Below are 562,835 nucleotides of genomic sequence, written 5' to 3'. Positions count from 1 at the left end.
ACAAGAGCTGTTTCAAATCCCCCAGTAGAAATAACAACACCAAGATCTGCTGAGGTGGGTTTTCTCTAGAATCCTTGTATCTGATATATTTCAATAAAATGTCATCCACTAACTCCATCAACAATAAAGCAGGAGCATAGAAAGGGTAATGTTTTATTTCAAACAATTTCTTGGGAAAGTAATGGCAGAGGTGAAGAAATCAGTACTCTTACCCAATCATCTTTAAGGCATCTAGGACAATACCAAACCTTACACACATTCCTCTGATACTTAGTAGGCTTCATCCACTCAGAAGACTACTATGCCTGCAAATTTCATCCAGTTTTGACACATTAAACCCATTTGTTGATCTCTCCATTATAGTTGATGGGGAGGCAGCTGAAGCTTTGGAAAACTAACCAAAGCAAGGCTCCTCTTCAGATCTTAAATTAAGTTTGAGGACATTACTAGGCTTCAGCTGAGACTCCAAAGTGGGTTCTGAATCGAGTAATTTGTTTTTACAACCCTAATCTGTATGCAATGGGAAATTTGTTGTTGTGACAGACACTACAGTTGTCACCTCTGTGTTCTTTTTCCTGGAACTGCCATCATTTGTTTACTCACTTTCTATGGGGATTCATCCAAAGCGGTTGCCAGATCGTTGCGTTCTTATATTTTTTGCGGGGGTCTCCTATTATTTTTCAGACCTGGGTTTTTTGGTGACAATTTGTGTTATAAAATACAATCACAGTAAGCAGCCTGTCTAATCTGAACAGAGAAAACACTCTCAAGGCTTTTAAACATTAGTGTGCCTTTAAACAAAAGCTTTCTGTCTGAAATCCAGGACACACGTTGATGGCACTGGTCCCAGCAGGTGATTGGGCTGCCATGGCCTTGCTGCTGCCCCATTCAACAGCTGCATGGCTGTTGCCAGTGCAAATGGCAGTCCTTGTGGCTGCTTGGTTTCCTCGAACTCGTCAACGTGTCATAGCTTCGGAGAACAGAACAGAGGCTTGCATATCCGCTCCAACAGACTCCATTACCACCTGTTATCAATGTTCTTAATGAAATAAAATACACCTATGGAAAGACCCCCTAATACAGATTTTGTTTGGGATTTGTTTCTATCATTAAGGGATTTCCTTAGCTATTGACATTTCTTCTCTTGATATTGGCATGCGGTTTCTTTTCTGAAGGAGCACTTAATTTGGCCACAGGCATGCTTTACTTTTATTCCTGGTTTTGGCACGCTTTGAAATTCAGTTGTTAATTGTCCCAAACTACCGCACCACTACAGTAGTTAGTTAGTTATTTACTATTATATTCCACCCTTCCTGCAAAGGAGCCCTAGGTGCTTGGAGTGTGTTTTAAGTTAAAGTGTTTTCCAACCATTGCAAATGCTTTTATTTCTAAGTATTTCAAAGAAAAGTTTGCATTGGGAGATACAAAGGTGAACAACATCCCACATGCAAATAGGTGTAATTGTGTTCTTATGGCCTGTAACTAACACACACACACACACACACACAGAGAGAGAGAGAGAGAGAGAGAGAGAGAGAGAGAGAGAGAGCTGTTCTCTCCAGCATTTCCACCAACATGAAATTTCTTTCCATCTCCACCTTGTTGGCTACCTGCCTGCTACAGTAAAAGATGTGTAGAGTGTTGTTGGACTCACCCATCAGAAGGATCACCTAGTTGGGGGGGGGCGAGAATGTTTGCATCTGTCCTATTGGTAGATGACTGATGGAGAAGCTTTGTCTCTTAATTCCCCTCCTCCTTCAAATGCTACTCCATCATTGAAGTGCCCAGTCTGAAGCCCTTAATATCTCTCTCTCTCTCTCTCTCTCTCTCTCTCTCTCTCTCTCTCTCTCTCTCTCTCTCACACACACACACACACACACACACACACAATGAACAAAATGGAGGCAGCTAGTACCAGTTTAATTTTCTGTGGAGGACATAAAGCATAAATGAGTGAAAGCACACATGCCTCCGTCCAAATCAATTCCCAAAGAAGAAAAGTCCATGTATACAAACTAATCCTTTAATTTAGGTAATCACTTAATGACCTGAATAATTTAGAAGCAGCAGTTGTGCTATCAGTTCTTGCCAAAGTCAAGACATTTTTGACGGTTTACAATGCCTAGGATTATGCTGATCATTTTCGATTTACCTTGCTATGGAATAATCTGCCTTTGCCTCTTCCCCTGCCCAGTCCCCTGTGTGAAAATCTTACAGCCACTGATCTTTGCAAACCTCATGATCCTGTTCACCAGTTCTTAACACAAATGCTTCCTTGCTATTTATACCCATTAGTTATCTTGGCAGGGGTGCCAACTTGAATAAAATATTGGAGGGTCCAGATAAGCCCTTCCTCTGCCCCTATCCACCTTAGGCTTCAAGCTTGGGCTTTTTTCACTCACCCTTGGTCACCTCCAACACAGGAGAAGGTTACTAGTAGGCTCTAGCTTGTCTGCCCCCTGTTCATTTCTGTTCCCCATCATCGTCATCATCATCATCATCAACACTGCCACATCATAACCATGAAAACCTTATGGCTATTGATCTTTGCGAAATCTACCATCCTATTCTGCATTCAGGTAGGTAGCCATGTTGATCTGACGCAGTTGAAATAAAAAATAAAAAATTGTCCAGTAGCACCTTAGAGACCAACTAAGTTTGTTCTTGGTATAAGCTTTCGTGTGCATGCACCAGAACAAACTTAGTTGATCTATAAGGTGCTACAGGACAATTTAAAAAATATATATATTTATACATCCTATTCTGCAGTTCTTAATGAGCACTAACTCTCCCTGATCTCACTACCTTTCCAGCAACACTAACTTAAGTTCATTCATTCCTAATTTTCTTTGGCCTCATATTTTGTTTGTATGCCACCAAATACATATTCAGATAGTTATTTTCTTTATACAGAGTTTTGGAGGAAATCAGAGACATGGCGTGCAAGCCTGAGCGCATGTGAAACTGATACAGCGCTTGCAAACCATGTACATGAAAAATGAAAACATGTCAGGTAGATATATTGTCGCTTTTTTGACAGTTATAGCTTGGTTTATACATTAAGAAACTCGCAGGAGTTTCTAAGTGTTCCATCCTCACCATAACCCTATGAAGTAGATTATGCAAAGTTGTTTTCTCTGAGTGGCAAAGTGGTACAGTTAAGTAATGTTAGGCTTTGGACTTAGTGGTCCGACAGCACCCCCTTTCGATGAGCACATGAACTACTTCAGTTGTGAAGCACACAGTTAACATTTATTTCCTCCATCTCCTCCTCCTCCTCCTCCTCCTCCTCCTCCTCCTCCTCCTCCTTCTCCTCCACGACCACCACCAATTCCACACTTTAAAACTGTTTCTACATTCATGATAAATTTAAGCAAGTGAAAAAACAAACAAAAACTGTTTGTCAACCCTGATTTAAAAGAAAAAACAACTATGAGCACCTGAAATTTCACACTTTAAAATCATTTAAAATCATAGCACTACCATGCCTACAAGAATGAAATGGAGTCTGTTGCCCTGCTGCTAAATACACATAAATGGGAATAAACACTATTTTGTTCTAAAAAAAAAGAATAAGACATGGTTAGGGGGGGAGTGTTAAAAATGAACATCTGTAGCCATGCACATGCCTGGTTGGCTGGCTGCCCCCTAACTATAGAATGTTTTTCAAAATAAGAAGGAAAAGATGTTAGCCTTGGTGGGCTCCAACATGCCCATGCTGACCCAAGTGCTGATGCAGGGCCTGTTTGCCTCTCCTTGCATCATCTGAACTGTCGCTGTGGTCTAAACCACAGTGCCAGTCGGAAGGTCGACAGTTCGAATCCCCGTGACGGGGTGAGCTCCTGTAGCTCGGTCCCAGCTCCTGCCAACCTAGCAGTTCGAAAGCACGTCGAAGTGCAAGTACATAAATAGGTACCACTCCAGCAGGAAGGTAAACAGCATTTCCGTGTGCTGCTCTGGTTTTGCCAGAAGCAGTTTCGTCATGCTGGCCACATGACCCGGAAAAACTGCCTGCGGACAAAAGTGGGCTCCCTTGGCCAGTAAACTGAGCGTTGCAACCCCAGAGTCATTCATGACTGGACTTAACTGTCAGGGGTCCTTTACCTTTACCTAGGGATGCAGGAACCTGGACTTTGGCCCTGACATCCAGCCCTTATTAAATCGCTGCTTAGAGGAAATGCATTACCAAAAATGAGGACAAAAGAGAACATTGATTTGCATAAAACTGACACATCTCAGCTTCTCAATAACCTTGTGAAATAAGCTATGCAAATAGAGAGTGATTTTTTGGCCCCAAACCTGCTGGTGAAGTCCATATGTGAATGGGATTTTCCATATCTAAACTCAGCATGTTGCCCACAAATTTTGCAATGTTTACAACAGCCCTCTGTCTCTGCTAGGTTTGCTTTTCCAAACCAATGGAAGGTTTACTTGTTGTTGTTGTTGTTGTTGTTGTTGTTGTTGTTGTTGTTATTAAAATAATTTTTACCTGCAGATTTCACAAAAAGGGTTCCATCCTCACCATAACCAGTGTAGGAACAGTGTAGGAAAAAATCAAAATAAGATGTGCTGATGGTTATTGTATCCATACTGTGAACTGATGATTTTTTTTGTTAGTGCTGTTTATATATTCTTTTTCTTTCCTTCCTTTTATTGCCTTTTTTCTTCGTCTTTTCCTTCCACCAATTGAAGGATTCCCCTCCCATCCATCTTCCCCCCACCTCAATAAATAAGGAAGATAACAGATGTGAATAAGTTTATAGTGCCCTCCGTTTTCATGTGATGGGTAGAACATCTGTTGCTATTTCCTGTTTCTGAACTATGCAATTAAATAAATTACATGCCCAGTTTTGCACCTTCTAAAGTGTCTCCCCCCTGCCCAGAAACTGACATTGTCCTTCTGTTCATCACCCTAGCATGCTGCTACTTCTTTGGTAAGAATCACTTATGGCTCTTTGCAGCAAGTCACTCAAAAAGCAAAAATAAAACAATTCAGTGCATGCTTTCAGAGACAGCATTTGTAAATGAAATACAGTGGTACCTCGGGTTAAGTACTTAATTCGTTCCGGAGGTCCGTTCTTAACCTGAAACTGTTCTTAACCTGAACCACCACTTTAGCTAATGGGGCCTCCTGCTGCTGCCATGCCGCCAGAGCACAATTTCTGTTCTCATCCTGATCAAAGTTCTTAACCTGAAGCACTATTTCTGGGTTAGTGGAGTCTGTAACCTGAAGCGTATGTAACCTGAAGCATATGTAACCCGAGGTACCAATGTACAGTAAAACAGGTTCCAAAATGAGGACATTTCAGACATCTGGCTCTCCATGTGCATAGTATCACCTCACTGAGACATGCACCTGTGTGGCTGAATGCAACATCTTCTCTTTAAGCTGCAAAATGTCACATGAAGGAAAACTTCCTTCATTTCTAGCATTAATATTTTGGCGTTGTGATGACCAGCCACCTTTCTTCAAGAGAATTTGATGGTTCTCCCATTGCCCAGAACAAGGTGTTATATGAATTCTAAGATCTCATATATAAAAATAATACATTCATACATGTACAAGGTAAAAACATACCTAAGTATATGAGCCACGTGCCTGAAATAGTGCTCTTGGATACCCCATAAGGCAGTGGTGTCCAAACTTTTTTCCAAAGAGGGCCATGAGGGGCCAACCAAAGTTGTTAACCTTTTTTTTAGGATTGAAGTTGTTGAGCTTTTTTTTACCCTGGGAAATAAACTGCCACAGCATTAAACTGACTGGCGGGCCAGCCAGATTAGGCCCCCGAAATGGACTTTGTACATGCCTGCCATAAGAGTATGTGTGTGCGGCTGCACTCAAGCGCAGCACAATCTGATGGAGATTTGCTCAGCTGTGGGTTCTGTTGTGTTCCTTGGGGCTTATTCCCTAATTCCCTTATTTTCTTTTGTGCATCTCACTGGCAAGCCACGAGATGGAGCTCTAAGAATCATTGAAGATGGTCAATGTTACTTGAGGAGTTATTATTTGCTCCATAATTACCATCTGGATCCTGTGGCAACTTATTGCACTTAGAGTAGATATCACCCAAACCTTGTGGAGACCATTGTAAGAAGAACCTTTGTTTGACCAGTGCTACACAGAGGAAGCACAATACTTCAAAGTTCCTACTTTCCTGCCCAGCTCCAAGCAGGAATAGCACCCTCCCACCAGGGCTGCATCACATGTCCTTGTCATGCAAATGCATAAAGCACCGGAGTGGGTTTACCTGGCTTGAGCTGTGCTGCTTCCAGAGGCTGGGAGAGCTACGTGGCTGCCCAGCACATAACAGCAACACTGTCACTGTGCATGTGTCTGCTTGCATGCAAGGGGGAGGCAGAGGCTGTTGGCTGCACCCACAACAGCACCAAATGCTAGTGGGAACTGAGGAAGCAATTGCTGCTGTGGGATCTATCAAGGGCAGCCTGTTCTGGGCACCCAATACTCTGGAGCTGGGCTTGTGTCCTTTAGTATATCAATGTGAACCCATCGTTACTTACTATTAAGGGACGGAGGGAATGTTGCCCTTCTAGATTTGTTCTCCAGATCCCCAAAAGTAGCCTCTGTGACAAAATGCATTCATCATACAAACTTAGAAATGAATCCTGAGCACAGGATTACAAGGCAGTGATTCGAGCATGAAAGATTCAAGAACATGGCATAAAAATTCTCAGGTTCTCTGTAGCATAATAAGGGTTTGATGTAAGGTTTGATGAGGCCCTAAGCTACTGAAGGTAATGGGGCCCTTTATATGTCCAGCTGTCCTTTGTCAACAACAAATTGTCGCTGTTTTTGTGTGTGTTGAATATATGCTATATGGTAATTTATGGACCTCATAGGTACCTAAAGCCATTTGCACATAACAAAATATGTATTTTATCAAAGTAATTATTGAACTGAAATACAATTAAGAAGAAGTATATTAATAGTGAAATACAATTAAGAAGAAGTATATAGTTTTTGGGGCCCCTAGAGAGTGGGGCCCTAAGCTATAGCTTGTTTAGCTTATACGTAAATCTGGCCCTGGCTGTGACAAAATGCATTCATCATACAAATTTAGAAATGACTCCTGAGCACAGGAATGCAAGGCAGTGATTTGAGCATGAAAGATTCAAGAACATGGCATAAAAATTCTCAAGGTTTTCAGTAGCATAATGATTATTGCTTCACAGGGGAAATGGAACTTCTTCATCAATGACAATACAAGAGAGGAGGAAGAAAAGAATAGATTGATGAGGAGTATTTCTCCGCAACTGATGCTGGCAGTCAGGATGTAGAATTATCTGGGCTTCATCCAAAGATCATAATTCCTAGAAGGCTTAGCATTTTTCCAGCACTTTTTCCTGAAATGAAATGTAGGTCAGTACAGGGTGCTGAAGCGTAAAAGAAGCAGGAGACAAAAGCACAGAGTACTTTTTGATGAACAAAAGTATTAATAAGCTTCCCCAAAAGTATGAGATTGCATCATGGCAGATAACTGGAAATGATTAATATCTTTGCCTTCTCTTTGTGACTTGGGACACCTCCCTGAACTACTGGAACAGTTGGCCAGCTTTAGTGTGGGCAGACCTGGGTTTTCCTCATAATTTTATAGGCATACTGTGTAAATTGAGAGATTATGCATAAGAATTTATATATAGAGAGGGCTGTTTGACTTTTGATCTCTACCATAATGTTTTTTACAAACAGACTGTACATAAAGTTTGAAAATTTTGAACCTGTTTGTAATCTTCAACTGGGGGAAAAATAAGCAAGAAAAAAATGACAGAATTACCACCAGTGTCTTGTAGCCATTTTTTTCCTCCTGTGACAATTTGTCGACGCTCTGTTTCAACGTGGTAACAGCAGTTATTGCAAGCTTTGAAGCAGAGTATTTTTCAAGAGCACTCTTCACATCGGACTCTGATCCATGAAGCATTAGAGACATAATATCTTGAACAACTGCACACTGATAAAAAGAAGCTAGGAAGAAAAATAAAAATAAAAACCAAACAGATTTTTTTTAAAATGCATGCTTTATTTAAACCCTTTGTGGTGTCTCACCTGAGAATGCACTACCTCTGATATGATGTGGATACCAATTATAACTCTGTAGAGTTGTGGTGGGAGAAACACTCCTTCTGCTGACACTACATGAGGGAAGAGTGTAATGCTTACTCGCTCATTGCTATGTTTGCATGCCAGGGACATGAAGCCATGATGAAAGGGTGGCACACTCACTGGAAGTGGTGTATTCAGGAAGGACCAGTCAAACATTAAGCTTCCTCTACGTAGCACTGCCTCCCCCCAGAAAACACAAAAAAACACTTTGGCCCAGCTTTCCTGTGAGCTGAGTAACTTCTAAACTGGATCCCATTGAGTACGACACTGGAGCTCACCACAGAATGCAGATGTCACTACTAGAGCCAACATAAACTGGCGGTGCCTCATGTAACTCACTGACTGTCACATTCACAGATCTTTCTGAGCTCCGTCCTGTGAGCTGCCAGGCAGTAGCACAAAAGCAACTAAACACAATTAGTAAACACAATTAGTAGGGAGTAAGCCTCATGAAGCACAATGGGATCTGCTCCTGAGAGAACTTGGGTTGGGTTGTGCTTGAGTGCAGGGCCCTCTCAAGAGTTAGTCCAGGTGAACTCCTTGTCTCCTTGTTCTGGGCACTGAGAGGACCACCCCATTTTCCTGAAGTAAGTAGGTGGGTCATAGTGCTAGAATACAAAGGCCAGCCTTTTTGAAAACTATTCTTTCTTCTCCCTGAACCCACACACTTCTTTTCTTCACACTCCTTCCACTGTCACAGCTCCTCTGAACCCAGCTGTTCTCCCAGATGCACAAGCAAACCTTGCTAATTCGCATCAACACAGTCAGAGCCAGTAATTTCAGAGAATCAGAGAATTGGAAGGGACCCTGAGGATCATCTAGTCCAGCCCCCTGCAATGCAGGAATATGCGGCTGTCCCACGCTCTAACCATCCAGGCTCATAAACTTGCTCCTAGCGGTATCCATAATTGACCCCTTTCCACATATCAGGTGGTTTTCAGCGCTAGCTCTACTCAAAGTAGAACCATTGAAGTTAATGGATAGGATGAATTTAGGTTCCTGAATTTCAATGGGTCTGTGTAGAACTCAGCTGAATACAACTCTTTGCATTTGGCCACCTGTGTACTTACCTTTGGGCAGGTGGTACTGTTTGCCTGGAGAGCCCGATGCCTGAAGGGTCCTGGTTTTGGAGTTCATTTCACTGAGGCTCTCTGGCACTTTGTTTACAAATGTTGCTTCTGAAGACACTACACTGAATTGTTCTATTTTTGCTCCTTCAGTTTGTTGAGGAAATGAAGGCCATTAGTAATGCTTACCAGAGGAACAGCAAAATGCCATGGTGATGAGCAGAAGGACAAGCGCTGGCTTCATGGTGGCAAAGAACGCTCTGAATAGGGTTACAATAAGCAGCAAGTTGTTTGGGATCCTGGACTGCACAGCTCGGGTATGTATGTATATACACACACATACACACATACACCTGGTAGCAAGACCGGCTCCGCCCACAAAATGACAAATGAGGAAACATGACCTTATTCACCTTGTTCTTCTCCTTATTTCCTGAGGGAGAGAAAAGATGGGCGGTCTGATGTCTTTTGAGGGAGGGGGGGAATGAAATCTGAAGGAGACGGGGCTGCTTCAAACATTGTAAAATTAATAGACAATGTGTAGGTCACCGTGGCATGCCCTGTAAGGCATTTCCTTGCAAAATAAGGAAAGATTTCCCTCCCCCCGCCCAGCCCAAGGCAAATGCATCTCCCTGTGGACTCAGGTGCAGAATATAAATAGGGTTTTAAAATGCAAGAGGGCAAAAATGGTGTTATGAAGTGTTTAATCTGAATGTGGAAAATCCCTGCTCACATATGGAGCTCTCTGGTAGCACTGCCATGTTTCTATTTGAAAGACTTGCAGAGGACAGTCTGCTGTTTGAAGGGTTTCCCAGTTTAAAGATAAAACCCACAGAAGCCATAGAAGAGAAAGCAGGAGTTTTGAAGCAACTGTCAACAGTTATTTATCTATTTATTTTATGTTGTTGTTGTTGCTGCTGCTGTTACAGTAGATTTATGAATCACCTTCTAGACCACCATCTCAAGGCAATTTACACATTAAAAAACCCAGTTAAAAGCACAAAAGCAAATATGGTACATTTAAACAAAACTAAAACCTTAACATAGTGGACACTCGTGGTAAGGAGCCATTTATCCAGCTGGGAAAACTCCCTTTTCCTCCAAGGAACTCAAGACAGCACACATGTTTCTCCCCATCTGCATTTATTCTCACAACAACCCTGTGAGGTAGGTTAAGCTGAGAAACAGTGACTGGACCAAGATCACACAGTGATCTTTATAGCTCAGTGGGGTTTATTGACCCAGCTCCCCCAGGTCGTAGTCCAACACTTTAGCACACTGCGAGCACACTGCGAGCACACAGCACTTGTAGAGCAAGCACACCAAACACCTGGTTAGTGTCTAACCCCTAGGGTGGAGTGCATTATATTTCCCATTAAATAATTGCATTTATTTCTAAATGTATATCTATACATATAAATGACCATGTGCAAATTTTGTGTGTCTTATTTTGACCTTCTGATGCCTTTTCTCTTCTTTGGCTATGCCTACGTGGCCATTTATTCACTGGATAGTCCTGAGAAAACAACTCTCTCTCTGCATAGCCTGCCTGCCTGGTTTAGGAGGCTGGAATTTTACTGTGTATTTCTTGGTGGAAGGAGAAAATGTGCACGTAAAGAATGAAATATGTCACTTTCGCAAGTTAAATTTAATGTGCATTCTGTGCAGCTGAGGAACCTGATTCAGATGTTCTTAGATTTGCACTTTGGTGTTTTTGATTACCCCTCCATAATTCTCTTTAAGTGTAGTAACATTCTAAATGTGTACTTCATTATGTGCATATACAAATGAAATCTCAATATGTGCAATTTTGAAGTTGAATGAGTGATGTTGACAATATTGCTGGATCAGGCAGCGTTTGTGTTAGGAGCTGCACAACAGGACTGCAAACTTTGCAGATCAGTGGCTGTAACTTTTTCAATGTTACAAAGAGCACATGCAGGTAGGGGAATGGGATGGAAAGAGGCAGGTTATTCCACAAAACAGTTAATTTGCCCTGTATCCAAATAATCAGTATAGCTGAGGGTTTTATAGAGTTTCTGAATACAGTGGTACCTCGGGTTAAGTACTTAATTCGTTCCGGAGGTCCGTTCTTAACCTGAAACTGTTCTTAACCTGAAGCACCACTTTAGCTAATGGGGCCTCCTGCTGCTGCCGTGCCGCCAGAGCCCGATTTCTGTTCTCATCCTGAAGCAAAGTTCTTAACCTGAAGCAGTATTTCTGGGTTAGCAGAGTCTGTAACCTGAAGCGTATGCAACCTGAAGCGTATGTAACCTGAGGTACCACTGTACAGGGCTAGAATTGCTAACACAAATGCTGCTTCTAAATCATGTAGGTTATTAAAAGATTTGTATGTATATTTTTTCCTATTGATTTGTAGTCAATATTGTTTCTAGAATTCCATCTCCTGGGAAGTTTATCTGGGGCCTTCTGCATTGTTATTTTGTAGGTACCACGTTAATATACATTTTATTTTCTCAGGCATTTTTTTATTATTTTCTTTTACATATGATAGAAATGGAAAAACTGTTTTAAACACGGAAACTAAATTATCCATTCTGCTGAATCTGGGAAATTCTTTTATTTTAACAGCTTTGTACTACATTCAGTAAATATGAAGGGCTGGATAAAAGCAAGTTGAGAAACCTGTCATCAGTCACCCAGAGCAAAAGCATGCTGTTCCATATTAACTGTATGTCTAGCTTATGTCTAGACCATCCCAATTTGGGGACTGTGTGTGTGTTTCTTCAAAGCCTCCCTTCAGCCATTTCTCTAATCCCACCGTCCTCTCCAGAAATAGCTGTTCTTTTGTGGCTGGGAAGAGTTAAAGGCCACATGGACCCTCTACGGCCACATGGTATGACCCCTCTACGAGATCACCACGAGGCACTTAACCAATAGGAATGCATCTTCATGGTCTCCGTTCTGAGTCAGGCTAAGCTCCATTTTGTCATGGGTGTAAGCCTTGTGTGGAGTTTCTGGGACCTTGTGCAATCTGTCAGTCTCCCTCCACCTGCTGCTGAGAGCTTTGGAATATAGGGACGTGCCCTGAATCAGGCCATAAAGGAACCTCTCTACCTTAAAGAAATGGTGGGAGAAGCATGGGGTGTTGATCGTATGGGATGTTGAGTACAATGTTAAAGTCCTGTTTCGCTTTAAAAACCATGTGCACCTTTCTTCATCTTGGGGGGTACATAGCTGTGTTTTCACTCTCCCCAGCACCATCTAAGCAGAACCAGAAAAACACTTTGCTCTTCTCTTTCTCCAATGTTGCAATATGAGTGTGGGGGGACAAGACCCTTAAAAACAAAAAATGTCATCTGCTAGCCTGCTTGTCTCGTTTTGCAATGCAGTATCTATACATTTAAAGGTTTTCTGGTATTTTCATAGATGCATAGTTCAGTTTATCTATTCTGAACATCTTTAAATGAATTTTTCTCAGGCAATTAAGTGGTTGCCAAAGTACAGGCATGCCTCGTTGTATTGCACGTCACAGATATTGCTCCTTATGAGGATGGGGGTGCAACTGCAGGCAGCCCAGCCACGTCCAAGGTAAGGAAATCCCCCCCCCTGCACCACCACTGCCCCTTTTCTGGACACAGTAGAGGAGTGGGTTGGTGCTGGAGCTGTTTTTCCCCCTCCCACCTCTGCAGCCAGGAGGGCCTGGATTAATAGTACAGTGGTACCTCGGGTTACATACGCTTCAGGTTACAGACTCTGCTAACCCAGAAATAGTACCTAGGGTTACGAACTTTACTTCAGGATGAGAACAGAAATCGTGCAGCGGCAGCAAGAGGCCCCATTAGCTAAAGTGGTACCTCAGGTTAAGAACAGTTTCAGGTTAAGAACAGACCTCCGGAATGAATTAAATTCTTAATCAGAGGTACCACTGTATAGTGTAAACATGACTTTTGGATGCACTGGGAAACAAAAAAAAAAGTGTGACTATCTTTATTACAACATTCACTTTGTTGTGGTGGTCTGGAACTGAACCCACAATATCTCTGAGGCAGAGGCACCAACATGGGCCCCAGTTTGTGGGTGCCCCGTGGTGTGCTCAACATGATGGCATGCGTTGCTCGGCCTCCGCTTGCAGAGAACACAACAAAAGTGGGGGGTTTTTTTATTAATTCCTTCCATGCAGCTCAAAGTCCCATATTTGGTTCTCCTCCCCGTTGACCCTCACAATGGCCCTGGAAGGTAGGTTTGTCTGAGCTGCAGCAACTGATTAAAGGATAGCCAGTCAGCCTTTTGGATTGAGCAGGGACTTGAACACCAGCCAAATGAGGGGTCCCCAACCTGCAGCCCATGGGCCGGAAGCAGCCCACGGAGGCTGTTTAACCAGCCCCCGAGCCACCGCCGAACCGAGCCGTCCACTTGGCAAGTCCCCACACGCTGCACTAAACTGGCGCAGCACGGTGCAGGGACTCTCTTCTGCGGCGCCAGAAATCGCTTCTGCACATGCCCAGACGCTGGAAATCGCTTCTGTGAAGGCACGATTTTAGGCATCTGGGCATGCGCAGAAGCTATTTCTGGCGCCATGGACGTGCGCAGACGCAATTTCCGGCGTCATGCTGCGCCGGTCCAGCCCACGGAGGATCTCCACAGGAGTGATCCGGCCCATGCCCAGTAAGCCTTGCCGACCCCTGAGCTAAGTATATAAGAACCATTGCGGGATCATATCATACAACAGAGGGTCATCCTGCCCAGCTGCTGAATGCATTGTCTTAAATTGTTGTTGTTGTTGTTGTTGTTGTTGTTGTTGTTATTTAAAATGCATCTATTTTTATTTTTATCCTGAGGTACTGCAATGGAATAATTCAGAGGCTTCATACCTGAGCAGTACAAAATTGATAATATCGGCTGCTTCAACACGAGAGCCTTTTACTAGTGCTGAGGCACTATTTTTCCACAATTAGCTGCATGTGAAATATAAAGTATAGCTAGAAGGGAAAGTATAGTGTTGCATTAATCAGCCGATGGCCAAGATCCTGTTTCATAGCGTCAGCAGAAAGTCTCTGATCTGACTCTTGTGTAGAAATAAATCCTCTTCACCACAGTAAATAAGTTTTTTTAAAAAAGCTTTACTTGCAGAACCTGGTTTCTAAACATTTAGCTATAGACAATAATTGTTACAAAGCAACAAAATGATACGTTGCATGTTAGCAATGGGTTTCAGTCTTTTAAAGTCCAGTAAATCTCTCCCTCTGACTGCATGCTGTTTAGAAACAAAAACAGCCAAAGAAGTCTTGTAAACTGCCATGCCATATTGAGGGAGGAGTCAGTGTTGCTGGCTGGCTCCTATATATTTCCCTCGGCTGCATGTCTGAGGTTCCGAAGAAAGTCACAGAGCATTTTGACTATTCCCAGGGAGCACTCCTTTGTCCTTGTAGCTATGAAGGCAGCCATTGTCTTTCTGCTCCTCTCCCTGCCATGTGGCTGCAACTCTGGTAAGTATCGCCAATACTGTTTATGTCTCTTTAAGATGGAGGTAAAAGTGTGATCAAAACCAGAGATTGGCAGTGAAAATGAACAGAACCTTAAGAAAAGCCTGTCCCTTCCTTAAAACTTGAGGAAAAACCACCATTTTATCCTCTCGACAACCCTATGAGATAGATTAGAGTGTGTGAGAAAGCGACTGGCTCAACATTCACACCATACAAGCATTATGATACCACTTTAAACGGTCACAGCTTTCCCTAAAGAATTCTGGGAGCTGTAGTTTATTAAAGGTGCTGAGAGTCGTTAGGAGACCCCACTATCCCGCACAGAGCTACAATTTGCAGAGGTCCCTTGGGAAGAAGGATTAATTGTTAAGCCACTGCATCGCTGTTATTAATTTTACACTCCTAAGGCATGAAATAAAATATGTGTAAAAAATGTAATTTTCAAATCACTTGCTCTTCAGCTCTTCTTTTTCTTTTAACCTAGGTTTGATTTCTTGTATTGCTGTCAATAACATTGTGCAGAAAGGGCTTTTTAAATCGGATTCGGTGTTTCAGGAAGAACTTTCAAAGTACACAAGTGACGTCCATGCGATAAATGGTGCACTTAAAATGAGAGCAAGTGTATTCGAGTTGTCTTTGCTCCACAGACTGGCTTTGGTGGATCTGGCGGTAATCTTCTTTTTCTATTTTAAAAAAATGTCCTTGCTTTTCTTGCAGTTAACTCTGACGGGTCGTCGTAACATTTTCACAAATGCTATTCAATTAAGAAAAATCATGCTAATGTCCACATACTGAACATGAAAGAACGTAGAATCACACAGGTTTCCAGGGACTTGAGTAATGTTTAAAAATTAGAACAAGTTTTCTATCTACTAGAGAATGGCGAAATCCTGGACCACTGGACTGGGTGCAACCTAGCCCCATGTGGTCTGCAGTGCCATCCTAGGTGGTGGCAGGAGCTGGTGCCAGGCTCAAAACAGGAAAACTGGTAGGAAAACTGGAAGTTGTGTTTGCCACAACTTCAACCTCTCTCAGTCCTCTCTTACGTTTTGGTTTGTGGTTGCACCTGCAAGTTGCACAGTGCAAGTTTAGTGCTCATTTCTGCAGTATTTGCAAATAGATTTTATCTGGACGTAAATACACAGGATTGCTCCGTCGCTAGAGCATGAGACGCTTAATTTCAGGGCTGTGGGTTCAAGCCCCACATCAAGTAAAGATACCTGCATTGCAGGTGGTTGGGCTAGAAACACCCTCAGGATCCTTTCCAACTCTGCAATTCTATACTTCTATGAACACAGAAATGAGCACTCAACTTGTGTTATATTCTGCTACGTTCCCAGAAGTGGCTTTTACGTTCTGTGAAAGCTCATTTATAACGCAGAAATCGACAGTCAAGGAAATGTGAAAAGGAAATAAATTGCTGTGTGGAGGCAGTCTCGGTAGACAAAGTGGTGCTTATGAGGTGGCACCACTCACCAAGGTAGCTTAGGCTCACAGATGCTCACTGATATTATATCTAACATGGGCAGCCAGAGGTCCAAGAGGGTATTTACTCCAGCAGGTGTGGCTTGTCAAGCAAGCTGAAATCCCCTCATCTACACAACTATTAAAGAGCCAGGAGGCCTGTCCTCTTTTGTATCTGGCCAGCCTAGGTATCACACTTGTGTTAGATATAATATCAGCAAGTTTTTGTAAAGGAACATGTGAACAGGTGTGTGCCCATTCCAGCATCCGTCATGTAGACATAAGCACTGGCGGAGGAAGAGGAGTGGAGGGAAGAGCGCACCGCCCCGGCCATCGCAGCTGCCCCCCCCCCGCCAGCGCTGGGCACCACACCCTCGCAGGTGGCCAGCCCCACCCCCGCCTGCTCTCTGCCCCCCAGTGGCGGAGCATGAAGCTCCGCCACTGGACACAAGGCATGGTGCTTGAATAGCACTAGGTCAAAACTACAACAACAGTGGTGTACAATTATTTTCCGTATACTCAGTCAATGTTCTCCACTCTTCTTTAAACATATGTTCTTCTTGCTCTCTTGTTCTATGTGTTAAACCTGCAAGTTCTGCATATTCTAACATCTTAAGTTGCCAATCCTCTTTATCTGGGACCTCGCTCATTTTCCATTTTTTGGCTAACATGGGCTGCTCTTGTTGCATACATAAACAAGATTTTCTGACACCTAGGAATTTCTGTCTGGGTTATTCCTAATAAAAAGGACTCTGGTCTTTTGGGGAAGGTAATTTTAAACATTTTTTTCAACTTGTTATAAATCATTTCCCAATATTCTTTTACCTTTTTACATGTCCAGCATGTGTGAAAAATGGTCCCCTCCTTTTCTTTACATTTCCAACACATATCTGATCGTACTTTATACATCTTAGCCAACCTACTCGGAGTTGGGTAGCACCTATGAATCATTTTCAGATAGTTCTCTTTCAATGTGTAACATGCAGTAAATTTCAATTCTCTTTTCCAGAGTTTCTCCCAGAGGTTTAAATCCATATTGTGTCCTATATCCATTGCCCTGTGGGTCATTGAAGCTTTCACTAGTCCGTCTTTTGTTTCCCATTGCAATAGAAAGTTATACATTCTCGACAAGAGTTTATCCTTGTTTTGTAATAGTTCTTTTTTAAATTGTGAGCTTTGGTCCAAAAACCCAAAAACGCTGGCAGCGTTAAGATAAATTCAACAGTGTAATTAATGTTTGAATGGTGTAAAAATGGAAAATTGATTTGAATGGTTATAGTAAAATATGCAGGAATGGAAGATATGTAAAACGAACCATGGAAAGAGAAGAGGGGAAGTCATTGGATATCAATAAGTTTGTAAAATGTCTATTTTGAATTGTAAAAATTGAAAAATATATATATAAAAAAGACTAACACAACAATGGTGAGGGTAATCTGCGAAGATGTGAACTTATCCCATATTGCTATGTTGAGAGGACTTTATGCTGAATTTTTTTCTGCCCTTTTAATTTCAGGCTGATATACTGAAGCTGTGCTGACAATTCGAAGGAAATCTTCAATAACATTGCAGGCCATCTGCCAGCAGCAGTTGCCCAGTACTGCTCACTGAATGATGCACCCTTTTCTCTTTCTGCTTTCACTGATCAAGCCCTATCCTTCCTTTAGAGTATATTCATCATGCTGTACAAAACCAATGAGAAACCTCTTTATAATATTCCTGAATAATTCAAGCTTCATGTTTCATTAAAATTCCTTATCTTGTTGCATTCAGGTAAATTACAAACGATCTCTGTGTGTTTTCCAGCAGTTACAGCAGCAATTTGGGTCTCTGTAACATGTAGTGCTGTGTGGCTGATAATACTTTTAAGGAGTTTCACTTTCAATCTTGCAAGTAACTGAGGCAATAGAACGGCTTATCCACTACAAGTAATTCAATATGGAAAAAGACGGTAATTGGTGTGAGTCTGGGTAACTCTGCCAGTTGCAGGAGCATGGGGAGGTAACAAAGGTGAATTCTGACCACTGTTCCTTCACCATCTTGTCTCTGTCTTAAGTCTGCAATACGTGAAAGTAAACTTTAGTTCAAACCTTGTAAAATACAGAAATTGTCTGCATGAACACACAGAATCAACACATTCAATTTAATTTGAGAAATGATTTGGAACATGCATGGAAATTGCATTTGTGGTGACAACTGCAGGTGCAGGTTTTTTCATGTTTGTTTATTTTTATTTGACCAATTGTGGCTTCCCAGATGTACCCATAATGAAGAACCTGCATGTCTTGACCGCCACCCATGAATGCTGGTTTGCAAACAGCAGAAGCAGCCAAAAAAACCAAGGCATGAAAATCAACTGCAAAAGAACTACAGTGAAAATTCTACATGTTTAAATAATGTAGTTATTTTACAGGTTTAATTAACATAGTTATGATAAAAATAATCTCATTGAAAGAAAAATAATCTCATGGAAAAATACTGCAAAAATCAGTGCCTCATATAAATATTAGCAGCAACTTTTTTTCGACTCTCGTCTGATGGACCAGAAGGTAACTCAATATCAGACCCTGAAGGTGTTTCTAAAGCACAGGAGCAGCAAAGGTCTTTTTTTCCAGCCAGTTGGCATCCCCAGCTGGGGGGAAAGGGATGCAGGGGTGAAAGCCTTCTGTTTGTGCCTCAGCATGGGGGAAAGTGGCAAAGTGGGGTGGGGTTAGATAGAAAGCTGTTGGGCAGAATGATCCCTACTGTCTCAATTTCCCTATTGTGCCAAAAGGTGGAAGGCGATTGAAAGTCAATCAGTTTATTTCTGCATATCAATGATAGCACTTGTGATAGAATCCATTCCACAATCATCATCATCATCATCATTTATTATTTATACCCCGCCCATGTGGCTGGGTTTCCCCAGTGACTCTGGGCAGCTTCCAACAGAATATTAAAATACAATAGTCGATTAAACATTAAAAGCTTCTCTAAACAGGCTGTCTTCTAAAAGTCTGGTAGTTGTTTTTCTCTTTGACATCTGGTGGGAGGGCGTTCTATAGGGCGGGTGCCACTACCAAAAAGGCCCTCTGCCTGGTTCCCTGCAACTTGGCTTCTCGCAGCGAGGGAACTACCAGAAGGCCCTCGGTGCTGGACCTCAGTGTCCGGGCTGAATGATGGGGGTGGAAACGCTCCTTCAGGTATACTGGACCGAGGCTGTTTAGGGCTTTAAAGGCCAGCACCAACACACTGAATTGTGCTCAGAAACGTACTGGGAGCCAGTGTAGGTCTTTCAAGGCCGGTGTTATGTGGTCTTGGCGGCCGCTCCCAGTCACCAGTCTAGCTGCCGCATTCTGGATTAGTTGTAGTTTCCGGGTCACCTTCAAAGGTAGCCCCACATAGAGCACATTGCAGTAGTCCAAGCGAGAGATAACTAGAGCATGCATCACTCTTGGTGAGACAGTCCGTGGGCAGGTAGTGTCTCAGCCTGCGTACCAGATAGAGCTGATAAAGAGCTGCCCTGGACACATATCCAATGTTCCAATGTATCCAGAGCAGCTGTAGGGCAATCTAATGACAGAGACAGTGATTTTGGCTTGATGACTACATGTGAACCTGAAACGAAACAAAAGCCATCAGTATTATGAAGGGGAACCAATATCCTAACATGGCTGGTTTCAGGTCAACAGGCAGTTGCTGGAACCAAAGGCAAGCTTGTCAACAATGCCATCATGTTCACTTTGCGTGGGGCATAATTGCTCGTGAGTTCTGGGGCCCCACTGAAAGTGGGAAACAAAAACAAAATATGTGTGGCTTGCTTTATTGTGATATTCGCTTTATTGCTGTGGTCTAGAACTGAACCCACAAGATCTCTGAGGTATTGTCGCAGACTGGCTGGACACGGGAATGGTGGGAGGCACCAGTTGGGGAATCCCCAAGGGAAGAAGGCTCAGAGCCAGGGGATTGGTGGTGGGATGATGATGAGTGTCAGAGGGAGAAGAGGGAGCAGACTGGGAGGAGGAGGTGTTGGCAGAGGCGGAGCTAGCTGCTCTGGCACCCAGAGCGGCGCACGTGCTGTGCACCTAGGGGCGGGGCTACCCATCTTTGGGGGCGGGGCAAGCATCCCAGGGGGTGCTGCCCACAGTGAGTGTCCCGGGGGCGGAGGGACGATGTCACCACCCCCTTCCTCTGCCAGTGGGTGTCGGAAGCTGAAGAGGTAACATGGTTTATTGTTCAGGAAGAGGCTGTGGTAGAGGGAAGTCCAAAATCAGAATCTGAAGCAGGAGAGGAGGGAGGCCAAGAGGCAGAGATGAGTCAGGCTGGTGAAGAAACACAGGTGTCTCCCTCTCCTGCTGCAACAAGCTCTCCTCCCCACAGTCTCCCAGGACCAGAAGAGGTCTGAAGACAGAGGAGCATAGACAGGCATGCCAGCATAGTTTCAGATTGCTTGGGAAGGACCCGGGGGGAGGATGAGATTCAGACAGCTGTGGGAAGGCAGGGACCTTCAGCCTCCACAACTGCCTCATAGGGGCAAGACCTACTGAGAAGAGTTGCTGTGCTCATTAGGCCTGGCTCTCTTGAGCAGGCCTTGCTTCTTCAAATAAAGAGTAAACGCTACATACTCTGTGTGATTCATTGCTGATTTATGGCTCCCTGACAGGTATGCCTGTATTAGGATGGTGTATTTTCAATGTGCACTATTTTCAGATATTCTATTCATTCTCAGAGATTTTCATACCCGAAATTTTAACTTACAAGGCTGGCTGCATCATTAGAGACAACTTGCTTAGAGTAGCTGGCATGGGAGAGGAGCAAATTAATTCCCTTCCTTCTCCTATGCAGTGTGCCAGTCAAAATCCCCGGTTCTTTTAGCAAAAGAAAAATATATTTGGAGATCCAGCCAAGGATCTTCCACAGACTATGGGATTTGACTCTAATTCTCCTCATGACACACACACACAGCCCAGGCTTTCTTAAGAGTCATACCTGGTGTTCTAGAACACACAGAAGTACTATGAAGGGCAATTGTCTGTTTCTATGGCAATTTCATGAAGGTTCTTCACATGAAGGGGAGGATAAATCCCTGCAAACGGAGATGGGTTCTGCCTGTTCAGAATTCCATCTTCTCCTTAAACTGTCCACAGCCCTGTTGACAGACAGCAAGGAAATATCCTGCAGAAAACACTGTTGCCCACATCAGTTAAATCTCCAAGGGCAAAAGAAGGTGAATTAGCACTCAGTGGCCATTTAAGAATTGTTTTAGTTTATATTCATTTTTTCCTCTGTTTCATGTGCTGGGTAGTTAGTTACCTGACTCGTTTGGAAGTCGGTGGCTGATTCTGGGCAGGGGTTTAATACTGTAAACGGATCACTTAGATAGTGCAAACTGGTAATCAGCAACACAAGGTTTTCTATTTATTTATTTACTGGGTTTCTCCCAGGAAAGGTAAATCCAGATTAAACAGAGGGAGAAACACAGCCTGGTATTTTGATGACGACAACTATGCCATGTGGAAGCTACAAAAGATCTTGGATGCATGAAGTGCCCCTTCCCACAATAAATGGTGGCCACTGTGAGAACAGGGTGCTGGACCAGATCAGCAGCTGGCATGATCCAGTAGGCACTTCTTATGCAGGAGAGGCCTAATTCTTCCATTCTTCGTACTTCTATCTCCAATACAACCCAGATAATACAATGAGACTCTACTGAATTGGTAACAGTCGTGTTAATAGCTAGCTATAGATCCTGCCAGCTCAGTGCAGGGTACAATAGAGTTACCCCAAGTTTCCCCCCAGGAGGATGTATCCAACCTAACCTTTACACAAATTCGCTCTGTGTTCTTCATTTCTTAGGCTTTCGAATAGATTGCCATCATGAGTAATGGAGGTTGGGTGGGCACATGGAGGCCCCATCGTCCACGAGGACCAGTCATGGCCCAGTATTCCAGCCCTGGGCCCAAGTACAACATACCGGGAGCAACAGGTAAGCAAACAGAAGTATAGTGGGGTTTAAAAAGTTGATAAAAAAGGGGGGGCTGGACAGCAGGAGCAGTCTGCCAGGCTGGCCCACCTCACAGAAATTGATCAGGGGTGGGGGAGCTCCATATTCCGGTACATATTTTCCCTTTGGGGGCATGTAGAAACTTGAAAACTCTTAGAGCTTGGGTCCCCTGCTGGCTCTTGGCCGGAGACACCAGTCCCCTCTGTACCCTGTCCCTCTCAGCTGCCCTGGTGCCCCACAACTAGAAATGACTGAGATCAGCTGCATCATCATAGGAGAGCATATCTTCCCAGGTTCGATCCCTCGCGTCTCGGACTAAATGATCTAAGGAAGCAGGGCCAGGAATGTCCTTTGTCTTTGAGATACTGGAGAACTGCAACCAGTCGGAGGCAACGCCTTACTCCTGAGCTCTGTGTCTGTCCTTTTTCAGGTTATATCTCGCACATCCCTACCAAAAGGAAAGCCCCTGCCTACAGTATGTATGGCGCAAAGCCCCCATCCAGCAAAGACAGAGTTCCGGGTCCTTATGATGTGCAGGGCTATATGACAAACAGAGGAAGGCAATCAGCTCCGTCTTATACAATGGGTGGTCGATTCAGAGTGAAAAAGGAGGTTACCCCAGGTCCTGGTGAGTAATAGTCACCCATCCAAGGTATATGTTGACGGCATCTGCTAACCCAAGACTAAGGTAGAGTTTGGGTGCATCGTTCCAAAACTGGCCTTTGGAATGATTTCTTATGGCTACGTTGAAAAACATGCGGTGTCATCCTCAGATTAAATAATCCATATGAGTTGCTTGCTCAGACAGAGACTGGACTGATTCTGTTTGTTCAGTTTCTTTTTTCTTTTTCGTAAATTTATTTATTTGGTTTTTCAATTTAAAGTTTTACAATCAGATATCCAACATACATCATAAGGTTCCATAGAATCTCCTGGACCTCCCTCCTCCCCTTTGTGGGTCCTATCGTTAATCATTTCCTCCTGCATCTTTTATAGTAATCCAACTGTTTGTTACGTTTCAATGTGCCTGATTATTTTTAGAGAATAAAAAAGCTCTGTCAAAGGCTGCATCTGGATGTTTGTCAAAAGTGTCCCTGAATCTTGCCACAACATCAGGCATATCTCGTATGCTACTGTTGGCTTTAGGTTGAATTTTGTCTTATTTCTCAGTTTAGGCTGCATTTTGTCTTGTTTCTTGGTTGTATTTTTTATATTGTGCCATGTCAATTTTGGGTAAGCTGCTTTGGGCAGAATCCAAAGAAGTTCTTCCACTAGTGCAGGAGTGGGGACCATATATTGACCCTCCATATATTGCATTGTCTCTAGTCACTTGGCCCTGCTTGCTGGGGCTGGTGGTCATTGTGGCTCAACTAGTTCAACTAGCCTAAGGATTTCCACTTGCGCAACAGAACTTCTCCCTCTCCTCTCCCTGCATGCCTCTGCACCCTCCCAGGGCCGGCTCACAACATTTTGGCATCTGAGCCAGGCCCCAAAATGGTGCCCCTGCCCTGCCTGGGAAGAAGGGGTGAGAGAAAATCTATATCCAAAATGGGGGGGGGGGGGGATATCAGCATTAGGTTCTGCTGCCCTGGCAAATTCAGCCACCTGAGGCAGTCACTTCACCTCATTGGCCACAGAAGGGACACCCAGTTTCCTGCCACCTCGTAGGGACATAGATACTTTTTCGTCCACCGGTGCATACACCCTTTGTACCAGGGACAGTTCTGTGGCACAAATTTGCACAAAACACACACTTTTTTGGCATCCTTCTGTCTAGAGAGACAATGGAATGCTCCTCAGGGGGTGAAGTCAAACTGCCAGAGAATCACAGCGCCTGCTGTGGCTGCAGAGACCGGTAACTCGTAACTACTGCCTCCTGTGCTGTTTTTGCTGCATTAGCAGCACCACAGTGACCTCCCTGGGGTACAAGCCTGGGCAGTGTGTGTGGAGGTCCTGAGCTGCCCAGAAAACAAGACCCACCCCCTCTCAGCCTCAGTGATGTGGTCCAAAGGAAAGCAGAGCAATGCGTTTGGCACCAGCTTGGCTGCAGGAATTGCCAGAAGGAGGCATACAAGACGCCGTCCAACCATCTTAGGGACTCCACTCAGGATTTGTGTGGTGTTTCCTCCTTAGCCTTTTCTTCTCCCGAAAACAAGGCAGTGGGTATGTATATGCATAAGGTAATTTATATGGAGAAACTAAGATGGTGAGTGGCTGGGGTCTTACAAGCACCACACGGTGAAGAAGGCCCGAGTGCCATAGAATTAAAGTTAAGAACAGGAGATCTAGAAAACACCTGTTGTCTCTGCAACTCCCAATAGCATCCCTGCTTCCCACACTACATTCTATTCCTTCTGTATCTGCTGTTTTATATTCATCCAACCGCGGTCTCATTTGCAATCAGAATAAATCATGCAAAATGTACATTCATCCTGCATTTTAATTCACATGCCTTAGTCAAAATGTGATGAGGGATTTACCCTCCCTGCACGCAGAATGTTAACTTTTTAATTAACAAAACTGTAGACAGCCCTTCAGAGGCTTTAGGACATAGCAGTCATTTGGGCATGGTGAAAGATGAGCTTTAATCTAATTGCATCCATTGCCTTCCCATCTACCTAGCCTCTTACTCACCAGAGAAGTCACGGAAAATAATTTATCAAAATGCTCCTGCACATTCTATGTCATTCAGGACTCGTGGTTACAAAGTAGACGCCACACCAGGTAAGGCTTATCCCTTATGGTTTTGTTTTTTGCTTTGCTGCTGTTGTTGGAAGGCATCAAACATAGGTTGTCTTAAGAAATCTATCAATGATGAAACACAGCGCATTAGCTCAGGTCTATACATGTTTACTTGAGAGCAAGTTCAGCAGGACTTACATGTGCATGTTTAAGCCTAGGGGTGTACTATTATGCTTCTGCCATTCAGAAAGGTCTTCTCTCATGGTGGTAAGGCTGTGGGTGGCTGGCATCATGCTAACCCGGTATTATTAGCTTGCTAAGATATCACCATTCACAAATCATGAAAAGAAGAGTGCCTAGCCTTTGCAGTTAGAGGATAGACTTGGTGGAAGTGGGAAATAGCTTTTTATGTTTTGACCTGTGAACTTGAGCGCTGGAGAGAATGTGCACATGGCCTCTGGAGGAAAATAAAATTAAGAAAACTCTTTTGAAATGGAGGAGGTGCTGAAAAGCAATTTCTGAGATACTGTATTGCGATGGTTCGATGTTCTAAGACAGGTGTGGGGAACCTTTGGCCCTCCAGAGGTAGCTGAACTACAGCTCCCATCAACCCCAGCATGGCCAAAGGCCAGCGATGATGGGAGCTGTAGTTCAGCAACATCTGGCAGACCAATGGTTCCTCTTCGAAGGAAAATGGTCAAAAGTTTCCTAGGTGGTATTCCTGAGCACTTAGGCCAACCTGAAGTAGCTCTTTGGATCCCAGCCATTAACTCCCTCTTCCTCTGGCTCTGCTGGAAGTCTCTGGTGCTCCTCCCAATGGTCCCCATGTTCCTCTTTCAGGTCCCAGCGCTTACACGATGCCTGAGGTCCTTGGACCGCACACAGTGGCCACCTCCGCCGGCCCTTCTTACTCCATGACAGGGAGGAGTAAGCTTGGGCGTTTTGATGAAGACTTGCATAAGGTAGACTGCTGGTTCATTTCATGCCTTGTTTCTCTGTTGGTTACCAATAGTCAAAGTTGTGCCTGCTCTGGTCCATTTTTCTGAGATTTGTTTTAATCTTGATTTAATGCATACTGCTGGTTGCTAGTGCCAAAGAGCCAATTTATGCTCTTTCATGGGGGTCTGAATGCTAAAATTATTCATTCAGGAGCAGATAGAAATCTGGCTGTGATGCACTGTTCGCTCTTGCCATGGTCATTTTACCAAACTTTTTGCAACGCCTTTAATCTTGTTTTACCCCTACTTTTTAGCTCCAGTTGTGCAACATCTTTTACTCTAATTTTCACGTATCCTTAAAAATAAAAATAAAAAAGCAACTCAATGACAGGTCCTATTTTCATATTTGCTTTTTTATTTTACAACTGCACTGATAAATCATTGGGGAGCGGAAGATAATTAGTGAGAGAAGTAAAGTGTTGCCACGGTAGAAACTATATTCAATGTATTTTGGTGTAACACAGGGAGCTGCTCAATTTTCCTGGGAAATTAGGAGATATGGATTGTATTATTACTTTATCTATGGGAATCCCGTTCCTTCTCTTACAGACCCCTGGTCCTGCTGCATATCATAAGCCCGATACAGATATCTACAAAAAGAGAGCGCCCAAGTATTCTATGGGCGGTCGAAGCAAGGGTCTAAGAGCTGGGAAAACACCTGGGCCTGCAGACTATAATGTAGGAAAGGTGAGAAGCAGCTTCCTTTCATTCTTAATTGTTTTCAGCAATTATTACTCCCATGTACGGATATTCTCCTTTCCTGGCAACAGAGCCTGAAATTGTGGGATGTGAGGAGAGGGAAATGTTTGTCCTAATATTACAGAAACAGAAGTTAGAAGCTGGTCATAGGTAGCTTAGCAACCCTGTTCATTTTTGTTAGACGTAATTACCAAACCATCAACTTGTTCTGGCCCATGCAAATAATTACTAGTGATATTCTTTATCTAGATTGGTCCATTTGTCGCATGGGTCTGATTGGGACATCACATTTCTGCTTCAAGAAACCATGGTTTGTTGGCTCAGGAGCAAGCAATGAGTTGGAGCAGTCCCTCCTCTCCTTATGCAGCTGGCTGTCAGAGAAACTTTCTGTATTGTTGAATGACAGTTTGCCATGATGTCTAAAGTATAGCTTTAAAGCTCTCTACAAGCCAGGATTGTAAACCGAGAACAACCAGTGGTTTGCAATCCTGGTTTACATGGTGTGTTTAGACCAATTTCCTGGCTTGGATGTAATGCAAACTATAGTTTAACAAACCAGTCTCTTCTGCTGCCAAACACATGGTTTGACAGGTTGGGAACATAGTGAGACTACTCAGTGGCGGAGGAAGCTTCTCTGGCACCCGGGGCGGGACACCGAGGGGCAGGGCGAATTGCCCAGTGACGGATGCGCAACATCTGTACGGACTGCGCATGTGCGGCGACCATACAGGATGCCGCACATGCGCAGTCCGTACGGGCTGCTGCTCTCACGCAGCGGCATCCCTACAGAATGCGCATGCATGGCAGCCCATACGGTCGCCGTGTAAGAGGCAGCCCATACGGACACCTGTCTGGATGACACGAGAGCGTGGCAGCCCATACGGACGCTGCGCGAGCAGCACCCTTACTGTGTGCGCCCTCGGCTGCTCTACAGCTGGGGGGAGGCAGGGGCCATCTTGTCAAACCCGCCCCCCCCCCGGGTGGAACCCGGGATGATCTGCCCCCTCCGCCCCCCACTTTGTACGCCCCTGAGACTACTACAGGTGTGCGCAAAGGAGTTTGGGGGTTTTGTGAACTGGTGAACATGAAAATCGCATGAAATTTTGTTAGCAAGTGTGTGCTGCTGGATCTTGAAACTGTACACACTCCATTTCCAGAATCAACCATGGTGCTACTTAATTGCATATGAAGTTACTCAGACCAGAAGAAACAAGATGTTGAAATTACTGTTTATCTCCAAGGGTCCTCAATGCCCAGGATATTCATCTAGCTCCTCCAGCAGTATTTCATGAAACACTGCCCCAGTTGTGCTCTGCAATTATTAATTATCTGTACTTAATAGTTCCACTTAACATTCCATTTAAAATGCTTCTTACTCAGTAAACCAGCAGGAAGCAGCCTGTTCTGTTAAGCAGAACACAGAGATCAAAGAACAAAATGAAGAATCTGTTAGCAGAAGCCTAGCCTGTTTCACCTAATATATTTTACACTCCTTCTGCTTCTAGGTATCAATTCTCAAATCTTGTGCTCCAGTTGTCACTTTTGGAATCAGACACTCCGACTACACAACACCTCTGATTGTGGACGTCTGCTGAATTCATCCCTTGTACAGAAAATGATTTTTCTACTGATATTTCTATATCATGTTCCTCCACGTTTTAACAGTTAACCACCAGCTGTTTAACTGCATTTTTTTTACAAATACCAGAGCTAAAGGACCATTTAAAATATTCAGAAACTGATTACCATTCAAGACTGAAGTTCTGTCCTCTGATGAAGGCATATGCCATAAGCCCCTCTTGTGAGGAAGACAAAGCGCAGCTCACACTTGCCCTACTCTTTGAGCCCAAGGAATACATATCTAAATGCACGTCGGCATTCTGACAACTAGTATACAATTAACGGTGTCATTCTTCATAAAGTAGGATCCAATATATATTAAATATATATATGTATTTGTGTAAAAAAGCTACTTGTGTTCCTGATCCAGAATTATTTCATGGAACATGTTTGTTGCAATAACTCACATAAAAAGTATTTTGTATATTCCATATCTTCAGCTGAGAAACGTGTTTTGAAATAAATAAATAAATCAGGAATAAAATGTTTATTTCATGTCCTAGCTATAAAACAAAACAAAACATCAGTTCTTTTGTAGAGGGTTCACTACTCGAAAACTGTAGGAATATTCTGAACTTGAAAAGTAGAATGTTAAGCTTTTTCATAGAGAACTAGCAGTAATAGTGATAACAATACTGCCTTACAGCTCAGTCAGGATTCTCACCCATTAATACTGGTACAGCAGCTGAAATAATTGACGCTGTGAATGGTTGCATCCCCTCCTGCACAAAGGTGTAGAGGGGGAACCAGGATCTCGCCAGTTCCCCCTCCTTATCATCCTTTGTGCATTATATTTATTGTGTTCATCCTCAGAGCAACTCTGTGAGGAAAGCCATTTCACAGATGAGTATATGAGGCTGCACCTGTTCCCCCCCCCCCCAGGCTACACAATAAGCTCATAGCACAGATGAAACTTGTTCCAAGCCCTACTCTGTCCACTTGACCACAATTTAGACAGTAACTTTATTACGGCATAAGCTTTCATGGTCTACAGTCCATAAAATCTGTTAGTCTTTAAAGGTGCTACAAGATTGTTTTTGCTGCAAAAAGCAAATAAACTCACTTTCTTTCTCACCGTGCTGTAGCAACGGAATGTCAGTTGAGATATCTTTCAAAATAAAAGCATAAACTTATTTATTTAGATTTATCTTTCAAAAGCCTCCTAGCACATGATGTGGAATATCTGCGATCAGATCTCCCAATATCTTTTTAGAGCTTTAAAAGGAGAGGGGTATTTAACCCTTTCCCTTGACACTGAAACAGTTAGCCCTGCTTTGAGACAGCAAGGCTATCGGCTGTGGGAGGAAGCTTTTGAGCAGTATTTTTGCCCTGATCTAGTTGCACTGGCTCCTGCCAAAAACTTTTAAGTCTAGAACAGGAATGGCATGCTATGAAGTTTGTCTGGCTTGGAAGCCAACTGAGAAGTGTGCTTTTAATTTTCTGGCATTAAAAAATGATAAATAAATCATAGTGACTTTAAAGAATTCGGCATCTTTTGACAGCATCCCTGAGTTGAAGGTTGCTTAGCTTTTCAGTGACCTCAGGTTCCTTTTGCCCATTGCATTTTTAGGTGTGCTGTACACCTAGAGATATGAGGAGAATATGACAAACATTATTGCAACCACATGTATCAGGACGGATACACTAGTCTAAGAGCTACGATTCACTGCGTGTCTCTCTGGAGTATGCATTTAGGGGTTCACAAACTGGGGCTTGCCGCCTTGTCCCTCATTCAGAGGTTTTAGAAGACAGGCTCCTGGAAGATTTTTTGACTTGCCCTCAAAAACATGATACCGATCTAGTTAGTTCACTTGTTCTAAAGAAGCAACTATCTAAAGAAGCAACTATAACATTGGGCAGCAGCCTTTATTGTCTTACATGCAGGAGCAAATATTTGCTTTTCCTAAGAACAGCCAAAGGTTACTAAGAAAGACTTTAGAAACTTTTTTGGCGGGGGGGGGGTGTAACATCCTGTGGCACAGCTGTGCTTTAACAGGTGAGGGCTGAAGGCTCAGGAACAGCTTGTGGGATTGTTGCTGCTACTGTATCTCCCTAGCACTGGCTGAGCTAACTGCCTCACTTTGCCTAATACTAGGTCAGGACCTGTATATACCAGAATTTATACTAGGGACAGGGATACAGGGGAAAAAAATACTGGCAAGTGTTTAAAACCTGTTTTAATTTTATTTTTAAGTTAAAAACCAGTGTGAAGGTACTATTGCTATGATGAGATGTAATAGAATAAATGAGAAACAAAAAAAGCAAGATTCATCCAAATCAAGTCAGGCTTTGAATGACAAAGATCAGCAATGTATCAACTAGACCGTGATACACAGCAGAACTGTACCAGAATCTTTCTTCTTTATATTATTTCAATTGTGACATAGTAAATTATGGAAAGTTATATCTGGGAAATTGGAACATCAGACCACCAGCTGAGAGATGAAAAACCTAGGCTGCAATCCTATGTGCCTTTACCCAAGTTTTGAGTATACATGCATAGGACACACACACACACACACACACACACTCTTTCATATATATGTATCACACACAAACTTAACTCCAGTTTTGCTGTTAATACCTTTCCGGCACTCCAGGTGCCAGAACCTAGTAACAAACATTAAAACTGAGGAGTGTTGCAAAATGCTACTTGATTCCAGAGAGAAGTGGATAATTATTCAGCAGCCAGCTAAAGAAGACTTAACCAAGAATCAATGTATCAATAAAATTCTTTAACAGAAAGGATGATTTGGACAAACTTTTTAAAGCGAATATACTTTAACTTGCTATAAGGTAAGGTTTGTATAACAAGAAACAAATATAAATAATTTGGTCAGGGGACAGACTAGAACAAGAAGGAAAAAAATGAGATAAAATCATTTGTGCAAGTTCTCACTCTTCCTTCGTTTAGGAATATTCTCTGTTTTACTAAGCAAGTCCTTGAGAGTAATAGGCAAAAAGGATTGTTTGACTACTTATAAATGCTGGTGTTAACAGAAGTGGAAATAAATTCAAAGTTATTTTTCTAGGAAGAAGTTGTCCATAACACAATTAGTTCTCAAGAGATGCATCACAGTCCTCCAGGTAGTATTTTTTCATTTAAATTGGGCACTTGAACATCTCTGACATGGGTGTCAGGATTTTCCTGCTAACCACAAAATTATAAGAGGTGGCATCACCAGCATGCTTTCCCACCCAGACAGCAGAGAGAATAAGGTATTATATAGAGACTTGGTTTCAACAAGGATGTGAATTGTGCTGCATTTAAATTTTCAAAGGAACAGTGACAGAATAAATTATATTCTTTTTAAGAGAGAGCGTCAAAACAATCCAGAGACGATACTGAAATCCACAGAGGTGCCTCTGGATGACTGTCAACATTTGAATAATATTTTCAGGATCTGAAGATCTTCCAAAACCATTTTCTTCATCAGTTTTTCCCCCTCTTCAACAACTATCCAATACAAAATCTTGACAATTACTCAAGTCCGTGCTCTTGTAACCAAATAATAGAGGATGAAGAAGACTACAATCAGTCCAGCAGAGACGTAGCAAAGAAGTTTACGATTGTCTCTTCCCGACCGGGTCATAGTGGAGAAACGCTTCACACTCCCCGTCAGAAGGCCTGTCACACTCATGAAATCGGAATCCTAATGCCAAGAGTAGAAATAATAAGGTATTTAGAAGACATTGCTTACTGAAAGAAGCAACATGATTATATACACATATGGCATATTTCAGTGAGAGAAATATATTTAACTCAGTTAATTGAATTCCAATTTAATACTGTTAATATTTAAAAAGAAAACCCAAACAAATGCAGACACATGTGCTCAGATCCCACACCAGCAAAATACACTAGTGAAATTCAAGATTTGACCTTGTCAATAACAATTTTAAATGACTTTACTGCGTGCATATTTTGATCTCATTTATCCTTGCGATAACCCAGTGAGAAAATAAGACTTCTATGTGATCATTATAACATGTGGTAGTCTTTGCAAGGTCCACACAAGGTTTGCACACTTGTTCATTCAGGTACTTCTTGCATAAGAAATTCAGAATATTTGACACGAACCTCAATTTTACTGCATAAAATAGTTTCACAGCATATTTGCCATTAGATACCAGATCACTGAACACCAGTTTCTCTGGGAATCACTACCAACAGAAGACCAACAAGTTTGGTCCCTCTTGGAAAGGAAAAAAAGATACGTGTGCATGAGCATGTCCCAGAAGTATAAAGGCAGGCTAAAACACATTAACTCTCTGGAACAGAGCGACTTACACCAATAGACTTGTGGGTGATTTCTTCTCTGTACAGAAATATGTTTCAATGCAAACTAATTGTCCTGTTTGCTCATGCTGAGCTTCATCAGTAATTCTTAAAGTGTGCAAACAGTTGCTTACCATGCCATCCAAGTAGTGATTTTGATCCTCAGCATCTTTGTCAATGTCCAGTGCAAGCTATTGAAAACACAGAATGAAGCAGTTATTGATACCTAGACAACTTTCGGAAAGAACTAATAAAACTGCAAACAAGAATATCATTTGCTCCTGAGAAATTCTCTGTATATTACTAAATACAAGGGGGGGTGGGGACAAAAACAAAAACCCTCAAAGACCAAAGTCTTCTGGAGAGCAAGACAGCAATCAAAGAGCAAGGGCTCATCCAGACTTCCTTTTTGCCCAAATGCCACAAATTTCCATTTGTTCTGATTCAGCGTGAAAGAGCAAGTTTTCGATGGGAAAGCACCAGGGCAAGAGAAAGAAAACATGTTCAGTGATGACATTTCAAAGCACAGCCCTGTGCCTAGAAAACACAGGGCAAAAGGTAAGTGTGGATGAGCCCCAAGTAAAGTAAGTAATCTACAAACCGATTTTAGCCGGGTGACTTTGGAGGCTAGGTTTTCGGTCATACGCTTATTTTCCACATCTAACATATCATCCACAGCATTGGCATTCTGACCTGAAATGAAGATAAAATAATTATGCCACTTAGTGCAGCTAAAACATAACAGCTGTTAAAACAAAAGGTAATACTGCGGGAGGCAGTGGAAGACAGGAGTGCTGGCGTGCTCTGGTTCATGGGGTCACGAAGAGTCGGACACGACTAAACAACAACAACAAAATATGGTAAAATGTGTGGTTATTTTGAAGACCTTCCCCCAGCTCACTCCAAAGCCTATTTTCACTATCACAGGGCACAGTAGGCTCCCCACTTGCTAGTGTGGGGTGTTACCCCACACTGCAGACACACACACAAATGCCCTGCGAGCGGGGAAGAGTCCATTCCTCCACCACAACAGAAAGCCACACTGGCAAAGCATGGGCAAAACAGCTGCCACGTCCTTGCCTGTCAGTCAACTACAGAAGACACAGCAGCCCGGAGCAGGGGGGAAGGTGGCAACTGTGACCTGGGGAGGATCAGAATGCCTCCTTTGTTCCCCGTCCCCCACCCCCAGCACAGGCCACGGAGGTCCTGAGGCAGCGCGACGAGCCGGAGCAACGGCGCCCCGAGCCCCGTTCTCCTGAGGGAAGGCAGCGCCGCCGCCGCCACCCGCTCCCGCTCCCGCTCAGGCGCCCCCTCGCCATCCTCTTCCGCGCTCTCACCTCGCCCCCAGTCCGCCATGGCCGCTTCCTGCCTTCGTGTCCCGCTCCGCCCACAGAGAGCAGGAGGAGGAGCAGCGGCGGCGGCGGCGGGGAAGGCTCGGCTAGCCGAGGAAACTCCCCCCTCGGCCGCAGCGTCCCCTCCTGTCAGCCCTCCCCTCGGCTGGAGAGGGAGGCGGCCTCAGGCTGTTCTTGCGGAGGCCTCGTCGCCCTTGTTATTCGGGAACGACTTGGATGGTCCACGGCCTCGGGCAGGATTGCCATGTAAGGGGCCCGCTCTGGCTTCTAGTGGGTTGCGACAAAGGCTCGTTGGCTGAATTCGTGTCGCACAGGTGTTAAAAGGGCAAGAAGTCGTTTAGAGGAAAAGGTGGCACTCCTTCCTCGCCCTTTTTTCTTGAACAGTGCAAGTCTATAAGATTATTTATTCTTCCAAGTGAGCCTTGGAGCGTTTGGCAAACCAAATGCTAAAGTGTGACATTTTTATGCCACCACACTCATACCTTCCAGGTTTTGTGCACTTCAAAAGCACGTCAAAGTGCAAGTAGATAAATAGGTACCGCTCCAGCGGGAAGGTAAACGGCATTTCTGTGTGCTGCTTTGGTTCGCCAGAAGCGGCTTAGTCATGCTGGCCACATGACCCGGAAGGTGCACGCTGGCTCCCTTGGCCAATAAAGCAAGATGAGCGCTGCAACCCCAGAGTCATTCACGACTGGACCTAATGGTCAGGGGTCCCTTTACCTAATAGCTTACAGAAACTTGTTTGCGTATGTAAACAATTTATGAGTATGTTAGTTCTTCCAGTTCATCTAATTTCTTCATGTGTTTTTCTTCAGGTTAAATATACCGGACACTAATTTTCTTGTACTGGATACAATACATTGCCAAGAACTGGTATATAACTCCAAAAGAATAATTGGTAATTAAGGCTGGCATCCTGCATGCAAGTTGCTTAAGTTCCTTTGAAGGGAATGGGATTCTGGCTGAAAGCCCAAATACATTTATAAGGGGCAAGTCCAGTCTTGTCCAAAAGCACTTACCAACACACCAGGAGCAAGGATGATCCTCATGTTGAGGGGCCAGATAACTTTGTGTTGTGATGGCTTACAGTGTAATCACATGCAGAGTTGGTGCACCTATGGTAATTATTCATAACACAGCAACAAGATGTTTACTTGCTCTGCTTGCATGTGCTCAAAGACATTTATTTGATAAAATTAGCAGTTTCTTTACTAGAAAGGCAGCCTGCAACTATTTTAAATAAATAAATGTTTAGGTAAAGATAACGTGAAGGACCCCTGGATGGTTAAGTCCAGTTGAATTCGACTATGGGGTGTGATGCTCATCTTTGCTTTCAGGCTGAAGGATCCGGCGTTTGTCTGCAGACAGCTTTCCCAGGTCATGTGGCGAGCATGACTAAACGCTTCTGGCGCACAGAACACCATGATGAGTGCCAGAGCGTATCTACTCATGCTGGTGTGCTTTCAAACTGCTAGGTTGGCAGGAGCTGGGACAAAGGGGAGTTACTCAGAGGTAAATCCCTTGTGGAACTGAAGTTAGTGAACTCATTCAAGAAAGTAGTCTAAAATGACATTTTAACTAACCGAAACACATACCGTAGATAGGAACAGATAATATGGATTACTTTTCCCTTAGTGTAATAATCATAGAGAGAGGCATAGGCGCAAACTCCTAGAGGGCAAGGGGTATTCGGCCACCCCAATAAAATATTTGAGGGGGCCAGCCCTCAAATGGTGTGCATGCACTGCATCATGTGATTGATTACCTTCCCCCCCCCAATATTTTATACAAGTTGCCCCCCTGGAGCGAGGGTAGTTAAATATTGGTACAATTGACTTTTTATGCTTATACATAGAAGAGTGATACATTTAAGTGTTTGTCTAGAATCTAGATCAATATTTATGTAGAACAATGATGTAGCAGTTATTCCTACCTCATTAATCCATGTCATTATTTATTAAATTTCTACCCCAGCCTTCATCTCAAAGGACTCCAGGGTGACAAACGCCAAAATCTTAAAACAATAATAGTAAGAGGATACAAGCTTCTGTAAGTACCATTACAGAAGATTAAAGTATTATCTATCTAGAATCAAAATAGGACTCTGAAATAAAAAGCTGGGTTAAGGGTTTCTATAAGTCTGTTATCTCCAAGAGTAAAACAAAATCCAGGTGATTTCTTTTTTACCCTTTGGATATCCAATCTGTGGATGCTGGTTTGCCATTTCTGACTGCTGCCTGGGGAGCAAAGCCAAGAGTTGACTGTAGCCAATCATTTGCTCTGTTCCATGATTTCTCACTTCCCGTATGGTTTTGCATTCACCATTTCCCATCAGCCTGAAGACAGTTACTGAAAGGGGTGGAATTCCCAAGAGACCTCCTGTTCTTTCTCTTCTACAGTCTCTGGATGAGCAGCCCAGCATTGTGGTTCCCCACTGCGCCCTCTGTTTTCTGCTAGCAGGATTTCTAGCAGAATGACAACAAAGCCGCTGCCTGCTCTTGAAAACTGCATTTGGTAGGGTTGGGGGAAGGAGGGAGAGTTGCTGTTTTCAGGAAATGAAGCAGGAAGTCTGATCGAAAACTGCACACACAAAAGGCAGCTTAACTAAAAAGAAGGTAATATTTTCCCCTCACCCTCTGATTAGTTTGGTTTTTAAATTTCTGAATTCAGGTTAGTAGGACTAGCTAGGCATGAATTTATAGTGAAAATGATTTTTTTGCTCTTTTTTAAAAAAGAAAAAAATGGATATATAAACAATATTATTTTAAACCATTTTGGAGTCTGTCCTGTAGCTTGCATGTTGGATGACAGGCTGGGATATAGGTTAATGGGATATTTTACATTTCCCCCAGCTTGTGAATGTTTTCCAGAGGGATGTGGATGGCAGTAGGCTTTGATGGAGTTTAAAAGATTAACATAACCTATGTATATATGGCTTGCCTAAACAGAAACAGGTCTGACTTCAGCTTTACATTTTCATTCATATACAAAGGTTTGCATATTCTGTTTGATGCTGATCTTTTTTCCAGTGTGTGCACTGGAAATGGGTGAAAAATAAACTGATATGGCTGTTTCTAAATTACAAAATCCTTGCATGTGTGTGGACCTGTAGTGGAAGTGCTAACTACAATCATTGTAGCAAGTACTGCCAGATGTTTCCTATTTCAAGGTATATACCTTATTAAAAATGTTTTGCTTTTGTTTCAGATTATCACAAGTCTATATAAGATAAAGGAAGTGATCTGTTTCGCAAGCTGTTACAAGCTAACTCATACAATCAGTTGAGCTATTGGCCTCATTCTTTGATAAACTTTCACTTGTTGACAATGCTTGATGTCAAAAAACTGTTTTGCAATTAAGAGCTAATTTATGCCATGATTCTATATTTTCCTTTTTAGTTCCCTTAGAAAATGGGTTACACCTTATGGCAAAAGATGGTCTGAATTATTTGTTGTAAACACAAAATTCATGTTTCCACTCCATTGCAAACCTTCCTAATAGGAGTTGAATAACAGTATGCCAAATCGCAATTTGTACTTGAGACAAATGGACCCAGTTTGGGACAAATGGCCCCAGACAAATCTACCAGGGTGCTTGGAGAAATCAGGGGACAATTTTATTGTTAAAGAACTGGCATAAAACTTTTTGTACATTGTTTAAAAGAGAATACAGGAAAACATACAAGCCCACATTCCCCACAAGATTTCAGGGATTTAGCGATAGAGACCTTGATCCAGCTCCAGTTGCGAGGAACTAGTTGCGTGATTGGCCCTTGGTAGGGACGTGCATTAACTATGTGTACAGAAGGCTGCTTATTTTCATGCAGTTTGTTTCTAATACTCTGGTTATGTTTACATCTCAGTCTCCACACATACATACCCCACTGTTCCAATGCCTGTAGCTCTGAGAGCTGATTAAATTTTGTATAAAAGACAGCTGAATTCTTATAAGATGAAGCATTTATGGATCCAAGAATGGTGGTGCTGTGCCAGAATTGACAATGCCTGTCTGTATCTGGTCATAAATATATAGCATCGTATCTCTTAGTTCTTTATTTGGATGTTGTTCTGTGCCATACTCTTTGCTGGTTTGCAAAGAACTCATAGCAAGTATTTAATTATGTCAATGTAAGCTGTAGCTCACAGCAATTTCACACTTTGTGGCAGCTGGGTAGTGTTTTCCTCAGTACACATGTAAAGTGTGAAGGTCAGGCACCTCTAAAAATGAGACGTGACTCTTAGATAGTACAACTCGTGGCATTCTGGGAATGTTATCAGTCTTCTGTAATTCTGGCTTGCACATAATTTGCAACTTGCAGGAAGAGACATATATCATCATGATTAGCATTTTAGTTATGAAGGCCAGGATGGATTCTATACTGTAAATGGAATGCACTTGATTATAAGGCTGAGCACTCTCAAGATGGGACAGGCATGGACTTCTTGTTGCCTCACCCAGCTTGTGTGCATGGTCTGCTGATCTCCCTCACCCTGTCACTGTGTGCTGACATCATGTGCTGTGATTAGAAAGACCACTGGAGGGAAACAAACATGGCCACACATCCTTTAAACAGTTGCCATGTTTGTTACTCTGTGGTAATTGAATACAGATGATACATTTAACCAGGTTCATGTATTTGGATCTAACGGGAGTCAATTTAAAAGATACTCAGATCTGTGGAAACCTGACAAATGATTTTGCCACCTTAACCTAGATGGGGGAGTGTGTATGTCTGCCTATATTGTGCTATGTACATTTTTAAAATATATCACTGGGATGGTTCTAGGTTTTTCTGTGCTGTAACAGAAACCAGGACAGTTGGAGGAGGGAGGCTATTTCAGGGAGTTGCAGCATCCCTTCTGAGGTAATCCTCAGACTGGGGGAGGGGGAGGCTTTTGTAGGTGCTTTGCTGGGAGGGCATTTTTTAAAAGCTGCAAAGCTCAGTGAGGGAAGAGGATTAGTGTGAGAGAGCGAGTGAGCTGCTGGCTGGTTTTACTAGGATCATCCATCTGCTCTGTGCTTTGGGCATATTGAAGTGGGCAGTCTCATTTGCTTTCCTCATCTCCTCCTCAGCTGTGTGATTAGGGCCCTGCGCATCTGTAATTATCCAGCCAGACTGCAAAGCCGCTTGCCACACTTTACAGCACTCCAGGCCACCTCCACACCGTGGAGCAATGGCGCTCCGGACTGTGCTAGAGACTGTCGAAAGTGGGGAGCAAGATACTATTCTCAAGGTGCTGCAGATCTACAACCAGGAGGTGAGTATTCATTGGAACTTGTTTGGCTGATATCAGTCGGAAGGATCAGCTGGAGAATCTGTGCTGGTGCTTTGATGCCGTTCCCCATAAGCTGCCTTCAGTTACATCTGCCTGCATTGCTTCAACAAAATGTTGTTAACCTCTGCGGGCAAGTATCTTTTTGCCTTTGCAAAGAGTAGGTCTTTTGCATATTGATTGTTTGTGACTGCACTCTCCCTTTTTTCCTGTATGTAATGGGGAGCTTGTGTTGCTTTGGCCAGAGTCAGACGTGTTGGAAAAATCGATGTTAGCAGTGAAGGACGGATTTTGGAGAGCAGAAGGGAAAGAAGGAGCTTTATGTGGCAAGCAGATGTGTGGTATTAACAAACAGGCAGCCCCAGGAGGAGCTGTATGTGGAATAGAACTACTATGCGGTGTGCAATTTTAGATAATTAAAAAATCTCTTAATGAAGGGATTGCCATAGATATGCCATTTGAAAACTGATGGGGAAGAGAGGAAAAACAATGAACATGGTGAGAACAAGCAGTCTAAGGCACTAACCATTAGATTTGTTTCAAAATGACACAAGAACAAGATACTTCAATGATAATCATATCTGAGAACTTGGAATCAAGCTCCTGTGAATGTGTCATTAATTTACAGGCAGTTGCATCAGGAATACTTTTGGTTTACATATCTATGTGACTCCCCTTGTGGTAGACCTTCAAGCTAGGTGGGAAATAAGCAAGGCAGCACATTTTATATGTAGCACAAAAGGTATTTCCTCAGAGGAAAAATAAATGAGTTGGCAAACTGCATGTATTTATTTGCATAGGAAATCGTCTTACACTGTGTCAGATCATTGGTCTTTAATCCAGCATTTGTTTACTTCAGCTCACAACGAAGCCTCGGCCAGAGGTCTTCCCAAGGCCTGACCTGAGATGCTTTTTAATTAGAGATGCTGGGAAATGAACCTGGGAACTTTTGCATTAAGAGCTTGTGCTCCACTGCTGAGCCTTCCCCTTGTTTTGCTGTGGCAAAGATTCCAGCTGTAGCAATGACAACATGAATAAAGCAGAGACTGGTAGATAAAATATCAGCTTCATTAGCAGAGAAAAAGGTTTAAACCTTTAGAACTCCATTCAGGATATATGTGTATGTACTGTATGTATGCATTTGTAGGCGATTTTGGATAGAGAAAATCAATATTCTACCTGGAAGTTTAGAGAACAAGAGCTTTGTAAACAGAAAGGCAACCTTTTGGTGTTTCTCAATCAGTGTTTGGAAGAGCGACTGCCATTCTCTGAGCACCCAGAAATGCTTCACTGTGGTCTCTCAGTATGGAAATAGTTTAATGCTGAGATATTTTAAGAATTCATGAGAGGGAACTCCATAAGAGGAATCACAGCAGATAAAGCAAAAGTCATGCTTACCAAAAACTTCTTAGTTTTTACCCAAAAAAATTATTAGGCTATATAAAATATAATATAAAAGCTATATACCTAACAGTGACATTTGTGCTCCACTTCTCAGCTGTTACTGCCAAGCAGCTACCAGTGAGTCGAGTGCAACTAGTAGGCTTATTCAACAACTGAGGGAACAATTATGTGAATTTCATTTTTCTTTTTCTTAATGATGTTTGCATATAAATCAGACGGTATATGAAGCAGCAGCAAAGGCTGTAGAACTTTGTTTCTTCGACACATGAGTGATCTCTGTTTGATGTTGAGAAGGAATATTTGCCACTCGGGAGAATATGAAACCAAAACCAAGATATTGCTAGGAGTTTTTGAACGGTAGTGTGGGAAACCCATGAGATCCTTGGAAACTTATTAGGAATCCTGCAATCAGAAGATCAAGAATGGTGGGCAAGATTTCCTGAAGAATGGCTTGCCCACCATTGCTGATCTTCCATTGCAATGTAAAGCTGAAGGGATGCATTAGTGTGTTCTAGAGTGTGTTTTTAATTCCCAGAGGGCAATGATGAGATCCGGTAGGCTGCCTTAGAGCGCTGCATGAATGGACTGCCCATCTTAGGACATGCATCATAATATTCTACATTGTAGGGGTTTCCCTTCAGCAAAGTTAGCGTGGGTTTCCCTGAAAGTAGAAAATCTGAAAACTACAGTCATAATCAACTCAGGTAGTAATAGGCCGTTCTTCCTGTATCTCTCCCTCCTCCTTACCCCAGCAAAACAAGATGGTACAAAATATGGTTTAGTTGTTTGTCTGCAATAGCAAACAGTGTATGATTCAGTGGGCAGGGCTGTCTTTCAGAGAAGCTTGCCCATCATTACCAATACAGTGGTACCTAAGGTTACAAACACCTTGGGTTACAAACACTTCGGGTTACAGACTCTACTAACCCGGAAGTAGGACAGTAATACCTCGGGTTAAGAACTTTGCCCCAGGATGAGAACAGAAATCACGTGCCGGTGGTGCAGTGGCAGCGGGTCTGTGGGAGGCCCCATTAGCTTAAGTGGTACCTCAGGTTAAGAACAGTTTCAGGTTAAGAACAGACCTCCGGAACAAATTAAGTTCATAACCAGAGGTACCACTGTATTCTCATTGATAATGTTGTTCTTCATCCTCCCCCCTCCCCGTATCTTCCCAAGTGGAATGTGAGCCACTCTGAGGACTCCAAGCCAAAAGTGAAATACATATCTAATAAATTAAAACTATTGTGGATCCCTTGATAGGTTTTCAAGGAAGCACAGAGTACCATAGAACAGAGTTTCAGAAACCATTGCTGCTGCTAATAAAACATATTGCAAGATCTGAAGCATAAGGCCTCCTGACCATTAAAGAAATCCTCTTCATACAGCCAAAATGCATTGTTAAATCATTCCTAAATTTGGAATCTTAGTATTCCATTTCCTTTCTATATGATAGCAATGAGAGAGAGGTGAACATGATTTTGAAATGTGCATAGATGAGTGTCAACAAGACCTGTCAATAGTGATTTACCTGTGTCTGTTTGAGAATCATCTTCATACATAGCAAAAATGAATCTGCTAAAAAAATAAAATACATTGTGATTATGAAATGTTTACAAAGTAGTATAAAATTAAAAAAGAATCTAGAAGACTTTAAAAAGCAAATGGACTCGAATTTTAGGTCCTTATTTACAGTTTCCCATGTATTCTTCCTTCAGGAAAGCTGGCTGGGCTGTGTGAACTATCTTGTACTGAGGATTGCCCTTGAATGTAGCAATCTTTTGAGTGGTAGTTGACAATTCAGGTTAGAGCCCTGTGTGCTCCCCTACCACTTCATTGTGGAAAAAATGTCACTATCTACCCTCACTTAAAATGATTGTAAGGTTATCTCAGGACAGTTAATTTCAGTAGAACAAGATGTGGAGAGTGTAGGACTGAATTAAAGATTTTAGATTCATACAGTGTAAATGGAAGGAAAAAACACAGTGGTATGAGATGAATGGGCAGCTGTCTACTTGCCTTAGCATAACAATTAATCTTTTGCTGATGTTTGGATGTCTCGGTATCCTGGTACCTCAAGACTGAATAGGTATGCTTTGAAATGACCCTATGAATTTAATTCAAAGTTTCCAACTTTTTAAGTATGCATAGCATACTTTAAAAATGGACTCTAGATATTTTCAGTGCTCAGTGTCTCTAATTCTGTGTAGGATTAAAGTGACCCTTACTGGGCACTCCTAACATGCTAGGTTCTGTACATTCTAGTTTATTAAGCTCCTTGTGATGAAACAAATCATGTAACATGCTTTTGAACAATATGATCAGTAGTGGCTAGCTAGGGATTTGCATAAGTGACATATATACACATTCCAAAAACAAAAACTTGGATCATAACTAGGCTTGTTTGTGGGAGCATCCCTTGAGCAGAATTCCTCTTTTGCTGGCAGGAGCATCTCATGAATGGGCAATGGAACTTTCCTCACTTTCCCCCTGCAGTCCCTTATGCCTTACAAAATCTGCTCTAGAAGGTTGGAAGACTCTCCAGAGAAGCATGAGAGAGAGTGCAGGGGGTTGCAGCAGGAAGGGAGAATTATAGAAAATTGCCTCTTCCGTCTTCCATGTTGCAGACTCATAAGAATTTTTACTCAAATAGAAATTGGCTACAATAATGTATTGAAACTTCTTGTTCCAAAGTCAAGAGAAACTAATTAGATTGTTATTTTCTCGTGAAGACATCAGAATGGAGAACCGGTTTTTTTTTGTGTTGTTCAAATGATTCTGTTGAGCACATCCTCAATGGCTTCAAAAGGCTTTCCAGATGCAAGTACTTTAAGGACTGCACCCCAAATTTGCTTTGTTCTGCATCTTATATTACTTCAGAATTGCATCCTATGTATCTTTTGATGTTTTCTTCAGCATAGCCTTATATGAAACAGTAGAATTGTTCAGAGCTGCACAGTTTCCTTATACAGTGGTACCTTGGGTTAAGAACTTAATTCATTCTGGAGGTCCGTTCTTAAGCTGAATCTGTTCTTAACGTGAAGCACCACTTTAGCTAATGGGGCCTCTCGCTTCCGCCACACCACTGGAGCATGATTTCTATTCTCTTCCTGAAGCAAAGTTCTTAACCCGAGGTACTATTTCTGGGTTAGCGGAGTCTGTAACCTGAAGCGTCTGTAACCTGAGGTACCACTGTATCATAGCTTTCATATGCTCCTCAGTATGAATTTATCAGTTTAAGCATGTTTCTTGCTTAACTTCTCACTGCTTTATAGTGTTCACTGGAGTTGCATGCTGTAGGTGTTCAGAAGAAATCAGTTGATTATCACTTTAAAATTCCTTTTGCACTTTTAGAGTAAGTTTATTTTCCTAGTACATAACTGTTGTCTCTGTTTCATTCTCAGAAATCACAGTGTTTCACTTTTGAAGATGAGGAACAGGAAGAAAGGAGGGTAAGTACTTATTTTCTTATTTTGCTTACTCCATCAGGATCACTGAGGCTGTGAGATGGTGACTTGCCCTAGACATTGAAAGCACTGAATTCCTCCTACATGCATGGAAGCTTTTCCTTCTGAACAAAAGTGTCTAGTTCAAAAGCATGCTTCATGTATATTATGGTCCTCAAGAAGTATGAAATCATGCTGGTAGCAGCTAGAGGGTGGCTGATGGTGCTGCCTCATAAAACCACATGCTGGGTAAGAAGCAGAGTACAGTTTGATAGCAAGGCACCTGTTGCATTCAGGTCCCATTTCTTTTGTTAACCCCACCCCCCACCCCAGTCTTGGAGCCGTGAGATGAGTAGCAAATAATCTACTTGACTAGTAGTTGTGTGAGGTGCTTATACAGAAAGGCCTTTCTATGAGGAGGCACAGTCACAATAAATAATGGGAGCTCAGTTCCCTCATGAAGTTTCCTTGATGAGGCAGCAGTGCTAAGCCAATTACATCAAACCATAAGTCCTGTAAAGCTGTAGTGTTTGAGATCCTTCTATATCAACATTTCTGTTGATATAGGTCTAAAAGGTCTATTTAAAATAATATAGTTAACTTTTATTTAACTGTTAAAATAATATGAACAATTACTAATGATAAGTATAACCAATCTTATTAATACTATTATGATAGATGGGTAAATATTTGATTATTAAATATTTATTTAACTATTTTAGATAATAAAAAGTACCGTTGCTGTTTTTAACTGGCAGTTTTATTGACATGTTTTTTACCTGCTTGCTTTATAGGTATTTTATGTGCATGGGATTATTTTATGTTGTATTTTTATTTTACTTGATATTGGGCAACTTGGGCGTCATTATGTGGAAAGGCATGATATAAATTTAATAAATAGGGTCATACATTGGCAGGCACATTTTCAGTAGGTGCACCAGCTAGTATAATTTTATCTGTTCAAGGAAGCTTCCTTGAGTTTTACTGCATAGCCAAATTGCAGAAAGAAAAGGGGGATCATCCAAGATGTAACTGCATACAGTGACTATGCAGATATCTTTATTGCATTCACTTTCAGGGCAGAAAGCTACTGTGACTTGTTCTCTTCTCCCACCCCACAGCTGTTTTCAGTTTCTCTTCTCTGGATTTGAACTCTGACAGAAATAAGCCACCAGTCTTTGAGGAGAACAATAGTTCTTTCCATAAGCAGTCCTGTTCACTAGCATCAGTTAAAAAGGCATTTAAACAAGTGCTGATAATGCTCCAAAAATAGATACACCTCTGTACCTTTACTGAATTTGGATTAAATTGACCCATAGCCTGCTTCGGAAAGGGACGCAGGTGGCGCTGTGGGTTAAACTACAGAGCCTAGGGCTTGCCGATCAGAAGGTCGGTTGTTAGAATCCCTCGTGACGGGTTGAGCTCCTGTTGCTCGGTCCCTGCTCCTGCCAACCTAGCAGTTCGAAAGCATGAAAGTGCAAGTAGATAAATAGGTACCACTCTGGCAGGAAGGTGAACGGCATTTCCGTGTGCTGCTTTGGTTCGCAAGAAGCGGCTTAGTCATGCTGGCCACATGACCCGGAAGCTGTACGCCAGCTCCCTGAGCCAGTAAAGCAAGATGAGCGCTGCAACCCCAGAGTCGTCCACGAATGGACCTAATGGTCAGGGGTCCCTTTACCTTACCTGTTGCAGAATAAAAGGATACAAAGAGAAGACGAGAGAGAGAAAGAGAGGAAACCTATGAAACTACAAATGTGCCTATTTTTAAATACTGTATCTGTTTTCACTGAAGGTCCACCATGGCACTACTCCACTCACTTTTGCATCATTTTGCTGCTTTATTGTGGCCTGCAGAAAGCAAAGAACTACATATCACTAAAACCAATGAGGGTGTGTGTATAGAAAGTGGAATCCTCTTAAGGATCATTTTTAAACCTGCTTTTTTAAACTTGCTCATTAATAACCTAGAGTTAGAATGTTGCCACCAACGCCAGAGGTTTTGAGAGGAGTCCCAAAGGCATATCTGCAAATTGCAGGGAACTTGTCATTAAAATTGCAAATGCAGTTGCTGCTGCTGCTGTTTTTATTATTAAATTTTTAACCTGCCCAATATAAGCAAGTGTAGAGCAGTGCACATTTAGGCAAAAAAAGCCTCATTTATTTTAACTATATTTAAAAATTATAAACTGTTCTACAGTCAAATAATAAGTGGTACAGTATATTAACATGTGTCACAGATGTACTAATGGGGTCCAAACTGGCAGTGACTGACCAAGATGGATATGGCCCGAGGCACTGGATGGGTTGTGCAGGTTTGAGGTACAACGTAGCTCGTTGAACCTGTGCAATCCACTAGCGCAGACATAATTTTCTTTCTTCACATAGACGTTTATTGCTTCACTATTCGTTTTCTTCTCCCACCCGCCACCTCTGTAATTCTTCAGAAACTGGCTGCGCTTCTGATCAAGTTTCTGGAGAGGGTGCTGCAGCCATCCTGCCAGGTCACCTGTTTGGAAAGCATACGGATCCTGTCCCGAGACAAAAGCTGCCTTGGCCCTTTCACAACCATGGAAGGCCTGAAGACGCTGGCCAGGCACGCGGGGATTGATTACGCAGAAGAGCAGATTCTGGAGGTTCCAGACCTTGAAGTGATCCTGGAGGCACTGAAGTGTCTCTGCAACATTGTCTTCAGCAGTCCCCGGGCTCAGGAGCTGACCTCCGAAGCCCGGTTCGTGGTGGGCCTCACAGACCGCATCAAACTCTACAACGAGAGAAACCTCCCGCACGATATAAAGTTCTTTGACTTGCGCCTTCTCTTCTTGCTGACGGCATTGAGGGTGGACATCCGGCAGCAGCTTGCGCAGGAACTCCGGGGTATCGGTCTGATGACAGATACCTTGGAACTGACCCTGGGAGTCAAGTGGCTAGACCCTCACGAGGTAGCTGCTGAAGGGAACCCTTCTGCTCCTTTACCTCGGCAGGAGGTGGAGCGTGCCATGGAGATCCTGAAAGTGCTCTTCAATATCACATTTGACACCAGCAAGAGGGAGGTAGATGAGGTAAGACACTCAGAGCTTTTGGTAGCTCAATTTTGTGATGTATTTCTGTTTTTATGTATCTGTTTCTTTCATCCATGATTCCTGTGCTTATAGACACCATTTAAGAAAGGAAGGGGGCAGGTTGCCTGACTTAGTTCACCCCACCCCCCTGCATTTCTGACTTGTTTTGTGGGAGCGCCTACTACATATTTGGTCAATTCTGCTCATGCCCACTGGCTGACTCTTGTTATAAACAGGCCTATTTATCAACATAGAAAAGCACAAATTCCTGCACACTCGAAGCCAATAAAAAAGAAAGGCTAAATGAATGAAAACATTCATTTCTAAAATTATGTTATGTTTGCTTCCACAGACCTGTTCTAAAACATGGTAAAATCAGATATATTACAATCTGGTGGAATCTATTTTTCAGCAATGCATGACAACTCAAGAAAGAAAGCCTAGCATTGTGGGTGTTGAGGTGTAAGCAGCAGTGTTGGCAAGGTACTGCCAGTGTCTGTTTACTAACTAAATCGGGATGAAAACCTACCAGATCAAGCTATTTAAAATATCCAGAGTCTCTCTCACTTTCTGGATTAGTAATGAACTGTGAGCTCAGGGAGACCTGTGAAGGATATAATTTCTGGGTGTCTAGTTTATACTATTTATTTATTTCATCCAAATTATACTGCTCAATTGTAGAAATCCTCAACAAAATTACTTTGGGTTTTATGTATTCTGCTCTGATATTTTATGATGTGAGTTTATAAACCTTTAAAAATATAAATAAATGAAACATGAAGCAGCAGAAGAGAGGGTAAAGTGTGGCAGAAGAAATATAGATACCTCTGTAGGGAAACAATATTTGCATCTGGAGTTCTGCATTAAGAAAATATTCCAGATTCAGCAACCAGACAATCCAAATTCCATGACTGGATATTTTTTTTAAAAAAAAATTGGAATTTGCCGTGTTTGTGTATGTATGAATTAATTTAATTTAACCGTTATATTCTTGCTGCCTAATTTAATTGTTGTTTTGCATAATTTTACATTGTGGGGAAAGAGAAGGAAGAATGCAGCTTAGACAAAATTGTGGGAGCATAATCAAGACACCCAGAGAGAAGGCTAAGGGGTCAAGAGAAGAAAGAAATGCTGAATGAAGGAGTCTCGTACTACTTCATTCAGCCCTACTTTGGTTACTATGCCCACATTTCTCCACAAAATGGTGCCAGGAACTCTGTTAAGGGCTGTATTCTGAGCAGGGTAATTCAGCTACACACATTTTTAGTTTCCTTGGGCACAGTTTTTCTTTGGACTAGAATTACATTCCATTTTGAGAACGTACTGTAAAGCGTAGCTTTTTGCTGCCAACAGACTGTGCACAAGAGAGATGTGTTCCTTTCTCATAATCAGGCTTTTCATTGTGTTTTGGGGCCAGGAAGATGCTGCTCTGTACCGACGCTTGGGTGCCCTCCTCCGTCACTGCCTGATGATTTCAGCAGATGGTGAAGATCGGACAGAAGAATTTCACAGGTGATTATCCTGGTGAAAAACTTGGATTGGCTGGGGGAACAAAAAACATTATCATGACCGCCATACAGCTTGAGTAGTCAAGAATCTGGGGGTCAGGTCTATTTGACACAGTTAGTACCTAAGAACTTTAGTTGCTGATACCGATTGATATAGTGCTACCTGCACTTCCATACGGGGGGGGCAGCGTGCCGCACCAGGTACTGTTTGGGGAATGGGTGCCATCGTGACTGCCTCCCAGGACACGCAACCCTGGGATGTGCACCATGCCCCCGCAGGCGACGCGCCACGCCCCTGGGACGTGCACCAGCCACGCCCACGCCTGTTCTCCGCTCCGGGGGCTGCCACATGTTGCTTCGCCACTGGCTACTGGTTGTTGTTGTTGATGATGATATAGTACATGGCACTTTATAAAGAATTAGTTTGATATAATCTAAAAATGGACATCAGAAAACATCAAAGGAAGGGAAGAGAAAATTGAGGCAGTACATGGGAGAAGTAAATGCTATTGTTAAATGTTCTCAGGAGTGTTTATAGTCTTGCCACGATGCCAAGGAAAGGATAGTTTTGGGTCTTGTTCCCGTGGTGCTTGAAAATGGAAATTAACTAGATCTTTGTCAGGTTTTAAACAACAAAACAAAATGGCTCCTTGTTGATGTGGAGGCTACTTCCTTTGCATATTTTGTCTTGCACTGCATGTTCAGCCACACAGTCAACCTTCTGGGCAATCTGCCTCTCAAGTGTCTGGATGTCCTGCTGGCCCCCAAGGTGCATCCGGGCTCGCTTGAATATATGGGAGTCAACATGGATGCTGTGAATGTTCTGCTGGATTTCCTTGACCGACGTCTTGACAGGGTGGGTGAAAAGTTCCTCATTGCCTCACACCCACATTTACTTCAGATTCTTTTCATGCAGCCAATGAAATACACTGTAATATTTCTTAGAGAGGAAGGGGGGAACTACAGAGTGTTACAGGTTTTGGTGGGTACCCTGAATTTCTTATACCATAAAGTTTCATCTGAGAAAAGGGATGAGTTATAAGGTATATCTACTCCATGGGTGGAGCCAGGATTTTTTTTTGGGGGGGGGGGAGACTTTATGTTGGGGGGGGGAAGAACAGATATATCTTCGATGCAATTGGTCAGTTAAGTATTTCTATTTATTTATTTATTTATTTACTTGATTGGGGAGGGCAGCTGCCCCCCCACCTCTCTGGCTATGCCTATGATCTACTCCAGGCATCCCCAACCTGCGGCCCTCCAGATGTTTTGGCCTACAGCTCCCATGATCCCTAGCTAACAGGACTAGTGGTCAGGAATGATGGGAATTGTAGTCCAAAACATCTGGATGGGCCAAAGGTTGGGGGTGCCTGATCTACTCTGATGATTTATTATTATGTTGCCTGCAGCTGAGCTGCCATTTACCTGCTCTGTTTCAGAGAAAGGAAACTAATGTTTTTAGATCCTTCCATAAAAAAAATGTACTCTGATGTATTTTTTCCCTACATGGGAAACAACATGGCTGTGATTATTATTATTACCTTCTTTTTGTGGGCTCTTCTATAGGGTCACAAGCTTAAGGAGAGCCTGACCCCTGTGCTGAACTTGCTGACTGAGAGTGCTCGAGCCCATCGGCAGACCAGGAAATTCCTTAAAGCTAAGGTACCGTATTTAAATTACGTAGGATCCTAAGCAATAATGCTTCCATTGATCCAGCAAAAATGTAAGGCAAGCCCCACCCGTGCCATCATTCTGGAAATATATACTGCAGAAAGACTGAAATTGTTTCCCAAGATTGTGTGTGATCCTATTGTTTTGAAAAATGCCTTGAAGTTGTGTGCTCCCTTGCTATATGAGTGTGAGTGGTCATGTGTCTGCCTAATGTAAAAGTTGCAAAAGTCACCATGATGGTTTCTGCAAAGATGTAGTGGCACTTTTGGAGCAATATTTACCAACGTAATAGGAAGGCCTTTTAAAATAACTCTTCCCTTTCCAACGGATTGCAGGTACTCCCTCCACTGCGGGATGTGAAAAATAGACCGGAGGTGGGGAACTTGTTGAGAAATAAGCTTGTGCGCCTCATGACTCACATTGACACTGATGTCAAGCACTGTGCTGCGGAATTCCTCTTTGTTCTCTGCAAGGAGAGTGGTGTGTGCCTTTCCATGTTCTATTTCACCTAGTGAAGGTTGTCTTGTAACATTGTATGTCTGACATTGTATGTTACAATGTCTTGTAACATTGACTGTCTGAAAAAGCAATTGAGTGAATAGACTGATCCATCCAACTTCATATCTGCTGAAAGATTCAAAGCACTGGGGTAGACAGGCAGAATATGTTTTAATGGTGTCTTGGCTGCTAAGAGCTGAGGCAATTCACTTAAGAGTCATAAGGCAAAATTGCATATTGCCTGGGTAAGGATGGAATGAAACAGAACCAAATAATTCACCCTAAACATTCACTGACTAGAGATACACTTAGGAAAGAAAAATATTCATTGTAAAAAGGGAGGAATTCCAAACTTAAGCTTTGATAGCCACATACTTACATATTCTCTCTCAAGTTCAATCAAAGGGCCTCGCTTCACAATTAAATACAGTGGTGCCTCGCAAGACGAAATTAATTCGTTCCGCAAGTTTTTTTCTTCTTGCGAGTTTTTCGTCTTGCGAAGCACGGTTTCCCATAGGAATGCATTGAAAATCAATTAATGCGTTCCTATGGAAACCGCTTGCCAGGCTGGCGGTGCGGAGAAGGGCTTTTCTCCCCACCGCAAGCCTTCAGGACAGGTACGGGAACAGAGGGGAAGGGGCGCAGCGCTTCTCCTCTGTTCCCGGGGCTTGCGGTGGGAGGAGGGTTTTTCCTCCCCACCGCCAACATTCAGAACAGCATTCTGAATGTTGGCGGTGGGAAGGAAAACCCTCCTCCCACCGCAAGTCTTCAGGACAGCCATCCGAAGGCTGGCGTGGGGAGAAGGGCTTTCCGCCCCACCGCCAGCCTTCGGAGGAGCCTTCCGAAGGCTGGCGCGGGGAGAAGGGCTTTCCGCCCCACCGCCAGCCTTCGGAGGAGCCTTCCGAAGGCTGGCGTGGGGAGAAGGGCTTTTCTCCCCACCGCCAGCCTTCGGAGGAGCCTTCCAAAGACTGGCGTGGGGAGAAGGGCTTTCCGCCCCACCGCCAGCCTTCGGAGGAGCCTTCCGAAGGCTGGCGCGGGGAGAAGGGCTTTCCGCCCCACCGCCAGCCTTCGGAGGAGCCTTCCGAAGGCTGGCGCGGGGAGAAGGGCTTTCCGCCCCACCGCCAGCCTTCGGAGGAGGTCCGAGGACAGTGGGGAAGAAGCGCTGCGCTTCCCCGCTGTCCCGGAGATTTCCCTATGGGCTTTCGTCTTGCGAAGGAAGCCCATAGGGAAATTCGTTTTGCGAAGCGCCTCCAAAACGGAAAACCCTTTCGTCTAGCGGGTTTTCCGTCTTGCGAGGCGTTCGTCTTGCGGGGCACCACTGTAACTCTTTTTGCTGAATGTTAGGACAACGGCAACAGTTTTCCATATTTTTCCTTTGCAAAGTGACTGTTTCCCTCCAAATACATGCGCCAGCCCATAGATGCCTACAACCAGTCCCATATGACATTTCACACATTTCTTCTAGTGTGGATATTATATTTGCTTGAGGTAAAAGTAATACAAATATATTTAACGGTCAAAGAAGCTGGGTTCCCTGCTGCTACAGGGGTAAGGGGATTCCCTGGGCCTGTACGGCAGGCGGAGAGTGAGAGGCAAAAGAGGTGAAGTGAAGCAGCTCTGAATGTGACTTACAGACTTGAGAGGCTTGCAAGAAATCATTTCCTTGAAAGGTGGTCCGATAAGCAAGGGTCGGTTTTATGATCATTTGAATTCAGCAGTCTTTTCCAGATTGTTTTTGTAGCAGCAGAAGAATATGACCCTTTTGCCTTTATTTTCTTCAACAGTGTCACGGTTTGTGAAGTACACGGGTTATGGGAATGCTGCGGGGCTCCTGGCAGCCCGAGGCCTCATGACAGGAGGTCGGACAGAAGGAGAATACTCTGAGGATGAAGACACTGATACAGAGGAATACAAGGAGGCAAAACCCAAGTATGGACCCCCTTGTATGCATTGCTTCCTTAAGTATTGCCCTTTCTTCTACTTTTGGCACAAGTCCTTTTCTTGTTAACTTTTCCTCACTCAACCCATTACTCATTTTTTTCTTTCCAACGTTCTTATTGGCATGATGTTCATTTCCCTGTGTTTAATGCTGTAGTTATCTGCTTCCATGCCTAATGACCTTATTCACTGTCTGCCACATCTTCACAGTTGTATGTCTAGACCAACAGCTTTCCCCTATAATCTGCTGCAGAGCATCACAAACCTTTTGTTTTGAACTCCATTTATAGGTGGCTGTATGTACGAAAGCTTTTATGTCATGAAAGAGGTTCTGACTCCTCCCCACTCCCATTTATCTTGGTAGCTTTCTCTCTTCCTATCCCTTGTCCCATCTCTCCCATCCCCTTCATTAGCAGATGATTCTCCCTTCTATTCCAAATATATACAGAATATCCATCATTCATGATTAAATCCATCTTGCGGATTTCTTTGGTTAACTGTTTTATTAGCACAAACTTCACAATCCCATGTCCATTTTCTTTCCTTCTGCTACCCCTTCCCATTTTCCCCTGCTCATCATTTATACTGTGATACATGTGAATGCATTTGCACATATAGAAAATTTATTAAAGTAGGGACTATTGAAATTAAGAGGAGGGAGAAGTGAACACTACTGGGAAAGGGGTGAAGATTAGAACCTGGACAATGAGAGGGATAAGATTGAATTGAACTGAGTAAAGAGTGCTATTCTGGACACTTTGGGGATAGAGACACAAAAGCACCTTGTATTCTCATGTTAAAGGTATATGTCTGTAATAGGCATGTGAATTATAGCACTAGATTGCTGGGCTGCTAACCTCCTCTTCCCTTGCTTCCACAATAACCAGTCCAAATGGGGATCAAAACTGGCATGCATGTCAGTAGGTGGATTGCCACTTGCCCTAGCAAGAATCCTGTGCCATTTTCAATTTTTTAGTAGTATTTGGTCTTAGGTAGCATGTAGTGTTGAAGAATGTTTGCTACATCTCTGGTACAGTCAACAGTCATTATGCCAGTGGTCAATATATCTGCCTTTTAAATGAACATGCTCTGCCTTCTTTCTGTGTGTTGTTGTTTTGACTGACTCGTACAGCATTAACCCTATAACGGGACGTGTGGAGGAAAAGCTTCCCAACCCAATGGAGGGAATGACAGATGAGCAGAAAGAGGTTGAAGCAATGAAACTGGTGAACATGTTTGACAAACTTTCAAGGTACCATGAGAAGATTTATCGGGAAGTGGGTCAGCAGTTTGAAGAGCAGGCTAAAAGAGGTCAACCAGTTAAAATCGAAGGTTCTGAAATTCCAAGCTCATGGTGACTTCAAACGAATAATTTCTGAATTGTTGACCTACATTTGACCTCTTTTATCCTCCAAATCATTGGACTGTCTTAGATTGTGAGCTCCTAGGAAAGAGGACTATTAACATCAAGAAAGGCCATTGAAAACAGCCATGAGCCTGTTTGGTAGCACAGGATATCAATATGATTTTGTCCATTAAGCCATTATGTGTTAACAGTCACTGAATGGGAATGAAGTGGAACCAATTGAAAGAATCAAAGGAGTGAAGTACTGCCCTGCCATCAGTGGTGGCTGATGGGGTAGCATTGCTCTCTTGGCTTCTCAATGTTGTGCATCACTGTGAGTTACTAAGAGGTGGAGGGAGGGCATGGCAGCAGGGAGCTCAGCACAGTGTGGGTGCCAATCCATGCACTGTGTCAAGCTCCCTGTTGCCTTTCCCTCCTCTCTCATGGTAACCAACAGCTACACTGGATCTCCATCATTTGGTGACAGTAGGGCTTTACTCATTGGCTTCAAATGTGGTTGCTGGAATGAAATAGTGTGCATCTCATTTAAAAAAAAACATTTAGACTGTTTTGTAACTGCTAGTGGACTAGGAGAATTATATTGAACTTTTGGCAAGCAACAGGAAGGCAATGACAGGTGACCATACCAAAAGGGTGCTGGTATTCTGGCCTTTTGACTACTGGAACTAGAGTAGCAGGGCTTGGAAAATGTTGACCATGTATCATTAAGTTTCTTCCTCAACAGTGAGGATTGGAAATATTTGTTATAATATTAAAGCAGAAATTTTCTAGAATCCTGAGGGGGAAGTGGAACCCAAAAACAGTGCTCTAGGTTCATCTGTGCTGGAAAATGAACACCTTGGATAAACTGGGTGTAATGACTGGGAATAATGGAAATCTGCACCCTGGGGGATTGCACACCACTTACCTACAGTATACATTTGAATGTCATCTCCACAAAGTTCATTCTGCAGGCTATGTAGTGATAACTCTAGCTAGCTGCTAGTAGGAAGTACTATTGCAAAGGCAGATGGCAGCTAATGCCACCCATTCTCCTTCCCAGCAGGCATTCACTCTACAGTAGTTGTTCATACATCATTTAAGAGTACTGCGGGCAGGAGTCCAGGATCTACCTAAGGAGTTCAAATGACATCTTGCTGAGCAGCCGCCAGTCTTTTTATGCAGATGCCCCATGTTTCCAGTGTGCATTAGACAGACAGAAATGCTAGTCTGAGCATTTCATTAATGGTATTTCCACTACAATGTCACTTTCTTTTGCTGCTGACATGGCCTAATCAGAAGGACCCCTGAGGCATTTTCCAGCTAGATTAGCGGAGAAAGATTTTGGAGCAATCACTTCCTGGGTTTCCAGTGTAATTTTAGCATTGTTACAAACTTGCATTTGGACCTTAACTTCTCTGAAAATCACACCCTTATACTTTTCCAGGATGTATGTCATGAAGGTTCAGAAAGGCTGATAATTAGCATTTGGTGCATGGCTAATGTGCCCTTTAACTAGCGATGAAGCCAAAAATAGAGCTCCAGTGCACCGTAAAATGAAGGAAAAGCCTTCATTAGCAAGCTAGTCTCCACATTTCCCACTGAGTTTCAAACAAAAAAATATTTTTCCTTTCAGTGGAAATGGTTCATCATATAAAATGATTTCAGTCAGAATGTAGGCAGTTCTGTTCAGGTTTCTGAGCATGAAAAACTGCTTTCTGGCCAAATATGGAGATTACATCCTCTCTACCCAAGAAATCTAAACAACACTCTTAGATTTGACACACTGATTATACAGTATTTCATTTACATTTGATTAAATGGGATTAAGAAATCTACATTCTGATTGGATTCATTTGTTGTTGCTTAGTAGTTTCTCCTGAAGAATATTTATGACTGAAAAATGTTTTTCATATTTGGAATCCACTGACCAAGTTCCCTTGATGGACTAAAAGGGCCTAGGAGATAGAAAAGCAGTGGAAAAGTCATTCCACTTGATCCTTAAAGGTAGCTCAGTGACTGAGCACATGCTTTGCCAATGGCACCAGATTCAGTTCCTACAATCTCCAATCTTAGGTGCCTGAAAAGAAATCTGCCTCACAACCTGATGATCTGTAGATTGTTGGGTTACTGTAGATTGTCATATAAAACCATTAGTAATTGAATCTCATCCGAAAGCTTCAAATTCTCTTCTAGAAATGTTAATAGAGCAACATATGTAGTTGAGCAAATAGCATTTGTCCATGGTGTGAATATTTATATTCTGGATGTGAGCAAAGCAGTGCCAGCACATGTACCAGATGCCAAACTGAGGGAGGGTTGGGGCTGTTTTTACTGGTGGTGGTATGTATGGCTATTTTATACTATTTCTGCTAGGATCAACAAATGAATTACATTTCTCAAAGTGGGCATACTACTGGTCTGTCCTTAATGTAGGCTTCCCCTTGATGGTTTCTCTAAGAATGTTATCATGAGGAGCCCCTCTCTTGACTGTGCTATTTCTCCTTTCCATTGCAGACAACGAGTCATCCAACCAATGGGGGTCAATCCAGATGGCAATTTAACCTCTCTCAATGTAACCTCCTTGGAGGATGCTGTCCATCAGATATCTGAGGAGAGGTTATCATCTGACTCTGACTTGGAATTGGACTGAAAAAACATTTCCTGTTCCTCAAAAACCTATGGACCCTCTATTCTCTCTCTGTAACAGGTGCTGTATCAGGAGACCAGTCCTAAGAAAGGACTTCCCGTGGGATGGATCTCCACCGCCCAGAGTGGTATAACATCTGTTTCTTCTCTAGCTCTATAACACTCCTACCTTAGAGAGCTCTTTACAGCTTAGCTCTTTTGATCTGTTTTCCCTCTGTGTCCACAAGATTATCACACTCCGATTCCAAGGATTTTTGAGCAGAAATTTCATGGAGGGAAGGGCAATCTCTTATTATATCAAGGTTTAGTAGCACTTAAGGGTGCTGTGAGTGCACTGCAGAGTTACTTATATGGGACTAAAATGTGATACACACAGGTGATATATATGTGTGTGTGTGTGTGCGTGCATTGATACTTGTGCAATGCACATAATGCAGCAACCATACAGCGTGGTGGTGGTTAGAACACACGATATTCTTGGCAAATGTAAATGTCTATTTGCATACACGACTGGGGCATATTATAGAAATGTGTGAACAATGAGAAGCCTGCATTTTTTTTTTACATGTGAAATGCAAGAAAGCATACTCCTGGAGGCATATAAGTGCAATGTGTGTGGCAATCAGTCACATTTTTAGGCAGTTCCTTTAAGACACATTACATGTGTATGGAAACATGCAGGTAAGGAAACGTGCATTGTTGAAATAGTATGTATATGTGCAGTATGTGTCCATTATCTGAGATAATGTGCAAACCTCTTGAGATATCCTTTGCTCACAGCAACGTTAATGTTTGCGTTTGCTGATAATTTGGGGCCAGGAGGCCTCTAATCCCCACTATAACCTTGACACCATGTTCCTCTTTCTGCCTTGTTTAGTTTCTGGACTACTCTCACTCTCTGTGCTCTTCAGACAAAAGGCGGTGACCAATTGCTTAACCGCACTCTAAATCTGCTTCAGTTCCCCTCTATCCACAGCACTCTGCATTCACCCTGTTATGTACCTTCATCCTGATCATAAGCTTTTCTGTTTTAAAAAAGCAGCCCCCATCTCCTACTTTGTTTCCAACTTTGCCAACAGTTTCTGAACTTAGCACAAATATAAAGATTTTCACTAGAATAAATGAAGCCTTCAGATAACAATATGCGTGCATCTGTTGATTATTTGGGTGATTGTATCTGAGCAATTAGAAATTACATTTCTTGGCAATGTAACTGCAGCCAAACTGGGAGGAGTACAGTTATAGCAGTGTTGTACTCAAGAACAATGCCATGTGGGTGAGCGGTGGAACTTTCTGTGCTTTCAACAAACTAAACCTCACTGAGGCCATTGGTGTCTATCAGTCAGTCTGTAGTGAACACATATGTGGAGTACCCCGCCCATTGCATCGGACTGGATGATCTTCCAGCTGCCTCTGATTCTAGCTGTACTGTTTGAAAATGTTGGAAACTTTGGGTTATCTCCACAAACTAACACTGAGTATAATTATGACTCTTCTGCATACCCCATCCTCCTAATATATAGTTAAAAGGTTATTAATCACTTGTGTTTCAACACAATGAAACTAATTGAAGGTCTGCACATCAGACCAAAGGTCTGTCTAGTATCCTGTTTCCCAGAGTGATCATCAGGCACTTGCAGGAAGCCCACAACCAAGCCTTCCCCTGTTGTTCATGTAGCCATCATGCCTTATGGCCATTGATATTCCTTTTGTCTTCCTTGTCATTAAAATAAAATTGTTTGGGGTCATTAAAACAAAGCTTATGAAGAACTCCAAAACGACTCTCCAAATTGAATGAAAGGGCAAAAGCAATTCAGTGGAAGCAAGTGTAAAATGATGTATATCAGGACCAAAAAGTCAAATTAACTTCATGTGTATGCTCATGGGTTCTAAACTGACAGTGACCAGGAACGCCTTGGTGTTGTAGTGTATGGCTCCATGGAAGATGCTGCTCCACTGTGCTACAGCTGTGAAAAAGGCAAATTCCATGTTAAGGAGCATTAGGAAAGGAGCTGAAAATAAAACTGCTGTTATACAAATCTTGGGTGCAACAACATTTGAAATACTGTGTACTGTACTGTTCTGGTTGCCTCACCTCAAAAACAATATTGTAGAGTTGGAAAAGGTTTAGAAAAAGGCAACCAATATGATGGAGGTACTCGCATGTAAGGAAATGTTGCAGCATTTTTAGTTTGGCGAAAAGGGAAGTAAGAGGTGACAGTATATAGCAAACAAACACACACACACACACACTTCAGAAGGGTTGGTGATTCAAATGTCTCATTTGAATGGCTTATCCTAAATTCAAGAGCTTTCCAATCCAATATTTGAATCACACATTCATATAAACAAATCTGTTAGCACATTCAAATTATCAGAAGCTCTTTGCAAAAACGGCCTTGCCGAAAATAGAGCTTGGGGGCGGGGGATCCAGCCTCTGAGGTTGATTGTAATTGGAGAGAAATAAGTAGAGTTCTTCAAACTGGGGGAGCAAACTAGTCACAATTCCTAAAAGCAAAGGGTAATCCTTGGCTTACATGGTTATTGGATGGCACAACCACAAAGTTAATATTAAGCTACACACACTTGACATGTACAAAGTGGTGTTTGCATCTTCATGGTGATTTAAAGTTCATAAAGTAGCAGTACTAGATTTAATAGGTTCCACAATTTCAATGTTAATTCAGGGTAATACTACAAATAACACTGTTCTAACCACCCCGAGCTTCCTTTCATCTCTTTGTCAACAATTACATATTGAAAGAAGAAACCCAGAAGCCCAGCATCTCTTTTAAACAGATAAAAGCCTGTCATTCAAAGATGCTGAATAACACCCAGAAAAATGTCAGACAATTATGTGAATGATGCCCACAATACTTTTTTCCCCATTAAATGAATTAAAGGACAGAAAATACAAGTTTAGAATTTAAATACTGAGAAATCTGCAGACAGAATATTGAGAGACTGCTGAAACATGCTTTTATTTTGACTAATTATTGCCACTCAATAAGTGTTCATTCAAGTTCAAACAGCAGCTTCACTACACTTTTCATTGTTGTCATTTCTTGCTAGAATTGTAGTTACACACCCCTTATCTTTTCATGTTACATAAATGATACACTGCATATTAATACATCAAATTATTTTAGAATAGCAGCTTTCAGATTGATCTTCACAGAAGCTACAGCAGAAGACACACTGACTGAACAGTCAAACTTCTAAGCTTAGTTATGAAAGCTGGCCTAATCCAAATTCTTTCACAAGTTGGTACAATGTCAGATTCAGCATAACTGTGATGAATGCTATTGCAGCTAAGGCTAGTAGTGCAACACCACAAGATCTGTGATGGTTTAGAAAACATTTGAAGAGTTTGTTTGGAGAAACAGCTTAAGAGGTGAAGTTTAATGGGAAGTAGCAGCTATAATGTACATCTTCATCTTCCACTCTGGTATCTAGAGCCTCTTATGCAAAAGCAAATTCACAACCTGCCATTTGATCATCATCTCCCAAGATCCTTCAGAGGACATCCATGTGCAACTAGACTCTCTGAATGATTTTTAGTTTTTCTAACCTACTGGGTGCTAGCACAATGGAGAGCATATTTTCCTCCAGTTCTCTGCTCTTATTGCTGTAACCTTTGGCTGCAGCGAACAGTCCTTTAGGAGGTAAACATCATTTCCAACAGCAGGGGTCAGATTTCCTATTTGTCTTTTGCATCCAGCTAAAAATAGAAAGAACATTATTTGTCTATGAAGCTTGCTTGTTCCAAAGTCCATCCGTTCAACAGCTGATACTGACTAAAGTGCAAAAGCAACAACACAGAGAAGGAAATGATTCGTTTACAGTTAAATGAAAGCATATCACTGTTGAGTTGTAAGAATACAACAAATACATAGGAAAATGTCATTAATTCTATCGTCGCAGAATCACAGAACTATAGAGTTGGAAGGGACTCATCTAGTCCATTGTTTTTTGGGGGGCATTCATTTGATTTGTTCATATTTTGTATTTTTATGCTGTTTACCTCCCCGAGATCTTCGAATGAAGGGTGGTATACAAATTTAATCATAATCAAATAGTACAATCCCTTGAAATTCATGACAGATGGCCATCCAACCTCTGCTTAAAAGCCTCCAATGAAGGAGAGTCCACCGCCTTCCGAGGGAGCCCCTTCCACTGTCAAACAGCTCTTGCAGTTAAAAAGGTCTTCCTGATGTTTACTAAGAATCTCCTTTCATGTAACTTGAAACCTTTTGTTTGGGTCCTACCCTCCAGAGCAGGAGAAAAAATCTCCCTCAACCATTCCTCATGAGGTTTGGTCTCCAGACCCTTGATCATCTTGGTCACCCTTCTCTGCACATGTTCCAGCTTGTCAATATCCTTTTTAAATTGTGGCACCCAGAACTGGACACAGTGCCCAAGTGTGGTCTGACCAAGACAGAATAGAGTGATATCATTGCTTCCCTTGATCTGTACATCATTCTTCTGTTAATGCAGCCTAGAATAGCATTAGTTTTTTGCTGCTGTATCACACTGTTGATTCATGTTAAACTTGTGGTCTAGAACCTTTTCACATGTACTACTGGTATGCCAGATACCCCCCATCTTGTACAGGTCATATTATGTCAAGACAGGTGATTAACTGCTGTTTTCAGAACTCCTGCAATGTTTGTACTCATGAGAGATTCTGCAAATGAAATGGGGTTAGAGAATAAAAGCCTTTCAACTCGAACTTTCATACCTTTTCTTTTTCCTTCTTCATTAATTCTTGCAACTCCTCCTTCCAGCCCAACAGTTCCACTACTTTTTCTACTCCAATGATGACGTCTCCCAGTTCAGCCACGTCACTGTGCTGTGGCTGATGAGCGAATGGTCCCACCAATTCCCGATTGATCAGTACACGTGGAACAGAGCTACGAATTGCATAAACTAGACTGGCAAATGGCTCCACCTAAAATCCAAACACCAAAAGGAAAAGGCTGCATATTCTGCTCCAAAGTGAAAGTCACAGCTCAAAAGAAATTCATAACACCTTGAGATCTATTGATCTATCGAACAACTGTAATAAAGCACCCAAATACTGGTTAATGAAGAGGGCTATATGGTAGTGTAAATGAGAACCTGCTAACAAAAAGGAAATATATTACCTATTGGACAGTGGTTCTGCTAAATGCCCACTCAAAGCAATTCAAACTTAAGATTATTTCAGGTTATCCTTTCAACAAGTCAGGTAGGTAGGTTAGCAATATTATTCCTAAGTGAAAGAGTATAGCTGAGGCTTATAAGAAAATGACTTGCTCACGGCCATCCAGTGAGTTTGTATCTAATCTAATATTTGAACCAAAGCCTTCCTATTTCAGGGTGCATACCCTTGGCCATGGGTAGGCAAACTAAGACCCGGGGGCCGGATTCGGCACAATTGCCTTCTAAATCCGGCCCGCAGGCGGTCAGGGAATCAGCATGTTTTTACATGAGTAGAATGTGCGCTTTTATTTAAAATGCATCTCTGGGTTATTTGTGGGCCCTGCCTGGTGTTTTTACATGAGTAGAATGTGTCCTTTTATTTAAAATGCATCTCTGGGTTATTTGTGAGGCATAGGAATTTGTTCATTCCCCCCCCCCAAAAAAAACCACACAGTCCAGCCCCCTACAAGGTCTGGGGGACAGTGGACCGGCCCCCTGCTGAAAAAGTTTGCTGACCCCTGCCCTTGGCCATACACTGTACCAGCTATTCACCCTCAATTAATGCAGAACATTTGAACAGCAGCTAAGGAAATCTACATGCTTCTTATTTAGGAAATGGGGTGTACTGATTCATCATTGATCCCTACAGTACAGGTGATTTGAGTCCATATTGCTCTCCCTTTCCCCTGCTAACACAGTTGCTGATGGAGGCAATGTGCATGTTAAGATTTCTATTGTGTGTGCTGGGATAATGTCAAAGAGGAAAAACTGCTTGCATTTCCAATATTCCTGACTTTATACACAACAATATTTAGTGAAGACTGTCTTGTCATATGTCTATGCTTAAGGCACATTTACTTCTGCTCTGCCACTGAGAGACAACAACTCTGATTCTGCCTCTCCCTACATCACTAGTTACACAAAATCATTTCTTCGATTTTGGCAATCTATGCTTCCCGAGCTATTTATAAATCCTTCTTACACATTTCCCAAGATGCACTCGACTTTGTTGATCCCTGAATTGCTACCCTCGCTTTCCCTTTGGATCCGCATTGCTTTCCAGAGTCCCCGAACCACTCTGTCTCAATACCCCAGCTTTCATTCTCTTCCCATGTTCATGATAGCGCAGACCTCAAGGGAGGTTCCGATGACAAAGAGCAGGTCTGCCATAGGAAAATCTGTCACGTGCAAGAAGAACCGATGAGGGAGCTCCTCTCCAAAAAAAACAATGTCAGGTTTGATCATTCCAGTACACACAGGGCACTTGGGGATCTTGTCAGCCATCACATCCTCCTATAATGATAACACAGAAAGCAGGATATAAGTCCACAATCAGGCAGTATAAGCCACACATTACATCACTTGAAATTACAAGGGACACTTTCCATTGGTACTATTAACTGAACACCCCAAGCATTAATGAAAGTAAAAGCAAACCTGTGAACCCCGCAAAACAAGATTCTTGGTCCCTAAGCCAAACATAACCAGCACCCTTTGGAGTATGCTTGATATTCCTGGAGTGGTGTATCTGCTGTGCTGTCACTTACCCTGAAGTCTTCACCAGGGTATGACCTTCGACAGACAGTGCATGTAGCAGAAGCAAATGTACCATGAGCCTCAACTAGTTTATCTGGAGGAATCCCAGCAACTAGAACACAAAACTCAGAGTTAAGGTCAATTCGGCCCAAACGTTCCATCAACGCAAAGGAAGTGGAGAATACTCTCCCTGCCATCCAAAGGTTTGCTGCAGTATCTCTAACATTAGCCTAGATTTTTATTTCTTAGGTCCAAATTGAGGGGATGGGGAGACGTACCTCTCTCCAGCCCATCAATGTTCTGTGTGTACAGACGCAGAAGGAGCCCTTTGTCAAGTAGAAGTCGGAGAAAGTAATGAGCATAGTTGGGCCTGTAATTGCCAGGGTATAACTCCTTGGCCAATGTAAAGAAAGGCTTAGGATTGTGGAAAAAGTAATTAAGCTCAAATATGGCTTCTGGATAAGGAATATTATACTGCTGGAGATTACTGTAGAGGCCACTCCCAGGGGACCTGTGGAGACAAGAGGGGAAGAAAACTACAGAACATGCCAGGAAACCAAGCCATTGCAAAGGTTTTTCATGTGCTGGTATACTCCTAATCGAAGTAAATTCACATATGAGGAAACACAGTTTAGGAATATTTTATCACAAGTTTGTCAAGAAGACATACCACCAAAGTGGCCTATCAGTTGATATGTGAACAGCTTATGGTGAACAGGAAGGAGAATTCAGCAGTGGAGGCCTCTCTCAAGAAGCAATGGCGCTTTTAAGATGGGAGGAGACCCTGTGACAATGATACCAGAAAATGAGAAGGAGGGTAGCTGATAGCATGCCTGGTAAGAGAACTTCAAACAGGGTAAGGGTGTTTTGATTTGATATAGTAGCATATTGTTTCACTCTTTATCAGCATAGCAGGATCAAACAAGCAAATGAGAACTACAGCAAAATGTGACACTTCCCTGAGACCAAAGATCTTTACATAAATACTCAGATTAAACATGCCTTCCTTCTCTGAAAAAAGAAATGTGCTGAAAGTTCAAAGCAGAAGATGATTGCGCAGGACACTGGCTGGCACTGCATAAAGCCACCCAAAACATACCTCTCTAATCCCCAATAGTGGTTTTTCACTTTACCGCCTTATTTTTTGAAAAGAAAACTGTTAAAAGTTTCTTTTTTAAAAAATAAGGCAATGGCTGAATGGTTATAGGCATAAGTGTTCACAAAATGCTTTCAAAAATTAAATAAAGGCAGCTGACAAGCCATATGAAGGAGGGGGAGGTGCGTGACTGGTGAAATAGCATTCTGTTCACAAATGCGGGTCTGTCACTTCATGCACAACACCTGGTGTATTTGCTCTGGATTCTGTTGCTATCTGTTTTTGAACATAGGTTGAAATCCACAAAAGGGGAAATTTTGGATGCACGAAAATCAAATTAAATAGTTAAAGGACCTATTGTGGCATCCTCCATGTAGCATAAAACCAGATGGCACTTATGTAGCATTAAGGGACTATACCATTAATGAACCTTGTTTGGCGCAATGTTGGGATAGGAAAAAAAGTTACACCTACAGTACCAGCCTCTTCATTCAATTCCAAAAAAAGAGCCTGGTTCACTCTTACTGCCTGTGCCCTGCTTCTTGAAGCTGCTCCATCTATGACTGGACAGTGTGGTGGCTGCTGAAGAGTTTCCGCAAGGTGGAGACTTTACAGAGTAGGGGAAATGTCTGTACAGTCCAGAGAGCAAGGCCTTGACAGCAGTTTGAGTGTTACCTGAAATCGGGGATACCACTAGGAGTGCTGAGCCCTGCTCCAGTCATCACCACGACTCTCTTGCATTCTTTCTTCTGAATTAGTTCTGCCACATCCTTCAGGGTGAGCTGCTCCTTTTGACCATCATTTCTTCCTCTGCCACCTCCAAAGAATACCATTAGAGCAGTGGATAATGAAAAGGGCCTGCCAGCAACATATGCAACGGGTTACAAAGAAACACATTCGAATGCCATTCACCAGAACGAGATTACTGGGAGAAAACTCCCTCAGTTCATATTAGCAGTGAATTGGCATTGTTTTTAACAATGTGGCTTTACTCGTCCTGTGTCTGGTGTCATGTGACTTAAAGTGCGCTCTCAACACTTCCTTTGCTTGAATTCTAAAATAACTGAAGCCACAGCTGCAAAGGAAGAACCAGGAGCGCACTTTAAGTCAAGGAGATTCTTATATTCTTATGGGATAAGGTAGAGAAACACAAATAAATACAAGTGTCTCAAGCACGTTTTGTGAAGGAAGGTGGAAGAATTCAAAGTCAAAATGAGCAGGAGAAAGGATATCATACCTCACGCCATAGGTACTTGCAATCTTTTCTATTCTGCTTTCTGGAGTTCTTTGAAAGAAAAGATTTCCATTTGGAAAGACGAAGGTGGGTTTCAGTGAAGTTAGGAGCAGTTTTCTGCAGGCCATAGAACCAGAAAAATTCCCATAATAATGTTGCTGGGAACATATCCAGCAATTCCTCCATCCTATAAAACATAACAACCATTTTCAAATGCAGGGCTTGTAATAGTTGGTTATATAAAATTTCACTGAGGAATAGTAAACCCATTTAACAGTGCAATCCCAACGATGTCTACTAAGAAGTCCTATTAAATTTAATGAGGCTTGCTCACAAGTAAAGTGGGAGCAATAGGATTAACCCTAATTTAGTTAATTAAACATTTATTTTGAGGTAGGGAATCTTCACTTCATAATCTAGGTGTGGCCCACAGGATCGCCCCTTTAGCTTGCCAGTCTTTTCCCAGATCCAGATCCATCTACAGTGGTGCCCCGCAAGACGAATGCCTCGCAAGACGGAAAACTTGCTAGACGAAAGAATTTTCCGTTTTGGAGGTGCTTCGCAAAACGAATTTCCTATGGGCTTCCTTCGCAAGACGACAATGTCTTGCGAGTTCCTGCTGGTTTTTTTCCCTCCCCCCCTTTTTCTAAGCCGCTAAGCTGCTTATCAGCTGATCTGATCAGCAGATAAGCCGCTAAAAGCCACTAATAGTGCTAATCTGCTAATCCGTCAATGGCTTGCTTCGCAAGACGAAAAAACCGCTAGACGAAGAGAATCACAGAACGGATTCTTTTCGTCTTGCGAGGCACCACTGTACTTAGCCCCCTTCCCCCCCACCCTCGCCCCCACTGCTGAGCTGTAATATTCAACCCGTGAAGTAGCCCGGGGAGAACAGATCATAGTGAGGGGAGGAAAACCTCCCACTGCCCTGTGCTGCTCAGCTTACTGAAAATTACTGCTCAGTAGTGGGGAAGAGGGAACGTGGCTGAGTCCTGCTGCTGAGCTGCCCATGAGCTGAGCTGAGCAGTTCTTCCTTCATGGGCAGTGTGGTGCATTTTTATCCTGGACAGTGAGAAAAGGAGTCCCTTTCACACTGTGCAGCTCAAAAGTTAACTGAGCTGCTTCTGAAGGAAGAGATTACTTTCTTCCCCCATTGGCAGTTCCTGGGCTAAGCATGGAGAAAGGGAGTCCCTTTCTCAGCATGTAGCACAGAAGCCATGCAAGCCAGTGTGGTGTAGTGGTTAAGAGTGGTAGTCTCGTAATCTGGTGAACCGGGTTCGCGTCTCCGCTCCTCCACATGCAGCTGCTGGGTGACCTTGGGCCAGTCACACTTCTGTGAAGTCTCTCAGCCCCACTCACCTCACAGAGTGTTTGTTGTGGGAGAGAAAGGGAAAGGAGAATGTTAGCCGCTTTGAGACTCCTTAAAGGGAGTGAAAGGCGGGATATCAAATCCAAACTCTTCTTCTTCTTCTTCTTCTTCTTCAAGCAGAATGTGGCACTCTTCAGAGGTTGTTGAACTATGACTCTGATGCTTCCTGATCACTTACCAACCTGTCTGCTGAAGAGAGGGCACTACACAGGCGGCTTGATACAGCATGTATATGTGCACGTGTTATGTACAGTGGTACCTCGGTTTAAGAACAGTCCTGTTTATGAACGATTCGGCTTATGAACTCCACAAAACTGGAAGTAGTGTCGCGGTTTGTGAACATTACCTCGGTCTAAGAACGGAATCCGAATGGTGGAAAGGCACTGACAGTGGGAGGCCTCAATAGGGAAAGCACGCCTCGGTTTCAGAATGGACTTCCGGAACGGATTAAGTTCGTAAACCAAGGTACCACTGTATGTAGGTTTGTGAATGGGATGTGAGTGTCTATGTATGCTTTGACCCTGCCTTCTTTTGGCCTTGGACCCAAACACTACAGGTGTATAGCCTTGACTACTCCTCCCTCCGCAAATGGAGCCCTGGAGAATGGGAAAGGTTCCCCAGCCTTGTATTATATATGAGAGTTTAGAGTTAGAGTTTTGGATTTTATATCCCGCTTTATCACTACCCGAAGGAGTCTCAAAGCGGCTAACATTCTCCTTTCCCTTCCTCCCCCACAACAAACACCCTGTCAGGTGAGTGGGGCTGAGAGACTTCAGAGAAGTGGGACTAGCCCAAGGTCACCCAGCAGCTGCATGCGGAGGAGCGGGGAATCGAACCCAGTTCACCAGATTACGAGACTACCGCTCTTAACCACTACACCACACTGACTATATGACTAGTATTTGCCAAAGAACATAAATTATTATTAAGTATCTCCTCATGCAGTTGTATAGACAAAGCAACAGGGTTTTGCTCCAAAGGAGACTCACACTTTATGCAACAAAAGGGGATAAAGGGGGATACACTGCAAAAGTCTGAGGTTACATTTTACTGCACTTCCTTCACATGGCTCCTCGGAGGATGTGAGAGTTATAAACCATTTTGCAGGCTAAAAGTGTTCTACAGACAGATAGATGTAAAAAATTACCTACTCTAAATTGGTTCATAGAGGAAACACCTTAGCTCAGTGGTAGACTGTATGTTTTCCATGCACAATGTCCCCGGCATCTCTAGTTATCTCAGGTAGCAGGGCCAAGGCCTCTGTCCACTTGAGAACTTGGAGAGCAGTTGTCTGTCAGAGTACTCAGCCAACAGTCTGATGCACTGTAAGAATCCTTCCAATATTCAACTTTCCTATTTATACTAAACATTCCAACAATCTCCCTGAGTACCTGTAAGCTTTTCCATTCCAGGTCTTAGCTCTCCTAACTCTTCCAAAATCTGATATGCCCCTTCCAGTTCATTCATATTCTTCTGTATTAGACTGTTACTTACCTATTGGTTTCTGAAAACTTTCAGCACAAAGCACATGCCTTCCTGCAGAGACTCTGTAATATAATTTCCAGTTCATTTCCCTCCAGCCGCCTAGTCCTGCACCAGAGAAAGAAAAATCAAGAGAAGGTTTTTATGTCTTCTGTGTTCTTCCCTTTATTAATGGCTCTACACATGCAGGGGGGCAGGAGGCTGGTATCACTCTGTATCTCGCCAGTTTCCTGTTTGGGTTGTATTTGTGGTCTGAAGGTTACAGAAGATCTGGAGTGGAGCAGTAGGGCAAAGCACCACTCTTGTTTGCTTTCAGTGATCTTGAGGCTGAAAGAACAGCTGAAAAGCTCTTTACCTTAATGTTCCTAAAAGAAGAGCCTAGATCCGCTCATGCTAAAAAGCTTACGGTCCCCACCACCCTTGCAGTAGCTATTTGGAGATGAATTGCACCACCATTTAAGGCATTATGCTACAAAACTGCTTGTTACACAGTACTGCTCTGAACTGGCAATAGCTTTTTTCTTTGCAGTAGGTTCTGTTGGGTGTAATCTCGTTCACAGTGGCTTTTTTATGGGGCGTCACTAGTCTCCGACTGCCGTAATTGCCCAAGAAGCACAGCTCTGTGTTTCATTCATTTTAAGGCAAGGCCCACTTCAGACACACATCCCCATCCAGGATATTATTCTTTTTAGCATTTTCGAAACCAATATACAGCAATGAGTGCAACAATTCTGTTCTTTGCGTCGCAAGATGCCACTTACAGCAAAGGAACCCGCACCTCCCTCAGTTCTAAGATTGGGCAGAAAGGGACGGAGGGGCCAGAAACGGGAGAGCGACGCTTCCCTGCCCAAACCTCCGTCCGACGGTGGCGATGCACCTGAGCAAAGGGAGCAAAAGGAACCCGAGGGACCGTGTCCAGGTCACTTATGGCCGGCGCAGAGGGGCCCTAGCGGCTCTCCCCCAGCCCGACCGGGGGGGGGGGACAGCAGAGACCTCCAGCCTGGGACACATGTTCTCTACCGCCGACAGGCATAGCGAGGCGGTGGCGGCAATGTTTTATTTCACGAAGCTGCGACACTAGACGTCCTCCTCGTGGCGCGAGGCGGTGGCGAGTGACGTCAGCATCCCCACCCCCACGTCACGCGCGGAGGCGGGCCGCCATGGCAACCGGCACCCAACGACTGCAGGGGGCGCCCGAGAGAAGTTCGCCGGCTCGCTCGCTCGCGAAGCGGAGGCCGTTGCCATGGCGACCAGCGGGCCTGCCCGCCCTCCCCCGGAACTCTCGCCCCTCCCCCCCCCAGCGCGTGGGGCGAGATCGAGAAGCAATGCTGCGCAAAGCGAGGCCAATACGGTACCCGGCGTGCTCCGCGCCGAAGGTGCCGGAAGTGAGTGTGCATTTCCGGCGGCAGGGTGGCCCGGCCTCCTGCTCCTGCTCCTGAGGGTGAAGTGCTCTCTCTGTCTCCCGCTGCTTCCCCGGTCCCGGCCTCGCCATGAAGGACGTGCCGGGTTTCCTGCAGCAGAGCCAAAGCTCGGGGCCCGGCCAGGCCGCCGTGTGGCACCGTCTGGAGGAGCTCTACAACAAGAAGTGAGGCGGGGCGGGGGCGGCGGGAGGTGGGGAAGGGGCGCTCTGCCGTTGACTCGGGGGGGGGGGTCTCCTGCTCTTGAAGGCCAACCCCCCCCCCCCCCCGTTCAGGAAGCTGGTGCATCGGGCCTCACTCCCGAGATGTGTGGGCAGGCTGCTTGCCTTAGGAAAATGGTGGATAGGCCCGCGTCGCTTGCCTTGGGCCAAGGTGGCATAAGCACAACAGGGTCGGAAGTGTGAAGCACTCGGCCGTCTCCATTGAGGCTCTGCGCTGGCCTGGTTGCCAAAACGTGTGTGTGTGTGTCGTGCAAGGGCTTCTATTCATATAACTTGTGTTTGATTTGGGTAAATACACCGTTGAGGGTTTGCTGTGGTCTCCTGGCTGCTGTACTCTTCCCTTGCTCTCCCTCATTTTGTAAAATTGACAGCCTGTCCTTTGCCATTTCCATTGTCATGTGTGTGTGTTTTACAGACTCTGGCACCAGCTGACTCTTCAGGTTCTGGACTTTGTGCAAGACCCCTGCTTTGCCCAAGGAGATGGACTCATCAAGGTAATATCCCAAGCCTTAACCTTAGTCATTGAGATGGTGATGGGTTGCATTATTTGTATTCTAATTCACAAGATTCTTGGAATTACCATAAATAAGAAAAATTAAAACTAAGACTAGTGTAAATGTTTACCCCTGGCTTCTTGTGAATACAAACGTTGCCAATAATGAGGCATTTAGGGGAACTCCACTGAACACATCAGTTCCAGGGCTTTGTAGCTTATGTCCTAATTTTTTTGCTTTGTAAATTCTGTTGACTTCTGTATCACTTTTTTGGCATTTGGGATCACATTTTATTCTTTCCAGGAGCCAAAGGGTGCATTTTGCAAATACTGTATAATGCTGGTACTCTAAATAGATGATGCAAAATGGTATGAGATGACATTGCAATGATAAACTGCCAGATTAAATCATTGGTGGGGAACCTCTGCTCCCAGGCCTAGTTATGCCTACCAGTCCTCTGAATTTTGACCACCAGGCCATTTTTGGCACAAACAACACCCACCTGTCAGTCATCTGACACCATATGACATCAGACGTGGATAATCTGTTATCTCCAGTTTAAGTGCTGTTTGTCAAGACTGGAAATAAGGGATCTCCTTTCTTAGTGCTAAGCACTATAGTGCTAAAATCAGAAATAAGCCCAAGCGTATAAAAAAACAGGTACCTGTGGCAAATATAAGTCTGTGCCTACTCCGATGGTTTGAAGTTTGAATCACCTAGTGTCATATTACATTGGGTGATTGACAGGTGGGTAGCCCCACCCTCCTATCAAAATGGCAGGAGAAGGATGTACCAGTTCTGGATCCAGCCAACCCTGTATTATAGAAAATACTAAATGAATGAAGGGTTGCTTTAAAGGAGGACAACATGACAGACAGTTGTATGAAAAACAAGAAAGATTGAAGGAACTGGATATGTTTGGTCTGGAAAAGAAGATTGAGAGGGGATATAGTAGTTGGAAGGGACCCAAAAGTCATGTAGCCCAACCCCTTGCAATGCAAAAATCTCAGCTAACGCATCCGTGACAGATGGTCATCCAACCTCTGCTTACAAACCTCCAAGGAGGCAGAGTCCACCACATGATAGCACTGTTGAAATAGTGCATGGGTGTCAAACCCAAGGCCCGCGGGCCGAATCCAGCCTGCCAGACCTCGTCATGTGGCCTGTGTAGCCGCCGCTGGCCGCCAGCCTTCACCTTTTCTCGCTTCCCCCCCCCCTTTTTTTTTGACACAAGAAAGTTTACATGGTGCGGCTCCCTACTCGCCTCCCCCTGTCGCTCTTAAGGATGTGGCTGCTTCTTCAAATGTCCCCGCGTCTCTCAACTTGCGCCTTTGTCGTCGGGGGCCGAAGCGAGGCGGGCAGCTGGCTTCTCTCTCCCGCTCACTGCTCAAAAAGAGCAAGCGGAAGGTCAGGTCTCTCCGTGCCTCGGAGGGGGAGTCTTTCTCCTCAGAGAAACTTTTTTATTCCAGCCTTGGATCTTCTCCGGGGATGCTGGATCCCGGCGTGCAAACTCGCCCTGCGGGAGGCGTCCTCTTCTCCTCCGCGCTGGATTTCACCAGCCTGGGGCTTCCCTTCCTCTTCATTTCGCCTCCCTCTCCATCTTTGCACAGCCAGCCTTTCCAGGACTGACGATGCCCGTGATCAAGTTGTTCTTTGGGAATATGGGGTGGCTGGTGGGGGGGGTGAGTGGGAGAGAGAGAGAGGCGCGCGCACACACTCCAAACACCCTTAAAATAAATGTAAAGTGGGGGCGGCGATGATGATGGCCGTGATGGGAGGGGGCTGTGTTCCCTGGCACCCCCTCCACTCCCTGCCCCCCACCGCCGCCTTCCTCCTCCTCTTGCAATTTCACGGCAAGCCAAGCGAGGAAGGCGATCTGGCGCCCGGCTCTCTATCTCAGCTCCACAAGTTGGACTCCGCGTCCGCACAGCGGCGCTGGGCAGTTCTCCCCGCCTTCCGGCACATGTCAGTCCTGCTGGCACATTCCTGGGAGGAGATCGGACGCGGCTCCTTGCAGCCCTTCTATCACTCGGTCACACAATTGGACGGCTCGCTCTCCACCCTGCCAGCAGCTCCGCCTTGATCTCTCCCTCCCACCTCGGGGAAGGAAAGGAAGAAGCTGGAGATCCAGTTGCAGGCAGCGCGCTCGCGCTCTTTCACCTTTTGCACTATGCAATGGCACCCCGAGATGGGGGGGAAGCAGGGGAATTAGCCAAGGAAAATGAGAGTGCACAAGGCATGTTGATGCTTTCCTGTCAGAGCGCGCTCTCTCTCTCTCACACATACGCACACACACATTTTATTTACAGCCCCATGCCGTGTATGTTTACTCAGAAGCCAGCCTCACTTTCTTCGACAGGAGTTTCAAGTAAATGCACATAGGATTGCAGCAATCGTCTCATTAGGGCTCATTCTTTGTAACAACTTTGTTTCCTAGTTCTCCTGGATCTCTCAGCGGCCTTTGATACAATCGACCATAACATCCTTCTGGACTGTCTACATTATTACAAAAAACAGTAATAATTGAATGCAGTGACAATAATTTATGATAATAAAGAGTGGACACATAGTCCTACAGATACAACCGGCCCTTTGAGGGTGACCAAACTGCTGATGCGGCCCCCGATGAATTTGAGTTTGACACCCCTGAAATAGAGGCTCTTACATAGAAATGATCACATACTTGTTATACCTAGAGGGCAGGACTGACTGGTTTCAGTTACAGAAGGATAGATTTCAGTTCAATATTAGGATAAAATGTTTTACTGGTAAGAGCAGGGTTGGTGTTGCCAGCCTTCATGTCACATAATTTGTGGACATCTTTGTAGCACAGAGTTGTTCTGCTAATTGACCTGGTGCCAGAAGCCAGCTCGCTGTAGATCAGGTCCTTAGGGATCCTGCCATCTTCCATTCTGTGGACATGAGCAAGCCAGCGTACCTAAGCTAAACCATAGCTTAGTGTAAATGCATGAGCTCTTGGAGAGAGATCACATCTGCCTTGCTCTTTCTCTGGCCTACTGGCATGTTGTCCAAACCTGGGTTTTTATGTTTCTCACTCCAGACGAGGCATGAGCTGTAACAAAGGTGTTATGGCCTACTGCTGACCAGGTGCTTAAATTGATTGTAAGGAATTCCACGCACGCTAATCAAACTGTATGATAGTGTCCTAGATATACTAATGATCAATTTGACTTGTTAACCAAAACACACTTGTACTGCTAAACTTACTACCTCTTTCTTTGATTTACAGCTTTATGAGAACTTTATCAGTGAGTTTGAACACAGGTAAAGATTTTAAAATACTTAAAATTTAGGAAATACCTTACATTTTAAGATCAATATTTTAATTCTAAAGTTCATTATTAAACTTAATTGCTATTAAAACTTCAGTTGTTCATGTTACCATCTCTTTATTTCAGGGTGAACCCTTTGTCCCTTGTAGAAATAATTCTTCATGTAGTGCGGCAGATGACAGGTAAAACACCTTCATTTTATCATAGCTATCTTTCCTTATGAACTGGTTCGGGGGGGGGGGAATCTGAGGCCAACAATAAGACCTTTAGGAAAGTAACAAGGGATTGAACTAAGTCTTGGAGAAAGGGAATTATTTACATTTCAGTCTTTGTGGACACTAGCCATTAATACTCCTTAACTTTGCTATAAGGTCAGCAGAGATGTATTAATGCAGAATTTGAGGATCTAATCCTAGGAGTTTGACAGTCTGAAGGCCTCTTTTGGTTTGGTGCTGGTTTCTCCTTGGGACTGATCCAAGGAAGTATCTGGGAGCTGGCTTTTGGCTTGCACAATCACTCCCCCTCAGTGTAGAGAGAAATGGAATGATCAAACAGGAGATCTCATGTTACTTTGAACATGAGCTCTCCTCTGACTTTGGGACATTAAATCAGGAGATCCTTGAAACCAGAAGTCTGAGCAAAAATTTTGTCATTCATTGTTTCTCGGAACGAAGGGAGGAAGCATGCCTTGAAGCCCTCTACTCCTCTCCCCAAGGACAATATCATTCAGGCAGGTCCTCAATTCTAAAACTTTTGTGATAGGATCCAATAAGAGGTTATGTGAATCTTAATGTAATTGCTTGCTTGTACCTCCTTAGATCCTAATGTAGCTCTTACTTTTCTGGAAAAGACCCGAGAAAAAGTAAGTATGATATATGACAGATACTTTATATAGAACTTTGATCCACTTGCATGGAATTGTTTTCAATGCAGTTACTAGTTTTTATTCATTGCTGTAGCCTACTGATGTTTTTATCACTCGTTTTAAAGGGGTGTAGACTTAAAACTGTTGATTTAAAATAAGCAATTATAGGTTTTATGTTACAATTTCTGTATGCTATCTTTTGTCCTAAAAGGCACAATATAAATTAATAACACATCTACTGAACTGGCCAACAAGCTATGCTTCATTGCCAGTAAGAAAATGATCAAGGATAGTTATACAGTCAGATTTGGAAAAACTGCTAACTACTTACACTCCCTTTGGCAGACACTAGTTTCATTGCTATTTGAAACAATAGCTGTTTTATTACGTTCATTTTGTATTGTGGCTGCAGGTGAAAAGCAGTGATGAAGCCGTGATTCTATGTAAAACTGCCATTGGAGCTCTGAAATTAAACATTGGTGATCTACAAGTCACAAAGGTGAGACAAAATGCATATTTTCTTGTTCATAATAACAAAACCTTTTTTGAATTTGCTTTATTGGACGGCTCTTGCATTTTTGTGCAGCCCTTAGCTTTTGGTAGCTATCTTCTAACATAGGAGAGGGCAGACTTCAGGCCCTTATAGGTACTCTGAAAAGCCATTAGCTGTAGTCAGGTGCAAAAAGAATTGAAGGACATTTTGTGTTTGAGCAGGTGCTGATCAGCATGATTTGTTTTGGGTACCAGAACTGAGCTGAGTTTGTTCTCTTTTCATGCAAAAATCCATTCCTGATTACCCCCAAGCATTCTTCATTGTTGCAGGGGGAGAGGCATTTTGTTGCCATTGTTAAACAATTGAGAGTCAGAAATCTTTGCCATTGTACTGGACATCAGGCAATATTGTGGACCTACTTCTCCCCAGTACTGGATGTGTGGAGAAGACTAAAGTCTATCTGCTTCTTGTGTTCCACTTTGTGTTACCGGAAATGCAATACAGTGGTACCTCTAGTTACAAACTTAATTCATTCTTAACCTGAAACTCTTCTTAACTAGAGGCGTGCTTTAGCTAATGGGGTCGCTGCGCCACCGGCACACGATTTCCATTCTCATCCTGGGGCAAAGTTCTCAACTCAAGGTAACTCTTCCAAGTTAGCGGAGTTTGTAACCTGAACCATTTGTAACCCGAGACGTTTGTAAATGAGGTGCCACTGTACAGTGCAATTTAAATAATCAAAAGTGTTGTTGGTATTTCTGATAAAATACTGTATTGAGTTTTTTTCAAATAAGATGCTGAGTATGCAGTAACAGTATTTGTGCCTTTGACAAGTGGTATTATTATTTCCATTCTGATGGCCAGAGATCACTTTTGATTTGATTTCTTTTACTGGTATAATCCAGTAACATAATCCATGGCCCATTACAAACTGTTCACAAAAGTCTCAAATAAACATCTTGCAATGTATTCATACTTTGTACAAATGAAAGCTATTTATCAGTTTGCCACAAGCAAAGGATGGGGGTTTTCGAACCTGTAAACATCTGTTTAGAAACTTGTTTTGGCAATTAACAAGGTTATAAAATTTATATAATGGAGGTTGTTTCATTTTTTTATAAACCACAATTAGGAGCTGTAGTGTTCAAGCAGACAAGGATATACAGTTGTGGATTTGTTTCTTCAGCAGAGTTGAGACTTCAGCAGGTCAAGTCCTACTACCAGCAGAAATAAAATAACATATATGTTCTGATCCTTAAGTTAATGTGATCACGCCATTCTTTGGAGTTGTGTGTTTTTCTCTCTTCAAATATTGCTTATAGTTGTGAGGCAAAGTATTGTAACATGCTTTTGTGTTTATGTAAATAAAATACATGTGGATTTTAAGGATTGGTATCACCTTTTTTCCCTTTAGGAGACCATTGAGGATGTTGAAGAGATGCTGAATAATCTTCCTGGTGTGACATCTGTTCACAGCCGTTTCTATGATCTCTCCAGCAAGTATTACCAGACAATTGGGAATCATGCCTCTTATTATAAGGATGCATTAAGGTTCCTGGGCTGTATAGATGTCAAAGATCTCCCAGGTAATGCTCTTTTCTTCCCATATTGAACAAAATGCATTTGTTTGTGCTGTGGAGACCTGTATCAAATGGATTTAATTTACTGTGCAGAGAGGGAAATAAAAATTATCCTCAAGATTATTGTTGTTGGAACCTGGAGTTTCAGGAAAATAGGCCTAAGACAAATAATTTATTGTACCTTTGTGTATATAATGCTCACATTTTTATTGAACGTAGGAGAATATATGTACTCTGTGTGTGTGTGTGTGTGTGTGTGTGTGTGTACTAAAATGGGGTGTGGTCTCTCAGACTGTTGCTTGACCCAGATCATTCTTCTTTTCAGTGGCAGACCAGCAGGAGAGAGCCTTTACTTTAGGGTTAGCAGGACTCCTTGGGGAAGGAGTCTATAACTTTGGGGAACTGGTAAGTAGAACTTAATTGGTGAAAATGTTCAGGAACCAGAAGTTAGTTACTATATCTCAATGTCCTACTTTATTTCCATCCTCAGCTTATGCACCCAGTGCTGGAGTCTTTGAGGAACACTGACAGGCAATGGTTGATTGACACGCTTTATGCCTTCAATAGTGGCAATGTGGAAAAATTCCAGGCTTTGAAGTCAGCATGGGGGCAGCAGGTAGGTGGCTGGTTTGACTGATTAAATAAGTACTTCCTCTTTGAAAAAAAAACCTTGGGGCAACAGGACAGAGTTCCCCCATTAACTGTTTTAGAGTACTTAAGCCTTGGGACACGGGCCAATTCAGGAAGGATCTGCTTCAGAGAAGGTCTAAATAACTCCAAAGCATCCCACTTCAATTTAAAATCAATGCTCTGAAACAGATGCATTGTTGAACAATTTACAATGATAGGTCTAAGGCTGTGGTTTCATGACACAAGACACATGAAATGATGAGCGCTTTCTGTGTGTTGCATGCATCTTGTTAAATAAAAGAAAACACAGTAAGATTTTTGGAGTAACTAAGGTTCTCATCTGTCATGTCTTACAGCCAGACTTGGCTGCAAATGAAGCTCTTCTTCTACAGAAGATCCAGCTGCTGTGCCTCATGGAGGTAAGTCTAGCAATTCTAAATTATATAATCTGGTCCTTCCCTGTAGTGGTTTCCACTTGGGGCAGAAGTTTTTATTTGTATTGAAATGTAAGATACAGTATATTGCTATTGAAGATCTAGTCCACCTTTCAAATAATGTCTTGCACAGAGGCAAACAAAGCTGGGGAAATCAGGCTTTCTGATCACTATGTTGGGAACTTCTTTTTTCACGTAAGCCCAGGTTAGTTTTAACTTTAGTTTTACTTGACTGCAGATGACCTTCACCCGACCAGCTAACCACAGGCAACTCACTTTTGAAGAGATTGCTAAAAGTGCCAAAGTCACTGTAAATGAGGTGAGTTGCATTTGCAGTTCTTTATGAGGGAACCAAATGTTCTGGGACCCTGTGTCATTCCATTTTCAAAGACATTTTCATTTCAGATAATCCCTGTTAAAATCGATGCAATTAAATTTCCAGACAGGCATTTACAGCAGCCATGATCTTGGACATTTTCCCTTTCTCTGTTTGTTAAATCCCTCTTTTTGAGTTGTAGCAAGTACTCAGACTGGTAAGTTGCAGTGATTTTTGTGGAAACAAGTGGATATGTTTCTCAAAAGCCAGTAAGGGACTCTTGGTTTTCTTTTCCTGCAGGTGGAGCTGCTAGTGATGAAAGCCCTGTCAGTGGGTTTGGTGAAAGGCAGTATTGATGAAGTGGATAAGAGAGTTCACATGACATGGGTCCAACCACGGGTGCTGGATTTACAACAGGTAATCACTGTTGCTGAAATCTCAGTGCAACACTCTCCTTTTAAAGCATGGCATGGCATCTTAGTAAAAAACAGCTTTCTGAGGAGAAAGGGTGTGGTTTCTTTGATTAATCACACTGCACTTATATGTTTTCCTTTACTTCAGTGCAGAAACAGCTTTATACGGTCACATGTTGAATTTATGACACATTGAATAATTGACTTAATTCAGTTTTCTTCACAATGCTTACTTTGTTTCTGGCACCTTTGAATCTCCCTATCAAAACGTCTTGTCATTAAGACAGACCAATAAGACACACCACTCGGAGATTGCAGTTTATCTTTTCTCTAAAACAGGATTTTAATGTAGTCTGTTGCAGGAGACATTCTAATGCAGAGTGGTTAAAATTTTTATCTTTCATAAAAATTCATAAAAATTTCATAAAGTTCCTAAAGTGCTTGTGGGTTTATTTCCTAGATAAAGGGCATGAAAGACCGCCTGGAGTTCTGGTGCACAGATGTGAAGAGCATGGAGATGTTGGTGGAGCACCAAGCCCACGATATCCTGACATAGAGGACTTTGCACTGGCTGAGGGAATGTCTTGTACTGTTGCTGAAACTGGCAGTGCCCTGACCACTGACTCTGTACTGAATTCTATTAACAGGGGGGCTAGGGGAGGAGGGAAAGAACTACTTTTCTGATGCTTGTACAGAGGACTAAGTGGCCTTTGCTGTGTAACCCTTTGGTGCTTGGAGTCGGGAATTCCCTCCTACGTGCTAAGCCATTTGATTAGCATTCTCCTTGGGAGCTCCCATCCTGCTGCCACCAAAGGCAATAAGGACTCCTTCATGGTGGATTAATCGGTCTTGGTGTGAGGCTGCCGCAATGGAGGATGTTTGGGGCTTATGGGCTAAAGGGTGGAGGTCACTAGCTCCGCAGTAGGATGGCAGCAGGACTTCCATTGTGCATTTAGGGTGTAAGAAGGAAGGGCCATCTTCAGTCATTGGGCATTTCAGACGGACGTGGGGGGAGAGCATGACCTTTCTCCCTGCCAGTCCAAAGGCAGCATAAATGAGAACAAATGCCTCTTTCCCCTAGTCTCCCTCTGTTTTGCAGTAGAGGAAACTGCTCAAACCCCATCAATGAGTTTTCCAAGAATAAAATCATAAATTTAATGGATTTGTTTTTATACTCTCCTTGGGTTTGCTCTTGTCTTTTATGAACGTTTTATCCTGAAGTGTGATGCAGTCAAATAACTGCTGGAATAAACTTCTCTGCCTTCCCTCTTGCGCAGTTCCTGTTGGTATGCTTTACACTGAGTTTTGAATTGAGCAACAGTCCTATTATAAGAAGCCAAAACCAGAGTTAGCAGCTTACTTGTGCCCTTCAGAAATCAGTGGGTTTTAAATAATAATACTACTAATCACATGTCTATGGAAGGCATGATTTCGATGTTAGTATTGCTCTCAGTCTTAGAGCAGTAATGGGTGACTTTGGACTTGATCTTGAAAGGGGCTCTGTTCTCCAATTTTTGAGTACATACGAAATCTATTTTAAAAAGCTTTTAGGTTTCCGTGACAATTTTTCAGCTTCATGTTTGAAGGTGAAATGGGCATCTAATGACAAAGGCTTCTCTGGTAGGGCTTTTATGGTGCCCAGTTGGCATTCATCCACAATAGGGTGCTCACCAATGTTAAAGGTTATCTTGAAAAGCATCCTTTTCACTGTGACTTTCACTTTGGACATGTTGTTAGTAAACTAAATCTGCCCTTGTTTTAGTTCTGGTCAGATTCCCTTGGGGGTGGGGGGAGGAAAATGTCCAGATTTTCTTTAAAAATTGAATATAGAGAAATGGTGGGGGAAGTAGGCCAACAGCTCAGTCTACAGTAGAGCATGAGACTCTTAATCTCAAGGTCATGGGTTTGAGCTCCACATTGGCCAAAGATTCCTGAATTGCAGGAGGCTGGACTAGATGACCCTGGGGGGGGGGTCCATTCCAACTCTATAATTCTATGATTCTGGGAGATCATGGGACCAGATATTTTTCTCTAAATTAATGAGAACTGTGGTGATGGTGAATTGATAATTATGATTAGATTATCTACTGTTCACAACTTCCCAGGGCTGGTCAGAGCAGTGTAAAATGTCTTGTAAAAAACTATTAATCACTCACAAAGGGGCTGACTGGCCTATCTCATGTCAAAAAATCAGCAGCTAACATTTCTAATAGTTCTTTGGTCATCTGCTAAAGAAACTAAAAGTATGAGAACTAGCTGCTGCCAGTTGTGTATAAACAGCTTTCTGATCGCATCACAGCCTTGCTCAGTTACACTGGTTTATAACTGATAACATAGCAAAAAGTACAACATGAAGCCACATCACTCAACCTTTTATAGGTGTGGGGTTGGCTAACTGATTATTTTGATACAGATAGTGGCGTGCTTTTGTACAACTGCATTTACAACATATAATTTCCACTAATTCAGCTGAGTTTCAAAGTGGTCCATTTTAACTGTGTACTATGTATTCCAGTCTTTAGTCCTTGTGAGGGGGATAATGCATCTGTCTGCAACAAAAGTATGTAGAGGCCATTGTTAATGACAGCATACCTTGTTCTTAAGAGATGGTAAATCGGTTTCTCAGTTATATTGATCCAACCTGCAGTAGCAGCTTCGAATTTGACAGAGTTCTAGTCAAGCCATCACCCTGACATGCTAGTTATCTATATGCAGCATTTGTTTGCTTTTCTGGAGGGGCATTTCATTAAGTTAGTCCCCTCCTGCAGTCTGGAATGGCACATCCTAGAAAAAGGCCAACAGTCAGTGTCGCTTGTTTCTTGCTTTCACATTAATGTGGGTTGGAAAGTATCTGTGGAACACATTTACTTGGAAGCGAGTCCCACTATGTACTGTGTGTATAGGATTGGGGCCTGAGAGACATGAGAAGGCACCGCTTAATTGAGAAGGCTGTTAACCACATTCTCTTTCTGTTGTACCATCTCCAAGTTTGTGGCGGAAACAAGATTTTAACTGGGGAAGTTCAGATTTACAGCTTGATCTTCCAAGCCACTGCGCTATGCTAACTGAATACTTATTCTCTTCTTTCCCTGGCATGTTTTATTATTTCATGTTGCTATAGGGAAGAGGAATAAGGGGCATTTTTTCCTGAACAAACAAGTTTCACTGTGGTTTTTTAAAAGCAATTTTTTAATTATAAAAACAGCAAGAGACAGCTTTGCATATGGGAGGATGCAAGTTCCTTTGGCATCTGCTTTGTGACCACGTTCATAGTGGAGAACTTCTGCCTGTGCTTCATTCACGGTGCGCGCTCTTGTAATCCTCCATATGGCTCAATATCCAACCGGATGGGACCAAGAAGGTTACAAACATCACAGTCAGTCCAATAGCTTGTTCCTGTACAAAGAAACAGAGGTGAATGTCGTCTGCAGGATTATGAATGTTGCAGAACATTCTGGGTTCTCCTCGGCTAATCACCATTTATAGTTCATGCAGGGAAGAAAGCAAGTGGGCTAAAGTTAATGTATGTGCTGTGAGATGAGTTTATTTTTGTACAGTGCAGTGAAGTCCTTATAGGATGGATGTTCGTTGTGGTTTTGAAAGACTCCTCAGTTGCCTGACTAGTCTGACTGCCAGGGCCCAAAATAATCTGCAGATAATTGAAAGGCCTCCTTCTGTTGGCTGGTATCTTTTTTAACAGTCAGGCATGCTGAGCCCACTTCAGCTCCTATAGCCCCTTCTGTGAAAGAGCCTGAAAACTGAATTGCATTAATAACCGCCAGGGCCTAAAAGAGATTGCTATACACCTAATTGTGTAGTTTTGAAAATGTCTTTGGAGTCTTAGCAGGGTATAAATACTGCATACATGTGTGCTCCAGAGATGAGGAACTCTTTGGACTGGGCTTTTTTCTAGGTTTCATACCAAAAAAGGAAAACTTGGGAAAACTAAGTCAGAGGGCTTGGGTTTTTATTTTAGTTATTACCCATTCCTCACCCCAAGGTCCCAGGGCAGGTTACAATTTAAAATGGAACTGCAAAAAATGCAACCACAAAAGATAACATCTAATAAAAAGTAACACAATTCATATGATTGCTTATATTTAGATTTCCAGTGTTGGCCTCCCTTTACTAGCTCCCAGAAGCACTACTTTTAATTCAGAAGCAGGAGCTTTTGAAGAACTACATCTCATAGTTCTCTCTAGTCTGTTCACAAGCACAATGGGGCAGGAAAACAAAATCCTCTGCTCTCCACTCACACACCTTTGATGCTGTCCCCACTTTAATAAGGGGAGGGGAGGAGGGACGGGCTAATAGGTGATAGAGATGGATGGGGTTGAGAACAAGAATTCTTCTTAAGACTAAGTCTTATAAAGTTTGCCTCAGTTTTGATGAACACCTGCAGTATGGGTATGTTTAGGGTGTGTGTGTATGAAGTCACACCACTGGAGAATCACAGCGCCTGCTGTAGCTGTGCTACTCATAACTGCTACCTCCTGTGTTCCTTTTGCTGTGTTAGCAACACCGAAGTGACCTCCCCAAGGCACAAGCCTGGGCAGTGTGTATGGAGGTCCTGAGTTGCGCAGACCACAAGACCTCCCTCTTGGCCTTACTGATGTGGTCCAAAGGAAAGCAGAGCTATACGTTTGGCACCAGCTTGGCTGCAGGAGTTTCTGGAAGGAGGCATCAAGGCACCATCCAACCATCTTAAGGATTCCGCTCTGGATTGATGTAGGGTTTACTCCTTAGCCTTTTCTTCTCCCAAAGAAGTCCCACAAGGGAGTGGGTTTATGTTTATGTATGTATGTGTACACACACACACACACACACATATACACACACCATGGTTTGGTTGAGATTGAACCCTGTACTGTACAACCTACTCTTGCCAAATGTCTTGCTGTGCCTGTTAATTTGTGTCGTTTAATTTTTCCTATGATGCAATGTACATAATTTTCCTCATTCAATATAAAGTGTTAATTGGGCCCTCACTATTGCTAGCTATAAGCAAAGGCTGTAGTCAGCCCAGATAAGTATTGCTGAATGGTGCAGCCTTTAGATTACTTCTGAGCAAGGAGATAATCTTTTTGCAATGGCATACTGGCAGTAGCCTGACTTTCAAGTGACTTTGTCCTGAGAGCAGTAGCACAGGCCTGCCTGAGCCCAGTTAGAAATCATCTGAACTAGTTATATTCTGTTGTGCCTGTGGGACTGGCTGTGCATACTAACTCTTGTGTGTACTAAAAAATATGTAAAGCATATTTGGTTCCTATAGAGGGTGCACATGATTTTCAATAACTGTGTTTACTCGCAGTTTAATTCAGTTGATATTCATCTGATGAAAGAATGAAGAAAAAATTGCCCTTCCTTCAGAAACCACTCTTTTAATCATAAATTGTTACTGACATGACCGGGGCTGTTAATTTGGTGCCAAAAACTTAGTTTTTCAGCAAGAAAGTCAATGTGCATGCCACAAAAATGAAAAACTCTGAATAATTAAAGCAACATGAAGAAAGGGGAACATGACTTGAGGCCATAAAAACTGGTAGAATTTATTTGTGGTTGCAAAAATTCTACACTGATCAATAAAGGCTGCAGATACTGCCTATGTATAATCAAATAAATCTTTGGTTTTCTAATAGGTGAAAGGCCTCTAAAAGCTGCTTCTCACTTTCTTGTGCCATAAAAGGTATAGAGCTGTGAAATTTCTATTTCCTGGTACGTGTATCAGATCTGGAGAACAATGGCTCTGTGCAGGCATATTGCCAAAGTTCTTAACGCTCTTTAAGCTGGGAAGAATGAGGAAATGAATTGTATGATTTTTAAAAATGAGGCTGGATGTGCAAGAGTTGAGGGTGGGAGGAGATGGTCTCTATAAATAACACTCTGCTCCATTATTATTAATTTTTTTGGGGGGGGGTTCCTACATGTGTCTCAAAGCACTGGGATCTTTTTGGCTATTAGGGGTTTATGCACTGATTAAATGTATTAAACAAAAGCTTAGCTTCTTTCCCCTAAAAGTGATCTGGAATACCTTCAAATCCACAAAGTAAACAACATGTGGAGGGTAATATAAAGTACACACACATTTCGGTGCACGTGTACTCACGTCTCAAAAGTTTTCAGATGTATGTAGAGACAGTTCAAGGCTATATGTATGTAATCTGTACTTTGCTGCAAGAAACATTAGTATTCTATGTCATTCTGCCTCCTGCAAGTAGTGCTGCCCTTCCCAGTGGGCAGATGCTGGTGGTCGAAGGGGTGTGATGCCAAGGGGTTAAGAGGACAAGAGCTGTGTGTGCCACATGGCTCCTAATCTAGCCTACCGCCATGAGTTGTGGAGGGCAATATCCCAGTGCCAGTGTTGGAGAAAGATCCTAACTGCCATCCTGATGGCTTCTAGACATCTGATTTGTCCTTCGCCTTAGGCTGCAAACTCTAGAGTCAGCCCTGGCTGCATGGAACGTGGACCCACCACACCTGCAGTAGGAGAGCCAACCCTTATGAAGACTTGAAATGAAGGTTGGCTTGTGGGAAAGCCCTACTTTGTTGCATGTCCATACTATAGTTAAAAGAGTAACATTCAAATGTGGGCAGTGGGACCAAGAGCCATTTTGAGCTGTTGCTGCACGTTATACGAAGCAAATGTGCCACAAACACGTTGCAAGGAATAGGCGCAACCCGATTGCACCAATAAACTCATACTGTTGTGCTGCAACTTTGGGAAACAGAATTTGAGACATTATATAGCGGGGAAGGTGTAATGGCCTATGCATTTCAGAAGGGTGGGGAGGAGCTGCTTTAGAGTCCCAGCAGCACTCAAGGCAGTCGAGAAACTATTAGGCCAGCTGCTTGAGGGCCAAATGACGCAGTCTGTTCAAAGCGTTACTTAAACACTTGGTTAGAACCCGCTGCCACTTTTAACGAAGAAGCAGGCAAATGTGCATGTGTGGCATTCTGCTCAGAAGCCTTAAATCCTGTGCCATTTTCGTGCCTGATATCACAGTGCAAATCGTGGGGAATTTATTCACTGGGGGGGAAAAGACAAGGGAGGAGGAAAAAGGGGAATTCCCTAGGCTGCCCCCCCCTTACAGACATTCCTTTCAGAAACCAAAATCAAGGCTTCAGGTTTGTGGCTGGATAAAGTGTGTAGTTGCCAATTCAGGGGACACCTTAACCATTCTCACCTTCTGAAATCTGAACGTGACATCTAAGCACACGACAATACAATGTATCTGCTGCCCTACCCTAATTTCCTGGTGGTCCAGAGACACCAAAAAAGGGATACTTACCATTGGCGTTATGATCTCCTTAGGTGGCTTCTCCGTGATATTTGCTCGAGGAACAATCTGATTCCTCATTGTTGCATTCAGGAATCTGAACGTCTTATGGAAACGCAGCATTTTCCTTTCGCTTTTGAGCTCCCCAAAGCTGTTGCTGAAATGGCGCTTTCTGCCCTTTGGTAAGGAGTGTCTACGGGCTCGGGCTCTCAAGCTGGGAAGTTGCAGCTGTCGGTGTCACAACAAGTGCACGCTCGCTCGTCCAAAGGCAGCTGAAGGTTTCCAAGAGGTCGGAGAGGAAAACAAGTGGCTCCGTTCCTGCCAGACTAATTTAGCACCGCGTTCTTGGCTCCGATTGGCTGCTGGGATAGCAGCAACTGCACAATATATCACAAGATATCCCTGGGATAGCAAGCAACTGCACAAAGGTGCCTCGATAGCAGGAAATAGCAGGGCTTCTAACTGAATCTCTCTAAACAGTTTCTACTAAACTGTGTGAAATGTTTTTGAAGAACCCAGTGCAAAAATTAAAATAGATTTATCTTTAAAAGTGTGACTTGCTTGACCGAATTCTAGAAGGAAGTTTAAAGAAAATGTACCACCAATTATGGGAGTAATGTGGCAAACAGGCTTGGAGCAGAGCCGATTTTTGGCTGGAAAAGCTTCTTGCACTGCGGTCCTGATTCAAACTTTTCCTTTGTTAAAAGACGTGTCAGGTCCTAACAGTGTACTTAATGTGATGCGGCCTTTGGCCTCAGACAGCTCAGCCTGCACATCCCCACAAGACCAGCTCGCTTTCACCCCCAGAAGCAGGTCATTGTTTGGGTGATGCACGTGTTACAATAACGTGATCCTGGTATGCTGCCAGCCCCCCCCCCATTGCACAAAGTGAGGGTCTTACTCTAGTAAATGCCCCAAAGATGCCTTACCCTCCATGTTTTGAATTTGGAAACTGCTTGAGGTATAATCTAAAGGTAAATATGCACCCTTTTGCTTTGCTGCAGTGCTTCTCCCTGTTTCATATCACAATGCTTTCCCAGTTGTTCTCTGTCTCTTTGAACCAGCGTGTCCAGGAGCAGGAGTTGTATAAACATAAAGAAAGTGTGCGAAGCCAAAGTCCAAAGAGGCTCAAATAGGGGATACTGTTTAACTCTCTACACCTCTCTCTCTTTCCCTCTCTCCATGTATGGGTGACAACTGCCAAGAAGAGCATAAAATATATTGCAAGTCTCTCACCCACTATTTTGGACTAAAACTCCCATCAGCCCTGCTAGCATGATAAAGTGGATTACTCAGGCAATGGCAATCGCAAATGAATGGATTCCGCAGTATCTCCTGTCAGCATAGCTGTTTGTTTATAGGAACAGCCAGTGCTTTTCTTCTTAAAAAATGTTTAGGGGTACTCTCATTTTCCTACTCATATTGAAATACTGCCCCTCAATGAGGCCAAACTTAGATTCACAAAATGTTTAGGGGTATGTGTCCCCCCAGAAAAAGAAGCACAAGGAACAGTTATCTGAATGCAATAGCTCCTTTATGTCATTTTCTACCTTGATGTCCATCTGATGCGTGTGGCCCGTAAAAGAATGAAATATGTTGTGTATGTATTTTCCCAATAGCAAAATATTCTAACTGGAATCCTGAGAAATACTACAATAAAAATTAAGCCTCAAGAAAAGATGGGAGGTTGGTAGGTATTTAGCAACACAAATGTGCTTTTAAAAATGTATAAATGAATATTCTAGAAAGGCCCTTGTGATTATAATCTCCAGTGCAATGTCAGAGTGATTGTAGAGCTACAGGCGGAAAGAAACCTGGCTGCAAATTGTAAGTAAAAGGCACAAGGCAGTATGAACTGATCAATTAGGAACTCTGCATTGTTCTAGTTTTTATTTGCAAATGTGCTGTTTGCTACAACTTTTGGTTCCTTCGTATCTCCCCAACCCCACTCCATTTATCAATGTGCACCGACAAAACTCTGTATAAAACCATTATTGATATGACTGTACATATGAAAATGCATCATTTTGTGATGTGTTGCTTTACCAATGTGCATTGATAAAGCACCCAAGCGACAATAACGAAACAAAACATGGGAACTCTGTTCATCCTCATGCCACAGACTAGGAATTTATAAAAATAATGAGAACATTTCACATCATTTTTAAAAAGCATTTGAACCAGCATGTAAACTTCTTGTGTGGTGTTCAACACCCACCAGTGCTGGCAGTTCAACATAAGGCTGTTGCTTTATGTGGGGACGTTGTGGGTGTTTCAAAGCAAGCAGCCAGCCGCAATTTGTCCATTCGAAATGTTCACTGTGGGATCCTTTCTACCATTCATACAAGGGGAATGAAAGGCGGCCTTATGCAAGTGACAACCAGGTGCTTCATCAGACTGGCCTCTTCCTGTTCAGTGCCCTGTGCTCCAAGGAGGGCCTCTGTGTGTGTTGTATTTTAAAAGCAGATGATTCCACATTCAGAGATTGCCCTGCCAGGCATGGAATGCAGAAGCAAGTTCCTGAACAGGTGGACACTTCACCTATTGAGGTCTAAATTTCATGTCTGCATATTTGTAAGAATAATGATGCCCCCGCCCAGAATACCAGTTGATGCCGTTAGCATAAGAAGAATGTTCGCCTTTGAGGTACAGGCCATTCAGGTTGGAAGAGTGGCAGACACTGTACCACCAGCCCCCCTTGTAAACCACAGCGCAGCTGCCTTTTTCGTTGGTATCGTTGTCCTTGTCTGGGGTGGAGAATGCCATGCCCCCGTGTCCTGAGAAAGAATCTCCTGAAAGAGAAGAGCAGGGGAAACATCAAATTCACCTCTTTCACATTAACTGTGTGTGCTAAGGCAGGGGAAAAAGGCAGATGCACTGCTAGGCCACATATATAAGTGCCAGAGGAGACGCTCTGCAGGCGGAAGGTCCTCCTAGATTCAATTCCTGGACCTTCAAAAATGCAGTAGGTTACTTTGAAGCAGATGCCTCAAAGGGAATTCTTTGTATAACTCACCCATGTTGCCATCTAAATAGGAGCCCACTTCCAGAGTGTAGTTGTCCCTCTCACTCAAGACTTTGAAGCTGGTATATGTAGCATAAGTTCTAGTGTCATTGAAGTCCTTCACGTCAATTCGCAATTGTTGTACTCCTAACCCCCAAGAGAATGGAAGAGATCTGAGAGTAAGCACTGGTTTGTTTTGTTTGTTTGTTTTTTATAGTGTTTTATAAACAAGAATAACGTTATACAAATAAGTATACCAAGTTTTCTCATGTCATTTGTATATCACAAAAATAGCATAAGAAATGTGGGAAAATATCTACGACATATGTTTCATTATTAGTGGTCAATGTATAAGTTCTTGGTTTATGAATTGGTTTAAATAATTAGGGAGGAGGAGGAGGAGGAGGAGGAGGAGGAGGAGGAGGAGGAGGAGAAGAAGAAGAAGAAGAAGAAGAAGAAGAAGAAGAAGAAGAAGAAGAAGAAGAAGAAGAAGAAAGGGGGAAGAGGAGTGGTGAGTGGGATGGGGTCGGGTGGTTATGCTTCTATTATTCTACTTAGTGTGTGAGAGGGGTTGTGTCATTGTTGACAAGAGAAAGCCTTTAACATGTTTACAGCTACAATGAAGACCAGCTTTTGCTCTAGGCTGTGGCAGCTGGCGGGATGGAAGGCAGAGCCATAGTTCTGGTTTTGTAAGGACACTTAAGCAAAGCAGTACAATTACTTAGCTACTCAACAGATGTGGCTGTCCCAAGAATGGAAATTTCACAAGCACGGGGAGCCAGCTTCAGGCATAGAAGTGATCATGCACTACTGCAATGAAACAATTCCCAACACCCTTTCATGGAAGCAAACTGTTGACGAGGTTCAGAAAAAAGTAACAAGTAGGGCTTTGTGAATCAACACAAGAAACTTCAACCTGCCCTGTAGGAAACTGGCAACCAATGTGTTTCTCTTAGGAAAGGAGTAACATGCTGCCAGTAACCTGCTCTTGTGAAAAGTCTGGCCACTGCATTCTACACTAGATACAAGGGGAGCCCCACATAAAACATAATGCAGTAGTCAAGTCTTGAGGTTACCAATGCATGGGCTACCATAGTCAGGCTATCCCAGTCTAGGAATGGTCACAGCTGGTAGAAGGCCACACGAATCACTTCACCATCTAGATCAAAGATGGATGGAGGTGTACCCCTCCAGCTGAAAATCTGCTCCTTCAGAACAGGCAGTTGACCTGTTGAGCTGTTGAGCTGTTCGACAGTGGAATTTGCTGCCAAGGAGTGTGGTGGAGTCTCCTTCTTTGGAGGTCTTTAAGCAGAGGCTTGACAACCATATGTCAGGAGTGCTCTGATGGTGTTTCCTGCTTGGCAGGGGGTTGGACTCGATGGCCCTTGGGGTCTCTTCCAACTCTATGATTCTATTCTATGACCTACCACCTGGACACAGGAACCACTCACCTGCAAGACCTCAGACTTTGCAGGATTCAAGCTCAATTTACTGACCCTCATCCAGTCAAGCATTGTATCCAGTCACATGTCCAGGGATTGCACAGTCTGTCCTGACTCGGATGTAATGAAGCTGGGTATCATCAGTGTATGACACCTTGCTCCAAAACTTGTTGAATAGCATTGGGAATAAAATAGTGCCCTGTGGCAGTGCCCTGCCACAGCGTACACACCAAGAGCACTCTTCCAATGATATGCTCCAGACAGGACCCTGCAGCTATTTATCCCAACGTAAAAACTTCACAGATCCGACTCTGGAGGAGCTTTCAATAACTGATTCCACACCTTTCTCCATTATTCATTAAAAATCCCCAAGCTTTCCAGTGACGCTCCAGCATCAGACAGAAGAGGAAACGTTGGTTTACCAGAGCTTGTAAGAAGATGGATTTTATCATTGCCCAACCAGAACTCTGACGCGTGGCTCCCAAACCCTTTCTTGTAGGACTCCCAGTTACGGTAGAAATCCTCCGACCCATCCTGTCGCCTCTGGAAGACCTGGGGGCAAAGGGAGGTGATATGTCAGTGTCCCAGCTGAAAGACAAGTCCGTTTCCTATTCCCTACAAGTGCTAGGTGCAGAGGCTAAGATGGAGGGGGGCCACCATTTGCTGTGTGTGCATGAAGTCACACACGTGACACGCAATGTGCGCAACGTCACATATCGCCGGGAGGAAGCTGAGCAGAGCCCGGCATGGGGCAGCCAGCTACAATGGCCAGCCACTCCTCCTCACATGTGCTCAGGAGGAGGCCGACACTTAAGCCGCGCCATGCTAGGCTCTGCGCTCTGCCTCCTTTAACATGGAGGGGCCCACCCCCATCCTAGCAAATATTAAGGGGGCCGAAGACACCTCAGCCCCATAGAGTTGGTGCACCTGGCTGGGTGGGCTCTTTTAGGCACACTGATTGGTTTCGGAACAGGCCCCACAATATAAAGAGGTATCCCTACTGACCCTTCCTCAGTCTAACATATCTCAACAGGGTGATAAATTAGGGAATGAGGACAATAACCTCATAAAAAAATGAAAATAAATTCTCACAAGGGCATCAGCAGGGTTTCCACACCATACCTCCTCTACAAAGCACAACAGTGGTACCTCGGGTTAAGTACTTAATTCGTTCCGGAGGTCCGTTCTTAACCTGAAACAGTTCTTAACCTGAAGCACCACTTTAGCTAGTGGGGCCTCTCACTGCTGCCTCACTGCCGGAGCACAATTTCTGTTCTCATCCTGAAGCAAAGTTTTAACCCGAGGTATTATTTCTGGGTTAGCGGAGTCTGTAACCTGAAGCGTTTGTAACCCGAGGTACCACTGTATAACGTAAACAAAAAACATGGTAAGAGATAGACTTGTACATGTTCCCTCCTCTGTTGATTCAGATTAATAGTTTTGCATTCAGCTTACACCACATGTCCTTTCAGAAAGCACAAGACAACCGGAAAACCTTTCGGACCCATGTTTTTTAAGCAAAGGATTGTGGAAGTGTGGACAAGCCAATAGCAAACCCTCCTCCATTCCCCTACATAAGCTGTTCCCCTACAGAACACCCTTGGACAACACCTCCTCTGAGCTCTGCAGAAGCCAGCAAAGAAGGGAAAGCAGCTCCTCCTGCTGCTTCCTCTCTCTAGTCTACTGTTTATGAGCAGAAAGCATGTGGGGCTGCTGCCTTTGCTTTGCTTAGCACCCTGGGCCAAGTCTCTTTTGCTCAGTGAAGGAGATGTCTCTGGAGGAAGGAGTTGCCCAAGTGCCTTCCTGGCAGGGGATTCCACTTCTTGAAAAGTGTGCATCGTATTGCCTGACACCCTTTTAATAAGTCATAAACAGATGGCTCTTCCTTCTCCATGGGATAAAGCTCACCAGCCAGCCTCCTCCGTCCGTCTCCATGTCACAGAAGACCACCATTGCTTTCCCTGTGGCAGGATAGATGGTGTACCAGCCACTCAGGGTCTCTCCACGTTCCAGAAGTTCTTTGCAGTCTTTGGCTCCAGCCTCTAGGAGAAATATCAGGGAGGAAAATGCAAAACAGTTCACCTATTTTCCGTTCTGGAAGTATGTGTGTGATGAGAGCAACATGGCCCTCTACTGTCTTTATCATGTTTGGTTTTGCACAGAAATCAACAAGATTCTGGGAATACAGAGAAGTTTAATTTGAACTTCCACCATGGGATTATTATTTTTTATTAACCAGAGAATTTTAATTTCTCATGGGTTAAGTTCACCCTTCCCTGTATTATTCTCATAATCTGTGTTCACAGCCATCTTGCATTAGATTGGAAAGGACCGTGAGTTGAACCAAACAAACACAGCTGTACTAGCAAGAGGATGATTAAGATGATGATGATGATAAGACATACCTTGCAGCTTACAACCAGCAGAAGTGTCCAAACTGCAGTCTTCTCCTGCAGGAAAAGAAAAACAACGTCTGGTGAGGTGAACAAGCTAATAAGAAAGGTGAGAGTGAGAGCAGTTCCAGATCCCATGCTTTTATGCGAGTTTATTTTCCTTTTCCTCCAGTGAAGCAGCAGAGGCAAAGGGGGTCACCTTGTTAGCACTGGGGTCTGTTTCTGCTCAGGCACAATGCACAGTGCAGTGTTCACCTGGATCAGCTTTCACCTGTGAATAATCCAAGCTCTTGCATTGCCACACCCCTCCCCTCACAGTGGAGTTATAGATGCAATATTACCTTTGTCTCCTTTGTCTCCCTTGGGTCCAGCTTTCCCCGGCATCCCAGCAACACCTTTCTCACCTGAGAAGGAACAGGTGAGAGATGAAGCCTTTGGAAACAATCAAAACATCTCTAGAAACAATCTTTCCAGCCCCTCTCCTAGACATGGTGTTTGCAATTGCAGAGCATAGCAGTGAGCCTCTTCTCCACAGTGATGAGGCCGAATTAGAGCAAATGATCTCCAGATCTGTCTGGCACAAACTCTGAAGGAGAGATTGGGATCTTCTTACCTGGAGGACCCTGAGGGCCTGGGTCACCCTTAGGCCCAAGTGATCCGCTTGTTCCGGGCACACCTGGTATTCCTGGTATTCCTGGCTGGCCCTGGAAAAAGATCCCACCTGGTCCACAATGTGATAGGCCCTTCAGCTCTGAAACAGGAAACGTGAGACAGTGTATAAACCTGTGTGAGACAAGACACGTTCCCTGGCATGGGCATATTAAACAAAGAAAGAACTGGAGTGCCAAGCGTCTTATGTGGTGCAGCAGATAGGACTGCATTTACATGAGGGGAAGGCACGTTCATATCCTGAGGCGCCATCTTCTCATTTTTACCAACCATACAGAACAGCTGTTGTGAGGATTTTTGAGAAAGGAAGATTACTTTCCTGAGCTGTTGGAAGCGGTTAGGGTTGTTAAAGCAACCATGGAAACCTTTTCTCCTTTATATATATATATCTCCATATATCTTAATTTAAATGTGGGCCAATTTAAGAATCCCTGTTGAGTATTTCAGAAAGGACATTGATAATCCCTGGCTTTCTAATGGATATATGGATGTCTTTGCAGATTCAAGCACAGCCCCACTTGTTTACCTTTTCAAAGGTATACTTAAAATATCTAGGGTAAATATCTTAAAGCTATCATGTATGAAATCAACCATTTAACTACAGTTTAAAAGGAAAGAAAAAGAAACCTGGGCTATCTTATCTTGAAGAGTTTTCTGAAAGACCTGAAGCTAGGTTTTTATGGAATTCAAGACCAATTAGGCACCTGCCCCTTCCACTCTGGCCTCATTCATGAAATTACCGTATTTTTTGCTCTATAAGTCTCACTTTTTCCCTCCTAAAAAGTAAGGGGAAATGTGTGCGCATCTTATGGAGCGAATGCAGGCTGCGCAGCTATCCCAGAAGCCAGAACAACAAGAGGGATCGCTGCTTTCGCTGCGCAGCGATCCCTCTTGCTGTTCTGGCTTCTGAGATTCAGAATTTTTTTTTTCTTGTTTTCCTCCTCCAAAAACTAGGTGCATCTTATGGTCTGATGCGTCTTATAGAGCAAAAAATACGGTAGTTGTGGCCTGATTGGGAATATCTTGACAAATCTGAACATTTAAAGGGAACAGTGACAGGAAGTTGAAGAAAATGCTATTTGCAGCCAGAAGACATAGAGTGACTAGATGCTGCTTCTTTTTGAGGAACGCCCTTTGTTTCAAAGATCACAACTCAATTTACCAAATCACTTCTCTCTCCAGCCTTCAAAGTCCTCCTCAAGAGCCTCACTCTCCCAGCCCCTCCACTGCTTGTAGATTAAACATTATCACATCCCTGTGACTAAAATGTAAGCCCCTGAGTTATACTTTCACATACCCAAACAATTAACTGAGGAAACAGTGCTGGCCTTGACATGTGCCACACAGTGGTCTGATGAGATGCAAAAAAATGGCTCCTTTGCCCTTAATAATTGCACAGAAGAACAAACTTAGGCCCAGCTTTACTCATTATAACCCTTCTGCACAACTATTTGAATTTCTATAGGTGTACAATTAACATTTCCTGGACAGCTTACAATAAAAAAATTAAAAATGCAATATAAAATAGTAATTAAACAAGCAAAAAAAAATGTCCTTACATCATGGTAACAAAAACAATCTGCAGTCCAGATTAAAATATTTAATAGACTGGATGAATAGGATGAATTTAATAGACTGCCTTTTATACTTGTCCAGAAACAAAGATCACCTCCCACCTCATCCCATTTTGCACTCACGTTCACAGCAGCTGGTTTCTGCCTCCTGTCCAAAGCTTCCCCTCTCCTCCACAGACACAACCACCAAGAGAGTCAGAGCCAGGCGGAAACCAGTCAAGGCTGTCATCTTTCCTTGCAGAACTTTCTTGGCTACTCCTCTGGGTGAAACAGAGGCAAGTGGCGGTGGAGGGGCTTATATGTATGGCAATCCCAAACAGTTGTGTAAACAGGAATGAGGAAATTCTTGCCTTGGGAAAGGGCTTTGCCGAACCCCATTATTGTGCAATACTTGCTTTCACAAGAGTCAGCATAGTTCGTGATATTTAAGATTATACATTTCTAGACAAATGGCTGGAAACCCCTCGATTGCACAATACCCACCCCCTACTCTGCCCTGATCAGGAAATGTTTATTTGTACTGAATAATATTGTCAGGGGTTCAGGAGCAGAGGCAAGGGCAAGGGAGGAAACAGAGAGCGAGGGGGAGGAGGCAGAAGAAAAGATGAGTGATGACGACGACCCGAGATCTCCGAGTCTTTCCAGTGAATCAGAAGATTCACAGAAAGGAGCACCAGTGGTCAGGGCAAGGGGGGAGCCTAGGGGGACACCCCAGGAAGATAGAGCCAGAGGGGACTCAGAGGAGAGCAGTTGGAAATCGGGACCAGCGTCACAGCCAGAGAGCAGGGAAGAGGAAGAGCGCCAGAGATCAAGCGCTGGCAGCTCGCAACAGGGGGGAGGGCACGAGTCAGGAGTGGCCACACCTCCATCGGGGAGCGAAGAAACGGTCAGACGGAAAGTGGAAGGTTGGGCGCGCGCGCCAAGTTCAAATGCACAGGAAAGTGACGCAGTAGGCAGCCAGGAAAGGGAGCCAGGTCCTAAAGCCCGGCGCAAGGAGACAGGGAGTTCCGGGGGGTCGGCGTCAGAAGAATCCCGGAAGGAAGAGACCCCGGGGGGCAGAGGGACCCAGAGGAGAGCAGTCAGGCGGAAAAGGTGGAGCAGGGCTAGAATATTAAGTTGGTGCACAAGGGGCGGAGACTCAGACGGAGCTTCGCCGATCTAGCCATTAGACGTAGAGTTGCACGCAGCAGCTTGGGAATGGAATCTGTAACTCAATAAAGACTTTTACTTAATGACCGCTGGCTAGCGTGATCCTCTGTGAGCTAGGATCTTGAAGCAGCTCTGACAAATATGTTCTTTGGAACCATAATCCCGTCACTATCTTGTTTAGCGTGAGGCTTGGGTCTTGATTTCCTTACTACAGTACATTCATAGAAGTGTCTCCTCCTTCTGTCCATCTATTTACCGTATTTTTCGCTCTATAAGGCACACTTTTTCCCTCCTAAAAAGTAAGGGGAAATGTGTGTGCATCTTATGGAGCGAATGCAGGCTGCGCAGCTATCCCAGAAGCCAGAACAGCGAGAGGGATCACTGCACAGTGCTCCCTCTTGCTGTTCTAGCTTTTGGGATAGCCCCCCTGTCCCTTCCCTCACCTCCCGGAAAAGACCCCAAGAGCCCCGTTCCCTTTAAAGAGCCACGCGGAGCGTGTGTGCGGCTCTTGGGGGCTTTTCCCTGATGAGGGAGAAGGGCAACCCATCAGTGACAGGATGCCCTTTTTCCTCCTCGGGGAAAAGCCTGCAAGCTTGTGAAAGGGAGCACTGAGCAGAACCTGGGATGCATACAGGCTCTGCTCAGCGCTCCCTTTAAAGAATATTTTTTATCTTGCATTCCCCCTCTAAAAACTAGGTGCGTCTTATGGTCAGGTGCGTCTTATGGAGCAAAAAATACGGCAATTCCTTTTTTGAATGGCTGTGTAGTGTTGAATGGCCATTCTGGCTGATACTCTGTGCTTCTTCCATACCTATGAATGATACCGTGGTGGCTGGGTTCGGAATGTATAAACGCAAGCTTACCAAACCAGTTTCTTTGTCTAGGCAATGGCTTTGGCTGGCTAGTTAAGCACCACATAACCAAAGAAGTTGCTTTGTGCAAAAGGACAAATGGGAGGACCTCCCCCTTCTCACCTAGATGCCAGGTAGGAGAACAATAGCCAGAGTTGTGTGTGAGGAAGGTGGGAGCAGACTGGAAGATGGACACACAGGCATGCTTGATCTGTGCTGGACTCAAAGCTATGATTAATGAAGCAGGATCTTTCCTCTATTCTTCCCTAAGGAGGGCAGATCCTCTCAGGTGGCCAGTACAAACCTGCATTTTCATCTTCAGTGGGTTTTTAGGTCCAAAAATGCCTTTTATATGCAATCTAGGTGGGGTGAATCCTAGTCCATGGGACTGGAGCAAGTACTGCTTTATGATAAAGTCAACAGCTTGACTGGAGGGGAGACTAATTCTTGCCAGAAATAAAAGCTGGTGAACAGGATTTCTGTCTGTATATTTTTACAGCATGAAGTGAAATGGGGAAGCTGGTCTCCCTTCATAAGAATATAATGTAAGCAAGATGTAGCTAATGTATGATGCATCCCAATTCCAGTGTGTTTGGTGTGTGGATAAGACAGAGCATGTATCCTGGTGCACTAAGGCAACCAAGACGTGATAAAATAGAGCAAAGGGTGAAGCTTCAGCCTTAAGGGGAAGAAAAACCCAGGAGAAACCAAGGCATACAAATGAAACGTGAAACACAATTAAAAAAACCAGTTCTGTTGAGAAGAGCAGAATTCATGGAACACTCACATTCACATCAACCAACAAGCAACAGAATAAACAGGGCAGAAATTTATTATTTGTTCAGCAAACAGTCCTACACTCAGTCCTACACCAGTAAGTAAAACTGGCTGCGGAAACTGGGCAGGGCAGTATTGCGGATGTGGCTGCTGCTTCAATTCCCGATTCTCAGTATGGCCTGAAGGTTGGTTTTGTTGCTTCCCAGTGATTGAAGCAGGAGATGATGTGGTTCGGCGGAATCCCAGTTCCCAACAGAGCTATCCAGGTACTCCATCCATGACCATTCCTGTCCTCTGTCATCATAGCGGCTCCTATGTGCCTATAACCAGGTCAGGCTTAATCCTTTTCACGCTACTAAGCTCTCTCACTGTGTCTTCAGATAACTCGTCAATATCGAGTCTGTGAATGGAAGAGAAAGAAACATTCTGTTGCCTCCTATACATGGCAACAAAGACCATGCACAACTTATACACACTACAAAACTTAAGTGATTTTTTTTTAAAGGCAGTTTCGAGGTCCCTGCTTCCCACTTTAATATGCAAGTTTGCATGGTGGTGCTGAACATTTCCTGGGGGAGGAACTCCTCTCGTCCCCCGGAATTAGTTTCTAGGGAAGGTTCTGCAGGACAGAAATTGTGACATTTAAACCTGCTGAGGTTGCTAAGAATGGTTTCTTAAGACATACTATTCTATTCTAGCACACCACTTTCACAGGTATTTGCTAAAATGGCAAATCTTTTTAGCCCCCTGATATACTGTGTACACTCCCCACCCCCCAACCCAATTACATGGAGAGAAAGTCAAAAGTACAGAGATGACTAATGGGCCTTATCAGGCTCCTTACAGCCATTTAAGCTTCCACTGGGCTTTATTCTTCATTCATTTCCTTCCTTATTTAAACAGCTAAATTGCCTATGCAAGCAATCACACTTATGCTCACTGGAATTCTATAGGACTCCTTGGTGCTTATCAGAACAAGTCAGGGTTGAAAAAACTCGGTGAAGGAGGTATCTCTAAGGAAGGAGCAGAGACCCAGGGTTCAGTGGTAGTGCTTAGATGCAAAAGCCCGAGGCGTGTTTTTAGTGCTTAAGTAACAGATGCATTTGATTATATCAAGTAAACGGGTCTAGTTCAAAGCCTGCGATTCTCATGAAAATGACCTTCTACAGCATGGAGCAGGAACCTGTGGCTGGACTCCAAATCCCATCAGCCAACAGAGCCAATGGGAGTCCAAACATACCTGGAGGGCCACAGGCTCCCCATTCATAATCCATCGGCTTTAATCATTATACTCAGCAGAACAATACTATACATTCCATTCTCTATGTACTAATATGTTCCTGGGAACAATCCGCCAACAGTGACTCAGACCTCCACAGGTAAGCATGCTCCTGTTCTCGACTTCTTTCACAAATGCCACTCTTGATTAGGCAATTTCCCCTTGTCCCTTGATGTCCCCCTGCCCGGTTCGACTCACGGTTTGATTGTCACACTGGCTCCCTCGGTTCTTCTCCTGCCTTGTTTTCTTAACTTTCCCCTTTAAAAGTCAGGGGCATCTCTGTCCCTGGAGAGCCTATCTTAGGCAACCACACAGCTCCTCAAATGAACGTTGCACAGAAGGGAAGCTGCCTGCAACTTACTCAATTTCCTCCAGTCCACAGCTTGGGTCTTTCAGTCCTTCACAGAGCATCTTCACTCCGGAATCTCCCAGTTTGTTACCCCCCAGCTCCAGCTTCTTCAGACTCTGGTTGGTGCTGAGAGCAGAGCAGAGATCCCTACAGGAAGCTGAGGTGAATTCACAATTCCATAACCTGAAAAAAACCCCAAACAGCTAGGATGGGAGGGGCTGCTGACTTATTCCTTACTTGTAACTACAACTCCACAAAGTATGAGGGTGGCAACAGTTTGGAAGAACTCTTGATATATTACAGGCAACCCCCAATTTGTGCCGGGGTTGCATTCCACATCTTCATGCGCGTCACCGTTGTTGGTGGAGTGCGCATGAGCCCCCCTGTTACACCCTCTTCCAGGTCTGAAAGTGGTGTGGGCATCCGTGGTCACACACTGAGAGGTGCCTATACTCACAGTGATCCAAATTTCTTAACTAGTCAAATTCATTGTACTTTCCTTATTGTCTTTCAGTGCTGTTACATTTGTTCATAGAACAGAATTTGCTATGAAAAGCTACCTATTGAGAATCTCAGCTTTCAGGCTTTGTTGGGGTTTCGGGGGGGGGGGGGTTGAAAAGAGAAAAGTTACTAGCCCTCACTCTTTGTTGGAAGGAAAAGCTTCATCATATTTCTATGTTCTTCTCACTGTTACCTTCTGTTAAGCATCCGCTGCTCATTTCCTGACAATATTTTTGTTTTTGAAAAACTGAATTATTCGAAAGCAGATTAAAAAAACTGTGTAGATAGGAAGATTTCTTACTTACGACAATATCCGAAGCTTGCAGCCTGGGTGTTTCAGTGCCTCACACAGCAGCCTCATTCCTGAATCTCCCAATGGATGGTTCCATAAATCAATGTGTTCCAGCATCTGGTTTGTGATGAGGGCAGAACAGATCTCTCCACAACCTGCTGCTGTGATTTCAGTGCTACACAAGCTGCAGGACACAAGTGCACCTCGTGTGACCATGGGTTTCAGGAGGGGTAGAAGAGGGAGCCCCTGTGGTTTATGGTGAGACCGCCAAGACTGAATTGGGTGAGTGGAGGGAGTTTCCTTATGAAAGACACCAAAAGGGCAGGAGATATTGGGCAGCTTTTAAAGAAGAAGTCCTGCTGGTGCAATGCGCCTTTCTCCTCTCTCCTGGCCTGGCACTCCCTCTGCAACACCCCCACCCCAAATTGGCTCAAGGAGAAGTTAAGAGAGCCCCCAGAGCAGGACGTGGTTGAAGAAGAAGGGGATCAGTCCATCTGGGAATCTGAAATGTGATTTCCACAGCGCTGTGTTGAATGCCTCCATGTATCATTGTGGTGGGATGGACCATAGATTGGAGATGGGAGGGGGGGGAATGGGGTGGACAAGGGAAGAGGTAAAGTCCACTTAGAGGGATGGAAAACACAGGAGAAATTAGCCTGGAGTGGGGAAGGGCCTCCTTTGGCTAGGGCATGTGTACTTTTGCGATTAGGAAAGTGCACATATAAAGACTATAAAAATGAAAACAAGAGAGAGAGAGGTATGAATGGATGGGTGGATGGATGGAGAAGGAGGGATTTTCCCCATGAAAACTACCGTATTTTTCGCACTATAAGACGCACCAGACCATGAGATGCACCTAGTTTTTGGAGAAGGAAAACAAGAAAAAAAATATTCTGAATCCCAGAAGCTAAAACAGCAAGAGGGAGCGCTGCGCAGTGATCCCTCTCGCTGTTCTGGCTTCTGGGATAGCCGCACGAAGCCTCTTCAGGGCAGTGAGAGGAATGCTCCCCCTGCTCTGAAGAGGCTTCGCACGGCTAAGCCAGAAGCTAGAACAGCGAGAGGGAGCGCTGCACAGCAATCCCTCTCACTGTTCTGGCTTCTGGGATAGCTGAGCAGCCTGCATTCGCTCCATAAGACGCACACACATTTCCCCTTACTTTTTATGAGGAAAAAAGTGCATCTTACAGAGCGAAAAATACGGTAGATTCCTCATATGCAACAGAACATAATTCCAGACCCACAAGCACTGTGCTCATGATCTGAACCCGAAGGAACAGAGTTCTCCCTTACCACAATTTCTGCAACGTGCACTTTGGATGTTTCAGTCCCTCACACAGCAGCTGCACCCCGGAATCCCCAAGCTGGTTACCTCCCAGGAAGAGTTCGGTCAGCGTCTGGTTGCTGCTGAGGACAGAGGCAAGATCTGCACAGCAGGCAGCAGTGAGATCACAATTGTACAAGCTGCAGGAGAAAAAAAAGCATTGGCTGTGTTATGTTCACACAAAAGCTAGAAGAGTCCCTCTGCATTCCTCCATCCCGTTTGCAGGTTTGTACCGCGTCTAATCACTCTGCACAACTGGATTCCGGCAGGGCATGGAAGAACAGGGTTTTAAGGGGATGGCTTGAAGTGTAAAGACCCTTCTCCTGTTTCTTCAGATCACCTCGCAACTTTCTTCAAATACAAACAATTCCTGTCACCTGCAGCAATTATCCGGCAGCCCCTATGTAACAAACTGGATGACAAGGGCTTTCTTGGTCATGCCTCAGCTGACAGTAGCTGCTATAGAACCCATTCAATGAGCAAAAATGGGCTTCTATGTTCCTCAAAGAGTTTCCTGGAGGTGCAGAAACTTCTCACTCTGAAACTCAGGCAGAGAAGATGTGTAGTGACACTCAGTCAGGGGTAGGCAACCTAAGGACCAGGGGCCGGATGCGGCCCAATCGCCTTCTCAATCCAGCCCGCAGGTGGTCCGAGAATCAGCATGTTTTTACATGAGTAGAATGTGTCCTTATATTTAAAATGCATCTCTGGGTTGTTTGTGGGGGATAGGAATTTGTTCTTTTTTTCCCTTCCAAAATATAGTCTGGCCCACCACATGGTCTGAGGAACGGTGGACTGGCCCACAGCTGAAAAAGGTTGCTGACCTCTGCTCTCAGCACTTGATGGCAGGAAATGTAAACCAATTTTTTTGGTTGGGGTGGGGGTGAGGGACAACCTGTTAATACCCTATGAATAGTTAAGGTGAAGAAATCAAAAATTAGGAAGGGATCTTGGAATACTGTGATTCCGAACAGAAACAAGTGATGCCTCAACAGGCTTGACTGTACAAAAGGGTCGGTCTGGCTCCTGCTTGGGGTGCAGCATTTCTAGGGTCCCTTCACTCTCATGGGGGGGGGGCAACCTGGGCTCCAAAGATGCTATCCAACCCCAGAGGGATCCAGCCGATTACTTGCTTGAGGAGCTGCAGCTTGCAGTGCGGATGCTTCAGACCTCTGCACAGAAGCTTCACCCCTGGATCTCGAAGCTCGTTACATTCCACCACCAGCTCTGTCAGAGTCTGTCTGACTGCGAGAGCAGAAGAGAGATCTTCACAAGAAGCAGCTGTAATATTACATCGGACCAGCCTGTGTGAGAAAGAAAAGATGAAAGAAAAACCTCTCCCGTTCACATTTTCCTCCACAAACAGCTTCTGCTTGCTAGAAGACCCTGAAGCCTTTATTCCTAGCCACTGCCAGGATGAAGGAGTCTTGAAGGACTCAAAGTAACATTGCAGCTGTGCAGGCACTCTGAGGAAGGATTTTGGTTTGTGTATGTGGTTTTGGTTCACTCACAAGCACACAGCCTGCTCCTATTCACACTCCTCTGTGTGGTCTCAATAGTCAATTAAAACTGACCAGACTTTGTTGTCTATTTCATGTTTCCAGGCCTGTCCTTCCAAATGCATGAGAAAGTTTATCTTTCATGTTCCTAAGAGCCAACACTCACCTCTGGGTCTTTTTCAACTATCTGACTCTGCCTTCATTCCTGTGCTGCTGAATAGTGCAGAGGTACATGGGACCCACCTGATGCAAGGGGATGGCAGCTTACACCAAGGGTGATGAACCGTTGGCTCTCTAGATGCTGCTGAACTACAACTCCCATCAGCAAGGATAGTTCCCTCCCTTCGACATAGAGCTAGGGCCCAAGGCAAGTGCAGCAGCAATCAGCTCTGCTCAGAAAACCTAAATTCCCTTCAGGTTTTCATGCAGATCACCTTGTGCCATGTGTGCTGGGGTTGTGTGTACAAATCCCACTCTGTATGTGATGCAAAGGCTCTCAGAGCAACTCTGCCTTCTGCCTATGGTCACAGTCCTGCTGCCAGACGTTTTAGGAGGGGTAGGAAATCAAGAGCAACAAGCAGGTGAAAACTAGTTGGCTCTGCCGGTGCATCCTCATTTGTGGGTGGGTGGAGAAAGAAGACAAGCATGTCAGTAAGCACAACAGATCCATGATGAGAAACCTGCAGGGAGACTACAGTGCCCATGACAAAGTGTGGCCCCCTAGAAGTGACAGAAATGGCTGAGAGATCTGCAAAGCCAGCTGGATCAGCCACAGAGAGCAAGCTCTGAAGGCCCTTGGGAGTGCTGGGTCATGATCCATTCCCCCCCCCTCCTTACCTTCAGGTTATTCCTCTCTTCTCTCTACATTCCTTCCTTTGCCTTTCCTCTTCTGCTATGTTTATCAAGCAACTTTGAAATATATGTGTGTGTGTGTAACAAGAAGCCGAAAGCACCAGCCTGAAGATGACGAGTGAGACCTCGTCGAAACGTCGCCTAGACACCCCAACTCTTACACGGGAAGACACCCGAAGACACCAAAACCTACATTCCTGTACCCGTGAAAATCTACGAAAGCATATATATATATATATATATATATATATATATATATATATATATATATATATATGGGGGGACTATGTTCATATTCTTTCTGATATTTTAAAGTATACAGCTATTTGTTCCTGCATGCAAATATATTAACCCTCTCCCCAATATGCTGGATCAAGGATGCTATAGTTGTGCAAAAGGGAATCGCCTCTTTTCATTTCCCTTGAGAGCAGACATTTCTTTGTATTCTGCAATACACCAAATCATGGAACTCCACAGCACAAATCCCAGCCACTGCTCACCTCAGTTTTTGCAGCTTGCAGCTGGGCTGCTTCAACCCCTCACAGAGCAGCCTCACTCCAGCATCTTCCAGTCCATTATATTCTAGTGCCAGTTCTGTCAATGTCTGGCTGGTGCTGAGAATGGAGCTGAAATCCCCACAACAGGCAGGGCTGAGCTCATTTGTGTCCAGCCTGCAAGAGAAAACAAACAGATCCAACAAGTGCAAACATGGCTCACTCACTTCTACAGGCCCCTTCTATTTCACCCTCTGATATTAAGAAGATATGTTGTGAAACAACAGCCCTTCCACTCTAAATCGCAGTGATCACGTCAGTGAATTTCTTCACTTTACAGCTGATGCAGCCTATAATTGGTGGGTGATGAAAGGAAGGCTGTCTGCCTCCATAGCTAAGCTGCATGTATACCGTGATCTGTGGATGGTTCTGATGTAAAACTCAGGTTGAGACCCTTCAGCCAGGGCCTCACCTATAACATGATATTCACTGCCGCAAAGGCTGGGCACATGCTCCCATTTACTCTGTGTCCAGTTAGCTGCAACCGACGATCCATATCTATGCTGCAGCGATCCTATTAAAGGCTGTGTTTTGATGCATTTCCTCCCAAACCAGCTTCAACACGACTTGAGAAAAAGAGCCACCTGGCTGTGCTTTAAGATAGTTCAGGTGTACCCAGCCAAAGCCTCACTCTCCCTGTCCTCATCCATCACTGAGCTCTCGGCTCTGATCCCAGAGAATTCTTTTAGGCACGTGAGAAATTATTCTGTCATGGAGGTGATAAGACCACAGCAATAAAGGAGAAAGGGTGAGGATTCCTGATATGGAGAGCTGGTTTGGACATTCAGCTCACCTCCATCTGACCTCATCATATACACACCCTCCAAGGCACGGGTGGGGAACTGGCTCTGGCCAGGGAGCGGGATCCCATGCTGCTCCATCCCCACCCCAAAGGGTCAACCACCTGTCAGTCACCTGCTGTCAACAGAGTCCTCCTGTGCAGCCCTGATTGTTCAAACTGTACCTGCAAAGGAAGGCTTTTCCTTTGCTGCCAGAAAGTGCTAAATTCTGCCAGCGGCTAGAAATGAAGAAGCAGGAATGTGCTCCCGAGTCTCCCTTTTCAAACTGGCCAGTTCCGTGCCTGGTGTTATATATGGGATGGAGGAAACACCCGTGAGCCGGATGTTCACACACGGATTTTGCAATTGCAAGAGGTTTAGAAGAGGAGTCGAAAACCCTGACACTGAATGCACACCTGAACTTCCTGGTCAATCAAACATTTCCTAATACCTTTATGCAACTGTAGCTGAACAGAAGGTCCTCAATGGAAATTACATGGAGGCCAGTCTGAAGGTCTGTTCCTACAGACTGCTGGTTTACTCTGGTTCTGCTTTGCAGGGAAGAGGAAATAATAAGTGTTTGCGATATTGTCAGATTTTCATCCCTCCCTTTCAGGAAGGCAGAGTGGGTTATCCTTTGTTTTATCAAGAAGAATAAAGGCATGAATGATCCTACAACTCTACAGAAACCAAGAGACCAGACTATGATGTCCAGCAGGACCCCTGATCTACCCAGGGCTCCTTGAAAGTAAGCTGTCCAAGGACTTCACACGGAAGGAATTTGGCTCCCACTTACAATAAAGTTTGCAGTACGCAGTTTGGATGTCTCAGTCCTTCAGACAACAGCTTCACTCCTGCATCTCCCACTTTGTTACATTCCAGGTTCAGCTTCATCAGAGTCCGGCTGGTACTTAGAACAGGGATGAGATCCTGACAACTGGCAGCTGAGAGATTGCAGCTGTCCAACCTGCATAGTGTGTGCAAAATTGTTATTACTTTCTTTGGGGGGGGGCACTTGCTGAGCCTCTGCTTCTTTCATACTTCAAGCTGCAACCAAGATAAGCTGCATCCCATTTGCACTGCAGTGCTCTCTCTCTCTCTCTCTCTCTCTCTCTCTCTCTCTCTCTCCTCCCCATGCCATATGCCAGTAGAAATGTGGGAACAGTGAAGACTGCAGTCCTCAAGTTTGCTATCCCAAAGGCTTTCCTATCAGCTATTGTGTGCTATTTTCAATAACTGTGACCAATTAATTGCTATCAAGGTTGGGTCTGAGGGTGGCAGTTCACTTTTTTGCCATTATAGTAACACAGCAAAATGCACATTTTTTTTAAATGGACAAATTAATTGGGGGGGAGTCTTGGAGATCCCACAAAAAAACTTTGGGGATTGCAGCACCACAGTGGGTGATCTACAAGACTTCTGATTTCTCTTTGTCCCCTCCCCAAAATCTGCTCTGGAAGGTTCAGAGCAGAATTTTGGGTGGTTGTGCAGTGCAAAACATGAAAGAAAAACACATGGCATGAGAAGACATCAACTCGTGCCATGATGATTCTCTTCCTAAATTTAAAAATAAAAAGTTCTGAGGCCTCAAACATTCAATCTTTTAAAAAGTAAGTGTGTGTTGGAGAGGACCACAAAACATGACCCTGGTTTAGACTACTGCAGGATGATCTCTGTGTGACTGCCCTTGAGGAACGTTCAGAAACCTTTCGTCATTCCCCGAGTTGGTGAGGCTCATTTGACAACAACGAAAAGCTGAGCCTTTAGCGTCACTGGCCCGATCCTATGGAACACCCTGCTAATAAAGATTCAGCATGTAACTTCTGTGCCAACTTTTAAATGCCTGCGGGAAACTTTTCTATTCCACCAGGCCTATGCAGACAATTAAGAGTACATCCCCCCACAAAGGACTGCTGATATTTTTTTAAATTTTTGCCTTTAACTTGCTATGATGTTATTGTTTGGTTTTATGTTTTATATTGTTGCAAATTACTATTATATATTTTTATGATACAGCAGTATAATAACTATTTTTTAAAGCAAAATTAAAACTGCAGCTGGTGCCGTTTTGAGCTTACAATTCCACCATTGCCTGATTCCCCTTGGGCCCCAGTGTTATTTTTGAGTCCATCTTAAAGTGCTGGCTAAGACCTAAAAAAATTGGATCACCTGCTTGGTAAGACCACCTGCTTATCAAAAAGCACTAGACCTGATCCACCAGCTCTGGGCTTTGGCAGTCTGACTCTGAAAGGGACAGCATGGTGCTCCTCACCCCAAGCTCTGCAGCTTGCAGTTCGGATGCTTCAACCCCTCACACAGCAGCTGAACTCCTTGATCTCCCAGTAAAGGATTCCAACCCAGTTCCAGCTCTGTCAGCTTCTGACTGGTACTGAAAACAGTGGAAAGGTCTCTGCCAGAAACAGAAGTCAGGCCACAGTCCCTCAGTCTGAAAGGTAAAAAAAGAGGTGAGTGGTTGAAAAAGCCTGAGGTCGAGATGACATCACGTGGCTTCTCACCCTTCTTCTAAGACTCATGAAAAAGAAGGTGTGATCCAGCACAGGAGAACCTTGTGTCCTTTTCACTCCTTGGGGAGCACAGATCACATTAGGCCTACTTGCCTAACTAGGTATAGTGATCGTTGGTTTCACTGAGGATAGTAATGATTTAATTCATTGAGGAACTTAGGAATATCCATTTTCAAACAATGGTGCCTTTATTGTTGAAAGATGCTTTGGACTAAGAGATAAAAGTAAGTCAGATTAAAACCGATTAAAAACACACACATACAGTATATACACACTTTTCTGTATGTGGAGTTCTGGGAAATTCAGGTTAGGATCTGTGATGGCAGGAATTATAGAATATGGCAAACAATACCCAACATTATACATCACAGTGTGTATATAGAAGGAATATACACAGATGCAGTGTGAATCAAGATACAGAAGAGGGACCACAAGAAAGGGAGATACTGACAGCACACACCTGAGAGATAGTGGGCCCTTAAGCTTCATGTTCTAGTTTAAAATTTTGAAATCTCTCCAAAACAGTCTTTTGTCCAAGAGGGAGAAATTGTGCTGTGGTTGTTTTTTAAAACAGAAAAACCCCTGAGTAATTCTGCACACCTAAAGACAACTGACGTTGTGCACCCTCAATGCCTTTATGTTCCACTGGTAATGCTTAGGCAGAAGAAGCTTTTTTTCAGCTTACCCCAGTTTTTCTAGCATACAGTTGGGATGACTCAGCCCTTCACATAGCAGCCTGGCTCCCGATTCCTTCAGAATGGCTGCCTGCAAGTCCAGTTCTACCAGCTTCTGGCTTGTTGAGAGAACAGTGGAAAGATCTGCACAGCAATTGTCTGTGAGCTGGCATCCATTAAGCCTGAAAAATGGGACAGAAACAGCTCCATTGGCCAGCTCATTCCCTGGGTATCCTTTGGACAAACCCTCATAAACATGGCTGATTCTTCTCTATCATCTCAATGATGCAGCAGATGTTGATTACGCACAGGCCACCTGAACGTGTGTAAAACATTCTGCATCTGGAGCATTTCTTTTTCTCCCTAGGTGGTTCAAAGCACAACAGCTTTTAATATTCCCACTAAATTAGCAAACTCTTTCTCTGGGATCCACGGAAATGCTCTGGGAAGTTGCCATAGGCAAATGGAAGGCATTTGGGAAGCATGCTAAAGACCAACAGATATGGGGAAATGGAACCCAGTTGTAAATAACTGGCTTAGGCAACAAGCGACTTCTAATTCTGTCCTGTACGGGAGGCTAAGCTGTGGCCCTTCGGATGTTGTTGGGCAGGAACTCTCATCATCCCTGACCCCTGGGGTCAGGCTTGCTGGGGCTGATGAGAGTTAAAATCCAGCAATATCCAGAGGGGCCACAGGTTCTCCTCTCCTACTGTACTGAAAACACAGAGAGATGGACCTTCACATTAACAGCTACCCTGGCACATGGGGTGTGTTGGTCCACCCAGTGGCAGAGGAAGCCACACCTGGGGCAGTGTGCCCAGGGTCGGGCAAGCCACCCACAGGGGTGGAGCGCACTGCGGGACCTCCAGAGTCTGCCTGCCTCCTCCCACTCAGCCACCTTACAGCTGGGGGGAGGCAGAGGGGGAACGTTTGGGCAGCACGGAGAGACACGTGGCTCAGACCCCGCAGTGAGTGCCGCCTGGCATTTTGTCACCCCCCTCAGTGGTGACACCCGGGGCGGCCCGCACTCACCTCACCCCCTTCCTCTGTCCTTGGGTCAACCTGGTCTTTCCAACGGCCTTCCCTCCCCTCCTGGCCAAGAGGAGCAACATTTTTGTCAGGTCTTGCTAGCCAAGCCAAAAAGAATAGATGGCTTCCTGTGGTATTAAAGGTGTGTTGGGTGCTGGAGTAGCTAAGGAAGCACCTTGCTAATGATTTCTGGAGGAAAGGCCAGTGGGGAGCTTGCCAATTTTGCTGCTCCGCAATCAGGGTGCCCCAGCAAGAAAGCAATCCCTGGCTGACCTCCCAAGCTTGGAGCCAGAGAATGTATGGGATCTCCGTATAGTTGTGGGGATGATCTCCACCCACCTCCAAAGTCTAAGGTGGAGAGAAAGAATGATCACTGCTCACACACACCAGAGGCCTGTGGCACATGAGAATGGAGAAGCCTGTCCCTCCTGACATGTGATGACTGACATGTGAAGGAAACACTTAATTGTTAGTACAGGGGGAACAAACTCTGCAAAACTGGAAGTAGGTGTTCCAGCTAGCAAACTTTGCACTGGAAGCCAAACGGAAGCCAAACAGTGGAAGGGCACTGGCGGTGGGAGGCCTCATTAGGGAAAGTGCGCCTTGGTTTAAGAACACTTTTGGTGTAAGAACAGACTTCCAGGACAAATTAAGTTCGTAAACGGAGGTACCACTGTAGAGTGGTACCTTGGTTGTCAAACGGCTTGGCTCCCAAACAAATAAGCTCCCGAATGTTGCAAACCCGGAAGTAAGTGTTCCAGTTTGCGAACGTTTTTCGGAAGCCAAACATCTGACTTGGCTTCCATGGCTTCCGTTTGAGTGCAGGAAGTTCGAGAACCAAGGTATCACTGTATTAATTTAAGCTTTCCCTAAAGAGGGGCTGGGTGCAACTCTCACAGAATCATTGCGGGACCCCCAAGGGTCATCTGTGTAGTTCCACCTCATAGAATGCAGGAATCATAAAGCTCAACATACATCTTGCCGACAGATCTGTTTCGCACTTGATCATGTGAATATTGCCAGAGATAGGAGCTGATGATGAGATCTAATATAGAGTCCTCCGTAGCCTCCCAAAACTTTCATGACCTCAGACATTTCCACTTGCCAGTTATTCAGCAAACCTCTGACAATGTGGGGCTGCCCTGGGACCCATTCAGGCACTGCTTTGGAAATACCTGAACCTCAATAAGACACACATTAGCTGAGTGTGTCTGATTCAATAGAGCCAAGCAAGTAACAAGGCAGGGAAAACAGCTGTGACTTACTCCAGTTTCCTGATTTTGTTGTTTGGGTCTTTCAGTGCTTGACAGAGAAGGTAAACTGCTGAACGCTCCTGTGTTTTCTGATCTGGCCTAAAAAGGTAGAAAAGTTCGTTATGTTCTGTTTTCTAATATAAAATGAGCATAATGAACAAAATATGCTTATTGGTTACGCTACCCTTTCTGTTTTGGGAGAGAAAAAAGCAGTTTTAGTGATTGCACTACAAAATTTAAACTGGTTTGAAAGAAGTTTAACTGTCGCTACTTCTTTCCAATAAATGTAGGAAGTTCTAGGTCTGTAAGTGTGGTGATCATTCTTCCTCAGAGAGCCCTAGGCCTTTTACGAAACTGCATTTCCCAAGGTGCTTAGGACAGTTAACTATACTGGCTGGGGCTGATGGGATTTGGAGTCCAAGAGCAGTATACCTGAAGGAGCATCTCAGTATACCTGAAGGAGTATACGTGAAGGAGCGTCTCCACCCCCATCATTCAGCCTGAGGTCCTCCTCCGAGGGCCTTCTGGTGGTTCTCTCACTGCGAGATGTGAGGCTACAGGGAACCAGGGAGAGGTGGTACCTGCCCTGTGGAACATCCTCCCATTAGATGTTGAGGAAATAAATAAACAACTATCTGACATTTAGAAGACACCTGAAGGCAGCCCTGTTTAGGGAAGTTTTTAATGTTTTGTTGTGTTTTTAATGTTCTGTTGGGAGCTGCCCAGAGTGGCTGCGGAGACCCAGCCAGATGGGCGGGGTTTTATTTATTTATTTATTATCCAGAGGACCCCTGCTCTACAGCTTAGCATAGACATAATCCAGATATAAAGGGGAGAAGAAAGAAGGATTTGCCAAAAAAACAAAAAAGAAAGAAAGCAAAGAGCAGAAGTCTTTGGTAATGCATATTATGAGAAGTAGGAAAGAAGAGGAATAAAAATCAGCTACATCGGTAATACAGTTAAGAGTTTGGGTCCTACTTACTGACATGGATGACTGAGATGCCCTGGAAGTTCTTCTCCCCCAGGTTCCTTCGACAGAAACAAACATCCATGCAGGCAAAGCGCCTCCAGGTGTAAACAGTTCTGGACACAGGAGGAGAGAACAGCTTGGTCCAGGGGAGTAAATGTCAATCTCTCCATAGTTACTTCAGTCAAATGGTCAAGAGCACATTGGGCAAATTCCTCTTCTTGGGTTACATACAAATAGTGAAACCTCTCCAGTGGGTGATAATTTGGATAATCTGACTTAATCTGTGTGTCTGTTTTAAACCAATCTAGCAAGTCAGCCTTAATTGCAGGTGAAATTTGCCACCCAAATTGTTCTTTCAGGTATTCCATTATTTCTCTGTTTAATAGGCTAAAGATGAATTGGGCAAATAAGGTCAAATCTCCTGGGTCTTTGCCGCATCCTTCTAGTGAGAGTTCCAGATCTTGCTTCATAGTCTCAGGATCTTTGGGCGTGTCTTCCAAAACATAGAACAAGGCCGCAAGAAACTCTTGTACACTGAGGTGGAGGAACCTATAGAGACCTTCAGAATCAGGGTCTTTCTGAAAAAGAGCAGAAGGAAGAGACCCTAAGTGACCTGAACTTTGCTTCTGGATTTCTTCGGCCTTGAACAAGGTCTTGTTTTTCTTGATTCCATCAGCAGCCAGTGAGCAGAGCCCTCTCAGATTCCACTGCCCTGAGCTACTGCAGGGAGACTCAGTCAAACGGGAGAGATAAAGTGCATATACCGCAGTGAGTTTTTCAGACACTGGCACTGGATCTTCCTTGCCCCTGTCTAGCTGCTGTTTCATCACAGTGCAGAGGACCCAGCACAAATTGGGGACAAAGGATAGGGCAAAGAGTGCTTCATCCCCTTTAACGTACCTAAGAGCCTGTGTTGCTAATTTTTTGTCTCCAAAGACCTTGAGGAAATACTCTTCTTTGCCCTCCTCAGAAAAACCCAAAAGTCTCATGCAGCGTTCAGACTGCAGGCAATTCCTGAGGCTTTCCAAAGAGGATGGCCTGGTAGTAATTAGCAGGCAGGCCTCTGGAAGAAGGGCTCTGTGAAATAATGCACTCAAGAGGACTCCCACCGGCTTCTTCTCCTTGGGATCAACGCTTGGGTTGTCTTCCTGGTGTTCGATGGAGCAAGTGAGTTCATGAAAGCCATCAATTATGAAGAGAAGCTTGACAGGGTTTTCTAGGAGTTCCATTATCTCTTCTCTCTCTCTAAGCTCAGGATCACCGTTTAAAATCAAGTCAGCCAAGTCCGCCTGGCCCTCAACGAGATTCAGTTGCCCACAACGGAGGTAGAAAAGGTAATCAAATCTCCCGGGAAAGAGTCTTCCAGCTGCCCAGTCTAGCAGGATCTTTCTGGCCAAGGTGGTTTTCCCAGTCCCAGCCCCTCCCAGGAGCACCACAGTCTGTGGTCCTTCGTTGTCAACCTCAAACAAGGCCTCAGTGGGAACAGCAACCATTTGCTCTGACATGATCCCAGAATGTCTCCATGGTCTGTGCAGTATTTCAGTCTCTCGTCTATCTCCATTTGCAATAATTAGTTGCTCATATTTTTCATTGGGAGGCCCATAGACCCCATGGCTGGCCAGCCTTCTTTCAGGGCTTTGGTATTTCTCTCTAATATGTTCTCTGTATTTCTCCCTGTAATCTAATTCAGACATTATTTGTCATTAGGCATACTTTATTAATTCTGAATGAAACTGAGCAATCATCATTGTGGATTGCAAAAAAAAAACCAATTAAGCTTTTGGTGTATTTGACAGGCTTTCTGAAATATATTTGGCAAAATGATACAAAAGCTGGGCGAGATCGCATATTTTTTACATGGTTCCTTTCCAGAACCAGCTCCCCATGCTGGGAAATGTTAACACGTGAACTGATTCACAGAGAAAGTATTTTTGACAGAGAAAAGTTCTGTTTGAATTAAGACCTGTGACAGCGGTTTACTAGCTGCAAACCTGTGCACATTTACGTGGGACTAAGTCCCACTGAACTCAGGACTTCTAAGCAATCTGCATGGGCCGGCACTGTACGAAATCCTACTGTACAATATCCTACTTCAGACACCACCCTTGTCTTGCTCCAACACTCCTCCTTTCGGTTGTCCTTAAAAATCCACTTCCTGGAATCCAAAGAAACTTCCTTATCACATTAAGTAAGATTTTGAATCACAGCAAATGCTCCCATTTTCAGACAAATGGCAGGTTGCCTGTAAAGTCCCTCCGTCTGAAAGCAGAGATGAGCACTGCACCCCAAAGTCAAATTCGACTGGACTTAACTGTCCAGGGGTTCTTTACCTTAAATCCCCCCTTTTTTTGCAACTCCAAAATTAACAAAATAACTGCAATACTGCTCACAATTTGGTTACTTCAAAACTCAGCAAGTCCACCTGATTTCAATTAAGCAACCTGAACTAATCTGAACAGGATTGCAAGCAAAACGATCCTGGCTTACCTGACCGCATCGGTGGTGTCATTTATGAACATGAAAGAGAAAACGAACAAAACCAGGACACTACTTCCTCTGAAACACAAAAGGGCAATTTCTTCTCAGTCTTAAGATCCAATACAATCTCTACAGTGCAGACGGCCCTTTGTACGTCTTCAGTTTCTGTTTAAGTTTAAATGCATTCAGCAACAAGGAAGTATCCCGAGGAAAAAGGTGGAGAGAAATGGATTTGTCCTCGGGTTCCGGTAATCTTACACTGAAAGTCCACCATCTGCTGGTGGAAGTCAGTATTAGTGTGACCAGACCAGACCAGAAAAATGGGATAGCCAAAAAATCAAGGTATGTGGTTGCATGACAACCTGCAGAAGAGCCATGTAATCAGTTTTGAGAACCTTTTTGTGTAGTGGAAGAGCAGAATTTAACTTAATATTTTAACTCTGGACAGTGGAACTGGCTCCCTCAGAAGGTGGTGGCCTCTTTTTCCTTGGAAGTTTAAAAGCAGATGTTTGATGGTCAATATCCAGATACCAGTCAAGATCGATTAAATGGTGTTTATTTAAAAGGCATAGTTTGTGGAAACATGCCCTTCGCAGGCAGTGGAGAAATGTTACACTGAACACAGGGAAAAAAGCATTCACTTCATACTTCACATGGAAGCAATGCATTGACTATTCAGCCTAGTCAGATTTTCACACAGCACAGCAACAGGGCATCAGCTTTTTGCCTTATTCTCCTTGCCTTCACCAGTGCCCACTGCTTAATAATCATGCCTCCGCTTCTACTGCCTGCCCAGCTACGTAATTTTGCCCACTCTCAAGTGTTTGGCTGCATTACGTAGAACCCTTTTCAACATACATTGGCATTCTCCATGTTCTTCAAACCGTTTTTTCCATGGCAAGGGCATGCAAGCAGATAGCTATGGGCACACTTTAAAAATAAAATAATAATAATAATAATAATAATAATAATAATAATAATAATAATAATAATAATAATAATAATAAATCCCCACCTAAGCAGTGCACACAAGCCAAGGCAATTGTAAATTCTTAGCACACAGGCTTGCATTTTTCTGATTTAGTGCAAATCTAAGAGATTAATAAATTATTTTTTAAAAAACCTACATAAGCTATGTTCATTCCCCTGTGAGAAGTGTGGCTGAAAAAGAAATGAAAGCACTGAAGAGGTATTGGGTGGGGATGTAGCAAGGGGAATAGCAAAAAGTGACAATTGATCTCCCCACCCAAAACCTCCAAAACAATTTGTCTGCAACCCCAAGTGGAAAATCTCCAAAGTCATTCCACAACCTGGTTGCCACCACTGTAAAGGCCCTGCGTCAAATCCTTATCAAACCTATACAGTGGTACTTCGGGTTACATACGCTTCACTTTACACACTCCGCTAACCCAGAAATAGTGCTTCAGGTTAAGAACTTTGCTTCAGGATGAGAACAGAAATCGTCCTCCAGCAGCGTGGCATCAGCAGGAGGCCCCATTAGCTAAAGTGGTGCTTCAGGTTAAGAACAGTTTCAGGTTAAGAACGGACCTCCGGAACGAATTAAGTACTTAACCTGAGGTACCACTGTACAGCTCTGATGGCAGTGAGACACAAAGAAATGTGGGTAAGTTATAGGGCAGAACGACACCTTTAGACTGCAAGGATGTTAATGGTATGGGGTTTTACAGCCCTAACAACCTTTTTTTTCTGTATACAACCAACAAGTTGATTCTATTTGTTTCCTGGAATTCATATACTGCTTTATGTGATGGACTACATGGAACTGGCAGAAATGACTGGCAGAATCCGAGATCAGGGAGAAGAGGAGGTGGAAGAAGACTGGAAGAAATTTAAAGACTACTTGCAGAAATACTGTAAAATTAATGAATGTTAAAGGGATGTTGGATTGAAAATAAGCGGTATTGGTAAAAAGATTAACAAGAATATGTGAATACGGATTGACAATGGTTTAAAATATATAGTCATAATAGGTTAAGATATTGAGTAAAGATAAATGATAGAGGGTAAGGATTTGCTGAATTAATTATGTGAATTGGAATACAAAAAAGGGGGGTGTGAGGAGGTCAGGAAACAAGTAAATGAAATATAAGACATGAAAATATTGATTTCTTTTTAATTTTTTCTTACTTTTTATGTGTTTTGTTTTTGTATTTTTGTATCTTTTTTCTTTTATTATTGTTATTCTTCTTATTTCTTATTTTTGAATCTTGTAACTTTTTATTGCCTGTAAAATCTCAATAAATATAATATATACACACACACACACACACACACACACACACACACACACACACACTGCTTTACGGTTTGGGGGGGGATTCCAAAACTTAAAAGTGGTTAATTTGCTTCCAGGGACAAAACTAGAATTATTGCCCAAAAAATGCAATAATCTCATATGAACTATATAACGGCCACCCACAAGCAGCCTGCAGAAACTTACATCTCAAATTTATTTCCCCTTCAAAGTAAAACTTGGTTGGGTTGGTGACTTTTGGCTGCCATTTCTCAACAATGATATCATTTGATAAAAGTATTTAATTGCCAGAATTACTGGGTGGAATTTAACCTTGTGCTCTTCCTGTTTATCCATTTGCGCAAACATTCCTGCCTGCCAGATGGAAGTCTCCCCTCCTCCCCCTCAAGACTATTCCAGTTTCTCTCCAAAAACAAACAAACCCCAAACCAATTTCAGTGGGGTGGAGGTGCACAGAGGGCTCAAGGAAGGAGGAGTTATTGCATAATGAAATATATAATGCATATTATTGTATAATAAAATAAAAGGGGGGGAGAGAAAGCCACACTGTGCAAGTGAAAGTCTTTGTGCAGGTCTTCTGCCAACAGAACCAATTAGGTGAATCCTGCCCATAGTTTTCTTAATCTTCACTTCTTTCATCACCACTCGGGTATGCCAATACATTCTCCATTCAACCTGTAATCGAAAATCGCATTTAATTTTCCAGTATTGAGAAAGGACAAGTTCTTGGTCAAGTTCTAGTTACTGCTAGAAATAAGTTCTAGTTATTGCTAGAAATAAGGCCCCAGGTGTTTCATCCTAAAACACAAAATGCCTGGTTGTTCTGTATACAAACTAAAAACCTATCTTTTAATATTCTTTTCTATAACATTTGCGGAAGGATAGTAAGCCTGCGCAGCCTAAACAATGGTTTCCCCCCCTATTTTAAGCACAAATTTGAATTGCCGCTAAAGCTTTAGGCTCCAATCCTATGTATTAGCATTTGCCAACCTGGTGCAGTACTTTGGGGGGAAGGGGCCCTCTACTTGCATAATCGGACACAAATTTGCATATGACACACAACATATGCAAATCTGTGTCCTCTTTTGCTACCAAAGGGGCTGATCTACTGAAAAATGTATTGGACTGAGAAAATTGTATTGGCACTCCTGCATGTGCTCTTCTGGTAGAGTGCCTTAAACCTAAAGCTGGACAGACCACCAGAAGTATTAAAACAAGGCCTGATTTTTTTAAAAATAACCCATCCTGCTGGAATATATGGCTCAGGGGTAAGAGTAACGCCTAGATCCAATCCCCTAGAGGCCACACTCTGACATGACAGATTTCCCCTACAAGAAATCCCACATTCTGGTAGATAGAATTGCAATTTCCTTAAGTGCCCAATCATTATGAGGCACGATTTCAAAATGGCTGCCGGAAATAACTCACCATAGTCCCTGCCGTCTTCTCCTTCCATGTTGCAGTGCATTTCTGAACTGATCCTTGCCAGAGGCTCCCAGGACGTCATAGCTGACATGCAGTCTGGTCAGTGACTGGTTTGTAGTCAGGGCAGCACAGAGGTTCTCACAAGCAGCAGGTGTCTTGCCGCACCCATGCAGCCTACACAATGTAAGGACAAATCCCCAGTGACATCCTTCATTCTCACTGTCGTAGCTTCAAAATGCCTGCCACTAAATAACTGAATAAATAATCCAAGACCTGAAGCGCAGGGAGATTCTTTCACAGCAACTATCTTCCTCAGGACCAGGCAGCTGCTGTTAGGATCTCCACAACCCTCACCAGCCTCTCGTGGTTTTAATGAAGGGCAACAGGAATGGTACTGGGCCATATGAGTTGTCCTGCCATTATGACAGGATTCAAAAGATCTAACCATGTATGTGATCACTTCCCTTCGCCTGCTCAGATTATCTACTGCTGGCTTAGCCAAGGGCCCCATTCCATTATGGACAACTTTCTGAGGGCCACAAACCAGTGGTGGGCAGGGCTAGATGTAAAATGGACAGAGCAATGGATGTGAATCTTACTTTTGCATATAGTGAGCTACATCCCACTGATGCCAAAGCCAGTAGTTTACTTACACACACACACACACACACACACACACACACACACACTCTTCTCCATTCTCCTTCCAAGGAAGGAAGAGGTGTTTCACTGTTCAAGGACACATTCCAACTGGCAAAAGTACTCAAAGGGAGTATGGCCTGGGAAAGAGTATGGCCTGATCTGGAGAGAGTCCCAAAAGCCAAATGACTGGAGAGTCTCATTCAGTCCTTGGGACTGCGGTTGCCCAACCCTGATGTACTTCTCCTCCTGAAAAACCACACATGGCAGCCTTCTCCCCATAGCAAGGATAAGAGGCAAGGGGATTGGTTTTTAAACTTGCATGTGAAGCGCAAAGAGGGATCGATTGTCACAGCCACATGATCAAGCCATTGGGTAATACTGTCACTCTCTGCTTTGCACAGGATGTTGGGGAAGCGTTTCCCCTGGAATTTACAGAAGATCTACTTTAAATATTATCTACAATTACCTCCGAGCAGAAACTAGGTAAGGCAGGCTGTTTTATGAAGAGTGCTGGGCAGACTGACAAACTGGGGCACATGTGTGTTTGTTTTCTTAATATGACAAATCCATACACAGTAACACAACTATTTTTAAAATGCAGTTGATACTGAGTCCTCATTTTTAACAACTGTTGCAGCACCCTGACAAATGAAAACAAGCACAGATTAAAGAGAGTGTTGTGCTTCTGCAAAGGAGCTGGTGACCTACTCTAGAATCTCCAGTTTACAGTCTGGGTGTTTTAGTCCCTCGCAGAGCAGCTCCACTCCCTTGTCTTCGATTTCATTCCAAGCCAGATCCAGTTCTATCAGTGTCTGGCTCTCCCTCAGGACTTCGGCAAGATCCCCGCCACAAGCTTGTGTAAAAGAGCAGTGGGACAACCTGCACGGAACAGTAACAAGAGTTATCAGGATGGAGGAGTTATAAACATGACATCAAGAACAGTGACCTGTCGGACTTACACAATTTGCGAAGCTTCAACTAAAATGGGTTCTCTTTGGTCACCCACAGTTTAAAACTAAGTAAAAAGGGAAAACATTTTTGCAATTCATACTGGTGGCTCATGAATGGTGTGATCTATTTGCACCCAAAGGCCTTAGGTGGTAGGTGGGTGCTCAGAGATCACATGGCCATGAGTGTGGCGGCTGGTGGGTTTGGCTAGAACTGGGCAGATTCACTGACATACAAACACACTCAATAGATATCCTGATGGCTGATCAGTTGGGCATTAGCGAAAGGTTGTCAGCAGTGATGGATTCCCAAATAGGGAGAGAAGGCACCAACCTTTTAGGGGGCCCACAACAACGGTTCAAAATAATATTGATTTCATTTTGAAAGAAAATTCCAAAAACATGTTAGGAGATAATTTGTGAGGGAGGCCCCAAGATTTTGAATACCTAGGGGCCTCCACAGGGTTTAATCTGGCACAGGTTGCCAGGGCTAACCTAGAGAGCAGCCAAGGGGTCACACAGGCCTATCATAGAATCTCAACTAAAGAATCCATGACTTATGGCCATCCAACCTCTGCTTAAAAACCTCCAAGTAAGGAAAGTCCACCTGTGCTTCAGAGGGTTAAATAGGTAACACAAGTCCCACCTCCCGCCCCACAAGTTTGGCAATCTTTAGAACAAGTATTTCGCTTTCAAAACAAAAAGGAAACAATATTCCACTATTAGAGGTTACTGCCCACACACTTCTGCTGCGCTTTCTGCTTGTGTGGTGGCACCTCAGCAAAACCACTTCTTACTGTTTTCCCGAGGCAGAGGACAAGAACAGGAGTCATACTCAAATTCACAGTCAAGAGCTTCTTTATTGCTTGACTGGTTGCACAAGCATTTCTGTTATCATTATTATAAACTATTTACATTCCTTCTTTATCTCTCCAGCATGGTATAATCTCAGTCCAATAATTAACAATCCTGATACAACAAAACTCACAGTATCAGCAGCATACATTGTCCTACTTCCAACCTTGTTGTTAGCGTGCGTGCTGTGTGTGTGTGTGTGTGTGTGTGTGTGTGTGTGTGTATGTGTGTGTGCTTTCTTCCTGCAGAAATTGCAGCCTGCAACTTCCTCCCTTTATTTGCACCTCCAGCTGACACCAATCAAACCTAGAGTGCCACTCCTACACACTAAAGAAAGTTCTGGAACCCTCTTTAAAGTTTCTAGGAACTTTTATCTGTTTCTTAAAGAATGTTTTCGTAACATCCAATTGGTTTTCCTAACATCCATTTCCTGTTGCTGGACTGCCATTTCCAGATTCTAGACTTGTGGATTTAACATAACCCATACTTGCCTGGCTTTGAGCTTTGGTCAGTTTAACATGGACCCAATTAGATCATACAAGCCACTCAGAGCGGCAACCTGTCAAGATTCTTTCTTCTACTGTATTTTTAACATTTTGTTGGAAGCCGCCCAGAATGGCTGGGGAAACCCAGCCAAATGGGAGGGGTATAAATAATAAATAATCATTATAAATGATTATTTTTACTCACTTGGATGTATAATAGTCTCACTTGCAAATAGTGTAAAAAGAAATGAAGAATATCTATATAGATTTGCTGTTGAACGTATGACATGTGCCCCAACAGCAATGCGAGGGGCATTAATTTCCCATTAGCTTAACTCCTGATAGTCTTTGTCTGCCAATAGGTATCACCATGATCACTCCAGTTTGCATGACAAAAATGCTGCATTTATTACATATTACACTGCATTGCATATTTTCACATGCTCACACAAGTACTCACCTCAAACTCTGCAGCTTGCAGTCTGGATGTTTTAGCCCTTCACATAGTAGCTTCACCCCTGAATCACCTAATGCATTCCAAGTTAAATCTAATTTTCTTAAGGCCTGGTTGGTAATGAGAGCAGAAGACAGAGCCTTGCAACAATCTGCTGTCAGACAGCAAGTAAACAACCTAAATCAAACAGAAGGAGTAATATGACTGTTTGGTAAAAAAAAAAACAATTTTCCAATTATGATATAATCACTTCTGAAGTTCCCTAATGCTGAATCCTTCGAGCCAATTTACGTACCACCAGATAATGTCTGTAAACTATGATATCATTTGTTAAATACTGTCTAACTTTTTTGTAACTATTGTGCTGGAATATTAGCTCTACATTTCTGAGAATCTGGAGCAAGATTACTTTTTAAATGTGTTTGGGGATGCCCCATACATATTTCAGGGTACCTACAGGTGTTTTATTTATTAAAGGAGGTTATGATTCTCTGAATAATCAGGTAGTGGCTGCTGTTGAGATAGAGGAAGGTTAAGGGGTATCTGTTACAAGCCTTCAATCGCACTATTATTCTTTCAGCTCTTTAATAAACTAAAAAGTCCCAAATATAGCAACTCTCCTTCACAGAGTCATTCCAGCCACTTGATTATTTTGTCCTCCTCTGCACCCGCTCCAGCTCTGCAAGATCCGTTTTGAGGTATGGCAACCAGAACTATACATAGTGTTTCAAGTGTGATTGCAGCAGAAATCTGTATAAAGGAATTAAGATTCCGACAGTCATATTTTCAACCCCCTTCCTAATGATCTCCAGCACAGAATTCACCTTTTTACAGGCGCTGCACATTGAGTCAACAAACTTGATCAAGCTATCCATCATGGGCCTCAAGATCTTTTTGGTGGTAGAAAAAAATCTAGCAAACATCTCCGTGTCCTTCTCTCTGTTACACTTTTGATAACCCTTTTCTTGGCAATGTATCCCACATTACATAGAAACCTATACGAACCGCCCCCCCCCCCGCCCTGTAGAACGGAAGTATAATTGTAGATATTCTTTTTATCATTACTGGAAGAAGCCTTTTGCACAATGCATTCCAAGAGGCAAATTTCATACTTACGACAAAACCTCAAGCTTGCAGTTTGGATGTTTCAAGCCCTCACACAGCAGCCTCACTTCTGAATCTCCCAGTTTATTATCTCGTAAATCTACTTGTTTCAGCATCTGGTTTGTGGCAAGGACAGAAGACAGATCTCCACAACTTGTGATGCTGCACTTAACCAACCTGCAAGATGGAAACATAGCTCATTCCAACAGCACACACCATATATGGTAAAGATGGAAGGATAAAACATGGAGTGGCTCTGGACCAGACTCCATGGGTTGGACTCCATGGGTTGGACTCGATGGCCCTTGTGGTCTCTTCCAACTCTATGATTCTGTGATTCTGTGATACCTGCAACAGGAAGATGTTTGGCTAATGATGGCCACATGCATCTCCCTGATAATCTGTAGCTTGGGGAAACACATGGCATGCTGTCATGGCATCAGTGTTCCACTGTCTCCTACATGCAGCAAGAAGTAAAGCATGAGGAGTGGGAGCTCACACTAGGATGGTACATTTTTTCAACCAGGGAGACATATGGGGAGCAGGTCAGCAGCACCTACATCTCTCTCCATGTCATGGGTTTCCAAGGGCAAGGTGGGAATGGGTTTAATATGGCAAGGGTTTCAATTATTTGGTGATGTTGCTTTGGATTGGAGAGGGTCTGGAGAGGACAAATGCCAAGGACTTCATAATTTCTGAACTTAAAAATGGAATGCATAATGCTGGTGGTCAACAAAAGAGGTTTAAAGACTGTCTCAATGCTGTGGAAGGACGTGTGGATCCAGAATTGGCTTACACAATCACTTACAGACTCATTGTTAAAACCGTGTTTATGGAAGACAATCTTACTCAGCTACAAGTGATCGCCAAAGAAGAATTGGATATATTCAGACTGACACACACAGAAAAAAGGAAAATAATCAGAGCACCTTATTTGAAATCCTAGAAAAAGTTAGATATGGCATTAACACGAATAGTAATCACTAAAAAATGTAGCTGTTATCTTAATGATTAATATACTAACTGAAATGTAATTAGAAGTTGATTAAAAAAATGAACCACAGCAATATAAGAACTGGACAAAAACCACTGATCAAGGAATGTGAGGAAACACTTTGCTTAAATTGTATAACTTTGGAATTAATTGGAACTATTTTGATATTGATTGGTATCTGTATAATTGGCAAAACTGTGGTAATATTGGGTAAATATTGGAAAATTAATACAAATTTATATTTTAAAAAAATAATCCAAGTGTGCCCACCACTTCCCCCCGCCCCAAAGTTGAAAACGCCTGCATGAAGCATTCAGTAGAGTGAACTGCACCAGTCAAACTTACTGTAGGTTCTCTAATTTACAAGCTGGATCCTTTAGTCCCATACACAGCAACATCATTCCTATGTTCCACACTTTATTGAAACGCAGATCTAACTCTCTCAGCGTCTGGCTTGTACGCAGAACTTTGGCGAAACCCCAACAAGCAGTTCCTGAGAAAGAACAGTTGGATAACCTGCAGAGGACAGCAAAAGAAAAAACAAGAATACTTCTGGATGAGTTGTGAATAGAATTTCGAAAACAAGAACAATCATAGATTGGAAGGGACCAGAAGTCCAACCCCCTGCAATGCAGGAAACACTGAACATGGTTTTTTAAAAAGCAAGCAAAATAAGTGAAGGGTTTTGCACAATGGGTCAGAAAGGACAGTGGGGTGGCTTTCTGGTTGCCAAATTCCCAGGTCCAAATGAGCCCAGTGCTGGTATGCCATGAGAATGGCCCCTTACACCCCTTGGTGTGTATTTTATTTTGTTGAGTTCTTACTCTCTCAACAGTTTACATTATTAGGGCAGCCTTAAAAACTTAACATTTGTTTCTTTGCCAACATTTCTCATTTCCCCAAACATTCTCCAAAAAGACACAAGAACAAGAGAAAGAGAAGTTTTGTAGGCAGAAACAAATAAAAACTCAAATAAACACACATTTAAGTTCGAAACTGGAGTAAACATTTTCTTTTTTAATGTTAAATAAGGACTAGCAGATCCAAACCATGTGAGAATAAGGAACTTAAAGTGAGCTTTATATGGGGAACAAGCTGACTACTGGCGAGGTGGTTAGGCTTTGAAAGGGTTGTCAATACAACTGTATGTGACTGCAAAAATCTGGTTGGTTTTCCAGGTGCACAATTATTTCATTGTTGTTCTACTTGTTAACACTCACACGAGCTTCTGCAGCCTGCAGTTAGGATGTTTTAAACCTTCAGTAAGTTGGCGGATTCCAAAATTTCCTAGTGCATTGTCTGATAAATCCAGATCTGTCAGGGTCTGCTTGGTACAGAGCACAGAGGACAGGTCCTCACAACATGCTCCTGTCAGTCCACAGCTATATAACCTACAGCGAACAGAAATACAAGTACTAAAATAAAACGTGTTTATGCATCTATCCCCATCTTTTCCTTTCCCCATTGCCATCTCCTAAGATATTCTGGTTGCCTTGGCGCTGGCAAAGTGCCAGTGTAACTCCTCAGAGGGGAAAGCTGTATGTACATATGACTACATCCCACATTTCCACACCTTCCGTCACAACAACAAAAGTTGGCTAACAAAGCTGTCATGTTCCTTTCTGACCCACTCCTCCACAAATACTGTTTCATCTGCATCTCTGATGTCAAGAGTAGGGCTGGGCAATATCTGGTTTTCAACATCGTAATATACCACCAACTAACCATCAGTGATATATCATGATATCTGAAATAATATTGAAAAAGGCTGAAAAACTGGTGGGGCTGTGGAGTGACTAGGAGAAAATGAAGAAGGTTGCCTGCTTGCTGGGCAAAGGCGCTCCTGCCCACCCCCTCCCATCCTCTCTCCACAGCTTGGAGCCTGAGAAGGTGGAGGAAAGACAGCCTGTCCCACTTGCTCAGGCAAAGGGAAATGTGCAGACAGGCAGATGGGAGAGCAGGCAATTGAGCTGGCAATACAGTGGTATCTCGGGTTACAGACGCTTCAGGTTACAGACTCCGCTAACCCAGAAATAGTACCTTGGATTAAGAACTTTGCTTCAGGATGAGAATAGAAATCGCGCGGCAGCAGCAGGAGGCCCCATTAGCTAAAGTGGTGTCTCAGGTTAATAACAGTTTCAGGTTAAGAACGAACCTCCAGAACGAATTAAGTTCTTAACCCGAGGTACTATTGTACACTGCAGCTTCCCGGCTGCTGCCAGTACAGCACAGGCAGATGGAAGTGAAATGCACTATGCTGGTGGCGGCCAGGGAGCCGTGATGTATTGCCAGCTCAGAAAGTCTGAAACGGGTATCACAATCTGAACTTCATATCGGTTTCAGATGATGAATTGAAATATCACCTAGCTCTACTCAACAGGGTTAGCGGACAGAGATGGACTCTCGTCCCACTTATTGCTGACCTCACTTGTCTTCAGGATGAAGGAGTGAGATAAAGGGAAGGACCTTAAACCTTCAATCAGCCCCAACAATCATAGAAAATGCCCGCGGATATGAGAGATGTAGTTCACAACATCTAGAAGGCCAAAGTTTCCTCAGACGTGTTGTAGCAAAAGGAGCAGATACACAGGGAGGCTGAAATCTTAACAAGCACTGACTCACATCACTTTCTGTATCTGGCAGTTTGGGTGCTTTAGTCCCTCAGCTAGCAGCTTCAGTCCTGAATCTCCGACTTTATTTCTTCCGAGCTCTAGCTCCAACAGTGTTGAGTTAACAGAGAGAAGAGATGTGAGGAAACCACAAGGAACAAGCTGTTTGCTAAAAAACTTCACTCTGTGGAGGACAATTGGATGAAAGGATGAAAATCTGTATATCGGAAATGATTCAGCATATACAATAAAACAAAACAATAACAATGCTAGCATTGTATTTCCTTCCAGCCACAAAATGCCCACGTTCTCTACAATTCAACCTTTAAACATCACGTCCAAAACAGTGTTTGTTGGAAGGAGACATGAGAACTGTGGGTAGTAGCAAGCCTGCCAAGTCTGTCCCCCTAAATTCACTGAACCCTCCTCCCCGGAATGAACATCCTGGGGCACAGTTAGCAAAAAGCAGCAGTAGTTCAGGACTGCCCTGATCAGGCAAAAAGCCTTGGTGGGCCAGAAACAAGGGCATAATATTGCCTACTTCTGGTGCTCAGTATTAGGATTGAGAAAGCTAGAGAGGAACCACTGAGGATGCTTCTGTGGGTTTCTTTTTCATGCTTTGAGAGCTGCCTTTTGCTGACTGAAGAAACTGAGGACAGTGCAGAGGAACACCCACTTGGGTCCATCACACCCAGGATCAGGATCAATATTTTGCCCTTGCAAAGGACTCTAATGAAGTTAAACGCAAACAGCTTCTTACCTCACATGCCTTAAGTTACTTTTTGGAGACTTCAGTGCTTTGAAGATGGCTGGGTTTTGATACTGTTCACTAAGAGATGAAAGAAAATGTCCTTGTTAAGAAAAGGTTCGTCAGATTCTTTTATTTTTATGAAGAGAATAGTGTGGTGGTTTTCAAACTTATACTTTAATCATGACACACACATCAAATACCACTGTTGCACAACCTGTCCCACTATCAGTATCATGGTGCGAGTTGATCCAAGGGGTCAGACCACCTCCTCCCCCCCAAAAAGGAGGACTTACCAACAGGATTCCAGCTTCCCAAACAAAGGTTCTTCAGGTTTCCCAAAAATACCACAAGTCAGTCGATTCAAAAAATTGTACATAGTCCAGCTATTGCACTCTGGGTCTCTTCTAAGTCTCTGGATCTGGGCCCATAACCTATTGAGATTATTGTATTATTATTATCCAGTGGAAGCCACTAGATGAGCAAAAACTGACTCTTGTATTGAAATAAAAATTATCCAGTCCGAAAATATGGTTCAAAAAGCTTTACTCACAGAACAGTGGTGTGCAGTCAGTGGACATGGGAGACTGAGCTGGACCCCTGCATGTTCCCGGTAGATTAGAGTATTAAAGTATTTAAGTCTGGTGCCTCCTTCCCAAAGCTTGGTAAGCTTCTGCCCAGCTTAGGGAAGGAGGTGTGATGCTCATGTGCGCAATGTCCCCCGCCCTCTCAAGGGCCTTTGGCCCTAACTGTATCCCTACAAAAAAATTGCACTATCACAGAACTCAGCTCTCAACTTCAAACAATAAAAATTACATTCACTCAGTTGCATAACTCTTGCACTGGTTCCAGCATAAGGCATGATAACTTAGATTACAAATATCTGGTCCCGACCAGAGATGAATGGCTGATGAAGATGATGGACGACGCTGAAATGCTGAAAATGACCAGGAAAATCAGAAACCAGGAAGAGAGGAACTTCAATATGGAATGGGAAAAATTTACAATGTACTTAAGAGAACACTGTAAACAACTAAAAACTTTGGCAGGATTTGAGTAAAGCTTGTAATGTAATAAAAACTAAGGTAAAAATGGACTGTAAGAAAAAAAGAGAAAATATGTAAGGCAGTTGAAAAATATTGAAAATGGTAACCATGGAAGGGTGGAGGGGAGTCTAAGGATGCAGGGAATCCTAAATGCTGATGGTGGTGTTTAATGTTTGAATTTAAATATGCAATGTAAAACTCAATAAAAAAAAGATTATACAAAAACAAGCATTTTGGTTTTTTTATTTTTTATTTTTTTATGATAATTTTTATTAATTTTCCAAACATATAATAAAACACAAACAAAACAAAAGCATACAAGACATACAAACGAATAAACATGTATAATTACTTAAACTTATTTTCCTAAACCTTCTTTCCCGGACTTCCCCATACCTCCCTTTTTCTGCATCCTTATGTTAACCCTTTCTCAGCAACCCTTCATTCAACTAATTCAGTCATTTTCGTTATGCATTCTTTAAGGTTATGATTTACCGCTGCAAAACTCTATTTCTTATAACCATGACATCTCAGCCATCATCAATTTTACAACAGTCTTTAAGGTATTTTTTGAATTTCTTCCAGTCCTCTTCCACCGTCTCTCTCCCCTGGTCACGGATTCTGCTGGTCATCTCTGCCATTCCCATGTACTCGATCACCTTCGCTTGCCATTCTTCCAGAGTGGGTAGCTGCTGCGTCTTCCAATACTTTGCCAGAAGGATTCTTGCCGCTGTGGTAGCATACATGAAAAATGTTTTGTCCTTCCTTGACACCAATTGGCCCACCATGCCCAGGAGAAATGCCTCTGGCTTTTTCAAAAATGTCCATTTAAGGACCTTTTTAATTTCATTATAGATCATTTCCCAGTAGGCCTTTACCCTCGGGCAGGTCCACCAAAGGTGGTAGAAGGTACCTTCAGTCTCATTACATTTCCAACATTTGTTACTGGGCAGATGATAAATTTTTGCAAGTTTGACTGGGGTCATGTACCACCTATAAACCATTTTCATTATATTCTCTCTTAATGCACTACAAGCTGTAAACTTAATACCTGTATTCCACAACTGTTCCCAGTCATCAAACATTATGTCATGACCTATGTCTTGTGCCCATTTAATCATGGCTGATTTTACTATTTCATCTTGTGTATTCCACCTCAGCAGCAAGTTATACATTCTCGACAAATTCTTAGTATTGGGTTCTAACAATTCTGTTTCCAATTTCGACCTCTCCATCTGGAAACCTATTTTCCTGTCTTGTTTAAATACCTCGTTTATCTGATGGTAATGCAACCAGTCTCGTACCTTAGACTTTAATTTATCAAAACTCTGCAATTTAATTCTTTCACCATCTTGTTCTAAAATTTCACAATACTTTGGCCAATTGGATTCCATATTTAGTTTTTTTATCTCTTTAGCCTCCATTGGTGATAACCACCTAGGGGTTTTACTCTCCAGCAAATCCTTATATCTTATCCAAACATTATACAGTGCTTTCCTCACAATATGGTTTTTAAAGCCTTTATGCAATTTTACCTTGTCATACCATATATATGCATGCCAACCAAATCTGTTGTCATACCCTTCCAGATCCAAAATATCTGTATTCTCAAGAAGTAGCCATTGTTTCAGCCAGCAGAAAGCTGCCGATTCATAGTAGAGTCTCAAGTCCGGCAGGGCAAAACCCCCTCTATCTTTTGCATCAGTTAAAATCTTAAACTTTATTCTGGGCTTTTTGCCCTGCCAGACAAATTTTGATATATCTTTTTGCCACCTCTTGAAGCAATCCATCTTATCCAAGATCTGGAGTGTCTGGAATAAAAACAACATTCTAGGCAATACATTCATCTTGATAACAGCAATTCGGCCTAACAAGGAAAGTCTCAACCTTGACCATATTTCTAGATCTTTTTTCACCTCTGTCCAGCATTTTTCATAATTGTCTTTAAATAAATTTATATTTTTAGAAGTCAAGTTCACACCCAGGTATTTCACCTTTTTTGTTATTGTTAAACCTGTTTCACTCTGAAACTTCTCTTTCTCTGCCGTTGTTAGATTTTTCTCCAACACTTTGGTTTTTTGCATATTCAATTTAAATCCTGCTACTTGACCAAATTTCTCAATTAGTTCTAAAACTCTTTTAGTACTAGTCTCTGGCTGTTGCAAAGTCAATACCAGATCATCTGCAAATGCCCTTAATTTATACTCTTTTGTTCCAAGCTCAACGCCTTTAACCAATTGGTCCCCTCTAATCATGTTCAGCAAAACCTCCAGGACTGTTATGAAAAGTAAGGGTGATATTGGGCATCCCTGTCATGTACCTTTTTCTATAGGAATCTCTTCCGTTACCACATTGTTAACAATCAACTTTGCTTTTTGCTTAGAATATATAGCACCTATACCGTTTTCAAATCCTTGGCCTACCCCCATCCCTTGGAGATTCTTCTTCATAAAGGTCCAACAGATATTGTCAAAGGCTTTCTCCGCGTCCACAAAAATTATAACTGCTTTTCTATTAATCTTTACTTCCAGCAACTCTAAAATGTCTATAATGTTCCTTACATTGTCTGACATATGTCTCCCTGGGAGAAAGCCTGTTTGGTCCTTGTGAATCTCCTGCACCAAAACTCTCTTCAGTCTTTTTGCTAAAATGTCTGCAAAAATTTTGTAATCCACATTGAGTAATGATATAGGGCGGTAGTTCTTAACCTGGTTCTTTTGAGTCTCTGTTTTCGGTATAAGTGAAATAAAAGCTTCTTTCCACGATTCGGGTGCCTTTTTCCCTTCCAAAATTTCATTACAAACTTCCTTTAATGGTTGTACTATCCATTCCTTCAATGCCTTATAATATCTGGCAGTCAATCCATCCGGGCCTGGAGATTTTCCCAATTTCGTGTTCTGAATGGCGTCCTCTATTTCTTGTCCTGTTATTTTCTCATTCAAAATCCTTTTACTTTGATCTGAAATCTTTGGTAGTCCATACTTTTTAATAAATTCTTCTGTTTCCTGCTCGTTAACCGGCCCTTGTGCATATAGTTTCCTGAAAAAACTTTGAAAACAGTTGTTTATCTCATTTGGTTTGTGGATAATTTTTCCTTCCATTTCCAAACTTGTCACAGTATTCAATTTCTGTCTCTTTTTCAGTTGCCATGACAGAAGTTTCCCACATTTGTCTGCTGATTCAAATGTTCTTTGTCTCATTTGCTTTATCTTCCATTCTATCTCTTGATTCATCAGTTCCATATATTGTGTCTGATAATATTTTATTTCTCTCAAAATCTCATGAGACTTTGGTTTGGACCTCAATTTCTTTTCGGCTTCTTTTATCTTTTCCAAAAGTTTTTCTTTTCTCTCATTCTGTTTTTTCCTCTTTATGGAGTTTTGTTGTATTAGGAAACCTCGCATCACGGCCTTGCTAGCGTCCCAAATTATTCTTTTTTCCACATCAGTTCTCAAGTTTATCTCAAAATAGTCTTTCACTGCTTTTTGGGCCTTCTTATAAATCTCTTCATCTCTAAATAGGGCGTCATTCATCCTCCATCTGAAGGTTCCAGTTGTTGTTAGTTTCATCTCTATCTTCACTGCATTGTGGTCAGAGCAAGTCTTTGGGCAAATTTCTGCTTTTTTTATCTTCGGTGCCATACAACTAGTTACCCAAATTTGATCAATCCTTGTCCAGGTCATTTTAGCTTCAGAGAAAAAGGTTCCCTCCCTCTCCAGGGGGTTCTTTGTTCTCCAAATGTCAATCAAATCCAGTGTTTCAGTCAATTCGAAAAAAGTCTTTGGAAGTCTTCCATCATTAGAGATTATCTGTCTTTGTGCCTTATCCATGTTAGTGGAGACAACACCATTCATGTCTCCCATCATTATAATTTTACAGTCCAAATAGTCCATTAAAGTCTCATGCAGCTTCCTAAAGAATTCCGCCTTCCCCTCATTTGGTGCATATATTCCCAATATCATAATTTTTTCTCCTTGAACTTGTATTTCTATTGCCAGGTATCTTCCTTGTTCATCTTTGAAGATCATTTTGGGAGCCAATCTTTCCTTTGCATATATCACCACGCCTCTTTTTTTAACTTTGTCTGATGAAATAAATTCTTGTCCAAGCCTCTTGTTTATAAGTAGTTTCCTATGTGTCCTGGTCACATGCGTTTCTTGCAAACAAATTAAATCCAATTGCTCTCTTTTCAAGATATGGAAGACTTGGCGTCTCTTCCTGGGGAGGTTCAGTCCATTACAATTCCAACTAAGAAGTTGCAGAGACATTTTGGTACTATGTACCTACTCCTCCAACTGCTCCACGTTTTTGTTCCTCCTCCGATGGTGGTAAAAGTCCAAATGAGAGATTTGCAATGTCTGTCGGTTCTTTCTCCACTGTTGTGTCTACTGTTCCTTTCTGTAAGTCCTCCTGGTTTCTTTCCAAAAAAAGTTCTTTGTCTTGAATTGTTTTTATTTTAATCTTCCTTCCTGTGTAGTTAAAGGACAATCCTTGTGGGAACTCCCACCTGAAAGGTATGTTGTTCTTCTTCAGAAGATAAACCAAATCTTTATAAAAGGCCCTCACCTCCAAGATGTATTTAGGAATGTCTTTGAAGATCTGAACTTGACAGTTTTGGATTACGAGAGCCTTTTGATAATGTAGGTCCAAAATTTTATCTCTTTCTTCTTTAGATCTCAATGTAATCAAGCAATCTCTGGGTTTCTTGCCTTGCCTTCTGCCCAACCGGAAAGCCGTTGTTATTTCAAATTCTTCCTCCTGAAACTCGTCCTGCCAAAATTCCAAAATATTTTCTGTAAGGAATTCTGCAAGGCTTCCTTTCTCTTCCTCTGGGAATGATCTTAATTTGAGATTTTTCTCCTTTCTCTGGAGTTCCCACAAAGCCAGAGTTGCATCATGTTCATTCACCTTTTTTGTGATTGGGGCAAGCTCCCTCTTAGTTTCTTCTGCTGTATCTTTTGCACTTTGAGCAATCTTTCTTGTTTCCGAATTTTCTTGAATAAGTTTATTTATAGAATCTGTGTTAGAAGCTACGCTTGCCGTGTTCAAGTCCAATCTTGTTGTCAGGTCATTCAATTTTTTTGTGTTCTCCGCTGACTGCTTTGTCAATGCTTCCAAAGACTGATTTATTTTGAGCAATGCCTGTGTCATTGACTCCATAGATGCAGTTGGTACTTTTTCCTGTCCAGCTGGTGTTGTGCCTTGCATAGAACCCCTTTTCTTTTGAGTTTGCTGAGTTTGTTTTGTTTTAGATCTAGTTGTTATCTCATCTGGTAAGCTGCTCATGTCCTCAAGGTCAATTCTCACATAAAGGCTTAGAAGTGGAAAGTTCCACTCTTTCCCTCTCACAGTAACAAATTTTCTTTAGTTCCTCTAGAGGGAGCATTTAATTGTATCCAGTTTAGAAAGTCAGAAACACATAATGTGGGGAACAAAGAATCCAAAGAAACCAGAGTCCAAAATCCACAGTCAAAACACTTTTTACAGTTTCAATCTAAAATGTTCACAAAGTAACTCCATTCAAGTCTTATAACTTGTTTCAGTCAAAACCCCAACTTTGTATCCAGTTTAAATTGACAGTTCAATTGCCTGGTGCTTGCTCCAGCAGCCCGACTCAGGGTTTTGACAGTGAAAGATCTCTTTCCTCCTCTCCTTTAAGCAGGTATATAAATTTCAGTCTTAATCCCCCCCTTCCCCTGCTTGCTGGGGGGGAAATTTAAGTCCGATGTCAGGTTTTAAACAGTTTAAAAATTATCCTTCAATTAAATGCAGCTTTGTTCTTTCGTTGCTTTATTTACATGCAGTCCGGGGAGGCAGACTTCCTTATTTTATGCCTTTCCCGTTTTCAGCCAAATTTTTAAAAGTCCCACTTTAAATGTCCCGTTCCATCTGTCAATCTTACTCACGGGTTTTACAGTCCGAATTCAGTTTCAGGAAGGAATCGGCGCTCTCTGCTCAATGGCGACGCAGCTTCACTCCGCAGGCTGGGTGACGACTCTCAGCACCGCGCTCACTCCCGATGCCGCTCCGTAGCCTTTAAAAAGGCTCTTTCACAGTACCGGGGGGCGCAAAAGGTGCCCACCGAGTCTCCTTGCTTACAGGCTTCAGCGCCTGCAATTTTAAGGGTCCCCCGCTCGCTGTAGCGGGTCAGACCCAAACTTGCGGAGCAGTCCTCCCTCGGAGCTCGAGGCAAGGACCGCCATTAAGCACTGGCGCCGACCGGAAGTCCCAAAAACAAGCATTTTGAGCTAAAATCAAAGCTCTTCTCCATTGCAACCTCTTTTTGCTGGAGATGAAGATTAACATATCCATTCTTTTCAGTAGCTCAGAAGAGGCACTACACCCAACATGGATGCCTGTCAGTTTAGATATGCATAGACATGAAATACTTTCTCTTTCATGTGACTGTATGCTGATAACTCTGTGAGACTGAGCCACAAAGATACAGCCCAGGTAGGCTCCTCTCTAACTTCATGAAAATTTCCTATCATGCTTCACAGTATACAATACAGAAGCATTCTCTATCTCCCATTTTGATCAACAGACTCCAAGCACCACAAAAGTAGTGCGTTACTCATCATCCTCCCGAGGAACTGGGATGCTCACCCTGCCATGCCGCTCCCCTGTGTTTTGGGGGCCAGACTCCCCTGCATTCTTGCTTTCCTCCAAGGCCATAATCTATAATACAACGTCATGGGAACATTTAGTTCACCCCCACCCCCACACACTTCCCAACTCCTGCATCTGCCCTGCTGCCACGGTCAACACCTTTTGCCCACTCTAGGAATTCCTAATGCAGCAGCTGGTCAGCCAAGAGTTAAATGGGGTCTTAACTGTTTTTGGCTATTAACCAGAAATCTGTCTATCAAAAGAAGATCTGGCTGGTCAGCATCAAGAAAACACATGGTGTGTTTGTGTGTGTGTGGAGAATTTCATGAGAGTTGAAAGTCAAATGTGTGTCCTCATCAGAAACTCTGGAAAATATCAGAAAAGGGCAAAAAGTTGCTGCATGTGGTGAAATCCTGTGTGTGGAAGTGGCAGGTGCAGAGAAACTCAACATCCCTTATTTAAATCATACATACCCATCTGAACGTGGTTCTGAACTAGTAAGTTTTTCCTCTTCTTCCTCCTCCTCTTTTTCTAATATTTCTTCGGTAAAATCATAATATCTCATAAATAACATTTCCTCCACGTGAAGGACCTCCAAAGCAGAGCAGTGCTCCAAGCAATATGCCTGGGCCATCACTCTCGTCTTAGTCAGGTATCTTCCGTGTACAGTAACTTCAGTCACGTGATCCAATGCACTTTCCACAAAATTTTCCTCTTGGTTCTCATACAAGCATTCAAGCCATCGGTGCTTATGCCTCTCATGTACATCCATCTTTGTTTCTGTGGTGTTTTTCACCCATTCTAATAAGACTTCTTTAATCCTAGGCGAAAATTTCCATCCAAATCTCTCTTTCATGTCCTTCATTCCCTTTCCTTCATTTACGAGGCCAAAGAGGAAGCGCACCGCTACTTCTAAATCAGGTCTGGAAACTGCGTAGCTTTCTAATAATCCGACCACATCTCGATTAGGATTTTCAGAACTCAGCCCTTCTCCTTCTTCCAGTAAGTAAGATAAGGCTGCAAAAAACTCCTGGAAGCTTAAGTGAATGAAGCTGTAGGCACGTTCACATTCGATGTTCCTTCTGAAAATACTCTTGCTCAGAAAGAGGGGGAGGGAGTCTTCCTGATCTAAGCCGAGCTCTTTGATTTCTTCCTCCCAGAACAGTATTTTTCGTTTCCAGATTCCATCTGCAGCCAGAGAACACAAACTTTTCAAGTTCTTTCTAATATGTTCCTTTGACGGGCTGTTGTGGTGCAGCTTTAGCAAGCTGGAAAGGTAAAGCATATAGATGGCAGAGAGCGTGTTGGATGTTTGCCAAAGATCCTCACTGTTTTCCATCTGTTGTACCAACACCATGCAGATGATGCAGCACACAAGGGGAACTGAGCACATGGTGAAGAGGGTCTCGTTCTGTTTTACAAGACTGAAAGCTTGAGTTGCGAGGTCTTTATTCTCAAAGAATTTGTGGAAATATTTCTCTCTGTCCTCTTTTGAAAATCCCAGGATCTTGAAATGGCGACGTAATTCCTCTGAGCACTCATGGAGATACCCCAGGGCTGTTGGTCTCGTTGTTATTATCAAGTAGGATTCAGGAAGGAGTTTTTTCTTAAGTAAGCTGCCCAGGAGGACCTCCACAGGCCCCTTCTGCCAGGGATCAGTACAAAAGGGGTCTGGTTGAAGGGAGCATCTTAATTCATCAAACCCATCAATTACAAACAGCAGTTTCTTCGGATTCTCCAGCATCTTCTTAATTTCATCCTGTCGGGGCCACCCTTTTAAAATGATTTCTGCAATACTACTATCCTCATTACAGAGGTTCATCTCTCCACAATTAATGTAGAAAACATAATCAAACATGGCCTGATAAAGTCTTCCACAGGCCCAGTCAAACATGATTTTTCTTGCCGTTGTTGTTTTCCCGATCCCTGCAGCTCCCTGCAGTACAACGATTTGTGGAACCAGTCCATTTCTATCAGGATTAAATAGCTTTTCAGTGGTATGCTCTGTTTGAAGGCTACAATAGTCCATGTAAGTGTCTCGAAAATATACCCATCCTAAAGCCATGATTTCATGTTCTTCCTTCTGCTTTCTGGGACTCTCAATATCAAAGGTTAGCTTTGAATACTGGCAGCTTCGAAGCAGATTTTCAGCAAGGGAAGGATGGACTTTCATTGACTGAAATTTGCCCTTTATGTAGTCTCTGTAGGTTAACCTAGAACCTAAGAAAAGGACATGTGCTAGCAGAAGTATTGAGAAAGCACCAAATATTTTTTGTTAGGAATTCCATCTCTTGTCTTGAAATGAGAAAGATCAGTAAATATAAAAAGCTGTTCTAGCCTGTACATGAACTACACAGACATATATAATCCCATCCCAATCAAATGTGGAGATGTAAAATGCTGTGGCTCCACTGTTCATGGGGACAGACTACTGCTAGAATGTAAGTCCAGTGCTTAAAAGCTTGCACTGACTGCCCATATGATACTGAGCCAAGTTTAAGCTTCCTGTATTAACTTACAAGGGCCTTAACAACTTGAGTCCAAGGTACTTTAAGGGCTGCCCAAGTCCTTATACCCCTGCCTGATAATGGAGTTCTTCAGGTGAGTCCCCGTTAGCAGTTCCACCAGGATCCAATGCATTTGCTTACTGGAGATCCTCTTTAACAGGAACAAGAAAAAAGTGAATCTCCAGCAATATGCTACGATTTCTTACCTTTCCGTGTTGCTTCTTTGAGATTTGCAGCAATGTCTTCCTTGCCAATATGTTCAAGGACACATATGCATACTATTACTGCATTGGCCTCACCATAGAAGTCACACATGAGATGAATAACATCGGATCTATCAGCACTGTCCAGCTGAACTTTGGGGATTTTCCCCTTTCCATCATGGTCAATGTCTTGTAGCTTCCGTTTAAAAATGTTAAACTGGTCTTCAAGGAGTTCTTCCAAGGCATCATAGAGGGTTTGGCTTAAGGTTTCATTCCTACCCATCGCTAGATCTGGGTGAGCCATTGTGGGTTTGCTTGTTAGAGGCTGGAGCAGAGCTTTGGCGATCTCATAAAAGGACTCTGTTCTCAGATCTGGGGCCACACAAAGCGACAGAAAAAGATGAAAAGCTGTTACTTAGAGATTGTGAAAAGCAAGCTAAAGAGATCATAAAGTTGGAAGGAACCCCAAGGATGATCTAGGCCAACCCTCTGCAATTCAGGTGTCTCTTACAGGGATTGAACCTGCAACCCTAGTGTTATCAGCACCATGCTCTAACCAACTGAAATATCACCATGGGTGTAGCCAGGGGGGCAGGGAGGGGCAACTGCCCCCGCTAAAACGAGAAAATTCAATAAAAATACAGAGCAAACTCAGATTCTGCCCCCAACGAAAGGCCTACCTTGCCTAACAAAAGGCCTCCCCCCTCCCAATAATCCTGGCTATGCCCATGGCTATCCCCATGGAACAGTCCAATAATTACCTAGCATGTTCCCATAACGTAATTCTAGATTACTTCATTTTCATCTGCAGGGATCAGGCCTTGAAGATTGCTGAGAAGCTTCCATTAGAACAGAAATATCCATTAGTAAGGCCAGTATGTTATTAACCAAGGCCAATAGGATTGACCATATTTCACCAGCGTCTAACAAATCTGCAGCGCTTACTCAAAATAAAAGCAATTACTGGACAAATTTAAAACATTTTGGTATTACTAAGCTTGGGCACAACAAGTTAAAATGTCTTCTTTCCTTAGGCTTCCAGTGGCATTTATTTGATTTGACTGACTATTGTGGGTTGGTTCTTAATTTAGTTGTGGAATTATTTGCAGTGACTCTCAGTCATGTTGTTAGCCCCCTTGGAGACCTGCCTTGGGTAGAAAGAGAGGATGTAAATATTTAAATTAAATTAATTGTGATAAACTAAAACCTGTTATCTGGAAATTGGAAAGCAGGTTCTGAAATCTTTCTTAGTCAGTCATCAGTGTTAATGACACACACATTAATTACATAACATACTTTTTTCAGTATTTCAGATGATGGCTAAAGCAAAGTAATTATTATATCAACATGCCCTGAGCATGATGTGTAGTGTCTTCCCTGCAATACTCCTAAGAAAAAAAACACTGGCTGACTCTCCTCTTGCATACAGAAAGCAAGCATATAAACAAGCCAGCACATCTTAAACATGGGGCAATTTGGTTTTTATAAAACCATTTTATCCCACTCCCCCACCTCAGTTTTTTGAAACATTCAAAGATTAACAGAAATAAAAAGAAAATGCATGTTTGTAAAAGGAAAAAAATCAATTAAGAGCAATAACTAAAACAAATGTGGGGATTTATTTATTTTTTAAGGAGATTAGCAGGAAGTATTTTTCAACACTGTAACTGAGCCCTGGCATAGGTTTTAGAAGCAGGTTTTCCCACCTCACAAATTTCCCTTCAGACACATTATGAAAGAGAGAAATAACCCCAAAAGGATACAAAGCTTGCTTTTGCACCTTTCTTACACCTTGTGTCAGTTGTGGTTTCTCCACAGTAGTCAGTCAGTAGTTCTTATCTGCTATACAGGATGATTATTTTATGGATCTGCCTTTAGTTCAGCAACAGCTGCAAGAAGAAGGGCGCTTTCAGGGCGTTAAGGTGATGAAGCGTTACCTGCCCAAAGATGAAAGAGGATATTCCCGCCCAAAGGAAAGTGGTGTTTCAATACTGCTTCGGCAGTTTAAACATGACAACTGAACGCATTGTGTCCCTGACACTGCCTATTATTTAAGTGCTTAATAAACACGCGCGTCTAACTCCGCACATCTTCATATTTCGAAACCGCAGCTTGCGTCCCGCTACGTGCTCAGAAAAGCAACAAAAACCTTGCCCTGGGATATGACGTGGTGCACTAATAACGCAACAGGTCTCTGAGAACACGCATCGCAGCTTCTCCCTCAGATCGAGTGAGAAGGTGGCCCCTCTCGCCTCCTCCCCACGAGATCTAAAACTCCCCTTTTTCCAGGCTGCGACGTGAGAAGGGACGAGCCCAGACTCGGGAGATCTGAGCCGCGAGGCCGGTTCAGACGACAGCGGGGGAAAGGCCCAGCCGAGGGAAGGGCAGAAAAAGCAGGCGCGGCCACTCGGGCGCATCTCACCGCTCGGCTTCTCGCTGCTCCAGCGCCCATCTCTCCTCGCGGTGCCGCCAGTGTTTTTTCTGGACTTTTAAGGAGTCAGGCGCGTCACTTTCCCATAAACGCGAAAGGCACGCACAGCGCTGGTGACGCAGCAGGCAACGGCGTTGCCTCGCAGGTTGCTGCGCTCCAGAGCCCCTCTTCGCCCAAACACTCCGCCCTCCGCTCAAAGACCTGCACTGGCTGCCAAGTTCAAGGTCTTACTATTCTATAGAAAGCTCTTTAAGAGCTTGAGACCAGTTTACCTTAGGGATTCCCCACCACATGTGCCTACCTGACCACTTTGCTGTGCGGACCTTGCACTCCTGCAATGACCATATGATGTTCACTCCACATCTGAAAGAAGTTGAGCTTTCTTTTTTATTATTATTTTTTATAAAACATTTATTAAAGTTTCACAAATTATATCACAGACAACAATACAAACAAACACAAACAAACAAAAAAGAACAAGTATAATTTCAGAACCTTATTTTCTTAAAACTTACTTCACCGACCTCCTCATACCTCCCCTTTCTGCATTCCCATTTCAAATATTATGTTCAGCAAATCCTCACCCTTAATTTTATCTAATTGTCAACCTTTCTTTTCTTTTAACTTAATATTTACAGCTGTACTCCACTTAATTTCTAAAACCACATCATTCTAGCACTCATTAATTTTACAATGTTTCTTAAGATAATTCTTGAATTTCTTCCAATCTTCTTCCGCCGTCTCTTTTCCCTGGTCTCGGATTCTGCCAGTCATTTCTGCCAGTCCCATATAGTCTATCACCTTCATCTGCCATTCTTCCAAGGTGGGTAGATCTTGTGTCTTCCAATACTTTGCGAGGAGTATTCTTGCTGCTGTTGTAGCATACATAAAGAATGATCTGTCTTTCTTTGGCACCAATTGGCCGACAATGCCCAGGAGAAAGGCCTCTGGCTTCTTAAGGAAGGTATATTTAAATACCTTTTTCATTTCATTATATATCATTTCCCAGAAAGCCTTAATCTTTGGGCATGTCCACCAAAGGTGAAAAAAGTACCTTCAGTTTCTTTACATTTCCAACATTTATTATCAGGCAAGTGGTAAATTTTTGCAAGCTTGACTGGGGTCATGTACCACCTATAAATCATTTTCATAATATTTTCCTTTAAGGCATTACATGCCGTAAAATTCATACTGGTGGTCCACAACTGTTCCCAGTCAGCAAACATGATATTATGACCAATATCTTGTGCCCACTTTATCATAGCTGATTTCACTGTTTCATCTTGTGTATTCCATTTCAACAGCAAGTTATACATTCTAGACAAGTTCTTAGTATTGGGTTCTATCAGTTCTGTTTCTAGTTTTGATTTTTCCACCTGGAAGCCAATTTTTCTGTCAAGAAGTTGAGCTTTCAGTGTGGCAGCACCTCTGGGATTCCTTGCATTATACAGTATTAAAGTTATGTTTTATGTAAATAAACTGCTGCATTTTTAGTTTGCATTGTAAAGAAATCTTCTGTATTTTTCCACGAAGCATGTTGTTTTTTCACACAAGGGTAGAACTAAATTACGATTTGAAGCTGTAATGAGTTGGCTGTAAAAGAGTTTTACCACTGTTTACATATGCAGCTAACAAAGAGGTATTGGCTCAGAGAAACACACAGAATAGCAGGAAGGCAGCTCTCTTGTTGGGTGTTGGCCAGCATGTAGCAGAAGAAAGAGAGTGAAGCAATACTTTGATTTTTATCTGGAAAAGTTATATTCTCTTCTGCAAAGATGTCTGGAAACATCACACTGGGACCAGTACGAGTTGTTTGTCCAAACCACATTTTTAGCAGCAATGATTGGAAAAGATACAAAAATATACAGGAACCAAGTGAAATAAGATGACATGGTTGTTTTCTTTGTAATGACAGAATAACTGGGTCAGGCACAGGATTTTATGATTCTAGCAGAAATAGCAAACACAGAAGATAGAATGCTAACCCATCACTTACACCAGTTTCTGTGTCTTGCATTCTGCGTGTTTCACCATCTCAGCCAGCAGCCTCATTCCTGACTCTCTTAGCAGGTTAATTCCCAGGTCCAGCTCAGATAGTGATGGGTAGGTGGGAAGAACAGATGAGAGATGCCAACCACCAATAGCATGAAGCTAACAATGACGCAAAGCAGAGACATCACCTTGCCAACAAAGGTCCTGTGGCATCTGAATATAGACTGCATTTTTAATCAAGGCATATATTGGCTTATATCTTGATCAGGTTCCTAAATTAAATGGGCTTAGATTTTCAAAAGTTTCATGCCAGGCAGGCCAGCTGTTTTTAGAGAACCTTGACAGTGTTTTCCTCCTAGACAAGGAGACGCCATCCGAGCTATCCTGATATATGGCTGTCAGACATTTGTTTAGAAACCTTCAAATGAAGGAGATCTTTCAATGTTTATGTGAACCCAAGGTCTCTGACATCTGTTCAAGATAAAATTTTAAAATTATTAACCATCTGTTTTGGAGGGCAAGGAGGGCAAGAGGTGAGCTGGTAATTAAGATTCCTTGTTGAGACACATGTAAGATATATTACTACTTATTTGTCATTTATAGATGTAACAATATATAGCTCTTTGTGTTCCATATAAGGACAGGAGGATATGAGTGTATCTTAAAATTGGTTATAGCAATCAGCCAATAGGAAATTCAAGCAGGCTGATTGAACAGAGGCAGCCACAGGAGCAGCAAAGGGGGGTGGATTAAGGAAATATAAGGGCTGGCCATAATGGCAGGAGGCAGGCCAGAGCTTGGTAACCATATACCACTGTGCCTCTTATTTATTTGTCTGACAAATAAATTATTATTTTAATTTCTCTGTTGCTGCGTTGAATATTTCATTCCAGCTAAGTGTTAACCACAAGCAGGGTGCTACATTTTATGGTGCCTGCGACTCGGATAAGTGGTCTGCTGGAACGCAGCGCCTTCGCCTCACTGGACGGGGTACAAGAGAGAGGACAACTGATTGCCTACCCAAGCGCGCACTGGGAAAAATTTTTCCAGGGGAACGCAGCAGTCTCGTCTGTCTGATACCCTGCCCACCGACGGCGACGGACCGGGGGGGACCAGAGAAATAAACAGGGAACCAGCTAAGGGTAAGTGCACTAAGGGGTTTTGGCCCTCCAATTAATTGGGAGGAAGAGAAGTCCTGATCAAACTTCTGCGTCTCAGTAAAGGGGAACTGAGTACGCTAGGTGGCTGGGTATATCAGATGGTGGTCTGGTGGGGGAAAAGGGAAGAATGGGAGGTAGTGTGTGGTGAAGTATCTGGCGCATTGCATGTGTGAGAAAGTACAATGTGTAGCTGACCTAAGTGTGGAGTGAGTACTACTTCGTTTCCCAGTAAGGTGTGTGTGTGAGTGACTGAGTGGATACTTCACAGGGCCATACAATGGGAGTTGGGGGTTCAAAGGGGGGAAGTACACCTTTTGAATGTATGTTAAATAATTTTAAGAAAGCCTTCTCAGAGGCATTGGAGTCCTATAATGAAGCCCAAGCAGAAGTGGTTATTCCACCTGTGAGTCCCAGTAGAACTCCATCTACAGTCTCCTTTAGTGGAACAACTAATTGCCCACCCCAAACCCCTGTACATCCAAGTCCTAGAGAATTATTACAGAAGTTACAGGGAGACCTTGATCGGTCAGCAAGCAATACAGCAAGGCGTATAAAGCTGCTAAAAGAACGCCTTGGGACAAATACCATCCCCTATGATTTGAGGCCCCTAGAGCAAAGCGAAGAGAAAGATCACGTAGTAGCCCCTCTCAGAAGAGTATTTGATGCACTTGAGGAGCCTGTGCTGGTTAATGGGCAACCGGACCACGGCCACCTCGAACTTCGATCCTCCAGTACATTCTATTCACAACTACGGATCTGATGAATTGGAAAACACCCCACCTTCCGCAGAAAAACCTCAGGCTATGATGGACTTGGTGACCTCAATAGTAAATACTCATAGTCCTACTTGGACAGATTGCCGCCAGCTCCTGAATACTCTGTTCACCACTGAGGAAAGGAGAGACATAATTGAAAAGGCACAGATATATTTGCGTGAGCAGGCCAGAGTGGGAAATATTTACAACTTTCCCTTGGAAGATCCTAATTGGGATCCAAACAATGCAATTCACCTGGCCAGGCTTACCACCTACCGCCAGACGCTTGTGCAAGGTATCTGCAGGGCATGCCAGAAGCCCACTAATATGTCTAAAGTCTCAGGAGGGTAGACGTGTTACCCATAACACTGTTTCGTGTTCGGTGCACACCCACAAAAAGACTTAAGTTGTCACCTTTTGAGCTCCTGTATGGGAGGCCGCCCTCCTTTGTTCAGGATAGTCCAACTGACCTCAAACAAATAAGAGACCATGTGACACAGGGACAAGTGCAGTCTCTCTCCCGTGTTTTTGTCTCTCTCCCGTGTTTGTTTGTTTGTTTTTTTATCTTAACAGGTGGGCCCTCGAGCGCACGCCGTGCAGCATTGCCGTGCCGATTCATCAGCTTCAGGCTGGCATAGCATATGGGTGAAAGAGTGGAAACGTGATCCACTTGCACCTAAGTGGCGTGGACCTTACACCGTCTTGCTCTCTACTCCAACAGCGGTGAAGGTAGCTGAGGTGACCCCCCTGGATTCATCACTCCCGTTTGAAGAAGTCCGAAGGCAGTTGGACGTGCAAAGGTGACCCCTCTAATCCTCTTAAACTGACTCTCTCCAAAAACCCCTGTATCTAGCCCTACGGGGAACGGGCTAGGTCACGGGCAACATTAGACGACCGGCCTGCTGCAGCCACACCCTGGAAGCTGGCTGACCTGCGCACGCCTGAAGCTTGAGGAGCGTCTGAACCAGAGACTGTGAGCGGGAAGATTCTCTTATACAATTGATTGACTGCCCCCTTGTGGAACAATTATCAGGGATATTACACATTGGGGATCTTTGGGATATATGTTTTGGTCTTGGTGGTTCCCCATTCCTGTCACTGGGGGAATTATATTGGGACTAATATTTATGCTATCACAATAAGGTAATCTTTTGTGGAAGGAATGCATATGCTAGACATCAACATGATATTATTATTAATCCTGATCCCTTGGGAAGAGGAAGGGTCCTTGAATCTGACCAAATTTGCTAAATATGGATTCCGCTATGATCACAATATGTGGGTAGGTTTAGCTGAAATGGTAAGCCAATGTTGCAAATAGGACTAATTGCCTTGTTTGCTCTCTTGGGCCAGATGATTCAGAGGGAGGTATGCCCTTATTACCGATACCATTAGATGCCATTGGTATGGTAAGCGAAATGCCACACCAAGCAGAAGTACAGAATTTCCTCGGATGGAACTCAACTAAACATTACGAGTTATACCTGTACAAGGGGAATTCTGTGTACATAAATCATCAGATGCAGCTGATTCTACCATGATAGGCTCTTCTCATTGCCACTATACTTGGGATAATATTAAGAATAGTCATACCTGGGCAAACGGTACTACCTATCGAACTCGGAATACCTTGCCCTGTGCAACCCCTTTTATTCATGCATGGAAAGTGGTATGGAACATAACTGTGACAGAGAAAGGCAATCTAACATACTGCACTGTGAACTATATACCCCTTGTGATATTTCACCTTATGCACTCCACATACCAAAACCCTCAGACCCGATGGTTGTGGTGGATATGTGGAGAATGGGCATACAAGAAACTCCCTTCCAAATGGAGTGGGACTTGTTTCCTGGGATGGGTATTACCACCAATGTGGATTATGCCCACTAGTTCAGCTAAGCGAACACGAAGAAACGCTGATATTTCTCATATAGCAGGAGAAAGTACCCAAAGTTGGAGCGGTACTGATGATTGGCCACCAGAGCGCATTATAGCCTATTATGATCCTGCCTCCTGGAATCCTGGTGAGCTCATACAAGGGGCACAGGATCCTATTTATAATCTAAACAGAATAATTCGATTGCAAGCAGTAGTGGAACTTGTAACCAATGTAACGGCCCAGAGTTTGAGACGTATTGCACAACAGTTGGATGAAAGTAGAGCCCCATTTTGCAGCTGAAAATGGGAATGGATTATGTACTTGCCAAGCAGAGAGGCCTATGTGGAGTCTTGAACTTGACAGGGAATGCCTGTTGCTTTAACATTTCAGATAATGGTGAGGCAATCCGTGTGTTGGCCACATGTCTTGCTTGTTTTTCTTGACAGTAGTGGTAATGGTTTTATGTATGATGCCATGTATCATTTCATGTTTTAGAAGTACAATTAGCAAGATGATTTCGAATGAAACTCTACCTCATATCATGGCCCTATACACAGCTTTACCTTAGGAATATGATGCAGATCAAGCTATCAAGGACGCTTGGTACCAAGGTCCTTGAGCTTGAAAGGGGGGAATGTGGCATCTGAATATAGACTGCATTTTTAATCAAGGCATATATTGGCTTATATCTTGATCAGGTTCCTAAATTAAATGGGCTTAGATTTTCAAAAGTTTCATGCCAGGCAGGCCAGCTGTTTTTAGAGAACCTTGACAGTGTTTTCCTCCTAGACAAGGAGACGCCATCCGAGCTATCCTGATATATGGCTGTCAGACATTTGTTTAGAAACCTTCAAATGAAGGAGATCTTTCAATGTTTATGTGAACCCAAGGTCTCTGACATCTGTTCAAGATAAAATTTTAAAATTATTAACCATCTGTTTTGGAGGGCAAGGAGGGCAAGAGGTGAGCTGGTAATTAAGATTCCTTGTTGAGACACATGTAAGATATATTACTACTTATTTGTCATTTATAGATGTAACAATATATAGCTCTTTGTGTTCCATATAAGGACAGGAGGATATGAGTGTATCTTAAAATTGGTTATAGCAATCAGCCAATAGGAAATTCAAGCAGGCTGATTGAACAGAGGCAGCCACAGGAGCAGCAAAGGGGGGTGGATTAAGGAAATATAAGGGCTGGCCATAATGGCAGGAGGCAGGCCAGAGCTTGGTAACCATATACCACTGTGCCTCTTATTTATTTGTCTGACAAATAAATTATTATTTTAATTTCTCTGTTGCTGCGTTGAATATTTCATTCCAGCTAAGTGTTAACCACAAGCAGGGTGCTACAGTCCATATAGCTAAAGCTATGTTTTTCCCAGTAGTGATGCATGGAAGTGAGAGCTGGACCATAAAGAAGGCTGGCTGCCGAAGAATTGATGCTTTTGAATTATGGTGTTGGAGGAGACTCTTGAGAGTCCCATGGACTGCAAGAAGATCAAACCTATCTATTCTTAACGAAATCAGCCCTGAGTGCTCACGGGAAGGACAGATCGTGAAGCTGAGACTCCAATACTTTGGCCACCTCATGAGAAGAAAAGACTCCCTGGAAAAGACCCTGACGTTGGGAAAGATGGAGGACACAAGGAGAAGGGGAAGACAGAGGACGAGATGGTTGGATAGTGTTCTCGAAGCTACCAGCATGAGTTTGACCAAACTGCGGGAGGCAGTGGAAGACAGGAGTGCCTGGTGTGCTCTGGTCCATGGGGTCACGAAGAGTCGGACACGACTAAACGACTAAACAACAACAATGCAACCTGAGGGGGACAAGCACATTTAGAGGCAAGGATAACAGCATGCATGGTCTATCAAAATGATCAAGGGACTTCAGCAACTCCTATGAAGAAAGGTTACAACATTTGGGGCTTTCTAGTTTAGAAAACAGGCAAGAAATCAGGGGCATAATAGAAGCGGGTTATGAATGGTGTAGAGCAGCGGTAGGCAACCTAAGGTCCAGGGGCCGGATCCAGCCCAATTGCCTTCTCAATCCGGCTCGCGGACAGTCCGGAAATCAGTGTGTTTTTACATGAGTAGAATGTGTGCTTTTATTTAAAATGCATCTCTGGGTGATTTGTGGGGCCCAATGACCACTGTGTTCTTACTTCTTCAGAGTAAGAGCAAAGAGAAGGTGTAACAAAGTAAAGTCATTACCACTGAATTCCTAACATACTGCTACAAGCTCTGTAAAATATAAATCCTTGGTTTTTTTTTAAAAAAAGTGAAAATACACGCAGCGCACACACTTCATAAGTCATCTGCAAATGCATATGGACTTTCTTCTTTAAAATGACTATACTTTGGGAGCCTTTTTATCACAGTATGCCCTCAACTTTTCTGGTGGTTACTTTCCACGGATCACACCAAAGCCAATATTGTGTATAGTAAAAACACATTGGGTTCAAGGGCAGGCGGGATCGCCAAAGTCTTTTTTCCTGGGTGCCTGCCCCCTTTTAAATTTCTGTTTTAAAAAAAAAAAAATGCCAAGCATGTAAAGAAGAATGAGAACAAATTAAAGATGCATAAGTTGCAGGCTTACTGTGTATTCCATTGGCCTTAAACATTTCCCAAGCCGATGGTTTTAAAAGTAGTCCAGGAAGAGAGACCCCTAAAAATTGGCATCACATCACTAGAGGCACCACAGAAACTGATCTGCCAGACAGAATAGACAAGATGTTTGCTGGACTCGCCTTCCTGGAGGCAAATAGTGCGCTGCAGGCACAAAAGAAGGACATTCATTTTCAAAACGAAAAGAGTTTTTTTCCTCTTTTGTCCCTTTTCCACCCATTTCCCAGATTCACTGCACTACGAACAACTAAGAGTCCTGTGGTAACTTATTCACTAACATGTTTACTAAAGCATAATGTGGACTCTAGTCCACCTACCCGCCACAAAAACTTGTATCATGGTGCCAGGGCCGGCCCACTCATAAGGCAAGGTGAGGCAACTGCTTCATGTGGCAGGATCCACAGGGGCAGCAGATCCCAAGGTAGATCTTGATGGTACCAGAAGATTCATCCAGAAAGACCCAGGTTCCTCCCCCCCCTTAAATCTCACACACCAAAAAACCATGTGAACTGTAGTTTGTTGTGGGTGCTGGGAACAATGTACAATACATACAATATATGGGAGTAGTAAACTACAGTTCCCAGGATCCGGAAGGATGTGCTTCAAATGTATAGTCTGTAGGCAGCCCCAGGTGTGAAGGGAATGAATCTTTTATTTCACGGGATTTTCCCTGTTGCATATGTTTCTTTGCTCTGGAACTCCTGGTTTCCTTGCCTTTTGCTGTGTTTTTTCGCTCTGTATTGTTTGCTGAGCTTCTCCCTTGATCTCTTTGCTGACTGACTCGCAGGACACCAAGCGGGAAATTTCCTCTCCGTGCGAAAAAGTGATTAACCAGATAATTAAATCTTTTTCGGCGCAATCTGTGTACCCTGTGTACCCTGCTATGTTTCCCTTGCTCAGATTACGATATTATAGGACACACGCGAAGTTAATTATCTCCGGCTGGAAGTTGTTATTGCTTTTTTAAAAGTTAAACGTATTTCCTTCTCCTCCCTCCTGGGCTCTCCCCGCCCCCGTCGCCCTCCGGCGGCTCCACCTCCAGCAGTAATCCGGAGGACTGTCCGGCTCTCAGCGACCTGATTCAAGGCAAGACCCAACCATTGTTTTCCCGAGGCAACTCATCCGTTCCCTCTTCACCTGTACTGTAGTATGAACTGGCCTCCAGTTCACCACGTCTTTTAGCGCGGTAAGTGCCATTGATCCAAGTGGGGCTTACTCCAAGGTAAGTGTGCTAGCACTTACCTGGGACTAGTCAGCCCGATCTGACTCAATGGCACTTACTTCTGAGTAGACATTTATGGGATTGCTTAACACCTCCATTAAGGTGGTTAAATGACTATGTCGCGTGTGCGTGTTTTGCTCGATCCTCAGCGAGAACGAGCAGAGGGAGCTTTTTTGCAGGAAAATCGCCAGGAAAGTGTTGTTATACCTGTTGAGTGAGAGAAGCGGAGTTTTCCCAAACTGCCAGCATGGCAGTGGAGAGAGGGGAAGCAGCTTTTCAATAATATAATCGCAGCAAACCTTGTGACATTTGAGATGGGAGGTTTGTTTTTGTAAGAAACTAACCTTGCTCCCGCCTTTCACTGTGTGTAGCCAATGAATGAAGTCGTAACAATGAGAAATCGGAGCTAGCCAATTAACCAAAAGAAAGGTGGAGTGGAAACTTCCTGGTTAATTTTTTGATCGCCCCCCCCCCCCATCCGCTCGCTGACCTTTTGGAATGAGTGTTTCTGGACAGGGGAGTGATTGCTGTTCCATGGGGGAAAGTCAGAAATACCGTAGATTGTAGCTGTGATTGAGCTTTCAACCTCTGGGCTTATTTTCCATACATGTGATTTTCTTCTTGTAAAATTGCCATGCTCATACAGGGTGAGTCTTTTAAAAGAGGCCCCGTGGAACATGTGTACTCTGTATCCACGGGGCCTTTTTCAAAGGACTCACCCTGTAATAACAAAGATAATATTGCTGAGACCACAGAGAGTATACTAGCCTTAAGAAACAGACCAGTGATATACCCATTTTGCTGGCGCTGCAGTAGAGAGTGGCAGCCCTGCAGTGTACTCTTCCCACGTTTTCTTCTGTTTTTAAAAGGGGAAATGCGAGGGGACTGTGGTGTTACTTGGAGCAGCAGTGCAATGAATTAAGGGTGTGCAGGGCAAAGGGAGCCAGGGAAAAAACTGAAGCATTTCAGTTGTGGTGGAAAAATATTGTCAAAACAGCAAGTCTGCAATGATCAGTAAATCTGCCCATCAAAAAATAACAGAATGGGAGAACTATGGTATATTAAAAATAAAAAAATTCCTTCCAGTAGCACCTTAAAGACCAACCAAGTTAGTTCTTGGTATGAGCTTTCGTGTGCATGCACACTTCTTCAGTGTGCATGCACACGAAAGCTCATACCAAGAACTAACTTAGTTGGTCTTTAAGGTGCTACTGGAAGGAATTTTTTTATTTTGACTATGGCAGACCAACACGGCTACCTATCTACTATGGTATATTAGTTCCTCAAAGGCAGTTACTACTCAGCTTAGTAGACGTGGTCCCCAGGCCTCACCACCACTCAGTCACCAGATCTACCAGAAATGATAGACCTGTCCTTTGGCACTAGTTATGTATCCATGTACATTTTGTACTTTGCTGCATGTCTCCTGGAAAAAATCCTGCGGATGCCCTGAGTTCTTACATGGTCAGACTGCTGCAATGGAACATATCTTGTTGCAACTATGACTCTTAAAAACAGGTTTTTGCATTAGCACCCAGTCTTTGAAAATTTTCATATGTGCATGAGCAGGAACCTTTTTTTCTGACCTATGGAAAGTGAGGGAAAGATCAGTCCTCTCCTTTTGGTTTCATCTTCGTAAGAGAGAATCTTGCCAGTAAAGGAGGAAGGACATTCAGGTCCTTGGGCATGACCACCATGCTTACAGCCTTCGCTTCCTGTGGCTGAGTAGGAGACTGAGACTGAGCAAGTTCTCTGAGCAAGTTCCCTCCTTCCGTGGACAGCCAGATGCCAAAGAGGCCAGGATTCCTCTCTGTTAAAACCGCATAGAAGAGAATTTGAGCAGGTCCATCTTGTCCTGAAGGGATGAGAAGAGTTCCAGTTTTCAAAATTATTATCTGAGACAATCCCTGTCCCCCTCTCTGCCTGGTCAGCCTAAGCACAGCAACACAATGTTTCCACTTCCTTATAAGAACATTTTTCACACCTCTGTCCAGCTCGGAGCTTACATTTCATTTTGCGTGCCTTAGTGCTGAGTATTGTGATTACACGCATAACATTTCTCATCTGATGAAATATTCACTGTGTGCCATCACATTGTTTTCAGCTGCCTGTGGTATGTTGCCATGGGGGAGGAAGATCCTGCTGTGTTCACCTCTGGCACTTTGCCCTCTGACCCCCGTCTCCTTGCCACGGTGACCAACGCCTACCTGGGCACTCGTGTCTACAGGGACATCTTGCATGTAAACGGGGTGTATAATGGAGCAGTTGGGGACTGTCATCGTGCTGATGTTCCCAGCCCTATTAATGTCAAAATGAGTGTGGCTGCTGAGGACAGCCTGACCGAGACTTTCTCATTAGACACCAGGACAGGTAAGTGTCAACAGTGTTGTTGCCCTTCCTTTCTTGCTTTTCATTGCAAATACAGCAATGCCACAATGATGGGGCTAGGTTATTTAGCTTGCACTGAGCATGGGCATTGTTTTAAAAGGAAGCTCTTACTTTTAAAGAGACAAAGGTGAACATTGAATAGAGTGTGCTGGTATTGGGCTCAGGATGTCCTGGATTCAAATTCCCACTTAGCACAAAGTTCACTAAGTTTCTGGGAGCTAATTGTAGTCTAGCAACCAGTTTTGAAATAAAGCTTAAATGGAATCCAAAGTATACCACTCCAGAGGAAACTTAGGATTCAAATGTAATCAATTTTTCCAGTACAATGTGTTTAAGAACTGGAGGTTTTTCTGTCTTCTGGTGCTACTAGACAATTTTTTCAATTCCATAGGGTGCCTGATATAATTCTTATTTCAGTAAATAACAAAACAAAGAGTTTTTTAACCTCAATATTTGTCCAAGTATATCATTTTAGAGTTGTAGATTGTGTTTAGATGTTCTTGTCCCAAAAGTGAGCTTTGAACCAGACAGACCTTGTGTGAAATTTATGTTGTTAGGCTTTCTTTAGAACGTAAATAAAAGTGTAAGAATCTGAATTCACATGGATCATTTTCTTTCCTTTTTCCTGCAGGGACCTATATCCACACAATCCAGGCTCCGGGTTATACAGCCACTCACAGGATCTATGCCCACCAATCCCTTGTTCACCTTCTGGCCTTCAGCGTAACCATCCAGAGGTCAATGCTTGAAGGCGAACCCATTATTGTGAATCTACAGACCCAATTCACACCTGAGAGTCCAGACCTGGACTTGCACAGAGGGGCAGATTTCCAGGGAGCTCAGTGAGTATCATTATGAGAAGATTTGGTCAGATTTGTGTTGTCCTCCTTCCCCTGAGATTTAAAGACAGTGGCAGAAAGAATTGAGTACTTCCTGTGGTTTGGAGGAGAGGCCATAGCTCAGTGGTAGAGCACATACTTTGCCTGCAGAAGGTCCAGGTTCAGTCTCTGTCATCTCCAGGGAGTCCTTGGAAAGACTTCTGCCTGAAACAATGCCAAACTAGATGGAACAAGGACCTGCGTTCCTGAAGGCAACTTCTTATGTCCCTGTGTTTGAATACAGGCAAGCCCAAGGAACAACGGCAGCCCCATTCAGAAGATGTTGGCAGATTAATGGGGGAAGAAGATCTACCATGTATATCTTGATATATTTTTATGTTCTTAGGATGAGAGTTGTAGTCCAAAAGAGTTGTAGTCCAAAATATCTGCCTTGGAGGTAGGACAAAGATACGGAGAGTTTGAAAAGTAAGGAGGACAAAGATTTTGTGCAGGATGTGGATGGGAGCTAGAAAACCAGTGGTAGGATTAACAGTAGAGTTAGAGATGAGATTTGAATTCCTGGTGTGATTCTATGATCTGATGAAAGAACCGTAAGGTCTTCCTTCCTGCAGCTTTTCTCTCCCTCTCTCCTTTAGCTACATCTATGGAAAGACTTTGGTCCCTGAGGTGGAGAGTAGCCCTCGGCCTACTGTACACATGATCTGGACCCCAGTGCTACAAGCAGTGACCCTCCCTGCGGAGGAGAAGGAAAAGACCTGGGAGTTCCTCACAGCCGTAGCAGAGAGTGAAGAGGACGTGAAAAGGAGCTTTAGTGAAGGAATGTCACTGATTGTCTCTCGTTCATTGTATGTGTCTCACGTCCAGGCGTGGACAGCCCTCTGGAAAGGATGCTGTGTGGAAGTTGAGGGACCTCTTTCACTGAGCCAGGCTGTTTATGGATGCCTCTATTACCTGCTGAGTGCCATTCCCCCCTTGGGTTCTTCTGACTTCCCATTCTCCGGAATTAGCCCTGGAGGCCTTTCTAATGGCACCTCGGGTGAAGATTACTGGGGCCATATCTTCTGGGACCAGGTGATCCAAAAGGCACTACTGTGTCTCCAGTTTCCCATCTCTGTACAGAGGTGATGAAGTGCAGAAATCAGGAGATACCAGTAGGGAAGACATAGCCCCGAACTGAGCTTATTCTTTGGTTGCTTAGGCAAATCTTGGCTTTCCAGAGTATATAATTTTGAGAGATAAAGACCAGGAGGTGGTGTGAATTCCGGAGAATTTTCTCTGTGTGTGCTATATTATTTAAGTTTCGTGTAACTAGCTCCAGAATGAAGTATTGTCTTGTTATATACACAGCTTGTGGTGAGTGATCATGAAAGACTTGTTCAAAATCAAGGAAACTGAGTCGGACTATAAGTCTTATCCAACCCAGTGTCTCCAAGATATTAGGCAGAGAAAGATTTTTCCAGTCCTGTAGACTGAGATCTTTTAAACTAAAGATGCCAGAAAATGAAACTGGAACTATAGGTTGGAGAAATTTAAAGGGAGGTAACCCTTCAAGAAAACCAAAGAAAAAGGACATAGACTTCGAGTAAAAAGATCGGCCTTTATTAAAACATATGTAGGGGTCAGCCTTTCACAAATCCCAGAAGTTACCTGTTTTTAGCTCTTGGACACTATCTTGTATACACCCCACTGAACTAACATGTATTTATTTTTAAGCCATGGAAGGGAAAATCTGTAGCATATAGCTCTCTAAAAAGTCAGACATGGGCACTATCCTCTACTCCGGGGGTAAGGAACCTGTGGCTCTCTAGATGCTGTAAGAGCATCTTATGTGGGCTACCACTATCCTACATCATTAAAAGCTTCAGGAAGAATGAACATACAGATTTTATGACCAGGTTAGTGGTGGTGAGCTAGAAGGAATATGAGCTTGTCCATCTAATAACAATGTGTGATGTTGTCGTTGAACTCAGGATACCTGGATGTACCCAAACATCTTGCTTTTCTATCCGGAAGCAGCTTGTGCTATCCTGAAATACCGGATTCGAACGCTAGGAGGAGCTCTGTGCAACGCACAGGAGCAAGGATACAAGGTAGGAGCAACAGGAACAGAATGGGGACCTTACCTGACAAAGGGATTGCTCAGGTAAGAGGGAGAGAGATTGACCCATGAGGGTGCATGTACTCTTATTTTTTTCTGCTCATCATATTTGATAATATCCCACTGCTTCCCATCCACACTGCACAATGCAGCTATAATTCTGGGTATGGCGTTTTGTTCCCATGGAAAGAGGAATGATTAGTAAACCACTCTGGGAATTGTAGCTCTTTGCTAAAGTTTCCAGGGCTCTTTGGGAGAAGCCATGACTGTTTAAAGTGGTACGATTCTGATTTAAATGTATAGTGCAGATGGGACCATTCTGATTTGCGTCAAATAGATTATACAAAAAGGGTCATGATCAGTCTCTAGTACGCATGACTTTCAACAGCGGCTAATGTGAAAGGTTGTCCTGGGTTTTAAATCGCCCACAGAAATAGAGAATCACCATTTGAATTATCATCTCTTTTGAGTGTTACTCGATTTGATTGTGGCAGGGTGCAAAGTTCCCCTGGGAGAGCGCAGCAACAGGCCGAGAGGTCTGCCCTGAGGAGGTTTATGGAAACGAGGAAATCCACATCAATGGAGATGTTTTGTTGGCATTTGAGCAGTATTACTACATCACTCAGGTAAGTGTGGGGCATATTGTATGGCATTGCTGGTAAATGAATAAAACTCTAGCCTCGGGACCTGCTTTTGAAATTGAGAGAGCTTCATCGCTGAAGACCGTGTCATATTCCTTTCCAATTAATGCATCTTCTGATATTTACTTCTCATTCCCCCTAAATGATGTTCACAGAATCATAGAGCTGGAAGGGATCAACCCCCTGCAATGGAGGAATATGCAGCTGGCCTTTATGGGGATCGAACCTGCAATCTTGGCATTATCAGCACCAAGCACTAACCAGCTGAGCTATCCAGCTGATGTTATCCTGTTCTAGGATGGAAACGTGGAGCTCAGTGGCCCTCTGAGCCCCTCTTTCCCCTCTTGTTCTAGGACCTGGAGCTCTTCCATCAGGCAGGAGGCTGGGAGGTGGTCCATGCTGTGGCTCAGTACTGGTGCAGCCGGGTGGTGTGGAACCCAGAAGACCAGAGCTACCACATCCCTGGTAAATATGCGCCAGGGGGACTCCTCCTTCACCAAAGAGACATACACCAACTTTTGCATTTCCTGTGCTGCCTCTTGAGCTGCCTGCAATCTGCTACTATTACACTTCTCATTCAGGTGCAAAGTGATTTGCCTTTGGTTTTCTGGCCTCTTTCCTTAATCCTCTGAGGGGAAGCCAGACACAATTCTGGGGAAGCAGGAGGCTTTGTGTATGTCACAAGGACCAACCTGTCAGCCCTCAGCCCTGCCCTTCTTCACATGTGCAAACTGGAATAACAGGTTCCCCACCACCACCACCAACTCAATGCTGGGACAAAACAGTTTGTCTGTCTGTGTCCAAAATGCAGTGAATGTGCTTGCGCAGGAGCTTTGACCAGGACATTATCCATGCCCGTGTGCATGCCCTTTCTCTAAGACACATCTAGGCTCTTGGAACTATGTTTGCAGTGACTGCTAAAATCTCAGAGGGGCTACAGAAGGGAAGAACTGTAGCTCAGGGGTAGAGCCCCTGCTTGGCATGCAGAAGGTCCCAGCTCCAATCCCCAGCATCTCCAGGTAGGGCAAGGAGAGACCTTTGCGTCTGAAACCTTGGAGAATCATTGCCAGCCACTGTAGAGCAGACAATATAGAGCCAGCTGGAGCCACCATCTGATTCAATATAAAGCAGCTTGCCATGTTCCAGTGCTGACTAAGTAGTGGGGCTTAGTTATCTGCATGACTCCTTGCCGCATCCCATACCTAACAGCAGATATATGCAAAAAGTGCAAAATAGGCAAGTGTATGCACAACAGACTTAACCTGCAACATTTGTTTGGCTCCTGGAATCTGACTTTTCTTGACTTGGGCTCATTCTGAATTTTCAAAAAATCCAGGAAGTGCTTCCATGTTCTACCTTCTTCTAGGTGTCCTGCCCCCCGATGAATATCACCGTGCTGTAGATAACTCTGTTTATACCAATGTCATTGCCCAGAGGAGGTAAGGGACTTGCAGAATTGATGACATTTTCTCTCCATGCTCTTCCGGTTTCTGCCTTTCTTCTTCATGCTTGGGTGATGGATACAGGCAAAGGACTCCATAAATTAATTGATTAATTAAAAGTTTTTTTCAAAAGGTTTGTGCCACCTTTCTACCAAATAGCAGGCTGCTTGACCATAAAATTATGAAAGGCCATAAAATTCACTGCATAAGGTAGCAGCAGAATAAAAGAAGATGCAGGGGATAAAACAACAATGAAATAATTGTTATAATGAATTAATAACTCAGCAAGATCTTCAAATTAGACCAAACAACACAAAACAAAATCTCTTTACAGAATTAATCATAAGTACTGATTCCTACCTCCAATACTGATTATTGCCTAAAGGACAACTCAGCTGTAAATGATTGATTTAGCTGCAGGAAGAAGTCGAACAACTTGGCTCCATGTTCCATTAAAAAAGCTTAACTATGGGTTATCTCAGTGTGGCACAGCAGCAAACCAGCAGCCACAGTCTCCTCTCACAGAGCCTGAACAGTAGTGCTCAGCCATGGTGTGATGTGTGAGCTAGGCTGACCATTTGCATTTCCTGTTTGCCCCGCCACCATTTTCCTTCATGGTCCCTTTACTCTAGGTTTTGACAGCTTGATTGATCCCTTTTAAAACATGGAGGTTGCTTCCACATTCATCCTGATTTTTTTGCAGAAAGCTCGGATGACATGGGCTATTCAATGAGCTTTCAATCAGATTAGTTTGTGGGGAGCTTACAAGACCTCGTATCAAGCGCCATTACCCCCACACTTTCCAATACATTTCCCCATGACTTTCCTTTCTGCAACAATTTCATTTTGGGGGAGGAAGTGGGCTTGTTGTGCAAGACCTCCAAGTCATCTTTAATTGTGCAACATGAATTTGCCACCAAGTGACCGAATCCCACACAAAAATTGCAGCAGTCCAGAAGCACCCTAAAGCTTCCCACCTTGTAGTTCTCAGCCTTGCCCTGCTAGCCCATCTCTTTCTTTCCTTCTTCATTTTTTGGGTAAAGCTTTTTTTAAAAAACCTTTCTTTTCTTTGTTGCTTTCCAGCTTGAATTTTGCAGTTGACTTGGGATCTCAGTTGCATATTCCAATCCCTGAAGAGTGGGAGGAAGTTCAGAAGAAAATTAAAGTGCCTTTTGATAAAAGCAGGAATTACCACCCAGAGTATGATGGGTACTGCCCAGGTGAGTCGGTTCATGGCAAGGGAGTGTGTGGTGGGCCTAACCCTTTATAACACTTGTTGTTCAGGTCAAAGTCTTCACATCAGTGTCACTTGCCTTGCTAGTAAAATGGGTTTCCGTGTGCAAAAGTGTGGGGCACCAAAATGGGCAGAGGATAGGAGTGATTTCCCACATACCAGAGAGAACCCCCAGTGTATTTAGACCCTAGGTCCCCAACAAAACCTCAGAGTAGCAGAGTCTGAGGCAGGGAACACAGGAAGCTTCTTTTTATATACCTAGGTCAGTATTGTATATCATAACCAGCACTGTCTCTCCAAGGTTTGAGGCAGGGGTCCCTCCCAGCCCTGCCTGGGTTTGCCAGGGGTCGAACCTGGGACCTTTGCATGGCTCTGGCACTGAAGTCTCTTGAGCTCCATGCACACTGCCCTCATGCCACCACAGAACACTGGCAGCAGGGAACAGCAGAGAAGCATAAACCCTCCGCTGCCAAAGTTGACATTACATTTGGCAGCAGAAGTGGAGTTTCCTGCGTTCAGAGGAGACACACCGCCTCCTGAATCTTTCCACAATTTGAAAGATGAGGGGGAAGGAAGGGAATTGACCTTGGAAGGCCCGTCTTGAAGTCCAGTTTCCTCCCTGAGGAGTCTGTTAGTCTGCACGAACACACACACACACACACACACACACACTCAGCAGTTTCAAGTAACACCAAGGGGTGGGGGTAAGAGAATTCATCTTGGAGAACGTGCATCCTCCCTCACACACCCTCCAAATCCAGTTTCCCCACCTTGAAGGCACTTGTCTTGCCCCCTGAGTGCAACTGGTTTGCACACACAACTATTATGAGGCATGGTGGAGTCATTTGCCGGATCCAAACGACATCATGGCACCACAGCCAACCCCATTGGGGCTTCCCATGCTGTTATCCTAGCTGTTGCGCCCTCACCTCTGCATCATGGCAGCAGCGCAGGTGCAGCCGCAGGTAATGGTACAGTTGTGTCGACGGGACTGGCAGCACAGGGGTAGAGGTAGGGTCCGGGATATGTGAGGGAAAGCTGCATCGGGGCATTTTGCCCACAGCGGCATCTCAGGCCAGCCCTGCCTAATATTCTTAAGTTGAAAAGCTGTTATTATATAAAGCAATATCAAGCTGTGATGAGCCACTTACTGTCTCATAGAGAATGTATTGCTGAAGAATGGCTTTGTCGCATAATCACTGTACCATGATCTCACCTTTGTAGGGTGATGACTAAAAAATACCTGCTAGCTGTCTCCTAGGGCTGCCAGAAAAAAGTTGCTGGCAGGGCTCCTAGGCCCTTTTAATTTCTGCACAGCCAGTGCAAATGCATTGTGGGAGAGCTGCAAGTGCAGAATTTTTGCCTGCTGTTCATCATACCTCCTTGTTAACAGGAAAATTACAGGCTACTTGTCACCCAAGGTAGTCTGGCAACTCTGTTCCTGGTACGATTCCCCATAAGGCACGTGGGCCGGGGTCACGTGTGTATCTTGCCTCTTGTTCTTTCCTCAGGTGAGCAAGTGAAACAGGCTGATGTTGTCCTGCTTGGATTCCCTGTCATGTATCCCATGGACCCAGAAGTCAGAAGGAATGACCTGGAGGTGTATGAGCCAGTGACTGACCCTCAGGGGCCAGCCATGACCTGGGTAAAAAACCTTGCTTTGGAAAGGATGGAAACCTCAAACGGTTTCAGTGCGAGGTCTTCCATGGGTTTGCTACTGAAATGAATTTATCTGAATGAGGCTGTGGTGGCCCTCACTGGTAACGGCGTTGGTTCCTTTTCTCCATCAGAGCATGTTTGCTATTGGCTGGTTGGAGCTGAAGGAGACCGTAAGAGCCCAGCAGCAGCTGAGCAAATGTTTCAGCAACATCACTGAGCCATTCAAGGTCAGGCAGGTCGATCCTTCCCAACCCCCCTCTTAAAATCTGATCCCTGTAGGTACTCTTTCCAAATAACAACCTTGGAAAAAATATTTTTCCCTGACTCTTTCAGATCTGGGTGGAGAACCCTGATGGATCAGGAGCTGTGAACTTCCTTACAGGGATGAGTGGATTTCTGCAGGCTATCGTTTATGGATACACTGGATTCAGGTACAAGCTGTATTAGCAATAATTTTAATGTGCACAGAGGCGTAACTAGGGGATGGGGGGAGAAGGGGACAGTGGGCGCCACACCGTGGTGGGTGGTACTTAACTGCGCCCGAGCCACACGTCTCCCATGGGGGTGACGCAGTGGCTTGAGCGCCTGCAGGTTCCACGCTGCCTGCCACCTCCCACTCAGCTGCGCTACAGCTGAGGGGGAGGCGATGGGCAGACTCCCGGCTCAAAAAAGCAACATGGGCCTGCAGGGCACCAGAGCGGAATGGGGCTCGGCCAGTGGGACTCTGGCGTGCCCTGCCCCACCCCCCATGCATGCCGCACTGGGCACCCAAGCAGTTAGCTATGTTGCTGGATGTACATGGTCCTGAAGTCCATTGGAATAGAAAGGATGGCAGCTCCTATGAAAAAGGTGCTTGCTACATCAGGAAACTGAATCACATCTGAGCTGCAGGTTCCACCTGTTGTCTCTGTAATGACTTGCTGGAGTCAGGAAAGATGAATCCCCATCCCTCCTGTCCCTGCCAGCCTGCTGGATGACTGAAAGACTGGGGAGTGATTGCAACTTGACAAAGAGCTTCAAATAGGGATGGGGGGTAGTTTTAAATGGTTACTCTTGCCGGATTGGTCCGTGGCGAGTCACTCTCTAGCCTGCCCCAATAAAGCCTGTATACCCCCTGGCTCTGAGATTGAAGTAATCCAGTTTCCTCCTGATTTGTCCCCAATGTGATCTTCATACTGAGGAAAGCATTGTGGGTGCATCACCCAAATCTCAGGGCAACACAAGCAAACAGTTCCAGTGGAGAGATGTTATTAGAAGGAAGGGCTTTTATCTCTGGACTAGTGTGATTTACGTTTGGCTGCCCTAAGGTGGGAGGAATAGCAGAGGCGTTCTTGCTCTGTTTTTTGTTTTTTCCTAGTGAGATGGTTTATTTGCAATCAACATGTGTGGGAAACTTAGTTGCAGCCACAAAGCTTGTCCTAACAAAGTTTGAGTCAATACTGAAGTGGGACAGAGCCTCTCGGCACTCAGATAAAAATAACCACAAAGCTGCCTCTAGGTTAAGGAAGAACAGGAAATGGCTGAAGTACTCAAATCAGGTCCGGTATTGAGAGTCCCGAGGAAGTGGGGAAATGCCCTTCTGGGGGTGTTTCTTGGTCTGTCCTCAGGCGCCTTCAGCTATGCCTGGGAGCCTCAGTGCTTTTGCATAATCAGCATTGTGTTGATAAAGTACATATAGATTTCTACTTGATTTGTCACAGTTAGAATGCAGAAGGCAGTTGTCAAAATGAAGATTAATATTTATAGAAGCAAAATCAACAGAAGGAGACGTGGGGGGGGGGAATTAATCTCTGTGGTAGCTTTGCTGGGGCACCGCCAGATGGTTCCCAGGTGGGTTCTAATTGCCACAGTCCATCTTTGATGGCTGCTTCTGATCTCTGCCAGCCCGCACAACTGGCAGGAACCATCCTAAGCTGTCCAGTCCATTGTGAATGTGGGGTGTGGAAAGTGAGAGGGAAAAGAAGTAGGGTGCCTTCTTGACTTTCCAACAGGAAGTCTTCCTGTACTTCCTTTAGGATCACCAAGAAGCACCTGAAGTTTGACCCCATCTGTCCAGATGACATAAAGAAACTAAAGATCACCGGCGTGTGCTACTTAGGAAGCAAGCTGGATTTCACCCTTACCAAAGAAGATGTCACCATCCGAGTGACACAGGCCTCCTCTGTCCTACAGCGACCTGGTCTGGAGGCTGTGCTGGCAGGAACGGGCGAGCATCTTCCCTTAAATGAAGGTACAGCATCATCTCCTACAGCTGTATTATCAAGGTTTCCTGTTGCTGACAGAGAGATCCCACTTAGCTGAATGTTTTAACAAATTGAGGTATATTCTTGGGTTGGTACTGAAGTAGAGTAGACCCATTGAAATTAATGGGCCTGGTGTAGTCATGTTCCTTTGTTTCAGTGGGCCTACTCTGAGGAAAACCTAGTTGAACACCACCCTTGGTATATAGCAAAGATGGCGAGGAAAGGTTTCACCACCTTGGTGGTGGTGGTGGTTTTAAGAAATGCCTCCTGTCCAAGCTGCAACCAACCTGTTGGATCCACTTCCCTAAATATTTACGCCCTAAGACGAGCTAAATATAGGTGGAATAAGTTGCTACCTCAGGAGACCTGTTGATCCTCTGCAGCATCTATATAGAAGGCTAAAAAGATGATGATAATAGAAGAGTTGTTTGTTTGGATGGCCACCTTTACAGCTTGTGTGCTTTCTGTTCTATTTCAGGACAGAGTATCTCCTTCCCTGCAGCCGCCGGCTGGATCCAGAAGGTTGAGACAATTTAAAGCCAGCTTGTTTTGATTCTATGACAAGTATGAAAAAACTACCAGGCTTTTGCAAGCGTAGCAGCCAGCCAGTAGTATCTTAGAGGCTTTGTGGTTCATGTTAGCATGCAGCAATACTAAAGAGCCTGAATCTTGAGTTCTTGACTGCATTCATTGTGTATATAATCAACCTGCTGAAGTGGGAGCTGAAATTCCCACCCACCCACCACCACTGTCTACCTTAGAGATGTAGCTTCCTTCCTGGACAGAAAGGTTCTGCAATGGAGAGAAAAGGAAAAGAGCTTATTTTTCATTCTTTTTTGTGGAGGGAGGGGCGAGCAGCTAGTCTGAAGAAATCCCCAAAACTTTCCTGTTAATTTGATTATTGTACATTGTGATTAGCATTGGGGGAGGGAAGGGGGGAGTGTAAACCATTTATATTCCCCCCCCTATAATTTTTATTAAATTTTCTGTTTTACTTTAAGGTTGTTTAATTGAATATTCTAAAATGTATCAATGACGTCCCTCCTTCTCTTTCCATGGTTCATTTTGCATAACATAAAGGGACCCCTGACCATTAGGTCCAGTTGTGACCGACTCTGGGGTTGCGGTGCTCATCTCGCTTTATTGGCCAAGGGAGCCGGCGTTTGTCCGCAGACAGCTTCTGGGTCATGTGGCCAGCATGACTAAGCTGCTTCTGGCGAACCAGAGCAGCACACGGAAACGCCGTTTACCTTCCCGCCGGAGTGGTACCTATTTATCTACTTGCACTTTGACGTGCTTTCGAACTGCTAGGTTGGCAGGAGCAGGAACCGAGCAACAGGAGCTCACTCCATCACGGGGATTCAAACTGCCGACCTTCTGATCGGCAAGTCCTAGGCTCTGTGGTTTAACCCACAGCACCACCCGCATCCTTGCATAACATAAATCCCTGCATATTTTACATAAACTAAACCATTCAGTATTCCATTATTACATCTATCAAAACTTATTTACACTGTTGAATTTATCTTAATGCTGCCCGCGTTTTCAAGTGTACACAATTTCCCCCTATATATGGGGGAGTGTAAACCACTTTTAGAATTTTTTGACAGTCAAGTGGTATATACATTTTATGAAATAAATAAATAAAACTGCGAGTCAGTAGTAGTCTTTCTTCAGACCAGAACTGAACCCCTCGACGCTGGCATTTTCAAGGATTTCTTCCTACCTCCTCCTCTGACAGTTCCAAAGGTTCTTCAGCAGGTTTCCCAGATGGAAACTTGCAAGGCAGTGCAGAAGACCTTGCTACCTTTACAGACTTGGGATGGATGCCGAAACAGCAAGCATTTGCCACAGCTTGTCTTTGAGAGGCTAATATGCTAAGCGTTACTTATACAAAAAGCAAGCTGAATACGCTGGTAGCAATAGTCCAATTAACTCAGTTTAGAAGCCTCTTTCCAGTTCTCATCCATCTCTCAGATAAGGGAATAACTGACCTACCATGAATAACAGCCTCCCCTCTCCCAACTCGCTAAATGAAAACTAAGGCTTCAAAGCAAGCAGAGAAGCATATATGATCTCATTTTACAGCTTGCACCAATTAGCCCCAGGGTTATCTTGATGACCAAAAAGGCATTTACACGCCTTCCAGGGCATTTTCACCATTTGGTTAGTCAGTGGTTAAGAGAAGTCTCTCTTTGCATATGCTGTGAGAGCCTTATTTTCCACATCCTGTTCCTCCACCAGCTACACAAACCTTCCTCATCCTGATGTTTGGGAAGAGTAATTGTTGGGCTATGTCCTGACAATGTCAGAGCAGAGGAGGGGAATCTGAATTTCAGGGTCAACACGGTTGCTCGCTGCAATCTTTCACCAGGATGAAGAAAACCATTCATTCCTTCCAAATAGTGGAATACTGTCTGAGACTTGCTTGGCGGTTGCAGAAACATTGCATGAACAGGAGTTGGCAAAGGGGGAGAATTATTTAAGGGAACTTTGGGGGCGTTGCTTCCTGCCACTTTTAGCCTTTGAAAGTCAACAAAACAACCACACGATGGCACCAAAACCACTGATTCAGGGAAGGGAAGGCCCGAAAGGGGAAATGGGCTGTGCATGGCACTGTCATCTGTTTACCCTGACCTGGGTTGTGTAAATGCCAGGGGTTAGGAATGTGGGGGGGGGGGGGAGGAAGAGAACATTCCTTTTTTTAAATTTCCAAAGGCAGCAGGGGACAAGAAGCATCCACAGTTTCTTATCCTAGTCCTGCTGGGTCAGGCATCCCTTGCCTGCCTGCCCGCCTGCTGTGCAGCATACGTACTGCTTGTTACAACAGGTGGAGAGGAAGAAAGAGTGGATGGAGGCCATGGAGCAAAATGCTGTGTAGAATATAGCATTTTGTTAAGGTTATTTTTGCAGTGGTTTACATGAAAAAGACAAAAAAATACATTATAAAATATAATAAACAAAAAATACTAAAACGAACAAAACCGCTAGCAAAATAAGATCCAGGTTTTAAACCAAAAAAGGGATAGTATGGGAAACAGCCTTATTAGAAAAATTAACGAATAAACTGAAACTGACATGGGGACAAATGGAAGAAGACTCCTTCACCCTGGTATGACTCCCCTTTATCACATACACAGCCCAACAAGACGACGACAAGAATCCACCAACAGCATATGACTCAATATGGCTAACCTAATTAAAAAATACCCACCCACTCCACTCACACATGAAAACAAAGTTCACCACAGCCAATCACAAACAACCACACCCTAGGCCAACCCCAACCTCTCTCACCACCAAAGGAACACAAGCGAATAGTAAAGGGAACATGCACAAGTGAAGCTGACATAAAACCCCACACATACATTAAGTAGAATAGAAGTGTTGCCACCCGACCCCAACCCCATTCACCATGCCCCCCTCCACCTCTTCCCCCCTTTTTCTTCCTAATGTAACACTAATGTCTCAACAAATGAAATGGATCTGTAGAAAATGTAACTTGAAAAAAGAGACATTGCACATACTTTTGTAAACCAAGAAATCTTTAATAAAAAATACGTTTAAAAAAAAACCAAAAAAGGGAGAGGAACAGCAGTACAGAAGCTCTTCAAAGAAGGTAAGATTAAAAATTAAAAGATCATCTGGGACAGGAAAGACTGCAATCCCAGTGCCAGGCAAACCTGTCTGAAGAGGGCATCCTACAGCCACAGAGGCTTTCTCTAATAGCCACCTGCCAAACTTTGGTTGACATTGTACTGGCTGCAAACCATTCTATAATATTTCCCTCATCTCAACCTCCACTCTTGTGTTGGGGGAATTTTGGGGTTCAAGCCCAGCCAGTTGAATCCAGATACCAATTGGCTGTGGGAGTTGCCAGAAGGAGATGTACAAGATGCCATACAACCGTCTTGGGGACTCCATTCTGGATTTGTGTAGAGTTTACTCCTTGGTCATTTCTTTTCCTGTGGAGGTTTAGGATCAGAGTTTTCTTTTTCCTAGATGGGCTGCCTTCTCAGATTGACAAGCCCCACCAGCATGTGCAAAAACTGCCTTCTTGACCACTGGACCCACTATTGGTCTCAGTTCACTGGAGCCCATCTTTGCAGGCAGGGGAAATCCCTAACTCTCTGAGCGTTTGAGACCCATTGATTACCCTCACCTGGTTTAGCCGGCTAGTCGAAGCAGTTCCTGGGGTGTGGCTGCTGTCGCATGCTGACAGCTTCTAGGAGTCACAGGGAGAGGGTGGAGTGCAGGATAGGGACCAAAAGGTGGACAAACTACCCCACAAGGAGCACAACGTGTCCCTCCCAAGAGTTACTACCCCTTAAAGCCCTATATACCCTACAAAAGATTACACACATGGCAAAAGTGGGAGTTTTCCATACGCAGCCTTGTGACAGCAAGGTTGTAAAACAGAATCTTCAAGAATGTAAAACAAGATATTCTGTTCTTCGTCTTTTCCGCTCCCTCCTGTTTATTCAACAGACTTCCTTAGCAAGCAATCCTTGAGATGACAGCTGGAGCCTCTGTGTTCCTTGTCAAGGATCCCAGTCCTTGCCTTATTCACACACAGGCTATACATTCCAGACTCTCTTCTCTCACAGACTTTGTGTTTCAGCTTAACTCTGGGGCTGTTGGTCCCTCCTTCCTTGCTAGCAAAACCACACCTACACACACACACTTTCTCATTTTTAATTCCTTTATCATTTTGTTCTTCCACACTGGGAAGAATAGTTGTCTGGGAGATTTGGACAGCAAACCAAATGCTTCAAGCCAGGCATAGGCAAACTCGGCCCTCCAGATGTTTTGGGACTACAGCTCCCATCATCCCTAGCTAACAGGACCAGCGGTTAGGGATGATGGAAATTGTAGTCCCAAAACATCTGGAGGCCGAGTTTGCCTATGCTTGCTTCAAGCTGTAGTTACTTTCTCATAGTCATATGTGCCCTGAACAGCCAGTGAGTTAAGGCAAGAGCTGCCAGGCAACTTCGTTTTCCAGGCACTCAGGGCTGACAAAAAAACAACCCCAAGCATCATTTGAGGAACAACAGGCTGGGACAGTAGCTCAGAAGCAGAGCAGGTGCTTTGCTGCTGCGAGCCACTGCTGTGAGCCACTGCCAGTCAGTGTAGACAACACTGAGCTGGATGGACAACTATTCTGAACGGGTATATCTCAGCTTCCTATGTCGTAACTATACAAACTGAAGTCGTGCTTTTCTTCTGAAGAAGAAGAAGAAGAAGAAGAGTTTGGATTTGATATCCCGCCTTTCACTCCCATTAAGGAGTCTCAAAGCGGCTAACATTCTCCTTTCCCTTCCTCCCCCACAACAAACACTCTGTGAGGTGAGTGGGGCTGAGAGACTTCAGAGAAGTGTGACTGGCCCAAGGTCACCCAGCAGCTGCATGTGGAGGAGCGGAGAATCGAACCCAGTTCCCCAGATTACAAGACTACCGCTCTTAACCACTACACCACACTGGCTCTCTGAGATAATACAAGCCTTGGGATCAGAGCTGTCTTTCCCATTCGTCTTAGTGGTTTGTTGCGCCTGAGCGCTGGCCTCTCAGGGGCGCCCCAGCGAGTGGGGGAGCTGTGCGGCTTTGCCAGCGGCCTCCCCTTTCCCTGCATGCCTGCCAGCTGCGCCCCACTAACTATATGGCTGGTAGGCATGCAGCTTCCTTCCCAAGCTTCTGCATCTGCTAAAGACAGCCCTGCTCCCAGTCGTTGTCCTCCTCCTGCTTCCTGGCGAAAGGAGGCCCTTTCTGGGCTGCCTTCTTGGGTGCCCCGACACCAGAGAGCATGCCCGCCAGCATGTTTTCCTGCTTGATCGCCGCTGCCACGCCAGGGATCGGGGCTGTGGGGGAGGCAGATGACATTTTCCACCGCCCCCTCCTGTGGTCTAAACCACTGAGCCTCTTGGGCTTGCTGATTGGAAGGTCAGCGGTTCAAATCCCCGTGACAGGATGAGCTCCCTAACCCTAACCCTGTCAGTAGATTTTTTTTTCTATTAGATGCAAGGATTTCACATTTTGAGGAAAGTGAGGAGAAGGAACAGGGAGAATGCAAGAGAAGCAGCACGAAAGGCTGCAATCTTACACCTGCTTACTTGGGAGTAAGTCCAGTGGTTCCACCCCTTTAAAAAGTTTGACAACTCTGGGAAGCAGGGGGACAGGATGGGTGGGGGGATCTTTGCACCACGGCGCTGGATATGCTGAAGATATCCCTGCTTGGGATGCCCTACATCCGAGAGCATTGCAGTGCTGGAGTGTGTTTGTTCAGGCCAAACAGTGCAGACCTGGCACCTGCAAAACATTACCAAAAGGGTAGATGGTGGAAACAGTGTACCAAGATGGGGTGCTTCTTTCTTGCCCAGCAGGAAAGGGCTCACAGATTGGCAATGCAGCCTCATCAGGATGGTTAAAGATGCACCTACAACCTCCAGGAAGAGACGCAGCCTCTTAACTCAGGGGAATAGCGATGAAGCTTTTCAAACCATGGTGAAAACTGAAGCAAAGGGGGGTCTTCATTTCAATTGAATTAATCCAAAGCACTTGTCTCTGGCTCCACATATAATTGGTTCTGAATCCACACACCACTGACATGTGTTCCTCAACAAATTGCCCCTGAGGGAATGTGGCCCTCAACAGAAAGAAAGAAAAGTTGCTTGCTCCTGCTGTTCAAGATTGTGCTGATTCAGCAAATGATTATTGTAAATCTACAAGGCGTAATGTCTCTCCCTGCCCCTCTACATCAACCCTATGTGAATTGTTCAGGTGAAAGATAATGATTTGACCAAGGCCACCCAGTGAACTCAATTACTGAGGAGAGTTTTGCAAGGTGTCCATCTGTGGCTTGACCTGATCTATGTTACCAGGTCACATAGGTGGAGTTTGAAATGGTTCTGTTTGTCTTTCTGGAGTTGTTCTGAAGGTGTTTAGAGGCTCCTTAAAGTTGGGGCCTCAATATGCTTTCCAACCTCATTTAAAAGACCAAACAGCAAATAATGTGCCTTGTTTCTGCCCTTGATGTCTTGCCTGCATCTCTTTCTCTCACCCACCTGGTATTGTGTTAACGCACAAGGCATGTGGACAAGAAAACTAAATATCGGCAAAGGAGGAGCTTCTGTTCAAACACATTCAAGAAATCCCAAACCAACACAGATGTATAAAAAGACTGAGAACTCCTGCAAGCTTCATGTCAGCATATGGGAATGTTTAAGGAGGGAGAGAAACGAGGCTTTCTGCCCTGTAATTAGTCTGGCTGAGAATCAAGACCTGTCTTTCTAAAAAAACAAAAAAACAAAACCACTCATAACCCCTAATCATCAGAAAACCACATTGGCTGGCTGGGTCAGTGGGAGGGAACCCTCTCCCCCAAACTTGTTCTTTCCCCCTTTTATAGTTGGCTTGAGGGATGCAGTTTTCATTTCACACTTAGACATCAATTTTATGCATGTACATGTAAGAATGACGCACTGAGGGGGAACATCTGTGGGACTGGGTATCTTAGAGATTCAGGAAAGTACTGGACTGAAGATGAGAACAATTCTGTTTAAAGGGGACTCTGCAATCCAGGACAGAGGCCTTCTATGTAATCAGCACAGTTCCCCATGTCTGAGGGCCTGAGAAATACCTGTGTTGGGTACAACCCAACCAAAGTAAGGGACTTATTCTGAATCCCATTGATTTCAGTGGGAGAGGATTAAGCACAAAGGAATCCATTCTGAATTACCATTTCTTGAGTAGACCCAGCTAAATTGGTCATGGCTTAGGTGGTAGTCCTATATACCCTAACTCACTGGCGGAAGAAGAGAAGTGAGGGGGAAGCGCACCGCCCCCGGCAACGCGATCCCCAGGGTGCCATCGCGGCTGCTCCCCGCCCCCAGGACACCCACCAGCCCCGCCCCCACCTGCTCCCCCCCCCCCCCCCGGTGCCGGAGCATGAAGCTCCACCACTGCCCTAACCGGGAATAATGGGACTTACTTTAGAGCAAACATGCACAGGGATCAGACTATAAGTCCCACTTAAACCAGTGTGACTAACTTTAGTCCCATTACTTTCAATGGGACTAAATTTAGCTCAAGTGTGGCCACTGTTCTCAAAATAACAGCAGGCCTTGCCAAAGGTCTTGAAGATGTTACAAAGACCTGCAAACAGCTTTGTTTTCATTCTCAGAGACTTGCACCTCAATTTTATGCATGTTTACTCAGAAGTAAGTTGCACAGTGGTCAATGGGTCTTATTTATTATCTCATTTTTATACTGCTCTTGATAAAAATAAATCCTAGACCAGCTTACAAAGAAGTATACAATAAAATATCAGATGACACACAACTAAAACCAATAGCAGCAAGAAAATACTTAAGATAAACTAAACCAAACAGTTCACATCTCACAAGGGCCCAAAAGTCTGTGGGGAAAAGGTGCTGCTTAAGCAAACTGTGAAAGTGAAGTAGAGAAGACACCTGACATACGTCCTCGGACGGTGCCACAACTAAGAAGGCTCTTACATGGGTCACCACCACCCCAGACTTTGCCAAAGTGCTGGGCTACAAAGAGGAACCCTTCTAGAGATCTTAACTGTCAGTTTGGCACATACTGGACGAGATGCTCCATCAACTACTTGGGTCCCAGTTTTTCAGAGCCTTGTAAACCAATGCAATGTTTTAAAGTAAGACTGGAAATGAATAGGCAGCCAATGCAGTTCCTGGAGACGGACTTGACACCCTCCTCCCTAATCGAGCAGCAGAATTCTGCACCACTACAACCTCCAAAATATCTTCAAAAAGAGCCCCATGTAGAGTGCAGTACAGTAATCTAGCTAGGAGGCAAGGTTACTATCACATGGATCACTGTGGCAAAGCTAGCCCAGCCCAGGAACTGATATAGCTGGAACTGGAAATAGGGACTCCTAGCCACCTGGTCCTCCTGGGACAAAGCTGGATCCAGGAGCATCCCCAAGCGATGAACCTGCTCCTTCAGGGGGAATGCAACTTCATTCAGAACAGGCCAACTCCCCATTTCCTAGACATGGGAACTAATGGGAACTTTACCGGTATGTATGCACAGGATTTCATCCTTAAATGGGGGGGGGGTAAACTTCATTAACTAGTAGAAGCAAGTTCTGCACAAACCAAAAAAATATTATCACCAATCTGAAAATTGGGAATAAGTGCTCCAATTAAAGGTAAAAAAGTGCTTCAGCAGGCATTCTGCCCACTGAAAGATGTGTGTCTGTGCACTACCCAATTAGCTTTCTGTTTCACTCAGTCAAGATGCTAATGAAAGAGTTCCATTAGTGGATGGCACATCCCACTGGTTTTCCAAAGCCACAGGCTGCAATATATAGCTGATAATAACAACACTGTTATTGTCCCAGGGCTTTCAGCAATGCTGGCAATTTCATGCCACCATCAAGCAAAAGCATGCTGAAAACATGGGAGTGCAATGTTAAAGCAAGGCCACAAAGCAGCTAGCCACAAAGGCTTCAAAGTGCAGAACTTCACTGCTATTATCCTGGATTGAAATAACCTTGTTCTGTGGGAAACCTGCCACCCTGGCAGGCAAAAGAGATAATGGCCAGGACAGACGACCGGAGTGTGACCAAAGATGAAAGCTGCTTTTTTATGCTAGGGAACTATTTTAGAACAAACAGCAGTACATGAACACTTGACATGAGGAGAGAGAGGCAAAACTCTTAAATTACAGTTTTGCACTACACTGCAGTCCCTGTTCTTAAACGTAGCCAGGAATATAATGACAGGTCAGCCTTGGAGGAATGTGATCTGGGGTTGTGAACCAATAGCCATTTAGCAGAACATCTTCCGAGAAATACAAAATGGCCAAGCAAGGCAGAAATATCCTGGCATGTGATGCTTTGGTTATTTTGTACCTATATATCAATAGTAGGTCAGGAATGCAGATATATACAGACACCTTTGTGATTATTTAATTGCATTTATCTTTACTTTTTCAGATGAGTTTTCACACTGCTGTTACTCTGTATTTCATGTACACCGAGAAAGATAATATGTGAATGTGTGAGACTGCTGGCATCCGTCCCTGCTTGGTAAATTACTACAAGTCATTTCCTCAAAGGCCATGTTTGTGCCACTGTAATTGCTTCATTGTGAAAGTAGGTGCATTTATTTATCAGGGACTCTGATCAGCAAGAATAGCAAGGTGTGAGACGGTTGCCTGACAGCACATGCAAACAGCAAAGGAACGATTATATGCAAGTGTTTGCACTTTGCTATTGGGATCCAGGTTTGAGTATTAGCAGCAAACCGGTGCAAACTGACTTACAGAAATATGTGCAGATGTTGCATTTATGCCTTTACTGTGTGGGGGGGTACTTTTTCAGCTTGAGGGCCGCATTCCTTTCCAGAGGCCACACGCCAGTGTTGGACAGGGCCAGAGGCAAATGTGGGCAGAGCAAGGAACACAAATTTTCTTTCTGTAGGGGGGGGGGTTTTAGTTTCCACAGGCATCTGCATGCCTCTCTCAGTCATTTGTCCAGAGAAGCAAGAAGCACTATCAGAGAACAAGGACACATTCTAGCCAGAAAGGGACACTCTGGCTAGGAGCCAGAACCAGTGAGGATGAATAGACTTAAGGTTCCCCAAACTGAGAGCTCATGAGCACCTCATTACATGAGGGTGAATGCTCACAGGTTTGGACTTGCACCAGTTTTGGGCTTTCTACCAATAAAGCTGGCCAGGTGTAAAGCTATCTGTACCAGCACAGACCATGTCTGAATGTTTTCAAATGGTTTGGGGTGATTCTTCAAAGACATGTCCATCTAAAACAAGCTATCTCTAGAGAAGTGAGACTCTTGGTCCATGATGCATTATGCAACGTTATCTTGACCTCACTTTTAAATATAGATTTAAGTAGAAAGCCCATGCACACTTCCTTGGGAGGAAGCCCCACTGACCATAGGAGGGGACATGCATATGATTGCACTGTGAGGATACTTGAAGCTTCTGCCAAACTCCTTTCTGTCACTGTCTCCTGTGCCCTCTTCTCACCTTGGCCAAGTCAATTAGCACGTGTCTGTTCCATAAAATCTCATGCTTACATGTTTGTTTTGTGGCTGCAGCCTTCAAGGATGTAGATATGGAGGAGTGTTTGCATAAATGAAGGGCCATTCCAAAAAGTTGCCCACAGGCATTGTGCTTCTGGACCTGAGTGAACCCATCAAAGCCTTGTGTTTGTGTTAATATTAAAATGGGTGTCCAGCTCTTATTGATGTGAAATACAGGTTAAAACCCAGGTGACACAACCCATTTTGTTTTTAATAATACAGACTTGCACAACAGAATGGTAACTTGTAAAATTATTTAATTACGGTACTTAAATAGTAACAAGATAGACTGGAGTCCGGGAAGAAGAAAATGCAGCTTTAAAAAGAATGTTCTAAGGTTTGTACCTAAGGAAACATAAAAAGGTTCTAGGGTAATTATTATCCACCTGATTTGTTAATACAAGATAAAAGATGGTGACTTTAGGATCCTTCCTAATAGATTAAATATGTCTCTGTAGATAAGCCACCACATGTCTGAACATATACCAATCAGCAGTCACCATGGAAATTAATTATTTAATAACAGATTGAATAGCTGTGATCATGCCAATAAAGAATAAAGATCACATTTTTTGTACAATTTAACACACATGCCTCAACATACGTTCACCAATATTCGTACAAATGTCTTGCAGATAGAACCTACACTGAAAACACACAAACTAGCAAAAATAAAAGACAAATAGTATGCATGGTGTAAATATAGTATGCAATTTACATAAGTATATTTAATAGTTTTATCAGTATATCTTGGGCTATCTGCTTTCTGTATGGTTGTTGCATGTTTGTCAAGTGTGTGAAAGCCCAACAGAGAGGAAGATGAGAGACAGAGAGAACAAACACTGTGATGGGCAGCTCAGCCGTGAGTTTATGAAGAACGCCAAGGATTAATTTCTTCGTCTGCTGCAACCCCAAAGGGTGACCTGGGAGATGAGTTCCAAGGTACATGAATGCATCAGTATAATGCACCAGATGACCTGAATTACAGCTAGCAGATGTTTTGTAGTGCATAGTGGTTGAGTTACACCAGTTGACAGTTTCAGTAAAGAGCCATATTAATGGTCAATAATACATTCGCAGGAATGCTCGAGACCCTCGGCTCACTTCTTGTCATCATCGTTAGGAAAGAGTCTGTAAGCCAAAAAGTCCATGGACTCCTGAGCCAGCTTGGAGAGGTGGAGGACGCCCGTGATCACCAGAGCAATGAGCATGAGCGGCAGCACCACATTCCACACTGTGGCAAGGACATTGTAGCACCTGGCTTTGGAGCCGTAGCGATGGGCAGCTTCCAGGTCACCGGACACCTTCTGATCCCGTGCCTTCCAGAAAGAAGAAGGAAAGGGCACAGAGCATTAGTAAGGCTACACAGAAAGAAAGCGATGGGGAAGGGAAACCCCCTGTGTAGAGCAGAACAAGACAACTGAGAAGGACCAACACCCAAAACTAGAGTCACAAGGTTAGAAGCAACTATGTCAAGACAGCTACGTATATCTGGGAGCTGGATTTGGTCAGTCTCTTTGGTCTACACAGTGCCTGTGGTATTGGGGTCAGTCCTCATTCTATTCCCCTGAAGTTCACAAAGCAAATTGGGTGGGTGATGGTTGGCACGCGTGACACCATCCAGATGTAGGAATGGTTTACAGAAACCCACACAAGCTGGCATTGCCTTATAGTGAGCATTGTTCCTGTGTTCCATACACATCCGTTTAGTGCTAGAAGTCCCAAGGTGGCAGCATAAGATGCTCCATGAGCTTATAGGCCAGTGAGTGCTCAGTAGGCCGTGGATACACAAGCTGGAGCTTTCACAGGGACAGAAGTATGGCACATCCTCGTTCCAGCTCTCTAGAACCAGTGACCTATTTTACTTCTGCTATTCACTACATAATGTTGATTCCCAACCCACACCCATCTCTCCAGCCTGGCTTTCCAAACTCCTTTTCCAGGTCTAGAGAGATCCTGGTTGCTGTTTCTTTCCTGTTATGTTAAATGCCAACCTAATTCTTTGTAAGTCATTTTGGGTTGCCCTGGGCAAGACAAAATGACTAACAAATTTAATAAATACATAAATATTTTTTTACAATCATTACATCAGTCACAAACCAAAGAAAGTGTACAGTAGCTTTCTTATCTCTGGATAAATCACTGACTTACCAGTAGTTCCGCTTGCGGGAATGTGTTGAAATATTGGTTACAGTGCCTTTACAATAGCCTGTCCCAACTCTTAATCACATTTCCTCTCTGCAGACTATTAATTACACAATTTAACGAACTATCAACAAATCAGCCTGAGCCAGTGGGAATGGAAGTGACGGCAAGACACACCACAAATCGATCCTATACATTTTATTGTACTCTTGCCCCTGTGTGTCCTTTACAATCTTTGCTTCACTTCAGAATAGCTAACTTCTTTCTTTCTTTCTTTTGCTGGTGCTGCTCCTGCACCTTTAAATAACAGCCTAGTTCACAATATGCAGTAGCTAAGACTTTCTCCCCATTAATCTCCATACCAGGAAACATTTCCTTTGAAAGATTTTTGGGTGTCACAGCTCTTAAAAGGCATAGTATTCTCCTGAACAATACAATATTACAAACAATAAGCTATAAAGACTGGTGTACATAGAGGTGGGGAGAATTTGGTTCCTTCCCAAATTTGTTTTCTGCAGCTACATACTGGGAAATGTCATCTGCATAAAAATGAACTGTTTGAAGCATGTGTTCTATCAGGTATAACATTTAGTAGCCATCGAGAGATTCCTGAAGTCACATTTCTGCACCAAGTATAAATTTTTGTCTCTGTTATCCTGTATTTTGCTCTTTAAACTTTCATGAAAACCACAGTTATCTAGGAATTCAACTCTCCTTCCAGTAGTTTCATACATGACCAGGTTATGGTGCAGTGCGTTTGTGGTATTTCCTCGATTACTAGATATTTCTACTTCAATTTCTACTTCTGTTTCCTTTGCCTTTTTAAAAGTGCTTCATAATCCGGAGAACAGAGAGAAATGGAAAAATTATTATACAGGACCCACTTTAAATGCATGCTACAATCCCCTGGTGAAAGCAGCGTTTTAAAACTTAAATTCAGGGTTGCAATCTGGTCTGTTGTTTTTAGAAGAGGAACTATGGAATGAAATTGCTGTGTGAAACAGTAAGAGACAGGCTCTGGAGTTTCACAGCACTCTTCATCATTATGCCTAGATATGTCCACTACCCCAAGATAGACTGAAATGCTTTCCTCCTTATCTCTAAGGTTCCATAGCAGATTCTGTGTAACTGATGCCACCAAATACCACAGCTACTCTCTGGGAATTGCTCTCAATCAGAATTCTCTGGAGGGGCCATTCCAGGGAAACACGTAGCCCCAATGCAAAGCCCAAGAGATAAGAACCAGTGGAGAATCTTCCTACCTTGACAGAATAAGCAAGGGCGACAAAGCCAAGGCAACACAGGTTCATGTAGATGGTGTTGAATACGGACCAAATCATATAGTCGCGGGGGACCACCGGAGGCTTGACAGTGATGACCGTTGGAGAAGGTTCCTGCTTACGGGAAGACATGGGCAGGTAGTCTTCACGAGGATAAGAAGTGTCCATGACTCCAGCTGGAGGAATCACACACTGTTTCCTTGGAGGAATCACACTATTTCCTAGCAGTGGCAGCCTGTGAGCGTGTGAGCGGGGGAAGGTAGTGACAGCCGTTTATATAGTGCCCAGCCAAGGCACAGATTCATCTCCATCTATATATAAAACAGGGAAATTGCAGCTCTGGTTTGACTGTGGTTATCAGAAATGCTTTGCTAGGACTGAGAGAACTGTTTGGTTTCCAAGCCTGCCCTCGCTCCCTTGGACAAGGAGGGCTTTTTATAACCCTGTGGTTGGTGTTGGCCCAACGCCGTCTCAGAGAGCTCCAGCAATTCAGGCACTTGTCTTCAAAGGCAAGTACAGGACAGAGACAAACTGGAGCACGACAAGGTGCTACTTACAGGGCAAGTGCTCTCATATGTGTGAGGTCATCAGGTAACGGCAGACAGAGCTAACAAACCTTATCTTGTAGGGGTTTTTACCCCCATCCCTGCAGAAATGTCTCCTGCTTCTTACCCTTCCAGTGTTTTCCCCTTGCACTTGTAGGTTACAAGGTTTTAAAAGCCAGCTGACATCCTCTGGTTTCTCTTCGTATAGATCATATAAAACTTTCACCTTTTACTATAGATTCATGAGTTTTCAACTAATTTTTTAAGGCCTTGCTTTGGCAGGGCTGAAAAACAACAAAGCAAAAAGCCAGCTGATGACTGCATTGTGTCTGGTTCAGCCCACCATCTCTGCATTTTACGATGCAGTTTACGAGGACTGTTTAATGTAGATTACAAAATGTATAAATGGTGGGCTGAACCAGGAAGATGCAAAGTGTTTGTGCTATTGACTTTAAAAAAGATTTTAAAAACCACTAAAAGAAAGCACAGGGTGTTAAACTGTAGAATTTGACCTCACAGGGGGCAGTGATGGCCGCCATCTTGGATGGCTTCAAAGCAGGATTGGACAAATGACCACCAATGACTACCATTGATGATAACTATGATCTGCCTCCATGGTCAGAAGCAGTATGCTAGAAAACGTGGTAGGGCAGAGTGTTCTTGCACTCTGGTCCTACTTGAGGATTTCCCACAGGCATTTGGGTGGCCACTGTCAGAACAGGATGATGGGCTGGCTGGGTCATTCGCTTGATCCATCATGCTCTTCTTACCTTCTTGTGAGTTCTAACTTTGACCTCATCTAGAATTGTGCTTGTCCTTTGCCTAGAAAACACACAGGACAAGCTTTCTCCCATGGGTCTGAGTGGTTTTGCCCTTGCCCCACTGCTAAAAATCCTGCTGTTGAACAATAAAGGTTAAGGTAAAGGGACCCCTGACCGTTAGGTCCAGTTGTGGACAACTCTGGAGTTGCAGCGCTCATCTTGCTTTATTGGCCGAGGGAGCCAGTGTGCACCTTCCGGGTCATGTGGCCAGCATGACTAAGCTGCTTCTGGCGAACCAGAGCAGTGCACGGAAATGCCGTTTACCTTCCCGACGGAGCGGTACCTATTTAGCTACTTGCACTTTGACGTGCTTTCAAAATGCTAGGTTGGCAGGAGCAGGGACCGAGCAACGGGAGCTCACCAACCTCACTCCTGAGAAAACCTGATGGATGTTTGCTCTGATTCAGCAGTAAAGATTGGGATTCCCTAGGGGAAAGCAGTGAGGCAAGCAAGTCTGGCTGAACCCTTTGATCAGAGCTGTAGTGCTTGAGGTACAGGTGTTTAACTCCCCCCCCCCCTGCATTACTTCCTGGAGTCAAATCACTTTCCTGAAGCTACTATCAGCCCCTGGGAGGGTGAAGTGGGGAAAACAGCTACAACAGTTGAGCTGCACCTGTGTTTCCTTCCTGTGGGGATAACTTGAGCTTTGCGGGCAATTTAGAGGAAGGGATTTGCATTAGAATATGAAACCTTGAAGACATTCTCCTCCTACTGCCACTGTTAATAATAACATTAGAACAGTGTGCCTGTTTTACAGTTAAGGGATCTCCTGCATTGTAGTCCGTCTGGAGCTATATCACCCCTGTATGGCTGTTAGCAGACCCCTGATGTTTGTATTTCTCCTGTTGCTAGTAGAACTTGAAAAAATGTTTGTAACTGTCGGAGGTATTGGATTACCCAACAATAACATAACTGCAAGGGTTATCATACTATGTCATGGTGAATCTGACAGTGAAGTGTGCGCACCCCAAAAAAGAAAGGCAGAGAACTGCCCTGTGTTTCAGATCTCTATGGGCAATAGAACACGCTGGGCTAGAGGAGATGCAAAGATGTATGGAAATGGACCAGGAGTCTCCATTACCTGTCTCTCTTTTCCCCAGCACCTCTCTCCTTTCTGTGCACTAGAGAGATCTCAGTCCAGACACCAATATCACCCACCCTCCATAACAAGCAATCATGCTTATTGTTTAGGACTGTCACCTTATAACTCAGTCCTAAGCTTAAAGGACAAAGATTCTGTAGGGATTTTTTTAGCAAGGGCTGCTTTTATCATCCCCACCTGACTCGCTTTGCTTGCCAAAAAGAAAAGAAACAAAACCCTTCCCTACAACTATTAAAAGTAAACGAGCTCCGTGTCTTTAGAAATTCAGTCAACTGGATTTATGTATGAAATTATTTGCTGAGTTGCCCTACAACTGATTTCTGTTTACTGCAGGTGGCCCTTCCTTCGTGACAAGGATCATTCAGTCCATTGTGATGCCAGTGGATCTGACCAGCTGAACTGCAGCCCTTTGGCCCTAATAATGAGAAAGGAGGGATACAGTATGATAGTGGCAGGCTTTCCAAAACTAGCGCAAAGGAGGATAGAACTCACCCCTGTATCTGTTGCACGGAAGAGGCATTTTCTTTCTTACAGCTATTAAAAGTCAATGAGACTTTTCCCTTACTGGTCTTCCTATAAAACCCAAAGCTGTATAAACACAGGTCTCTACTATAAAAGTAGCCTGTGAAAGAAGCTCAAAAGCTTGCAAGTCAAGGCTATATATATAACTACAGTATAAATGTTAGAACATGAGGCTCCCCCAGTCTCTTTTCTTTGGCTCCATCACGTGGCTAGAAGAAAAAGCACAAGAAAGCTAAGCAAAAAGTAGAGGGTTTTAAGATTAAACAATGGTATTATGGTATGGGATAGACTTCTGAACACCACTTGATCAGATGTGTGAATTGGTTTCCTTACTAGACAGATAGGGGGGGTGTACACACCACACACACACATGTACATGTGCAGGGGGGAGAGAGAAAAGTAGTGAGGTCAGAGAGAAATGAAAAGTTACAAATCCAGAGGTGGGACAACTTATTTCTGTCAAAGGCCACATACCAGCTACAGGTATGGACCTCCATCTTACCAGAATTCAGTCTGTTAGCCCCAGTGCAGCCCACCAAAGTAACAATACCTATACATCCTCTCCTGATGCATATGGAATGGAGGGACAGAGCACTTGTTAATAAAAACAAGAGCAATTATTTATTTTATGAAGGGGAAAAACAGAAAGAAGATGAATTCATATAGGTATACAATTCTAGGCAAAGTTTTAAACTACAGATAGAAGGGGATGAAGTCCACTTACTAAGTGATTCCCAGTTGAGTGAGTCTAGGGCAAAATAGTCAGTCTCCTCTGTCACTCCCCTGGCTGTGGAGCAGTTGCTGCTGCTGTATGATCACTGTGTGAGGGTATAACATGAAGGCTACTCTCTCCTCCACTGTGTGATTGTTTTTATTCTCATTGTAGTTTCTTCTGCCTTTTTCACTTCTTCAAGCAACTTACTCAACATGTACTCTGAACTCTCTTCCAATCTCTGCAACCCTGCAAGCCCCTTTGTGGACGATGAGAGAGATGAACCAAGGCAAATGACAAGAGTCTGCCTTGCAAGCAGTAGGTTCCAGGTTCAGTTCCCAGCATCTCCATGTAAGGTTGGGAGACCCCTGCCTGAAACCATGGAGAACCGCTGCCGGTCAGTGTAGACAATACTGAGCTACATGGACCAATGGTCTGACTCAATATAAGGCAGCTTCCTATATTCCTATGACAAGACTGTCCCACCACCAAGACTGCCCAATTTCTGAACAGACTGGAAGTTAAATCCTACTTCAAACACCTGCCAACAGGGCAGTATCCACTGGAACAGAGTGCATCAGGCTAGCTCTGTCCTGCAGCCCCCCTCTGCTGCTCCCTGCCTCCCACAGGACATAGGCTGTGTGAAGTAACCTCATTCCATTTAACAGCAGGGCCAATCCTATGGCCCTCAGTCAACTCCAAGGGCCATAAATGGCTATGCTCCACAAATCTCATGGGAGCTATACTGCACAGCCTTACATATGCAAAATAATTTTGTGCAACTAAAGATGAAATCTTATGTGCTTCACAGTGAAAACGTATAGACAGGATTTGTTTGCTTGAGCTGTTGGGGAACCCATTAGAATGCATCTTTTCCTCTTTTAACCACTACAGAAATGCTTTTATTTATTTAGGCCATCATAGGAGCACCTATCAACTTTCAAGATGTAGATAATCTGTTTTACAAAGTCCTATCTTCTTAACTTAGGCATCCTTCAACATGGTGCTAGCAAGACTCACTATCCACCACTGACACCCAAGTGGCCTGTATAGGTCAGCTTCCATCTAATCATGCAGCAACCATTTGGGGGGATTATAAAATGTCTATCACATGATGAGGATGGGAGCCTCCCATACAGAAGCACAGCTTCTTTGTACCATCAAATTAAAACAATACAGTGCACCACACAGTAAAAATTACAAATCCAGAACTTGTCAATACCACAATGGCACAAAACATTGATTGGAGGCATGGATTCTAAAGATTCTTACAATGCATTTTCTTTCTTTTTTTAAAAAGATATTTATTAAAGTTTCAACATATTACAAAAATAAGAGAAAAGAGAAAGAAAAAAAAGAACATACAAAATAAAAACGATTAAAAACAGATCAGTCTTTCCATATCTTATCTTTCATTTGCTTGTTTCCCTGACCTCCTCACACCTCCCTTTTTTGTATTCCATTTCAATTAGTTAATTCAGCAAATCCTTTCCCTCTTTGATTTTATCTTAATCTTTTATCTTAATGTATTATAACTTTAGATTATCACCTGTTAACCATCCATTTTTACATATTCCTTTATAACATTGCTGCTAAAAACCACTTAACTTCAATCCAACATCATTCTAACATTCATTAATTTTACAGTATTTCTGTAGATAGTCTTTAAATTTCTTCCAATCTTCTTCCACCAACTCTTCTCCCTGGTCTCGGATTCTGCTGGTCATTTCCGCCAATTCCATTTAGTCCATCACCTTCATCTGCCATTCTTCCAGAGTGGGTAAATCTTGTGTCTTCCAATACTTTGCAATAAGTATTCTTGCTGCTGTTGTAGCATACATAAAGTTAGTTCTATCCTTCTTTGACACCAGTTGGCCAACCATGCCCAGGAGAAAGACCTCTAGTTTCTTCAGAAAGGTATATTTAAATACCTTTTTCATTTCATTATAAATCATCTCCCAGAAAGCCTTAATCCTTGGGCACGTCCACCAAAGGTGAAAGAATGTACCTTCAGTACCTTCAGAGAGCCAGTGTGGTGTAGTGGTTAAGAGCGGTAGTCACGTAATCTGGGTAACCGGGTTCGCGTCTCCGCTCCTCCACATGCAGCTGCTGGGTGACCTTGGGCCAGTCACACTTCTTTGAAGTCTCTAAGCCCCACTCACCTCACAGAGTGTTTGTTGTGGGGGAGGAAGGGAAAGGAGATTGTTAGCCGCTTTGAGACTCCTGAAGGGGAGTGAAAGGCGGGATATCAAATCCAAACTCTTCTTTACATTTCCAACATTTATTATCGGGCAAATGATAGATTTTTGCAAGCTTGACTGGTGTCATGTACCACCTGTATATCATTTTCATAATATTCTCTCTTAAGGCATTACATGCCTTAAACTTCATACCTGTGGTCCATAACTGTTCCCAGTCAGCCATCATTATGTTATGTCCAACATCTTGTGCCCATTTAATCATAGCAGATTTCACCGTTTCATCCTGAGTATTCCATTTCAACAGCAAGTTATACATCTTTGACAAAATCTTAGTTTTGGGATCTAACAGTTCTGTTTCCAATTTTGATTTTTCCACCTGGAAGCCAATTTTCTTGTCCAAATTATATGCCTCCATTATCTGATAATAATGAAGCCAATCTCGCACTTTATTTTTTAGCTTTTCAAAACTCTGCAATTTCAATTTGTCTCCCTCTTGTTCAAAAATTTCCCAATATTTCAGCCATTTGGCCTCCATATTGAGCTTTTTCTGAGCCTTCGCTTCCATCGGTGACAACCACCTTGGGGTTTTATTTTCAATAGATCCTTATATCTTATCCAGACATTAAATAATGCTTTCCTGACAATATGATTTTTAAATGCTTTATGTGCTTTGACCTTATCATACCACAAATATGCATGCCATCCAAATACATTATTAAAACCTTCTAAATCCAAAATGTCTGTGTTTTCAAGAAGCAGCCATTCTTTCAGCCAGCAAAAAGCTGCTGATTCATAATAAAGTTTAAGGTCTGGCAGGGCAAATCCACCTCTTTCCTTTGCGTCCGTTAGTATTTTAAATTTTATTCTAGGCTTCTTGCCCTGCCAGATGAATCTAGAAATATCTCTCTGCCACTTCTTGAAACAATCCATTTTATCCAAAATTTGCAATGTTTGAAACAAAAACAACATTCTGGGCAATACATTCATTTTTATCGCAGCAATGCAGCCTAGCAGTGAAAGCTTCAAATTTGACCAAATTTCTAAATCTTTTTTCACTTCCGTCCAGCATTTTTCATAATTGTCTTTAAATAAATTCCCATTTTTAGCTGTCATGTTAATCCCCAGGTATTTCACTTTCTTAACCACTGTTAAGCCTGTCTCGTTCTGAAACCTCTCTCTCTCAATCGCTGTTAAAAAAATTTCTAAAACCTTTGTTTTTAACTTATTCAGTTTAAATCCTGCAACCTGACCAAACTCTTGAATCAGTTCCAAAACTCTTTTAGTACTAGATTCTGGCTCCTGTAATGTCAATACTAAGTCATCTGCAAATGCTCTCAATTTGTACTGTTACAATGCATTTTCTCCAATACCTCTGTGTCCACAGATGTGTACTGTGATTTGATGGTGATTCTGTTTGGAACACCTGTTTAAAAAATTATGAAAATTCATGAGAACATGTGCCTTGGGTCCATGTTTTTGTGCCATTGCAGTGCATTTTTCTTCCATGGTGGTAGTAAACAGCCAGTCTTTAAATTTTACTGCGCAGTCAGCAGACACCAATGTAAGCTTTAACTTGATAGTGGTTTACAGGGCATCTCATGTAATAATCATACAAGAGGATCAATGTTTTATTTGCTAGATGCTACTTTTACCTTCTTGCTGTTTTGTGGTGGTGCCCACATCACGTTTTCACAATGCTAAATGTACCCAGGGCCAAAAGATTGAGGAACACTGATTTCTAATCAGAGCAGTATGCCAGCTACAGCTGAATGGAGCTGTTAAGTGAACACTGTTAAATAATGAACAGTATGACCATGATGATGCTGGGTCCCAAAAGGTTGAATGCCACATTCTACCAAGCAAATTCTTAAGATTTAAAAAACTCAAAAGCATTAACCTTTCTAGTTGAAAGATGCAATGTTAGTTTAATACATAGTTTCACCCTGATTGGGGAATCAAACAACTACCCAAACACTAATGTTTTTAAAAATGCAGTGGGGGTCCTAAATGTTTCAGTCCAGAATAGTTTTAACTGTTTTTACCAACAAGTAAACTGTTTCCACAGAATCAGAAGAATATGCCTTTATTTGCAGAGAATTCACCAGAGACTTCATATTTCAATACGTGAAAGCTCTAATACACTTTAATTGAGAAACTTGTGAAAATCCTGAAAAATGAAACAGAAAGAGTGATGGTTCCCATCAACATCATGAACTAGGAATGCCACAAATCCAGACTTTAGGACAGAGAAAACATCACTCAAACATTGAGACAGGTATTGAGAAACACAAACTGGATAAAGAAGTTGAGGATGATCACCCTAACCTTTCATAGTCCTTGTAAACAAGGTGGGATTGTAGAGCTGCAAAGAAGAGCATAAACCTTTATATCTTCAGATGTGCCAGATGTCCTGTCTTCTTTAGACTTTTTCATTCCTTGCAAGTGTTAAGAGCAAAGTGGGTATAATCAAAGCAGAAGAAAGTGCAGCCAATGCACACTAAGGATATAAATACAGTACGGAGCAGAATATCCTTAACACACAAGTTCCAGCTTAGCCAGCTCGAATCATTGGTATCTCTGCAGTATTGCTTTCACTGCTCTATGGAAAGGTGGTGGATCAAACGTAATCACGGCGACCATACTAACGAAGAATATGATTCCCACTATCAAAGCAAGGATATTCAGGTACTTTGCTTTCCTGCCATGCATAGCTGCACCTTCATTATCTCCCATGACTTTACAATCCCTTGACTGAAGCAGAGGTAGAGAAAAAAAATATGTATTTTTAATAAAAAATAAAGAAAATTAGCATTAGAAATATCATTGCACATGCTTTAAACACCTGGAAGTCAAACAGGCTTTTTGTGGTTGTTGTGCGATCATTTCAAACCAAGAACTTCCTGCTCAGTGTTACCACTGCAGCATCCTTGTTAGCAATGAGATAGTACTCTTTTCAAATACTAATGATTTACTTGGCAATTATATTCTGATACACTGCCCGCATATGAAAGGTAAAGGTAAAGGACCCCTGAAAGTTAAGTCCAGTCGCGAACGACTCTGGGGTTGCGGTGCTCATCTCACTTTACTGGCCAAGAGAGCCAGCGTTTGTCCGCAGACAGTTTTTCTGGGTCATGTGGCCAGCATGACTAAGCTGCTTCTGGCAAAACCAGAGCAGCACACAGAAACACTGTTTATCTTCCTGCTGGAGCGGTACCTATTTATCTACTTGCACTTTGACGTGCTTTTGAACTGATAGGTTGGCAGGAGCTGGGACCAAGCTACGGGAGCTCAACCCGTCACGGGGATTCGAACCGCCGACCTTCTGATCAGCAAGCCCTAGGCTCAGTGGTTTAGATCACAGCACATATTAGAAAGTGCTATTGGTCAAATGGCATTTATGTCTTCTATTCTCCACAGTACATTATAATTTGGGGTGAATAAATGAGGCAGCCTTTTTTTTTGATAGTATAAACATATCTACCTCATTGCCTGTTGGTAATAGGGAGCTTTTACCAAAAAATAACTTTTTGCCCATTTTGCCTAGCTTGGCCCCTTCTCACTGGAGAAGATCTATAATTTACTGAAATATTTGTGGGAGCATCACAGTAAAGGTACAGTACAGAGAATACGAAATTCCCTAATTCCATTTGGTTTTTGTATTTTTGTTTTAATGACATTGCTTGAATTTATACTGTACGCCATTGTAGGCCCTTGGTTCATAGACTATTAAACAAAAGCTGGTGACACTTTGTTTTAAGCCTTCCAGAGCAAGCCTTCTTGTGACAACAATATATATATATAATACCATCTTATACACATGCAATGAAAAGTACATAGAGCACCCATCTTTTCACCTCTGTTTGCAGCTAAGGTGTGTTAAAAGGCCTCTGACTCCATCCTGCAGCCTAGCAGTGCCTGGTTCCTACCATCAATCAACCCATCCTTAGCTAGATGACATGGGTGAGGGGAATGAAAACTCCCTTGGAAAGTGGGGTAGGGAGAGAACGCTTTAGTTTAGGGTTAACACTGTTGGGGTAGGGGCCTCTGTGACAGCTGTGTGACGGGCAGAAATTTAACAAGTAGAGATCCCCCCCCATCACAGAGGCAATGAGGGGAGAGCTGTTAAAGCCAAATGCTGCTAGGAAAGGGAAGGGGTCAGTGGCCCACTCCAAGACCTGAGTGAATGGGGTGGAAGAAGAATGACGTCTGCCCCAGAAAATGAGAGTAAAGCAAGAAGCGGAGGCAGAAATGCTATCCAGTCCCATGGGGAGGAAAGGGAGCCAAGACTGAGGGAGGGCAGAAAACCGGAAGCGGGGGGCAAATAACTGGATTAGTGAGATAATGGCGCTTTCCCGCCCTTTTTTTCGTGGGTGGGGGAGAAGGGCGGCTTCACCTTGATGGAGAAAATGAGAGCCGCGAAACCGAGGCAGAAGTGGTTCATGAAGGTTAAACTAAACATCGACCAGACGACGAAGTCTTGCGGGGGCTGGACGACGACGCAGGCCACTGGGTAGGGGTAGGGGCTCGCGGGGGGCGGCGTACGGGGCCTGTACGGGTCGTACGGAGCCACTCTGAGGGCAACCGGCGACGACACGGGCTGCATGGCGACGCGGGGCAGCAAGAGCAGGAGGCGGCGGCCGGCCGCTGAGGCGAAATGGGGCGCGGCGGGCGCGGGCCGAGGGCGGGTCCTGATTGGGCGGTGCGTGAGAGAAGCCGCCGCTTTCGATTCTGAGAAAACCACGAGGGAGGGAAGCGGCCGGGGGCGAGTTAGAGCGGGGACAGAGTTCGTAGGAAACGAAACTCGGATGGGAGAGGCAGGCAGGAAGCTGTGGTGCTCCGACGGTTTGCTCCGGAACACGAAGCGTCGGTGGCAGCAACTCCGCTAAAATAATAAATGTTGACAGTTCCTTGGAGCCAGCGAGCTCAGGATCAGCTCACCTGTGGGGGGTGGGATGGCGCGTGGTGTGGAGACCCTACTTAGGGAAGCGCCCAGGGTCCGGGGAGCTTTTAGGTAACAAGCAACTACAGTAATAAGGCTGTTGCAGGTTTTCTCCCAGTCAATAACGACAGACACGGGTTCTTTCCGAGGAAGGCTAAATTTATTCACCTGCGCAGGGGCGAGAATCAATTCTTAAAGGCTGCTCCCAGATCGTTTGCTGTGGCTTCCTCTTTATAGTGAGCAACAGCCAGCTTTGAAAAAGCAGGACTTGTCTCAAGCCTCATTCACCTCCTGTTCTATCTGCCAAACAGCAAAGAACCACCCCCATTCGCCCAAACTGCAACTGCCAAACTGCGTTTTGGCCCAGACTGCCGACCTATGCAAGTTTAAAGACAGACACTAGATAGCTCACCCCTTCTGACGGACACGTGTCAGACTTCCCGGCATAAATGGTTTACACAGCGCTTTCTGCTACTCTCCAGGGTGAGGGTGTTGGGAAAGACCGATTCCATTCGGGCCCTCCATCAAGGCTAATAAGTAATAATAACACTCTCTAGCTAAAGGATGGCTATCCCACGCCTCTCTTCTGCCCTCCATTCTAATGTTAAGAAAGGGGGTGGGGGGCATAGGAGCCAACTCCTAGGGCCCCCCATAAAATATTTGATGGGCACTGCTATTCAGATACAGTGGACGCTTGGGTTGCGAACGTGATCCATGCGGGATGCACATTCGCAACCCACATCTGCACACGCGCAGGTCGCGATTCGGCGCTTCTGCGCATGCGTGACTGCCAAAACCCGGAAGTAACCTGTTCTGGTACTTCCGGGTTTTGGAGGTCTGCAACCCAAAAAAACGCAACCTGAAGCGGCTGTAACCCGAGGTATGACTGTAGTGTGCTTGTGACACATCATGTGATGGATTTTCAGGGTGAGGCTTATTTCTCCCCCCACCCCAAATATTTTATACAAGTTGACGTCTCTGCAGGGGAGAATAAGAAAGGTTCTATCAAAGCAGGAATGAGGAATCTATAGCCCCCATCCCGATGTTTTCGACAACAATGCTCACCATCCCTGACAGTTGGTCATATTGACTGCAGGGTTTTCGGAGTCAGAATACCAACATCTGGAAGGCCGCAAGTTTCCTTGAAGCAAGAGGGATGTTTTAAAAAGTGGCTTCTAACAAAGTGGAATGATAGCTGCAGTTCCCTGAAACAGCACAGTGAGCTGGGGGAATGGAACTGCATGTTGGCAATTATCAAATTATGATGAGCACAAATAAACATGACACTGCCCTCATCAAAATTTGGGAGACACATTTATTTAAAGAGCACAGGGAAGTGAGATGAATACATGGCAACGCTTAGGAGTGTTAGCCCTTTGCAGCAAGAGCCTGTCTTCTCTGTAAAGCATCATTTACGTTGATGGCATAACAACAATCAATCCACATAGCTCACTTGGTAGAGCGGGAGACTCTTAATCTCAATGTTGTGGGTTTGAGCCCCACACTGGGCAAAATATTCCTGCATTGCAGGGGGTTGGACTAGATCACCCTCGTGGTCCCTTCCAACTCTACAGTTCTATGATCCTAACGCAACTGATTCTCAACCAGCAAGGCATGATCCTATAAGGAGATCATGAGAAGAAATGAGCAAGCTTCTCCCAACATGCAATTTTTCTCATAGTGCTAATCTTTTTAGACAGAAGGCAGCATCAACCCACCATCCAAACTGTACACTGTTGCCATGAGAGTGTGTGCTTTCCCGTGATTTAATTCTAGGCTGAAGATACACAGTCGGCAATGCTAATTCTTTCCCCCAGGACCATTTTAATTATAAGATGCCGTGTGTGTGTTTCCAAGAGAATTAAGTAGTCCCATATATTAAAATGTTTAATGGGTCTAGGGATATTTGGATTCCTTAAATGACTGACCTCCCAGATTAATTTTTTTTATTCATGTAAAAAGTCATCAGAATATTACATAAATCTACATGTTGCATCCAGTCTGGCCCATGAAACCATAATATTGAAGAATCCTACAAAAGGGGAGCCTCAATGTTTTAAGTTTTATACCAACAAGAAAGCAATTGACGCAGAATAAGGTAGGCATGTTTTTATTTGCTCAGAATTCACCCCAGACTTCATGTTTCAATACAGAAAATCTGCAGTACACATCTTGAGTGAGAAACCTGTTGAACTGGAAAACTTAATGGTGTAACGTTGGAAAGTGTTGATCACTTTTCCTACCTGGGCAGTTATCTTTCCTCAAGGACTGACATTGATGCCGGAATCTAGCATCACCTGAGCTTTGCAAGCGCAACTTTCAATTGAAGCACAGAGTGTTTGAGGACTGGGACCAACTTTACTGTACACTTGTGAAGCATGGACCACTTATTAATGCCATTTCCAAGTCCTCAAAAGATTCCATCAATGGTGTCTCAGAAAATTTTTACACATCACTTGAGAAGACAGGCAAACGAATATCAGTGTACTGGAAGAAGCAAAGATCACCAGTGTTGAATCAATGATTCTTCAACATCAACTTTGTTGGACTGGTCATGTTGTTTGGATGCCTTATTGTCTTCCAAAGCAACTGCTCTATTCCCAACTCAAGAATGGAAAGCGAAATACTGGTGGACAACAAAAGAGGTTTAAAGACTCTCTCAAGGCAAATCTAAAAAAATGTAACATAAGCACTGATAACTGGGAAACACTGGCCTGTGGTGAGCACTCCAGCTGGAGAGCAGCCTTTACCAAAGGTGTTACGGACTTTGAAGCAGCACAAAACCAGGGCAAGAAGGAGAAACGAGCTAAGAAGAAGGCATGTTTGGCAAACCCTCACTGTGATCAACTCCCTCCAGGAAACCTATGTCCCCACTGTGGAAGAACGTGTGGATCCAGAATTTGCCTCCCAGTCACTTACAGACTCACTATTAAGACCGTTTTCATGGAAGACAATCTTTCTTGGCTATAAGCGATCACCAAAGAAGAAGAAGTGTGCTTTCTTTAGTGGTTTAATTCTAGGCTGAAAGTACACAGAAGAGTGATTTCTTACATCTGACACCCTTTTAGTTACCATACATACATACAAAATCATGCTCTTTCATTTGGTTCCATTAAATTAATGGTCCCCCAGTTAATTTTCCCCCTATTTATTTATTTATTTATTCATTCATTCATTCATTCATTTAAAAGTCATGATAATATATGGATGTAGGCCTGTAAAGCATTAATGCTGGAGAACTATACAAAGGGGAGTCTCAGTGTTTTAGATCCTGAAAAATGTTCAATGATTTTATCAAGAAAATGTTCACACAGAATAAGGACTTAGTTTTATTTGCTCAAAATTCATCCCATAATTCATGTTTCAATAAAGAAAAACTCCCAGTGTACATCTTGAGTGATAAACCTGTTGAAGTAGAAAACAGATCATAAAAAATACTGTTTAGATCTCATGAGTAACAGGAAGAGGCAAGGCCACAAATTTGAATCTTGGACAAAGAAAAAACACTCATACAAACACTTTATTTTCTCAATAAAAGTCTCAAACTGGATGGCAAAGTTGAAGATGACATCAGAGTCTCTCTTCCACCTTCGTGGCAAACAGTGCTGAGACCTTTATATCTCCAGAAATGCAGGATGTACCAGGTGTCATGTAGAATGCCTCCTTCCTTGCAAGTGAAAGAGTAGGGTGGGTACCCTCAGAGAAGAAAAGGCAGCAAAGCTTACAAGAAGTGCTATAACGCTGGGGAAAATATTCTGCACACACTTTGCCACTGAGCCAACATTCAGTGGCCATTCCTCTTCATCTACACCATTGCTGCTAAGCCCTGTAGTAAACGATGATGATGATGAAAATGATGAAGAATATGATGCTCAGTATCAGAGCAGCGATGTTCAGACACTTGGAGGTCCTGCCATAGGTAGCTGCAATTTCAGAATATCCAAGCACTTTGTTATCCCTAGACTGAAAGGGGAGAAAAGAGAATTTTTAACAGTATTAATTATGAAAATTCACAATGGACATATATTTGTACATGCTGAACGCCTAAAGCTCCAATAAACTTTCCATAATTGTCTAATCTTATCAAAACACACACTCCTCAACACTAACTGCATTGGTTAGAATCATAATCCACATGCAACAGAAACGACTTGCAGCACGGTGGCAAGATGCACATGTCTGTGGACTAGAGATAGGAGCAACTTTCAATCTAAGTTGCCCCATCTTCTTGGCCCCAGTCTCTGCCCCCCACTCTCACCCAGAGCTACCAGCCAGGGTCCTCGGCTCACAAATACTCCAAAAAAACAAAGACCAGTTCCAAAGGTTTTTCTACTAACTTGTGGATCACTTAATAAGAACACGTTTTACAGATGTATCATGTTATAAGCATGGTGTACAAGTTTTCATAATGTACTTTCAGGGGTTTCTGGGGAAACTTGAAAGGAAAGAGGGAGGTGGAGAACAATCCTTTAAGTGCTTGTTAAGAGCTGACACTTTTCAGGGCTCATGTATATTAGAGCTGTATGGCATTGATTCAACAGGTAAAGTGTTCCTTAAAACAAACCGTTGGGAACCTGCATCTGTTGAACTTTGATAATTTATTATGTTTTATATATGCTGTAAGCCGCCCAGAGTGGCAGGGTAAACCCAGTCAGATGGGTGGGGTATAAATATCATCATCATCATCATTCAACCTGTCTAATGAACAAATAGAGGTATAAAGCAGTGGCGTAGCGTGGGGGTGCAGGGGGGGCCGGGCGCAACATCTGAGGGGGCACTCGCAGCTCTCTGCCCCCTGCTAAAATCCACGGGTTAGGGGGTGCAAATTACTTGCCTTGCCCCGGGTGCTGACAACCCACGCTATGCCACTGGTATAAAGCCTGCCGAGAAAGGAACGCAAAGTGGTAGTGAGCCTAGGATGGGAGACAGAGGAAATAAAGAGAAAGAACTGCCTCACAAAGATAGGTGAATGCTCGAGTAAACAAAACAGAAAAGCAAGAAAGAAATACTACCCAGTCACGGGGAGAGAGATAAGTGAAGACTACAGTGGCACTGGCGACAGAGAGGAGACCCGCACAGCCCTCCTGCGCTCTCTCACCTTGATGGAGTAGACGAGCGCCGCGAAGCCGAGGCAGCAGGCGTTCAGGAACGAGAAGCTGAACAGGGACCACAGCACATGGTCCTGGGGCGGCGGGGCGGCGACCCCTCCGGCGCGGGAGGGATACGGCGGCGCGCTCGGCTCATAGCCGCTGTGGGGCTGCATGTGGATGGCGACGGGGTGGTGTGAAGCGCTCTGCATGGCGTACAGTTCCCTGCGCTGCCCACGGCCGAGTGGCGAAAGGATTCAGCAGAGGGGAGAGAGGGAGAGATAGAGCGGGTCCCGCCTTGGGGCTGGGACGGGGGCTTCCCTGAGCCTCATTTGGAGAAGACGAAACCGAAGGAGCGCAGCGGTGGAGGGAGGGAGACGTAATTGCACGCTGAGCCCACTTGGAAGCCACCTGCTTCCAGTTGTAGCAAGTAGAAACGGAGGAAACGGAACCCCCCTTATTGTATTCAACAAGCAGGTGGCGATGTGCACCCCTCCTTTTCTGATCCCTTACTATCGGCTTGGTGTTCCTGCTGGCTTGTCTTCAGAGTGGAAAGGAAATCTCTAGGCTTTCAGCAAGTGTAATCTACGCTACCTGGGTCCGTAATATGCTGTGGCCAAACAACTCGGGACATGGGCGTAGCCAGGATTTTTGTTGTGGGGGCAAGCTTTTGTTAGGGGGTGAAGAACCTCATGCTTCGGGAGTCCCTGAGGTGGACAGGAAAGTTTTTTTTTGGGAGAGCCTGCTCACCACGCTATGGACTCGCTTTGCGCTTCCCAGAATTGGGAGGCGAGCAGTTGCTGCAATGACTTCTATTATTTTCCTGCAGCCTCTGGCTATCTGTTGCTCTCCACGCCCCTTTCCGTTCTGGGATCAGCCGTGGCCAAGGATCTCCCAGATGTTGCTTTGTCAACAACACTGATTTCCAAACTTTCCACTCTCAGACCATTTGAAAACTACTGAGCATCTTGGTGAACCCCTTAATCATTTTTCTGCCTGTTGTTTAGCAACTATAATCTCCTCTTTATTTGATTTATCATTTATTATCATCATCATCATCATCATCATCATCATCATCACCACCACCACCACCACCACCACTATATTTACCCACCCTTCATCCTAATATCCCAGGGCAGGGGACACTTAAAACAGATTTAGTGAATAGTTTGAAACAACTTAAAATCACAGAAATAAGATGGGTCCTAAAAATATGCATCTCAAGTGTGAAAAGCCAGGATAAAGAGGTCCAAATAAGGCTGTGTACATCCCATATATTTAAAGCAGAAGCTCCTAAACCTCTTGGTAGTGTGTGCATGAATACACATGAGCGGTGGGGTGTTCTTCTTTCTTCTTTGGTGATCACCCGTAGCTGAGTAAGATTGTCTTCCATAAACATGGTTTGAACAATGAATCCGTAAGTGACTATGGAAGCCAATTCTGGACCCACATGTACACATCACTTGGAAAGACAGGTGAACTAATATCAGTGTACTGGATGAAGCAAAGATCACCAGTGTTGAAGCAATGATTCTTCAACATCAACTTCGTTGGACTGGTCATGTTGTACAGATGCTAGATTATTGTCTTCCAAAGCAACTACTCTATTCCAAACTTAAAAATGGAAAGCGTAATGCTGGTGGTCAACAAAAGAGGTTTAAAGATTGTCTCAAAGCGGTGGGGTGCACACTTGGCTTTGGACGCATACCTAGTACTGTAATCTCAAAATCCAACATCTGGAGGGCAACCATTTCCCCTTCCCTAAAGAAGAGGGAAGTTCTCAAAGGCTTTTTAACAAAGTGGAATGATAGCTGCTGCTACCAGAAACAGCATCTGGCAATCATCAAATTATAAGCACAAATAAACATAGCACCAGGCCACCTAAAAATTTGAAAGACTGCCAGCACTGAGGCAGGGAGAGGCCATTAGAAGGCAACATTTAGGATTGTAAGCCCCTTGGAGCAAGAACATGTCTTCTCTGTGAAGCACCATATACAGGCAGTGACCGTTTACGGCAACTGATATGTGCGTGCGCACGTGCATCGCATCGAACCCAGAAGTGACCCAAAAATGTCACGTAAAGGGGCAGAACGGGGTGTTTGCAGGCTTTCTCAATGGTGCTTCAAATGAACGTGATTTTACTTAAACATCTGATGCCTTGGAATGCTACCCCCATGTAAATTGGGAGTTGCCTATATGCTGATGGCATAACAACACAAATGTTTCTCAGCTACTAAGGCATGATCCCCTAAGGAGGTATACAAGAGAAGAAATGAGCAAGCTTCTCCCAACATGCACATTTGTCTCATGGGGTGAACCTTTTTAGATAGAAGGCAACATCTGTACACTGTTGTCAGGAGAGTGTGCGCTTTCCCCTGTGGTTTAATTCTAGGCTGAAGATACACAGTCGGCAATGCTAATTCTTACATCTAGGGCCATTTTAATTAAAAGATGCTGTGTGTGTGTTCCCAAGAGAATTACCATAAGTAGTCCCATATATAAAAATGTTTAATGGATTTAGGGATATTTGGATCCCCTAAATGACTGACCTCCCAGATTAATTTTTTTTCCATGTAAAAAGTCATCAGAATATTACACAAATCTACAAGTTGCATCCAGTCTGGCCCTTTTGAAGAATCCTACAAAAGGGGAGCCTCAATGTTTTAAGTTTTAAACCAACAAGAAAGCAATTGATGCAGAATAAGGTAGGCATGTGTTTATTTGCTCAGAATTCACCCCAGACTTCATGTTTCAATATAGAAAAGCTGCAGTACACATCTTGAGTGAGAAACCTGTTGAACTGGAAAACCAATCATAAAAAAAATGATTATATTTCATGAGCAACAGGATGAAGGAAGGCCAAGAATCCAGATCTTGAACAAAGAAAGAGCATCAAATAAATGTTGTTTCTCCATAAGCATCTTAAACTGGATGGTGAATTTCAAGATGACATCTGAGTCTCTCCTCCATCTTTCATAGAATCATAGAACTGTGGAGTTGGAAGGGACCCTAGGGGTCATCTAGTCATCTTTGTAGGCAAACATGCCTCAACCTTTCTGCATCTCCATAAGTACCAGGTGCTGTGTGGAATGCCTCCTTCCTTGCAAGTGGATGAGCAGGTTGGGTACACTCAGAGAAGCAAAGGCAAGCCCAAGCTTACAAGCAATGCTATAATGCTGGGGGAAATATTCTGCCTTCTGAATTTGCCACTGAGCCAACACTACAATTAGTGCCGTTTCTTCATCATCTCTTGCATTTGTGCTTGGAAAGCTGCTGCGAAGGTAATAAGGATGATGATGAAGATGATTAATATTATGACGCTCACTATCAGAGCAGCGATGTTCAGGCACTTGGAGGTCTTGCCATAGGTAGTTGCGCCTTCAGGATCTCCAACAACTTTGCGATCCCTTGACTGAAAGTGGCAGGTACAGGAAGGAGAGAAAAGAGAATTTAAAAATAAAAAGAACAATGAGAATTAACACTGAAAATACATTTGGATAGGCTTTGAATACCTAAAGCCCCTACAGACTTTCATGGTTGTTTAAATACGGTGATTATACCTGCTAGATTAAGATTCTGGCGTGGGATTCAATTAGGTATTGCGTAGCTGTTTTATCAGCATCCATTTCCACCAAGTTCCTCCCTAGCAATGTGCACTCAATACTTCACACGCCCGAGCTCAGTAATTCTTGCAGTCCTGTGCCAGTATTTGAAAATGGGAGGATGTTGGCTGGGTGTGATCTAGCAGCTCTGCTCTTTCATGTTACCTCTGTTTCTTGATTCAGTCTCCTCTGTTTAGAGAAGCACAGACCCACTTTCTCTCACATGCAACAGAAAACACCTGCAGCTGGTGGGGCACGACGTGTAAGTGTCTGTGGTCTACAGATGGGAATTTCCACCCCCCAAACCCTCCCACCCCAGAGCTACCAGCAAGTTTCATTTCTGTGCTGCACAGGGAGGAAAATAAATATTTCGTTTCTTCATCTCCCACAACTCATAACGGAAACCAGTGTTGGAGGGAGAGGAGGGGGTGCAGAGAAGAGTAGCCCTTCCCCTTATTGTCACTGGTCCTGCCCAGGACCAGATCCAATCCTGTCAACAACCTCTATAACAGAAAATAGAGCCCCCAGAAACAAACAAAAAAAAAGTTCCCCCACCCCTGGAATAGAGGAACTATAATTGTGGGTTTGTTTGATATAGTTATTCCATCATTATTAGAAAACATTTTGAGAACAAACCGCTAATGCAAGACTTTACAACCTTGCCTTTTAAAAGAATTTGGCTCATTCTAAAAGCAAAGACTGGGGGCTTATCCACACTTACCTTTTGCCCCGCTTTTTCCAGGCACAGGTCCACATTCCTTGCAAATCACCATGCCCTGAACTGCTCCTCCTTCCCTCCCTCCCTCCCCTTCTCTCTCTGTCTGTGGAGCAGCAGCAGCGGTGGGAGAGCGTGTGCCTGTGCCGCCACCCCCTGAACCCACTCAGGCTCAGGCAGAGCCCCCAGGAGGCAGAGGCAGTAGAGAGGGGAGAGCTGTGCCAAGCTGCTTCTCTCTTGGCTGCAACACATTCTGCACTCCATAGCTCTTCAGCACTTACACGCAGGTATTATTCATGGGTTTCTTTTCCTGAGTAAGGTACTGCATTTTTGAAGTATCCCACCTTTCCACGTCTTTCCTGCCTCACTTTAAACCCCTTCTCAGCTTGGAAATACACCTTTGGGGAGCAATTTTCCTCTTTTGGCTCCTTTCTCATAGAATTAATAGTATTGTAGAGTTGGAAGGGACCCTGAGTGTCATCTAGTCCAACCCCCTGAAGTGCTGGAATCTCAACTAAAGCATCCATGAGAGATGGCCAGCCAACCTCCGCTTAAAAATCTCCAAGGGAGGAGAATTCAAAACCTCCAAAGGGAGTCTGTTCCACTATCAAAGAGCTCTTACTGTCAGAAAGTTTTTTTCTGATGTTTAGTTGGAATCTCCTTTCTTGTACTTTGAAGCCACTGGTTTGAGTCCTACTTTCCAGAGCAGGAGAAAACAAGCTTGCTCTATCTTCCATGTGACAGCCCTTAAGATATTTGAAGATGGCTATCATATCTCCTCTCATTCTCCTCTTTTCCAAGCTAAACATACCCAGCTCCTTCAAGCGCTCCTCATAAGGCTAAGTTTCCAGACCCTTGGTCATCTTGGTTGCCCTCCTCTGCACATGTTCCAGCTTGCTAACGTGCTTCTTAAATTGTGGTGCCCAGAACTTGGCACAGTACTCCAGGTGTGGTCTGATCGTAGCATAATAGAGTGGTACTTGATCTAGAAACTAGACTTCTGTTGATGCAGCCTAGAATCGCATTGCTTTTTTTTTGCTGCTGCACCATCATGTTGTTGACTCATGTTGCCGTTTACTAAAACTCCTAGATCCTTTTAATATGTACTGCTGGTAAGCCAAGTGTCCCCCATCCTATATTCGTGCAGCTGGTTATTCCTACCTAAGCACAGAACCTTTTAGGCTGAAAAGGACTAGTGGGACTTATATGAACAGAAAGAGAAATCCATTCCCATGGGCTCCAGTGTCACTTGCTGCAATTCAGGGATTTTTTAAACAGGGAATTTTGTGAAGCACTTAACTAGACTTCAGAAGGTTTAAGACTCAGCCCTCATCTGACCACATCACCCCCCCTAGGTGCCAATTCCCTATGGCTGAGTAGACCTCAGCTCTCCTGACAAAATTGGGATGGGGTTCAGACACCCAACTTTAAGGGGCCAGGCCTCGCTGCAGTGGGCCTCACTGCACCTACGACGAGCCCCATTGGGCTTTCCTGTGCCTGTGGTGGGCCGCAAAAAGGTCTGAGAGGGTTTGTCACAGGTGCGAGGAGGGCAGCACCTATGACACCACCTAAATCCAAGTAGGAGGCATTACAAGTAAAGAGGTGTGTGGAGTCTGAGGTGATGGGAACTGAGCTCCTTCCTGCCCCTTGGGAAGCGGGAGAGAAGGGAAGGACAGTCAGAGTGGGGGGGGGAGAGGCGTGGCAAACTCAGTGACTGCCCCGGGCGGTAAAAGCCCTAGCTACTCCACTGGGGATGCCAGAATAAGGGTGCCAGAATATGGCTCAACCTCTCACTACATGGTCACTTATTATGCCTACAGTTTTCATGTGGAAATGAGGGGCCACAAAGGCAGTTTGGTTTCACCCAACCATTTTGGCAAATATTAAGGACAGCAAGAAGAACCAAATCACGACATGACATTTCTCAACATTCATCGTAAGCATGTGTTGTGCCCTTCCCAGAAAGCCAGAGCCTATACAGAACCTCATGCTACCCAAATCTTACTGTTAGCTTCTCATGTGCCACAAAGCCCCTTTGTCCTTTTTGCTACAGTAGATTTATTACTACTGCTATTCTAGAATGTAACAAATGCACATGTTGTTGGACGTGCCAAGGACACTTTCTCTGGGAAATGGTGGAACCTGCATTACATTCACAAACACTGCAGAGAGTGAGAGACACAATTACTCGTATGCTGTGCTTTTAATTTTGCGATGTTCTTTTCTTTCTGTCTTAAAGCAATATGCTACCAGTGTAAGGGAATTGCTGACATCATATTACAGTCTTAAGAACTAAAGTTGATGGTTTGTTCATTTTTGCTGTTGGAAGGTTTATGTTCAAACTGTACTGTGCAGAACATCAGATTCCAAACGGCTAGAAAATAACAGTAATGAATATGCTCATATATTTAATACTTAATTATTAATAAAAGAGGAAGTGCCAAGCACATCCATTGTTTTAGAGCTCTGAGCGCAGCAAATGTCTGCTAATGAGTAGTAAACTTCAACCTGTGATTTTCCATCCTACAATTATCCAGTTCTCTTAATGAAACCATAGCTAGATGAGGTAACGGGAATTAAAACTTCCTTGGGAATGGGTGTGGTGGAAAATCCTTTAAGAGTTAGCTTACAATCAACACATTTCGTGGGAGGTGGAGCGAGGGTCATGCCTACATAAGAGCTTCATGGCAGGCAGAAATTCAACAGGTGATGCATTTCAGAAAACAGGTTGTTGTAAAGACGCTGCACCTGTTGAATTTCTACTTGTCTGGGGGCGGGGACCTGATTAAGGTATAAAGCTGGCCAAGAAAGTGGCCAAAAGCGGCTAAAGAGGGAGGCAGAAGGAATAAAGAGGGCTGCCCCAGCAAAACAGGGGAGCGCTCCAGGCAAGGCGGAGGAGGGAGCAAGAAATAGCTATAACCCAGCCACAACGGGGTGCAAGGGAGAAGTCAATAATACTGCAGGGAGGCAGCAGAGAGGAGAGGAAGGTCAGGCAGCCCTCGTGCGCTCCCTCACCTTGATGGAGAAGACGAGCGCGGCGAAGCCGAGGCAGCAGGCGTTCAGGAACGAGAAGCTGAAGAGGGACCACAGCACGTAGTCCTGGGGTTGCGGGCCCGTGGCCGCTCTGGCGTAGGGGTAGGGCGGCGCGTCCGACTCTTTGCCGTCGTGGGGCTGCATGTGGATGGCGACGGGGTGGTGCGGAGCGGTCTGCATGGTGAGAGGTCCCCAGCGAGTGGCAACGGCGAGCGCAGGGCGCGCGGCTGGAGTCTGCTCTGGGCTGGGCGCGGCTCTCGTGCTCTGATTGGGCAGGACGCGCCCAGGGACTGAATCTGGCCCCCAGACTCGCAGGAAACGAAAGGGAAGGAGCGCAGCGGGTGGGGGAGCGAATTCCTCGCAGTGGGAGGCGGCGCTGACCCCGGGGGCTTCGCCAAGACCCGCTTCGAAACCACTTTCTTCTAGCTGCAACAAGTTTCGCGCGGCAGAAACGGGGATCAAGGAGGGAACGGAGCCCGATTACTTTTATTCAACGATCGGGCGGCGATGTGCACCCCTCGGTTTGGGATCCTGTGCTATTGTACCCCCTCCCCAAATACCCTCTTCGCTTTTTCTTCTTGACGTGCTGGCGTTGTATTCAGAGTCAAAACGAAATCTCTGTAGGTTTTCAACAAGTGTCATCCGCGCCACGTGAGACCTTAATATGCGGTGGCCAAAGGCTTGGGGAGTCCCTGGGGGTGGACGGGAAAGCTTTTTGGGGAGAGGGGAGAGCCTGCTGTCTAAGCGGTGGACTCAGAATTAGGAGGCGAGCAGTGAACAAAACTCGGAAGTTGATTTCTTCTCTCTTGCATTAGTGCTCTAACTCCGGGCGCTGTGGCTTTTCTCCCAAAGGTAAAATAGCCTCGTGATAGGAAGGGAAGGGAACGCCAGGCTGGCAAGGGAATAATGATGCTGCTTTGCGTTTTGATTCAGGAAGGTCAGATTTCGGCTGCCTAATTCCAGTATTCCTTTTATTCCCAGATTTCAAGTTTAGTGACGTTTGAATCCTTCCAAGAGTGGTTGGGCGGTATTTGTCAAAATATATTAAAAAATAAATAAAATTGTCCAGTGGCACCTTAGAGACCAACAAAGTTTTTCTTGGTATAAGTTTTCGTGTGCATGCACAAGTGGTATAAGCATGCACACGAAAGCTTATACCAAGAACAAACTTTGTTGGTCTCTAAGCTGCCACTAGACTTTTTTAAAATTTATATATCGACTGCGTCAGACCAACACGGATACCTACCTGAATCTAGTATTTGTCAAGTTGTTTCTGCTTGGTCATTTAGTAGTATTTGCTTTTCTGCGCGGCATTTTTCAATTCCAGGATTGGTTTTAACATTAAACAAAAACATTGTTTACAGAACCGCCCCTCCCTCCCCTATCAAAGACTGGTGTGCTGTCTTTACTATGGCTGCGTGCATACTATACTATATATCCTTCTTTCTTCCGTGATGTGTTTAATGAGGTTTAAACATTTTTGGGAGTGCACATACGTATAACCATAAAGAAACAGCATAACGATGACGATGAAGCAAAAGAAAGGTATGGGAGAGGGTAGACAGCATGTCAGAAAAAAACAGAGAGGAAGGAAGATCAGAGCATATCGTAACATATGTTATAAAGATCATGGTCAGTTCTGTCGTGCGATTTCAGAGCAGACAAAAGTAGTTATCGGCAGAATTCCGTGTGTTGAAGGAAGATGGAGTGAGGCCATAAGTTCAATAAACTTGTACCATGTGGTGTAAATCTTGACTGCTTCTGGTCGTTTCCTTTGTGCTTTCCATTTAAAAGCCAGGTTTTCCATTTGCCAAAGTTTCTTATACCATAGATTCAGTAAATATTGAATATTGTTTCCAGTGTTCTGCTTTTACTTTTCTGTCTGCCACAATACAAATCATCATTAAATATTTAAAGAAAATAGTTTGTGAGGAATCATCAAAAATTAACAATGAAGCCAATTGGCTTGCATTTTTTGATTACTGTAGTTATTTTCCCCATCGCATTGAAAACTTCAGACCAAACACTAGTTTCTGTACAAGACCACTGTATATGATAAAAAGTTCGTTTTTCACCACAATTTCTTCCAACAAATGATAAGCAAATTTGAGTTAATTCTATTTAACTTGGAGTAAAATACCAATGTAAAATGAGTTATATCAAGTTATCTTTAATCCTTGGTGGCACAGAATTAAATGGAGCTTTGATACAAATAGTGTCCCACTGTTGTGGTTGAAGTGTAGTTTGAATATCTTGTTCCCAAGTTGATTTAAAATCCTCATATGTACCTGCTTTCCCTCTGCTAATATGTTATAAAGTATAGACAGTAGTCCTTTAGTTATGACCTGTTGTTCTTATTAGGTTCTCAAGATTAGTGGGTGGTTTAGTAGCTTGTGAAATTACTTCTGACATCATAATAAAGTCATGTTCTAAATTAAACAGGCACCAGGAACATTTTGCACCTGGCTATTGGCCACTTGCGACCAAGTGAAGACACCTGGGCGCCAGGATGGCACCTGACATCTCCATCATCTGGAGGTGCTTGTCTGGAGATCATTGGATCTGTACTGCTTTCACACACTAATAGTCCAGCCTGTAGAATTCTATCATTTACATTTTATCTGCACAATCATAATTAATTTCAGAAATGCTTTTTCTGTGCAGCCTGAGAAGGAGCAGTGAATAACGTTAATTGTTGTAGCTTGTCTTCACTTACTGCCCCCACAGTTGGGAAAAATATTCCTATGTTATGAATGGTCCGTGTCACCATTAAGAAAAAGAGGTAGCAATAGGCCAATATACTGTACTGGTCTGAAAATAAGCCACACCTTTAAAATTGGAAGGGGAGAAAGAAAAAAAGAAAAAACACCCAAATATAAGCCACTCCGTCCCTTGCCACTCCTGGCTGCATACTTGGGGGGGGGGGGGAGCTGCGCTGCATTGCCAGTGGCCTTTCCCCTTCCTCGCTCTCTCCCTTCCCAGCATTTGCCGGAGAGGAGGACTACATGCAGGGTGGGCACCACTTTGCCGCATTCCTGGTGCTGTTTGCCCCACGCTCCTGGCTGCATACTGCATGGTCGCGAATATAAGCTGCACTTTAACTTTTCACAGTCAGAATTTGGGGGGGAAGTGAGGCTTAGCTCAAAGTTGTTATCTGAAGTAACCAGAAGTTCACAGTTCACATAATTCAATCACAGTCAGTCCACCATTTGAAAAATAAGACAGCACTCAGGTGGCATGCCCCACCCCCATAGTGTGGGGTGTGCAACCCCCCCACCCCAGGCCCCGGCAGCTACGCAGGTGGCCATTTGGGCTGGGGCCTCAGACTTCTTCCCAATGGTCTGTTGATAATGGCACCACTGATCACTTTGAATAAGGGTGTTGAAGGATCCAAATTAAAAGAAAGACAAATAAGACCTAGGATCTTGCTTGAAATCATAAATTAATAGAGGACAACATTTTAAAGAGGAGGAAATTATTTAGGGGGCAACTAGAAAGAATCAGTCAGAATGCAAGAAATGTTTTCGACTATGATCAGTTGCCAACAGAATTTCTACTGATACACAGACAAGGGTGGGAGAATCTCTGGCTTCCTTAGTGCTGTTTCTTTGGCAAGAGTGGAACATTTTCATCCTTGCATTAGTGAGAAGATAATATTTATGGAGTGACACTGAATCCTTTCAGGGGAGGAATTATTTGCTTCCAAGTACGTTTTCACACACTCTCAGACACAGTTTCCCCTGTTTGTTGGGGGTTCTGATGTTGACCAATGTCTTCTTTGATTTTCCATCTAAGTTCTTCACGCTTTTCTTAATTTTGCTGCTTTTCTCTATCCATGGCCAAGAATCTGTCACAAACTACTTCCTTCCAAGGTCCATTTTCACAGATCTTGCCCTAAACTCTGACTAGACTCATGAGTGTAGCCAGAATTTAAGTTGGGGGGCACAGAACTGAGCTATCTGTGATGCAGTTGGTCAGTTAGTTATGTGTTTTTATTTCTTTACTTGATTTAAGGGTGGCAGTGCCAAAGTTGTTGAACTTTTTTTGGGGGGGCACCAAAAATATGCGCCACATCGGGCTACCTTAAAAAGTGCCAAAAACATGTGCCGCGCCAACTTCCATCCAGGGTCTGACAGGGTGTTCTGGCTGGGGGAAAAAGCCCTGGGCTACACCCGTGACTAGATTTCTATTACTTATATCCTGCCTAATTAAATTTTTTCTTTTGCCCCTTGGTAATACTGATTTTACTTATAGAACTATAACTTTTGTTTGAAAGCGTTGGACTTTTTTTTCTTATCTGGAATACTACTTGAGAATTCTGGACTTTCCACTGTAGATATAATTTATTTTATGCTGGGAATTAAATGTAGCTAGTAACTAACTGAATTGCTTTCTCTGGAATAATTCATTTAATTCTTTATACTATATTAATACAGTTTTATTAATTTTGTTTTAATGTTAGCTGAATGGGAAAGTGTAAGAAGTAAAGCTGCACTTTACTAGAACACAAGACCCCTTGGTGGCTTTCACCACATGAAGTTTTACTGCTCAAACTACTTGGAAAGAAAGGAAAGTGGCTCACGTATGTTGACTTGTTAACAGACCAAGAAGGAAAATGGAAATTAGGAGACTATGAGGAAATAAAAGAGCATTTTCGGAGTTGGTTACACTATTGGCAATTACATGAGATTTACAAAGAAGACAATAAGAAAGGATTCAGTTACACGACATCTAGATTTCAGAAGAAAGTTCTGGAAGGGAAAGTAAAGTTGCTGAAAGGCACATATAGTATTCTGCTAGAATGGGAAACAAAAGATTAGGAGGTGAAATCAGTTATGATTAAATGGGCACAAGACATAGGTCATAATATATTTGAAGATTGGGAAAGATTGTGGAAAACTGATTTAAAATTTAATGATCCCTTTTCTCATTCAAGCAAATTAATATAGAGGGAATAAAGATCCCATTTTTCACACTCAACACTAGCTTCCTATGTACTCTTGTTCTTGTTGTCTTTCTCAAGAGACAATGGAGTGTGCCTCTGAGGATGAAGTCAAACCGCTGTGTTAGCTGCACTTTAGTAACCTCCCCAGGACAGAAGCCTGGGCAGTGTGCATGGATGTCCTGGGCTGTCCAGACAAGACCCATCTCTTGGCCTCGCAGAAATAAAGAGAATAATTTCCAAAAAAAGAGAGTGGACTGTATTCCAACAGTTCCCAAATAGATTGTGTTCTAGTGTGCCCCCCTTCTCACCTTCCCATCCAACCCTATAATCTCCTCTGTCCATCTCTTCATCCACGTTTTCCAGCCACATGCCAGCACCAAAACTTTGATATCCTCATCTTTGCTGGATTTCTGAGTAACTGCTTTTGTCCCACCCCCTTCACATGTCAAGTTTGCAAGCTTCCCCATCTGGACAACATTGTGTAGTCAGAGGGAGAGGGAGAAGGGGTGATTAAAAGCTTTTCCTCTCTCATCCTTCTCTAGTCCTGGGCTGGATTTCCACAAGAAACAAGTTATCTGAGCTGGGCCAAACGAGCAGTACCCTCTTACCTGGACAAGTGAACAAGCGGAAAAACCAAATGAGCAGCAAAGCCAACCACACTACACGGTTGTTGCTTCACTGTTTGGCATTCTCTTTCTTCCTGCCAGAGCTCCGTCCAATTCCACAGGCCGTGGGAAGTAGTGTGAAAGCCTCATTTTCAATGGAGGAGACAGCCAAGGTTGTCAGCATTGGAAGAGGAGCTGGCTGGGTCTTGGTGGAGCTCAACAAACTGCCAGTTGGAAAAGATGCCCCTCTACTGGGTGATTAACAGAGTAACTTTACACGAAATAACAAAATATGTTTTATTTTCTTAGAATTCACATCAAATGTAAAATTTCAATAAAGGAAAGCTCTAATACACATACTGAATTGGAGACTTGCCAAAATACTGAAAAACCAAATGAATATGGCACTTCCCATGAGTAACAGAACTGGAAATGCTGCAAATCCAGAGCTTGGGACAGAGAAATCACCGCTCATAAAAGCATTGCATTTTTTCCAATAAACATCTCAAACTGGATGGTAGGCAATCAGTGGCAGTACATCTTCATAAATGCGAGTAGTACTGCTTTGCAGAAGGTCTCATGCCTTGGCAAATGAACGAGCAGGGCAGGCACTTTCACAAGCAGAAGAAAGGATAGCCAGTGCTTAAAGATTTGTTTAGGATGCCCCAGATCCACTCCCTGATCCAAAAACATCCCCCATGTTCGTTTTGTATTCATCAAACAACTTCTGGACTCTTTCTTGTAAAGCTATTAAAACACTGGCAATCAAGCCACAGAGCAAAAGGAACAACAAGACACCCAGAACTATTGCAACGATATTCAGAATCTTGGCTCTCTTGCCATATCTAGTTGCATCTTCAGCATTTCCAGCGACTTTACAATCCCTTGCCTGCAGGGGAGAGAATTTTTTCAAACAAACAAACAAACAAACAAGAATTAACATTGGAAACATTTGCACATGCTTACAATACCTAAAGCTCGAATGGACTTTCCATGGCTGTTGTGTAATCATAATCAAATCTACAGTTTCCTGTTTAGTGCTATTAGTGACCAAAGGATTGTGCAAAATGAAAGTTCCTGCTTCCCAAAAGGTTGCATCCTATTCTAGTCTCAGCATCATCTGTCTTCATTCATATTCTTTTAATGAGAGCCCACCAACCCTTCTAGGCCCAAGGAAGTATTTGGAATGTTGAGACTGTAATAAGAACCAACTCCTGTTTTCCTCTCTCCCAAGATAGACAGAAGCACATGTGCCCACCTTCAAATTCACTTTACTTTTCCATGAGGAAAAATCAGATCCAGTAAATTTTAAATGGATCCTCTTGAATGTGCATGATTTTATACAAGCCACACACACCCCAACCCCCATGATTAAAGCTTACACTGACAGACTGAAGAGTAACAATCACAGGTGTGTTGCTTCCTATTACCTCAAAAAACATTTATTTAAAACACGGAGCCTCATGATTTTTGCATAGGATGACAACAAAACCACCAACAAATCTCAGACTATATCGATGGACACAGAGGTGACCGATGATTTGATGGTGGTTTTAAGGAGATTCCTTGTAAAAATAAATAAATTAAAAGTTGAGATCTATAAGATTATGTGTCTCAGATCCAGAGACCACTGGATCTGTGATCTTTACAGTTTAGTCAAAGGAAACAAGGGGATCGTTGTTGGAAGTGGAACCTAGAAACAAATTATACCATTTCAAGACCATCTGTTCTCACTTCCCAATTTCGCAAAACACAGATATGCACACAAACAATGCACACACCTCACTTTCCCAAGGGATCTGTGTAAAAGTTGAATCTAGTAAAATTACTCTGAGCCTTGAAAAAACACATACTTTACGGTACAGCTGAAAGAGGAAGTGAGAGTGTCAAGCTTCCAATTTCCTCCTTCAAAGGTACTTTCATGGGAGAAAACAGTAACCCTCACTATCACACTACCACCTTATGATGAAGGAGGCAGTAAGCGGGAAGAGCCTCAGGGGTGTTGAAGGCACCAGAAGTGTGAAGGCACAGGTGTCACAGCTGGAGACCCCTGCAGACATTAACTGTCAATCCCCAAACGGTGCCCAAGAATGCATCTTAATAACTAAGGCGGTAAGAGGGATTGGAGGGCATTTTCTTCTCAAATGTACCAAAAATCCTATTAATATAACTGATGTATTAGCGCTCTCTCTCCCCATACACACACGAATGAGTTGTATTCTGAAACTCATCCATCTCAAAGCTAGAGAATATGAAAATTAAATAGCCTTGCCTACTGCTTCAGTGTCATTGAGTAATTTATACTGCTGAATCCTAATACTTTCAAGCAAAACAGGCCATGTGCCAGTGTGGTGTAGTGGTTAAGAGCGGTAGTCATGTAATCTGGGGAACCGGGTTCGCGTCTCCGCTCCTCCACATGCAGCTGCTGGGTGACCTTGGGCCAGTCACACTTCTTTGAAGTCTCTCAGCCCCACTCACCTCACAGAGTGTTTGTTGTGGTGGAGGAAGGGAAAGGAGAATGTTAGCCGCTTTGAGACTCCTTGAAGGGAGTGAAAGGCGGGATATCAAATCCAAACTCTTCTTCTTCTTCTTCTTCTAAATATGTCCTCCACACCTCATTTTTTAGTAGAAAAATGATTTAAAAAATATGAAATTTATGTCTTCTGTGGTGGATATGGAATTACAGGAGATGGGGAACTTTCCACAATGAATCCACAGCTTTGAATGTCTTGGGGGGGGGGGATTCCTTGGAAAGCGGACAGGGATGAACTTTGAGAGTTTAACACATTTCACATATGTGTATCTGAAGAAGTGTGCATGCACACGAAAGCTTATACCAAGAACTAACTTAGTTGGTCTTTAAGGTGCTACAGGAAGGAATTTTTTTTTTATTTTGACATTTCACATAGGGTTTTATACCTGTGTCACTCGCAGAAATCCAACAGGTGATGCTTTTCGCACCACAAAGGGAACCAGGGAGCCGCAGCTGTTGGATTTCTACTTTCCCAGAGTTGCTGAGAAAAGTACAAAGGCTGCTTGGAAAGGGCAACGCTAGGATCTGACTCAAGGGTGGAGGAAAGGGAGGGGTTGTCCTAGCAAGGGCAGGAAACGAAGCAAGAACCGGGGTGTACTATATATTCTGGGCCAAACAAAAATATTCCCCAGCCATTTTGAGGTGGTGGGGGGCCGTCGGCGGACACTAAAGTGAGGGGTGAGGAGGGAACACGGCCGGAGGATTTACTGGCGGAGCTTTCCCGCCTTTTCTTGGCGCCTTCACCTTGATGGAGTAGACGAGGGCCGCGAAGCCCAGGCAGCAGGCGTTCATGAAGGAGAAGTTGTACAGCGACCAGAGCACGTAGTCCTTGGGCTGCTCGACGACGAAGGGGTAAGGGCAGATCGTGATGGTGTCACCGCCGATCATCTCGACGCTGTAGGGCCTCAGGTTGACGTCCAAGGCACTTTCTAGCTCCATGGTGGCCGAGAGCTGCTAGTGCTGGCGGGAGGCTGCTGAGGAAGAGGAGGAGGAAGAGGATCCCGCCGCCCGTGATGGTAAGGGAGGGTCTCCTCGGCCTCTGATTTGTCAGGAGCGGCCTCTGGCGCACGAAGCTGGGGCCTCTGTCCTGCTCCTCGAAAACGGGGGCGGAGCAGGGCGAACAGGGCAATGGATATACAGTACAGTATATCCCTGGAGGGCGCGGGAGGGAAAGCGTGCTTGTTCCCAGAGCCGCAGGGGAAGCTCAGCGGCGGTCCTGGGGCCACACGGCCTGGGGAGGCTCGAGTTCTTATCCCGCCCGCTGTCTAGCAGCAGCCTAAAGAAAAGGAACCGCAGTGTAACTCACACACTGGTAATTTACCAGTAAGCTTTTAACGTAGTGTTTAAAAAAAAAGGGTGGGTGGGTTGAGAACTACCGTCAGAAAGTAAACGGGGAATTATATTCCTATAGAGACAAGCAGTGCCAGATTTACGTATAAACTAAACAAGCTATAGCTTAGGGCCCCACTCTCTTGGGGGCTCCCAGAAAATTTAAAGGGGGGGGACTGGATGTACATTTCCAAAGTATAAGATAAAAACCAAATAAAATAAAACCTACATGTACAGCAACAGTGTTTTGTGTTGTGTAGGCTCCTATGATGTAAGTAATGGGCCCCGCCTGCTCGCCTGCTCCCTAAAATTACCATATAGCGTATATTCAGCACAAAAAACTTTACTCCCAGTGCTGAGAACTCTGCATTAGAAAATTTGTTGTTGACAAAGGACAGCTGGACATATAAAGGACCCCATTACCTTTGTTGTTGACAAAGGACAGCTGGACATATAAAGGGCCCCATTACCTTCACTAGCTTAGGGCTTCATCAAACCTAAATCCGACCCTGGAGACAGGTCTTTCACTGCATTGTTTCATTTCACGGCTTGTACCCTGCTTTTACTTTCAAAAAGGAGCTGAAGGGTCTGACACATGGGCGTAGCGGGGGGGGGGGCTAAATCAAGTAAATAAATAAAAATACTTAACTAACAGGCCAATTGCCTCGCAGATAACTTGGTTCTGCCCTCCCCACCATAAAGCCTGCCCCCCCTCAAATCCTGAGTATGCCCATGGTCTGACAAATGACCAAGTACATGAGAAAGGCAGCTAGTCCAGCTTCTTTAAAAAACCCCACTAAAATAATCTTGTCAACAATTTTTTGTTCAGTACTAAAAGGGGACTGGGGAACAGTTCATTTAGTAAAGAGTTGCATTCAGCTAACTTTTACTCCTAGTAGACCCTTTGAAATTAATGGCCATGACTAACTTAGGTCCATTAATTTCCACAAATCTCCTCTGAGTAAAAGTTAACTGAATGTTGTATTTGTATACTTTGGCACACATAGTGTTACACTTTATGTTCCTCTAGAAAATATATTGTGTATTTTCCCTGCCTGACACATAGCAACCTGACCTGTTGAAACTTCAGTTTGTTGCAGAGATGCAGTTGCCTGGTCCAGGAAACAGGTTGTATTCAGGGCTTTTTTTCTGGGGGACACAGACGTTTTGTGAATCTAAGTTTGACCACATTAAGGGGCAGTATTTCAATATGAGTAGGAAAATGAGAGTGCCCCTAAACATTTTTTTTTTTGAAAAAAAAATCACTCTTTGTATGACACTATTCCTGCTTTGCCCAGCTTTAATTATCTAGTTAAAAGTCCCTTTCCCTTGCCCTATTGATTTATCTATATCCACTTGGCGGTTGACAAACTTTTGCTAATAATAGTAATAATAATAATAATAATAATAATAATAATAATAATAATAATAATAATAATAATTTATTTATACCCCAGCCACTCTGGGTAGCTCCCAACAGAATTAAAAGCACAATAAAACATCAAACGTTAAAAACTTCCCTAAACAGGGATGCCTTCAGATGTCTTCTGAACGTCAGATAGTTATACTGATAATTTCTTCTTGTTGTAACATGTCCATGGAGTACTCAGATTTCAGATCTAATTTGGAACCTCTTTTGACATTTGTCACAATTAAGCATATTTCCTTTTTCCTGCTTCTTTGTCCTGGGCTTAAGCAGGCTCATATTTTATAGAGGTTACTTTACTCCCAGTGCTGAGAACTCTGCATTAGAAAATAAACATCTAGAAACTAGCTATCCAAGCCTGCATAGGCTTGCTCTTTTCTACAATCTGAGTACACATGAAAATATTTTTTAGCCTGATTCAATAAAGAACATTTACTTGGCTCAGAGTTCAGTTCTTTACTTCCTTAGATAATCATAAAAACTGAGAAATGTTTATAAAGCAGAACATTTTCCAGCAGCAGCTGAAAGGCTACAAAGCAAAACACCAGGGCAGGACTACAGTGAAGAATTCTCCTGATGAGCAAACCACACAAGACATGGTAGATTCATGATCATATCTCTCAACTCATGTGAGGATGTGATCTTAATTATTGAGGTGTGTGGGACTGATTTTCCTCAAAGCACCATGTTTAGAGAAGACCAATCTGAATCACCCTGAAGAAAGTGCTTTTAGCTTTGCAGTGGAAGAAATTAGGGTAGCCCAGTGCAAAAGAAATGGTGCTTGTACCTTTAATAGTTGTATAAAAGAGAGAGTTTCAACTGACATTACAAACTGAAATTCCCTTTTCTGCACAACAGTAAAAGGGGGGGGGGGAAGAGTCTTACTGTCTTTTTGCACCACCACCCCACAAGAACAGCAGATACACATATTGTGCCTATGTTTCTCCCCAACCCCCACTGCAGATATAAAAAAAGTTTGGGGAAATTGCATGGGAGAAAAGGGTTACCATATTTTTCACTCTATAAGACGCACTGTTTCCCTCCTAAAAAGTAAGGGGAAATGTGTGTGCGTCTTATGGAGCGAATGCAGGCTGCTCAGCTATCTCAGAAGCCAGAACAGTGAGAGGGATTGCTGTGCAGCGCTCCCTCTTGCTGTTCTAGCTTCTGGCTTAGCCACGCTCTGTCCCTTCTCCCACCTCGAGCAAGAGCCACGCTCCCTTTAAAGAGCGTGTGGCTCTTGCTGGCTTTTGCGGGAGATGGGGGAAGGGTCAGAGCGCGCGGCTCTGTCCCTTCCCCCATCTCCTTTAAAAGCTCCCAAGAGCCACGCTCCCTTTAAAGAGCCAAGCAGAGCGTGTGTGCGGCTCTTGAGGGCTTTTCCCCGAGGAGGGAGAAGGGCAACCCGTCAGTGACAGGATGCCTTTTTCCCTCCTTGGGGAAAAGCCTGCAAGTGCTGCACACATGCTCCACGTGGCTCGTATGGGATGCATACAGGCTCTGCTCAGTGCTCCCTTTAAATATTTTTTTTTCTTGCATTCCCCCTCTAAAAACTAGGTGCGTCTTATGGTCAGGTGTGTCTTATGGAGCGAAAAATACGGTAAACACCCTGTCTCCAGTGCAGTGCTACATCTCCTACAGCAGCTGTGGTCAGCCCAGTACTAGTCTGCAGGAAAAGGACAATCGGAGCAAAGGAAAGGGCAGTGGCTGTTTCCTGAGATTATAATAGCGGGAAGATTAATGTTGTTGTTGTTGTTGGCAACCGTTTGTCTTGAGAGACTCCTCTGGGGGGTGATGTCAAACCGTTGCATTGGCAGAAGAACACCCTTGGTTTTTGTAGTTTTTCTGTTCCTGGAATAATTCTGATATATGACATGTTGAGTCCTACACTAAATAATGTGTGTGTTTGTGATTACAGATGATCTGAAAAACATAATAGATGCTGCTTTCAGATTGGCTCTGAATCTTAGCAGGATGTAGTCAGTTAACAAATATGTGGAGGGGGTAATGTGTTAGAATGAGCGTGCTCTACCCCCATCCCACCCCATCCCATTTGCTTTCACTGCCGGTGGAGCTTCCAACACAGCTCCTCAACCAGCAGATCCTGAGTACAGGATTGCACCCTTATTCTAGGAGACTAAGTAGAAACTAATGAAACATAATCTTTCAGAAGCCCAGGCCAGAAGCAGAGCTATTTAGGTTGAACTTTGGCTACTATAATAAATGCGCTGCAGTCTGTGAAACTGACAGAATTTCTGCCATCAAAGCTGTTCTTGTTTTGTGAGCTATGGGGAAAGAAGAGAAACCCAGAGATTTCATTTGTGAGAAAGCAGATAGACTGACCTTTTCTATCTGAACTTATGACAACACTCTGTGGTATGCTTTTTTCAGTTTCAAGGGGCTGGACAGTGGCGTCCTTTGTTCATCTGTTAAATTCAGCTCTGCACTGGCAGCAGCTGTGGTAGCTTCTTCAAAACTTCCTGCCTTGTTTGGTACTTTGGTTTCATGATAAATACCTAAAAGGTATATAAATGGGGGACAATAATTGTAATTTGATAGATCTTAAAAGCTGAGATCAATAAGGTTTCTAATATATCATTTATACCAGTTTTATGGTATCAAGCAGGAAAGGAATGTCAAACATGGTTCATGTGGGCTTGTATCCCATAAGAAAGTGTGGAAATGGACTGCTTTAGAGAGTCTGGATTAATTGTCATGTTCTTTTGCACTGCTCAGATGGTGTTCTGTTTTATTGTGGGTAATCTAGTCCTGAGGGCCACCTAGTTCAACCCCATGCAATGCAGAAATCTCAACTAAATCATACATGATAGATGTCCATCCAACCTCTGCATAAAAACCTGCAAAGTATTCCAAGCTCCCTTAGAACCCCAGACCCTGATCGAGCATATCTATTTCTTCTCCCACTGCCAAAGACACCTCCCTGACCCTACTTCCACTCTCCACAGAGGAGCAACCAATATTTCTAATATGTAGGAAATAATTTTGGAACACAGAGAACCTTTTCCTGACAAATCACACGAAGTTCTCAGTGTTACAATAGAGGCTGAGATAGCAGAAGTAGTCTGTATGACATTTTTAATGCAGACCTTAATGGGCCAAAGAAGCTACATGAAACATTTGAGCCTAAGTGTATCATCACAGCATTTCAATTTGAGCTTCAAAAAAAGAGAAACCTATCTTGATTAATCCTGTGTCAGCCATGTATTCACCTCAATGAGGCACTTCGTAGGTATGAGTTCTCAACTCTCCAGAGATTCCACTCTAGAGGAAAACAATCTTTCATTGCCAGTTGAGGGTCTGCTAAGTCCCAGACTGTCCTTCACACATACACAGTTATTTCTTTTTTAGAAAGAAAGAAAGAAAGAAAGAAAGAAAGAAAGAAAGAAAGAGAAGCAAGCATGCAAGCCTTTAGAAATCCAAACTAATCTTCTTTAACAAAACAACATTCAATTCAACATAAACTCAATAGCTTTGTTTTAACACTCAGTGCATACAGAATTATATATTAACAGACCCCTTTATAAAACATCTTGTTTTAAAGTGGGCATCTCTTTGTTGATAAATTCCACGTCTGTTTAGACGAAGCTTATTGGAAGACTCATTCAAAACATGCTCCTTCAGCAGCAAGCAGTTACCAAGGAGAGAGGAAGATTTGAAAACTCTGGGGCAGGCTAGGTGGCAGGAGTGTGAATAAACAAACTTAAGAGATGAGCAGAGCCCTGACCTTAAAAGTGGGGTGGGCTCTCCAAGTGGCTCTGAAGATACTCCCCCTTTGGGAGAACTCTTAGCGGGACAGTCCCCTGGCAAGGCACTTTCCCTGTGCTTTGCAGCCTGTTGCCTGGTGTGTTCCCTCTCTCATGCTAAAACTGGGGGACAACCAATGAAATAGGATGTTGGAAGAGTCAGCAGAGAGAAGAGAACTTCACGCAGTGCATGGTTAAACTATGGAAGTCACCCCTACAGGAGCTAGTGATGGCCATCAACTTGGATAGCTGTAAAAGAGGATTAGAGACAGCTTTGTAAAGGATAAGGCTATCAATGGCTACTAGCCACATTGGTTATGCTCTGCCACCACTGTTGGAGGTGGCATGCCCCTGGATGCCAATTGCTGGGAGCTTCAGGTGGGAAGAGTGCTTCTGCCTATGGGAAGCAGGACCTGCGTGCATCTGGTAGGCACTGGGAGAACAGGATGCTAGACTAGATGGGCCACTGGGCTGAACAGCAAGGCTTTTTATAGTCTCATGCCCAGGAGAAGTTGCTCATGAGGTTCCTGTCTGCAGTTTGAGGGGCCCTGGTGCTGTTTTATCTAATTCAGTGGGTTTCTGCCTGCCAACCACAGGTTGAGTGAGCCCCTGATCTGGTCTGGCTCCTTAGTTGGTGAAACTGTGGCCTCACAGTCAGCATCCTGGTCGGTGCTGGACTTGAGGGTCAAGAGAAGCAGAAAGCGCTCAGCAGGTGGTAATGAATTCCTTACAACTCTTGCATAATGCATCCAAACTTTACTGAACAGCCCATTGAATAGAACATGGGCGGTGAAACAGCTCAGCCTGAATCACTCAGCTAACTTCCTGGTCTCTATGTCAGGTGTGGGGGGGAAATGGCCCTCTGGACTCCTGCCAGGTTTAATTAGGCCTTGGGCGGGAGGGTCCTCCCAGCTGAATTAGTGAAAAGAAGGCTAAAGTGAAACACCTAGAAGAAGAAGGAGGAAACTTTTAGTTCATTTTAAAGCCTTTTAGGTTGATCTTTCCTGGTGAAGATGTGATTGCCACACCTCATAAAATCAATTCAGGTATCCAGAATTTTAGTGCAGCTGTGATTAGAGAATAGTGTAACAACTCAGAAGCGACAGGTAGCAGCCAAAGCAGCAGTTCAATTTCTTTGTAACTCTGGTCTTAAACCCCTGAATTTGTAAACATTTTAGAAATTCCTCTGCTAATGCAGATAAAAAGCCATCATGGTATCCATATTGGAGGAGGCAGAGCTGTGACTGAGCGTGGGATATGCCTGCCCTGCAGAGAAACCCGATATTGTTATACCCCTTTTGTTGGGGGTTGGAGGAATAAGTTAGAGTAGTGTAAGACAACTCTGCATGTAATTCAGTGTTGGTTTTCTGGTGTGTTGGGGGTTTCCCCTAGGAAATGTGGGGGTGATTACGAGATTGAGTGTAGCAGCAATTAAGAGTTGCTGGAGGTGAAGGGGACTTGGGGGAAACGGAGGGTCTCAGCAGTGAATGGGAGGTGTTGTCTGGATGCCAGGTCTACCCACTAAAAAACAAAGGAGGGCTATAGCTGGATTGGGGACGCGGGTGGCGCTGTGGGTAAAACCTCAGCGCCTAGGACTTGCCGATTGCATGGTCGGCGGTTCGAATCCCCGCTGCGGGGTGAGCTCCCGTCGTTCGGTCCCAGCTCCTGCCCACCTAGCAGTTCGAAAGCACTCTTAAGTGCAAGTAGATAAATAGGTACCGCTTTATAGCGGGAAGGTAAACGGCGTTTCCGTGTGCTGCTCTGGTCCGGTTCGCCGGGGCAGCTTCGTCACGCTGGCCACGTGACCCGGAAGTGTCTGCAGACAGCGCTAGAGTGAGATGAGCTCACAACCCTAGAGTCTGTCAAGACTGGCCCGTACGGGCAGGGGTCCCTTTACCTTTATAGCTGGATGGAGTACAAGTTTTTCAGAGGCTGGGTGTTCCCACGCCTCTCCCCTGGTCAGGCATTAGTTACAGTACATTTGTTTGAAACATTACTTTGCTCTCTTCTGGAAAAAAAATCCTATGGATCCCCATGATGATAGTTAAGTTGGACAGTTTGCCAGAATTCCAAGTTTCAAGTACTGTACCAGGTAGCCAAAAGAAAATATTTCTGCAAATATAAACATGAATTTGAACATGTGTTGACCTGCTTTCTTCCTTCCCTTATTAGGGAGGGGAGGGAGGACCAGTTGGAACCAAGGCTAACGTGGTGAATTGCAGTGTTGCTCAGTAAATAAGAATCAATAGTTTCCAAGAATTGCCAGTTTATCTGCAGAGGCAGTCACAGGGTATGCTTTGCCCAGCTGCAGTGGATTATGGTGCTGAGAATTCTTTTCATGCAATCCATTCTGAATATGCACAGGGACAATGCCTAAGCCTTTGTGACACGCTCCAAGGCCTGGAGCAGAAAAGGAGGTTGGCAATATTGCAGCCCACAATAGTAGATACGGGAAGCCCCAACACAGTCTTCCAGCGTGTTTTCGGCTTCTCCTCACCTGGTCCAAGGTTTCCAGTGTGTTTACAGGTGTAAAGATACTGGCATCCTCTCATTTCACCAGAAACCTCACAGCAGAAAGGAGAAGGACTAGTGAACTTGGGTTTGTTCCAGGTCCTTTTCTTCTGCTTCGAGTTCTCCTTTCTATGGACTCAAGTAGAGACTAGGTATGAAATGGGTAGAGACATTTCCTAGGAACACCGTGACAGGGAGGCTGTTCTGCACCAACTGTGAATCCATAGCAATTGAAGATTGGGGAGCCAAAGTGCACCTGAGCTGTCTACAAAGGGTCCTTCTGTATTATTGCAGTGGGTGGGTGTGTTCATGTTCCCCACTGCCCTGCATTTAAATGGCAGCAACAGGTGAAACCCTGCTCACAAAGCAAATGGAGATCAATAGAGAAAAGTCTAGGGCATCAGGATTCTTAGAAGAGGTGGGGGGGGGGCAGTTGGTCAATCATGAATGAGAACTCCTCTCATCTCCAACCAGGAACAAGCCATATATAATCCTAACAATCCCGTGTCTTTTCTTGGGATGTCAACTTTTTGGTTAGGCAATATATTGTTACACACTACCCAATTCTCAAGCAGTGTGAGATTCCAGGGGTACCAAGTAGGTCATTCCATATCAAGTGGTTCAATTTTCTTAAAATTTTGTACACTTGTTGAATGATCAGAGCCAAGTCTGAATCTGATTTTTTTTAAATCTCTTTTTTTTGAGTTATGAGGGTTTGATTTCTTTTTTTAATTGACAATTTTGGCCTTGTCTACACAAAAACCTTAAAAGCTCAGCCCAGAATTGAGATATTTCAAAATTAAAAATACCAATCTCTTCAGAACTTCATGAGCTTTAATATGATATGGCACATGATGGATTTACTTTAAAGTTAATATGCATAATTTAATTGTTTTTAAGTGATTAAAAATTAATATGATTAAAATTTTCCCCAAAAATGTATTGATTATTTCATATTTCTAAGAGCTTCCTGCAAAATTTAATCTTTGGATCTCAATGGGATCACATTCTAAAAAAATATTTTCTATATGCATGTTGGTCTTATTGGGTTCTATTTAGGATAAATGGGTCTTCCTAGAGTAAAATATAACAGAATATACAAGACTCCACTTTGGAACACATTTCTAAAAGGAAAGCCTGACTAGCTTTCCAGATACCTTTTAATTGGCTAACTTTTTAAATAAATTATTAGTTACTAGTTACTGATGTTACTAGTATTATGGTTTGAAGTCCAAGCAAGCATTCATATGTTCTTCATACACCATGCAGCATCATCACTATGGCCATCACTTCACCTAACCAGATGAGGGCATAGGTGGAAAATACCCAGATCTTATAGATAGCTAGGGTTGCCATATTTTAAACAGAGCAGAGAAAATCGGACAGAAAACTTGTTGATCAAGAATTTGGCTGTCTGATGACTCCTGCAACTCCCAAAGCTCAAAAGCAAAGGAACCAGCCATGACTATACAGATAAGGATTTACCCGTAATTCATTCCAGCTTTTCTCTGAAAAAATTGGCTGTTCGCCCAGCCTCTCCCTCTCCCTCAGTTATTCAACTATTCAGTTATTCAGTTGTTACTACAAATAAGTTTAACCCATGCCTGTATAAGTTATGGTGCCCCAAGCAAACAAGGTAACATACTGTGGCGTGCCAGGTGTTCAGCACCCAAGTCTTATTTTTGCCATCCTAAAAAAGCATCAAAATGGGCACCCTACCCATTCATAGCTGGTGGGCTACATTTGGCTGTCCTTCTCTATATTCTCTTCTGTCCTTCAGGTCAGGCTAGCAAAAGGCTTTTCTTTGTAGACTCCCCCACCCTCTGATACTAAGCTTGCCATATCAAAAGTTAACATAATTTGTGCTAGTGAGTACTGAGTATTTTCCATTGAAGTTGACAGACATGGAAAGGAAGCGATTATTCTCCCTCACCTTTTAGTCTGTGAAGTTATTTTGTTCTGGAATAAGGACTGTTTTGGAAAACGGTGGAAATGAAAATATCTCCTATCAATGGCTCAGTTGCAAACAGTGATTTGATAACTAAAGCTATTGCCATGTAGCCAGGAGAATATAACTGATTGCTCGTTATGATCCAGCTTACATATGTATGGATATAATTTGATTGTTTATCACTTGGTTACACAGCAGTTCTTGATGACTCACAGATGAATGTGTGAATGGGTTCCACTGAAAGGCCTTGTGCCTGAGGTGTTGTGTATTTTCTTTTCTCTGATCTGCAATGACTTATTCACAGACCCAACTGACTGCTTCAAGCTTCAGTCTTCGGGTGATGAGCAGCATGTACGAACCAGTTTAAAGGGTGTCAAAATATCTCCTCCCAACCCCTATTTAGCAAAGTTTGCTGCTTTACTACCAGCATCACACATCAGGACCCAGGATAAGCTGTGCTGCATATTTTTGAGAGTGACAACACACCACAGGGCTGCCATGATTATCACAATCTGTAGTTAACAATGTGAGAGATCTGCTAGATAGATCACTGGTCCAATCTAGTCCAGGATCTTGTTCACCACAGTGGCCAACCAAATGCCCCTGGGAAACCCACAATAAATTTGGCTTGGTTGAGTGGGTGCTGGGGGCATTATTCCAGCTACTTAGGCAGCAATAGTAATACTTCTCTTAAAGAAGCTCTCTCAGAATCCCACCATGTTGAATCTAGCAAAGTCTCCACATTCCATTCTTAGTCAAGGTTCTTCAACATGTAGTTATGTCTCATTGCCAGACCTTTTCTCAATCATGAGGATTACCGCTTGGGTTACCTTGGTGACAATGCACACTGGGAACTGAACCAGGGGAAATGCAGCCATATTGATTCTGTTGAACTTATTGCCACTTTTCTGCACTATCAACCCTGATGACCTTCTGAACTACTGAGGAGTGCGGTTTTTTGCTATGGTTCCAGCCCTCAGTGCAGAGGGTAGTTCAGAAAGTGGTTTTGGGGTGTGAATGGGAGACTCCTATCCAACATTGTGGTTGTTTCCATGGTTCCCACATGGCTCTATTTCTTCCTTGTGCTATTTAGCACAAAGCATTTTGTTTGCTTTGTGTGTAATATGGTTTCATTTACAGTGGTACCTTGGGTTAAGAACTTAATTTGTTCTGGAGGTCCATTCTTAACCTGAAACCGTTCTTAACCTGTGATACCACTTCAGCTAATGGGGCCTCCCGCTGCCGCGACACGATTTCTGTTCTCATTCTGAAGCAAAGTTCTTAACCCGAGGTACTATTTCTGGGTTAGTGGAGTCTGTAACCTGAAGTGTCTGTAACCCGAGGTACCACTGTAATTGAAAAGTTGGTGCTGTTTATATTATTATTATTTATTAAATTTCTATACTTTCCTTCATCTGAGGTTCATGAGACAGTTTATAATATACATGTTTGTTGATGGGGGAAAGCACCCCTCATTCTACATTTGTTCAGTCACAAAGTACAAGGTCATTACTTTGCCCTGCATCTCCTCAAGAGCCAAAATGTTCTGTAAATATTTGCAAATAAGGATTGCATCATTTACATGTACTTACATTGAACCGTGTGTCATTTTTTTTAGCCCCCTTAACCCTGCTTGGAGAGAGATTTTGACACTCTTCACAGTCTGCTTCAGTTTATGACCCTAACTGCCATAGGTGAATTGGGCCACTTCACTGCTTAACCTGCCATAACATCAGATCATTTATGAACAATTTAAAAAGCATCTGCCCTAATCCATATATTTGACACCCTACCTCTTTCTTCCATACATCATGAGAATATGCTTTTACCCTGCCTATGTGGAGTAATTGAAGTCACCCCTTAATACATTTTCTCCCATTTTAAGAGCACCTTTGAAGCACATTCCCCACAATAATTTTGGGCACTGTAATTTACAAATCCCATCAACCTTTAACTACAGTGCCCAGAATTCTTTGAGGGGAAATGTGCTTCATATGTGCTTGAAAGTCAGTTTTGGTCACAAGTGCAATTGTGTCCCATGGGATCTAGTGATGGCTACCAACTTTAAAAGATCTTAAGACAAACTGACAGAGGATAAGGCTATATGTCCAGTCTCCACTTCTTGGACATCATCTGTAGCAGCAAATTCATTAAATTAACATACATTATGCAAAACTGTATTTCCTTTTGTTTGTCCTAAATCTCCCACCATTTAGGTTCACCCGGTGAGCTAGGTTCTGGTGATATGAAGAAAGCAGGGGGTGGGGGAGGTATCCATCCACATCATACATAATTTTAAATGCCTCTTAACAGGGCCAGCCCACCCATGAGACAAGGTGAGGCAACCACCTCAGGTGGCAGGATCCACAGATCCAGCATCTAAGGAATGTATTGCTCACTGCTGGTGCACACTCCTTGGAGGCCAGATCTGCTGCCTTTTTGGTGGCCACTCCACCCCTCCTGCTGCAACTCAGCCTCTAAGCAAATAGGAGGCACTGCTGGTCACCTTGCACCCCTAGGGAGGAAATGGTGGGGGTTGCCCTCTGGGGTTTGCATCTGCCCAGCACAATTCAGAGTAGGGGCCCTTCATCACTGTGATTTCCACATCAGTAAGGTTGGTTTGATTCCCCCACCCTTCCCAATGTAGAACTTCGCTTACTCTTTCTTCCCTGGCTGGGGTGCAGGTGGGTGGGACACCTTATTTTGTGGTTTGCCTCAGGTGCCAGAATCCCATGCACTGCCAGATCAAGTTCCTTGCCTGATGCAGGAAATGCAGAGCTAGATCCCCTCCCCGACCTGTCTGTCCAGCCTATATCTGGAAGACCTCCAGTGAGACACCCTCCCCAGTAATTGGTTTCATATAGTATCATGAAACCTACCACAACTCATCACTGAATCTCCTTACAGTGGTGCCCCGCAAGACGAATGCCTCGCAAGATGAAAAACTCGCTAGACAAAAGGGTTTTGCGGTTTTTGAGCTGCTTCGCAAGACGAATTTCCCTATGGACTTGCTTGCGTTTTTTGCAAGTTTGTTTCCTTTTTCTTAACACCGTTAATACAGTTGCGACTTGACTTCGAGGAGCAACTCATAGAACGCGGTGTGGTAGCCTTTTTTGAGGTTTTTGGCGATTTTTGAAGCTTTTCCAAAACTTTTCCGACACCGTGCTTCACAAGACAAAAAATTTGCTAGACGAAAAAACTCGTGGAACGAATTAATTTCGTCTTGCGAGGCACCACCGTACATCTTTACTCAGTCCAGTCTCCCACTCACCTACAAGGAGGTGCTTTTTCCAAATGAAGAATACTTCGATTTTTTTTAATTGTACAAATGGGCATCTATTGCCACATGGCTGGGAAGAGGACTAGCCCTGCCTCTCCGTGATAGCTAAAGTTTGTTTTTGGTGGTAATTAGAAGCAGGTAGCCAAGCACGGAGAGAATGAATGCAGCCTTTGTGTTTGGAAATGGCACAGATAACTGCCGCAAGACTTGTAATTCTGCTTGCACTGATGTGACAGGCACCATTTAATTGTTTCCCTGTAACACCAGCACAGCCATAGTCACCATGGCAAAAGAACATTATTTGGATGGCTTTGGAGTGTAAACGCATCCTAGGAAACTATTATCCTTACAACAGGAACTCATTTTGTAGCCCCTCTGTTTAGGGTGTGCATAGCTTCTTTGTTAATAAACATGTACAAGAACAAAAACTTCACAAGCTTGTTTTTTAAAATATTTTTAAGCAAATGTATTACGGTGATATGTTGCAAAAAAACAAACTACAAGCATCTCTCATTACAAAGAAGTGTGTGTGGGGGGGTGTAAATACTGGATAATTTGTCTTCCTTGCATCAGGAACAGGAGATGAATCTTCATGTCACTTGGTCCCCATGTGTACCAGCAAGAGAGAAAACTGGATGCTAGGAAAATAACTTGAGAGCGGAAGAGGCACTAGAGCAATGTGGATTTTTTTTTTGGGGGGGGGGGGAAATCCCTCTAATGCACAGTTCACAGGATGGCAACTCTTGAAATTAATGCCTATCCAGCTCCGTCTTGGCAAGCACAAGAGAGACATCACTGGAAGTACCATATTCTCAATATAAGGGCTGCTCTTTGACCAGCTACACACCCGTGTCATTGGAAAGCAAAACATCACCATTACCCACAAACAAAGTGACTTGAGTGGGAACCTTGGCAGCAAGGGAAAATGCAGTGAGTGGTTTTACAAGGGAAACCCGTCTGTGACATGGTTCTCCATAGGCTTCCTAATAACCATTATGAAATTGGGGAGCGAAAACCCCTGTTGCTAGCAGGATGATGACAGTGACAATGGGCACAATGCACAGGGTCACAGCTGTAATGTTGAGGCACTGGGCAGTAGAACCATAGCTGCGAGCTCCACTGTGGTCACCAACCACTTTGCGATCTCTTGCCTGTTCAGAAAGAAGAAAGAAACAAAAGTCAGCGATGCTTCTATTTTGATACCAACCTATTTTAAGAAGAGAGCTGTACAGGGCAGTCCAATGCAGGTTTACTCAGAAGCAAGTGTGTATTGGGCTGCAACCTTAAGGCAGGGCCTGCACAACTTCAGAACTGACCTTCCTCTGCCAAATAGTAATAATAACCGGGGTGCCTCTTTTTTGGTCATTTATAGCACCCTTTGGCTCCTCCCCATTATCTTAAAGACACACACACTCCTTGTTTAAAGCGCATTAATAGAACTTACTCCCACAGGAGGCAGTGATGGCCACCAACTTGGATAGCTTTAAGAGATGGGACAAAAACGATAGAGAAGCCGCAGATCTGCCTCCCCTGTCAAGGGGATTATGCCTCAGAATACCTTTTGCTGGGAATTGCAGGTGGGCAGAATGCTGTTGTATTCATGTCTAGTTTGCAGGTTTCGCAAAGGCGTCTGGTCAGCCACTGTGAGAACAGGATGCTGGACTTGATGGGCCATTGGCCTGATCCAGTAGTTTAAGTTAATTTATTTTTAAGTTCATAAAATAGGATATTTTATTTGGAATGAAGGTATATTTGTGGTACGCTCAGAATTGAAATCTTATTACAGGGCTTGTCTCTTCAGCAGTCCTCATACATCAGTATTGTTGCAGCACTGGGTTTGTACGATCTTATTATCTGATCAGCAGCAGCCAAATTATGAGAAGAACCCGATCTTTACACACCAGAAAGGATGTCACTATGCCAGTTGTTAGTCATGTCTCTGATGTCATGTGGCTTGTTGGTCTGTTGTTGCCCTTGCAGATCATTATTTTTGCATATTAAAGTTAAGATGATGGAGGGAAATCCCACAGATGTTGCAATCACACAAAGCAGTCTAAAAGAAAAATCCGTGTTGCAGATGATAAATGGACTTGGTTTTTGGTCATTGACTCTTCTGTGTTAAGCTACATGCACAAGTTTTCTACTATTGAAGTGTAGAAAACACCTACCTCAGGGGCTTAGATAGTCTTAGATATTTGTTTTTCAGTGCTAAGCTGTGGAGAAAGAGGCTGCCGGAACAATAAGAGCAGGTGACCAGCAAATTTAAGAACTGAATTCCAAGTTTCCTAGAGACCAGCTAGCTTTTGCCCTGCCCTAGCAACTTCCCTCCACATTTCATAGGATCATAGAATTGACCCGAAGGTCATCTAGTCCAATAATTTAACTTTTGCTCTGAGATTAAGAGTCTCATGCTCTACCGACTGAGGCTCCCTACCACCAGTGGAAGGCAAGGGCACAGACACAGAGTGTGGAATGTAAACTGGAGCAATGCTTTGGTACTGCTAGGCTGCAGCTGCCTGATCAGTCCCTTAAGGTTGCCCATTTTTATATACATAAAGCCAGATGGATGGGTGTTCCCCGCCCCCCACGTGTTGCACATGCACACACACATGATGATGCAGGGGGGGTGGGCAAAATGCTGTTTTTCCTCACTGTGCTCCCTTGTTTTAAAACCTTTCCTCCCAGGCAATGTCAATGTTGGAAGTGAACCAACTGGGGGAAAGGTTTCCCTCCCCTCCCCTCCCATGCCCCTTTCCTTGCAGGAAATAAGACCCCCGCCCCAGCTTTATACATCAACACAGGGCTGACACATGGACGCGTCACAGTCTAGCTTGATCCGCCAGACTTTGTAGCCAGGGCTGAGTTTGGGTTCAAAGGCATAAGTGGGCCCGGTTTAAAGCTATACTTTACCCCATGGGTTAAATCTAAATCCAAAACTCGGCTCTGAAAATTTGGGAAAGAAGATACAATGCCGTCATTCCCCTGCCTCTTGCCAATGAGAGGCCATGATTAATGTCTCCTCCCTCTAGCAAGCGAAGCAACAACCCTACAGATACTTTTAAAAGTTCAATCGACGTCAACGGGGCTCATTTCCGAGGAAACACGGATCGGAGAGGGCTCCTACGATGGCTGGAGGGACTTCTGAGCACCCAAAACCTTTTTTTAAAAAGTCCTGATTACGTCCCGCCGGCTTTACGCCCCTCCCCGTCCCCCACCCACGAGGGGGCAAATGGAGCGTGGAGCAGGAAGGGGTGGGTGCGTCCCATGGACGGCGGAGCTCTCGTCCATCCTGCCCTTCTCACCTTAACCGAGAAGACCAGGGCCATGAACCCGAGGCAGCAGAAGTTGCAGTACATCATGGTGCAGATCGACCACAAGATATGGTCGCGGGGAGGCGCCACGCAGACTTGGCTTTGGCTGTGCATGTGGATCACGGTGGAGCCAGGCGACGCGCCCGCGGGGTCGAGGATGGCCATGTCGTGCTCGTCCTTCAGCTCCTCGTAGCGCGGCAGCCCGCCGCTGGCCTGGCCGGGCAAAGGGAAGTGGGCGCCGCTTGCCATCTTCTCGCCTGCAACCGGGTCTCTCAAGAAGAACTGCTTCGCGGGGCAGCGATCCGGGGAGTGAAAGGCAGGCGGAGGGAGGAGGCGGAGCTGCCAGGCTTTTATCCCGGGGAGGCGTGGATGCGCTCTCTGATTCCCAGCATGGAATAGTGGGCAAACTCAAGGAATCGAAACTTAGGCAGGAACCTCCAAATTTGGGGGACTTGGGTAGGCGGATGTGTGAACTGCTTGCCTTCTGTGTAACGCGGCATGCCCCGCTCTTGACTTGAGAAGGGATCCTCCCGCTCCCCGCCCCCGAAGTATGCGCGCTATCTGCTTCTTGCAAGCGTATACTTTAAAATATATCAGCATTACTTAAAAAAAGTTATTAATACAGTATGGCTGTTGTAGCTTAATGACCATATACACATACAAGCATTAGATAACGCGCTGGTGTTCTGATACATCTCTAATTTATCGAAGTTGCAACCCAACTATTTTTTTTTATTGCAAATTATACAACTGTTCACTCATATATGTTATATATTTTAAAAATGTATAACCACCCTCCAGCAGAGCTTCTAGGACAGTTTAAGAACAACAACAGCAAATATATAAGGAATGCTAAAATACAGCAATTCAGCAGCAATAAAAATAATTGCTTTCACATTTGTAAAGCTAAGCAGAGTTCAATATGGTTTCAAATTGGATGGAGGACCACAAGTTGAGATTTTGTACATTGAAGGGGGTTGGACTAGATGACCCTCGGAGTCCCTTCCAGTTCTACCAATTCACTTACCCTTTCAGCAAAGCTTGGGGAAATACTTCACCAGGCACCAGAAATACAGTGGTGGTACCTCAGGTTACAGACGCTTCAGGTTACAGACTCCACTAACCCAGAAATAGTACCTCGGGTTAAGAACTTTGCTTCAGGATGAGAACAGAAATCGTGCTCCAGTGGCGAGGCAGCAGTCGGAGGCCCCATTAGCTAAAGTGGTACCTCAGGTTAAGAACAGTTTCAGATTAAGAACGGACCTCCGGAATGAATTAAGTTCTTAACCTGAGGTACCACTGTATAGCAGTGTTTCCCAAACTTTTTTGGGCAACGGCACACCTGTTTACTGAAAAAAAATCTCGCGGCACACCACCATTAAAGCCCCGCCCCGTGACGTCAGCGCGCAGCGTCACGCCGGGAGGGACGCACGAAAGTGAAAGTTTTTTCCCTCCCCCCTCAGTCCCTCGCTCGGAATTCAGCTCGGAATTCAGCCTGAGGAAAACCCCAAGTCCCCACATTTCTAGTTTCCCGCGCCCTTTAAAGGGCGATACGAGCCCCACGGCAGGCAGGCAGGCAGAGCTGGGAAGGGGGTTTCCAGGGGACACGGCAGCTCCTCGAAAGGCTTCTCTCAGCTGCGCTCAATCCGCCTCGGAGAGGATTTCCCCTCCGGTCCCATGCGTTCGTTTGGGGCATCGCTCCGGCTGCTCCCTCTCCCACCGCGCAGGAGCGATGCCTCTCTCTGGCTCTCCCTCCGCGCAGGCTGAGGGAGGGAGGGAGGTGCGCGTGTGACCCGTCTCTGCTGGGAGACCAAACCCAGCGAGGCAGAGTCGCGCGGAGGCGCCCAGGCAGCGCTGCCGGCTGCGAGGAGGAGCGCCAGGCAGCAGCAGGAGGCGCGGCCTCTCCTCGCCGCCGCCGCCCCGCCTCTCGCCGCCCGACTCGCCCGCCTCCCTCCAGGCATCTCGCGGCACACGAGGCAACGTCTCACGGCACACTCGTGTGCCGCGGAACACCGGTTGGGAAACACTGCTGTATAGTAATGTTGGTGACTGTACTGGGGTAGCTTCTGAAGGAAGGCATTCTATTGTTTGGTAGCCACCGCAGAGGAGACGGCCCTTTCTCTGCTTCCCACTCACACCGCAGACAGAGACACTTGCGAGGAGAGCTTCTCAGAACATGTCTTCGATAACTAACATGTTTAAGTCACTACTTGATCCTCCAGTCTTTGTTGGTAACCATCTCTTTCTAGTGGGCAAAATAGTTAAGATTCCAAAATCCATATTAGGGCAGTGCCACATTTTTTAAAACAAGCCCATCAAAATATCACAAAATAGTGTGCTAGTTTTTGAGTTCTTCGGATCTTAGGCTAGATGGTAATGAAAGTGAAGTGGGGGCGGGTGGGGAAAAGGCAAATTGACTGGTGGTAAAGTCATCTGTGTCTGGTAAGAGTCAAGACAGAGTGAGAGGAAGTAGGAGGGATGCAAGTGAGTCTTGTTGGGTGCTATGCAGGTTTCAGGTTGCACCAAGGCCTGTTGGGAACTAGAAACATAGGCAGGCTGATTTGCCATCTCTGGAAGTACAGAAAACAACTGTTACCTAGGTCTGTCTTCATCCTTGAGCAAAAACCCCAGGTTCCTTGGTAAGTAGAGAACAGGAATAAAGAGAACTTAAGTGATCTTCATGTAAATAAAGGTGGGGATTCATTGCAAGTGGTGTGCTAGGTTTTTTTTAAAAAAAAAACTAAGTACTTTTGCAGCTCTATGCTAGTCAGTGGATATTACCTGAGTCTGGGTTGGGCCTGGGGTGTTAATGTAGCTGTCCTGTTCACACTTACTGGGGAGTAACCCCCATTGGACATAGTTGGACTTCTGAATATACATAGGATTGTACATGATGATACAGTGGTACCTCGGGTTACAGACGCTTCAGGTTACAGACTCCACTAACCCAGAAATAGTACCTCGAGTTAAGAACTTTGCTTCAGGGTGAGAACAGAAATCGTGCTCTGGCGGTGTGGCAGCAGCAGGAGGCCCCATTAGCTAAAGTGGTGCCTCAGGTTTCAGGACAGTTTCAGGTTAAGAACGGACCTCTGGAATGAATTAAGTACTTAACCCGAGGTACCACTGTATCTCCATATGCTGGCCAGATGTAGAAGAGGGCACTGCTCCTGCACCTTTAATACTTGTGAGGAAGAGGGAATTTCAGCAGGAAAAAATACACCTGATGAAATTCTACCTTCTATACAACTATTAAAAGTTGAAGAGCACTGTCTTCTTTTGCATCTGCTGCTCTTCCATCATATACGGAGCTGCAACATTTTCATTTCATTTAGCAGCTTTATGACAGGCAGAAAATCAATAGGTGAGGTTCTGACCAGCATCTACAGATACTGTGATGAGAAGAACTTCACCTGTTGCCATTCTGCTTGTCATAAGCTACCAAAGGCAGGAAATCTGCCAGAAAAGAATATATGCTGTCTAGGAATTAATATTTGTAAGAAAAACTGTGGAGCGCCAAGTAAAAAGATAATATCATTTTCTGAGGAAGCAAGTCACAAAGCATAACAAACAGGCCCCTCCTGTCTTCTGTTTAAGTAATTTTGAGTAAACCAAAAACAAACCATTAACCTACTTTGTGACTTTTTAATGCAAGGGAGTGGGAGGGTGTCCTCTAGCTTCTGAAGGTCTAGTTATCCATGTAATTATTGTTGTAGACTTAGGGTAAACATAGAAATTAATAAATTCTAGGATTGTGATTATTTGGAGTGGGAAGGGAGAAATGTAAGCTGCAAAGGAATTCCTGGGTAGCCTGATCAAGCTTGGGCTATTAAGGGAGCAATTGAGGGCCCATTAAAGGTTGTTAATAAGGCAAGGGCCCTAGGCATGACCAGAGACTGAGGATTTAGAAGGTTGCCAGGGTAACTGCTGGTGGGGCGGGCGCAAGGGGTTTCTGGGAAGAACATGAAGGAAGTAAGGCTGAGATCCATCTTGGAGGAAGAGCTGAAAGGTTCTTGGCACTGCTGTGAGCCATGCTGTAAGATCTGGACTCCTTCCATACAGACTGAAGGTACAAATAGGCGAATAAATCCTATTTCTTAAAGACACAACAGTCTTTGACGTGTCTTCTATTCTCCAAAGGGACACAGACCCTGTATGTGTGCCTGTGACCCCATGTGCTCTGGCCACTGGAGGAGAGAGGGGCTTTTGTAACAAAAAAATTCTTGATTAATTGTTAGCTCTTCTCCTTCCATCAGCCCATTCCCTCCTCTCATGTTTTTTATTCACCCTTTGATTACCCCTACCTCTTCCATTTGCAACATGTGTTGTATGAAAAACTGTTCCCTTTCCCTTATGGGGTATTCCAGACCCCATATAGGGTCCTTCAGTGGGTTCCCTATTGGTAGGAGAAAAATAACAGAGGCCAACCAGAGTATATAGAGAAGCAAAGCAGCTAGTAAGCCTGATCTTTATTCAAAGAAATAAACTGTTGAAACAGGGTCTCCACTCACCAAACACAGGAGGAAGGAGAACCCTGAACAATGGTGTGCAAGCCCTTATAAAGACTTTTGAAATTGCACACCCTGTAGCCCAAAACCAACATCCAAAAACATTATACATATATCACAGAAGGAGGAGGTCTTACAGGAGAAATTTGAGAGTGTTGCTTCTCTCCTGTCTGCCAGGATACCTTATAATGCCTTACTTGATTGCATTTTCTGGGTAGCCTGGACATTCTTTTGAGATGGTAAATACTTAGTTCCTGAATCTCTTATGCATATTGATAGTGTGTTTAGCTTAACAGATACTTGCCAGACTGCATTTGAAAAGGGAGGTGTAAGCCCCTGCGGTCAAAAGACAATTGGAAAGCTTTTCCCATTTCCTTCCTCCTTGCAGAGAAATATTTGAGGTCAATTTGGGAGTCAAAATGGCCTCGGGATTGTTCTCCAGTACTATTTCAGACTATCCCAGAAGGAAGAACAGCAAAAGAGACTTGAGCCCAGGAGTCAGCCTCTTTTCTTTTGGCCTTAGGCCCACCCCCGGCCGGCCGTCCATTGTCCTCCCTGGCCGAGGGCGGGTCAAAGGCCAGCTCAAGCAGGTGGGTGGCACCCGCCCAGGTGAGCCTCGCTTGGTGCCGCAAACCCCGCCCACCTGTGGGGAAGGGAGGTCGGATATTGTTCTCCAGTACTATTTCAGACGCGTGGTTTATATACTTACCGTATGTATGTGTTTGCCTTGTACTTTTATGAACATTAATTTTATATTTGAGACCTTAGAATCCTTATCACACATGCAAACAAATTTATATTACCAACAGCTTTGTATCTTCTGGAGGGCCAAAGGTCCCCACTCCTTACTATAGCAAAGGTCCATAATCTTTGTGTGCCTGGGGGTATATTTAGAAATTTCAGAAACCGTCATGGGCATCACAAAATACCCATTCCACTTCCGAAAAATTTGGCAATGCTCAGAAAATTTGGAAATGCTCCTAGAAAAACAGGCAAAACTCCCACACAAGTAAAACAATGATAAAAAAGAGCAGGCAATACTCTCCCTAAAATATGGTAGCAGTACTGTATCATCGAATGTGAGCGCAGCATGTGTGTGCCTGCTCCCATTCACTGTGCACTTAATGCTGGGTTTTAAAATCCCTGTTTCACACAACTTATCCAAAATGCACATGTATCCTGTACTTTGTTTTAAAATGCTGCTTTTTGATGTGCTGCTTTTCAAACCAGTTCCTATTTCATCTCTAGCCAAGGTGTGCAGTTGCATAGGGCAGTGTTTCCCAACCACTGTTCCGTGGCACACTAGTGTGCCGCGAGATGTTGCCTGGTGTGCCGTGGGAAAAATTAAAAAATTCGAAAGATTATTTTTTTAAAAAGTCAAATTTTCGATTGGGGCGCCGTCACTAGATGACCCCTGGGGTTCCCTCCCTCCCTCCCGCTCTGCGCCTCCCTCCTCCTCCTCCTCCTCCTCCTCCGGGGAGGCCCTTCCTGGCTCTTGGCCAAGGCTTGGCGGCTGCCACTCACTCACTCGCTCGCCCACCCGTCCCTCCATCCCTGCACCCGGCCTCTTCTCCTCCGTCCCCGGCGTGGGGGCTGCCGGGATCCGTAGTCCCCTCGCCCTTGGGCTCCGCGCCCGCGCGGGGTGCGCGAACTACGTTTCCCAGCGTGGCCTGGCGGGCCGGGCGTTTTGTTTGAAGCTCTCTTCTCCCGGCCATGGAATGAGCGCAGCGGCGGCAGCCGGGCGGGCAGGGGCTCTTCCGCGCAGACCCCGCGCAGCCTGCCTGCGCCCCCGTGGAGATCAGGTGGCAGGATGGAGCCCGGGGATCCCCGCGGAGGCGGAGCGGCGGAGGCGGAGGCTGCCCCCCAGGTAGGGCTGCGTCGGGGGTTTTTTATTTTTGCAATGCTGCATCCGCGCCGGAAGGGACGCATTGGACCGCGGGGAGACCCCTTGGCGGGCGTGCAAGGCAATGCATGCGTGCAGGCGTTGCATGGAGTGCAGTGCAATGCAATGGCAACGCGGCGCCCTGCATGCATGCATGCAACTTCCACCGGTGCTCCGGACTTGGCAGGTGAGGGGGGTCCCCAGTGGGCGGCAGAGAGAGCCGGGAGGGCGAAGGGGAGCCGGGGGGGAGCAGCGCTGCTCCCCGAGCCGAGCCCGGGGGGAAACTTCGGCGTCGTTGCGCCGGGTGTTGGAAGTGGAGGCTGGCGGGGGCCCCTCACCTGCAAAACCTGGTCGCCTCTCATATATTTCGTGCATTGCATTCATCGCCCGCTTTCTCCTCCAAGGAGCTCCCGGGGGCGCGCGTGGTTCTCCCCGTGTTATCCTCGCAACAACAGCCCTGCGAGGTGGGTCAGGCGAGTGGCCCAAGGGAGCACCCAGGGATTGTCCTGGCCAGGTGGGGTGATTTGAACCCTGCTCTCTGCCCGGTCTTCGTCCTCATTTAGCCCCCACATGTGCATGACTGTGCATGACTGAGGTTTTCCCCCCTCGTCTTGGCTATGGTGAGAGTCTGTGCTGTTAATTAATGGGGTTCTGCCTTCGGAGAAGATGAGCCAGCCCTCAAGGAGGTGATTATGTAATTTGCTAGCAATTCATGTCCCTCCTGGCGTGACGCTGCGCGCTGACGTCACGGGGCTGTAATGGTGGTGTGCCTCGAGATTTTTTTTCATGAAACAAGTGTGCCTTTGCCCAAAAAACGTTGGGAAACACTGGCATAGGGTAAACGTGTGTGTGTGTGTGTGCGCAGTTGGTTTGTGAATTTGTACCAGCATGAATTGAGCCTTGACTTCCCTCTGGCCTCTAAGTATGAGTCATACAAAAACTATGTTTAGTCCATGAAGCTGTGCCGCATCTGTTTCTAACATAGCTGAATAAATTGTGTGCGGGAATGCTGAGACAACAGCCAGTCGTTCATGTTCCTCTTAAGAAAAGGGGTTCTCGTAGCAGCTACAGCTGAAGGAGGGGTGGGGCAGCTCTCAATGGTGTGCTGGTTTTGTGCCATTTTGTGCCACAAACCCCGCTTTCTTCACAACACCCCAAACTGAGTACAGTCAAACCTTGGTCGTCAAACACAATCTCTTCCAGAAGCCTATTTGGCCTCCGAAATGTTTGACAACCAAGGTGGGGCTTCTGATTGGTTGCAGGAACTTCTGAAAAACGTTCGAAAACTGGAACATTTACTTCCGGGTTTTCGGCATTTGGGAGCCAAACTATTCCAAAATGGAGGCATTCGGGATCCGAGGTTTGACTAACTGACACTCAAATGGCACAAAACCAGCACACCACTTTGGCACTAGTTTGAAGTCAAATAGGATGAGGTTTTGTTTTTGGCCCTTTTCTTGTGATCCCGGTTTGAGTGTCAGTTGCTCATTTTAGGGGGTGAGAAAAAATGTGTGGTTTGCAGCACAACACTAGCACAACACGTTGGCACCTGTTTGGAGTCAATCAGACAAGATTGTATTTTTTTGGCATTAGCTTGTGTCCCTGATTTGCTTTTTCAATTACTCAGTTTGGGGGGCAGCACAAAATGCAGGATTTGCAGCGCAAAACAGCAGAAAACTAGCTGAAAACCTTTGCATCAGTTTGGGGGAGTCTGGAATTTTGGGGTCCTACGTTAATGAAGCTCTGACTCTCCCTTTGGCAAAAGAATCGAATCGTTCTTTCCCAGGGTGAGTCATGGGCGCTTGTTCCAGGAGGTCTTTGTGTGTTCCCTGCAGGCATCCTGTGTGTGTTCTCCTTCCTTTCATTTGTGGGTATTAGATAAAATTCAAGGATTAGGCTGTCTCATGCCAAGAAAATTAGATACTGAGTTTGGGACGGACGGACACTAAGACACAAAAGCTTTTTTCAAAAAATAGTCACCGGAAGTTTTTTCCTGCTTAAATGGGTATATAGCTCAAGATCTGAGGGCCTTGCAGTATTCTGTGGGGTTTACAATATGCAGAGATGTTGCACAACCATCTCTGATTTTCCAAAAAGAGATTTCTCTAGAATCTGCTTCTATTGTGAAACAACTGCTCTTAATCACCCTTTGAACCCAGTAAACCATGCTATTTGTGACTCATCCCCCAGTAACCACAATCAGTAAGTGTAGTTATGTTTTGAGTCTCTATTGAGGTCATTTTTAATTTTTGTGTCACTAAAATCACTGAGAGGCAGGGACAGATTCCTCCCCCTGCCCCACTTGCCATACTGTGCTTTCTTGAATGTTCCACTGTCTAACTTTGTATTTATTTCCTCCAGCACTTGAGTACAACTTTAAAAAAAGGATAGTGATTTTTAAAATTGTTTTTTATGTAACAGGGCAACAATCTTTTCTTATACATGAACAGAACAACTGACTCCTGTAGCTGATCTTAAAACTGCAGTTTGATCTCTAGAAATGAACAGGTGATGCAAGTTTAGCTCCATAAGAACAATCTGAGTGAGAGACTGCTGGTGTCCTTCTACCGAGGCTCCATAGAGAGCATACTCACATATTGTATTTGTGCTTGGTTCTCCAGTTGTACAGCTAGAGAGAGGAAGGTGCTCCAGAAGGTCATAACCACAGCCCAAAGGATTATTGGTCACCCTCTCCCACCTTTGGAAGAACTGTACGGTTCCCGTTGCCTTAGGAAAGCAAACAACATCCTGCAGGATCCATCTCACCCGGGATACAGTCTGTTTGCACTACTGCCTTCTGGCAGGAGGTATAGAAACATTAAGTCAAGGACAAATAGACTGAAAAACAGTTTCTATCCAAGAGCTGTGGCCTTTTTGAATGCTGTAACTCGATAGTGAGATCTGGGAGTTTTTGGGGGTGGGGGTGGGGGTGGTTGGAAGGTGGTTTGGTTGGTTGTTGTTGTTGTTTTGCTTTTACTGTTTTTAAGGGATGGCATCCAATTTCGTTGCACTTGTGCAATGTTGCACTAGTGTAATGACAATAAAGAATCTATCTATCTATCTATCTATCTATCTATCTATCTATATTGTTATAGCTTACATGCTAATTCTTACTTACTATCATTGCCTATTAGCAGCCTCATGCCCAGTGTTGCTCAGGAATTCTAAGAAACCCCAAAAATCAATACAGCTTTGAAATCAGTGGTTAAAATTGGTGCCATTCCTTTCCACTTCTAAAACATGCCATCATGAAGCAGTGATGGCCACCACCTTGAATGGTTTGAAAAGAGGATTAAACAAATTCATAGAGGATAAGGCTGTCAATAGCTACTAGCCACAGTGGCTTTGCTCTGCTGCCCCAGTCAGAGGCAGTAATGCTTCTGAACAGCTGGTGGGAGGACAATGCCCTTGTGTTCGGGTCCCAAAAGCAATGTCGCTGCCACTACCATCACGAGATGCAGAAGGATAGCAGTATCTTTGAAGATGGGGTCTGGATTTCCTGTCCTTACTCTCTTTGTAAAAACTCTCCCCACCTTTTGTTTTTTATTTCTACTTTGCTTACAGGGTGGCTGACTGCAAGGTAGTCAGGGCCAGTCCAATACATTTTGCTGTATGGAGCAAAGGTGTGTCGTCCCCCCCCCCCCATCCCATGCTGACTATTATTTCAGGGATGGTGATGGGACGTTCTCCTCTGTTACACCTGAGGCCAGCAGGCTGGCTTAGGGGAGTGCAAGGCATGCCATGTGGCATCCATGGTGGAACTGTCTAGCAACATCTTTCCCTAGCTTCTTGCCTCTCCATCCCTCATGATCTGTTGCCTGAGGCAGTTGCCTCTCTCTGCCTAAAGGGAGGAAAATTAAGTGGAATGCTGTGAGGATCTGTTTGTTTGGAAACAAATAAAATATTTCTCATTTCTTTTGAAAATTAGTATGGCCTATACTGAAGTGCAGGCTGTTCCTGTTGGCACCTGTTTGGAGTAAATCAAACAAGGTTGTAGTTTTGGGCATTAACTTTTTACCCCAATTTGCTTTGGTAGGGTTGCCATATTGAAAAATCCAGACTTGCCCATACTTCTGGGTTTCCCCGGACATCTTGCCGATTGAGCAGAAATCCATTTTTTCTGAGCGATTCCCAGATGTGTTGCAGCCCTAGCTCGGTTTGGGGGGTGGCACCAAATGCGGGGTTCACAACACAAAACCAGCAGAAAACTTTGGCATCAGTTTTGGGGGAATCTGACATTTCAGGGTCACACATTAATGAATCTGAGTGTCGGGATACTCAGCAAGGGAAGCTTGCAGGCACATACGGATGGCAGCAGTATCTTGCTGCACAGAACACTCTTGCGCTGGACTGGGGAAGCTGGAGATGAGAGAGTTTGAGCACTACCTGTGGGTAGGGGGGGCGGGATTTGGACTTCCTCACCTGTTGCCTGGTGAAAATAGTCATGTCAGGGGCCAAAAAAGAGGGAGCACTCAGGACTCAAACCCACACTGCATGTTCTTCAGAGCACTTCCGTTACCAGGCAGCCACAGCAGCACACAGGTGTAAGGTGCATATGGGCCATTTATATCCCCACCCCCAAACCCCATGTCAGCATCCAGTAATGGATGCTGGGAGCACCAGGGCTGCAGTAGAATTCTCATCTTCTGCATGGAGGAGGGCTCACCTTTGAATCTAGGGCAAAATGCCACACTGCACTCTCAGGTTGGTACTGAGGACATATTTACACCAACATAAACAACTGGCCAAACTACTTGATATGATAAATCCACATGCTTAATTGTAAAGAGATGTTATTGTGAAAAACCCCCGGCAAGGGTCCCTGATCTGGATCAGGGAGTGTGTGTGGACTGCCTAAAACTCTCCTCCTGGCTGCCTCCTACTACGTGCAGTAAATTTAACATGCAGAGCCTATGCTGCTTGCGAACTGTTTGCATGTGTCTGTGGGCTGCAGAATGGACTGAGGGTGCTGTTTGAATAGATGTTCCCATGACCAACATGGCTCTTGTTACATTAATTCTCTCCTTCCTCAAACTTAGGGTCATTTTTCAGGTTTCAGTGCAAGCTCTGTCCCCTCATACTGCCTCACACACAATATGCCATGTTTTTCCTGGCAAATCCGAGAAGATCGTTAACTCTGGCTAGTCCATGATCTCTGAACTAAGGGCAGGGAGTCCATGGTCCTCTTGTTAGACTACAGCCTGCATCATCCCTGACTGAGGCTGATGGGAGATAGAAATCCAGCAATTCCTGGCAGGCCACAAGGTCCCTATCCTTGCTCTTTGCTTTAGCAAGCCATGAAAAGCAAATGTGGCAGGTTGTAGCAAGTGCTGCAGAAAGCTGAATCATTTGGATTGGGAGAGGGCCCAGGTAAGTGTATGCTCCAATGCTATGCAAAGTACAGTGGGATTTACTTCTAAATAAACATGGATAGGATTGCATGATGAATGTGCCTTCTGGTTTTGGTTTTTAAAGGGAGGAGGGAGTCCAGCGTAACCAACCTCTCCAATTGTTCTAATGGTTTGTGTTCATACAATTCTCAACCGCAAAAGGAAGAATTTGTTTATTTAAGCAGACCTTAATTTTCAACTCTCTTATGTTTGCAAAGATACATCCGTCTGGGAGAGCACACCCTGCAAGTGAAAGGGCACACCTTCCACTCAGCTGTTCCAGGAATCCTCACCCACCTCCCTCCACTTCTACTTAGCCGCTCAAGAGGGAGTCTTGTTGTCTGGGCAGCCCAGGACCTCAATACACGCTGCCCAGGCTTGTGCCTTGGGGAGGTCACTTTGGTGCTGCTACTGCAGTGGTTTGACTTCACCCCCAGAGGTGCACACTCCATTGTCTCTTGAGATAGATGGATGCCAATAACTATGTGAGTAACTGGATGTGTTTCCAGGTGCTGTGCTTGTGGGACCCCTCCACAAGCTGGACTGTCAGGTAGCATTGTTGTTTAGTCGTTCAGTCGTGTCCGACTCTTTGTGACCCCATGGACCAGAGCATGTCAGGTACTCCTGTCTTCCACTGGTTAAACTCATGCCTGTAGCTTCGAAAACACTGTCCAACTATCTCGTCCTCTGTCGTCCCCTTCTCCTTGTGCCCTCAATCTTTCCCAACATCAGGGTCTTTTCTAGGGAGTCTTCTCTTCTCATGAGGTGGCCAAAGTATTGGAGTCTCAGCTTCAGAATCTGTCCTTCCAGTGAGCACTCAGGGCTGATTTCCTTCAGAATGGATACGTTTGATCTTCTTCCAGTCCATGGGACTCTCAAGAGTCTCCTCCAGCACCATAATTCAAAAGCATCAATTCTTCGGCGATCAGCCTTCTTTATGGTCCAGCTCTCACTTCCATACATCACTACTGGGAAAACCATAGCTTTAAAAAGGCGGGTGGGGAAGCTACTCTTTGACCAAGGGAGGCGGATTTAGCCCGGCCCTTTGCCTGTTTTCTATTCCCTGCTAAATTGCTGATCGGGAAGGTTTTATTTTATTTTTAATTTAAAGGAATACGAGCTGCTTGAGTGTTCTCTGTTGTATAGGGACACAAACCTGTGGAATCTGTTTCCAATGGAGACAACCATCCACACGTTTTGCATAGATGGTTTCCCCCTCCCACAGCTCAGGTTGCCTTTCACTGCTTTCACAAAGGAGAGCTCCTTTTCTCTTTTGTGCATTTCATTGGATGCAGCAGATGGAACAATTGGCTACAATACATCAATGAAGCTGAAACTCATTCATGATATTATGGCTCCACCTAGTGTTGCTAAGTTTGCATTATGCATATAAAGCTCCACAATTGACATTACCGTATTTTGCGCCCCATAAGACGCTCCGGCCCATAAGACGCACCTAGTTTTTGGGGGGGGAAATAAAGGGAAAAAATTATTTCCCCCCCAGGCGCGGGGCTGGGGCAGCCCGAGCTTCCCCCGACCCCAGCCCCCAAACAGGCAGCTCTCTGCAAGCCGTGGGAGCCCAGCGGTGGTTCCCGCTGCTTGAGGAGAGATCCGTGAAGCCTGCACGTGCTGGGATCAGCGCGGGCAGGCTTCGGGATGCCTGCAACTCTCCCCAAGCAGTGGGAACGTTCCCGCTGCTTGGGGAGAGATCCGCGAAGCCTGCGCGTGCTGGGATCAGCGCGCGCAGGCTTCGGGATGCCTGCAACTCTCCCCAAGCAGTGGGAACGTTCCCGCTGCTTGGGGAGAGATCCGCGAAGCCTGCGCGTGCTGGGATCAGCGCGCGCAGGCTTCGGGATGCCTGCAACTCTCCCCAAGCAGTGGGAACGTTCCCGCTGCTTGGGGAGAGATCCGCGAAGCCTGCACGTGCTGGGATCAGCGCTTGCAGGCTTCGGGATGCCTGCAACTCTCCCCAAGCAGTGGGAACGTTCCCGCTGCTTGGGGAGAGATCCGCGAAGCCTGCACGTGCTGGGATCAGCGCTTGCAGGCTTCGGGATGCCTGCAACTCTCCCCAAGCAGTGGGAACGTTCCGGCTCTTGGGGAGAGATCCGCGAAGCCTGCACGTGCTGGGATCAGCGCTTGCAGGCTTCGGGATGCCGGCAACTCTCCCCAAGCAGTGGGAACGTTCCCGCTGCTTGGGGAGAGATCCGCGAAACCTGCACGTGCTGGGATCAGCGCTTGCAGGCTTCGGGATGCCGGCAACTCTCCCCAAGCAGTGGGAACGTTCCCGCTGCTTGAGGAGAGGTCCGCGAAGCCTGGAGAGCGAGAGGGGTCGGTGCGCACCTACCGCTCTCGCTCTCCAGGCTTCAGCGAAAGCCTGCATTCGCCCCATAAGACGCACCCACATTTCCCCTTCATTTTTGGAGGGGAAAAAGTGCGTCTTATAGGGCGAAAAATACGGTATTTGGTTTTATCCACACCTTGTGCTCCTTCATTTTTTTCCTCAACCACCATGATGTTTCTAGTGACTGGGTGATACTAAAGGAGAAAACTGGAAATAAAAGAGAAAACTCAACTTTCTTGTTTCATTTGAATTTATTTTGTAGCTTAGCAATTGTGCTGTACTTTAATTAGCTCTTCGGCAGGAGAATGCTCATATAGAAGGCGGCAGTATGCAACAAGAAATCTGATATACTAGAGGAATGCAAGGAATCAGTAAGGTAGAACGACCTCACTCAATCAAAGGTCTGTTTAGAAGAATGGAATCAACCATGGAGAACCACTATACTTAATCATTAGTTAATGATTAAGGATGTTAGAGAACAGCTAATGAATAGGATGCTTAATCAAAAATTAATAAAGAAGGAAGTTGAAGAATTGCTATTTTTAATCATAAGGAATGAATGCGAAAGTTGTGCAGAGGAGTTACGATATTCCTGATTGGCTTAGATTTAAGGCGCTGGGTTGTGATTGCTTTAGAATGTTTCATTGCGACCATAGGATTGGCTAATGGTAATCACATGTGTAGCACAGAACTGCATAAGAATGCCGTTCCATCATGCCATGTTGCAGTCTGTCTCTGACTCTTCAGAGAGACTGCCCCTGCGTACGCTTGTACCAATAAAGGTCTAGTTTTCACTTAAAGCCCTTGTCTGTTTGGTGTTCCTTTGGGGACCCTGGCCAATAGATCCCTTAAAAACCTCTCCATCAATAAATCAGCTTATCTGAAGATAAAAAAACACTTTTCCACCAGCCAATTGTGGAATTGTGATGTGAAAAGTTTTTCAAAATTGGTTGCATAGCTCTTTTGCAGGTTGACATTCAGCCACATATCCCAAATTTTTGGATCATCCCATTTCCCCCTATCTCTTAAGTCCTCCTCTGTGCCACTGCCTGACTGCTGTGCCTGCTGTGCCACTCTGCACCACCTGGTGCCATCTCCACATGGCCCACCTCCTCCCACCACCACGAGATCTTGCCAGAAATCAGTGCTGATGCAGGTTTCCCCCCCGGGGGGGGGGGACAGGGTGCTTGTGGGGGCAACTCCCTTCTTATGGCCATTCTGTGTTTCCTGTTGAACCTTTGGCTATTAAATTCTATTTCCACACATGTGTTGATAGCATTTATCTATCCTCAGGTATGTATCCTCAGGTAGTTGCTATAACCCTAACCAAGCCTTCATCCCCCCACTGGATTTCCCTTTTTTTGCAGGGGTGGCTTGGAGTGGTGCAGAGCACCCTGAAACAGCGTTGCTCCGGAGCCACTATTTACATTCCCCACAATGACCTGAAGTAATGCAGGAGTAATACAAGAGTAATACAAGAGGGATGCTCTGGGGCATTGTGGGAAATGAAATTATGACTCCAGACTGGTTTCCTTGGAGAGCTGCCCACTACCGAAGTAAGGCTCATTTGTGGACCCTGATGTAAGAAGTCCCACCAGAGGGCCTTACGCCCAAGACCTAACTGACCTGGAGCTAGCCCTGAGAAGGTTTTCTACAACTCCTTAATAGAGCTCCTATCACAAGCCTGCAGTGTGTCTTCTTGATTGAGGTAGTCTGGGTTAACCTTAATGGGACAGTGCATAGCTATTTCACTGAGCCTGAATACACCACACTTCCCCTTTCCACTCCCTTCACTATTAGGCTCCCTAACCTTGTACTACTAAATTCTGTTAATTACAAGTACCGTATTTACTTACCTTTTTGGACCAAATTACGTTGTGGAAATTAAGGTGCACATTAGATTCGATGGCACATTTACATTCACCAGCAAATGCTTCTTTTCATTTCAAGGTTCTGAAAATTGAGGTGCTCATTAGATTCGGTGGCACATTAGACTCAAGTAAATATGGTAATTTTAGCAGTACAGTAGTTAAGCTATGGCTATTCAATGCAGAACTCAAAATATGATTGTGTTTGAGAGAATATCAGAGAGGTGAAGGCAGATTTGTTACTATTTTAGTTTTGTGCTATGTTGTAGTTGTACCAACCTTTACATCTGACAAAAGGTTAATGGGGGAAGACTTTGATGAAATGGGCTGAATGTTCAAAGCACGTGCAAGATACTCCTAATGACCAGCAGATGGCACTATTGCTCTGTAACTAAGTAGCAGGAGCAGCCCCCCCCAGTCGTCCCTCCCCCCCCCAAAAAAACCTCATAGAGGAGATCCGAAGTAGCTTTACCCCACTAAAACTGAGAGAAGAGTCAGAAGGTGACTCCAGACTCAGTATTTTGTGGTAGATATTTATGTGTCTACCATAACTGCACAGTCGATGAGGATTAATGTTGCACATTGAATAAACTTCTAGAAAATGCTGGGCTTTTTTCCCCAGCTTGGAAAATGTCAGGTAAATGCACTGAAAAGTGAGGAATGGTCAGATGATTAACATGAAAACGTGTAAACAGCCTGCAAGCAAATCAACATGAATGCACAATGAATGTTCCTTGCCTTATAACTGCCCTGTAAACTTATCGGGCTTGTAAGTGCTCTCAGCTTTTCCATCTAATCAGGAAGCCTGCAACAACAAAAATCATACTCAGCCACACCCAAGATGAAGAGTCACCCACATTGCGAGGGAGGGTTAGGATGCTACTCTGTTCATGAATAACTGCGGGGCACACTTGGTCTTGGCTTTGAAATGGGTATGGCCCCAGAGTGTCAAGAATGCCACATTTCCATCTTCCAAACACACTGCAACATTTTAACCCCTATCACCTATGCTTTTAAAACGAACAAACAAACTTTCCTATAGCATTTTAAACCAGCTATCTGAGAATCCCTGTACAAGAAATATCTGACTTAGTAGAAATGTAGCATAGTTTTCAGCAAAACATAGGCAAACAAACTATTTCTTTATGTTTTGATTTTGCATTTGTGTGTATCTCACTCTAAAGCCTCTCCTCCTTACAGAGGGGAGGAGTTGTGAGCAGGAGCCATTTCCTTCGTTGGCAGGGGGTGTTCCAGGGTTACGCATTGGAATATGTTTGTGTATTGGAGGGCAGGGTGTGGCACTGCTTACCCCTCCACTTTATGGGTATTCTAGTAAAGGATCCTGTCCGACGCCCTTGCTGGTGGCTAGGGCCATGGCACGACCCCCGGTGACATCAGGGGGAGCTTTCAGTTGTATTTGCATCAACAGGCTCTTCCCACTGGTGGTTAACTCTTGTTAGACTCACCCCTCCCTGAGGGGGTGGAGTCACGCTCTGTTGTTTTATCCAATGCCTAAGCCAATACCTCTCACATGCTGTAATCAATAAAGTTGTGGCCTTTTTTAGCCCATTAACCTAATATACTGTGTCCTTGTGTCTTTCTTATCCCCAAGCGGGTGGCGGGTCCTTGAATCACAACTGCATTGCTCCTATTTTTGGAGCTGAATAAAGCAATGAGCTAAAGTCTCAGCAATTACCCCTGACCACAGATCATCTGGGAGAGGGATGGAATTCCTTTGACAGAAGTGGGAAACACCCTGCTCCATCACAATAGCTGACATAGCCAGTCGTGAGATCAAAGACAATACAAAAAACAACAACACGGGATCTCCTTCACATTGCAACCTTTCTCATTTGAATGGCAAGAAAAGGGCCTGAATTTAAAGGTGACAGCAAAAGCTAAATGAATCTGGGAAAGCTCCACTCTACTAAGGCCTCTACCATCTCCATCTCCTTTCATTCCAAGGCTGATCTTCCCTCCTCCTGCTCATCTTAGCTGGTGGGGAGGTGTCTTTTTTGTGGTTTGCCTCAGGTGCCAAAATGTCTTGGGCTGGACCCTGGTGGCAGTAGAACTTACCGGTACTTGCCCCTGCTGAGTCTTCCCTTTGTCTTCTTTCCAGTGGGGTTCCTTGGTGGCCTTTTCACTGCTTTCTACAGCAGAGACAGCACAAAGATGCTATAAGCAGTCTTCACCCACACTGATGTTAAAAGAGCCCTTTGGCTCAGGAGGAGGCCAACAATCTTAATATTTAATATAATATGAAAATTTATTCACTCTCAGCCCACTTTAAAAAACACACCAAACAAGCCATAGTACTGAGACTCCCTTCCTCCCATTTAGTTCAGAGAGGGTGTAAGTTCAAATCAGGACAGAAGGTGTGTGTATGTGGGAAACCCTACAACAGGATTTTATGGAAGTGGAAAAAATACACTCAGGCTGCTTGCTGCTTGCCAACTTCTGATTCTCTACCCTTGAAATCAATAGAAAGGCTGTTAAAAAGAGAGAAATCCCCCACTTCCCCAGCAAAATCTCCAGAATGACTGAAGGCAAAAGACAAATTGCTCTTCTAGATTGACTGATAAGCAGTTTCAGCATTCCATCCTTCTGCCTTGCTCTGGTCCTTGGCATTCTAGATGTCCCAGCTGCCTCATTGATTTGGTTCAGACATCAATACAAAATAAGCTGAAACATGCCCTGGGCCAAAGGAACGGTTGGAGAGAAAAGGTCCTGCATTAAGCAGTAAGAAGGCTTTGCTGTGATTAGCCTCAGCCCAGCGGGAAGGTGGCTGGCTGGGGCAGAAACAGTTATATCACACAGTCTTCCTCACCTTGCAACAGGTGGGGAGCCTCTCTTGCTCTTCAAACTTTCTCCGCTGCTGTTGTAACTAAGATTAGGTTAGTGCAAAGGATGCCCCAGGAATTAATCAGGCTCCATTTCCCCACTTACAACCCCCCCCCCCAATCCCTCGCATTGTGGTTTCAAAGACAAATGGCCTACAAACATAATATCCCTTTGGCTGAACTTAAGCTTCCCTCACATCATCAAATGCTGCTTCTGTAGCAGCAAAAGCCATTTATGACCAAGGAAGAATTTATCTTGCACAGCCTGCTAGCTGTTGGCAACAATGGTCCCAATCTGGCTAAGGTTAGTAATGACTAAGGCAGCGATCTTGAATGCATTTGCTAGGGAGTAAGTGCCACTGATCATAATGGAAGTCATTTTTGAGGGGTCATGCTTACAGTTGCAGTGTAATTTTACTATCCTAAAGTTTAAGGTAGTAAGCCTCATTGAACACAACAGGGCTGGCTTCTTTGAGGGTGTGTTCACATTACCCCCCCCCCCCCTTAGAGTGCAATGTAGTGTGTTCTTTTTTCCAGTGTGATTAACAGCTTCCCCACCCCAGCTGTTCACATCAACCCGGCTTCATTAGTATCAGATTTGTTTCTGTTTGTGTACACATCAGAAGGCAGGGATGTCTTTACCTTCACACCTTGGCTGGAGACCAATTAGGAACAGAATGGCTTGAGGACTCCAATTGGTGTGAAGCTGGTTTGAGAAACAATGCATCAGATAGTAATATTTCACAACAAAGTACAGGATACATATGCATTTGGGAATGAGGTGTTGTGAACATGGATGAAAAATCCAGCACTGGAAACACAGTGAATGTGCTTTAGATGTATTTCAGTTTATGTTTAGACCAATCAAAATAAACAGAACAATGGAATTAGGGCTATACACTTACCTGGGAATAAGTTCCATTGAATACAACAGGGCTTATTTTTAAGCAGGTGTGAAATTTTATGCATGCTTATCCTTAAATAGAAAAGGCTTTATTCCTGCAAATATACTTCGTCACAACTAAACTTTGGTTGGTTACTGGCTCTTATCCAACCAAAGTTTAGTTGTGACTAACTGCACTCCTAAGCATTTTTACACAAAAGTAAATTACTCTGTGTTCAATGATAAGCCCACTCCTATGCATATATAATTGGGGGCAAGTCCTATCATTTTGAGTTGTTCAGTGTACATAGTGTTATACTGGTGACTGCACACCCCAGCTGCATGTTAGGCTTTGCAAAATAAAGTTCACATTCAAATTATAGTTGCTAAGGATGGAGAGATATATATTCTTGTGATGTGTGTTGTTGTTGTTGTTTAGTCGTGTCCGACTCTTCGTGACCCCATGGACCAGAGCACGCCAGGCACTTCTGTCTTCCACCGCCTCCCGCAGTTTGGTCAAACTCAAGCTGGTAGCTTCGAGAACACTATCCAACCATCTCGTCCTCTGTCGTCCCCTTCTCCTTGTGCCCTCCATCTTTCCCAACATCAGGGTCTTTTCCAGGGAGTCTTCTCTTCTCATGAGGTGGCTAAAGTATTGGAGCCTCAGCTTCAGGATCTGTCCTTCCAGTGAGCACTCCGGGCTGATTTCCTTAAGAATGGAGAGGTTTGATCTTCTTGCAGTCCATGGGACTCTCAAGAGTCTCCTCCAGCACCATAACCTGTCGACAATCAGGGTGCAGGGCAGGTTAGAGCTATAACACTGGCCCTACCATTAGGCAGAGTGAGGTTGCCACCTCAGGCAGTGAATGCTGGTGAGTACTGGCGAACAATGGAAAGGTACTGGAAGGCAGAGCTGTGTATGGCACATGGCCCCTAAGCTACACTTCTTGCCCACAGGTGTAGCGGAGGACATTGTCCCATCACCAGCGTAGAAGTCAGACTCATCTCCCGGTCGGGTTGGTTTCATCTTAGGCAGCAGAATGTGTTGGGTTGGTTGTGAGGAAGAGGGTTGATCTCATTTCACAATGGCACAAGGCAATGACCAACAGATGTTTGTGATCATTATCACATTCCACATAGCAGCAGATATACAGCCTGTGAGAATCCCCCCCCCCGAACAAATTATAGTTGCACAGTCCAAAAGGAAGCATCAGTGCTGTCTGCACAGCACAGAGCTGGCAACTGAGAATGCCTTTATTGCTTTTTGTATGCAGGGCTGCTATTTGAGATTTCAGCAGAAGTAATCAGCAAAGAAAGGACAGTTATGGGGGCATCCTCTTCACCAGCTACTAGTTTTGTGAAAACTTTAGCATACTATTTTGGGATGGGAAGGAGGATGTAAAGCAATGTTGTCTGCATACTCACACTGGTTTCTGAAAACATCCTACATACAGTATTTCCCCTCTTGATGGGGGAGTGATGCTGCACACCTCTCTCCCTTTGTATCAGCTTTGTGGGCACATCTCTCTCCCTTTGTATCAGCTGCAGTGAAGGGGAAGCGATCCTACTTAGCACTGAGTTCCTGCTTTGCACAGTGATTCAAAGGCTCCTGACAACCAGCTTACAAATGTGACATTAGCCGCTATGGAATTACTCTATATTTCTTGTGATCCTTCAGATTTCTGCAAAAATCAGAAAGCTGTGCAAGCAAATCACGTTTAAAATGGTGTGGTAAGAATTTACAGTTGTCTGTGTGCTTTTACGCATTTCCTGGACAGTAAATTTAAAAACAAAAACAAAAACAAGGTGCACATGCAGCTAATTAACTGGCATAACAGAACCAACAAATTAGACAAATACAAAAGAGACCACCTACTGGTATGAATGTATTAACAGCTAATTGATGCTCAGATGTTAACGAAGTCTGCAACTCCATCAGCTCCAGCCTGCATGGCCACTGGGAGTTGCAAGCTCTGGAGGGCCACAGATTACCCACGCCTGACTTTACAGCATGGAAAGTAAATTAAAAATCAAATAAAGCAAAGGAAAATGTTTTGTGATCATCTCCACATACAGGGCTTTCCCCCCAGATCGAATTCTCTGGAACTCAGTTCCGGCACCTCTCGGATGGGTGCCATTGCTGTTCTAAAAGAACAAGAGAGCTGCTCATGGTGAGTTCCGACACCTCTTTTCTTAAAAAGAAAAGAAAAAGCACTGCCCACATATGTTTTTGGTTAATATATCACAACATCTTGAACATCCATTGAGGCCCAGTTTTTGCGGAGCCTTGGGAAGCTGCACTCCCTGCACAGACTCCTTGCCACTCCCACCCCCAGTGCCTACCAGGACCAGAGACCACAGTGGTTATCCTGCAGCCGCCACCTTCCCTCTCTCATGAGGGGGCTCTCTGGGAGCTGGTTACAGCCAGGTAAGGGAACCTGCCAGTGATATAGGGTGGGGCAACTGCCAGCCTCCTTTGCATTGACACTTGAGAAGTGACTTATCTAGCCACCATGAGCCACCAGTACCACAAAGTAAGCCCCTCATTCGTATGCACAAGGGGCACTAGTGTTGGGGAGTCCAAGTGGCGACAGGGGCTGCTGGTGTGTGTATGTGTGTCAAGCAAGGCCTAAGCCCAGTGGACCAGTGAGAGTACATGGGCTCTGGCAAATGTCTCCATCAGCTGGGTGCTGATGCTGGGCCTGCATCCAACCAACCAACCAACCAACCATCCGTCCGTCCATCCATCTCAGTCAGAAAGGTAGCAGACAGTGGTATGATAGATTTCTGAATAGTTCACCATGTGTTCAGATCAAAATCTTGAAGTAGTTTTAGAAAACATTTCAAAACTGCCACCTGCTCCCCCAAACCACTTAGAAACACATGCAGCTATCTACTGCAGAATGACTTGTGGGCAGGTGGGAGGTGTGTGTGGGGGTCACCTCACTGTGGAAACAAAAATATTAGATTTGCTATTTGAATCTGTCCAAAGTAATGGCAATCCATGATGCTATTCTAGGTTAGATCCCATACATTTGCTTCAAGCACTCTCAGAGTCAAGGAAAGGTCACGAAAACCTGCATCCCTTTTGCTGTTCTTGGCTGCAAGGCAGAGAGGCGCGCGTGCACACACACACACACAGAATCAAGGCCAAGCAGTTTATACACGGAACAGACTCTAGAGAAATGGCTGTTCGATCAATTAAGCAGCTTAAAATGTCAACAGAAAAGAAAAGCAACTGAAAAAGGAAGCAGAAAACAGTTCTCAGCATCTATACAGCACATTGATTTCTAGAGGCAGAGGAATGCCAATTGAGAGCCGTTCCACCTGACCAGGGAGACCAGTTTTCTCGTGGGTTAAAGGAGATTTCTGCAGGCCGTGATTGGGATGCTGCAAAAGAGGGAGTCGGTTGATGGCAGGAATAGGTAGAGGCTGCGTATAGGCCCAATTTGAGGATGTGTGGCACTGTCCATGCACAATAGGTTAAGGGAGGGATCATCAATTTGCGCTGAGAGAAGAGCCACAGCTTGCTAGCACAGCCCCTGCTTTGTACACAGAAAGCCCAAGGCTCTATTCCTGCCTAGGAATGTACCCTGGAGCAGTGTTTCCCAAACTTTTTTGGGCAACGGCACACCTGTTTACTGAAAAAAAATCTCGCGGCACACCACCATTAAAGCCCCGCCCCGTGACGTCAGCGCGCAGCGTCACGCCGGGAGGGACGCACGAAAGTGAAAGTTTTTTCCCTCCCCCCTCAGTCCCTCGCTCGGAATTCAGCTCGTTTGGGGCATCGCTCCGGCTGCTCCCTCTCCCGCCGCGCAGGAGCGATGCCTCTCTCTGGCTCTCCCTCCGCGCAGGCTGAGGGAGGGAGGGAGGTGCGCGTGTGACCCGTCTCTGCTGGGAGACCAAACCCAGCGAGGCAGAGTCGCGCGGAGGCGCCCAGGCAGCGCTGCCGGCTGCGAGGAGGAGCGCCAGGCAGCAGCAGGAGGCGCGGCCTCTCCTCGCCGCCGCCGCCCCGCCTCTCGCCACCCGACTCGCCCGCCTCCCTCCAGGCATCTCGCGGCACACCAGCCGATGTCTCACGGCACACTCGTGTGCCGCGGAACACCGGTTGGGAAACACTGCCCTGGAGAGCTGCAGCTAGACTGGCCAGCTGTTTGGTTCAGCACAAGGCAGCTCCCTGTGTTATTCTTCTATCATATCTGCATGAACATCACCTCCTACATGATGTTGGTGTTCTTTACCAAAACCAGGCTCAGCCATGCAAGCTGCTGAGCTCACCCACTCCTTCAATCCGCACCAGTCAAAAGCTAGTAACAAGTTCAGGCCACTCAGGATCCTGCTATTGAGAAGTCACCTGATGATTTAAGAGTAAATATTCATTATCCATATCCTGATCATATAGGATACGTTCTCTCTTTAATATTTTTGGCAAAGTTTTGTATGGGGCCTTTCCCCTCACACACCTGATAATGAAATGTTCGTGTAGGTAGCAAAATTGGGGAGAAGCGGGGAGGTCCTATCTTGTTAAAAATAACTCCTGGTTTAACAGCTCCCTTCACAGAAAACACAAAAAATGATAATCTACAACAGAACAAGCATTTACTGTATTGTCACAGTCTTTGCTTTTAATAGAATATTTTGCACTGTTTTAATTGGGGACGCCTATTATGTAAATGCCTTTAGGTCAAGAGATAATGCAAAGTTATTTTTACTTGTCATTTGCGCTTTTTACGTTCCTCCATTCAGAGAGCTGTCCATTTATTCCCACTTTCTGCTTCTTGTTACCCAACCAGCTTCTGATCCTGCTCTCATACAGATCCCGTAAATATGGTTTCATACTGAGCATATCCTTTTAGGTGGTATTAAAGGGAAGCCTCTGCAAAGCAAATCCCCGACCCCATCCAGGTCTTTCAGTGTGAACAAGCTAGTGTTGCATAGTGGTTAGAGTGGTCAACTAGAACAGGGGTAGGCAACCTAAGGCCCGTGGGCCGGATGCGGCCCAATCGCTTTCTCAATCCGGCCCATGGACGGTCTGGGAATCAGCGTGTTTTTACATGAGTAGAATGTGTGCTTTTATTTAAAATGCATCTCGGGGTTATTTGTGGGGCATAGGAATTTGTTCATTTCCCTCCCCAAAATATAGTCCGGCCCACCACATGGTCTGATGGACGGTGGACCAGCCCACGACTGAAAAAGGTTGCTGACCCCTGAACTAGAACATGGGAGGGCAGGGTTCACATCCTGACTCAGTCCTGAAGCTTACTAAGTCACTTGGGGCCAGTCACATGCACTCAGCCTAACAGGGTTGTTGCCAGGGAATAAATGTGTGTGTCACCTTGTACTCCTTGAAGCAGTGGCGTAGTGTGGGTTGTCAGCACCCGGGGCAAGGCAAGTAATTTGCGCCCCCTAACCCGTGGATTTGCGCCCCCTAACCCGTGGATTTGCGCCCCCTAACCCTAACCCCCAGATGTTGCGCCCGGTGCGGCCAGCCCCCCCTGCACCCCCCACGCTACGCCACTGCCTTGAAGAAAAAGTAAGTGATAGATGCAATAAATATAAATAAGAAAAGGGGCAGAACACACTAAGTGCTACCTATTGTTTCCATATTGCCTACAAAAACCTGAGTGGTTTTCTCTAGCCCCTGAGATCTTGGAAGAGATGAGAGTCAACCCAGAAGCCCCTTTGGTCCACAGTTCAGTCTCTTTGGACAATGAAGGAGAGCACATCTAGTGTAATGGCTAAGAAACAGTCCTGTTCCTATTCATATCCTGCCCAACATCTCCCAAACTGACACATAGCCTAAAAATCCAGCCAAGCTGCTTTTCATGAACCAAAAGTCAAAAGTTAACATGTAAGTTACTTAGTATTTGACAACAATTCTGCTGTTTGGTCCCAGAGATGATGTTGGGTTGATGTCTGGTTTTTGTTTGTGGATTTTCTTACTGAAATGTCACAAAATAGTGATCTCAAAAGCTTGCACACTATTTTTAAACATTTTGATTGTCTTAAATAAGCTATTGTCCTACTGTGGATATTGGAGTTTTCTCTTTACTTTTTCTTTCTATGTTATCAAGTTCTGGGAGGAACCTTTCCCAGGCCTAATCGAGATAATACAATGATGGTTTGAAAGGAAAGCACTCATAATTCCTAGTATTTGTATACTGTAATCTTGATAAACTAAACTGCACTTTAAAATGCTTTTAGATAACCCATCAATCATGATTCCATCAGATTGAAAGGCAGGGTAAAACATGCCATGTGCTATATCTGGAATACAGTGCTATTGTTAATTTAAACATAGTGTTTTCGTTCTCATCTTTGCATCAGTTTATTATAGTGCAGGCATGTCCAACAGGTCGATTGTGATCTACTGGTTGATCGCAGGATGTTCCTGGTCAATCCTAGGACCCCTTGTGATCTCCACCCTAAAAAATGCTCAATAATTTTGGCTCCTTAAAAGCTCAACAACTCTGGGTAGATCACTGCCAGTTTTTTTATACTGTGAGTAGATTACAGTCTCTTGGGACTTGGACGTGCCTGTTATAGTGTAATGAATGATGTGACCTTTCCTTTCTTAAGCCCATTGTCAGCTGATTCCAGCATGTCTGTCTACCATGTTTTCTTAGCCCAGCCACATCCTGCTTGCATTGCTTCTCGGTAGGATATCCTAGAAGGTTTGATGAGATTCCAGAGAGCAGGATTAGGTAGACAGGAGAAAAGCTTAAGATATAGGCGGAACACGGGGGCCACCAGGTGGCGCATTGGAAGATGGCTGACAATAACATCTCTCTGACCCATACGAGGTAATTAAGGGGCTGCTATGGGAAGTATGCAGTCTTCCTACCCCCCCCCCCCGGAGATGGGGGGCACTGCCTTGCCAGCGGTGTTCACAATGCACCCCCTGATCCGAGAGATGGGGGTGCTGAACACTTGGCACGAGCCCTCGGTGAAATCAGATCTTCCTGACGCCAATTCCAATTAGTGCGTGCTGGTTAGCTTCAGCTCGGAATTATAATTGGAAACATACGATTGGAATGAAGCTGAAGCACATATATCAAGTAATGTTCGAGAGATAAGACTGCTGATTAATGGATCTCTGTGACCGGGAGTGACGGACGGATAAGTAAATCTTCTGATGAATCACCACTAGGAGACTGTATGTTTGGAATGAAGGGGGGGTGGAGGAAAAAACTTTTTTTTTCTTCGCACGATGTGATATTAATAACCCTTCACCCCAGATAGAAATAAGATCGTTGCATTTTTACTAATCACAAGCAGGAATTCAAGAACTGTGTGGGATGGATTATAACAGGAGAGAGGATTGGTGAACGGTGAGAATGAGGAATTTTTTTATGACGCAGTTAAAAAATGGCATCTAGCCAAGACAGGCTTGCCGGAGAAAGAAGGACAGGGGGAGGAGAATCAGGATCATTCGAAAGAGAAGGAATGTTGGAACGCAAGCTTGACCTGACAGAGCCTCCTTATTCATTTGATTTATTTGGCAAACCTGGGAAAAGTAAAGGACAGACCGAAGATTAATTTTTTTTTGGAAGCGTTGAACAGAGGCTGTCCCTGAGTGATATGATCTTTGGAGAGTACAAAACCCATACAAAGGATGCCTGTTTTCAATCTGCTTGTGAAGATTATCAGAGATCGCAAAGAAAGGAATATATGATAACAACAAGAAGAGGAAGAAAGTAATAAAGGACTATCTGGATTGAACTGGATAGAACTGTCTAATTAAAGCAGTCATATAAGTGATGTTTGGACTTGTGTGGAGTTTTGGACTCGTGCGGAGCTTGATATTGGGCACCCCCAACAAAATTTAAAATTTGGCTGTATAATTTGGAACTAATGTGATTTGGATAATGTGATGTGATTGGCCTGTTAATAAAAATTATTTTTAAAAAAAGATATAGGCGGAACTTGGCTACTGAAAAGAGCAAGCAGAGAATGTGCCCTACAGACTAAGACAATGCATATTCATTCAGGAAGAAGTTTACAGAAGATTGTTAATGCTCATAGCCTCTAGCCTCACTATTTTGCAGGACCAGTCCAAGTGCAAAACTTTATGTTTGCCCAAATGAAATGGATTAAAGGGCTCTGCTACCCTAGTTCAGTTCATACGTTTATTGTTCTAGCCAAAGTGCACGACAAACCTGTATTAAACAATAGCATTACTAATACAAAACATGCATCCATAATATAAATATAAAAATCTGCAGAGTTTTTGCCAAGTTCCTAAGTATTCAAACAGTTTCCTTTGTGCATCTCTGACAGCTCTAATTCTAATATTATTTCACCTTTCTAAAATCTACAACATCCATGTTGTAAGAGAGAGAAGTGACCAGAGACACCAACAAACCCAAATCCATCTTGATTTCAGATTAAACCCCCAAACCCCCACAGCCCTTGAGACTGACCCAGAAACTCCAGCGGGTGCAGAATGCCGCAGCGAGACTCCTTACGGGGTCTTCGCTGCGGGATCACATTCATCCGGTGCTATACCAGCTGCACTGGCTCCCGGTGGAGTACAGGATCAGGTTTAAGGTGCTGGTTTTGACCTTCAAAGCCCTACACGGCCTAGGACCCTCGTATCTACGGGACCGCCTCTCCTGGTATGCCCCACAGAGGAACTTACGGTCCTCAAATAAAAACATCTTGAAGGTCCCAGGCCACAGAGAGGTTAGGCTGGCCTCAACTAGAGCCAGGGCTTTTTCGGCTGCGGCTCCAACCTGGTGGAACGCTCTGTCACAAGAGACAAGGGCCCTGTGGGACTTGACATCTTTCCGCAGGGCCTGCAAGACAGAGCTGTTCCACCAGGCCTTTGGTTAGGGCACAGCCTGACTCCCTCCTTTGGCAATCTTTAAAATACTTTAGTATATGGTTGCCATCAATTTTGATTTTAATTAATTCTTATGATGTTTTTATAATGTTGCACTATTTTAGTGTTGTTAGCCGCCCTGAGCCCGGCTTCGGCTGGGGAGGGCGGGATATAAATAAAATTTATTATTATTATTATTATTAACAATTTATAGCGATTTTGCCTAACTCCTTTTTCTGTTTTCATTCTCCCCTTCCCAGCTAGTGCATAGAGGGCCATTCTTTGTGCTGTGTCACTCAAAACAAACTGAACCATTTCTATTGGGTGGTTACTCTAGTCTAGTGCAACAAATTCACTTTTAAAAAAAGAGAGAAGAAACCAACATTTAGAAGTTAGGAAAGTGGTGGGGAAATGCACTGAAGATTGTGGGATTAATGAATGATTAAGAAGAAGATCAGGAGGGGTGCTCAATAAAGACAGGATATAACCTAACCTGGTAAAATATCCCAAAACAGCATGCAAATGTTTGAGTTTTCCCAAGCTCTTATTGTCTGTCTTTGTGAACTGTCAGAGGCAAAGAAAACAGGCTTTAAATTGTGATATTGTTATATTGAGCAATATAAAAGGAAAACCTTGCAACAAGTGAGCATATTTGGACACATCTTCAGTATATGAACACTATAAGAACACCTAGAGGAAACTGAATCTAACAAACAAACAAGCAAACAAACAAACCCAGAAGTGCAAAGTTTGAGAACCTGCCCCCACTCCTGATTTGCAGATTGGGCAACAATCTTGAATTGCTAGTTTGGCTGAGTAGACATTGGAGGTTTTTAAAAGCAGAGGTTGGATGGCCATCTGTCATGGATGCTTAAGTTGAGATTACTGTATTGCAGGGGGTTGGACTAGATGACCCCTGGGGATACCTTCCAACTCCACAATTTCATGATTCTATGACAGCCTTCTCCAAGGTGTTTTGGAAGGACAAGTTGTTTGTTGCCCTTGAGGTGTTTTGGAGGGGCAAGATAGCCAATGCACAGGGACAATAGGGTTTGTAGACCAAAAACAGATGGAGGGCACCACGTTGGGGAAGGTTGTCAGTGTGTGATCTCTGGTCATTCCCAGCAAGAAATAATAAACTTTTGAGACAAAAGCAAAGATGTTCACATTTAAGGTGCAACGGCGTTTGGATTTGTTGCTGTTTGTGCACATGCGAGAGAATAAAGCGCCTGCATCCTTCCACAAGTGCACACGGTTTTGCACTTCTACCTGTGGCCGCCTCAGACTACGCCAGCATCCCTCCCCAGCCTTAACCTTCTTGGAGCATCCTTTGCTGCCTTCTCATTAGAGTATCGGCTTGCATCTGTTGGGAAGGTACCAACCCTCGCTAAGGGGAGGCCGCAATACCATTGCAATTCGCCTTGCAACAGAACGAGCCCCAACAGGCAGGAAACGGGAGAGTTTCCTTCCCGAAGCTAGAAAAGCCACAGTGCTCTTCCATAAGCTGCACTCAAAGCCTACGATGTTTGCAGGAGGTGAGAGGACATTCGCCTTCCTTCTTTGCTCCCCCCCTCGCCTCGCCGCGCCATCCACCGGGTCCGCTCCCCAGGTGGATGTTTGCACGTTGGCGTGGAGATGAACGCCGCTCACAGCCCAGCCTCGCCTTCGCCGCCGCCTCCTGAAGCCGAGGATTGGACGGAGGGAGAAGTGCCGATCTGCGATTGGGCCGGCGGGTCTGTCTGTCTGGCTGCCCCGTTTCAGCCTCCGTTGCATCACAGCGTGGGGATGCTGCTCTCTTCGAGCCGAGCCAGAGCAGCGGCGGTGGCGAAGAGGCGATGGTGGTGCCGCCAGAGCATCGCTGCAAGCCGCGCGCGCAGGACGGGCGTAGTAATAGCAGCAGCAGCCGCTGCTTTGCAGCCGTGAGGAGGACAATGTAAAGCGCGGGCCGAGGAGCCAGTGCAATGCAATAGCAGCCCCGGAGCCAGGAGGCGGCGGGGAGAAGAAGGCGGAGGGGGAGAAACTCCGCGCTGCTGCTCCTCCCTCCCTCCATTCATTGCCTGCCGTGCACGGATTATCACATTGGGGAGAGGATTCTGGGCAGCTGGGCAGCCGGGCGGGAAGGAGGGAGGTCTCGGCGAGCGAGTGAGCGAGCGACCCGCGGCTCCGGGCGACGTCGACCCGCCGCCTCCCCTCACGGTCGCCGGGAGCCTCCCCGATGGCTCCCCGCCGCTGCCTGGATGCCTTTGTCCCTCGCCGCCGGGACCTGGCGGGAGGCGGCTGGGCTTCGCTCCGGGGAGAGCGCTAGGAGCCTCCTCCCCGCATCTGCGCCGGGCGCCTCTGCGCGTCCTCCTCAGCGCCACAGCGAAGTTTTCACGCCAGCCGCGAGGCGCCGAAGTTGCAGGTGAGGGGCGGGCGCCCCGCGGGGAGCGGGCGTAGCTGTGAGGGGAGCGGCGCTGGGGGCGAAATGAGCGGCGAGGGGCCGAGCCGGCGGCCGGGTTAGGCGCGCACTCCTCGCGCCCGCCCGGCAACACCTCCTCCGCCGCCGCCGCCGCTTTCCCTTCGCGGCCCGGGCGCCCCTCGCTCACCCCCCGGGGGCAGGCAGACCCCCCCGGGAATGCTGCCTGGAGGATGCTGTGGTTCCCGGTGAAGAAGATCCGGAAGCAGTTCAAGCTGCTGCTGCTCCTGGTGCTCCTCACCTTCGCCGTGTGGTTCACCTACCTGCACATCAGCCTGGTGCGCCAAGGCAAGGCGCTGCGCCTGCACTTCGCCTACGGCAGAGGTAAGCAAGCGGCGGGCCCCTTTTTATCCCCCCTGCCTACCCCGGAGTGAGGGCCTTCCCCACCTCAAAGGGGATCTTCTTTAGCCTTTGTTCCCAAATCAATCGTTTCATTTCGTTTCCTTCTCTCCCCTCCTCTTACTTAGTTTTGAATCAAAGCAAAGTATAATAACCTCACCCGTGCAGCCCCCTCCCCTCCAGAGACCGCAACTCTTGTGCTCTGGAATACTTTATCTGGAATAGTTACCACCAAGACCCACTTTAAATACTGACACTTGATGGTAAGCTAGGATTCCTGCTCCACTGACCTGGAGAGGAGGAAAGACTGTGATATAAGTGATTTTGGATATGTACTCTTCGCTCATTAGGAGCAAGGCCATTGTCTCATATTTGCACTTTGTGCAGGTAGAGTGCCAACTCTCAAAAGTCCTTTCATATATTTGCTATATATTTCGCCTTCCAGTGTCTTCCCCAACCCTGGTGCTGGTCATAACTTTTAAAGCAGTGCATGTGAACACACTAGTATTTGTAATAAATAAATAAATAAAAAGCTGTGGCTATTTGAACTGATCTCAGTTCAAGGAGGACAGCCAAGCTCTTGCCTTTGCCAAACCCTTGATCTCTTAAGGTGCTTACATTCTCCCAATTTGCAGAATACTCCCCCTTTGGCTGGAGAATTGGTATTGGAAACTCTGTACAGTAGTTCTGTGCATGTTTACTCTGAAATAAGCCCCACTGTGTCCAAGGAGACTTACTCCCAAGTAAATGTACCAAGGATTGCCAAGACAAAGGCGGCAATCTTGATTCAGAGAGGCATACAGAACAGCCTCTGTGTGGTTAGCTGGGTTTCAAAGCTCAGGTCAGGGACTTGGCTGTAATTGCCAACAAACTGTCCAAACCCTCCAGGTCTTTAGTCTTTGTGGCAGAGTGTTTGTAGCAGCAACTCAATATTTCTTTAGAGCAAGACTGTGTGATCATTTCTGAATCCAGAGCACAGAGCTCCACTGTATATGTTGGGGGGAAAGAATTCCAAAGCACATGGAAAATCCAGCTCTCTAACCAGGTCAGTTGCTGAGTTTTGTGCAGGCTTGTTAAAAGAGCCCTCTACCAACCTAGCAACAGCTTTATGCCACTGGTGTGTTGTGAATGACCAAGGGGGCTGTGCTCTTGTAGGTGTTGGAGAGGCAGGAGGGTAGAGCACCTCCTGCAGTGATAGTTGTTCACTAGCACATGTGTTTGATGTCTAGCTACATGGAAGAAACAGCATGAAGATGAAAATTAAGGGAATGGGTTGGAGGCACTCCCCAGATTCAAGTTATTATTTAAATGTAGCTTTTGGTTCTTGACTGGGCCAGGACCCTCAGACTTGTATATTTCCAGCTACAGGTATGAGCATAATATGCACATATCTTGCACAAACAGGAAATGATGTGGAGCCATAGCTGGCAGATACGAAGTTTCTAAAATCTTGTTCTGGAATTGATAAAAACAAGAAATTGACAGCTTTCCACTGTCCTTTGATTTGGTTAGATATTTAGAACCATTCTTTGGAAAATATGCCTTAAAACATATAACCTTTTTTTTTTTTACTGTGAAATGGCATTTTTAAGCTAAGATGTGAAACCAAGAGGACCAGAAACATGCATTCATTTCTATAGTGAAAGCTAAGATAGTGATTTTTGCAGAGTCCCAGAGATTTTAATCAAAAACTCTGTGTTGCCTTACTGCATACCCTTGTGTGCTTATTTCAGTGGCACAACGTTTTAAAAATCTTAACTGGCATTTAGTTGTGGGTCCTTTTTGCAATGGGAAAATTTGTGTAATCATGAAACCTGCTTCCAAAACAGAGGCTACAAAAGGGTTGGGTGTGGGCTATTGTCTGCATTCCAAGAGCAAAATAATTGCCACAGAAGAGAATGGAACTAAATTTCAGCATATTTCAGGAAATCTGGTTCTGGTTTACAATTCCATTCAGTACTATATTTTTAAAAGCCAACTTTATACAAGAATGTGGGGTGTCTTCAAAATATGAATTTTGCTTTATTTTCTTTCACAAAGGGGAAATGTGACTTAATAGTACAGTATTGATTTTGGTTATCCTTCCCCTTTCACTAGTGATCACTTTCGATTTTGGTAGAGCTACTTCAGATTTACACCTCTGTGATAAAAAATGTGAATTAGGCATCAGTATCTGACCTTCCTGTTTCTAAAGGGTCTTTTCAAGAACTACTAAAAGGGCACCAATCTCTATCCCTAAAAAGGGTCACTACAATTACGAGCATCATAAATGTGTTTAAAACAATCAAGGAATAATTCTTTGTATAAAGTTGTGTTAGTAATAAGTCAAACTTGTTATTTTCTCAGTCCTAATATGAAATGACGATGCGTGAATATTTCACAAAATTGCTTTACTTTTAGATGTTTGAGAATGATTATACAGCAAAAATCATAGGCTGAAATACTGAGCCTATTTCAGAGGTGAAACTGCTGTTAGATTGTACTGTACCTAAATTAATCACAAACCTTTTACTGAGCAGTCTAGTGGATGAATGAATTCTTATAGAGCATGTGCCTCTGTGTGTATTTTGGAGAACGTGCTGTTCATTTTTTTAAAAGTGGTTTCTTGATTAACCACTACCAAGAATTTGTGATCTTGATGCTGTAAGGTGCTTAAATGACTACAGAATGATCCTCTACAAGAGATAGAAGTAATATTTATTCTGTTATGGTGCTAATCCAATTAAGACTACTAAATAATTTTTTTAAAAAAGTTGCATAGTGTTGGGCTATCATGGGCCATGCAGTGGTGGCCCAAATGCCTCATATGGCAGTAGCACAAGGGTACACAACCTGTGCCCCTCCAGATGTTGTTGAACTACACCTTCTATCATCTCTGATCACTGGCAGTGCTGGCCGGGCTGATGGGAGTTGTACTCCAGAAACTTTTGGAGGGTTGCAGGTTGTGCACCCCTTCAGTAGCGGATTGTGGTGCTGCAATAACATTGCTACATCAGTGCAGCACCTTGAGTAAATTGCAGTGTTGGCCATGCCATAAGTTGCAGTGTTTCACCAGCACCACTGTTCTTCTACATATGGTAATTCTATTGCTATTACAGTGGTACCTCAGTTTACTAACTTAATGTGTTCCAGAAGTCTGTTCTTAAACCGAGGTGTGCTTTCCCTAATGAGGTCTCCTGCCGCCAGTACCCTTTCACCATTTGGATTCCATTCTTAGACTGAGGTAAAGTTCGCAAACTGGGACACAACTTTCGGTTTTGCCGAGTTCGCAAACTGAATAGTTCTTAAACAGGGCTGTTCTTAAACCGAGGCACCACTGTATAAGTCACACAAAGGACTGAGCCATCAGAATGCACTCTAAAATGTTTGAGGTGCAAAGGAGTTGCTCTTGCACTCGTTCTCGCAAGCTGTTGCAAGAAAATAAAAGATGTTTAGGGGGAAACAGTGACTGTATTATGCTGCTTGATGATGCTCTTTACCAAATTAAGGTAAATTCCAAAATCTTGTGTGTTAATAGTATGTTCAAATTAGGATGTTTGTTAGGGTGATAATGAGTTCATTGAAGATGGCTATTGAGCTTCCTAAAGCAAAATGTTCTTATTTTCCTAGTATTTGAGTCTTTTGACCAATAGATACAGAAGTTTCACTCTTAGATGCAGTGCGAGGTGCTAGGAGATCTAGCAGGATATTCAACTTCTTTCACTAATGCGGGAGTAGGGGTGATGGTTAAAGGGGAAGCTTGAAATAAAGCTCTTCTGCAATAAACATTAAGGGCACATTTTTTCACTGCTGTAGGATAACTCTCTTCTCAACTTCTGGATGAAGTGTAAATGACGGACCAGTGCAACCCTGCCTGGAATCAAAGTTATCAGTCTGATCTATTTTGAAGGTTTGTTGGAGCTAGTAACCTTATATGTGCACTTTATAGCCTTCAGACTGGCAAAATATAAGTAGGGGTCTGAACCAGGCTTCCATAGCCTGGTGCCCTCTAGATTTTGTTGGACTACAAATCCCATAATCCCTGATCATTGGCCATGCTGGCTGTGGCTGGAGGGAAACAGGTTGGTCTAAACCAGGAGTGAGGAATCTGTGGTCTTTCAGACGTTGTTGGCACTCCCAACTTCAATCGGATTTGACTGGCATAGCCAGTGGTTGTGGATGATGGGAGTTGTAGTCCAACAACATCTGGAGTACTGCAGTTTCTTGTCTAAGCCATGATTCTCAAAGCCTACAGAGATAGTCAGTTGCTAAGAGGCTCACATTTTTCTCTTCACCCACACCCTTTTAACAAATGTTTTTGAGTGAATAATGATGTAAGTTTCTGAATGTACATGTTTCACCAGTGGAAGATACAAAAGCTGACATTTACTGTCTTCCCATGCCTTCTCCTTATGGTAATCAATCCTTCCAGGAGACAACTTTGCTTGCTGCAGATGCCACTGAGAACTAGTTCACAGGCAAGGTAGTTGAGGGTAAGGCTGCTGGCCAGCACGTTCTGTGGAATGCTGCATCAGTTGGCTTCTCCAAGGCTCCGGATGCCTTACACATTACTTTTAAAAGTTGCTGGTGCCATAGTGAGAATGGCAGTGAGCTCTACCAGTCAGACACCACCTTCATGGTTGCAGGATCAGTGAGAGTACTGGAATAGCATGGGGTTGGGCCAAGCACCCTCAGTAGTCTCATTGACCCTGCAATCTCATAGCTAGCATCTGATTCACATAGCTGTCTGTTGCTTTCACCCCCAGGATCAGTAATTTTGCAAATCAAGGTTAGAGCCACTTGCTGCCAATGCATAGGGAGTCATCGGGGGGGGGGGGTGTCATGAAGGAACCTTGGGTGGTCCTGGGCCTTGGAGCTCAGCTTGCTAGTTGGGTTATAGTGGCACCACTGGCTCGGATGATCTAATGTTTTCCTATGCAAACAATTTCTTCTATGGAGAAAGCCAAGATGCCAGAGTGATATGGTATTGTGGAAAGGTTCATTCAGATTCACAAGCCCTCCACCTGTCTTCTGAAGTGATATTGACCCACAGGTTTATCACCTCCATGGGATGTGGGCCTTAGCCTTGTTTTGTTATACCATATTTTTGCTCCTTTGAATGTGGGCCTGTGTAGCCAACATCCTCCTTTCCATTGATTCAGATGTGAGTAAGCACCATCCACTGAGCCCATCAGTCATATATGTGGGGCCTAGGCTTTCCATCTTCTTGGCTCAGAGCAGAGACAGTGACACAAGATTTAGATCTACTTACTGGTGGCCTGCGAAGGCATTGCCTTTGGTTGAGTGTTGGCCCTTTAACATGTGTGGAAGAGGCTCAAATGCAGTTAGAGAATCATAGAGGTGGGAGGGACATTGGCTGTGGCAATTTAAATGTATCAGTACCACTTATGGAGACTTGCCTGTGCAATGAAGTGGTGTGTCTATTGGAAGTAATTGGGAGACATATGTGATTTGAGCCATTGACACCAACGGATCTGAATTCAGCTGCTGTTGTGGTTTTGTTGCTGACTAGATATGCTGATACAGAGGAGGATGTGGATAATTAAACACTCGCTATAGACACACTCCCATCACATCCTGCTCTCATGCGTGCAAGCATTTAGAGAAAACCACTGACGGTGTTTCTCATCACAAACCTTATGAGGGGTATCTCCCCAATCTGGCAGCTGATGTGCTCTTTTACTCAAAGTGGCATGTACAGTGGTAAGGAAACACCTCCTCCTGCAGCCTGAGTCAGCTTGCTAACAGTGCAACTGGATGAACAATAATTTCCTATAGATGAACGCTGCTGTAAACTCTGTTATCAGAAAAGCAAATGTGCACACTATGAATCTGTGCCCAGTGATCTAATATAGGGAGACTTTCTTTGAAGCTGAATTAGTGATATATAAAATCACTAAACGTGCAGGGTGGGGTGACCAAAGGCTAAGTTCATTCCTATTTTACCAGACCTATTTGCTGTCTGACTGTAATCTGATGACTGCCTTCTATGGTGATTGCTCATGGGCCAATTGTTATTTGTAAAAACATTCATATCAAACTGATCTGATGGCCCGTTTCACCGTGACCCTTGAAAGTGTGCAAAGGATGGTGGTGTCTCAGTCTGTAGGCAGAGTCGTGACTTGGTGGCCAGTGGGTTGTGTATCCCCTGCAGAGTTTGTAAGGTGCAGAGAGGAGAAAGTGGGGAATGATGACGTAGGATGTTTCATTGCTATTTCTTTATAGTGGGCTTCTCTGAAGGCCTGGTGCAAATTATAGATCCTATTAAAAAAGAAACTAGCAAATTATTTAATGAGGAAGTGAGGACTTTCTTACTCCAACAGACTTTTGGGAACTGCTTGCTTTTAATGAAACGGCTGGTGCTGTGCTGTTTATATTGTACTTAGGTGTAGATTTTTGATATACTTTATAGTTTTTAATTCTACCAATGTTTAATTGCTTTTTATGATTTGAAAAAAAAAGTTTTTAGCTGGTTTTTTTTAATCTGTAAGCCATATTGAATCCCTGTCATGGATAAAGGCAAGACATAACTAAATATATGATGAAGATATTTGTTTCTTAAGATAAAGCTCTGCTAAAAAGACATTGTTCCTATTTTCATGTTATTGAGAGAACACCAATGATGTACCAGCAGAAAGTTCCAAGAGCTGCTTCATATGCTACCTATAAGCTGAGCGGGGGCACTTCCTTTTCTTTTTTCCTTGTTAAATAGATGAAGGACTGAAGGTGAAATCCAGGAGTCCTGCTTTGCATGTTACACCAGAACCGGGTGAAGAATATTTGGGCATCGTTTTTGCTTCTTTCTTACATCTCTTAAAAGCAAGCAGAGTTGGGATGATGAACCGGACAGGAGCAATAGAGACTGTTTCATCTTCTAAAAAATGGAATCCAGGAATTGAAGGGTAGTACAGGGAAATTGTTTGATTGAGACCCACCCCCAACCCCCCAAAAAACGAGTGAATTGAGGAGGTTTGCAGTGCCTCTTCCACTGCTGCACAAGAGTTGAATGAGCCTCTCTGCAAGAGTATTTTTCTTCAGCTTTGCAGACTAACAGAAATTCAAATATCCTTGATGGAGGGAGGGATAAGTATGGGGAGGGGACAAAGAGCTTTAGATAAAATGCACTTTAAGGTAGGGGGTGGAAAGTATGAAACTGCAGCAGAGACAAAGTTGTAAACTGAAGGGGCCCCCTGGGATTCTGATTTATGCAAGTATAAATACTTTGCTGCAGTGATGGCTGTCATGTGGATTCTATAGGCAGGTCAGAGTGGCATCTATTGAAGCTCCCTTGGGGGGTATTGCTGTTGAAATTGCTTGTGCTTTCCATCCAAATGACAGAGGCTTAAGCTGGAATTAAATGAGCTGTTAAAATTCAAAATTGGTGGGAAATCTTAACCTGTAACTGATGGAATGTGCTACTGAACCAAGTTTGAAACCTGCTCCTGTTTGGAGCCAAAATCTGACTCAATTCCAGTTTGAAGAAGCTAAATCCAATTTGCAGCAGCCTAGAGACACCTGTATGGCTGTTAATATCTCCTTAGCTGAGAGACAGCTCCTTGTATGCCTACCCTTTGCCTGGGGCAAGTAGCAGTTGGCCAGGAATAGCATCTAGTAATCAACTGCCCCTCCTCACCCTCCCAGTTGTTCTGCTCCCCCCCCCCAGTGCTCTCCTCAGAGTGTGATTAGCCTTTTAAAGCCCTTTAAGGACTGACATCTCCATCTGGCTGGTCCCTCCAGCTTTCGCAAGCAAGCAAGCAGGCAGAAGAGCTTATTTATTGCATTTCTATCCTACCTTGTTCTCCAAAGAGTACATGGTTCACCCCTCCTCCTCAGTTAATCCCTACATATCCCTGCAAGGTAGGTTAGGAGGCTACAGCTGACTCCAAGGTCACCCAGTGAGTTTCAGGACTGAGTGGAGATTTGAACCCTGGTCTCCCAGGTCCTAGTCCAACACACTAAGCATTCAGTGATTAGCTTATATGTCTGAGTTTCTAACACCGACTGAGCATGGAGCAGTGGTGGCGAGCAAGAGGCTGCTGGAGGAGTTGCAGCTGGCAGGTAGACCCAGAGATGGGCAACTGTCTTCTCCTGCATGCCTGCAAGTCTGTTTAAACCTGGGAATTGGTCTTCTTTCCAAACTGAGGTTTCCTCTCTTGTGAGCAACCTGGAGCCTTGCTGTATTTGGAATGCTGCGTGCTCAGGTGGGAGTGCAGTTCCTGGGCTGCTCTCTTGGTTTCCTTTATAGCTGACCTTGTTCCAATGCCAGATGCTGACAGGCTAACCTTCCTCTGACCTCCATTTCTGGAGGAAGATGCTGATGACCATCTGGTGCACCAACTGGGTAGCTTAGTTGTACAATTGTGGCTGGCAGAGAGATCAGCTGTCAGCTGACTGGAGTAGTACAGGGGAAGATCTTTAGATCTGACATTCATTTAATTTAGCACTAATAGACTGGAACAAGGAGGAGATCTCAAGAGGAGAGAGCCAGTGGGTTAAAAAGCTGTTCACAGCTTGTCTTCTATAGACATTGGAATGAAGGTACTCAGGCCAGATAGTCACTGTTTGACTCCTATTTACATTGTCTCTTCAGCAGCCTCTTCCTTCCCATCATGTACATTTAGGTTGCTATCAATGCATATTTCTAATCAGGGTGCCAACTTGAATAAAATATTGATGGGGGGCAGATAAGCCCTGCTCTGCATAATCAATCAAAAGATGTGGTGCACACACACCATTTGAATAGCAGTGCCCATCAACTATGCGGTCCTGGCCTCCTCAAATATTTTATTGAGGGGGCTGAAGGGGCCTTTGCCCCTAGGAATTTTCTCCTATGTTTCTAATGCTTAAAAATTAGGTTGGTTGGGTGCCTGTGAGCCTGGGCTTTTAAGTATATCCCTCCAATAGTTCCTTGATCAAGTGTCTGTGTGGTTGGCAACACTTACCTGATCTTTTCTAATTGCAATTTCCCTTTTTGTTCAGGGATTTATGGTAGAGAGAGAGGATACTTGGTGTAGGATGTGGCAAGGAATAGGGAGCAGAAATGCGGATAGAAAACACAAGTGGTGCATTTGAGCACCAGAAGCATAGCACCATCTATCTCACCAGTTCTTAACTTCCACTCAACACGAACACCTGATGATCACCAAATGCCTCCTGAGCCACAAGCAAAAGATTCATGTGATACCCTGACCTAAGGTCAACAGTATAGCTAGCCTCTCGGGTGCCTGGGGCGTTTCATGTGCCCTGCACCTGGGGGTGAGGTGAGCTAGGGCAGTGCGCACTGTGCAAAACCTCTCTGCTGCCTCCCCCTTAGCTGTAGGGTGGCTGAGGGAGAGGCGGTGGGCAGACGCAAGCCCCACAATGTCGTTTCAGGCAGCGCAGAACCTGCAGGTACCCAAGCCACAATGTCGTTGTGTTTGTTGACTGAACTAAAAAGTTTCATGAGCCCAATTTTTAAATTTTATTTTAAAAACGCATATTTTTGCCATTTTGTCACACACACCCCAGTGATGACACTCTGTGCAGCCCACACCCACCGCACCCCCTTCCTATGGCACTGCCTCCAGTGCAGGGTGAGGTGGTGTGTTTTCAAATGTCATACAAGCAAGGGGAATATGGGTTCTCCAAGAAGTGCTGGATTTTATTTGAGAGCCATTGATGCTCTTTCGAGGTTCCTCCAGCGGCTTTTGAGGGGACTGCAGGAGAGAGGAGACGAAGTCCTCTGTGTGAGTGGAAGCCTTTTCTGCTTACGCGCAGATAGCATTGGCTACATCCTACAGTATCAATGTTAAATGGACAGAGCATCGTTTCACTGTTTTTGTTGGAACTGGGGAGGAGGCATTCCTGCTTGATTCCTCTTTTGCCATGTACCACTTTTTAAAGGAATTGGGGGCAGAAATCAAGGATCTGGGATTTTATACTCAAGACAGGGTAAGCAGTTTACCACAGCTGTCCTCTGTTGCTACTGCAAGAGGGAGAATGAGCTGCCTAAAATGTAGAATGCTCCCCCCCCCGAGTTCTACACCCCTTACCCAAGATTTGTAGATGACTCCCTGTGGGGACCACATGTCCCTAATTAAGAATCACTGGTCTGTCAGCCTCAAAAAGGAATTAAAAGGCTAATGCAGTTCATGCCTTGCTTTATTTTAAGATCCTCAAACCACTCCTTGCAAGTAAGACTCTGTAAGGGTTACCTTTCCTAGCCCACTTGCTCCATCCATAGCCTGCATTAGTGATTTGTGCCCTGTAAGAAGAAGGAATCCATTTTGTCTAAAGCTTTTATGCCTGCTTGCCTGGGGAAGATTCTTACTGGACTCAAGTGAGTGGCTGCTTGCAAGTCTGTTTTAAACCATTGTTTGGATTAAAGTAGTTGAAGACAGTGTCACTCTGACGCCCCCCCCCCAAATTTGCTTCTATGGTGGTTTATCCAGGGAAGAGGGAGGCAGTGGTACGGACAAGCAATAGTGAGAAGTTGCTTTAGCTGCCTGGCCCAGTGCTCCTCTCATCACTGGGCTTCTGAAAGAAAGACAGAAGCCATGATAGATGCAATCCTGACCCCAGGCCTTGATAAGCTTCTGACGGGAGCCCAGGTGAGTGTGCTCATCTTCTTTTCCTTAAATATCCCTGCAGTGTATCCCAGAGGCATGGTGGGGGAGGGGAGGAAGATGGCATCCACTGGCATTTGCCCAGCCCACTGCTTCCTCTCTTCAGCACGGGGCACTTAAAATATATTTAATTATGCTGTTGTCAGTTGTGTTGGGCCCTCCTGTTACAACTGACAAGTGGGTGCTGACAGATTGTTGGACTCCAGGAAGGATGCCAGAGAATGGGCACTGGTTTTTGGCAAGCGATGGACGCTGTCTCCGGGGAGTGTGATGTTCACGTTTGCATGTACCTTATAGAACAAATGGGCTTCTGCCATGGCGAGGCACAGTCCAATTTATTCTCTGGTTGTGGCCCACTTTGCTGATTCTCAGATCAGCCAAGGGGAGGATGTGCAGAAAGGTTAATTGCTTGTTAAATTAGCCAGTTCTAAGCTGATGCACTTTGCATAGGCTGAGGGCTGGGTGTGTGTAGTATCTCCTGCTGTCTACTGAATTGTTTCTGCAGTATCGACATGCAAAAGGTTATGATAACTGGCAAATAAGCTGTTGCCTTCAGGGCTGGGCTGGGAAAAGGTGTCTCATGGAGTTTTGGCATTTCTTGATTTTTAGGCTCATAGCTTATGTTCTCTGCAGGGCTGCTTGTGCATCAAGGTGGCTAGTTATTTGTATTTCGCTACACACTACTCACGGGAAATGCTGGTCTCCTGCCTGTATTCAGCATTGTACAACTTGGAGAGTTGGATCCCGACCAGAATAGCATTATGTCCCTGATAAAATAAACCTCTTTCTTATCTCCTACAAGTAGATAATTACCCTTCTCTGCCTAATTTAACACAGAGATTCCTCAGCTGAAATAATGAGGCCATTACGGTACTCTCCGGGCTGCAAAGCACACCAAGTCAATGGGGTGGAAACTGTAGCACACACCAGGTAAAAAATACAATTAAAATAAAATAAAATGACTCTTAATGGGGGTTGCCAGCACTTCAGTAGCTGGAGATTTCCCTGGCAGGCATTTCGCTGAAGGGAGTGATTTAGCACTTTAGGTTATTGCAGGAGTCAAACAGGAGACGGGTTTTATTTGTGAGGAGCTGTAAACAGCAGCTTTAATAGGTTCCCTTCCAGAATACTGATGTCCTGGCTGTCAGCAGTGGGGTGAAGGGGCATGGATTTAGGGAGGGGAGACCTGCCAATGTATGAATGAGAGGTTTAAGAGAGGTACTTGTTGGAATGCAGGGAAGCACAATGAGATTTTGGTCTGTCAACTACAGATGAGGCAGCAGTCTGCCTACAGATGCATTCTGGGTTGGTAGCAAACTGAGGAGCAATAGGATATGCTCAGAGCTGCACTTTCCCCATGCAATTTGTGGTTTGTTTTCAAACAAGGAGGGGACTGGGTCTGCAGTGAACCCAGTGAACGTATTCCCATCAGTACACCATTTCCTGGTGCGCGCTCTCTCTCTCTCTCTCTCTCTCTGTGTTTCATCGCTTGTGAACATATGAAGATGCCTTATGCATAGTCCAGATTATTGGTCCTTTCTAGTCCATTCATATATGCTCTCTGGCAGCAGCAGACAGAGGTCTTTCTGAAACCTGCTATCGAACATCCTTTAGCTCATGGGTGACTAATTTGCTGGCTATATATGGCTCTCCAAGTATTTTTTCTTGCTCCCTGCCACATAACTCGCAGCAATTTAGCCAAGGTGGATTTCAAAAATATATATATTTACAAATCAATAACATCATTCTCCGGTCATGTTCTGCTTGCTCCTCTTGTTCCCCTCCAAGTTTTGGAAACTTAATTGGCAGTACCAGTAGCTGCAATACCACCCTTGGTCTGTAGCCTGCTGCTTCTTCATTTGTACAGCACTTCCCCTGGTGCCTAGTATTCTTGGTTGCTCTGCTTCCTGGAAGGCTTCTGTTCTCTTCAGAGGACAATGGATCTCATCTATTTGCTTCCATTGTCTCAGCAAAGCCGCCCACTGCTGCTGCTTATGATGAAAACTGCTGCAAGGAAAGGTGAGGAGGGAAGATGCCATGGAACGAGGCTGCATTCAGAGCATGTACTCTGCCACTGGACTGTGGCTGTTCTCCTGAGCTCATCTGCCTCATTAAAGAGGCACAGATACATTTGCAAAACTAGTGTAGACTGAATTTAACATCGTGGCTCTTCCTAGCGTTGCTGTATCTCATTCCGCCTCATCAGAACTTTGTGTTTCTTTTCCCTTGTTGTGGGTTATTCAGAGGCAGTAGGGCTGCCCATAAAGATGTGTTGATGTGGCCTGGTTTCTGTTGTTTTTCTAGACTTCATCTCCCTTCCTCAACCTTAATGAAATGGCTCTAGTGAGAATCATGCGCTGGCAGTTGTTCCTACTTATCTTTTGTTTTTTCCATTTATTTCTCCTCGCGGAGACCATTGGCTAAACTTGAACAATGATATAAAAGCGTAATTGTCTGTATTTCTCAAGATATGAAGGGGTAGGTATATGATATACATGACTGCTGCAATGGGGTAAGATTGCTTGCTCCTCCCCAGAGTCGTTTGTGTGTATGCTTACTTCATAACTGCCAACAGTGTCTGCCTCAACTAATGCTAGATGCCTCCTTCAGTAAGAAATTGGCATTATTTTTGACAGTTTCTCTACTGCCCACTGGGCATTGAACAGCAGCTGAGTGCTGACTGTCAATCTTGTTAATGTGTCTCTCTGCTCTTGCTGGGCAAAAATATGAGCTGTATCGACCGTTGCTGTTGCCTGCCCAGTTGCTTGTGCTGCAGAAGAGTGTTGCTATGTTGGGGGCCCCTGCCTTCATTGTGTCTTAAGTTTGGGGCGGGCTGAGGGGTGCTTTGACACCACATTTTTAAAGGGCTTTATGATTTGTCTCCCCGAGCTTGTGGGGGCAGGGGAAAACTGATGGCTGATCCTCTCATTGTAAAACATAGCAATCAAATATGTTTCTGGTTTCCTGTGGTGAATAGATCCTTTGGCCTCTGAGAAGAAGTCTCTTCCATTAGCTCTCAAAGTACAAGTGTAAATGGGTAAATTGTGATCAGGGCCTGTGATGCACAGGCTGTACAAGTAGCGTACTCTGCTGACTGATACTTTGTGGAATGACTAAGGCACCTTTCCCAGAAGAAAACCCTCCTTGTGCCACCATAAATCTCCATAAGATAAAGTGCTTCATCTTTTGGATCAGTTCCCTGCCTGCTCAGGGTTCTGCATAATTCAGAATCCATTGTATCTTGTTAAAAGAGTAGGGTGAATTAAGTTTGCTTGCATGTGCATAGGGAAAGACAAAAAGGATAATGATGACTACTGCATTCCTTGCTTACTTCTCATGGAAGACTTGCCTCTGAAATGTATTGAAGCCCCTATTTGCAGAACATCAGTGTCATCCTATTCCCTGTAAATAACCTGATGCTTTAGTGGCTGTTTATCAGAGTTGGGAAATCTAGGGAATTCCTGTGCTATAAAGAGTAAAATTGTACGGCCATTTCTCCATCCTTAGCCCACTTATCATGCCACAAAAGTGGAAGAACTTATTGTAATGCTTTTTTAGCCACAAAGTCTGACTGTTTCACCTTATGGCAATTAAACACCTAAAGCTAACTTGCCCTTCTGTGGCTTTACTTAATCTCTTTAAAGTGAGAAAAGCATTATTGAAACACCTGGGCTACTTACCACGGCAGCGAGAAGTTTGCTGATGGGGTTCCTTCTGTTCTGATATAGGACACCAGCAGTTTGCTGATCTTCATCATATATGCATTTTTTGGGGGAGGGGATGGACAACTTTTATTTAAGCTGCTTGGGGTGGCCCCCCCAATCATTTCAGTGCACGTTGCTATCAGGGTTTGTCATACCGCAGAATCAAGCAGCTCTACCAACTTCAGTTGCTTCTTATGTCGTATGATTCTGTTTGAAAATGTATGTTGTGGGGGGTGCAATTTGTTTTCTTTTTTCTGTTGAGGGCTAAATTCCCTGGGAGTAGATGAGGTTGTGGCCACTGATGGGTAGGGCCAGAGCCAAAAGTGGGTGTGCTATCCTATTCTCATGTTTGTATGCAGCTCTTAAGCCACAGGTTTTCCACCCCGTGTTAAGTCCCTGTCTTAACCTGCTCAAATATTTTTACATAAGCTCCTAATCTGTATGGTTGCAAGGCAGGCTGAAGATTTTGCAGCCAGTTTATAAAGACCCCAAAAGAGAATTTATAACTGCACGCACACACCCACACACCCACATGTGTGTGTGGATGTGTACATACTACTTGGTTCCTTGTCTGTCCAAAGGACCATAGTCCCTATTCCTACTCCTCTGTTACCACTGGTTCTTCTTTTCAATAATTCATCTGTCTGTCTTGTCTATTCTACATTATTCTTAACCTCATGTCAAAAGAAGTATATTGTACAATATACCTGCATGCTCAGGAATCTGTACATCCTAAGTCAGTGTTTCCCAACCGGTGTTCCGCGGCACACTAGTGTGCCGCGAGACGTTGCCTGGTGTGCCGTGGGAGGGAGGCGGGCGAGTCGGGCAGCGAGAGGCGGGGCGGCGACGGCGAGGAGAGGCCGCCCAGCGCGGGGCTCTCGCCGTCTGGCTGCCTGCGTGGCGCTGACGTCACGGGGCTGTAACATCGAAAGAAACCCGGGAATCCAGGCTGCGGACAGCCAAACTTCGCCTTTTCTCTATGGCCAGCTTTCATCCTATCATATGCTAATACGTCTACGGTTGAAGCTGCGGAAGGGCGGAAGTTCCTGCGGGGAAGAACCGTCCGGTGAGCCCCGTGATCTTGGGAAGCTGAGTTCCCCCCTTGAGAACCGCCCCTCTCCCGCTGCCCTTCTTCTTCTCCGCTGCCCGCGTATGGTCCCGCCGCGTAGCATCCTCTCGGCGCCCAGAGCCCGGGGGGCTTCCTGCTTGCCATGGCGAGCGGCAGCAGCCTGGCGGCGGTAGCTGGCGTCGCAAAAGCTCCCGCCGCTGGAGGCCCCTTTGCACCCGCCGGCCGCCTGTCGGCCGCCTGCTCCTGGGAGTGCCGGGCGGACCTGGCGGGAGTCCTGCGCCTCGTCCCGGAGGGGGAAACCGACGCCTGCGAGCCCCTGGGACCCCCGCTGAACGGGTGAGGAAGGCGCCCGAGACTGGGGGGGGGATACACACGCCCCAGGTCGCGGGCCTTCCTGTTCTCTGGAAGGAGCCCCGGGAGCCGTGGGAAGGAGGCGAGGGGCAGCCGAGACAGGGCCTCGAGGGGCTTGGCGGGGGGCTGCCCCTCTTCCAGACACCCCCCAGCCCCCCAGAATGACCACCAAATGCTGAACAAGCATCAAACAACCACAGAGGCTTCCGCGTCGTGACTCAGCGGGCAGAGTGTAGGTGTGTTTTTGCACGAAAAGGATCCCAGGCACATCAGTTCCCGACGTCGATCCCTGCCTTGGAAACCTTGCAGAGCTCCTGCCCTCCAAGTGCAGACCCGCCGCTGTCAACTTTTTCCACATTGAACCCAAACACATTGCACTTGGGGGACCAGCTTCTTAAATCTTTGGCCATATAGTTTGCACGGTTGCACTTGGCACTGCGACCCAATTTGGATCAATTGGAAGACCAGTGGGTGTAGCAGCAGCCTGGCAAGAATAGGCTCTTGTCCTCATTCCACTTTTTCAATCCACCCTTCCCCCTCTGGGGTAGCTTTCTTACTTGCTCTAGAACAGTGGTTCCCAACCTTTTTTTGGGCCATGCCCCACCTAAACATCTCTAAAATCCTGCCCCCCCCATGACGTATAATTCTTATTATTCAAAAAGTGAATAAGTAAAAAGTGACCTTTCCCCATCTGGCATGGTGGTGTGCCTCGAGATTTTTTTCATGAAACAAGTGTGCCTTTGCCCAAAAAAGGTTGGGAAACACTGTCCTAAGTTATGGGTGAGGCTGCATTGGAAGCATCATGCACCATCAGCCCAGATCCACAAACATATCCTGTAATAACTCTGGTAGTAGAATGGCATTTCTGACAGCACTGACAGCTCTGAAACAGAGCAAATTATCCTGGCAGTTGGCAGGCTTTCTGGCATGTTGGAGAGTTGGTGGACTGCCTGAAGCTATCCCTTGCTTCCAGATGCCGGTCGTATTTTGTGAACTCACAACCCTTTTCTCTTTCTGTTCTGCCAGTCAAGGATACCTGCACAATCACTCCGTCTGACTTCTCTCACAGCTCTTTACCTCTTCTTCATTTCTGTGACCCACTTAATTCCTGCCTCATTGGCAAATACCTTAGTCTTTAGCTTGGGTTTCTCAGGTGAACTGCTCCTGAATTGGCCCCCTGTAACAAGCCCTAGGCTATATCTTGACATTGAAGATGGAAAGGCCAGGGGAGGAGAACACCATTCCTTTGATGAAATCACAAGGAGCTTGAAGAGAACTCCCACTTGTGCCTGTAACATGGTGGCTTCAATAGTTTGTGTCAGTGAGCAGGTGGGATGGGAGCAGTTAAATTTCAGGAAGCAGTTTTATTTTTGCATTGTCTGTCTCCTTCTAGTCGCCAGCATTTGCTCCACATGGTATGTACCCCTGATAGGAGGCCCGTGCAATATATGCTTGTGTGTTTAAAAAACCTAAAAGGAGGTGTTTACTTCATTCAGATGTTATAAAATCAGACATTACCAAACCCTACCACTCTTCCAATTTAGAATACTTCAAAGGGCACCCATCTCAGTAACAAACCCTTCCCAGCGTGGATTCCTTTTGCTAATTTGCCCATTTCCGCAACAGACAATGCTTTTTCCTAAAGCAAATCCCCACTATAGAAAGGATAACTAGATTTTCCAACTCTGTCATAATCTTTTAACTACAACCATCAGATTTTTTTTTTAAAGTAACAACATTACTAGTTAAAGGTAACAATATTACTAACACTTGGACTTACGGTAATACTAGTTAGTACAGTGGTACCTTGGGTTAAGAACTTAATTCGTTCCGGAGGTCTGTTCTTAACCTGAAACTGTTCTTAACCTGAAGCACCACTTTAGCTAATGGGACCTCCAGCTGCCGCTGCGCTGCTGGTACACAATTTCTGTTCTCATCCTGAGGTAAAGTTCTTAACCCGAGGTACTATTTCTGGGTTGACAGAGTCTGTAACCTGAAGCGTCTGTAACCCGAGGTACCAATGTAAAAGAAAATTTAATACCCCCAGTCTTTAACATGGGGACCCTATTACCACATCTGCAAAAAATCAGTGCCGTATGTTGTACTTAACACTGGAACTACATTATTTTATGAATGACATTATTTAACTGACTAGGTTTCTAGTGCTGAGGTGTCATCTGTACAGAACTATATTTCTCTCAAATTTTGAGGACTGGGAGAATGATCTGATAGATTCATGTATTGAGTTGATTCATGTCTTGAGTTCTAATCCTTTTCTATTATTGGAATGTCTATAACTAGAACTCATTTATTTTTATACCTGCCTTCCTTTAAGCTAGTTCTCAGAGGCTGCTTATAAATCTTAGATAGCAACCCTCTACTTGAAATGTTATTTTCAATAATCTGGTCCATTTACTGGGTTGGAGTTTGGAAACTGCTTTAAAGAGGGCTTGTGAACCAAATGAAACTGTTGTGGAAATATTAACTAAATTCACCGTGAAGAGCTCCTTAACTGTATCAGGGAGTGATGACTGTCTGTTCTAGAAAAACAGACTGAGAGGAAGTTAGCAGCCTGATAAGATCAATATTAGCTCTGGCCCTAAACAAACCCACCTGGGAGAAATTGTCCTAACAATGTTTTCAAAAAAAATTAATAGCCATTTTTCTGTACATTTCCCAAAGGGTTAGACTGGAGTCAGGTGATTCCAACCCCCAACCCCTTTTCTTCAACTTCAGAAAGAGTTGAAAAAAGGGCTTCTGTTGGAAGCCACCCAAAGTGGCTTGGGCAACCCAATCAGATGGGCGGGGTACAAAAAATAAATTATCATTATTATTACATGATTGTGTACGATCATCCCACTTTCACTTCTGGTAACATTGCTACTTAACCTCTCTGGCCATAGGTGACAGTGAGAGAAAAACGTGTATGTGCAGGTATGCATCAGGGGTAACTGGTGCTCTCCAGATGTTGTTGGACCAGATCCTGCCAGGATGGCCAATGGACAGGGATGGTGGAAGTTTTAGTCCCTACATCTGGAGAGCAGCATTTTGGATACCCCGGGCATACATCTTGTGAAACCAGGCCTCTGCAAAAGCCCTTACAACTCTCTCAAAAACTGTTTTCTTTCTCCAGCCTTGAAAATAGATCAGGTGTTTACTCTTGTACCACAGACAATAAATAAATTTTCTCTTTCAAGTTTTTTGAATGTTAGCAAATAGTTTTCATTGATCTCTAGTAAGGCCATCATAAACATGCTGTCAGTTGCACAGAATTGTAGGCTGTAGTCTTGCACTCATTTAATGTTTAGTTTGTTCCATTGACATCAGTGGATGCAAGCGTTTGTAATGGGATATAGGATGGCAGCTGTGGAATGAAAAATGAACTAATTGGTCTTTTGCTCCAAGGTTCTCTAGAGGTGTCCTAATTAGAACACGTACTATAAGTAGTCGTATTCATTGAATGTGTGCTTATTATAGGAGCATGTTGTCTAGTTTGTGCCCATTTGACTGGCAGAATACTAACTTTTCTTGGAACCACATCTAATAAATTGGATAGCATCATCAGAAGTGTAGTATAGTATTTAATTGCTGAATATGTGTAGCAGATAGGTAGATGTCACAACAGATATGTATGACAACAGAAAAATGTTTCTGGGTGATAAAGTGATAAAGAGGGGGGCATTTTTACATTTTTAAGGTTTCTGGAATTCTTTGATATGCATAATACCAGATTCCATAAAAGTGAATTGTACATGGAAAGCATATTGTATGCTGTTTCTTCAGCTGTTCTTAGGTAGGTTTTAATTGTATTTGTTAATTTAGATCAGGCTTCCTCAAACTCAGCCCTCCAGATGTTTTTGGCCTACAACTCCCATGATCCCTAGCTAGCAGGACCAGTGGTCAGGGATGATGGGAATTGTAGTCTCAAATCATCTGGAGGGCCGAGTTTGAGGAAGCCTGATTTAGATGCTTTGATTGTATTTGGATATTCCATTGGGCAAACCATTTGGGATTTATTTATTTTTAAATGAAGAGCAGTTTATCAAAGAAAAAACCTATTCATAAACAATTCATCTTGCTTGCTTTCCTCAACCATTATCAGGGACTGAGCTCTCATGCAAACAAACAGGGAGAGTATGCTTTCAAGAGCCACCACTGGTCTGGCAGCAGTGACAAATCTGTAGCTTTTGTCACATTATGCACATATGGCATGAGCTTGAGGATACTCTACAATAATATGGTTCTGTGACATCCCTGAGATATATTTTGGCTCTTTAGCATATTTGCAGTGTATAGCCAAGATGAGAGAGGTTTGGGTTAAAGTAGCTAGGTAACAGGACCAGTGGTCAGGGATGATGTGAGTTGTAATCCCAAAACATCTGGAGGGCCAAGTTTGCCTATGCCTGCTATTGATAAACAGGTACCAATAAGGCAGGGGAAAATTCAACCTAGCTACTCCATTGATCTTAGGTATGGGAGAAGGTTCCTCCCAAGTTGTTTTGGGTTTTATAAACAAACATCATAATTTTGAATGTGGCCTGGTGGTAAACAGCAACCAATGCAACTCCTTTAGGACTGGTGTTATATGGACCCTAACAGCTGAGCTGTCACATTTTGCAGAAGTTTCAGCTTCCATATGTCCTCGCACACAAAGTGCATTACTGTAGTCTATCTGGTAGATTTACCAACACATGGATTGCTGGGAGGAGGCTGTCTGGGAATGGCCTAAGCTGGTAAAAGGGGCTCTTAGCCATCAAAGTCACCTACACCTCCAGTGGCAAGGCTGAATCCAGGAGTCTGTGAACCTGCTCCTTCACTCAACATCCGAAAAACCAAAGAGGAATGCAACCCCATCCAAAACAGGTCTTCTTCCTAATTCCTATTCACCAACTGTTGGAAGTTGGAAAAATGAAGATGCAGGAAAAATTGAAATACAGTAAAGAGCTGTCTTCTATAGAGTGTTTCATAGGAACTTAGGATGCTGCCTTATACCGAGTCGGATCATTAGTCCACGTAGCTCAGTACTGTCTACACTGACTGGCAGTGGTTCCCCGGGGTTTCAGGCACAGAGTGTATCCCAGTCCTACCTGGAGATGCAAGGGATTGAACCTGGGACCTTCTGCATGCAAAGCAGATGTTGTACCATTGAGCCATTGCCCAATCCATGTGTGTATTGCCTGTCAGCAGCTCTTAAACCTAGCGTTCAGGCATCTCTTCCATATATCAAAGCACGTATGCACCCGCCCACCACTAACATGCCAGCCTTATTGTGCAGCTCTGTCTCATGGGCTACTTATTTCCCCTTCCTATGGCTTCTCATCATTCTATCCAAGTGGGGAAGCTTTTCACAAGCGCAAGTGAAGACATTTTTATATAATCCAAATAAATTGTTGTGCTCTGCAGTGATAGCATGCTGTGCAACAATGGTAGCAATTTTGAAAATAGCAGATACAATTGCAAAGGGGGAAAAATCTTTTTTGTTAAGTTGTTTCCTTGTCCCTACTTTCCCACTTCCAATGCAATTAAGATTAAAAATCACACACTAGGGAGGTGTTGTGAAGCTCTGCTCATGGACTCTCTTCTGCCCTAAGGTGCCAAATCCTTGGCTCTATCAACAGGACGTTTGTGGCGTACAAGATGTGCATGCGAAGGTAGTGCAGGCGAAATCTTGAAATGAATAAATGTCCCGTCTTCTGATGTCTTTGAAACTGCCTTTAATTTTATATCTTTTAGACATGCTTCTACATACAAGCTGAAGGTGAGTGTGTGTTTATTGCCTTCTAACAGGTTTCTAGTTGTGCATGTACCTAATTTTGTGTGTGTTCGCGTGTTTAAAATCAGAAAGGGAAAAGAAATGATAATAATTCTCACACAGACAGATGCACAATAGTGGGTGGTGCTAACATCCATATGGCACTTTGGGTATTGCAGTAAGTAGGCAAGGTATAAATCAAGATGTCTGCAAAGTAGCATTTTCTAATTTCTGAATGTAATATCTTTTGGTCTGAATATAGGCCACACTCCCCCCCCCCTTAAATCTGGCCTGTATAAAACCGAAGCATGGCCTGTAATTGCACTATTAAAGGAAGAGAAGCTGTGATTTAAGGTATTTCACTTTAGGGGTGTGGCCTATATTCCAGGTTGGCTTGTATTCAGATCAATAGGATATTTAAAGCTTTCCCATAATTACTGCCTTACATCTGAACTAGCAGTTTTCTGCTCTGCATTTGGAGAGCATCATCCACATCCTGGGGTGGAATTCAGTATCCAGCTGTTCCAATCGTTCCATCAACATAAGCATTACTTCTAGCCCAGTGGAACAATCTCCCCTCTGCTCCCCCAACACACTGTTCTGGGGGTTCTGCTGACCCTCTAGAGTGGATTTGGGGGAGGTGTGGGGGGCCCCCATTGCACCAGGGGAGTCCTTGTTCTGGCTTCCACTAGCAGAATCTGGCCCTAGACCTCTTGGGTTACACACTACTTGTCCAGTGTCAATCCCCGGCCCCTTTACACAAGTGATACATTCATAGAAGGAAGGTGCTATCTCTTAATGTGCAAAAGCATGCATTCAAAGCTACGATGTTATAAGAACTGGTAATAAGACAAGCATAAGGCACTTTAATGGCAGGCACAGCCCTCGGATTTGGCTCAGGCAGTCAATCCTGGATTGTCTGGGGGTCTCTGGGTGATTCCTCTGCTTAATTTATCTCTGTGCAAGCTGCTATTTGGGAATCTATCTTAGAGGTGCCTCCTTGTCAGCCTCTTTATGTCAGTCACTAAACTTGAGAAATCTGGGTGGGACCTGGAAAGTAAAATATCTGTGTGTCAGCTTTGCAGTGGGTTGACACCCTTCTGACTTTGGAATGGCTGACCTACATTAGCTGTCTAGCAAATGCTGCAAAGCAAGATTGGAAGAGAATAGAAGAGTTGCAGGTTTGAATGAAAAAGGGCCTTTGCTGTTGTAGCACAAACTGTGTGTGTGTAAAATATGTGTGTGTGTGTATGAAAATCCACTTTCCGCTCTTATCATCTCCAAGAGCTGCTTGTTGCAAAGAAGGTTGTTGGAGCAGCTGGAGGGATTGTGTGCAAGACAAACAATCAGCAGACATTCTCTGTGTTTGAAAATTAGATTGAGATACAATAGTCAGTTTGTGCATCCTGCTAAGCTAAACCATGGCTTAATGCAAATGAGCAAATATGCAGGTATACAGAGGGGTGTAGCAAAGCAACTGTACTCCCGATCAAAGTTGCTGCAATCTCCTCTTAGTGAGCTCACACACCTGCTTATTTACTAAGGCAGCAGCAAGGAAATATCAGGCCTGGGGGTCAAATACAGCCCTCCACACCTCACTGACTGCTGGAACTGTCCCCGGACTGCACACCCCTCCCCAGACTGCTCCATGCCCTCCTCAATTACTTCTGCTTAGCTGGCATGTGTCCTCAAACTATGACAATGCCTCCTGCTTTGCCTATATGGAGAAACCTCTTGTCTTTTGCATGGCTGGAATGTACAAGGGTCAGAGTGGCACAATTTGCCTGTCCACCACTGGTACATGGCCCCTGGAAGGTATTCAATGAGGGAATGTGGTCCTCACCACTGAATAAGTTGCCCAGGTTGCTCTTTTGCCACTTCCCACTCTACCTTTTCCACATCTGAAGCAAGACCCACCCCCACCCAAAAAGAAAAAAGAATTGAGAAAGGTTCCCTACTAATCCATGTTTTGGATTAGCCTTATATGAGAAGGAAGGTGATCTCTTGTTGCAGAAGTGTAGCTAGTAGGCATGTTAATCCATAGCATGGCCTTCTAACCACCGTATCCCTTAGAATACTCCCTTGAGGGGGAACAGGTATTAAAGCGTGCAGATTAGGGCAGAAAGTATTAATAATAATTGATGAATAATGAATAAATGTGTCAGTCCCATGTGAGAAGGTGCTCAGTTCAAATGCCATTTCCACAACAGTCTGTATGCACCCCATAGTTCAGGAAATGTATTTAAGTTAACTTTGCAGAAAACATACGGTCTTTTGGTTATTTCTTGATTAATATATACAGTTATCTTGATGGCGTATTCTCAGAATATTACTTGTATTAAGCTGGCATAATATTTATTTTAATTGGTCAATTTAGCTGGCTAAGTGCTAATCAATTGGCTAAAAACACTTCATCAGTTACTGCGGCTGCTTTTTAGTGCAGAGTAAACAGATAGGCATGCAAGCCTTTACTCCCACAGACACACATTCCAGCTGAAACTTACCAAACCATATTCCAGAGCAAATTTACTGGTGCTCATTTTAGTTAAACTGGCAAAATGATGGGCATGCAAAAATAAAAAGGGTTCCAGTACCATGTTATTAAGCAAACTAAGGAAACTTGTTTTAGATTCATAAATTCGTGAACGTTACCTAATTTTCTGTGGTTGACAAGGGTTTGTCACATGGCTGTACTTTCTAGTTCCTACCTGGAAGTAGGAAACAGTGGGAAATCTCCCTTGAATGAAGCATATCTCATGAGGTCCCAGCACTGCACTAACCACCTGCAGGATGCATCTAGCCTTGCAGAAGGAATAGTACTGGTTTCAAGATATAGTGTGCTGCTAGGAGAGCCACAAGCTTCTCCTTGACCTGGTACTCCTCTTTTTCTAACTTCCTTTCAATTTTTTGGCGGGGTTTTTTTTGGGGGGAGGGGGTCTTGGCTGAGATGTGGAAGAGGAAGAGGTGGCAAAATTGTTATCTGGGCAATTGACGAGGCACTCAAAAGACAAAATGAGGCGTGTGTGCTGTATTTCCTCCTTTTAGCAAAATAATGAAGGGAGTCCCATGAATGTCCTTGGAAATGCAGCTTCTCCCATCCTCTGCACACACCTTGAAGAACTAAAGCAGGAAGCAAGCTTTGCGAATCTAGGCACACAGACTAGACATTGCCTACACACATGCCATTTCTGATTTATTACCCAACCTGTGCTTCAGTGGAAGACCCCCCCCCCAACCAGCTACACACCATGGCTTCCCTTCAGACATCTATTTCAAGTAAACTCCCTGCTTCACTGTTTGGTGGAATACTGAGCAGCTTCTGTATTACCAGGATTTAAGCCTGCAATGAAAGTTGTTACACAGGAATATACCCTGAATATACCTTTGGACTTCCGGTCGGTGCCAGCGCTTAATGGCGGTCCTGCCTCCGAGCTCCGGAGAAGGACTGCTTCGCAAGTTCGGGTCTTACCCGCTACGGCGAGCGGGGGACCCCTAAAATCTCAGGCGCTGAAGCCTGAGAACAAGGAGACTCGGTGGGCACCTTTGCGCCCCCCGGTACCGTGAAAGAGCCTTTTTAAAGGCTACGGATCGACATCGGGAGTGAGCGCGGTGCTGAGAGTCGCTACCCAGCCTGCGAAGTGAAGCCGCGTCGCCATAAGCGGAGAGCGCCGATTTCTTCCTGAAAAGAAAATCTGGACGGAATTCCCGTGAGTAGGATTTGAAAAACAATTGGGACCCTTTTAAATCTTGAAAATTGAGCTAAAAGCGGGGGATTAAATCAAGGAAGTCTGCCTCCCCCCGACTGCATGAAAGTGAAAGCAACGGAACTTTAAACTTGCATCCGATGAAACCCGCTCTTTAATTAACCAAACCGGGCACTGAGACTTTAGATCTCCCCTCTAGCTAGCAGGGCAGAGGGGAGGTGAATGAGACTTTAAAAACTGCATGATTTACCTGAAGTAAAAATCCTCTGCTGTCTCATCTATTGAAAGTACGAAACGGTCTGCCTTTTCAGAACAATAGGTCACTGAACTGACTTTTGCCTGCAAAGTGATACTGTGATACAAAGTTCATATAGTGATTGGCTACAGTGTATTACAAGGAGAAACAGCATAAACTGGGAAACTGTGGCAATTTGCAGCTACAAGCTTTTAGCAATATTGACTTTGACTGTGTTAATCTCTCTTTTCTATACCTTTGGACATTCTCCTTTGTTCTTGTACTCGAACACTTTATTTTATGGCCATTTTGATTTGCTCCCCCTAGAGGGTAAAGTAAAGTTCGACACGGCCTAGGACAGTGGAACTTTCCAACAGGAAACAGCTCCCGTGGGAAGTGACCTTGACATGAGTGGCGCACAAGAAGAGATTGTCACAAGAGCCAAAATTAGGCAACAACAACAACAGCTGCAACAGCAACAGACAAAGAAAAGAGGCTCAATTTCAGCTGCAACTCCAGGACCAGCAGGAACAACAGAACAGGAAAAAGGAGCAGCTGCCTCTATGGAAGCTGTGACAGACGCTCTGCTCAAGATAAATCAAACTCTGGAGTCTTTGACAAAACAGACTTCAGAAAATACACAAAAATTAACAGAAATATCAGTAAGATTAAACCAGAACACAGAATCTATAAATAAATTGGTGGAGGAAAACGCTACTACACGTCAAATTGCCGAAGATGCCAAAGCTGTTGCTGGAGAGACGCAAGAGAAATTAGAGCCGATTGCCAAGAAGGTCTATGAGCATGATGCAACTTTGGCCTTGTGGGAGTTACAGAGAAAAGAGAGAAATTTGAAATTAAGATCGATCCCAGAGAACGAGAGAGACAATCTTGCGGAATACCTGACACGGGAGTTTGTGGACTGCTGGGATCTGGAGGAAGACGAAATCAAAATTACAACAGCTTTTAGACTGGGTAAAAAACAGGACAGAAAGACCCCGAGAGACTGCCTGATTACATTTAGATCCAAGGAGGAAAGAGACAAAATATTAGGACTACATTTTGAAAAGGCCCTGCAAATTGGCAACTCAACTGTACAGATCTTTAAAGACATCCCAAAATATATCTTGGACTTAAGAAACTTCTACAAGGACCTGGCTCTTTTGTTAAAGAAAAATTCCATCCGCTTTAGGTGGGAATTTCCACAAGGACTGTCATTTGATTACAAGGCAAAAAAGGTGAAAATAAAGACAATTCAAGATAAAGACAAATTTTTGGCAAGAAATCAGGAGGACTTACAGAAGGGGACTGTGGATGTACTGGCAGAACAGAGGAGAGCACTAGATATCCTGAATCTCTCGATTGGACAAAAACCACCACCATTAGAAGAAGAGCAACAACTTGGAGCTGTTGGAGGAGCCTTAAGAAAATAACAAGATGGCTTTGCAATTCCTTAGTTGGAATTGTAATGGGCTCAATGGGCCTTTGAAGAGAAGACAAGTATTCCATATATTGAATAGAGAACAGCTGGATTTGATATGTCTACAAGAAACTCATATAACTAGAGCCCACAGGAGACTACTTACAAATAAAAGGCTAGGACAAGAATTTGTTTCATCAGACAAAGTTAAGAAAAGAGGAGTTGTAATATATGTGAAAGAAAAATGGGCTCCAAAAATGATATTTAAAGATGAACAAGGGAGATATTTGGCAGTGGAGATACAAGTACAAGGAGAAAAACTTTTAGTTGTTGGAATTTATGCACCAAATGAAGGCAAATCTGACTTCTTTAAGAGACTTCATGAAACCTTGACGGACTACCTGGACTACAATATGATAATTATGGGAGACATGAATGGCGTGGTCTCCACTAATATGGATAAGGCACAAAGACTAACAATCAGTAAGGAAGGGAGACTTCCTAAGACTTTCTTTGAAATGACTGATAACATGGACTTGATAGATATATGGAGAACAAGGAACCCTCTGGAGAGAGAGGGAACCTTTTTCTCCCAAGCAATGTTGACCTGGACCAGAATTGATCAAATTTGGATTACTAGTGGTATGGCCCCAAAGATTAAGAAGGTGGAAATCTGCCCAAAAACTTGCTCCGACCATAACGCCGTGAAGATGGAAATGAAACTTACAACAACTGGTCAATTTAGATGGAGAATGAATGACGCCCTCTTTCGAGACAAGGAGATCCTTATGAAGGCCCAAAAAACCTTAAAGGACTATTTTGAAATAAATCTGAGGGCTGACGTTGAGAAAAGAGTGATCTGGGACGCAAGCAAAGCGGTGATGCGAGGCTTCTTGATTCAACAAAACTCAATAAAGAGGAAAAAACAAAATGAGAAAAAAGAAAAGATTCTGGAAAAGATAAAAGAAGGAGAGAAAAAATTAAGAGCAAAACCAAAGTCCCAGGAGATTTTAAGAGAGATCAAGTTATATCAATCACAATACATGGAATTGATGAACCTGGAGATTGAATGGAAGATAAAGCAGATGAAGCAAAAGACATTTGAATCAGCAAATAAATGCGGTAAACTTCTGGCCTGGCAACTGAAGAAAAGGCAGAAACTAAATACAGTCACAAGTTTAGAAGTGGATGGAAAGAATATCTCTAAACCTAATGAAATTAGAAATTGCTTCCTGAGTTATTTTAAAAAGCTTTATACTCAAGGCCCGCAAAATGAAGAAGATATAGATAAATTCCTTGATAAATATGGACTACAAAAAATCTCTCATCAAAACAAGATGGATTTGAACCAGAGAATAACAGAACAAGAGATAGAGGCTGCCATTCAGAATATGCAACTGGGCAAATCTCCAGGACCAGATGGATTGACTTCAAGATACTACAAATCGCTGAAGGAATGGCTGATTCAACCACTAAAAGAAGTCTGTAATGAGATCCTTGAGGGAAAAAAGACACCTGAATCGTGGAAAGAAGCATATATTTCACTCATACCAAAGACAGAGACTGAAAAGACTCAACTGAAGAACTACCGCCCAATATCACTACTTAATGTGGATTACAAAATCTTTGCAGACATTTTGGCAAAAAGATTTAAAAGAGTGTTGATGGAGAAGATTCATAGGGACCAAGCAGGCTTTCTCCCTAAAAGACACCTAGCAGACAATGTAAGGAATGTGATAGATATTTTGGAAAAGCTAGAGGTGAACATAAACACTAAAGCAGTATTGATCTTTGTGGACGCGGAGAAAGCCTTTGACAATATTTCTTGGAGCTTTATGATAAAGAATCTCCATGGGATGGGGGTAGGTCAAGGTTTTGAGAATGGTATGGCTGCAATATACTCTGAACAAAAAGCTAAATTGATTGTAAATAATGTAGTGACGGAGGAACTTAAGATAGAAAAAGGAACACGACAGGGGTGTCCAATTTCCCCATTACTTTTTATCTCAGTTCTGGAGGTGCTGCTGAATATGATAAGGGAAGACCAGCAGGTTAAGGGAGTGCAGGTCGGAGCTAAACATTACAAGCTAAGAGCGTTTGCAGATGACCTAGTATTGACTTTGCAAGAGCCAAACACTAGTACGAAAAAGGTTTTAGAAATAATACAACAGTTTGGCCAGGTAGCTGGATTTAAGCTGAATAAACAAAAAACCAAAGTCTTAGGAAAAAATTTAACAGAGATAGAAAAGGAGAAGTTTCAAGAGGAGACAGGGTTGACACTGGTCAAGAAGGTGAAATACCTAGGGGTTTATTTGACATCTAAAAATGTGAATTTGTATAAAGATAACTACGAAAAATGTTGGTCGGAAATCAAAAAAGATCTAGAAATATGGTCAAATTTGAAATTGTCAATGTTAGGCCGAATTGCTGTGATCAAAATGAATGTATTGCCTAGAATGTTATTTTTGTTCCAGACCTTGCAGATCCTGGACAAGATGGAATGTTTTAAGAGGTGGCAGAAAGATATTTCGAAATTTGTCTGGCAGGGCAAAAAGCCCAGAATTAAATTTAAAATATTGACAGATGCTAAAGAAAGAGGGGGTTTTGCCCTGCCGGACTTGAAATTGTATTATGAGGCAGCAGCATTTTGCTGGCTGAAAGAATGGATGCTCCTCGAAAACACAGACATCTTAGATCTGGAAGGTTTTAACAATGCTTTTGGTTGGCATGCATATCTATGGTATGACAAAGTTAATAGTGCCTTCAAGAACCACATTGTTAGAAAAGCATTGTTTAATGTTTGGATAAGATATAAAGATCTGTTGGAAAACAAAACCCCTAGATGGGTCTCACCAGTGGAGGCCAAGGCAGTGAAGAAACTCAATATGGAGGTCGGATGGCCGAAGTATTGGGAAATTTTGGAACATGATGGAGATAAGTTCAAATTGCAAAGTTATGAGAAACTGAAGCATAAGGTACAAAATTGGTTTCAATACCATCAAATAGTGGAATTTTTCAAACAGGACAGGAAAATCGGTTTCCAGATGGAAAAATCAAAATTAGAAACTGAATTGTTAGAACCTAGTACTAAGAATTTATCTAGAATGTATAACTTGTTGCTGAAATGGAATACACAGGAGGAGACAGTCAAATCAGCTATGATTAAGTGGGCACAGGATGTTGGTCATAACATCATGTCAGATGACTGGGAATGGTTATGGAACACCGGTATCAAATTTACGGCATGTAATGCCTTAAAGGAAAACATTATGAAAATGGTATACAGGTGGTACATGACCCCAGTCAAGCTGGCAAAAATTTATCATTTGCCCGATAACAAATGTTGGAAATGCAAAGAGACTGAAGGTACTTTCTACCACCTTTGGTGGACATGCCCGAAGATTAAGGCTTTCTGGGAAATGATCTATAATGAAATGAAAAAGGTACTTAAATGTACTTTTCCTAAAAAACCAGAGGCCTTTCTCTTGGGCATTGTCGGCCAATTGGTGTCAAAGAAGGATAGAGCTTTTTTCATGTACGCTACAACAGCAGCAAGAATACTCATCGCAAAGCATTGGAAGACACAAGATCTACCCACTCTGGAAGAATGGCAGATGAAAGTGATGGACTATATGACATTGGCCGAGATGACAGGCAGAATCCGTGACCAAGGAAAAGAGACAGTGGAAGAAGAATGGAGAAAATTCAAAAGTTACCTCAAGGACTATTATAAACTCAATGAATGTTAGAGTGTTTTGGTTCTTAGGAACAAAGGGATACAGTGACATAAGGTTAGAATATAGAGATGACTAAGATGACTGAGGTTGGAAAGTAACAATTGGGAGTTGCTATAAAATTATGGACACTGGGATGCAGAAAGGGGGGGTATGGGGAAGTCCCAGAAAAGAGGTTTATGAAAATATGTTATGAAATTATACGTGTATGTTTGTTTTCCTAAGTGTTTGTTTGTTCTTTAAAATTTCGTAAAACCAATAAAAATCTTATAAAAAAAAATGAATATACCTTTGCACCAGCACCTTGGGTGAGAGTGAGACTAACAGTGAAACAAGTCTCAGCAACCAAGGAAGCTTCATTGCACCATGAGCCTAGATCAGGAATTGGGTGATTCTTCCTGGCCCCTTAAGAGCTTCATGATTCACCTTGCTTACAGGTCTCAGCAACAGAGACAGGCTCTGCCTTAGCTTTGGCTGTATAGGCATTAGGTCTGGTGTGTTGGTGGAGTTCATTCTTCTCATCTCTTGCATTTTACAACAGCATATTGGTATATTAATATTCCTCTCTTGTTTCCCTATTGGATGGGTTTAGTCTGCAGTCTCTCTTGATCAGAGAGCAATGGATTACCAGCTTCTACCCCAGTTATTCTTTAATGGAGTGGAACCTACAGGCTCACTGTCCCATCTCTCATCTTAATGCAATATTTTGGGGACAAACTGTATAGCTTTTTTCTGTTCGCTGTTTAGTGCATTTATATTTTAATCTCCTGCACAGTAAATGTGCCCATCACATCAGATGGACTGCTCGAGTAAACAAAAGAAATTAAAACACAAATTAATATTCTGTATTGGAACACTTTCCACCTTTTCTCTTATTTTCTTCCTGAAATGCACCTGAATGACCAGCAAAAAGAATAATCATTGCCATCATCCAAGCTAGTGGTTACTCCATCTTGTGTCACTGAATTCTGCAAGATTTAGAGGGGTGCTGACCACCAGTGGTGACCATATATTCTGACCCTGCAAGCTCACCGAGAGACCACTTACCCCTTCTCCAGATACCTAGCATGAGCGGAGACCCCTCCCTCCCCATATATCGCAAAGAACTTGAAGGGTTCCCGCCCGTTCATGCTTTGGTGTGAGGCGACCTCCTCCTACCCTGTTCAGAGTCCTCTAGTGTGCTTTGAAGCAGCAAAATAGATTCACACTGCTTTTGCCTTTCTCAAAAGCCTGGGACAGAGTGAGTGCTAAGCCCTTCCCCTGAGTCCTTGATGAATGCCTGAATATTCAACGTTGGTCTTTTTTCAAACGCCCCATACTTCTGCAAGCAGGAGTAGATTATGTTTAGCTACCTGGTTTATACATAGAGAAATAACTTCAGGTTGTTTATCCTACTTATTCAGATAATACATAGGCAAGGGAAATTTTGAGTGCCTTAGTATTAAAGGAATGTTTATATTGTCTGCTTATGTAAATCAGCGAGGAGGTTTCATCCAAAACATGGACTGATTGAGCATTAAAACTTGAGGGTGGGGGTGGGGGGTCGCTGTCAATAGACAGAACATTCAGCTTGGATGATCATGCTGTCTAACCCCACATGACAGTTCTTAAGATGCCTTGAGCCTTGTTGGGCTCTGAGCTTTTAAGCTTCATCCCATATGTTAGTGGGTCTGTAAGTTCTGTTTTCAGTTTTCGTGCCATTTGTCCCACAGCATCTCTGTTTTCCTTCTCTTTCCCACTCCTCCCTTTTTTTTTTAGGAGAACTGTCTTCAAGAACTTCTCTTGTGACTTATGGAATCTTTAAAAGGGAATTCCTCCCCCTTCCCTATGCTAACAGTTGCCCGTCCATATTGCTTTCCCCTTCCTTTATAGCCAGGAAGCTCTGCTAATTGCAGGTCTGAAGTTGCACTATGTGGTGTTCAGGTAGTAGCTTATGCTGTTTAATGTTATACACAGGGGAAGGGTAACCACAAGTAGGTGAACTCATAAGCGGCAGCAGCCCTGTGGTCTGACCTCTCCTGTAATAAAAGAAACATGGGGATACATGTTGAGACAAAGGTTGGCTGTGATCTTTGAGCATGTGACATTAATATTAATTGAAATGCACTTGTTTATCCTTTGGACTCATTAATTCTCTGGAACTCTTTCCGAATGCTTTTAAAGGCAAAATTTTGCTTGCAAGGTTGAGAAGTGCTGTCTGGCTTGTGGGCAGGCAGACGAAAGCTCTGATCAGTTAACCCTCTAAGAGTCTAAGTGCTTGAGTTTTTGCATTTGTTGTGGTGGTGCTGGCAGCCTAATCATAAGCATCTGCGCTGGTAAAACTGAGTGATGCCACCGTAATGTCATGTGCTGTGAACACTGAAGCGGCAGAGCTTTAAGGTCAGGGATGGGGAGCCTGTGGACTCCAGCTCCTGTCAGCCCAGGCCAGTACAGCTAATGGTCAAGGTTGATGGATACTGTAGTCCAACAACAGCCAGAGGGCCACAGGTTTGCTATCCTAGCATCTGGGTGCACCTCTTTGGAACTACTTAATAGTTTAGCAGGTTAACTTCAAACAGTTGACTTCATTTGAATTGTGGGGAGAGTGGTAAATTGAGGAAAGGAGATGTACTTGGAAAGTCTCCATGCCTCAGCCATGGTGGGGGGAAACTGTGTCTTTCTTCTGATGCTTTTTCTTATGTGATGTAATAGAAGAAGGGGATAGACTTAGGCATAAGCTGGGAAGGAGGAATGTTGTTTTCATTAGCTTAATGTTGCACTTCTAAGGCATATAGACCCCATACATCTGGAAGTGCTTGAGGAAGGGGCAAACACTTTCCAGAACACAAAGTATACAGTGTTCTGCATTCCAGCGCTCTCTGAGTCTTTGCATTAAAGCTCAGAGTTAGGTCATGGCAGAGGAGGAGGAATTCATATGCGTGATTAAAGTTGCTGCTCTTAGAAAGTACAATGTTTACGTTTGTTTTTCTCAGTACTAAACAGATACACTGTGGGCCAACAGATCATGTTGAAACCAGGATTAAATTTATTCTCAGGTGCACACTGACTTGTAACCACGGAGCATGGCATTGGTCATGTTTAGACAATGATCCAAAGATTCATAAACCATGGTTTATAAACTTCACAAAGACATAAGCTATGGTTTATAAAGATATGGAGGTGCATCATGGCTGCACTCATCTCCCTTGTTCCTTCTACCAACCTATCACGTTTGTGCAAAAATTCAGGTTTGTATTAATCCACTGGTCCTCGTTATATATGATGGGGAATTCAGGTTTAATGTTGGTTAACAAATATAACAAAAATAAATATACTGGGAACTCCAGCTATATGCAGGTCAGAATCTTTATGCTGAAGCCATCATGTGATATTGGGAGAGAAGAACACATGGCCACATTGTTTATTCATGACTTCATAAATCATGGTTTACAAAGGTTTGGGTTTGGGTCACCTGAATGTGATCTGCATTTTTTCTGTCTGTAAAATAGAATGCAACCTAATTTACAGAATTGTTGACTGGGTGAAAAGCATTTACATACTTCAAAGTGCAATATTAATGCCCAGTGATTATAACAATACTAATGTATGCCAGAATTCATCCCATCTGATCAAATCAGGCTGTCTCTCGAAGATCTTTGTATGCAACAGCTTGGATCGCCTGCTTCTGTTCTATACTGTGCTTGCTTTATGTGCAAAAATGACTTTGACAGGCTGTGTGGTGGAGAGTGAAAGAAGGGTATGGATTGTTGACAGATGGACATTTTCAAGCATGTTATACCGCAGATGTCAACGCTGAAAAAGTTCAGGGTTCTGTACAATTACTTCTGATGAAATGTTCCTTTTTTCTTTTTTCTTTTACATTCCTTCTCAAGGAAAGGTGCTGGATTGAATTTTGGTCCCATTTTTTATAGGGATTTCCTTATAGAGAAGAGGACCTCACAATTTCTACCCCGAGGCCCATTTGAGATGGCTGAAAATTACCGAGTCCTTCCTAAATGGAGGCAGAATTTGACAATGCCAGCTGGCTGTTACTGACCTCATTTTCTGCTGATACCTAAATTGCTATTTGTTTATTTTTTGCAGCAGTGTTTTCCTTATGACAGTCAGTTTCATAGTTCAGCTTTCTTAAAGTTAAGTATTGACGTTTGCTTTGGAAGTATTGTGACAGCCTCCCCACTTCAGGAAGAGTTTCCTGATCCAAAGGCATGAAGAAGAAAAAAATTAACCCCTTCCCTTCCAGGTGTAGGCAGATTTCCCCCTCCTCCTGTTTTCCCCTTCCTTACCCTCACATGCCTTGCAAAAATATTTTCCCCATCTCCTGTAATTTTATCGTCTACTTTTCTTTCACACTCAGCTTGTAGCTTATTTGTATCTCACTCCCACCCACACACCAGTTTTATGGCCCCCCACTCCTGGTCTTTTTACATTCATTTCTTCCACTCATCCTTTTTTTTCTTTCCCAGTTTATTTTGTTATTGATAATGATGGTGATGATCATCCTATAATACCTTTAATTCACTTTCTAACTTCTTTCAACACCTGCTCTGACCCTTTCCCCTCCTCCCCTTCCTTCCACCAGGAACTTCCCTGACTCCTGGCCACATTTACTCAGTATGCAAGATGCTGATGGAGCTGGCTAGGATTTGGGGCAAGCAAGTGAGGAATCATTGGGCAGGATGTGGCCCTTAGGCCCACTGTTTGAGAAACAGTAATCTGGACCAAAAAACCCAACACCTGCAGTCCTTTTGACAGTTACTACTTCTGAGTACGAAAACACCTCCTGAGTGAGTAATCATTCTTAATTGAGCTACAGTCTCAGATGGAAAGCAAGCTTCGTTGAAATGGGATTTAAGGTAGGTATGGTCAGTGGGCTTTAATCCAGACTGATTTTAGTTGAATCAGGGTCTGTAATGATTAAATATCAAACATATTTATTACTTCCTGCTTCTGATTTATAAATGTCCATTTCAGATTCTTAAGTTTGACACTCGGGCAGGAAAAGTGGTTTATGCCATTTTAAAAGCCATTTGGAAAACACAGGTAGCTTGCTCTTGAGATGTTATGCTAAACTAAATCCTGTAATCTCTTCAGGGGTCGGGAGCCCTTTTCAGCCAGAAGGCCATGGGCAACCTGCCAGGAGTCTCAAACAGGTGGTGGATGGAGGGCAGAAGCAAAAAGTAGGTGAGGCAATGGTTGTGACTCTATTCATACAGTAGGGTATGTTCCAGACACCCAAAAGCAGTGCAGAGCAGGACCAGCATAGGAGCCAACTCCTAGGGGCTGAGGTACCTTTGACACCCCCCCCCAATAAAATATTTCAGGAGGTTGCCACCCCCAGCTGATGGGCATTGCCATTCAAATGGTATGCATGCACCATGTCATGTGATCAGTTATGTGGGGTGGGGCTTACCTGCCCCACTCCCAATATTTTATTCAAGTTGGCACCCCTGAGGACCCTCAAGGGATGTGGTCCGGAGAGAATCTCAAGACTCAGACAGGGCAGACTAGAAGGCCTCATTCAGCTCCTGCCTTGGGCTTCATGCTCTCAACCCCTCCTGTACTTAAATAGGCTTCCAGTTTTACATTTAAGCTCAAAAAGGGGGTTATGTAACCTCAATGTTGTGTATGTGGTCTAATACATAAAGCATGCTTCATTCTGAGAACTCTATAACTTTTGAAATAGAAATCAATAAATTCCTATAACTGAATACTGATAGCAAACAGAGACATGGGAGAGAAGACCAAAAAAAATATTTTAGAGGACTTGTCTCTAAGATACCCTAAGTTGTATTTGGTGTTGCTTCCATGGACATGCTAATGCCAGATAAAGTGGGCTTCCTTTAAAACGCATGCTTTTAATGGAATTTGCTTCTAGGTAAATGTGTTTAGTATTGGGGTACTGATTATGAACTCGCTGCCTTTTAAACTGCAGGCACAGGAAAAGGTTAAATGCCATCTGAGATGGTTCAGAGACCAGGGATATTGAGTTTGTACATGGGAAATTGAGTTTTAAAGTCCTATGTCAGCCATGAAATTGCCACGGAGTGGCTCCGAGCAACTCATGATCTCAGTTTTACCCACTTCTGCAAAGTTATATCATGAGAACTAATAAGATGGGAACAGAAAAAAAATCTGTTCAACACTGAAGAGTATTTTTGTCCAAGAAACCTGGGAGAGTGCTATTGTGCTCAGGTCCTGCTTTTGGTTTTTCCCAGGGTGAGAACAGGATGTTGGGCTACATGGGTCATTGGCCTGATCCAGTATGCCCTCCTTGGGTGCCCAGCTTAAAAAGAGTTCCTGGTTTGCTGATCCAGAGGTTACTATGACATCTGAACCAGGGCATTATGTTTTAAGCGCTAGCAATGAATCAGGGCCAAGCCATTGTTTGCCATTCTGGTTTGTAGGCAGGGCTCAAATCATAGTTTGGACATTGTGGGAAACAGATTGAACCGTGTCCTTTCATGACTGGCATATTAGAGGAGAGGGGGGAGGGTGAACACTCCAGCCAATTTTCTACCCCAACTCTAACAAACAATGCTTTGTGGAGCAACAATGTTATGCCTGAACCAGAACACTGAATTGGTCTCATGTTCCCCCTACAACATTTAATTTATTTTCAAAGTTAAATTCAGTTATACAAGGAGCTGTTGAAATAAAGACCAGACTTTATCTTATTGCTGTCAAATTGAAAGGCCTCTGCTCTGTCTTAATACTCATTGCCCCCTCTCCATGCAGAGCAGAGGCAGCAGAGTAATGCCAATTTTTTCACTCATCTCTGATACAAACTTGGGATGTGTGTGTGGTGGGAATGGACCACATTACATGCAGGCTGGTGTTAAGGAGAGGACTGTACAGGAGGCAGTTCTTCCTAATAATAATAATAATAATAATAATTTATTATTTATACCCCGCCCATCTGGCTGGGTTTCCCCAGCCACTCTGGGCGGCTTCCAACTGAATATTAAAAACAGTACAGCTTCAAACATTAAAAACTTCCCTAAAGAGGGCTGCCTTCAGATGACTTTTAAAAGTAAAATAGTTGTTTATTGCTTTGACATCTGCTGGGAGGGCGTTCCACAGGGCAGGCGCCACTACCGAGAAGGCCCTCTGCCTGGTTCCCTGTAACCTTACTTCTCACAATGAGGGAACCGCCAGAAGGCCCTCGGTGCTGGATCTCAGTGTCCGGGCTGAACGATGGGGATGGAGACGCTCCTTCAGGTATACTGGACCGAGGCCATTTAGGGCTTTAAATGTCAGCATCAACACTTTGAATTGTGCTCGGAAACGTACTGGGAGCCAATGCAGATCTCTCAGAACCGGTGTTATGTGGTCCCGGCGGCCACTCCCTGTCACCAGTCTAGCTGCCGCATTCTGGATTAATTGCAGTTTCCGGGTCACCTTCAAAGGTAGCCCCACGTAGAGCGCGTTGCAGTAGTCCAAGCGGGAGATAACTAGAGCATGCATCACTCTGGCAAGACAGTCCGTGGGCAGGTAGGGTCTTAGCCTTCGTACCAGGTGGAGCTGGTAGACAGCTGCCCTGGACACAGAATTAACCTGTGCCTCCATGGACAGCTGTGAGTCCAAAATGACTCCCAGGCTGCGCACCTGTTCCTTCAGGGGCACAGTTACCCCATTCAGGACCAGGGAATCCCCCACACCCGCCTGCCCCCTGTCCCCCAAAAACAGTACTTCTGTCTTGTCAGGATTCAACCTCAATCTGTTAGCCGCCATCCATCCTCCAACAGCCTCCAGGCACTCACACAGGACCTTCACCGCCTTCACTGGTTCTGATTTAAAGGAGAGGTAGAGCTGGGTGTCATCTGCATACTGATGAACACCCAGCCCAAACCCCCTGATGATCTCTCCCAGCGGCTTCATATAGATATTAAAAAGCATGGGGGAGAGGACGGAACCCTGAGGCACCCCACAACTGAGAGCCCAGGGGTCTGAACACTCATCCCCACCACCACTTTCTGGACACGGCCCAGGAGAAAGGAGCGGAACCACCGTATAACAGTGCCCCCAGCTCCCAGCCCCTCTAGACGGTCCAGAAGGATGTTATGGTCGATGGTATCAAAGGCTGCTGAGAGATCCAGCAGAACTAGGAAACAGCTCTCACCTTTGTCCCTAGCTCGCCGGAGATTATCAACCAGCGCGACCAAGGCAGTTTCAGTCCCATGGTGAGGCCTGAATCCCGATTGGAAGGGATCCAAATGGTCCGCATCCTCCAGGCGTGCTTGGAGTTGTCTGGCAACCACCCGCTCAATCACCTTGCTCAAGAATGGTAAATTTGAGACTGGGCGATAGTTGGCCAAATTGGCTGGGTCTAAAGATGTTTTTTTAAGAAGCAGTTTAATGACCACCTCTTTCAGTGGGTCTGGGAAGGCTCCCTCACAGAGGGAAGCATTCACCACCCCGCAGAGCCCATCGCCCAGCCCTTCCCGGCTCGCTTTTATCAGCCAGGATGGGCAAGGATCAAGGAGACAGGTGGTCGGTTTCACTTGTCCAAGCAGCCTGTCCACATCCTCGGAGGTAACAGATTGGAATTGATCCCATCTAACAGGACTAGACAAAACTCTAGCACTCTCCCACCCTGGCCCTTGCTTCGCAAGACGACAGCCCATAGGGAAATATCCGGGACAGCGGGGAAGCGCAGCGCGTCTTCCCCACTGTCCTCGGACCTCCTCCGAAGCCGGGCGGTGGGGCGGGAACGCCTCCTCCCGCCGCCGCCGGGCTTCGGAACGATGCTCCGAAGACAGGCGGCGGGGCGGGAACACCTTCTGAAGGCGGGCGGGGGGCGAAAGTCTTTGCTCCCCCCTGCCTGCCTGTCCCGGAGGGCTTTTGAAGGCAGGCGGGGGGAGCAAAGACTTTCGCCCCCCGCCCGCCTTCAGAAGAGGTCCAGGACCTCTTCTGAAGGCGGGCGGGGGGCAAAAGTCTTTGTCCCCCCTGCCTGCCTTCCCAGGGGCTTTTAAATCGCCCCGGACAGCGGAGAAGTCCTCCGCTGTCCCGGGGCGATTTTAAAATGCCGCCCGCCAGCATTTTAAGATCGCCCGGACAGGGGAGAAGTCCTCCGCTGTCCCGGTTTTTTTAAAAATGCTGGGGGTGGGAAGAAAAGCCCTTTGTCCCCCCCCCCAGCCTTCAGAAGAGGTCCGGGGACAGACTGTCCCCGGACCTGGTCTGAAGGCGGTTTCCCTAGGAACGCATTAATTGATTTTCAATGCATTCCTATGGGAAACCGTGCATCGCAAGACGAAAAACTCGCAAGACGAAGAGACTTGCGGAACGAATTAATTTCGTCTTGCGAGGCACCACTGTATTAGGTTGTACAGTTTTCAGGATTTTACTGTTTTATCTTTTGTAAACAGCATTGAGCTTTTTTTAAAAAAAAAACAAACAAAACAAAGCAGTGTGCAAATTTGATGAGAAATAAATAATACAGTGGTACTTCGGGTTACAGACGCTTCAGGTTACAGACCCTTCAGGTTACAGACTCCGCTAACCCAGAAATAGTACCTCTGGTTAAGTACTTTGCTTCAGGATGAGAACAGAAATCGCAGTGCGGCGGCAGGAGGAGGCCCCATTAGCTAAAGTGGTGCTTCAGGTTAAGAACAGTTTCAGGTTAAGAATGGACCTCCAGAACGAATCAAGGTCTTAACCCGAGGTACCACTGTAAAATGAATATGGAACACAGCAATTCACTGTTGATTTTGGATCAGGCTGCAGGTGTTGTGACTTGAAGCTCAGGTTGGGAATCAAAGGAAGGGCAACTTCAGCAGCCACTAAGTTCGAGGTTAGTGTCTGAGCCCAGTTCAGTGTTTTAACCCTGATGTACAAAGCACTAAGTGGAAAATACCAGCTCTTTCAGTGCCATCCTGTCTGCTTGGTCAGAGAGGCTCTATTTCTTGCTCCATCATTGAGGGAGATCCATGTTGCCGGAACTTGGAACAGGGCTTTCTTGGTGGTGGTGCCCTGGCTCTGGAAGGCTCAGGCATCCCTTCTATGTTATATGAGTTTTGACAACTGTTGAAAATGTTATTTTGTCAAGCCTTTGGGTAATGGCAGATGAAGAAATTTGTTGTTGGGATTAAGATATGCATAGTGTATATTTCATATTGTGTTATGAGCTTCTCTTATTTCCATTGATGTGACCTATTGATAAGTCCCAATTAAAAATAAGTAAAGTTAGTTTGCTTTCAAACTAACTAGTTAGTTTCAATGAATCGCTGGCGCAGAGCCCCCTAAACTGGACCGGGAACATGGCATGACCAGCTGGGGAGCTTTAACTCTCTACCACCACTACAGTCTCAGTTGGAATCACACTCCCTGTTGGATTGTCAGGCATGGAGGGAGGCAATTCCACCCAGGATTGCAGTGAGGGTAAAGTACTCAAGTCATGCCTACCCTGATGCTATTGTCCCTGTTGGTCTGAGCGAGCTACCTGACAAATGTCATGTATAGTTTGTTCTTCAGTAAGATGCTTGTTTGCTGGTCCCTTCATTTGTCCCTTCATTTGTTTGTTTGTTCGCTCCTCGCCACTGCTCAGCCTGGACTAAAGCTGCACTGAAGATTTTATGCTGCGGTGCTGTGGTTATGCAGAGTCCCACCCCTTCTTGCACCTTGGGGTGTCACCTGGTTTATGGTGTGTCATCTGCAAAGGACGACCAGAAGCAGGTGGTAAAAGAGCAGCCGCTGAGCCTGGTCACTTCTGTTGTCTCTCTGTGTGGGTTTTTTTCCTCTTCAACTTGCGTAGTCTTTCCTCTTATGTTAGCTTATTTTATTGGAAGGCTTCCTATGGTGCGTGTCACTAGTTATCTGCTGCGCTTGGCTGTCACTCTCAGAGACAGCTGGAATAAGAGCGGCTGGAGACGCCTCATTGACATGTTTGCGTGAGAGTCGCTTGTCAGAGGAGGAGTCGCTCTAGAAAGAGCCTCCCAGCACATCCCAGGCGGGGCAGCCGCCGAGTCCCCTTCAGGGAGAAACACTTTGTGGTTTTCAGCAGGCGCTGCATTCCTTGACGTTTCAAAGCTGTTTGCCTGTCACTCTGCTCTTTCCCCGGCTTGCTCATTAGAGGGAGTTCCAAATTCACACTCCTGTGGGCCAGCGGAGGCAGGAGCCTGTGGGGCTTTGAGGAATGAATGACTGGGAGGGGACTTCTTAACTCCCTTTCATTTTGCTCTGCATTTTTGATGGTATAGAATTACCATAATCTATTGTGAAAGCAAATGTCTGGCTGGGCAGTGCTCTAGTTTGAGCTCTGATCTGTAAAGTGCCACTGATTTTCCCCTCCTATTTATCATAGGTCTTGGGAATCTGAGGCCCAGGAGCTAAATGTGGCCCTCTGGGTCTCTCTACCTGGCCCCTAGAATTATCCCCAGGCCACACCCCTCACTGGTGCTTCTTTGCACCCTGGGTATTTTTGCTTGGCTGGAATCTTGTTTGGCTGGAGACAGAGAAGGGTGGGTGGGTGGGTGTGCCAAAACTCACCTACCGTACAAAGGTAAAATTCACATTTGTTTCTCTGCCCACTTTTGACTCTGGCCTCATGTCCCTCAAAAGGTTGACTGGAAGGGAATTTCCAGCCCTTAGGCTGGAAAATATTCCCCTCCCCTGTCTTACCACTTTTCCTATTGCCTGCAGAGGTCAGTCCTCTTTGTTCATTTCTGTCACAGTTGCCTGTTTCACAAATCCTGTCCCAAACCATTGCATTTTCTTGCTGCTCAACCTTAGCTCATCACTGCTAAAGTATCCTCTCGTATTCTCTCACTCAGTCTTACACCACTTTACCTTGGTAAATTGGTGTGGAACACAGTTATTTTTATGTTCTGCATAGCACCTATCACAGAGATAGTGCTAATTTGTTTTTAACATCTCTCATCACATGAAAGGTACTAGCAGCCCAATGCTGCTGATGTTGCTATGTGTCGGGCACTGATGGGACTGGAATCCTGGTCTTCAAGGCTTCAGAGTACAGCCCTCGCACCCCTGCACCGTGAAATATTAATAAATGTTGTTGTGTTTGTTTAGAATTTGTTGGGTGTTTCTGTTTTGATGTTTGGTAAAGAATTATTGGAAAGGGCAGAAACCTAAGCAATTATAGCTGAAATTCTGATTAGTCACCAAGAAACATCAGTTTAATTGCTTTTGGTGGGATCTGTAAATAGCATCTCACAGCAGACTCAACATCTATGCTTGTGCTAAAAAAAACCCATGGGGCTAGTTTACACTGTATCACCACATGATCGTGAATGCAGCTGTATGGGAAAAGGTTAGGCTGCTTCCACACTAGGTTTTTAATGTGGAATTGCCACACTGTACTAACCCACATTTTATGGGGCAGCCACACAACACCACCATCCCTTCTTCTACTACTTCTTCCTCACCCCTTATTTTCCCTGTGGCTTTTCTGTCTCAGACTGCAAAACATCCAAAACATCCATGAGTGGAGAAGTAGCACCATCTACACAGGTGTAGGTGCCAATAGTGTTACCTTCTCTGACCACAATCTCTGGTCTGGCTCAGTGGCAGACTTGGAGGTGGCGGGGAGAGGAGACATCTTGCCTGGGTAACCATTGCCCATACTATTCAAGCTGGAGGTATCACACAAAAATGCCATTGTGGTATTATAGCACTATGCCACACTTTCATAATATATATAGCCAGAGAAGCATTTTAGCGCTAATTAGAAGATCAATGGAAGAACTTAAGCTGGGTCATAAAACAGTGCCCACCGCAAGGGTTGTAGTGAATGCATGCAGAGCTTTAAATGACCCTCCTTATAGCAGCTATATCATGCCCACTGGTGTAGATGGGGCATAGCGTGATGTACACATAGAAGGAGGACAATAGTGTGATAAGTCAATTGCTGTTTGGTTTGTAGCTTACAATGGAAAAGTAATGATTAGGTGACATTGGAGATGCTGGTAGAGAAGCAGCCTTAGTGGGAATTGGATTGTATACCCAGTGAGCCATCACTGCAGTTGTTGGCTCACTGTCTGAACAGCCTGTTTTATATTGACTTTTTCCTCTGTGTGATTGTATCCCTGGAAGCATGATGGTAGATGGAACTGAGCTCTGTGAGCTATAGTGCAGCATTGATTATTTATTTATTTACTGTCCAACCACTCTAAGATTCCAGGGCAGAAATACGTAAAGGGGCTCCCACTCTGATTTATTTTTTACCACATGTCTACTCATGCTGCTTTACTCAGGATGATGCCAGCAGAAGCAAGTAGTGGTGGTTGGTAGACACTCTATTCCAGGGGTAGGCAACCTAAGGCCCATGGGCCACAAGCGGCCTACGGGGGTCGCTTAACCTGCCCCTGAGCTGCCCCTGAACCAAGCTGCCTGCTTGGCGAGTCCCCACACGCTGCACTAAACCGGCACAGTGTGGCGTGGGGACTCGCTTCCGCAGCGCCAGAAATTGCGTCTGCAATCACAGGCACACGCACTCACGCACATGCGCAATCCGGCCCACGGACGGATCTCCGCTGGAGGGAACCAGCCCAGGCGAGGTAAACCTTGCCGACCCCTGCAGTCTATTCCGTAGTCCCTATGCCTTTTCTATTCTTAACCAACCACTGGAAGGGTAGATTTAGATTCGCTGCAGCAATTCAAAGTATCATAATTGATCAGGTTAAGTCTTATCAATATAAAATAACTATAAGTTCATGGACTGAATTAATATATGCTGTATTAACTCTAGAGTGTGGGAGCCTCTGGCCCTCCCACCATCCTGGCTTATTGGCCATTCTTGCTGGGGCTGACGGGAATTGTAGTTCACCAACATCTGGAGGGTCAAAGATTTCCCACACCTACTCTCGTATAATATGGATAATGGGAAGGAATCAACTTAGTTCTTACATGCACAGCACAAGGTGTGTGTGGCGTTTGCCTCCTTGGTGGGTCATAAGGAAAGGGTTAAATGAGTGTTGTGATGTGATTGGCCAGTGAGAATGCAAGGGGTGGAGTAAAAGTTAGAGTGGGAGGTTTTGAAAGTCAGTTGGGGTTTGGGAGTTGAAGAAGGAAGAGGGAGGAATAGGCAGTGGGTTGGTCAAGTTGTATTGTGAGAGAGTGAGAGGAATTGTTAGGTGGAGTCAGATAGATAGTTGGGAATAATCAGTTTGAAGTTGTTAGGAACTAAGATTAAGAAACTGCCAAGAAAAATTAACTGTAACCATAAGCTTGGTCCTGCATTTAAAAATAAACTTGATTATTTGTTAATGTTAACAACTGACTGGACTCCGTGTGTCCCCATGAGATACGGGGTGGTGGCAGCGGAAAAAGCAATCGCAGTGGTTGCACAGGGTCAATAGACCGTCGAACGTCCAGGGGCCCTGTGTGATCGCTACAGTGTGCTTGTGCAATGGGACTCTTCTGCCTCCTCCCTGCATCCCAGCCTCTTAAATCTGCTTGGGGGGGGGGTTGAGTGAAACTCTAGAACAGGTTTAGGGAGCACGTGGGGGGGGGAGGGGGGTCTTGTTGCATGAGCAGACCTTGTTACATACATGCATGCCTAGCTTAGCGCTATGTTGAATTCCACCCAATAGTCCCACACTTGCAGTCTGCAGTCTGTTAAGTGCAGCTAATAGAATTCCGGGGACTCCAGTAAGTCTTTTTTCTCCTACTGCCACTTCACATTTATGAATTATCTTTTTCTGCTGTGATCCCTGTGTTGCTTTATGTGGCTGAAGATGTTCTATTCACTCCAGTTTGGCAGGACATGTACGTGCAGCTGAAGGGCTTCCGTGTAGCAAGAAGTTACAGCTGACCCAACATAGTTCAGGGTAAAGGATCAGGGGACCTATCTAGTTCTGCTCTGTGGAGTTTTGGCAGAGAGCAGAATGAAGGCATTTGGCTTTTCAAAAACTCTACAGTTCATCTTGGAAATGAATGGCTTGCTGCAATTCAGGTCCGTCCCCCCCACCCCTGACTATCTTTTGCTGACCCTTTACTGACTGAGAGCTCTTAAGGTGGGAGGTGATGTTCTAACTAAATACTCTTTCCTCTTATCTTGATGGCCCTGCTGCACAACAGCCAAAAGGGTGCTTTGCTGTCTTTAACAGACCTTCACTGCAGTTGACAGCCTCATCTAATCCACCATTTTGTTACATGCAGCTAAACTTGTTGGTTTGTGATGTGTGTCACCAGATCCTGCATGTGGCCTTAAACTAATTTGCAAAGGAGTATTCATGCTAGTCTTTTGCAGCAAAAACAGCAAGAGGCTCTTCTGGCACCTTTACAGACAAATACATTTATTGTGGCCCCGTCTTTTGTGAACTGTAGTCCATTTCATCAGTTAAAGTAAGCTTCCTTTATCCTGAGCTGGGAATAAAAATAGATAAAACTACAAAGCAGGATAACATTTAAAGCAATAGTGTTTGTTTATAACATGTGTATAGTTTTCTAGGCAGCTTGCAATAAAGAGAAAACAATCAAAACACCAAGACACAAAACCACTAAAATAAGTGGGGGAAATATATATAAAAAAACAAATCTCACTGCACTCCAAGGCTAATGGTTTCTTCTTTTCCTTAGAAGAAAGATTGTTGGAAGTAAGTTCCAGTGGAATTTGACACTGGTCTTCCAAAAATGTGTTCAGGATCAAATTCTTGAATAGGTGGCTGAGGCTGTGGTCTTATAGATATCCTTATGATTAAGGTAGTGGTAACTGAAAACAATAAATCCTTTTTAAAATTTAACTATTCTTTCAGTTTCTGTTAAAGCTTTTTGACAGAGGAACAATAGAACAAGTGGCTTCTCTTGCTTTTGAGGTAGCAAGGCAGTGCCAAAATTATTTTGATGCCCCTTTGATTGTCACTAGGATGATTAAAACTCTTATTTTACATTTCATTCTGTAGTTATAGCTGACTTTCACATTTCTAGTGGTCTGTATCTCTTGACCAAAATGGTCCAAGATTTATGCATTTATATTTAATTGCCTTTTAGCCAAAATGTGACATGTTTTATACAAACTTTTTAACTTTTGAATGGATTTACATTTTCTTGAGTGCATCAGTGTGACTGAATCACACATGTACAAATAGATAACTAGAAGTGTGAGAATCTTCAGGTTTGGATTATAGTTCCTTCTCTTACCACTGATAACCTTAGAGAGGTCACCTGCGTTTCTGACCTCTTGATATTCCATTGTGATGCTTCCTTTGGCTGTGAGGATAAAATGAGGTCTGGATATATTGTAATCTGTCCTTGGAATAGGTTGTGAAAGGAATCACTTTTTTCTCCTCTCTCTGCTGAATGAAGCTATTCCCAGATGTGCAAACCTGCAGAGAGGCTGAATATTCTGTAAACGTGACAGGCACTGGAGATCTTCAGTGACTAAGGCAGAGATCATAATAGCTGCCTGCTGTTGTATTTGCATAATATGTGGAAACACAAAGGCTAGAGCTGTAATGAACAGTGGCGCGAAGGAGGCAGCGAGTCCTGGAGCCACGTGTGCAATTAAGCAGACGTGCTTTGTGCTGTCAACTATGCACTTAGGATAGTGTGACCCCCCGTCTGTGTTTAAATTTTAAATTATTCCTATACCTTAAATTATGCCTCTGCATGCTGATCTTGCCCCCTATACCTTCAGTGTAATGGTGACTGAGGCACCCCAAGGTGTCCCAATCTGTGGTAAGGTTGCCAGAACCTACACCGTCTTTTAAGTGTGGCACAGAACTTTAATCTAGTATGTTTTTTCCTATCACAGAACCACTGTGCTACGAGAAGCTGGCATCTTCCCTTCTGGGAATCTCTTAAAGGTACAGGACTGGGAATGGTCAGCTCTTGGGATCAGGAGAAGGAGAAAAAATTGTCTGTCCGGAACAACACACAGCTGCCACTCACAGGCAGATGATGGCCTAGCTGTCTTGCCATATGCACAGTTGGCAGGTGGAAGCACTTCAGCTCCATCCTATGGGTATTTAAGTGGATAGCAAGCAGATATACCAACCTGACAAAAGTGCTAGAGGCATCTGACAGTAATGTTATCTAGTTCCATGACACAGCACTGAGCTGGAGACCCAAAAGTGATTTAGCTGGTTGAAGGTGTGGGCATTCCTCTGGAGAGAGAAGTTACTGGGACTTGAAACTGCTGGTAAGGAAAGAAGCTGGATCTCTTGCTTGAGAGAGAGGTCCAGCTGTTAGGGAAAATGTCTCCCATGGACCTTTCCATAGGGCATGAAGATGAGTGAAGATGAAAGACACAGAAGTATTTGTCCAGCTCACATGGCCCAAACAGTCTGTGCAAGAAAGGGCAGAATAGTAATGTGCTGTTGTTGTGTTGTATTTGTATTAATTTTATTCTTTAGTTAGCTGCCCTGGGAATGCTGGTTGGTTACTGAAAGGCTGGGTATACATATAGAAATATCAAGAATACAATAAACGACTTGCCACACAGAAACCTTCAAGGCTGCCTTGGTCTGACAAACCAAGCTCAGGATTGTCAGCACTGACTGGTAGTGGTTCTCCAGTGTTTCGGGCAACAGCCTTTCCCTAACCCACCTGGAGACACCAGTGATTGAACCTGGGACCATTTGAATGCAGTTTGGTAGAGCATATGCTCTACTGCTGAAGCTGATGAATGAGAGTGGAGCAACAGCAAGGAACCTTATAATGTGATGGAAAACCTGCAGTCCTCAATTCAGCAACTGAAGCACCACCATCACCAACAAATAAACTATAATTGGGATTTTCCTAACTCAAAAGTAGCAAGAAGAACCGTTTGAGAGAGCTCCCTGACAAGAATATTTGACTTAAGTATGGAACAAAATATCAACATGTGTTTGCAGCCCCAGGGCCAATGAAAACAGGTATTATATTAAATGAAGTAAAGGCTAGGAAGATTCATAATCTGTTGGAAGGGAAATAGGGAGAAGTGCCCCTAACCTCTCTGATATTTCCTCTAACAGTTGACTCCGTGGCCTTTGCCACAGGAATCCGCATTGCAGAGCTGCTCTGTTCCTAACGCCACCACTTATTCCTTGCCCATTTGTGATGCGCAGTTGGAGAGTGTGTGACCTGTTGCAGTGCTTGCACCAGGAAGCAGAATTTGGTCGAATTCTCCATGGGATAATAATGGAAACACTATCTGTATTGGAAGGGGGCAGCCCCGCCTTAAAGCATCAGCCAAACTATTCTGTGGGGTCCTCAGGTTAGATCAGGGGAATCTGCTGTATTTTCCTAGGAGTGATGTAAGGATGAAAACACAGGAGAAATTTAAGTTTTATGTAGAGCAGTCGGAAGCCTCTTAACTAGACTCTGTCAATACTTAGGCAGTGTGAGAGCCATACCAGTGCTGTTCCTTCCTGCACTGGAAGGGTAACGCGAGAATCTTTAGCCCAGTGTTTTTCAACCAGGGCCCATATGGCCCCCTGGGCTCCCCAGGATATTCCAAGGGGGCTACAGGTGACTAATGCGTAAATGGGGGCCCACAGCAAGAGGCTAGGGGACCACAGAAGGAAGTGAGAAGTGAAGAAAAATATTTTCTTTTGTTTAAAATCCTGATTGGCTGGCTATCTGCTTGGCCAATCACAAGTGGGTAAGGGGTGGCCCACCAGGGCCAATGCTCCTTTTTGCCACATGCATTTCCTTGGAGCAGTCCTGGTTTGTTTCCAGTGGGAGAGTGTGATCGATGAGACTCCTGCTTTGACCAGTAGAGCCAGCGACCCAGAACCCCCAGGTCAGGTAAGTGCAGTGGTGGGATGGCAATGGGTAGGGCTGGGCAAGCCAGAGCTGCTTTTTGCTGCTGCCAGTTCTGGGCCTGGTGGCAGCCTGGGCCTGACTCTGCACTGAGTTCAGTGGGCCTTACTCCCAGGTAAACGTATGTGGGGCTATAGTGTTTTATCCAGGCAGCCAGAACTCCTCCGTATGACAAGATCTTTTTGCACCAGGTCAGTGAGGACCACTTGCTTTTTAAAATTCTCTCATATAACTCCCTGTGTGCCTTTTGGACTGTATCTGTAGGTTCTCCCCCTGTGTCAAATAACTGGAGTCAAATAAGTGTTGTATTTGACTGGGGTCAAGTAAGTGTCCGTTTATAATACATGGAAGATGGAGCTTCCTCAGGAGGTTCTGGACTCTCCTTCCTTGGAGGTTTCCAAGCAGAGGTTGGCTGGCCATCCGTCATGTATGATCTAGTTGAGATTCCTGCATTGCTTGGGGTTGGACTCGATCCCTTCCAGCTCTCCATTTCTATGAAGGGCCAGTCGATTCAGGGTTCAGTCTCCAGGACTGGGGTCCCCTACTCCTGCTGCTTGGATTTCTGGCTGGCTCTCAGATCTCTCCTCCACAATTTCCCCCAGGGTCTTGGGAGTGGAGAGGACAGTGAGCTAGGAACTTCAGAGCGGTCACCCAAGTGCCTGGCTAGCTGCATATGAGGTTACTCAGGAGGAGAGGGAAGCACCTGCTCCAATCAGGAGCGCCAGGAAAGGGTGGATCACTAGTTCCTATGTAAGCTCCCAGTCTGAGCTGCTTCGTTGCTGATGCACTGGCTCTCATCCAAACTCTCGCCTTCCTGACCTGGGGAAATGGACAAGCTTCTGTGCTGTTGAGAAAATATAAGAACCTGCTCCTAGAAACATCTTTATTAGTCTTGTTATGCTGACAGAAATGGGCTCCCTTCCTGCTAAGGGGTGGCGAAAGTGAAGTGCACTCTGGCCCCAGAACGCAAGTGCCAGACTTTTGACACTCACTTTATCATGCCTTTGTGGATGAAGCTGCTGAGGCTCTGGGGCTGTCTAGCAAGGACTCCGATTAATTGGTGTCTCTGCTAAATGTCTAGAAAAGTATTTGATGTCTGCCAGCCAGCGAGATGCAGAGGTAATTATCCCTCCAACCCCTATGGCCTGCATTAGCCATACATCACTGTGCTGTCACAACACTCTGAGGACTGTTTTTCATACATTGAAAGTGTGAGCCAAGAGGACAAAAGCTTATATTTTTTTCAATAAGCAAAATTGGTTGGGGGAGGGGGGAAATGGTTCTGAGCTTCTCAGAACATATGTAATCCTGCCCCTGCCGGCCTTTCAAGGATCCTTTCTTTGGCTAGGGAGCTGGAAAATTTGAGATGCTTTCTTTGTATGGTGTATAAGGAAAGTGATGCTGTGTGTAAAAGTCGATCTGCACAACCGTTACTATAATAGAAAGCAGATAAAGTGCTGGTTTTGGACCTAGGTTAAGATGAATTGCCTAGCCATTTTGGAAGGAAATCTTGCTCTCCCATTAGTTGGCATGCATGATGCAAAAAAAGGGGGGGATGGTAGCTGTGCGAATTGATGAGACAAAATGCAAACTATTCTATATGCTCAGAAAGTGCTGTGGAAAGAACTGACCCATACTGAGCTCCCCCCCCCCAAAAAAATCTGAGTAGTTACAGAAATGTGTGATCTGATGTCATCACATCATGTTCTCCCCCCACAAAGAAAAAAGCTTGGTGCATTTTGTTTGAGGATATTCACAAAGTGTGGCTCTCACATCACACATTTCCATATCTGTGTGGAAAAAGGAGAAATCAGAAGCAGGGCTGCTGTTTTAAGCTGTAAACCTAAGTTTGTGATCACACCTATCCTTCCCTTAACAGTGCTGTGTAAGCGGGAAACATACATTGTAAATATTTTAGTTCCTAGTATGTGCTGTACAATTACACAAGATCAAATAATGTCAGTAAAAATCCCTTATGCAGCAAAAAGTTCCCACTAATAAATATAGCCCAATAGGTTGGAAGCAAGATTGTCTCAACATGTAATTTTGAATCCTACAAACCTGACAAAAAGAAACTTAATTTAAACTCAGAAAGATTAAGACTATAGACGTACATAGTTTACCTGGTAGTAAGCTCCATTTCACACCATTGGGCTTACTTCTAATATGCAAAAGATTGCTTTATGTTGCTAATTGAAAACATATGGGAAAATCCTAACTGTTCCAGAAGCTACAAAGCAAAGGTTTAATAATGGGGGTGGGGGGGGGAGTGTTCCATAGCTTTGGCACCACAACTGAAGTCTTTTCATGGAACTCTTGAAAATTTGATCTTCCATGGATTAGGAATTCAATTTATGGGAATGTGCTTTGATTCTTGAACACATAAACTTGTGTCATGTTTGGTGATAAGAGGCCAAGATGGAGCTTGGAGCTTGGCCACAAATTCAGAATTGTCTTTGGGCTAAACTAGATGAGCTGTTGAAGAATCTATTTGGATTTCACATCTCTCTCTTTAATTTCTTTTAATAGCAAAAGAGGTTACCATGAATTGTAGTGGAGATAAAGCACAAGGGGGTGGTTTTTAAAATTCTGCCACTACCTCAATTAGGGAGAACATACACATACCCTATGTTTATCCCAAAGGTGAAATAGTAATGTGGGTGGATCTAGATCAGAAAAGCAGTGCTGGGGAAGGGGTTAAGTCCTCCTTCCCCAGTGCTACAGCCCTCATTTAATTAAGGATTATTTTGCATCTACTTTCGAAATAAAGTAAATGAAAAAGGAGGTTCTGTGCACAATCTCCAGTGTCTTATTTCCCATGGTGAGCAAATAAGACGGTGGCAAGGCTGTTCTAGGCAGGAAGACTGTTCATAATCTCTGTTGGATGAGAGAAGGGGCTTTGTGTTAAGTTGTGGGTGAACATGTCAGACGACACAGCGATTCTTCAAACAGCTCTTGTTTATTCACAGGCCAGAACAGAACTGAACTGAAGGGTTCAGCCAGCCTGCTTATATAGAGCTCCACTAGAATGCAAAAGTAACCATTTTCTGTAACTATCCAATCACTGAACATCACTTTCGATCCCTTATTTGCATATGTGGACCTGAACTATCTACAGTATCCCCCTGCTGGCCCAGGGTGAGAACTTCAGTACATAACACTTTGGATGTCTGTTACTGAGCAGGGCGGTCCTCATGCACACCAATGGACTGTAACCACCCCTCAGTTCCCAGGGGAACCTTTGTCTGTCCAGGATCTAAAACTGTTTCTATATGTGTGCTAACCGATTACCTGATTCCCTGAAATGTGAATACTACTATTGCATCAGGGAATCTGGGGAGCATTTTATGAAGAACCAGCCACGCCATGTTCTTTAGAATAATTGCTGATGGCCACCTTCATAAAATTGTAGAGTTGGAAGGGACCTGGTACAGTGGTACCTCAGGTTACATATGCTTCAGGTTACAGATGCTTCAGGTTACAGACTCCACTAACCCAGAAATAGTACCTCAGTCATAAAAGCTTGGGGAAATACTTCACCACGCACCAGAAATACAGTGGTACCTCAGGTTACAGACGCTTCAGGTTACAGACTCTGCGAACCCAGAAATAGTACCTCGGGTTAAGAACTTTGCTTCAGGATGAGAACAGAAATCGTGCAGCAGCAGGAGGCCCTGTTAGCTAAAGTCTTAACCCGAGGTACCACTGTATATGGTTCAATGATGATCCACGATGGGCAGGTATTTTAATGTTTCATTCGTGTGAGCCTCTTTTCTGCTTCTGTTTATAATTTTTAATAGCACGTTTAATGTAGAAAGTCTCCTACAGTCTTAATCACATGGTGTGCCTTGAAGTGCTCTGTGAGGTGGCCATTGCCAGCGGCTCTTTTGGCAGAGAGGGTCCATGGACCCCAGGTTGTTCATTACACTCTAGTCGGCGGACTATGATGGCTTTTCACACTGGTTCATTCAGTGAGAAAGAACTGGCCAAAGCTTCCCAGTTATAACCAAGACATAGCATAGGTGACCGAGTCTACTCACACACAGAGGAAACACAAACCTTCTCCCTCATGGCTCTCTCCCTCTCATATATCTTCCCTCAGGGACTTTAAGGAAGGAAGCAGCTTATGTTTCCTCAGTGGATGAAATGAAAAACACAATCTACTGGATAAAATCATTCCTTTTTTCCGAACGGTGAACAAATACTTTGCGGATGGGCATGGGAGGATTGGAGCCCAATTAGCTGGTGCACTAGGAGTGGGGTGACAGGTTTGCTCTGGCAGGCCCACCTTTGAGATTTGGGGGGCCTAATGGTGCCCATGGACCAGATGTTGCCCACCCTGGGCTCGGAAATAGTGAGCACATTGTACTTGCCACTTCTTAAAACAACCAAAATACATCCCTCTCCCCAATTGGATTAGATTGAGGGAAGGCTTGAGAGGAGGCCCAAGGAGAAGTTAAATCTTGTATTACTTCTCTTCAGAAACACCTGCCTCAGTGTTTCAGAGCATGAGCTATTCTCATAGTCACCATCTGTCATTTTTACTGCCCATCACATTAGAGGGTGGGGAATAAATGGACACACTTTCTTTTTCTTTTTACAGCAAAGGAGGAATAGGAGAATAAATGGAGAGTTTATTTCCTTCCATATGAACCAGTCTGAGTTAGGTGAGGTTTCGTCATTGGAGCCCATGAATATTTAGCAGGCCTCTGAAGACCTCTTTTTCTTGCCCGAAAGTACTGCGAGCCCGACAGTGCAGCTAAAATAAGACACTGGCTTTGAGTCGTGGTTATTAGCTGCTGCTTCCCTTCTGTGATGGAGACATTTTACTGAGAACCCCCAGAGACCTTCTGCCTCTTAGTCTTGGTGGTATGAGGAGGCAAACATGCATAAAATACAGTTTATGTGGTGTAAAAATGCTTTATTAAGCCTGTTCTTTCCATTGCCATCACCACCAATGCAATGTATCAAATGAGTTTGCCAGGGATGTTAACCTTCATTTATTTACTTTCCTGCCATGGTAGATGAGAGAGCCTGTTCACTGGGCCATAAATAATTGGCCTGAGTTGTATGAGAGAAGTTATTAGGTATAAGACGTTTGCCTCCTTTTGGACCCTGGTGCATAGCTGGTCGAGTGCTGATGATAGGATTGGTTCAGGTGCTGCTCTGATATTTCACAGTGCACCTCAGGCCAGACTTAATGTCCAGAGTTAAATGTCAGGAGATCCATCCCTTCAGTCAAGTGAAGCTATCCCAGACCTCAGACAAGCTGTAGAAAATGTGGAGCATTTGATTTCCAACCCTATGGGGAGTCACAAGTTCCAACTCGGTACGTACTGCATGGGTGAGCGCATATTGTGATCTTATTTAGTTGGTATCTGTTATCAAGTTGCAACGCTATTGTCATTTTTATTTTGTCCTTTAGTCAGTCATAGTTTTTGTGTTAAGTTCTCTGCCATCACCAAAAATGATGGGCTTTTGCATTTCCCTTATTTCAATCTTTTGCAACTTTTAAGGCTTTCTGCTGTTAACTGTTTTGGATTGTTGTTGTTAACTCCTTACTAACCCAGTTTGTTATCAATCAATTGTTTTATTTGTATCTGTGTTTTCCAAAGATAAAACCATACTCAAGATGGTTTACAACATATAAAGAAAATTACATAACTGCAAACATAACAAAGGTGCTCACAAACAATAAACAAAATGTCAAAAAGTACACAACCAAATTACCCTGACTGGAAGTGTTTTATGTGTTCCTTTTTTTGAACTTAGAGATACCTCTGAGGAACTAGCTGGTAAATGTGTTTGTGTGTTGCATGTGTGTTTAGGGAAGTTTTTAATGTTTGATGTTTTGTTGTGCTTTTAATTCTGTTGGAAGCCACCCAGAGTTGCTGGGGAAACCCAGCCAGATGGGCAGGGTATAAATAATACATTATATTATTATCATTATCATTATCATTATCATCATTATTGAAGCGGCAGGCTTGGCAAAGTGCTCTTGCTCTTCAAGTTCATTCATGATATGAGTGTCATTCTGCTCTAATCTCCTGTGCAGGCATAGGTGGTGATGGGGTAGCGTTAGCAGTGAACGAAGGCTGTCCTCTTATGGGAATTATTACTGGAACGTGCTTGCGAACCAGAATTTGCCCAGCTCTACTATTAATTACTGCTGCACATAATGCAGACCCAGCTAGCTTAATTTTAAGTCCTCTGACACCTTTGGGGAGAGGCTGAAATTTCCTCCCAGCTAGGCTTGGAGCCACCTTTGCTCATCTGCTTCTCATTGACCACAACTCTTTGGGTTCATTCTGTGCACCATTCACTCAGGATGTCTCCTTTCCAGCATGGTTGCCTCTCAACCAGTTCCATGTTACCTACAGCTTTAAGTCTTCTCTGGAAGACAAAAACAGACTCCCCCTCCCCCCTCTTGCAAGGAGGCTACACTGAACAAAGTTCCTGAGTTCTCTGCTGCTTGTCCCCCCTCTTGTTTGGGGCTAGCCCACGACATTAGATGAGATGGAGGCAGGGAATCCTTCTTTCTCTATCCTTTCATTTCTCTTTGCTTGGTATCGCAAGGCAAACACGACTGAAAATTTGACAGCATGTCTCTTTGTTTGCTGCCACAAGCATGCTCTGTTACCTCTTGTCTCTCTGCTTGTAATGCTCAGTCCTGACATAAACTTTGAAGGTGTACAACTTTAATTTCCTTCTCCCAGTTTAAGCTGTCCCATGTAGAAAAGGGAGAAAGCAAGCTCTTCCAGTAAAGGAATTCAAAGAGCAAAAAACAGGAAAGTTAGAGAAGAAATCACCTCCTTTGTACACACCCCACAGTCATGCCCATTGCCCTAGACATTGGCGCACACTCCGTCAATAGTCAGTCACAAGCTGTGCAGCCTTGTCTTGAGAAGGCAAAGCAACACTGACACACACACACCCCGCTACCGCCCACAAACCACAAGTGTGGAAGGCTATATGTACAGGAATTACGCACAGGTGAGCACTGGGGTAATAAGAGACTAGCTGAAAGGAAGCAGGCAGACATATCCTTGGGCTTTTTGTTGCCGTGCTGTGCCGCCACCACTCTGGAGCTGCACAGCCTTAGGCTTGTTACTGAACAAAGCGGCAGCAGCTCTCCTTTGTACCCTTCTTCAGACTGAAGAGTGCTTCTGATGGCTGCTTCTTTTAGCCATGTCTGAGGGTGCTCTGGAAAAGGAGAGCCCCTTGGAGGTTAGAGGTAAGGATCAGACAACGGCACTCAGACTGGTACATAGTCTGTTCTGTCAAAAGCACACGTGAGCGAGGGGCTGGAGAGTTCGATGAGAGGGTGACATTGTGCAACCTGTTCAGTTCCTGTCTTGGAACTCAAGTGAACTAAGCTGAAAGAGATTCTTGCATCTGAATTTTAAATTCAGAAGTGTGGAGGCTGAGTCTTGTTGCCTTTGGAGCAGGGAGTTCCAGGTCCATGAAGGCTTTCAGTGGTGCCTCTAGGCAGGAGCACCAGACACTCAGTTTTCATTTCTTTTTAAATAAAAAAGCATTTTTTTATCCCTTCTAGAAAGTTATGTGGTAAAATGTGCAGTTACCTTTGAAGTTTTTTCCTTGAATGTGAGTGTTGTGGCTACCTTGTATATTTTTTCTGGTACTGAGGAGTGCTTGCTATTGGACAGCATCTGTGTGCGATCTCCATAATCAAGGCATAGTGATGGCAAGCATAAAGTTGTGGGGGGTGGTTGTGTCTCTCAAGTTTGTGCTATACTATGCTGCCCTTGGCAGCCATTTTCTATTATGTCACATCCCACAGCAGCCATTTTGTGATGGATTCCCTCAGCACTTTCTCAAAATGTGAAGTGTGTCCACTAGTCAAAAACAGTTGGCAACCCCCTGGTTTATGTATTTACCCCCCCCCCCCCAAAGCTGGATTCCCTTTAGTGTATCCTCTGTTCCCTGTTAGCTACAAGTTAGAATTTGCATTTATATTGCACTATTGGCTATTGAACACCACACATTAGATCAAGTGCTGTGCACTTTTATGGCCAACAGCCTACAAGAATAAACAGATTGGTCCCGAAGGTGTCATGCCAGCTTTTGCCTTTGTACTGCTGCTGCAGACTAATAAGATTGCTGTTCTGGGATGACTCTTCTTAGAAAAGGAGGCCCTTGGTAGCAGAATGATTCAGAGCTAAGAAGGGTTTGCGTCAACAAAGGGTGCTGATTTTGAATACAGCAGCCCGTAAAGCACCTGTGTTTGGAGCTTAAAGCAAGAAGAAAGCTAGTGCTTTCTGTGCATTGTTTTCTGGTACCCCCCCTTCCTTCTCTCAAGAAACTAAAAGCTTGGTACCTGTCTGCCGATAATGTTTTCCTATTAAAAGCTTAGCAGCCTGGCAAGATAGGTTATCGGGCAAAAGTATATGGGCATTTCGCCAGTATTGAGTGGGGCTGAATTTGGTCCCTTTATTGCAGAGCACCCCCCCAAAAAAAGTCAGTACTTTCTGACATTGGAAGTAATTGCGTATTTGTAAACAGCCCGTTGCTGCTTTGGCTCATTTGCTCTCACCTTTTGTTCATGCCTTAGCAAGGGTGCCTCTCTGCCCAGCCAATCATCCCAGCATCTTTCCTGCTGCTAGTCATCAGGACAGTGACTTGGTACCTAACATCTCTGAATTTTTACAGGGTCTATTGTGAAAGCTGACTTCTGTTCCCAGGGCCAGGGCAGTACCCAGGGCAATTTGGGGGGTCACTCCTCTGATGCTTGCACTTGCACTTGCCCTGAAGTTTCTTTGTGTGGGTTTGCAGTTGCAGTTTGCCATTTTCTCCAGCGGAGAATGCCATAATACGAGGCACTCAAAGATCACTAATGAGTTTAATTTTATGGCCCTTCATTGGCCTGTTGCTCACTGTTTGATTGCCCTGTTTTATTGCTCTAATTATATTGTTAATCGAGTTTATTACTTGTTTCCCCCTCTCTCTCCTTTTTTGATTAAATGTAGATTTATGTCCTCCTCACCATCCACCATACGGTGTTCTCACTCTTTCCATAGTCTGACCATGAAACTAGGACTCTGGATACTTCCAGTGTCACTGTTTTCGGGTGGGATAATTCAGGCTGTGCAATTAAAGCTGACTTGGAGCTCTTGCACAACAAACCTGCTTCCCCAAAAGGTCAGACTTTTTATGATAAGAAAGGTGATGGGGAAATGTGGGATTAACCCTTGCTTGATGCAACCGTGTCTAAATCTCCCCACAAACAAATCAGGATAAATGTTCATTAAATAGACAACAACCTCTTAATATCTCCACCAAACAAATTGTGTTGAATGCTCATTAAAAGGTAAATTGTTGGTACCCAGATGAACTTTTTGGAAAATAAGGTTATTTTTGAAGATATCCAGTAGGTTTTGTGCTATTAATAGAAAAGATAAGAATAGGCAAGGATTCCAAGGCAATTGATTCTTTGCAGAGAAGTGGGGCAGGGGAAGGGATTTGTATTTTCAAATTTGGATATCACTATATTTGTTGTAAAATTGAAAAATGATTGGGGGGGGGGGAGATTAACCAGCTGAATGTGTGAATTCCTAGTTTCAACAATAGTTTTCAAAAGCTTCCTCTACGTCCTTGTTGTCCTTGTTTCCCTCTGCTTACAGTCAAGAGTCTACAACAGAAAATAAAACGGCATTATGACCAGTTCAGAATGTTGGCCTATATTCACTAAATTTGAAAATAGGTATTGTCAGTGTATGAAATTCCAATACTGTTGAGATCTTTTTTTTTGCGGGGGGGGGGGAGAAATCTTCCTCATCCTTATTGTCTGTTAATGACAGTAGCTCTTGACTATGGTAGCTATTTACTGTATATCCATATATTTGTAATGCCCATATGCACTAGTTATATCTAGTATTTGGTGTTGGAAAATGTTCTGATTCTAGGGAGGTTCCAATTTGCCTGCTTCAGCTTGGCACCTAGAAAAAATGAATGTGGGGCGCATACTTCATGAATGAGTAATGGTGACTAGCACGACTTACTCTGGCTACCAGGGCCGGCCCCAATGTGAGACAAGGTGAGGCAACCACCTTGGGCAACAGGATCCACAGGGGCATTAGATCCTGATGTAGATGTATTGGGCTGGCCCTGCCAGCCACTTGTGAATTTCATTGCCCTTGGTGTGCCTGTGTAATTGCCCTGCTCCAGTCTCACTTTCAACTCTTTTTGAAAGGCCAGTAGATATTGCTATTCTTGCAATTCCACAGATTTATTTTGGATTGGATGTGCACAAATATACAATATGTTCACGCAATCAATATTGCAAATGGGTGCAACTGCAGTTTTAGTGTCTTGCACAGAAGTTAGAATTCTAACTATCCCTACTGCTGCAGCAGTTACTAGGAGAAGCTGCTGAGTATTTTCTTTTCCTTACCTGCTGAAGATACGGAAATTCCACTTTCTGTTGTATCTAGCAATAGGAACAACTGGGGGGGGGAGGTAAATTTATTTGCATAAACGTGTTACCAGGTTTGTGTGTGTTAGATTACATTGAGAAAGGCGTCAGGACACACATTAACCTCTCCCTTTTGCACAGGACTGGCCTTCACAAACCCCAGTGAGCAGCTACAAACCCTAGCTTGTAAATAGTCTTGTAATGACTCCCATTTCCTACTTGCTGGGAGGAGGCGTTCGCTAGTTTTGTGACACACCTGTAACATTTCGTTCCCTCTACCTTCTTGGACCAAGCTGGGCTCAGGGCTCTCCACCTTCCCTTCCTCAGAGCGTTGTCCTGCATGGTTCAGGGAAAAGGAGAGTTTTATTTCCCAGCGGGGTGAGTGGGATGTCAAGATGCATCCAAGAGGTCACTTTAGATCCCTGCGTCTTTGCACCTCTTTCTCTCATATGTCTTTAAGCAGGTGGCCAGCTGGCTCCTTGTGTTGACTTCATTCTCCCCAGCAATGTGGTGCTTAAAATAGCACCAAACCTCAAGCCATTCTCCTCCTTGGGGGTTCCCACCTGGCTTTGCCTTTGGGTAGAACTGTCTTTAGACTGGTCAGTCTTTCCCCTTCCACTCTGATGAGAACGAGACTGGCACTCCCTTTAGAGAGGATTGGAGTGTGTAGGCAGCTGCAGGAACTTGGCAGATCTGCCCTCCTTTCCCCCCAAAAGAGTTCTTAACACACTCTTTCACAAAAAGTATACAACTCTTATTTGACCACTAAAAAAATGTTTGTCACAAGAAACTTTTTTCAAGTTTCTCTTCCGGGGGCAATTTCTTTCTTTTTTTAAAGAGGCAGCTAGGAAAGCAGAAACTTGCAGTCCAAGCTTAATAATTGTTCCCATCCACTGCACTTCAGAGAGATGCCAGTCTCTAAAGGATCCAGCCTAGCGCAGGCTCTACTTCCCATCTTCCTTGAGTATTCTCTTTTGTTTTTCCTGGCTGAAATGTGTCCTTAATTATGCCTTTAGTTTGCCTTGATGGGTGGGATGCGGGTGGCGCTGTGGGTTAAACCACAGAGCCTAGTACTTGCCAATCAGAAGGTCGGTGGTTCGAATCCCTGCGACGGGGTGAGCTCCCGTTGCTCGGTCCCTGCTCCTGCCAACCTAGCAGTTCAAAAGCACATCAAAGTGCAAGTAGATAAATAGGTAGCGCTCTGGCGGGAAGGTAAACGGCGTTTCCGTGCGCTGCTCTGGTTCGCCAGAAGCGGCTTAGTCATGCTGGCCACATGACCCGGAAGCTGTACGCCAGCTCCCTCGGCCAATAAAGCGAGATGAGTGCCGCAACCCCAGAGTCAGCCACGACTGGACCTAATGGTCAGGGGTCCCTTTACCTTGCCTTGATGGAGGACAGAGAAGTGTGTGTATGTGTAGAAACTAGCCTTTCTAATTCACATTTGTTGCCTTGTCCACTTTTGATTCTGATCCTGCCCACCTCTGGCCTGTCGCCGCAAGAAGGTTGCCCAGAACAGAATGTTGCCCTTGATTTGAAAACAGTCCCTGTTCTGGACTTGGGACTGCCTGCCTTATCTTCATATTCTTGACCTTTACCTTCTGGTGTCTCTTGAACATCCCCCCACTAAAGATGCATCTGGCAAATGCTGTCATAATGGCATTTCTGCACTACGGACTGATACATCTTTCTATATCAATTTAACTGTCATGGCTTCCCCCAAATAATCCTTGGAGTTTGGTAAGTATGCTGGATTTTTTTTGGGGGGGGGGAAGTTTCCAGAGGAGAGTGGAGAGGAGAGAATTTTAAAGCAGTTTAGTATGACCAAAGACAGCTGCATATCTTAATGCAGTGTATATTCCTGGATATTTTTATTATCTACTAGGCTCTTTCTTATTTTATCCCTATTTTTAGGATCTGCTTTCTCTTTTCACCTTGTTATACGTGCACAGGGACTATCCTTCTACTCTACCACCAATAATCTCCAAAAAGTGCACCAGTGTTGATTGCTGATTATGCCACCACATGGAGTTTAAAATGCTTTGTGATCTTCCCGCTTTTCCACCCAGTTTAGCTTTTATCCTATTCGCTTTCCAAGTCCCAGAATTTGGAATCTCGCTCTTAGCAGTATTGGACAGAGCTGTAGTCCGTGCCTCAGGGAAAGAGAGCAGCAGCAGCAACAACAACAGCTGGTGTGCTGTGATTGACAGGATGATAAGGTGACTGTGCAGGCTGAAAGAGGATGGGAATAATTCTTGGCAATTCATTTTCTTCCAAGAGGAAGAAGGTGTGACTTGAGAGCAGTATAGTGGCTGGAAAGTGAACATGTATGTGCCTAAATGTCCTGGAGGGAAAAGGGGCTTATAATGGGAGAAGACAGATGCAACACCATATTCAAAGTGGCCTCACCACACTGAGGCCACAACTGTCCCATACATTTAAAGCACTATTGTACCACTTTAACAGTTACGGCTTACTGCAAAAAATCCTGGGAACTATAATTTGTTAAGGATGCTCAGATTTGTTAGGAAACCCCCTTGCAGAGCTGCAGCTCCCAGATTGATTGCTAAACCACTGTGGGCATTGTAGCTCTGTGAGGGGAATAGGGCGTCTCCTAATAACATTCTGATTCTGGAAAGTGAAAACCTCACCTGTATTGCCCCTGTTCAACTCAGAATTTGCGAAACAGACAAAGCTGATGCCCCTCCCTAATAAACATATAATCCTACAGAATAATACAAGTATTCCAGTTCTTCTGATTATGAGTCCAGTCTTTCTGTCCTTAGCATTATTCAGAGAACTTTCAAGGCCATAGAGTACAGTAAATAAGAGGTCCTAGCTGGAAAACTTATATGTACCTTTTGAGTCCCTTGTAGCAGGTCCATGGCTTTTTGAACATAGTCTTCCTAACACTTTAGTTGTGTAGGTAACCCAAACTTCTAGGGTAAAGATCTCTTATAGTTAGATGCGATTGCTGACATTTGTCATAACAAAAAGAGTGCCTTATTCATATAAAATATTTTCTGTTCGCTCTAGAATTAAATTTCTGGAGCCCAACTGTGGGAAGGCAGAATAGGGCAGGGAATAGCATTACAGGGCTGGGATGTTTGTACTTGGCCTCATAGTGTGTAATTCTGCCTTATTGCAAAAGCTTTCAGAAAGAAGGGCTATGCCTTTGTCTTCAGGATAATGTCTTGCTCCTTAATATCAAGGCCAGGGGATATGAGTGTATGTGAAGAAAACAAAGGATTTGTATCTGAATCATGTGGTTGAAATTGCTTGGTTTCATTTCTTCAAGCATCAAGGAATATGATAAATGATGTTATTTGAACGTGTGTAATAACCTATTAATGAATGGAATTTCATTTAGAGCTATCAAAATGGGAAACACCATAATCATGTGGTTTCAGGGAGGGAAAAACACCAAATTGTCAGTTCTGAAAATACTCCATGGGGAACCCAGCTGCAAAAAAAATCCAATCAAAGGAAGAGGTTGTTATGAAGTGAGAGTGCTGCATCATTAGCAAGCAAAAAAGAAAAGCCAGGGTAAAAAGTAGGTAGAAATTTTCTATGGAGAGAGGAGAAACCACTTTCTCTGCATTTTGCAAGGGAGTATATATATGAGAAGGGGCGCGGGTAGCGTTGTGGGTTAAACCACAGAGGCTAGGACTTGCTGATCAGAAGGTCGGCGGTTCGAATCCCCGCGATGGGGTGAGCTCCTGCTCCTGCCAACCTTGCAGTTCGAAAGCACATCAAAGTGCAAGTAGATAAATAGGTACCGCTCTGGTGGGAAGGTAAACGGTGTTTCCATGTGCTGCTCTGGTTCACTAGTCATGCTGGCCACATGACCCGGAAGCTGTACACCTGCTCCCTCGGCCAATAAAGCGAGATGAGTGCCGCAACCCCAGAGTCGGTCACGACTGGACCTAATGGTCAGGGGTCCCTTTACCTTTACCTTTATATATATGAGATGCTGGATTGCTTTAATGCATTACCTCCTCATGGGGGTGATCATGGCAATGGAAAATAACTCATAGGAATTTTAGCTTGTGCATTTCGTTCAGCCTTGTCTATGGAAACATGGACATGTTTGTTAAAACCAGAGGTGTAGGGGCAAGATTCTGCCTGTGATATCACGCTGAGCTTCAAAAATATTACGGTGCATATCTTAAGGCCCACCACAACTGTAGGAGCAAAGTCCCCATCCTTGTCCTCCACCTTTGAGTTAGCTATACAGTGGTACCTTGAGTTACAAATGCTTCAGGTTACAAACTCCACTAACCTGGAAGAGCTACCTCGAGTTGAGAACTTTGCCCCAGGATGAGAACGGAAATCTTGTGCCGGTGGCGCAGCGGCAGCAAGAGTCCCCATTAGCGAAAGCACGCCTCTAGTTAAGAACAGTTTCAGGTTAAGAATGGACCTCCAGAATGAATTAAGTTCATAACTAGAGGTACCACTGTATGTGCAAGGGTGTGATCTTTTGATCATCCTGCTGTTTTTCAAGCCTATCCGTATCTCAGTGTGAGCAGGAGGGATTCCGGCCCCCTCCCCGCTTGACCTGGAATAAAGGCAGTCGGTCTTCCCAAACCTTGTCTAGAGGTTGAAAGGGTGGAATGAGCAAGGTTTCTCACTCATTTGCAGTCCTCTCTGCAGCACAAGGGTGTGTGTGTTGTCAGAGAGAGAGAAAATGCAGTTGCCAGTTGCAACCTGGTGAGTGCATTTGTGGACCCGTAATTAAAAGGAAACCGCTGCAGTGCTTTTAAAGTTATCTCAGTTCACCCTCTTCCCTTCTACCTTCACTTGCTGGGGAACAAGAGGCAGAAAAAAGTAGATAGAGATGAAAATATTCTCATTATAATTATTATTCCATTATTAATTGGAATTCTGAAAAATGCCCAATACAGCAACAGTACGCTGAACTACTGAGAAGCAGCCAGTTGCAAAAAGTGCTTATTTTATTCATTATTAATGCAAATGTTGCATTTCCATGTGAACAAACAATACAAAATATGTTCCAGTGCTGATACTCAAAGTGTGAGGCATGTTTTCTCTGCAGGATGCCTGGATGATTGCCAGAGGAAGCACAAACTAACCTCCTTCCAAATGTTTTCCTTTATTGGACTGAGAAGTAAAAAGACAACCAAACCTATTTAGTTCTGGCCAGTGTGCTATGAAAGGCTGTGTGCTCTTAACTTGGCTGTCCGTGTTGGATGCCACTGAAGCAACCCTGCATCTTAGACGGGCAGGGAGAGGGGAGGAAGGGTGGATTCCATATACAGTACAGTTATACCTTGTGTTACATTTGCTTCACGTTGCGGATTTTCAGGTTACGAACGTGGCAAACCTGGAAGTGTTTGCTTTCAGGTTCGCCACATGCGCAGAAGCACCCTATTGCACTTCACACACACACAGTAGCGACTCTCTACTTATGGACTTTTCGGGGTGCGAATGGCACCCCAAAACAGATCACAGTTGTAAGTAGAGGTACCACTGTAGTTAATCACACAGAGCCTTAAATAATTCTGTACTGTTGTGTGTGCTGCAGATAGGGAACCTGTGTACTTTCATAAGTTGTTGGACTGCAACTTCCATCTTCTCTGACTGCTGGCCAGGCTGGTTAGGGCTGATGGAAGCTGGAGTCCAATAACATCTGGATGGACACAGATCTTCCATCCCTGAGGTATGCTCTTCCACCTTCTTCTAGTGATGATCTGCTCTTCTGCAGGCTAGGGACAAGAATGGACATTGTGAGACAAACTGCCACCTTAGCTACTCTTGGGAATGCCGCTGCCACTGTTTTTACTGACTATGGCATACATTGAGAAGCCTGAGTTAGAGACCTTCTGTAAACTTACCACATCTTCTTTGCACTGCCAGCTATAGCACTCCTGTAGTTCACAAAAGGCATAAAAAAGAAGGACCTAATAATTTTATAGTTGGGAGCTTTAAATACACCTGTACTTTTTTTTCTTTGAAAAAAATGTTTAGGGGTAGGTACTCTCATTTTCCTACTCATATTGAAACACTCCCCTCAATGAGGTCAAACTTAGATTCACAAAATGTTCAGGGTATGCGTACCCCTGCGTACCCCCAGAAAAAAGCACTGCCTCTACCTAATTTCTGTTCTCACATTTCTTTTTTTTTTTTAAGAAGTAACTTCTGCATTGTGTATCCTTAGTTATTTTTTTGCTAGTACAACAGCTGAATTATTTGAAATTCTCATTGGCAAGTCATGGTCTTTGCATTTAATGTAAGCAACATTGGGTAGGCTTATCTGATTTTTTAAAAAAAATCTCTGTTGCCTGATTTATTTGAACTTGCTGTGGCTTCTCTGATGGGTTACCCTTTCGGTTTCCATTGCATCCAGCTAGTTCTACATTGTAAGAAATCACAAAATGAGAAGCTGTAGATCAGGGGTTCAGTGGCGTAGCGTGGGGGTGCAGGGGGGGCCGGCCGCACCGGGCGCAACATCTGGGGGGGGGCGCGCTCGCACTCACAGCTCTCTGCCCCCTGCTAAAATCCACAGGATGGGGGGGGGAATTACTTGCCTTGCCCCAGGTGTTGACAACCCACGCTACGCCACTGCAGGGGTTGGCAACCTAAGGCCCTTTGCGCTGCGCTAAACCAGCACAGAGCAGATCAGGGACCACCTTTCTGCTTCCCATTGGCTGCAGGAAGCTGCCCACACCTCCTCTGCGCCAGAAGGAGCACCAGCAATAGCGTTTGCGCATATGTGCGTGTGCGCACACACACTCCGGCCCACTGTGGCGTCTGCGGGACTGTGAACCGGCCCAAGCCACAAAAACTTTGCTGATCCCTGCTATAGATAGATATAGATTTTTTTAAATAAAAAACCCCCACATTTTTCTATTGGTACGCTCAAAGTCATTTACAATCCAAAACAAAATGATATAATGGGTGTGACAAAAAAAGGAAAAGCAGGCAAAAAGAAAATAAGCAGATGCAGGTACCAACTGTTACAAATTGTTGTATAGTGGTACCTCTGGTTATGAACTTAATTCGTTCCGGAGGTCCGTTCTTAACCTGAGGCGCGCTGTCACTAATGGGGCCTCCCTCTGCCATGCTACTTCTGCTTGCATCCCGGAGCAAGGTTCGCTACCAGGAGCATCTACTTCCGGGTTAGCAGAGCTTGTTACCCGAAGTGCTTGTAAAGGGGACGGTACGTAACCCGAGGTTCCACTGTATGAGATTTACATAGTGACCATTCAGAAAGGAGGAGACATTTGAGAGGAAGAGCCAAATGGCAGCTGCTTGGAGGGGGTCTTCCTATCTTACTTCACCCAGGTGGAATTCCATCCCTCCTCCCTGAAATGCACACATTGCAAAGATTAGGAAACAAAACTTCTCCTTGCCATATATAGCCATTCTAACTGAATGGATCAAAAGGTGGTTCAGGCATGTTGGCTTTGTACTAATTGCTTTAATCTTTATTCTGTAAACAGGATGGCATTCAAATGTCTTATCTGATTTTGATTTTCTCTGATGTCTGCTTTTCTTACTTGGTACCATGTCCACTTCTTTGAAGTTTGATGAGAGTTTTTAAAAATAATACCCACACCCAGATTATACTATGGATGATGATGATGATGAGTTTGCAGATCTCTTCCATAAGCAGATACTGGGGCTTATGTCTTCTTTTTCTTCTGCAGATGTGACATTGTCACCTAAATAACCCATATAGAAATTGTTGGAGCTCAGGTGAACGGGGTTCACTGATCAGTCAACAAAACTTAACTTCCTTTGTCATGCGTAGGCTTAACCACAGCTGGTTTCCCAGCCACTGTATCTGTAGTTGTGTCTCAGTTTTCAGACAGGTTCGAAATGACTCATGGATTTCCACACAGCAGCCACTCTCATCATCTCACCCTGGATTGCATTGCAGTTCCATCTACACTTCAGATGCTCATTGACTGTGTGTTTTATGTGGTATAGATATCCTGGGTTGAGGCGTTGGGGAGGACATTTAAAGGGAGCAGGCTATAGTTCTGAGTCAACTGAAACTGGATGGGTTGGGGAAGGAAAGGGTGAAATTCATCATGGACCAAATGGTTTTGAATACAGATTCTTTTACTGCACAGTTCAAAATGCAAAATAAGCAACTGTGGTTTTAGAAAATAATAATAATGAAAGACTCTGATCAAAGGCAAAGTATCAGTTACACAGTCATCAGCAGCTTTTGGGTGGCTTCTTTTGACTTTGATAGTGGCCAAGAGCACTTATAAATGAAGGAATGGCAGATGAAGATGATAGACTTTTCGAAGCTAGCAGACCTGACTGGAAGAGTCCGTGACCAGGAGGAGGAGGAGCACCAGGAAGAATGGAAGAACTTCAAAGATTATTTACTTAAATATGCTAAGATAAATTAATTAGAAATACTTGCAAAAAATAGATAGGCTAAGGATTTAAATATGTGAAGTTATAGAATATTAGGTTTAAAGCAAAGATGAAAAGAAACAAAGATGTTAAGAGGATTAAGTAAATTTTATGAGATTCTGTTTTGGAAAACTGTTACAATGATATATATTGAAATTCAGTCAAGGGAATTTGAGGAAGTCACTTAACAATGTTAGTAAGATTGGATTAAGTACAGTTATGATCTATGTTTGTTTGTTAGTTTAAAATTTTGGAAAATTAATTTAAAAATGGGGGGGGATACTCATTAAAGGAAGAAACATGCCGTTCTTTATCCAAAGTGTGCAGTGCAAACTTTTGATACCCATGGTGTGCTTTAGTATTTCATTACACACTTGTAAAATAAGATTTACAGCTGGAGCTAAATATATTAAGGGTAGAATTCAGTGTTGCACTATTACAAGCATATTGCACGACCCCCAGATTGAACAACCCCCAGATTGAACGACCCCCACCCCACTCTCCTCCCCTGTGTGCTGTTCCAGAGGTTCTCCTGTAACCCCCAGAGCCAATTTCAGGAGTTGCTTGGGCGGGAAGAGAGGAGGGAAAGCCCCATTGCACCAGTGACAAGGGTGCATTAGGCGAATCCTTCCCAGAGTCTTTACCTTGCTTTTGCTGTTTAAGTGCAGTTTACATTAGTAAGTCTGCATACTTCTGCACACTCCTGCCATTTGGGTTGAGACATAGGTAAATGGACCTGACTCTTGGATAATGTGTGTCTAGTGGCTTTTGCTGGGGAGGGCAGAGGTCCAGTTCCAAGTTGGAACAAGGCTAATGCAGCACAGTACAAAAATCAGCTTTTTTGTGGGTGGGGGTGTCTGGACTCATTGGAAATGCTGTGATTGATAGTATGCTACAAAAATTAATCGCACGTGCCCTTCTAAAGTCTGGACTGGGGTCATGGCACAAACAATGGATTTTGTTGCATTGAACAGTGTAATCTTGGGAACGGAGTATGGAAATGACTCCGTTAATGCCATGTTCAGACTTTCCACCAAGATCGCATGACTTCAGAATCTCTGCAGACTAAGTGGTCCAGACCTTTCAGATTTCATACAATTTTGTAAGAATGGAGCTTTTAGATAGGAAGAGACTATTGGATCATTCTTCTGGCTCTGCCCACAAGACCTCATAGCTTCCTCACCTTATGCTCCAACATCCACAAGTTGAGTGTAAGCCTCTCAGGAGGAGAGTTCTGCGCATGGAGACCTCTCCCTGTTGGTTATGTTGGATGGGGCTGATAGAAATTGGAGTCCGAAACATAAAACCATAGTTCTAAGCTGAGAGCAAATGTTGGGCCTTACCCACTCCTCCTCCCTCCTCCCAGTTTCAGTGCTCCAATCCTGGGCTCTTTAGACCACTGTTGTTTGTTATGTCTAAGCAGGCAACTTTGCCCCCTCTAGATTTTACTGGACTACAACTCCCATCAGTCCCAGCCAGCATGGGCAGTGGCCAGGGATGATGGAAGTTCTAGTTCAGCAACATCCAGTGGTCACCACGTTGGCTATGTCTCAACAAAGATATTAAAATTGGGATCAAAGTGTGGTTTCAGATGGGAAAGGGGAAGTGTGGTTTAAAGACATCTAGATCACGGTGTAACAGTTGGACTGATCTCTTGGAGCCATTCTGTGCCCTCAGTTCCTTGCCAGCCCTCACAGTTACCAAAGGACAGTTTTGTCATCTCTCTCTCTCTCTCTCTCTCTCTCTCTCTCTCTCTCTCTCTCTCTCTCTCATAAAGGGCCTAAGAGGGCTGCAATTCCGCCTGACACAGAGCTGCTAATTAAGATCCTGGGTCACATTTTTTTATTCTGCCCCTTCTCAGTTCATTTGCCAGAGCTTGACAGCTAAATAGTTTGCTTCCTGGGGCCCCTCCTGACTGAGCTTGGATAATTACTGCCTAATGAGGGCACAGATTGCATCTGTGATGGGGAAGAAACATGACCGGAGGTAAATAGATTTCTCTCCCCACCCCTGCAATGGACAATTTAGGGGGCAGACATCAGGCTATTTGGTGAAATGTTCAGCAATGAAGAAACATATGGCCAGGAGCCTGCTGTGCATCTACTGTAATTAGTGTTTAGTTTCCCATTCTCTGCTTATCACGACAGTTTATGGACATAGATTAGGGCTGAATGCATATAATAAAAATATTTCTGTTAAGAGCATATAGTTATATTAGTGGGGCTTCTCAGATTGGATATAGATACGCAGTTCTCAGACAGGACATAGCCACGCTGTTCTCAGAAGGGAGGTCTCTTTCCTGCAATATTGAAGTGGGTCAGCTAGTTCCTGTTTGAAACGCAAGGCTATATTTTTTCCACTTGTGGTAACGAAGAGGCAGAAGCTGTTCCCACACAAGTGTAGATGTGTACATGACTCACTGTTTTCATAGGTGCATTTGTATGCCTCCGTCCACACATGAGCACTTTCAGCTTGATTCATCTGAAATCTGTCGTGAGGTTTTCCCATCCAGACTAGTGGGTGGTGCTTGATGGGCCACTGTTTGTTGTTGCCTCCTCTGCTCCTACCCACCAGAAACATGAAGTCATTTGGGAGCATGCCTGCAGATATTTAACTGTGTGTTTGTGTGTGCAATCACCTTCTTTTTCTTTTTTAAGGATTTTTTTTTTTTAAAAAAGTTTCATGACATACCAGATTTGCGCAAAAGAACAGTCAATTTTTAAAATTACAATAGTAATAGTGCATGCATCGCTCCAACTCAGGAAAGGACTTGAAGTTGCTTGCATGAAAGGCTGCTTCTTCCTTTCTTCCCCCTTTCCTTTCCTATCTACAGTCATACCTCGGGTTGAATATGCTTCAAGTTGAGCGTTTTCAGGTTATGCTCTGCGGCAACCCGGAAGTAATGGAACGCATTACTTCTGGGTTTCGTCACATGCGCAGGTGCTCAAAATGATGCCATGCGCGGAAGTGGCGAAACACGACCCGTGCATGTGCAGATGCTCAGAGACGTGTTACGTTGTACTCAGGGTGCGAACGGGGCTCTGGAACAGATCCCGTTCGCATCCAGAGTACCACTGTACTGTATCTGCAAGGGTGTTTTTCACTTTTTAATAGAGATGCTTTGTGTAAGAGCAGTTCTGCACAAAAGAGCTGTTTTAACAATGAAAATATGTGAATGTGCCTTCATCAATGACTGGTGGAAAAGGGCAGGCTGCATCCTTTCCTTTGGGCCGATGGAGACAAAATGGAAGTAGAGAGTGGGCAATAGATGACACCCAACGAAATTTCGCTACACATGTAAAAGAACCCCCTCACACAGTGCACTTACCGCTTGTCTACAGTTAGGTAACATGTGGTTTCGTATTGGATTTTCTTCCCTTATTGGATTATACGTAGATCAGGTAAATTTGAATTTAGTGCAGGGGTGGGGATGTGGGCTTCTACCCTACTGATTAGCAGCCAGACCTATATGAATGTTAAAAGACTTCATAGGTTCTAGTGGGAGTCTGGTATTTGATGGCCGATATTGTGCCTTTCCAATGCAAATCTCTAGTCCTGTCTGTTTCTGGAAGCTATCTCTTAGATGTCCCTGGGGCAACTGTTGATAAATCTGAAGCCTTTGTTGTGAATTTTTGTTTCCTGTCTGTGACACTTTCATGTTAGAATTAATATTTGCTCAGGCATCTCCTTAGTGGAATATGTTCAGAGAGCCAGGAAAGCTGGATTAGTCCCCCACTGTGTAACCAATCCTTTCTCCCATCCTTCCACACCAACTGAGTTAGCTCATTACCATTTCTCACAACCTTGCATGGCAAAAATGATCAGTTTGAGAGAGTCTTGGGGTGGCAGGTGGGGGAGAGCGCATGGTTTCTGGTCCATAGAAATGGGGAAGCCGGGTTCTGGACTAAAGGACTGTTGTCGTAACACAAGGCAGAACATTTGTTTTTCAACTTTCCTTTATTTGCAGGAAGTAATGAGTATCTTTCCTCTTTCAGATATTTCTGCCTAGCAACCACCCTCTTTAAGAGACCCCTAAGAGCTCTAGGCTAGAAAAGATGTTGGAATGTCTGTAGATTCAGATACATTCTGCCAGCTGTGTAGAGAGTATCCAGATTCACTTGGCTGCTTCAGTCGGGTGACAGCATAACCGACAGATTGAGGCTTCCTACAGGAGGCACGAGCATGGCTCCTGTGAGGTATGGCAACTGCTTTGTAAAAAGAGTCCTGGGAATTGCGCATGAGTCACAATTAGGCATCTCAGGCACTTTTTGTTTTGTTTTGAAGACAGAAAGTTAGTTGGGAGAAGGGTCCCAGGTTTAATCCTCAGCATCTCCAGGTAGATCTAGGAGAAACTCACATCTGAAAATCACAGAGACCCTCTGCCAGTCAGTGCTGCTAGTCCTGAGCTAAACGGACCAGTGCTTTGACCTTGGTATAATGCAGCTTCCTATGTTCTTCTGTCTGCTCTTCATGAAAAAAACAACAACTAAGTCCTACTGTTCTAGTCTGTGACCTCTTCTACTCTCAATGGATGGAGAAGTGTTTTTATGCCACACTGGATGCCAACTTAATGCGATCAGTGTCAGGGGCTTTGGCAGTTACTTAAACATCACTGCTTGTGCGCCTTAATTGAGATGCAAAACTGTGCAATTAACTCTGTCCTAATAGCTTTGCAGAATTTCCCTAGCCTGTTATGGTGTGCAGGATACCAGGGCACAGCAGGTGTCCTATAGCCCACTTAGTCAAAGTGGGGTGTCAAATCACCTAAACTTCCTGGGAGGTTAATGCCCTTGAAGAGGAAGTGTCACTGGGGTCCGTGTCCATCACTGCTAATCTCCCACTGTTTGTAGCTAAAGGGCACCCATTCAACATCAGTCATGACCTGCTTCAGCACTGCCACTTCCGTAGCTTGACAGCTGTCCTGCTGGGTTAACAACAGTTTCATTAGTGCCCTGCCAGCCTGCAGAATGACTTGGCCTCATGCCCTCTCAGATTGTTCCCTTCTTCGCCTGTCCCCCTCCATTATTGCAGCCTTGCAAATAACTGCTCAGGATATGGTGGCTCACCCGCTGCAGCGATCACCCGTGCCGCCACTTCTCCCCTTTTACCATGTGCTGCTGCCAAAACCAGTTACCTCCTTTTGTGAGATTGTCACAGTTGCTTGTGGAGCCCAGGTCTGGCACTAGGGATAGTTTAACAGAAGACAGCATTTTGGATGTTCCATGTTCATTTATTCTTGTTCTCTCTCCTAGTTTAGTGACAAGTAACTTTAAGATTAGAAGGGAGACTGAAAAGATAACGCATGCAGTCGCCATAGTGTTAAACAGGGCAGCACTATAGAGGCCATGCATCATTTGCCCCTTCCCTTCAAACTTTAATGAGGAGGTAGATCTTGAAGGCCTGAAAAGAGAACTGCACATGCAGGTGTCACAGTGCAACCAGACGGCACTGTGGTGGCAGCATGTGTGGCTCACTCTCGATGGCAGGTAGTGGGCATTTCCTAGGCGTAACCAAGGGACTCTGAACCCCTCTCCATACAATGCTAGGCACTGTATCTCCTGTCCTTCCCTCCCTGGGATATGTCTCATCACTTGGAATGGACTGCTGCTACTCTCTATGGGTAACCAGGCAAGAATTATGACTGGCTCAGTAGCTGCAATAGAAGTGCATGGTTTTTCCTTGTTGCTTTTTGATAGATAAGAACTTAGTGACAAATAACTGCTTTTTAATTTGTTGTTCCAAACCAGAAGCTTTTGCCTCTATCCTTCTGTTGCTTAGGAGTGTTAGTAACTTAAACCCGGCACCCAGTCCTGTTAGCTATGTTGAAGTGTGTGTGTGTGTGTGTGTGTGTTTGAGGCGGAAGTGGTAATGCAGTGCTCCTTGTAATTACCGTATTTTTCGCTCTATAGGAGGCACTGGACAATAGGACGCACCTTGTTTTAGAGGGGGGAGAACAAGAAAAAAAAATCTCCCCCTCTCTGCCCAGCGCCCCTTCAGCAAAGCGGCAGGAGGCACTGCGCAGAGAGGGGGAGAATTTCCCCCCTCTTGTTTTCCCCCTCTAAAACAAGGTGCCGTTTAAGGTGCGTTCAGTCACCTTCAGCGCGCCTGCCATAGCTGCGCGTCACCTCTCCAGCCGGGAGAGGGTCGCGGGGCTATGGCTTCTTTAGCCCCGCGCGCGCTCTCCCGGCTGGAGAGGTGGAGCGCAGCTAAAGAGTCTCCTGCCATAGCCGCGCGTCACCTCTCCAGCCAGGAGAGGGTCACGGGGCTATGGCTTCTTTGCTCCATAGGATGCACACACATTTCCCTTTCATTTTTGAAGGGGAAAAAGTGCGTCCTATAGAGCAAAAAATTATTTGAGTTGGTTCACACATTAGTTTGCTTGTTCACAAGGCTTGTCAGGTACAGAACTTCTCACATGTTTCCCTTGCCTTCCAGATGGAGGCCAACTCAGGGAACTAATGCTTGATAGCAGTGCTTTCAGATATTCCTTTGCCAACACTTAGAGAGCTGATGCAGCGGCATGGTCCTGCTGTAGCTTCTAGACAGGTTGAACCCAAATGAAGCATTACAGAGCTGAGCTCATGGGATCACTTCATCATCAGAGTGGCTTTGGGCAATCCTAGTACAGTTAGGCTACCAGGGACTCCGGGATGCATGAATATTGGAGGCGTTTGATGCAATCAAGAAATCTAACTGGATATCATCATGTTTAAAAAAAACAAAAGCATCAAGATCTTGCCCATTTTTTACTGGAATGAAAGTGCAACATATTACAGTCATACCTTGGTTCACAAATGGAATCCGTTTGAAAACCAAGGTGCGGCTTCTGAGTGGCTGCAGGATCTTCCTGCACTCAATCGGAAGCCGCAGAAGCAGCGCTGGACATTTGGGTTCCAAAGAACGTTTGCAAACCGGAACAGTCACTTCTGGGTTTGTGGCGTTCGGGAGTCAGAACATTCAAATCACAAGGCATTCAACAACTAAGATATGACTGTATATAAAAATTGGTGTCCCAGAGCTTGCATGTAGCTTATATGATTGTGTGGTGGTGTGTCCTGTTATCCTCCTCATGTTGGTCCAGGCTTTTCTAAATAATTCCTGCACAACACCCCAAATCTTGTGACTTATAACACTCCACTCCTACCCGCTCCATCATACCATACAGTGGTGCCTTCAGCATGATATCTTAATTACTCAAAGTTGTTTCTGACATAATGTTTGGAGCTTACAGAAAGACTTGTAAAAGGAATCATGGGAGTGCCTCTACAGGGAGATGTTATATGGAGGCTGCATTTTCCAGATGTATGCATGAAAACGATTTTGCAGCTCTGGAAAAGTTGCATGGATGACTAATCCCTACAAAATAGGGAAGTGATTGTTTTTTCTAAAGTTCTGCAAGCATCTTACAGGCTAACATATTTAGGGCTGCATAAACCTTTGTTGATACATGATGTTGATACATGATGTGCTGTCCTCATTTGGGCAGGTGTACACACACACACACACACACACACACAGGCACTGGGGAGGAGGTACAGCAGCAGAATAAACCCTGAGGCCAATAACCATGAAATGCAAGAGGTTCAACCTGAGACATTTCTAGGCAAAGCTGTCCGTATAAAAAAGACACCATTCACAGCAGCGGTAATGGGTGATCACACATTTCCCCTAGCTTTGCTGTTTAACATTTTTAATGGGAGAGAGGCCTTTGCATTTGAGTCCCTCGTGAATAGAATCAAACTTACTGATAACATCTGGTTCAGCAATTTCACAGTAGAGCTTCCTTAGAAGAATGTTCTTCCCTGAATGGTGACTTCTAGCAGATTGCCCTTGAACAGTGAAATGTTCTCCCACTGGTTTCTAAAGACGCAAACGCACACACAGCTGAGGATGCTGCTTCATGCATGTGTTGAAGTGGTCCATGAGTCCTTATGCCACAATAAATTAGTTTAGTCTTTTAATGTAGCAAGATTTTTTGTGTTTTGTTATCACACACCAACACAGCTGCTCCTCTGGAATTCTTAAGAATATCCATGAGTTCTGGGCATGTTGCTGGAAACTATCTTTGAGCTGGTGTGGAAATGATTGGAGTTGCTGAGCACTGCCCACTGCAAACCACTGGGTGCATATATTGTTGGCAAGGAATTAAATCCTGCTAGATAAATCTTAATCTAAACTGAATTGCTAAAGGAGTGGCTAGAAAGAAAACAGCAGATGTGATGCATTAGGGTGCTTGAGCACACACAGGATGGTGTGTCTCACTGAACAATGCAGTTCCATTAATCTTGATAGCAACGCTTATGATGCAGGCTAGGAATGGAATGACAGACATAAAAGAGGGCGAGTGGAATCGGCAGGGCTTGTATGCCTTGTGCTCAGAATGTGAAGTTCTTCTGCAAGGAGACACAGGTTCTGTGCCTAGCATGAATTACACATCTCTGTCTGCTTTCAAGACTAGAATGGTCAAACTTTTAAATGACAGTGGTCAGGGCTCCATCCCTGATAACTTTGAGGTAGGCAGCAAAAAACAGTTTTTTCCCCATTTGTCTTTTAATGGTTTTTAATTTGAGATTGAAAGTTTAATTGTCCTTTGTTTACTTCTGTCACTATTAAAACTAGTTTGTGGTTTTTCTTGTGAACTTATTAGAGCTTGAAAGCATCCTAAAAATGGTATGTATGTATGTATGTATGTATGTATGTATGAATAAATAAATAAATAAATAAATAAATAAATAAATGGTAACAGGTAGGGACAAATGTAATGTTCTACACTTAGCCAGGAATGACCAGCTGCACAAATATAAGGTGGGGGACACATGGCTTGCCAGCATTACATCTGTAAATGATCCAGGGGCCTTAGTATGCTTAACATGAGTCAACAGTGTGATGCAACTGCAAAAAAAACCTAATGCTATACTAGGCTGCATCCACAGAAGTACGGTGTCCAGATCAAGGGAAGTAATAGTACTTCTCTATTCTGCCTTGGTCAGACCATACTGGGAGTATTGTGTCCAGTTCTGGGTGCCACAATTTAAGAAGGGTTTTGACAAGCTGAAACATGCGCAGAGGATGTTCAAGATGATCAAGGGTCTGGAAACTGAGCCTTATGAGGAACAGTTGAGGGAGCTGGGTATGTTTAGCCTGGAAAAGAGACTGAGAAAAGATACAGTGGTGCCTCGCAAGACGAAAATAATCCGTTCCGCGAGTCTCTTTGTCTAGCGGTTTTTTTGTCTTGCGAAGCAACCCTATTAGCGGATTAGCGCTATTAGCGGTTTAGTGGTTTAGCGGCTATTAAAGGCTTAGCGGCTAAAAGGCTATTAGCGGCTTAGCGGCTTAGAAAAAAGGGGGGAGCGAAAAAAATCGCAAGACTCGCAAGATGTTTTCGTCTTGCGAAGCAAGCCCATAGGGAAATTCGTCTTGCGAAGCGCATCAAAAAACGGAAAACCCTTTCGTCTAGCGGGTTTTTCGTCTTGCGAGGCATTCGTCTTGCGGGGCACCACTGTATGATAGTTATCTTCAGATATCTAAAGGGCTGTCACATGGAATATGCAGCAAGCTTGTTTTCTCCTGCTCTGGATGGTAGGACTTGAACCAATTGATCAGTTTACAAGAAAGGAGATTCTGGCGAAACGTCAGGAAGAGCTTTCTGATGGTAAGAGTTGTTCCACAGTGGAATGAACTCCTTCAGGTGGTTGTGGATATTCCTTCATTGGAGGTTTTTAAGCAGAGGTTGGATGGCTATCTGTCATGGATACTTTAGTTGAGATTCGTACATTGCAGGGGATTGGACTAGATGACCCATGAAGCTCCCTTCCACCCCTACAATTCTTCGATTCTATAAAGGCTGGAGTTTGGATGCCAGCAGAGGACAGGAATAATGACTGTGGTAAAAGATGGCATGGATGTGGTGGTGGCTGCAGAATTTAGTTGGTGCTACAGGGCTACTCAACATATGTTATTTATAATACAGTGGAACCTTGGGTTACCCTCAGATAATGTAAACTTTGGGTTGTGAAAGCAGCAGCCCCGGAAGTGTTTCACCACTCACGCATGTGCAGAAGTGGTCCTCCAGTTGCGAAAACTTTGGGATACGGCGGGACTTCTGGAACAGATCCCGTTCGCAACCAGAGGTACCACTGTATAGAGTGGCTGGGTAGTTTAGTACTTGGAGTGGGGATGTGGCCTGACTTCAGTACAAATAGTTCAAGGCCCCTAATGCTCTCTAGTCTTGTTCTCTGTTATTCCAGAGGGCAGAAGTATGCAGAAATTTCAAAGAAGCAAATTTCAACATACCTTGGGAGGTTATGAACTTTTCTGTGCTGGAGGTATTTAAAACAGAGGCTGGACACTCATCTGTCACAGAAGCTGTCCATGCAAGATTCCTTCATTGTACAGTGACTTCACTTGGGATGGTGTTGGGGGATTTGGCTCCTGTCCCTAATTTATAGCAGGTCAGCAGGCAAAGTACTTCCAATCACTGCATCTCCATGCTGGGTGAGACGTCACCCAGTGGATTAATATCCATCATGCAGCTACTAGAAGGGACTGTAGGTATGCCAGGAAAAGCCACAAGGAAAATAAAGATATCTAAAAGCTCTGCACCTTGACTACTGAAGCATTGTTGGGGCATAGCTGGCACATTTCCAAATGTAAACTCCACAATAATGAGGACTAAGGTAAAGGGACCCCTGACCGTTAAGTCCAGTCGCGGATGACCCTGGGCTCATCTCGCTTTACTGGCCGAGGGAGCCGCTGTTTGTCTGCAGACAGCGTCCGGGTCATGTGGCTAGCATGACAAAGCCACTTCTGGCGACTCAGAGCAGCACACGGAAACGTCTTTTACCTTCCCTCCGGAGTGGTACCTATTCATCTACTTGCACTTTGATGTGCTTTCGAACTGCTAGGTTGGCAGGAAATGAGGACTAGATGCTTGGTTTTTAAAGTGCAGACACTTGAGAATCTGTTGTGAATCTGTTGTGGGAAACAAATTACAGGCAAAGCTGCATGCATGCAAATTCACAGCCAGCAAATCATCCAGATTATAACTCCCAGGAGATTTTGGGCCCCTTAGGTACAATAATGCAAGCAGCTGAACTGGTTTTGTTTTGCTTTGCTTTGTGCTGCAGTAACTTCCTACCCCCCTGAGGAAGGTGGCACAAGATAGGGCTAGTCAGCTGCCTTCGAGGCACTTAGCTTATACTTGACATTTTGAGCAGTGGCTGAGCTGCAAAATCCTGCAGGAATGGTAGGTCGAAGACAAATTTGCTTCTTCATCAGGCATGCTCTGTCTGCTTCATTACTGATTGGCAAAGCGTAACCTGGGAAAAAGAGCCAACAAAGCAGTCAATCACTGACACAGTGGTGGCAGGGCTGTCGTGTGTGCATAAATCCAAGCGAGCCCGGCATGCAAGACAATCACTGCCTCTGATCCGCAGGAGCAAAATGTCAGGTGGCCCCAGTGGGAACTAGTTTCATTTTCCTTATAAACCAGGCAGTGTGGCTGGTGGAGGAGGGGCACTCTCTGCCTTTTGTGCTGAACTGAATAGTTGTGGAGAGAATACTACACATGCTGAAAAACTGAGATCTGGTACTTGCAATTCCAAGAAAAAGGCGTGGAGTGGGGGTAGTTTCTCCTGGGAGTTGAGAACCAACCTCATGTGTACCTTATTGGTTGTGTGTGAGATTTTGGGGGGCGGGCGGGCAGGAGAGGTGGTTCTAAAATGAAAACTTAACATGGTGACTGTGAATTATCAAGCAAAAGATAAAGCTTCTCCTGTAAGGAGGGAAATATGATCCTGTGTGGGTTGTCACTGCCCATCTCACCACTGGCAGGAACAAACTTTTTTTTTAAGAGTATACCTGGGGCAGGGTCAACCCCTTTATCTCCAGTTCTAACATCCTTCCAGCCACTGGTAGGATGTCCTGCTGGCTTCTCTAGGCACGGCAAAAGAGAAGAGGTGGGAACGCCATCTTGGAAGGGATGTTTACTCCTTGACCCTCCTCCTCCTCCTGCAGGGTTTTCTCCAGGCTCCATAGACCTCCTCCTGCATAGCATCCATTGTCTGGATCTGAGCTCCTCTGGGTGACATATACAGGGCGACCATTTGACCTTCACCTTCCACCTCCATGAGTCATTACAAGCTAGAACCGTACGCCTCAATGGAGGTCTCCTTGGGAGACGAGTGGTTCAACAGGTGTTTAATACCAAAGAGGTAGGGCCCACAGTGGCTCCCACCTGATTTGAGAACTGCTGAGATACAGAGCATGGATGGTTGCCCAGGGGGTCAGACATGCCGTCCCCCAATGTTCAGGGGCCTCCTATCTCCCCAACCCTCTTGCTATTTAGCACATACGTGGGGGGTTCCCTTTCCTCCTTCACCTGTACTATCTACAGGGGCCATTAGGGCAAGCTTGGAATGGGAACAGAGGGAACTGAGAGGCATGCCCCACTGGGACCGCTGAATTTTCTGCTCCTAACTATTTGGTTTCCTTCTTTTCTAGTCTATTAGTTGTTTATTCCTGACTATACAGTTACTTGCTTAAGCACAAATTAAACTGGAGATAAAGGGGTTGTCCCTGCCCCAGGTATACTCTCCCTCTCTCAAAAAGAAAGGTACTTCCTGTCAGTGGTGAGATGGGCAGTGACAAACCCACACAGGATCACATTTTTCCCTATGGAGAGGGAACTTACCACAGTAAGTACCAACATTCGCATCTCAGTCTTGTCCGCATAACTGCCACAGAGAACAAAATTCACAATCTTTTGAAATGCAGATGTCATCAGGATTAATTTATTTTTTTAAAAAACAACCCAGATTATTCTCTCCCCCATATTCTTCCCCTGTCATATGTCACCTGGTTTTGTTTTGTTTTTTGCTGGGTAACAAAAGGGAGGAGGTCATCTAAACTGCATGAGTTTTATAGATAACTTTTCTGGTTTTATATTGTAAAAAGCTGTGCACATGATGATACCCAACAACTCTCTGAACATACATATCTCTTCTGGTTTTATCCTGTTTCGGACGTGTAATGTGAATGGGGTGGGGGGAGAAGAGAAGCTGCTTGTGGATATACAGGGTGAGTCCTTTAAAAGAGGCCCCGTGGATACAGAGTACACATGTTCCATGGGGCCTCTTTTCAAAGACTCACCCTGTACATGAATTTTATATAGGGGAAATAACGGGTGGGTGGGTATCCCCACGACCCAGTTGTTAAGTCTGCAGGGTTGCCAGCCAGCATTTTGTCCACCTGTCCAGTTGCCAGAACAATAAGATGTAAAGCCAGCAGGGAATGCATATTTATTGTTTTCATTATTGTTTTCCTGCTTTTAAAACAAGCAAGCAGGACTTTTTTTAAAGCCACAAAAAGGGAGCCACAACCTCAGTGAGGGAGGTATTCATAGGTTCATTTAAAGAAAAAGAAGAGGGTTCTTGTTGCAAAGGAAAGACACTTTCACAGTTTGTGAAGGAAAAGTTGGGAGTGGTGTCGTGGGCATTGGCTGGAAAAATAAATCTCTGAATGAGGGAAGTGGGAAGAACCGGGCAGGACTTTGCTAGCCTGCATGTGGGGCTTCAGTGAGTCCCTTTCTTGTCCCTGCAGCATTCCTGTCATCAGTCTTTTAAGCCGTTCCTCTTTCCCCGTGTCCCTGACAATAATAATAAATTATGCAAAAACGTTGCATACAATTTTATTTAAATTGTTACGATTTGTTTCACTCTGCAGCCTGCTCCTTGTCAATCCTCTTTTCCTTGATGATATCTTTTTTTTTTTGTATTGTTGCAAGAACGGAAAATATTTTGTTGCTTACTACATAAAATGTCTTGAAGCAGCTTACAATTGTAAAAACAAAACAAAAAACACCCACCCATACAAATACAACAATTTAAAGCAAACCTCAAAAAGAATAAAACATTATTTACTAAAACTTCATATCCTGCAATATTATTAAAAGGGACAAATCTGACCCCACACCATTTGCAAGGTGAATACCAGGTACCATCGCGCCATGTGATCCCAATTAGTAAGACAATTGACGCTCTTGGGCTTGATGCACTCTTTTGTTCAGTGTTCCCAGTGAAATGTCTAAAATATTACTTGTTGTTTGGTTCAGTTATATTTTGTTTTCATTTGTATTTGTCTACATAAAAATCAATAAAAATAAAAAGGGAAAACAAATATTTCAAAATGTTATTATCAGAACTAGGTAATAGAGGCTTTGTCCGAGAATTTGGATTAATCTTGCTTTTCCACACTATATGTACCCCTAGAAAGAAGTCTTGACACTTCTGCATTCGTGTAAATACTGTAACTGATTTATGTGTGCTTTGCAGTCCTTATTTCATTCATTTTTATTACTGGGGTAGGTGGCTACCTCTTTTAACAGATGTGAGATATGTGAAGCTGAGAAAATGACATGTCTAATGCTTCCCAGTGAGTTCATGGATGAATTGAGATTTTAACCCACATCTCCCAGGTGCAACACTTATTCATTGAACCTGGCTGGCTTGCAACACTGTGAGAAAGTGGTACGTTTTTGCCTACAGTAGTGAAGATCAAATGGGTAATGAACTGGATTAGTCTGTTTTGACTGGCAAGCCCTGAAGTCCAGCCTATGATGTTTAAGGGGTGGGGGCACAGCAGTCTGGGATGGATTGCTTATCACATACTTCCAGGCTGGGGGAAAGGAAGTTCCTCTTGTCTGTCATGTTAATGTAAAAACTATTGGTGGCACTGGTGCAATTTTTTTAATCCTCTTAAAAGATATGTGGATTTAAGAGCTCCCCTGGCAATGCTAGGGATTGCTGGTTGTCTTGTGTCTGCCTTTGAGTGGGAGGCTGAAGTATCTTGAACTTGTGCTTTTAAAAACAGCATAAATCAGAACATGCACATCTAGATACAGCTTCGTGCTTCCCTTGCCTTTAGACCAAATCACTGTCTATCCCCGGAGATTTACACTTCACTTGGGTGAATTGCAGCAGCTGCCGTGCTGCTAGAGACTACAGCTTTGCTTTGTGTGTTTGTTTTGTTTTTAGTATGTGATATTAAAGGCTCTTTCTGACAAAATGTTGCTCATGTTTACCGTGTGATACATTTCTAGGTTTGGGTTCCATAGTGACATGAAGTGACCACAGATGAAATCTTGGGGGGTAGAAATATTGGTGGCTGAAGCATTGGGCACTTTCTAAGCCAAAGAGTGAGTTTATGCAGGGCAGCAGGTAGGTCCAAGACTGGCAGCCTGGAAGAATGCGCATATCCTGGAATATACTATGGAATATTTTCCAGTGTGCTGGGATTCCTTGACATGTGCAAGGAGATTCTTAAGATGACTTTTGAGAAGTCTGAAACCCATTATCGTAGGGTTAAACTCTGGATTTTTCCACTTAATCTTTGGCAAATAAAGTGGAGCTAAACTTACAACTACTGTACTTAGAGCTAAATATATCAGCTACCTCTTGGTAGAACAGACGTGGGTGAGGAATGTCATGTTTATGCACTACATCAGATCTGACAGAATGCAGAATACTCCCATTATATCCTTGTCCTATTGCTCAATTCCTTGCGATCTTCTGGTTCTGGCTGTGGTCCAAGAATGTACCTTGGCTAAGACAGGGTGTTAACTATGATCAAAGAAAAATGCCTCTGCTGTTCATACATGGAAGTCCATCTCTAAGTGTCCCTGCTCAAGAGTGATGGGGTGAACTGAGGATAGCAGGCATTGGTGTAGCTAGATAGTTGCTTCAGCCTCTGAGTTCCCCAGAGATGCATTGGATGCCGTGTTATACTTCCCAGACCTGCTTCACAGGGACTGAATTGCATTATTAATTAATAACACTAATGCAGAATAACCACAGTGCCTCAGGCCTCGGGGCAAAGCCAGGACCTAATAGTAGGCAACCCATCTTCTTGCTTCCCAGTGGTGGGTGTGAGAAGAAAATAAGTGCTTCAGCATTAATCTGGTCAGCCTTTCTCCTAACAACACACGCCACCTTCTCTTGTCTAGGGAGGGGATGGAGATTATTATGGCACCAACTAAAATAGTATTTATGTTTGCTTGCTTGCTTAATTCTAGAGAAATTGTGAAGCACCTGATTGCCTTGATACATAAGAAATACAGAGCTGTGATAAAGTACTCAAGGCAAGAATATTTTTTTTTTTTTAAAGGCTCCTCCTTGGATATTTGAAAGTCAGTTCTTAGGCTGTACATGTTTGTCACATCTAGCATGACCAAGAAACTGAGCGGAGCCTATGCAGATTGATTTGGGCTTGTTTCCACTGAGTTCTGTAGATTAGGGCAAAGACTAGTTGTTTTGTCCACCAGATCCTATGGTCTCCCGTAATGTGCATTCTGACACATGGAATCCTTGAGCACTGCCTATTTGTTTTCTCCCGTAATATTTGAGGGCTCTCGTTGACTGACACTGGATATTGCCTCACCCCACCCCAGATGCTGAAGTACCCTGCTTTCTCTTGTGAAACTGGCTGACTTCCATGCACTGGAACTGTAGCTGTCATTCACTCCTGAGGGGGGCAAAGAGAAGTGCTGCACTTGGAAACATTATGGTGGTGGAAGCAAAGCCTTTGGCCTTGGGTGGCCCTGTCTCTCTTGTCAGGTGGCAGAGGGTGGGATCAGGTCCACAGCATATGCATATGTATGATTATATATAATCTAAAGGTCAAAGCATGGCTGTGTGTGAAAGATAGATTTATAATTGGTCTTCGAGGTTACTCAGAATGCCCCCCCCAACCAGAACAACCCCTCCATTCTAGAATTAAGAAGATTTATGGGTCAGTAATTTGACTTTTCAGCAAACTGGAGACCCACATCCCTCTTTTTAGACACTTAAGCACTGCTGGCCTTCCTCATACAAGCTAAGTAAGCATTACAGAAACATATGGATATTTGCACTGGGCTTGTATTAGTGAGCACCCTGGCCACTCTTTCTGTTCCCCTCACTGCCAAAGCTTTATCCCATGTGGGTAATCGCTTTCCAAGTGGGTGTGAGAAGGAAATAAGTTCTTAAAACTACTTTTGCCTTGTGGTCATAAATAATCACTGTTAAGGGAGTGGAGAATAAGAGGGCGGGGAGAGAAATAGAAGAGAAGGGCAGAAGGGTTGTTAGTCCCAGTATAGGCAAGTGAATCCTCCAGATTTGCTGTGTTTGGAGACCTTTCTGCTTACTTTGCTGAATGGTGTCCTGGATTTCTGCCCCAAACCACTTGCACCACTGCCAATGAGTTTTAGAGATGGTTTACTGCCTTTTACTTGCTTCATTTTAATTGTGGAAGCCACCAGTAGATAGATATAGATGATATAGTTATAGGTATAGATATCTTGATATATCTCGATATCTTTTTGTTTTACTTCCTGTTACAAGGCAACCATTTGCAGTGAAATCCAAGAACAAATCAGGGCCATAATTGCCTTGCCCTCTCCTTTTTATCCACAGGGCATGAGTTACCTTTTAAAGCCCTGCAACTTTCTGTACCCACCCCACCACTAGCAGATTCATAGCATATTTTTAAAGGAGAGGGATGAGATAAGTTAGTGGGGAATTGAGCGATATAGACAGTTGCCAAAAAGCGAGAGAAGAAATCGGATTGTCAAGGCTCGGTAATGGTTAGGAACAGGATAAAGGGAACTTTAAGACTTAATTTCCTGTTCCTGTTATGCAGGTCTTGGGTGGATGATATTTCTGCTCCTGTCTCCTAGGAGATGGGGCTGGGGGTTGGAGAAAAGGGGGAGGCAGTGGGTTGCTTCTAGAATACTAATGACATCAATGCCATGGAGGCAGGCATGTACAGAGAACAAAGTGGGGCTGGGGCTTCGGTACTGAGGAGCATTTGCCCCCTTTTAAATTTGTGCAAAGGGTAGAAGATTCTCACCAAGTCCCAGGAACTGAAGCAAGTTCTGGGTGTCTCTCTGCCCTTGGGGTTACTCAACCTTGAGCGGTTGCTCCTAGTTTAACCAGCCACAAACTTAAATGGGGCCCCACTCCAGATGAGGATGGAGGTGTTGTTGTTACTAATTAACTGATTAATAATCATGCCTTTCACCAACTAGTCCCAGGGTTGGTTACACACAACAACAACAACAACAACAACAACAACAACAACAACAACAACAACAACGAAACATTAGCAAGTGTAAACAGTACATTGCATACAAAAACAAGTGTTAAATACAGGGTATAAAAACAGCAGCTAACACTTAACAAAAAACAAATAAACAGCAAGCGATAGACAGTTTGAGTGATCATTAGCACATTAACTCTAAACTGAAGCTGTACCAGAAACCTGGGCAAAAAGGTGCATCTTCAGTTACCACTGAAAGAAGAACAGTGTCAATGTCAGATGTACCAATTGGGGGGTGGGAATCATTCCAGAAATGGGGTACCGCCTTTGAGAAGTACTTCATCCATGGGCCCACTGCAAGAAAATTCTCACAACATGTTGCCATAGCAAGATGGTTGTAGGAACTTCAAATGTCTTTCAATCACGGCCTGGGCTTCTGTTTCAAGGAATCTGCATTTTCCCCAGGCCACCTGATTCTCAAAGGTCTTTTTGGAGAGATTTTAAGTGGATGGAAGTAAAGCTTGATTTCTTTTTAAGTTTGTACTGGATGACAATCGTTCTCAAGTGGGTGTGAATTATTGGAATGATTTTAAAAACATACAATAAACTAGATTAGTTTTTATTAAAGATTTTCTTGTGTCACAAAAATGTACATACAGTGTCTCCACTTTCAATTAAGAGTCTTTTTCAGTTTGTTTACATTTGATAGAGGGACATTTTCCCTTGCTGGAGAACTCAGATTGGAGTACAGTGGTGCCCCGCAAGACGAATGCCTCGTAAGACGGAAAACTCGCTAGACGAAAGGGTTTTCCGTTTTTGAGCTGCTTCGCAAGACGAATTTCCCTATGGTCTTGCAAGTTTGTTTCCTTTTTCTTAACACCGTTAATACAGTTGCGACTTGACTTCAAGAAGCAACTCATAGAACGCAGTGTACATAGTAGCCTTCTGGATTTGAAAAAATTCTGGATTTGAATTTCTGTGTGCTGGGTGGCTGGGTGAACAGTTGGGGAGGGGTTTGCAAGAATCTGGAAGCTTGTGTTTTTTTCTGCATTTTTATGATTTTCTGTGACCATTGGGCCACTCTGCTGTTTTTTTTAAAAAAAATCTGGGTTTGAATTTTGAAATGCTCTTTATAGTATGTGTGACTTTAAAGAGCACTTAATAAACTCTTGTTGTACCAAATTTGGCTTTGTTTGGACTTTTTTTGACCATAGGAACACATTAATTGATTTTCAATGCATTCCTATGGGAAACCGTGCTTCGCAAGACGTAAAATTTGCTAGACGAAAAAATTCGCGGAACAAATTAATTTTGTCTTGCGAGGCACCACTGTAAAGTGATTAATTCTAGCCAGGGCTACTCCACAGGCCCCCAAATACAATAATCCTATCGTTTTTAATTCTTGATAACTCTCCTTAGGATTCTCCTCTCATTGTCTGAGAACTGAGTATGATACTGGAATGGAGCTAACCTGCATAGGTTCTCCTTCTCAGAACTCTTGGTTATGTACTGCAGTAATAGCAATCTAAAAGTATGCTTTTTGTCACAGAGTATTGTTGAATTGAGCAATTATCATCATTGGAACGTAAGGGTGCCTAATGTAGTTTAGACTGACATAGTTAATAGATTGATGAGAGATGCATCAGATAATCCTCTCTCTCCACCCATTTGAAAGAACTTGGTTGTTGTTGCTGTGATTGGGATCAAAATGAACTTTTATTCCCGTGACTCTCTTCATTTGGATGAAGCTACAGTCTTTTGAGGGAAATGGCTAAAGCATTCTTAATCTGAGATGTGTAGTGTTGATAGATGGACTATGGACAGATGCCTAAAAGGTAGTTAGGCAGGAAGTTCCCTGTGCAGAGAGAGGAAAGAAAATCAGGAGGAGAGACAGGAACGAATCTCTTGGGGTGAATCTTGGCAGAAGATGGACTTCCTGAATGTCTCCTGGGAAGCTTTATTGCTTCCTATGGGAAATAGACCTGCCTGACACTTACAAAATATAACACTAGGCCAACATATACTGTCTTCTACTTTCTCCCTCTGGCAGGAGGAATCGCTGTTAACATAAATCCATCTGTCCCGTATAGCCTCCCTGCCCCCAATTCTGGAAGAGATGTTTTTGCAGCTGTTTGCCAAATAATAGGAAAACAAATGGAAGGAAATTGCCCCCCCCCCCGAGCTAGAGAAGTACCAGAGAAATGCAATAGAGGGGAAGAGGTTCTTTGTTTGAAAAGTACGCATGTTGGGGCATGAGAAATATCAGACACTTGGGCACCTGAAGAAATTTTACGCTCACTTCCAGCCCTCCACAGGACTGATGCCTGAACACGTAGTGCTGGCACTTAGGAATATGAAACACTTTTCAGTTGGGTAGATGGATATTTTAGCATCATAAAAAATGAATAAATAATAACCGAACATAGTGGGCTGGAAGAAGAAGAAGAAGAAGAAGAAGAAGAAGAAGAAGAAGAAGAAGAAGAAGAAGAAGAAGAAGAAGGGCTGGAAGAAGAAGAAGAAGAAGAAGAAGAAGAAGAAGAAGAAGAAGAAGAAGAAGAAGAAGAAGGAGGAGGAGGAGGAGGAGGAGGGCTGGAAGAAGAAGAAGAAGAAGAAGAAGAAGAAGAAGAAGAAGAAGAGAGCATGCGTTATGTACTTGCAAAAGCAGACAAATGGGGGTGGGGGGGTCCTCCTTCCTGTTTTTACCAAGTAGCGTTTTCTTCCAAGTACCATCACTCTCAGATGGTTAATTTTCACTTCCCAGCAGAAGTCTTGTTTAGCACGCTTACTGCACTTATTTTTTCTATATAAAGTGATCTTGTTTAGTACATTCACAAAAGTGCCTGGCTCAATTTTACATTGGCAATTGTAAATCTTAAGCTATGCTATCTCTCCGCAAGGTGTCCAAATGGCCAGTCATGCTCTTGATGTCTGCTCCTCTTTTCACAGAGTGAAACACAGCTTCATTGTGCCATCTTTTCTCTTCTGATCAGCTGAAGATAGGGAGGGCGTTTGATGAATGGGAGCTGGATTCCTTGCCCTTCTGCCAAAGCTTCTCTCATAGCCTTACTGCTCATTTGAATGGATTTTTAGTGTAACTTTCATAAAGAAGCAGCTAATACATCTTAAACGCCCTGGCGGTATTGTTTAGGGGGAGAAGATAATTTTTAATACTTCAAGTACTCTTCTTATATATAAACCTCCCTTGCTTTAGCAGAGTAGAAGGATCAGTGTAGGCTTTGGGAGAAATACTTGGATCAGGAATTACTATTATGGTAAATTCTAATTAGAGTAGCCTCAGGACCCCACTGTTAGAACAGCAAGTAGATACCTGGAATTAGGCTTGTTAACAACCGCTAATGATTTTGCATCTTCTTTTCTTTTTTACATCAATTTTCATTCATTAACTGATGTTAGCCTGAACTCATGAGGGATGAGCTAGCTTCATTGGAAGTTAAAAAGAAGCTGCAAATATCTCTGGGTCAGATAATAACATCCGTGATTTCTAACAAGGAGATTCAGAGACGTGCATAATGGGTCACTGCACAATCTATTTATTCAATTCTTTATTGTGGTCCAAAGACCCAACAGACACAATCTAGTAGTCTTAGTTCATAACATGAGGGCAAAGGCTAAAATAAAATAACTTTTATTTTAATAAAATACTTTTTCTGTATTTAAACAAAAGTATGTCGCTAACTGCAAGAGTTGTTACTGATAAGCTTTAAAAATGGGGAAGGCAGCTTAGAGGTAATGACGTAGCTCTTGGATCTTCTGGGTTCCACAGATTATCTTGATCCATATTAGTCTGAATTCTGGCCTGCTTTTGGAATTAAAACTGCCTTGATTGTCCTGGTGGTTAAAGTGGGGGAGGAGATTGAGGGAGTGTGACTCTCTTAATTCTCTGGGCACTTCAGCATCTTTTGATACCATCAACCATGGTTTACTTCTGCACCACTTAAATAGATTAGGAGCTGGAGTCACCAATGGCCAGAGATGGAAAAGGACAGAGTTTCTACATCTCCACCCACTGAAATTCCCATTTCTGCACAAGTGTTAATGGTGCAGAACCCCAGTCCTCTTCTCCTTTTGGCCACCTTAATTACCAAATTCTAGTGGCTCCATTCCTGTGTGTCAGGTTGACCTGAGGAAGTAGTGTTTGGGAATTGCTGATGTGTGTCATGGGGTTTAACCTATAAGGTTCTGTCTTGTATCCTGTTCTTTTTAATATTTGCATACACTGCTGGAATAAGTTGTTCAGACATTTTGGGGTGAGGCGTCATCAGTGCACCCATCTCTCCTTTTCAGCAAAAACTGGGAAGGCAGACAATGCCTTAAGTAGGTGACTGGGATCAGTAATGGACTGGATGAGAGTGGATAAACTGAAGGCGGGAATCCTGCCAAATCACAGGTGCTGATGGTGGTGGGTCCAGCTGATCAGGGAGTTAGAACATCCTTTTTTGAACCTCTATGAAGGATTTTGAGAACATAAGAAGAGACCTCCTGGATCAGGCCAGTGGCCCATCTAGTCCAGCATCCTTTTTCTGACAGTGGCCAAGCAGAGGCCTATGGGAAGACTACAAGTAGGACCTGAGCACAACAGCACTCAGCTCTTCTGTGGGTTTTAGCAGCTGGTATGCAGAAGCACACTGTTTCCAAGCAAGGGATACTGCAGTTTGGTATTTCTGGACCAGGAGTACCCCTAGAACCTCAGGCACTGTCAGGTAGCAGCTGTGGCCAGAGTACTATTTTCTAGCTGGTTGGTTCACCAGTTACAGCCACTCATTTAAATGGTGATTTGGCTATCATGAGGCATACTCTGGTACCTGGATTTTAGACTACTGGGGTAGCCTTTGAAGACTGTTTGGAAACTTTAATTAACCAAAATGCAGCAGTGGGTTTTTAGGAGTATGTAATACTTGTGCTAAGATATCTTTGGCCTTTGCTTGGTTTCTGGGCAAAATTCAAAATACTGAATTTAATAATTTGCCCTAAATTGCCTATGCCTACCTTGCATTATATAACACCTTCTCCTACACAGATCCTGGTACACTGAGGTCATCTCAGGAGGCCTTGCTTTGTGTTCCATCTTTGTCAGAGGTTGCATTACTGACAACTAGGAGCAGGGCCTTTTCAGTAGTGGCATCTTCATTGCAAAACCTCTTCCCTAAAGAAGCACACTAAGCTAGCTCTATTTTCACTCTTAAAGGTTTGTATGAACTGTTTCCCTTCCTGGCAGCTCTCTTTGTGTGAAGCCCAGTTGGTTGTATGGGCAATCATTGCTGTTTGTCTCGATTCTTTCAGCTTGTGTATTGTTTTTACATTTATATGTGTAATCTATATGTTTATTGGTTAGGTTTAATCTCTTTTTTGATACATTGTTGCTCTGAGGGTTTTCAGTAGCCATGTTCTGTGGGTAACTGATGTGAAATCACACAATTAAGAATCCATAATGGAGCTGCAGTCCAGTAGAATTTGGACCCTCTTTCTTAGGTCTGAAAAATATGAACGCCTTGTGTACATCCTTGTTAAAACCTGGTACGGATTTCAGAACCAGTTTTATCTCTTTTGTGACTGAAAGAGAGTTCCCTGGATGCTTGGGTGTGTATCTGGGGTGTACCTGCCACCCAAGACTTTCCTGGATCAGCAGTACCAGGCTGTAGGCCCCCAGCTGTGTTCAGTCCCTTCAAGGCCAGAAGTGTCTTGTCTGTGCCAAATCGTAGGCAGAGATCAATACATGGAGTGGATAGGCCTTTTCAATCCACTTAGTGTGAGTGAGGGCTCTGTTTTCAGTGTCTTCCTCCCAGAAGCAATTTATTGAGTCCTTCCCGCCCTTCAAGTGTGGTAAATGTGAGTTTGAGCGATGGGAGCTCTCTGGTGAAGAGATTCGTATTACACAGGAGAGCAGTCTCCTGCCAATATACAATTAGGATCTGTCTGTGATGCCTGCAGCCCAGCCAAGTCCAGGTTTCCTAAGAAGCCTTCTGGCTTCGTCCATCTGAGTCTAATCTGCTGGTGTGTTTCATTCTACCCTTTCGGGAAACTTCATAACAGCTAGCATGAGTGTGGTCACAGTGCAATTTCTTTAAAAAAAAGCAATTTCTAAAAAAATGTTTCATGGCTACATGGACACAGAGTTGACCTTGCCTTCAGCAAAGGTTAGGGGGTGAGCAAGGGTCATGCACTTATATCCATCATCCAAATTACCTCCTGTTCAGATGTGCAGTGGATGTGTCAAGGGCATTCTACAGAGCACACTGAAATAGATTCTGAATTCTACCTCCAATATTCACCTAGGAAAAATCCACCATAGGGAAAATATGGGTTTGAGCTTTGCAGGACAATCTGCTGGGTTCTTCCATATCTGGAGCTGGAGTCTGTGTCCAGGCAGCCGTTTCACACACTTTTCCACACTGTGTGAATCAGCAGTAAGACAAAAATAGAATGCAGGGAAAAGGTGTAAAGCTGCAAGCTGTTTGGCATAGCAGTCACTCTCCACAGAGCTGCTCATTTGGGCAGAGAGTGCCATGCTGGTCCATGTCTGGGTTCTTTGGACAGATGGGAGATTCTGCTGAGGATCTGATATCATGCAGCCTGCAGTTACTGCATACGTACTCTGAATTGAACACACAGACTTCAGGAAAACCTTTGGGGAAAGCATCTTTGCAGTATGATCCTAAGCACGTTTACTCAGAAGCAATTCCCACTGAGCTCAAGGGTTTTTCCTAATACAGTGCTGATAATTGCAGCCTTGGAGGTCAGATCATCTTCTACATCCCTCTTTGTCTCCTCAGTTTATAGGAGCAAACCTGGTTTCTGAAGTTCAAGCTTGAACTGTTTTGGAATGAGCCATGGGATGATGTTCGTTTGGACGGTAGTTGTTTCCCCTGTCTTTCCTCAGTTCCTATAATTTAATGACGTTCACTTTGCATGCTTGGAAATTCCCTTCTGTGGCTCTTCTTGAAACCTGAAGCTTTTTATGGGATTGAGGACAGTGCTGGTGTCTGTGGAGAAAAATAATAACCTAACCAAGTTGCCAAGTACGCTGCCTGTTATGTTTCAGGGCCCATGGATACAATATCTGTGCTCTTGTATTCGTTTAAAACTTCAAATCATATGCATTGGAAAATACCTTTAGTGGTCATCTACACACATATACCCTGCTCAGTGTTTCAATCTTGCAAATACAACACCCCAGTCTCCACTGAAATATCACCTGTGAAGTTGAGGCCACCATGTCTATGAACAGCTCTTAAGGTAAAGGTAAAGGGACCCCTGACCATTAGGTCCAGTCGTGACCGACTCTGGGGTTGTGGCGCTCATCTCACTTTACTGGCTGAGGGAGCCGGCATACAGCTTCCGGGTCATGTGGCCAGCATGACTAAGCCGCTTCTGCCGAACCAGAGCAGCGCACGGAAACACCGTTTACCTTCCCACCGGAGTGGTACCTCTTTATCTGCTTGCACTTTGACGTGCTTTCAAACTTCTAGGTTGGCAGGAGCTGGGACTGAGCAACGGGAGCTCACCCCGTTGCAGGGATTCGAACCGCCGACCTTCTGATCGGTAAGCCCTAGGCTCTGTGGTTTAGACCACAGCTCTTACGTTTCTCCAAATCTTCCTCTGAAATGAGCTTCGTTGTGGTTTCCACCCACTAGTTGTACTGCCCTGTGGAGCTATAGAAAAAGCCCATCTTCTACATGACAGCTCTTCAGATACTTGTAGGCAGCTGTCACATCTTCCTGAAATCTTGTCTTCTTCAGGATAAACATCCCCAAATGGGATTCCAGGCTAATGACACTCCCAGTAGTAATCCGTTGCATCATAACTCAATGCAAATAATTTTCCTTCATCTATAAAAATGTGGGAGCGATAGGCATCGCAATAGCATCCTGAAGTAATTGGGAGTTTTGCATTTAAGAAACTCTTTATGGCCATGTGCCCTGAGAACATTGTGACTGAATCCCATTCCAGAAAAGCACAATGCTCCAGTGCTTCAGTAGTGTAAACAATTAAGAAACACCCTCTCCTAATAGGTGGTAGTGCCCCTTCCTGCCTCAGCTGCCTTTGGTAAGAATAATTCAGACTTGGAACCAGCCTCTTTCAAAACTAAATTCCCATTTTGCTGGTCCCAAATTAACAAGTGCCATTAAGCTTTGAGTCCCATGCTTGATTAGCTGAGATGCCCAAAGAAAAAAAATCACCCACCAAAGTGTCCATTTTGAGATATACAGGCTTTTTTGTGTTTATCTCAGATCACCCATCCAGAAAAAGGCTGCCCATCAATTTGATAATGAGGTGATAATATGCTGCCTTTTATCCTAGCATTTAAGTCTTAAATGCTGAGCTCTAGTACAGAAGTTGACATTGTTTTGATCTATTTTCTGAATTGACCATTTGCTGCCTTTCTCACTCACTCCCTCTTTTACTTACTATTTGGTCAAATGTTCTATAGTCTGGTGCAACTGAAGAAGAGTCGATATTGATTTGAGGAAGAAAAGACCACACATAGACATTGTAGGGGGATCTGCACCCAGTCTTGAACTGTCCCTATGAAAAAGATCTTTATCTTGGTAGAAGAAATATATGTTTGGTGTTCCTGTGATATATATGTCTATGCCTGTGCATAAGCCCTTGCCAAAAACACAAAAAACCCCACACACCCCACTTTCAGAGAAACTGTAAGATACTGTATTAAAGAAGTACTCAACCTCCCTGGGGTGAGTAGGTGACATATGCATCCCACATCAAGCTTTCTTTGAGTACAATGCCCTCCCCCCGGAATACAATTGTCTAGTATAATTGACATCAGTTTATCATTGTGTAAACAAATACAACAAAACTCTAAATGTTCCCTCACTCTTCTGAAGTTTTGATCTCATGACTCCACCTAATATTAACAGCCCTTTTTCAATTGCGTCTCAAGCTATGCCATGAAGGCCTAAGAAAGACACCTTACCCCTAAGAGACAGGTCATGTACAAGAGACGATATTGTGGAGCATCAACCAATGGAAAGGTAAAGGGCTGCTAGAGGATGTGAGGCTCTGCCAGTGTTGCACGGTGTTCGCTCTCTCTGTCACTGAGCACATGGCCATGTGTTGGAAAGAAGGTTGTAACAGTCTGTGCTCTGGCTGGAGTTTATCCTTGCTCTTATGTAACAGTTGCTTTAGATATAATTAAACATGACACTGATGAGCCAAGCAAGCTGCTTAGCATAATGTAATGAAGGAGCCTTTTGCAAAAACAGTGCCTTTCCCCCAGAGCCAGGGCAAATTCGCCTAACTGCAGGCTATCTGCTTCTGAGATCTGGTGCAAGGGCAACCCCTTCCTGCAGACTTGCACCCAACCTCCGAACAAGACATTCCCCTCTTCTCCATGCATCTTGAATCCCAGACACCTTGTAGTGCTGGGTCTCCGATTCAAAATGGCTCCTTGCAAAGAGGGGCACAGAGGTGGGCAGCATCATCTTTTATTCAAATGGGCACCAGGGAGTCCTGACTAAACTTGCCAGGATGAGGGTGGGAGTGAGGAGTACTACACCAGAGGGGTAATACAGATAGTGCACGAGGGACTCAGTGGGGTGGTGGGGGTCGCTGCAGAATGAAGCTTTTGTTCCTTTGTGCTCTTCAGCCTCTTGTTTTGCTAGAATTGTAGTGAAAGATAGGAGTGATTATCCACTGTCCGCATTATGATTGGGCAAACAAATGATATCAGCTAGCAAGTGTTTTGGTAGTTTTAATTGGCCAGTAAACCCCTATAAGCGCTGTTCCTCTTTCATGCCCCATTACTCTGGCGCCAGTCTTTTTGTAAAGAAAGCCTGGCACGATGACTGAGATCTCCTAATTTGTACAGGTGTTTTTACTGATCTGTTCTGGCATTTCACAAATACCCGTGGGGAGCAGGGAACTGGGAGTTGGCTTCCACCCGGAAGGGGCTGCTTGTGTAGCACATAGGAGCTTAGGCACATATGTTGTTGCACTGGCATAGTCTGGTATGGAAGATTGGGATACCACTACTCAGTGCACTAAGCAGCAGATGTTTACATGAAGTTGATGATGGTATCATGATTTCTCATTAATAATTGCAGTGTCTGTAATCCCTCCAGATGGGCTCGTTTAGCTGCTAGGATTCAGGGCTTCATATCCCTGTACCTAGGAATGCAAGGAAGCTTATGAGAGAATGAAGCCAGGAATGTTAATTGGGTCGATATACTAATAGAAATGTTTCAACAAGGGTGTGATGCTTGCTATCTGAGTGAATAGTACTTTATTTCTTATGATAGGAAAACTTTCTCCCTATTTTCTGCTGCTAGTGGCCTTCCAAAGCTGTAATTGGGGCTTTCCCAGTCTTAGTACTGTACTCGCACAATATTCCAGCTGCCGCCCAGTTGGGAACTGGGAAGCTTTGCTGCAGGGAATCTGGGCTCACCATGCATCTCTCTCAATCTTTCCCTACCCCATTTGTAATCAGGAGAGATGTGCCTGCCTGAGCTGGAAATGCATAACCTTCAGATAATTTTTTTTAAACCCCTCAAAATAAAATTTAAGCAGATTAATGCAGTAGTAGTGCATTGTTGAGTAAGAAAAATAAGCATGTTTATAACCTGCTTTCTAAAAAACAGTATATTGTGGGGAACATTGATTTGGGGAGAAACAAGCAACCATATGAGAGAGAGTGTATGTGTTAAAGGTCACAATATTGCATAAGCTTTGAGGGTGAGGGTTGCCACATGTCACTAATGAAATTTACAGGCAGTAGGCAAAATAAGGAGCCATGACATTTGTTCAAGAGCATTGTACGCAGACCTTGGAATAGCCTTCTCTACCTGAGGAGAAATAATAATTAATAAAAACAGTTTCCCAGTGAGAAACTGGTATAGTTGGAGTACTGAAGAAAATGTGAAATCCCCATAACAAAGGTTCTGCTTTGAGGAAGGAGATATCAAAATCAGAATACCAAATGAGAGATGGTGGTACTTTACTGCACTATAAATTAACCACCCGGAAAGGTTTTGAGATAGCCAAAGGTGATTAGTGACCCAAGTACTGGAGGCATTTTCAAGAATTGTCAGGTTTAAAACAAAAGAACACCAACAACTCCAAAACCTGTTTAGTACTTCATCAGTTTAGGCTGCCATTTCAGAAACAGGGCATAAATGTGGGCTGCTAGATCATGACCTGGTGACTTTCAGAATCCTCTCTTGAGACATGAGGCACACGAGCTCTTCTAACTTCTGAACCTGAAGTATAGAGCTGCTGCCTTGTGATGGCTGTGGGATATGGGTTGGTAGGGGCCATGGCTTCTCTGCTGTCCTCTCATGCCCTACGGTGCATCTGCTTTTTCTTTTGCAGATGGTGAGCGACTGGGCGAGGTGACAGACCCTGGCAGGCATGCGGCGGGGGCCCATGCATCCTCTCCTCAGAGGAAGGCTGAGGACTCCAGCGAGAGCCGGGAGGACGAGCAGATGGTAATCTCACTTGCGCCTGGCTTCTTGCTTTCTGTGTTTTGTGTGCTAATTAGAAAATAAGTTTCCTAACAGTTTTTGTTTGGGATATGGAGATATCTCTGCCGCATCACTGTGATTTACTCTGCATACTAGGAGAAGGGCAGTGGAGGAAAGGCAGTGGTTCCTAATCCCAGGTTCTTAGACCATATGATGTCACACATCCAACAGGTGAGGGTGGTTTGCACAGAAGCCTAGTGGACCTAATTAGGCCTTTGAGCTGGAGGTCCACCACCACTGCAGTAGAGGAAGGGGCAAGGTGTTGTATCTGATGTCAAGCTGAGTTTCTCTGAAGTTCTGTGTCACTGTGTGGATGAGACCCCACCTGTCCTCTCCTCTCCTCTTCTGAGCTTGGCGGTGGTGGGGGCTTCTCTTTCATGGTGTTGGGAGCAACTTCATGGATGAGTTCTCACTTTCCCCCCAAGCTTTAAGTTGTAAGGACCTCACAGGCATGCCTAGGGCAAGGCCAATTGAGAGACTCCTTGTTTTCTCAGGAGCCTGAAGGGGCTCTCCCTGACCTCATATTGTCCTTGAAGATGGTAGGAAGTCATTGAGGTATTTATCTACTTCCTAAGCCTCTCCAAAGCCCATGCAACAGGCAGGAACAGCCTGTCTACCCTGCCACACCTCTAGGCTCTGGAAAAGGGCATAGGTTGTTACGAGGTTAAAACATGCACTTACCATTGGTGAGCTGCCACACACATTTGCAGGCCCTTGTCAATTTCTCACCTGGGCATTATAGACTAGATGCAAATATACCTTTGGATGTGAGGTACTGATCTGTTCTTTGAAGGCCTGTGACAGGCTGTTCGCTCTATTATTTAGACCAGGCTTCCTCAAACTTGGCCCTCCGCATGTTTTTGGCCTACAACTCCCATGATCCCTAGCTAGCAGGACCAGTGGTCAGGGATGGTGGGAATTGTAGTCTCAAAACATCTGGAGGGCCGAGTTTGAGGAAGCCTGATTTAGACTGTTATTCTAATCCAAAGGCAGGAGGTGGCTTAGGTATATTTTTCAGTCTGTTACTTATAATTCAATACAGACAAAATAAAAAAATCTCTCCAGAAAACCACATTTACGTTAATCATTCTTTCCAGCGTGCTATATCATTTCCCAGTTTCACCGTTTCCCATATTGTTCCCTTGCCTCTCTCCCATGGAATTTCCTCCATTGCTGCAACCCATATTTTCTCCAGGCATGGGGATCTTGGAAAGGGGCAGGAACAAACACCTATTGAAGACGGATCAATGGGGCAGGGGTCTGCTGTCACTGACAGTTAACATAAGGTAGGGACAAGATAAATAGTGACAGTAGCTAAAAAAAAAAAAAAAGCAGTCCCTGCTGCGTAGGGACTCGGTGATGGTCAGCATTGTGGCCACAGAATGTGTCCTTTGGTAAATATCACTGTGAATGTAAAGGGCCTAGATTGCCGCACATAGAGCATTGTTATGAGTCTCTTTTTGCTTGAGCGTGATTGCCCTTTGAGCAGTGATTCATTGGAGTTGGCATTTCTTCGTAGGATAAAAGGGGGGTATTGGCAGTGCTTCTGCCTGCTGAAGGTGCACAGCTTCTCTGTTAGCTCCCCTATAATGCTGGTTAGTATGCATTCATTGTCCCTTTAGGGCAATATATTGCTTTATGATTCAGACATTGGCTGTTCCCAGCATTGGGCCAGTTTCCCCAGGCAGGTTGTGTATGACAAGAGGTTTGTGTATGTGGAAGGGAAACGGACTGTGTCACCACCTGCCCTTGGCGCGTCCCTCATTATGGTAGCAGTGAATATGGGAGGCATTTGCACCTTCAGAACAGAGAAGGAAATATCGACAACACTGGACTCAAAATAATGCAGAACAATTAGTGTGATGTGAGGAGAGTGTGGTATGTCACACACCCACGTACATGACACAACTGAGTCCTGTGCAGAGGCAATAAATCATAACATTTAACAATATGTTGATTATATGTCCTTAGAGACTGGGGAAGAGCGAGACTTAAAGAGAATATACCTGTTCATGCAGAAGCAAACACATTTTTATTGTTGCAGCCTGCCCTTCAGGCAAAGGCAGAATCTTCTCTCTCGTGCTAGAAGCACAACCATTTTTGTTGACCCTATTTGTGGCCCCCACACTTTGGTAGAAGTCTTGAAGAACAAGGCTTTAAAATATGAATCTGCTTAGGTATTCCAACGTATGTATACCTTATATATTGGCTTTTCATAACACCTGGAATTTTATTTTCATTCTGGGTGTTATTGCTTTTTTAAAAAAGAACTGGAATAGTGGTGAAATAAATGCCTTCCGGGTTTTCCTCCCCATTGTTCCTCTGTTTTATTTTTTCTATTTCTATATGCATTTTTCTTTGCTACACTTATCCCTTTTACTGTCTTTTCTATGTGTTCATGTTAATAAAAATAAATAAGAAATAAATAAATCAATGAGGGGATGGATAATAGGAAGAGAGCACAGTAAGTGTGTTTCCAGAATTCATAACCATAAAGGGTAAATTCATTTACTTATACAAAATTTCCTCTCTAACAGTAGTCCCAACCCTTTAACTACCCCCCCCCATAAAACCCTGCCATTCATCTCATTAAAAGCCTGATGGAACAAAAACTCCTTATTCTTGTTTCACCTTTTTACAGTGGTGGCTTCCCATATCATGCTTGTAGACCAAAGGCAGTCATGCAAAGCATGAGAACTGAACTACACATCCAGAAATTTCACACTGCACAGCCCTCTTTGGACTAATTAGGTTGCAGATGGAATGATTGCATCTTCAAGTGCTTTCCATGTAAAAACAGCAACAAGAACAAACAGACAACCAAAATGAAATAAACAAAACACTTCTTCCATGAAGAAAACCTGTATGTTGGAGAAGGATGGTTTGGCATAGCCTCACTTCTTCATCAAATGCTCGTTTTCTATGTGCCAGAGAGAGCTTTTATGTGGATAGCATTCCAACATGTAGCACCCTCCCTCCCTGCGTTCTGAATTTGTGCAAATTTAAGGAAGTCATATTTCAGGATATTTCTGAACATGTTGGCTGAGAGTGGTTCTCTTAATACTTCATGCTTGTTTAGATGTATACAAAAACCATTTTTATTTTCCAATTAGATTGCATTTTGCTACACAAGGGAGAGTAATTGTTAGAGAGAATAGCAGCCATATGGATCGTTTGAGGCCCATTTTAAAGCCATTGTGCTGAACAAAATTCAAGGAGATAATTCAAAGTTAATTTGTTTTCGTCCCTTCTTCCTGGGTGTAAGTAACACATTGTGCGACAGGACAGCCTTCTGTTGTAATTTGGCTTGTCTGCCCTTCCTTACAGCCCTTGTTCATTAAAAAACACAAGCTTTGTAATGTTTGTGCTCCTGGTGCCAATACCCACCCTTTCCTGCCCTGCCTAAATTTGAGAATTGGCCCCTTTTCTTGAGAGCAAGGGCTTTGCCAACTTCTCCCTGACAGATGAGCAGCAGCTAAAGGGCCAATCACCCAAGGCAAAAGTTGAAAGGACTTGTGTTGTCGAAAACCACTGGCAAGGGTCCAGTAGTATTTTCCTCATTTCCTGTCAGGGCAGGCGATGGGCGCTGGTCAGCAATAACCCACAAGGCATCAGTGAACTCTTTATTCAAAGAAACAAAACAGTTTAGGCCTAGTGAGCACAGCAACTCTTCCCAGTAGATCTTGCCCCCATGAGGCACTTGCAAGGAATGAAGGTTGCAAGGAATGAGCCTTCCCACAGCTCTCTGTCTCCACCCCGCATGGTCATTCACAAGCAATCTGAGGCTCCCTGTTGTCTGTCTTTGCTCTACCCTCTTCATACCTCTGTGGGTCCTGGGAGAACAGTGGGGAGGGGAGTTGGTCACACCAGGAGGGGGAGACTCCTTGGCTTCTTCAGCAGCATGTCTCATCTCGGCCTCCCTCCTCTCCAGCCTCTGCTTCTGTATCTGTTTCTGGACTGCTCTCTGCCATAGATCTTCCTGCTCACTAAACCCTGTTGCCTCTTCAGCTTCCAACACCGCCTTCTCCCAGTCTGCTCCATCTTCTCCGTCTGACCACTCATCATCGTCCCACCACCAATTTCCTGGCTCTGAGCCGTCTTACCTTGGGGTTCGCTAGCTGGTGCCTCCCACCACTCCTCTACATCCAGCTAGTCCATGACATTTCCTTGGCCAAAGATTGATCTAGACCTGCAAGCCAAGGGGAAGCTAGCTGGACTCTAGTTCCCTAAGCATGGCTGCTTCACCCAAATGTCAAAAAGCAAAATGAAGGACAGACATTTGTTTTTCTGCTAAAAGGTTAGGAACTGGCCTGTTGAAAGTATAGCAAGTAGCTAATAAGTGGAAGAGAAATAATCCATGAATTGTTCTTTTCATTGTTTAGTAACAATTCTTTATGCTTTCAGTCTCTCACATTCCTCTGTGCTCAGGAGTTAAGAGTCTCTTATACAGCACTGTGAACTGGAACATTTTCAAAACTACTATCACATTTTAAAAAAAATAAAAAATTTACTGGCACCAGTGCTTTTGTAGCATACAAAGCAAATGAGAAATAAGGTTGTTAAATGCTGATCTGTAGATACTAGTAGTGTTTTGGTTTTCTGGATCCCACCCTTTGGTGCTGGCTACAGTTGTTGTAGCCCAGGGTTAGGCAACCTAAGGCCTGTGGGCCGGATGTGACCCAATCGCCTTCTCAATGGACTGGCCGGGAATCAGCATGTTTTTACATGAGTAGAATGTGTGCTTTTATTTAAAATGCATCTCTGGGTTATTTGTGGGGCATAGGGATTTGTTCAGTTCTCCCCCCCCCCCAAAAAAAAAATAGTCCGGCCCACCACATGGTCTGAGGGACGGTGGACCGGCCCATGGCTGAAAATAGTTGCTGACCCCTGTTGTAGCCTTTCTTGCTTTCTTTTATATACATTTTTTATTATCATCATTCTATTTATTGTATTTTCAGTCTTTATAAATAGAAAGTACTTAAACAATAGTGATAGAAATGTATACACTTGTAGGATTCCCCCCCCCCCAAATAAGACATTTTGACATCAACCATGAGAAGGGGATCATATTATACATTTGCAATAGATTTCAAGAGGGAGAAAACATGTTATTTTTAAATGTTCCACGCAAGGAGGATACATTTGTGAGGCCACTAATGTTTTGTGGAGAAATAATGTGGGGGAAAGCAGGGGGATAACTGCACTTTCTTAATAACCAAATGTTGTGGTCTGAGTGTTGGGTGGGGGATGCAATAATCTTCATGGTGCTGGTTTTGACCTTTAAAGCCCTATGTGTCCTAGGACCCTCATACCTACAGGACCGCCTCTCCTGGTATGCCCCGAGGAGGAACTTAAGGTCCATAAATAACAACACTTTGGAGGCCCCGAGCCTCAAGGAGGTTAGATTGGTTTCAACTAGGGCCAGGGCCTTTTCAGCACTGGCTCCGACTTGGTGGAACGCTCTGTCACAAGAGACCAGGGCCCTGCAGGATTTGACATCTTTTCCACAATGCCTGCAAGATGGAGCTGTTCCGCCTGGCCTCCGGCTTGGACTTACTCTGACCCCTTATATGGGATTTGCTATATACGGTAACTTTTCCCTTGGCTTTTTTGCTGGCCCATGTAGGACCAGCATGGATAGCTGGCTCGGGTGAATATCTAATGTTTCCTCCCTTTATGGTCTTGATTTATGGGCTACTACTAAAATGAGGCTGCATTTTAAGCTGTATTTGCCCCAGTGTGCATCTCACTGCTTACACCAAGCCTCATTCACAATTTTGTTTCCAATTCACCAAATTTGGAGAGGCCCTTGTGAAACCCTTCGCTGCCTGCTTGGGTTTTTGCCACCCCAAATACTTTGGTGATGTTCACAGACTTAGCTGCTTTATTGCTGACTCCAGATCATGTAGGTTAGATAGCACTGGTCCGCAATACAGATCTCAGTATTTCACTCCATTGCAGAAATTATTTATACCACCACTTATATAGCTGCATAATAAAGCATGTATATATATATATATTTAAAAGTGTCCCCGGATTCATTGAGAAAAATCTGGTAACCGTAGGCTAGTCTCTGTCCACACTCACGAACCCTTCGTGAGGGATTGCTCCGAAATTACTGTGCCTATCTTTCACCCACAGGTAGAGTGAACTGCACGCAGTCATTTGCACAGTCCTGATGCCTGGCTACAGAGGGCTAGTTTTTTGTTCAGAAGTTTGAGGTAATGAATATATCTGAATCCCAACGAGAGTAAGAAAAGCTGTTCCAAGGCAGCCACATGGAGAAATGAGGCTGGGGAGAACCAAGGCAGTGGCTGATAATAAATGCTGTAAACAAAAGGGAGCCCATTAGGATGCACAGTGTTAAAGAAATAATTAGCCAACTTTGTCGAAGTGAGCTAATTAAAGCCCCAGAGGAAAGGAACACAATGCCCTCTGAAGGCATTATTAGGGAGACAACATAATAGCGCTGTGATTGTTTTAAAAAGGAAGAATTTCTTCCGCTGCTTTGGCATCTTAGCCGTTAACTGTGTACGAAGTTTGTCTCAAGAAGCTGCTGAGTTTGAAGATGTGGGGAGGAGGGTGGACTTGCCACTGGGAGCCGCATTTGTGCTTCTTGAACGGAGGGGTGTCTTGTTTCCCTCTTCCAGACACGGCATATTTTAACAGCTCCTCCCACTAGCATTGGGGGGAAGGGGGAGATGGCTGCACACATGCATAGCTTTCTGTGGTACCAATCCCACAGGGCCAATCCTGACCCCTCACCAAGGGACCAGACGCAGCAACCTCAGGCTAGCAGTTCAAAAACCCTATTTCTCACAATCTAATTGGTGCGCAGTTTGCAGCTGGGTCTCAAAATGTGGAGGATAGCACAGATTTGATAGAAGAAGCTGAATAAATTGACTTCTCTCTCTCTCTCTCTCTCTCTCTCTCTCACACACACACACACACACACTCCCCCCCTTTTTTTTCTTAGTGTGCCTGAAGCGGTGGCAGATTAAAGGGCCTCTGTGTTCTTCAGCAGAAAAGACCAAAAGGTTCTTCTCTTACAGCTGCCAAGAGAAATTTGGGGGTTGGGGGTGGGAGAAAGAGAGCACTCTATTGAAGGAGCTATGGCCAGTCCAGGCACTGTCTCCGTGCCACAGCTATTATAAATTTGTTTCTCACAAAGGCCCCTGCAAAGTAATGCTTCACAGAATTTTGTAATGGTAGGGTAAAAGTTTCCATCTCTCTCTCTCTTTGACGTCGTATTTGTTTTGGACCCATGGAATAAATTTCAAGGTTTGCTTCTTGAAGCAGAGTGAACTTTCCCCACTTCCCGAATATATAGAGGAAGCTATTCAGAGCTAGGTTACTCTGATCCAAATAAATTCTCAGGTTTTGTGGGAATCCAGTTTTGTTTGTTTAAGAGAGAGGGGCAAAGGCAAGGGGAGCAGCTGCCGTTTGCTCTTGAATGCTGAGGTTTTCTGTCTTGGAACATAGTGCAGCCTTCCCTGACCTGGCTCCCTCCAGAGGTTTTGAACTACAATTCCCAGCAGTCTTACCTAGCACAACACTGCTGGCTGGACTGGTGAAGCCATAGTCCCAACCATTTGGAGGACATCAGGTTGGCATTAACAGGTTTGCTTGACCCAGCTCAGCCTTCTCCTGTAGAGCTTGTCCATTCTGGCCTTGACTTTCCAGATATTGAGTGATAAATACATAGTTGTTACTCATTTGTTGCCAGAGATCCAAAATTCCCCCTGCTTCCTTCTCAGCTTGTCCATCTGTTATGTGGATGCTGCAGTATATTGTCTTTGGAACAGTACAAGGCTCTTTCTCTCCCCTCTGTCTCTCGCCTCTGTCTCCAGCTAGTATTTCCATACCTGATGGGTTCAGCTAGCTCATAAGCATGTGACATCTGTACAGTGATTATGCAAATACTATGGGCACCTATTTGCAGATCTGATGAGTCACACGCACACCACCACGACTTTGATGGTGTGTGGGTGTGTGTGTGTGTGTTTATTCTCACAAGGATTCCCAGTCAGAAGAGAAACCCAAGCAAACATCAGCAGAACCACATCCCTGCAATGCATTTCCATTTTTAAAAGACAATAGCAGCTTATCCTGTTAAACACACACACACACACACACACACACACACACACACACACACTTGGTGGTCTTCTTTGCACCAAGGCTACCTTCCCCCTGCTTTGTTTCATGGAAACAGGATACCGAGTTACACCAGTGCTGAATCCATGATGGCACTACTTCCCCACCCCCACCCTATTGTCCTAAAGAAAGACACTTTAGATCTTTTCTCTTGTGCCAATAGCAAATGGGTTTCACAGGCATACTATAAGGCAGGAAAAGAGAAGGGACCCACAGATAGTTTGATTCCTGGAACTTCTCTGGCCTCTGGGAAGTGCCAGACAATTCACCCAGGCTTCACACTTTGTTCTTTGCCTGTGTGGTCTATAATGAAATGCGCTCCATAGGCCAATGGCTCAAGTCCCTGTCCCCACCGCAGACTATGAGGTGGACTGGAGAGAGCTGCTGTTGCTTTCAAACATTTGCTCCAGTTGGCCTTCTTCATAGCTCTAAGAGTCACCCTTGCAGCAACCAGCATAAACAGTTGATGGTCCTACAGCCCACACACCCAGTGAGCAAGGGCAAGAAGTCAGTTATTTTTATTAACTTGATATAACCTGCAGCTGTAAGCTTGGTATGTGGGTTAAAGGGAAGGCATGAGTGGTTCCAGCACGGTTTTCTCTCTCTCTGTTAATTTGCTGCATGGCAGCATTGTAGCCCACTTTCCACTGGAACAACAGGGGCAATAAGGGCTTCCTTGACACAACTGGATTAGTCTGTTAATGGTACAAATGGCATCCTAGCAGTGTCTGCTGAAAGCCGACGTAGGAGTTCATAAAGCTTATTTTGCTTGGAGGTAGCCGTGTGTGGGAACCTACGATTGTGCTCCTTCCACTCCAGAGCATTTCTAAAGTCATCTAATGTACAGAGTGTCTCTGAAATAAAAATCAATAGAAACTTTTGCATCCAAAAATGGGGCTACTTTGTCCCCTGGAGGGTTTATTTCTGCACACTGCTCAAAAATGACAGGGCCTTCAACAAAAGAACCATTTCTGCTTCTCTTAACATTTCTGCTTATCGAACGACATGCTTTTAAGCTGGACCTACTTCTGCCTTGATATAATGTCAAAGGCACCTTCTATCTAGGCCTCTGTATTTCTTCTGCCAGCAGGCCACTGAAATCAGGGGCACCAAAAGCTCAGGAGGAGCAGAGGTGAAAGACAAGGTGTCAGTGCAAAGGACCCAGCCTGCGACCTTATCCATCAGTGGCTTCTTGCTGAGAGTTCAAAAGGTTTCAACATCAAGGGCAGGCCCATGGCTAATTTCAGTCACAAAGCATTTCTCCTAGCAGAAAGGGCTCATTGGTATTCACCTGTGGTGTAAGGAATAAGGATAGGCTATTGCTAGAAACTTGCTAGAACATATACCCTGAGGATACGGCTCACAATTGAGAGACACAGTCAGGATTAGAACCGCTCCTTGCAACATTAATGATGCATTGATTCAGAATGCCTTGCCTGGCAACCTCTTGTATGCTGGCTGTGAGTTCCTTGGCAGGAGAATAGAATACAGCTTTAACAAATAGAAATATTGATATTAGCGTGAAAATTACCTAACCTATGTCATTTTGAGTTTTGTCTCAATAATGTCTCAGAAAACTAAATTCTGCAGACTTCCAGGTCTATTTTTATCTTATTTTGATAGATACCAAGTTAACCAGGGTTTTACATATAGTCCTTTTGAGATTTTTGTACTACAGTTAATTCTAAACAGACCTTCCCTAACATGGTAATGTTTTGTACTATAGCTCCCATCAGTCATAGCCAGCATGGCCATGGTAGTTGGGGCTGATGGGAATTGTAGTCAAAAACTTCTGGAAAGCACTAGATATGGGGAAAGATGGTTGACAAGATCATATGAGATGTGCTCTAGTTGCAGGAAAATGAACTGCAAACATTTGAATTGGGCTGAATCTAACCACCAGAGGGCAGTAGTGTGCTCATGTTAGACTAAAAAAAGCAATAATTTTGTTTGTTTTTTAAATTTTTAAATAAGAAGAACACTGTTTAATTTTAAAAAGAAAATTCTGTCCAGCCAGTTTTATCAGTGAGATGAGATTTGTAAAGAACCTGACACATTAAGGCTGCAGTTCTAGACATACATTCTAGGGAGTCAGACCTTACTGAGCACAGTGGCACTTGCTCTGAGTAAGATTACCCTGCAAGTATTAAACAAATACATACTAATTCCAGTCCCACCTTGTTTGAATACCAGATGCCCTGCATACAACATACTGCATACTTGTTGAGGAAGGGAAAGGTGCTCTAAATGTATGGTGTAGGAGCAGCCAGAGAGATATTGAGCTGTATCCACAATAGCACTAAAGAGAACGTTCTATCAGTGCAAGGATTTCTCCTTGTATGACCAAACATTCTCCACTCCCCCCCCTTCTGTGCCCCCCTAAACCTGTGGCCATTTCCCCAACCTTCTGGAGCAGATCTGGAGATGGCACTGGGCACACATGGTGCGGGGAGAAGAAAGGGAGACACCCTGTTGTGCTAGTGCTCATCCTTGTACTAATGCAACTGTTTAGCTTCATCCTGCCAAAATCATACCCACATGAGCAGAGCCTGTTGCCATAAGAGCTGTTACCTGCTGAAGCAAATGGCAAGGGGGTATATCTTCCACCCAGCTTTTGAATGTGTACACACATCAGTGTTTGGGTATATGAGCTTCCCTCCTACCTCAAAGTGACTCAGAATGTCACAGTCTCTTTGGTGAGTGGCAATGCTTGCTTTGCGTTTGCAGGTGCTCCACAGTGCGTGTTTCCTTGACTATTTTCCTAGCAACGTTTGCATGCATCTGGGACAGGTCTGTTAAACATAATCATTCTAAAATGGAGAAAAGCTTCACTGTTTCTGTCATATGTGGAACATCCACTTGTCTGACCTCGTTGATAGCCTTGCACAGAATAGTTTTATTGAGAGAAAAAGCTACCTGCAAAGCTTCCTTTCTGCTGAGGAGAAGTCTGGTTAGTTTTATAATCTGTTGGAGAAAGGGCCTACAACTGCTTGGAGGCTGAACCGAAGGAAGCCTCTTGTCTCTTTAAGCCCTTCTGAGGAAACAGAACTGGTTTTGCCACAAGAAGCCCCACAGACCCACATACTAATCTTGGCTGTTAATAAGCTTTTACTGTTTCATTTTTATTATTTCCCAGAGAGAGGCTTAGGAATTACTTCAGCCTACTCCACAAGCAGCACAGTGAAATAATGTGTGTATTTCCCTCTTTCCTTAATTATTACATAAAGGTGGACAAACCCAGAATTGGATTAATATAATCCTTTAAAAAAGAAGGGAGTCCCAGGAGGGCGTTTTGCCGCCCTGCATGTGCCAATCTCTTTTAGTAAGTGGAGGTTTTGGGGGGGGGGAATTGCCCAAGGAGCTTGTAGGGTAGGTGGGGCTCGGGAGGCTGCAAGCGCTTACTGTGTCCATTCAATGAAGGCAGCTCACTTTTGACCACATTCTGCTATCTTTTTGTTACCAAATAATTAATGTTATTACAGCTTCTTTTCTTCGGCTCACTAGAGCTGATTGCTGGATTCATGAGGAAATGTCACATTCTTACTTCACCTTAACTCCTGTCAACTGCAGTTGTGTTGAATTCCCCTTGCTGAATTTCATAATCATCATCATAAATAATTTTATTATTTATATCCTGCCCATCTGGCTGGGTTTCCCCAGCTACTCTGGGCGGCTCCCAACAGAACACTAAAAACAGAATAAAACTTCAAACATTAAAAACTTCCCTAAACAGGGCTGCCTTCAGATGTCTTCTAAAAGTCAGATAGTTGCTTATTTCCTTGACATCTGATGGGAGGGCACTCCATGCTAATAGTCATCACCAACCACATTCTGTCTATACCGTGGCATCGTAGTCCTCATGACTGCAAATAACATGAATATGTGTTGGCCAAAACTTCTAGCAATGAACAAATTGCTCAGCTTGCAGTTAACCAGCAAAATAGGAAGCCTTTTTATTTTAGAAATCTATGTCCATTTTTTGTTTGTAAAAACCCCCAGTGGCTCACAGTAAAACATATTATTAATAGCAGGTGTTTGGTGTGTGACCTTGCAGTGAATCTCTGTGAGCAAGCTGGGTTTCTCCGCATTCATAAAGTAGGGTATCAATATTTACTTGATGTATAAGTTTTATAACAAACTGCTTACAGTTCTATTGGCACAGAAAAATCCATAGAATGAAGTTTCTGAAAACTGAGCCCCCTGTGCCCAGAGTGGCTGATGCATCTCTTGAATACCCACCCACTAAAGAAAGCAGCGATGCTGCTAGTGACACAACAAAGTGGAATTCCACAAAGGATGTTTATGTGATTAGACCAGTGTTTCCCAAACGTTTTTGGGCAACGGCACACCTGTTTACCGGAAAAAAATCTCGCGGCACACCACCATTAAAGCCCCGCCCCGTGACGTCAGCGCGCAGCGTCACGCCGGGAGGGACGCACAAAAGTGAAAGTTTTTTCCCTCCCCCTTGCCGGGGTGGGAGGAGGCAGCAGAGCGAGGGACTGAGGGACGGCGGCAGCTGAGGCGGCGGCGGCTGTTGTGGTGGTGGCGGCGATAGCGGGCGGAGGAGGGGGCGGCGGCGGGGCTTGAGGAGCCGTCGCCGGGAGTTGCTGCTGCTGCTGTTGCTGCTGCTGCCCGGACATGCCGGCCTCCTCCTCCTCCGCTGTCTCGCGCTCCTCCCTTTTGCGCGCGCTGCCCCGCCGCTCGGCACCACCACCGCGGAGCCGCCCCCGGCTCGACGCGGATCCTCGCCGCCGCCGCCTCTCGCCGCCCGACTCGCCCGCCTCCCTCCCACGGCACACCAGCCGATGTCTCACGGCACACTAGTGTGCCGCGGAACACCGGTTGGGAAACACTGGATTAGACAACTGCTGTGTGAGTGGGCAGAGGAAGCGCTGAATGGAAGGGATGGGTTACTAGGGCCCTTTACAAGCTGCTATCAATTATCACCCAGCCAATCAATGAGCCACTCTTCAGAGCCCAATGGTTACTGAGCAAATCTGTTTTAAACGCAAAGCTGAAAAGGGGAGATGGTGAAAGTGAGCAAAATATCGAACCATCCTGCTCTCCTGTTTGTTTTTTAAAGCTAGAATGAACGTCTGTAACACAGTTGGCTTCATTATGGCAGATCTCCAGATGTCACAATCAGACGGCAGTACTATTGCCAATTCTAAGCAGGGTATATCCACCCACCTTTTATTCTCTTCCTACTTGTGTGGAGTTGAGGTGGGCTGCAACTTGCTCTAATTTTTATGTTATCTCAGCTGCACGGCAGGAACTGCAATAGCATTGCTCTCCTCCTTATGCCACTGAGGTTGTGTGAAAGTCCTGGATTATGCTGGAGGAGCCAAGTAGCTAGTGCCAGCTCTGGGTTTGAGTGTGCCCTGGACACACACTTATATTGATGAGCCGATGCATGAAAGAGCAGCAAACCTAACTTTTTAAAAATTACTTTATTTTTGTGTTATGTGTGTTTGGGAGGGGTGCTTGTGTGATTCTTTGCCTCAGGTACCAGAATAACTTGGCAAAATAAGCTTGGTTTGTGTGTGGGAGGGGACACTTAACTGTGCCACCTCACCGCGGGCAGAATAATGGATCGGACCACCCTTGCAAATAGACCCAGGTAAGTTGGACTAGCATGGGTTGTGAAGGGCTTTGGTGTGTATATTATGAAGTAATGGGCCTGCTCAGCTTTGCTAAGTGAAGATCTATGACTAACTGGAGCCTCAAGTGTCTGACTGGCATGTTTGTGTATAATAAAACATTAGGCACTAATTCTCCTCAGCATTTCCTTTGAGCTTCTGGGGAGAAGTTGTGGCAAGAGATCTCAATAATCAGGAATTCTGATATTGTTTTGAGCCATTGAGACCTAAATCTATATTACTTTGGGGGATCCCAGTGACTATGTCGTCTTGGTGGGCTCCTGCGCAAGGGTCCATGAGCCACAGTGTGCCAACTGCAGCTGGGTGTGAATGGCATTTGTGTCACAGTCAGCCACAGCCTCAGCACTCAAGAGGGGCAACTTGAGGTGCCTGTTTCCTCATAGCCCATCTTTCATACCAGATCACTTTTCCTTCCTGCCCTTTTTCATTTCCCCCAAATGTATAAATATTCAGGAGCATGTGCGTAACTGCCACACATGTTTGTCCTCAGACCTGTGATGGTATTCAAAATGCTGTTTTATTAAAGGCAAAGGGTTTTGTTGCCCTGGACCTCTGCCTGTCACAGTGCCAAAGTGGAAATTGCAAAATGCGGCATTTCCATATTAATCCCCATCCCTACCCAAGACCTTTTGTCATATCAGTTCCCAGGCAGCATGTATTTGGCCTGCACATAAGAGGCAGGCTGTCCCTTGCTTGCTTCTGAAGAGATGTCTGAACTAAGTGGAAGTCGGCTCAGAAATAATAGTATTAGATGTGGCTGCCATCAAAGGCTTTTTGTTCCTTGTCCTGGCTGGATGATGCTATAATAATCTCTGCTGCCTGCGTGTGTGAAGATTTCTCTCTTAGAGGTTTGATCACACACTTGAGACAGAGAGGGAGGACACAGAGCAATATTTGGGAGAAGGCTCACGGCGTGTAGCCAAGAGCCATGCTGAGAAGCAGAGACTATAGGAGCCATTTTGCTTCCAGATAACTGTAGGGATGTGTCGTGTATCAAGAGACCTTGAGCTTGTGGCAAAGGGCATGGAAATACCGCTACTCCACCAGCATATGGCAACTGTCTCAGGGTGAGCTCATCATCTTCACAAAGTGGGGAGTGTGGCATTGTCCCTGTTATTCTGATGTCAAGTCTGGGGGAAATGGAGTAAGATGCTTGATCAACGTCATGCCACATGTTGGCATAAATTGGGTGGCAGCCACTGAGAATCTTGGTTCTGGCAGGCCCTTGATCATTCCAGTCTCTGGCTCATCCTAAGATAATAACATTCTTGTGCAGTTCATCCTCCGAAACAGCTGCTTTTATGTGGAATGCAGAAAACTGCCCTACACTAGGGCAGACCATTGGTCCATCTGGTTCTCCAGGGTTTCAAACAGTGTTTCCCAGATTTACCTAGAAATTTCAGAGATTGAACCCATGGCCTCCTGTATGCTGTGTGTATGCTTCCACCTTGGAGCTAGCACTCCTCACCTCAGAGTTCTTCCACGTTTTTTGTGAGCAGCAGACCACCGCCCTGTACACCCCATCTTCCCATATTAGTAATACAGATCACCAGCTCTTTTACAATATATGCTCAAGGCTAACAGGAAGGTAGGAAGGCTTCGACAGAGATCTATTCCAGGCTTAGCGGGTAAGTATGGTCCAACAGCCACCAGATTGTTATAACCTCAGGTCTACCAGGAAACATTGCTGACTTTTGGACATGCTCAACCTTTCTGGAATAGTAAGAGAAGGCTCTATGGAGCCCTTCAATGGAGGGACAGAAGAAATTGCGTCTTTGCATGGGCTCACCACCCAAGCCCACAAAGCTCAAAATTTAGACTTGGAGTGAGATCATAGAATCATAGAATCGTAGAGTTGGAATAGACCACAAGGGCCACCGAGTCCAACCCCCTGCCAAGCAGGAAACACCATCAGAGCACTCCTGACATATGGTTGTCAAGCCTCTGCTTAAAGACCTCCAAAGAAGGAGAATCCACCACACTCCTTGGCAGCAAATTCCACTGTCAAACAGCTCTTACTGTGAGGAAGTTCTTCCTAATGTTTAGGTGGAATCTTCTTTCTTGTAGTTTGGATCCATTGCTCCGTGTCCGCTTCTCTGGAGCAGCAGAAAACAACCTTTCTCCCTCCTCTATATGACATCCTTTTATATATTTGAACATGGCTATCATATCACCCCTTAACCTCCTCTTCTCCAGGCTAAACATGCCCAGCTCCCTTAGCCGTTCCTCATAAGGCATCGTTTCCAGGCCTTTGACCATTTTGGTTGCCCTCCTCTGGACACGTTCCAGTTTGTCAGTGTCCTTCTTGAACTGTGGTGCCCAGAGCTGGACACAGTACTCCAGGTGAGGTCTGACCAGAGCAGAATACAGTGGCACTATTACTTCCCTTGATCTAGATGCTATACTCCTATTGATGCAGCCCAGAATTGCATTGGCTTTTTTAGCTGCCGCGTCACACTGTTGGCTCATGTCAAGTTTGTGGTCAACCAAGACTCCTAGATCCTTTTCACATGTACTGCTCTCAAGCCAGGTGTCCCCCATCTTGTATTTGTGCCTCTCATTTTTTTTGCCCAAGTGCAATACTTTACATTTCTCCCTGTTAAAATTCATCTTGTTTGTTTTTGCCCAGTTCTCTAATCTGTCAAGGTCGTTTTGAAGTGTGATCCTGTCCTCTGGGGTGTTAGCCACCCCTCCCAGTTTGGTGTCATCTGCAAATTTGATCAGGATGCCCTTGAGTCCATCATCCAAGTCATTGATAAAGATGTTGAATAAGACCGGGCCCAAGACAGAACCCTGTGGCACCCCACTAGTCACTCTTCTCCAGGATGAAGAGGAACCATTGATGAGCACCCTTTGGGTTCGGTCAGTCAGCCAGTTACAAATCCACTGAGTGGTAGCATAGTCAAGACCGCATTTTACCAGCTTCTTTACAAGAATATCATGGGGCACCTTGTCAAATGCCTTGCTGAAATCAAGGTAGGCTACATCCACTGCGTTCCCTTCATCTACCAGGCTAACTGTATCAAGTAGCCACTGCTATGTGCTGGCTATGTCGAAACTTTCTGTGCTGCGGTTCTGTTCATATGGATATCCTGCTACCTTTAGCCTCTGACTGCATGATAAGCCGAACATCTCTATGTACACCCACACCCATATTTTTTAGTAGTTTAGGGACCATTCTCATGTTTGGGATGGAGATGAATGGCTGGCTAGTCAGAGCCAGTTGTAAAGTGCCCGGAATACAGATAAGTATTAATGTGCTTCCATTCTTAAGCTGGTGTGGGCTGCCCACAGTGTGGGTCTGGGGAAGAGGTGAGAGATACCCTGCTGATCTCAAGCCTCAGAGGTGGTTTATGCTTCCTCTACTCTTCGCTAGTTGCAGCTGGCTGAGAATTAATTCTGCCAGACTAGGAGTTTGACAAGGAGTCATTTATCACAGGCTAAGGCTTTTGTTTCCTCCTTTGAGTACCCTAATCGGCTGAGTAATTTGTCTCTGTATAATGAGGACTGGATGGCACAACCTGATTGGGGCAGGCCTGAGTCATTTCCTGCCTGCCTCCGCATGCAAATAGGCCCAAAGAGTCAGAGGGCCCCCCATAATATCTCCTCTTCTCTTGCACACTTTCCACATACATTCTCCAAGTCTTTTTTCCTGATTTTTTTCATTTTTTCAATGCTGTCTTTTATGTATCAGTGCTACACGTGTGCATCTATATGTTGTCTCTTGTCTTCAGAATGGATATTGTTCATTTTCCACAGTGAGTCACATTCTGCCGTGTTATATTCCCTTTGCTCTTGTCCTGAAGCCACCCTGGGATCTCTTCACGTTTTAAAGCACCTCCGCTCTGTTTGTCCCTGAAGTTCAGAAATTAGATTTTAGATTCTTTGTGAGATAGGATCGGGTATAAGCTGTGTCCTGGTGAGAAAGTGGAGACAGTCTTGCAAGATAGGAAGCAGCGCCAGTCAGTTAACACCACCCTGCTTGTAACACACCACTTGGGAGTGTTATTACATGCACTCAGTAAAGCGGAAGATATCCGGGGGGGTTTTAATCAAGGGTATATCCTAGCCAGCAATAGTCTACTCACTGGAAATGTAAGAACTGCATAAGAAATAGCTTTAAAACCCAACTATAAACATTTGGAAGTAAGTTCCATTGTTTCAAGGAGAAATTTACTTCCAAATAATTAAACTTAGGATCACAGATTTTGCATGTTCATTCAAAACACAAGATTTTGCATGTTTATTTAAAAGTGAGTCCCATTGATTTTATGGAAATACTCTGTGTTGACTCTAAACATACCTTGCCTCTCCTAATAATAATAATAATAATAATAATAATAATAATAATAATAATAATAATAATAATAATAATATACTCCGCCCATCTGGCTGGGTTTCCCCAACCACTCTGGGCGGCTTCCAACAAAATATTAAAAATACAATAAAACATCAAACATTTAAAACTTCCTTAAACAGGGCTGTTGAATTTGGAGTGGGGAGGTGAGGTCAGTGTCAGTTTCATGTCAAAGAAACTGCAAATACTGCTTATCCTTTGACTAGTGTGCAATTCCATTTGTTATATCTCACTCATCCACCCAAGAAATTCCTTTGGTGCAGAATCTGTGGGTGGTCCTGATAGGGTTCTAACCAAATGCACATTAGGTACTAGTAACCTGGGTGGGCTACTAGCCTCAATGGCTATGCTCCTCCTCTACTGTTAGAGGCAGTATGCCTCTTAAATACCACTTGCTGGGAATTATAGGTGGGCAGAGTGCTATTGGACTCAGGTCCTGCTTGGGTGCTTCCCAACAGGCAGCTTGGTTGACCTCTGTGAGATCAGGTTGCTGGACTCGATGGGCCATTGTCCTGAGCCAACAGAGTTCTTCCTATATGTTCTTATGGTAAATGTGTTCAAAATGATTTTTTTCCTCCTCCTCTTTATTTCTGGATATAATACCCCCACCCCACCCCTGCAACTTCCCTGTCCCCATATTGTGGACTGAGATGATTTCAATTAACTGCAAGATTCTACTTTGGAGGAGAATGATGTATTCCGTATGACATTAATGCATGAACTCCTACACCGGGTGCTGAGGTGACTTCCATGAAGCCAAACAATTTAGTGCTGCAGATAATTGATCCTGTCAAGCAGAGAGCATGTTGCGCTGGCAATAGCTAATAATAGAAATGACATTAGTACTTTCCGTTTTGTTCTCTCACCTTGGCCCTTTATGGGATTCATCCCACTTGGTGCTGAATTTGCTGTTGTTGCTTCTCCTCCTCCTCCCTTCTTACAGACTGAAGAGCAAGGGGTTGATGGCTGGTTTTCAAAAAGACGTGGCCTTGACAGAGCTGGAAGACCCCCAAAGCCAAACGTAACCAGACATGTTCTGCCCTGGAGCGAGCAGGTAAGCTGGACAAAGCACATTTTCAAGGAAGGGAGGTAATCTGGAGGGGCGGGGGTGGTTTGCAGAGGGGAAGTTTGGGAAATGATACTAATTGTGCAGTTACCAGCTATGTGCAAAGGTAAAATCACTGGGCTCAATTCTGATTAATAACCTTAATTAAGTCCCAGTGAAATGAATAACTGTGTAAGAGCAGTACTGACCCTCTTGCCCAGTTCCTGTTCATTTCAGTGATGCTTCAAGGAATAATTTCACAATGGATTGTGGCCTTTCGCTTCACTCCTACTTTGTCCTCCAAAATAGTGCACCTACAAAGGATGCTTTAAGCAGAGGCCATCTGTCTCAGGCCAGGAGATGTGAGTGGATGACCCATAAGGTCTACTTGTGCCATATGATTTTATGAAACCTAATAATAAAGCTTGAGATACCAGCCAGCAATTCCTCTCTTACAGTATTTGAACCCTTCTTGAACTGCACACTAATAACAACTGAATGCAGTCTTTAGATATTGATGCAGAGAAAATTACAGACACACATAATTAGACCAGGCATCCAAGGCAGATCAGAGGCCAGTGTGCATTCACTCCATCCTGCTCCATCACATTTGGTCCAGCCCATTTCACACTGATTTCCCAGCACTGTTTTACTTTTATCAGTTCAGGGTAAAGCCCAGCTTGGATTGACTGACACCTGCGCCTGGGCATCTGCCTGCTTAATGCACTCATGCATTATTCAGCCAGCGTTCTGCCTGCCACCATGAAAAGCATCAGGAAGGTCCCGAAGAACTGTGGCAGGGAAGCTGTTGTTAGTGGGATGCACTGAGATGCCCGAGAGGGTAGGTGCTGAGTGATGCTTATGGGAGGAGGATGCAGTTTGATCACAGAGCCAGACCTGGGAGTTGCATCGCAAATGAGCAAATCCCACAGATCAGTAAGCACCATCAGCAGCCAGGCAAAAGAAGTCTGGGACATGCTGTGGCACATAATGGGCTTTGTTCGTTGATTTGTCAAGTGGTTAGGTCTCATTATCTGCGAGGTTTCACGGGAGGCTGGTCAGCATCCTCAGTAGCTTTGTGCAAAATAGCAACCCTGATGTACATGACACCTATTGAGTAGTCAATCCTAAAACGTTTAGCCTCTCTTTCCAAAGAAGGTTCCCTAATGGCTGTGGGGAAGATCGTTTACTACAGACTGGTGGTGCAATGCATACCAGTTGGGGGGCTGCATGGTGCCTTCTTCAGCTGCCCCATTGGAAGGGAAATCGCTCCCCCTCTCATGATATCCTTCCCAGCAGCTTCTGTTTTCCTCAGCTCCTGTGGATTAGTTAAGCACCATTGACTTCACTAAAGCGGCACGTCTGCACCAGCTGATGATCCAGCCCTCCATTTGAAGCGCACAACAATGCCCAGAGGGAGCAGCAGCTGAGATGTGCCAGATTTTGATCCACAGACTTGAATCTAGGAAGCGGTGGTGGTCATTAATCACTGTTTGAATGAGGACTCTGTTGTGATTATGGAGAGGAAGATTAAGAGAGTATTGCTATTAGGAGAGGAGCGGGCCCTTGTTAGCATCTCAGAAAGCTGTAGGCTCAGAAGTTACTATAGAGAAATTTGCATCTTATCCTCATAATGATGAGCTGTTTACTGTAGCCCTCCCTGTACCTCTCAGGTGTTGACGCTGCATGAGATACCAGAATTTTTGGAGTCCAGTGTTAGCAGTCCCATGCTGTATAGGGAAAGTTTGTGGTTGCCTCAGAATTTCTTTGCCAGGAGTATAGAGCAAGGTTGGAAAAATCTCTCTGGCCATAGCTAGCTCTGTATACTGGCTGGGCTTAGAATACCCGAGAAACTCCTGTCCCGTATGATGTTCCACGTTCACCACAGTCATCTAGAGAGACCACACTTTGTTACCTTTGATTGTTACAAGAAGCAGGGCTTTCTCTGAGTTGACACCAAACCTCTGGAACTTCATTTAGAGACTATAAATAATGCTATGATTATTATTTTTTAGTTCAAGCCCAGGCTTCCCCAACCAGGTGCCCTCCAGATGCTGTTGGACTACATTCTTGACCATTGGACGTGCTGGCTTGGGCTGATGGGAGTTGTAGTCTTAACAACATCCAGAGGGCACCAGGTTGGGGAAGGCTGATCAAGACCTTTGTACTTCACCAGGCACATACTTGAGGAAACTGATTCATTTAAGATGACTTGATTATATTGTTCCATAAGTTAGAAATTTAAATGTTTTAGTTGTGAATTGCCGCGGAAGGTTATTGTGGGGTAGGATAGAAACCTACAATTTTAAAATGGTAGAACTATAGGCCTATTACAGGAACTGAAGTGTTTTGGCTCACGTGGTCCCTCCTTAAGAGGCTGGAGTATGACCTTGCTCTCTATCTCTCAGGTGGATATCTGTAAATGGATGCCTAAACAGTTGCTGCTGGGTTACTGATACCTGCTGGTGGTGCTGTGAAGTAGCCCATACCAAAATTGTGGCTTATCTGTGCCACCACAATTGTGCTAGATGGTTTGAAACATAGTCTACACAGCAAGGAGCCATTCCTGATCTCAGCATTTGCTATTCACGTCAGGCTTGAAACATCAAATGACACATGCATATGTGACTGTCTAGTCCTACTGGTAGAAAGGACTGTGCCACCTCAGAAGGCATACAAGAGATCATTTATTTGACAATGCCCCTGTATTAAATTATCCTTGTGTTTGTAAAAACAGAGAAGGCTTCTAGCATTAGCCTTCCCCTGACATACTATTTATTATTTATTATTATATTTATTGAATTTATATATTGCCAGATGTCTCAGGGCGGTTCACAGAACAAAATCAAAATATAAAACCACAAAATAGATAATCAAAATAAAAACAACCCAATAATACCCCTCCATTGGATGCACACAAACATGTGTACCAACCTTGCATTTCCATAGGTAAATTAGTTTGCCCACAATTACACATTACTCGTAAGGGCTCCAGCCTATAGTTTCAAGCAGCAGGATGGCACAGCTACTCAGTAGTAGACCTATTCATGAATAAAGGCCCCAACCTGCCATTTACCCTTCTTTGTATCTTGTGTTCCCCTAATTATTCCTGCATTGTACTTTGCACTTGAGTACTGCAAATGTGCAAGGAATGTGCACAGAATATGTTGCTTGATCAGAGGCAAAGCAAAGTGTTTGGAGGAAGAGCCACAGCTCAATGGAAGAGCAACTGTTTTGAGTTCAGAAGGTCCTAGGTTCCATTCCTAGCATCTCCAGGTAGAGCTGGGAACTGTCTGAAACCCAGAAAGAGCACCTGCCGGTTGTTGTAAATACTCCTGAGCTAGATGGACCAATGTTCTGACTCTGTATAAGACAGCTTCCAATGTTCTGTGAACATCTCAGAGCAGTCTAGAAAGCCTGGCATCCAAGAGAGAACCTTTTCATTAAGAAATGGCTGCACTGCCAATGTATTTCTATATATTCATTACACTACCATGTTCTGTGAACCAGTCCCATGTTATGCTTGCCCTGCTGAAAGCGTGGCCAATAGTAATAATGGGGGGGGGGAATAAGTATATTGAGCGTATGAAGTCAATTAATTAGATGATTGTGCTTAACCACTAGAATAAGCCTCAGAGGGCTGAAAAAAAAATAATGAGAAAGAAATTAAGAAATAATGAGAGACAGATACGGGCAAAAGAAGAGCAGCCTGCCAGAACTGGGGCATCTCTTCACTACAAACTTAAACCAATTAAAATGTCACAGATCTCCACCCCCAAGAAATCCTGGGAATCATAGATCTGTGGGTGGGTGGGGCTAATACTCTCTAACAGTGAATTCTCAACATTCTAACAAAGCTATGGTTCTCACGAGTCTTTGAGGATGCCATAAGAAAGAGCTTTAAAACCAGCTTAGACAGGAGTGCCTGGCATGCTCTGGTCCATGGGGTCACGAAGAGTCGGACACGACTAAACGACATGTTTATACTGGCCTCCTTCACACATGACACGTGAGCCTTCTGAGGTGGCGCAGCCCTTTGTAGCACTCCCATAAATGCATGCATCATGTGCAGGTGCACAGAGCGAAGATGGCAGTCACTTTGCTACAGAGCAAAGCCATGGTTTGGGTTAGCATTAGGTACAAACCTAGGTTCATGGTTTGTCTCGCTCCAAACAAACCATGAGCTGTAGCCAATGTTTGTCCTTAGCTTACTACTTGTGGTTTGTTGGGTAGAGACAGGCCACAAGCCTGGGTTTGCCCATGGCTTGGCTGCAGGTAGCAAAGCAGTCAAAGAACTTGAAGAGAAGTGGCTGTGGTTTTCACTCTGCACACATGTATGCTTGCTCGTTCATGCTTAGCCATGTTCTGGATTAGCACTGCATGCAAAATGAGCCAGTGTGATATGGCAATATGTGGTGCATGCAGTTTTAAATACAAAGGCTTGGGGTGGGGGCCATTGGGAGAGGGACATCATCCCCAGGACCATTATGTGGGCTGGATATAGCTAAATCTGGTAAAGTGTTTTCATAATAAGGGGATATGGACTAATTAGCAATCATCGTTAAAAGAGCCACAGCTGATGCATTTGATATGACATGGTCATAAATTAAATTTTAGTACCTGTATTGTATTCCTGACACAGATATGGACAAGGCATGGCTACTGTCAGAGTGTGGCTGTTGTTTGTTGAATGAAGCAGTTATTGTTCCAAATTCTGGCTAATACCTCGACTGTGAGGAATTAAGCACCTGAGTGGTTTGAAACAGGAGAGAAGTAATTCTGGAAAGGAGTTTTTACCTTCTGAAATTTCATCCCAATTATGCCTACCCAGGAAACACCTCCCTAGCTTTTTAATTCAGTTAAGGTCCTCTGCATTGATCAGTGTGACTAAGCACCATCATTGACCTGGCTTCTATTGTGCTGATTATGCCACAAGTATGTACACAACACAGGATGTTTAAGGAGTAATCAGTAACATCACCCCGTGCTTGAATGGGAGTAGAGACCTTGATGTCCTTCATTGCATTGGGCCAGATCTCCATACTGGCCCTAAATAAACAGCTGGTTCAATGGATGCTGCATATACTGCTCTTCCAAATAGGAGACTCTCCATCCAGTTCCAGCTTGTCTGAGCTGTCTAATCTGAGCCCAAAATGATAGCTGTAATTGAAGAGCTTGGGCTCACACTGCATGAGTTGGGCCTCTGGTTTTTCTTGAGGGTGGGGGTAGGTGGGATAGCAATAGAAGTTGCTACTGAGGTATGTGACGTAAATTAGTATCAGAATCCACCATACATCACCTCCAGCTATGTTAAAAAGGGATGTGTTAACTGCAGTGGGACAGCTCTGTGCAAAAATTGGAAGGCAACAGCCAAACCCAAGGAAAGTAATGACTCAGAAAAGTAATGGAATTTGCTAACCTAGCCAGTACATTAACTGCATAACAGGATTCTATTGCGTTCTTACGTTTCAGTGCTTGAAGAATAGAGATCTGTTGCTCATTATGTGTCAAATGTCCTCTCTATTGCTAACGTAGATCACAAGTATCTGAATGTCTTTTGAAAATGTTTTATTTTTATTTCTGATTACATTTTTGTTAGTGTTGTTAGCCTACATTATTTTTACTTTTAATTTTGTGATAGCTATGTTTTGCTATATGCATGTTATATTTTTTTTAAATGGTGGGAAGCTAGAACTAGGGAAGAAGAAGAGAATCGAGTAGTTTGAGCTCAGAGTTTATGATTTTGGGGTGAAGCAAAGATAAATTTATATTTTCACAAAGGCTTTGTGGATTCTTCCTATTCCTCTTGTTTAAGACAGGTTAAAATATTTTTGCTCCCAGCACATAGCTTATGACGCTGGTGTTCACTGCAGTAAACACATCCATGTGGATGATATATCCACATCTTTAAACAAGTTTGCATCATGGACCTGATAGGGTTCCCAAGCTCTTGTACACAAATGTTGAAAGATGAAGATACATCTTTGCTGTGAGGAACACTGGTGCGCCTGCAGCAGTCATCAGGGAAAGGACCAAAAGTCTGTGGCAGAGCAAGAGGTCCCATACAAGAGGTCCCAGATTCAATCCATGGCATCTCCAGGTAGGATTGGAAAGGCTCCTGGCCCAGGGGTGCCATCTAGGGGGGGCTGAGGGCCCCCCATAAATTTTAAAGGAGGGGGCTGGGCCCCCTCAATATTTCACAGGCTCACCTGGGCTACCCATGTCTGCAGCAGGCCTTAGGTGTACACCTGGCACCACCAGAAGAAGGAGGTATTGCAATACTGCGGTAGTCTTTCAGGGCTCCTGTCACCATTCAGGATTGTGTTTCACTATGCAATGTTTATATTCTCTCTCTGTCACACACGTACACGCACACAGGCATACACCCACCCACACAGAATTGCCTCGGAGAGCTTGTGTATAGCCTAAATGTTGTTCTTCTGCAGTACAAAGGGAAAGCAAACCTGCATGTATTTGAAGACTGGTGTGGAGGAGCTGTCGGGCACCTAAGGAAGAACCTGCATTTCCCCCTCTATCCACATGTAAGTACAAGGGATTCTGCAAGATGAAGAGTCCAGTTCCAGCATAACTTCCAGGAGGGAGGTTTCTGTTACTCTCTTTGTGTAGTAAATATCGGTAGCCACTGTTGCAGTAAATTTCCATTCTACTAAAAACTAGGGCATTTGACTTGATCTAAGTGCTAATGAAATCCACAAGTGTAGTTCCTTTGATTTCAGCAGGCCAGTATCAGGTATGGTAAGGTTTATACAATGAGGTGTGCTCCTTATGTTGCTGGACTGCAACTCCCATCATCCCTGACCATTGGGCCATGCTGGGTGGGGCTGATGGGAATTGGAGTCCCAGCAAGATTTGGAGGGCACCACATTGACTGCCTCTGGGCTATGGTATCCCATTCTCATGTTCACATCCTTGTGCCTGCCCCAGCTTTAAGACAGACAAAATCAAGGAGGCTGACTTACTTCCATGCAAGACACTGGCAATGCATTACTCCTATGATGATCCATCTGCTAAGGGCTCATGCTACAAATGGAACTTCTGAATGAATCTCCCCAAAAGACACTTGAGTGGGAGGAGGAATTTGAAGAGGAGGCTTGGCGAACATAAATTATTCTCTGTTTTCCAGTGTGTAAGCATGTTCACAAGATATTTTGATATCTTTTGAGCCAGGTTTTTGCAGGGAGCTGAGTAAATGCTGACTAGTGATGGGTCTACCAGCTTGTTATTGACGCTTTAGTTATTTAAACTTCTATTGTAGACAACAACAAGAATCCACTTACAGCATACAAATCAATATGGCTAACTTGACCCAACAACCCCCCCTTCACACATGAAAAACAAATCTCACTGCAGCCACTAAGGATAACCAACCATACCCTAGGCCCCCCTCCACCTCTCTCACTACCAAGGAAATATAATAAGTGAATAGAAAGAAAACCTACCCAAGGGATGTTGATACAAAACACCACACATACACTAAGTAAAAGGATATAAGTTTTACCACCCCAACCTCCCTCTCTCTCCCCCTTTCTTCCCTAACCTTATACTGCATACAACACTAATGTCTCACAAGAAATGTAATTGATCTATAAAAAAACACAACCTGAAAAAAGAGACAATGCCCGTACTTTTGTAAATCATGAAAATCTTTAATAAAAAATATTTTTTTTATTTTAAAAAAACCCAAGTCTTTTATTGTATGGTTTTATAGTGTGTTGAGGTGTAACCTGCACTTGGAGCAATAGAACTGATGAAGGGTATGATAAATATTGAACAAATGAATATAACATACATTTGCTCAAGGCCTGTGTTGTGGAATATTACATTCAAACACTCTCTTCCTCTTTTCTTCTGGCTCTTAGACCCGCACAACAGTGAAAAAGTTGGCTGTGTCACCCAAATGGAAGAATTATGGCCTCCGTATATTTGGGTACATCCATCCCTTCAAAGACGGTGAGCTGAATTAGCAACCCTTAACTCTGTCTGCAAAGCTGCGCTTCATTGCTGAGATCTCACCTTCTTCCCACTCTGAGATACCTTTGCCTTAAAGAAAACTATATGCATATTGTTGCCCCTGCTCCTAATCTCTCACAGTGGGAGTTATGGGAAACTGCAGAGGGACCCGCTCTCTGTTGCTCCTTTCTAGGTCAAGAGGCTTCATGCCATCAGAACGCCTCCAAATGTATCTCAGACTAGAGAAGTTCAGAAACTACCATCTCTCTGTCCCCCTTCCCCCCAGGGAAGCATCATTCCAGGAGCTCTTGAGTCCCAGACCACGGCATTCAGTAGACATTTGACACATTGACTTGAAAAGGCTTGTCTCTCTCAGCCACAACATGCCCAGCTCACCAGCACATGGAATCCTTATTGCTCAAGCCTCCTGCTCTCACCTGCTCCTGCAGTCCACCCTGCAGCTCAAATTTTCTTCTTTGCCTTGTAGGGGACTTCCAGTTTTCTGTAGCTTCAGATGACAACTCTGAATTTTGGCTCAGTCCTGACGAGACTCCAGCCAATGCCCGTCTGGTGGCATTTGTGGGCAAGGTGGGATCCATTTTTCGCTTTCTCTTAGCTTCTCACATTGTAATAGAAAGGCCGATAGATACACATTAGTGGCATTGTAGCATCTTTCCATGGATAGACGTGCTTCTTGCTATCTTCTTACAAGCAATGCCATCTGGCGTCATCTCCCTGGTTCCTTGCTGGGATAGTTAAATGTAAATGTAGCCAGTAGTATTGCCACTGGGAGCCATATAAACCTCGAGCCAACTCAGCTGTGATTCTTACATCTGGAGGCTGCATAATTAAAACCTGGACCTATTATAACACAAAACACAAATACGCGTGTATATGAGTCTGTTCTAAATGCTGTTGTGTTTCGATAGTAATGTTTTTCTGCAGCTGTGGCTCACAACCTGATCCTTACACCTGGTTTGCTCAGTAACACTGATTTCAAGCTTAAGCCTGTGCACAGATGTGGCACATATTTCTCTGCTTTGTTCTAAATGGGAAGGTAAAGCTCTTATTTCCACGGTGGCTGCAAAGAGAGCCTGTTCCACAGCCACGTTAGCAAATGGAGAAATTATGGAAATAAGGAGCCCTTTTCGCCATATAAGGGGTGAGAAATGCACTTTGCCGTTTGATAGCCGGCAAAATGGTTTGGATTTAAAACATTAAACTTGGCTCATACCGTGAAAGCTTTGCTATGTTGGGAAGAAACAGGCTAAGGAGCACAGCTAGGAACTAATGAAAGTATTGTCAGGTGGAGAGATCGGCAGTATTTCAAATTTCTGTTTAAGTCTTCCCTCCAGTGCAATGTCTTAAAAATGCTCGAAAGCAACTCAGCAAGTGTTTCTTCACCCATGTTGTCAGCGTTTCCCTCTGGTTTTGCTCCGGAGCTTGAGATTTCCTGTGCCCAGGGAGAAACTGCATTCCTGTGCCATATATAAGCAGAGAAATAGATACCATGGATACAGAGATGATGCAGATACTCAGGCGAGTCCCATTTCTAAGGCCATTCAGCAAAATCAATTTCTTTGACAGAGATAGCAAAGTATGATTGTGGCCTTAGGGCACCACTTGCTTAGTGTTACTGTTGCCCTTGTGTTCAATGCTAACAGCATGCAGGAGGTGATAAGGAATTAGCGCAGATTTCAGATTAGCGGAGTTAGACCTTTGACTAGGGTGGCTGCGGTTGTATATATTGTATATGTCTCTGCGTATCATGCAAGCAATGAATCTGATAGTAATGAATCTGTCCATTCTGCTGGTTTCCCACACTCTCCCCCTAGTTTCACTCCATCACAAACAAGATTGTTTTCATTACTGAAGTGTTGGAGAATATCATTTTAGGGGTTTATAGCTAATAACTACTGGAAGAATTGTGTTTCATATTATGTTTTAAAGGTATATCACCACTCCGACAGGCCTGTCTGTGTTTTGAACCCAAGACCTCTCACACACAACTTGAAAATGGTGGCCCCATGACTTATAGGTTTTAGGCCCCACCAATGCGCTGTGGTCTAAACACAGAGCCTAGGGCTTACCAATCGGAAGGTCAGCAGTTTGAATCCGTACGATAGGGTGAGCTCCCGTTGTTCGGTCTCAGCTCCTGCCAACCTAGCAGTTCAAAAGCACGTCAAAGTGCAAGTAAATAAATAGGTACTGCTTCGGCAGGAAGATAAACGGTGTTTCCGTGCGCTGCTCTGGTTTGCCAGAAGCTGCTTAGTCATGCTGGCCACATGACCCGGAAGCTGTCTGCAGACAAACGCAGGCTCCCTCGGCCTATAGAGTGAGATGAGCACATAACCCCAGAGTCATCCACGACTGGACCTAACGGTCAGGGGTACCTTTACCTTTACCTAATGCATGACAGTTGCAGACCTATGTCTGCTGTAAAGCCTAGGGGTGGAATGCTAATTAAGTCTCAAAGTGGGTATCTGTGTTAAATGCTGTTCTCACAACTGCCACTTTCCCCTCTTTTCAACTAGTGTTTATATCCTAGCCAAGTTCATTTCCAGCATCAGCATGGGGGCAGGGAGGAGAAAATCCTGTCAGATGAACTGTAAGAATGAAGTGAGGAGGGAAGGAACCAATACCCTCTACTCCTATGTGCCCCTTTGGGAGTTTAAATCTCCCCCCCCCTGCTCTCTCTCTCTTACACACACTCTCACACATTTGAAGGCATGGGCCTGCTGCCCTGATCTGTCATCTCACCCATACGACTCCTTACTTTCATCACTGCCCCACTGCTATTGCCACATCCCCCTTCCCCCTTAAAAAATGCTTTTCTTCATATAAGTCAAACAACACATATGCAACAAAATAAACACTCCCCCATAGAAATTATGATGCAGCACAGAATATAGTCGTGTTACATACCGCATCAAAGAAAAGAAAAAATCCAAATTATCCAATACAATAAAATTAAAAATAGCACGGTATCGGAAATCAAACCAGCCAAAAGATTTTATTTGTTGTGTCTTCAAGAAGATGAGTGTCTAACCTTCCATTTGAAATTCTACCAGTTTCACAACTGCTCCCTTTTTCTCCGAACGTTTTAGCAGTGCCCATCCCAGTATACTTCAAAGGCTGCCTCAGTATTTCTGAAAGGTTTGGCACTGTCAGGCTATTCCAAATAGATCTATAGTCTGCAGTGAGTCTCTCAAGCCACTGGTGGGTAAAGCTGTTGCCAAGCAAAGATTGGAAATTTGTTTCACCATTTGATTGTTCTGCTAACAAATAAAAGTAAACAAAATTAAATCTTCAGCATGCACAGTCAAGAAATTCAATGCTGCAGGTCCCAGGACAGCTGTAGCTCACTCCCTTTCGTGCATTTTTAATGAAAGCTTAAAGGCCAGTGCTGAATCTTGTACATTTGCAATAGAAAGGTACAAGCCCTGCAGGATTGTGGCAACGTCTTTTAACCTACCCATTACAGAGCTGTCTAGTCACGCAGACCACACTGTGAGACAAAGCTTGTTTTTCCTTATATCAATTAACTCAGAGGTGACCTGATGGAAGGGATTCTCATTTGATCTAGTGGCTCGGGTTTTGTGTGGCTAATATTAATTGTTTAGGAAAACCTTAGTGATTTGATTTTTATAAGCACTTTGTAGCAGTAGATATAAAACAGACCAGATTAGACACAAACTAGAAGATTGGAAATAAAATCACACAGTGACAGGAAGAAAAGTCTACCAGTTGAATTATGACAGCATTATATGAAGGGCTTTCCCCATATTCCTCTTAGTATTTGCTTAGGAAATTAGGCATGGTTGCTGTGAATCAGCTTCAAGCTATTCCCCTGAAATGTACTCAAAAACCATGTGGATTGTGATGTTCTAATCAACTTTGGCCAGTGCCGTTCCTAATTTTCTTCTAGTTTTTTGTATATTGGTTTTGGCCTTTGATCAAAGATTGAATTTGGCCCCATATTCACATTCTTTCTCCTCTTCTTCTTTAGCTGGGCTCTGAGTGGACTGCCCCAGGAGAGTTCACAAAATTCAGCTCACAAGTTTCCAAGCCAATCCGGTAGGTGTTGCTACCCTGTCCTTCTGATCATTCTAGGCAGCTAAGGCTGCGCACACACGTGAAGGTACTTTGAATGTGCTTAAAAGGTATACTGTGTACACAACCTTCATATGCCTACACCATGTCCATATTTTGTTGTAGACGTGTGTGTGTGTGTGTGTGTGTGTGTGTGTGTGTGTGTGTGTGTCCCATCCATCTGACTGGGTTCCCCCAGCCACTCTGGGCTGTGACCATGTGAGATGTAATGCTAGCAAACACTTGCCCATATCCCCCAGCATCTGATATTAAATGTGGTGTGAGAATGCCCTCTCCAGAGGCATCCACAGTATACCCCTGAAGCCATAGATCACACACAACTCACATATGGAACTCACAGCCACAAGATGGAATGGTTGCCACTAGCTTAGATCACTTTTATAAAAATTTTTTTTTGACAAATTCATAGATAGATCTCTCAGTGGTTTTTAGCTACGAAATCATGTTCACAAATAGTATACCAGCTTCTGGGGAGGCCTGTTGCCTGTTTGCTCCCAGAAGCAGCTGGTTCACCCATGCTGGAAACAGAATGCTGAACCATATCTAGTAGGTATGATAATATATTTAAACAAAGAGGCGTTACTAATATTTTTATACAATTGCAAGTGTATCTTATGAAATTGTGCATGTTTTTAGAAAGTGGTGTGTTTTTTTCCATTTTAGCAAGTGAGCATATGTTACTTAGATCTCAACATCTTGTACATGCTTCATTGTTGGAGAGATATAAAAGAAGGAAAGCTTATGTTCTGCTGGTGAAGCATGCAGGGTTGTCAGAAACCACCACTCTTCTCTTCTTTATCCTTTATATCAGGGTGGCTAACCTTCTGTGGCTCAAGGGCCCCTTTGAGCGTTTTCCCACTCCCTCGAGATCTGCATGCCCACCAAGCCCATTTCACACACATGCATACACTCATGCAGCGCAAAGGGTAGGACAATCAGTTTACACACGTAGACACACTCAGCAGTGTTTATGCTCTCTAGGGCAGTGCCTGCCCTGGGATAATCTTCTGCCCTTGGGAGGAACAACAAAGCCCCTTCTCTCTGTGGTATGGCAGTATTGGTAGTAGGTCCTTAGACAGGAAACTGGAAGGAATGCTTCTTCCTGTTGCTTTTGCCTCTCTAAAGCCTTCCAACAATGGCACCAACTTTGTAAGAATGGTGCAGTACTGAACGGAGAAGGGGTCCTCTTGTAAAGGTAATAAGAGGTGACGCCTCCCATCCCTGCATATCACATCAGCAGAGACCTCTCCCAATGGTGGGGCACAATAGTGCCACCTGCTGCCCAAAAACACTCAGTTGAAAATAGTGGGGACAAATCATTGGGGTTTTGCAGGCCACCAGAAATCATGGGTTAGCTACTCCTGCTTCATATAGCACTTGCCACTTAGAACAACCCTGTGTGGTAGATACTTCTCCAGTTCTCAAATGGAAGCTGAGAGATGGTGACTTGTTCAAGGCCACACAGTGAGTTCTTGGCAGCGGGTGAGTCCAGGTCTCCCAGTCCCAAGGCCAGATCTCCTGCAGGGCAATCTAAGGTGGGAAATGCATAATTGTTTCTGTAAACTTGCTTCTCCATGAGCCCTTTGCTCTCTCGCTCTCTCCTCATTTCCGATCTCTTTGCATCTTTCTTTTCCCATAGCAACGCTCCTTTCCATTCCTCCTCCTCTTTGATCTATTTCCAGGCTTGTTGGTCTGAAGGTACTTCCTGTCTAGATTTGGTGCCTGTCAGCTCCCCCTTCCTGTTTCTTTGCCTCTCTCTTTTTGACACAGCCCAGAATGGAGCTGGCAGCTCTCGTCTGGGCCTCTCTTTGCCTGTGCTATCAGTCCGCTGCTGTGCAGGAACTTCTATGGCATTCTGCAGTCTTTCCCTGTCCACTCTGCATACCTCTTACTTGTTCTGTTCATGCACAACGAATGGCTGCAGAGACAGAGGCCCTTTTGCCCTACACCGGGAAAGAGGCTTTATTCAGCAGGCAGCTCCAGTGTTGTGAGCAGAGCTTGCGATGGCGGTGCTGAAGGAGGCCGCTGGGAAAGGCTGCTCAAGGTTATGAACTGCTCCCTTGCCGGTGGTGGCCCAAGGGCTGTTGTCATGTGCCCTGTATAAATATATTTGCAAACATTTTGGCATCGCCTCTTGTTTCTCTGCGATGTATCCTGTGTGCCATGCCCTCAGATTGGCAGGAGGACAAATGTGAAGAGCAGGGCATGCAGAGTTTTCTTGCTAGGGTCAGGACATGAAGAGATCTGGAATAATAGTGGAGATGTGTGCTGAATGCTTATTGCTTCCCCCAGCTGCTGGAAGAAAGAAACGAGGGAAGCTGTCCAAGTGCAAAAAAAGGGGGTGGGGGTGGGGGGGAATATGAATGGACAAACACCTGCTCTGAGAACAGAGGGGCCCAAAGCAAGCCTCAGTACTGGGCACATTGGCAGATTTTTCCAGCTTAAGTGCCATGCCTGCCCCTCAGCATAACTAGTCAATGTGATCTCTGTCACTACCGATCAGTGTGATAGTACTGCTTAGTGGGAAAAATTCAGTATAGCGCTAAGAGGATCACTCCATCAGTGCAAGCATTTTGATTGCATTGATACAACAATCTCCCCTTCCCTCCCCCCATGTGCTGTTCTAGGGATTCCCCCCCCCCACATAAGCCAATTCCAGGGGCACAGGAGAAGATGGGAGGGAAGCATCATTGTGTTAGCAGAATCCTTGCATGGGCTTCTGCTAACAGGACCAGTTAGCTGAAGCCTGCTCAGTGTTAAGGTCCAGTGCATGATGGGAAATGTGTCTTCTTAACCAGACATAAATAAATAAAACCAGGGATCTCTTGTCTCTTGTACCTCTGTGGGAGATGCATGGTGAATCTGCAGGTAGTTTCCCCATTTCAGCTTTAAAAGGCATTGAACTGAACTATTTTCTTCACTGATCTCTTTGAAATGGTCAGGATAAGCATTTCGTGGTCCATGGGGTCACGAAGTGTCAGACACGACTAAACGACTAAACAACAACATATGGTGCAGTGGATTTGCCATAAGAAAATACTCCCAATAGCAGCCCAGTAACATCTGGAGGACCACAGGTTCCCTGTTACTCCTCTAAACAATCAAGATGGGGAGAGCCCAAGGTTTCCCTGTAACCGCTGTCATAGACTGTTGCCTGCAAGGGTTGTGGTTGGCTCATGAATAAGACATGAATAGGCCTTGCAAGGTTTCTGGCACCCCTGTGGGGCTACCATTTAAAAGCACTCAGTGTGGGGTGTGAATATACTTCAGATTCCCTTGCAGATGATTAGCTGGGAACAATTCAGTGCTGTAATCTAATTAGGGAGCCGATGAAAGGAAGTGGGAGGGAAGGGCGGGGACTGTTGGTGGTGGCTAGAATAGTTTGGGCACATTTGCCACACAGAGTTCCTTGAAGCAGCTGATTGGAGCTCGGCCAGCTTGGAGAACAAGAGCCTGCCTGGTGTATGTCCTGGAGTTCCCAAGGGAAATTTTGAGATATTTTTTTTCTCCTCTCCTCCTCTTCCTTCTCCTCCAATTGAACCACAGTTGTGGTGAGCAGGGCTTGGTGTCCTTGGTGTCCTACACCCTGGTTACACAGAGCAGTGCTCTCACATCACACACATGGCAGAAGAGATGGATTTGATTCTCTTTCCGTTACCTGGTGGATAATGGGACATAATAAGATATGAAAGGGGTGACACAGACAGGATTATTTATTTATTTATTTATTTATTTATTTATTTTAAAAAGCGTTCCACAGCACTACTGCATCTGTCACACCTCATTCCTGTCCTGCAGCAGCGCCACATCTTTGCTATTTTGGTATCAAGTCTTCACACAGCTCTGCTACTGCACTCAGAAGGCTAAAGAGAAGACTTCTCCTGTAGTCCCATTTGGGTGATTTCATCTCTCTTGTTTTTCACCCTTGCGAACTTTAGTATTGTAAGTCCAAAGCTTAGGCAGCTTGATGAAAAAAGGATGAATGCATTTTCTATTGTTTCACTTGAGCAAACTCTGTGGTCCTAAATCCAAACAACAGCAAGACCTGCTCACATCTGGCTAGGAAGGGGTTTAATTAAGCGCGCGCGCACACACACACACACACACACCTCCCCATTGCCAAATCCAAACTGAGCAGTATTGTCTCTGCATATGAAGAACTGAACCCTGTTTTTGGCTGAAGAGTTGGGCATGGCTTGGAGGTTTTGTTGCAATTGTCATTCTCAACAATATATGCCACCTAGTATATTAAATAGGTTTTAAAAATATATATGGTGGTGTTTTTTAAAAAATGCTACAATCCAAAGTCATCTCCAGGAAGAAGAAAGTAAGGGACAAGACTATGTACATGTTCTGGAGCAGCACCATCTACTCAAACAACTTGTTACAAGAAGTTGATCATTTATTCATTTTCTTTGATATACAAACACATCAGTATTAAAAAGGAAGAGAAGAAGTAGGTAACTGTTAAGAAGTAGTGGCTGGGGGGAAATGTTTCAAAGTTTGAAGTAAGTGAAGAGTGAAATGCTAAATATTAACAGTGATAGCATTTCAGCCTATGGAAAGACAGAAGAAAATGGATGCAGATCAGTCATGGAACAAGAAATCTGAGGCCTAGCTAAAAGAGGGAGGAAGACAGAACTAGCCTGCTCATGAAGTAGCCTGGACTGAAGCAGCTGCTTTGAGCTGTGGAATCCCTCAGGGTGGCACTCTTCCCGCCACCAGCGCCAGGGTTGTGTGATGGTGATGGCTTCTGGTGAGATTTTTCTGGAAGCCACTGTGTGACTGGTAAGCAAGGCAGGGGAGCCACCTTCCCATTCATGTCAGTTGGCAAAATGGAACTGGCCACCCCTGGAAGAAGAGTGAAGAAACTAAACCTGATCATAACAAGAGATCCCAAAGCAAGTTGGCAGCAAATACAAAGGGGACAGATAATTCAGAACAGTAACACTAGAAGTAAGAAGTGAGAGTTGAAGAAGAAAAAGATTTGTCAGTGCAGCAACACAATCAAACTGCAACATAACACAAAGACTGTAAATGGCAGCAATATTACCAGAAATTAGTTGTTTACAATGGGAAAGAGATAGTAATCAAGACGAGCGAATTCAAACCGGGAAATGTTCAGAAAGCAAAACTATGAAGAAAAACACCACAGTCAATTTTATGCTTTCTACCCTTCAGTGTCTTCCCAAATACAGTGGTGCCTCGCAAGACGAAAAGAATCCGTTCTGTGATTCTCTTCGTCTAGCGGTTTTTTCGTCTTGCGAAGCAAGCCCATTGAAGGATTAGCGGATTAGCGCTATTAGCACTTTTAGCGGCTTTTAGCGGATTATCTGCTGATTGGATCAGCTGATAAGCGGCTTAGCGGCTTAGAAAAAGAGGGGGAGGAAAAAAAAACCAGCAGGAACTCGCAAGACATTGTCGTCTTGCGAAGCAAGCCCATAGGAAATTCGTTTTGCGAAGCACCTCCAAAACGGAAAACTCTTTCGTCTAGCGAGTTTTCCGTCTTGCGAGGCATTCGTCTTGCGGGGCACCACTGTATGAGCACCCTGCTCTCAGAAGCAATAGAAGTGTTTAGTTTTTCTAGGCAACTCCCTTCAGGCGCCATGCCTAATAATCCTCAGTGTGTCTGCACGTGCCTTTGTTTGCAGCCAGTGACTGAATTCCAGAGGTGGTGTGAAGACGTGTGAGGCTACTGCCTGGAGAACATAGGAAACAGTCCATCAAGCCCAGTACTGTACTCTGAATGGCAGCAGGGTCTCCAGGCAGAGCTCTTGTTTTCCTGCCAGAGGTGACCTTGTGCATACAAAGGACATGCTCTTCCAGTCCACTCCCACTTTGGCGGCTGCTTGATGTTAGGGCAGTCCCTCTCCTTGCTATTTGTGTTTGAGGTGTACTGTACAAGCCCATGTTTCCAGGAAGATTCCACCTGGCCCATTGCCTTTGCCACCAGCTCTATGGATCAGCTACTCTCTCCGCCAGGCTTCTGATGCACCACATCTCTGCTGAACCATGGCTGCAGCTGAGTTAGCAGGCACCAGCTGAAGTTGGCAGCCACCACCCCTCCATTCTCCCCATGGGGTTGGCCTGCACTTTCTTCCCAGCACTTGACAATCTCTTGCATGAAAAGTACCAAAGGTCTGTCAGCCCAGGGTGTTTGTGTGTGCTGTGAAATGAACCCAGCATCCCAAGTATCTGGTGTCTTGGGCAGCTTAAGGCAGAGAAGAGCCTTCTGTCTCGCTGTGTGAGAGATGGATATGGTTACCATGGCAGCAGTGGCATGCAGCACACCAAGCCAGCAAGAGCCTGTGTGAGAAGGATTTTAGGAGCCCTCTGCTCTCACTGATCAGGACTGACAGGCAGCAGTGATCGAACAGCGGGATCTCAGCTGCAACTGCGCCTGCAATGCCTTGCCTCTGTCAACTGGGTGTGGGCATCTATTGCCTCCAGAACTGCTGGCAGCATTCTCTTCATATCTGTTCTTTAGTTCTATTCCTAAACCTTTTGCTCCACTCCTTTTCAATGTAGATGGTTGTTTCCTGAATGCTTCCTGAATCCTTCCTAGTTTGCTTTGTTCCTGTGCTGAGGCTCTGTGTTTGTGTCCTATATGAAATCCTGCTGCATGGTTTGGAATTTGGCTCACATCTGAAGGTATCCAGATTTCATTTGGGAGGAAGAAGAAATGTCTTGAGTCTAGCCTAGTTGTACAGAACATAACTGAACTTAAATGGGCAAAAAAACTGAACCTATGTGGACAACGCGTGATACAGATTGTATTGCCAAATGAGGCTGCAGGTGGGGTTTCCAGTAATCAGAAAGCAGAATTTCTTTGTGCTACGCATGCCTGTGTCCCATTCTCTCTCTGGTACCTCTTCTCTGTCCCCATATCAATCTCCTCTTCCCCATCCTGACTCTGCTGTCTGTACTGATAACACAATTATGGGCAAGGAGAGCTGTAACTTCTCCATAGTCCATTGCATCAGGCACTTTTCTTTTATCCCAGTTCACTCCTAGTATCAGAGCTGATGTTGAAAGCAGATTTCCCCCAACCCTATGCTTTATACATAAACAGGACAGGCAAGTGATTTAAAGACCATGGCTTTGACTCTTAGCATTCAGTGATCCTTACAACCATGCTGCAAAACAGATTGTTGTTGTTGCCCTTATATTTCAGAAGGAAAGCAGGGAGAGAGCTGAGGTTGAGGGACCGAGGGGAGGTGGGGCTGGAATGTTTGTGGCTGAGATGATGTTTGAACCACTTGACTTTTCAGATTACAGCTCAAGCGCTTGGCCACTGCAACACCATCCTCTTCCTCTTTCCCTCACACCAGCCACTGCTAAATTGCTCCTAATTCTGTGAAAATGCGATTGATGCCATGATAAATACATTGTGGAAGACTGGGTGATTTTGCACACTCCTGCGCAATTCTTTCTGTGTTTGGAGCATTGATATGCGGAGGGTGAGCACACTTTTGGCCCAGATTCAGCTAAGTTATTGCGATATAAGAAGTTAGCATAAAAAGTCCTGCAATGGGACTTTCTCCCCTCCCTCTGTGTCCTTTCCAGAGCTGCTCAGGAGGGTTGGGAGAACCCCTAGGACAGCCCATGGGGAAAGGAGAGGGGAGATCAGGCAAGCAGAAGTGGTTGCAGAGACAGAACAATCGCCTTAGTGTGCTGTTGAATTCCACTCTTGGGTATGGAGTGCATTTTCCAGCTAGATCATGGTGTTTGAGAGATCCTGGAAAGAGGAGGAAATTGGCTAAGAAAATGGCAACTGAACTGTACAAATAGAACCACAACCCTACCTTCCTCTTCCCCTATCTTCGGCAATGCTTATTGCCGAAGAGTCAGTGTGGAAGAGTGTGGGTGGAAACTGGCTTCATTCACCAGCTTCATTCACCTAACATTTCTGTTCCCCGGCCCTCCAGCATCTGCTGTAGCAGAGAGTTCCTCAGGGACAACAGCATGGCAGTCCTCGAATTCATGTAACCTTGGAAGTATGCTTGCTGTTTTCTAATGATCTCCTTTGCTTCCCACACAGTGTCCTTTCCTCTAGGCGCTATTACTTCGAGCTCCTCCACAAGCAGGATGACCGTGGCTCAGACCATGTGGAAGTTGGTGTGAGTAAATAAATCCCTCTCAAGCCTCCCCCCCCCCCACTTTAAGGTACAGAGCACCTGGTAGGAATATTAAACTTGTTTTGAAAAATAGAAACAGACCTACACTTGATCTTAGCCAAAAAAAGGCCAAGAAGCCTTCTGTTTTGTGCTCTCTTGACTAAAAATCTTGACAGTAAATAAACCTTCCATCCCCATCAAAGAAGCCTTTATAGTCAAAAAGACATCTTTAGCACAGCTTTCACTGGTCAATTTTGAAACGGCTCTTATTAACTCAGGACTAGTTTGCAGATTACCAGTTGAGGAAAAAGCGTCTGGCCATGAGGCACCCAAAGGTACATATTTGCTCCCCAAAGCTAGCAGAATGAAACATGTTTTCCACCATTTAAACTTCCTGAATCTGCTTTACAGTAAAGCAGAGGGAGGGAGGAAGATTATTCCTTAGACCATTTTTCTCATTTTCCTCAGAGCTTGAGGAGAAAACTCTTTTCTCCTTAAAATTAATTGTGTCCTTCTCTGGGGAAAGAGCCAGAAGGGAGTATGAGAGGGACTTCCTAGCTGGTAATTTCTTAAACTCTTTTATTCTCAAGATAAAATGTCTCCCATCTCCTAGAAACTTTAAAATAGCCTCATTTTCATGCCTCTCAGAGGAGCTGTGTTCCCTTTACAGAAGCCTTTGCTGCACAGCAGGCTGCTGGAGGTGAAATATTAGTCTTTTTAAAGAGGCTCCATTCATCCCACATCTAAATTAAAAGGAAGAAGAGCCACTCAGTGCAAATGCTCTTCCTTCCCAATGGCTGCCTGTCTCTGCTGTGAAGTCTCTGCCAAAAGGATTCTAGGTCACCCTGGCAGGTGTAACACCCAGAGTGCAGGGAATATGAAAAAAAAATTACCAGATGGGATTTATATTTGCTTTAAAATAATATGCACCAATCGTCTGGTTGCTTTGATGGATATGAAGCACGTACGCATGCAAGGTGGTTCTTCCTGCTCACCAGCTATTTAGCATGTCTACATAAGTACTAAATGTGCAGAATGAACAGCATATGGGCCTGTCTAAAAGCAAGTGTGTAAACTAGACAGATGAGCATTGACACATTACTGCTTTTGCCACTTTACACGATGTTGGAAAGCTTGTCAGTCATTACAGAGGCCTTCCAGGCACCCCGTTTAACAATAATAAATCTCCAGCCTGCTGCAGGAGAAAAGGAAGCAGCCTTTATTAAAACTACTTTGTGTTTCGACATTGCAAACTGTTACATAGCAAAACAGTATGTCTACTTAGCTACAGAAATATTAGCAGTGAGCCCGAATAGCAGCTGTTTGACTCTCCTCTGCTAAAATCCTGGGCTGTGTTCCTTACAATGATGGTACAGAAGCGCTTCCTCTCAGGGACATGCATAATGGTGAGCCTGCTATGGAAGTGTGCGCACACTCTTTGGATTTGTTAAAAAAATAACATCTTCCCTCCCAGTTCTGTGTGTGTTCACAGCAGAAGCTGGGTATGCACAGTTTTGATTGGCTGGTGCCAGTGACATTACAAAACAACTTTTGCTTACCCAGAACAGCTTTTTAAAATTAAAATTGTGCTTTGCTTTTAAAATAACCAAATGCACATGGGCAAGTGGGGGAAGGGCAGTTCAGTCAACTGAATCAGTGTTTGGTTCACTGATCCCATTGCTCCTACTCTGAATGAGAGAAGAGCTGGGTTCAGCCTTTGGGTGGAGTTGCCCTCCAACACCTTTTCTTTTTTCTTTTACTACTTGTGTAGGTACCCTTTGCTTACCCTTTTAATAGAAAGCCACAGCATGTTACAGTTCCTCACTCAAAAGAAGGAACAAGGGTTCAGCTGAATGTCAGAGAGCTCAGAAGCATCTCCCAAACAGTTTGTAATTGTGCTTCATTGCTGGAGAGGGGCAGTATACCTCCCTGTGATGCTAAGACAAAGGGCAGTATTGAAATAAAATTAATAAAATAAATAAGCATATGGCCTGCAAATAATTTATTAACACACAAACATGCTTGTAGAGGAGGCTCATTATGTGGTGAGGCTAAGAGGGTCCTTTTGTGTTGATGTTTTAAATGGCTGCCTGTGCATCCTGCATGAGGACTGCTGGGTTTTTTAATATATATTTTTAAGGAAGAGTTAAAATATAATAGAACTTATTGAAAAAGTTCACCAAATGGCACATATTGGGCAGTGGAGGAGGCACCCATCATATTGATGACCCAGGCACTATCCAGACAGTGTGACACTTGGGCAACTTCATTCCACACAGCACTCACTTCTCACTTTCCCAGCAAAAGAAAGAAAGAAATTGGCTGAGTGCTCAGAAAATACAATGTTCCTGTAAAAAAAATGGAAAGAAAAAGTGCTAATATGTTTTAAGATGACTGTGCTCCTGGCAGTTGTTGAGTAACAGCTGCCCAACTTGTCTGCAGGTTAGAGAACAACCAAAAATAATACTGGGTGTTATTCAACCAAGTTTAACTAACTTAGTCATGTTCAGTCATTTCATTGGGCCTGCTCCAAGTAAAATATAGTTGACTGTTGCCCATTATCCAGAAAAGGATCAGGACGATTCAGCAGAATTGCATGTTCTTGACCCAATGGCAGGGTGTGGCCAGGCCAGACTAGCTAGCAACACTAAAAAGCTGTTATCGGATCAGTGCAGTGACTCAGTTTGTTATCTCTGTAGTTGATTCACACCTGCGTTCTGAAGGCCAGAAGCTGCACCAGATGGAACTACAGCCAGGCAAAAGCCTTGAGTTGTGTGCTGCATCTTTCTTCCTTTTTTACTTCCAAACACAGAGCAAACTTTCCTAGTTAAGCTACTGGCTATGGTGGATAGTGCCACCTGATTCTTGGGCTCAGCCCCAAAGTGCCACATGCCCAAGGAACAGCAGGCTGCTGGCTGGACGTGGAGCACACACTTCCTCCATGCAACATGTTCTCCCAAGGTGTTGCGCCAGAGAGCAGATGAAGAGCCACATGGGGCAGAAACAGTCGCCAGCCGGTGTGAAATAGGCATTGAATGGGAACTTTAGCAGCCTGCCTTCTGGACTCTCCTGAATTCCTCCCCATTCACATTCCTACCAGCTGGTCTTCTGCAAACTTCCTTTCCCCCACATGCAGGAGCACACAGAATACATGCATATATAGATTGACCTTTTTTATCACTCTCTTGTCTCTTTCAGTGGCGCGTTTTTCTGCCCAGCTTCAAGTTTGAGGTCATCGATTCACCCTACATTTCACTCTATACAGGTAAAGCGCCCTTCCCCCGAGGCTTTGCAGCCTTAGCTTTATACAGGATTCCTCCTGCAACCTGCAATGTGTGTAGTTGGTGCATGCCTAGAGAGAAGAGCATGCCAGCACGATCCTGTAGAGTTCATTGGTTGTCCATGTATTGAGACCTCCCATTGTCATGCCAAAAAGCACCATTGTACTATGAGGCACCCTGTCTCCAGGCCACACTTTGCAAAGGTTCTGGCTTTGCACTTGAAGTGTTTTTGCTTGGCTGGAATGTGTCATTGAACTCTGCTAAGGCTCCTTGCTTCTTTGTATGGAGGATAGGGAATTAGTGTGCACACCTTCCTGGGAGTAAATCCCATTGAACGGAGCTTTGGGCATACTTTTGAGTAAACTTCTATATGATTGCATTGTAGGGCAGGAAACCTCTAAACTAGGGGTGTTTTTTTCTGAGTAGATACATCAGAGGTCTAAATGTGTGGGTTTTTTCTCCCCCCAAAAAGAGGGCAGAAATTGTAATGTGCAGGGCTGAAAATTCTCTTTGAAGTCATTTAGTCCAACGCCCTTTCACTAGACCAGTGGTTCTCAAAGGGTGTATTGTGCCACACTGCTGTGGCAGGAGTGAATGGCAAGTGTAGCAAGAAAATTCAAGGACAATCAAAGAAGCATTTGAACATTTAAGTGTGGTATAGTATAGCATAGTATAGTATAAAAATATTATGCATACATACATACAACCAGAAACAATATGCATCCCTCTCTTCAAGAGCATTGGCTATTCTTCTGCAGTTCTCCATGACATATGGTTGTGAATAGAGATTTGCATATGAAAAGATCAGAAAAGGGAAAGGCTTGTTTGTATTGATGAGGAGATGAGAGTGTGTTTGTCTCAAACCGGACCTAATATAAATGAGATTACCTGGCATAAGCAAGCTCACACATCTCATTGAGTTTGTATACATATTTAAGGTACATATGTAAGAGGCTCGTTTATAATTATATTTTGGGAATAATTAATGTTCTTACGTAGCTGCACTGTTTTATACTTTCTGGATGCCCCATGATCATATTATAAAGTAGTTGTGTTCTATGTTATAAATCAAACACTGCTAGGAGTTGCTTCTTTTTGTTTTCTGATGTATTTCTTATCAATTAAAAATAAATTGGTGTGGCACAAGCAAATTTTCATTCTGAAAATGTGGCCCAGAGAAAAAGAGTTTTGAGAACCAGTGCACTAGACCTTCGGTATATAACTGCCTGCAACTGCTTAGCTCTCAGTATTCACTTTTTTTTAGTGCACAAGCCAAAAGCTGATCCATTGCTCCACGTCTGTGGGGTGATAAATACACTTAGAAAAATAGTCCGAGATGAATCAAGCAACTGAGCCAGCAAAGAACTGTAATCACGACATGTACACGTGTGTGTGTGTGTGTGTGTGTGTGTGTGTGTGTGTGTGTTGCAGGAAGGGAAAGCTAAAAATAAGATAGCAGGCAGCTGTGATCCTTCATGAAAAGGCAAAGGGGGTTTGGGAGTGTGTATAGACTTTACCTGGCATGTGCATACTGGGCATATATATTGTTGGCAGACTGTATAAGCAGTCACCTCCTTGCTCTTCTTTTCCCAGGGCTCTTGCTGCCCTTTCCCCCTTGTGTCTTGCTCCATCTCGGAGTGAAAAGCAAGAGGCCAGCAGAAGAGCACCCTTGGCAAATACCCATCAGCTGGTGCTTCCAGAGCTGAATTATGAGCACCTGTCTTGTAAGCAGGGATGGATAGTGCCGAGTTTAATTAAATCCATAGATCTTCCGCTTCCCTCCTCATAACCTGGCCCGGCAGCAGGAGGCGCTTGATGAATAGATCCCTGCCTGGCACTCAATACACAAGGCGCCTGTAATTAAGTATCCCGTGGAAGGTGGAGATAAGGTGGAGGGGTTGGGCAAGTCAGCCTTCTTTGGTACAGAAGCACGAGGGCTCGATTGGCACGAGAGGAATAGTGGCAATTGGGCTATTGACAGAAGTGCCTGCAAGATGGATGTGCTGTGGGGGGATATTTCCTTCCAGATACATCAGTCACTGTGAGTTTTCTCCTCTACCCTCTGATCTGCAGCTTTGTTCCCCATGAGGAGTGATTTTCTTGTTATCTTGCTCTCTGGCTGCAAACTCCTTCCTTGGCTGCAGGACAGTTATTAAGAAGGAGTGATTGCACGTGGAGTTGGAAGAGATGGTGTCATCTTTTAGGGGGAAAGGCTACAATGTGATCTCTTTGTAGTGTATTCTTAGCCGCTGCACAGATAACCGTCAACAATAATCTCTGCATATTCTTAGATGTCAGAAGGGGCTCCTAAGATGTGCCCATAAATGCACATAGCAGTTTCATTTTGGCGCATGCAGCTGACCCAGAGTGCCGTGTAGATGTTCTTGGACTCCCAAATCCCATCAGTCCCAGCCTGCATGGCCAATGGTCAGGGATGGTGATGGGAGCTGCAATCCAGCCACTACATTGGCGGGCACTACATTGGCTAGACCCGAGCTAAGTCATAGTGTTAGTACAGTCTAACCTGGAAGTCACCATGGCATGAATGTCAGAGGCTAAATCTTACCATGTGATTATGTGCATCTTTCAGACTAGCAGACTGACACTGCTGGTGCTACAACAGTCATAGGTACTATACAGCTTCAGGATGCTGTCTGCATAGGATTGTAGGAGTAACTAGAATCTCTTCCACTGATGGAAGTGATCCATCCCCAGCCCTGGCCAGAGCTATCCAGCCTCTCCTACTTTTCCTTACCCCAACTTTACCTTTCTATACTCTGTATGAAGAGACTCTGAACAGCTGACCTACACTCAAACAGCCTGTCATGTCTGTGTGTAGCACACTTTTCCCGAAAGGGATGTTTGAAAGCTGTGTTGAAGAATTTTTGACTGAGACAGGCCTTTAATGGTAGATGCAAAGAGCTCTCCTATTTTTTTTTAAATAATATTTATTGCTTTTACAACAATTTAAACACTACACAAAAAAACAAAGAAAAAACAATACATTAGAATACAAAAACACTACCTTACACTAAAACATTAAACTAACAAGACAAAACAAAAACAATTTAAAAACACATCAACAAAGAAAAAAAAGAATAAATAAATAAATTTCAATGTCTTATCTTTCTTTCACATATTTCCACGACCTCCTCACACCTCCCTTTTTGTATTCCACTTCTATTAATTATTTCAGCAATTCCTTTCCATCTTCCCGTTTCCTATCCTATAATTATCTTAACACATTTCAACCTTATTTTTCTTTTAATACTCTATTAATCTATTTGTACTTAATTCCTTATAACCTTTCTACTAAAGCCATATCACTTCATTCCAACATTCTTCTAGCATTCCTTAATTTTACAATATTTCTGTAAATAGTCTTTAAACTTTTTCCAGTCTTCTTCCACTGACTCTTCTCCCTGGTCTCGGATTCTGCCAGTCATTTCTGCCAATTCCATGTAGTCCATCAACTTCATCTGCCATTCTTCCCTGGTGGGTAAATCTTGTGTCTTCCAATACTTTGCGATGAGTATTCTTGCTGCTGTTGTTGCATACATAAAAAAGTTCTATCCTTCTTTAGCACCAATTGGCTGACCGTGCCCAGGAGAAAGGCAAAGAGCTCTCCTAGATCAAAATGGCTTGTGTATTTGACAAAAGAGGTGCCCATCCAGTCTCCCCCCACAAAAAGTGAACGGCCTGCCCTGCTTCTTTGTTAATATAAAAAATGTATTGTATTTTCTTTTAAGAAAGAATATGTACACATGCAGGCAACATAAAACATTATGATAATCAGCAATGATCAGTAGAATATATTACAGCATTAGCTTCATTCATGTATTTTTATAGTCTATATAATTCAATGTATCCACAGTCCTCCCGAGTCAAATTAATTCACTTAGCATACATATATCATGCCCTTTACTTTACTTTATCTTATATATTGTTGTTTCTTCTAGTAATGAGCTGGTTCTGCAAACTCTACCTTCTGATACCTATTGAAAATAAGTTACTTTAGGGCTTCTTCACACTTACCTTTGGCCTGCTCTTTAGCTAAGCAGCTGGGTTTTTGTTTGCCCCAAACTTCCTCCACAAAAGCCTGCTCTTTAAAGCTAAATCAGAGCAAACGTCAACTTGGGTTTTCCACAGATTGATGCTTGCTCCAACTGAGCTTTAAAGAGCAGGTTTTCACAGGGAAAGCTCTGGAGCAAAAAGCAAAAAAGGATACTTGGACATGAAACTTTAAATGGTGGACCATGCCTGCAAAATGCAGAGGAAAGATAAGTATGACTAAGTCCTTATTCAGTAATAATGCTTGCCAAGTCCTTTGCCTGTCCCCTGTTCTGACATGTTCTCTCAGGCCACCTCAGATAATGTCATCTTGAATTTCCACCAGCTTGGGTCCATTTTCTACCTTGTGTCATATTGGGAAATGCTTCCAGAGTCTAGATTTGAGCACTGACCAATTGAGTAAGTTCTTGCTTTCCTGCCACTTCTTGCTTTCCTGCAACTGTATCAGCTCCAGTCAGGTGGCATGAGTGGAAAGCCTGCCTTGTCAGTGAGCTAAACAGATGTGACTTGAAAATCCAGGAGGCATATTTTTGTAAATAAGAGTGAGGCGACTTTTATGGTTGCCTTTTGAGTGCTTCAGAGCATGAAGGCTTGGTTGGCTCTTGTGTTACAGCACAAAAGTTCTTATATCATACTTCGTATTTTTGTGTCATTAAGTGCTTGTGTGCTACTGTCTAGTAAATTTTAGGGCAAATGCCCAAAAGGGGGAAATCAAAATAAGTATGTTTTATATTTGTGTCTTATTTTCTCTAGGCTGCCTGGGGAAAGGAATGGAAGCTGGAAATATATATTAAGCATTGTTGAAAGCATCAATTTTAGCATTCAACCTGGGGAATTAGAGACTGGGGTTGCTTTCATTGTGTCAAAAGCATCTTTTCTCTCGCCATAGCCGGGAAAACTTTAATCACAGCATAGGTTGAAAGCTTTCAGAATTGTTGCTCTGGTTTATTAGGATGCTTATTTGATTTTTTGTTTTTTGCTACCAAGGCTTGCCTTGAAGGAGTCTTGTTATTAGCATTATAGGAACAATATTGAGGGAGGAAACAATTGCCAAATCAAGCAGAGATGGTTTATCCGGATAATTTGGGTTTATACAAGGACCTGCTTGAAGGTCCCACCCCAACTCCTAAAGTTGCCCATTTGTTAGCTCTTGTGTCTCTGACATCCACTATTAGTAACCAAGCCTTCCACATTTCCAGTCTGTGTCACTTAATGAATGTATCCACCCAGATGTTCGTTCTGGCCCTGTTTCTGTATTAGTGTGTGTGTGTGTGTGTGTGTGAGAGAGAGAGAGAGAGAGAGAGAGAGAGAGAGAGAGAGAGAGAGATGCAAGAAAATTCACATTTAAATATGCATTTTAAAATATATTTTCCCCTCAAAATATTCTAAGCATATTTTCTATCAAAATATTCATTTTATATGTGTTTTGGTTTTTGAGCCAATAACTGCACCAGACCATTCAGAAAGTGCAAAAGCTGCCGGCTAGCTTAATTTCCACCCTGCATGTTAGTCTGGGAGGAGTGGATCAAGAGAGTTCATATTGGGATTTGCAAATATTGAATTCCTCAAGTTCCAGCTCAGCATTTTGGAATATCTGGTCAACATCATAAGCTAGTTTTACATCAGCAGAACCCTTTTGTCTGCAGTTAACCTAGGCAACAGTGAACTTTCCAGGCTTTTGTCAGCTGAGGGTTGCATTGAAATTCCTCACTCTGCCCTCTTCTGCTGTTCATCCGGTTGGGAGGAGGTGTTCTTCTTTACTTTTTCTCTAATCTCAGTGGGACCACAGGATACAAAAACATGCCAGTATAGCAACCCTCACCAGTGCCTGGAGTGGTGGGGTGTGTGTGCGTGCGCCATGCCATGGGGTGGGGTGGGGCATCCCAAGTGGGCAGGGCAAGCAGCACAGGGCATGCTGCCCCAGGGAATATATCCCTCCCGGGAGGGACACAGCTGGCATGTGCCAGTCCAGCGCTGTCAGAAAAAGTGTGGGGTGTGCCGCCGGGAGGGCACCAGGGAGCAACACCCGAGAAGACCATTTTGTGAGCACTATGTAGAAAGCACTGCTCAGTCTCTGAATGTAACGTAACTTCCTTGACCAAGGCTGTCTTGAGAGCACTAGGTAGGTAAATTTTGTACAAATAGGGAATGGCTGCAATAATAAAATAATTTATGTTTGCTTCCCTTTCCTCAGGGGACAATCAGAAATGCCTGATGTAGTCCTGATTTTACCCTGTTCCCAAACGCAAGTTTTTTTGGCAGCAAAAGTGAGAACCACCTGTACTTAGTGATGGGTACATCTGCCTTTCTTCCAGCACACCATGCACAGGCTGTGCTGACACAAGAAAAGAGAGTTAATGTTGCCATTCCTCTCCCTTGTCCCAGGCAACCGGGGTGTGTGAGCAAGCCATTGCTCTTTTCAATAGAATGATACACAGTGCAATTAACTTCTCCACTATGTGCTACATAGTTCTTCCCTTTTATATTTTCCTCTCCCTTCCCTTTCTGTTTTAAAAGAGGCTTGTCTTATTTATCGATTGAACAGAGAACTCGGGAGAGTTGAGTGCGAATGTCTGCTGCTCTGGCGTTGCAGTGTGAAGCCACGATTTGAGCCTCCCCTGCCCTTTTCCCCTCTCCACCCCCACATTTGAACCCTCCAGTCTTCGCCAGGTGAAGAGTCAACCTGATTGCTAAGCTGACTTTTTGCTGTGCTAAGCACTTTGGCTGAAACCTGCACCCCTTGCTTAGGAGGAATCGAAATGGCATTAGGTGCTGCCAGTTGCTCTCAGGGCAGGCAGTTTTCCGCCTGATCACCTTCAGAGCAGCACACAAGGAAATGGTGATGTCTACTGTGACTTCACGATCTAATAGTGTTTAGCACTCTGCCGCTGAGGGTTGTTGTTTTTTCACAATGAAGGTTATGCCTCATTCAAAAGGCACAAACTGGTCTTGACAGAAACCCCCTTGCTAAGGAGAGGGAAGGGAAGTTCTGTCCCACAGGCAGAAGCCCTTCGTGTGAACAGGATGACGCCGTTGGATACAATCCTAAAGCCTTTGATCCTCCTAAGATAAATGATCAAGGAACCTAATGGAAGGGAAAGTCCCCATCCTTTCTTTCCTCTGTTGTTTTCACTGTGCCTCCTCAAAAAGCCTCTCTGGGAGGTTGGGAGGCCCTGCCGAACAATTTGGGATGGGGCTGCTGGAGGAGGGAGGAATTGCCGCACAAGTTAACTTAAGGGAGGAAACTTTACCAGCCTCTCTCCACCAGAGTCACCACCCCCACCCCCGCCATCCCATCCCACATGGATCAGGAGACTTTGCAGAGGGGTAGGGGGAAAAGAAACAAGGGATGCGGGTGGCACTGCGGGTAAAACCTCAGCGCCTAGGACTTGCCGATCGCATGGTCGGCGGTTCGAATCCCCGCAGCGGGGTGCGCTCCCGTTGTTCGGTCCCAGCGCCTGCCAACCTAGCAGTTCGAAAGCAGCCCCGGGTGCAAGTAGATAAATAGGGACTGCTTACTAGCGGGAAGGTAAACGGCGTGACCCGGAAGTGTCTGTGGACAGCGCTGGCTCCCGGCCTATAGAGTGAGATGAGAGCACAGCCCTAGTCTGTCAAGACTGGCCCGTACGGGCAGGGGTACCTTTACCCTTTAAGGGGAGAAGAGAGGCAGGAAACTCCTTCCATGAACTTGCTTAACTTAAAATCTACATCAAAGTCTTTTTCCCCTTTTTTCCTTTGCTTTTAAAATTAATTGGTGCTTTTTTATGCAGTCTTCACAAGTTCCTTTCTACTAATGCCTATTGCTTAAGGCTAATAGCAGAAGCTAGCCCTGGCTGTTGCACAATCCCAGCTGATCTCAGCCCCCAGCATTTTTCCACTGCATTGCGAGTGAAGTGTGTCTGGGCGCAGTGGTGCAATTCAGAGTTTATTACGTAAAAAGAGCTTGCCATTTCAGAAGAGAGCACAGTGCTGGAATACTGGAGGTGGTGGCAGAGTTAAATAAAAGGAATTGCCATAAAATTTTATCAAAAGAGCTGCCCTTTGAAAATTAACTCCTGGATAATTAGTCCAATAGCCCTCTTAGGAATATTCTGCGTGGCTTTTTTGTTTTTTGCGAGCACAGTATGTCTTCTGGCCTTATTCACCAGCCCAGTTTAAGAGATCATTTAGTCTGTCAGTTGATGTGTGAGTTCTGAGGTGCCTTTAGCTCTCTTGCTTTACCAGTTCTGAAAGTTTATCCAGGAAGGCTTTGGCTAGAACTGAGAACAACCGCCCTGTGTTACAGCTGTGAGCCATAGAGCCACAAAAGTGCCTCCCCTCATGTAACCACAGCGCTGATGTTTTCCCCATGAGCGCCATAGCATTATAGCTAGGCTTGTGGAGTCTTTGGCCGGCTCTGTTTTTCTGTACTGTGACTCTGCCATATCAGGTGACTGTGTTTTCCCCTCTGCTTGCTAGGATTGAGTGGGAAGACGGATGAAGAGATAGCGGCAGAGGGCAGCCTTTCTAATTTCTTGCACTTCTGTGCTCGCCTTGCTTCGGTTACCTAGTACGGATCTGTGCAAACAGACAGCCTCATCTAATAAACATGACATTAGAGGCAGCCAGCACTTAATTGATATGGCATTTCGTTCCTCCCAGACACCGATGATGTCGTTCCTGGCAGTCTTGTCGTTTCTTGCAGGAGGCGGGGCTGCGCTTTGCCTTTCTGAGCACTTGTATCCCTGGAGAAATTATTCCTTGCTTTGCTTTCTGTTTGTTCAGAGGCTCAAATATTTTCAGACTAACCCTGGTGGCATATTTAGAAGTGGGTAAATGAGAGGCATCTGGAGATCTGTGAGCTGCCAGGCCTGGGATGGCATGAGCTGCTTTTGACCTTTGCTCGGTTGAGATTAGGTAGTTGTCTTAAGTGACACAGTTGGCACAGGGTTCTCTTTAAGGAAACAGAGGGTGCCAGTTCCCTCTGGAGCAGAGGCAAGACTGGGAGGCTGAATAGAAATTTTATGCTGCTTCCGACAGTTGGAGCCTATGACGGAAGGTCTCTGTGTAGAGCATATAATGGCCTTGATGTGGCCGCTACGCATTAGATATAGCTTTCCATCTCAGAAGCCTTATAACTGTTCGGCTCCAGACTTGGCTTTTGAGAGAAGCCATATCGGTGCCTAATCCAAAACACAGTCATGATGCTCCAAAAAAGCCATGCATTCCTCTTGAAGAATTGAGATATTTAAAGCAGTATTCTTCCTACCTTCTTCTTGGGTTTACTAGCATAGCAAGGCCTGCAGGGGTCTTGGGCATACATATATCTTGCACCCAGAAACATAACTAACCACACACACACACACACACACACACACACACACACACACACACCCTAATTCACCCAATATGTGCTTCCTTCCTTCCTTCCTTCCTTGATAGCTACACCTGACATTTGTGGGAAATCCTGGAGACAAAAATCCTGTGCTGCTGCTATAACTATAGATGTGAATTTGCCCTTCACTAGTCACCCACCCTCTTTTACCCCTCTCTTCCTTCTCCTCTCCTCCCCTTCAGATGAATCCAGCCTGAAAATGAACGAGGTGGGGCATGTGCCTCAGTCCCTCGCCAGCCACTCTGGCAGCTACCTCTGGGGTGCAAAGAGAGATGAGCATGGAGCAGATATGCTGAAGCCTGACCCTCGGGACACTTTCTTCCTCAGTAAGTGAGAAAGGGTCTTCCAGTGAAGTCTGTTTGCTTGCCATTGCAGTAGAGGAAGAGGAATGGAGGTGGGCAGGGAGGGAAGAATGAAGAGGCACTTGTGGCATTGCCTATATTAGCAGGGGCATGGGGGTTTCTGCTTATGCATGCATAAGTGGTCTCAGTTTGGGCAAGAGCTTTGGCATTGGGTCAAGATGCCTCCTTCTAGCTTTTGCTGACACTGCCCTCCCGTCCCACACTCTTAATGACAGCGATGGACAACATGGTGTCCTCCTGGTGTTGTTGGACTACAATGCCCCCCAGCCTAAGCCAAAAGGGCCAGTGACCATTCATTCATTCATTCATTCATTTTAATTGTCTGCCACTTTCCCACTTGAAGCAGGTTACAACAAAGAAACAAGGGTGCATTTCAAAGAAATGCTACAAAACAATGTTATAATATTGTTGCAAAGCAATTGCATAGTAACAATTTCATCATAACAGAGGAAAACCAAAATATAACAACATACCAGAAAAATCACATTTCTATAAATGTAACAAAATTACTTAAACAACTTGCAGCACCAACCAGTAGCAGAAATAACAAGGGAGCTTCACAGTTTCACCTTACTCCTAGAAACACCTCTGCCATGATGTTGCTCACAATCCTTCTCCTGCAACAACACCTTCCAAGAACGAAGGGTGGAGTAGCTGGAAAAGCCATGATGTCAGGGAACATGTTGGGGAGTTGTAGTCCAACAACATCTTCAGCATATTGTCATAGAATCTTAGAACTGTAGAGTTGCAAGGGACCCCGAAAGTCATCTAGTCCAACCCCCTATGTTGGCTCCCTTCGCTGTAAGGAGGGGGAATTGGTGGAGCTCAAGAAAGAGCATATTTGTTTGGAAGCAACCTACCCATCAAAGAAACACGTTTGGGGAGCATTGTATCCCCCTTACTGTGTTTTGATGCAGGATAGAAAGAGCAGGCATTCAGTGGAGAGCTAGCTAAATATCAGTGTCTGCGGCAATAGGATGAAGGAGGCATTCATACAGGATATTTATTGATCTGAAACTATGAGACAAGATGGTCACCTTTGCATTTGCCAAAAGTGAGACTTTTGTGATGGGGAAGGGAGTCGATTTTTCCAGCAAGACTGGATTAATCCTGGTCTCAAAAGAAGGTGTGTTGACAGAAGATGGTTCTCAGTCTCCAGGAATGTTGAGTAACACTATAATGACCTCTTGGGGAGATAGTGGCTTACAGTCTAAATCAAAAGCAGAAGACCTCCACAATATAACAGCCATTGTGGATTAATTCAGCCCAGGCTATCTACAGTGTCTGTGCCTAGCAACATAAAATTCTGTGCTTGTGCTGAGAATGGATACTTTTAACAAGTATAAAATTAGCATTTAAAAAATCATGCAAATTAGCTTATTTTTAATAATTTGTTCTACAAATTTTACTACTTAACATTAATTCTGATTTTCTAGCAGTGATGAGAATTGAGCTATGCAGGACACTGAACCACCTCACACTCACACACACTCTTAGCAGAAATCTTAGGCCTATCTGCCTCATCCTTAAGCTCATCCTTAAGCTCGTCCACTAAAAAACAAATCAGGAGATCACATGAATGAATGTTACAAAAAACAAAACAAACCCTCTTCATGGAATACTAGATGCCAGGGAGAAGAATGTCTGGTATTTATGTAGCAGTCCAGAGAGTAACAGTCTAGGCAGGTAGACTCAGGAACCTCTGGGTTTGATCCTGTGGCTTCTTCCTCTTGCTTAACTGCCTTTATCTCAGCTCCCCAGATCGAGCCGTCCCACGTGGAGAATGTGCTGGTGCCCTGTGCTTACAGCCCCACGTACGTGGTGAAGGATTTCCCTATTGCCCGCTATCAGGGCCTGCAGTTTGTAAGTGTCCCCATATGGGCTTTATAGCCTAGCTTTCTCTCTGTCCATGGAGAAGTATCTCCACTACTTTTGCCATCGCTCATTCCTATGCACCTGTAACACAGCACATTGCCGTACGTTGGTGGGTGGGGGGCCAGCTATGCCTGCACTGCTCTGGGAACCAAATTCAAAAGACATCGCTGGGTCATTTTGGCCAGCGGCATTAGCAGATTATTTTTTTTATAACAGGGACTGAACTGAAGCTGGTGCACCATAAAAGATGGGGAGTTGGGGGCAGGATAGAAGGATGGGGCAGGGACAAAGAAGGGAATGGGTAAATAACTGTGCTGGCTGCCACCTGAGCACTTGTAACCCGACCAAAAGCTTCTTCGATTCCTATCAAGCACAGAATGCAGTGGTGGGAGCTTGATTCTGAATAAATAAAAAAACCACAAAGGCAGATTTCAGAATCTATGTCACAACGTACAGGCATGTGCAATTCTCACTGCTCCTGGGTCCAGTTGGTAGTGTTCGCGCCCACAGCCTGCCACCATGTGTTTTCTGGGATGGGCCCCAGAAGCAGCTTCTCCTTCCTGCCCAGTATAATTCACCCCTTTCCTCCTCCACCTGTAGGAAGTGGAAACATACCTACTTTGCTGTGACTCTTCTCACCAGGTTGCCCCTCCCACAGGTCTACCTCTCATTTGTTTACCCCAATGATTTCACCCGGCTTACGCACATGGAGACGGAGAACAAATGCTTCTACAGGGAGTCTCCGCTCTACTTGGAAAAGTAAGTGTGAACCAGGAAGGGCAGTAAGGAAGCTGACCGCTAAGAGCTATCAGAAACCCATCAGATGTACTTTGTTGGGGGTGGAGAGATTGCAATCTCCTGACAGATTAAGTGTAAAATGTGAAATCTAAGGTGCAGCAAACATGAATGGGGACCATAGGACCATAGAAGGGTTGGTGGTGAACCTGACCCTCTGTGATTTGGTCACTGTTGTTTGCCATCGGGGCTGAGAAATTTTACAAGAACTACAAAGTAGTCAACCTAAGGAACCTAAGGAACTTTCTGTTGCGGCTCAATTGGAATTGGCAACTCAGTTCACATTCATTGGCCCTCTTTCCCTGACATCCATAACTGCTCTGAGTCATAATGGCATAATCCATTGATCTTGATGCTGTTTGGGATATTTCAAAGTCAAGTCTCTGGCTTTAGTGTTACCTCCCACCTTCCATTTTGTAATCTGTTTCAACTGCATGCACCTCTGTGGCAAACACGGCCAATTTGTGGCCTCTTCTACAAAGGGGCTCTGAAGCTCAGCTTCAAGAAGAGACTCTTGCCATCAATATTATGTATATGTCTGCCGCTGTCTACCTCCGTGAGAGACTGCTTCATGCATCTAACAGGGCCCCAAAAAGCTTATACTACAATGCATTGGTAGTCTTCAGGGTGCCACCACACTGTTGTTTTTACCACAGCTGACTACAGTAGTATGTCCCTCTGGAATCTGCCTCTGTGAAAAAGTAGGCTGGGTGCTATTACAAGGATTCCCTGCTAAGCAAAAGCCCCCAGGCTTATCCTTGAGCAACACAGGTGTGTGTGTGTGTGTGTGTGTGTGTGTGTGTGTGTGTGTTATCTGAGACTTGTTGCTTGGCCCTCCAGATTTGGCTTTTACAAATACATGAAGATGGATGAAGAGGAAGAAGAGGAGGAGGAAGATCCACACCAGAGAGCCTTTCTCTTCCTGAATCCTGAGAGTAAGTAGTCTTTGGGAAATACAGCTTCTTCCAATCAGGCAGGAACCACACTCTGATCTCTGTCCATTTTATGAGCAGCTTCTGAAGTGTGTGTGTGTTTATGTAAACAGAGGCTGGAATCCGTCAGGGATTCTCTAGCTGTGATTTCTGCATTGCAGGAATGACCCCCGGGTCCCTTGCAGTTCTACAATTCTGTGATTCTGTTTGTTTCACTGGTGTTAGAACAAGCAAATCTGTTGTGCCATCCACTTACAGGGATTGCAGTCCCAGGCAGGTTGTGTCACGGCAACAGATTGCTTGGTGAGGATGGGAGAGTAGCTGCAGGCAGCTATTCACCAGCCTGGCTCCTGAATGCATTTACAGAGATTCTTTATTTTTTGTTGCTTTGATTTCCCTTCTGGCTCCCATGCAAGAAAGCTGCCATGAGATATACCATATTTTTTGTGTATAAGACTATATTCCCCCCTATTTTTTCAAGTTTAAAATTGGGGGTCGTCTTATACGTCTTATAATGCATATGGGGGATTTCTTTATTTGGAGTCCCAAAAAACAGGGGTCACGTTACACACGGAAAAATACGGTACCTATTGCCAAAGACTGGAATTCTTGGGGTTTATGCCCTGGCTACCTCCATTAAAAGGGGCATGGACAAAGTCACTGCCACCACTGAACACCTGGGAAGAAGAGTATCTGGTTCTTGCCATGTTCTGTGGGGTCCTTTCTGGGATCTTCAGCAGCTTCCTAATCTCTGCTGACAAAATGCCCCTCTCCCACCTCGACCTCTGCAGGCGACCTCTGCAATCCAGAGGCAAGCTGTCCAAGAGCCCATCTGTGCTGAGACCAAGCTTGTGAATACCTTGAAATACAATCAGTACTCCCCTCCCACTCCAAATCTTGTTTGTAGCAGCAAGAATATTAGACCTTCACCATCCCTTTGATATGCAGCCTTGACTCTCCTCAGTTAATTTATGTGATTTTTACTACTTAGTATGGAGGAAATTCTCTCTCGATTCATCTGGTTGAAATGTACAAAGGATGAGGGCAAGGCTATGCCATCCAAATGCCTTGTTAAGTCCCAAAGAGACCCAAATTATGCGTTTAAAATTAATTATTCAAATCCACACATTTTCCCATTTTGCATGAAGTCATTTAGTTAATTTTGATCCTACAGACTGTGCTGACTAGCACCAGGGGTAGGGAAAGAAAGGTCATTAGGGATGTGTAGGCCAGAGAACATAACAGGAGGCCCTGAGGAAAGGGCAGCTAGACATGGAGGAACCATGCGTGCTCAGACAAAGCATCACTCCCTCAATACTAGAGACATTCACAGACACAGCCTGCACTTTTTTCCAATCTATTTCAGGGTCTGACCTCATGCCATGGTGGTACACAGAGACTTTGCTTACCAGTACCCGATACTCACCCTCCCCTGCTTTCTGTTCCAGGCCTTCCCCCAACCCCTTCCTTCCTCAGCTGCCTCTTCTCTTAGAGTCCTCCAAACCCTTCTTGCCTTCAAGTTTCCCCTGCACGTGGGCATGTTACCCATGAGACTTTATCTGCTCTGCTGCTGGTTATTTTCTAGATTTTCTTGAAGAGGAGGAAGAAGGAGCCGACAGTCGTGAGCCCACCGACCCACTCCCTGAGGACAAGGACAAGAGCCCGGGTGTTCTGGATCCAAATGTGTTCACAGGGCTTCAGAGGAAAGAGAGGCCCCTTGTCACAAAGGATTATGGGAATGATGTGGACTACTATGCCTTCAACCAGAAGCAAAAGAGGTTTAATGAAGAGGGGACCCTGACCGGGCAGCCTTTTTCCACAGGTACAAACACTGGACCAAGCCAGAGTCCTGTGACTCTGTCAAAGGCACCCCAGGCCTACGAGAAGGCAGCCCCTCTTGGGGAGCAGGTGGTTCTCTATGGCCGGTCCCTCAGCTGGGCGCAGAATGAGGAGGACGAAGAGGCCGGAAGGAAGGAGGGCGAGCTGGGGCTGCTGTTGCCACCTAAGCGAGGCAGCTCCCTCGGCCTCCAGCCTCGCCTCTCTGTGCCTTTCTTTGCTGGGAAGGCCAAACAGCAGCGCCCGAAGGAGGAGGGGCAGCCCAAGAAAGAGACCAAGAAGCCCCCAGACAAGGTGTACGTGACGCGGCTGCAGCCCAGCAAGAAGAAGGCCCCGTCCCAAAAGGAGGCTTTCCCCGGAGTCTTTCTCTACCCCAAACTGCCCAGGAAGGTGCACTTGAACTCCAGGCTCCCTCAGCGGCGGCCTCCCCCCTCCAGCAAGCTGCACACCATCCCTGGCCATAGGACCCCGTGGCTCACTGGCAATGCCTCCAAAGAAACAGACCCTTCTAAAAGGAAAAGCCAGCGGGCCAGCAGGAAATGGGAGCAGCTGTATGACCAAGAGGCCCCCAAGGCCCGAAGGAAGCAGAGGGTGCGGCCCAGTGCCTTGAGCCTGCCTGCAGAAGGGCTCTTCAGCCAAGAAACCTTTGAGGTCACCACTGCGGCGAGGACCACCCTGGATTACAATTCCTCTGAGGTGGTGCTGCCTGAAGGCGTGCGAGTGACGTCCTTCCTGCGGATGTCTGAGATGACAGAGTCCCAGCAGGAGGAGGGCCCAGAGAAGGCCCTGGGGGAGGAGGCCGAGGAGGAGCTGTCCGATTACAGCTACGAGAACTCTGAGCTGCAGCAGAGCTGGCTGGAGGACTCCATCAACTGGCAGAGGACGTTCAGCGTCAGCCCCGTGGATTTTGAGCTGCTGCGCTCGGACTGGAACGACCTCCGGTGCAACGTCTCGGGAAACCTGCAGCTGAGCGAGAGCGAGGTGGTGGACGTGGTGGCTCAGTATATGGAGAAGCTCAACGAGAAGAATGGCGGGTAGGAAGGGAGAACTGGGGGGGGGGACAGTGTCTATATAATAGGCAGGGGCTGAAATGAGGACCCCATGCCCACCCCTTCCACTCAGGTGACATACAGACTGTAAAAGAGCTTACCTTTTGGGAAGATGTTACATTCACTTAGGACAGCTGGAAGCTCTCCTCTGATCAGTGGGCAAGGGGGTAAATCAGCAGATATAACTGAACTGAATCTGCCATGGTAACTGAGGCCTAACAGTACCCCTGGGAAACGGAGGGGCAGGTGAACTCTTGGGGTAATTGTGACAAAACAGATAACGTTTGCACAGAAGGACTCTGAGAAATCAGGCTTCTACTTAGTCTTTCTGCTTGCTGTAAAGCAGAAATCGGCCACTAGTTCGATCCAGCCAGAACTACTGCTTCTGAACTACCAGCAGATTCTCCTAAGTCCCACTTCTCACAAACCTATGCCCTTGTTCCTCCTACCTCTGTTAAGTTGTGAGGCACACAAACACCCTGCTGCTTGATTGAAGGCCTCCCCATTTATGGAAATGCCTAAAGAATCCCACTGTGAGAGAGCTGTGGAACTCCTGCTTTCATAGACCCTGTTTCTGCTGATTAGGCCTGTTTGGAGCAGGGCTAGCATACACAATAAGATTATTGTCGCTGTATTCCCGATAGCTGCTAGGGGAGCATTCTGTGTGCATCGGGGTCTCTCCTAATCTGCCCCTACAGATCCTAAAACAAGGAGAGGCATTTCTGGAGTGGGGAAGGGCCCCAGTGAGAGCATATACCATGCATGCAGAACCTCAGGTTCAGTCCCTGGTGTCTCCCATTCAAAGTGGCAGTTCAGGGAGCAGGTGATGGGGAAAGACCCTTCCTTGCCTGAAGCCCTAGAGAGCCACAGTCAAGACTAGACAGCTGGCGTGCGCATAACCTGACCAGGGTCATATCACCACACCGTACATTCAAACCACATGGCTTTCCCCAAAGAATCCTGGGAACTGTAGTTTGCTAAGGGTAGCTCTGTGAGGCCCAGAGTGCTGGGGAAACCCAGGCAGATGGGTGGGGTATAAAGAATAAAATTATTGTTGTTGTATGGGGGATCCCATATACTTTAAATGTATGGTCTGAATGTGATCCTGGTGCAAGGTAGCTTCTTGCGATGAGGGTATTTGGTCTAGGCCGGGACTGCGTCAGCTTTCCATTCTCCCACTCACAGCATCTACACCCTCTTGAGGATCATCAATGTGGAGAAGAGGCGAGACACGGCCCGGGGCAACCGTTACCTGATGGAGCTGGAGCTGATGGAGAGAGGCCAGAGGACTGTGCGGCTCTCAGAGTACATCTATGTCCTGCTGCACCAGGGAAAATCAGAGGACAGCACTGAAGTGAACCCCGAGGGGCCTGCGACAGTGTCCACTGAATCTCAGCCATCACCTAGTGCCTGGAGCCTGCTCTATGGGAAGCCCATCCTGTGCCGACCTTTGCGGCTTAGCTGGAGGCACAATGTTATGGTGCATTTTGTGGTGCCAGGTAAGGGACTGTCCACTGCATCCCATAAATGAATGGCTGCTTTTTTAGGGACTAGTGGAATGAAGGGGGGGGTGGCAAAAGAAGACTGGCAACCACCGACAGTGGCTTTTTAAAAAAAGTGTGCTGAAAGTGGTTTGAGAGATGCCTTCCTTTCCTCTGTTGTATACATATATTCCTTTTGTTTTACCGTCACCTCTGCTCAGACATGTTTTGAGGTTTCTTTATAACAATGCAGCCGCCTGCAAAACTTGTTTTACCAGAGGGGAAATTGAGTTGAGTCTGCATATCGCAGGCAGCGATTCTTCATTCATTCTGCCTTCGTTTCTCAGGGCAGGGGGTAAGGGCATGACTTTAGACCAAGAAAGGTTTGCTTGGGACCTTGGCCCAATTCATGGGTTACTCAAGGGACAGTGTTGCTGCCTCTCCACTGTTGTTCCCTGGGACACTCGGGTGACAGATGAAATGAGAAGATGGTTTTTTTGTGTGTGTTGTTTTTTTACAATATATCTGAGCTGCCATTCATCCTGTTGATTCTGTGTACCATACACATTTCATACAAAATATAACAAAAACAACTTCCTTTATGACAGTGGACAAATGGACACGCTATAAGACTATAGAAACTAAAAGCAGGGTGAGGCAACATAACCCTTTAGAAACCCTTGATAAATAACAACATCTTAACCTGACACCACAAAGACTGTATTATCAGCAACAGGTGTACCTCTTTGGGAAAATCACATGGGAAATATCTTTATCCATACCCCAGTTGGGAAGCTAGTTCAGGAACTGAACTTCCCATAAGATCCCTCCCTCCCACAAGATTTCCTTATTTTGTGAATTACAGAACTACTACTACAGAACTACTACTACAGAAAACAGATGTGAGGCAATCTGGCTTCCCCCCAACAAAAAGGCAGTGAGGAGGCCATGGTGTTTCACTTGCTTATAGTCAGACAGCTCTGTGTACCATGTCCTCCCCCACCCACCCAAAAAAGCAACAAACCAAGTCCTGTACCGCTGGGGGAAAAGATAAAACCTGTGGCAAATTAATTAAAATATGTGTCTGTTTACACATACAAAAACCATATTCTGTGATGAGAATGTGGATGTGCCAAATATATGCCATGATCTGAAGTTAAGGGTGAGCAGCGAGGTGGCTAAGTTTGGGAGTAATACCCAATGTTTCAGGATGCTAAAGACAAAAAGGAATTGCAAAGAGCTCCTAGAGATGCTCTCCAAACTAGGGGGATGGGCATTAACCTGACAAATTCTGTTCAGTGTAAGTGTTGGGAGGATATCCTCATGCTGGAGGATAAAGCTGTCAAGGCTATCATGATGGATGCATACTACATCCGAGTCCAGGATCAGAGACAGCATGTCTCTGAGAACCATTTGCTGGGGAACAGCTGTGGGAGAATGCTAATGTACTCAGGTCCTGCTTGTGGACTTTGCAGAGGCATCTGGTTAGCCCCTGTGGGAAAGAGCAGGTTGCTGGACTGGCTAGGCCTTTGGTCTAACCCAGCAGGGCTGCTCTTAACTATATATTTGTATTCACTCACTGTGTAATTATTCCCTTCTTCTGCTCGCCGAACGCTGAATTGCCACAGGCTGAATGCCACTGAAGTCTTGGCTATGCTTGAAACACATGCTGAGAGTGTTATTCTCTTGCCACTGCTGATATGTGTCCACATAGATCATACGAGTCTTTTGTCATGAAGATGCTCCCCCATCAACATGGACTGAGCGTGCTTACAAATGCTAACGGCCTGTTTTCATAACTTGCACAGTTAAAAACCAAGCACGCTGGGTACAGCAGTTCATCTCAGACATGTCTAACCTATACTTGAACACCAAGGATGCCAACTTCAACGTTATCCTGGTAGACTTTGATAGTGACGACATGGATGTGGAGAAGGCCCTTCAGGAAGCTCACCTGCCCAGGTAATTCAAGGAACATTGGAAGCTCGGAAGCCTGTCTCATTAAGTTTCTGTGCCTGCACAACTCAAGTCTTGAAGCCACCGCTGCTTGATTTCTGAGCTGGACCAATAATGATATCCAAACACATTACTTTGGATGATACAGTGGGTACAGTTGGCCACTAGGTAGATAAATAAAGCCATTTAAATTATCTACAGCTTTATTTCCTCTCCAGACTTTTCAGTATTGTGCATGACTAGCCTGCTTTTTAGCTGTCTGTAACATGAGGCTTGAAGAGCAAATGGCAATAGCAGAAACGCTCTAGATCATGTGTGTATGGAAAGGGGGCAACGATAGGACCATGCCTGCTGAAATCAGATGCCCTATTAAGCATGTTGTGTCTGTGTGCACACTGCCCTTGCTACATCCATTTCTCCATTCAGTCTGTGTTATGATGATGTCTTTGCTTTATGAGTTGTGACCAAATACCAACCTGATGACTTAATCTGCAAATAATATCCTTATGGCTTCAAGTTTCAATCAGTTTAATTGGTAGATTAAGACTGTAACTCTTAGCACACTAGAGAGTGCACCCCACTGAAAAGAATGGCATTACTTCTGAATTGGCATACATAGATTTGCACTGTAATGGACTTTAAACTTTGCATTTTAAACAAGATCCTTTGCATGTTTGCTTGTAAGTAATCCCTCTGAATTTCATGGTACTTCTCCCCAATTAGGTGTGCAACCATAGTTGCTTAATCAGTGACAGACCACTTTAACTAGTGGGCCTCAAAGTTAAAGGACAGTTATTCATTTGCTGAGTCTCTTTTCATTCAAGCATGTTACTAATAAAGAACAAGAAAACATTGATGTTCCCTTCTAAAAAGAAGGAATAATCTATTTTCCCCCATTAAATTGCAAAGTATTGCAACCCTTTCAACAGCTCTAAAATGTATCCACGTTGAGGCTAGGGTAGTATGCAAATTTATTTAAATATACTTAATTCAGTTGAGTTAAAGGTATATCATTTAATCAACTAAAAATATGTAACTGTCTCTAGCCTGCCTTTATTGTAGTTTGGTGTTTTCCTTCAGTTGATGGGACTCATATCTGTTTCCACCTTTCTGGTATTTGGAAGTCCCTGGTTACACCTATTTCACTGGTGTGCATCTTCTTCACAGATACCAATACTTGAAGCGCACAGGAAACTTTGAGCGCTCAGCAGGACTGCAGGCCGGGGTGGACGCCATAGAGGTGAGGCCCGAGGGCAAAGGGGATAGCTGTTCCCAAGACTGCTTCATACCTGATTGTCATGGCTTGCTGTGCCACTCTTTGATCCCTCAGGATGGCAGCAGTATTGTGTTCCTGTGCGACCTGCACATCCACTTCCCCCTCAACATTCTCGACAGCATCCGGAAGCACTGCGTGGAGGGAAAGCTGGCTTATGCACCCATTGTCATGCGGCTGGGCTGCGGGAGCTCTCCACGAGAGCCCAATGGTAAGTGAAACACGTCTGGCTGCTGAGGAAGTGGAGGAGGCTGGACTGACTGACTGACTGAATGAATGAATGAATGAGGCTGCTTACGTGAGAGGCAGCATGGCTACATTCCTCACACAGCCAGCTTAGTGTTGGGCAGCAAAAGTTAGTTAAATAGCCAAACTGCTGGCACTATAATTGTGCCCTTGTTCCCATCTAGCCCTCTTACAGGATGCCTACAGACACAACACAGATCACTGAGATCACCTGGAGGAGTGCTGTTAATTGTCCCCCAATTGGCCTCAACTAGACGTTGGGCATTTAGTGTCACCCGTCCAATTCTGTGGAGCCCTCCTCCAGCACAGATCTGGCAAGCCACCTTCACTTTTAATTTTCTTGGAAGTCTCCTGAAGAATTTTTATGCCAACAGGCCTAAGCAGCTGCTTAAAACTTTCTTGTGTAGCCAGTTGTTTTAATGATTGTTCTGCACTGCTTTCGGTGTTTTGTTTTTTAAATTTTAAAACATGTTTTTATATTGCTGTGCACCACCCTGTGTGAGGGCGGGATGTACGTTTCATAAATAAATAGAAATAAATAAAAACGTCTTATCTGAAACCCTCCTTTAAACTTCACTCTCATTGCTCTTAAGCAAGAGCAGAAATAACATGCAGGTTGACAGCTGCTCTGTAGGCTTCAGCTCAAACCTCTTGTGGCTCCGTCAGGGAAGTTTTGTATCCCCTTTGCAACCCAGCAGAGAAAACCCAGACCATTTGCCTGAGGGGCGCAGCACAAGTTCAGAAAAGAAGCCAGGAGTCTTGGGCTCTGACTCTACTGCTGGGAAACCTAACTTGGCTGCTCTTCTCTAAATGGTTTTGACAAGAAAAGCCCTGAATAGTCACGCTGCCAAGTGAGACTGTGGAGAGAGATTCAGCATGTGTGTGGATGTTTTAGCAGTAGAAAGCAGCAGGGAAGTGAGATAGAGAGAGAGAGAGAGAGAGAGAGAGAGAGAGAGAGAGAGTGTTAGAGAGAAAGCATACACCAAAGTTATGATTTTTAATACCTGGTGTTATTATTTATTATTGTGTCAGCGGGTCCATATATTTTATCTGAAATCTTCAGGCCATTTGGACTTCGTGCAGTAGGCATTCCTTTTTTGCCAAATACTTGTCACTTGAAATCTGTTTCATATTGTTGAAAATCTGGGGCAGAAAACAGATTGGGCAGCAGAGTGAATATGCTTGCCTTCTCCCAGGGCTCTGAATTTGTTAAGAACTGCTACCAGTCAGCACGGACAAGGTTGTCTGGGTCAAGTGAAGCTGGGCAGGTACTGGAACAATGTGTGGAGGCACTAATGGGTTGGATGAGGGACAGTAAATGGAAGCTAAACCATGGTGAGATTGAGCTGCTATGGATTGGTGGTTCCTGGGACCAGGAAATAGGAATGCCTGTTCTGTACAAGTGTGCACTGTATCACAGGGACAGGTGCATAGTCTGGGGGAGGGGGACTCCTGGATTTTACTTTACCTGGACAGGAATAACCCAGCTGCAGTAATCCAGGTACTAGTAAGCTCTTGCAATCAGCTCTATGTGAAACTGCCCTTGAGGATGGTCTGGAAACTGCATTTGGGGCAAAATAACAGCAGACAGAGTGTTAATGGATATGTCTGCACAAGACCATATAACACTGGTTCTCAAAGACCTGCGCTGGCTGACTGCATGTCCCTGGGCCCTATTTAAAGTTTTAGTTGTAAGTCCTAAATGGCTCAGGACCTGGAGATCTGAAGGAACGCTTGGGGCTGGCTGTGGAAGGTTCTTCTGCAGCCCCTCTTTAACTAGAATCAGGCGATCTGGGACTTGCCAGAGGACCTTCTTGGTAATTCACATCCAAGTGGTGGAATCATCTCCCCACTGAGCATGTTGGGGTGGGGGCAACATGGCCCTGTTGTTTATAACAATAGATAGATCAATGATTTTTTTCACTATATTTTCCTTTTTTGTTTTAATTGATGCTTGTATTTTAAATTGTTGTACCTTGCCCTGAAATCACTACTGAAGGGGGGGCACAATATAATTTCTATAAACAATGAATAAAGAATAGAAACAAGTCCTGGTTTCACAGAAGTTCATCTAATTAAAGTTATTTCTATACCTGTTTTGAATCCACATGAGATAATATTTGCTGCCAGCAGAGGACAGAGTGGCTTCTTTGGGTAGCAAAATGAATGGGAGACCAGAACTGTCTAGGCTCTCAAGCATAGCCTTGCTTCCATATCAAGATCCTGGCAACATTCCTGGTTCATTTTTCTCAGGCTACTGGGAGGTGAATGGCTTTGGCCTCTTTGGGATCTACAAATCTGACTTTGACCGTATTGGTGGGATGAACACAGAAGAGTTCCGGGACCGCTGGGGTGGAGAGGACTGGGAGCTGTTGGACAGGTGAGATTTCTGGGATGGCCCAGAGCCCCCAAATCCCCCCAGTGCTGAGTAAATACCTGGTGCAGGACAAGGCAGGTTTATTGACTCTGGGTAGATAGCTGGCAACATTTGGTGTAGAGATGAGGATCTTGAGGTCTACTGCACTTTGCAGAGGCGTCTGTCACAAGTCAATGATGTCATAGGTGCAGGCCTCAACATATGTAGCATGGTTCAAGATTCCTGTTGCCATACCTGAGCAGGGTGGGCATAATCAGCACCACGCAGACAAATTTAATGCCCTAAAATACTATTATGTTTATATTAAGGAAGAAGGTGATATTCTCTAGCATTCTAGCCTCTCCCCCCACTTTTGTTCTTTCCTCTCTCTCTTTTTTGAAGGACAACAAAAATAACCCTTTCTTTCCCCAACAGCAATGTTCTAACCTTTTTTAATGAAATTCTTTGGAGGTTGTGTTTTCTGCTGCTGCACACACCTACCTACATTTTTAATTGAGAAGGGGCAAACTGCAGCACAGCCTCTCTCCCACCTCTCAACGCAAAGCTGTACCGCCCCTCCATCTATTGGATGTTGTTCAATTGACTTTGAAAAGGGCCTGGGGCTTTCATGCCAAATCTGAAATGTGATTGGAGCCTCTGCTGTGACTTTGCAGGAATGCCCCGAGGCTCTTGGTCTACTTGAAGATTTTTTCATTTCAAGATGTGCCACCAATTCCCAGTTCCTTCTTGTAGTGTTCAGAAGGCTGGGATGCTGCATTCACCCTTGATTTTAACCTCTGCTTAACAAAGGGGAAGCCATTCACCCCAAGGTTTGCACAGGAAACCTGCAAGGTCTCCCTGTCCCTGACGTACACTGGGAGAAGTGAAACCCTTTCCCCTTAGTTGTTAGATGAGTGATATATATATATTCTTCAAAGAATAATGAAAGAGCCAAAACCGGGATTTCCTCATTTATTTCTTAATTTATAAGCTTCCTTTCAACCAATCTGGTAGAGCTATCAAATTATCAAAATGTCTTTAGAAATTTAACCATGTAAATTGATTTTAAAACTTGCATGCCAACATTGCAGGGTCACATAACTCAACCGAGGGCCCTTCGATTGCTGCAGTCTTAGAACAACCTCCTAATTTTCTTTGGGGTGCTGCCAGCACACAGCAGAGGCAGGGGCCTTTGCCCCCACCAGTGAATTTTGGTCCCTTCTGCTCTGCCACCGAGAGAGTCATAAAAGAAAAAGCATTGTTTATCTGTCCTGCAGAACTGGCCCCAGTGAACTGTATACTCGTCCTGTGGTAGTCTCCCCCTAGCACCAGGGAGTGTTAGAAAAGCAAAAAGCAACACTTTCAAGGCTTGTTTGTATGACCCTGTCCTTCATGAGTGGCTCAGCCTGGAAACATGGTGAGGGAGGTGTCACCATGCCATAGTTGCAGTTTTGGATTTGGCCAATCCTGTTTCTTGATAGCCTTTGGATTAATATGGACCAGCACAGTAACTTTCATGTCACTGTGAGATCTGCCATTGTGAGGGTACTTTTGAGATCTGGTGCAGACGGCACTACAAGTGGCTGGCTCCCCACAAACTTACCATTCACATGAGTGGTCTGCTCATGTAATCATGATGCCAGAAGAGATCACTTTTTTTCTTCCGTGACCAGAAAAAACTGCAGGTTCCCAATTTTTGTATTCACAAAACAGCCATGATATTGTGTGTTTGCTCTTCTAGCATTATCCTGCTTATGAATATGGACCACTTACTGAGCATTTATTTTCAAGGAGTAACAGGCAGCAATACCAGTTCTATCCTATCCTCTCTTATGTCAGCATGTTTGACACCGAAAAGGTTGCCATCTGGAAGCAGTCAGATCCTAGCAATGAAGGATGAAGAAGACAAGAGTTACGTGTCAATCTGAGGCCTTTATTTTTGTAGTCAGTGGCCAAAGCAATTTATATATACTCACAATAATAAACAGAATATAAATAAAATATGCAACTAACAACAAATCCCTGCATGCATATCCTTAGGCACTAAGTGTTTGCCCACATCAAAAGATCTTACTTTACCCTTTGGAAGTTCAAGCTTTGGCAAAGCTTAAGAGAAATTTTAGAAATCTGGATTAGCTGATCAGAATCTCTCCCTAAATGCCATGCAGCCCAGCAGGTTTGTTCAGGTTTGCTATATGGGTTTACTCAAGAGTAAGTCACAGGAAGATGAATAAGCCTTCTTTGAGTAAGGGTGTTACAGCTTTGGTTTCCAAATGACACACTGAACATGCTCTCAAATGTGTATGCTAAAGAGGTGTGAAGGGGGTATAGTTTAGGAGGCAGTCTCTAAAAGCTGTTTCCACGCATGGCATTTAAAAATAGTTTGTTCTTCAGTTACCACACAATGATAACTTTAAAATCTCCATTGGCAAAATGTACATTCCGTTTCTTTCCCACATTATACCCTGTGTTAGCAAGGGTGAGAGAGTCTCAGCCTGTGTTTTAGTGGCATAGTTGAAAGTGGTTTAAGTCCTTAACAGATGTTTAGTTGGAGGACTAAATGACCTTTCTGTCTCTTGATTTCCTTCTGTTTGGCTTGCTCACAGAGTGCTTCAGAGTGGGCTGGAGGTGGAACGTTTGCGACTCAGGAACTTTTACCATTACTACCATTCCAAACGTGGCATGTGGAATTCACGCAGCAAGAAGACACCCAAAGACTAAACACCAGCCCTGCCCTCAGCTGATCCCCACTCCTGGTCCTCTTCGGGAGGCAAAGAGGAAGCAGCAGCTGCCATCTTGGCTTTGCTACCTGTGACTCGGCACACCTTCCACACTGCTGCAGGTGCCCTCCTGGATGCAGCATCGGTCTGAGGCCCTGCGCAAGGGCTCTCGGGAGTCGAGGGTTTCTACTGAACTATTTAAAGCAAACCATGTTTACTTTGGGATTTTTTTGTGACTTTTCTTAAGGGATCTAATTTCTTAGTCAGAAATTGCATTTATTAACTCAGTAGTACTGAAAGGTCGGGATTCCTGCTGAAAGGGAGAATGGGATGTGCCTTCCAGTATTACTACAGCCAGGAAGGAAGGTGCTGGGACCGCTACACAAAGCTCATGCAGCTGCCAGGGGAGGATCACTCTTGTTACTTGGCTCATAGTTTTGGCACCTGAAAGCAAAGGAAGAATCTTCAGTGTGACAAGTGCTGTTCACTCCTGAGGTGACTGGGCCTCAACACTATATCATGGTCAAAGTTAGGCCCTCAGGAGAGTTCAATGTCCTAAGAGGATTTTTGAGGGAAAGGCTCATGTCAGGTTTGGGGGGGGGGAGTGTTTCAGTCTTTCTAAGTGAATTTTGGGTTTCTGGCCCATCTGCATATTTTCTGGATCTGTCTTAGGTAGAGGCAGCCCCAAATCTAGCCCCCTGTGATCTTCCTACACGTACCTGCTGCTTCTGTGACTGATGAAGATCATGCTAGGATGGAGATTGGGGGAAAGAGAGAGAGGGCACGATCATGAGAGTGCCCTTCACTACTCTCAGAGCCACTTCAGATGCAATAATCTTGCTAAGGGGGCTGGGGGTATAGGCACCTTGTGCTTCCTGTTCTTCCACATCTCCGTCTTATCAGAAAGAGAACTTGCACATCTCCCCTGCGCTGGAGGTGCAGAGACTCCCAATGTGAGGACATATTCCAGATAGGAACAGTACAGTTCTCTTTCACACTTCAATGAAATGGCAAAGGAACAGAAAAGTATTGAGGCCCTTCCACTTTCTTTTCCCATCACAACACATTCGCATCAGAATTTGCTTGCACCCTTCTCATTCTTCCCTTTCATCCTTTATCTGTTGTTTGAATGTACAAGGAAAGTATCGAGTAGCTCTCTGTGCCATCTGAAGTGGCCACAGAGAGAGTAGGTGGGTTTCTGTATAACCATCAGCATTGGAGCTGCCAGGAATTAAGGAGAAACCCATGAGTGCTGAGTTGCTCAGTGAGCCTAAGCTTCCAGTTACTGCCCACTCTTCTCCAGTCACCCAACCAAACTGATGGAAGAAAGCTGGGTACCATCCTCATGCTATGAGGTGTGAATACCCACCACCATAAAAACCCTCATTTTGGGGAGGGGATTGGATAGCTAAGAAAATCAGGATGGGCTGAAAGAGTGGACTGGAGGACCATGTTTTCCTCTAATCAACATTACTTCCAGAGGAACCCCCCTCCTTTTCCACACACAGTTGGAGAAGTAGGTGAGGTTTCACTATCCTCAGGTTCATCTTCACAGGCTGCTGTGGTTGGGGTAACAGAAAGGGACGGTGCAGGAATCAAAGGAGGGGAGGGCACAACAATATTTCCAAGCTAATTTCTGTGAAATTATGAGGTAGAAAGCTGTTTTCAGAAAGTTATGTCTGGTTTTGTTTTATTTTTTTATTTTTATTGATATTGTTATTAAAAATAAAGTAAATGTCTTGGTTCTGATTATCTCCCAGGTTTCAGTTTTGGTGCTTTGCAAATGCCATCTGAAAAAAGGTTGATTTCCACTGCAAAGATCCTTCCCCTCCCAGCCAAACAATGGTATAGGAAGAGTATTGTGTTGTGACACTACTGGTGCACTCAAACTTTGCCTCACTTAGACTATCCCCAAGAGGGTCTGACCCTGCAATTGGTGCTGTGCTGAAAACTTCTCCCACTTTTCCCCAAGCATTCTCTATCATAAATGAGAAAATAAATTGCATTCTGAAATTATCAAAGTCATCTCTCTGGTGCTCTGCATTCTGCAGCCCCTCCAAGCCCGTGACATCCCAGGCTGGGCTTTGCTGTAAGCACAGGAAGCTGGGAGGGTTGTCTACTATGCTCCCAGCTTTTAAGTTATTTTTACTTTTAAAGAAATCAGTACACTTAAAAAAAATGTATTGGGAAGCGCTTCCCTTAGAAACAAAGGGAAGAGCGCTTAAATCCAGGAGCTAGGTTGCCAGTCGCCCCAGCTTCAGGTAACTCCAGGAGAGGAGACCATGGAGGAAATTCATCCCATGGGCCTTTTCAGATCAGGAAGGCTGCAGAGTGCCAGGGAAATACTTAATAGAAAGAAAAACACACCATAGTCTTCTTTGCAAAATTACAAATGCCTTTTAAAGCACTTTGTGAATGAAGCAGAAAAACAGAAGTCTCTTTTTACAAGGGAAGAAATCTAAAGAAACTGGAGGGCATGTTTGAGCAAGTACTACCCAAAACACCTTTACGCTTCAGCCTGGATTTGCCTGCGTGGTCACAATGGCATCCGTGAGAACTTCTGCTGGTGCCCCATCCCTTGGTCATGCTGTGGATGGTGAACTGCCCCCGCCCCACCTGTGGAAAGTGCAGTGGGGGAAAAGAACGCCACTCATGCTGAGCGCCTGGTTGCGTTAAATGGGGGCAAGAGAAAGGAACATTGTATTCGTTTCTGTAAGTGAAAAACAACTTTCTGAATTTTAGAAAAGGCATTAAGGATGAGAAAGAAATGCCTTCAAACTGACACTCGCATCCAGATTTCATCAACGCTGCTCTGCCCTGCCACACAGGTTTCACCCTGGCCGGCCACAGCTGGGTGTGGTCACACTGAGATGCTTTTGGCCTATATTTAGCTCTAAAGAGAAGGGAAAAAATAGAAGGAAGGCAGGCAGTGCCACTGAGAAAAGGACACGAGAGGCAGGAGGAACTCGGCAGGTGCTAGGAAATTTGTTCATTAAGAAAATGTGGCTAAATGCATTTTGGGTTTTTGAACAAAACACACTTGGGGGGTGGGGCAACACTATTAGTCTGATTCTGCCATGATAGAATGTTCCTTTTTGCTAGCTCTGGAGATTCAGCTAAGGCTGTTTGCAATGCAGACTCTTTCAAGCATCAAATACATGGATACAGAGCTGATGGCAAGTTACTACAGCCTGCTAATCCCTACAAAGGCATAAGCAGAAGAACAAACTCATGAAAGATGGCACCTCATCTTCTCTGAATAATCGTGTCCCTGATTAGTGCTCCCTTTGCATTTTGTTCCAGGAAAGCCAGGATCTCATTATAGAGGAGCTGACTTCCCTGCATTAATCTTTTCCCATTCTGGCCAGACCTCATAAGGAACGCTGTCTCTGCCACAATAGCCTCACTTAAGGCAAGCCATGAACAAGCAAGCCTGCGGGTGCACAGAACTGATTAACAGCAGGGCAGCTAGAAAAGAACGATTAAAAAAACTTTGGTCCCCTTTTGTAACGTACATAACACCAGCTTAATGTTAAAATATTTTTTGCTGCTGGAATAAAAAGATATAAAGCTTATAATTGCTTGAGAAACAACATGTGAATAATTGAATGATAGTGTTTAAATAATGAGTTTGTTATATATTTGATAATAGGTTTTTTATTATCAGTGTTGTGTTTTGTATCAGGGTATGTGTATATTAAAGAGGGGGGAAATCACAGCATTTTTGCTCCTTACCCACAGCTAAGTCATGGTTTTCAGAAGCTGGGTCTCAACCTCATCACCCCTTGGAGAGGATCTGGTTCAGCTTATACACAAGTTAGCAGGCCTCAAGACTTCCCTCTTGTAATTCATTAGGTCTACAACTATAACAGGAAGAAACTTCCACCTCTCACATATCACCTCAAGGCACCACATTTATGCAGTCTCCATGAATCCATTCTTAGTCTCTGGGCAAGGAGGAGATATAGAGCACATGTAGTAAATATCATCTTGAAATACTCACCTAGGCCAGGAAGGTTAGAGCCACATCTAGAGGCCCATTACACACTGACCCATGCAATTGCATTATACTGGTGGCCAGCTGTGCATCAGACAAACTGGAGTGGGTGCTTATGCTGCTGGTTCCAGATTTTGCACAGTATTGGGATCAGGCTGTTTCACCCGATACTATTCCTGACTGCAGTGGTACAACTAAGGATATCAGACCTTCCATATCCACCCCATTGGACTGATAGGTGCCCACAGCTGAGTTGGGCTAAGCTGAAAAGTCAATGAAACCTGTTGGTTTTTGTTATGGATTTGTTCTGTCATTAAAGCTCCATGGGTATGGGCCCAGGGTAGTGGAAGGCATGTCTCATCTCATTTGTTCCTCTGAAGACTCTTAAATAATCAGAAGAAGGCATGATATGAGAACCCCACCCTCCTAGGCTAGACAAAGGCATCAAGGAACAAGGGCTTCTTGACAGGAGCATCTTCCCTATGGGAATTCCTTACCTAAAGAGGTCCATCAGACCCACTCACTTGTTATTTTTCATAGGCTGGCCTTTTAAAGCTATCACTTTTATTTCTGGTTTTATCTTGGCTATTTGAATACAGGGATAGTTGCTTATATTGTTTTAATTTAACTATATATTAATTTTTATTTTTGTTGTAAACCTTGGCATGGCTACTAAGTGTGCTCTATATTTTTTTACACAAAAAAACAACAGGAGTAGTCTGTCACCTGGACTTCTCTAGCTGAGCACCTTCCACTGCAGCACAAAAACAGCTCACCATCACCTTGCTTTGCTTACAAAACACAACAGGTGGATGACCCAGAAGAAAATGAGGAGAGATGCAAGGAAGATATCAGCACTGCCAATATGTGTTGTCATATACAAAGCATTTCCCCATGCAATCAAGATCAGAGGTGGGGCAGAAGATAGATGGGCATCCACCCCTTGATATTTGGGACACCAAGGATTTCTGATTCCCAACTGTTCAACAATAGCAACACCAACAACAAAAGCTTTCCCTACCTCCTCCTAAATCAGGCTGCTGAGATAGCTTGGGAGCTGGGGACAATCAGTTCTGAAAGGGAAAAGAAATTAGGAATTATTTAATCATGCACATCACAGCAACTGCTACCTACAAATCCCTGGGCTGAAGCAATCCCAAAAGGCAAGGGAGCAGCTAAGCAAGAGATACATATGGAGTTTCTTTCCTACTTATCAACTTGACACGCTTGAGGCATCAGCATAATGGAAAGTGAACTTTTTTCCTTTTTTTTATTTAAAAAAGGGTATTTGGCTTCTCATTGGTTGTGCTTATTTTCCAAACAAAAATATTAATTGGGTACTGCTTCCAATGTCAGTTAGCAAGTCACTGCTAGCTTGCACAGCCTCAACAGGCAGATAAGGATTCATTTTCTTCCCCCTTCATTGCACAAACACTACTTCTACGTTCTGCCTCACCCACTAACCCATCACTGCCATAGGTGACTTAGAAAGTGTAAACCCAAAGTCAAAGCATTTCTTTGTTAAAAAACCAACCTAGTACAGAAATTCACCCTAACATACCCAGTCACACAAACCGTTTCCGTAAAATCTTGGACCCTGCACATTTTCCTGATAATTGAGTTGTCATGATTGTTATATGAATTATGATACTGTTCAAACCCAATTTAACTAGCAGAGTTGGGCCTCACACCTCAGTTGGTGAGATCACTGCCTAACACTTGCAGTGGCACCTTCAGGCAGCATCACATCAGACAACCATTAAATACCGTAATATTCCCACTAGCGCCTGTCCTCTCTTGTAGTACCACTCTGGTTGTTCTCCCTTAAAAAGGTGCCCTGCAGTTGCATAGCAGGACATGAGGACAACATTAGCAACATAGTTTGCACATCATGGTAAGTCAAACCATGGCTGATGAGGACCACACAAATATGCTTGTTCCCAGAGCGGAGCTCACATCTGCTTTGCACCTTTGAGCTCATGGAAGCATGGCAGCTAAAACAAGCCTTGGACTTAGTGTGTCATCTGAACCCAAGATTGTGATTAAACTTTCTCCTCCTTAACCACAATCTACAACCAAGGAAAAACCTTGGCTACACATCACAGTTAAAGAGGGAAAAGCTCAGCCACAATCTCCAGTTCAGATAACTGTGCTAAGCCAAGGCTTGTCTTAGCAGCTGTGCTGCACCACCTAAAAAGACTGGAGCAAAGCAGGTGTGATCTCCCCAGGAGCCAATACATGCAAACATGGCCACTGAGACAACCCAACCTGAAGGGAGGGACAAGTGAGCTAATGTGGGAATTCTATCATTTATTTCAATAAACGTACCTTTGGGGGCAAAGCAACACAAAAGGTGGCTTACATTTCATTAAAAAATGCTACAAAACTAGACTATTTACATTACAGAGGTACAAAATTATTTCAAACAGGCAAGCCCAAAATAAACAGAAATACGGTACATGGACTTGTGGTATCTCCACGGTAAAGCATTTGCTTTGAATGCAGAAGGTCCCTTGTTCAGCCCTGGGGCTGCCAGCTTAGTGCTGACCCATGACATTGCCTTGTTCATAGGTGCTTCTCCAGCTGTGGAATGCCCTCGCTAGTGAGGCGCACCTGTCGCCACCATTAATAACTTCTAGGAGGAATTTGAAAATGTTCCTGTTTACCCAGGCATTTGGTGGTTGAAGAATATTGTTCCTGGCAAGCACAAGAACACTGGCTGGAATAGTGCTTTGAACTGTACCTGCTTTTAGAATGCTTCTAACCGTAATTGCTTCCAGAATGAAAAAAATTCCTTCCAGTAGCACCTTAAAGACCAACTAAGTTAGTTCTTGGTATGAGCTTTCGTGTGCATGCACACTTCTTCAGATACATACTTCTTCAGATACTGCTTCCAGAATGGTTTAATTGTTTGTGTGTGTTTTAAGAAATGTGGACCTCTTTGCTGCGCTAGGCTCTTTCAGGAGGTAGGGCAGGATACACCGTAAATTGAATAAATAGCAATAAAATCCCTGATACCTCTAGGTAGGGCAGAGAAGACTCCCGCCCGAAATCCTGGAGAGCTGCTGACAGTAAGTGAACCAATGATCTGATTCAATATAAGGCACCGTTTCCTATGCTAAAAAGCCAAATTTAGATATTTGGAGGCCATGGACAACTACACCTTCTCTTTAATTTGCTTTTTGGTTTCCCCACCTCTGTTAAAAACAGTAATAGGTAGGGTGTTGCTGAGTTACAGCTTTAATTTTGGTGGGTATGACTGTTCTTTTCATCTTTTGTTGTTTTTAACTGCTGTTTTGGAAGGGCATTTGCTTGGGAATTTTAAAAATCCTTTTCTTTCTGGGGAAGCCAGAGTGAAACAACCCCCCCCCCCCCATATATACACACATATTTGCCTGCTGATGAACAAGCACAGGCCCTAGCTTGACTAAGAGAATCCGAGCATCTCCCTGGGGCCATGAGCACCACCCAGTCAGTCACACCCAGCTAGCGCACTCTTTCTGGCACACCCAGCCAGCAGTTTCACCATCAAGAACACCTTCCTGAGGTTGTCCAACTCACCACCATCATAGGATCCAGTTCTGATAAAGAACCTGGAATCAGAGCCAGTCCTGAGCCTGTGAGTAAGCATCCTATGCATGTCTGCTCTGAAGTTAAGTCCCACTGAGTTCTCTTTACCCCTAGGTGAGTGTGCATTGCAGCTTCAGTTCCCTAACTGAGAGGGAGGGTCTGCAGTAGATTTTTTACTTTGGGTCAGGAACTTTTCATTCCCTAATACTATACTTGTTCACTCTCCACTCACTCTAAGATGTGTTCCCCATCGTTTTCAGTCAGGTATTTACGGTAGCTTGCCTTAACGATAACGATACAGTAAATTCACATATTTTAAAATCAGAAAACCCATGAACTGTTACTGTCAGAGCTGCTTGAAGATCCTAGCTCACAGAGGATCACGCTAGCCAGCGATCATTAAGTAAAAGTCTTTATTGAATTGCAGTTTCCATTCTCACGCTGCTGCGCGCAACTCTACGTCTAGTAGCTAGATCGGCGAAGCTCCGTCTGAGTCTCCGCCCCTTGTGCACCAACTTAATATCCTAGCCCTGCTCCACCTTTTCCGCCTGACTGTCCTCCTCTGGGTCCCTCTACCCCCCGGGGTTTCTTCCTTCCTGGATTCTTCTGACGCTGACCCGGACCCTCCTGCCTCCTTGCGCCGGGCTTTAGGACCTGGTTCCCTTTCCGGGCTGCTTACTGCGCCGCCTTCCTCTGCATTTGAACTTGGCGCGCGCGCCCAACCTTCCACATTCCTCTAAACCGTTTCTTCGCTCCCCGATGGAGGTGTGGCCACTCCTGACTCATGCCCTCCCTCCTGTGGTGAGCTGCCAGCGCTTGCCCCCTGGCTCCCTTCTTCTTCCCTGCTCCCTGGCGGTGACGCTGGTCCCGATTTCCAACTGCTCTCCCCTGAGTCCCCTCTGGCTCTATCTTCCTGGGGTGCCCCCCTAGACTCCCCCCTTGCCCTGGCCACTGGTGCTCCTTTCTGTGAATCCTCTGATTCACTGGAAAGACTAGGAGATCTCGGGTCGTCGTCATCACTCATCTTTTCTTCTGCCTCCTCCCCTTCGCTCTCTGTTTCCTCCCTTGGCCTTGCCTCTGCTCCTAAATCCCTGACAGTTACGTTCAGCAAACGAGAGAAACAACAGCCAGCACCAACCCTAATGCCAATTTAACACAGCTGTTTTTAATTGCTGTTTTGGAGGACCATGTTAGTATGTTTCATGCATTTCCTCTTTTAATATGTGTGTGTGTGTTTAATTCACCTTTTATGGTTAACCTCTTTAGGAACTTGGATCCAAATGACAAGCCGTGCACGAAGAAAACAAAATGAATAATTGGTGAAATAAAAAGGGTTTTAATGCCCAAGAGGGATTTTACCTTTTGTGTGGAGGGCACAGGAAGCAGTGCTACATTAGATAACCTCAGAGAACAGAGAAGCTCACATGCTAAAGGGTGTTTCTTCAAGACAGGCTGCTAGATTATGCACCTAGTTGCTAAGAGCAGTCCCATGTAAAGTAAATTGCAGTAATCTAGCCAGAGGTTTACCAAGGCTGCATAATGGATGCAACTTTCCTCCTGCAGTGAGCCTATATTTGAGGTATCAGATGTAAGTGGTAAAAATCAGTCATAGATCTGGCCCAGTGATATCTGGACTTTATTTGAGCCAGTGTTCACCAACAGAGAAGCTGCTTTAAAAGCCAGGGTTGGTCCTAGAATTGGGGGGGAGGGGAAAGAACCTTGGAGCACTTTTAATTAACTCTTTTATCAGTTAATGTATTACCACTGGAGTCTGATAAAGTATGCTTGGCCCTCAACACCAACTTTGTTGGACTGGTCATGTTGTGTGGATGCCTGATTATCGTCTTCCAAAGCATCTACTCTATTCCGAACTTAAAAATGGAAAGCGTAATGCTGGTGGTCAACAAAAGAGGTTTAAAGACTTTCTCAAGGCAAATCTAAAAAAATGTAGTATAAACACCGACAACTGGGAAACACAGGCCTGCGAGTGCTCCAGTTGGAGAACAGCCTTTACTAAATGTGTCATGGACTTTGAAGACACTCAAACTCAGAATGCAAGGGAGAAACGTGCTAAAAGGAAGGCACACTTGGCAAATCCACACCGTGATCAACTCCCGCCCAGAAACCAATGTCCCCACTGTGGAAGGATGTGTGGGTTCAGAATTGGGCTCCACAGTCACTTACGGACTCATTGTTAAAACCGTGTTTATGGAAGACAATCTTCCATAAACAAAGAAAGAAGAAGGAAGTTAAATAAAACATTCAATGCTCGGCTCCTGAATTAAGATGTACCAGGGCTCAAGCCTACCAAGGAATCACAGTATCTGTCTTGGCAGGTCTCCCACTAAACCCAAATGTGTGAGAACTACCGGTACATCATAATCTAATGGGAAAAGAAAAGCACTCTGTGCATGGTCAGAGGCAGCACTCCCTCCCAAGTGCCAAGTCTGGGTTGTAGACAACAAAACAAGCCTTGTGGTTAAATTCTGTTTCTCCGGGCAGAAACTAGAGTACTGACAGATATAATGACTTGCCTAAAACTGCCGTCTGGGGGAAATGGGATGCGGAGAATCAAATTCATGACTCCTAAATTCATATACTTCCTATTCTCTTCTGCTGCCATGTGGCAGGTTTATTCTTGCTTTCAATCCTGTACTTTGCATTTTACAGCTAGGCTAATCTCATCTCAACAAATTGCTGTAAACCTGATTTATGGCAAGCTGACCTGCAACCCGCTCCTGCCCCCATCTGCATATACAACTGATTCCATGTTCTTCTACTTGGCCTTTTCCACCTCTTTGTAACACAGAGCTGAGGGAGACACTCGAGTCTTCCCATTAGACAATGAACAAACATTTCCGAAGGAGCACTCCTGACCTCCATCTCTCTTTCATGCCAGGACATCGATAAGGTATTAGAAACCACCCCAGAACTGGCCATATTGAGTATTTTCCAAGACAACAGTGCACACTCACACTGCAAAGAACTCGTAAGTCACCTACTCTCAGCAGCCAGGAGCATCATGACAATGGAGGGACCTGTCTGGAGTGAACATGTACCATGGGTACCAAACCATATGGGAAACAGCCCTACTAGAAAAACTTGCCAACAAATTGAAATTAGCACAGGAACAAACAAAAGAGGACGCCTTCACCCAGGTGTGGCTTCCCTTCATTACATACACAGCCCAACAAGACAACAACAAGAACCCACTGAAAGCATGCGAATCGATGTGGCTAACTGGATCCAAAAACTCGTCTCCCTCACACATGGAAATAAAACTCACTGCAGCCAACTAATGTCAGCCAACCATGCCCTGGGCCCCCCAACCTCTCTCACCACCAACAAAAAGTAATAAATGAACAGAAAGAGAACCTACCCACAAGACGCTGACACAGAAACCTCCCCTCTTATTCTGCAACCCTATACGGTGGTACCTACGGTTACAGATTCCGCTAACCCAGAAATATTACCTTGGGTTAAGAACTTTGCTTCAGGATGAGAACAGAAATCATGCAGCGGCAGCAGGAGGCCCCATTAGCTAAAGTGGTACCTCGGGTTAAGAACGGACCTCCAGAACAAATTAAGTTCTTAACCCAAGGTACCACTGTGCTGTCCATAACATTAGTGTCTCACATCACATATAACTGATCTGTAGAAAGGATTCTATGAATGGAAAACAGAGATGCTGTATGTACCTTCATAAGCCAATAATTTCTTTATGAAAACGTTGTGATTTTTTTTTTTAAAAAAAAAAAAGGTTGCAGTGCTTCAGCCAGGCCACTGGGTGCCAATGAACAAGCAAGGTGACAATTGTAGCTGGAAAAAAATAATAACACACTCCCTCAGGCTCTCTGTGAGAGTACGAAACAATACTCAATGTGAGCTTGTTTCCTATCCCACTTGAGATACAGGCAGGGAGCCTGGGGAAAGATTTGATTAGCCGTCTTCTCCAGAGTCTTCACAACCATTTCCTAAAGCCAACCTTTAACCTTTGGAAATGCTATGGGGCCGACTTTTCAGTGCTATCAATGCTGACCATGAGACTGGTTGCTTTTCTGAGAGTGCATTCTGCAACATGTCATTTACACAGTAATGGGCATTAGTAGAGGATTTATACTGGACCACCACAGTTGTTTTGTTTGTGATACTACCTCGATGTCACTGCATTATTGCCCTTCGGAGAGGCAACTCTTGCAAAACATTGTGCAACAACACTTAACAGTGATCAGAAATTCATGTAAGTAGTATGCAAGAGGTTCAAAGGCAATTTGAGCTCTACTTATGAAAGGTTTTCTCCAGACCCCTTGCTAATCATGCAATAATAATAACAGGGCTAAACAGCGAGCCTCCAAACTCAAGGTCCTCCTTGTGTTATAATTAGCAAGCATCTCTGTCTGGAGAGGGTGTTTCTCCTTCTGCCAGCATGTGGAGTGGGGCTATTTCTGCATCTCCAAGCACAGTACCACTCTGTCAACATCAGAGGAGCAAGCAGAGCCATGTTTGTGGAAGGATTTAGAATACAAAGCACTAGACTTGGCCTGGAAGCTTGAAGTTGGTCAGGGAGTTAGGACCTAAACAACAGCATAATCACAATGAAAGGTGAGGGCCAAACTAAGGGTGTTTGGAAAGGTTTGGGGAGAGAGAGGTTTAGGTCAGATTGATTCCCCTCCCTCCCAGCTACAACATAGGATCCTGAGGTGCTTTAAATTGAAGTTGGATGTCAGTTGTAGAAGGCTGGGAGAGAAGAATGATCTTAATTTACAGAAAGCTACACACACACAGCACCAAGGATCCCCAATTTGCTGTTATTATGACAGATCTTGTACAATTCTATTAAATCAGAATAGTACCAAAAGAAAGAAAGAACAAGTGAACTACAATTTAATCCTGTAAATTAACAGGGTGTGTGTATGTGCACAGAGGACATGGCCTATATACAAGATATTGGTGATCTTTGATCAAATTTCCTGTCTAACTCAATTTCTTTTAAAATCAGGCATAGGATGAGGGAGGCAAATTGAGTTGGGACTTCAGAGAGGTCTATCGCTTCCACCCCATTCCACTGGGAAGGGGGGAGCATTTGTCACCCAAAAGTTGGGCTAGGTGGACTGCACATCAGACTAAAGGCAATTGGGGAGGGGGATAACAAACATAGCTCTATCTGTATGGAATATGTGATACCATCTGTTATAGTAACCATATCTATAGTGTACTCCTCCCACAGCAGGGAATTCCTGTTTCTGTGTACGTTTGTTTATATTAGTTTTGGATTTATATCCCACCATTCACCTCCAAAGGGCCCTCAGAGGAGCTGCCAACATATTGTAACTTATCAGCCCATAAGGCAACCATAAAAACATAATAAAATTAATCATCCTAAAATCCTACAGTTAAAGCAAAGCCCTAAAATATCTTCCAAACTTATGAACAGTAGTCATTACAACAGTTAAAATGAGTCACTACCCACAAAATGCTAGCTGAAATTTAAACAATTTTACAGTTTTTCTGGACATCCCTGGGAAGGAGTTTCTTGGGGAGTTCTATAGTGTAAGGTGACACTGTTGAGAAGACCCTGTTCCTCAGGTCCATGCTTCAAACTCCAGACAATGTGATTTGGAGCAAGGTATCACCTCCTTCTGCCTCTTGTGCATGTATTGAAACCTCTACATCTGCCCTGTGTTTAGCTCGGAATGCATCAGATTAAACTTAACCAACCGTGCACTATCATAATTGTTAATACTGACTTCTGCCACCCAATACCGTGGATAATACCAGTGATAAAACACAGACAGCATGTACCCAACCATGTAACACCAGTGGCGTTATGTATCGGTGGTGTTATTTGACCTTGCACAGCTTTGGAGGCTGATGGTTTTGTCACAGCCAAGTCATCAGCAGAACAATACATTTGCAGGCAAACAGTAGGATAGATAATAGGAGAATGAGGATCCTTCAACACAAAGGCAACTTCCTTCAAGTATAGCAGGCCTTCCAAGCTCTTGGTACTCTCCCTGCATCACATTCATCAACAGCCCTGCTCTGCATCTTCCCTAGGGCTTTTGCATGGCTATAATTTGAGTACTGATATGTTTTTTGCTTGCCTGGACAGAGGGTAGAAAGGAGTGTGTGTGTGTGTGTGTGTGTGTGTGTGTGTGTGTGTGTGTGTGTGTAGAAACTAGCCTAAACTACAAAGATAAAATTCACTCTTGCTGCTGTACCCACTTGTCTCTGGCCCTACCCAGCACTGGTATTTGATGCTCAGAAGGTTGCCCAGAAAAGAATGCAACCCTCAGGCTTAAAAAGGGTTCCCTATCCCTAATCTAAGGAAATTTATGGAAAAGGAGTAACAAAGGAGGAATCACAGGAAATGCATATTCAGGGAATTCTCATTTTCAAAGACACTCCATTGTTCCCAAAATGAGTAACTATTACTAAATTAAATTCTGGTTTGTACCCCAGAACTGTCCCAAACCTTCAACCAAGGACTTGGTTCCTTGGGTAGGCAGAGAGCAGAAGTAAAAAAGAAACATGGCAGTCTTTCATTTAGCAAAGCCAGGGATTGATTAAGGATGGTGCCTTAGGTAAAGAGGGTCACTTGTACAGTATTACTAAGTTGCTGGAGGGGAATTTAACCCTAAAAATGCAAAGCCAATCTTCAGGTAATGGAAAATCATCGTTCCCTGGTTGTAGATTCCACCCAACATGGCTACCCTTGGTTTTCAAATGCTTGAATACCACCAAATCTTGCCATTCAAGGCAGATGTGACCTGAACCAAATTTCTCCTACATCCCTATTAGAACAACTTTAATTATCCCTGGTCACTTCACTCAGGATAGGATGCAAAGTGCCTTTTCCACTGAATATCAAGTCTATGGAACTCCCAGCCAGTGTGTTTGTAGACATTTGTTAAAGGATTTTGTGAGGGGACAGGGTTATTGTTCCACTTTGCTTTGAGACTGGTTTTAAATGTGTTGTCTTTGAACTTTCATCACGGTCTGCTCATATTGGTCAGCTTTTACTGCCTGATTTGTCTTTTTGTGTTTTATTGCCTCATGAAGAAATTAAAGAAAACCAAACTAAACTAACACTGACTCAGATAAAGCCCTGGTGCCAGTGTCCCATCTCTACAAAGGCATATTTCTTAATCCAGAGTTGCCAGATTATCAGTTTGCAGTGGTCATCTCAGAATCTCAACATTATCAGGTTTAGCTCAGACTTCTTGTAGTGAGGTGGGGATAGACAAGGCCTACCTTATTTTCCTCGAATACCATTGCCTGTCTTTCACTTCCAGCAGCACCATCCAGCTTCTAAGGAAATTATGCAGGCCCTACTGCTCCTAATGGCTTCTCCCCCAAAGTTGAAGCTGTTTCTCCCAATTCATTCACATGGCCTGCAGGTGCTGCTGAGGCTTTCTGGGCCTCACTCTTAAAGAGACAGTACAAAAGATGAGAGGTGACCAGAACTTCCCCTTCACACAGCACATCACCCTTGGTTCCAGTGAGGCACTGAAAAATCCACTCTTTTCCCATCTAGCACATTCTCTCACTCCCATGTTCTTGCTTGAGGCCTGCTGGCCACAAGAGAAGCTTCTACTAATAAAGCTGATCCAGCAAAGCTATTCTCAGTGCTTTTTCTCCTGGGGGGACGCAGGGGTACACATACCCCTAAACGTTTTGTATCTGTGTACTTTTGTCCATTTACTGTATTTGAGAGTACCCCTAAACATTTTTAATAGGAAAAAAAGCACTGGCTATTCTCGTATTCTTAATGGTGGCCACTGCTGGGCCACCATATTCAGCACCATTACCAGAGGGGTTGAGAGGTGATGATGACAGAGGCCAGATTAATCCTGGGCAGCCACACTGGCATCATGGAGACTGCAAGTCAGCCAGCAGCAGCTAAGAACCCACACAGTGTGACTCTTAACAGTTTTCATGTGTTTGCCTTGTCACGTCTTCTGGCAAGATTACAGGGTTTCCTCCTCCCTCAGTTGCTGCACAGTGGCAGCACAGCACAGCACCTCACCCTGCTGAATAGGCTATAAACCTTTTGTGCATTTAACTCATTGCTGGCCCTTTTCCAGAGGTGCTTCAGCATATAGTGACAGGTTATTTACAAAGAAAACAGAAATGTTTCAACTGTACCTGTGCCTTTCTTTCTTTTTCTCATTAAACCAACATGAGCAGCAGGTGCCAGGTTGACAGCCCTGAGGTAGAAGTCTTCTTCTTTCAGTTGCAAAACATAGAGATAAAACAACCAGCCCTCTCACCTACCCAGAATGCTGTGCTAACGGACCTCCACCAGCAGGACTTGGGAGGCTCTGCCTGGGAAAAATGAGTTTAAGCACATGCTTGGCCTAGTGAAGGGATTTTGTGCTGCAAACCCCTCAGCTGAAGAGATCAACACTCAGATTTCACAAAAACATGTGCTGGTGTTTGGTAAATATGTTGCAGCAGTGTGCAGAAACAAAGAGCCTGGCAAGACTGATGGTTGACTGATGGATAAAGAAAGATTAAGGTTTATTACTCTTGGCAAAGAATGCCATTCTAGGTGTAGGTTATACAAGTGGACAATATGCAGCTAAGACGTTAACACTATCACATGCTTTTAAACATTTTTCCTTTGCTGAGCACCCTGCAAAGAGGAGCACAGGAGAGACCCCACCCCAACCACAGTGATATATTTTGTTTGAATAAATGCTTGAATGTGAATTTCAACTGCTCATTTACTCCAGTTCTTTAACTCAGCAGCCAATGGAAGGGAACGTCATGCCTTCAGGTTCTGTAGCTTTTACTTAAAATTACCAAGAGAGTTTGAACTCAGCCTTGGATTCAGGAGGAAGTAGGGCATGGGTAGGCAGACTAAGGCCCAGGGGCTGGATCTGGCCTAATCACCTTCTAAATCCAGCCTGCAGACGGTCCAAGAATCAGTGTGATTTTACATGAGTAGAATGTGTCCTTTTATTTAAAAATGCATCTCTGAGTTATTTGTGGGGCCTGCCTGGTGTTTTTATATGAGTAGAATGTTTGCTTTTATTTAAAATGCATCTCTGGGCTATTTGTGGGGCATAGGAGTTCATTCATTATTTTTTTCAAAATATAGTCCGGCCCCCCACAAGGTCTGAGGGACAGTGGACCGACCCCCTGCTGAAAAGGTTTGCTGACCCCTGAAGGAGGGTGATAGCAGTAGCCTAGGGTAGGCTATGTATCCAGATGTTGTTGGACTACAACTCCCATCACCACTAACCATTGGCCATGCTAGCTGGGGGGTGAAGGCAGTTGGGAGTCCAACAACCACATTGGCTCCCCCGCCATATCTTGTATTATATGGAATGTCAGGTTTTGTGAAAACCTTCCATCCTCCTATGTTTCAGAAGTTATGGGATAAAATACTGTCAAAGAAAAGGGTTGTTGTTTTTTTGTATCAGGGATTCATGCAACAATGACCCTTTCTCTTAGGCTACTGCAGGAATACCTATTCCTGATCCTTAGTTCAGTGGCAGGAAGCAATTCAGCCCCCTCACCTGTCGTACAGCTGAAGCCATTTCCCTCATTCTTGCTGAAGCTCAACCTGACATCCGGCCGATTAAAGGCGCCCTTCAAAGCCATGAGATGGCAAGCCCAGATGAAGGAGACAGCTATTGTTTCATGAGGCACTTTTTGTGTGCCTGGACGGTAAACGTTATAAATAGCAACACAGAACGAAAGGTGGGCCTCCAGCTGGTACCCATAAGATGATTTATTTCTGAAGTATAGAAGATATAAAAAGCCCAAAGTGTTTTGATAAGAATCTTCCTTAGGGGCAAAAGAAGAAGAATGTATCAGATGTAATTTTTCTTATAAAGGGAAGTCTTACAAAAAAGAGAGACAACATTTTAGAAAAAAGATAAATGAATTGATTTTGTTTGTTTCATCTATTCTTCAGGAACGTACCTCCTAATGCGGTATTAGCTTGATGAGGCCTGTTACTCTGTTTCACTTTTTTTTTGGCCTTTGGGTATCTCACAACACTTCCACCCTTCACTTAGGTTATTTTTAATAAGGTATTTTTAAGCTGCCACCCACAATGTTACCAACCCCTGGTCTCAGAACACATTCCTGTGTCTACATCTTTCCTTGTGCCAAGGGCAAATGGATAGTATGGCAAACAAGGCTTTCCCTTCAGTTTAATGATCCTGGCTTGTGTCAATTAATCTCATATTCTCTGATTTTAAACTGTGGCTACATTCACACCATACATTTAAAGCACTATAATACATCTTTAAACATCCACGGCTTTCCCAAAGTGGCTAAGTTTACTCCTCATCTCGGGAGAAAGGTAATCAAGGCCTTTGTTCACCTTCAGTCTACCTGAGAAGCTCAACATGTGAGGTCTTGGCTTTTACAAGGCATTATTGTATCCCTATACCAACAATTTAGAAACTTTCACCGAAGTAATTAAGCCAAGTTGTATTGCCTGTGTTTTCTTACTAATGTATGGAAAAGCATATGAAACTGACCTTTGGAGAGTTTGTAAGTAAAACATTTTGTCACTTGCTAAGCACATGGTCTTTTCCTGTGCTGGGGAAAGAGAAGACTATTTTGGAAGAAACTTAGAAAAGCATATTGTAAAGGTCTAACAGCATATATTTCCGCACTTAACTCCGCTGCATTTTTTTAAAAAATTAAATCTCACCAAAGAGTACTTGCCCCAAATTTGGGTCTTGGCATCCAGGAATTCTCCTTTTATATACCTACTTTTTCCTGGCCACCAAAAGCAGTGTTTCCCAAACGTTTTTGGGCAACGGCACACCTGCTTACCGGAAAAAAATCTCGCGGCACACCACCATTAAAGCCCCGCCCCGTGACGTCAGCGCGCAGCGTCACGCCGGGAGGGACGCACAAAAGTGAACGTTTTTTCCCTCCCCCTTGCCGGGGTGGGAGGAGGCAGCAGAGCGAGGGCAGCTGAGGCGGCGGCGGCAGCTGAGGCGGCGGCGGCTGCGATAGCGGGCGGAGGAGGAGCCGTCGCCGGGAGTTGCTGCTGCTGCTGCTGTTGCTGCTGCCCGGACATGCCGGCCTCCTCCTCCTCCGCTGTCTCGCGCTCCTCCCTTTTGCGCGCGCTGCCCCGCCGCTCGGCACCACCACCGCGGAGCCGCCCCCGGCTCGACGCGGATCCTCGCCGCCGCCGCCTCTCGCTGCCGCCTCTCGCCCGCCTCCCTCCCACGGCACACCAGCCGGTGTCTCACGGCACACTAGTGTGCCGCGGAACACCGGTTGGGAAACACTGAAATAATGTATGGTGTGAACGTGGCCTGTTTCTGCCCTAGAAGAACACATATTTCCCTCAGCCAAAAGGTCAACAGCAACAACAAAACGTCAATAGAAAGCAACGCAGCAGCAATAACACAATATAGGGGAACAATACTGGAACCAACGAACATTATGGTGTTGGTAAAAGATAAGATGGGAAGCCATCACCAACTGCACTGTGGGGTGCAACACAGCTGCAAGCATAGGCCAAGGCAAATTGTATAGTTATGCCATATAAGCAAAACAACACCTGAAGCACTGAGCATGGCATCCACGTGCTCGACTCTTGAAGTCAGACAGAATGAGTACAGCTGCTGAACTGGTGTTGACCCGGTTACTAACACCTAAATAGTCAGCCATAGGTAATTATTCAGATATAGAGCAGATCTCAGTGGTGTACCACATTAGCATTTGATTATCCTCCCTAAACACAGCTCTCCTCTCCATCATAGGGCCTTTACACCTGCCAGTGTATGACAAATAGCACCAGAGTAATACACATGCCTTAATTTTTCCTGACCTACGTTTCACTCTAATTCACAGGAAACAGCATTTTGTAAAACAGAACACTGGAGAGTATTTCCTCACAGTGCGGAGATAATACACAGATTTCACAAATATGCTGTAGGAGAGAGAAGTTGGAGAGTCTTCCAAAGAGAAGGGTAGGGAAAGAATTCTTCCCAATGTCCTTTTGTCTACATTAATTAATGTAAATGTATGCAAATAGAATCTGTTTATTGGCTAACAGTGATGCTAAACTTGCATTAAAAACAGAAACTGGCTGAGAGCATGAATATTTGTGAAAAGAGAGAGACTAACTGAAAATGGCCGAAATGCTAAGTAAAAGTCAAGGAATATAGAGGAGATCACTTGTGGTGACCTCCCAGACAGGGCAGCATTGTAACGAAGGTTGTGAAAGGGCCACGTTGGCACTGAAATAAGAAAGCTGGATATGCAGCATCACACGCACTTATGCAGTGTCACACGCACACACACCACCACCCATGGATGTGTCAAGTGTCATACATGCGACTTGCACACCAACGCATAACTATTAAGAGTTCTATGCTGAATTCTATGCTCAAAAAACTTTCTCCAGAGCAGCAGCATTCACATCACCTGCTAGTGGGCTAGGATAATTGGTGGACCCTCCTTACCCTAGTACAGAGCTGGGAAACCTTTGGGCCCTTCAGGCATTGCTGGACTACAGTTCCCATCATCTCTAATCATTGACCACCACCTTGCCCCCATGACTGAGCGGGCTCAGGAGCCACATGACAACAGTGCACCATGCGCACATACCCCATGACGTGCTGACGTCGCGCACACATGCCTCAGGGTGTACGCACACAGCTGCTACAGAAGTTGGGGGGCCCGGCTCGCTGATTTAGAATTTTGTGAGGGCCTTGGCTCCCCCCATACTTGGCGCCCTGATTGACCATGCTCTCTTGGGCTTATAGGAGTTGAAGTCCAACAGCATCTGGAGGGCCAAAGGTCCACCGACTCCTGCTCTAGCAAGTGAATGAGGTGATAACAAGTTTGTTCTTTCTTTCTTTCTTTCTTGCTTGCTTGCTTGCTTGCTTGTTTTTTTTATCACTATAAGATGTTAATTTAAACTTCAAATTCCGCTTAGATTTCCGCTAAGCCAAGATCAAATAATATTACATAAAATAAAATAACATATATCAAAGTAAAATAAAATTATAAAGTAATTGTGGACTTCCAATCATTTCCCGATATAGTTAATATTTACAATTTTGAATGTACTTATAATTATTACCTTACGTTTAACATACTTTCTAATACTTTCTTACAACATATCGTACTGATCTTTCTTTGTTTCTTAATATTTTACTTACACAAGGGTCATTCAAACACTGCCATAGATAGCATGTCACTGGGGTTTTTTTGTAGGTATCTCTTAAATATTTCCCACTTTTGAGAAAACGATTGCTTTGCGTTACCTCTTAACCTATTTGTTAACTGAGCCATTTCCACATAGTCTAATAATTTATTTTGCCATTCCGTTAACATTGGTATCTTTCCCCCCTTCCAATTAGATGCTATTAATAGACGGGCGGCAGCTGTTGCATATAGGAAGATTTCTCTTATATTTTTCACAATATCTCTGCCCAAGATTCCCAACAGAAAAGCTTCTGGTTTCTTTAGGAATGTTACTTTAAAGATTTTTTTTCATCTCATCATAAATAATATTCCCAAACGCCTTGATTTTACTGCGTGTCCACCACATGTGATAAAAATCTCCTACTTTTTCTCCACACTTCCAACACTTATTCGAATTGCTTTTATACATTTTGGAGAGTTTTGATGGTGTAAAGTACCACCGAAACGGCATCTTCATCATCTTTTCTTTAATAGTGTAACATGCAGTAAAGTTTTTCAATGTGCTTTGCAAACTGAATTTCCTCTTTAGACATCTATTCTAGCTGTATGTTGCTGCCATCTTTGGGACTGTACTGCGCATATACCCAGCTCTCATTGCTGGCGTACTTCTTACGTTGCACCATTTTCATAGTCAGCTGAATGTGTGAAGACAACAGACTCCCCAAGGCTCCAGTAACATTCAGTGAAGGCAAAGGCATGAGATGCAGATACTTGGTGGAACAAGGTGAATGCGTAGGATAGAGAGGAATGCATAGAGACAGGTCTTCCTATGACTATTTATTTACTTGTTTATTTTCAATATTTATACCTTTATTTTTAGGGCAACATCCTCACACAAGGTAGCTTCTAGCAGTAGATAGAGAAAATGCAAACAAAAAGAATAAATGAAATTTAAACCAACCACCCAGGGTGCAGGCAGGTTGCTGCATATTACAGAATATTGCTTTCAAAACTGTCAACATGCGTCTCTGCAAAATCAGGCTTTAGCCAGGAGTTGTCACCACAGTTATCTGCAATATTGCCTTCTTTCCATTTTCCTCCCAAAATTAAAGGCAAGTTACACATTCACTTTCTCTCTGTCATTTCAGCCTTTTTGTGTTGCTTTAACAGTGCTTTCTTGTATATCACCCAAGTATATTTTCACATAATATATGAGTGCTGTTTCCCAGACAGACATCAGATTGCACGTTTTTGCAACAATGGGTAGGACAGTACATACACTGTGATTCTGCAGAAGCACAAAGAATGCATGCATTATTCTCCTAGTTGAAGAATTCAGCTTCCTCATAATCTCAGTTTTAATGTTTAAAAAGAACAAGTTTCTGGACCCTATAGCTTGGATGCTTGAAGGACAATAACCGTATAAGGTTTTAGAGACTGAGGCTCTTCTTCTCAGTACCTTGTGCAATCCTTTCCCTTCCCATGACCAGCAAAACTAAAATAAATCATGCAAAGTTCTAAACACTGCAGAAACAATACTGGAAAATATTGGGAGTTGTGTTCAATTTGCATAATCTATACAGACTGCAGAACTCATCTTTTATTGGCTCAAGATATGAATGAATATCTTGAGAAAATTAGATTTGCTTGTTGTTTATGGTGAGCAAGACACTCAGCAAGACAGCTGGGAGTGGACACACAGACAAATGTCCTCTATTAAAATATCCAGACTTCTCTACACACAATTACAGTCAGGCCTAGGTTACACTCGTAACTTGTAAAGTGGCTATCAGTCTCCTCAGGCAGACCAATAAATGGCTTGGTTTTCAAAACAACATAATACCTTATTAGAAAATCATTCTGCAAGAGTAACTTTTGAAAGGTGAGCAATTGCCCTAAAGCACTTTTGAAAATCTTGCCTCACTGGTTTGATGCAAGTTTTAATACGCCTGCTGCTTAAAGCCCCGCCCTCCTCACAAAGCAACGAGAAGCAATGACTCCTCAGGTTAGGTAAACCTTAGCTCCTACTTGCCAAGGCACCTATAAGGAATCTCGCCCAGCAGAACATACTCTCACTTGTAGCAATATTGCCACACTTTGTGAAGCTGTGTCATCCTTTTCTGACCCTGTGTGACAGTAGTGATAAGCCTAACAGCTATCAGAGAGATGAAAGAAGTGTCATCACATCAAGTGTGGTGGCTGGAGCATTTGGGTTTTTTTGGGGGGAAACCTAGGCTCTAATCCCCACTTCAGACACAAAGCTAGTGCTGCTGATGAAAAGTTAAATATATTCATCCTCAGCCCATATGCAAACCGTGCTTCAGCCTCTCCCCATCAACAGACTGCACTCTCAGGGAGCCCCACCTGGTAATCGGCTCACTCCACCTATCCACCAGGATAGCTTATGATAACAAGGGCCCATCTACATGGCACCAACACCAGCTGGTTTGCCCAGGGCCTCAGGCTGCTTCATCTCCTGCTTCTTCCTTGAGTTCCCTCCTCTCATGGGCAGCTCAGGAGATTTTGTATTGGAAGTCCTTATGCACCTGGAAGTCCTGCATGTCTCAAGGCCATTCATTCCTAAGCCCTGCCATTTGGCCACATTGCCCTTTGTGAGCCATGGGAAGGTTCTGATGGCAGCAATCCACAATGGAGCCTTGAGGGAAGCCGCAGGGGCAAACAGCTAAAGGAGAAAGTTCCTCCACTCTCAACATGCAAGAGTAAGTGGCACAAATTCAGTGAGTAATTCACTTGGCCTCTATTTATTTATTTAAAAATCTTCCTATGCCATCTTTCATAAGGAAAATCACAAAGGAAGTTTGTAATAATGGAGAAAATTAAAATTACAACCAACAAATATTATTTATTTATAAAAATATATTACAGTGGTTTACAATGATATAAAAACATAAAACCAAACAATAAAATAAAAACAAGTCAAAAGAAAGTTAAGGCAAAAAGAAATTAAAAACAAACATCAATATATAGAATAACAATTCTTGCAAAACACATCTAAAACTAACACAATAATAACCACAACAGGTATCAGTGACTGGCACAATAAGGCCAAACCTGACCATGATAACACAGTTGTCTTAATCCCGCTTGTCTCCAGACTAGCCCTCCCATACCCTGAGGCAAGGATGAAATTGAGGGATGTGTTCTGCTCTGTGCAATGAGCAGATGACACACTGAGACATCCCCATGGTTTTCACGGAGGTCATGAAGAACCACTAAGGGCAGCTTCAGAATTTTGAAGTTCATCAGCATCACATTCGAGATTACCAGAGAGACTGCTGAACAGCAGGTGGGCAGCAAACTAGAAGGATCTCTAGTTTGTTTGGTCCAAAGTCAGGCACAGACCGTGTTCCAGGGCAGAAATGTCTCTAAAAAGAAATATGGCATTCTTCTGGACCATAGCAAACCCCCTCCAAAACCTTAAGTCTATGTTGGTGCTGTGCTGGGTACCAAAACAGACACAGCTGGTTCAGACTAACCCCAACCAGGTCTCAATTATACATGCTAGTCTGGCTCCCAGCAGACAGAACTCCTTAGCAGAGCATCCAGAATAGGAAATGGCCCTGCAAAATCCACAGCCACCTGCCTGCTCCCTTGCATCATATCTCCCATGCCCAGAATAATTATGGTGGGGTTCCCCTACCATCCCACCCTTTGCCAAATTCACCCAGACACACACTGAACCAAATGTAGCCTAATTAATTAACATGCACCATACAAAAATGCAAACATAGACAACCGGGTAGCAGCATAAACTAGTAAAATGCTTACAATTGCACAAAGCTATTTAAAGATATATTGCAGCTACTGCTACTACTCTGCAGACGTTTCCGGTTAGTGTTGTGTTGTGCTTCTGAGATGAAGAAAAGGCAGAAGGGAGACAGCTGGGCAGTGTGAAGGAGTTCCACATGTCAAAACTCCATTCGTTAATGGTGTCATGAGACACCATTTGAGAAATACATGAGCTCAATGCTTCTGCCTAGGCAAGCCCATTGGCACTCTGCCACACCTCATCCCAGGTAAACCAGTCCAGAGGCACATTGTCCTTAAACAAAGGGTGCAGCTTGCCTTATACCAGGTCAAGCTGTTTGTCTGCTCTGTGTTGTCTACTCTGACTGGCAGCTGCTGTCCAGGGTCTCTAGCAGAGAAAGGTCTTTCCCATCGCTTACTACCTGATTCTTTAAGCCAGGGTGCAATCCACACCAAGGCCCCTTTTAACTTTATGAGATTTCATGCAAACACATTTGCTTATCGTTTGGGGTGCACTCTGTGGAATACAATGCCATGTCTCTCTCTTGTTTTTAACATTCTGGGCTATAAGCTGCTGTGAAAAACTATAAAAAGAGGGAGGTGTGTCAAGTCATTTGCGCTGCATCCTTGTGATTCATCTCACAATGTGGGCGTTGCCTAAAAGGTGACCTATTTTTAAAGAAACCTCAAGTACATGCACATATCTGCAACCGTGCAAACAGTTAATACAAGCTGTTTGTAGGGAGGGAGAAAGAATGTCGCCACCCGCACCAAGGATTCTGGTGACCTTTCTTCTCCCTCATCCCCCCCCCCCCCAGCTGCCTTTCCTGGACATTCACACTCTTCTTTCCACCCATGCAATTTATTGCAGGTATTGCTCTCATAATTAACTTGTACAAGGAGAATTTGTACAACTGGAGGTCGGGTAACCTGCTCCCACAAACACATTTAAAATGACACAGGTTGCCCATATGATTTTTTTTTTCTACAGCTGCTCCCAAATATTTCGGAAGCTGGGTCTCTAGCTCACTGGAAAAGCAGTGAGCTACAAAAGAAATGTAGTATCTCGCCCAGGTTACAGCGTTTTACAAGAGGTCAATAAAAAATTACTAACCAAATGCAATTAAGTGTTAACTGTATGGCTGAGTGAGAACCAAACAGATTGCTGTTGCCTACTCCCTCCTTCTCCTTTAAGTTTGACCATGTGTTTCATCAATGACTTGCACCTCTTTCCTCACATATTAGGCATTTAATATTTGCTCCTGTGATCCCCAAGGGCATCTATCTGATGATACCTCAGCCCTTATCTTCTTCCACATCATTTTCACCTCCTTCCTTCACTCCCAAAATAACAGGCATTCCATGGGTGGTATTCAAGTAAGTTTTACTCAGAGTAGATATATTGAATTAATGAGCCTTACTTAGTTGTGTTGATTAATCTCAAGGATCTACTCTGAGTAAAACTTTGTTGAATACCACTTCATCTTTTATACACCTGGTGTCTGCCCAGTGGTGGGGTTGACATTTGGTGCCATTTCCATACATTGTTGACACACGTCAATTTAGACTCCAAGATCCTTTTCACATGTACTACTGGCAATCCAGGTGTCCCCCATCTGCTTCTTCCTGCCTAAGTGCGGAACCTTACATTTGTCCCTACTGAAATCCATTTTGTTAGTTTGGGTCCAGTTCTCCAATCTGTTAAGGTCTTCTTGAATCCTGGTTCTGTCTTCTGCAGAATTGGCTACCCATCCCAGTTTGGTGTCATCTAATTTGATGAGCATCACCTCAATTGTTTCAACCGAGTCATTTATAAAGAAGTTGAACAACAATGGGCCCAGTACAGGACCCTGCGGCACCCCACTTGCCACTTTTTCCAGGATGATGAGGAACCATTAGTGAGCACTCTTTGGGTCAACCAGCTACAAATCCACCTAACAGTAGTCTCATCCAGCCCATATTTTACCAGTTTTTCTGCAAGAATATCATGGGGGATACTGTAACTCTCTCTTCAACTCTCTCTCTCTCTCTCTCTCTCTCTCTGTGTGTGTGTGTGTGTGTAAAGAAATGAGATTAATCTGGCATGGCTTGTTTTTGAAAAACCCATGCTAGGCCTAAGTAACCACAGCATTCTTTTTTAAGTGCTCAAGACCAACTGTTTAATTATCTGTTCAAGGACCTTTCCTGGTATTGACATCAAGCTGACAGGTCCTCTCCCCTCCAACTTTTTGAAGAAGGGGGAAATATTTGCATGCCTCTAGTCTGCAGGGATTTCACCTGTTCTCCAATATTTTTTCAAGATTATAGACAGAGGCTCTGAGATAACACCTGCAAGCCTCCTTTAGTACCTTTGGGTGCAGCTCATCAGGCCCTGGGGATTTCATTTCATTTAAAGTAGCTAGGTGTTCCCTTACCATCTCTTTTCCTATCTTGGGCTGCTGCTCCATCCTGGCATCATTTATTCTGTTATCACTGGTTGGGCACTGCTTTACTTTTGGGTAAAGACAGAGGCAAAGTAGATATTGAGCATTTCTGCCTTCTCTCTGTCACCCAATACCATTTCTTTGTCTTCTCCATGCAAAGGACCTACTACTTGCTTGTTCTTCCTCTTGTTTCAAACATAGCCAAAGAAAGGTTTCTTTTTATTCTTAACCTCTCTTGCAAGCCAGAGCTCATTCTGAGCTTGAGCCAGCCTAACTTTCCCCCTGCAACTGTTGGTTATTTGTGTATACTCCTCCTTTGCTATTTCCCTGATCTTCCATTTCTTATACAGTACATGTCAGCTCATCTGTAAGCTCCTTATGCAGCCGCACTGATTTTCTTAGATACACCCCACTTTTCTTCCTTGCTGGCGTTGTCTGCATTTGTGCCTTCAATATTTCACCTTTAAGAAACTCCCAGGCACTTTGGACTCCTGTCTCTTTGAGTATTTCTGACCATGATATCTTATCCAGTAGTTCCTTAAGCTTTTTCAAATCACCTTTCTTAAAGTCCGACTATACTTAGCTTTCCTTTGTCTCTGTATAGTGAAATCCAAGAGGACATGATCACTTCTTCCCAAGGTTCCCAGTAAAGAAAGAAGGGGCAGAGACCCAGAGGGAGCTTCCACACAACCTGTTTGTTAAGGATTCATCCTCATTTGTTTGCAAGGATATTAGATGACCTTGTGTCAAAGCAAGTATTATCTTGCACTTTCCAGTCACTGTCCTTATCGTGAAAAGGCTGAGATTTTGGGAAAGCAGATTTGTTGCAAAAGAACTCCCAATCAGTTTGAATGGCGCAACCTGGATGTGTTTGTGTGTGACAGAAGCCCACCTGAATATAGCAACTGGAAGCGTCCTCAAAGGTATGGGAAGAAGGCCAGGCAAGGCCAGGCAGGCACCCAGCTCAGCATGGGAAACGAATGGGAAAAGTATAAAGAAACAAAAACAAGGTTCTGATGATGTGGTAATGATTCATCTCCTTTTTAATCCAGTACTGTATGGTGTTTGTTTATCTGAAGCTCAGCCCTGCCCTGCCAAAGTGCCAAGAGATTACTGGAACCTGAGCTGTAGGTCAAGGTAGCTTTGAATGGAAAGGCTGGGATAGGTTGAAGAGGGTTTGTGTTCCCTCCTTCTGCTTTTTCCTTCTGCCAGGAGCTCAGACCATAGCAAAGTCTCACCCAGCAGCCAGCTGTTGTTGCTGATCTGCAAGATGAGCACCACTGCCACAGAGAGAACAAACTTGTCTTAGGGCGTTTTAAACTTGTGTGAGTGTGTGTGTGTGTTTAAAGCAACAACAAAAGAAAATTAACTGGTTGGGTAACATCAGTGGGTGGGACTAATTTTTTTGCTTTCAACCCATCTTAGCTCAGCCTGACACTGCACCGATGGTTACGGTTAAAGAGTGAGAGTTTAATTTACCCAAGTGCTTGCAGAAGGAAGTATCTGCCCAGTCGGCAGCCTCTGGGACCTCAACAGCCCTGGGCTAAGAAGGCACGTGGGGAAATTGTCTCCATCGTCACTGAGAGGATGCTGCAGCAGGGGAACAAACTGCCTAGGATGCCAAACACTGTAGGTCTCCAGCTTTCTCTTTCTGATTTCATGCTTTCATTCAGTCTACATAGGTGGAGAGGTGGATGAGCAGAACTTGGGGATGCTAGTGTTGGGATATTGTGCAAGCAAGTGCTGGGCTGCTGGGTGTAAAATCTCATAGACTCTGGCACAGCATGTGGTAGGACGTTGGTGGGTCATGTAAATATATGGTGGAATGGCACCAGAGCTGCAATCCAGCACCCACTTCACTGGGACCAAACCACCTTGAACTTTGGGGTATTTGCATTTGAGTAAAATTGCCTAGGACTGAGCTGCACAGGACTCTGTCATGAGCAAGTCATCCTTTGGATCCTGAAATGGCTTACATCCTGCAAACCAGAGAGAGGGACTTGTGATCTGCCATTGTGATTTTCTCTATAGATAGACAGAATAGGCACAATGAGAGGGTCATCCCACTAGAAAGGATAGCATTTCCATGTCCTCTGCGAACCTTCTGGATGATATTGTTTAGAGGCTCTGCGATCTGGTAGTGTTCTGAACTTGGATTTTTTAAATCCCACATCAGCTATAAATTAAAAGGGTGGTTGCATGTGAGTCTCCACTTCCCAGCCCCAGTTCCTCTCCTGTCAAAAAGGGGGGATGCCTCTTCTTCAAACAATGGCTAATTAACTTATAATGGAATTCAGCGTCATGAAATGTGTTGAAGGCCTTAAAAAAGATTTGATGGGAGAGAGGACTATCAATGGCTATTAGCTGTGAGAGCTCAATGGAACCTACATAACCAGAAGCCACACACCTCTAAGCGCTGAGAGCAAATAACAGAGAATGTCATCACCTTACATGCTCTGCTTGTGCATTATCCAGAGGTGGATATTAGAATTTGGGACTAGAAGGGCCTGTGATTTGATCCAGCAGGCCAATTCTTACACTCTTAACAGTAAGCCTCAGATGGGATGTTGAGTGACCGTTTGAAATGAGAGTGGCAATGTACCGGTATTTTGTACATCTGCAAATGTTGAGTAAGTGAATAATAGCTTCTGCCACAGAGCTATAGTGGAGCATAAAGGATCATGCTTATAGAATTTAGCAAAACCATTTCACTTGATCTTAAAGGATGTTACTGTAAACCCCTTAATTGGTCAAGCAAGCCATTTCTACAAAATACATGCCATGCTCAAATTTGTAAATTTATGCATGGCATGAAGAAAGTGGATATCTCCAGCAGATAACCTGTGTATATAAAAATGCTTTAAAACTTGGCTCAGGAGGTTAGAATTTTATTTTTTTAAAAAAGAAAAAGTAGAGTAGGAGCATATACCCAACTTGTCTGATCTGAGAAGACAGACCTGGGCTTGTCTCACTGCTTGACTTCAAACCTTCTCAGCAGCCCCCTGTGGGCCTCAGTTCCCCACCTATAAAATGAGAATGTTAGCAACATATTTCACAAGTCTATTGTGAAGATGAATAAAAAAAACCATAAAATCAAAGGAAGAGGAGCAAGAAGGAAGAGAGAGCAGAGGTGTAGCATGTGGGAGTTTCACAAACATGGTTTCCAACATGTCTATTCAATGGCGATGCAAGAAGGACAACTTTATTAGGAGCAGTTGATCCAAGATCACACATCACATTCACTCTCAATAGGGAAGGGTGGAGGAAAAATGGTCAAAGAAGAAAGGGAACTCCTGCCTGCGAAATGAGTGATAGTGCCAGACACAGCTTATGCTCAGCTACAGACTGAATATTCATTAGGGAGAAACTATTTCATTACAAGTTGGTGCTCATCAATTTGGTTTGCTGTTGCATATTCTGCAACTTACATGTGCCAGAGGCAGTGGTGGTGGGTGTGGGACCGAAGGATTTGCTCACTCTGTGCATTCCTTCCACACCCTGGCAGCAAAGCCCTCCTCTGGGGAAGAGCAGATTTAGTGGAATCTGGAGAGGGTGGGATGAAATGCAGATCTTGATGTAGCAGAGAGATGGCAATTTATGCAAGCTGAAGATGTTTATCAACCCTACTTGAGAGCGTTTCCAAGAGGCCCAGGATCTTCTCTTAGGAATTCTTCTGTTCATGCTAAAACATGTGTGTAGGCATCTGCAAGGACCCCTCCCTATAATTTTGCATATACATGTCCAGCATCCTTTGTATTGGCTTCTGTTTGCAGGCAACCCCCACTCCTACCCTGGAATACTGAAGGTGCAGGCCACGTGGCAGAGTTTACACTGTTCAGGAATCTGGGTGGCATCCAGAATCCAAATTTTTCTGCCTGGTGCTCTGGTACTTCATCAATTGACTCAGATTGTAAATCTTTCATTTAAAAAAAGAAGAAGAGGTGTGCCTCTAATCCTCACCATACAGGGGGGAAAAACAGGAATATGTACAAAAAATGTGCAACTCAATGAAAAGTAATGCTCTGCTCACTCGCTGTTGTTGTTCTGGCCTCTGAAAAGGGAATGCCTCTGGCCAAAGAAAGTCATGAAGAAGCAAGAATGCCTCTTGGTTGTGTCGCAACCTCCAAATGTCAGATAACACACAAATGAGGCATGCTAATTTAGTTCATCTCATTTGCATATACATAATTTGCACAACTATCTCCAGATCGCCTTCCCTTAGTGTTGACCTTTATTCTGAACATCCTTCAGTTGTAACTGTTAGTTAATTTCCAACATTTGTAGACTGCTTTTCTTCATAAATGGCCTCAAAGCGGTTTATAGAACAATCAAAAAGAAATCCATCAAATAATATCACGATTGGAACAATAAAAAGGTCAAAACATGAAATAGGTCTAATGGAACTTATTGAAGATGTGTGCTGGAATAGAAAGGTCTTTGTCAAGTGCTTGAAGTTTAACAAGAAATGGGCCTGTCTGATCTCAAGTCGCACGACTCTTGGTGAACATCAGAGGTGAATCTGAGCCATGGGGGACCACTAACAGAGACAATATTTTTCACAGGAAATATTGCTCCCAGAAGAAAAGAATAACAAGGAAGTTTAAAGTAGAGGTGGTCGTGTAAATGATGTTGAACTCCTGTCAGCTTCAGCCAGCATGGCCACTGGTCAGGAACGATGGGAGCTGTAGTCAACAACATCTGGTTGGCCACAGGTTCCCTTTCCTTAGTTTAAAAGGGCCAAGGCAGGGGCCTAACCAAATCCCTCTTGGCCTCTGATCTGCTGTCCAGTACTATGGAACATGGCTAGTTCAAACAGTATGCAAGGCTGGAATTCTGCAGTGAAACTGTGGTTCTGGAACTGATCTAGAATGGTCTTGAGCACATCCTAGAACCTGTTGGATCCTGCCAAAGTTTTGGAGACTCTACTGGATGAAGATGATTGACCATTTGCCAACTGGCAACTTACAACACTGGACATAGAACTACTTGGTAAACTGGTCATCTGTTGCCCTGCCAAGTAGTATGGAAACTCTTGCCACACTCTGCACCTCTTCAGAAATCCAGGGAAGCAGGGGGAGGCTGATAAAATTCTACTTGACAATACAGATGACCTGTTTACCAGATCTGTAGTCACCCAAAGTCATGTGTGCCGTATGGCACACATGGTGAAATCTCCAGACCTGTGTTGTCCATTGAAATTAAACTACTACATTCAGGACCCACACAGGAAATAAACCTGACAAGTTTATTAAGAGGCTAATGTATAACTGCAGAATTTTTTCTCCATATTTGGCTCATCAGGCTGTTGGGACCAAGCCATGTCCTCTACACCTGAAGGGAGATAAAACATGGCCAGGCCAATGGGGGTTTTATGGTTTGTACAGTGGTACCTCGGTTTAAGAACAGACCTTTTTACGAACTATTCGGTATATGAACTCCGCAAAACTGAAAGTAGTATTCTGGTTAGTGAACTTTACCTCAGTCTACAAACGGAAGCCAAATGGTGGATGGGCACCGGCGGTGGGAGGCCTCATTAGGGAAAGCACACCTCGGTTTAAGAACGGCTTTGGTTTAAGAATGGACTTCCAGAACGGATTAAGTTCGTAAACAGAGATACCACTGTACTGGCAAAAATGTTATGATGTCAGGTGGTTGCCAGGTGGGTGGGTAGCTAACTCATAGAACTACCATGCCCAGAGTTCCTTGGGGGAATATCTTTGTCGGGTAATTCAATACATTTTTGTGGAATAGCAAGCACTGGAGTATATCACTTGAGTTGATGAGATAATAATTTGTAACAGCAGTTTCACCTATACAAATTATCACAAGATGGCTGATTGCATGGGAAATCTACCTTGTAAACCTCACCCTGATGTGCATTGTCAGAGGAGTAGCGCTGAGTGGAATAGCTGAAGATTGTCTTGCTCTGGAAACAAAACTAACCCAACAGTAGGCTTGACCAAGTAATCTGCATTCCTCTCCACACACCTCTTTGCCAGGGCACACAAGCCGTAGCTTTTATGAGCTCTATAAATCTTCTGCAAATTTAAATTGTAACATAAAAATGTCTCTAATTGGCCTTTTACCCTCATGCGGTAACAGTTCTAGTGCTCTCCCATTGCCTCCCTTGTGACACATGCATTTCCCCCTCACCCCTGGCTCAGTTGCCTTTGGACATTCTAAATGTGATTTCATAACCTCAAATTATGCACACATCAAACTGCCCTTCAATGACTGCCCTTCCCCTTCAAACATTAAAAACAATATATGGGAAGATTGTATTGATCTCCTATCAAAACTATTTGCATTCTGACTCTACTACTAGAATAATTCACAATGTTGCTGTTTCAGTGGATAGGGTTGTTGTTTTTAGCTAACTAACCTTTCATTGGGTTTCACAAACAGGGATCATAGGAATAATAAATGATACAAATAAACAGACCAAGCCTTCTCATGCCTGCCACATCACAAAAACAGCACAATAAATTTGAAGTGATATCTACAAGATATGGTTCATTATTAGTGGTCAATGTACAAGTTCTAGGTTCATAGAGTGGTTTAAATAGAAACAAAAATGAAAACAAAGGGGAAAGATGATAGAACGGAGCTAACATTCATCATTTTATAACTAAAACACTTAATCAGCAGCTCTGGGGGTTGTGCTTAGATTAAGTATGAGTAATACTCATTTTTCCTGTTATGTTACCAATGAAACAATACAAAGTGTTGGTATATTGATGAAAGTGGTAGGTGGGGGTTCAAACTGAAGATGATAATTTATGTTTAAATTTAAATTTAGATCAACCAGATTGAGCCAAATGCTGGTGCTGGTAATTGTTCATTTTCTGGAATACTGGCATGTGTTATGAAATTAAACCACACCGGGGTAAAAACCATCTTTCTCAATCTGTCCACATGTTAATCTCGCAAGGAGAGCTGTTTCGCAAACTGTTCAGTATCCATTGTCTATTGTTGTGCTGGAAAGGTACTTCCAGTGTCTGGTTATGTTGTGCTTCGCCACTTGTGATAAATGGCATATTACCGTATTTTTCGCTCTATAACACGCACTCGACCATAACACGCACGTAGTTTTTAGAGGAGGAAAATCCGTAGGCATGCCACCTGTCAGGGAACTGCCATCAGAGCATCAGGTGGTGGAGGGACTCAGGCAGGATGAAAGAGACTCAACTGCTGAAGCAGGGACCAGCAGGGGGAGGAGTGGGTCTCTGAGGGAATGCGAGCAGGAGGGAGGGCTCAGGGAGGCTTCCAGCGAGAACAGTGGGGAGGTATCGGAGTCTCCCATAGGGAGACCCATACCTCGCAGGAAACTGTCACGCCGTGAGTCCAGGAGACGCGTTTCCGTTAAGGAACTTCTTTGCTGGAAACGCTTCCGCAGACAGCCACTGTCGGACTCTACTAGTGACTAGAGCAGACATGTCTGAGGAGCTCCGTCACACACGGAGGTTTGTGGGGGCGCACAAACTCTGAGGGAGCACGTTTTCACGCACAAGCAGCTAATCAAACCCTCACAGCAGTCCGACAGTCTTTGTACGCTGCCTGTGCAAGAGAAGGCATCATGAGCGAACCAACCGGAACCGGAGGAGCAGGGGCTGGAGCTGGTCCAAGCTTGGAAGATAGATACCGAGCGTTGGAGGTTCAACTGGCCCTGCAGACGGCGAGGCTGGAGGAGAGAAGGGCTCAGGATGCAGACAAGAAGGGGAGAGCCACTCAATTCCCCAGAAAGGTACCAGGATTGGTGCAGAAATTTGGGGGGGACCCCAAGGACTACCATGCTTTTAGGACAGAGATGCAATATGCCCTTAATGTGCAGTTCGATGAGTTCCCTGATGAGGAATCGCGAGTTGTTTTTGTAATTGGGCATCTTGAGAAAGGGGCTAGAGACTGGGTTCGACCCCTAATGGCAACGCACAATGACATACTAAAGGACACAATGAAGTTCTTTCGTGCAATGGATATCATGTTTTCCAGCGATATTGAGGAAGGGGTGGTGCGCAGACAGCTAATGGCTTGTAAGCAGGGGAGTCGATCTGTCCGTGAATATTGGACTGAGTTTACCATGCTGATTCACAGACTGAGTTGGGATTTATCGGCGGCACCCGTTCAAATGCTATTTGAAGAAGGTCTTTCTTCGGGGGTGAAAGACGAGCTGGCACGGAGCCCCAGGGCGGAGTCTATGGATCAGCTGACCAAATCTGCGCTGACCATAGGAGCGCGGCAGGAGGCAAGAGCCTTGGAGAGGCGGGAAGGGAGAGGGGAACGTTGGAAGGAGTTCCGCATTCCAGACATTCCTGAGCCAGCTTTCCCGCCGGCAGAGCCGATGGAAATCGGAACAGCGCGCGCGCGCGCATTTTCAAAAACCAGCGAGGGAGCTAAGAAGGAGGGAAAGGGCCCCCGGAAATGCTATCTCTGCCAACAGCCAGGCCACTTTGCCAGAGTCTGCCCCCAGAGGAAGGAATGGCAAGGGATGGTGGGAGCTGTTGAGGGGGGAGAAGAAGGGGGAGCGGAGCAGGTAAAAGCCAACGCCTGGTTGCCACAATTGGGGCACTGCAGCCAGGCCAAAGAGCAGTGAAAGTGCCCGTGCCAGAAGCTCCTCGACCTGCTCTAGTGATTGAAGTGTCGCTAGAGCTGCAGAATGGGCACCCCCTAAAATTAAAGGCGCTGTTGGACTCAGGCAGCTCCTGCAATTTTATGAGCAAGGAGTTTGCTGCTGAACACCAGATACAGACCATCCCTTTAAGCAACCCCCTGCAGGTGACCACGATTGATGGCAGGGAGTTGTTGGGAGGAGGAGTCCGCTTGCAGACTGTCCCAATGATAATGAGGGTGGCAAGGCACACAGAACTGATAGCGTTTAATGTGGCCACCCTGGGAGGCGCTCCCATTATTTTGGGAATGAGCTGGCTAGCTCTACATGATCCGCTGGTTGGCTGGCATCAAAGAGTGGTGTCCTTTGGTTCAGCACATTGCCTAGAACACTGCAAAGGGGAGAAGGGTTCAGTAGGGGCCCAAGCCACCCTAGCAGGGACTGAAGTAATGGGGAAGGTGAAGGTACCACCACAGTATGCAGATCTCAGCGACGTGTTCAGCGAGAAGGAAGCTGACCAACTACCACCTCATAGACCCTTTGATTGTCAGATCAATTTACTCCCTGGAGCACAGCTTCCCGTGGGCAAGTTGTATGCCATGTCAGACAGGGAAATGCAGGAGTTGCGAGGGTTCATTGACAAGAACCTGAAGAGAGGCTTCATCAGAGAGTCCAAAGCAGCAGGGGGGAGCCCAGTGTTCTTTGTGGACAAAAAAAATGCGGACAAGCCGAGACTTGTATGTGATTTTAGGCGGCTGAATGCAGTGACTGAACCGGTGGCGTTCCCTATGCCCAGAATTGATGATATTTTGACCATGGTGAGGAAGGGAAAGATTTTCACAAAGCTGGATCTAAGGGGGGCGTACAACCTGATACGCATAAGGAAAGGGGATGAATGGAAAACCACCATGTTTACCCCTTTGGGGGCGTTTGAATACCTCGTTATGCCATTTGGATTACAAGCAGGCTCCGCGTGTTTTCAATCTTTTATGAACCACGTGCTGGGCCCTTTGCTCTACAAGAATTGCGTTGCCTTTCTAGATGATGTGTTGGTGTATTCTGAGAATGAGGAGCAACATGTGAGAGACGTCAGAGAAGTGTTGAGCAGACTGCAAGCCAACAGGCTGTGGGTCAAACTGGAGAAGTGTCGGTTCCATACCAAGGAGGTGGAATTCCTGGGGTACCGCCTGTCAGACAAGGGATTGGCCATGGATCCCGGCAAGGTACAGGCAGTGCTGGAATGGAAAACACCCAAAACCAAGAAGGATGTGCAGAGGTTCCTAGGGTTTGGAAACTTTTATCGTAAGTTCATCCGCAACTTCGCCCATCTGACGGCGCCCATCACTGACTGTCTCAGCAGTAAGAAGAAGTTTGTATGGACGGCGGAGGCGGAGCGAGCGTTTGAGGAACTGAAAAGGGCCTTCGCCTCTGAAGAACAACTTCTGCATGTGGATTTACGAAAGAAGCTAAGGGTTGAAACAGACGCATCTGACAGAGCCATAGGGGCGGTGCTTCTTCTGCAGCCGGGGAAGGAGTCGTCGGAGTGGCGTCCGTGTGCCTTCTTCTCGCGGAAGCTGAACAAATCCGAGAGGAACTACACGGTGTACGACCGAGAACTGCTTGCTATTCATGAGGCGTTCCGGAGATGGAGGCATCTGCTAGTTGGTGCACAACATAAAGTGCAAGTGTGCACGGACCATAAAAATCTAGAGTACTGGAGAACGGCGCGAGTGCTCAACCAAAGGCAGTTGAGATGGGCCCAAGAGTTCTCCAAATTTAACTTTGAGATTTGTTATGTGCCAGGCCCAGAGAATGTTAGGGCGGACGCTCTCTCACGCAAACCTGAATATTTGGAGGGGGAGGGAGCACCCGAAGAAACCCATATCATTCCAGAGGATCGCTGGGTGTGTGGGGCGACTTTGGTGGGGCAAAGGGAATTGGTAGAGGGTACGGTGCAGGATGCATACGCCCAGGGGAAACTCAGGGATCTCAGAGGGGAGGAAGACAAACCCGGTGGTTTTGAGGAGAGAAATGGGGCATTGTATTATAAGGGAGCGTTATATATACCTGAAGGGGAATTGAGGGAGAAAGTACTCAAGCAGCTGCACGATAGCCCCACAGCAGGGCACTTTGGGCAACACAAAACCATGTGGCTGGTTACCAGGGAATTTTGGTGGCCCAAGGTCAGGGAAGATGTGCGGGAGTATGTGAGAGGGTGTGAACAATGCCAAAGAGCCAAGGGGGAGAGGCAGGCGCCGGCTGGTTTATTAGAACCACTGCCCACACCTGAGAGACCGTGGGAAGCAGTGGCAATAGATTTCATGACTGATCTGCCAAGGTCTAGAGGGAAAACAGCCATCATGGTTGTAGTAGACCTGTTAACTAAAATGGCCCACTTCATAGCCTGCTCACATGCGGTTACAGCAGAAGAAACCGCCAAATTGTTTGTAGAGAATGTGTTTAGGTTGCATGGCGCCCCCTTGAGGGTGGTTTCAGACCGAGGGAAACAATTTACTTCCAGGTTCTGGAGGAAGCTCATGAGCTTACTGCATGTAGAGGTTAATTTCTCGACGGCCCGTCATCCTGAAACCAACGGGCAGGCGGAAAGAGCAAATGGGGTTCTCCAACAATATTTGAGGTGTTATGTTAATGACAGAGAGAATGATTGGGTGGAGAAGCTGGCGTTGGCAGAATTTGCCTACAACAATGCAGAGAACGTGTCCACGGGGATGAGCCCCTTTTTGGCTAATCACGGGTGCCATCCCAGAGCCTTCCCAGGGGGGGAGGGGGAGAACTGGAGCGTTCCAGCTGCAGAACAGTTCGTGGAAGAAATGGAAGCGATCCATCGCCAGCTCCAACTCAACTTAAACAGGGCTAAGGAGGAATATAAGAGGCAAGCAGACAAAAACAGAAGGGAAGGTGAAAGCATCAGGGTGGGGGACCAGGTGTGGCTGTCAACCCAAAGGTTGCCATTCAAAGGAGGTTGTAAGAAATTAAGACCCAAAAGGCTGGGTCCGTTTGAAGTCATACAGCAGGTCAATCCAGTGGCTTTCAGGCTCCGGTTACCGAACCACATGAAGCTGCACCCAGTTTTTCACAGGTCGTTGCTGTCACCGTATAGAGGAGACAGTGAGGGGAGGGTCACTAGGGGACCAGCAATGGAGGAGAAGGAACACAGCTACCATGTAGCGGAGATCCTCGATTCCAGGTGGAAGGGAGATCAAGTAGAGTATTTGGTAATGTGGGAAGGGGAACCGGAGTCGGAAAACACCTGGGTTAGGGCAGAGGATGTCAATGACGAGGTTTTAATAGAGACTTTTCATCAGAGGTTCCCACGTAAACCTCAGCCTGTAGCGAGGTTCCGAAGGGAATACTTTGCCACCACCGACGAGGAAGAGGAGTTGGAGGGGTTCCCAGATTCTGAAGAGGAGGAGGATTCAGCTGGCCAGGACGACGATCGATGGAGAGAATTGTTCGAGACGTCAGAAGATGAGGAAGATTCGTTTCGGGGTTTTAGCCCTTCACCTCCCAGGGGGGAGGAATTGGGAGGGGGTGAGGGGGGCCCTGGAGGGGAGGTGGATGTCAGGGAACTGCCATCAGAGCATCAGGTGGTGGAGGGACTCAGGCAGGATGAAAGAGACTCAACTGCTGAAGCAGGGACCAGCAGGGGGAGGAGTGGGTCTCTGAGGGAATGCGAGCAGGAGGGAGGGCTCAGGGAGGCTTCCAGCGAGAACAGTGGGGAGGTATCGGAGTCTCCCATAGGGAGACCCATACCTCGCAGGAAACTGTCACGCCGTGAGTCCAGGAGACGCGTTTCCGTTAAGGAACTTCTTTGCTGGAAACGCTTCCGCAGACAGCCACTGTCGGACTCTACTAGTGACTAGAGCAGACATGTCTGAGGAGCTCCGTCACACACGGAGGTTTGTGGGGGCGCACAAACTCTGAGGGAGCACGTTTTCACGCACAAGCAGCTAATCAAACCCTCACACCACCCATAGGCATTCCCTACATAACATGCACAGACATTTCCCCTTACTTTTTAGGAGGAAAAAAGTGAGTGTTATGGTGCAAAAAATACGGTAATTCTTTCTCTATTTTGTAAATCCAGTTATTTTTATGAGCCCACCATTGTTTTGGAGGGAGAGGCTGCACTTTATATTGGTTGGAAAACACTTTGGCTATTGTGCAATCGTGTGTGTGTGTGTGTGTGTGTGTGTGTGTGTGTGTGTGTGTGTGTTTGTTAAGTTTTCTATTTTACATCTCAAAATAATCATCTTTCATTATACCATACATTCAATGACTTCCCTCCTTCCCCTTCCATGGTTCATTTAGTTTATCCACCATTCCTGCATATTTTGCTATAACCATCTAATTCAGTTCTCCTATCTTACATCACTCTAATATTTATTATACTGTTGAATTTACCTTAATGCTGCCAGAAATTTCAACTGTGCACAATTGTTTTCTATATGCTCAGTGAAATTATTCCACTCCTCTTTAAATACCTGCTGTTCTTGTTCTCATTCTTAGACAAGCTAGTTCCACATATTCTATCATCTTAAGTTGCCAGTCCTCCTTCCCTGGGACCACTCTCACTTTCCATTTTGGGGCTAACAAAATCCAAGCCGCCATTGTTGTGTATATAAATAAGCTTTTCTGGCAACTGGAGACTTCTGAACAATTCCTAGCAGAAATGCCTCCGGTCTTTTTGGGAAGGTTGTTTTAAACATTTTTTTCATCTCATAAATCATTTCCCAATGTTCTTTAAGCTTTTTACATGCCTACCATGCAATAAGTTCTAATGTGTAATGTTTCATTTGAGGCTTCCTTAGCTCTGAAATAATTTACATCTTCTCTCTTTATTCCTTCCTTCCTGTCCCTCTTTTCACTTCCTAGTGAGGCCTCAGAGGTAGCTCAGTCAAGGAAGGAGAATAAGATGAGTTAGTTAGACGTATGGAAATGTTATCATGGGCACTTCTAATTTGTCACTATTTTGGGGTGTGATTCAATCATAAACTAGCAAATTCAGGTTGTGCAATTACAGTTTATTGGGAGCTTTTGTGCAAGAAACCCACTTCCTTAAAAAAAAAGAGGACTTTTCTGATGAGGAAAGTGATGGGGCAATGCGGTAAAATGTGTGAGATAACACTTGCTTTGATACAATGAATGCTCATTCAACAATCAAAGTAATCTAATCCCCCTGCAAACAAATCAGGATGAAGGCTCAACAAACGTAGCCATTTGATTCATGACTGGCTTTGACGTGGTTGGCACTTTTTGCTCAATGCGTCCTTTAGGAAGCAGCCACACTTCCTGTTTCCCTCTCTGTAGTTTATAAAAATGATTGTCACCTGCCTTATAAAATGATGTTGTTAAGCAGTACATTCAATCCCCCTCAAAACCCCCATGATGTGCTACTTCTAGCTTTGTGTCAATGATCCTGCCCAGATCTGCAGAAATGCATCTACCCCACATACACTATATCAAAATAATGTGATATTTTACATTTCTGAGCATGCAAGCAGTATGCATGGGCAGTAGATGGAAACATTTGTTGTTTACAAGAGGCCATTTTAGTGCATACACCAACAGGGCATTTTAAACATGAAGCTTAAAGCGGCTTTTGCCTTAGTTAGGTTTGTAATTGAATTGAATCACAAAAGCTTCTGTTCTCATGAGCAATAACCAGCCATTAACAGAACTAGCACAAGAGAGGCTCAAAGGCAATTTAAGTCGCATGTGCTAACATCATTAGCATTTATTTCTATATAGCACATTTAAATTCTCCCCAGTAATTTTTACAACAGCCTTGTTGTTTTTGCAAGTCTAACACAACTATCCATCTGGAAATGATTGCTTTTGTTTATATTGCACCACTAAGGTACACACACTTTACACAGTAGAAGAGGACATCTCCCTGTTCTGCAGAGCTTACAATCTAAAATTCGTCACAGTGGAAACAACACATGAAGGGGAGGAACATAGAGGCTGGGTCAACATTAGAAGCAGTATGCAATTGCATGCACCTAGGCAAAGGCTGACCTATAGCAGGGCATGAGAACTGGGAGATGGAAGCCAAAGAAAGGAATTTGAAGGAATCAAGAGAAGTGCATCCTGCAGCAGTTCTGGGAGGTAATTTCAAGCATGTGGGGCATCAAGAGAGAAAGGGTGGAGTCTTTTCAGGAAACAGAACTTCACAAAACTCAGGACAGAGGGGGAAGATCCCAAATGGACAGTTGTATATGTGAGAGATAGGGGATGGAGGGTTTCAAAAGTAAGGGTAATAATAATTTGTGCATTGAAAGCTGCCTTATACCAAGTCAGATAATTGGTCCCTCTAGATTATTATTGTTATTATTAATAATACCCTACCCTTCCTCACGAAGGAGTCCAGTATTATCCACACTGACTGGCAGAAGCTCTCCACGGTTTCTGACAGGGTCCCTCCCAGTTGTACCTGGAGATTTTCAGGACTGAATCTGGAACCATGCAAAACAGATGCTCAACCACTGAGCTATGCTTTTTTTCTAGGACAGGAAGTCAAAGGAGGGATTTAGGGAGGCATTTCATGTGATCAAAATGATGAGAAAGATGTATTATTTTGGCAGAAGAATGCATGGTAGATGCAAGGGGATTAAGGGGAAGCAATGGAAGACCAAGGAGGAGAAGATTGTAGCTGCCTAGCAAGAGATGATCAGGGCATGGACCAGAAGCTTTGCTCAGAGGACAAAGAGGAAGAGCTACATTTTTACAATGATATAAAAGGAGAAGTGACATGACTTGACCACAGACTCGATATGGGGAATAAGGGAGAGAGAGAAGTCAATAATAAAGTCAAAGCTATGTGACTGATCAATGGGAGGGGGGGTAATAACATTGCCAATGGATAAGGAAAGCATGAGTGGAAAAGAGGGTTCGGAAGGATGAGATGGTCAGTCTTGGACATAATAAGTTTAAGATGTTGGCAAGCAGAGCTATTGGAGAGGAAGCAGGAGATGTGGGACTGAATTACAGGGGAGGCAGAGATGGGTCTCATCTGAGTACATGTGGTACTAAAAACAATGGCTATGATGAGGTCACCCAGGGATAGTGTGTATGAGAAAGAAGATCAGGGGGCTGAGGATAGATGGTGCTGAGGAGCTGGTAGAGATCAAGGCAGAACTAGATGGTCTGGTGCTAACAGTGGGAGGAGATTTAAATCAGAAGCAGCTTCTGCCAGAATCTTTCCTGTACTGGAAAAAAGAGGAGGAACTACTGCAGACACAGCATTAAAAAACTAGGAATGACAAGGAAAAGGGGAGTCAACCGCCCTAGTTGCGGAATAAGCACTGCCAAAGGTACATGGGTATGGCAGGTGTCTTGTATGTATTCATAAGGTTCAGTGGTAGAGTGAAAGCACTGCAATAAGCTATAAACTTTGAACATTCAACTTTTATTTATGTGTGTTGTAATGTGTTGTAAATGTTGATGTAATCTTCTATCAGAGATGGGTCAGGAGCAGAAAGAATTAAAGCAGCAGAGTAGGGAGGTGCATATCCCCTTTGGTGATGGAAGCAGACCGCTCTCTCACTCTTGCACACACCATAGCTCTGTGGGGGCATGACAGACCCACTTTTAGATCTCCTGTGGACAGAATCTTCCTCTGCGCTCACATTCTGAGTGTGCTACTGCTGCTGGTGCTGCTGCTGCACAATTTAATACTTGGTCCTGTAGCTCATAAATTTGGATGTTGTGTTAGTGACACAGGGCTTATAATAATAGTTTTATTACATTTTTTTGTTTTATATTGCACACAGCTTTGAGATTTATTATCATGGCAATTAGTTTATAAGTATTCCTAAATAAAATAAATGAAATAATTGCTATCATTACCACATTGACCTCTCCCATCCCCTATGGGGAAAGTTGGTCAATGGTACAATGAGCACAATTTCCTCTGGAGTCTGGGCAAAGTATGGGATTGGGTTTTTTTCTGGAGTTCTTCACAGAAGAGTACTAGTGTCAGGTGCCCAACATTTCTCAGGAAATCTAAGAAATGAAACCAAAGAAAAGCCCAGTGAAGTTTTGAAAGGTTGAGTGCAATTTTGAAAGGCATCTCCCCCCCCCCCAACAGACAAAAACCTGCTTCTTCAAGAACCATCATGCAAAATTTGGTTACAATATCTTAAGAGGTGTTCAAGTGCATAGAGAACAGACAAACCATTTTCCAAAAAATATAGTAGTTCTATATTAATGTTAAAGGTGAGGCACAGATAAAATCAGAAAGGAGAGTTCTAAATGGATGTGGTTAATGGAGGTTGGATGAGGCTACAAGCCCAACAGTAGTAGCAAGAGAATCATACTACTCACACCACTAAGAATACTGGTCAGTATTTCTTAGGCAGCCACCTGCTGCTTTTCAGCTATGAGTTTTCTTAGGCTGTGTACACATTATTAACTAGAAAAGCATCTAAGTTGTTCTTTTTCTCAATGCATCAGAACACAGTATTGGCCAAGAAACAACAGGACAGATATGGATTGTGGAGAACATTGTATGTACACCCAAACTAGCAGTGGGAGCACACTGAACGCAGAGCAATTAGGAGTGTATACACAGATATTGGGATGGCTAGAGGGGGGTTCCCAGGCCTGTGGCTGGGTGTGGTCAACCACAGGCTTTGTATGCGAGACCTAACTTGCACATGGAAAGGTAGCATACTTTAGAAATTGCCAAAGTTGGCTGCATTTCACATTGGAGGGCAGAGCTGGCATTTTAATTCAGTCCTGCCTGTTTTATTAGTTAATCTGCTGCTGCCTCCAAGCCACACTGGAGGAGAATGGTTTGGGGATTCATTGCACTTGATATACACACTGTGTGTTTCCTACAAAGGAAAACATGGGCAGGTAGTGCTGGAAGAGATCCCTGAGCTGTGGGGAGCCAGTGATCCGAATCAGAGCCAAGCTCAGATGCAGGGTGTTTGCTAAACACATGCTCTTCTATTTGGCTATAAAGTGAAACTGGGTGCTCTGCCTTTATCACTAAACTGAGCTTGTTGACAGCAGGAGGGAAACTGCGCTCTCCTCTACCTTCCTTCCCTGTGCTTTGTTGCTTTAATTCCACCCCTAGCCCAGCTACAATACCAAGGAAATTACTGGGGTATTATTGGGGCAGGGTGGGGGTGATATTCCAGCAGGTGAATGCAGAACAGCAAAGCTGGGGAGGAGGCAGTTTTTGCTCCCATTGCCCCCCCCCCATGGTGCATTTAGTAATAAAAGTAGATACCTCCCTGCTCTATAGCCAAGCCAGCAAGTGCGCATTTCAAAACATATGCATCTGGTTCGGCCCTTGCTTTTTTCACCTGAGGAGGAATCCAGTTGATTACCAGACAGTCAAGGTAGCTGGGATAGTAATGTCTGTTTCCAGCAGCGGCGGCAGCAAGCAATACTGGGCAAGTGCTGACTTGTATTGTGACGGTTTTCCTCCACCAGGCCAACTCACGTCACCACCCTCTCCTGAGGGGGAGGCTGAGACTAGAGTTACACGCACACCCCATCGTAGGCCTTGTAAGAGCTAGGCCAGGATAAGAGACACAAACGTGTTGCCTGCTTTCTACTAAAACTGGCAAACTCGCCCTTTATTTGGCAGGCAGTCGCTTTTCTCTCAGCACAAGCTATTTTGTTTTGTTCACCTGAAGCACGGAACTGTGTGTGAAGGAGTGAGTCTGTCAAACAAAGTGAGAACTAGAAAAGATGTTCAGAACACAGAGCTCCTCCTTTCCTTACTGCCTCACTACTGCTTTATTCCACCATCTCTCCCTGAAAAAAGGCAGATTCCTTTCATCCTTCTCACACACACAAGAGCTTGTGTGACTTGCCTAGGTATGGAGAATGGGTGATGGGCTTGGCCCTACCTACTGCTGACCCTTCTGGCTTTGTCCTTCTAACTATCTCTGAGTTGAGGGCACCACCCATGTGCCGTCTCACACAGAGCCCCTTTCATTTGTTTCCCTTAATGGCCCATCGCCCAGGCTGTCACCTCAACACAGAAAGCTAGCCTGACTCATATTTTAACACTAGAAGAATCTTACATACAGCCTACTTCCTCCCCTCAAAACTCATAACAATATTTCTACCTGCCAGAAGAAGATGACTTTTAATTTGTGAGTTATGCAGTGACTTCAAAATGGCTGCCCTCGTGTGAGAAAATATGTTAGACCTCAAAGAAGAAGCAAACCAGAATGGTGGCTCTCAGTTAAGCATTTCAAGAAGTGTTTCAGTAGAGAAGCTCTGGGATATCCCAGAGGCAGCCTTGTCAATTATTTTCCTTGAGGATTAACCACCTGCTCAAGGATGCGTGCAGTTGTTGGCATTTATTTAGGGATTAATCTGAAGAATAAAAGCACATTTTTGTCCGAGGATTTTTGTGGAGTAAACATATATGTATGGGGGAAAGGGATGTCAACTGCACTGGGAAACAATTATGTAAAAATTAAAAGACAAGGAGCTCTGGACAAGTTGAACAGAGGCATGTGAGTTCCTGTGTGAGGTTTTCTATCCTGCAGAGGAAGGCATTTTATCATAGGGTTATCCTTCCTGCCTCCTTTATTCCCTCATTATCAAAATTTCTGAGTGGCTCCATGATAGCAATGGAGAAAAAAATAAATAAATGCTTTACAGTACTTATTTCATTTGTTTTGTAACCTATGACAACAAATATTGCTGGTCAGTTAAGACAGTTTTATTTGCTACCATCTTACCCAGTGGTTCTCAAACTTTTCTCTCTGGGCCAAACTTTCAGAATAAAAATTTGCTTGCACCATACTGAAGTTGTTATTGATAAGAAATACATGGGGGGGGGGGGAACAACTCATAACAGTGCTTGATTTATTACACAGAAACACAACTACTTTATAATATGATCATGAGACATTCGAAAAGAATAAAACAATGTAGCTACATAAGTACATAAATCATTCCCAAAATATAAATGAGCCTCTTATATATGTAGTATGTATACAAACTCAGTGAAAGGTATGAGCTTACTTTTGCCAGGTAATCTCATTTATATTAGGTCTAATTTGAGACAGACAAACCCTCATATCCTCATCAACACCAAAAAGCCTTTCTCTTTTCTGGTCTTTCACATTTGTCAGAGTTGAAAATCCCTGTTCCATAGACATATCTATCCATAAAAATATTATATTGATACTCTATGCTATACTACTCAACTGTACTACATTGAAATATTTAAATGTTTCTTTCATTGTTCTTGAATCTTCCCAGCATGCCACACCATTTGAGAACAACTGATGTAAGCAGTAAAAATGAGTGCTTCTTTTGGGATTAGTTCCTTAAGACTTGAGTACAGTGGTACCTCGCAAGACGAATGCCTCGCAAGACAAAAAACTCGCTAGACGAAAGGTTTTTTCGTCCGCGATTTGCCTCGCAAGACGAATTTCCCTATGGGCTTGCTTCGCAAGACGAAAACGTCTTGCGACTTTGTTAAGCCGTTTAAACCGTGCTTCGCAAGACGAAAAATTCGCTAGACGGCAAAACTCGCGGAACGAATTAATTTCGTCTTGCGAGGCACCACTGTATACCTGAAGATCCAGGTAAACGCCCCATAAGGTTACTCATACATCTACTCTCTGACAAAGTCATTCGTAAACTGATGAGATGCTGGAGTTTTGTTCCACGTTCAAATTTTCTGGGAAACGGATGCACAATATATATTTCCCTACAAAATGATAGGTTGTATCTTATGTGGTAAGAGTAAAAAATATTCTGTGTCTTTTAAAAGTAATGTTGGAAGTAGGCCTATATGATTTCAAGTATCTACTAAACCATCTGTTCAGGCGAAATTAAGAAATGGAAGGAACTTTTCAAAGTAAAGAGCATATGATTACATGACATGTTCTTGTGTTTTATAAAGTTGTTGTCTATATTTTCCCCCACAAGTCTAAATACAGGAGTAAGTGCAAAAGATTTGCTGCTAGGAACAACTTACTTGTGATGATGCCTGATGATCACATAAATAAATCCGGGGGTGGGGAGGGCAAGCAGTAGTTCCTGAAATGTGAAGAAAGCATTATGTGCAAAGCTGCTATATTCTGGAATGAAACATAAAGGAGATCCGCTTATTATAAGCAATATTGCATTCACCTGGCAACCGGGATGGAATTAAAATACTATTTGGGCTTGCAGAACTCATTTTCCGCCCCGATTTCTCTGGGCATGAGAGGCGATTCATGAAATAAGGGGAGATGCTGTACAGTACAGAGATCTACATTCACTTCCTGATGGGTGGAAGCCCTGGAAACAACTCAGTAGCTGCAGTTCCTCCACCTCCAGGAGGCTACCTATAAAACTCAGGCAATCATCACTGAATCAAGTTACATTTGTTTTGGGGGGTTTTGCTAGTTATCACTGTCCCTGCAGCTTGACCCCATCATATAACCCTGGGAAGCATGGATCTCAGAACAGTACACCTTTGTCTCATATCCGTGCCTTAAGCCAGTCAGGAGGATATATTCAGTCAAAAGCATCTTCTTAATGGCATATTGGGTAGATGTCGATAGCACAGTATGCACTTGATTAACTGTGCAAGGTCGTTAAGATTCATGCTCCAAAGAGCTTATGACAGAAGAAATCAATGTGTAAGGAAGGTTTGATTAAAATTCTTCTCTGGAAGGATTTGAAGTGGCTGGATAGTCAGCGTACATTGTTTATGAGGAAATGAAGCAGTGATAATCAGAGTGATGGATGAATGGAATAGACAGCAGAGTTAGGCTAGAAGCTGAGGTGGAGTAAAGTGCACAGAGCAAGATAGGGAGAAATAACAAAACTAATAACTCTCTCCCGGTATCTGGCAACTTTCATCTGCAGGTCTCAAAGCAGTTTGCAGAGGTGGGTCGACACCATTCCTTTAATTTACACACGTGATTGAGAGATTAGGACTTGCTTATTACAGCTGCATATCAGATAGTTGATGAGATACGGCTACATTAACTTGCCAGGCAGCTTGATCCTACAGACATCATACCTCGGGCAGTAAAGCAGTTGGCTCACGCCTGCTTCAGCTATTACATCATCCTGCACTTAATGAGTGAGGAAGAACCTTTGGAGTTGCACTGGTCTTCCAGCAAGTGTTGGAGCTCTTAGTATGCCACAGAGAATGGGCCCATCACCTCAAATTCAGCATTACTGAGGTAGGGGGTGAGTGGTAGTATGTGGCTACTGGTTTTGTAGGTAGCAAATAATTGTGCAGACCCTCTAGTCTGCCCTTACAGCTCACTCCATCATTATGATGTGAATCTTTATTTAAAAGGATGTGCATTGGCACTACATGGAGCTATACACATCTTTTTGATGTTATAGCCCAAGCTGCAGATGTTGCTGGACTACAACACCTATCATCCCTGACCATTGACCATTTTGGCCAGGGCTGATGGGAGTTGTGACCTTCCAGATCCTGCTGGACTCCCATCAGCCCTGGCCAGCATGGTGATGAGAGTTGAGTTGAACAGTTTCTTCACAGTCAAAGGTTCTCTGTCCCTGATCTATGTCCTCTCCTTCCACTCCTTCCCTGGTTTCCTCTCTGTTCCCAACCTATCTCATCTTTTTGTTCTTCCAAATTTTCCTCTCTCCTTCTCTTTATCTCATGTTATAACTTACGCTGCTGAATTATGCTCATCCTGCTAGGTTGTCTTATTATAATAATTTTTCATATATTCTATATATAGCATCCAATCCTCTTCAAGTTCTTTTTCATCTCTGTTTCTTATTCTATTAGTCATACCCACTAGTTCCACGTATTCCAGCAGTTTATGACGCCACTCCTCTTTTGTTGTAACTACGTCTGTTCTCCACTTTTGTGCAAGTAAAATCCGCGCAGCCGTGGTCGCATACATCAACAGACTCACTTGTTTTTTGAAAAGCTTCTGGGTTTTTAGGAAAGGCTCTTTTATACCTAGATGCATTTTAAGCCGGTAATGTGTACACAGTCAAAGCATCTCATTCATTACCTACTTTCCTGATTCCTTGTGAACATGATCTAGCTAAAACTTACTTTATACGTTGTAAGTGCTATAAAAACATTTAACAACCAGTCCTCAACATGCATAATATTTGTTCGAAACGTCTTCCACCTGCAGCTTCAGTTACCTCCTGGTAATTTTTATTTTTATTTTTTGGCACTTATGCATTAAGCCTTCTCTGTTGCTGACGGTTCACAGCTTTTCATTGGAAGCAGCTCTCATGCTTTCCCTCCTTCTCTTTCCCTTTCATTACAAGGCTGATTTGGTCCTTAGGTGGGGACAAAAGTTTATTGATTGCTCTGCAAGGGTAGATTTCAATGCTTTTGTCACTGACTGTGGGAGAGAAATTTGAGTCAAGAGGGAACTTAAACCACAGCAGCTGGAAAGGCTGGCAGGTGGGTTTCAAGAAGTTGCCATTGACTTATGGTGGCATGGGCACTTTTATGTGGAGGGTCTGGCTGCTTGTCTCAATGTCTCCAGTTTAACCAGTTGTCCGGGGCTGCCCTGCAGTTCTCTTTCATCAGCTAAGAGCAAGATACAGGTTGATTTATTTTGCATGTACCTTTGCTACACAGATGTCAGCGTTGTATGGTATGTTTGATGCTATCTGTGCATGGACATATTGAAAGAGGTCATTTCTGGGCCATCCCACTGAAAAGCAGAAATCAACCCTGAGTGCATTTTGGGGAGCCCCATGTATATAAAAATATTGAATTCTTCATGACAACAGCTTGTGTAAATCCATCATCAACATACTGGGCAGCAGAGATGCAATTTCTACAGCAGGCTAGCTTCCACACACACACACACACACACTCCTCCATCCAACAGTAATTGTCACAAGTCACATTAAGATGACCTGTGTATTGAACATTCATCCTAATTAGTTTGCAGGAAGTATGCAGGGAGGTCAGCTTTCCTTATTGCAAAATGTCTGGGTTTTGTTGTGGGGGGAAGGTAAGTTTGTTGTGCAAGAGCTCTAATTCACTTTAATTGTGCAACCTGAATTTGTTGAAACGTAATTGAATGCTGCCTGAAATTAATGACAGCCTGAAAGTGCCCAGAGATCAAGGAGACATTCCAGCCAGGCAGAAACACTCAAGGAGGGTATTAAGCAAGGCTGGTGAGAGCTGTGACCTAGGGAGAAGGGATATGGCTGGAGAGTGGGTGTGGCTGAAGGGTGAGATGGGCTGGAGGGCGACATTTGGCCACTAGGCCTGATGCTCTGGATTTCTGCTCCGGAACACACAAGATTCCATAGCAGATGTGCAGAAAAGGTTTTTGGCAGAAAAGTCGAAGCGGAAATGGTTTCTTGCAGGCAGAAACTAGCATAGTGCAATCAATTATCTGAAAATGCCTGTGTGTGCTGCCCATGCTGGACTCTTTAAATTCACAGCTAAAACTGTGGGAACAGTTTCCAATTATATGAGAACTTTGCCATCTTCTCCTATTGTAGAGATATGTAAAATATCGGTAGCCTCCCTTGTGCATGGGGCTAACGGTCATGCAGTCTCTGTGTCTGATACCAAAGTCAGGTAAGGGATTATTAGGGTAGGGATGGAGCACCTTCTCTGTGAAAGGGCCAGTTCTCATGACAGTTTTACTTTGGGTGACTGAATGCAAAGGACAACAGGTGAGGCAGACTCCTCTCCCTTTATGGTTTCACAGGAGAGGGAATATTGGCAAGCTTTCAGTCATAGGTGAAAATTAATCAAAATCAAAACCTATCAGAATTAATTCCCCTGCAAAACTGCCCAAGGAACGGGAGCCCTGTCCTCCTTTCATCTGGTCTCCCATGTCTCACCCCAAGGCAGCTCTGGTTTTCAGTGAACCAGTACTGTCAATCAGCTGCATCAGTGCTGGCAAGGGGGTTCTGTGTGTACTGTGAGTTCAGTAAGTTGAACTCACACCTGGCATCACTGCAGGTGTAGTTTTCAAACATTTTCAGTGTGTGAGTGTGTGTGTGTGTGTGTGTGTGTGTGTGTGTGTGTGTGTGTGGTATATTCTCTTGAGATTGCAGGATTTTCTAAAATAATGCTGTGTTGTGCAATACAACATGTGAAGCTTCCGAGAAAACAGATTTTTGCTTTGCTGTGCAAAATATAAAAAATTGGGAGGGGGGAGAGAACTTGTGACGAGACTATTCAACAGCCATGGTAGCGCAGAAAGTCAGAAATTACATTTTCCAGAAGAAGAAGTTGTTGTTGTTGTTTAGTTGTTTAGTTGTTTAGTCGTGTCTGACTCTTCGTGACCCCACGGACCAGAGCACGCAAGGCACTCCTGTCTTCCACTGCCTCCCGCAGCTTGGTCAAACTCATGCTGGTAGCTTCGAGAACACTGTCCAACCATCTCGTCCTCTGTCGTCCCCTTCTCCTTGTGCCCTCAATCTTTCCCAACATCAGGGTCTTTTCCAGGGAGTCTTCTCTTCTCAGGAGGTGGCCAAAGTATTGGAGCCTCAGCTTCACGATCTGTCTTTCCAGTGAGCATTCAGGGCTGATTTCCTTAAGAATGGTTAGGTTTGATCTTCTTGCAGTCCATGAGACTCTCAAGAGTCTCTTCCAGCACCATAATTCAAAAGCATCAATTCTTCGGCAATCAGCCTTCTTTATGGTCCAGCTCTCACTTCCATACATCACTACTGGGAAAACCATGGCTTTAACTATGCGGACCTTTGTCGGCAAGGTGATGTCTCTGCTTTTTAAGATACTGTCTAGGTTTGTCATTGCTTTTCTCCCAAGAAGCAGGCATATTTTAATTTTATGACTGCTGTCACCATCTGCAGTGATCATGGAGCCCAAGAAAGTAAAATCTCTCACTGCCTCCATTTCTTCCCCTTCTATTTGCTAGGAGGTGATGGGACCAGTGGCCATGATCTTCGTTTTTTTGATGTTGAGCTTCAAACCATATTTTGCGCTCTCCTTTTTCACCCTCATTAAAAGGTTCTTTAATTCCTCCTCACTTTCTGCCATCAAGGTTGTGTCATCTGCATATCTGAGGTTGTTGATATTTCTTCCGGCAATCTTAATTCCGGCTAGAGATTCATCCAGCCCAGCCTTTCACATGATGAATTCTGCATATAAGTTAAATAAGCAGGGAGACAATATACAGCCTTGTCGTACTCCTTTCCCAATTTTGAACCAATCCGTTGTTCCATATCCAGTTCTAACTGAAGCTTCTTGTCCCACATAGAGATTTCTCAGGAGACAGATGAGGTGATCAGGCACTCCCATTTCTTTAAGAACTTGCCATTGTTTGCTGTGGTCGACACAGTCAAAGGCTTTTGCATAGTCAATGAAGCAGAAGTAGATGTCTTTCTGGAACTCTCTAGCTTTCTCCATAACCCAGCACATGTTTGCAATTTGGTCTCTGGTTCCTCTGCCTCTTCTAAATCCAGCTTGCACTTCTGGGAGTTCTCGGTCCACATACTGCTTGAGCCTACCTTGTAGAATTTTAAGCATAACTTTGCTAGCGTGTGAAATGAGTGCAATTGTGCGGTAGTTGGAGCATTCTTTGGCACTGCCCTTCTTTGGGATTGGGATGTAGACTGATCTTCTCCAATCCACTACTGAGTTTTCCAAACTTGCTGGCATATTGAGTGTAGCACCTTAACAGCATCATCTTTTAAAATTTTAAATAGTTCAGTTGGAATACCATCACTTCCACTGGCCTTGTTATTTGCAGTGCTTTCTAAGGCCCATTTGACTTCACTCTCCAGGATGTCTGGCTCAAGGTCAGCAACCACACTACCTGGGGTGTACGAGACATCCATATCTTTCTGGTATAATTCCTCTGTGTATTCTTGCCACCTCTTCTCGATGTCTTCTGCTTCTGTTAGGTCCTTACCATTTTTGTCCTTTATTATGGTAATCATTGTACGAAAAAATTACTGAGGTAGATAGACGGGCTAGACCAAATCAGTATATGAGTGAGGGGTGGGGTGGAGCAATAACCAGGAAGATGCACATTGTGAAGCACTTGTGCAGATTAATTGTGGGAAAGGTGTCTTTCGCTTACTAAGGGCACTCTCAGATCAAGAGTTTCATGAGTTTCAGGTGTAATGATTCCAGGACTGATGGTGATCCCTGTGCTGATTGTTGCTAACTCAAATAGACTAGCAGGATCAGTGCCAGTGGCACAAACCAAATTAGTGCCTATACCACTATGCCCTCACACTAATTAGTACAGACTCTAATTAGTTCGGCTGAGTTACATTTTCCAGGAATTCTGGTTTGGCATTACAACCAGGAAGAGGAATGGCAGCAATAGGTTACAGAAAAACAACAGCACCTCCTCATGCTATTTTCAATGATAGATCACACAAAATGGCCTTGCACAGACATTGTCTTAATTCATGTGTCTGGTAAAGTAGACTAACTCCTTGAAAGCTTATGCCATAGTGTTAGTCTTTAAGCTGCCACAAGATTCTTTGTTTCAACCTTCCCCAGCTTGGTGCCCTTCAGAAGTGTTGGACTACAGCTCTCATTATCCCTGATTGGGGTAGATGGGAGTTGTAGTCCAGTAATATATGGAGAGGGCACCAAGTTGAGGAAGGCTGTCTGGTTTTATACTTCATTTAAAGGCTGGCAGACTCACATTTTCTAATGTCAAGAGCATCAGAACATAAAGGAAAGTTCATACTGAAGTATTCACACAATGGGAAGTGGGGAGAGATGATAGATAGATAGATAGATAGATAGATAGATAGAGAGAGACAATGCCATCTTTGTTTTTCCTTTGTGCTCAAAATCACATCCAGAAGTATCTTTAGTCTTGTAGCCAGATGACATGGGAAGGATAAGTCCAGGCCAATCTCTATCCAGATGACCCACCCTTGACCCACACACCCCACACACCTCCTGCTTCCTGATGCTATCTTGGAGATTTCATCAGAGAAGGAAAAGAGCAAAGGCCACCATATGGATGGCAGAAGGGGAAAGGATTTTCTGCCACTTTACTAAAATTCACTGCTTCAGGTTGGGCCTGTTCTGCTCTGTCTCCCCATCACCTCTAAAGGAAACAGAAGGTGTTGGGGAAATGTCCTCAAAGCACCATCCCTGGTGGCTTGTTCAGTGCTACAGTGTTTAGTCAGAAGTGTGGACAAAGGTGGCCCAATACAAGTTGGACTGTGATGCCTCCACTGATCCAGTGAGGCCCTGGTCCACCAATTGATCAGGGGAAAACCATCACAAGGATCATCACAATCTGTGTGTAGCTTAGATTTGTAAGGCACCCTGAATCGGGACATGACGACACCACAATTGGGTTTTGTTTGGAAACAGCCTGACATGAGTCACAGATGAAATTTATACTCTGAGATTAATGCTTGATATATGCAAGGGTAAGCAACCTGCGGCCCTTCAGATGTTACTGGAGTCCAACTCCCATCAGTCTCAGTCAGTGGTCAGGGATGATGGGAATTGTAGTTCAGCAGTATTTGGAGGGCCACAGGTTGCCCAGTCAGGGATGCTCATGCAGTGGTCCCCATAGGATGACCTTCTATGAGAAACAACTTCTCCCCATGTCAATTTTTTGTGACTGGTCAAAAGCAAATTACTTCATAGGATTCCTTTACTCCAGGTCAGTGAGGTAGGTACACTGTTAGCCCTCAGGCTGTTAAAAAGCATTGTATCACTAGTTCCCCAAAAATCTGACACCTGCCAGGAATTTAGAACTTCTAGCATGAATAATCTTCTTGGCCAAACATCATAAGAAATAATAAAAATACACACTCCTGCCCCTCCCCCAGATTCCTCTACCTGGGGCATTGTTGCTGCTGAACATCAATGGGGATATCAGTGGCAATTAATGTTCTCATGAAAGTGCACAAGAAGGGAAATGCCCAATTAGCCTTTAGCACAGTCCTGGGAACTGCTGAGTATTAATCCTTGCTCCGCTTCCGACTGATGAATTGCTCCACATTGCGTGCCTCAGTTTCCCACTAGTTAACAGAGGGACACTTCTTCTTAATGAGGTCTCCTTAATTTGGGAGTGCTTTTTTAACTCAGAGGATTATTCATACTTTAGTCACAGAGCATTTATTAGCTGGAAACTCAGCATCGCCTATGCTGGGCTGTGCAGAATTTTAAAAGCTAAGCTGGGCTGGGCTGGGCTGGGCTATTACAATGATTAACGCTACACACGTCCAGAGAGTCTTTCATCTGGACATCTGACAGAGCTTCACAAACGCTAGTTAATTATTATTTGGTGAGAGACCACCCAAGGGAAAACCATCATATGGAACGCTGTGTGTCTTGATTATTGTCCCCTGCAAGCCTCAAGGCAGGCATACTTCCAAGAGGAATATGCTGCTTCCCTGAGAGATAAATAAGCCAGCTGAGGACTGTGCAAGAGGAGAGTGAATGGTTTGTTTCTATTAACTGGTAGTCAGATAGTATTGTTAGCATTTGGGCCATCCTCATGTCCGAATGTCTCACTGCACTTGCTGTCCTTCATATGCAAAATAAAGACAGTCTCTTTAGTTCCTGGTGCATCTAGCCCAAGCATAGGCAAACTTGGCCCTCCTGATCTAGCCCATTAAAAGGCTGTAATAATAAGCCGAAAGTCTTTTTCAAGTCTACCAAGCCTATGGAAGTGCTGATGCTAGCAATGGCCAATTACCTTGATTGATTGGCATATACAGAGAGTAAAAGTATGGGCTATACTTAAGCCCATTTGCTCTCACATGGTATATTCTGTGTACTGCTAAGGTCTATAGAGCATTCTTTTTTAAAGAGTTGGGCATCTTTTTTCTTAAGGCTTCAACAGTTTTGAGGAATGGATAAGACTTTCCCTTGTGAGCACAGTCTGCATCTGTTTCACTTGCTATCCCGTTAAAGTAGAAAGGAACAGACATAATGCTATACAGGTGGTAGACAGGGTGAAGAGGTCCAGTAACAGAAAAAGAATCTCACCAACAGTAGTAGAGGGATAAGGAAAGAGTCTAGTGAGCTTGGAGTTGTAGGGCAAGAAGTAGCAACCTAATGGTAGGAAGAACAGGAATCAAGAACCCATTATGGGGTGGTTATGGAAGGGTACATGGATCTGTATGAAGGACATGCTGGGATTTGGCAGATGGCAAGGCCACAGTGGAATGGTGATGACAGCAGTGTGTGTGCAGTTTTAGGATTCTGCCCATCGTAGAAGACCATTTCTGCCGCAATGGTGTTGTTTCTCTCTACACTTGCTTCGCCCCAGAGTCTTCCAACACTGAGCAAGTGCTGTATACCCTCCTAAGAAGCAAGGAAATGGCTCTTCCCCCTTCATTAGTATTGCAGTCTACAAGGCTAGTCCAAATGTATTTTGCAGCAAATGGTGTCTCCTCGCAAAGGCACACAGCGTCCAAGACTAACTACATTGTTTTTGCACCTGAGACATAAAATCACCAAATGCCTCTCCCTGAGAGTAAAAATATTATAATAGTAATAATTTAAGGAACTGGCTATTTGCTGCCATTTGACGACACCTTAAATTAGCTGCCTGAAGCAGGTGCCACACCCTGGCTAATAGTAGGGCGAGCAGCCCTGGAACTGTATGATTCAGCAGTGATCTATGACCCTGAGTGGTGAATGGGGAACCCCTCCCACATTCCTTCCAGCCAATCAGCAATGTCTGTTGCTTGTAACATCCAGGAGATACTTGGGGAAGGGTCGAAGCTCAGTGGTACAGCATCTGCCTTATACAAAGAAGGTCCTAGTTTTGATCTCCAGGTAGGACTGGGAAGACTTGCCCAAAACCCTGGAGAGCTGCTGCCAGTCAGTGTAGACAATACTGAGCTAGATGGACCAGTGGTCTGACTCTGTATAAGGCAGCTACCTATATACTCTGGTGAAGAAAATGACGGGGGAGGAAAGGCCACAGCTGGCATGACTTGCTCACCCACTGTCTCTCCCTGGTTGCAGCCATGGCACAGAATGCGCCTGTGTAGCTGAGCCTCACACTCTGAGTGCTCTAGAGGTGCCTCCTGGGACTCTGGGTGAGCAGGAGGAGGAGCCTGGATTGAACTCCTGGACTTTGGCCTGCCTCTATCCCTTCTCCCGCTCAGCTCCCAAGGCAGCAGCTCAGTGTTTGGAATGTACAGGCTGTTAAGTTACTTCACAAGCTGGGAGGGAACAAAGCTGGGTTCGGCCGAGGCGTGTTCGTTCCTTGTTTTGCTGCACTTTTGTTGACACGGGGCTCTGCCAGAACCGGGGGAGCTCTGTTTTCGCGGAATGGAGAAGGTGTAACAAAAAGAGAGGAGAGCGGGATGGCACCACGGCCTACAGCCCTCTATCTCTAGGCACACAAACGCACACCCTTCAAGAACCCTGGAGGCACCGCACCCATAACCGCTTTTGCCAGTTTACACAGCTGAGGGCGAGGTGTGGGGCAGGGCAGGGCCAAGGCCAGGCCAGTTCGTGCATCTTTGGAATTCCACCTTAAAGGCACCGCTTTGCCCAACGCCTCACCTGCTTAAGGTGGAAGCGGCCGACCTGCTGCTCTGCCTCCCGGCTGATCTCAGTTGCTAGGGAGAGAGAGGGGTGGAATCACGTAGGTGTGTCACCAGCAGCGCAGAGAAGGAAAGTCCCAGGAAACCAAACGACGCTTGCAAGAAGACCGGGGATGGCGTGGAGGAGGGTGCATGCGTGGGCGCGCGGGCGCGCTCCCTGAATGAAGAAACTTTTTGGTTTTTTTTGGTAGACTAACTAAGGAAGTCAGAGGGAGGGCCCGACAGACTCACCTGTGAATAAGCGCGCAACTTACCTGGCGCGTCAAAGCGCCATTTGGGCGCAGAGAAGAGGGCGCAGGAGGAGCGGAAGGGCTGCTCCAAGCCCTCGCGAGGAACTTCCCCTCAGCCCACACAGAGTTCCTGGCAGGCGCGGGGAAGGGGCGGGTTGACCCGGAGGAAGAGCCGGGCTGTTTTTCACGTGCGCGCCTGGCCCAGCAGCCAGCATGCAGGAGAATAACTTCTTCTTGTCGGCTCTGCAGCCGGAGGATGGTGTGTGCTCCTTGGCGCTGCCCTCGGACAAGCAGCTGGACAGGAAGAGCGAGGCCCCCGACGCCGCCGAGGGGTTCAAGAGCGCTCGGGTGCAGGAGCAGGTCCGCATGAGGATGTTGCAGAAGAGCCACTCGACCCCCAGGACCAACGGAGCGATGCTGGACTACGCGGAGCTGAAAGGTAGGCGAGGGGAGAAATGAAACTGGGCGCAGGTTGTTCGCTGCAGAGGGGCGTCAGGTGGTAGAGAGAAACCTTTGGGTCGATTGCGTGGGAATTGTGAAGGGTCTGTATTGAACTACGTTTGACTCAGAGTAGACCCACAGAAATGAATGCACGTGACTCAGGCTCATTGATTCCAGTAGGTCTGCTGTGAGTAAAAGTTAGTTGGATGCCACCCATTATCTAGGAAATTGTTGCAGTGTTCTGGCGAGGTAAGTCAGCCTTGCTACTCTCATTAGAATGAGAAAACAGTTGCTTGGTGGAGGCCACCCCTGGGGAGTTCAAGGGTGAGGTGAGATGGGAACTTCAGGGCCTCCCAGCTCAAAGCTCGCCACTCCTAACCCTCTCTCCTGTTTGTTGTGCGAACTCTTCTAACTCTGGCGGTGCAGCTGCATTAATCAAACCGTGTGATAAAATGGCACCGGGCAAAAAAGTGCAGTGGAGGAGTTAGCCCAGCTGTGTTGTTGATTCAGATGCTTCAACCAGGAATATGCCCTTGTTGGGGTGGTTGTGGGCTTAGTCAGCCAGCCAGTGTGGTAGGTTTATATGCTAACTATCGTAGACAGAAGGAGAAACTGTCGCCAATAGTTTTTATGATAATAATAGGGCTGTGTTACCAAGACAGCTTCCTCTCTGGGAAGGTGGTGTGGACCTTCTCAAAGGTTTAGTCTGGGTCACACACAAGATACGCAGGCCAGACAAAGGTTAGTCACAACTGAGAATGACTAAGTGAGATAGCAGAAGAATTCTCCTCTCCAGCAATTTGCCTTGCCTCATAGATTTAATCAAACATGAGATTCGGTCAAATATCCCCCATACCTTGCACTTAAACTGCTCTCGGTTTCTCCAGCTGTTTATTATGCAAGTAATTTCTACTGGTTCTTTGCCTCCTGCTGCTGTCTGCAAAACAATAATTCTTCCTGGAGCCACTGTGCCTATGGTAACATTATGCTAACCTTACCAACCTAGTTTGGACTACTACTTTGCAGCTTTTATGTTGTTTATTTTACATTTATATTCCAGCCAAGGATTTCAAGGTGTGTGGTGTGGTTCTCCTCTTCCCCATTTTACCTCGCAACAACCCTGTGGGGTAGGTTAGGCTGAGAGAGAGTGACTGGCCTATGGTTACACAGTGAGCTTCATGGCTGAGTGGGGATTTGAACTCTAGCCTCCCAGGTCCTCGTCCAACACTCTAACCACTGCACCACACAAGGAAGCAACCCTGGTTCTGTGGACAATTGTCTCACTTAAATAATTGGCTTAACCTGAGGGAATAAACCACCCTCACCTCTCCCAAGCTGCCCCTTAGGGCATAATACTGTCAGGGACAATAGTAGGTGCACCTTCTTTAATTCTCCCATCCACACAATTTATGTACAGCAGGGCTAGGGAATCTGTGGCCCAGCAGATTCCCAACTCCCATCTGCCCCAGTCAGCATGACCAATGATCAGGAATGATGGCAGCTGGAGTCCAGTAGCATCTAGGGAGCCACTGGTTCCTCAGCTCCAATCAAAACCTAGCGCTATGTTGAGGAAGCAGGAGGGATTGCTTAAATGTTAACACTGTGGGTTTTATTTGCCACTCTGTCCTAGCTACTCAGTTATTATGGGACAAAGGGAAGTTGTGGGTGAGTCCTCAATGTTGTGGGATTTACACCCAGGTGCATAGGAGTAGCTCACTGGCAGCTCCAGTGAGCTTGATGGCTGAGCAGGATATGGATTTGAACTTGAGCTTTCCATGCTCTACTGATAACTATCCATTTCCTCACACTGAGTTAGAGGAGAGATGGAGCAAGCGTCTTTCAACAGTAGGGTTCACACTCTGCATTTCCTGAGTCATCCTGAGAAAGGTGCTGCATCTACAACAGCTGTGTGACAGGCAAAAATTCATCTGATGCAGTTTTCACCACCCACAGCACCACTAAACTGAAGACGCTTGCGCTGCTGTAATGCCTGCTACTCGAGTAGTTAACAGAAGGCTTCTGCTGGAGATGGGGAGATGTCACCTCTCTTCAGTAGAATTATAGTCTTGAAATCCTTCCAGTTTCCTTGATGGCACCAGTGACAATTATGCTGCATTTAATTACTAGGCTCTCCTCTGCCACACCCACAAAAGTGTTTTGGAAGGAACCAAGTGGGTCTCTTTACATGGAAGTTGGACATATTTTAGTTCTGCTCCCACTGCTTGTTTTTCACCGCTGCATTTGGAGACCTAGATTGCAATCCAGAGATTAGGAGAGGTCACTTGTAATTTATGACCCCCTATCAGGTTGACGTATTCCATTCATGTAAACGCCCTGCCACAAACGCCAGGGCAGGGTTCCAGTACGGTACAAAGTTTCCTTTGCTTTCAGAGTCAGACTGTTTCCTCTTTCAGGTGCTGGCTAAACAATAGAGGTAGAAAGTTTCTCACAAGAACCTGAGAGTTTGTTGTTTAGTCGTTCAGTCGTGTCCAACTCTTCATGACCCCATGAACCAGAGCACGCCAGGCACTCCTGTCTTCCACTGCTTCCCACAGTTTGGTCAAACTCATGCTGGTAGCTTTGAGGACACTGTCCAATCATCTCGTCCTCTGTCATCCCTTTCTCCTTGTGCCCTCAATCTTTCCCAACATCAGGGTCTTAGTTTGGGATTTTCTTCCTTACGTTTCTTGTGATTCTGCCTCAACGGCCTTGGTGTATTTTACCAGTTGGAAATAATTCTCAGTTCATTCATTGCCTATGTCAAAATGCAGCTAAATGCAACCGGGAGGCCAGAGTTTAAACCTCCACTCAGTCATAAAGCTCACTGGGCAGCTTAAGGCAAATCACTCTCTCTTAGCCTAATCTAACTCATAGGGAATGTTGTGAGGATTAAATTGTGCAGAGTAGAATCATGTGCACCAATAGTAATAATTTAACTTCTCAGTAGTGCATCTACGCAGGGGCAGGGGCATTGTATACACCTGGAGAACCTGTTGCCTTCCAGGTGTTGCTGGACTACAATTCCCATTACCCCTGACCTTTGGCCATGCTGATGGGGTTAGAGTCCAGCAATGCCTGGAGGGTCACAGGTTAGCCACCCCTGCTTTGTCAGGGTGTGATGGTGGATCCCGTATGTAAAGTCAAAGGCACCGTTTACTGTTCTCCAGCCTTGGCAGTGCTGCAGTGAAGAGCGGGATAGAAGTGTTCAGTTAAGACCTTGGGTTACATTTGGTGCTGGTCTCAATGGTTTCTCCCTCATGAGCTAGTTTCAGTCTTGTCATTGTTTGACATCCCGTGAAATGGGAACAAGAACAGTTCCTGGAATCAAAGGCTCAATTAGCAGCTAACCTGCTTAACTATCTCTGCAAAACTCAGAGATTACTATCTCTGCAATATGAGATTGCTGAATAGTGGCAGATCAACAGCACTGGATGGTGTTACCATATAGCCTTTGAACTACACTGAGATTAATGATAGAACACCAGAGGGTAGGAAGCTCTTGGACACACCTGGAGCTCACTTTCTTGATGACTGCACCCACCCTTTCATCTGTCACTCTAGTTCTAATTGTGGAGTCTAGTCCCACACCCTGCACTGGTATGTCTGTCCTGTCCTATGCAATGCTGTCCTTTGGGCTGACAGGAGAAGGATGGGCCTACCTGAAAGGAGATCCCAGTTCCTGCCTGTATTCCCACAATCCTACATGTCTCAGTGCAACCCATGGATCCTAAACAGGTTTGAAACCTTGTTAATTCAATGAAGGCATGAAACACTTCGATTTTGAGTTTGGGGAATTATACTGCTAAAGTCCTCCATTCCACCCTCCCTTTGTTAGGATTCTGTTGGACCTAAAATAGATATTCAAGGTGGCAGACACTGGTTCCTGCATCCAGACAAGGCTTCTTCTACATGTGCTTTTAGTCACTGCCCTGAGCCTGACAGAGTGGTGTGTCTTTAAGAGCTATAGAACAGGCAGAAATCCAATAGGAGCAGCTTTATTTTGTGTGGTGGGGAGTTAATTTAGGTCAACAATGTAACTTCCTAGTGGTTGGAATATTGTGCTGTGGCTTCTAAAAACTTGCTTTCCACAGCTTTAATGATGCACATGCTTTACCGTGTGATGTGGTCTTATATCCAAGAGAAGGAAAGCCACCATTCAGAGCATACACACCTGCAGGTGAATCCCATTCAAATCATTGGGACTTCCTTCTGAGTAAACCTGGTTAAACTTGTGCTGTAAGGGTGTGTTCACATTAAAAGGTGCTCACACCTTGGCTAGAAACAAATTAGGGACAGCTTAAGGACCCCAATCAGTGTGGAGTAGGTTTGAGAAACAACAGCATCAAACAGAAGTACCTTAAAACAAGGTACAGGGTGCATATGCATTTCTTGTGGACACAGTAAACTGAAGTGCTCTTGGACATCCAATTTGGGTATGGTGAAATTTGAAGTGTCTCATCCAGATCTATAGGATCTTTGTAACTTGAGCGCAGATGTGCCCTCAGTTACACCGATCCTACAGGTCTGAATGAGCTATTCCAAATTTTACCATACCCAGAATGGAAAGCTGAAGTCCTGCAAAACATCCTCTTCCCTCCTCTCATCAGTGATGGAGTTGAGGTGCCCTGATTCTTGTGCAGAAGATGTGGGGTCACTGGGGGTGGTTTCTCTCCCCTCCCCTCCTCTGCCCTTTCCTATCTCTTCCCCTCCTTCAGGTAGAAGGTGGCACTGGCACTCTCTAGAGCTGATCCAATCTATTTAGGGAGAAGCACAGCCTAACCATGGTGTGCCTGCCCTAGGGAAGTGAGAGCAGATGTTGTATGCATCTGTAGAAACCTTGAAGCCTGGCGGTGGTGGCAACAGTGATAGAGACAGGAGAAGGGGCTGAGCAAAGTGGGGTAGAAGCAGCTGCAGGGGAGACGATGAGAGGTGCAGTAGAAGAGGCATGACTGTAATCAGAGCTGGAACATCCTGCCAGCTCTCCCGGCCATGCCTATCAAATTTCACAGGCAAGAAGCTACTGAATAACAATGGCCAAAACATGCCTCATCCTAGGGCAGCCTGTGCCAATCTGGCGCCCTCCAGATTTTGTCGGACTCCAACTCCCAGCTGTGCCGGCTGGGGATGATGGGAGTTGTGGTCCGAACACCATACGGAGGACAGAAGGTTGGCAAAAAGCTACCCTAGGGGGCTCATATGGACAAAGGGAAGTGAACTCTCCTGGCCTTCTCCCTTTGTTCAAATATGGCACCTTGTTATTCATGGTGGCGTTTTTCTTCTTCAGCACATATGCCTCTGGTTACGTCATAATCTAGCACAATTTTAGAGATGTGGAATATATAAAAGTTAATAATAGGCACTTACATTTTTACCACATAAGTCTTTCCTCAGCAATCTTCAGATCTTTGCAATGGCAAAATAAAATTGGCAGTCCCTTTTTAAAAATTGCTTTTAGGACAGATTATGATCGTCCCTCCTGCTGTGACTCTTTTCATTGTGTGCTGTCTCATGTGCGTGCTGCCGCCTCTCCTCCTGCAACAGCGGGGCCTCGCCCTGGTCATAGCGATCATTATTCTGAGTCTGCTACTTCTTTTTTCAAGTGTCTGCTTCTTGGGCTGATTGGCTTTGTTGCCGTCTTCCCTTAGCCTTTATAGACTGAATGCTCCCTTGCCTTGCAATGCCTGTACAAAAGCACACCTCTAGTCAGTTTTTTTTAAAAAAAACCAGATAATAAGTGGCAAACAGCTCCTTGTTTTCACATCAAAGCCATGCCCTTTTATATGAAGCTTTTGCTTTATTATTGGGTTTTTAAAAATGTTTGGAAGCCCTGCAGAATGAACACATAGCCAAACTTCTGGGTTTTTTAAAACTGAGAAATATAACCAATTTGGTGTGCATAACACCCAGAAATTCATTTCTATCATCTGTGTCCTGAACGTAGTCTTAACACATGTAGGTGGATAATTGACTTACCAATGCGAGCATGTTTGTATATCATTAACACTACTTGTTGAATTGTCACTGTTGTTATTTTAGATTCATTTAAATCAGGCGTAGGCAAACTCGGTCCTCGAGTTGTTTTGAGACTACAATTCCCATCATCCCTGACCACTGGTCCTGGAGAGCCGAGTTTGCCTATGCCTTATTTAAAATTTTAATGCAGTTCTCACAGTCTGTATATATTGCATTTCATTTTCATATGATCTCATTTTCCTCCCTCTTTTCAGTGTAACAAAACAATGTATTTCCAACACATCGTTTCTTTCCTTGAGGCATTCCACGAGGATTTAGTGGGCACCATTAAATGGCTGGAAAATGTTTTGGACCTAGAACAAAATGTTGCAGTATGGAGTGCTCCTCCTTCAGTGTTCTAGGCAGGCAGCCATGCTCCTTGAAATACTTGACTTAATTCCCCACCAACGGGCTTTCCCATCCTGTCCCCCAGCCCCGTCCAACAGCATTCCATGCCCAATGAAAAACAATCAGAGAGTCTTGTGGTTGTGGCAGAGGCTTCCACTGACCCAAGGCCACTTCATTAAATGCATCTGAAGATGCAAGCTTAAGTCTACAAAAGCCATTACAAATGTTACTCATCTTTAAGGTGCCTCAAGATTACCAGTATTTGTTTTCACTGCAAGAGACTTAACACAGCAACCCCTTTGACTTTTTTATAATAAGAAAAAAAATCTCCCATTGGTGCCAATTTTTTTTCCATTGGAAATAGCCTGAGCAAAAAGTGACACCACCTCACTTTCCCCATGGCAACAACCACCTTTGTGAGTGGAGGTTCCATTGGCAGCTTTCGAGTTATTATACAATTCACTAAATGTTACAAATTTTAACTTGGGAAGAAAACTGCTTTTTTTCTGCGATGGTGGCCTGCAATGGTATTGTAAACTGTGGGCAAGTGACAGAGGGGCCCCTACCTCTTGCTTTTGCGTACCTCTCTCCACCCATGTGCAACATTCCAAAGCTCCCTTTTCATGCATTCAGGAGTTCAAATGTAGGCCTGCCGGTGGGCAGTTTCTGGATTGCGGTGGTGGTTAAGGCATTGGAGGCTATAAGAGGGTATGTCAGGTGAAGGTCCAAGCGCTGTTTGCTTGCAAAGTCAACCACTCGAGCTTGTTGAGAACCGCTTCAGCCTGTTTCTGAGCTGGAGACACTAGGAGGGGCAATGGTGGGATGCATTCCAGACAGAGGAAGAGTGACAGCTGTACATAATTCATACTTCCTTTTTAGTCAGACACCATACATGATAAAAAAGCAGCAGAATAGGATAGGGAGGGAGAGAACTACATACAGATATGCATCATTATGGTTGCTGGAATGCTCATAAAAATGTCTGCTGTAGCCAGAGGCAGGTATAACACAGATTTGTATTTCTCCTATGTACATCTCAGCCCCTCTGACCCACAACATCCATGTTCTGTTAGCTCTAGGGTTCCCCCTGCCAACACATTTGACAATGCATCTGAGTACTGTCTTGGGCAAGCTGCTGTAAGTGTCCAATTGACTGGGACAATGGGGACCACAATGTACAAGACTGAACTGAAACTGGCTGTGGAGACATCTGCACCCAAGTTCCTCATAACGGATGGATTGCAGGGCTGTGTGTACACACAGATATGAGAGCTGGGGTAGCATTGCAGACCGAAGAAGTCTACATTGTAGACTCTGCAGTTAAATCTAATCACTGAGGTCCAGCACCGAGGGCCTTCTGGCGGTTCCCTCACTGCGAGAAGCCAAGTTACAGGGAACCAGGCAGAAGGCCTTCTCGGTAGTGGCGCCCTCCCTGTGGAACGCCCTCCCACCAGATGTCAAAGAGAACAACAACTACCAGACTTTTAAAAGACATCTGAAGGCAGCCCTGTTTAGGGAAGCTTTTAATGTTTGATGTATCATAGTATTTTAATATTCTTTTGGAAGCCGCCCAGGGTGGCTGGGGAAGCCCAGCCAGATGGGCGGGGTATAAATAATAAATTATTATTATTATTAATATTAAAATTATTATTATTTGCCTCAAACTCATTAGGTGACCTTAGACAAGCCACTTGCTTTTAGCCAACGCACCCTCATCCCAAACATCTGTAATGTGTGTAGTATGCAGGGCTTTTTTTTCAGCCGGAGATGACCATGACACCCATCCCCAATTCTAAAATTTATGATTGGTGGCCTCTTCTTCAGTACTTCCTAACACCTGACATTTTATTTTCCAAAGTGATAGCATGCATGGTGGCATAGTAGCTGCTACAAGGAGAGGGGCAGTAGTGGCATCTGAATGTTTACACCTGCTTCATTTAACAGCTGAGATCAGAAGAAGTCTAGTTTTGTGCTGCCTCAAGTCTCCCTTGAAACAACGAGGAGAACCCTAGCAGGAGATTCATCCAGGGTTAATTATCTGAATCTACCAATGACTCCTCCCCAAGAGGGAAAAGGGCTTGGCTTTTGCTAGTGCTGCTATTGTTTGTTAGCCTTACAAATGTATAAATTATGTAATGCTTCTACATCCTGATCCAACACATCATTTAAAAACTAAGCTGTGTTGATTTCAGTACAAGTTACCTCTAAAGAGGCATAGCTTGCCTTTCGAAGTGCATAATAAATAAATAAAACATCCGGGGGTGATTCCATATGTAAGAACCCTTGGCTCCTGTCCTTGTACTCCCAACACAGAAGAACTCTTTTTGCATTAAAGCACAAGTAGCTCTAGAAGTCTTAAAAGGAATATGAAAGAGAGGGATGTACAGCATAGCAACCACTTTTCACACAGTTCAACACTTATCGTAATGTGGCAATGCCTGGAAGCAATTATAATCTGTCCCAATTTTAGCTCTGTTGTTGCTTTGCCCTCACAACAGTCCTAAAGGGTAGGTTCTTACTGTGGCCTTGTTGCAGATGGGGGAACTGAAGCTTGAAAAACAGTAATTTACTCAAGTATATGCTGAGCAGAGATTTTTGGCTGTGTACATACTCCCTTTTGCTCTGCATCCAGTGTGCTCCCACCTGTGGTTTGAGAAACAGTGGACACACGATATTAGCCACAATCCAAATCTCTCCTGTACCTCTCTTATGAAGTATTCCATGTATTCTGTGCCCGCCCCCGCCCCCCGGAACTGGCTCCAATCTTAATTGAGGAAAAATAGCACCCTAGCTGTGTTTTAAGCCTGTAATATGTGCACAGTCTTAGATTCAGTTCCAAATTAAGAATTCTATCCATAGTTAGCAATAAGTGGTGAGAGAGTTCAAACCTGGCAGATGAAAAAATTGTAAGCTCCACACACTCACTGCACACACACACACGAATAAGTGCTCTCTTCTCCTCTGCAACAGATTAAGTCTGCAGATCAAAGGCAGACACTTCAAGAACAATTTACCTCTGTTATCTGAATCTTTGGCTGGCTGAAAGAAGTGGGGAGGGTGAACACAAGACCATATCTCAATGTGTCCAACTGCTTAACAAGTGGGTCAGTTTAAAACCCATATAGCTGCAACTCCTGGGAGATTCAGAGCTAGGGCCGTATATTCTTAAGGTATATTAAATAAAGCAGCTTCATAGTCATTCATTCTGGAACAGCTATCCATTCTGTGAAAGCAATGCAGCAGCCTCTCACTTCAGTTGGAGTGGGGCACTTTACCCAGTAGGACTGATTTTTACACCACTGTTACAGGGCAAAGGAAGTGCTGGGCATCATGTATAGACTCCAGGGTAACTAAAGGGTGACACTGAAGTGGAAGGTGGGTGCTTTATTAAAACAGGTTTCACAGCAGATCACATGGTCAGGTTCCTCCGCCAAAGGACGAGTCCAGTGTCTCCTGGCTTTGCTACTGAAATGGCTGGTGGGTAAACTTACAACATCAAGTGCTGTCTTAGTTCTCAGTTTTGTCCCTTCCCTCCTCTGTGTGTCATCTGGACTCTCCCCGTTTTTCTAATTTCCAAAGCACCATACATGTATGTTTATCCATTAATCTTTGATGTATTCATTAAAAGAAGAAAGGAAACTTTAAAAGAAGAAGCATAATGCTGCTCTGGGGTTTGGGTTTGGTTTTGGTTTTGGTGTTGTCATGGGTGCTGTCCGCTTAACACTATATGCCGTTGGCTTCTGCTGCAAACTAGCAGAACTAGTTTTTTTTTATATAAAGTGCTTGACCTTGGAGAGGAGAGAGATGGGGCTGAGAGCAGTGAGGGCATTTCCAAACTAACCCAACTGCTCTAAAAATGTTTCTCCTATCTCCACTCCTAGTTAATTTAGCATGTATGTGCTTTGTGTGAGCTGATCCAAACAGGCTTTTTGAAGTACGGCAAGATGAGGCAATGCCTAGGCTTTGTTGCACGATGGAGCTAAAATTAAAATCTCAGGGAACTTGGACCCAGCAGATGGAAGGATAGAGTTTATTTACGCATTTTGAAAAAAAATAATATACTGCCCACACATATAAAATGTCAAGGCGTCATGCAACACTATATGCAAATATAGTGAAACATATGATAAATAAAAATCAAAATAATAAAAAAATGCCAGCTCGTTTATCACATCACCGCAAAATTCCTTGCATCCTGCCAAATTCTACTAACAACAATACTGGTCATGTGCTGATGCTGTGGTACATTTTGGGGTGATGATAATTTTAAGTGCATGACCCAAGTATTTGTTGGCAGCTGGAGCTGTTCTTTGCCTGGGGGTTGGCAGAGGATAGGGCAGAGGAAGAATACAGAGGCAGACTCTCTGATCCAATTGCAGAACCCTCAGCGGGCATATCGGATTTGACCCAGAACAACTCACTATCTCTGAATATTTGTGGTTTTGTCTTGATACTGGTAATTGACCATAATAAAATGACTTGTACTTGGTGAAGTAAACAAAGCATTGCAAAGGTATTCAGAATTCTGCACCACCCCACGACTATACTTCCACTGCAAGGCAGTCACAAACTAGCCTTGCTCTTCATTCATGCTTAGTGAAAGGCATGGAAAAGTTGCAGGTGATGGGCGCCATCATCCAACAAATGCCATAAACTCACTTGGGGCTTTTCAGTGACTGTGGAATGACTTGTTTGGATGGATTCAACCTTCCAAATCCTTTACTACATGGCAGTTGATTTATTTTCAAGGTCACTTGTTTGAGCAATAAAAATGACCATGAGAGCTGGGGGAAATAACATACCGTATATGAATGGCCTCTAAGGGGAATGCAGCTTCTGTGATGGGATTTGCTCTCTCAGTCTCTTCAGGCAGGTGGACACACCAAATAGCACTAGCAAGAGTGGGCTGAAACTCAAACTCTCCCTCTGAGGGCTGTGTAAATTATACTTTGCCCCTGGTGTTATCATTTGTGTGACAGTGTGTACTTACTGGTGATAAGTGGGAATTCCACCTGTTTTGGCCCGAATGAATTATCTCCTCACATCTCCACATTAACTTTTCATTAGGAAGTCACTTACAACAAGGGTGACAGGATTGTAAAGGATACCTGAGTGCCAGGGACACAGTGTTGCTAAATACTTGTTGTCATTGTTATTTCTATGAGTATGCTACGGAAGTAAATAAATGTATAAAAACAAAATCTGTGAAAGCAGCTGCTCCACTATCCAGTACAGGATTTCAGAATGCAAAGAGTGGATACCACATTTGAAGCACATCCCCCACCCACTGCCAGCTTGATTAATTCTGTGCACTGTGGGTTTTTAAGGGCTGCTGGGAATTGTAATTCTGTGATTTTGTGAGGGGTAGACTACAGTGCCCAGAACTGTTTGAGAGAAAGAATGTGCTTTGAATGTGCTTTAAAGTTATCACGTATGTTCAAGAATAATAGGTAAGGCTTTTACTGGAAACTGAGTCAAATACGTCTGCCGGATTGTTTTTTCAGCTACCCTGTTTGTGGGAGCCACAAACACACCACGCTGTGAAGCCATAATGTGATACAACTTCTTCTCTTATTCCCACCTCCCACAAGCTAGGAGACTCTCTCCATATAGTAGTTTCTGACCTGTCATCCCATGCTGCTTCTCCTTTGTCAGCCGAAAGTTTCACAACATGTTGAATCCTGCTTGGGCCTGCAAGTATATCTGATTTCCCCCCTGTTGTACTAAATTCCCTTTAGTTTTTGGTAGCACAAATTGTTGGCTTATCCAAATGGCGCTTAGCCTGCTCTAATCAATCATATAGTGAGTTCTACACTAACTTGTAGGTGGAATATTTGCTTACATAATTAGTTCGCCCTCCCCACTGCCAAGCCTACATATGCTCACAAGGGCTCTTTTGTTCATTTGTTTGTTAACTTTCCCCCCTATCTATTCCCTACCTTTATATAAGTTATACAGAGTGGTTTATAAATTAAAATATTGTGTTGCAACAAATCCTTTAAAAATCATGATAACATAAAAAATAGTAAACATACTTCATTTTTTCTTACAGATTTCTAAAATAAAATTTTGAGATTTGCGGGGAAACACTAGCCTCCGTTGTGCCATGTCAGTTCTGGGCTCCTTCATAACATAAAATCTGCCCCTGTGTTGATCCATAGTACTCTCAACTACCTCCATCTCTGCTGTATCTGTATCTTGTATATTAGGCATAAGACAACTTCTTCAGTACAGAAGGTTGCTTTGGAAAGGATGTTCAATGAGAAGAAAAAAAGCTGTTAACACCAGTCAGAACCAGTGTGGTGTAGTGTGGCTAGATCGATCTCTAGGCTTGGAGCCAGCTATCATGATCTCCCCATTTTTTAAATGGGGGCGGAGGAACAAGGGGTGTGGGTGGGGAAGGTTGCCTATTTCTTTGGAGCAGTACATGAGATGTGTATTTTTATACGTCTCTCCTTACACTGTTTTCCTGATCAAAATCTTTCACACAGCTGCATTTGCCCTGCATGGGGGAAAATATAGGCACTTTCCGTCTGGCTTGGGGAGATAATTTCAGGAAAACAGTGCAGGAGGAAAGTCGTATGCATATACTCTGCTTCAAATAAATTGACAGCCCTCCCCCATCTACATTTTGCCTTTTAAATAACAAGTGATCCAATAGCAGATTATGCACATAATACGTAGCTGACCGTTGTGACTGGGGACATCTGGGTTTACATCACTGCTTAGCCATTATGCATGGACTTAACCTTCCTCACAGTGGTGATGCAAGGATAAACCAGACAACCTCCCAAGTATACTTCCTTGAGCAGCTTGGAGGAAGAATAAGACGCAGACATAACAAATAAAAATATTCATGTAAAACCAGAAAGATATGGTCGTTACTGAGGAATAAGCCATCCCATTTTCCTGCAACTGGAAAACTACATTTCTGACTGGCATATTGGGCAGAATTTATTGGTAACTTATTGGATGGGGAAAGTGGGCTGATGAGGAGGGAGGGATTTAATGAATCAAATCTGATTCATTGAAGAATAGGCTGGCTGGGAAATAAATAGGTCTATTCTACTACTGTTGAAGCTGACAAATGATGAGGGGTGAAGAACAGGGGGCAAAGATGGAGAGAGAGAGGGAGAGGAAGGAGTTGAGGCGGGTGGAAGACAGGCTAGAGGCTATCCAAGCTGGAAAGATAGTCTGCCCCCCAAAGAGCTGGATCACTGAATAAGCTGAAGATTGGCAATGAGGCCATATAAGGGCATTAAGGAATGAGGGGAATTCAGCAAGGAGCTTCTGGAGCTGTCCAGAGTGAGAACTGCCTGCAAGCCTGCCTCAAAGGACTTGGTAGTGAGATTGACTGGGAAGACAGACTAAGCAGTATTAAGTTAAATAGGGTTACGAACTAAGTTTTACCAGCCAGCCTTATGTAAACCTTTATAACTGTCATTTAAAGATACAGGAACCTTATTAGAGCAAATATAAGTATGTCTTAAAGCAATAGTAACAAACTGAAGTATAAAACTCGCCTTATTATACCTCTATATTTATAATAAATAAATATATTTAATTATAAAAGAGTGTCTAGATGGTTTTGTACCACATCTATCATACCATAGCTTCTGGAATATAGTTATCAGAACTATACAGTTTACTAATGCTAATATTTGGTGGTTAGAAAGTGAATAAGTGAGGAATAAAATCTGGTCCTCCAGATATAAAGTATACAGTGGGGTGTCTTGCTACACAGTCATACAATATCTGGAGGGCCACAGGTTTCCCATCCTGCTCTAAGCCAGCCCCTTGAGCTAAAAAGTAGCTGCAAAACAAGGAATGCCACAGAGAAAGAAGGAGATACAGGTGTACCTCGGAGATATTATGGATTTGGCTCTAGGCCTGCACAATAAAGCAAATATTGCATTAAAGCAAGTCACACATTTTTTGTTTTTGTTTCCTAGTGCATATAAAAGTTATGTTTTCTCTATGCTGTAGGTTACTAAGCCAGGCCCCCCCCCCGCCCCCGTCATCAGGGGCAGGAGGGGAAAAGCCCAAGTCCAGCACTAGCCAGCTCCACTCCTGTAGCCAGAAGAAGGGTGGTAGCAGGGCGCTTCCTTCCCTTGGATGTGGCTGGGCTGCCTGCAGCTGCACCTGCATCCTTGTAAGGAGCAATATCTGTGAAGCACAATAAAGCAAAGCACAATAAATGAGGTGTGCCTGCATTAATGAGAAATGCTCAGATTTTATTTGCGGCTTTGAGCCTGGTTTGTGTCTCCTCCACTGCTGGGAAATCAGCCTCATCTGTCATTGGATTTATTTGGCAAACAGCTCCTAAATGATTATTCTTTTAACTTAGGGTCATGTTTGATAACTACACATGCAGCTGTTCAGTAAAATGGGAGGAATTTTCACTCTGAGCGCTGCATTTCCTCTATAAAGCTTATCTTGTTTAGCTTAATAAGTTGAAAGCCTCTGAAGAAACAGACCTAGTTTCCTAATCTTCTGGTATGAAGAGAGATTCCCCCACTTTACTTACATTTTACGGTAAGAGGACAATTTCTTTCAGAGGAGGAAAAACTGAGGGTGTCTTTATTGTGGTGCAACACTTAGGAAGGTTCACACATTCTTTAAGTGCTGACCTCATACGTTTCTAAGTAATGAATTAATTAGTATAACATGGAGACATGCAAGGTTAGTTTGCACAACCCTTTTTTCACTCCCATAGCAACTCCTTTGGTTTGGTTTCGTCTTTGCACATAATAATTAGTTTTGATTTGTATAAGCATTACTCTAAATAGATTTGTTATCACATGTCATGGAAGGCTTAGAGGGCATCCCAGTCAGGCAGCTAGATAAGAACATCATTGTCTCCAACAAGAAAGAACCAACAAAGGAAACTCTTGAAGCCATTTAGATTTAACTAAGTACAATGCCACCTATTGACCAAACCAGAGAATGACACTATCCACACAACATCCCTTCCTTATTTAAATAAACAACCAGTACATCAGTGCTGTTAAACTACTTGATAGTTCAGGTCTTCGGTCATTTACCTTGACAGCTTCCAAATAACTCAGAGTAAGTAGTAGTCGTGACAGTAACATTGCTGTTAGTTCTACTATGCAAGCCCGAGAGTTTGCTTTTGGTGATTGCACCTTCTCAGTGATAGGAAGAAGATATCATCAGTTTTTGTTAAGTATTCCATGTTCACTCTCAGCAGAATATAATCAGGCTCTTGTGGGACTTTGTGACAAGGTGTCTGCTATGATCAATTGTTTTCTTGTAATATATTCTGCTACATATTTTTTTCTTTAATCAAGGTCACAAAGGGATTATGGTCTGCGAATCTGAAATAAGACAGATCACATAGGTATCTGTAAAAGTTTTTGCATGACCAAACACTAGCAAAAAAAATTCTCAATTTTTTCATAATATTTTTTTCTGGTCTGGTTAGAGTTCTAGAGCAGAATGTGACTGGCATCCATTCTGAACCATGCAATTGTAATAGCACGCCTTCTAAATCTGCAGTTTCTTGCATCAGTGCTACCCATTGTAGGCTTGTGGCATCCTAAAACTAAGATTGGCGAACATCTCATTTATATTTTTAAAGATAGCCCACAGAATTGATCCACAAAACCAGGAAGTAGTGGATTTCAATAATCGGTGTGGTGGTTGTTTATCTTTTGAAGTATTGTACAAATATCATCATAGAAAGATAGTTCAGCATTCCCAGAAATTGTCTCAGTTCTGTAGCCTTCAGTGCTTTCAGTTCTTTGATGGCATTTACCATCTCTAGGCATGGCTTTGTCCCATGTTGTGTGATTAGTTGTCCAAGTAATTCAACTTCACCTTGATGAAAAATGCATTTCTCCTTGTTTATATTTAGTCCAGATTAATGGATCTTATTCCTGACAGTGACCAGTGTTTTGTCATGGTCTTTCTTCTACTGATGTACTCTGTATTAGAATGTCATTCAGGAAGACAATTACTCATTTTATCTCTCTCAGGACTTCTGTCATCTTTGTTTAAAAAATCTAGGAAGCACTTGCAATTCCAAATGGTAAGCACTGAAAACAAAATCTCCCAAAGGGTGTGATAAATCTAGTCAGTGTAGCAGTCTAGTTTGTCAAAGGTATTTGCTAGATACTAAAGTATCCTATTTGGAAAATACTTTGGTTCCTGTCTCTTTCAGAAGGTCCTCTAGTGTTGCAGGTGCATACAGTGGTACCTCAGGTTACATACACTTCAGGTTACAGACTCCGCTAACCCAGAAATATTACCTCGGATAAAGAACTTTGCCTCAGGATGAGAACAGAAATCGTGCTCCGCCGGCGTGGCAGCAGCAGCAGGCCCCATTAGCTAAAGTGGTGCTTCAGATTAAGAACAGTTTCAGGTTAAGTACAGACCTCCGGTACGAATTAAGTACTTAACCTGAGGTACCACTGTATTTTTCTCTCACTACAGCTTCATTAAGCTTTTACAAAATCTACATCTTTAAACATTGGTGCATTACACAAGATAGGCGTGGTAGTTTCCTTAATTATGCAGTGTTTCTTTATCCTTTCCATCTCCATTTCCCCTTTGTAGTGTAAATAAATGGTGATTCTTTGTGGTGTTTTGTATGCTATATGATTTGTCACCAGGCCTTAAAACATTATCCACACCATTTTAATGGACCTGAATTCTAGACACCCCTTTTGTTTCTCCCACTGGTTTTAGGAGTCCCATTCTAGCAGCTGTTCCTTGATTGAGGAAATTGTCCATATTATGATCTCATATACACTAAACATAAACTGTGTGTGTGTGTGTGTGTGTGTGTGTGTGTGTGTGAGAGAGAGAGAGAGAGAGAGAGAGAGAGAGAGAGAGAGAGAGAGTTGGAGAACACACAGAGAGAAAGGAAAGCGTAATAAGGGATTAATGTATGAAAATGGTATTCTTTAAAAAGAACAAAGGGTTTAAGGCTGTGGGTGCCAGTCACAAAATGGCTGCCATGGGGGTGTGGCAGAACATAAAATGGCTCCTATGGGAGAATATAGGACAGACCAAGCTGGTGCAATCAGGAAGTGAGCAGTAAGAGCAAATAGTCCCTCATACATTATGGGTTTTTGAGGGGATATTTACTGATACCTTTTGAGGGTGTCATAGAAGGAACTGGTGGGCATATTGGTTCTCATGGGCATTGTGTTTGTGACCCCTGAGTTAAGTGACAGGCTTCACATAAATGGTGTTTCTTGCTTGGTAGTAGCAACTTTTTCCTCCCTCTTCTGAGCTGTGCATAGTGACCATTTGTATAGATTTTCTTTTGATGTTTTGAACTACCATAGATCTTTTAAACCAGTCCATGGTGCTGTTTTTAAGCATTAAATAATACTACTTTTCTAAGCTTGTGCACTAGCATATTTGCTATGTCATTATAACTTGATGTTGCAATAGTGTAGCTAGCTAGTTAGCGTGTTCTGTGCCAAGCGCTTAAGAGTACAGCATGTCTTAGGAGCAAAAACTGTTCCCCAGCTTTAAAACACATGCACACACACACACACACAAAACCAAGCACACCAATGGTGTTCTGTCTCTGGGGAATGCACAATATTTCCAGTCTTAGGGGTGCATCTCATATGGTATCATCCAAAAAACTGCTAGTGTAAACATGCCCATAGGGGTTAAGACTTGTTTCTTGGTCTGGCTTGAACATCAGTCAAAATAAGGTTTTGTTCATTCAAGTTTAGTGGTAAACCATGTTTTACACTTCTTCTGAGTTAAGTTGTTATCTTCTACAGATTCTTCTAAAATGGATATGGGATACTGCTGTACGTATCTCCTCCCTCACAGCCGCAAAAGCAGTCAGATGGTTCTGAGAAAAAACATTAAACATTGGCTCAGAACAAAATCTGAGCCCACCAAAAACATTCTACTTGCTGGATTTTGGCTCGGGTCTCTCCGGATGACTCTGCAGCTTCTGAAATACAATCACTCAGTAGCATTATGGCTGCGCTGATAGCTGGTCAACTCCCTTCAGCTATCCAGGAATCGTGCCAGGTTACAGCTTTCTAAAAAGAGCCTTTGTTAAGCAACCATTTTAAAAGTGTTTTAATATTTATACAAAATGAAAGGATGCCTGGGAAAGAAGGAGTGGAGAAAGTTAATGGAGAGGGAACAGAAGGAGCTGAAGCTTATTATCTAGCCCCTCTGTGGGATTGTCTTGCATTTCTGTTTGTCAGAAAGGAGAACCAGTGCAGCCAAGCAAGAAGAAAAACCAAGCATTTTGCAGATAAGAAAGTGAGAGGACAGCTCCAAAGCCATTTCCCACACTGTTCTTTGGCACTTGAGTTGTAAACTATGACTATAGGGTCCCTTTTGCAAAGGGCACAGGAAGCAAGTGCCTTTGCTTTGGAGGTTTCCTCTACTAACATTGCCGATGCAAACTTGTTCAGTGCTGATAGCGGTGCTAATGTCCTGGTCTTTCCTTTTCTCTCACCCGCAATATGACCTGTGATCAAGGATTGTGTGTGACACAGCTGGGAGAAGAACATACAGCACCGTGCCGTGATTTGGCTTAGTGTTGTGTCCAAACCTGGGCTCATGGTTTATCTTGCTCCAGACAAACTGTGAGCTGTAGCCAAGGTTTGTTCTATGGTTTGCCATGCTCAGCTCACAGCAGCATGGCAGCAGCAGGACCAGAGAAAAAGCAAAGTGGCCAGTCTTCTCTCTGGGAACCTGCACATTTGGTTATTCAGGCAACCCCAACCTGCGGCCCTCCAGATGCTTTGGCCTACAACTCCCATGATCCCTAGCTAACAGGACCAGTGGTCAGGGATGGTGGGAATTGTAGTCCAAAACATCTGGAGGGCCGAAGGTTGGGGATACCTGCTCTAAGTCATGGTTTGGCTTAGTGTTATGTCCCATCTGGGCCTCTGACAAGTGCAAAGCCAGTACGATTCCCTGCCATTTTCATTTCCCCCTTCTACCTTGCAGTAGCCCTAGGAGGCATGCACCTCTGAACAAGGGCACCTTTAATAATCACCACGCTAATGATTTTTAATCATAATGGATGAATAGATCATCTTTCCAAAATATGTAGCCATTTCCACTTTCTTCCCAAAAAGTGAATGGAGGTGTCATTACCCAGAAGGCACTGTGCCAGATCCCAGTACAGTGTGTTCTGGGATATTATCCAGGAATTCATGCGTAGGTGGAATGTGAACCACCATGCTATTACAATCTGATTAAAAGAGCATCAGAAAACCACCACAAATAAATGGATGACAGGAAAGGGAAGAGCCAAATGCAGTAAGATGGAGGATAACTCATATCTCAGTCTTATGAATTTAAAATGGAAGATGGAAGCCTCTAAATGAGGGTCAAGCAAAGACAAAACAACCTGACATGAGAGAGATAATTGGGGAAGTCAAGATTCCTATAAAAATGAAATAATACTTTACTTGGCTTAGAAAATAGACAACTCAGAGGGCACAAGCTAAAGTTATACAATCATGAATGATGTGAAGAGAATGGAGAGAGAGAAATTGTCCACCTTCTCCCATAATAACAGAACACAAAGTTGCTCAAGGAAATATTTGGTCTAGGATGAAGAAAAAGTACTTATTCATAGAGTGGTTCATTAACTAATGGTGTGAATTACCACAAGTATGGTGATGAGTTCAAGCTTAGCTTACTTTTGATGTTACCCATGATTGCAAACATTCCCATGTTTTGAGGCTGCATCCCTAGTTTAAGTGAATACCAGCTGTTTGGAAACGAACTGAAGGGTATGATTGTTGCCATTTTTTTGTCTAGTGAGTTTGTCAGAGACACCTGGCTGCCCACATTCTGAGGCAGAATGATGGACTGGCTAGGTAGACCTTTGATCTGAACCAGCAAGGTACTTATTATGCCCTTGTGTTCTTTGTGAAAAGCTTTGAGCCTTTGTAGAGGATGAAGGTGTCTTTGGAAGAACTGACAAGCTCAAAGAGTGGAAGCTAGACAGTTGTCTTGTGGAAAACAAGGAGGTTCTGAAATAAAGGACATTTTTGTAACAGTAATTTACGCTCCAGAAAGTGTGGGACACCTCGATGTGTTTGTGAGCTTTTTGCTATGGTTTTGGCAGGCACTACAATGGATGGCCTCTCCGAGCTATATAAGGTTTGGCTGCAGGCAAATCCAAATGACTAGGAACATATGGTGGACAAGAGGGACATTGCAAGGGCAATGAGGGATAGCTTTAAAATTAGGTTCAGGTCAGAGACCCTTGACAAGTTATTGGATAATTGGCTATGCAGTCATGATGCCAACAAGCATTTAAGGGTGATAATAGATAACCAACTGAGTCAACAGTTTCATGCAGTGGAGTGAAATGGAGGCCAGTGTAATTTTAGACTGAATTAACAGAAGCTTTCATATCCAGGAATCTATCAAGCAGTAAATAGCCCTGTGCTACTCAGCATTTATCAATGCTCAAGTTAGTACTAGGATTTAATTTCTGCCAGGCTTCATTCCTAGGATCTGTTTCTAATGACAGGGTTCATCCCTGAGATATACAAAGTTAGGTTGGCCAAAAGTTCCTCTGTGTAACTGCAGAAAACATATCCCACACTTCTGAGTAACTGTAGTGTCCCCAGAAATGAGTTATCGATAGGAATGAAATATAGATCATAGTGAGAGCAAGGTCCTTAAAGAACATTGGTTAGATAAACCAAGGATGCAATCCCAAAAGCACCCAGGAAAGAACAATTTGGTGTATATAATGTCACTTGGCAAAGGCCTGGGTAGGTGAGAAAAAAGATAAGGTAATCCACACACATAATCAACTGTTTCCCAACCAGAATACCTAGGACTAAAGAGGTGACATTGCTTAAGAAGTTAGTACAGGGTTCTGAAGGTAAATAAAATCCTGAGTAAGGCCAGTCCCCGTGTGGTGGAGGATTCATAAGGTCAAAGGTCTGGTGGCTTCCACTTCTCTGAATTCCCTGGGCTGCCATAAGGTATGGAACTGTGTCATAGACAGCCACCATGGTCTTTCTTCACACAGGCTGCATGGTCTAAGATATATATTGCAGGAAGTCATGACAGTGACATTGAATCTCCCAAATATAGATGGAGGATAGTGGTTTCTGGTGGACAAATAGCATAGACATCATGCTATGTCTTGCTTACAAGTTTTCAGCTAGAAAAAGAATGCTGGATTAGGTGGGTTCTTCTTGATGTACCTCTGCTTTTATTTCCAGGAACTACAACTTCTATGTGCAGTGTCCACTACTGTCCTCTTCTGGTCCCATGGAGGAGCCCATGTAGCAAGAAGAGCTCTTAGTTGAGCAACTTGCTCAAACCAGAGCTGGAACTGAAAATTCGAGCCTCTTCCTCTAGTCACCTCTCCTAGGCTTCTCCTGCTAGAGTCCCTTGAAGGCCCACCCCCTGGCCTGAGGACTGGGACTTCTCCTGCATTCTATAGCTTCCTACCTGGCACACACTCTCTTTGCCATTAGACTGGCAAGCTAGTATGAGAGGCACTCAGTTCCATGGGCCCTGGGGAAGATTCCATTTGTGGCTGCATCTCATGTTGTATGAGATGGGCTTCAGTGGTTCCCTGAACCAGCATTGGAGACAGAGTCAGGAACCTGATGTAGCTCCTAGGCCGGTGATGCTATAGTCTCTATTTTTGTGTCCTGGTCACTCTGGAATCATGACACCCAGGGTCAGCCTGTGGCATCTCCCGTTAACAGGATCTCTCATTTCAGGGCTGAGAAGGACCTGTGCCTGGGACCCTGGAGAACTGTTTCCAGTCTGAGGGGACAATATTAGGCTAGAACAACCAACCGTAACAGTATAAACTAGTTTCCAGGATTAACTGGGAAACATAACATGGGAGTAATTGAAGCCAAGACACTTGTTTTGATTAACATAGAAACTGAGGTCTGCCATGGACCCATAATCCAGACCTCTAGAATTTGAAGGGTAAAGTCTGATATTTTCATACATATTGTATTTCTCCTTCCAAGTTTAGTCAACTCCAGCCAGTTGCTGTCCTGCTGCCCCAACTGTTGGACTGTTTGCCAAACAAAGCAATATTGTCCTTGCTAAGTGAGCTCAATGTATTCTTGTCCTGCAGGCGGAAACTCCACCAATGGCCAATGCAGCACTCTGCAGCAGCACTACAGCTCCAGATCCCAGACAAATGGCACAGCCCCCAAAAGCTCTGTAAGTTCAAAAACCCAGCTCTTTCTGCTGCCTATTGATTGCTAATGAACTGCGATTGTGGGTGATGATGACTGTCGTGATGATTACCACCAGCGTTAAAGGAATCTAATTCCCACTTTTGCCCTCCCTGCTTTTGTAAAAGTGGTCCCCATGGTACTATGCAATCTTGCAGCGATTGTTTCAGTAAAATATCCCAGTGACGGTGTCAGAGCCAGCTCTGCCAGCTTTTAAGATTCTGTGCAGAGCAGCATGTCTGTTAACTGAGAGCAGAATGTGGCCTGCCAGTTCACTGAGGATGGTGCCCATCAAGGGCAAATAAATGGGTGGTATGGAAAGATCCCCACTTGACCTTGCAGCTGGGGTATGGCATTTGCAGGACAAACCAAATACTCTGCATTATTTCATTTGATAGAAGAGTCTACAGTATCTCCTTTTGAAAATAAACATTGCACTCCCTTCTTTCCTGCCATTGTAGCTGTACCAACCACCAGCTGGAAAGAAAGGTTACAGCACCGTGAAAACTACTAGCTGGTCCTCTCGCTCAGCAGTGGACCTCAGACCCAACAAGAGAATGGCCTCCATCAGCAATGGCGTTGGGCCAAAGGGCCTGGCTTATAGCCCAAATTACACGCTGTCTCAGTCTGCCGGCACTGCCCCCCGCCCCAGGTCTTTTCACGAGCGGAACTACCGGGGGCATCAGAACTATGACACTATGTCCCTGCGCTCCCTGCGCCTGGCGGATGGGCCAGGCAGTCCTGGGGGTGTGGATGACCACTACAGCATTGTGTCTGAGCAGCTGGATCCACTGGCCCAGGCAGCGCTCTACAAAAACCGGGCAGGTGGCGGCTTCAGCAGATCCTACACCTTTGAAAGGCAGATGAGTGCCGGCTCCAATGCCGGCATGAAGGGGCCCATCGACTGGATGGATGGTGTGGAGGCACCACAGAACAGGCCTGTCATCCGCGCGCCGGCCATGCGCACCTTGCAGCGCTTCCAGAGCAACAACCGCTCCCGCCTTAGCACGGGCACCTATGGCACGGTCCAGGCTTCTCAGGCCGGGAACTCCTATGCAGGAATGATGGAACGCAGTTCCCGTGCCCCCTCTGTGCGCAGCTTGGCTGACTCCAACCACCATTTGCAAGACCTGCGTGCCATTGACATGTACGATGGTCACAACACACTGATGTCTCAGCAGTCCTTCTCTGGAGGGTGAGTGTCCTGTGGTTTACTTGCAGGGTGTGGGGCACTCTGTTCCCAGCGGAGGTGGTCTAAGAAAAGAGGAACAATCAGGGACACAGAGCATAGTGTTCTTCCTCCCTTGGTGATATTTTTTTTATTGAAGTACTTGATCATCACTTGTTTAATGCTGCTCAGTGACTCATATGAATGTTGTCCCTCTCTGGAAGTACGTATGCCTTTACTCTAGCAGCAAAGTACAACTGATGGTGCTTCAAAGAAGATGATAGGACTTCTACTCTTCTTTCCCCCATAATTCCGAAACTTCATGTTAGGGTGCTTTGAATGTAACCTCCTGAAGCCAGTCGTGGGCCAGTCCACCGTCCCTCAGACCATGTGGTGGGCCAGACTATATTTTGAAAAAAATATGAACAAATTCCTATGCCCCACAAATAACCCAGAGATGCATTTTAAATAAAAGGACACATTCTACTCATGTAAAAACACGCTGATTTCCGGACTGTCCGTGGGCCAGATTGAGAAGGCGATTGAGACGCATCCGTCCTTAGGTTGCCTACCCCTGGCCAAGGCGATGTGACAGCCTCTGTCAATCCACTTGTTTATGGCTAGTAGGGTGTTGACTTACAGTGAGAGGGGGAAAGTATTTGATCCCCTGCTAAGTTTGCCTGTTTGCCCTCTGACCAGTCCATAATTTTAATGGTAGGTTTTTTGTAGCTGTGAGAGACAGAATAACAACAGGGGGGGGGACCCAGAAACCCATTCTGTAATTCCCTTGGTGGGTGTGGGGTGGAATACTATACTTAGCTTTCTGTTTTCAGCATATCCATTGTGGAAGCACAGAACCTGGAATCCATTCTGGTATCTTTCATTCTGAGACTCTCCAGTCTCATAATTTTGAAGAACAAAGCATTCTTCTAGCCATTGCAGTTAGGAAGAAAGGCACAGAACTGCGAGAACCAAATAGTAAGGGTTCAGAAAACAGAGTAAGCCTGACCAAAGGTTGCAGTTGTTACTCAGTGTGCTTTTCTGCTGTGCTGGACTCTCCTGTCCTTCATGCCTGTTTGCAGTCTTCTCCTTTGCCATCTAATTCTCAATTCCAAACCCCTCTATCCCTCCCTCTTTTTTACAAAATACTTTTGGTTTTGCAAAAATGAAAAGAAAAGAAAAACCCTTTGTATACCTCCAATCTGCAAACATGATAAAATAAAGATATTAAGATTTGCTTAATATACATTTGGATATATATATATTTAAGCACAGTATTCAGGGGACATTTATTAGAGCTCTATGTGAATGAGGTGAAGATGGGAAAATGCACACTATCCCCTCTAACTAGGCCTTGGTTTTCAGGTTTGATGACATTGATCTCCCTTCTGCGGTGAAATACCTGATGGCCAGTGACCCCAACCTACAGGTGCTTGGAGCTGCCTACATCCAGCACAAATGCTATAGCGACAATGATGCCAAGAAACAGGTGAGGCAGCAGAGGCATATCCCAAGGTGATACTGGGAACGTGGCATGCCAAGGGCCTGAGCTTGTTTCCCAGGGGGACCAGTGTGGACTGCAGGTTTAGTCACTGATACATCTCATTGAAAAGCCTGCAACAGCACTCATTCTGGTGCATTGGGCTCTTGCCTTGTGGGGATGAGTAAGTTATCTGGAATGAGAACAGAGCAGGCAGCCTTAGGTGGCATGGCATACTGAAAAGTTCCACGCAGAGACCTGCTTTCTTGTTCCTCTCTGACAAGTGTACCACTCTTTCTGCCCCTGTCTCTCTGCCTCAACAGGCTCGCAGCCTCCAAGCCGTGCCCAAACTAGTGAAGCTCTTCAACAACTCCAACCATGAGGTGCAGCGCCATGCCACTGGAGCCATGCGCAACCTCATCTATGACAATGCTGAAAACAAGCTGGCCCTGGTGGAAGAAAACGGGATCTATGAGCTGATGCGCACTTTATGCGAGCAAGATGATGAGTTGCGCAAGAATGTCACAGGTGAGAGAAGTTTGCATCGGGCAAGTTATGATGAGGCAAGCTCTCCAGTGCTTAGAGCTGCGCATTATATTTGCCACAGAGCTGCTGCCCCAAATAGTCTCCCCATGAGTAGCCCCTGCCCTACTGTCACTCCTAGGAGTGCTTGCTGCAGCTTGGATTCTGCCTGCCTGTACTCCATGGGTTTGGCTACCACTGTTAGGAGAGCAGAAACATTATGGCCCTGATCCTTGTGGTAGTGGTCAGATATTCCAGCAGGAGGGAGACCACATGTCTTGGGGAAACTATTTTTGGTGGCATCCCCAAGCAAGTGGACTATAGAACCGGGCTCTTAACTCCTGTGTCCAAAAAGGTCGGCATTACTAACACATGCAACTGACTATGAACCAGGGCCAAAAACTGCAAGAACATGGAAATACTGTGAACTGCCCTGAGACAATACAATACAATACAATACAATACAATACAATACAATACAATACAATACAATACAATACAATACAAATTTTCCAGCTCTCCTGGAGGTGCCAGGAATTGAACCTGGGACCTTCTGCATGCAAAGTAAGGGCTTGCCTACATTTGAGCAGTATTTTGCTGTTAATAAATCCACACCCCACCCCGCCTTCAAATAAGACTAGATTAGCCCACACCTGCATGTATTTGAATTTGTATATGAAGAACAACTTTGGTCTTTTTCCATGCACCTTAATTGCATTTGGCCCATGAATCACCTTGCCTGCACCTGCATCATCTTTTGCACTGCACACGATACATTCGCATCCAGAGCTTTTTTCTCTATGCTGCTCCTCTCCCTTTTGTCCCAGGTCCCCTTCAGAACTAGCCACTCTCCTCCCCCCACCGCCACCCCCTGCAACTCAGCTCAAATTTTCCAGGTGTCTCATTTCTCAATTCACAAAAAGCTTGAAGGCACACTAATCTGTGAACAGAAGAAATCAGCAGGACACTAGCAACTCCCAGTTTATTGAAATACTCTCTGAGCTCATATTGGCACCCGTGCCCATTCACAAAGAGAACTGGGATAAGCACCAGCAAATCCTCATAGAGGAAAACATAAAACCTGGCAGAATCCAGAGCGCTTCGTGGGCTGGGGGAGGGAGTTCCAAATCCTCAGATTACGCACTCTAGTTGCTCTGTATGTCATGGTGTGCAAAGGAAGGTGATAAATATAGGTGGTAGGGAGGGCCAGGGTGTGGGTTGGGACCTGACTCCAGCCTGTCTGCAACTGTCTTTTGCGCTGGGAGAGAGCAAGGGCACTGAATATAGAGGTCCAGCCAACAGGAGAGATTACATTTGCTTCTCTTACAAAAGGGCCTTCCTAATCCTGCCCAACAGGCTCTGATTGTCTAATCTAATACCAGGCTAATGGGAAAGTTAGGTCTAGGAGCTATGATGCAATGAGCTTTAACGCTTATTACAAGCATGGTGGAGTCTGTGAAAGTGGCTTTAGCTGAATACAATCAGAGGATGGAAAGAGTAATCCCCAGATATCACAGCCCAGGGCATACCTCGTTCTGTGCATGAGATTAGCCTTTTGCTGCTGGTATATATGGATTGGGGGTGGGGAGGAGACAAGACAACTGCATTCTTGCCTGCCTGTTTGTGTGTGTGTGTGTGTGTGTGTGTGTGTGTGCGCACACACACACACATGCTGATCTCCCACTTTTTGCAACCCACATGGCAAAATTTATAATATGTTTTGTGGGCATGTTTCCTTACCTTTCCTGCATACAGGGTATCCTACTGAGACATGTCATAGGCAAATCAGTAATCTAAAAACATTTAAAGCAAACATAGCACTGATGCATTTATTGATTTGTTGTTCCACTTGTCCCAGTCGGACAGGGTGAATTGCTGTGCTGTGCAAGGCTCACTTTCTAAATCAGACAAACTTGTCCACTTTGCTAGCTTTTATGTAATAGTTCCCTTCCCTATAATCCAAATCCTTCATCATCACCAGTGCACAATCTCAGTCTGGATAAATCCCATCCAAATCTGCACCATGCCTTTAGTTTTCTCCTGAAGCTGGTTAAAACACTCCTTTTATCATGCCTGCCACTCACTCTTTTATGGGAATTTCCTCCCTCATCTTCTTTATCTATTACTTACCTAGCCCTTTCATACTAAAATCTGTATACAGATTTCTTCCTCCAGAACTGCAACATCTTTTCCCCTGGTTTATGTCTTAGTGCTCCCCATCCAATCCCAACATGAGGTGTATACCGTTAGCTTTGTTTCATATGTGAATGAATATTGGCTCTTGGAAGCACTCTTGTGGGCTGAACTCTCATTCCTACTCTGCTTCCACAGCAATGCAAACTCTGTGAGAACCAAGCTCTCACTTATCCTGATTTATCTCGTTTCTCCATTAAATAGAGCTTCCCCAGTAAAATTTTGATTTCTCCCCATTGCCTATTGTGTTACTCTGTTTCTCAAAATGACTATGCATTTTTTTCTCTGGGGCATATTTTAATAGCAGTGTGTGTGTGTGTGTGTGTGTGTGTGTGTGTGTGTGTGTGTGTGTGTGTGTTTTCTGCTTCCTTGAAAATTGTATCCAGAATATCTGTTGATCCTACTAACATAGTGGAACCAGGGGTCCATGCACACCAGCACTGACACTTTTCTTGCCCTGCCCCTTATCTCAGCAGCACCTTAATGTGCTGGGAGCCTGGTGGCTGCTCTGATTCAGCCCTTTACAGTCCTTCTGCCAGTGTTGGCATAGAGTAACCCTACTCACCTGTGAATTCAAGGGGGGAGCTCATGGTTACATTTGCCATTCAGCTTACCCAATCGGAGCAGTGGCTGATGAGCCCATGTCAGAGCTAGGGGAAGAGGGAGCCCAGTGGTTGCAGCCCAAGGAACTAAGTGATGGTGGGTATTGGGGGGCTGGTTTGTGCTGGGGGGCACTGAGGGCAGATGGCCCAGCACTCCCCTCCAAAAGATGGTGCTGGGCCTGGCTGAGGATCTGGTCTGTTTGTTGATGTAGAGCGTCCCAGTAGAGGTAAAGAAAAAAGAGCAAGCTGGTCTGGACAAAGCTGAGCAAGTCAAACATTATCCTGTCAGTACTGCAGGAAAGATCTCAGGTTTGAGGAACTGCAACAGGGAAGAGGTTAGATGAGTTCCTGGAAGAACACGATTGACACATGGCAGAGCCTGCAGGGCTGTCTTGCTCTAACAAGTTCGTGTGACTCAACCATTCTTGTCTTTGTAGTAAAGCATCCCAGTAATGTTGACAGTCTTACAGGGCTTGGATCCATACAAGTTTCTACATGGCGTCTGTTTGCATCTTTCTCTTGCTGTCATTTCTTGGAGGAGTTGCTGGGGCTGCTGTTTGGTCTCATCCTGTCACTCAGGCTGATTTGCGTGGTTAGCAGATAACAGAGATAACAGCTCAACATTCTAATATTTTCATCTATGGCGGCCCCACTGAAATTAGCAGTTATCTTACACACACACACATGTTAATATTTGTACTGGGATGGAACCTTCAAATGATCCATTTGCCACAAGGAATCAACACTTCAAGCACCCGTTCCAAAATAATTAGGTATACCCTTGGAAACCATATGAATAGAAGGAAGTGCCACCACAAGGAGATCAGAATATGTCCCCCTTTTTGAATGGTGCATTTTTGTTCATTTTGAAATTTCTGTAGTTGTGGATTTGAGCTCTGAAAATGTGCTGGAGCAAATAGATCTACTCTTTTTTTAAAAAAAAAACCCCCACCCATCATTTTATATATTTAAACAACCACAGCATCATGTGGTACATCATTTTCACAATACTAATGTAGATAGAAAATTTTCTTAGTTTCATTTGATAAGTAGGAAAGTAACGTCTTCTTACTTATTCCAGGATATCAGTCCAAAGAGTTTCGTGTTTGTATATTGGAATCCTGAGGCCACCTTGCCCATTGAACAAAAGCATACAACTGAGTGGCAAATATAGCTATTCTTTTGAAATTGCTTCTTGCAAAATTTGCAGAGCAGATACTTGGATTTTCAGTGCTTTGTTATTTTATCCCTTTGGAACTGGTTAATTGCTTTGCAGGGTTTATAAGAAGGTTTTGAACATGGTTGATTGATATTTGCTTTTTTACATTGATTTTCCAATTCACTTCAACTGTACTTTAAATAGCATAGTGTGGGAGGCTGCTTCCTAGCTACTCTTAATGTTTAAAGGGATAGCTGTCTGGAGATGTCATGACCAACTTCAAGGAAACACCCTATACAGTGGTACCTCGGGTTAAGTACTTAATTCGTTCCGGAGGTCCGTTCTTAACCTGAAATTGTTGTTAACCTGAGGTACCACTTTAGCTAATGGGGCCTCCTGCTGCTGCCGCGCCGCCGAAGCATGATTTCTGTTCGCATCCTGAAGCAAAGTACTATTTCTGGGTTAGTGGAGTATGTAACCTGAAGCGTATGTAACCTGAAGTGTATGTAACCTGAGGTACCACTGTACATAGAACCCCAAATCAAATGAAGTATGATGAGTTCCAGTAAAACCATTCAGCAGATAGCAAGCCATGTGCTATTCATAGGAAAGGAACATATAGCAAGCTGCCTTATATCAAGTCAGAACACTGGTCTGTATAGCTCAGTTTTGTCTTCACTGACTGGCAGCAGCTCCCAAGGGTTTCATATGGGGGAGATTTCCAGCCCTACCTGGAGATGCTGGGGATTGAACCCTGGGACCTTTCTGCATGCAAAGCAGATGCTCTGCCACTGAGCTACAGTTCTTCCCTTTATGAAGAACTGAAGAAAATAAGGGCCTGCCTGGGGCTTGAGGTACCTTGTTTCACAGCCCTGTTCAGAGAATAGGTGTGCTGGGTGACCTTGAGAAAGTTGCCCTGTGCCAAGCTGGTGATAAGGGGAAGCCACTGTGGCAGATTGCCATGTTTCCACATGACAAGTACAGTGGTACCTCGGGTTACATATGCTTCAGGTTACATACGCTTCAGGTTACAGACTCCACTAACCCAGAAATAGTGCTTCAGGTTAAGAACTTTGCTTCAGGATGAGAACAGAAATTGTGCTCCGGTGGCACGGCGGCAGCAGGAGGCCCCATTAGCTAAAGTGGTGCTTCAGATTAAGAACAGTTTCAGGTTAAGAACAGACCTCCGGAACGAATTAAGTACTTAAGCCAAGGTACCAATGTATTTGTGGGAATGCTTTGAAACACCTTTTAGGTCTGGGTTGTCCTAGGAAATAGCAGGCCAAGTCAAGGGATGTCAGGGCCTTCATAGGACTGATCTCTGCAACCTGCTGTTTTGCTGGCACACGTCAGGAAATGTTCCTGTAAACTGGGCCTCAGTTGCTTATCTGTGAATCTAAAGTATGAGTGGCCTAACGTGCAGGTTTATCCTGACGACAAGTGTGTAAAGACTGTGAAGCATTTTGCACAGTGATGATGATTTAATAGGACATGGGAGCCACCTAGGCATGAAAAAAACACACTACTTCCTGCTTAGTTCCTCAGGAAGCTGTGAGTTTCCCCATCTTGTGGAGCAGTGGTTTCTGTAGTGAAGTTTCCTTACACATGCTTGTCTCATTGCTCTGCAGGAATCCTCTGGAATCTGTCTTCCAGCGATAACCTCAAGGACCGCCTGGCCCGTGACACCCTGGAGAAGCTCACAGACCTGGTCTTGATTCCCCTGTCTGGGACAGGCAATGCTGCTCTTATCCAGCAAAATGCCTCAGAGGCAGAAATCTTCTACAATGCTACTGGCTTCCTCAGGTATTTCTCCTTACTAAAGGAAAGACATATTCCATGGCTATTGGATCCTTATAAGACCAACTTGGGAAAGCTATGCATGATGTGGCAATATTTCAATATCCTTGGTGAAGCAATATTAAAGAAACAGAGGCAGCGCTGCTTTTACACTGTAAAAGCTTCCATGGCAGGTCAAAGTGGTCCATAGTGTAAGCTGGCACCAATGTTGTCATTCGCACTCTGCCCTTCTCTTAGTACATTGCTGCTGACTAAGATGGCATGAACAATCAATTGGTGCACCATCCAGGACAGAAGCAAGGGGTTGGGAGGGGACTGTTAAACAATGCACTTCAGTTAAGCAATGTTTAACTGTTAAACAATGCACACAATGAAACGGCACTTTTGATTTTTAAAGCCAAGAACGTCACACTTATTAGCGGTGTCTATGAATAGCTTATGGGGCTCTGTCGTGGATTGTAAAATGGGCCAGTTTGACTGACAGTGCAGCCCTGTCCATTTCTCTTTGCATGGATCTCATTTGGCTGCCCCTGACAGTGAGACTCAAAGTGCAGTCCTAACTATGTTTACTCAGAGACAATTTCTATTGAATTCAACAGGCCTTGCTCTCAGGTAAGTAGGGTTAGGTCTGCAGTCTACTTTTGGGGTTCCATTGTCAAGATCATGTTCTTTCTCTGCCTTATATATATGCAGCTGCCAGGTCAAGCAGAATAATTTACCCGAGAGATGCTGCTTCCCTCTGATATGTACCTGGCAGAATCTCCTGCTTTCTGTATTTAGTATATTAATTAGTTTGACCTTTTAAGATGTGATGGCAGGTCTCAGGTGACAGGAATATTATTCCTTGTGATGACATGCTTTTGTGTTTCCCTTCTAGGAATCTTAGCTCTGCCAGCCAGCAAACTCGTCAGAAAATGCGTGAATGCCATGGGCTGGTAGACTCCATGGTCAATTACATTAATAGCTCACTAGAAGTAGGGAAGTCAGAGGACAAGGTGAGTCCTCCCCTTGTTAGCTGGTTGCCTTGTAATGTGCTGCGGCTGTGGCTGAACCATTATCTACACAAGGCCAAGAGATCTTTATTCCAAGGCCAAGTTCTCTGTGGTTATTCTTGTACATGTAAACAATTGTGATGTGGAATGATTTCTCCCTAAATCATTGAGGGCCATCTTCTTAAGCCGAGGTTGTAGTTTCATTCTTCTGTACCAAGCTGGGTGATGCTTTTGTTCCTTACATCCACCAGATCTGTTCTTGTCAGGTGGTGGCAGAGAAGCAGCAGACTTCTAGATCCCGGCTCATGTTCTAGTCAAGAGTAATTCTGTTTTGGAAATTACTCTGTTTTTAAAGAGAGCATGCAGAAGGCATCTGTTTCTTAAGCCATCTTAATCATAATACAGGAAGGGCAAAACATACATCAATTATCTATGGATGCTGCTGGCTTTCAGAGTATTATTCTCTGGTATGACTGCCTCATGCATGTTTTCTCTGAGAGAGCCAAGAGTAGGTTGATAGTCTGCCTCAAGTAGGAGACCTCCCCGTAAGTCGGTGGGGAGAACCTTTGCCCCCTCCCCCCATATATTACTGTATAACAGCTGTCATCATCACTGGCCCACTGGCCTTGCTTGCTAGGGCTGGTGGGAGTTGTAGTTCAGCAACTTCTGGAGGACCCAAGGTTCTCCACCCTCGCCATAAGTCAAAACTTCCTTTGTTACTTTTCCTGACCTGAGCTTTTCAGACAGGCTTTGGGAAGCTGTCCAAAGACACGGCAAGCCACTTCACACATTACACGTAGACAAAGCAAGGTCTGCCAACAAGTGTACACTCAGATTGGTGCTACAGCCAATCACAAGGCGTGTGTGTGTGTCTGTGTTAAATGTGTTTTTTACACTTTTCAGTTTAGACATACATATGGAATTTTTGGTGTACACCCAAAAATGGAAAGTGTAAAGCAACCCTTATTCATGTAGTGTAGTGAACAGAGCATCAGACTAGGGCTCGAATGTCCTTGGTTCAGATCTGCCCTTAGCAATGAAACTCGCAGGATGATCTTCAGCCAAGCACTGATACTTGGCTAACCTACATCACAGAAGACCATGTATGCTATAATGAGCGCCTTGGAGGAAGGGCAACATAAAATACAAGAAAGAATAAAAGTCGTATTAGCTTGTAAGTGGTCAGATAAGAGTATATTGAATTCATCCATTAAAATTTGGGGTATCTGCAGCAAACAAGTCAGCTAAAATGTGATTTGTGGGTTTAAAAAGACTTGAATTTGACTGTTTCTATACATCTAAGTAAAATAATCTAAGTTTTCTGTAGACCGTGAAATAATGCATTTTTCTGTGCCTGGGCTGCACTGGTTCAATACAATCAAATATGCTTGGTTGCTCCTTGGGTCAGAGCTGCCTGGGAATCTCCATTCCTAGCCTTTCTCATTCTTGGCAGAAGTGGAGTGCAGATGTCTCCAAGCACAGATGTAGCCCATATCCCTTATCCTGACTCCAAAGCCAGGGAGGAGTCTTCTTGTAAGCTGCTTCCAGTAAAAAACTGGAAAGGCAAAATATAAATTATGTGTGTGTGTATGCATAATATTTTACATTTGGGGCTTCTCCAAATTTTTGCCTGAGGCAGCTGACGAGAAGAATCAAACACAAACAAAAATACATAAAATACTGAAATCTACACAGAACAGCATCTTATAATACAATCCACAGCAACCACTTAAAAACATAATTCCTTAAGGGCTTGCCAAAAGAAAGAAAAATAAATACTTTGCATTGGAAAATTTCCTGTAAATGGTTTGTTTAAAAGCACCCCCCGCTTTTGTTGTCCCTACAGAGTGTAGAGAATGCCGTCTGTGTACTGCGCAACCTCTCCTACCGTCTCTATGATGAGATGCCTCCTTCTGCACTCCAGAGACTGGAAGGCCAAAGGAGGGGCGAGGGGCCAAACATGACTAGCGAGCTGGTTGGATGCTTCAGCCCACAGGGCAGGAGAGCTCGAGAGGTGAGAGGGCAAATGGTGTTATTATGGGGGATAGAAAGAAGGGCCTGGCAGCAAATGTTGCGTAAGGTAAGGAATTGCTGCATTGTATTTTTAATATTCGGTTGGGAGCTGCTCAGAGTGGCTGAGGAAACCCAGCCAGATGGGCGGGGTATAAATAATAAATTGTTATTGTTATTATGTTAAAAGATGGTGAAGTGAGCCTATGAAGGGGTCTGTGCATCTGAAGTCTGCATAGCTTAATTTGTGCCGGGGCTCTGCCCAAACATGTGTTTTTATTGTTGGCGCTCATCCCCCATCCTCAGAATATGAAGTAAGAGTTTGTTAAAGTATCCCTGAAAATGTGAAGACATTTTGCTTGGTTCTGAGTAACTACAATGAAACCCCCAATTTCTGAGATGAGTGGGAAGAACTTTCAGATCAGTGGTTGTTGCCTTGATCCTCATCATGCCTGTTGCTTGATCTAAGCACTAGAATAGAAATTGCTTTTCAGGGTGTGAGGGTGACATCCCCAAGGAGATCCAGAGCGTTATCAGTGGAGGTGTAAGCTCCTCCCAGTATTTTCACATTGAATGCTGGGAATTAATGATACAGTGAAGTGAACACATGAGAAGCAATTAAGAAGCGAGTAAGATCCCAAAAGAGATTGAAGTGGATTTAAGGCATGAGAAGCTTTGTCCATAGAAATCGATGACAGCCATGATGGAAACAGTGCATTAGCTGAGGTCTGGGCGAGGTATGAAGGGGGTGATATGGTAGAAAACGGTTCTCTAGACCCCCATAGAATGGTCATTGAACATTCTCTCTCTTTCCCTCCCAAGCTCCACATGAACTCAGACATTGTGACTTTCACAGAGGTCTCTAAGGATCCCAAAGGGATGGAGTGGCTGTGGAACCCTCAAATTATAGGAGTGTACAACAGGCTGCTACAGAGATGTGAGCTAAACAAGCACACCACGGAGGCAGCCTCTGGGGCTCTTCAGAACATCACAGCAGGAGACCGGAGGGTAAGGTTAACAGCTTGAAACATCCCACCAAGAGTCTTGTTGGGTACACTGGGATAAAATGGTGTGAAATTAAGCAGGGTGAATGCGGCTCACAATGTGTTCTCAGTCTATCACTTAGAGGGTTGTTTTTTTAAGATTGCAAACATGAAGAGAAGGTGCCTGTGAAGGAACTTCCCTTGCAGGCTGTGCCTGCCTTACCTTCCTTAGAACTGAACAGGCACTGCAGTGAGAATTCACCCTCCATGTCACAGATGATGAGAAGAAAGGCATTCATAGGTGGCTTGTGCAAAATTTGAAAAGAGATGACAAGGCCTCCCTTACCTGCTTGAATCCAAACATGGCTAGGACAGAAAAGACTAAGAACCAATAGATCATACAGCACTGGGAGTAGATGAAGGGGAAGGCCAGACGGACTTCTCTGTTTGCAGTGTCCCAATACTTGTTGTAGATATATAGGTCAATAGTTCTTAACCTGTTTTGGCCCACAGACCCTTTTGAGGATTTGATGAAAGCTATAGACTTCCTTCCCAGAAAAATGCACATAAACACACACACATGCACACGTTTGTTGCAATGGAGGGTTCCCCCCCTCCCTTTGTTCACAGACTTCCTGAAGCCCATCCATGGACCTTTGGTTAAGAATCCCTAATGTAGGCCAGTGAAAATATTTAAATAGTTTTGGAAGTGTACTTTGAAGGAAAGGAATAGCCAAATATCAGCGCCAGTTCTGTCATTTGTCATAACCAGCTCTCCCCAATTCACAGTTGGGAAGAAAGCTTCCTGTTCTCTTTCCCCCTTACCCCTGAAGAATAACCTGATGCTTTCTGTGCTGTAGCACTAAATTGCTGTGCAAACCTCCCATGGAGTCATCTTAAAAACAAGGGTTTTTGATAAACAATGTTACAGCAATAAGCAGAGGGGATGTGGGAATCTCTCTCCCCACATCTGCAACTTGAGCTCAGATGCTTTATTGACTTGGCTGACAACTCATCCTCTTGCTGGCTCCCGTTTCATTGTAGTGGGCTGGTGTCCTCAGCAGAGTGGCTTTGGAACAAGAGAGGATCCTGAACCCAGTACTGGACAGAGTCCGCACAGCTGACCATCACCAACTTCGTTCACTGACGGGACTTATTCGGAATCTCTCCCGGAATGCGCGCAATAAGGATGAGATGTGTGAGTGTCATTCCAATTGGAAAATATAGCAAAGGTCACCATCCCAGGACCTGGAAGAAAGCTGGGAGGCACTGTCCTCCATGCAGAATGACCTTGCCTACTCCATCCACACAGTGTTTCTGGGGCGTGTCCCATTCCTTGGGGCTTCACCTGTAGTCACCTGCATCACTGATCAGTTTTGTTTTTGATTTGCAGCAACCAAGGTGGTGAGTCATTTGATCGAGAAGCTTCCAGGCAGCTCTGGAGAGAAGTGGCCTCCAACAGACGTGGTTGTCAACATTATTGCTGTGCTGAACAACTTGGTTGTGGAAAGCCCTGTTGCTGCACGTGACATTGTCTACTTCGATGGCCTGCGGAAGCTATTCTACATCAAGAAGAAAAGGGACAGGTGGGGAAGACCTGGGGATTCCTCCTCCAATTCCATATGCTGAAACCACCAGTTGAATTCCAAGAACTCCATATTCAGTCACATTTTAGGCCATCTGGCTGATTTATACCAATTGCAAGGGTGTGAAATTAGACCACCTACTGCTAAACAGTATGTCCTCCTGTCTAAATTTCTATTAAGGGGAGTGTTTGTGGATTTGCAAAGCTGTGAGTCTGTTCCTACAGACCATGCCCATTTGTTAAGACAGACCCATTTTCTTCCAGAAGTGTAAAGGTAAACGTAAAGGGACCCCTGACCATTAGGTCCAGTTGTGACCGACTCAGAAATGTAGCCCAAGCCTATTGGATGTATCACTGAATTTAGTAGGGCTTAGTCATAAGTACGTGGGAGGAATTCATCTGAGTTGTCCCCCCTCTCTTCCTCTATGCCCTTAAATTTGTTCTGGAAGATGGGGGGAGCTCCCCAGAACAGGTTCAGGGGGGCACAAGGGGGGGGGAGAGTAGCTAAATCCCACTGCACAAGCAGACCTTGTTCCTTGTGTCCATACCCCACTTAGCGTTATGTGGAATTCCTCACTATGTGTCTAAGGCTTGCTACCTTAATTCTCAGTGGTTCACTAATAGACATGATGTAACCTAGTATAAAATCCACCAATAGTTTATGAAGGAAGAGAGTCTGTGTCTTAAAGTGCACTTGCAATGTGTTGTGTCTGTCTTTATTCTCCAGCTCAGACAGTGAGAAGTCGTCGAGAGCTGCTTCCAGCCTCCTGACCAACATGTGGCAGTACAGCAAGCTTCATCGGGACTATAAGACGGTATGTTCCTTCCTCCCAATTGCTCTCTCTCCACTCCTCAGTGAGCTTACAGGGGAAGAACTGACTTCCTGCCCAGTCTAGAGGGGGAAGTATGGTTGCTCCTTCAAGTCCTGCAGTGTGAAAGCTTGCACTCCTGGACATACATATCACAAGAGAAATTACTTCATAGGGTGCCTGTGCTGCAATGTGCATGAGTAGATTTCTGATTCTAGAAGAGGGAGAAGAGGTATCTTCTAGATATGAGCAGCTACAAAGGCCAGCACGCCTGTATTAGTAGTTTTCTGGAAGAATGAATTTCAGTAAGTATAGTTTGTCATGGAGGCATAAGAAAACCTATACCTGCTCTACGCCCCTATTTTGAACCACTATTAACAGTATGGGAGCCCACCCTATACCCTTTTGCATCTAACATTCACAAGGGATGCTTAGTGGGGACCTGCTGTGCTTTGGGTTTAGCCCTATAGTACTGAATAGGAAAGTGACAGAGATGTGCTGTTTGTCCAGCTGCCATTTTGGCCTTAGCTGAGGATATTGCCCCACATAGATCAATAACCTATAGTTTTAGTCCAGGAATCATGGCACTTATCTAAGGTGTCGGGAATGTGTGTCCTCCAAGGGCTTGGTAAGTGCCACTTGTTTTTAGGGCTCCCCCTTATTTTAAATGTTTGAACATTTTAGCACACTAATAGAACACATCACCCTTACTTCCCATGGTGGGGGGCTTCCATTTCAGCCATCAGGTACAAACTTCTCTTATGAGGAAGGGGCACCCCCTGCTGCAGGTCATTCTCTTCTGCAGTATCACAGATATGAATTCTAGATTTGCAGTTCTTTTGAGAATCTGTGCCATCTTGGGTCTTATATCAATAGGGCACTGGGTGGGTGGAATGATGTGCCCTTGTGATATTTTTCTTCTTCTGTGTTTTACAGAAGGGCTATCGAAAAGAAGACTTTGTTGGCCTGTAAAGAAAAGGGAATGCAGAAATGGACTGTCCAGCCCTAACTCTTCATGAAATTTGTACGTGAATCACCATCATGGACTGTGGCGCCGCTGCATGAAGCTTGCCCTCTGCAGCTTCCCTCCTTTTTATAGATCTCAGGCCAATTTGGCTGGTGTGCCTTATTTTTTAATTATTCATTAGTGTTTCTTTTTCAAGCCTGCTGGAAACTCATCATCTTCTGCTGGCCATCTTATCTCCATAAAAACAAATCTTAACTGTAAAGACGTGAGTCAGCATCCAGGCAAATTCTCAGGACTCTCCTTCTCCTTCACATCTTGTACTGGATGCCCTTGGATCCCCCGTCATTATTTGAAATTCACAAACACTCATGTCATAGCAGGACCTCCAGTCTTGGGAAGGATGCTGAGGGGCCTTCCTTCTCCCTCCTAAAAGTTGCTGTTTGTAGGTCACTCCCCACCATCTTCTCTGAACCCCTAAAATGATGGGCTTCCTTTTCACTTTTAACGTGGCATGGATCAATTTTAATGAGAACTATAAGCTCTACACATATGACACCAGAAAACCACTTGTTTCTGGTGGTATTGAACCTGTTAATGGAATTTTGAGGGATAAATGCAATGTTTAAAGTTAGCACTGGCCAAAAAGTAGGGCAAGAATGCTTTGGCATATAGTTTTATGGTGGAATTGGGTGGCGGATCCTTTCATTTTAATTAGTTTGTATGGTCAATAGCAGGAATCCTGAAGACAGGATTTTCTGAAGCTACACACACTGTATATGTGTACCGTTTCTGTTTGGGTGATAGCGCTGGTAAAGTAAGAGGTGGGTGGGATTATGCAAAAAGGGTGCTGGCTGGCTTAGAACCTGCTGGGGGAAAAGAGGTCCTTGGGCTGGTCTCTGGCCAGCTTTGCTGTGGTTTGTGCAAAATGTTACTTTGGCTCTATGCTGGCAGGAATGCCTTGGTGGCTATAAAGTGCCAGGTACTGGCCCACTGAACTGTATTTGATTATAGGGTAAAACCAACAGCCTTGATTTAAAGTGCCAGGACCCTGTCAAATGAGCCAACAATGGCTGGGATAGAATATGTTAAGGCACAAGATGACCGGATTAAAGTTTTAGTAAAATTAAGCTGTCTTTTGTGTGCCAGTATTCTATATGAAGCAGGTTACATAACAACTAATTCACAGTAGCTTTCACTCAGGGGTACATCCTTCCTGCAGTCAAATGGCAGATTACTGGAATGTCCTATCAGAATGTTGGCTAAAGGGGAAGTTACTACAGAGGCTGTGATGGCAGACAAACATTGGTTATGGCTGTCATCTGGTACCTGTTTAGGCCAATGGGGAAGCTGGAGGCTGTAGGATCTAGTACTAGTCCCACTACATGCTATGCCCACCAATCTGACAGGCTTTTTTCACTGCCTAGCTGAAAGCCATTGATTGAGAAGGTTTCTCTTATTGGAGTAGTTGTGCTGTTAACTGCACTACCTTTCACATAAACCAGCAGCAGCTCTCGATAGCTGTCATTATCAAAGTGAGTCATGCAAATACTATGGGTGGTATTCAACTAATTTTTACTCAAGAGTAGACCTATTAAAATACTTGGCCTAATTTAGCCATGTTCATTTACTTTAAGAGACAAGCTGCTGTTGGAATGGCAGCTGATTTCAGTATTTGGGAGGAAAGTAACTACCCCAGCATCATCTCTCTGACGTTCTTGCTGTAATTGTTAAAATTTGTACCCGGCGTAGATATGAGACCAGACTCTGCTCAGCCACAACGGGATGCCAAGATGGACTCGAGGGGCAATAAGAGGGAATAAGTTTCTCCTGTACATACTGTATAAATGCTTTTGTTTTTACTCAGTATAGTGGATAGGCTATTATCTTGTAAAATTGCTGCTTTTAACAACTCATTAACTTTGACAGCATTATGTATGCTTCCTTGGAAATCACAACTGTGCAACTGAAAAGCTGAAGTCACCTTAAGAAAGTGAATTAAGCAGCTGGCATTTTGTTTTAGTAAAATAGCTACCTTTGCACGGTGCATAGTGATGCACCACTCATCAGTTCCTCCAACATCTGACACTCTTCCTATTTTCAGAGGTGATCATCTGTATATAAACATTGAGGAAACAGCTCCCCTAATTTCCAAGTAAGGATGGATGTTATTGTAGAACTATCCCTTTGGAACACGTACACTCAAGCATAGAAGTAGAGCTGTTATCTCTTAACAACTGTATGGGAGAGGGGAGGAGCCAAAAGTATCAACAAATGCACATAGCTCAGCAAGTTAAGCAGGTAATTAAAACTTGCTAATTTGCCAGTCTGCTGCTTCTACTAATGTTGTTCGCCAAAGACCTGCCTCTGCTCTCCACAAAGAGGCACAATCATCCCTATTTTGTTTGTCAAATGAGAAGCCTGGATGCAGGATTGAAAACCTTAGCCATGAACACAAGGAGAAAAGTGGGAAGACAAGTCATTTTGTGAAGATGGCCACAGCCTTTGGCCCATTTGCTGGTAAAATACACCTGGTTAAAGTTTAAATTGTAATGAACATGGCAAGTAATAACTATACCCTCGGATTATCTCTTAGGAACTAAATGAGCTCTTAGGCTCTTCTCTAACTTCTGAAATAGAAATATATAATATTGAAATATTTTTGTTTGTTTTATGAGAACCTGAAGCACTGAAAGATAGGCATGTTAAATGCTACATCAAAGAACATGTGGGTGAAAGGACTAGGTCTTCTTCAGTGCTTCTGCTAGAGAAAAATATACCACAACTGGCAAGACAGCTTACTGACCCATCAGGTGATCAGCCTCAGTGGTGCAGTATAGAAGGAATTCCATCCAGTACAGCGTTTCTCACCCCTGTATGACAGACATTTTGCACCTGCAAAAATTCTGTTTCCTGTACAACTATTAAGAACCTGGTCTTCCTCTGAATCTGACAATCTTTTGCACACTTTTGAGCATGCTCAGTGCATGCTCTAATTCTGAGCAGACTCACTGATGTTGCTAAATAAAGGCTTTGACCATTTATTGCTGTTACTTTTTCTTGTTATGCTATATTCTACATGTGTCAGTGGCATGTATACTTTGAGTTTACCACTCGGCTTACCATTCTGTCTCCGGAGAACTCTGGGAACTGTGATTCCATGAACTGGAGAAAGGCTCTAGAACAGAATCCTCAACACCATCGCCAAAATACAATTCCCAGGATTCTTTGAGGGAAGGCACAACTGTAATGAATATCTATCACGGAGAGAATATGTAACACCTTGAAAAACTGAAAATGCCCAGAGGATTACCTGTATCCACATAGAAAATGGCAGCTGGCATGCTCAAAGAACTACAAAAGACTTATGATACAGGACTTTTTTGCATTCAGAAACCATGTTGACTATTCCTCAAAAAGGCTTGTCTTCAGTAGCTGTAACAATTCTCTATTTAACATCCTTTTCATGATTTTACTGGAAGATATCTTTTAAAAGGGCTTCCCTACACACACACACACACACACACACACACACACACACACGGACTGGCTATCCTTTAGTTAGCCCAGTTATAGTGATAGATTGCATATTTTTATTATTTAATGCATCTTGGGTGCATTTCAACTGTATATGAGGGATTGTTAATTTTAGCCCTCATACCTTACGCCGCATGAACTAAAAAAGTAGTTTAGTTCAATGCAAAGGATTATACTTTTCTAGAATTTCTCTCTCCCCCTCTTTAGCAATCTTACCACTCCATAGTTGTCTACAGATACAACTGCCTCATTGGCTGGTTTCCTGCTTCTTATGTATTTAAGTTTTAGATTTTTAAAATGTTCTTAGGAAAATGCTCTTCAAATTCTTTTGACACTTGCTTTGTTGTCAACTTATAACTATAAAAACACTATGAAATAGTGCCGCCTCTTTGCCAGCTTTCACATTGGTAACTAATGCTTTTAACAGCATTAAGTTATCTAATGCATTATTATTATTATTAGGCAACGTACACCAAAATCCCCAGCCCTCAAAAATACCATTTTATTTTATTTTTTGCATGCAAACAAAATATCATGCTTCTGGCACTAAATTGGGACTAGCACAAATATAGCAAAATGAAAAAACCTTTAAAAACTAACCTCAGAAAAGCCCTTAAAAATGAAAGCAGTATTTCAGACGTATGCTGATTAGAGTGTAACTGAAGAGGTTTCCTCTCCTGCTAGCTAATGATTTTGAAAGGAATAAGGCTGCCTCCTGTCTCCTAGTTACTATCCCATTAAATATGACTAGTGCGTATGCCTTTCTTCCGTGACCAAACACGTTCATGAATACATCTAATGCCTTCAGTAGATAATGCTTATGAGCCTTCAACCTATGCGGGGCAGTCCTGTTCATCTGTGTAACTTAGGAGCCATGCAAACAAAGTGTTATCAGCAGCCTTATGGTGCATTGCATTTCTTTTCTCAGGACACAACTACCACTTTCACTGTGACCTAAAGAGCTGAACTGGAAGCAAGAGGAGTCCCCATGCAGACGTTCACTAAGCTAGACCTCTTTGTGGCTGGAGGAAAGCGAGGGGCAACAGTCATTAGCACATTCAGAGGAATTGTATCCAGATAAAGTGATATTTCCAGTTTGGCCTCAAGATTAAGCACCAATGGACTAGACAGTGCTAGTGTTCATGGTTGGGAAGAAATTTTGGTGCGTATAAAGACCATGAGAATGTCAATTCAATTTTCATTGTTTTTAGCTGCTGGACCAAGTTAGTAGTGCCCATTTAGTCCTGACACAACTCAACCCTGATATGCAGAAGCTCCAGTTTTTCCCCAAGTCAAGGCTTAACCCTTTAGATGCCAGTTAACGTGAAGACATCGGATTCTAGAGGCTGAAGTTGACAGCCCAGTGACTACTTATGCCACAAAACAGCTAGCTTAAAATATTTATTTATTTAGCCACTTTCTGGTGTGCATACAATGTTTTTAAAGCAAGAACACCTGCCTAGTGAACTGTTTAGGCAGCAAACAACATTAGTAGCTAAACACAGCCTAAGAAACACTTTTTGAGGTGCCATTATTGCAATTAGGCCTTTTGGTGGGCGACTTACTCAGAGCTTTGCCAGAAGAAAACAAAGAAGCAGAGGACAAAGGACCATGTGCCAACCTTTTCTAAGGCTTGCTGTGGCAATATGTTAGCTGGAACGTAAGTAAAACTTGACCTTTTCATTCTGAACTTTCAGTGTCATTACTTTTCAAATCCTGCCTCCCCCAAAAGCTATGCTTTTCTTGAAGTTCAGGCAGATGTTCCATCAACATTATAGCCCTTCTCTTTCCATCCTAGGCATTGATCTGCACTTAGTGGCAACAATGTATTGCTAAGGCTGTACTCACAAACTACCGTAACTAACTTAAGGCAAATTTTCCAAGTAAATGTGACTAGGATCGGCTGTAAAGCTCTTAGAAAGTGCTACTTACCCAAGGGCTGGAGCTGTCAATGTGATTTTCATTCGGAAACCAAATGGCTAATCTAATCTGTTTTGTCCAAGACATTGCCTCCATTACACTGCTTTTGACTGATACGTTTCCAGCCACAGCAGGGTCTCAGCAGTGCCAGGCCAAATTGCTGTTATTTTCCTTTGTTCTATTACCTTAATGTTGGCCAGTCATCAGTGCCCATTTCTGAAACAGAAAGGGCTATCCAGAGATGTTAGCAAAAACAAAGGAGCCTGACAGACGTTGTTGGGATCTCAGCATAGTGACCTAGTGCAAGATCTTCACCCAAGAACATACAATAGGGTCATTCGTTCCTAACAACTTCCCTTGATCCTGAGTAGTTATACAAACTAAAGATAATCAAAGTATAAGGCACTAACAAAGTCTTGCACATTTCAGGATTAACAGAACTCCCCCCCTCCCCAACAATTACAGTGCTGAAGTGATATAAAACCAAAGAGTTGGAAGGGATACTGTAGAGGAGGAGTGGCTAACATTTTGGGTCCAAAGGCTGCATTTACTCTTGACTAACCTTAACTCCTGCAGGTATGCACATGCACACACACTGCATGCACAGGTATGCAGCTGGTCGCGTTCAAACACTGTCAATTTTGATTTTGTTTCTTCTTGCTGCTGCCACCAAAGTGCTGAGGTGTTGGGGGATGAGACAAAGTTAGGTGGGGGCCCACATGAACTCAGGTTAGATACCCATATTGTGGACTATATCAATTCAGGTCCAGCCTCTTCATGTAGACTTCCAGAGCAGGAAACCACCTGCCCTCTAGGTAACCAGGTCCACTGCCACAGTTCCACTTCTGGTGACTTGGAAACCATGGTTCTAGTAATGCTGCAAAAAAATCTTATTAGTCTGTTTTTGCAGTCATCTAACACCACTGACTCATACATAGTCAGCTTGTGATCAAACACAATGCTAAAATCCTTCTCACGTATACTATTGCCATGCCAACCTAGGTATTCCCACCACCCAAACCTGTGCATTTGAATTTTGCATTGGTCTCTGTTGAACTTCATGTGTTAATCCGCCTAGTTTCCAACCCACTGAGATCATGTTGAATTTTATTCCTGTCTTCTGAGATGTTAGTGATCCCTCCCATTTCCATGTCCTCCATAGATGTGCTAAGGATTCCCCTCCACCCCTTCTGCCAAGTAATTGATTAATATTATGAAGAGTGTGGGGCCCAGGAGAGAGCCCTACAGCACTCAATTTGGTTGTTACAGATCAGAGAAACTACCCAAGCCAATTGTCATTGTCAAGGCACATCGTGATAATCAGTTTCACCAAGGAAAATTCCAGCATCTCTTAGATATCATCCTCTGTCACCAGGCAGTAGAAATCTGTCCTTGCTCCATAGTTCCGAGATCCCAAATCAGAGATGTCAATCTCACTCCTTTGGTTTTCCCCAAGCTGTATTTCTTCCAAAGCACCAAGTGGAGGACCATCAGGGCCACTAATGGGAGGAGGCGGTGCGCCTTTGAAAATGGACCCCCTGCCACCTGTAGGATGGGAAGGAGAAAGTAGCAGTTAGCAGAGAGGAAGGGATGGCAAGGCAGAATGAGACAAGTTGCAGTGATTTAAAATGACTGGTGCCACTATACTTTCTGCAAGTACAGTGGTACCTCGGGTTACAGACACTTCAGGTTACAGACTCCGTTAACCCAGAAATATTACCTCGGGTTAAGAACTTTGCTTCAGGCTGAGAACAGAACTCGTGCTCCGGAGGCACAGCAGCAGCAGGAGACCCCATTAGCTAAAGTGGTGCTTCAGGTTAAGAACAGTTTCAGGTTAAGAACGGACCTCCGAAAGGAATTAAGTACTTAACCCGAGGTACCACTGTATTTACAAGGAGGACATATATACAGTTCAAGCTCATTTAAACACCAGTTTAAGTATCATTGCTTCCCACCAACATTTCTGCGAATAGTACTTCAGTGAGATTGCTATCCTTCCTCAAAGAACTAGTTGCTAAGGCTAGCCGGAGAGAAGGAAGAACTATTAAACCAATTTAAGTATCAAGTTGCGTGAGATGCAGGAGATCTATAACTAGGAGACAGTACAGATTGGGGTAATGGCACAGGGAAATAGAGTTCAAAAATTTTTCCCTCAGGCCTGAGGCTCTGGGTCACTGCTCTAATCAAAGCTGGAGCCTCTGGCTACTTTTAACTAAAAGCAGAAATGTCAGGAGATCTAATTATAGACCTCCTGCATCTCATGCAGCTTGGGAGTCAGTTGGCAGTTTTAAACTTAATTTAAATGTTTTATTTTAGAACATGCCTTGACATGTCAGACAAGAGTAAGGGGCCTGAATATTTCAACACCTAGGGAATCTGGAGGAGGCTTCAGTCCCGCCTTTCGTCAATCCCCAGGGTCTGAGAGGAGCTGCTCTTTCCCTTAGCACTAACAGGCAGCATTTCAAAGACCTCAGGAGGGGAGCTGGGAAGAGAAACCGGTAACACCTTTGTAAGCCTCATGAAATACATTTAATGTACATCACTTTCTCTCAAGCAGGAGTGTGTGTGTGTGTGTGTGTGTGTGTGTGTGTGTGTGTGTGTGTAAAAATCAGGCGCTCCTAGTGAGAATGAAATGTCTTCCAAGCAACAATTCCCTTTGCAAGTGAGAGAATGAGGAGCCTCAAGCATCCTGGCATGCTGTTGTATGGAGCAACTAGACTAATGAGGAAAGCTTCCAACAAGGTGCACAGCCGCGCCACACAAGAAACAAGGCCTATTAATGACAGTGAACGCAACACCCTCAGCAAAATAAGCCCAACGCTGCTGTCTCAACTAAAAGAAAAGCCCAGCCAAACCCATTATTTTCTCTGTTCTTCTCTTGACAATAAAATCACCGTGTACAAGCGAGCTGGGCTTGCTCTTGCCAGTCGCTCGTAAATCTTTTATGACCACTGAACTTATTTTGCTCCTGTTACTAAAATTAAAATGTATTGCTTTGCAAGTGCTCAGCCTGTGTTAACAAATCCCTAGGGCCAGAGCTTGTTCTTCACAACCTCTGGAACCGATGCCTCAGGTGCGCTTCCTACTCATTGATCCATTGTACAGCCATAGTCCCACAGGCCTAGGAAAAAGGACGTCAGGACTAAACCACCAAGCTCTCTGTAGTCTCAGGCTCCGAGAATGGAAAACTGCCCTTTGGTGGATATAAAACCCATTTCTTTTATGAACTCTTGGGTATGTTTGCACGTAAATGATAGATGGAGGTGGTAAATTACGTAAATTTCCACTCCTTGGTATTGCTACTCTAAGGAAGCATGTAGTGATAACGACACCATTATTTCCTTTCTTCCGCTACAAACACACAAATGGATTCATAGCCAAAATAACATGTTCTCTATGAAAACATGTTGCCCTGCTCCCTATCCAATGTTAGCAGTGAATGGGAAAAACAGTATGTATGTGCCACAGTATGTATGTGTGGACTGCTGCATGACAGGGAAGATCATTTCATTTGGATTGAGGCAATGGTTGTTTGACTGATGAAGGATCAGCTAATTAGGTGTAACTCTGGAATGGCCATTGGAAGGAAGGAAGGAAGGAAGGAAGGAAGGAAGGAAGGAAGGAAGGAAGGAAGGAAAGAAAGAAAGAAAGAAAGAAAGAAAGAAAGAAAGAAAGAAAGAGGAAGACCTGTTATGCCATTTGGAAGCCACAGACACAGCACACAATGGTGACCAAGCCTGGTGATCAACCAAAGTAGACACATTATGCCAAGTCAGATGGTATATAAAGGCCTTAAATAAATACTACTGCTTGTGATCTGACTACACTACACAGGCTTAAAGTGGAGAAAATAAATTTTAAGGAATCTGAAAGTGGGTGCAGAGGCTTCACTTCCATTGGTCTCCACTGTCACCTCTGGCTGAACAGGTTTTGATAATTCTGAAATAAAGAAGAAACCTATTTCCTAGAGGTGAAACTAAGATGAGAATACATAGCACAATTTGATCACATATTCCAAAGCATCTTTAATTCGGGGAGGGGGGGCGGTTACCATCTGACTAGCCTTAGCTTTTGTAATCAAAAGTGAGGCCTGATCCTACACATATCCACTCTAAAGGATTGAGTTCAATGGAACTTACGTTAAAGTAAGTGTACATAGGGTTTTGGCATACGATACTAAAATAGCTGTAATAATACAGGCAGGAAGCACACAGTTAGCTCATGGCAGTGTGTAGAAAGGCACCTGGCTGACTGATTAATAAAGCTGCTGGGCTATACTTTTGCTAATTTTAGCAAGTGCAGTGTTCTTCTATCAAGTGATTTTTTAATGGGTTTTTTTTCTTTCAAACTTAATTGTGAGCCTCACTTGAGAATCTTTCTGGCTAACTGTGGACTAACACTCAAAAAAACAAAAAACCACAGAGCAGGATCAAGAGCAACTGTGTGTTCTCCTGTTGGCATGCTATGGTGACAGAGTGAAGATTAAACAGTGCTGTTACCAGAGTCTCCTTCAGGGTGCGAATCCCCCCGGAAATCCAAGTAATTGCTGTTGAGGATCAGCATAGGGTCCTTGTCTTCCTGGAAACTGGTCTGGGGGTCTCCCCTGAGGCCTTGATAGGACACTTTTCGTGGCAGGGCGAGGCACAGTTCCTTCCAAAAATCAGATGAAGGCGCCTAGAAGCAGTAAAGAGGCAGTATATTGTCACATACTCATCAGTTACTCACAAACCCTTGTGCGATATATCTGTAGGCAAGTCCCAGCAGCCCTGCCTTGAGGGCAGCGTTCTCACAGGCGCGCCTCGTCTATGAAGCACAGGCACCCTGTCTGGCTCCCAAAGGATTGAACAGAGAGAGATAAATGTTCGCTACAACAGAGGGATCTACAGCCCCACCAACAGTTTTCCCATTCAGCTTTGTTTCATCTTCGAGATGAAACGCACTGCAAAATCTAAGAGGTATTAAGTGGCATTACTTCTGATGGAAGGCTTTCGTGGCCAGATAAAGCAACAGATTTCGCCTTTCCATTAACCTAGGATTTCAGTGCAATTTTAAATTGAGTGAATTCTTTTTTTCTTCTTCTTTTTTTAAAGTAAGGCTTTTGGCTTTGTCCTCATGGATAAAAGGCAAGAGAACATGTGGCTGGTATCCAGCAAAAACTCAGAAACAGACTGCAATGCTTCAATGCCTCGCACAGATAGCTTTCCCAAGCTTGCTATTTCCTAACTTCATCTCACCTTAGTGGCCCAGTCTGTACATCACAGTAAACCATAGCTGCACGCAGTAAGCCAGGTTTCCTCAAACTTGGCCCTCCAGGTGTTTTGAGACTACAATTCCCATCATCCCTGACCACTGCTAGCTAGGGATCATGGGAGTTGTAGGCCAAAAACATCTGGAGGGCTGAGTTTGAGGAAGCCTACAGTAAGCCATAGCCCTAGAGGAAAAAGTGACCTATAGAGGTTACAAGAATTTGAGACAGATACTGGGAGCTGCCTGTAGCCTTGAGGTAAAGGGGCATAGCTGACAGGAACCTCCAGCAATGCTTTACAGCCTTTTCAGGCACAAGAAGCCACAATATTTCCACGTAATCCATTCTGCGTCCTTGTTGCTACTTCAGCCTAACTGATCTGATAGTGTGCCTCTCTGGGGAACAGCAAGGTGGGTAGATATACAAATTAAATAGAGAATTATTTATATTGACCATTGGCCATATCAAGTCAAAATGTACAGCTACATAGGACCAACACTGTAAATAAAACAGCAAGAATTCAAAAATGAAAACATCATTAAACCAAAAACATTGGCAGGAAATTAACAGCCACCACAAACATTCAGCCTGGAGTCCTATTGCAGAAGCATCCACAAACTTTTAACAGCATTCGGCCACAGCTAAAGAAAAGTTGGTCACTGTGTTGATAATACCCTTTTTTGAACTTGCCAGTAAAAAATAAATTATTTGAAAGCCTGATCAATGGCAACATTCCCCCAAAAACTGATGAAAAAATTACAAGCTTTCTCAGAAATTGAGCATCCAGTAAGTAATGGGTTATATCTTTCACAGAATGTTCTCCACATAAGCAGATTTGGGAAGCAAAAGAAATATTTTTGCATCTCCCATGACAGGAAGTTGCAGACACTGCATTGTGAGCACAGGGAAAGTCTTATGCTGGTGAAATTTGATAGATCCATCAGATACAATTCAATATGTTTATATTTAAACTTAACTGCCATGGTGTGATTTTAGAGTTGAAAACAAAATGTAGGTATTTCTGAATAAAGAGGTCACAAACACTATTCTTTAAATCAAGTTTTGCAACCGTAGAATTCCTGCTGGAAAAATATTCAACGGGGGAAAAAATTTGGTTACCAAGCATCAGAGTTGAATAAACTATCCCCTGACTATTAATTACAACAACCTTTTGGTTATATTGATTCAAAAGAATTGCAGGAGTTAATTCCAATAGTTAAAGCAGGCTAGCATTCACTTTTACTTTTAGAGCTAAAATGGCCCATTTTTTATTGGAGAAATGCTGTTAGCATATTTGATGGTGTTCTGAACCCAATCAAGTCGGATGAGAAGCAGACACACGCACCCTGAACACCAAGATCTCAAATGCAAAGAGCAACTGCACAGTTAATTTGAACCCATTTTAGAATTGGCAATAGGCATGCCAATATTTCGCGGTACTATTCAGCTGTCATTCAGCTTTCAGTTTTATGGAATTTCAGGGGAGCTGCGAACCACCAGAGATGGAATATACAGAGCTCTTTCGCCGTGTGTGCCTGTTTCCAGCAGGGCAGCAGGTATGTACAGCCAAACAGAGCACTATCAAACACCCTGCTCATCAGCTGGTGAGTGGAGAGCAGAGAGTATAATCTTGCCAGCTGAAGGGGTTTGCTTTGCCAGAATGAATACTGGCTTATGGGCCAGAGGTTGCCCACTCCTACTGTATAACCTCCTTGCAAACCAATCAGGATGAACAATCTGCAACCCACCCTAAATATAGGAATATAGTTGGACACAATCCACTTATGAGATAATTTAGCTTAGTTTTTAAGGGTAATGCTACTACCAAATTAACACATAGCAAGCAATGCTGGTGTTCGAGGTTCTCCAAGAATGTATTTCTACTGATGTAATCAAAGGCAGTTTTAAAATCAACAAAAACTGCAAAGAGCTTATTTTTTCTGTTAACACAGGAATTAAATGAGCAAGCACAGAATGGTTGTCAAGCATTAACCAGCCAGCTTTAAAGTCAGCTTGTTATTCAGCAATTACATTGTGCAACATCGGCCATTCTTCAGATTCAAAACAGGAGGTATTTTACATGTAATTTTTAATGCTATCTATAAGACTGATTGGTATATAATTTGTGTGTCGCCTTTCTTGAAAACTGGGATCGCTGTGCTCAGATTCCACCCTGATGGAATACAGCCAATTGGGTTTTTTTTGAACCAAATAATTTAGCAATGACAGGACCACTCCACTGGATGTTACTTTAAAACCTCTCTTGATATTAATTCCCCTCCTAATGCCTTATTTTGGAAAGAGTCAGATTTTTAATCTGACTAAGAAACAAGAAGCCAAAGACTGGCAGCCTGTTGCTCATGTACAGCAACAGTCTTATTAAAAATGTTAATGTGCTGTTCCCATTTTGTCTTAGAGATAGGAGTAAACAAAAAAAATAGCGGACATATGGTGGCTTTGATCCACTCACTGCCAGAAGGAAGCAGTATCCTTACACCTAATGGCATTTTCCAGGCACTGTTAAAGCTGCTTTGAAATATTTTGGCTGTCGTAACTTATTATTAGCTGGGGAGGGGAGTAGGTAGTTCCTTGAATGCTGTGTCTAAAAAGCCTGTTTAACGAAGCTGCTTAGGATTCTTTACATTGTAAGTAAAATCAAAAAGCCCCTTTCTTATGTCTTGGGGCATAGGTTGTGTGCACAGCAGAGTGTTAATTGCACAAGTGAGTTGCACAGCTCTGATTTTTCCATGTGGATTTTTGTGCACATCTGTCCACAGGACCACCTTCAAATGAACTCTATTGAAGTGCTTCCTGCCCCCCAAGAGTGGGAGGTGCTTGATGGGATGTCTTTGCACTGTGTGCTGTTGTCCCCTCCCCTCCATTCCTTGCACTCCCTAAGTTCTGGAAACCTAAGGTCTATTGCAAGCATGCTTGCAGTTATTTGTTTACCTGTGTGTGCATCCTACTTATGTATTTAAATATTTATATGAGCTACAAGTTTTGCATTATACCAGCTTACAAAACACGATGGGTCCAGTTCTTTAAAAATACACACACATGTGTCATGTCAGTAGTTTTTCTAATTGTTGTAACCTGCCCTGGGACCGTGAGGTGAAGGGTGGGTGAAAAGCATAATAAAATAACTAAATATCCTGATGTGTAACTGCAAGGAGTATTGTGAGTCACAAGCATGCTATTGTTCATTTAGCACAGATAAAGAAACAGCAATAAATGTAAACCAGAAGTCTCTATCCTGCTAGAATGCTCCCCTGCAAATGCTCATTTTAGGGAAGGGTTTGTGCTTTTTTCCTTCTCCAGCCTCTAACTTCCCCCTCTCTTTTCACTTCTCTTTGCACTGAGAGTACCCTGGGTGAAGCAAGTATATGTTTCCAATTCTTATTTCTCAGGTTCTGGTGCCTCCCTGTGGCTCTGTTTGCTTCTTTAAAGTGGGAGTTAAAATATAACTTATCTATATTTTCTGCAATGCTTACAACCCTGCTCATGACCTCCACGCATGAGCCATGGAGCAGTCAAGCCATGTTCATCTAAAAAGGTATCATTTGGCAAATCTCTGGAGCTGATGATTTCCTAGTCAACAGGTAAATAGCTAAAATAAAAAGTAAATAACTGGAGATCATGATCAAAATAACGGACAGACAAAAATATATTCAACCTACTTTCATGAAGATGCTACTCTTTAGTGCCAAGAAAAGCAGGTAACAGTTATTACTCTGGTATACATCACAGCAAGGTCAAGTAATGGAGAATTGGCTCTCAACCCTTCTTGGAAGAGAAGCTACTCTACACTTCTATGCTTCTTGAATAGCTTCAAGTACTGCCTTGCCACTGAGAAACAAAACCACAGTGATGAAGTTATGGCCTTGCAGCCCACAACTTACCATGGACCCAGCACGCCACATCAGAAGGGTCACTGTGTTCTTCTGCTGCTTCAGCAAATTTATGGCTGGATGTGCTATTTCTCGGTACTGGCTCTCAAAGACAATGAAGATTGGCCTCCGGGATAGTTCCAGCAGCCTCCAAAGACCTTCCCTGCAAAACCAGACAATTGGTTAGAGTCCTAAGCAAATCCACAACCAAACTATTGAAACCCAATCTAGTCACCCAAAAAATTAATTCTAAGCATGACTAGTTTCAGTAGAATTCAAACAGTTCAATGAAAACTTCAGGAACTGGTTTGAGAGGTATTAACACTAAACTGCTGTGCTTCATTTCCAGATATATGAGAGAGATTCTGGGTGTTGTGATTGGAGGTGTATACAGAAATTGGATAAATTCAGATGCTCTTCTAACCATAGATAGGAGAGCCAGGAAGATACTCCCACCTGCCTTCCTACTCCCTTCTACCTTCCCTCCTCCTCTTATGAGTATAACTTATTGGAACACTTGACTATTTTGACAAGCCATAGTTCACCAGGACAACCAAATAAGCAAACTATGATTTTAGTGATCCCTCCAAATCAGAATTGCACACACTATTTGCCCGAGTCATTCCTGATCCTCCAAAAATGAAAGGAGGATCAGAGAACTTGTTTCTATTGCTGACTCTCTAATTACCTGAAATTATTGTTGCACCATTCCTGTTCCAGATATGCATTAGAGAGAACCACAATGAGGCGGCGGCACCGGCTGACATTCATAATCAGATCTGCAGAAGGTTCTGAAAGAGAGGAGAAAAACTAAATCTCTTCTGAGAAGGGCCAGAACCAATCCATTGTTGTTTCAGCATTCATCCTTCACCTGTACAAGAAAGAAATACCCTAGCATCCAAATGCATATCCACTCTGCTCTACAGAAAGGAGAACCCCTGGGCAATGGAATAAAAACTAACCAGCCTGTTTAGAACTTCCCTGTCCTTCAGACAGCACTATTGGTTTTGGATATGAGTGCCTCTGGTGGAACACTCAGGACATAAAATAAAAATAAAAATGAAGAGTATACTCAAACATTGCATTTTTTAATTATTAGACACACCACAAAGAGCACAATACAGATGCCGTTTCCATAGTACTATACACTCAAAAAGGTAATACAGCTGCTGAGAAATGCTGTTTTGTGATGTATTCTTGTTTAACCAGAACTGTCCACTGTGGGCAGCATTATAGAATATGGAGGAGCTGCATTTTGTACACAGCTTGTTTTGCATCCCCATGCAAATGGATGCTGCATACTTTTTATAGAAGTTTTATTAAACAAAACAGATGCAGATAAGAACAAATGGTCTGAAGGCACATGATTACAGTGATATTGCGGAAGCCAGAACAGGGGTGGGCCTGTAAACTGCCTGGATAGGAACTACACTTCATGCTCTTTGGAGGAAGATTAAACAAGCTGTGCCCAAAATAAAGAAACACATTGTCAAACATATGCAATAACAGCCTGGAAATGTGGAGGCACAGGGAGAGGCAGCAGGCCAGCACAAAACAACCACCCATCTCTATGAAATGCATATCTGCAAGGTCATGCAAGTTAAGCAATGCATCATGCCACAGACTTTGAACAGGTGTAGAAAGCCCACCAGTTGTGCTGAGCATATACTGGGCAGACTGTGAATACATCCTACTTAATATGCAAATGGAACCTAACTGTGGACAACTGGGTGGTTAAGGAGAATACATTTTTCTTCGTACAACAGAGAGCCTGTCAGTTCCTACTTTGCAGTTTTGCCATTATTGGTGTTTAGAATTAAAGGTATTTTAGGTTGCTTTAGAGGCACAAAATAGTGTGCCAAAGTAATTTTTCAGAGCCATACTTTTGCATCTATTAAGTAGCAAAGTGCAGCGTTCAACAGGCTACATTTCAGATACAGTGGTACCTCGGGTTAAGTACTTAATTCGTTCCGGAGGTCTGTTCTTAACCCGAAACTGTTCTTAACCTGAAGCACCACTTTAGCTAATGGGGCCTCCTGCTGCTGCTGCGCGATTTCTGTTCTCATCCTGAAGCAAAGTTTTTAACCCAAGGTACTATTTCTGGGTTAGCGGAGTCTGTAACCTGAAGCGTATGTAACCTGAAGCGTATGTAACCCGAGGTACCACTGTACTGCATTGCAATGTTTGTGGCCCTTTCCTTCACTCTGAAAAAGGATACAGATGTCAAGCTGGGATCATATATGAAATGCACAATGGTGTCCTGAATGTATACACCAGCCTGTATTCTAATATCTCAGTCAGATATAGCACTGCACTATGTTTTACATCTTTCCAATCTACCTTGGAAACAGGGACACGGATTAAGCTGTACTTGAAATGCAGAATGTTCAGGGCAACTTTCAGAGAAAGTTGCATACCAACTTTCATCCTGCTGTCTCAGTGTCTAATAGAAATAGTGTTTTTTGCATTCTCCTCCTCTTGTTTGAAAATGGATGCAAGAGTTAACCTGATATTCAGACTTAGTGTGTGTACCATTATCAATTGGATATTTTAACACTTAATAAAGCTACCATATTAAACATAGGATGCCAAATGGTCAAATTAAACTGAAGGTTTCTCTTCATTTAGCCAACATCCATTTCAGATAAGTTATTTGCAGCCTGAACTCAACAGCAAGTCTGACTGCCCAGGTACATATTAAATGAGGTGTTGGACAAGGTTCTATACCTGAATTGGGCAGGATGTCTTTATCATCCAGGAAAATCTTGTAGCCATGACGATTCTCCAGCTGTGGCTTCACTATGAAGTTGACAAACTTTCTATCATCCGTTGAGTTAGAATAAGACACATAGGCATCATACAGCTTTCCATCTGTGGAAAAGTACCAAGAGGAGAAATTTATTATAATTTTTTAAAAAACAACAAAAAACAAAACCTGTGCTGACTAGCTATAACACTGAGAGGATAATTCTTGTAGAAGTTCACATTTGGGTTGGACTGTCATTGAAACTCGAATCTCACAAGGGGAAAAGTGACAGCCAACTCTCCAGCCCAATATTTACCATTGATCTCCACCTCTCCATGACGGTTTCTGTACCAGAGGAGCACATTCAGACGGCACTTCACATACATCACAGCCATTAGTAACAGCAGTGCCACCGTGACAAGTGCAGCTAGCACAGCGCCCAAGTGCCCAGCAGTCTCTGCTGTAATAGAAAGACATATTTTAAATAGCATTAAATGAGAAAACAGCCTTACAATTGATAGGATGGTAGAGAAAAAAGGAAGAGAAGAGTTGGGGTCTATGGTCTCAGAATATACCAAATTATAAAGAAAATGAGGGGTTATGTCATTCTTGAACAATTTTTAGTATCTTGATGACTGTTCTGACTATCAGAATGTGCAACCATGATGAGGAAGAGATGAGCAGAAGCTAAAAGACAGATTTATTCTAGCACCACATTGTTAGATCATCCTCCAAATTTTGCAAGTATCTCCTTTCACAAGATGCACATGCAGAAGTAAATCAAAGTTTTTCAGAGTAAAGATGTGCATGAACTAAATTATTCACATTCTCCAGTGCCAATTCAATTTCTTCCTGCAAGCGCGCGGGCACGTTCATTTAGACTTTTTGTAAAACACTCTGGAATATACTGTTAACTGAGCCATTTGCTGAATGTTGCTTTAAAATACACTGAGGCTCTAATCTCAGAATTGCTCCATCAGCCTATGGAAACTTCCAGATGGAGGAATTTGAAAGTGTTCAAGCATGCCAAAACAGCTGAGTTGCTTGGGGGCAGCCTGATAGCACGTTTGTTTTGGTGTGTAGAACCATTTGAGGCTGTGACTGATTGAAAACCTCAGAAAAGTTTCTATTGTCTGCTGGTGCCATCATGTGGCAATTTTCTGCCATCAGATTCACTGATGACGCCATCATAAAATTGCTCTTGTAAACTGAGCCCCTAAAGCCAGCATGGAGCAATACTGATGACACTAAAGGCTGTCTTTATATTAAACTCCTCTAGAGACATGGTAAGTCTGGTTCAAAGCCCTTTTTAGAAACCCTACTACCAGCTAGAGCAAAAACATCTTTTAAAGTCTAAGAAGAGGATTAGGCAGGCTCAGCTGAGTTTCTTGAATTCCAAGATAAAACAGGGGAAACTTATTCAAAAGAAAAGGAAGGCATCTAGATACAGCATAAAAGCAAATACTCTTATCACCCCAGCTAGACTTCAGTCTATCAGATGGCCATGCATGGGCTAAAGTAAATTACTATATTTTTTAAATGAGAACAGTTAGTTTCTATATAGAAAATTAAGTCTTGCTTCTTCCTAAAAGAAGGAAAGCCAAGCTGAGATACCCACTTCATAAATTATCAGAGGGTCATACAATACTTCAGAATTTTGAAGCCATCTTAGTTCAAAACTATGTTTCTTCCCCCAAAAAACACATTTGCCTTTGCATACATGCCAAGAGTCATCTGAACAGTGGCACTACAAAGTGAAAAATGTGGACTGAATTATAAACTGAATGTATAGTGAAGCTGTCACACCTCTATAAACTCACTGTGGGTCAAACTCTGACCAGATTCCATGCTACCCACATCCTCAATAGACCATACTGAATCCTGTACATTGGACCCAAGGATGTAGTTTCTTACACACACACACACACACACACACACACACACACACACACACACTGTTCCATTCCAAGACACACACATAATGTGTGAAATGGCCCTTAGCATCTCACATACACCAATGGAGAAATGAAATGATGATGCTGAGCCATGGATCATTTCTAGACTGTAATTAGAAAATGTAATCCAAAACACTTAGGCTACTTGAGTCTCAAGAGGAGGCAGACAGAATATAAATCACATTCAATTCCTCAGCTGCTGCACAATCTCAGATTTATCTAGTTCTGCCATTTTAATGACAAATATACAAAGCAAATGCAAGCTCAGTTATCACACTTGCCCCTCCCATCAAGCTTCAGATAAGAAGCCCTTCTAAAGATAATTAAATTAAAAAGAGTTTAAAGTATTTCATTCATGTTTATTTGTCATCTTGTTAACCAAAGTGCAGAACTGCTCTGGGGTGGGGTCAAAGATGTGTGTGTGTGTGTGTGTGTGTGTGTGTGTGTGACACACTTCAAAGGCATCAGCCAATCAATGCTGTACACAGCCATCTTCTTATCTATCGGTTTTCAGAGGTCAACTCTGAAAGGGAAATTTACATTTGGATTGAATGCCATGTGTGTTTTCAGAGTAGTCTGACAACTCTTTAAAAAAAAGTATCTCCAACTCTCATTTCAGAAATACTCATGGGAATTCTACTATGGAATACAGTTAGTGAGTAGCAGAATCTTTTTTGAACAACTTAATAAAGATAACAACCTTCAAATGGAGTACCGGCCCACACCCAAATGCACATGGTATGAAGTACAAAGAAATGCTACCTGATTTTTGCAGTGTGAAAACTGCTGTACTGTTTCTAACCAAGCAGGCAAATGCTCCATAAATTTCATCTGTTGTTACATTCATATCCAAAGTGCTGGAGATGAATATCTCTGATTTATTGTCATTGAACCTGGGGTGCAAATAGAAGAAGATTTAGGTTAGCACTGATGGAAAACAAACACTAGGAAATTTCAGTCAGAACCGGACAGGAAGGAAACTCAGAGGGCTCCACCCTATGAATCTTGGATTATACCAAACATTAAATTTGGACAAGGAATGAACTGTGAGTTGGTAACAAGAGTGTCCATTTGAGTATCTATGATCTGGAAATACTGTCACTATTTTATCATGTTGGCCTTTGAAAACCTTTTCTTCCACAAAAACTAGTAGAAATTTGGGGACTTTCAAAATCATCTTTTTCCTTGTTCTTTTAAAGCAATGGATTAATTGTGGTCGCTTAGTTGTTGTATGGGATCCCATTGTCTTACATAAAAGTACTTCTTTTGTGGAACTATAGTAGCAATGTCCTATTGCTTAAAGTGCATTTTTTCTTACTAGTGAAATGTCAATTTTTCTTCTCCCAGCTACAGCCTCCATGCCATTATTGAGTGATGTACAAAATATTATATGAGTTCACAGTAACCTAGTAGAACATATCTATGACCCCACTGATAACGTACAACACAACACAAGTCCCCTGCAGTGGGAACACTAAAATAAAGGGGGTGTTCATGAAACCAGATTTGTTCTGAAGCCCCAAACATCTGAAAGGGTCTTCTTCCTCTCCCTCTCCCTCTGCCTCCCCATTGAAGACTGATACATAGAGCATTCTCTTAAGCTCTTCTCCAGGGCTTAAGTGTACAATTTTCTTTTTAACAGAAACACAATCTCCCACTCTCACTCTCACTCAATCTCACCCTATTACAGCAAAGATATTTCCTCCCATTGAAGTATATATATTACACTACCGCCCCTATTCCACAGACCTATAAGGCTAATAGTATACATAAGCCCTTAAAGATCCACCATTATCTTCAGAGTCTGGGAGACACTATTTTAATTTGTTTCTCTCTCTTTTGTTTCTAGTTTATACTGCCAATTTAGCTTTATTTTCCATTATACATAAAAGCCTTCTTACCAATGAGTAGAAGCAGCATAGGTCTCGTTGTCTAGCAACTGGTCATCTTTCATCCAATGGAGGCCAAAATCACAGCTTTTCGTGTAGGGCAGCTGCACAGTGCAGTTCAGTGTAAACTGGCTTCCCAAATCACGTTGCAAAGTCAGATTGCTGGAGGGGTAAAGGAAACGAGGAAGGACACTGCAAATATCTGTTGGGAAAACAGAAACAGTACACCGTAAGAGAGCTTTCCAATGAGAGCACTGAACTTCCAGACTGCATTCTGCAAATCTTATATTGGCTATTTAGGTCTGGCTAACATAACAAAGAAAGTCAAGCTACTCTTGTCCCTGTGACCCTGCACCTAAGCACAATCTCCCTTGCACAGTGGGTTCGCCGACTTAACTAGACAAATTGCTGAGTATAACCTCTCTCTCAAGGCTGGTTCTGCAGTTCTGATTTGACTTGAGAAAACAATGAGAAATTCAGTAAGGACTATAGTGGGAAAGACAGAATGTTCAGGTTATCTGGAAAGCATGTCATGTCCCATAATAGAGAAATGCCCAGGATAAAGGGGTATGCACATCACAGAAGTGCTGAATATGAGATATGGTATTAATTATTAACTTTTGAAGTCCTAGTGCCAGTACTTTAGTTATTCTCACTGCCTGTTCAGAGTCCAGCACAGTGCTGTTCTTCCCCCTCTGTCTTTCATACTGTCAACTCATTCATCCATGCTAAATATTTTCAGCATATGTGAGCATGCGTTTTTTTAATGAAGAACTTTCTGAATCCTATTGCGGAAAATAGGGTGTTTAAGGTGCAAATGTCACATTGCATTAAAAACTAGAATATGTCACAGGTACTTGTCCCTAATTTTCCTTTCCCTTGCATTCCCTTAAATTCTGAAAAGGAGAACTGGGCCATCATGGCCATCATTTTTTAAAATGTAAAGGCTCTCCCTTCTGTAGGTACCTCTGTGTGTATTGGACTCATTTCCAAACTTTACCTTTATTTAAAAGGGAGAACAATACAAAAAATATTCTTTTTAGAGCCCATATCCAGTCCTTAGCCAATTCAGGAGAACTTCCTGAGAAACTAGCAACTACCATCCTTATCTTAAAGAATAAAAAAAATTGAAGAGTACAATCCTATACAAATCTTCTCGGAAATAAGACCTACAGTGCCTAGCAAGCCTGACTTCCAGGTCTCAGGATGTGTGTTTCAGCTCAAATGATGTATGATCTCCCTCTGACCATCTTTAGCTAATTTATGTTTCTAATAGCATAATGAAGTACTCCAAAATGGTGATCCATCCTAGTTTAAGTGCACTATAAAAGATTAAGCAGAGACCAAAACACACTTATCTGTCCCAACAAGTCTGCTAATTTTTTAAATCTTAGCGTATATATTTTTTTAAACCTGCCTTTCCCCATTTCAACTCTGACAATGCAACTAGCAAATGGGGGACGGAGTGAGCTTATCTTGGTAGCTTCAGGTACCTCTCACCACATTTTAGGTACTATCACTTGTTATCACAGCTTTAGAAACATTAAGTCTTTTCTCTCTCTCCTAACCTGCGTCTCCACCACAGTGAAGCCTTCGTCAGGTTTATCTGTTTACACAGTTCTATCGGCCAGTAAAGCGAGATGAGCGCCGAAACCTCAGAGTCATCTGTGACTGGACCAAACAGTCAGGGGTCCCTTTACCTTTATATGTCATCTTAGATATAACATAAAATGCAGAGAGGACTCAGAAAGAGCTCCGTGTCTGCCTTTTTCTCCCAGGTAAAAGAAAGCCCTCTTCAGCAACAGCCACACATACAGTCACAGACATCAACCCGCCAACTTCTGGTTGACAATGCATAATTTGGATCATAGTATTTGATAAATTGGCTCACATCCCCAGGGCTTATCTAATGCCGTAACTTATTTGAGTATGATCAGTACCTTATGTTTAGGTGAAAACGGACAAAATCATGCCCTACATAGTTAGATACTTCACAGCTACTATGTGTCTAATGAGCAACATAGGATCCAGACTTAGGCAGACAAGTGGCCCATCTTGAAACAGTAGCAGTACTGCTTCTCCTGGGATGGGCCCAAGAGGAGACGTCAGTGTTAGGTTAGGGATCCAAAGGCATGTTTGCAAATTCCCACTTCTTTCACTCACCTGCCATGACCAGCCGGACAGTGAAGGAGCTGTTTCTCTGATCGTTCAAGTAGAGCGTGCAGGTATAGTTGCCTGCATCGCTGGCATTTGCGTGCTCAAAGGTGAGGTATGTTGTTGTGTTCTGCAGTGTGCTGTGCAGGTGGCTTAACGCGGTGAAGTTAAGCAGATGACAGTTTTTGCTCCACTGGATGCTAAAGTTTGAGGTAGACTGAAGAAGCTGGAGGCTCTGGTTATCCAAAGGGCAGAACAAATGATTAACCTGTTCTTGCTGGGTCCAAATGGTGTGATCATAGAAGTGATCTGGGTCCACACACGATAAATTAGATGAAACCGTCAGCGAAAAGAATTCTAAATAAAGCAAAGCAGTTAAATTGCAACTACTTCTGTGATGCCTAATCCAACCTACATTTCTACAGCAAGCACAGAATACACAACTCCAACAGCAACCAAGTCATTCATGCCCAACCAGGTCATAGACACTGCCCCCCGGCTGAACTTACTTTTAATATGCATACCATGTGATGGCTCCTGAAAGACTGTTTAAAGTGAATTTACTATAGAGAAGAGAGATAAATATTTATCATCCTGATAACAAGATCAGCTAACTATGTGATTCTAACTAGAACTCTATCTATGCCATAGATTCCTTATTTATAATGAACAGAGAACAAATTGATAATAAGGGCATTAACACAATGATCACATTCAACAACCCTCCTCATAACACACACACCACACACAAAAATGCTAGGAGAGGCAATGCACTGAAGCAAGCACTATAGAAAAAGGAAAGAACAGGGGGGAAACCTAGCCAACCAAATACTGCTAATGTATAAAAAAAGCATTGGTGGTATTCACTGGTCATTTGCACACCTGGAAACTTTTTTTAAAAAGATACTATAATTATAATAAGTGCTTCAGAGCTACAAGTTCAAAGGAAAAGCAATCAACCTTCAAAAAAACCTGTACAACACAGTACATTTTGCTGAGCAAAAAGTTGCATGTCTGTATACTTGTTAGTATTTGATATGAACTGGAACTGGAACAATGAAGTACATGAAATGGATGCACTTGTTTGTCCATGACAGTGAACCTCCACCTTATTTGATACCATTGAGAAATAGATAGAGGTTCTGTATCTTTTCCAGTGCTCAGACATATCCAGTTTAGCTGCTATAAACAAAAGTTGATAAGTCTTTGTAAGAATAATAATCATTTTCAGAAATGTCCAGAAGTACAAAGCATAAATCATGTCTGACTGATCAATACTATTTTGGTGTGGGGTGACTTCCAAGTAAAATTCATTTTGCACACATGGCCATCACATATGATAGTTAAATGACCTAAGTACCATCTATGTACCAGTTCTAAAATAGTCTCCCTCATGTTAGCAGATAAATTTAAATGGGAATTTATTCCACATTGCGCTCTACTTGCCAAGTGATGTAGCACATGGAACATAATTTTCTCATGCAGTTCTCAGTTAAGAGTAACTTATGTATTTGAGACCTTTTTATGTGTTGTTTGTATGCTATTCAAACCCAACTTCAAGGGCTCTGGTTGCCTGTTGATGGACTATTCTGGAGGCACCCAATGGTTCTTGACTACCACTGCTGGTGTAACAGTAGGCATAAATATGCAACTATAGGGAACAGGTGGCGCTGTGATCTAAACCACTGAGCCCCTTGGGCTTGCCAATCGGAAGGTCAGCGGTTTGAGTCCACGCGATGGGGTGAGCTCCCATTGCTCTGTTCCAGCTCCTGACAACCTAGCAGTTCGGAAGTATACCAGTGCAAGTAGACAATTAGGTACTGCTGTGGCAGGAAGGTAAATGGCGGTTCCCTGTGCTATGGCACTCGTCACGGTGTCCTATTGTGCCAGAAGCGGTTTAGTCATGCTGGCCTCATGACCCGGAAAGCTGTCTGTGGACAAACGCCGGTTCCCTAGGCCTGAAGCAAGATGAGCGCCGCACCCCAAAGTTGCCTTTGACTGAACTTAACCATCCAGAGGTCCTTAACCTTTACCTTGCCTAAATACGCAACTCTACTAAAGTTAATGCCACTGCTGGCAGAACGTCAAGTGAGAACTCATATTCAAGTGAGCACTTCCATTATCAAAGGTTTTCACTGTTGGTGGGACAGCAGTCCTATATATACAATGAATTGTTCACAACTATGATGTTCTGGCAGAAATGGCAATAACTTTAGTAGATGCAAACACAGTTGTTAAAGTGCCACTGACTACTGTGATGCTTTGTCCTGAAAACACTCCAAATAAGCATTACGGCATTATCATCATTGTTGCAGCTGTTGTTAAAGTTATATGAATGAAATTTCCCAGGTGGAAACTGAATTGCTTCGTATATGAATGGCTTCTTTTTTTGCTAACACAAAAGTTACATAGGATTGCAGTTCTATACCTTACAAGGGAGTAAAGCCCACTGCTCAGCATCTGAATACATGTAGCCTAATCCTACACATCTTTTATTGCTCTTGTCTGTTCTATCATGACCATAATTATTCTACAAAGAACTGCCAGAGTAGTACTGCCACAGAATTTCATTTCATTATTTCATCCTTCTATCCATAAACTATGAATAAAACAACAACACCCTACTGTGACTGGGCTGGGTCCCTTCAAGTATGCATAATATGTTGCCTTTGTCTGCTAGACAAACATTCCCATACCCGATCAGGAAGAAACTGAAGAAAGAAATGCTGCTCTTTTTGCTTACACACAGGAGCTGTTAAGCACACACCCAACCATCAGATAGTGGGAGGGAGTAAACGGCAGGTATGGATCCCAGCATTAAGATGCAACCAAAGACTTATCTCAGAGGGTGCTAATTCTCATAGGGTCCTTTCACAAATATTTCACATACTGAATGCTGATTTACAAATGGATTGTGTCACAGCAGGATACACTTACCATGCAGCTTAATTCAGGGCTGTTTCCACTATCATCCCACATGCTTTTTGCACAGGTAGTGCTTTTGGTACAAGAATATCACATTTTCTGAGAAGTTACTCAAGCCAGTGCACTGTTGTACTGGTCAAATACAGCATATTTCTGACTCCTGGTCAACAAAAGAGGTTTAAAGACTGTCTTGAGGTAAATCTAAAAAAATGTAGTATAAACACTGACAACTGGGAAACACTGGCCTGTGAGCGCTCCAGTTGGAGAACAGCTTTTACCAAAGGTGTCATGGGCTTTGAAATAAAAAAAATTCTTCCAGTAGCACCTTAAAGACCAACTAAGTTAGTTCTTGGCTAAGTTAATTTTTTTTATTTTGACTATGGCAGACCAACACGGCTACCTATCTACTAATGGGCTTTGAAGACACTCAAACTCAGGAAGCAAGGGAGAAACGTGCTAAGAGGAAGGCATGCTTGGCAAATCCACACCGTGATCAACTCCCGCCTGGAAACCAATGTCCCCACTGTGGAAGGTCGTGTCGATCCAGAATTGGCCTTGACAGTCACTTACGGACTCATTGTTAAAACCGTGTTTATGGAAGATGATCTTACTCAGCTACGAGTGATCGCCAAATATTTCTGACTCCACAATGTATTTATAAATGCTAAAGAGATTGAATCATTTGTGTCAGGGGCACTTTGTGGCTGCAGTTTGCTGCACAGTATCTCCTTCCTGCTTCAGCTCATGGTCTTATGCTGCATTATTTTGCAAGGAATGTTTGTGTGTTCCCTTCACTCAAACATCCTACAATCTTCTTTGTGTTTGCAGGAAGTCTAGAGGAAATGGATGGGATTCACTGGGACTGGAGAGTAAAAATTGGTTTGGAAGTAAGACAACTACTCATTCCATTTTGACCTCTGGTAAACAGGTTCCTGTATTGACTAAAAACCTGCCAAACATGTTTGACCAGCAAAACAGAAGAAGCACACACATAAGGAAATTTCAACTCTCTTCAAAAATTATTATTGTTTCCAGTTTAAATTATCTGAAGTCTCTTTTTTACTTTTGTTTCAATCAGAGGGCAGAGCAGGAGGAGCAGCTTATGCTGGGGCCTGTATGGTATCTGCTTTCACTCAATCTTTGCTGAGAGGTCAGCCCTTTATTCTTAATCCTGTTACTACTGCCACTACTACTACCACTAGTCAGACCTTAGTCCTGGCATGCTTGGCCTGTGAGAAGGGATCTGTTCTAGAGAAATGTACACTCCAGTCCTCACTTCACCACGAAAGCATCCATTTCATGCTGTGTGCTCAAAATGCACATATACAGTATCCCTTTAAATTGAGACTACCTGTCCAAGCATATACATGTATAATAGAGCATTGTATGTTCTGCATCCCAAGACTGGGATATTAGACTTAAAAATACAAAGGCAGTTCCTTCTATCTTCTAGTATGCAACTATGAGATTAAAAACCTGTCCCTTTTATTTTGTAAATGATTCTCAGATATCAATTTGGTATATCAGACAATGTGCAGGAAGCAAAATTACATTATTCATACTGCTATTATGGTCCCAAAGTATATCAAAGATCATGGCCACTATCCACTACACACATAAGCTCTTTTTAAAAAGACTTCAGCACAGCTAACAGGTAGGGGCCCTTGAACCCATATTTATTCCTCTGCTCTTATATTTTGCCTATTTCAGCCAATACACAGATTTCCATTTCTTTTTTGGCATTTACTATTCCTTGTATTTTGCACAAATCAATATTAACTACATTATTCTACATTTCAAAACAAAATGTAATTCTTTCATCCCTTTCATATGTTTAAATATAGCACTCCTTCAACACCAACCATCCCAAATCCTGGGATCAGTCCAAAGTATTGTACACTTTAGGCAGCAGTAGAGAATAGAACAATAGAGTTGGAAGACAGCACAAGGACAATCTACTCCAAGGGTAGGCAAACTAAGCCCCAGGGGCCATATCCGGCCCAATCACCTTCTAAATCCAGCCCGTGGACGGTCTGGGAATCAGCGTGTTTTTACATGAGTAGAATGTGTCCTTTTATTTAAAATGCAGCTCTGGATTATTTGTGGGGCATAGGAATTTGTTCTTTCCTCCAAAAAAAAATATAGTCCGGCTCCCCACAAGGTCTGAGGGACAGTGGACCGGCCCCCTGCTGAAAAAGTTTGCTGACTCCAACCCACTGCAATGCAGGAATCTTTTTGCCCAGTGTGGGGCTTGAATCTATGACACTGAGATTAAAGAGTCTTCTGCTCTATCGACTATTTTCTCACATTTCTGATGAGTTAAAGGGCTTAATCAGATAATCAATACCTTACTGCACTGTAGTAGATATATTTAATTTAAGGAGTAAGGAAACTCATCTGCTAGAACTGTAGTAATCTGGCACCTCACTTTTATGCATCTTATTACTTGGAAGCAAATCCTACCAATTTTGAAACGTACCTCCAAGAAACTGTGCTTAGGATCCAAGCCACAGGCAGCTAACTAAACAAATAATGATAGGGAGAGCCTTTGCTTTTTGCAGGGGCAACCCTATCATTACAGAATGAGGCAATTGTCTCAGGTGGTAATGACGCCACCTTGGATGTTCCCCCTAAGTCTCCTGGCCATTTCTACCCTCCTGTGCCAGTAAGCCTGCTTGTTGCTGGCCTAGTATGGCTATATGTCTCACCTAGTCACTTTCTTTCAACACGTCACAGTACAGGAAAGCCCCAGACTGAAGAAGTATGCATTGCAAAGAGGCAACAAGCATAAGCCACACAGTCCAGAAACTTTAGCACATGCCCATGCAACACATGCTGCTGCACAGCAGCATCTATCCGTGTTGGCAATGACCCAATTAGGGCGAGGAGTAACGAAGTGTTGAAAGACAGAACTCTATGTGCCATATGGCCTGTCCTGGGCATGCTGATGCCTTCAGGTGTGGTGAAGGATGCTGTCTCGTTGCCAGAGTCAGCTTCTGTACATGGAAGGGGAGTGGGGAAGTCATCCTGACCCTCTCAGGCAGCAAAATGCCTCAGGGCAGTTATACCAACCCTAAACATCACCTATTTCATTAACAAATATGGCAGGCTTCAACTTACAAACAACAAAGCGTGCATCCCTGCAAGATGGTAAACGGGTTTCACATCATCATAAAAAGAGTCTGGAAGGGAGAATCAATTATCTCCTTCATTATGTAATTGCCACAATAAACTTAAAACCAGTAACTGCTGTGCAAAATGCTTCCCTGCAAAACTGCACAGAATAATGTGGTTAAAGCAAAACTAAGGTGCAGTGTAAATGGCCTCAAATAATTTTGATTTGTTGTCACACCCCTAGGACTGGTTCAGACATAATGCCCAAGCATGGGTTGGCAGCATAAGTATGAGCCACACAGATCCATTTCCTTCCTCCTTTCTTTATTTTAAACAAACCACAATTTGGCATTTTGTCCCAACCAGGCTTGCACTGGAGTACACATTCAGTCCTGTTTCTATAAGTGAATGTCAGCATGGCTATCCCTTTGCAAAGGCTAACACAAATATAGCGCTAAATGAAAAGAAAACTGTGTAAATGTGTCTGTAAATGGTCTGGGAGGCACTCAAGGGTTCTCCCAGTATACAGAGAAGACACAAAGAAATGTCACAACAAACAGCATACATTGAAGATAAAAAGGTAAAGGTAAAGGTACCCCTGCCCATACGGGCCAGTCTTGCCAGACTCTAGGGTTGTGCGCCCATCTCACTCAAGAGGCCGGGGGCCAGCGCTGTCCGGAGACACTTCCGGGTCACATGGCCAGCGTGACATCGCTGCTCTGGCCGTTTACCTTCCCGCTTGTAAGCGGTCCCTATTTATCTACTTGCACCAGGGGGTGCTTTCGAACTGCTAGGTTGGCAGGCGCTAGGACCGAGCAACGGGAGTGCACCCTGCCGCGGGGATTCGAACTGCCGACCTTTCGATCTGCAAGCCCTAGGCACTGAGACTTTTACCCACAGTGCCACCCGCGTCCCTTTGAAGATACTGACACCTATTACTGGCTGAGCAAACTCCCAAGCTCACTCTCTCACTCCCCCCACCATGACACACACATTTTCTAGCCAGTTTGCTTCTTTGCAAGGTGTGGTCAATTTATACAAAAGCATTATCAATAAAAGCAGATTAGGTTGGTCTGTTGCAACAGCAATAACTGAAAAGGCACCTCTATGTAAAACTCAAAGATTATGGCTTATTTATTGGTCCTACAGACAGGAATGTTATCGTATTGACTTTGCCAGTGCTTTTCCCAGGATCACAGCAGGCACACACAAACCCATATAACTGGGAGGGGCAGAGAAAGATAAGGATTATCTCAATTTCTAACCAACTTATAGCTTTAAGACTCCCTCTATGAGGCAGAAAATTAAAATAGCCATTGTTTTAAGAGGTTAGACCAAGGCAATATTGTATCTTTTATCCTCTTGGGCAACATGTATAAAGATTTCTGCACTACTCATGATGGATACTCAGGGAATTTAAGAGACAAATCATATTTCAGAAGAAGAAAAATGCCTCTAAAAACATCAAAATGTTGCACCCCACATCATCTTATGTTGTAGTTTCAATTAGGCAAGCATAAATTGCCTAAGGGTGCCTCCAGACAGTCACTATTTTGCAAGTGGGATTCAAGAGCACATCGGAAACTTAGGTCTGAGCCATTAAATTGGATTGAAAGGCTCTGTTGCACTAGCTCAACAAATCCACTTTAAAAAAGAATCAGGCTTTCTGCGGTTTGGAAAGTCATGGGGAAATGCACTGGAAGTATGGGATAAATGAATGAATAACAGAAAGGGGTATTATTATTATTATGCTGTGTATTTTGTGTTTTTATGTTGTAAGCTGGCCTATTGTCTTTGGATGAAGAGTAGTATATAAATTTAAAAAATAATAGTAAACTAGGTCTGTTGGCAGACTGTGTTACAAAGATGTCTGCAAATGTGATATGAAGGCTGGCAACATTAACCCCACCATGTGGGAACCCTTTGCAGGCAATCACAGTGTCTGGAGACAGTCAGTCAGTAACCAGAGGAATGACCACAGTATGAGCACAGAATGTATGAGCACAGAAAAAAGAAACACCATGGTGTAACTTTAGCAGCAAAACCAGATGCCTTCTTCTGCTCCACCTGCAAGAAAACATATCTCTCCTGTATATGTTTCTGGAACCACTGCAGACACTGTAACTCTCCAACAGCTTGACTTCACTCCCAAAGGCACACTCGTCTATTGTCTCCCAAGACAGACGGATACCAACACAACCCTACTTAAGCATACAACTTAATAAGAGATGCAGGTTGTGTCCCCATTGTCAATCGATGGAAATGGAAGGTTAGCATCCTTACCTTTGTAGTAGGATGTGTTACGAAAGAGTACTTCATCTCTGTACTAACAAAGCTATTTTACCAATACATAGGGATAGCAAGTTAAATCTAGAAGGATCACAGTAGAGTTTCTTCATCGTGCACTGCCTGATCATTTTGTGAGCCACATCAAAAATAAATCATAAGGAAGTAAAAATCTTGTATGCAGATATCTGTGACACTGAGATAAATCTGCTCACTTCCTACAACGACAGTTCAACTATTTATTTATATGGTCATTTGAAAACACTAATTATGGGAATAAATGTGTCAGTTCCATGTATGGCTAACCTAGTGTTTCATTGCCCCACCACATACTAAATTTAACCCCATAGTAATCAGCTGTGGCACAAACATCACAGTGGCAAAGGCAGAATGAGTCTATGGCACTTCTGGACTAGAAGCTAAGGATTTATAGGCCCGACTAAGGCAAAATCAAATGTATATTCTTGCCTGTCTCTTCAGCACTGCAATGACACCTACTCCAGAGATTAGAAGACTAGAGCAGTGTTTCCCAACCGGTGTTCCGCGGCACACGAGTGTGCCGTGAGACATCGGCTGGTGTGCCGCGAGATGCCTGGAGGGAGGCGGGCGAGTCGGGCGGCGAGAGGCGGGGCGGCGGCGGCGAGGAGAGGCCGCGCCTCCTGCTGCTGCCTGGCGCTCCTCCTCGCAGCCGGCAGCGCTGCCTGGGCGCCTCCGCGCGACTCTGCCTCGCTGGGTTTGGTCTCCCAGCAGAGACGGGTCACACGCGCACCTCCCTCCCTCCCTCAGCCTGCGCGGAGGAAGAGCCAGAGAGAGGCATCGCTCCTGCGCGGCGGGAGAGGGAGCAGCCGGAGCAATGCCCCTTGAAATCTTCGCCCTGCCTTCTTCTGGAGCGACGGAGAGCCTCTTAAAACTCGTCCGTCCGCTTCTCTCCCTGCCAAGAGGCGTCCAGCAAGCCGGCTTTGCCAGCGGAGCCAGCCTTGGAACAGACCCATCCGTCAAGCGGGGATTGTGCGTCCTCCTGGACAGAGTGTAAGCAACCGGGTTTAATTTGGGTTACGCGGAACTCCAGCGCTCAGGGCGGGAGTTTAGGAAATCCAATCGGGTGGCGCCGCTCTTCCTTGGGACCCCATGGGGAAACACTGGGGACCTACGCAAACGGGTCTACACGTCTCTCTGCCCCCCCCCTTTAACCTTTAGCTTCAAAGCCAGAGCAAACCGAGGCTAAATCCGTATTTACATAGGATAGCATAGAATACTTAATACTGAACCAGTGGTCCATCTCACTCAGGATTGCCTACACGGACCGGCAGCTGCTCTCCAGGGTTGCAGGCAGGCTCCGCGGATTGAACCAGCGACCTTTTGCGTGAAAAGCAGGCGCTTTGCACCCGAGCGAGGGACTGAGGGGGGAGGGAAAAAACTTTCACTTTCGTGTGTCCCTCCCGGCGTGACGCTGCGCGCTGACGTCACGGGGCGGGGCTTTAATGGTGGTGTGCCGCGAGATTTTTTTTCAGTAAACAGGTGTGCCGTTGCCCAAAAAAGTTTGGGAAACACTGGACTAGAGGGAAAGCCACTGGTAGCCTAACACACACAGTTTGCACAGGTACTGTAATGCAATATAGAGTAGCACACTCACATATTTTGAAGATCCCTACAAGTTGGCCATTACTAATTAATTTCTTTTTAAAAAACTGTATTCCACTTCCTTCTACATATGTCCAAGGCAGCCAAGAGTAATGCAAATGAAAAACAGAAAACAAATAAACACCACATAGCTGGTCAGCATATAAACTTAGGATTTGATCAGCCAATAGGAAGACTATGTTGCTGTACTAAGCCACCCCTTAGAATGCAACTGACTAGCCAGCATCCTGTGTTCCCAGAGAAGAATAGCCCATTTTTTTCTCCAAAGTTCCACTGGCTGCAGGGCCAGCATGGGCAGAGGCCAGAGTAAGACTGGATTATATAGGTCAGAAGAACAGTGGATGCACTTTTCATTCTCTCCTAAAGCTCCATGCACCCCCACAGCAAATGTTAAGCAGAAGGCAAAGAGAATGATGGATAGACAAATGTTGACTACTGAAATAATAATAATAATAAGCCCTCACAGGGCAGAAGCCAGCCATATCAAGCATCAGTGAGCTGATGTGAAGCCTACAGGAACCTGGCAATGTGTGTCATGGGAAAATGGAATTCAATGAGGCCTCAAGAACAAATGGAAAACATAGGACACCCCTATGATCAGATAGCAAGTGTTAAATACAAACGCACGCACACAAATCTCACTGACCAAAAAAACAACAATGGAAAACTAATTTCAAATTGGGAAGCAAGGCCTAGGAAAGGCCACTGTGCCAAACAGAAACAACAATGGAAATAGGCCTGCCATGTAAGAAGTTTCAAATCTTCTCTCAAAATACTCATATTGTCTCATAAATAAAGTGTGTCTCCTCCAGAAAGAGATATCCAAACACAGAAGAGAGATTAGTGGTTGAAGCACAAGTGACTGTAAAGGCAGGAGGCCTGATCAGGTCAAGCAAGAAGGGCACAGAGAAGAAAAAACAGTGGGGCAGACTGCCTTAATTGCTAAGTACCACAAGCCTACATATATTCATAAAACACACAAACCACACCAGGACAACTTTTTCTTTTAGTCTCACCTTGTAAAGCTGCTGTCCTTTCCTGCTCACTCCTTGTGGCAAGGCAGAAAGCCAAGAGCACAGATGGCACAGGCAGAAGAGAGAGCAATTTCACAGTCATTTTAGCTAATTCACAAGCAGCATCCTACAAAATGGAAAAGCACAGGGGAAATAATTACCTTTATGGACTTCCCTCTTTGAGATTCAGGCAGCCACCTTCAAATCCTGAGACTCCTTGTGTGTCCTTGCTGTGCACTCCCTGATCGTAGCCATGTTAATCACATGACTGGCCAACAGACTGGCTTTGCCAGTTAAGTATCTCCCTCTGCTTTTTTTTGTTTGTTCATTCCATGTCCTCCTTAAATGACTTGTTCTATTCTCCACCCCCAATCACAATCTTCCAGGCCTGCACTCGGGACAGCCAGTTCCTCCCACCTGCTATCATTGCTCCACCCACCTTTCCACCTGCATACAAGGAGAAAATGAAACCTGGACTCTTAAAATCAACAAACCCACCCAGCGTGTTGGCAGCAAAACAGCCGACCAAGAGTTTGCTCAGTAAAGAGCCAGGAGGCAGGTTGCTCAAAAGCTCTGCAGCTGTGAGGATAGCCGCTCTATGGCACTAAGCCAGCCGGTTATCCTGGATCCTGGCAAAGACTGCTGTGGACTATAAACATGAAAATGCCCCAAGGAGTAAACAAGAACCCCCCTAAGGAGTAAACAAGGAAAATACACCAAGGAGGCCTGCTTTCAGGCAAAGGGAAAATGTTAGATCTCAAGACAAGACCAAACCTGACAGCTACACCATGTGTGTAAGTTCTATTACTGAACTGAAAAACAATACTAGTAGAGCTGAATTCTCTTTTTTAATCTGTAAAAGATGTGCTGCTGTTTTCTTTTTAAATGTAGCATAAAATACACACTCAGGGCTACTCATAATTCTGATCATGAAGTGCAGCTAATATACAGTTCAGATGTGAAAGAAAATGCATAAAAGAGGAACAACTCTCCAATTACAGAGAAGCTTTCAGAAACCTAAACATGAAACATGGAATAACCACTAGGCTCCCCAAAGTTGTATTCAGAATCATTACCTGATCAAAGCTGCTGTCCCATATAAGCAAGTAATCCTTAACCACAATGACTATATGAATGGCAGGCAAGTTTTTAGTGTGTAACAGTAAGAGGTACCTGATCTATGTCAAGCACCATATTTTTCGCTCTATAAGACGCACCAGACCACAAGACGCACCTAGTTTTTGGAGGAGGAAAACAAGAAAAAAAATATTCTGAATCTCAGAAGCCAGAACAGCAAGAGGGATGGCTGTGCAGTGAAAGCAGCAATCCCTCTTGTTGTTCTGGCTTCTGGGATAGCTGTGCAGCCTGCATTCGCTCCATAAGATGCACACACATTTCCCCTTACTTTTTAGGAGGGAAAAAGTGAGTCTTACAGAGCAAAAAATACGGTAACTTCCAAAAGAGACAAAAATGGCTTAATACATTTTCCAAGAACAGAAAATGCAAATGACAAATCCATACAATGGTGGTAACAATATAATACTAAACTAAATAGCTGACACATTACAGCCCTTTGTTTATGGCATTTGCATATCACCCTTCACACACAGGGCAAGAATGCTCACAAACAGGAAATACTGTATATCAAGTATTGCCATAAAAGTCTTGTTTTGCAGACACGTGGATTTTAGTACAAAATTCTACTCATGCACACATTTCTTTCACCATCCTCTCAGATACCACAGGCACTATCACCTGAGGCACACCAGCTTGCCCTGATAGATGGGGACAGGCCTTGAACAGAATTGCTGTGCTCCAAGTAGGGCAACATTTACAAAGCAGACACCCACTGTTTGGGGTTCCATCCACTGCATTTCCTGTTCCCTTTCCTCTGTCCCATCTGCTCTGTGTTGCCCATGGGCATGGGTACTAGTATGAGATGGAGCGTGTGGCAGTTTCCAGTTTTATCACTGCACAACTGGTGTCTTTGCCTATGCCCTAGGAAGGCTCTGAATTACAGGCTCTGTCATCCAATTTTCATTTTTAAATTAGTTATATATAATTTACATAGTACTTTCAACATGCAAAGTGCTTTACAGTAATGGTCACATTTGGCTAATTTATATGGTTTGTGGTCACAACACTGGTAACAGTACTAAGGCGGGAGGTCTCCTGATTCAAGGATTTTGCAGAGTGGCATCACACTCCTCCACACTCCACATATCTGACTTTTGCAAGACCTCACACAGAGCAACTCCAGAGTGTTGTGTTGGTACATCCTGAGTATTTTGCTGCACTGCACTGATGCTATAATTGCTGCACAATTATGACCCAGCATGGTACTCCTTGTGATTCCTAGTTGCCTTCCACGGGAGACAACAAGATCAGGTTTTTGCTCTGAATACTGTGTTTCTCATTTAGTGCAATGGGAAGAGCAATATTCAGTCTAACTAACTACATCTGAAAAGCAGCTTGATGGTAGAGTACAAGCCTTACAAGCTTGAGCAGAATGGGGAGATATTTTATTATGGTTTATACATTTTGGCCCAAATGTTTTGTAACCTAAGTATATTGGCCCATAAAATCTGGTTCTTCAAGTCACAAAAATTATTTTCATCTGTTCTGTCCATGTGATGCTGTAGCATTGTCCCCAAGAAGCTCAAAATGATGCATTTCAGGGAACATCAGAGATGCATAGCTTATTAGTTATAATGTATCTTGAATTCTTAACAAATGTTGCTTTAATTTGCCTGGACAGTCCAAAGCAATCATGAAATTAGGGTAGAATCTTACCAACAGATTATAGACTTCTCCCTTACGCATCTCGCTTCATTCTTTTCTGAACAGCTGCAGAGAAACCTGTTGCCCTAGAAACCAAGCCGTCAGTATCCCCAGTATCCCCAGCAATCAATCATCTTCCAAACATGTCCACTTCCTTCCAGTTATTCATTTTGTAGCTAATAAATTAAAATTTAGTTTTACAACAACAGCTTCTGTATAAAATGCCCAAGATATCCAATATGATCTAGTAATCATATTCTATTTTAGGATTTTTTTAAAGCTCAGAAGCAACAGTATAGTCGTCTAACAAAAAACTAATCACACCCAGCCAAAGTTAAGCACATCTGAGTCCCATTAGTTTCAATAAGGAACAAAGGGTTCATGTGGCAAGCCTAAATGTATACTCAGCACTGTCCCACCAAGTATAAGGAGGTCCTAGCTGCAATCATCTGTGCACTTACCAGGAATTAAGCCCCACTGAGCAAAGTTACTTGCTTCTGAGTATATGTGTAAGTTTGTGTTGTTAAAAACGTCTCAAACATTGGCTAGACTGTGCGCCTACACTTTTTTAATGAACCCAAATTAAAATAAGAAAACTGAATCTGTGGCTGTAGTCGTAAATACTGTTGCCTGGATCACTAAAATCAATTTGACTTGCTTAAATGGTTTTAAGACGGAAATGTTAAGTTCCTGTTCCCCACCCCACCCTTTACCTCAGTAGATCTTATGCCTGTTTACTCAAAAGCAGCAAGTCCTACTGTGCTCAATAGTAAGTAAGTATGCATACGATTTTATCCAAAGCCTATATTCCTATGTTGACTTCCTTAGGAGTAAGCCCCATTCAACTTTGCACTAATGACTTCCAGGTAAACTGGATCAAGCTATAGGTCTTTTAGTTAGGGGAGTTCATGTTCTGTTTAGGTGTCCCAAGCCTTTTTCAAATAAAAATATGGATTATCTCAACACATCGCTAGGCAAACCCCCAAACCACACACTTTGCCCCAAGGTAAGATAACAGGGGACTACTTCTACACCAAAGAATTTCAAGCTGCAAATTTAACTTCAACCTCAATTCCTAACATGGGCAAACATAATCACTGCTGAGGAATACCTGCAAAATAACGCTAAAATTGTGTTACAAAAAGGAAGGACGGATTAATGTTTACTAAAGGCAGCAATCCCATTTTCACTGTATGTCCCAATATACTGCTTTTGTACTGCACGAAGGCACAGCCCAAGGAACCAGAAGCTGCTACCTCTCCCGCAGTAATAGTCTCACGTTGCCTAAGCTCCACTCTTGGAGGCCTTAAGAAGAAGAAAAAAGCCTTTTTTCTTATCACCATCATGACACGTGCGTGTTTCTCTCTTCCTGGCCTAGTACAGAGAAGACCCAGCACGCGAGACTCCAACGAATAAAAGAAGCAACACCAACCTCTAACTCAAGAAGCCATGGCCCAGTTGCACCCCAAAAAACCCTCTTGCGCGAAGATAACAATTTTAGCAGCTGAGGGGACAAGGAGGCGTCTTCATAACTAACCCTCTTCCCTGTTGCCATGGGAACCCACAACCTGCGCTCAGGTAGGCAAAGGGCGGCGCCTCACACCTCTCTTCGCAGAGGAATTCTGGGTAGTGTAGTGCAGCAGCTTCCTCGCTGCTAAGTTCCTTTCGTGAGAAAATACTACGTCTCCCAGCATGCAACTGGCTACCTCTGCCTTAGGCCCCACACACCTGTGCAGGCAAGTTGTTTACACTCTTCAGCGTAGACGGATCGAAGCAAGAGGGTAGATAGGTGGCTTGGAAAATATATAACTTCAACATGCTAACTTTTTGCTTAGTCAGCAGGCTTGGAAAAAGTTGTTGTTCAGAGCCAGCACTTCAGGCGGTTGCACTAGGGCGGAATGGGTCGCTTTGCGGCTGTTCCTTTTCGTAGTCCATTAGGCGCCAGCTGGGAGTCCCAGGAATGCGGACAAAATGTCTTGCTTAAGTAAGTTTGTGTATCAGACCTGCATATTGGTAATGTTGTTGGCGACTTCCTTTCATAGGTCCATTAAAACTATCGATCTAGATAGATACTGATGTAAACTGTGCCGCAAACAAGAAACGGAGATAGACCTGGTTAATATATACCTGGTACTCTCAACTTCTTGTTTATAACAATATATACAGAGGAGAATAGAGAAAAGGACCGGCATCAGCTTCCCCCTGCTGTTACAGCATTTTCAGCCTTTTTTCTCCTAACTAAGATGCTTCTTAGGCTAGGTTTGGATGCTGCTGGTTCTCTTCCTTTTCCAAGAGATGTGCAGGGAGTTTCCTGCAACCTTTTCTCTTATATACCGGTAATCTTATGAAAACTGTGCTTTGAATTCTCAATGTGGTTTACATGAAGCCCCATGAAACAAAGTGGATGTAGTTCGCTAAAAATAATATTCTCCGTTTCAGGGTACATTTAAGGAACATAGTGGATTTCCAGACAGGGACCTTATATTGCAAACAGGTCATCAAGTCCAGTTTTTCCTGTGTGCATTTTTGGCATGTTAGCCTCTACACATTTCCTTTATTTATTGCTGTTCTGCTGCTTGCTGAGCTTTGTAGAATGATTTGGTATGTTTCAGTTACGCTGCCTTGTCTATCTGTTTTCCTTATTAATGAATTTGAATGTATTTGGGCTGTTTTTCTGCCCCTTTCCTCAGTTTCCAGAACTTTTTTTTTCTGTGCTGGGCACGTGTCCAGCTATTTCTATACCTGTTTGTGTACAACTTAAACAAAAAAAAACCTTTACCCGTGCACGTCAAAGTGCAAGTAGATAAATAGGTACCGCTCCGGCGGGAAGGTAAACAGCGTTTCCGTGCACTGCTCTGGTTTGCCAGAAGCGACTTGGTCATGCTGGCCACATGACCCGGAAGCTGTACGCCAGCTCCCTCGGCCAATAAAGCGAGATGAGCACCACAACCCCAGAGTCGGCCACGACTGGACCTAATGGTAAGGGGTCCCTTTACCTTTACCTTTACCTTTACAATTAAGAGCAACACAAATAAGCTTTAAGATAATTTTAATTTTAAGTAGAAATTTCATTTCCTTTTATGTTTGTGTATCTCATTGTACTGGCAATGGCCTATGGCTGCAGGCTGTAAATATTGACCATAGCAATTCAATCCCCCTGGTACTCCAGCACATGTTGTAATCACTGGGGGGGGGGTACTGGAGCGATACCAGCCTATATCCCCCCGTTATTACATCACTAGTAGTGATCACATTAACCAGAGTGTCAGATTTGCACTGCGGAGACCCATTTTCAAATTCTGCCAGCCAAGAAGCTCACTAGGTGATCTTGGGCTAGTCATTAGTGTTACGTATGTCACAGGATTTTTGTGAGGTTAAAGGAGAGGGGTATTTATGCCACCTTCAGTTCCTTGAAGGAAAGATGAAAAATAAACATATGTATATTGTGCAGATTTATGTTAAAGATTCTGAACTGTGTATTAGTCAAATTGAGACTGAGGACAATATGCAGATCACTTCATATTTGGGAAGAAGAGACCCCATATAGCTAATGACTGAAAGGTAACCTACTTAATGGGATTATTAGTGCTCTCTGGCTGTCTTGAGAGAGAAAACATTGAGCAGCATTAAAGTAGAAAAGGAAGTAATAGCAGACATTAGACAAGCTTTGGAAAGTATTAATGATGTGTGTAATTTCACTTTCCTGCTTCTTCACTCCTGAGCATAAATAAATGACTGTAAGTTACAATAATGAGCACATCAGACTAATCCTGTGTATGAGAATTTACTGCAACACTAAAAGCCTTGTCTTCTAAAATAAACCCCTTTTTATCATGTAAGCTTCCAGTACTATAAAGAGCATTAAGAGGCACAAAGTAGTGAGTGTCTCTCCATGGCAATTCAGATGCAGGTGCCAGGATGTTCCTTCTGCTGAACGTGCTATAATAAAATTCTGTCTGTATTGGATGGATCCTTTAATAGGAATTGCCATACTAACCCGGACGTGATTAGGACAAACCTCCGCTCCATTCATTCCACACAGACTAGATGTCAAACTCTGAATATTAAACAGCACACTGTTTAATGCTAGGGTCTCACCCACTTGGCATAATAGCTTTAATTCAAATTGGAAAGCAAATGATGTGAAGGCAAAACACCCTGAGATCTATTATATCAGGACAGAAAAGAAAACACTTTTGACATATTTTGCTATAATTCTTAACTTTTTTCTTTTTTAAGGAAGAACCTCAGCTCCTGGAATGTGAGTATGAATAATAACACTTTTCAGTTTGAAACATTTTTACTTTTGTGTAATTTACTTCAGTTGATGAAGTTTTATTCTCAGTAATAGAACTGAGATCTCATTATGTATTTCCAAATATTTTAAAATATTTGTGCCAATAAAATATAGGAAATTATATATTTTAAAAAGGACAGCAATAAGATCTAGCAATGTTTATTAGCCTAGTTCCACTACCAGCTGCTTGTACAATAAGGGCTTTCCTTTCCTTTCAAAAAGTTCAACCGAGAAGCATCGCTGCAATTCTTCTAGGTACATTTCTTATCACTGTCCCTATCCACAGATGCTGCTACTGGAAATTCAGAGCAGATGTATGTTCCTTATATCTCTGAAATTAGCATTATCACATATGCAGACAAGCATGATGGTTAACCTTTTAAGATAGGGGTGGCTAACCTGTAGTCCTGCACAAAGTGGTGGACTCCACCTCTCATCAGCCCCAGCCAGCATAGATGATGTGTGTAGGCTGGAGGACCACAGGCTAGCCACCACTGCTTTAAATGTTCCTGTGTCACAATACCCAATTACAAGTTGCTAGGTAGCTAACATATCTAGTAATAATGATTTACCCTTCTATAGTGATAGAACAAAGCATTAGCACTGAGTGTTCGATAATATTGAGGTGATCCACTAAAGTTTAGTGACTCAACAGAGATGTTAACAACGGGTTCAGCACTCCTTTAGTTATAGGTAATGCATGCCAGGTGACTTCCCAAGCCTACACCTGTGCCTCCCAGAATATATCACTGAAGCAGCAGTAAGCTTAACCTGGTGTCCAAAAGATGTTGATGTCAGCATCAGGTGAACCTCGGGCCACAGCTGGAAAGAATGTCCCCCTTTTTGCCAGCTTCAGAAATTCTCTTAGAGAGGGAGGACCTGGAGAAGGACCTCAAATAATGAACACAAGATGTGAGTATGTTCAAATCTGGA

General features: G+C 44.1%; 15 protein-coding genes and 6 long non-coding RNA genes across 50 annotated transcripts; 8 read left to right on the top strand and 13 right to left on the bottom strand.

Annotated features, from left to right (window-relative positions):
• Window positions 1-13,592: 13,592 nt before the first annotated feature.
• LOC308597130 lies at window positions 13,593-17,833 on the top strand. The gene is made up of 3 exons (XR_014012846.1): window positions 13,593-13,815; window positions 15,118-15,302; window positions 17,614-17,833. It is a non-coding gene; the product is annotated as an uncharacterized lncRNA (long non-coding RNA).
• Window positions 17,834-18,491: 658 nt separating this feature from the next.
• LOC308597172 lies at window positions 18,492-21,994 on the bottom strand. Its single transcript, XR_014012861.1, has 2 exons — window positions 21,896-21,994; window positions 18,492-19,694 (listed from the first exon to the last, which is right to left on the bottom strand). It is a non-coding gene; the product is annotated as an uncharacterized lncRNA (long non-coding RNA).
• Window positions 21,162-28,563, top strand: CIMAP1A (ciliary microtubule associated protein 1A). The gene is made up of 7 exons (XM_081212654.1): window positions 21,162-21,303; window positions 21,933-22,062; window positions 22,511-22,708; window positions 24,703-24,804; window positions 25,603-25,724; window positions 26,310-26,447; window positions 27,965-28,563. The coding sequence occupies exons 2-7, from the start codon at window positions 21,954-21,956 to the stop codon at window positions 28,052-28,054; spliced, it is 759 nt and encodes a 252-aa protein (XP_081068780.1). The 5' UTR covers window positions 21,162-21,303; window positions 21,933-21,953; the 3' UTR covers window positions 28,055-28,563.
• Window positions 28,564-28,953: 390 nt separating this feature from the next.
• BET1L (Bet1 golgi vesicular membrane trafficking protein like) lies at window positions 28,954-33,838 on the bottom strand. The gene is made up of 4 exons (XM_081212699.1): window positions 33,696-33,838; window positions 32,960-33,051; window positions 32,493-32,549; window positions 28,954-31,732 (listed from the first exon to the last, which is right to left on the bottom strand). Exons 1-4 carry the CDS (start codon window positions 33,712-33,714, stop codon window positions 31,565-31,567), a joined length of 336 nt encoding a protein of 111 aa, XP_081068825.1. The 5' UTR covers window positions 33,715-33,838; the 3' UTR covers window positions 28,954-31,564.
• RIC8A (RIC8 guanine nucleotide exchange factor A) lies at window positions 33,823-57,639 on the top strand. 7 transcript variants are annotated; one of them, XM_081212412.1, is made up of 14 exons: window positions 33,909-33,956; window positions 34,526-34,608; window positions 35,048-35,222; window positions 36,110-36,325; window positions 38,784-38,968; window positions 43,789-43,836; window positions 46,275-46,889; window positions 48,307-48,401; window positions 49,103-49,253; window positions 49,964-50,059; window positions 50,404-50,548; window positions 52,351-52,495; window positions 53,637-53,756; window positions 56,367-57,639. In XM_081212412.1, exons 5-14 carry the CDS (start codon window positions 38,885-38,887, stop codon window positions 56,500-56,502), a joined length of 1,635 nt encoding a protein of 544 aa, XP_081068538.1. In that variant the 5' UTR covers window positions 33,909-33,956; window positions 34,526-34,608; window positions 35,048-35,222; window positions 36,110-36,325; window positions 38,784-38,884; the 3' UTR covers window positions 56,503-57,639. The 7 variants fall into 7 exon arrangements, with proteins under 7 accessions (XP_081068541.1, XP_081068536.1, XP_081068542.1 ...); XM_081212415.1 differs by lacking the exons at window positions 34,526-34,608; window positions 35,048-35,222 and adding an exon at window positions 36,918-36,990 and having other exon boundaries at window positions 33,823-33,956; XM_081212410.1 differs by lacking the exons at window positions 34,526-34,608; window positions 35,048-35,222 and having other exon boundaries at window positions 33,823-33,956.
• Window positions 57,640-59,454: 1,815 nt separating this feature from the next.
• SIRT3 (sirtuin 3) lies at window positions 59,455-69,530 on the bottom strand. Of its 7 annotated transcripts, none has more exons than XM_081212463.1 (10): window positions 69,393-69,527; window positions 69,253-69,352; window positions 68,412-68,507; window positions 65,552-65,735; window positions 64,990-65,172; window positions 63,497-63,729; window positions 63,230-63,330; window positions 62,814-62,975; window positions 61,240-61,449; window positions 59,455-60,295 (listed from the first exon to the last, which is right to left on the bottom strand). In XM_081212463.1, exons 3-10 carry the CDS (start codon window positions 68,485-68,487, stop codon window positions 60,080-60,082), a joined length of 1,365 nt encoding a protein of 454 aa, XP_081068589.1. In that variant the 5' UTR covers window positions 68,488-68,507; window positions 69,253-69,352; window positions 69,393-69,527; the 3' UTR covers window positions 59,455-60,079. The 7 variants fall into 7 exon arrangements, 6 of the variants coding, with proteins under 6 accessions (XP_081068589.1, XP_081068587.1, XP_081068586.1 ...); XM_081212461.1 differs by having other exon boundaries at window positions 69,161-69,352; window positions 69,393-69,526; XM_081212460.1 differs by having other exon boundaries at window positions 69,161-69,530.
• A 238-nt stretch (window positions 69,531-69,768) lies between these two features.
• PSMD13 (proteasome 26S subunit, non-ATPase 13) lies at window positions 69,769-79,821 on the top strand. Its single transcript, XM_081212579.1, has 13 exons — window positions 69,769-69,984; window positions 70,454-70,532; window positions 73,783-73,817; window positions 73,952-74,007; window positions 74,644-74,687; window positions 75,103-75,189; window positions 76,598-76,769; window positions 77,089-77,168; window positions 77,254-77,379; window positions 77,750-77,812; window positions 78,066-78,146; window positions 78,444-78,560; window positions 79,017-79,821. Exons 1-13 carry the CDS (start codon window positions 69,890-69,892, stop codon window positions 79,110-79,112), a joined length of 1,131 nt encoding a protein of 376 aa, XP_081068705.1. The 5' UTR covers window positions 69,769-69,889; the 3' UTR covers window positions 79,113-79,821.
• On the bottom strand, window positions 79,581-86,192 carry LOC308597136. Its single transcript, XR_014012847.1, has 2 exons — window positions 85,846-86,192; window positions 79,581-81,952 (listed from the first exon to the last, which is right to left on the bottom strand). It is a non-coding gene; the product is annotated as an uncharacterized lncRNA (long non-coding RNA).
• A 1,494-nt stretch (window positions 86,193-87,686) lies between these two features.
• Window positions 87,687-95,264, bottom strand: LOC308597812 (veficolin-1-like). The gene is made up of 8 exons (XM_081213959.1): window positions 95,039-95,264; window positions 93,286-93,423; window positions 93,014-93,076; window positions 92,685-92,729; window positions 92,188-92,321; window positions 90,702-90,831; window positions 88,850-88,984; window positions 87,687-88,625 (listed from the first exon to the last, which is right to left on the bottom strand). The coding sequence occupies exons 1-8, from the start codon at window positions 95,142-95,144 to the stop codon at window positions 88,375-88,377; spliced, it is 1,002 nt and encodes a 333-aa protein (XP_081070085.1). The 5' UTR covers window positions 95,145-95,264; the 3' UTR covers window positions 87,687-88,374.
• A 2,463-nt stretch (window positions 95,265-97,727) lies between these two features.
• Window positions 97,728-139,526, bottom strand: LOC308576248 (uncharacterized protein). The gene is made up of 26 exons (XM_081175426.1): window positions 139,373-139,526; window positions 136,954-137,322; window positions 134,714-136,460; window positions 134,238-134,309; window positions 126,882-127,019; window positions 126,598-126,666; window positions 125,851-126,021; window positions 124,449-124,619; window positions 123,574-123,744; window positions 122,247-122,411; window positions 121,137-121,307; window positions 119,098-119,268; window positions 117,751-117,921; window positions 115,175-115,208; window positions 114,057-114,078; window positions 111,582-113,250; window positions 110,612-110,698; window positions 108,329-108,499; window positions 107,391-107,564; window positions 105,915-106,085; window positions 104,286-104,456; window positions 102,568-102,738; window positions 101,404-101,574; window positions 100,127-100,297; window positions 99,333-99,503; window positions 97,728-98,092 (listed from the first exon to the last, which is right to left on the bottom strand). Exons 2-26 carry the CDS (start codon window positions 137,252-137,254, stop codon window positions 98,005-98,007), a joined length of 6,789 nt encoding a protein of 2,262 aa, XP_081031552.1. The 5' UTR covers window positions 137,255-137,322; window positions 139,373-139,526; the 3' UTR covers window positions 97,728-98,004.
• LOC308597170 lies at window positions 127,037-134,230 on the top strand. The gene is made up of 3 exons (XR_014012860.1): window positions 127,037-127,144; window positions 127,178-127,867; window positions 133,871-134,230. It is a non-coding gene; the product is annotated as an uncharacterized lncRNA (long non-coding RNA).
• Window positions 139,527-148,799: 9,273 nt separating the features above from the next.
• Window positions 148,800-163,218, top strand: PGGHG (protein-glucosylgalactosylhydroxylysine glucosidase). 3 transcript variants are annotated; one of them, XM_081170508.1, is made up of 14 exons: window positions 148,800-148,883; window positions 151,124-151,389; window positions 152,039-152,249; window positions 152,882-153,317; window positions 154,217-154,336; window positions 154,839-154,970; window positions 155,339-155,450; window positions 156,352-156,424; window positions 157,511-157,647; window positions 159,173-159,306; window positions 159,452-159,547; window positions 159,654-159,751; window positions 161,336-161,550; window positions 162,042-163,218. In XM_081170508.1, exons 2-14 carry the CDS (start codon window positions 151,143-151,145, stop codon window positions 162,098-162,100), a joined length of 2,070 nt encoding a protein of 689 aa, XP_081026634.1. In that variant the 5' UTR covers window positions 148,800-148,883; window positions 151,124-151,142; the 3' UTR covers window positions 162,101-163,218. The 3 variants fall into 3 exon arrangements, with proteins under 3 accessions (XP_081026634.1, XP_081026636.1, XP_081026635.1); XM_081170509.1 differs by having other exon boundaries at window positions 148,849-148,983; XM_081170510.1 differs by lacking the exon at window positions 161,336-161,550.
• Window positions 163,219-172,674: 9,456 nt separating this feature from the next.
• Window positions 172,675-176,824, bottom strand: LOC308582552 (interferon-induced transmembrane protein 5-like). Its single transcript, XM_081185762.1, has 2 exons — window positions 176,057-176,824; window positions 172,675-173,968 (listed from the first exon to the last, which is right to left on the bottom strand). Exons 1-2 carry the CDS (start codon window positions 176,240-176,242, stop codon window positions 173,750-173,752), a joined length of 405 nt encoding a protein of 134 aa, XP_081041888.1. The 5' UTR covers window positions 176,243-176,824; the 3' UTR covers window positions 172,675-173,749.
• Window positions 176,825-184,044: 7,220 nt separating this feature from the next.
• On the bottom strand, window positions 184,045-186,891 carry LOC308576523. The gene is made up of 2 exons (XR_014003277.1): window positions 186,371-186,891; window positions 184,045-184,728 (listed from the first exon to the last, which is right to left on the bottom strand). It is a non-coding gene; the product is annotated as an uncharacterized lncRNA (long non-coding RNA).
• A 3,341-nt stretch (window positions 186,892-190,232) lies between these two features.
• On the bottom strand, window positions 190,233-192,292 carry LOC308589807 (interferon-induced transmembrane protein 5-like). The gene is made up of 2 exons (XM_081199255.1): window positions 192,015-192,292; window positions 190,233-190,879 (listed from the first exon to the last, which is right to left on the bottom strand). The coding sequence occupies exons 1-2, from the start codon at window positions 192,213-192,215 to the stop codon at window positions 190,736-190,738; spliced, it is 345 nt and encodes a 114-aa protein (XP_081055381.1). The 5' UTR covers window positions 192,216-192,292; the 3' UTR covers window positions 190,233-190,735.
• Window positions 192,293-194,704: 2,412 nt separating this feature from the next.
• LOC308589815 (uncharacterized protein) lies at window positions 194,705-199,815 on the bottom strand. The gene is made up of 2 exons (XM_081199264.1): window positions 199,336-199,815; window positions 194,705-195,415 (listed from the first exon to the last, which is right to left on the bottom strand). Exons 1-2 carry the CDS (start codon window positions 199,531-199,533, stop codon window positions 195,230-195,232), a joined length of 384 nt encoding a protein of 127 aa, XP_081055390.1. The 5' UTR covers window positions 199,534-199,815; the 3' UTR covers window positions 194,705-195,229.
• A 5,371-nt stretch (window positions 199,816-205,186) lies between these two features.
• Window positions 205,187-225,549, bottom strand: LOC308576239 (uncharacterized protein). The gene is made up of 4 exons (XM_081175417.1): window positions 224,994-225,549; window positions 222,678-222,842; window positions 208,181-208,390; window positions 205,187-205,792 (listed from the first exon to the last, which is right to left on the bottom strand). The coding sequence occupies exons 1-4, from the start codon at window positions 225,249-225,251 to the stop codon at window positions 205,559-205,561; spliced, it is 867 nt and encodes a 288-aa protein (XP_081031543.1). The 5' UTR covers window positions 225,252-225,549; the 3' UTR covers window positions 205,187-205,558.
• A 30,502-nt stretch (window positions 225,550-256,051) lies between these two features.
• B4GALNT4 (beta-1,4-N-acetyl-galactosaminyltransferase 4) lies at window positions 256,052-424,773 on the top strand. Of its 6 annotated transcripts, none has more exons than XM_081212096.1 (20): window positions 256,052-256,314; window positions 353,843-353,958; window positions 373,112-373,222; window positions 379,660-379,755; window positions 381,094-381,184; window positions 381,672-381,772; window positions 385,194-385,261; window positions 393,339-393,417; window positions 396,613-396,679; window positions 406,323-406,466; window positions 408,256-408,365; window positions 409,036-409,136; window positions 410,013-410,107; window positions 411,690-412,974; window positions 414,175-414,488; window positions 416,279-416,432; window positions 417,594-417,666; window positions 417,757-417,910; window positions 420,199-420,325; window positions 422,908-424,773. In XM_081212096.1, the coding sequence occupies exons 1-20, from the start codon at window positions 256,164-256,166 to the stop codon at window positions 423,020-423,022; spliced, it is 3,552 nt and encodes a 1,183-aa protein (XP_081068222.1). In that variant the 5' UTR covers window positions 256,052-256,163; the 3' UTR covers window positions 423,023-424,773. The 6 variants fall into 6 exon arrangements, with proteins under 6 accessions (XP_081068222.1, XP_081068224.1, XP_081068226.1 ...); XM_081212098.1 differs by lacking the exon at window positions 256,052-256,314 and adding an exon at window positions 305,465-305,581; XM_081212100.1 differs by lacking the exon at window positions 256,052-256,314 and adding an exon at window positions 305,483-305,586.
• LOC308597141 lies at window positions 420,332-481,468 on the bottom strand. 4 transcript variants are annotated; one of them, XR_014012849.1, is made up of 6 exons: window positions 481,276-481,468; window positions 470,508-470,569; window positions 438,737-439,075; window positions 437,843-438,016; window positions 428,040-428,091; window positions 420,332-422,184 (listed from the first exon to the last, which is right to left on the bottom strand). It is a non-coding gene; the product is annotated as an uncharacterized lncRNA (long non-coding RNA). The 4 variants fall into 4 exon arrangements; XR_014012850.1 differs by lacking the exon at window positions 437,843-438,016 and having other exon boundaries at window positions 420,333-422,184; XR_014012851.1 differs by lacking the exons at window positions 437,843-438,016; window positions 438,737-439,075 and having other exon boundaries at window positions 420,336-422,184; window positions 481,253-481,468.
• Window positions 451,350-523,554, top strand: PKP3 (plakophilin 3). 2 transcript variants are annotated; one of them, XM_081212271.1, is made up of 14 exons: window positions 451,350-451,545; window positions 481,501-481,690; window positions 504,146-504,234; window positions 504,710-505,443; window positions 506,782-506,905; window positions 507,220-507,424; window positions 513,001-513,175; window positions 514,047-514,164; window positions 516,008-516,175; window positions 516,994-517,179; window positions 518,199-518,352; window positions 518,548-518,740; window positions 519,467-519,554; window positions 520,485-523,554. In XM_081212271.1, the coding sequence occupies exons 1-14, from the start codon at window positions 451,504-451,506 to the stop codon at window positions 520,518-520,520; spliced, it is 2,502 nt and encodes an 833-aa protein (XP_081068397.1). In that variant the 5' UTR covers window positions 451,350-451,503; the 3' UTR covers window positions 520,521-523,554. The 2 variants fall into 2 exon arrangements, with proteins under 2 accessions (XP_081068397.1, XP_081068396.1); XM_081212270.1 differs by lacking the exon at window positions 481,501-481,690 and having other exon boundaries at window positions 451,391-451,545.
• Window positions 523,555-525,437: 1,883 nt separating this feature from the next.
• On the bottom strand, window positions 525,438-562,584 carry SIGIRR (single Ig and TIR domain containing). 7 transcript variants are annotated; one of them, XM_081212347.1, is made up of 12 exons: window positions 559,038-559,181; window positions 557,618-557,691; window positions 554,828-554,951; window positions 543,855-544,202; window positions 541,704-541,893; window positions 540,565-540,695; window positions 538,164-538,307; window positions 537,829-537,972; window positions 535,790-535,892; window positions 535,114-535,264; window positions 530,469-530,643; window positions 525,438-527,514 (listed from the first exon to the last, which is right to left on the bottom strand). In XM_081212347.1, the coding sequence occupies exons 2-12, from the start codon at window positions 557,645-557,647 to the stop codon at window positions 527,321-527,323; spliced, it is 1,734 nt and encodes a 577-aa protein (XP_081068473.1). In that variant the 5' UTR covers window positions 557,648-557,691; window positions 559,038-559,181; the 3' UTR covers window positions 525,438-527,320. The 7 variants fall into 7 exon arrangements, with proteins under 7 accessions (XP_081068473.1, XP_081068474.1, XP_081068472.1 ...); XM_081212348.1 differs by having other exon boundaries at window positions 557,618-557,781; window positions 559,038-559,157; XM_081212346.1 differs by lacking the exons at window positions 557,618-557,691; window positions 559,038-559,181 and adding an exon at window positions 562,302-562,584.
• Window positions 562,585-562,835: the final 251 nt, after the last annotated feature.

Source organism: Podarcis bocagei, assembly GCF_964188305.1.
Source record: "Podarcis bocagei genome assembly, chromosome: 1".
Classification (NCBI taxonomy): Eukaryota; Metazoa; Chordata; class Lepidosauria; order Squamata; family Lacertidae; genus Podarcis; species Podarcis bocagei.
This window is presented reverse-complemented; position numbering and strand designations above follow the sequence as displayed.

Excerpts from the sequence above, each read along its gene's own strand:
- CIMAP1A (XM_081212654.1), top strand. The coding sequence starts at position 21,954 with ATGAGTAATGGAGGTTGGGTGGGCACATGGAGGCCCCATCGTCCACGA. Across the intron at positions 22,063-22,510 it reads CAACATACCGGGAGCAACAG|GTTATATCTCGCACATCCCT; the intron begins GTAAGCAAACAG and ends GTCCTTTTTCAG. Across the intron at positions 25,725-26,309 it reads TTGATGAAGACTTGCATAAG|ACCCCTGGTCCTGCTGCATA; the intron begins GTAGACTGCTGG and ends CTTCTCTTACAG.
- BET1L (XM_081212699.1), bottom strand. Across the intron at positions 32,550-32,959 it reads AAGTCACCCGGCTAAAATCG|CTTGCACTGGACATTGACAA; the intron begins GTTTGTAGATTA and ends TGTTTTCAATAG. Across the intron at positions 31,733-32,492 it reads ATCACTACTTGGATGGCATG|GATTCCGATTTCATGAGTGT; the intron begins GTAAGCAACTGT and ends TCTTGGCATTAG.
- RIC8A (XM_081212410.1), top strand. The coding sequence starts at position 38,885 with ATGGCGCTCCGGACTGTGCTAGAGACTGTCGAAAGTGGGGAGCAAGAT. Across the intron at positions 50,549-52,350 it reads TGTTCTCTGCAAGGAGAGTG|TGTCACGGTTTGTGAAGTAC; the intron begins GTGTGTGCCTTT and ends TTTCTTCAACAG. Across the intron at positions 53,757-56,366 it reads ATGTTTGACAAACTTTCAAG|ACAACGAGTCATCCAACCAA; the intron begins GTACCATGAGAA and ends TTTCCATTGCAG.
- SIRT3 (XM_081212460.1), bottom strand. The coding sequence starts at position 68,487 with ATGAACTGGAAATTATATTACAGAGTCTCTGCAGGAAGGCATGTGCTT. Across the intron at positions 65,173-65,551 it reads GCAAGTACCTATGGCGTGAG|GCCCTTTTCATTATCCACTG; the intron begins GTATGATATCCT and ends TGTTGCTGGCAG. Across the intron at positions 63,331-63,496 it reads CATTGATGGGCTGGAGAGAG|TTGCTGGGATTCCTCCAGAT; the intron begins GTACGTCTCCCC and ends TTTGTGTTCTAG.
- PSMD13 (XM_081212579.1), top strand. The coding sequence starts at position 69,890 with ATGAAGGACGTGCCGGGTTTCCTGCAGCAGAGCCAAAGCTCGGGGCCC. Across the intron at positions 77,380-77,749 it reads AGTCAGCATGGGGGCAGCAG|CCAGACTTGGCTGCAAATGA; the intron begins GTAGGTGGCTGG and ends CATGTCTTACAG. Across the intron at positions 78,147-78,443 it reads CCAAAGTCACTGTAAATGAG|GTGGAGCTGCTAGTGATGAA; the intron begins GTGAGTTGCATT and ends CTTTTCCTGCAG.
- LOC308597812 (XM_081213959.1), bottom strand. The coding sequence starts at position 95,144 with ATGACAGCCTTGACTGGTTTCCGCCTGGCTCTGACTCTCTTGGTGGTT. Across the intron at positions 92,730-93,013 it reads GGGAGACAAAGGAGACAAAG|GAGAAGACTGCAGTTTGGAC; the intron begins GTAATATTGCAT and ends CTTTTCCTGCAG. Across the intron at positions 88,985-90,701 it reads CCATCTTCTTACAAGCTCTG|GAGTACAACAATTGCGAATT; the intron begins GTAAACCAACGT and ends CTTGGGGGTTAG.
- LOC308576248 (XM_081175426.1), bottom strand. The coding sequence starts at position 137,254 with ATGGCTCACCCAGATCTAGCGATGGGTAGGAATGAAACCTTAAGCCAA. Across the intron at positions 113,251-114,056 it reads GACACCACCGATGCGGTCAG|ATTACAGGGAGAAATACAGA; the intron begins GTAAGCCAGGAT and ends TGTCTGAATTAG. Across the intron at positions 99,504-100,126 it reads TGCAAGCTTCGGATATTGTC|GTTATGGAATTGTGAATTCA; the intron begins GTAAGTAAGAAA and ends GGTTTTTTTCAG.
- PGGHG (XM_081170508.1), top strand. The coding sequence starts at position 151,143 with ATGGGGGAGGAAGATCCTGCTGTGTTCACCTCTGGCACTTTGCCCTCT. Across the intron at positions 159,307-159,451 it reads AGGGGCCAGCCATGACCTGG|AGCATGTTTGCTATTGGCTG; the intron begins GTAAAAAACCTT and ends TTTCTCCATCAG. Across the intron at positions 159,752-161,335 it reads TATGGATACACTGGATTCAG|GATCACCAAGAAGCACCTGA; the intron begins GTACAAGCTGTA and ends TACTTCCTTTAG.
- LOC308582552 (XM_081185762.1), bottom strand. The coding sequence starts at position 176,242 with ATGGACACTTCTTATCCTCGTGAAGACTACCTGCCCATGTCTTCCCGT. Across the intron at positions 173,969-176,056 it reads CCCTTGCTTATTCTGTCAAG|GCACGGGATCAGAAGGTGTC; the intron begins GTAGGAAGATTC and ends TCTTTCTGGAAG.
- LOC308589807 (XM_081199255.1), bottom strand. The coding sequence starts at position 192,215 with ATGCAGAGCGCTTCACACCACCCCGTCGCCATCCACATGCAGCCCCAC. Across the intron at positions 190,880-192,014 it reads CGCTCGTCTACTCCATCAAG|TCTAGGGATAACAAAGTGCT; the intron begins GTGAGAGAGCGC and ends CTCCCCTTTCAG.
- LOC308589815 (XM_081199264.1), bottom strand. The coding sequence starts at position 199,533 with ATGCAGACCGCTCCGCACCACCCCGTCGCCATCCACATGCAGCCCCAC. Across the intron at positions 195,416-199,335 it reads CGCTCGTCTTCTCCATCAAG|TCAAGGGATCGCAAAGTTGT; the intron begins GTGAGGGAGCGC and ends TGCCACTTTCAG.
- LOC308576239 (XM_081175417.1), bottom strand. The coding sequence starts at position 225,251 with ATGGCAAGCGGCGCCCACTTCCCTTTGCCCGGCCAGGCCAGCGGCGGG. Across the intron at positions 222,843-224,993 it reads CCCTGGTCTTCTCGGTTAAG|GCAAGAGATCGCAAAGTGGT; the intron begins GTGAGAAGGGCA and ends CTTTCTGAACAG. Across the intron at positions 205,793-208,180 it reads CCCTCGTCTACTCCATCAAG|GCAAGGGATTGTAAAGTCGC; the intron begins GTGAAGGCGCCA and ends TCTCCCCTGCAG.
- B4GALNT4 (XM_081212096.1), top strand. The coding sequence starts at position 256,164 with ATGCTGTGGTTCCCGGTGAAGAAGATCCGGAAGCAGTTCAAGCTGCTG. Across the intron at positions 256,315-353,842 it reads GCACTTCGCCTACGGCAGAG|ATGGTGAGCGACTGGGCGAG; the intron begins GTAAGCAAGCGG and ends TTTCTTTTGCAG. Across the intron at positions 353,959-373,111 it reads GCCGGGAGGACGAGCAGATG|ACTGAAGAGCAAGGGGTTGA; the intron begins GTAATCTCACTT and ends CCCTTCTTACAG.
- PKP3 (XM_081212271.1), top strand. The coding sequence starts at position 451,504 with ATGCTGCAGCAGGGGAACAAACTGCCTAGGATGCCAAACACT. Across the intron at positions 507,425-513,000 it reads GTTGCGCAAGAATGTCACAG|GAATCCTCTGGAATCTGTCT; the intron begins GTGAGAGAAGTT and ends ATTGCTCTGCAG. Across the intron at positions 513,176-514,046 it reads AATGCTACTGGCTTCCTCAG|GAATCTTAGCTCTGCCAGCC; the intron begins GTATTTCTCCTT and ends TTTCCCTTCTAG.
- SIGIRR (XM_081212344.1), bottom strand. The coding sequence starts at position 559,160 with ATGGCAACAGGGAAGAGGGTTAGTTATGAAGACGCCTCCTTGTCCCCT. Across the intron at positions 554,952-559,037 it reads CATGGCTTCTTGAGTTAGAG|GATGCTGCTTGTGAATTAGC; the intron begins GTTGGTGTTGCT and ends TCCATTTTGTAG. Across the intron at positions 527,515-530,468 it reads GCACCCTGAAGGAGACTCTG|GTGGCAGGGGGTCCATTTTC; the intron begins GTAACAGCACTG and ends CCCATCCTACAG.